The sequence below is a fragment of the Urocampus carinirostris genome, chromosome 3, assembly GCF_059441175.1.
Source record: "Urocampus carinirostris isolate Australia breed hairy pipefish chromosome 3, RoL_Ucar_1.0, whole genome shotgun sequence".
Taxonomy (NCBI): Eukaryota; Metazoa; Chordata; class Actinopteri; order Syngnathiformes; family Syngnathidae; genus Urocampus; species Urocampus carinirostris.
In genome coordinates, this window is record NC_142351.1 from 61,807,098 (window position 1) to 62,383,813 (window position 576,716).

The 576,716-nt window shown below is 39.3% G+C and overlaps 14 protein-coding genes, 3 long non-coding RNA genes and 2 pseudogenes across 36 annotated transcripts in view; 8 read left to right on the top strand and 11 right to left on the bottom strand.

The window, feature by feature from the left end:
* The window catches only part of LOC148370361 (uncharacterized), a 5,890-nt gene extending 1,174 nt beyond the window's left edge, over nt 1-4,716 (bottom strand). Inside the window, exons 1-3 of one of the 2 annotated variants that reach the window (XM_088332883.1) lie at nt 4,500-4,646; nt 4,337-4,406; nt 1-517 (exon numbers count right to left, since the gene is read on the bottom strand). The exon at nt 1-517 is cut by the window's left edge and continues 1,174 nt beyond it. In XM_088332883.1, coding sequence (XP_088189009.1) covers nt 1-517; nt 4,337-4,367 — 548 coding nt within the window. In that variant the 5' untranslated portion in view covers nt 4,368-4,406; nt 4,500-4,646. Of the gene's footprint in view, nt 518-4,336; nt 4,407-4,499 lie in introns of both variants that reach the window. The other variant, XM_088332882.1, reaches the window with a different exon arrangement.
* A 6,629-nt stretch (nt 4,717-11,345) lies between these two features.
* LOC148370362 (uncharacterized) lies at nt 11,346-17,290 on the bottom strand. The gene is made up of 2 exons (XM_088332881.1): nt 16,881-17,290; nt 11,346-13,648 (listed from the first exon to the last, which is right to left on the bottom strand). The coding sequence occupies exons 1-2, from the start codon at nt 16,969-16,971 to the stop codon at nt 12,222-12,224; spliced, it is 1,518 nt and encodes a 505-aa protein (XP_088189007.1). The 5' UTR covers nt 16,972-17,290; the 3' UTR covers nt 11,346-12,221.
* Nucleotides 17,291-22,792: 5,502 nt separating this feature from the next.
* LOC148370363 (uncharacterized) lies at nt 22,793-50,519 on the bottom strand. Of its 10 annotated transcripts, XM_088332873.1 has the most exons (4): nt 50,111-50,519; nt 47,057-47,158; nt 44,350-44,510; nt 41,460-43,569 (listed from the first exon to the last, which is right to left on the bottom strand). In XM_088332873.1, the coding sequence occupies exons 3-4, from the start codon at nt 44,363-44,365 to the stop codon at nt 42,056-42,058; spliced, it is 1,530 nt and encodes a 509-aa protein (XP_088188999.1). In that variant the 5' UTR covers nt 44,366-44,510; nt 47,057-47,158; nt 50,111-50,519; the 3' UTR covers nt 41,460-42,055. The 10 variants fall into 10 exon arrangements, 8 of the variants coding, with proteins under 8 accessions (XP_088189003.1, XP_088189002.1, XP_088188999.1 ...); XM_088332874.1 differs by lacking the exon at nt 47,057-47,158 and having other exon boundaries at nt 44,350-44,513; XM_088332872.1 differs by lacking the exon at nt 47,057-47,158 and having other exon boundaries at nt 44,350-44,517.
* Nucleotides 25,014-25,127, top strand: LOC148370364 (U2 spliceosomal RNA; annotated as a pseudogene).
* Nucleotides 33,833-36,402, bottom strand: LOC148370365 (uncharacterized). Its single transcript, XM_088329667.1, has 3 exons — nt 36,284-36,402; nt 35,915-36,036; nt 33,833-34,929 (listed from the first exon to the last, which is right to left on the bottom strand). The coding sequence occupies exons 2-3, from the start codon at nt 36,012-36,014 to the stop codon at nt 33,833-33,835; spliced, it is 1,197 nt and encodes a 398-aa protein (XP_088185793.1). The 5' UTR covers nt 36,015-36,036; nt 36,284-36,402.
* A 17,384-nt stretch (nt 50,520-67,903) lies between the features above and the next one.
* Nucleotides 67,904-143,389, bottom strand: LOC148370366 (cyclin-dependent kinase 17-like). 6 transcript variants are annotated; one of them, XM_088332858.1, is made up of 19 exons: nt 143,167-143,389; nt 139,912-140,251; nt 126,521-126,675; nt 118,475-118,639; nt 99,266-99,399; nt 91,211-91,336; nt 83,322-83,378; nt 83,127-83,241; nt 82,495-82,589; nt 82,364-82,426; nt 82,178-82,301; nt 81,121-81,241; nt 78,766-78,863; nt 78,019-78,124; nt 76,005-76,047; nt 75,822-75,912; nt 75,587-75,664; nt 72,340-72,443; nt 67,904-69,888 (listed from the first exon to the last, which is right to left on the bottom strand). In XM_088332858.1, the coding sequence occupies exons 1-18, from the start codon at nt 143,216-143,218 to the stop codon at nt 72,340-72,342; spliced, it is 2,067 nt and encodes a 688-aa protein (XP_088188984.1). In that variant the 5' UTR covers nt 143,219-143,389; the 3' UTR covers nt 67,904-69,888. The 6 variants fall into 6 exon arrangements, with proteins under 6 accessions (XP_088188984.1, XP_088188983.1, XP_088188986.1 ...); XM_088332857.1 differs by having other exon boundaries at nt 72,318-72,443; XM_088332860.1 differs by lacking the exon at nt 118,475-118,639 and having other exon boundaries at nt 72,318-72,443; nt 143,167-143,385.
* LOC148370367 (uncharacterized) lies at nt 127,243-129,343 on the bottom strand. Its single transcript, XR_015850113.1, has 2 exons — nt 128,462-129,343; nt 127,243-127,665 (listed from the first exon to the last, which is right to left on the bottom strand). It is a non-coding gene; the product is annotated as an uncharacterized LOC148370367 (long non-coding RNA).
* Nucleotides 139,475-172,953, top strand: LOC148370368 (transmembrane prolyl 4-hydroxylase-like). Its single transcript, XM_088332884.1, has 10 exons — nt 139,475-139,672; nt 139,847-140,064; nt 146,192-146,273; nt 150,698-150,894; nt 152,423-152,513; nt 160,958-161,120; nt 161,181-161,366; nt 161,444-161,534; nt 167,479-167,602; nt 167,672-172,953. The coding sequence occupies exons 3-10, from the start codon at nt 146,219-146,221 to the stop codon at nt 167,884-167,886; spliced, it is 1,122 nt and encodes a 373-aa protein (XP_088189010.1). The 5' UTR covers nt 139,475-139,672; nt 139,847-140,064; nt 146,192-146,218; the 3' UTR covers nt 167,887-172,953.
* A 5,990-nt stretch (nt 172,954-178,943) lies between these two features.
* On the top strand, nt 178,944-224,576 carry LOC148370369 (sodium- and chloride-dependent creatine transporter 1-like). Of its 2 annotated transcripts, XM_088332863.1 has the most exons (14): nt 178,944-179,445; nt 185,002-185,286; nt 193,275-193,406; nt 193,484-193,766; nt 196,222-196,354; nt 204,921-205,055; nt 205,232-205,335; nt 209,096-209,220; nt 209,316-209,428; nt 214,083-214,223; nt 215,671-215,773; nt 219,533-219,633; nt 219,704-219,874; nt 222,110-224,576. In XM_088332863.1, exons 1-14 carry the CDS (start codon nt 179,415-179,417, stop codon nt 222,236-222,238), a joined length of 1,986 nt encoding a protein of 661 aa, XP_088188989.1. In that variant the 5' UTR covers nt 178,944-179,414; the 3' UTR covers nt 222,239-224,576. The 2 variants fall into 2 exon arrangements, with proteins under 2 accessions (XP_088188989.1, XP_088188991.1); XM_088332865.1 differs by lacking the exon at nt 185,002-185,286 and having other exon boundaries at nt 178,945-179,445.
* LOC148370370 (uncharacterized) lies at nt 184,994-238,824 on the bottom strand. Its single transcript, XR_015850116.1, has 7 exons — nt 238,428-238,824; nt 238,282-238,316; nt 209,342-209,416; nt 209,069-209,229; nt 203,255-203,309; nt 202,080-202,927; nt 184,994-185,269 (listed from the first exon to the last, which is right to left on the bottom strand). It is a non-coding gene; the product is annotated as an uncharacterized LOC148370370 (long non-coding RNA).
* A 199-nt stretch (nt 238,825-239,023) lies between these two features.
* LOC148370371 (sodium- and chloride-dependent creatine transporter 1-like) lies at nt 239,024-263,854 on the top strand. Its single transcript, XM_088332895.1, has 15 exons — nt 239,024-239,336; nt 248,230-248,370; nt 248,442-248,567; nt 251,393-251,524; nt 251,596-251,893; nt 252,806-252,938; nt 254,123-254,257; nt 254,354-254,457; nt 254,536-254,660; nt 255,498-255,610; nt 255,695-255,832; nt 257,224-257,326; nt 261,300-261,400; nt 261,465-261,635; nt 263,460-263,854. The coding sequence occupies exons 2-15, from the start codon at nt 248,247-248,249 to the stop codon at nt 263,604-263,606; spliced, it is 1,950 nt and encodes a 649-aa protein (XP_088189021.1). The 5' UTR covers nt 239,024-239,336; nt 248,230-248,246; the 3' UTR covers nt 263,607-263,854.
* Nucleotides 263,855-266,771: 2,917 nt separating this feature from the next.
* Nucleotides 266,772-291,041, bottom strand: slc26a6l2 (solute carrier family 26 member 6, like 2). Of its 2 annotated transcripts, XM_088332887.1 has the most exons (19): nt 290,811-291,041; nt 288,188-288,327; nt 286,726-286,836; nt 286,490-286,662; nt 286,255-286,419; nt 283,654-283,806; nt 283,421-283,503; nt 280,217-280,364; nt 278,426-278,539; nt 278,281-278,358; nt 276,615-276,710; nt 276,433-276,539; nt 275,893-275,962; nt 275,460-275,552; nt 274,977-275,075; nt 274,231-274,503; nt 274,109-274,163; nt 271,565-271,695; nt 266,772-271,486 (listed from the first exon to the last, which is right to left on the bottom strand). In XM_088332887.1, the coding sequence occupies exons 1-19, from the start codon at nt 290,942-290,944 to the stop codon at nt 271,460-271,462; spliced, it is 2,250 nt and encodes a 749-aa protein (XP_088189013.1). In that variant the 5' UTR covers nt 290,945-291,041; the 3' UTR covers nt 266,772-271,459. The 2 variants fall into 2 exon arrangements, with proteins under 2 accessions (XP_088189013.1, XP_088189014.1); XM_088332888.1 differs by lacking the exon at nt 286,255-286,419.
* A 17,976-nt stretch (nt 291,042-309,017) lies between these two features.
* Nucleotides 309,018-345,694, top strand: LOC148370373 (NUAK family SNF1-like kinase 1). 2 transcript variants are annotated; one of them, XM_088332889.1, is made up of 8 exons: nt 309,018-309,239; nt 323,052-323,172; nt 323,412-323,563; nt 328,265-328,330; nt 335,136-335,255; nt 339,189-339,321; nt 342,123-342,709; nt 344,855-345,694. In XM_088332889.1, exons 1-8 carry the CDS (start codon nt 309,090-309,092, stop codon nt 345,173-345,175), a joined length of 1,650 nt encoding a protein of 549 aa, XP_088189015.1. In that variant the 5' UTR covers nt 309,018-309,089; the 3' UTR covers nt 345,176-345,694. The 2 variants fall into 2 exon arrangements, with proteins under 2 accessions (XP_088189015.1, XP_088189017.1); XM_088332891.1 differs by lacking the exon at nt 335,136-335,255.
* On the top strand, nt 337,567-337,718 carry LOC148370374 (U2 spliceosomal RNA; annotated as a pseudogene).
* On the bottom strand, nt 339,699-345,126 carry LOC148370375 (uncharacterized). The gene is made up of 3 exons (XR_015850118.1): nt 345,030-345,126; nt 344,834-344,956; nt 339,699-342,471 (listed from the first exon to the last, which is right to left on the bottom strand). It is a non-coding gene; the product is annotated as an uncharacterized LOC148370375 (long non-coding RNA).
* A 13,068-nt stretch (nt 345,695-358,762) lies between the features above and the next one.
* Nucleotides 358,763-364,609, bottom strand: LOC148370376 (parapinopsin-like). Its single transcript, XM_088329843.1, has 5 exons — nt 364,342-364,609; nt 361,307-361,397; nt 361,008-361,245; nt 359,478-359,720; nt 358,763-358,888 (listed from the first exon to the last, which is right to left on the bottom strand). Exons 1-5 carry the CDS (start codon nt 364,571-364,573, stop codon nt 358,763-358,765), a joined length of 930 nt encoding a protein of 309 aa, XP_088185969.1. The 5' UTR covers nt 364,574-364,609.
* A 2,299-nt stretch (nt 364,610-366,908) lies between these two features.
* On the top strand, nt 366,909-388,046 carry ddx20 (DEAD (Asp-Glu-Ala-Asp) box polypeptide 20). 2 transcript variants are annotated; one of them, XM_088332892.1, is made up of 12 exons: nt 366,909-367,133; nt 369,244-369,338; nt 369,972-370,140; nt 370,209-370,323; nt 370,396-370,538; nt 373,509-373,647; nt 375,001-375,059; nt 375,131-375,213; nt 375,283-375,388; nt 376,172-376,273; nt 378,635-379,532; nt 387,931-388,046. In XM_088332892.1, the coding sequence occupies exons 1-12, from the start codon at nt 366,938-366,940 to the stop codon at nt 387,965-387,967; spliced, it is 2,142 nt and encodes a 713-aa protein (XP_088189018.1). In that variant the 5' UTR covers nt 366,909-366,937; the 3' UTR covers nt 387,968-388,046. The 2 variants fall into 2 exon arrangements, with proteins under 2 accessions (XP_088189018.1, XP_088189019.1); XM_088332893.1 differs by lacking the exon at nt 387,931-388,046 and having other exon boundaries at nt 378,635-379,702.
* LOC148370378 (5-hydroxytryptamine receptor 1B-like) lies at nt 384,540-388,086 on the top strand. The gene is made up of 2 exons (XM_088332894.1): nt 384,540-385,557; nt 387,931-388,086. The coding sequence occupies exons 1-2, from the start codon at nt 384,571-384,573 to the stop codon at nt 388,084-388,086; spliced, it is 1,143 nt and encodes a 380-aa protein (XP_088189020.1). The 5' UTR covers nt 384,540-384,570.
* Nucleotides 388,087-396,063: 7,977 nt separating this feature from the next.
* Nucleotides 396,064-562,921, bottom strand: kcnd3 (potassium voltage-gated channel, Shal-related subfamily, member 3). Its single transcript, XM_088332896.1, has 8 exons — nt 562,559-562,921; nt 554,628-555,807; nt 409,151-409,319; nt 404,764-404,865; nt 400,374-400,406; nt 400,196-400,288; nt 397,194-397,435; nt 396,064-396,389 (listed from the first exon to the last, which is right to left on the bottom strand). Exons 2-8 carry the CDS (start codon nt 555,728-555,730, stop codon nt 396,200-396,202), a joined length of 1,932 nt encoding a protein of 643 aa, XP_088189022.1. The 5' UTR covers nt 555,731-555,807; nt 562,559-562,921; the 3' UTR covers nt 396,064-396,199.
* Nucleotides 562,922-576,716: the final 13,795 nt, after the last annotated feature.

Consider the following 576,716-nt stretch of genomic DNA (forward strand, 5'->3'; position numbering starts at 1 on the left):
CTTGTGTGACTTTTTAAGTTGTGCTTCAGGCTAAATTTTTGACCACAAACTGAGCAGGCAAAAGGTTTTTCACCAGTGTGGACCATGATATGGCGTATCAAATTACGTTTGTTTTGAAATGTTTTCCCACAAACTGTACATTTGTGATATGTGATGTCACTATCCGACTGTTTGTCACCATCATTGTGCACAGAGTCGGACGTGTCATCATCATCTGTTGTCACATGTTGACGGGAGCTTATGCTTGGAGACACCTTCTCCTTGTCCTCTTCATCTAGACTTTCTGAGGTAAAATGGACACCAGTCACTGGAAATTCTCTGAAATGTTCCTCCTTTTTGACGTGATCAGGCTCCAAATCGTCCTTGATCTCATCCTCCTCCTTTTTAATGTGAACGAGCTCCAATTCGTTTTCCTCAATTTTGATGTCGACGATCTCTAAAAACTCATGCTCCTCTTGTTTAAATCCAGGCAACTTTGTTTCTTGTAGCCTAGGAAGATGATTCTCTTCACTGACATCTGCAGGACACAGACACATTGTTTTGGAAAATTTCTGCACAAACACAATTTTTTTTTTTACAGCATATGAATTGCTAAAAAGGTCCTTTCAGGATATCTGCCAATAAAAAAACATTTAAGTTTTACAGGAATATAATTTTTTAATCTTATTTTTTATTTGTATTCTTTTGATTCCATGTTTATACTGGAGTGCCACACAGAATCGTGTTATGTACAGTATGTTGTCGTCAATGACAATATAGACAATTCAACTAAAACCCTCTCAATGTTTATATTTCCATAAAAAGCATTACCAAAATAAACCACAGCATAACTGCACAAAAAATAATAATAGATAGATAGATAGATAGATAGATAGATAGATAGATAGATAGATAGATAGATAGATAGATAGATAGATAGATAGATAGATAGATAGATAGATAGATAGATAGATACTTTATTCATCCCCTAAGGGAAATTCACATAGGTCGGCGGAAATGAGAAGGGTTTCTTTTGATGTTCCTATCTAGTGTCTATTTGATTTTGTTTTACGGTCACATTTCATTTGGAGAATTAAGAGCTAGATGTTGTTACACTTTTTAAAGACTAAAGATACCATGTTTGTGCACTGTAATGCTAAATGTAATTCACCCTGGTAATCCTGAAAGGGGGATACCAGTTCTGAGGTCCCTTCTCAAGGTTTCTCTTTTTCCTCACGCTGAGGTTTTGAGTTGTTCCTTGCCCGCATGTTGGTTTAAGATCAGATAATTGTGTCATTGTAATCCTGTGAAGTCCATTGAGACATTTTTGTGATTAAGGGCTATATAAATAAATTTGACTTGACTAGGTACAAAGGACTAAAAATAAAAAGTATTCGCAAGATTTAAAGGCTGCTTTGTAATTTTTATGCAAAAATACATATGTTTAAAAACCTCTTAATGATCACAATTACTTGCAATAGTTTACTTCAAATTCAAGTCACACGTTTTTGTACAGCCTTTAATCGCAAAATGTCTCAGAAGGATTGCACATTGCAGCTTTCTTGCACTCTTATTTTCAAACATCAATTCTCTTCATATAAATACTGTACATGGAACAATTGGGACGTATTATTTCAACATAAATCCCTTTTCATTTAACAATATCATAATAGGTTCTCTGTTTTTTTCTTAGGACTTGTTTTTTTACTCTCATAAAGAGTCAAGATTCTTCTAACTATTTTTGCAAGGAATATATGACTACAAACATAAAATAAAGCCAAAAGAAACCTTTATTGTTAATTCTGATTATAGCTCTGATCTACATTTACAAGTAGTAGAAAAATAACTTTTGTTGCTCTTCGGTGTGAAGTAAAACAATACTGTATAATTTATCCATAAACATTTTTTACAACCAGAAGGCCATTCAAAATATTTGTAAGCACTTTGCTATTTTTGTAATTTATTGGTTTCACCCCCTGGCATGGTTGTTTATTCAATATTTTCTTGTAAATTAGATTGTGAAAAAAATAAAAAATAAAGAAGAAATCTGGGAGTGTGCCATCTGGTGGATTCATGTGGTAATACACTTTCCCTAGTTGTTAGCTTAGCTGAGCCCAGTGGTTCTCAAACAGTGGGCTGTAAAAACAAAAACATTTTGATTTTTTTTTTTTTTTTTTTTTTTTTAAGAGCCACACCATAAATTCTAAGACAAAAATTCAACAAAACCACTAAACCCGCTTTCCAAACAAAAGCTTATTTATAGATCTGACGGCGCATGTTTTCAGCCAATGAGAAGGCGACGCAGATGACAGCTCGCCCCCTTTTGTATCACAGACAATGCATGGCACGCTAGCGCCTTTAACATCAACTTAACGTGCATAGGATCGATGGGAACCGAAACAAAGTTATTTGTTCTACGGTAAGTGTTTTATTTTGATTACGCTGCTGTTGGGTCTGTTAGTTGGCACTGAGAGAAGTTTGTAAGTTACTGCAGCCTCTTTATTTGCACTTTCTTTGAGTATATCACTGCGCCCTCGTTGGCATACTTCGTTAACATTTGACATAAACAAATACAAGCGAAGGTTGCATTTCGTGATCAAGTAAAATCTGTAATTTAAGGGATGAATTAGATATGCAATCCATGATCTAGTATATCAAATTTATGAAATGCGTGATGTCATCTCCATTTGTTCAGAGTCTCTGGCGGGGCACATATGGATGGATTTTATATCCTCTTTATACCATTATCTCTCACAAATCTCAATCTATTTCTATGTGTAGTTGGTACGGGGCTTCTGACTTCATAAATCGACAACACTTTGCATCCACACTTACAAGGTTATTAGCGACTTTGGACACCTTGATGCCATAAATATATCTCTCTAAATGATCATTTTTTATACGTCTTTTGAAATGAGTTTGCATAATAAGGAAGAATAAGCTATGCGCTATGCTGTCAGGAAGAGCAACAAAAGAGTCACTCGCTGCTGTTTTGACAGCCCGATTTGCTCCTCTTGTGATACACTGACTAACTATGGTGCACTTGCCTGGGCTCTCTGTCGGATGTATTATTTCTTCAACACATTTTATTTCATTTGATTAAATATATGAAATAATAATGCCAGAGTGTTTGTCCTATATGAATATTAATTTTCCACTTAGAATTTGCCTCCCTCCTACAGTTACTGAAAGATACATTGTGTAGTATTTGACCACTACATGGCACTGTAGTGCTAAATGAACACAGTGTAGTAGCAAGATTCCAGACGAACATGACAGCGACTACTAGGTAGGGATTACGCTATGTAAAAGTATAAATACAAATTTCTCGACCTGTGAATACTTGTAAAAGTTAACATTGGTATGAACGTTTATGTACTGTAGCCTATCATTCAAATCATTGTTGTTTTTTACTGAATAAGGATGTTTTTTATACCACTAGGAGGCACTAAATATTACAGTCTCTTGAAGAGCTTTGATGCTCATTTTGACTGTCCTTGTTGTCCAAAATAATGGTTTCAAAACAAGGTGCGAGCAAAGTTCTTTTGTAAAAATGTCACAAATACCGCAAACAATATATTTAGCTTTGGTGCAGACAGGGCTGGGCAAGGCGCGGTGTGTATAGCTCTGCCCATTCCTACATCATTTTTATTGGCCTTGTATTGTGCCTATACTGGCAAGTGACTATATTTGGTTATGTGTGCATATATATATATATATATATATATATATATATATATATAAAATTGATTTACCCTGATTTTCAAAATAAAAGTAAAATCCTGTTAAACAAAGGTTCCACGCGTTTTTAAAAAAAGTCTCACTGATTTTGAATTGTAAATAGTTGCTCATCACTCTCCTCAAAGCACCCAATTGTAATTTATAAAACTGTTTATAAATTGTTGTTTTGATAAATTGATCGTTTTTGATAACAAAAAGCCATTTTCCGTTTATATATTTGTAATTGGTTTTCCATAATTACAGCACGCTAACCAAAACCTCCATGAAAATCCGTTGTAAGATGAGCAAGTCATTTTTAGTTATTTGGGTTCATTCGTTCATTCATGTGTTTCAATTATCACCAGCATGAGTGCTAATTAAATTAGCACTAATTGGGGACTTTCCCGTGTCCGTCTTGAGCGGGGACAATTCAAATGTTTTAATCTGTTAAATATGACAATTCATGCCAGGAAGGGTTTTCGTACGGATAGAATACTCTTTATATTAATATTTGTTAAATCTGTCGTGTTTGCAGTAGCAGTTAAATGAACATAAATACATCACTCCATAATGTAAAACTCGTGACAATGTGAAGAAGGATCACAGTGTATTTTGATTGTCTTTCTCGCAGTTTTACCGGTTCTTAAAAAAAACACACTATGAAGCATCAGTTTGAAAGCGTGACCATCATCATTCAAGCAGGGACGCTACAAAGAGAAAACAAACAACATATTTTGTAAATGGACTCCAGGAGTGGAGAATAAGAAGCCAACGATGTTGTGAAAACTTAAGTGACTGACCTGCTCCGTTCAACACAACTTGTAGCTGCTTGCTAACACCGCCCGGCTCGGTCTCTTCTTGCGCACCCCAAAGCTCCTCCTTGACATTTCCTTTCGTTTCTGAGCACATTTTTAGTCGCGTTTCAAGCTCACGGTTGATCTTTAACGCGTTAACTGTAGCTTTTTCTTTTAACACGACTGGAGTTGAACGTTACCTAGCCAAATAACAAACTCAATGTGACCCGGAAGATAAAAGAAAGTAGGCGGGGCCTTACACAAACAACATCTAGTTTACAATACAAAAAGCTCACCGAAGCGGTTTCCTTTTTTTTGCAATAATGTTTCTTTATATATTCTGAAGCATTTTTTATGACAGCATGCTGATTTTTGCAACATTTCCATTTCTTTGCAACAGTTGACATGGAATTTTGAAAGGACTGCAAAAAAAGGAATGCCATCGCACCAAAACAACGTTTAGGGAGTCCGTCATCTTGGGGTGTCATTTCCACATTGACGGTTCGCATAGTTTAACTCAGGGGTGTCTACTCCAGACTTTTTAGAAAGCAGGCAAGATTTGGCAAATTGAAAATGTGTGAGGGTCGAATATTCTGCCTGACATTTGTGGTGTCATGTAATACACTCCCTTTCCTTGCGGTGGCGCTGTATAATAACGTGCAGCCTTGTACTTGTGCTTGAGAACTACCGAGGAAGAAGTTAAGTAAACACTATGAATGTACCGTCCGTACCTGTCTTTAATCCTACTACAACCCTACTACATACACAACAACATTCTTTGAACAGTCTTTAATAAAGCCACCCGCTGTGAAAGGTCAGCAGTGCTTGACGATCAGCGTCGTGACTTTGTAGCTCGCCTTTGTAGTAATTTCATTTGACTCGCATGGTCTCGAGAAGAAACGCTACTGTGCAGCTTCCATTTGCTTCACTTGTTCGCAGCGTTCGTTTCCAGTTCGCTTGTTGGAGTCCGCATGTTTCGTTTGGCAGTGCCTCTTGCTATTATACTCTTTGAAAACAGCCACAGTCTCTTGGCAAATTCACAAGACACAGAAAAATAAACGTGTGTCTCAGGCTTTACAACTAGTTCCATGGTCTCAGAAGATAATTGATCCTCTTTTTACTAATGAATGAATGAAAACATTTATTTCGAACATTAAAATAAAAACAGGACAAAAAGAATGAGTTAACAACGAAATAATGTCACATAACATGTTCAAAAAGGGGTAGTCAGAAACAGATGCTTATATTCCCTACCCCTTTATCTTCCCTATTAAACACATTTTACAAATCCTCCTTTCCTTTTGTGTGTAATATAACAAAATCCCATGGATGTACTTATTACATAGGTCGGATATCAGTAATTATAATAATTACATTAATCCCATATTTCATACTCTAATCTTCGTAATACCCTTCCCTCAACGGCATAATGCGCCTAGTTACCAAATGTCACTGCGGCAACAACAATAAAAATATACATAATATTTATAAGAACAGTTCTGATATAATAATAGCAACAATAACAACAAGTAAACCATAGTTTTAAACACAGTAGTTCCAATCTCCCTCATATTCCATTTTCTTCATCCCTGTATTTCACCAGTAATGCTTTTTTGTATTTAAATTTGAACAAATGGATGGTTGGACATTGTTTGATCTCATCCTGTAAACTATTCCAAAGTTTGACTCCACACACAGACACACACATACTTTTCCTGGTTGTTCTCACCTTTGGGATTTTGAATTTACTGCAGCCCCTCAAGTTATAATTTCTCTCTTCTACAAAGAAAATAAGTCATGTACTTTCGTAATGACTGGCAGTTGATGGTTGTCTTTTATTCAACAGAACATTACTTTATTTTTTGTTTCACTGAATTACTTTATTACAAAACCCAATTAACTCAAATCAGGTTCCCAACAAAAGATGACACAAAAGTCACTTGTATTTATTAATTGAATCTTGCATCATTCCAAACAAAATGGCATAAGACAGCCAAACAACAATGCAAATGAACAAGTTCAAAGGAACATTAAGAGCTGCAGAAATAGAGAGAAAAACTTGAAAAGTAAAAGGAAAAAATAATAATGATGAAGTGTTTGATTTAATACAAGAGGAAGCTCTTAAATATACAGTTTTACATGTCTTTTGGACATTGGGTGTGTTAATCAAACTTTAAGATCTTTTATTCCTTGATATTTCAGAATTTCAGCTGTTATAGAGACAAAATGCTTCTGAGTGGTATCACCAATTTGTTAAATTCACATTTGGATGGATCAAAGTCCCATTTGCTTCACTACATCAGTACAATAGCTTTTAGAATGTATCAAGTATAAATATGTGTTCAGTGTATATTTTAAAAGAATCAGCAAGAGAAAAAACCCAGGCCCCATCCAAACGAAAATAACATCGCACAGTGGACGCCAAAAGACAAATATTAGATTTCAAGGATGTTAAAAAAACTGCTTGAAAACAGCGCCGGACTGTCAATGTTCTCGTTTGGTCTCTTCTTGCGCTCCCCAAAGCTGCTCTTTAAAATTCCCTTTACCATTTGTGCACATTGTCTCCACGTTTATAGCTCACACTTGATTTTTACCAAGATAGAGAATCTCCATAATTTCCAAAATTTTTATACGACTGGAGAGGAACACGACGAGCTCAGACCGACTCAAGTGGGCTGTAAAAGTATAGGTCGTTAGTGAAAAGTGAGAAAAATTTAAAGTAAAGAAGTGGAATAAAGAAATATCCTCAAAGTTATCCGGTTGACAATGTTAAGTAGTTCCGGGTTGAATATAGGACATTTGGATTTAGTTTAGATTTTCTTATCCGGTTGTTAATGCAGTGGCCAAGTCAGTTTTCATTCTAAACAGCAATGTATTGTGGGATATTGAGTACAAACTTACTGTATTCTTCTTTGAAAACAACAGCGATTGACATCAATCACTTTGGTGCATTACCGCCCCATCCATACAGATATTTTTCTGTTCCAATTCTCAAATTATATGAAAAAGTTCCGTACTCCTTAAAAATGTTAAAAGTATCCGATGTTGAGGTGTGTTACTCGAGTCCAGCAATCTTTTCAGTGATTCTCTTTTAAGCACTTTTTTATTGAATTATTATTTTTTACTTTGTTTCACTCAAGGCTAACACATCGACCTTCCTTTTAGTCATCATGCTTCCAATCTTCTCTTTCTTCCATCAGTTGCTTTACTTCCACATCCTCTCACATTGGCGGCGCCCTCTGTTGGCTGCGGCTGCATCGGCTCGCTACAACGGGTCAGGTGTATCGACATTTCGTTCTGTGTACATTGTTACAAAGAATGACAATACAAAGGAAATTATTATTATTATTTAGTGACCCTATAACTAGGGTTTGCGAGACCTTTCGGTCTCCCGCCCCCTGTTCTTTGCTTTGCTGTCTCTTATGGAGTAGAGATAGAGAGGAGAGGATCCCCAGTCCCCTCGCTCCCTCCACTTTAATCGCCTCTTACGACACTCAGCGGACGGTGGGAGAATTCTCTTACCTCTCACGAGGAGAGGGCACCTCACCGCAGGGACCTCAGAACTTTTTTTCAGTGAATCAAGGAAGCAAGGTTTTGGGTGCTTTAAGGAGAGTGATGAGCAAGAAGAGTAAGAGTATGGATGTTAAGTGGGGACTGTATGAGAGTGTGATTGTGCCGACTGTGTTGTATGGTGCAGAGACTTGGAACCTGAATGGAGATTTGAGAAGGAAATTAAATGTTTTTGAGATGAAGTGTTAGCGGAGTATGTTAGGAGTGACAAGATTGGATAGATTGAGAAATTAAATTGTGAGAGAGAGAACTGAAGTAGTAGTGGAACTGAGCAAGCGTGTTGATAAGAGAGTACTCGGTTGCTTTGGACACATGGAGAGGATGGATGAGGAGCAAATGATGATCTACAGAGCAGAAGTCAACGGAAGGGGAGCAAGAGGAAGGCCGCGATTGACATGGATGGATGGTGTTACGAGTGCTCTGCAGGAAAGAGGTCTAAATCTAGTGAAAGCTAGAGCTCTTGGTGGTGATAGGAACGAGTGGAGAGGTGTTGTAAAAGGATAGTGGGATGTTTAGACGCATTCTTAGGGGTGGGCTGGGCACCTGTATGATGCAGCAGGGGTAAACCAGTGAAAGATGTCAGGCCCTGCTGTTGAACAAAAGAGTGTATTGTGTCACCCTAACCCGGGTGACATGGCCGCTTTCTTGTGTCCCGTTTCATCTGGAGGGATGAAAGCATGACCAACTTAGGTGCCGAGGTGCCTAACAAACACCCAAGTTTGGGCATTTGGGCTGGCCATGGTCCAAAAATGTTTCTGTGTGTTTATTTTTCCCTTTTTATTTTCTTTGTTATTGTATGTGTTTGTCTTATTGTCGGTCACCCCTCTTGAGGGATATGACAAAGGTAGATAGATAGATTTTAGAAGGATCACAGTGTATTTGATTTATATTTTTTCCCACTTTGAGGCACTAAATAATAAGCAATGTTATTTTGAAAAAGAAACGTTCCATTTTTGAAGCATTGTCGCACAAAAAGTTTGCTACGAGAATACAGGCAGACTCCTGTTCATTTCTGCTCGTAGTGGGGGGATGTTTTTCCCCCCACAAAACTTAATTCAAGGAGGATGTTTTATATCTCTTTTTTTGCACATGAATTAATCCATTTCACTAGATAATTTAGTTATATGTTCAAATATTTACTACATAATTCTATTTAAGTGTCAAATTATGTTTATTAATTTCTAACAGCGATTTAAATTGCTGTCGTTGACGCAGTCGCTCAGTCTCCTATTCCGCACCCCAAAGCTTGTTTTATCATTTATTTCTCTCTTGCATACGTTTATAGCGTGTACTTGACTTTCTTTTAAATCAAACGTCTGCGAGATTTTGCTACCTCAGTTCTTTTTTTAAATTTTTTTTTTTTACGATTTGGTTTTTCGGCATGGAATGGTTAAATAACATGGAATAGCCCTTATTGTCAATTACACATAGTGTAAATAAATTTCAAAGCTGGACCATACAATACACATATCATTTAAAGTAACATAGAATTTAAAAAATAGCATTGAATTTTAAAAGTAACTTTGAATTTTAAAAATGTCATATCATTTAAAATAGTTGCAATGATCAATAAGATCAAACATATATCTAAAATTACATAACATAGGACAAAAAAAACACTACAAAAACTGCAGTAAGCAGCAACTGGGATAGCAGTGATTAATGATAAATTTTTGTTATTTATAGATTATTGGTTATTTACAGTTCAAATATGGATTACCTGATAGGACAAAGAGGTGCCGTTCAGTTCAGTGCAGATTTTAATTAAGTACTGTATTGTGATAGCTTTAGGGAAGAAGCTGTCTCAGTGTCTGTTCATTATGGCTTGAATGGATCTGTATCACCTACCAGAGGGTAGCAGGTTGAACAGATAGAAGCCAAGGTGAGTAATGTTTTTTTAATGATGCCTTTTGCTATGTTCAGACATCTGGAATTGTAAATGTGATTCAAGAAATAATAATAATAATAATAATAATAATAATGCATTTTATTTAAAAGCGCCTTTCAGGTCACCCAAGGACACTGTACAAAAAATGAAAAAAAAAAATACAATTTAAAAAGTTGTAAACGAAATAATAAATAAAAACAAGACATAAAATCATAAAAACATAGGAAATGGAGAAGCTATGTGTTGTAGGCAGTCCTGAACAGGTGTGTTTTTAGACGGGACTTAAAAGTGGAGAGAGGTGTGCAGTTTTGGAGGTCCGGAGGTAGATTGTTCCAAAGCTTGGGAGCAGCGCGACTGAAGGCTCTGGCTCCCATGGTGCTCAGATGGGCAGGGGGCACTGACAGTCGGAGGGAGGACGAGGATCTGAGGGAGCGAGTGGGGACGTGCACCTGGAGAAGGTCGGACAGGTAAGGAGGAGCCAGGTTGTGAATGGCCATATATGTATATAGGATGAGTTTGTAGCTGATGTGATGCTGAACAGGAAGCCAGTGTAGCTGTTGGAGAACGGGGGTGATGTGCTGCTGGGAAGATGTTTTTGTGATGATGCGAGCAGAGGCATTTTGAACCAGCTGAATTTTATGGAGGGACTTTTGAGGAAGGCCGAAGAGGAGAGCATTGCAGTAGTCAAGGCGGGATGTGACAAGACTGTGGACGAGAATAGCAGTGGTGCGGGGGGTGAGGGAAGGGCGGAGTCTGGTAATATTGCGGAGGTGGAAATAAGCAGTGCGGGTGATGGTGTTGATATGTGAGTGGAAGGTAAGCATGCTATCCAGGATGACACCCAGACTCTTGACCTGGGGGGAGGGGGACACTAAGGAGCTGTCGATGTTGAGAGAGAAGTTGTTTACTTTGGATAAAGTGGATTTGGTGCCAAGAAGGAGGAATTCTGTTTTATTGGCATTTAATTTAAGAAAGTTTGTTGTGAACCATGTTTTGAGTTCGGAAAGGCAAGAGGTGAGGGAGGGAGGTGGGAGTATGGAGAAAGACAGTACATAAGGTCCCTGTTTTTAGGCACTATATTTGATATCTATGCTGTTTTGAAAAAGTTATTTTTTAGTACTTTTTTGTATATATGTGAAAGTATTTTTGTTGTAAGTATCACTAACACACAGAAATGTTGTATACATATTTAAAGATATATAGGTTAACCAGGGCGGCACGGCGGTTGAGTGGTTATAGAGTCCGCGGCACAGTTCTGAGGTCATAAGCTAAACTCCAGCTACCAGAGGATAAGCGGTGCAGATAATAGATGGATGGATGGGTAACATGCCATCAATGTAACAGTTGTAGAATAATTGGAAATAAAAGAACATTTTCTGGGTCATGAAAAAAAATTGTAAGAAATGTTTTATTTTTACTTTTCAGTATTTGTAGGGTAAACACACAAAATAACTGTTAGTTTTTTTAATATCACTTCAGAAAAATAAAAATGATGGATACGTTGTTTACGTTTTGTTTTTATATACATCCTATTAAAGGAAAAAACAGATAGTTCCCCATCTTCAGTTTTCTTATTATGAAGGAAAAATGAATGGCCAACACAAACTGCTTGAGCACACGTGAGATTTCTTAACATGATGTTGACAAATTATTTTTTTCTTCTTATATTTCAGGTACAAAGAAACAGTCAAACAAAGCAAGAACAAGGTGATAAAATCATTGAAATGAGAACATCATGAGTCCCTTTCACAATTAATATTTTTACGCAAATGATACACAAAATAATAAACAAAATTACTCGGATCAACAAATAAACTTATTGCATTTTTAAAGTCATGACTAAAATGCATGAAGTTATTTGAACACAGTTTGAAATAAATCTCAAGTGGAAATCATCACTTAATCGACAGGAATCAATATTCAAAAAAAAGTCCAGTCACAAAATAACAATACTAATGATACTGTTATACGCGATGCAAAATCATATATTCCACATAAATAGTCTTGATTATTTGATTCAGAAAAGAATAAATAGTGTACATAATGTATGTCCATTCAATCACAATTAAATATAAACTATATCTTGGGGAAAAAAAAATATCTTGTTTTGTCAACAAAAAATAAAGTCCATCACGTTAAGCGGAAAGATCAATGCTAGTTATACAAGCACACATGCTTTAGTCTAATTTGTGAATTTTCAACCGCAAACTGAACATGAAAAAGATCTTCACCTGTGTGGGTGCTTGTGTGTTTTTTTAACGTTAAAATTCTCAATCTGGGCAGACAAAAAGCTTTTTGCCAATGTGAGTTCTTGTGTGTACATTTAAGGCATTCTTCCTGCTGAAACTTTGACCGCAAACTGTGCAAGAAAAAGGCTTCTCACCAGTGTGAATTCTTCTGTGAATTTTTAAGTTCCCGCTCTCAGTATATCTTTTACCGCAAACTGAGCAGGCAAATGGCTTCTCACCAGTGTGGGTTAGAGTGTGTGATTTCAAGTTGCCATTCTGAATGAATTTTTTACCACAAACTAAGCAGGAAAAAGGTTTCTCGCCAGTGTGAGTTCTTGTGTGGCTTTTTAAGTTTTGCTTCAGGCTGAATTTTTTACCACAAACTGAACAACCAAAGTTTTTCTCACCAGTGTGGGTTGTTGTGTGTCTTTTCAAGCTCCCATTCTCAGTGAATCTTTTACCGCAAACTGAGCAGGCAAATGGCTTCTCCCCAGTATGGGTTCGTGTGTGTGATTTCAATTGTCCGATTTGGATGAAATTTTCGCCACAAACTGAACAGTTAAAAGGTTTCTCCCCTGTATGGGTTTGTGTGTGTGATTTTAAGTGTGCATCCTGGGTGAATTTTTTACCACAAACTGAACAAACAAAAGGTTTCTCACCAGTGTGGGTTCGTGTGTGTCTTTCTAAGCTCCTCCTTTCAGGGAAACTTCGACCACATACTAAGCAGGCAAACGGCTTGTCGTCAGTGTGGGTTAGTGTGTGTGATTTCCAGTTTCCTTTGTGGATGAAGTTTTTACCACAAACTAAACAGGTGAAAGGTTTTTCACCGGTGTGGATCCTCGTGTGTAATTTTAAGGCAGACTTCCAGCTAAATCTTTGACTGCAAAGTGAGCAGGAAAAAGGCTTCTCTCCAGTGTGGGTTCTAGTGTGCTTTATTAGGTATTGCTTACGACTAAACTTTTTACCACAAACTGAGCAGGCAAATGATTTATCCGCAGTGTGGGTTCTGGCATGTTCTTTTAAGCTCAAACTCAGAGCGAATGTTTTGCCACAATCTGCACATGCAAAAGGCTTCTCAGCAGCGTGAACTTTCATATGCAACTTCAAATAAGACTTGTATCGAAATGTTTTCCCACACTGAGAACATGTGTTATCACCTACTGACTGTTTGTTTCTTTCAGTGTTGGCAGGGTTGGACGTGTCATCATCTCTTTCTAAATGTTGACGGGAGGGAAAGCTTAGAGGCTCCTGCCAATTGTTCTCTTCATGTTGACCTTGATCTTCGATGGTTGAACGAAGCCCATCTACCTGCAACACTTTAAAACCTTTGTCCTTTTTGAAATAAATAGGCTCCACATCCTCGTTCTTCTGCCCAACGTAACAACGCTTAACACCCTCTTCCTCCTCAATTTTGATGCCAGGAAACTCTGGTTCTTGCCGTCCAGAAGGAAAATCGTTTTCATCGATGTCTGCAAGACACAAGGCCGGTCACATTCAATTGTATAGCCCCTAATCACAAAAAGTTTCAAAGGGGCACCAGGGGTCAGCAATAAATGATTAGTGAAAAATTAATGCCATTAATTGCGAACAATTAATGGAATGGTTGCTTAAACTCATAAATCCATTTATTGCAAAATTTAAATAATTATCAATTATTGCAACCCATTAATTGCGAAAATATTCGGGTTTTTTGTTAGTCGATTGCGTCAACAAACGTGCAAATTTTCACGCCGCGCGAGCATTTCGTATGCGGTCAAGGTCACATACACGCACAATCGGGACAGTGCATGCATACGCGTAAGCTACCGTGTTTTCGCGTCACAGCGGTCCATCTAGAGTCTAGATTCTAGACTCTGGATTCTAAAGATATGGCGAAATTGTTCTTCTTCAGTCGCGATACTTATCTCCTTATAAGGGATTGGAATGAATCAGTTTCACTTGTAGTCTTGAAGTTAAAAATGACCATTTTGTCCTTCTCAGTGTTGTCCAATGCCTCATTTAAGTGTTCTCGAAACGTATTTGGATTGCAATCTAGGTCCGCCACTTTCATTTGTATTTCGCTCCGTTGATTCTGAGGTTCTCAAGTACAGCTAACACATGAATAAAAACAAGCCCCAACATGACGGTAGCTGATGTGATCACCAATAACTCAGAAGATATTTTTTGTACTAAAAGTAAAGATTAGAGGGACCAGTTTGTTCGACCATATTGACACGGCTAGTATACCATTAAATTACAAATTAATGGCTAGAAATCCAATAAATACCCATTAATTGGCCTTGCCGCGAAAAAATTAACATTAATTTTTTCGCACTTAAATATTTATTTTTTTTCCAAAAATCAATTACTGATGACCCCTGAGGGGCACACAGACCACAATTACAACATCCTTTGATCTAAAACCTACAAGAGAGCAAGGAAAAAAAACTCAGCATGAGGAAAAATAAGAAACCTTGAGAACGGATTGTGCCTGTGATAACCCCTCCTTCAGGATGAAAAGGCTGCCATGGATGCTGCAAGGGCATCAATGGACAATACACACTTAACATCAAATTCAAATACAAGTAATAACAAAAATTATGCAAAAGGCTTTCTGTCTTAAAATCTTGTAGCAGTCAATGGCTGACAATGTAGGCATTACAGCAAAATAAAAAATATATATATTAGTAGTACTTTTTTAACATCCCTTGTTTTACCATTTACAGGTCCAGCTACCTGTCAGATAGTTAATAACACATGTACCTTCCAACATCCAGGCCCGTATTTCTACTTTAAAGCCCCAATATGTAATATTTGACCACTAGAGGGCACTGCGTTGTATGAACAAGGGCCAGTGATAACCGCAGTGTCGTGGCGGGTTGCCGAATAAACATGGCATCAACTGAGGTGGGGATTCCACCGTGTAAAAGAAATAAATACTTCTCGACATGTGTCTTATAATTGTTTTCAATAAAAATTAACATTCATATGATGGGTCTGTTTTTTTGTCTACTATTGAATTTCTTATTTTTTTCAATTGATTCAAGTCAAGTCATGTTTATTTGTATAGCCCTTAATCGCAAAGAGTCTCAAGGGGCTGCAAAGATCAAAGACTATTGCAAACTACAGACTATTATGACACCATCCCCTCATCTAAAACCTACATTAGGGCAAATAATACACATATTATCAACATAAAATATAGGTCATTCATATGCTATGGAATAGAAGTGTGTTTTAAGCTTAGATTTAAACATTTCCAGTAAGGTTGCAGATTGGTGGTTCGCGCCCCGGCCGAGTCATTCCTAAGACTTAAAAAGTGGTCGGCGGCGCCCTCTGTTGGCTGCGGCTGCATCGGCTCGCTACAACGGGTCAGGTGCAATCGACATTTCGTTCTGTGTACATTGTTACACAGAATGACAATACAAGGAAATTATTATTATTATTATTATTAGATTGAATCTCAGGGGGAAGAGCATTGCACAGCACCGGGGCCTGAATGCAGAACGCTCTCGAACCTGCGGATCTCTTCTTGGCTCTTCGGATCACTTGTAGGGGCAAATTTTAACAATATTGCGAAGAAAAAGCTGTTCTAGTAATATTTTTAACATGTGTTTGAAAGGACAGATTGGGGTCAAATATGACACCTAAATTTTGACTAAGTCACTCTGGGTGATATTACATTTGTCGATGATTATTTAATAATGTAGTTACAACACTATTTTAGTTGGTTTTTTGAAGGTAGCATTGTTTCAACTTATTAAATCATGTTTAGGGATATTGTGAGCTTGGGAATTATTAAAAACTCTCTTTATTACTTATATTGTGTGTTGCCTAGACATCCCTTTGAGACTTCTTGTGATTAAGGGTTATACAAATAAACATAGCTTGACTTTAACTTAACTTTTTTACTGAAATAAAGTTTTTTTGTACCACTAGGAGCTACTAAAGATGACACCATGTCCCTTTAAAAACAAGAAAAATACTACGAGGTCAACATTACTCATAAGATTAAGTAGAATATAAGTGTATCTTTAAGTCTATGCCCTTGCACAATAGTATTGCCTTTTACACGCTGGTTAACTACTGTTAAAAGAAAATAACTCTGAAATTGTTTAATTGATGTTGAAAATGTCAGGAAAAAATGTTAAAACGTCATATCGTCACGTCATATTGTCAAATATAAAAAAATTGTGAATATGCTTGATGGCTGTGTCTTGCTGCTGTTGGTGTCGGTGGATTTGTTCAGAACGAGGACAATCGACTTTGGCCTGGACGGATCTATTGACACTAACAAAGATGTTATATAATGAAATTGTGAATATGTTTGATTTTCGAGAAGGTTTGTTCAAACCTCACTTTGTGTTTGCTGTTAAAAACGTAATATTGGAATATAATATTGTGAATGTGCTTAATTGCTGTTGAGATTGTCATGATTGTTTTCTGTTTTTAGTGTCAATAAATTTGTTCAAACCAAAAAAATCTTTAAGTCTAAAATCAAACATTTTCACATGTTTGTGTAAAGTCTGCAAACGCATTATACAACACAAGCGTCACCAAAATAAATTAATGCAGTTGTCATGTATGAAAATGTGTTTATGTATCTTTTTATAGAATCAGAGAGAAGCCTGTGCCGAATCTGGGCGAAAATAATATCATCCGGTGGATGCCAAAAGACAAATATCAGATGACAAGGATGTTGCAAAAACTAAATTGACCAACCTTTCTTGTCCGTCTGTCGATGTTTTCGTTCGGTCTCCTCTTGCGCTCCCCGAACCTCCTCTTTGAAAATTCCTTCCCCACTTGAGCACATTTTACTCGCATCTGAAGCTCACACTTGATTTTTAACGAGATCAATTGAGATTATCCATATTTTCCAATTTTTTTCATACGGCTGGAGCAGAAACACCAGGTCAGACCGACTCGAGTGGGCAATGGAAGTGTCGGTCGGGAGTGAAAAGGCAGTAACTACGCAGGGTAGATAAATGACCTTAAGGTTACCCGGCTGTCAAGCTTAAGTAGTTGTAGGGTGAATCTAGAACGTTGGGTAGTTTTTAAAGAAAAAAAAGAATCTGTTTAGCGTTAGATGCAGCAGCCTACCGCAAAACACGACCGCAATGTATTGTGGGATACTGTGCATAAACCTACTGTACTCTTCTTCTTCAAGATCAACGGTTGCTGGCATACCCACTTTTGTGCATTACGGCTCCTCGTGTTACGGATAGCTGCCTCTGTTCCAAACCTCAAATTCTATTTAAAAGCTGCCTAGTCCTTACAAGTAGTCAAAAAATAAATAAATTGATGAGTCCCATTACGCAACAACCAGTCAACCTGTACGCTTAATTGCTGTTAAGATTGTCGAGAAAAATTGTTCAAACCTCACATTGTTTATTTGCTGTTAATGATGTCAATAAACTTGTTCAAACCAAAATTTGCCGTACTAAGTACATTTATTATGCATTTTAAGACGTGTGCGACGTACAAGAAAATCTGTACGGAAAAAACGTAAATTTGTCAATTATTGGTACCGTCCGGTATACACAGATTATCACGAAACGGCAAATCCATCAAGTCAAACGAGTTCGGCAAATCAATCAAGTCAAATATCGTTTTTTTCCGTTGCAAACGAAGCGAGCGGTTTGATGTAGTGAAAGGAAGTCCGTCTCTTTTTAGAGAACCAGCTTTTTCGGCTCAACTCATTAAAGAGAGCCGGCTCTCAAACGGCTCACTTGCTTTGATGCATTATATTACGAATTATTATGTTGTATAAAGAAGTTAAGAAAAAAAGGAAGTATAAAATGAGAAAATGAAAAATACAGGTTTGTGGTTATTCCTTTAATCAGTATATTACAAAAAATAATTTAATGCAGAAAATGAAATTATAATTTGAATAAGAAAATGTATTATTCTACTTAATTATATTTGCATGTAATCTTTCCTTCTACAGTGAACGTCCAAGCTACTTAATTTTTGAACTTTTTTTTTATTATAAACCTCATTCACAAAATCTTAATTAACAATATATATGATATAACAAAACACATGTACAATACAACATCTTAAACTACATAAATAAACACGTTTGAAAAAAAATAATAGTGTAAGATTATTTTGTATTTTGTAAAGGAAAATACGACAGTTTGTAGGGGCATGGAGCCGTGGAGGTGAACAGGTATGACTCAAGTACAGTAATCCTTTGAAATATATCTTCATTTTTTCACTTCATCATCTCCCTCACATTTCGTACAATTTTGATTCTGTTTTTACATGCTCCACCGATTCTACCTTTTGATAGTCTTCACACAATTCAGTGTTATGGTTCCTTATCAGTTTCAAAGGCACTGTGTCCAATCCTTTGTTTTGTCATCACAGTCTCCCCTCTTCTGTTTTTTCCATCGACCCTTGCTGCTCCAACATTTTTTCCTCCTTTATTATTTTTCAATCATGTTGCAAAAAACGTACAGAAAATGAACAAATCACCGACAAAACAAGGTCAACATAACTTTGGACGCCTCCTTTATCAACCATTTGCTGGTGGCATGAGTAGTTTTAGGTGTCCTTACAAAGTTTATAATTAAATATTTTCACTGTTGGGTATGTCCTAATAATACCGAACTGTGTCCAAAGAGCCTTTGTATATCTTATTGCCACCACACCTGTCTACTTTCGTCCTACTTTTACCCTTGAGCAGGGGTGGCCAACCCGCGGCTCTCGAGCCGCATGCGGCTCTTTGGCTGATTCCATGCGGCTCTTTAAGCGATATTCTGGCGTAATGCATAAGTGTAAACCATGGTCAAACACACCGTAACAACCCCACTCAAGACATTAATTTACCCGACCGCTAGATTCACGAGATCCACCAACTTCAGCAAATACCGCACTATCGCCACATACGGCGCTGTACGGAGCCACTGTCCGACCGCAAACGCCACTATTAGCCACAAATAATGCTCAGAACTGCACCAAACTTCATCAATAGTACACACAGGGTCCCAGAACGTAGTCCGAGCTGACAAACAGCTGCTAGTTTAGCCTGTTACCTGCATAGCAGCATAGTAAGAGAAAATGTCATTGAAAATTGTTATATTTTTGTTTGTGGACTTGCTTGAACTGAGAGTTTATGTGTGTGAGAGACAGTGCACACAATGTTAACTGTTACAAAAAATAACTGTCATTATCTTGCTGTGGGTCATTTTCAATAAATCTGGCTGAGCAGAGGCCTGTGTGTGTCTCTTTCTGTGTGTGCGCGCACATCCACATGATGCATGGAATGATGTTCATGTGTGCCCATGTATGATGTGGCTCTTTGCAGTAACACAGTAAAAAAGTGGCTCTTAGTCTCTGACTCGTTGGCCACCCCTGCTCTTGAGGTTCTGGCCATTGCACTTATTACGGTGGAGGAAAGAAGACAGGCGGATGTGAGTGCTTTCACGTGCATGCTCACGTTTTTCTTTTGTTCTAGGGTGAACATGGTGAAAGTAACAAAGGGACCGCTTCAAATACAGTCAAAATGCCGACCCAAAATCTCCCAAAAGATGAAAAAGCAAATTTATTCGAGCGGGTCTGAGGGTTTCACATACTTGCGCGTGCAACACAAGTGGCTTTAGAGGCTGCAATGATGATTTCATCCAGAAGATGGCATAAACAAGTTCAATGTTTTGACGTTACGGACAACACCTTTAAAAATGTATCATACATCACTGTAGTGTATTGTAAATGATTGCACACCTTCACGCTGTTAATCCAATTAATGAACACTTGTGATTTTGTCTTACAAGCCATCCGGACCACCTCTTAGGCATGCACAGTAACCGTACTACAGCAAGCCTCTAAACTCAATATACCACAGCACCTCCTCCTTTACTTTAAAGGTAATTTAGAGAAATGAACCTCCCAAATTATGAGCTCAATGTATCTTACCCCTTTATTTTTAATGTTAAATCAACACTCCAACCCATCAAATCTTCTCAACACAAAATATCATTACTGTGCGTTTAAACTATATTTATTATTACCTTTGGACATATTAAAGGTCAACTGAATGTTTAACTGAATAAACGTGCTTTAACTAAACATTAGTCCCAGTAACGTTGAGGGGGACAGAGTGCCGAGCAGACATGGGACCAAGTCACACATGTGCAAGTCTCAAGTAAGTCTCAAGTCTTCACCTTCAAGTCCCAAGTAAGTCCCAAGTATTTTTTTCTTGGGCAAGTCAAGTCACAAGTCAAGTCCCGAGTCTTAGATTGCCAAGTCCAAGTCAAGTCACAAGTCATAAAAACAGCGACTCGAGTCGACTCGAGTCCAAGTCACTAAGTCTCAAGTCCCCATGTCTGGTGCCGAGTGTGGTGATACACTCAGTCCTGGTAACGTTGAGGAACTTTTGGGGTACGGTTGGAGCTCCTTAGGGTCACAAGGCCAGGATCAAGTGGCTAAGCTGGTTCTGGCACTCCAGGTGCTGGGGATGCTCTCAAACTGCTCTCCATCGGCCCCGTCTCCTCAGTTGCTTCCTCAAGTTGCAGATTTGGAAGATCCACAGGATAAAGGGGTCTCAGCTGGTCTCCGTGACGCAGTTATTCTAGATCTGTCGTTTCTCCACGGACCCTGCCTGGAACAAACACTATGTCTATGTCATATTTCTGAAACCTCAATAGCATTCTTTGTAGCCTCTTAGGGGCACTAAGCAGAGGTTTTGAGTGGTTTATGGTCAGAGTGTACCACTACCTTTTTCCATATGTGTGGAGGGGAAATTTTTCCATTCCAAATAGAATGGCGAGACACTCCTTTTCTATTTGTGCGTATAATCTCTTTATAGAGGTGAGTGCCCTACTGGCGTATGCTATAGGTTGGCCTTCCTGCAAAAGTGCTGCTCCCAGCCCAGTTTCGAATTGATCACATTGGAGAGTGAGTTCCTCCGTAGATTGTAATACTTCAACACTGGTGCTGTGGCTATCATCTCTTTTATTGTCCGAAAGGCAGCTTCCTGTGTGTCAGTCCATTCCGAGATCACATCATTGTGTGTCAGTTGCCTCAGGACCTCACAGCTATCCGATAGGTGTGGGCAGAATTTTGCGAGATGGTTTACCATTCCGGGCAATCTCTGTAGACCATTGATGTCGGTGGGTCTAGGCATTTCCTGTACAGCGCGTAGCTTCTCCGGGTCAATTTTCAAGCCCTCAGATGTCAGCTTGTGACCTATTTTTGGCACCTCCTTCTGCCCCAGCTTCCGGTTGTCAAAATTCAGTTTGATGTCGCATGTTCTGCATCCCTCAAGGAGTCACATCACACACCGTGAATACACTGGCAATTGCCAGGTCTGGCAGGACATCTTCTATAGTTGGTAATGGAAAGTGCTGTCTTTTCAGTGCTCTGTTTAGAGGTTTGGGATCAATACAGACCCTCAGCTTTCCTGATGGTTTCCTAACCAGGACGATGTTACTGATCCAATCCGTGCTCTTTTCAACTGGTGGAAATATTTCTCTTGCCACCAGTGAGAGCCTGTACCCGGCCCTCCACTTTCATTACGTGCTTTTTAGCAGCTAAGCCAGCGATGACGTAATTTCTGTCGTTTTGATCTTAGTGTTACCGGAAGCAGCGGTTGTCAAAAATGTGTGGACCAACATTTGCCCCTATGGGACATCAGTCGTCACATGTTGGTAGAGGTAAGATCTCTGGCCCAGGCCCGAAATCCGAGTCAGGCCTTTAACTTCAATCATTACTTTGTGTTTGGACCGGGCTTCTTTCCTGTGTACTTCTTTTTAAATTATGTGCTCCACATTTGTTTTGTTTCCTTCTCTTTGGGGGAGATTAGGCAAAGGCATCATACACGCTCGTCCGCGCGTGCTTGCACGCACTTGCTGGCACTGTGGGACACAAAATCAGGAGACAGAGTCAAAATCACCCAAAGCAAGTTAATTTGTGGAGTCCAAGCTCTCCAAACGAGAGATCGTCTGCTGTCATGCAGACCCTGTACCGGTCACTCGTGGTGAAGAGGGAGCTGTGACGAAAGGCAAAGCACTTTATCTACGTTCCTACCCTTACCTAGGGTCATGAACTGTGGGTTATGACCGAAAGAACACGATCCCAGACACAAATGGCTGAAATCAGTTTCCCCCGCAGGCTGTCTAGGCTCTCCCTTAGAGATAAGGTGAGAAGCTCAGTCATCCGGGATGGACACTGTGTAGAGCCACTGCTCCTCCGCATTGAGAGGAGCCAGTTGAGGTGGCTCGGGCATCTGATAAGGATGCCTCCTTTTAGCCTTCCCTCGGGAGGCATTCCCCGCATGTCCCACCGACAGGAGGCCCTGGGGGCAACCCAGGACATGCTGGATGGGCTGTCTGTAGGCTGGCCTGGGAACGCCTTGGGATCCCGTCGGATGAGCTGGAGGAAGTGGCTGGGGATAGGGACGTCTGGGCTTCCCTGTTAAGGCTGCTGCCCCCGTGAGCCGACCCCGGATAAGCAGAAGACAATAAATGGATGGATGGATGTTGCAAATGTATTTTTCCTCCTTTCATTTCAGGGACAAGGTAATAGTCAATTCAAGAGACAAAGACGTTACGAGATCATTAAAATGAGAACCCATAAAAGCGTATTTTAGACATTTACACATGCGATACATTTCATAAAATAAGAAAATCACCCAGCTCAACACATGAATTTATGATATTTTTATGAATCCAGACCAAAAAGTGAAAAAAGTTGTTTGAACATATCTGTAAAAAATATATCTTGTATGGAAATCAACTTCATTCATTTGACAGACAATGTTACAAAAAGGTCCAGTCACAAACTTGATGCTTTGATAACAGGTAAAAAATTGATACAATGTAAGTTCATCCAATCACAATCAGATGTCAAATTAATCTTTGAAAATATCAACTTGATCTTGTCCACTCAACAAAAAATATAAATAATCAAAATTTCACCACATGAAGCAAAATGATCAGTGTTAAATATAGAAGCACATTGGGATCCTGAGCTTTAGCCTGACTTGAGAAGCTTTGATTGCAGATTGAACCCTAAAAAAAGGGTTTTCACCAGTGTGGGTTCTAGAGTGTTAAAAACTATTAGTGAACGTTTTACTGCGAACCTAGCAGGCGAAAGGTTTCTTGCCAATCAATGTGGGTTCTTTCTTGTGAGTAATTTTAAACCATTCTTCCAGCTGAACCTTTGAACCGAAAACTAAGAAGAGAAAAATTTCTGACCAGTGTGGGTTCTTGTGTGGCTGTTCAACTGCCGACCCTCTGTGAAACTTTTGCGACAAACGACAGCAAAAATTGCATCTCCCTAATGTGTGTTTGTGTGTGTTATTTTGATTGTGCCTGCTGAATGAGTTTTTGATCACTAACTAAACTGTTGAAAGGTTTCTCGCCAGTGTGGATTCTTGAGTGTAATTTTAAGGTAGACTTCCAGCTGAATCTTTGACCACAAACTGAGCAGGAAAAGGGCTTCTCGCCAGTGTGGGTTCTTGTGTGCGATTCCAAGTTTCCTTTATGAGCGAATTTTTTACCACAGACTAAACAGTTAAAAGGCTTCTCACCAGTGTGGGTCCTTGTGTGTAATTTCAATTGATTCTTCGACCTGAATCTTTGACAGCAAACTGAGCAGGAAATAGGTTTCTCGCCGGTGTGGGCTCTCATGTGTCTTTTTAAGCTCCCACTCACAGGGAATTTTTTGCCGCAAACTGAGCAGGCAAACGGCTTCTCACCAGTGTGGGTCCGTGTGTGTGATTTCAAGTGTGCTTTGTGAGTGAAATTTTTACCACAAACTAAACAGTTAAAAGGCTTCTCACCAGTGTGGGTTCTTGTGTGTCTTATTAAGCTTCCACTCACAGGGAATCTTTTGCCACAAATTGAGCAGACAAATGGCTTCTCGCCAGTGTGTGTAAGTGTGTGTGATTTCAAGTGTGCTTTAAGGGTAAATGTTTTACCACAAACTAAACAGTTAAAAGGTTTCTCACCAGTGTGGATTCTTGAGTGTAATTTTAAGTCATTGTTCCAGCTGAACCGTTGACCGCAAACTGAGCAGGAAAACGGTTTTTCCCCAGTGTGGGTTCTTGTGTGTCTTTTTAACCTTCCACTTACAGGGAATCTTTTGCCGCAAACTGAGCAGACAAATGGCTTCTCACCTGTGTGGGTTCGTGTGTGTGAATTCAATTCTCCTTTGTGGGTGCATTTCTTACCACAAACTAAACAGTTAAAAGGTTTCTCACCAGTGTGGATTCTCATGTGTGATTTTAACGCGTTTTTCCAGCTGAATTTTTGACCGCAAACTGAGCAGGCAAAAGGCTTTTCACCAGTGTGAACTATCATATGAGTCTTCAAATAAGACTTTTTCTGAAACGTTTTTCCACACTGAGAACATTTGTTATCACATCCCGACTGTTGGTCGCTTTCAGCGTTAGCAGAGTCGGACGTGTCGTCGTCATCTGTTTCCTCAAGTTGACGCGAGCTGAAGGTCAGAGGCTCCTGCCAATTGTTCTCATTATGTTGACCTTGATCTTCGGTAGTTGAACGAAATCCGTCCACTAGCAACACTTTAAAATCTTCCTCCTTTTTATAATGAACAGGCTCCAAAGCATCGTCCTCCTGCTTTATAACACCATAAGACTTAAAATCCTCCTCCTCAATTTTAATGCCTGGCAACTGTGGTTCTTGCCGCCAAGTAGGAAGATTTTTTTCACCGATGTCTGCAAGACACAAGTGAAGTTACATTAAGAACAAAAAGTATCCAAGGAACTGCACAGACCACCATTAAAACATCCTCTGAGCTAAAACCTACACAAGGACAAGTAAAAACTTCTTGACTCATGGGCCGCATTGGGTGTTAACATTTTGACTACATTTCAAAGGAAACTGTACTACTTGTGTCGTAATTATGATTTTTGCAATCCGGAGATGGAATAAGAGCTTGCTCTGTCCACTCCACGCATCGGTCCGGTATTGCAGTACCTCCGGGAACGGTGCATCCGCAATGATCGCAGCAAGGCTTTAGGGCCAATAGATGCCGCTGTACAGTGTAGTGCAGGGGTCGCCACCCACGTTCCTGCGAAACGCTGACCCCGACGCAACATTATCATGTACCTGCAGGCCTGTTCTAAAAATAGACCTGATCGCGAAATACGTCACTTTACACAGTAGCTTCTATTCTTATTACCCGCCTGGGAGCACATAGTGAACAGAACAGGCGATGGAGTAAAATGTTGAAAACACAATGAAAGAAGGCGGATTTGTTTGCCCCCGTAGAAGCAAGATGGCTTTTGAAAAGGGCTTTACAGCAAAAGGAAACAAAAAATTGGAATACTTTTTTTAAACATTCTATTCTTACAAGTCTAGGTGCCAGTGCGATGGCTAAGAACGGATTAACAGTGCAATATCCAAGCTTGTCCTTCTCACTTAAGGAAAAGAAAACAAACTATGAGGTGAATATCACTCATAATGTATTAATTTAAGTAAAGTCAAGTCATATGTATTTGTATAGAAATCCTTCACCCTTAATCACAAAAACTCTCGAAGGGCTGCACCATAAGTGTGTCTTAAAGTTCAGAATCTAACACTTCTACATGGTTGTGTAAAATGGTCACTACTATAATCTTTATGCATGTATCATGTATAAAATTATGTTTGTATATACACCACCATTCAAAATGGTGGGCTCCCATAGACCTTTCCATTTCTGAAAAAAGCAAAAGTAGAAGGATACAATTTTCATTTTTTATGTGTCCCTTGACTTTGTTTTGGCGATGCTTTTTATTTATTTTGCAATTTTTAAAAATAACAAGAAAGGATAAATTTACACTGGGGATAATGTAATGCGACCGTACGAGTGCGGTCCACTTTCTGATGTAATGACCGTCGAAAAAGACCCACCATACCTGACAAAAATGAGATGCCCGCGCCTTATCCAAACAAAAATATGTCGTACGTTGGAGGCCAAAAGACATATATTACATGTCAAGGATGTTGCAGAAACGAAGGCCAACCTTGCTTATAGACCGCGTCCGTCTGTCGATGTTCTCGCTCGGTCTCCTCTTGCGCTTCCCAAAGCTCCTCTTTGAGATGTCCTTTCCCAAATGAGCACATTTTCTTTACCCTTGATTTTTACCAAGTGAAATGGAGATTTTCCATTTGGATTGAGCAGAACGCCACGAAGTCAGACAGGCTCGAGTGGACGACCAAAGTGTCGTTCGTGAGTAAAAAGCCAATAACTTCGCAAAAGATTACCATGACGTGATCCTCTTTAAGTAGTTTTAGGTTGAATATAGGACATTTTGCAGTTTGGTTTATAGTATCTCATTCGGTTATTAGTGTGGCAGCCATGTCAATTCTAAATCAAAACATGACCGCAATGTATCATGGGATACTCAGCACAAATACGAGTACTCTTCTTCTTCCTCGAGTTTAATAGCGGTTGGCATCTGTCACTTTGGTGCATTATCGCTCCCCATATAACAGATATATGACTATGTACAGTTCTATTTCTCTAATGCTATTAAAAAGTCCCGTACACAAATATACTTAAGTACAAATATCGATTCGAGGACATCTCATTTACTCTTTCTTTTACAGGACCTTCTCCATGCCCTTCCTCTGCATCCTAGTAACACTACTGATTCTTCCTATTTACAGCTTTCAACACAAATGTAAGTCAGCATAATGTAGCAGAGCAAGTGTCTCGGCCTCTCGGCTTTGTAGTGTACTATGATTTGACCGATAATGGATACTTGATAAAGAATATATATATATATATATATATATATATATATATATATATATATATATATATATATGTAACGGGTGTAAAATTAACCTTTGATTTATTGAAATTCCTGCTGAAATATGTTGTATAGTTATTGTGTAAGTGTCCTGCAATGATGAGTCCAACAGTGCCACCTGCTGGTATGGGGTAGGGTCTGGTTTGGCTTTCGACATGTGACCGCAAGGCGGGGTTTTTGGCAGTCTACAACGAGCTGCCAACAGTAAGACAAGATCTTTTGGTGCTCCGAAAGAAAATTAATTTTAAACATTAAAACCACAGCTGACAAGTCTCTTAACATGAACAATAATCAAGTCAAGTCAAGTCAAATTTATTTATATAGCCCTTAATCACAAAAATGTCTCAAATTAAAAAGTCCCGTACACAAATATACTTAAGTACAAATATCGATTCGAGGACATCTCATTTACTCTTTCTTTTACAGGACCTTCTCCATGCCCTTCCTCTGCATCCTAGTAATGTAATGTGATTGATGTTGTCAAGCTGTTTGGATTTATTCTCGTTTTGTTTCTGTCACCTTTTGTTAGTTTTGCCGGATGTTACATGTTGTGCTAAAATGCTAATTCCCCTTGTAGATCAAAGATTTCAAAGCCAACAGAGAAGGCTAACCACGTGTTGTGACTCATTCATTTGCAGGTAAATTGTACCCGTTTTTATTCTCACTATTGTTATTAGTTCTATTTTCTCATATATATAAAAAGGATGATGTTGGTTGAATTTCAGACTAAAGTAAAATACGTTAAAAAACACTATACGATCTCTTGTTAAAAGAATCTTGTTAAAATGGATGTAGAAATGTATTGTGATGGTTGATATTCTAAAATGTATTTTATGCAAACTGAAAAGAAAGCTCTTTGATATTTTTTTGGCAGTCTATAACGAGCTGCCTACGATCAAAGAGATCAAAGCCAGCAGAGAAGGATAACCATGTGTTGTGACTCATTCATTTGCAGCAACTATAATAAAAACCTCATCATCCAGTCCGGCTTCAATGTGGATCTTTGGTGGGACAGGTACACCGCGGTTACATTGGTGCCGTGACCCGTGACTTCTATCAAGCTCTTCTATCAACCGAGCACTGTCCTACCTGCCATCAGTTCACAATATTTGAAATTTTAGTTACATGAACGTTATTGTTAAGCTCATTACTGTGCAGTGTCACAGTGATGCAGATAACTAAGTGTGCTATACAGTGACGTGTTACGCAGGCTGCTGATTTATTTCGTGATTTTGACTTATTTATATTTTCTTCTGTTGATGAGACATCTTTGAAACATGTTTGATCAGAGCAGGAGTGATATTTCTGAGGGTGTTGCTGATCAGATGATAAATATTATTCAGGAGATAGGACATAAATTGGCTGATAGCATTTTCTCACGTATACAGTCACAGAGTATAGTAGCCCCTAGCGCTGCTGCCACACAAGATGTAGCAAACATATTGAGTCAGCCTAGTCATGTGTCAGATGTATCACAGGTTCAGGTTGTTACACAGAGAAAGGTTAAGAAACCACCATCATTTATTGGGGATGGCTAAGACTCAATAAAAGTACATGAGTGGGAAGATCTAATGAGGACATTTATTAAAAAGAGTAATGTGAGGCTTGAAGAGCAGGCCGAGGAAATCATTATGCATTTGAGAAGAAAAGCTAAAGATGTAGTTAGGTTTGGCATTAGAAACAGTAATATAGACGTCTATACCCGCCGTGACATGATTTATAGTCTTCTCAGGAAAAGATTTAGCTGTACCAAGTACTCTGCTGTCCCTTTAGCTGACTTTTACTCAACCTTGCCCAAAGACCAGGAAGACCTCTATGACTACTGGCTGAGACTAAACAGAGCAGCTGACCTTGCCTCTGACTGCTTGAGAGAGCAAGGCAAAACATTGGACAACCCTGAAATTGAGGTAACTCGCATGTTTTTTAGGAACTGCTCCTGCAAAGAACTGGCACTCACTTTCCGATCCAAAACCATCGATAAGTGGTCAGCATGTGAAGTACTTGAGTTGCTGAATGAATACCACGCCGAGAAGAGCTACAAAGCAGCTTCCCCACAACAACCTGCGAATAGGGCGGAAATTGCCGTACACAAAGCTGAGGTGAGCCATAGTCCAACCCTCATGCACTAGCCACCTCAGACTTCGAGCCCACAGTATGCCCCTCTAACAGACGTTATTAGTATGTTGGAGAAAGTTTTGCTACATGGTGCCGCTAACCAGTTTCAAGAGAGAAGGCGAACTCCAACCAGGCGACCTGGAGACAGAATTAATGGTTTCACTGACAAGCCATGTATTATTTGCAAAGATGACAAACACAGTGCTCTCTCTCATTGCCAAGAAAAAAGCTTTGCTTTCACTGCCATGGCCCAGGGCATTCTCGACGTGACTGTCCAGTGAAGAAAGCTGTCCCACTGCCTCAGGGAAACTGACTGGTCTGTGAGTAGGAGAGAACAGTGCAGATCAACTGAGTATGCCTCCCACCACTAATGTGCCTGAAATGCAAGATAATCCATCCATCCATCCATCGAAGAAGCTGATCTTTCAGGGGTTTCAGAGAATAGCGGAGACTGACAAACTGTTTTACACACCTGTACTTGTGCAAGATGGCCCCACTTTCAGAGCAATGTTAGACAGCGGGTCGATGGCTTGTACAGTAAGTGAGGCAACTGCCAAGTCCCTGCTGCAGCAATTCCCTGACATGGTGAGTTACACGGCCGATAACTATGTCATTGTAGGCTGCTGTGGACACCAAGTTTGTCCCAGAGACATGTACGTCATTACGGTCACTGTTTACGGATGCAAAATTATAATGCCAGTAATGGTTGTGCCTGGCCAGACAGAACAGATGATGAGGCTTCTCCCCCTAACTTTGTGAGTGCGCACTTGGCACGACCATGCAAAAAAGGTGGAGGTGTTGCTCTTATATCGGAAAATAGGTTGAAATTTACTTCTAATACCCATACTAGTTTTAAAACGTTTGAAGCACTTGTTATGAGGTCCTTAATGTCAACACCAATTTATGTAGTTGTTGTGTATCGCCCACCTGGACCATACTCAAATTTTTTGGAAGAATTTTCTGATTTGTTAACAGACTTAGTTACGTATGCGGACAATGTTGTAATTATTGGTGATTTTAATGTTCACATAAACTCCCCATCAAATTACTTGCAATTGCATTTAAGTCACTGATGGATACATTTGGTTTCAATCAAATAGTTGATGTGCCAACTCATAAAGATGGGAACACTCTAGATCTTGTCCTGACCCGTGGCGTAGTAGCCTCAAATGTTACAGTGTTACCGTATCCTAATGCCATCTCTGATCACTATTTTGTTAAATGTGAGGTGTTGTTTAATGTTTACTGTGATAAGGAAAATATAGGCTTTAGCAGTCGCAATATCCGCCCTAAAACGGTGTTAGCCTTAAAAGAATTATTACCTACGGTAACTGCAGCCTTCCCTTCGTACACTGGGTCTGTTGACTCACTTACAAACAACTTCAATACTGCTTTGGTAAATGTTCTTGATTCTGTGGCGCCCCTAAAGTATAAATTCCGACCCAAGAAGAATACACCTTGGTTTACTGAAGAAACTAGGTTACTCAAACAAAGTTGCAGAAAAATTGAACGAAAATGGCGCACTACTAAGCTGGAGGTTTTTCGACTGGCCTGGTGTGACAGTTTGCTGAAATATAAAGTAGCTCTTGCCTCAGCTAAAGCTTCGTATTTCTCTAAGATTATTGTTGAACATAAGAATAATCCAAAATTTTTATTTGACACAGTGGCGAAACTTACCAGACAACAACTTAACCCAAATGGTTGCACTCATTCTGCTAATGACATTATGGAATTTTTTAATAAAAAGATTCAACTAATAAGGAATGAAATTTTAAAAGAACGCTCTGTTTCCTCCTCCTATATCAAAGATGTGGAGGTGCTAGGTATGGACTGTGTCAGCGGTTGTTTAGAAACATTCTCCAGTTTCAATGAATTGTCCCTTGATAATCTAACACAGATGGTCAGTAGGGCCAAACAAACTACGTGCCTGCTTGATCCGTTTCCAGCTTCACTGGTGAAGGATCTGTTTGAGATCTTAGGACCATCAGTTTTAAATATTATTAATATATCGCTATCCTCGGGTATTGTTCCTGTAGCCTTCAAGTCTGCCGTCATTAAACGCACGCTTAAGCGACCTAACCTTGACCCAGAAAGCCTAGGTAATTATAGGCCAGTGTCAAATCTGCCATTTCTTGCGAAATTACTTGAAAAGGTCGTTGCACAGCAGCTAAATGACTTCATGTCAGAAAATAACCTTTTTGAAACTGTCCAGTCAGCATTTAAAGCAAATCATTCTACTGAGACAGCCCTTGCAAAAGTAACCAATGATCTCCTTTTAACAATAGATTCTGGTGCCTCATCAATGTTACTGCTGCTGGATCTCAGCGCTGCTTTTGATACGGTCGACCACAACATATTATTGATTCGTCTAGAACGCATTGGTATCTCAGGAACTGTACTCTTGTGGTTTAGGTCCTACCTGTCAGACAGGATGCAATGTGTTAACTATGGCAATATGACCTCTAAACAATCTAATGTCCCTTGTGGTGTTCCTCAAGGCTCTGTACTTGGCCCCCTTCTTTTTAGTATTTATATGATCCCGCTTGGTGACATTATCCGCAAGTATAATATTAGTTTCCATTGCTATGCAGATGACACTCAACTGTTTGTGCCACTGGAAAAAAATGGACATTTAAGTTTTAGAAATCTGGAGGATTGCCTTACTGAGATTCAAAGATGGATGTCAAATAATTTTTTACGCCTTAACCCAGAAAAAACTGAAATGTTGATTATTGGTCCAGCTCACTGTCGTCATTTGTTTTCAAACATTACCCTGAACCTAGACAAATGTAATATCACCCATAGTGACTCGGTCAAAAATCTAGGTGTTATATTTGATCCTAATCTGTTGTTTCAGTTACATGTGAAAAATATTACTAAAATCTTTCTACCACCTCCGTAATATTGCGAAGATTCGTTCAATGCTGTCCCAATCAGATGCAGAGATTTTAATTCATGCGTTTATTACTTCTCTGCTTGATTACTCTAATGTATTGCTTTCTGGTCTCCCGATGTCTAGCATTAAAAGTTTGCAGCTGGTTCAGAATGCGGCAGCTAGACTTTTGACTAAGACTAAAAAGTTTGAGCATATTACACCTGTATTGGCCAACTTGCACTGGCTCCCAGTCCACTTAAGATGTGACTTTAAGGTTCTCTTATTAACATATAAATGTTTGCATGGGCTTGCACCCTCTTATCTCTCCGATTTGATTTCCCCCTATGTTCCTGCACGGAGTCTGCGCTCGGAAAATGCTGGTCTACTTGTGACTCCGAGAGCCAAGAAGTCTGCGGGCTCGAGAGCGTTCTCCATCCGGGCCCCGGTGTTGTGGAACGCCCTGCCTCTGGAGATAAGATCTGCAACCTCAACGGAAGTTTTTAAATTGAGGCTTAAGACACACTTCTATTCCAAAGCATATGATTGATGCCCACCTCGTATTCTGTTTTGTCCTGTCTTTTTCTGAGGCCTGCCTGGCTGATACGAAGGAGAAGGATGATTTGGGATGGGTCAGCGGACCGGGGTCTGACCTGCAGCATGTCAACCCCTGCATTTACCAGCTGGCGTCGTCGTTGATGTCATGCTCTTTCCGGACATTTTCAACATCTTACCTAGTGTTTACTATTCTATGTACAGTAATGCTAATTGTAATTCACCCTGTTCAATCCTGGGAGGGGGATTACCACATGTGAGGTCCCTCCTCAAGGTTTCTCTTTTCTCCTCACACTGAGGTTTTTGAGTTTTTCCTTGCCCGCATGCTGGTTTGCTAGTTTAAGATCAGGTAATTGTGTAATTTTGTAACTGTAATCCTGTGCAGTCCTTTGAGACATTTTTGTGATTAAGGGCTATATAAATAAATTTGACTTGACTTGACTTGACATGATCCTTGGCAGCAATGCCATCAAACATATTTTGACTCAATTGAAGAGCACTGATGGCTATAGGAGATTAGTTTCCACTCCCGACAATGGTCTGTCTGATGACCACAGTCAATTCCTATCAATGCTTTCTAACACAGAGAGATGGAGAGGTGATTGCATTCCAGATAGGGTAGGGACAGTAAAAATCAAGAGTTGCGTGACGCTGAATCCACGGACCGAGTACCTCTCAGAGAACAGACTCGCCATGCCAAAGGATCACCCCCTTGGTGTCATATTCCAATCCCACCAAGGCCAGGCGGTTTGATTCATTATAGGAAACAATAACAAAAAAGCTCCTACAAAATTGTCCTTAATTCTATTTACATTTAGTACATCAAAACAAAAATCAGACGATTCCTCATATTCAGCCTTCTTACACAGAAGATAAAACGATTGGCCAACACTTCAGCACGTAAGATGTTTCTTAACATGACGTTACAAATGTATTTATCCTCCTTTCATTTCAGCGACAAGGTAATAGTCATATCTAGAGACCAAAACGTTACGAGATCAATGAAATGAGAACCAATAAAAGGCTCATTGGGCACGTTTCTAATAGACATTTTATACATTTGATACATTTTATAAAAAAAGAAAATCACCCAGATAAACAAATGAACTTACTCGAATGGAAATCATTATCATCCAATCCAAAAATGTCCCGTCACATACTCACAAAGATGATTCACTTACTTGTATGTGATGCAAAATGATGAAATCCACATAAAATATCTTGATGCCTTGATAACAGGTAAAAAGGTGGATACAATGTAGGTTTATTCAATTACAATCAGATCTAAAAATAAATCTCGGAAAAGATCATCTTGGTCTTGTCAACCCAAGAAAAAATGTAAACTCACGAAATGTCATCACATCAAATTGAATGATCGACGTGAGTTTTACAAGCACACACGTGACCCTGAGCTGCAGCCTGTCTTGAGAATCTTTGACCGCAAACTGAACGAGAAAAAGGACTTTCACCAGTGTGGGTTCTTGTATGTCTTATTAAGTTACAACTGTTAATGAATGTTTTACCACAAACTGAGCAGGAAAAGGGCTTCTCTCCAGTGTGGGTTCTTTTGTGTTTTTTTAAGCTATAGCTCACAGGGAATCTTTTGCCGCAAACTGAGCAGGCAAACGGCTTCTCACCAGTGTGGGTTCTTGTGTGTCTTTTTAAGCTCCCACTTAGAGGGAATCTTTTGCCGCAAAGTGAGCAGGCAAACGGCTTTTCACCAGTGTGGGTTCGTGTATGTCTTTTTAAGTTCCGACTGTTAATGAAATTTCTACCACAAATTAAACAGTTAAAACGTCTCTCACCAGTGTGGGTTCTTGTGTGCCTTTTTAAGCCCCCGCTGACAGAGAATCTTTTGCCGCAAATTGAGCAGGCAAACGGCTTCTCGCCAGTGTGGGTTCGTGTGTGTGAATTCAATTCTCCTTTGTGGGTGCATTTTTTACCACAAACTAAACAGTTAAAAGGTTTCTCACCAGTGTGGATTCTCATGTGTGATTTTAAGGCATTCTTCCAGCTGAATCTTTGACTGCAAACTGAGCAGGCAAAAGGCTTCTCACCAGTGTGAACCATCATATGCATTTTCAAATAAGACTTGTATCGAAATGTTTTCCCACACTGAGAACATGTGTTTTCACCTTCTGACTGTCTTTGGCTTTCAGATTTTGCAGAGTCGGACATGTTGACGTCATCCGTTACCTCATGTTGACGGGAAAAAAAGCTTAAAGGCTCCTGCCAATTGTTCTCATGGTCTTGAGCTTGATCTTCAATCTTTGAATGAACCCCATCCACAAGCAACACATTTGAATTGTCCTCCTCCTTTTTAACATAAAAAGGCTCCATATTTTCCTCCTCCTCCTGCTTTATAACATGATACAGCTTAAAGTCTTCTTCCTCCTCAATTTTAATGCCAGGCAACTCTGGTTCTTGCCACGTGGTAGAAAGATAGTTTTCACCGATGTCTGTAAGACACAAGTCAAGTCACATTTATGTGTAAAGCCCTTAATCACAGGACCACAAAATACCCCGATCTGAAATCTACATGAGGACAAGGGAAAACTCAAAAAATGCACTATGCAACATCCAGGCACATACTTCTCCCTGATGGATAAGCATATAACAAAATTATGAAGCAAACATCACTAATGAGACTATATATTGTATCCTGCACATCAGTAAAAGTACGTGTATTTGTGTAGGCCTTAATCACAAAACGTCTCAAAGGGCTGCACCGTAAGTGTGACTTTGAGTCTAGAGTCTAGAATTTACACAAATTTGTGGAAAATCCGCACATAATAATACAGCAAAATCATCACTTTTCAGCATTTATCATAAATAGAATTATGTTTATCTACACACTACCATTCAAAATGGTGGGCTCCCTTGGACATGTCCATTTGTTGACAAAAGTAAAGTTTGAATGATAAATAATTTTTCTTTGAAGATAAACAACAAAATCATTATTTCGGTGTTCCTTGTCTATGTTTCGACAACACTTTCCATTTATTTTGCAACTCAGTTGATTTGCTCAGGGGGTAGAGCGCTCGTCTTGGGATTAAGAGATCGCAGGTTTGATTCCCGGCTACTCCGTGTTATATGTTGAAGTGTCCTTGGGCAAGACCCTGAATCCCTAAATGCCCCCAATAAGCAGGTTGGCGCCTTGCAAGTGAGTGTGTGTGAAAGGGTAAGTGTGAAGCACATTGTCAAGTGCTTTGGGAAGTCTTCATTGACTTGAAAAGCACTACGTAAATGCAGACCATTTACCATTAATAAGAAAGTGTGACTTTACACTGAGGATAATGGATTGCGACAACATGTCGCCAGTCGACTTTTTGGTAGAAAAAGACCTGAGATGCCTGTGCCTTATCCGAACGAATATATGGTACAAATGGACACCAAAAGACGATATTAGAAGTCAAAGATGTTGCAGAAACTAAAACGGGCAACCTTGCTTGTAGACAGCGTCCGGTGGTCGATTTTCTTGCTCGGTCTCATCTTGCGCTTCCCCAGGCTCAATTTTGAAGTTTCCGGTCCCGCGTGACCACATTTTCTCAGCGCTTAATTTTGATCTAGCGAAACAGATTTTTAGTTTGAATGGATCGGTAAGGCTGGTTTGAACACATTTATTGACACTAAAAACAGAAAACAATCATGACAATCTCAACAGCAATTAAGCACATTCACAATATTATATTCCAATATTACGTTTTTAACAGCAAAAATATGCTCGAGTGGACAATGCAGGTGACGGTCGTAAATAAATGCACTAACTTGCAAAGTACAGAACTGAAATAAATGAGCTTAAAGTGATCTTACTGTCAAGATTAAGTAGTTGTAGGTCGAATAGAGGATATTATCTTATTGTTATTATTATTATTGTTATTATTATCTGATTTGGCTGTTAAGTGCGATAGCAATGTCAATTCTATTTCAAAACACGACCGCAATGCATTTTGGGATAAGTAGTAAAAACTGTATTCTTCTTCTTTGAGTTAAATGTCGATTAGTATCCGTCACTTTGGCACATTACTGCTGTCTATTGTTACGGATATATCTGGTCGCGTTGCAATCCTCAAATTCTATCAAAAAAGTCCCGAAAGAAATTTCATTTGTTGAGTAAAACAGTCGTTTTAGTGATACTTATTTGACTCTTTCTCCTAACAGCCCCTTCTCCATCTTCTCCCTCAGCATTTCGTTAGTACATACTTTAAAGATTCATATTTTTGACAGTTTTCACACAATCCAGCGTTATGGATCCCTATCAATTGTGTTTACAGCCCAGTGTGAAATATTTGACCGAAAACCAGTGCCACAGAAAACAGTCAGACGGCAGGAAAACATGGCAATTTCTAAATTCCACGATGTAAAACAAATAAGAATAACATTGATATGATAGTTAATGGATAGTTAATGTGTTTTGCCTAGTATTCAAATCAATGTCGTGTTATTTTATCTGAATGAAAGTTTTTTTGTACCACTATTAAGGTTAGTTAGTGTATAAAAGGGAAAAGCGCTTATATAAATATGAAATGAAATGATCTGCATTTACATAGCGATTTTCAAGTCAATGAAGACTTCCCAAAGCGCTTTGCAATGTGCTTCACATTTACCTATTCACACACACTCACACACACACACCAATAGGGGGCCGTGCAGCCATAAGCCAACCTGTTTATTGGGGGCGTTAGGTGTTACCCAAGGACACTTCGACAAGTAACACCGAGGAGCCGGGATTCGAACCTGCGATCTCTTGATCCAAGACGAGCGCTCTACCTCCTGAGCTAATCATTTTTTTTTAAATCACTCGAAATGGTCGTTGCACAGCAGCTAAATGACTTGTCGGAAAGTAACCTCTTTGAAACTGTCCAGTCAGCAATCAGGGCCAATACCTCTACTGAGACAGCCCTGGCTAGAGTAACCAATGATCTCCTCTTAGCAATATATTCCGGTGCCTCGTCAATGTTACTGCTGCTGGATCTCAGTGCTGCTTTTGATACTGTCGACCACAACATAAAACTTGTTCGTCTGGAATGCATCGATATCTCAGAAACTGTACTTTCGTGGTTTAGGTCCTATCTGTCAGACAGGATGCAATGTGTTAATTACGACAATCTGACCTCTAAATACTCTGATGTGGCGTTCCACAGGGCTCTGTACTTGGCCCGCTTCTTTTTAGCGTTTATATGCTTCTACTTGGTGATATCATCCGCAAGTATAATATTAGTTTCCTTTGCTATGCAGATGACACTCAACTGTATCCACCACTGGAGACAACTGGACAGTTAAGTTGAAGAAATCTGGAGGCCTGCCTTACTGAGATTCAAAGATGGATGTCACTTAATTTTCTGTTGGTCCAGCTCATTGTCGTCAGTTGTCTTCAAACACTGCCCTGAAGCTAGACAAATGTCATATAGCCCATAGTGACTCGGTCAAACATCTAGGTGTTATATTTGATCCTAATCTGTCATTTCAGTTACATGTGAAAAATATTACTAGAATCGCCTTTTTCCACCTCAGTTATATTGCGATGATTCGTTCCATGCTGTCCCAATCAAATGCAGAGGTTCTAATTCATGCGTTTATAACTTCTCAACTTGATTACTGTAATGTATTGCTTTCTGGTCTCCCAAGGTCTAGCATCATAAGTTTGCAGTTGGTTCAGAATGCCGCAGCGAGACTCTTCACTAAGACAAAAAAGTTTGAGCATATTACTCCTCTAGTGGACAATTTGCACTGGCTCCCAGTCCACTTAAGATGTGACTTTAAGGTTCTCTTACTAACATACAAATGTTTGTATGGATTTACGCCCTCTTATCTCTCAGATTAAATTTCCCCCTATGTTCCTGCACAGAGCCTCTGCTCTAAAAAAGGCCGGTCTACCTGTGACTCCGAGAGCCAGGAAGAAGTCTGCAGGCTCGAGAGAGTCCTGATTGATGCCCACTTCATATTATGTATTGTCCTGTCTTTTTCAGACTGCCTGGCTGGTGGTGATATGAAGGAGGACGATTTGAGATGAGTCAGCAGTCCAGCGTCTGTCCTGAGGCATGTCAACGCCTGCATTGACCAGCTGGCAGAGATGGGAAGCTGCGTCGTTGCTGTTATGGATTTTCCGGACAAATTTCAACATGTTACTTAGTGTTCTCTTTTATTGATGTTTACGATGTTTGTGTTCTGTAACTCAATACTAAATCTATTCCACCCTGGTCATCCTGGAAGGGGGATTACCACTTGTGAGGCCCCTTCTCAAGGGTTCTTTTTTCCTCACACTGAGTTTTTTCTTGCCCGCATGTTGGTTTAAGATCAGGCGATGGTGTAATTGTAATCCTGTGCAGTCCTTTGAGACATTTTTGTGATTAAGGGCTATGCAAATAAATGGGACTTGACTTACCGAAGACCAATGTCCCACAGCTACGAGCTCCTTCGTCAGATACCGGAACAATTCCTTTAGACACTGGTTTACCCATCCACGCTTATACTTGGTAGCAATAGTTTAATAAATCCTGTCTTGTGATGTCCCGAGCGCCTAGCACATTTGTCTATGTCTTATACTTTTATTTTTTTCGTAGCCATCTGCTCCGGGCGACACTTCTTTCACAGCGGAGTGGAAAGCCAGACTTCTGCAAAACGTTACTGGGCCCTGGAGGGATAGGAGTGCCGGGCTGGGAAGTGCGTTTGTCTCGCGAGTTAGTTACGAGTTAGTAACGAAAGTAATCAATCAGAAATGAATATAATCTTAGAAATACAGGAGATATAAATGACCACATGTGGGGTGGGGTAACCCTTTATGTAAGAAACAAAAGGTCTAACTAGTAAAAAAAAAAAAAATGGTGCGCTACCAAGCTTGAGGTTTTCAATCAAATCTGGTGTGATAGTTTGTTGAAGTATAAAGCGGCCCTTGCCTCTGCAAAATCAGCCTACCTTTCAAAGGTGATTGCGTCACAAAAGAACAATCCCAAAGTCCTTTTCGACACTGTAGCATCGCTTACAAGGCAACAGACTATCCCAGATAGCTCCACGCATTCTGCCCACGACATAATGGTCTTCTTTACTGAGAAGATCCAAAGCATACAGGAAGAAGTCGCTAAAGACAGTATTAATTCAACACATACTAAAGCACTGACATCTATAGATGCACGACATGGTGGCCGTTCAGGGATTTTGTCCCGTTTTAGTTAACTGTCACTTGATAATCTTAAACAGATGGTTAATACGGCCAAACCGACGACTTGCCAGTTCGACCCGCTTCCAGGTTCACTTATTAAAGGTCTCTTTGGCGTTCTTGCACCTTCAGTTCTAAATATTTTAAACATATAACTCTCCTCAGGTGTAGTTCCAGCGGCTTTTAAGTCCGCCGTCATTAAACCCACACTGAAACGACCCAACCTTGATCCAAAAAACTTATGTAATTATAGACCTGTGTCAAACCTACCGTTTCTTTCTAAAATACTTGAAAAAGTAGTGGCACAGCAGCTAAATGATTTCATGTCCGAGAACAATCTCTTTGAATCAATGCAATCAGGATTCAGGGCTAACCACTCTACTGAGACAGCTCTGATTAAGGTAACCAATGATCTCCTACGGGTAATGGACTCTCGCGCATCATCGCTTTTGCTGCTGCTGGACCTTAGTGCTGCATATGACACAGTAGACCATAATATCTTGCTAGAACGGTGTGAAAAATGAATTGGTCTCTCAGGAAACGTCCTCTTATGGTTCAGATCCTACCTCTCAGATAGGACACACTGCGTTAAATATGGCGAATTGACATCTGAGCCATTTAGTGTTACCTGTGGTGTTCCGCAGGGTTCAGTGCTTGGCCCCCTTCTCTTCAGCATTTATATGCTTCCACTAGGTGATATTATTCGCAAGTATAATATCAGTTTCCATTGCTACGCAGATGACACTCAACTCTATCTCCCGATGGAGGAATCTGCCACACTAAACTGTGGAAATTTGGAGGCCTGCCTCACCGAGATAAAAGAGTGGATGTCACTCAATTTCCTGCGTCTTAACTCTGAAAAGACTGAAATGTTAGTTATTGGTCCATCTAAGTCCCATGACTTATTCTCTAAAACTGCTGTGAACATTGACAATTGCCACATCACACAGAGCGACTCACTTAAAAATTTAGGTGTCATATTTGACCCCGATCTGTCCTTTCAAACACATGTTAAGAAAATTACTAGAACCGCTTTCTTCCATCTTCGTAACATTGCTAAAATTTGTCCTATACTTTCTCAGTCGGATGCGGAAATCATAATTCACGCGTTTGTTACCTCCCGTCTCGATTACTGTAATGCACTACTTTCCGGTCTTCCGGTGACCAGACTCAAGAGTCTTCTGCTGGTACAAAATGCTGCAGCGAGGCTTTTAACTAGGACAAAAAAGTACGATCACATCACCCCAATTTTGGCTAACCTGCATTGGCTCCCTGTTAGCCTAAGATGCGATTTTAAGGTTCTCCTATTACTATACAAAATCATACATGGACTTTCCCCCTCATATCTTTCAGATCTGATTTCCCCCTATGTCCTGGCCCGAAGCCTTTGTTCTGAGAGGGCCGGTCTCCTGGTGATCCCAAGAGCCAAGAAGTGTTCCACTGGTTCGAGAGCGTTCTCCATCTGGGCACCGGTGTTGTGGAATCCTCTTCCCCCTGAGATCCGATCTGCTGCCTCAGTGGACATGTTTAAGTCTAAGCTTATAACTCACTTCTACTGTATAGCATATGAATAACCTAAACTTCTTATATGTAATAACTTGTGAAGCCCTTTGAGACTATTTGTGATTAAGGCTATACAAATAAAAATGACTTGACTTGACTTAAAGGAATAAACAAAAACAAAGTATCATGTGTTTGGATGTATTAAAGTAGAGACAATGATGGAAAAAAGAACAAATGTATCATGCATATATAAAAAACACCAGGAGTTGATATAAAAGTGTTTATTGATAATATTGAAATTATTTATTCAAAAAACGCAAATGAGGATATTTATGTATATGTAGGGATTTCAATGTTGATATTTTTAAAGGCAACGTGGTAAAAAATTGAACATTGAACCATAGAAAAATTATTGGGTACTTTGTGCGGTCTTTCAATTATAATCACAACACACTCAGCTTACCATATTGACACCATATTCACAAATATTAACACTCAAATCCAATGCGGAATACTAATTCGTGATAGTAGTGATCATTTACCAACCATGTATTAATTAAAAAAAAGAAGTGTACTGAAAAACAACAAAGCAAATTGAAAACGAAGTTGTCCTGGCATAGGTCAGAACACGCAATAAATATTTTTAACCATTAAATATTTTACAGTTCATGAATTTTGCCTTTTTTAACGTATTATACAGAGATTCGGGAATATAAGTATAAGAGCAATATAGAATAACCTATCCAATTACAAAAGAAAGCTGTTAAGATTTTGAATATTACCGTATATAAAAAACAAACTGTGATGCCGGAGGACCTTCGACCGCTAGACATCGGTGTCAACCCGTGTTGTTCCGAGAATTGGCAAAATAATGGAAACCACATTAAAGACAACAAAAAAATAAAAATGCAAGAAATTGCAACACATCAAGCGGAATGATGAATGCTAGTTTTACAAGTGCACCCAGGACCCTTAGCTTTAGCCTGACTTGATAATCTTTGACCACAAATTGAACAAAAAGGATTTTCATTAGTGTGGGTTCTTGTGTGTCTGTTTAAGTTACACTTCTTCGTGAATGTTTTACCACAAACTGAGCAGCCAAAAGGCTTCTCACCAGTGTGGGTTCTTGTGTGTCTTTTTAAGTATTCCTTCTGGCTGAATTTTTCACCACAAACTAAACAGTTAAAAGGTTTCTCACCAGTATGTATTCGTGTGTGTAGTTTTAAGCCCCAATTCTCTTTGAATCTTTTACCACAAACTGAGCAGGAAAACGGTTTCTCCCCGGTATGGGTGAGTGTGTGTAATTTCAAGCTTCTCTTCTGGAAGAATTTTTCACCACAAACTAAACAGTTAAAAGGTTTCTCACCCGTATGGGTTCTAGTGTGTCTTTTTAAGTTACAACTGTTAATGAATGTTTTACCACAAATGGAGCAGGCAAAAGGCTTCTCGCCAGTGTGGGTTCTTCTGTGATTTTTTAGGTAACAACTCTTAGTGAACGATTTACCACAAACTGAGCAGCCAAAAGGCTTCTCGCCAGTGTGAGTTCTTGTGTGTAATTTTAAGGAGGTCTTCCAGCTAAATCTTTGACTGCAAACTGAGCACGAAAAAGGCTTGTCCCCAGTGTGGGTTATTTTGTGTGATTTTAGACTCTCATTCTGAGTGAATCTCTTACTGCAAATTGAGCAGGAAAAAGGCTTCTCACCAGTATGGGTTCTAGCGTGCCTTTCTAAGTTGAGCTTATGGCTGAATTTCTTACCACAAACAGAGCATACAAAAGGTTTCTCACCAGTGTGGGTTCTTATGTGGCTTGTTAAGTTTTTCTTCCGGCTGAATTTTTCACCACAAACTGAGCAGACAAAAGGCTTTTCTCCAGTATGGGATAGTGTGTGTGATTTCAAATGTCCCATCTGGATGAAATTTTTACCACAAACTAAACAGTTAAAAAGTTTCTCACCGGTGTGGGTTCTCGTGTGTAATTTTAAGGCAGTCTTCCATTTGAATCTTTGCCCGCAAACTGAGCAGGCAAAGGGCTTCTCACCAGTGTGAACTCTCATATGCATTTTCAAGTATGTCTTGTGGTGAAACGTTTTCCCACACTGAGAACATGTGTTATCACTTCCCGACTGTTTATCGCTTTCAGTGTTGGCAGGGTTGGACGTGTAATCATCTGTTTCCTCATTTTGACGGGAAGAGAAGCTTAAAGGCTCCTGCCAATTGTTTTCTTCATGTTGAGCTTGATCTTCGATGGTTGAACGGACCCCGTCCACTGTTAAATCTTCTTCCTCTTTAACACGAACAGGCTCCACGTCCTCTAGCTTTATAGCATGATAAGGTTTAAAATCCTCCTGTTCCTGCTTTTTGAAGTGATAAAGATTAAATTCTTCTTCCTCCTCAATTTTAACGTCAGGCAACTCAGGGTCGTGATATTTTTCACTCACATCTGCAAGACACAAGCCAAGTCACATTTACTTGTATAGCCTTTAATTCCCCAAAAAGTCACAAATAACTGCACGGACCACAAATACAATATGCCTCTGATTTGAAACCTACATGAGGGCAAGCGAAAACTCAGCATACTACATGCAGCAGCAAGATGCCTGACAATGGGGTCATTGCAGCAAAAGGAAAAAATTGTAGTATTTTGGGATATTTAAGTCCAGTTGCCGGTCTGATAGCTTAGGCCAGGGGTGTCAAACTCATTACAACTCGGGGGCCACACGATAGAACAAACATTCTGTCGGGGGCCGGATTAGTAGATTAAAGAGAAAGAAATAAGAGAAAGAGGGAGGGAAAAGGAGAGAGGGTGGGACAAAGAAAGAAAAAGAGAGAGAGGGAGAGAGCGTGAGAAACAAAAGATAAAAAGTTGTGAGAGAGGGGGAAAAGAAAGGGAGAGGAAGAAAGAAATCCAAAGAGAAATAGAAGGACAGAAGGAGAGAAAAGAGAAAAGAAAGCGCGAAGGGTATGCAGAGAGAAAGAGGAAAGAGAGAAAAGGAAAAAAAGGAAGTTAGAACAAAAGAGGTTAAAAGACACAGAGCGAGAGAGAGACAAGGAGCAACAAAGGAAGAGAAAAAGAGAGACACAGAGAGTAAAAGAGACAGAGACAGAGTGGGAGAAAAGGGGTGGAAAAGAAAGAGAGAGGGGGAGAGAGAGAGAGAGAGAGAGAGAGAGAGAGAGAGAGAGAGAGAAATAAATACAAGTACAGTGTCTTTGTGAGAGGCACCTGGCTTTGGCAACATCAAGTTGACATATTTCAACCTGCAGCTTGTTTTTCGCTTGCACTTGTCTGAGTGTTGTCTCGCGGGCCGGATTCAATCCCTTAGCGGGCCGCCTGTTTGACACCTGTGGCTTAGGCGCATGCACTGTGCAACATACAGGCTTGTACTTCTCCCTCAAACACAGACAACAAAACTGAGGTCAACATCACTCAGAACAATAGAATTTAAGTGTGTCTTTAAGTTTAGAATCCACACACACAATAATACAGCAAATGGATCGCTACAACTACTTTCAGCATATATCATGTATGAAAATATGAACTAAGATGAAAGATAAAAGCAGATAGGCAAAACTTTAACGTCAAGCAACTCACAATCTCTGAAAAACACACAATTAATGTTAACTTTGTTTTTTAAAAAGCAGATTCATCGATTATTAAAATAATCATTAGTTGGAGCATACATAATGTCTTTATTGTCATTGATTTCAACATATGATTATTATTGTTCAGACAAAGAACAGACAACATGCTCTTCGTTAAAGCTGTATGTATGTGTGTTGGGTGAGCATGACTGTCTGTGTGCGTGACAGTAATAGGCTGCTGTATGCTGTCAAACAGCGAGCGTGCACAGGTCAATGTGTTCACACAGCTGCCAAACTGCAGAGCACAGCTAAACTAGTATTTAGTGGCTCATTAAATTGAAAAGAAAACCATCAATTAAATCGGACTCTGGGGAAAGTTAAAAACGCGCAATGAACTGGTGATCACCAGCAGGTGCTCTGTGGATTATTTTTGGGTTTGAGAAGCGACTGGGGTGGCATCCAGGAGAAGGCAAGAGCGGGGCTGCTTGTCCGGCCTACTACTAACGCCTAAGCCACCTCTGCGGACTTTGTATCTTGCCAACGCCAAGTCCAATAGCCATGAAACAAAAGACATGGAGCTACAACTCATGGGAAACCGCTACATTCGGGCCGGATTTATTTAATCATTGGAGGGATCTAGCCCACTTCGAGAACAACCTATACTAGCATGCAGCTAGCCAGCAGCTCTCCGAATTGCTTTTTTACACTGAGAGGAGGAGATCTCGAATTTCTTTTTACTTTTGTATATCGCCAATTGAACAACTCTTTCGACTACAATTATGTGTTGTGTGTTATTATTTGTAGATCTTTAATTGGTATTTTGTTAGAGTCATATACTCTTACTCGGTAATTATGTCATCTCGAGGTAAGTTTAACAAAAGTGAGACGCTTCTTTGCGGTTTGTGACTTTCCGCAGGTGGTTCTGGTCCCCAATATTTACGAAACCTGAGGTATCTCTCTCTTATATACATTGCATTGCAAATTAAAATTAGAGAGTATCTTGTTAAAAAAATTTTAAACTAATACCATCCTCACTGTTCCATAAATGATATTTATTGCGTCTTTATTATGGTACTCCAACACATTCTACCTATGTTTTTAATGATTTTATTACAACACTAATATGTTCAAAACTAAGAAATACATAGTGGCCAAGCTCTGGGATGTATACAATTATAATTACAGCTTGTTTTTTTAAAACAGTATCATTTACATGTGGACCAAAAATAGTTAAACTCATAAATGTTAATTGATAGTGACTTTTTAAAATAAAGAGTATGTCCCTTCAGCTATGACAATGTATTTTATTATTTTAACTGTAACGGATTACTTGGTTAAGAAAGGTATATGTCTGTATTTTAAAAAAAGATTTAGAAAAACAAATTAAAACCCCCAAAAAACAGAAAGCTATAAAAAATTGTCTTTTAGAAAAATAAACTCGCATGTATGTGTGCATTTAATGTTTCTCACTTCTCAGCATTGCACAAAAATATGTACAGTAATCAATGTTTTGTTAATTGATATTCTAAAAAAAATCCTACATGCCAGAGTGGAACATACAATAACATCTCTTTCTTTCCCTTCACTTTTTCCTCTGGGCACACTTTTCTTGGTCTGTAAGGTCTGCAATCCTTTCCGTCTTCCTGTCTGTCCGCCATTTCTCTAGCGAGTGACTGGTCTGCCTCTGTGTGCCCTGCGACTGGCTGGCAACCAGGTCAAGGTGTCCCCTGCCCACTGCCCGAAGATAGCTGGGATGGGCTCCAGCACCACCGCAATCCTACTGAGGATAAGCGGTGCAGATAATGGATGGATGGATATATTAGGATGAAGAAAATAAGTATTTGAACACCCTGCTATTTTTTCCACTTAGAAATGATGGAGTGGTCAGAAATTGTCACCGTAGGTCCACTGTGAGAGAGATAAACTAATAAGAAAAATCCAGAAATCACAATGCATGATTTTTCAACATGTTACTTGTGTGATACAGCTACAAATAAGTATTTGAACACCTGTTTATCATCTAGAACTCTGACCGTGAAAGACCTGTAAGTTCGCCCATTAGAAGTCCACCTGCACTCCATGTATCATCCTGAATCAGATGTACCTGTTTGAGGTCGTTACCTGCATTAAGACACCTATCCACCCCATACAATCAAAAAATCAATCAATAACTTGTAACACGGCGAAGACCAAAGAGCTGTTCGTAAGTAGGACAGCGTCTGTATGTTTTTCAAAACAATTTACTCACAAAACATTTACCATAATTTACCATAACATGGGAGAACACTAAGAGTGCCTCATACGAGTATAACACATTTAAAATAAAATAAAATGTAAAAATGCTTAACTCTTTCTCCCCGTGCTTGCGTGGGTTTCCTCCAGGCACTCCGGTTTCCTCTCACATTCCCAAAAACATGCATGTCAGGTTAATTGGCTGGTCCAAATTGTCCCTAGGTATGATTGAGCAAGTGAGTTGTCTGTCTCTGTGTGCCCTGCGACTGGCTGGCAACCATTTTATGGTGTCCCCTGCCCACTGCCCGGAGATAGCTGGGATGGGCTCCAGCACCCCCGCGACCCAACTGAGGATAAGGGGTGCAGATAATGGATGGACGGATTGCATTGCACTGTGGAAACAATAAATATATCTGACAGAGAGCACTAAGACATGCCCATCATAGTTACGGTATCAATTCATCACACGAGGAGCCAATAGGGCGGCCAAAACAACACCGAGTGACTCTTTAGTCACAATTCCTCCTTATTACGCTAACTTATCTCAGAAGTCAGTAGAAAAGGGTCTCCATTATTATTATATACGGAGTTATAATTCATGACATCACGGTGTCAGAAAGACCCTCAATAACATTGTAAGTGTTGGCGATCTATGTGAAAGTCAGAAGCCCCGTACCAACTACACATAAAAATGAAATTCAGATTTGTGAGAGATAATGGTATACAGAAGATATACAAAAGAGTGACCCAGCACATCAAATTCTCCCATATCCACCCATTTCGAGTCCCTGGCGAGGAACATATCTAAAGTACATCAAGCGCTTCACAAACCCGATACGCCAGTTTACGAACTGCACATGCCATCTATCCCATAATTTGCACGTTTTACTTTTATTACGAAACGCCACCTTTGCTTACATTTGTTTTGGTCGTATGGTAACAAGATATGCCAATGAGGGTCCAGTGATATACTCAGAGAAAGTGCAAGTAAAGCGGCCGGAGTAATTTGCAAACTACTCTCGCTGATAAGAGTGACCCAACAGCAGCATCATAAAAATAAAATAGTGTAGAACGAATAACTTTGTTTTGGTTCCCATCGATCCTATGCACGTTGAGTTGACGGTGAAGCCGCGACCGTGACATGTATCGTGTGTGAGACAAAACGGGCGGGCTGTTGTCAGCCTCGCATTCTGGTTGGCTTAAAACAAGCGCTTTCGGACTTTTCCAGTTTCGTTTAACTTGCCACCAACACATCTCTTTATTCGGGATTTTTTTAAGAAGTTTGATTTGGAAACACAAGAATGTCACACTTTACAAAACCACAGGGCCCTTATTGCTATTGTGCAAGAGCGAGCTACAGTAAGCCCTGTGCGGGGGCTTGCGTTTGGCGAATCCACAACGGTTTGGAGCAACGTGAATCATCATGCCCTCCCAAACAGACTACGAGACTTGTCATGGATGGTGGCTCATGAAGTTCTCCCAGTCAGAGCTGTAATGCACCACCGAGGAATGTCAGCGACTTCGACGTGCCCTCGACCTGGCTGTGGCGCCCAGGAGTCGGTGAGGCACCTTTTTTGTGAGTGCAGCGCTGCCCAGGTCTTGTGGACAATGGCCGAACAACTAGGAAAGTTCCCGGACTTGCCAGCAGGAGAGGTCCCTGATGCACAGTACGTGCTTTATGGGGTGAGTCGGTCGAGGAGGCCTCGGAACGACTTTGCCAGGGACTGGCTCACTCTCGCCGCCATCAAGGACGCCATCTGGACCTCCAGAAACCTGCTGGTATGGAGGTGCAGGCAGATCCCCCCCGTGGCTGTGCTCCAAATGGCTGCAGATACCATACAATCTGCGAGCGGCGGGCCTAGGACGCAGCCATAAAGAAGACTCGTCTGCACCCACCCGGAGGGGGGAGCCGGAGCTACACTGTGGGAGTCCCGGCAGCAACGGCCTGGGTTGTGGAACCCAGAAGGGAGAGGACCCACGCAGAAGGGAAAGGACCCACACAGAGGACTGGAAGAATGCTGCTTGGGAGGGTGGGATGGCAGAGCTATGCCCTTGCACAATAGTATTGCCTTTTACACGCTGGTTAACTACTGTTAAAAGAAAATAACTCTGAAATTGTTTAATTGATGTTGAAAATGTCAGGAAAAAATGTTAAAACGTCATATCGTCACGTCATATTGTCAAATATTAAAAAATTGTGAATATGCTTGATGGCTGTGTTTTGCTGCTGTTGGTGTCGGTGGATTTGTTCAGACCGAGGACAATCGACTTTGGCCTGGACGGATCTATTGACACTAACAAAGATGTTATATAATGAAATTGTGAATATGTTTGATTTTCGAGAAGGTTTGTTCAAACCTCACTTTGTGTTTGCTGTTAAAAACGTAATATTGGAATATAATATTGTGAATGTGCTTAATTGCTGTTGAGATTGTCATGTTTGTTTTCTGTTTTTAGTGTCAATAAATTTGTTCAAACCAAAAAAAAAAAATCGACTTTGGCCTGGACGGATCTATTGACACTAACAAAGATGTTATATAATGAAATTGTGAATATGCTTGATTGCTATTAAGATTTTCGAGAAGGGTTGTTCAAACCTCACATTGTGCTTGCCGTTAAAAAAGTCATATTGAAATATAATATTGTGAATGTGCTTAATTGCTGTTGAGATTTTCATGATTGTTTTTTCTGTTATTAGTGTCAATAAATTTGTTCAAACCAAACCAAAAAAGAATATGATATGGTGAAATTGTGAATGTGTTTAATTGCTGTTAAAAGTGTCGATAAAAATTGTTCAAACCTCATATTGTTAGAATATTAGATAATGAAATTGTGAATGTGATTAATTGCTGTTAAAAGTGTCAATAAAATTGTTCAAACCAAAACTAATACAAATGTGCATGTCACAAAAAGGTTATCTAAAATCCAAAATCATATTTGAAATGCATTTTATTTAGGGTTAGATGCTTGCAAACACTTGAAATGAAGAGATTATTACTATTATTACACTGAAATGTTGCTACAGGAAAATCACTCATTTGTGTGTTTGTTTGAAATTAATAAAAAGAGAGAAAGCCCGGGCCCCAATCAAAGGTCAATAGTATAGAACAGTTGACACCGAAAGACTAATAATAAGAATCAAGGATGTTGCAGAAACTAAAACGGCCAACCTTGCTTGTAGACAGCGTCTGGTAGTCGATGTTCTCGCTCGGTCTCCTCTTGCACTGCCCAAGGCTCCTTTTTAATATTTGCTTTGTCACTGGAGCACATTTTCTCCGTGTCTGAAACTACCACTTGTTTTTCACCAAGTTAAAATTGACCTTTTCCATAAGGATGGAGCGGAATGACACGATGTCAGACAGACTCTAGTGGACAATGAAAATGTCGGTCGGGGATTAAAAAGGGCAGTAACTACGCAAAGTACAGACCTGAGAAAAAGACTTCAAAGTGATCCAGCTGTCAAGCTTATTCAATTATGGATTGAATGTAGGACATTTGGCAGTTTTGTTTATATTATATTATTCGGTTGTAACTTGTTAGTGCGACAACCATGTCAAGTATTTTTCTTCTTGAGGTTTATCGGCGGCAGACATCCATCTCTTGGGTAAATTACCGCCCCCTATCAACACATCCTCGTCACTGCTCCATTCAAGTCTCAAATGAAACACGACCGCTCTGAGGGATACGGAACACAGTACAAATATACTGTACTCGTCATCGAGTTAAACAGTGGTTGCCATCTGTCACGCTGTCCCCAATCATTACAGATGTAGGTCCCTGTTCTAATCCTTAAATTCTATTATAAAGTCTTGTACAGAGATTCCGTTGTTGAGGCCTACTACCCAATACAACAATCAATTAGGAGATATTGCAATTCCCCTTTCTTATACCAGCCCTTTCTTCATTTCCCCCCTCTGCGTTCTATTATTTCATGCTCTACTTATTCTTCCTGTTGACACTTTTTATCACAGTCTCCTCTATTACAGTTTTGCCTCAACCATTGTTGTCCTAACGTTTTTCTCTTTCATCCCCCCCACCTCCCTTTCAATTATGTTGCAAAAAAATATCACATCATAAATCAAATCACTTGAAAAGAAAAAGGGACGACAGGTCTGAGCCAAACCTTTATAAGACTTCCAAAAAAACTTGAAATGCTTATTCTATCAATATATATATAACACAATAGTGAACCTGGAACCTGTACACTCAAATGAAAATGTCAGGTACGAAATAATTTATGAGTGTCGCCGAAGAGGGAAGAAAAGGAACATAATATGGAATACTCTTCTAATCTTTTTATGTAAAGTATATTTTAAAATGGAAAATTTTTGGGCTATTTCTCTAAGGCTTCCTCAATTGGCTGTGCGCGTGCGAGGGGAATTCCCTTCGGCAGCCGGCTGGTGAGCGTACACGATCAATATTTTGAGTCCTGCCATGGCCGGGCATTATGCCAGGCGGGCGGAGACATAACTGCGTACGATTCTTGTTCAAAGATGTAGGAATGTCAAGACTTGATTTTATGAACAAGTTTCTTGAAAAAATTCTGAAGTTTAAAATGGAGGACTTACATTGCGTCATAAACTTGCCTTCTGGCAATGGCTTTGATGTAAGTTTTGTAACGGCGGCTCTTTATCAAGAGTTTTGGAATTGTTTTGAGGGGGTGAGGCCCCAGTTTTCTGGATTTACAGTGGAGAAGCTGACTGATAATGCTAACAAGATAGTTATTGTCAGGATGTTTAATGAAGTGGTGAATGCTGATGACATCTGTTATTTGTTGAGTAGATATTGCTCGATAAAAGGCCAGGCTATGAAGGTGAGGGATGAGAAAAACGTTTGGACTTGTGCCTGGAGGATACCCATCCAGCAATGGCAAGATCCTCAGGGCTTTCAGGGACTGAAACAACTCCCGTCGACTATATTCCTGGGGGAAAACCGTGGCTTTATCCACTATCAAGGACAACCGAAACTCTGTCGCAAATGTGGTGAGCATGGGCATCTGGCTGAGGTATGTGATTGAATTTTTTGTGGAAAATGCAGGACAATTGGACATTCCTTTGAGGAATGTACCAATAGCAGAAAATGCAATCTCTGTGGAGAAATGAACCACCTCTATAGGAACTGCCCAAAATCGTTTGCTAACAAGTTGAAAGCTAGGAAGGCAGTTAACAAAGACAACAAAGACAATGAAATGATGTCAGACAACATAGATAATGAAATGAATACATGTAACAAAGACAATGAAATGAATAAAGACAACAAAAACAATGAAATGAATAAAGTTATGGAAATACCAAATGAAAATGAACAAGAAATGAATAAAGTTATGGAAATACCCAATGAAGATGAACAGGAAATAAATAAAGTTATGGAAATACCCAATGAAGATGAACAAGATGAACAAGAAATGCACAAAGAAAATGAACAAGACAAACACATTGAAAATACAGATGTCCCTCCCAAAACCTCTGGAGGAGAGACCAAAGAATCAAATTTGAGTCAGGAAGGAAGTGGAAATTCTAATTCGATTTTTCATAAAATACCTGAATTTGGACAAAACAAACAAACAGAAAAGGCAACTGTCACTCCAAAAACACATATTAATCAGGAAGGGCCTGGAAGAGAGTCCAAAATAACAAAATTGTTTGCTATGCCACTACCGGGATTTGAAAAAGACAAACAAATCGAAAAGGCGAACGACTCTCCAAAAACCCATACGGGCACTGGAAAGAGGGGTAAAAGTAAGACAAAATTTGGAGTGGTGAAAACATCGGAAACAAAGAGAAGAGATTTAGAAGAAAGCCGATTGCCGATGAAAAAGCCCACAAGGGAACTGTATGAAGTTGAGCCGGAGGAAGTCGGGGAGGGAGAAAATCTGACCCTTTGTGGGCAGGGAAGTAAGAGACCCCTCGATAGGTCCTCTGGCTCACCCCCTAACCCAGAAAAAAGGGGAAGATCTGGAACCACAGACAGAGAGTCAGAGGATTCCAGAATTTTCCCCGGTGAGTCTCCAAATGAGGTACTGCTCTTAAGTGATGTGTCTGACACAGGTGACACTCTCAATGATTACCAAAGAATGGACTCGGATCCCCCGGTTTTGTCTAAGTAGTTTAAATACAACAATTATGAACATTACATTCTCTACTATCAATGTGAGAAGTGTGAGATCAAAGGTTAAGGCTCACAGCGTTTTATCGTTCTTAAAAACTATCAAAACGGATGTGTTTTTACTACAAGAATGTTGCATCCCCTTTCTAAAAAATTATGAACAGTGGGAAGAGATTTGGCCATATCCGTCATTATGGAGTGGCTCGAATGAAAACCGTAACGATGGGGTAGCCATTTTTTATAAACAACCCTCAACTCATCATAAAGGGGAGTACTGTGATGAGCGACGGACGCGCAATCTTAGCAAGACTTTCTTATATAGGGAATGATTTTAACCTCATTAACAAATACGGCCATACCGACAGACAACTCAGGTACGAACTCTTAGAGGACATCCAGTCGCATATGCTAGGCCATCAACCACTAATCGTGGGAGGAGATTTTAATTGCATCATAATTAGGAAGGATAGAAAGAGGACCGATGAGGAGTTTATAGTAGATAAAACATCAACTTTATTACAAGACATGTGCCGGACATTTAAACTGGAGGACTGTTTCAAATCCATACATCCAGGAGAGGAGGGCTTCACCTGGTTCAGTAGTGACAATGCCAGAGCCTCTCGAATAGACTACATATTTACAAGGGGTTTAGCACTGAGTGATACAAGATTAATTCCTGTTTTTTTTCGGATCACTTGCTACTGTCCTGCTCTCTCTCATTTCCCTCAGGTATGACTATTGGGAAGGGTCTGTGGAAGTTAAACTGCTCCCTGCTGGAGGATGAGGCTCTAGCCGCACAATACAGGGAGCTGTACAAAGACTGGCAGACCCTTCAAGACTCGTATGATTCACGAGCACAATGGTGGGAAATGACAAAGAAACGAACACAGACCTTTTTTAAAAATGCAGGGAAAAACAAGAAACTTAAAGAGATGAAACGCATGTCGGGACTACAAAGAAGACTCCAACGCTATTTCATCCTAACAGAAAAGGGGATGGACTTTAATGATGAAATCAAAGAGACCAAACAAGAACTAAACGCTTTGGCGGAAATAAAGAGCAAAGGCATCATAATAAGAAGCAGAGAAAGAGAAATAGAAGAAGGGGAAAAATGTACATGCTACTTTAAAAAAAAAATTATGAGCAAAAGTGAGGGGCTTTTTAAACTTCAAAACGAAAACGGGCAAATAACAAAGGAAAGTAGTGAAATAACCAAATTAGTCGAAGACTACTACAAAAAATTATATGAAAAGAAAGAAACACATGAGAATGAAATGGGGCATGTATTAGATCATATTTCAAGATCAGTGCGTCAAGACCCCTTTTTAACATCGGACTTTACCCAAGACAAACTGAATGATTGCATAAAGACTATGAAAAAAGGCAAATCACCTGCGGAGGACGGGCTCAACCTCGAATTTTACCGGACTTTTTGGGATATTTTAGCACCAGATCTGATTACTGGTTTTAACGAATTTTCCAGTCGTGACAACATGCCAGATAGTTTCAGAATAGGGATAGTTACTCTATTGCACAAAAAAGGAGACAAAATTGACTTAAAATACTGGCGACCCATAACGCTTTTAAACCTGGACTATAAAATTTTCAGCAAGCTTCTAACAACACGAATGTCTGTAGTCTTGGGAGACTTGGTTGATCCGGACCAAACCTGTGCCATCGTGGGAAGGAAGATCAGCGACAGTCTCATGCTGATCCGTGACACCATTTGTTATGCGAGAGACAGAAACATGCGACTAGTGGTCCTAAACCTAGACTTTGAAAAAGCCTTTGATCGAGTCTCGCACCAATACCTCTTCAGGGTATTGCAAAAATGTGGTTTTCCCCAAAAATACATCAAGTGGGTGGGACTGCTATACCGAGACATCTACAGCAAATTCATGATTAACGGGAATTTATCTGAAGCAATCGAGATCAACTGTGGTGTGCGTCAAGGTTGCCCTATGTCTCCACTTCTCTATGTTCTTTGCATTGAACCTTTGGCACAAATGTTAAGAAAAGATAGATTTGTCGAAGAGATCATTATCCCAGGAAGTGGGGGACAAATTACCAAGTGTGTTTTGTACATGGATGATTTCAATATTTTATGTACTGACCGCGCATCTGTTGGAAGAGCCCTTGACTTGACTGACCTGTTTGGGAGGGCATCTGGGTCAAGGCTAAATAGAGAAAAATCACAAGTGAAGTTTTATGGAACGTGGAAAGAGACAGAAAATGCAGCACTCCCACTGACGGTGTTAAAGACAGACCAGAAAATCCTAGGGATAAAATTAAATGCGGATGGAGGAGGCGAGACGAACTGGGATGACGTGACAAGGAAAGTTAAGCAAAGACTTGTTTTTTGGTCACTAAGAAAACTGACAATAGAGGGGAAGGTCCTAATCATCAAAGTGATCATCCTCCCACTGCTTTTGTCAATCAGTTTAGTTTTTATGCTCAAAAGAAACGTGCTGTTACAACTGGACCGAGCCATCTTTCGCTTTGTCTGAGGCTCAAAGTGGCAAAGGATAAAAAGAGATACAATGAAAAAGAAAAAGGAAAAAGGGGGGAAAGGAGTGACTGACCTCCAGCTTTTCCTTGGAAGCAAATATGTCTCTCTCCACTTCCAAAACGCTGAATCATCCTGCCCTCCCAAACAGACTACGAGACTTGTCATGGATGGTGGCTCATGAGGTTCTCCCAGTCAGAGCCGTAATGCACCACCGAGGAATGTCAGCGACTTCGACATGCCCTCGACCTGGCTGTGGCGCCCAGGAATCGGTGAGGCACCTTTTTGGTGAGTGCAACGCTGCCGAGGACTTGTGGACAATGGCCGACCAACTAGGAAAATTCCCGGACTTGCCAGCGGGGGAGGTCCCTGATGCACAGTACGTGCTTTACGGGGTGAGTCGGTCGAGGAGGTCTCGGAATGACTTTGCCAGGGATTGGCTCACTCTCGCCGCCATCAAGGACGCCATCTGGACCTCCAGAAACCTGCTGGTATGGAGGTGCAGGCAGATCCCCCCAGTGGCTGATCTCCAAATGGCTGCAGATACCATACAATCTGCGAGCGGCGGGCCTAGGACGCAGCCATAAGGAAGAATCGTCTGCACCCACCCGGAGGGGGGAACCGGGGCTACACTGTGGGGGTCCCGGCAGGAACGGCCTGGGTTGTGGAAAGTAGAAGTAAGAAGGGAGAGGACCCACAAAGAGGACTGGAGGATGCTGCTTGGGAGGGTGGTATGGCAGAGCTATGCCCTTGCACAATAGTATTGCCCTTTACACGTTGGTTAACTACTGTTAAAAGATAATAACTCTGAAATTGTTTAATTGATGTTGAAAATGTCAGGAAAAAATGTTAAAACGTCATATTGTCACGTCATATTGTCAGATATAACAAAATTGTGAATATGCTTGATGGCTGTTGAGATTGTCGTGTTTGTTTTGCTGCTGTTGGTGTCCGTGGATTTGTTCAGACCAAAAACAATCGACTTTGGCCTGGACGGACACTAACAAAGATGTTATATAACGAAATTGTGAATATGCTTAATTGCTATTAAGATTTTCGAGAAGGGTTGTTCAAACCTCACATTGTGCTTGCTGTTAAACGTCATATTGAAATATAATATTGTGAATGTGCTTGATTGCTGTTGAGATTGTCAAGATTGTTTTCTGTTATTAGTGTCAATAAATTTGTTCAAACCCCCCCCAAAAAAAAAAAAAAATATATATATATATATGTAACTGCGGTGTACCCATCCCACCAAAGATCCACATTCACGCCGGACTGGTTGATGATGTCTTTATTACAGTTGCTGCAACGAATGAGTCATACACAACACGTGGTTAGCTCCTCTGCTGGCTTTCAACATGTTGGCAGCTCGCTGTAGACTGCCTAAACATATCAAATAGCTTTCTTTTCAGTTTACATAAAATACATTTTAGAATATTAACATCACAATACATTTTTACATCTATTTTAACAAGATACTTTTAACAAGATATCATATAGTGGTTTTTTTTACGTTTACAATGAATTCAACATATTTTTTTTAAACATCATCCTTTTTATATATATGAGAAAATAGAAATGATAACAATAACGAGTGTAAAAATGGGCACAGTTTACCTGCAAATGAATGAGTCACACACAACACGTGGTTAGCCCCTCTGCTGGCTTTCAACACTACAAGGGGAATTAGCATTTTAGCACAACATGCAACGTCCGGCAAAACTAACATAAATGGCGACAGAACAAAACGAAAATAAATCCAAACAGATTGACAACATGAATCACATTACCGTGCATGATGAGAGATAGATCAGGGTCAAATATGACACCTAAATTTTTAACTGAGTCACTCCGTGTGATGTGACATTTGTCAATGTTCACAGCAGTTTTTGAGAATAAGTCACGGCATTTAGATGGACCAATGACTAACATTTCGGTCTTTTCAGAGTTAAGACGCAAGAAATTGAGTGACATCCACTCTTTTATCTCAATGAGGAAGGCCTCCAAATTTCCAAAGTTTAGTGTGGGAGATTCCTCCAACGGAAGATATAGTTGAGTGTCGTCTGCGTCTGAGATCAAAGAGATCAAAGCCAGGAGAGAAAGCTTACCACGTGTTGTGAGTCATCATTTTATTCATATTTAATTTCTTTTGTCTTTTATTAGCATATTTGGTATTGGAGTAATCCAATAGTAATTGAAAGTAATCCAGTTAAAGTAACCCTACCCAACCCTGAAGAAGAGAGTGCATTAGCTAGTATGTTAGCTTCGGGAACTTATGTTCATGTTTTCTTTGTTTTCTACTGTCAAATATACTTTTTAAACAGCCCCATTTGAATATTTTGTAATTTAGCGTGTAAAAAAGATTTCATATGGGCTAATGTAAAGTGGTTTAGCTCCATCACTGCAACATCAGAGCCCTCTGTTGGTCAGTTCAGAAGTGCAGTTGAGTTTTATATTGGCGTGTTTAGGCCACCCGAGTTTGAAACCTATCTTAATTGTTAAAGATTAATGTGCATCTTCTTTCAAATGTAATTGTTAAATAAAAGTATATGTATAGTTTTCATAGGCTAATTTAAATGTATGTTTAAAGAACACAAACGTAAACAAACCCTGTTGCTTATTTTAGTAGTGCAGTTCAATTTTATACCGGTATAATTAGGCCACCCAATTTTGGAAGTCATGCTAATTGTTTAAGAAGTGCGAGCGTTAGCCAACACATTAGCGTCATGTATTTATGTGCTTCTTCGTGACTGGCAAATTTACCATTGAAACAAAACTATTTGTATAATTATTAAAACAGCTAATAAGCAAGCTTTTATATGCTAATTTAAAAGTCTGTTTAAAACAATGAAACAAAAAGACAGTGTTTTTCCTGCCTTTGCTACTCTAACTCCCTGTGTTGGTGATTTCTGTAGAGCAGAGGAATTTTGCACAGGGGTGTTTAGGCCTACGTTTAAAACCTGCCCACGTCATTAGATGTAGGGGAGCGAACGCAAGCTAACATGTTAGAATCAGAAAAATAAGGGATAGTATTTTGTCTCACATTTTCAAATGTTTGTCTGAATTCGAACAAAAATAAAAATTGATGTTTTTCATCTTTCACTCTGTTGGTTAGTTTGGTAGCACAGTTAAATTGTATAGAGGCTTTCTAAGCCTTATGAGACCACCCCAGTCTGAGACCTGCGATAATTGTTAAAAACAAAGGGCAATTCTTAGGTAGAGATTTTTTTTGCATGTTAGTTACAGTCAAATGTACTATTTAAACTAATCTTTATGTATAATTATTAAATCAGCTAATTGGCTCGCTTTATAGGACCAATTTAAAATGGTGTTCTTCCATTTTTGTGACTACAGCGCCCTCTATTGAGGCGTTCAGTAGTTTAGTTGAATTTATAACAGGCGTGTTTAGGCCTCCAGATGTTAAAACGTGCGCCAATCATGAAAGAAAAGTAAACTTTAGCGAACACGTTGCTCAGGAAATGTATGCTAATCTTCATCACTGTCAATTGTACTTTTTAAACTAAAATAAATGCTGAGAGGGCAACACGGCGGCGCAGTGGTTAGCACGTGTGCAACACAGTTCTGAGGTCATGAGATTGAATCTCCTGTGTGGAGTTTGCATGTTCTCCCCGTGCTTGTGTGGGTCTCCCCCGGGCACTCCGGTTTTCTCCCACATTCCAAAAATATGCATGTCAGGTTAATTGGCGGGTCTAAATTGTTCCTAGGTGTGAATGAGCGAGCGAATTAAGTTTTGGGGAATTTTGTATTTCTAGGAATACTTTTAAATTCCTATGCTTTTACTCGAGTAAATTTGTGAAGAAAAAAAACGGTACTTTTACTCCGCTACATTAGGCAACCGTGAAGTCGTGTTACTTAATAATTCCCCTTCAAGTAAGTACATGTCTGCCTGTCTCCGCTATTTTGAAGTAGAGCTCCGGCAACCTCTACCATGTTTAACCAATCAAATGTAGCAGCGTCGTCACGTGACCATATTCAACTTAAGCAGTGGAGCGCTTTTTTAAGGATGAATCGGAACAAAAATGTCGCTTAGCAATACTGACTAAGAAATCACAGAAGCGGAGGAGCACCCTTGGCCTCACAAGCATTTTCACGTCAAAAATAGTGCCAAACACCAGCTACAATATGCAATGTCTCCTTTGTTCGAATTCACGGCCTAGCTTATTGTTGTGCTTGCAGAGCCTGTCAAAACAAGTATTGGGGCTTTAAATGCGCAACATGTGCTTACTTATTGATACTATTTTTATTTTATTGTTTATTAAAGCACTTGAATTTTACAATGATTATTTTAATCTACTTTTAAATTAAATGGATTGTTTAGTTTATTGGATGGACTTTGATAATTTGATGATCTGATTAGTTGTTTAAAAGAATCAATTCATACGACGTTGCTACAGTTACTCAGTACGTAAATGTTTTTCACCAAGAAGATTTTTACTTTTACTCAAGTAAATATTTAGATGACTACTTCTATCTATCTATCTATCTATCTATCTATCTATCTACCCTGGTCATATCCTCAAGAGGGGTGACCGACAGCAAGACAAACACATACAAAAACAAAGGAAAGGAAAAAGGGAAAAAGTAGCCCAAAAAAAAAAAAAAACACCCATAAATTTTTGGGGACCATGACCAACCCAAATGCCCATTAAACTCAAACAAGTTAAGCACCTCGCCACCCAAGTTGGTCATGCTTTTGTCCCTTGAGATGAAACGAGACACAAGAAAGCGGCCGTGCCACTCAGGTCAGGGTGACACAACACACTCTTCTGTTCAACAGTAGGGCCCGACAGCTTTCACTGGTTTACTCCTGTCGCATCATACAGGTGCTTTGCCCATCCCTTAGAACACGTCCAAACATCCCACTATCCTTTTACAACACCTCTCCACTCATTCCTATTACCAACAAGAGCTCTAGCTTCCCCTACATTTCAACCTCTTTCGTCCAGTACACTCATAACACCATCCATCCACGTTAAACGCGGCCTTCCTCTTGGTCTCCTTCCATTTACTTCTGCTCTGTAGATCCTCTTCAACATTCGCTCCTTATCCATTCTTTCCATGTGTCCAAACCAACCAAGTACTCTCTTATCCACACGCTTGCTCAGTTCCACTACTACTCCAGTTCTGTCTCTCACAATTTCATTTCTCAATCCATCCAATCTTGTCACTCCTAACATACTCCTCAAACACATCTCAAAAACATTTAATTTCCTTCTCAAATCTGCGTTCAGGCACCAAGTCTCTGCACCATACAACACAGCCAGCACAATCACACTCTCAAATAGTCCCCTTTTAACATCCATACTCATACTCTTGTTGCTCATCACTCTCCTCAGAGCACCCGAAACTTTGCTTCCTTGATTCACTCCGTGCAATACCTCGCACTCCATTCCACCAACTGCAGCTGCATCACAACCCAAGTACCTAAAGCTTTCAACTTCTTCCAGCACCTGTCCATGCAACCTGATTTCTAACTGACTACTTCTACTTAAGTAATATTATTCTGAAGTAACAGTCCTTTCACTTCAGTATTTTTTTTGGCTATTCTACCCACCCCTGACTAAATGTAGGCTAACCATCCAGATTTCATAGGATTGTTTCAAATACTAAAAAACGAATAACAAACAAAAAAACCCCGTTTAACTTACATCTTGGCTATTTCAGCGCTCTCTGCTGGGGAATTCAGTAGTGCAGTTGAATATTGTGTTGAGGTCACCCATATTCAAAACATCACATTTTTTAAAGGGACACTATGTAATACTTAGCGCTTCCTAGTGGTATAACAATTATTTCATTCATTAATATAAGAAAATAATTGATTTGAATATCAAGCAAAAATACATAAACTATCATACCAATGTTAACTTTCATTAAAAATCATAGGTCAAGTCAAGTCACATTTATTTATACAGCCCTTAATCACAAAAATGTCTCAAAGGACTGCACAGGATTACAATTACACAATTACCTGATCTTAATTTGTATTCGTCTAGTTTATTGAATGCCGCCATGGTTGTCTCCGATCTTGCTGCCCCGTGTGCCCAACGCGACCAAAACTTGCTATATGTTTGGAAAAGCTCTTGATTCATCTGCAACATGGAGATTCAACCACAGAGAAATAGTTTGGGTCCTTGCTCAAAGCATTGAGTCGCCGAACTGGTAAGATTATTGTGTGTTTGTGTTTTGAAGAAAAAGATTAGATAGATAGATAGATAGATAGATACTTTATTCATCCCCTAAGGGAAATTCACATTTCCAGCAGCATCCCTGAGCTGAGAACAATACAATAATAAAGCCAAAAGAATACAATATACAAATACCCAGTGTGACGTGCAAATGCCCACTTTAGCATGTTATATAGAGTAACTAAATAGTGCTACACAGAATACATAATGCAGTAAGATTCGGTAATATCCAATGTAGGTGGTGTGGTTTAATGTGGGCCTTTACTCTGCCGGGTGGAGTTAAAGAGCCTCATGGCATGAGGAAGAAAAGATCTCTTCAGTCTGTCCGTAGTACAAGACAGTGACAGCAGTCTGTCACTGAAACTGCTCTTCTGTCCGGAGATAATGCTGTGAAGCGGATGCGATGGATTGTCCATGATTGACCTCAGCTTTTTCAGTGCCTGTCTCTCAGCTACTGTTGTTAGGCTGTCCAGCTCTTATGCCACCTTGTTCTTTAACTAATTTTTTTAGCATCATTTTCCGAATGCTACTGAAAACCATGTTATTAGTTTTGTGGTTTCCAATAAATGGGACCCACAACCATTCTTGACTTATTTATGCTCTGCTGGCAGAAATCGTTCATTTGTGGTTTGGAAGAAAATATTATACAATTTGATTGAGTCTATTTTTTTCTTTCTTGGTAGTAGTTCTTCGTGAAGATAAACTATTCAAGCTAATTGTTAGTTTACATTAAGCGTTTGATGTCGATATTGGTTTTGTGTTACATGAACACATAACCTTGGTTCTTTTTGTCAGACGCACAGCTTTTTGAGCTCATTTTTTGCTAAACAAAAAAAAAAGATGATTATTAAAGCAACTCCCTATGGGTCCTAAAAAGGAATGGACAACTGAGAAAGGTGATAGAATAAAAAAAGACGCTGAAATTATTAGTGGTGGAGACTCCGGACGTGAAACTGAAACAGAAAGCCATCATGTACTTGATGGAGGAGGTAAGCGCTCTGGCGATTCAATACGGCGACAAAGACCGGAGGTCTCCCGGGGGAGTAATTAAGTGGAGAACTGCCACTGATGATAATGATATTAAGCACACTAACTATAATAATTTAGTACTGAATGATCATTTAGACCCCGAAAACCAGTTACGATCATCTGTTCCAAATAATTGCAAGTGTTATCCTGAAAATGAATACAATAGTACTATTAAATCTGAAGGGAAAATCTCAATGATTCATGTATGAAAATGTTCGAACAATTACAGAATACTTTCAGCAGTTTGAGAATCCCTTTAGTGTTACTGCAGTTTAAGTGAGGAAAAGCGTAGATTTTGAATTATATAACTATAATTTAAACATTAAATAGATCAAACAAAATAGGTAGAGGAGTCGCTATATACAGTGAAGAAAATAAGTGTTTGAACACCCTGCTATTTTGCTATTTCTCCCACAAAGAAATCATGGAGGGGTCTGAAATTTTCATCATAGGTGCCTGTCCACTGTTAGAGAGATAAATTAAAAATAAAAATCCAGAAATCACAATGCATGATTTTTTTTAACAATTTATTTGTGCGATACAGCTGCAAATAAGTATTTAAACACCTGTGTATCATCTGGAATTCTGACCCTGAAAGACCTGTTAGTCCGCCCATTCGAAGTCCACCTGCACTCCATGATTCATCCTGTATCAGATTCACCTGTTTGAGGTCAATAGCTGCATAAAGACACCTGTCCAACCCATACAATCAGTAAGACTTTAACTTGTAACATGGAGAAGACTCAAGAGCTGTCCAAAGACACCAGAGACAAAATTGTACACTTCCACAAGGATGGAAAGGGCTGCGGAGCAATTGCCGAGCAGCCTGGTAAAAAAAGGTCCACTTTTGGAGAAATCATTAGAAAATGGAAGAAGCTAAACATGACCGGCAATCTCAATTGGAGTGTAGCCCCTTACAAGATATCACCTCTTGGGTTCTCAATGATTCCAAGAAAGGTGAGAATTCAGCCCGCAATTCGATGACAAGAGTTGGTCAATGACCTGAAAAGAGCTGGGACCACCGTCTCCAAGGTTACTGAAGGTAATACACTAAGACGTCATGGTTTGATTTCATGCATGGCACGAAAGGTTCCCCTAAATTAACCAGCACATTTCAAGGCCCGTCTTAAGTTTGCATATAACCATATAACCAAAGGAGTCATGGGAGAAAGTTTTGGTGTCATATGAGACAAAAAAATAGAACTTTTTGGTCATAATTCCACTAATCCTGTCAAGAGGAAGAAGAATGAAGAGTACAATCCAAAGAACACTATCCCTACTGTGAAGAATGGGGGTGGTAGCATCATTCTTTGAGGGAGTTTTTCTGCACATGGGACAGGACGAGTGCACTGCATTAAAGAGAGGATGACTGGGGCCGTGTGTTGTGAGACCTCGTTCCCTCAATCAGAGCATTGAAGATGGGTCGTGACTGGGTTTTCAACAACAACGACCCGAAACACACAGCCAGGAAAACCAAGGAGTGGCTCCGTAAGAAACATATCAAGGTTCTAACATGGCCCAGCCAGTCTCCAGACCTGAACCCAATCGAAAATCTTTGGAGGGAACTGAAACTCAGTGTTTCTCAGCGACAACTGATCTAGAGAAGATCTGTGTGGAGGAGTGGTCTAAACCTGCAGTGTGTGCTAACCTGGTGAAAGACGACAGGAAATGTTTGATCTCTGTAATAGCAATGAGCAACGCGGCACACACACACACACACACACACACACACACACACACACACACACACACACACACACACACCTCAGCTGGCTTTTAACATCTATAAGGGAAATTAGCATTTTAGTACACGGTACGGCAAAACTAACATAAATAACGACAGAAACGAACCGAAAATAAATAAAAACAGCTTGACAACTTCCATTACCTGACTGTGTATATTGCAAGATTTGTCAGTTTAGTTTTAATGTTGTCGACGTTTTGCGGAGCATCAAATGATAGTGACTCAGGTTGCAGCGCGCTGGATGGAGACTGCTATCAATATCCGGTCTGGTCCTCAAATCCGACATAACCTTACGCCATACCAACAGATGGCACTGTTGGACTTGTCATTGCAGGATACTTATACAAAGACAAGACAAACATATCATAGCAGGAATTTCAACAAAACAAAATGTATTATGACACCGTTATCATTCACTTTTTCTGGGGATAAATAAGTACTGAAGGAATTTGCAACGAATATGATAGACTTACTTCAATACTTTATAAGAATACTGGAAGTCTTTGTTGAATCAGCTAACTTTTATTGGAATACTCGAAATCATTAAAAAAAAAAGAATACTGCGTTAACTCTTGAAGAAAAGCTTGCGTTAGCGAACTTTGGAATGTTAACTTGGGGAATTTATGCGCTTCTTCCTTTCTGTCAAATTTACTAATTATACAAGTGTATAAATGTTCAAGTAGCAGTTAAATAGTTAAGGGGAGTCAAAATGTAATAACACATCTTTTATTTTGAATTGCGTGTACACATTTGTTTCTCTTGAAACCACACCTTCACTTTACAGCCGTGCCACTATTATGGCTCTATACCCCCCCCCCCAACCCCAAAATTAAAAATAATAATAATAATAAACCCGATCTAGGTTCACTTAGCGACTCTTTCAAAGTCCCCTTTTGCATCTTAAAGAGACAGTGTGTAAACATTCACTAATAGAGGTAGTTGTAGCTTATAATTAAGCTGAAATGTGTGTATTGGAAGATTTACTACGGAAGCCACTTGAAAAAAATTTAGATACGAAATGGATACGCCTGGAGGGGCTGAAAACATCATGTAGGTGGAGTTGGTCAGAGCTGGTGGAAGTGCCTAACTTTAGCTGATAGTAATACAAGCTTCTAAATAAAGGACAACCAAAGATTGAATTCTTCAAACATCACGGAACTCTGATTTATTGACATTGAGCCAATACAAATGGAAGCTAAGACGAGCCACGGCCCGCAGCTAGGTGGCTAACATGGTTGGCTGGAGTAGGAAACAGTGGAAATAAGCGCCAGATGCCTGAATCATGGAACTTAGCTTTGTTAACACTAATCAGCTAACAATGGCAGTAATAATAGTGGCTGACAGCGAGCCATACTATAAAGCCAGCTGGCGAACATGAGTGTCCAGAGAACGAAAGTGTGAAAAATAAATGCCAGATGCCTTAATCACAGAACACTGCTTGGATTAAATAGAGCCTCAATAAATAAAAATAATGGATAAATGGATAGTGCCGAGCTTTAGCCTGCAGTTGAGTGGCTAACACGAGTGACTAGAGAATGAAACAATGACAAAAATGCCAGATAAGTGAATCATGGAACTTAGCGTTGTTTACATAGAGCAACTAATGATAAAAAATAACAGTGGCAAGCTATGCTCTGTAGATAAATGGCTACATGATTAGCTAGAGAAGGAAACAGCTATGTTTACACAAAGTAGCCGACAATGAAAATATAGTTTCGCAGCGAGCCAGAGCATGCAGCCTTGTGGCTAAGACAACTGGCTAGAGAAGAAAACTGTGGAAAAAGTGTGAGATGTTTTTATAACGGGACCCGGCAACCATATCATGCTGGGCTAAGTGGAATGCTGAAAGAGGCCGCTAAGTGCTACAAGCTAAGCTGACAAATGTGTAAGCTTCAAGTTGTCTCATAGGTACAAATCTCTCAATTTCTGAGTTGTTTATGTGATGGCTCATATGTCATTATTGTTATGTTGAAACAAATGAATTTTCTTACACCACTAAGGGTCACTATATAATACACACTGTCTCTTTAGGCCACAAAAACATCTACTCCAAATTCCAGAAATATTGCTAAGATTGAAACACAAAATATATCAAAGCTAAACGTGTCTCTATATACACAAAGTCAGCCGTCGTACATGAACATGCTACATACTGCCACACGCGGCCATACCTGCTTAAAATACTCAAAGTTTACGATTAATCGAAGAATCGGCGACTTGCCGATACTAGAGTTTATAGTTTCAGAATCCATTCAGACTTCAGATACGTCAAAAATGCAAAGAGAAAGACTTTTGGCTTGGTAACAGAAAATATTCGCTGGGTAATATCTTTATTGTCCTTGAAAAAAACCCCACGATTATCGTAAATCAAAAAGCAGAAAAACTTAGATTAATCGGGTACAATCCCGCAATTTTTTTCAGAAATCTTTTTCATATCAGTCAGCCCACTCAATTGTTAATTTTGACATATTAAATATTTGCCAATTTTAAATCTTTCTTCAAATGAAAATCGATTACCGTAAATTTAAAGCAGAAAACCTAGCTTAATCGGTCATGATTTTTACAGATATTTATTCATTAAATATATAATTAAATTCTGCGTCGGGATTCATTGGTAAAGGGATGTGGACCACAAGGGACAAAGCATAAAAAATTACGTATCCACATTTATTGTCAAAAAAAATCATTAAAAGTAAAATTTGTTAATGTATAGGTTAATCAATCTTTTATAGATTATTCGATTGTTTTTAAACACAGCGCTAGAAATATTAGCTAATCTTCTGTTTAACAATACAGGATTTCAAATACCTTTTTTTGACCAATTCATCGACAAAATAATCCAAAATTGAAAGAATTGTTTAATATTGGATTATGTAAAGGTAATCCTGGGCAGTCCTTTGAGACATTTTTGTGATTAAGGGCTATATAAATAAATTTGACTTGACTCAAATGTACCGTAGTCTTTATTCTTTTTACAGTAATTTGAGCAAATGATCCGTTTCAGAATACATGGATCGAGACATATTTCTTCTGTCCAAGTAATCAACAAAATAACTGGAAAAATAAGTTTGTTTTAGGATACAGTGATTAAAAACAGTTGTTTTTTTGGTCCAATCAATAATCAATGAAATAATCCAAAATAAAAATGATTTATCCTTTATTATTTATTTTAACATTCAATCCCCTGGATTAATCTAACAAATAATCGATTAAATGATCAAAAACGAAAAGGGTCTATTCTTTATTAATTATTCAATTATTTCAAACATAACCCTGGTCATATTAGATCATGCTCCGTTTTGAAATACAGGGATTAAAACACAAGTTTGTCTCAATCGTCCAAATGATCGGTAAAATAATCAAAAACAAAAAGGATCTATCCTTTATTGATTATTCCATTATTTCTAAACACAACTTTAGTCATTTAAGATCATGTTTTGTTCTGGAATACAGGTATTGAAACAAAAATGGGTCAGATTAATCGACAAAATTATTGAAAAAGGTTGTTTGTTCCGGAAAAACACCGTCATGCTTGAATATGCTAGGTAGCCTCGATGACAGAGAACGCCGATCACGATGATTGAAACTTTACAATAAAGCTTTTTTTTAGAGGGGTGCGGGTGGGCGGTGGCTTTTAAATCGCCTGGCTAAAAAACAAAATATAAAAACCAAAAATCAAGTCCTGAGCCGTAAAATGTGCAAGACAGGAAAAAGCGCTAAATGAAAAGCTCTTATTTACAAGGAAAATTATGTGGAAAAAAAAGACACTGGTATCGGAGAAGTTTAACGATTCTAGGAGGTGTCATCAAGGCAACGGGCGTCTAAGGAGAAGCGGGTGAGGTCAAGCTGCTAGCCATTGGTAACAACTTTGACGTCTATAGCCGTCATTGGCCAAGAACAAGAGTTATTCAAGTTTTAAAAAAATATGATTATTTACGGTTTCCATTAGAGGTGTCCAAACTACATGTAATCTAAGATGGGCTGCCTGAAGATAACTGGGATGGGCTCCAGAACCCCCGCGACCCTAGTGGGGATAAGTGGCGAAGAAAATGAGTGGGATAGATTATATATATATATATATATATATATATATATATATATAGATATATTATATATATATTATTATTATTATAATCAATTTTATGAAGTTGTGGTATTGGTGGTTTTAAAAGGTTTTGTAGGTATCAGTACCAACACATGTGGTATTTTTATATAGTTAGGTATCAATGTCGATATTATATCGCCAGTGGTTGATACTTGTTTTGTTTTGCACTGAGAAAATCAAGTTCAGTTTTTATTAATAATTGTTTTTTATGTAGTTAGTTTTTTCAGGTATCGGTGCCAATGCTATATTGACTGTAGCCAATATTGTTAACGTTTTACAAATAATTTGTAAAACATATTTTTTTTCTATAAATAAGTAAATTTTAGTTGGTACTTTTTTGTAGTCCTGGTCATTTTGGGTTTCAAGTATCGGGAAAAATACTACATACATGATACTCTTGAAATTGTGTGAGTAATAATACAAAAATTATATTTTTATGTGTCGTTAAAAAAATAATAAATTATGTAGTCTTGTCGGCGCCAATACTACATATATTTGTTTTACCTTACTCATTTTCTGGGTAAAAAATAAAGAAATATCATGGTGGTATGGGTCTCTGTTAGCGAGATCAACAACTACTCACGAGTTGAGTATCGTTTAAAATTGGAATTCAGATCCCACATTTGATTTTTATAACAATCTTTTAGAATCTTTGAAATAGATTAATGAAAAAATCAATTTCAATTGTAATTTGTTGTTTGCATTTTCAGATAATAAAAAGTACGTAGAAAAATATTTCTTTTGGGGGCAAATTTCAGCCCTTGGTTCATAGTTTGGACACCCCTAGGATGACAGAGCACAAATGCTCACTATAAGGTGCTAAAGTTCATGCTAATTGTGCGGTCAAAGTTTTGATTTTGGAGGCAAAAAAAAGTGTTTATGTACAGGCAAACAGAAAACACCCAAGAAAAAACAAAACAAAACAGGAAGTTCATTTCCTTGAGAAAAGACAAAATAAAAGAAAGAGGAAGTTGATCTGTGCCGCCTCCTTCACAGTTAAATCCATCCTCCGCTTCCCCTTTGTGGAGGAAGCCGTAGTAGCAGCCTGGGAAAGGATCCGCCCTCCTTCCCTTTCGGAAAGTCTGAGTTTCCTTGGAAACAGGTAAGGTGGGCGTGTTCATCTTTACTGAATAATGGCGTGGGATAAAACAGCTCCGCCCCTCAGGGGACGTCCTCACGTGGGGGGCGTGGTCAGTGTATGGGGGGCGTGGTCTAGAACAACACGCTCTGCCGTCTTCCTTTCCCTTGAGCTAAGAAAAACACAGACATTTCGGCAATTAGATTACAGGATATGCATATTTTCTTTATGAAAACGTGATACAGCACATTTTTCTACGACTTCTAAAGCTTCTTAGGAAAGATCTTCAAAGTTAAACATTAAAGAAAGACCCGAAAGTTAATGGCGGCGCCCTCTGTTGGCTGCGGCTGCATCGGCTCGCTACAACGGGTCAGGTGTATCGACATTTCGTTCTGTGTACATTGTTACAAAAAATGACAATACAAAGGAAATTATTATTATTATTATTATTATTAAAGGTGAATCATCCTTGCTCTAGATTCGATTATCACCCTTTAATGACACCCACTCGGTTTATTGTGGCCCGCCAAAAATGAACTGCAGTTTTGGCCTTGGTTGTGAGCCATTAACCTTAATCGATTATTACTGAGAGCAGTGTCAGAGTAATTTTTTTCCAGATCAGGCTGGTTGGAGAGTGCAATTGTGGCCAACATTAAATAAACAGTACTGTTTTGGCCACAATCCATTATCCACAGTCGATTATTACAGAGAGCGGGGATGTATGGTTGTGGACGCTATCCATTATTCCTGGTTGACTATTGCTGAGAGCAGAGGCTGGCAGAGCGAATATTATTTTTCTTAGGTGGACCTCTGAAGTATATCATTGTGGCCTAAAATGGACTGTACTGATTTGGCCACGATCCTTTATCTCCAGTCGATTTGTTACTGAGACCACCCTTATTATTGCTGTGAGCGGGGGCCGAGAGAGCAGATTTGTGTCATACATAGCGCCTCCTTTTTTCCCCTTCTTTCTGCCTGAAATAATATGTATGGCTTTGGAAGCGATCCATTATTCTTGGTCGACTGTTGCTGCAAGTAGGGACTGGCAGGGTGCCTTAAAACCAACTTTACTGTTTGTGCAACGATCCATTATCCGCAGTCAACTATTATCGAGGACAGAGAGAATTTCGTTTTTTTAATTTTTTTTCAGCCAAAATGTAAAGTTGTGGACTCGATCCATTATCACCGGTAGATCATTGCTGTGATTAGGGGACCAGCATGGTGTTTTTTTTCCCCAAGGCACCAGCATGCCATTGTGGCCCAACTATAATTAACTGCATTGTTTTGGCCAAAATCTACTATCCTCAGTTGACTGTTTATTTTTACATTGTTTTTACAGTAGAATAGAATTTTCTAAAAATGTTATGACAAAACAAGTTAGAAACTTAGTAAATTAATAAAAGGAAAAAAAAAGCTTCTTTTCTAACTGTATTTTTTAGTTTTTGCTCTAGAAAGTATTCTTTTTTAAATATGAAAGCAAGGTAAAATATAGTAAAATAATAACATTTTTTCTGCTCTTGTTTTGCAAAATTAGGTAAAAATATGACTTAAAAAATTTTTGAAAAAATATTTTTACCTTATTCTAAAATAAGATAAAAATATGGTAAAATAACAACAGGGAAACGGCTTATTTTTTATTTTAATGTATTTTTATGTAGTAAAAAATGGCTAAAGTTAAATGAAAAAAAAAGTTTTCCATTGTTTTGGGCGTAAAATAAGAAAAAACATTATTTATTTTTAATGTAAAAACATGGTAAAATACAGTAAATAATGACAAGAAAGTAGTTTTTTTTTCTTGTTTTGATCCAGGAAGTAAAAATATGATACTTCAACAAAAGTTCTGAAAAACGTTGTTTTAACCTTGTTTTTTCGGCAATATACCATTATTTGCACCGCTTATCCTAAGTAGGGTCGCGTGGGTGCTGGAGCCCATCCCACATATCTTCGGGCAGTGGGCCTGGGACACCCTGAACTGGTTGCCAGCCAGTCGCAGGGCACACAGGGACAGACAACTCACTCGCTCATTCACACATAGGGACAATTATGAGCAGCCAGTTAACCTGACATGCATGTTTTTGGGAATGTGGGAGAAAACCGGAGTGCCCAGGAAAAAACCCACGCAGGCACAGGGAGACCATGCAAACTCCACACAAGAAGATTTGATCCCATAACCTCAGAACCGTGCCGCACACGCGCAAACCACCGCGCTACCGTGCTCCCCTCAGCACAATACGATTTTTGATAAAAAGAAAAGTAAAAATACGATAAAATAAAAACAAGAAAATATATATATATATTTTTTAAAGTTTTGCATAATGAAAAATAACACGTAAGTAAAAAGAATAAAAAAATGAAACACTGCAATCAAATGCACAATATGTACATGCTACTAAAAAAATAAAAGACACACCCTTACTTACAGGCTCAAGAAAAAGCCCCTCACGGAAGAAACCTAAAGAGGACTTGACATAAAAAAATATCAAATAACATTTTTGTTCCTACGAAGAAAGTGGAGAGGAAAAGAAAGCTGAGGAAAGGATGCCCCACCTAGGATGCAAAATGGCAAAAAAAAATAAAGAGACAGTGTGAAAAAAGATTTACCAGAATGTAAGTGGCCACTCACTCATCCAGTGGAAGTGGAGGAGAGATTTTGAGTCTGAGGCCTCTGATTGGCTGCTTCTCTCGGGAAGTACTGCGAGGGGGCGGAGCCTAGCTTATGGGCCAGGCCTTTTTGAGAAAGGGGGTGGGGAATAAACCAAGTGTGTGGAGCACAAGGGGGAGACAGAGAAAATTTAGGAAAAAGATGAACATTAAGAGAGAAAAGCCGATGGACACAAAAAGGGGACAAGATAAAAAGAGAAACTGGGATTTTTGGGGGGAATTTTCCTGGGACTGCTGCCTTCTACTACAGTACAATAAAAAAGTATTTGCCCAATTCGTAATTTCTGTGTAGTTTGCACATTTATCACTCACAAAGGTTTCAGATTATCAAACCAATTTTAATATCACTCAAAGGCAACCAAAGGAAGTACAAAATACAGTTTTGAAATGCTAATTCCATTTATTAAGGCAAAAAAATGTGAGAAATTTAATTTTCCCCTGACCTTAATAGGAAGTTTGGCCACCTTTGGCAGTGATAACATACGACCAAGGTTTACGATAATTGGTAATGAGTCTTTTACAACGCTGTGGAGGATTTTTGGCCCACTCTTCTTTGCAAAATTGTTTTGGTGTGTTTCGGATTATTGTCCTGCTGCACGGTCCAAGAGGGCTTCAGTTGGAGGCCATTACCTGACGGCAGGATTAACTCCTTCAGGTTCTTCTAGCAAACACCAGAATTCATTGTTCTGTCAACCACAGCAAGTTATCTTGGTCCTGAAGCAGCGCAGTTAAAGTTCATGACTCCATTACAAGAAAGACTCTGGCCAAAAATGGCATCCATGGGAGAGTTCCTCGGCAAAAACAAATGCTGTGACAAAAAACTCAGACTAGTTTTAAATTTGTTTTAAACATCTTGATTCTTCAAGACTTTTGGAGAAACATTCTGTGGACTAACGGGTCAAAAAGTAGACATTTTGAAGGTCAGCAACCTGTTACAAATGCTGTAAAAATGGCAAAGCATTTGACAAAAAGAACATGATGTAGACCGTAAAGCATGGTGGTGGCAGTGTTATTATTTGGGGCTGCTTTGCCATCTCAAGACCGGGAAAACTTGCTGTGGTTAGCGGGTTATTAAATTCTGGTGTTTACCATAAGACCCTAAAGGAGAACGTCCAGCCATCAGTTGCTGCCCTCAAACTCAAGCACTTTTGGATCATGCATGAAATGAAATATGAAGATAATGATCCAAAACCCAACAGCAAGTCCATCTCTGAAAGGCTAAAAAAACAAAACAAAACAAAGGTTCTGAAGTGGCCAAGTCAAAGTACAGATTTAAATCCAATTGAGATGCTGTGTTGTGATCCTAAACGGGTAGTTCATGCTTGAAAACCCTCCAATATGGCAGATTTCAAATCACTTTGCAAAGGAGAGTGGGCCAAAATCCCTCCATAGCGTTGTGAAAGACTCATACCATGTATGGTAAACATTTAATTGCTGCCAAAGGTGGACCAACTCGCTTTTAGATTCAGGGGTCAATAAAATTTTTACATTGGTTTTGATCTTTTTTGTGCTTTAATAAACGAAATCAAAATTTTAAAACCGCATTTTGTAGTTCCCTGGTTTGTCTCTGTGTGATATTAAAATTGGTTTGATAATCTGAAACCTTTGTGAGTGATAAATATGAAAAAAGAAAACCAGAGAAATCAGGAAGGGGCAAATACTTTTTCACAGGACTGTATATTTGATATTTATGATTTATATTCATTATCAATTTATGTTAGTTTTTTTGGAATATGCGGCACATAATTTTAATGAAAACTGCATATAAATATAGTTGCTCAAAAGTATTTTGGTTATTCCATGTATCAGTATTTTTTGAATAGAAAAATAGGGGAAAATACACCAAATATCATTTATTATATCAATGATATTAATACTATTTTTATAAAGTTATTTTATGCACCAGCGTTTGAGTTTATCTTGTAGAATAATAAATCCTTTTTTATCCATTAAAATTAAGATTGCTATTATTGTTTATTGTTATTTGACTATTTTATCTTGTCTTTTTATTAAAAATAAAAAGTCCCAATTTTTAAATCTTTAAGTACGATTTTTTTTTCTTATTTAGTAGAGTGTAACAAAAAAAAAAAAGAAAATATTTAATTCCTTTTATTATTTCACAGTAACGTTACCATGTTTTTTAGTATTTAAATAAAAATTATTTGCTTTATTTTACTAGTAACACAATCTATATATTTTTGCTTTTTTACTTGAGGAATACAAACAGAAAATGTTCCATCCATCCATCCATCGTCTTCCGCTTATCCGAGGTCGGGTCGCAGAGGCAGCAGCATTAAAAGGGAAGCCCAGACGTCCCTATCCCCAGCCACCTCCTCCAGCTCATCCGACGGGACCCCGAGGCGTTCCCAAGCTAGCCGAGAGACATAGTCTCTCCAACGTGTCCTGGGTCGCCCCCGGGGCCTCCTGCCGGAGGGACATGCCCGGAACACCTCCCGAGGGAGGCGTCCACGAGGCATCCTTATTAGATGCCCGAGCCACGTCATATGTTATTTTCCCATAATTATTTCACTTTATCTTTACCTTGTATTTTTAAATAAAAACATTTTTTTTTCTCATTTTATTGGAAACACAATTAAATATACATTTATGTTTAGTTTTTCTAACTTGAGGAAGGAATGAAGCTATTTTCATGTTATTACTTTATTTACCCCTTGTTTTAATTTTGAAACGAAAAGAAATGTATACATTTTCTTATTTTACCAGAAAAACTGAGTCAAAACAACGTTTATTTAAAATAATTTATTTTCTCTTTCATTTTTGCCTAAGTATTCTTTTTCTTGCATACTAAGACAAAAAACATTTTTTTGGGTCAATATACTTCAATTAAAATAAATACTTGAAATATACATTGATTTATTCTTTATAGAAAGTATTTTGTTTTCCTAGTAAAACAAAAATGCTCAATATTATTTTATTTAACCGTTTTGTGGATTCAAAATCCTTATTATTTACAATACTTCTTACCATTTGGTTGATCATTTATGTATGGATTTTCTTTTTAGTATTAGTCTGTATTTTTACCTTGCTTGTAAAAACAAACAAACCAATGAGAGACAAGGACACACAGCAGCATGAAAAGCAACATCACGCAAAAGAAGAAAAGAGAGAAAAAAGAGGCAGGAGGTCTCATCCTATCCTCATCCTCATCTCTTAAAGCGTCCCATCCAGTTTACCGTCTCGAGACTTACTTGACTCTGGGTAGACCGAAGATCTTTTGCCGGGGTCCTTCTGGAGCTGGATGCCTTTTATGGAGAAGATGGAGGCGGCTGAAAACGAGAAGAAAAAAAGGGGGAGTTGAGGTCGGAATTTGACAAGGTTTAAAAAACATTTTTAACTTGTTTTCCATCTTATTTTAGAATAAGGTAAAAACATAATTAAATAATAACAGGGAAATGGCTTATTTTTTATTAGAATTTAACTCACTGTCTGCCAAGGTTTGGACCTGCTCCCCCAGCGTTCGGAAATAGGCGTGGCGGAGGGCGTCCTCGGCCGAGACGCGTTTTTTTGCCTCAAACTACAAAGATTTCAAAGGAGATTAGTTTAATTGAGCTATTTTTCCCTACAACCTCTTATGTGCATTTGTTTTACATATCATATGCCAATTACCTGCAGAAGCACCGAGAGCAAGTCATGACCGTCATTGTCGATCCTGCACCACAATAAAAAACAGAAGGGAGAGGTCAGGGGAAAAAGCGGGTGTAGGAAAAGTGCGACTCATGGGCCATCTATGGTACGGAGGTTTTATAATTGGGCCCACTGAGACAAAAAGAAAATTACGACAAAGAATAAGAGGAAGAGTTGTTTTGGTCCCATTCTAGTTGTCCACAAAAACATATTTTTTCACCGTGATTGCTCGTCAAAGGTAGGAGAACTATGGTTGGGAAGTAAAAATATACGATATACTCAGTTGCATAGATTTGTGAAGATGAAACTGTACTCTGACGCCATTAAATTAGACTACATTAAACAGTTACTGAAATCCCCACCACGTAAGTACAGGTCTGTCCGTCTCTGGTAAGGCACATTTATTTCATCAGAGACCTTGTTTCTTTTATCTAGATTTGACCAGTGAACCAAACAACAGCTAGGTGGAACTTGTTAGCTAACATAGACTTACATGAGTCCCACAGAATGCAAAAGTCTTCCTCTTCAAGTGAAACTCTTATAAAAAATGCCAAAATCACAGCCTTTGCTGCCCCAGGGTGGGTAACACTAGCAACACAGGCTGGTGCTGAATTTTTTGTGTGAGGCCAGCCAACCATTTTCTGTGGTTTAGGCACCACTTCTCAAGGCTTCGATTGAAACCTTGCATCCTCATCCAGGAAGGGAAAAAGATTGTACAAATACAATACTATAATTTACTTTTTTTTTTCAAATCTATTTTTAAAATAAATGTAATTTATTCTTGATTGGATTGACTTTGATGATTTGATTAAATGTTTTTTTCAAAAACAAAATAAAAAAATAACTCGTCGCTGCAGTTACTCAGTACTTTAGTTTTCTCACCAAGAACTTTTTTACTTTTACTCAAGTAATTTTTAGAATGACAACTTTTTACTTCGACTTGAGTTATATTATTCTGAAGTAAAAGTACTTTTCCTTGAGTCAAATCATAGTGCTACTCTACCCACCCCTTCCCGTAGGCCAAAAAAGAGGCTTTAGAGCCAGGCCACTTGAACAAAACGTTTTTTAAAAAGTAAAAAAACAATAAAAAAAGTTGCCAATTATTGCCCCCCCTCCTCTATAAAAATATATTAATAATAATAATAATAATTTCCTTGTATTGTCATTCTGTGTAACAATGTACACAGAACGAAATGTCGATTGCACCTGACCCGTTGTAGCGAGCCGATGCAGCCGCAGCCAACAGAGGGCGCCGCCGACCACTTTTTAAGTCTTAGGAATGACTCGGCCGGGGCGCGAACCACCGACCTCCCAGTCTCAAAGCGGGCGCCTTACCATCTTACACCCAATAATTGCTTGAAAGTACAATAAAATAAATAAATTATTGTTGTTTTGGTGCCACTCTTGTCCTCTGTGTCACTTTATGGCCCCTCCTCATGAAAACCACGTCTTTTAGCAGTAATTCCTTGACAAGGGTGGGCAAATTACGAACTAGGGGCCACATATGGCCCGTTAGGAAGTTAATCCTACCCTCTGAATAAATAGGTAAAAACAAGCACAACAGATAAAATAAGGTTTTGGTGCCAATCTTGTTCCCAGGGGCATTTTAATTTGGCTCACCACAATAAGTTGCAGTATCGTGTAATGCAAATGAAAACGAGTGCAAAAAAAGTATAAAGACAAATACAAACTACAGAGAATCAAAGCATCCAAACCACAACATTTTCCAGGATTTTGGGGTACCCATTACAGCATGGGGGTCAAATATGTCAGCTCTCTAGGTGAACTTGTTATGTAAAATAAATGCAAATTTCTTAACCTAATGGTATTTTTTTCAAATGCACGATTATTTGATAGTTCATGTATGTTTTCTCAATATTTAAATCACTATTGTTTTTATAACAAAACTTTTCCCACTATCAGGCGCTAAAAAATACACAATGCCCCATTAAAAAGGGGACATAATATATTATTTGTTGAAAGTAGGCAGGCTTACCTAGGAGCATGGTTGACGAGTGGTTCTGCTTTGTATTTGGGAAAATTATATGTCTTAAACTCTTCACTGGTGCTGATGCTGGGCCAGGTCTCTTCTGTTGGAGTGCCTGGATACATTAAAGGGCCAGTTTATAAACAGTCAGCAGAATCATGAAATGCAGAAACAAATAGGGATGCACGATGATAATTAATTATTATTATTTCTGATCTTGATGGTTGTTCACACTTTTGCTTCCCCTTCTCTCTAGATTTCTTGGGACACATTATGATTGGCAATAGAACACAATACAAAATATATTTACAACATTTTGTGTAAAACAATCCAGAAAAATGGGTCAAATTCATCAAAGTATTAGTTTTGTCCGACTTTTGAGTTTTATTTGAGTTAGGTATGAGTAAAAGATTCACTTTAAAAACAGTTGGGTCAAGTTTGGATCAAAAATGGAACAATTCAATACTTGGGTTGATTTGACCCAACATTTTGTGTTTTTTTCCGAAACAATCCCAACAAAATAACTGATTTTTAAAATTTTTGGTACAGTGCTAGAAAAGTCTGGGAAAAAAAGAGCCTTGGCCATTTTGTCAAGAACAACCCCAAAATGGGGTCGTTCTGTGTAAAATAATCAAGAAAAATGGGTTAAATTGACCCAAGTATTGATTACTTTTTGACCCCGACTTGGCCTGTTTTAACCCAACTGTTTTAGAATGAGAGGAAGCTAAAACAAAAAAAGCCCTATAGTTGTCTCACCGAGTACACGGAAGATGAGGTGAAGTTGGTCCTCGACAGTGGATCCAGGGAAGAGAGGCCTTCCTGTGATCATCTCATAAAAGATGCAGCCCACGCCCCTGCATGCAGAAAAAAAATTGGGTTTTTAATATTGATATTTTAATGGACAGTATCTATCTATTGATTGGTCCCTAAAAGGCCACAAGAACTAGGACAAAGCCATTAGTGAGTTCCAGAGTACAAAAATGAGTTCAACTACTTTCAGATACTGGAAATAGACTTTAGTATTCAGAAAGAGTCGCATGGGAGTAACAGTCACATTCTGAAGAAGGTATTTGCCCAAAGAAGGAAATAAAACGGAAAGCCACTGCTGAAACTTAATATGTATTAGCTAAATTCCCTTGAATGTGAACACAATTTATTTGCAGTCTAAAGACAGCATATCAGCATATGTCTAATACAAGGTTCTCCAATCATTTTCAAGCCGAGAGCTACTTTTTGTTTCTAATTAGCAAAGGGCATCGTGTTTGGAATGCATTTCTAAAATAACATTATGTTATTATCATGTTGTTGCCATGTTATTAATGTGTAATTACCAAGTTAAGTATTGGAAGTTTGTTACTTCCCGTCTTGATTACTGTAATGCACTACTCTCCGGTCTCCCGAAGTCCAAAATCAAGAGCCTTCAGCTTTTACAAAATGATGCAGCGAAGCTTTTAACTAAGACAAGAAAGTTTGATCACATTACCCCGATTTTAGCTTACCTCCATTGGCTCCCTATTAGCTTAATATGTGATTTTAAGGTTCTATTGATATTATACAAAAACATGCATGGATTTGCTCCCTCATATCTTTCAGATTTAATTTACCCCTATTTTCCGGTCTGGAGCCTTTGCTCTGAATATGCTGGTCTACTCGTGAGCCCAAGAGCCAAGAAGACATTTGCAGGTTTGAGAGCGTTCTCCATTCGGGCCCCGGTGCTGTGGAATGCTCTTCCCCCTGAGATTCGTTCTGCAACCTCAGTGGAAATGTTTAAATCCAAGCTTAAAAGACACTTCTACTCTATAGTATATGAATAACCTATATTTTATGTTGATAATATGTGTATTATTTGCCCTCATGTAGGTTTTAGATCAGGGGATTGTGTCATTATAGTCTGTAGTTTGCAATAGTCTTTGATCTGTGTAGCCCTTTGAGACTCTGTGATTAAGGGGTATACAAATAAACATGACTTGAAGTATGGTTGAATAAACTCAGTAAACCATTGAGAATAATATTTTTACTGGAAAATCCCAAAGATCCAGCACTGGTGAGCAATTTTCAGAACAGGTTCGCGGGCACCTCAGCTGTCCTTAGAGGGCACCATATTTGAGGCCCCTCTAATATATGATGCCGCCTGTGGTTATTTTTGCAATTTACAAGTAAAAGCGGAAACCTATCCAGCGACCTTTTGTCTTCCAGTCAATGTCCTTACCACTCAGCCAAACTAGCACTTGTAAATCAGTAGATGTTGCTCAGTCATTTATGTTCAAAATTAATGGTAAGAACAAATTTAATTGAACTTTATTTTGCGGACTATAAGTTGCAGTTTTGCTTCATGATTTGGCCGAGGGTGTGACTTATCTGTGAAATTATTGACCAATTATTAACTGGGTATATCATTTCACATGTTCTTTTCACACCCCAAGAGGGCGCTTGAGGCCCGTGTTGATAATTTCAACTTTGCCTTGTTGTGCCAAAAAATGTTCGAAATTACATTCATTCATTTGATTTTTCTTGTGGCAGGAAGAAAAGGTCACAGTTGTATCCACCCATATATAGTGTAAGTCCAAGGTTCTGGCAAGCTTGTAAACAGACTGGATAAACCGATGGAGCTCACTTTTGTAACAAACAAGCATGGTACTTTATAATGTTGAGTGACATTAATAAAAGTGTAAAGGCGCTTGTAAAGTGTCACTGTAACACAGAGAAGTTTGTTTTTATCCACACGACTAATTCATAGAAAATAATTCAGATTAACCGAGGGTATAAAAGTCAAACTGTGAGATGGCCAGGGAACATTATTCCTCAAAAATCCATCGATTGGACAAAGAAGTAGAAGTAGGCAAAGCATGAGTTTTCCACTGCAAATTGGGATTTACTTTTTACAGCATCAACATTTGCAATAAACAGCCACCATTCTTGCTTTGGTCACAATGCATTGTTAGATTTGATTAAATCAAAGTTAGTTTAACTTTAAGTAGGAAGTATGAAACTGAACTTGAAATCTAAAAATAAGTAAGCCAAACATTAATCCTTTTCAGGTGTGATTTAGGTCCAATTTAAATTCCATAAGCAGTACATAAATATACAAACTTCGGCTTGTGTTAAGCTCACCACATGTCGATGGGCGTGGAGTACTCTGTGGAACCCAGAAGAACATCTGGAGGTCGGTACCATAAAGTCACAACTTCGTTGGAGTACGTCTTGGTGGGGACCGACTTGGCTCGGGCCAAACCTTCATCAAAAAGAATAGAAATGTTAACGTTGTTATTTTAGATTTCCTTCATATTCTAATATCTCAGCTCTGGAACTCATTGCCGCCTGACCTCCGAAATTTTGCGACCCTGTCCACCTTCAAAACTCACCTATTCAAACTTGCCTTTTCTTGACCATCTGCCTCACATACCGCCCCTTTTAGCTCTAATGTGTTTTATTTGCTATTTATTACTTGCTTGTTTTACCTTCTGCTTCCTTCATTTTTGTGTACTACAGTGGGACCACGGTTATCGCGGTTAATGGGGACCAAAACCACCCGCGATAAGTGAAAATCCGCGAAGTAACGGCCCACCTTTAATTTTTTTTTTTTAAATTATTTTATTCTATTATTATTATTTTTTAGACCTGCAAAGCTCTGAACCCGCGAACGTGGAACCACGAAGTAGCGATGCCCCTTCAAAAATGCTTAAAAAATAAAAATATATTTATTTATTTATTTTTCTAATTAATTTTTTCTATTATTATTATTTTTTAGACCTGCGAAGCTCTGAACCTGCGAACATGGAACCACGAAGTAGCGATGCCCCTTCAAAAACGCCTGGGGAAAAAAAAAAAAAAAAATTATTTTTAGGCCCGCGAAGCTCTGAACCCGCGAACGTTGAACCGCGAAGTAGCGAGGTCCCACTGTACCTGTATATGTACAGCAATCTTGGGTGTCCTGAAAGGCACTTCGAAATACTAATTATTATTATTATGATTATTATTATTTATATAAGATAAAGGGGTTCAGAACGCATTTACTAAATACTCTAGTTTTCTATAACCGCCTATACAATTATTTTGCCTTGCGATCCCCATCTCAGAACGGATTGATGCCATATCCTGGGGTCTACTTCATTCCAAACAAAAAGAGTAAAAGCTTTTCTCTCTCGAAAATTTCATTGCAAGAACGTACCAAAGTCAGCAAGTTTGAGCTCCCCTTTCTCATTGATGAGCAAGTTCTGAGGTTTCAGGTCCCTGTGGAGAACTTTCCTCCGGTGGCAGTAAGCCAGACCTCTCAACAGCTGAAACAGGAAGATCTGGAGGGGAGATAACAGAAATATAATCCTTTACGGTAGCAGAATCCTCCCTACTGACTCACCTTGACGTTATGTACACTCATGATGCTCCCGCAGTCGTCCATGTATTGCTTGAGATCTTTTTCCTGAAGAGATCAAACATTAAGGTTTTTTTTTTTATTGATACACAAGGTCAGAACAGTGCTTTACTCACCAAATACTCAAACACGAGCGTCAGGCACTTGTCCGTGTGGATGATGTCGTGGAGGGTGACAATATTGGCATGCTTCAAGTCTTTCAGTAGTGACACTGCAAAAAAGAGAAGGTCAAATAAAATAGGCTCAGAAGCCTAGTAAAAGAGGAGAAGATACAAAAAATAAGAGGCAAATAAAGTAAGGGAAAAAGCCCGCCCGACTCCCCACCCCCACAAAAAAAGAGTTAAATACACAAAGTGAAAGGCAAATTTAAGTAGAGTCCAAATAAAACAAGAAAAGAGGCCAAATAAAACAAGAGAACAGGGAAAAAAGAGCCCAAATAAAACAAAGAAAAAAGTGATGAGGCTAAACAAAGTAAAAGAAAAGAAAATGTTGAATAAAAAAAGTGTAAAAGCCATAAAAGAAGTGAATAGACCAAAAAAAAGTAGAGGGAATACAAAAAAGGAGAAAATAAAAGAAAATGCCAAAAGAGTAAAGAAAGGGAATATAAAAATAAAGAGAACAAAATGAGGGAAATAAAACAAACGCAGAGGAAATGATATGAAACAAGTGAAGAGGCCAAATAAATGAACAAAAAGGGCAAATAAAAGAAGGGAAGAGGCCAAATAAAAGGAGGGAACTGTTGTCAAACCTTCTCTGATGGCTGTGCATGGAGCGCCCTCTTCATGCTCCAGTCGGATCTCTTTAAGAGCAACTAAGTTGTCCGTCAACTTGCTCCGCCCCTTAAAAACAGTTGCGTATGTTCCCTAATAGAAAAATACCAAGTTTGAGAATAACCGAAAGGAACATTCAGAATGACATAGCTGTAGTTTTGTTCTCTTCTCACCTCCCCTAATTTGTCCAGTTTGATGTAAGTCTCCAATTTCCCAAAGCCAATTTCTGACTGAAAAACAAAGACATTTAAAGGAATAAATACAACCAAAGATGTAATATAACCAATAATACAACCCAGAAAATACAAGTGAGATGGCAAAATGATCTAACAATGTTTTTTTTTTTTTAATCTAAATATCCGCAATAGTCTAGTCCCCCTGGCCATTAGACTGTTAAATGGTCAATCTAACATATAGTTAACTTAAATCTAAACGGCTGCTAATCTGACTTTTTGCACTACTGGCAGTTTTTTATAGCTTGCCACTCATTGCACATTGCTCTCTGCACTATGGTAATTACAGCGTTATTGTTACAGTGTTAATGTTACTGTGTACCTGACTTGTTAACCTGACTGCCCATTTTGCACATCTGGTTAGCTACTCTTCTTGCACTATCGGCACTATGGTAAAATACTATACGTAGCCAATTACAATACAACTTTATTTATATCTGTACATTCAAGGAAACTGTGGGGGTCAGATGCATCGACATTTCGTTCTGTATACACGTGTACTAGAATGACAATAAAGTAGATCTGAATCTGAATCCAGAAATTTGATGAAGGTTAAATTAGACCATAAGAACCTTTAAGAAAATAGAACTACTATAAAACAATCCCCCAAACATGATACTTAAATACTCAAAAATTAATTGAATCCAAATAATAATAATACATTGTATTTCATTATCATTTAACCCTAAAACATATGGAAACATTGAAAAAGTATTTTCAAGATAGTAATTGATTCATTTTAATTGAAAAAATGCTTAAAATACCTAACACTTAAAGGGCTTAAAATTGAAAGGGAATGGAACATTTTTCTGTCTGTTGTCTAGTTGATAGAAAATATGTATGTTTTGGGCTTTAAAAGCCCCACAGGCTCCAGTCTTATCCTGGGGGTCTATTGTTTACATGGTTGGGAGGGTTACTTTAAAAATACAATCCATTTCAGTGACTAGTTAATTGTTCAAAAATGTAATCAGTAATGTAATCTGAATACCCTAATTTTGCATTAATGTACCGTATTTTCCGCACCGGGTTATGGGGCGCACCCAAAAAAATGGTTTTTGGTCCTATATTTGACATACATAAGGCGCACCGGATTATAAGGCGCTACAATGGGAAGGTCGACAAAACAGTCATATATATATATATATATATATATATATATATATAATCTCCATGTTTTTTTTTTTACATTTTGAGATGGATGGTTCTTAGATAAGAAAAATTCAGTGTGTATATGCTATATTGGTCCACATTTGCACCTGCGATGGAGGAGGGGAAGTCTGTGACCAAGATAGCCAATCAAGCGTGTGATCTCTCGGCTAAAAAGACCATTTCAAATGTGTGCACTCTGCATTATGAGGACAAGGGAAAAAGGCGAAAATTGAAGTGCATGAAAAAAATGTTGGTAAAAATAGATGTATTTCTTTTTCATTATTTTTACTGTGCATATACTTTTTTTGTCAAACTATACTTTTAATTCATTTCTTAATTCCTTCATTTGTAGCTCAGTAAATTTAGTCCTCTATAAAACCTTGGGACGTCTTTATTTCTGTCAGCTCCTCTAATTTGAGCGGTTCTTCGAAAGAAAAATATTTGGTGCGTCTCCATGACAGCATTGCTCATGTTTATAGAGACTGTGTTTAAAAATTCACCATGGAGGTCTTTGGAGCTTAGAATGGAGTTGAAAAGAAAACACCACCTGGTGTCAAGCCATAGCCTGCAGCCAAATAGCTCAAATGAGTGGCTAGAGAAGGAAAGTGTGGAAAAAGTGGAAGATCCCTTAATGATTGAACTAACCCTTGCAAGTAGGGTTCAGTTGTCGATTTCGAGTGACACTGAATGACAAAGCACGAGCAGCTAACAATCACAATAGCCGCAAGCAGTGACCTGCAGCAAAGTTGCTAACATGAGTGGCAAAATAAGGAAACAGTGGAAAAAGAGCAGCCGATACCTGATTCACAAAACTCTGACACTTTTAACTAAGACAAAAAAGTTTGATCAAATTACCCTGATTTCAGCTAACCTGCATTGGCTCCCTGATGTGATTTTAAGGTTCTGTGGGTAGTATACAAAATCATGCATGGACTTGCTCTCTCATAGCTTTCAGATTTAATTGCCACCTATGTTCCGGTCCGGAGCTTTTACTCTGAAAATGCTGGTCTACTAGCGATCCCAAGAGCCAAGAAGAGATCTGCAGGGTCAAGAGCGTTCTCCATTTGGGCCCTGGTGCTGTGGAATGCTCTTCTTCCTGAGATTCGATCTGCAACCTCAGTGGAAATGTTTAAATCTAAGCTTAAAACTCACTTCTATTCTATAGCTTTTGAATAACCTCATGTTGACAATATCTGTGTATTATTTGTTTTTGCAACATCCATTGCATCCTGGTCATCCCTTCTCAAGGTTTCTTCATTTTCCTCATGTTGAGGTTTTTAAGTTTTTCCTTGCCCTCATGTAGGTTTTATATCAGGGGATGGTGTAATAATAGTCTGTAGTTTGCAATAGTCTCTGGTCTGTGTAACCCTTTGAGACTCTTTGTGATTAAAGGCTATACAAATAAACATGACTTGACGTGATTTACTTTACTTAGGGTACGTCTTGGACTGGGATTTTAGGTGAAGTCTACACGATTGTTAATTGGCTTATATTTAAGTGGACAGCGCCCTTGTTGGGTGAGCTTTTTTAGGGTTGCCGTTTATAAATCATTGAAAAAAGCTCAATGTCTTGCGATTACACAATTGCAATACGTCACATCACAATATCAATTCGATTTTGGTTAATTGGACAGCCTTATATGCAATCACACACAAAAAAAAAAACATCAATTACCATTGAACGATATCGCCCAGGTTTTTTTCGGGACAACTATAAATAATTGATCATTTTGGAAGAAGATAACGAGCACCTTGGCTTGAATTACAGTGAAGAGAGATCGGATTACGGTTTGGAACTAGCGCACATGTTACGTGACATCCGATATTTGCTGCGGGTTTGGCTAACAAAAGGACAAGCGCATTTAAAAGTCCGCCGGCCGGTTCGGTTTGTGTGCTTGCCATTTCTAGACTTTTATTTACTGATCATGAATGAGGAGCTGTGTAAATACAGACACATTTGTAATGGAACTGAACCAAGAAAAGATAATGCTAACATGAAGACTACTTCTTTTTGGTCTCGTTTTTCTCTTTGTTTTAAGTATATAGTACTGCAATCGAGAAAACAACTTACTCCCAGTTTGCATCAATGCCACAGATGGGGAAAATAAGTTTGCACGTCATTTATTCTGGGTGCCATGGACGTAAAGAGACGTTTTGACAAAAAATAAACCAAGTTTTGTAGTATTACTGTAGTATTTCCATAGTAGTATTTCTGTAGAATTACTGTAGTTTTTTTTAGTTTTTCCGTAGTACTATACATATACACATACATACATATTTGTGTGTATGTATATTATATACACATACACACACGCACACTACTCATGCAAGTATAAATTCACAACAGAGGTAAGTTTTATTTGTTCCCCATGTATTTTAATCATACACACTTATATGATATGTACCATATTTATTCATGTATATATTTTACCTAAATAAATACTCAGTTATCTACGAGGTTTACTGTATAACTGTTCAACAGTGATGGGATCTTCAGTAGTGAGAGCAGCAAACTATAACCACTGGACAACCAGTGACATAGATGACGTATGAAAAGGCATTGCATTTTCTCATTATCTTTAGGAAAGGTACCAGAAGCAAATTTTAAATTTGTTGTGTATTTCTCATGTTACAATGAAAATAAATTTGACACGATGCTTAGAGCAGAATACAATAGAAGAATATAATTTATTGTCATGGCAACATGTAAAAGGCACAAAGATATTAACATTTGTCTATGGTACGGTAAATAAAAATAGTGTGAAAACGAAATAAAATCTATTGCCTTCTCGTATGTCATATACTGTATACTGCCAGTACCTACACCAGTCATTAAAATATGTTGCCCTCACTGCCATGATCCGGGTTCAATTCCAGTAGAATTCAACCGCAAAGTTTGAGCTGAGAAAATTATATACCTATTTAAAATAAAAGATTAGGGGTGCTGTTATACACAAAAAATATAGTATGCTAAACTTAGTACATGCAATTTTGTTATTCATCTTTTTAAGGTGTCCCGGTGTTTAAGCAAAGCCAGGTTGTCAAATCTGTGAAATTATTGATGTTTCTGTTACATCACTAACGGCAATCTGAAAAAAAAAAGTCAAAGTCCCTCAAGAACACGTCTTTGATGCCATTAAACTGCACGCCACCTTCTTCTCATCTGAGGTAAGCCTCGTAAATCTCTCTTCGAAGATCATTTCCTTTGATATCTGTCAGCCGCAAGCGAAAAAAATCTCAGAAAACATCCTAGAGCCAAACAAGGTCTTAATCATCGGCCTTGAAAGTCAAGAGAAATAACTTGATTGTAGACCCTCAACAAGTGTCATTTTGTAACTCTGAATGTAGCTAGCCCTCCTAATGCTATCCTCACTTTCTCGAAATACTCCTCTTTGTGTTTTTGACTAGGTGGCCCACCTCATCAGACAGCTGCATAATGTCCACGAGATAAGTCATTGCAAAAGGTGTTGAACAGTATAGCTATTGTTGTTGTTTTTGTGGGCAGAACAGCATTCAATCTACTTGTGAGTTGTCATTCTGCATGACTTTATGTTGTTATTTCCAGTTGTTTGATTTAATGTTTGCTAACCATATATCTTGCATGAGTCGCAGAGCGCACTTTGCTGTAACCTTGACTCCTTGAAAATTCAGTTACTTTGTCCGTCGTTTTCTACTTTGGTGGATGGATCCCTTAACCACTAGGGTCGTAGGGGCACTATTTCCTGTGGTGAGTCTTGGGCAAGTACAGCGTGGTGGCACCCATCCCTCTCCAGGCTCTCAAATGTTTCCACCTGGTCTCGAACCGGAGACCTTTCACGTGTAAGGCGAATGTACTACAGACACTCTTCTTCTACCTACTTCTCTGCAAATAAATCATTTTGTAAAACTTATTTTGTTTCTACTTTTATGAATTCCACTTCTCCGGTCACATCAGAACATAAAAGTGTTATTTTTAACTTTGAGGTTAGTTTCATATCAATTAATTAAAAGAAAAATAGCTTATATGTTTATTCTTAGCATTTGGATATAGCTAGAGCCCACCCAAAAAACATGGAGGTGCTGAATCACGCATTTATCTCCTCTTGTTAAGATCATAGTAATATCCTGCTCCCTGGACTGCACAAAATGAATGCCGGAAGCTTTAGTGTTCCATCAACTGAAAAATACACACAGAGTCTGATAAGTTCCCTTTCAGGCAAACATGGAGATGCTGATGCATGCTATTATTTCCTCTTGCTAAAATGCTTTTATTACCCTGCTCTATAGACTCACCAAAAATAAAGTCGTAAGCTACTGTGTCGTTTTTTTAAAATGATCATTGTTCATTTTTAGAATATGGTCTCCAATGTTTCAAGATTCCAAGAATGTTTGCCTAATAGTCTCTATTAGGCAAACATTGAGGTGCCGAGGTATGCTTGTATCTCTTCTCTTTTAAACGAAGATAATTCTCTGCTTGCCGGACTCCCCAAAAAGAATGTCACAAGCTATTTGTTTTTTATCATTTGAAGAACATGGCATGATTTTTATCTCCTCTATTTTAAATGCCTGCAATTTCCTGCCCTCAGGACTCTCGAAAACGACTGTAGCTAATCATTGTTTTTTCATCATTTGAAGAATATAACTAGAGTCTTACAATTTAACTTTCAGGCAAACAAAGAGGCATGCTTGTATCTCCTCTCGTTTCAATTATCATAATTCCCTACTCTCCAGTCTCCCCCCTATAAATCATGCAAAATTCAGCAGCACACAAACTAACAGGCGCAACAACCCTTTATACTTGATCAAAGCTTATCAAGGCTGTCGGTGTTGTATAAAATGCAAACGAGGACAATGAGCAGAAAGATTATTAGTTTTTCATACGAATGAGAAGAAGGGAGAATGCAGTATCCGGCGCCGACAATGAGTAGAATTAATTGGGTAGCGGCACAATAAAGCATAAAAGAATATTCTGCATATTCATGTGTGAGTCCAAATCAAACCAATCCTCTCACAACAACCAACAAACCACCCCCAACCGCCCCGCCCACCAGTCTTACCCACAATGCACCTTGCCTTGATACGTAATTCATTCATCCCCCTGCTAAGCCATTGTGAACTGTAAGCCGTAATACTTGCTGAGTATTTAAAATGACTCTATCTGAAGTGTGTTCATTGTTTCAGCTGTGCCAAATGAGAATAAACAGTTTCAAAAAATATTGAAAATTCAATTTTCGGTGTAATCAATAAGGGGGATTATTTGTTAAAACATGTTAAAGAATAATTATCGGGCTGATGTTTACCGAAGCGATGACAGCCAAATATGATGCAAGTTATCAGCCAGATTGTAAGAAATAATATGCTTAGTCACTTCATGCCACGCTATGATACTCAATCAGCAGATAATACTCGTTAGAATGATTAGAAGCATTTATGTTCCATGTTGTAATAAAGTTGATTTTCCTACGGAAGTAGTAACACAACTTGGCCGTATCGCCTCTCAACCTCTTATCAAGACCAAACAACTAGTACCTTTTAGCCACACTATAATATTTAATTAGCCGAAACTACTTGTTATAAAGGACAGATTTTGTATGTTGATTTTATTTCTACTATTTAAACATTTCCAGAATTTATGTTACTCATTAGAATATATTCTGATTTTCTACAGAAGTAGTGACACAACTTGGTTGTGTCTTCTTGCTACCTCTTCATATGAGAGAGCTTCACCATAATTGGTCTCACGGCTATGGAAAATTGTTGTAGGGGCTTCGAAAGTTTAGCCAGTACATTGATTCTTGTTTAGTTTATAGAATTTTGTTTGTTTGTAGGATTGTTTTTGGCATACTTCTGCGTTAGTTTGTGACCATTTAATAAAGATTGAAAGCTTGGCTCTTTGAGTAAGGTTGTTCGCATATTTTGTCCTTGCAACGTTAAACACCATACCAAAACTTTATCAGGGTTATTTCAACTTAAGGTAAGTTAAATTAGAGACTTAAGACTTGTTTAAAGCCTTTTTAAACCAAACAAAAAACGCCGCATGAATTAGGGGCTATTTTAAACACATTTTTTTTTATTTTATTTTTATTTTTTTTAAGATTTTTGTCCAGATGAAAACTATCAGAAAAACATGACACCTTCCAAAGTTTAAGACCTGGAAAAAAATGAATAAAAAGGCTGTTTACAGTACATCATAGATACTCAGTCAAAACTTGACTTCGAACTCAAAAGAACTCCTCTTCTACATTCTTGAAGCATTTTTATCTTGATCTATAAGTGTGTGAATGGATACAGTGTAAAGTGTATTGTAAAGTGCTTTGAAGGTCTTTAGTGACTGAATGAAAGCCCTATAAAAATGCAGTCCATTTACCACGATGCATGAAAAAATGATAAATATTATTAGTTTAAACAAATATTAATCTTATTAATGTGTTCATACTTTTAAGAATTTCGAAAATTTGATTGAAGACATTTTAATGCTAATTAGGGCCTTATTTGTTAGAATAATGAATACAATGCCTTTAAAGACTTCAAGGATCCACCGGAACCCTGTTCATTTTCTCACACACGACACTCATAAAACGAATTGCATGCAGTTAAAACGTTTTTTAATCGATCGTTCTTACAGTCTATTTCATTGAGAAATCCAGGCTGTGTTGGTGTAAATGGTTAGAATATAGGGTGAAGACAGATACGAATACTGACTAATGAAGCACGGCGTAGCCTCCGGCTCATGGGCTTGTCAAAGGGTGGACTGTTCATGGCAAACTTCTCCAAATAGCCCTCCGGTAGCCTGATGTCAGCTGGGAGAGACAGACGCTTGTTGATGTCCTGAAAGACAAAAAAATACAATTTGGTGAGTTAGAACGTGAGATAATTGTGAGACCGGCATTTTTTGCAAAAAGGTTAACTTTAAAGGCTAAATGTGAGGTGAACTTTTTAATAAAAGTACAAATGTAACCTATTTCAATATTATTGGCGTCATGGAACGTGTAACCGTTTCTTGAATAGTCGCTCTGTCATGTTTAGTTCCATTTTAACTTGTTTTAGCCACACATAAGCCCTGTGTCCTTTTCTTTTGTGTTTTTCTTTCAGTTGGAAATAAAGTAAATGGAAGGAGACCAAGAGGAAGACCGCAATTGACTTGGATGGATGGTGTTATGAGTCCACTGCAGAAAAGAGGTCTAAATATAGTGTAAGCTAGAGCTCTTGTTGGTGATAGGAATGAGTGGAGAGTTGTCGTGAAAGGATAGTGAGATGTTTGTACGTGTTCTAAGGGATGGGCGGAGCACCCGTATGATGCGGCAGGGGTAAACCAGTGAAAGCTGTCGGGCCCTGCTGTTGAAAAGAAGAGTGTGTTGTGTCACCCTGACCCAAGTGACATTGCCGCTTTCTTGTTTCCAGTTTCATCTGGAGGGACGAAAGCATGACCCACTTAGGTGCCGAGGTGCCTAACTTGTTTGGGTTTTTGGGCATTTGGGTTGGCCATGGTCTAAAAATGTTTGTGTGTGATTTTTGCTATTTTTTCCCTTTTTTATTGTCTTAGCGACAGAATTAGCACCCCCGCGACCCTACTGAGGATAAGCGGTGCAGGTAATGGATGGATGAAGTATTCCAACACATCCTGTATGGTTTTCCTTTCCTATTTTGGGCAATAACAGATACTTTGTGTTCTAAAATATCCTGCTTCTTTTTTCATTAAAGTTTTATACTGTTAGAGCAAGTCTGTGTTTGAATATTATGTAAGTTCTGTCCGTGAGTGGGAATGTTTCTTCTAACATTTTTTTCCATGTTTTATTCAGTTAGAGCAGGTGGGTGTTGAAATATTATGTAGTTCTCCTACCCATGTATTTTTCAATTAGAGCTAATTAGCATTGTGAAGTAATCTACGGTATCTTACTTTCATGTTTTGTTCAGTTAGAGCGGGAGGGTGTATTTTGTTGGTGTATGTAGTGCTGTATTTTGTAGTTCTTCTACCCATGTGTTCCCGACATTCTTTTGATTTTGCGATTTCTTCTTCAGTTAGAGCTAGTTAGCATTTTAATGTATCCTGCAGTGCCCTACTTTCATGTTTTGCTATGTCAGAGCTGGAGGGTGTAGTAGTTCTAACCATTTACAAAAAGAAAATTCCCTGCATCATCTTAATTTCATGATTTGTTCAGTTAAAACTCGTCAGTGTTCCAACATCATATGCATCTTTTCTTTTCATATTTTGTTCTGTTAGAGCTGGTTGGTATTGGAACATATCCTACAGTTTATTCCTTTTTTGTGCATGTGTTCTGCTTGGACTAGTTAGTGTTCTAACATAACCTTCATAATTTTATTCATATTTGGACCGGCCAGAGCTAGTTAGTGTTCTAACATATCCTCCTGCTTCTTCCTTTAATGTTTTATCCAGTTAGAGCTAGTTAGTGTTCAAACATTACGCAATTGTTCTGGATCAATTACCTTTCATGTTTTTTTCTGTTAGAGCTGGTTGGTATTGGAATATTCTGTTGTTGTTCTAGCCATCATTATGTTCCCCTTATCATATTGATTGTGTGTTTTGTTCAGTTCGAACTTCTGTATTTTCCGTAAGATTAGGCGCACCTAAGAGCCTTTAATTTTCTCTAAAGCTGAGCATGCGACTTATACTGTAACATGGTGAGCCTTATAACAAGGATCAATATTAAGTTGCTACAGGTCTCTCAACGACGGTAAGCAGCCGCCAACTCGATTTTCCCCGTAGAAGTAGTGCGCTGTGCATGCTGGGATATATACTGTATATAACGGCGTTTCATTTCCTAACCAATGTGTCAATCCTCATTTGAATCGATCATAATTGGCTAAAGTTTTTCGGAGGAAAAGGAGGAATTACTTTTTAGGTTGGTCTGCAGCCTAGAGATTTCTTTTATTCTATTATTTTATTTTCAACACAAAGATACTGCTGAAAGAGTGAAATTCCCTAAGGGGATGAATAAAGTATCTATCTATCTATCTAGAGAATGATTTTACTAGTCTGTGCATTTGTAAATGGGATTTATGGGGCTAAACATAAAGCTAGCAACAAGCAACATCCATCGATAAAGAGATTGGTTTGGTTTGAACAATTTTATTGACACTAGTAACAGCAAATAAACAATGTAAGGTTTGAACAATTTTTCTTGACAATCTTCACAGCAATTAAGCATGTTCACAATTTCGTTATTCACAATTTCGTTATGGTCTTCAGCTGATTGTTATTTTTATTTGTCGGCATTGTCGCGTGTTTTGGAGTACGTAAATATTTTACACGGTTGAATTAACTACACTCACGGATGTAAGGAGATCATGGTTGCGTATTATCATCGAATGTGATGGCTGCAAGACAACGTCTTTGGTGAGCTTTATAGTTTTCGGGTATTTCGTTTCAGACTGATTGTGATATTTCTGTAATGAGTATACAGAGGAGGTTAGCATATCTTGAATCCCAAGAGTTTAAGCAATGTTATGTGGCGTGACATATTTCAGTGACTGGTGACATGCTACGGACACCGTGATTGTCCGTGTCCGAGACATATATTTGCTTCTCAACAGTCCAACGTTAAGGGGTTAATAAAGTTTGAGTGACCTATCTTACTGTTTTGTTGACATTCCTACTGGAGCGCCTTATAGTCCAGTGCGCCTTACAGTATGTATGAAAAATATATGAGAAAATACTTTCTTTCAGGGTGCGCCTTATAATTCTGTTCGCCTTATAGTGCAGAAAATATGCTATTTAGTATTCCAACGTATAATTTGATGATATAACCGACTAAATAAGCCCCCAAAAATGTTATTATGCGACAAAATATATCAGGAAATAAAAAAAAACGGATATCTTGTGAAAGAATTGTAAGAACAAATGACGTTTGTAGGCCGTACAACCTTTGCAATAGTACATGAGCCAATTCATTCAAAAGAGAAAAATAATTTTGCATTGCCGGAAACTCAGCAAAATGTAACTTTGTCAAGTTTTGGACATGTTTGATAATGATTTAGTTGCCATACTTGGGATTATGGTTGCTCATTGTTGTTTCAAGCGTTGCTCACCGACTTTGTGTGAATGCTCAGACCCGTGGAAAATTAGAGGGAACATTGGTTTGGAACACGTCATGATCCCACTGAACCGAACCAAATCACTGTCGGTCGATTAATCGATTGGTTGTTGCACCTCTGCATCCTACCATCAAAAGCTGCTCCACCATAGTTTGAAACAAATCAGAACCCCGAAAACCGAATTAAACGCTTCCTCTTTCCAATTGAAACACTCTTGAATTGCTTCAAGCCTGAAAAAAACATCAAATCGGTGGAGAGATTGACACGGCCTGTTATATACACTCAGTATATATTTTCTTTGAATGTTCCACAGATTACCAATCGTATGGAGCCCACATGTAGGATGTGTGAACAGATTTGGTGGCGAATGCACATTGTTTCCATGGCAGCAGGCCTGGCACGGGACCAACACTCGCACGATGTGTACTTTGTGGTATTATACGCCGTGTGTATTTTGTGATATTATACAAGGTTTCAATTCAAACATGAGTGTGTGTACTGAAGATTAAAGGGACGGCTCGCCAGCTTTTGCTCACTGGCTAGCATAATTAAAAGAGCTCTAACCATCCTTGAGGCGACTATGTCATAAACGCATCATTTTCCACTCGAATGATTGGTACAAACACATAGTTTAGCATCATTAGCATCCCTGGAAAGTACCATTTATTTAAAAAAAAAAAAAAAAAAAAAAAAAGCAAGCATTAGTCAGAAAATGGCAAGAAATGGAGATGGGGGTGTGTGCATCTCGTACTCACGATGCAGAAGAGCTCCAGTATTTCCCTCATTGTCCTCCTTAAACGTGTTTAGCTAGCGTGCATTTACGCTCACCGCTGCCACATGACTGCACGCCACGGTGTAGCGCCTTTAACAATCGCCCGTGGAGAGAGAGAGGGAGGGGGAGGAACGAGCAATAGACGTATTCCCGAGAGGAGGGAGGCGAAAGGGGAGTCAGCTGAGAGCAAAAAATGTTTTTCTTGGTTGCCATCTTGTTCTCCATGCCTCCTTCATGCATAAGATCTGATTTTATAGTAATTGTTGCGATTTTCTAATTTTTTTTCTACTTGTCATGATGGTAGCTCGTGTTTATCAGACCAAGGATGCTCATAAGGTCGATCGCAATTAAGAGAAAAGTGTACTGTGTTTTGTTTTTGGGACACGCTGCCATCTAGTGATAATATGCAGTATGTCAGCAAGAACGTAGCTCACGCTGCACAGTAACAAATTGGAGACCTCCAAATGTTGTACATGAAATGAAAAAATCTAAAATACAGCAGACCCCAGAGTTAAAGCCTCCTTAGTTTACGATCTTTTCATGTAACGATGTGAAATAATACATTTTTGTTAAGACACGCTTAAATAAAAATAGCGATGTGAAAGTTCTGCTTGAAATGCATGCTTTCATAGAAATCAGTTTTTCTCAGAAATGTTCTTGGAAACGAGTATTTTCAAGAATCTTTGCAAGGTTCAACTGCTTTCTACTAAACAATGGCAAAGTCTAGAGACATCCTTTTTTTCTGATGAAAGATGAGGGTTAAATATTTCTTTTGATACGCCCTATACCTACAGAGCAACAGAACTAAACTATCTGTACCTTTAGAAATGAGTCAAAATGGCAAAATGTATCTGGCACCCTCAATTCCCAAATCAAACATTAGAAGTACCAAATAACAGAATCACAGGATTGTTAGGAGGCTAACATGAGTAGCTGGAGAAGGAAACAATGGGGGGAACCCGCAAAGTTTGCTTACAAAACCAGCTGTGGATAGACGAAGCAAGCTTTATTTACATGGAGCAGCTAACTATAACAATAGCAGCTAGCAGTGAGCCATAACCTTCAGCCAAGTGGCTGGAAAGAGTGACAAGAGAAGGAAACTGTAAAAATTGGAATATGCCTGAATGATGGGACTTGAGCTAAGCTGTCAACTGATAAAAACACAACAGAGATAAGCTAGCTTCACAAAATGGTCATTCATGGTAGTGGCATGTGGTTTCACTTTTCTATTTGTATTAACGTTTACAAATTAAAAAAAAAACCCTAAATGGAATATATAAATATTCATACATTTTGCGGTCTTTTGGGGCAGGATGGCAGATGGCGCTTATCTACTTTGTCGTTTCCACTTGGGGTTTGATGGCGACGTGGCTTTTGCTACAGATACTCATTAACTAGTCACTTTTATGTAGCCACACACTGTGTGTGTGTGTGTGTGGGGGGGCACATCTGCTTTAGGGGTCCATCCCACAACTGAGACGAAATCCAGACAGAAGCTGAGAGTGAGACACTGAAAATAAAATCCGGGGTGGAAATGTTTAGAGTCTTTCCATTTAAAAATCACATTTTAAGGTTTAAATAAGCATTGATTTGATATTACATATTGATGTATACAGTAAAACCTCATGTTACGGCAGTCGTTCTCAATTATTCTATGTCTAGGAAGAAGAAAACCTCCCGCGCCCTACCAAGTACTCAACGTGCCACCCCCCAACTATAAATAGTATAATTTGTCTATAAAATTGTCTTACGTAATACTCTGCATAATACTGTATCCTCATTAACATATAAGAGAATAACAAATGAATAAATATGGACCAACTAATTGTATATAAAAGAATAGCTCTTTTAACTAACATTTTATTTTCCTCCTCTTTATTCAAATATTGACGTTTTGGACCAATAGAAAAATAGTGCTCAAAGCAAAAGAATATTTTATAATATAAAAAAATAAAAATATCCAAGTGTTTGTCAATTAACATCACAATAAACAAATATATATACAAATATATACTATACACCTGCAATTATGTAAGATACTCATTTCCTACTACCTTATCCAAAGATTGTTATATTTGGACTTATCATAAAATATACAAAAACATTTCATTTTATGTGTAGGAAATGTTTTATCCACAAAAAATCTATCAAAAATGTAAACCCACCTTTCAAAATTGTGTCAACAAATTTGTTTTGAGGTAAAATCTATGAATATGATAAACAGTGTCAGTGGTTAGGATTCTGCGCTCACACCCCCACAACCCGGGTTCGATTTTCCGTTGCATCCAATGTTTTGCGATTATGGGCAGCGAGATTTTCTAAAGGGACATTGTGTATTATTAAGCACATACATTGAAAAAAAAATATTCATTGGAAAAAAACAAATGATTGGTTTGAACAAGCAAACATATACAAACTATATAAAGGACCCATTTTTAAAATACTGATAGATCTTTAAAATGTATATATGATAAAAAAAATAAAAATGTTTTTATCCCCTGCTATAGCGCAAAATTACTTAGCAATACCCAACTCAGGACAGATTCATGTCATATCCTGATGTCTACTAATTCTAAAATTATATCACAATCATCACTTTTATTTTTTTTTCCTCGTAATATAAAATAAATGGTAGTAATAGTTCCGAGGCTTTGAACACAACCATTTCCAGTTTTACGGCTGACATTTAATATGAGCGGCACTTCAAAGGCCTCGCAGGACTTCCTGTCTCTGGAATTTACAAGCGCTCACAAAACAAGGAATGTCCCTAAATCTCGTTAACCCTTTGCACGTTCTGTTATTGAAACGTGCCCGTACTCCCCTCGTTGAAAGTGAACAGCACTTATGTGGCGATGATCCATTATCCCCAATCCTATATAGCTACAAAGAGGGATTTTTCGAAGGCATTTTTGTCGAGCCTGGCGACTCTTTATTGTCGTTATTTTTGCCTAAGATGAACTGCACTCCTGGGCCACAATCCATTATTTGTGATCCCAGGAGGTTTTTCTTTAAAAATGAATTTGGCTGCAATCCACTATCCCTGGTTGACTATTGCTGAGTGTAGGGTACGGCAGAGTGTTTTATTGTTTTGGTTTGGGACACTAAAGTGTGACACTGTGGCCCTCTGAAAGCGAGCTGCGACCCATCATTTCCAGTCGACTATTCCTGAGAACAGGGGGCGATAATGCAAATTTGGGTCATGCGTGGCTGTCCCTTTCTTCTGTTTGCCACCTAAGATGTTCAATACCTGTGCAGCCACGATCCATTATCACTTGTCAACTATTGCTCACAGCAGGGGGCCAGCAGAGCACTTTTTCAATTCACGCCGCTTAAGCGAGTCACAGAACATATTTGTGTCATGCTCTTTTTTCCCGTTCTTCCTCCTACAGTGAACAGCGTATATATGGCCGCAATCCATTAACCCCAAAATAAATAAGAGGGGCCCGCAAAAGGCACTTTTGTCAGGAGGCGTGCTGTTGTGGCCAATCTAAAATAAAATGCACGGTTGTAGCCACAATCTATTACGCTGGTTAACTATTTTAATTAATACATTACACTGATTTGTGTCATGTGTGGCGTCTTTTTCTCGTCAGTTTATCCTAAAATGAACTGCACTGTTTTGGCCTTGATCCATTATCCCCAGTTGACTATTTCTTAAAGCGGATCTGAAAGATTTAATTTGTGTCATGTGTGACAGCGCTTTCTTTCGACCTAAAATGTACAGCACCCGTGTTGCAGCGATCCAATATCCCCAGTAGACTATTGCTGTATTTCAATATGAGGTACACTTTTTTTCCCCACTTCAAAGCTCTTGTAAGACTTTCCCTCTCCAGATTTGACATGCGCTCACAAAACAAAGAATGTCCTAAATCTCGTTAACCCTTCGCAAGAGTCTATGTTCCATTATCCCCACGCGGTCAGACTTCCTGTACCTCGTTGGAGATGCGTCTATGGTGGTTGTTCCTCATCCTGACCCGAACTGGACTTTGGACCTCGTCGGAAGACGTTCCGGAAGCTTGGTCGCTCTCGCCGTCTGAGCCCATCTTCACATTTTCGTGGACGATGCCTGGAACACACAAAAACAAATATACATTTATATATTGTATACTGTAATTCCTTGCTACAAAGGTTCTTAATTAATAGATCCAACAGCGCTGTTCCAAGCCAATCAGAATGCGAGACGGACGACAGACAGCCAGGCCTCTTTTTTATTACACAAAATGCATGGCATACTAACAGCTTCACCATCTCAACATGCATAGGCTCGATGGGAACCGAAACAAAGAAATTAGTTCTACAGTTGGTGTGTTATTTTTATGACGCTGCTGCTGGGTCGATTATTTGTCAGAGAAATTCGTAAGCGGCCGCTTTACTTGCACTTTCTTTGAGTGCATCACTTTGCCCTCGCTGGCATACCTCGTAAGCATATGACAAAAACAAATACAAGCGAAGGTGGTCGTTTGAAACTTGTAAATTATTATATCCTCTATATACCATTATTCCTCACAAATCTGGATCCATTTCTATGTGTAATTGGTGTGGGGCTTCTGACTTCCTCGTAGATTGCCAATATTTTGGATCCACCCTTAAAAGGTTATTTGTGTCTTTGGACACCTTGACGCCATGAATAAAACTTAAATTCCATCCATCCATTATCTGCACCACTTATCCTCAGTAGGGTCGCGGGAGCACTGGAGCCCATCCCAGCAATCTTCAGGCAGTGGGCAGGGAACACCCTGAAATTGTTGCCAGCCAGTCGTAGCACACAGGGACAGACATTTCGCTCACTCATTCACACCGAGGGACAATTTGGCCAATTAACCTGAAAAGTATGTTTTTGGAATGTGGGAGCAAACCGGAGTGCCCGGAGGAAACCCACGCAAGCACGGGGAGAACATGCAAACTTCCACACAAGAGGTTCGATCTCATGACCTCAGAACTGTGCCGCACACACGCTAACCACTGCGCCGCCGTGCTGCCCTAAAACTTATAGTATAATATAAATTATATATTATAATATGTGTACTCTTCAAAACCCTTCCAGGATCCATCGGATTAATGAATCACCCAAATGGAGAGTGTGAGGAAACGCCTCCACAGTACCCAGCATGCAGATTTAGAACATGCCAGCGGAATAATAAAATCCTGCTTGTGGAGACCCATTACTGTCTTTAAATGTAACTACAAGCTTTATTGTAACAACTCAACTAAAACGGCATGCAAACTACAATTATATTCATGCGTTTTGTTCTTTTGGTTTATAATAACAATGACATTGCACAGATTCGGCAGACAAAATGTAGTGTTGGAGAAAGTACAAATTATCATATCAATCGATGGATCAATGCTTGCTTTGTTTGTCAGTAATAACTATGAAGAAAATATACTGTCATGAGCACCATAACACTAAAAGATTATACAAGTACTCAAATACTATAAGTAACACATGCCTTGGCTAAACAAATTCATCACTCATTCCTATAAAGTGGCATTATCTTAGCTGTACACATCAGTAGCTATAGTACAGTGACTACCAAAGTGGGGTCCACATACCCCAAGGGGGTGAAAAATGTCTTTTCAGGGGGTCTGTGACACGATGTCTTGAGTGCTCAAAAAATTACAAAATTCAAACTTTGTGAAGTTCGTAGGTAAGACAAGTCGCTAAGATGCATGTCTGCTATTGATTGATGCGATATGAGATGTTGGTCTGCTATAGGTTTGAATCACAGCGTCATGAAAATGCCAAGATGCTATTAGCTAAACTAACAAAATTCCTTCCTCTTCATTTGATTAAGAATCTCATGCATTTGCAAATACTTTGCAACACAATATTGTATTTTTCCTATTGTATCCGATCGTGATCGGTCCCAAGGCTTGCAGTGATGGTAAAGGGAAAAGCAAAAACATGATAACTATGGAAAAGAAGCTCGCGTTTATCAAGAAATACAACAAATACGTTACCCTCACAACAAAACTATAACCAAACATCCAGTTTGTCAGTTATCAAGAAGTGGAAGGCAATTAAAGCAACAAAGTATTCTAAGAACATGACCATCCTCACAAGTGGAAGTTTAAAAATCCGTTTTCATTTCAATCTGCAATAACAGACACCCCCCCCCAACCACCTGCCTGCATCAACCTGAAACTCCACTGTGCCAGCTCAAGTCAGGTCGTACCAAAGGTAAATAAAATGTAATCTTCCTTTAAATATATATCTATATATATCTTATTTAATCATATACATGCTTATTGCATAAAAGTAGTACTTACTATAAACTACCGTATTTTCCGCACTATAAGGCGCACAGGGTTATAGGGCGCACCCCCAAAAAATAGTTTTTGGTCCTATATTTTCCATACATAAGGCGCACCGGATTATAAGGCGCTACAATGGGAACGTCGAAAAAACAGTCAGATAGTTCAATCAAACTTATTACACCCTCAACATTCCAAAAGCTTGCAAAGAAGCAAATACGTGTCTCAGACATGTACGGAAACAGTGTCCGTACGATGTCACCAATTACTTAAATGCATCGTTCCAAACATCATTCGGAAGGTTAAAGTCTTGGGATTCAAGAAATGCTAAGCATTTCTTAGTTTCCATTTTATTTTTTGCTGGCAACTGTGTGGACAGCAAAGTAAGAATTTTATTGTGCAGGGAAACGGGGTTCTTTACTGTGCATATGACAATAAACACTTTTAAAAATAGACTTATCACAGAAACATCAAGATCGTTCTAAAACAAGATACCGGGAAAATATAAAGCCGCATAGCTCACCTAAGGTCTCTTGCAGCCATCACGTTCAATAATGATACGTAACCATGGTCCTCTTACAACCATGAGTGTAGTAAATCCAGGAGAGTAAAATATTTACAAATACAGAATATTAAAAAATGTTTTCTCTATGCCGTAGTGCAACTCAACCGTGATTCACATTCATCTTTTTCGGCCAATTGCAGGCTTTGTTTCACCCCTTTAGCCTATGCGAGCTTGTAAATGATAAAAAAAGATCCGCCCCCTTTACCTACAAATAACTTTAGCCAATAGTGACGGATTCAAATGATGATTGACACATTGGTTAGGAAATGAAACGCCGGTATATAAAACCCAGCATACACCGCGGACTACTTCGCCTTCGGGGGAAAATTTAGTCGGCGGCTGCTTGCCTCAGTTGCAAGACTTTGCGACTGAATATTGATCCATATATAAGGCGCACTGTATTATAAGGCGCATGGTCAGCTTTTGAAAAAAATAAAGGCTTTTAGGTGCGCCTTATAGTGGGGAAAATACGGTACCTAGGTATTTTAGTACGAGAGTTTGGAACACACAGGCTAATTAGCATAGGTTTCTTTCCCCTGCTATAAGGCAATTTCTCCTCTCCACACCCACCTCAGAACGGATACATGTAGTCCACTAAACTAAAAGCATGAGTAAGGATACAGTTACAGAATCGAATTCCTTCAGAAAGCCAAGTCGACAGTATTTGTATCATGCATTAGCGCTCCCCACCTCCACCATGAAACTTTAAACTGACACCTGAGCGAGATATTCACCTTATGAGAGCAGACTGAGTAAACGGGTAAGCACGGAATCTTTATTACTCGTTTATAATTACTACGTGGTGGGCTTTTGTTGAAAAACCAGACATTTGTATTTGCGTAAATAGTTGGTCCATGTGGGTCACTAAACATGAGTTGTGCTAAGGGAAAATTTCACTATGTGTTGTCCCAAAACTTTCGTCAACATGTTGCTCCTGCAAACAAGCTCATTAAACACCAATTTCCAGAGCAGATGATAAATGTCAAGAAAACCTGCTGGCTCCTGGTATGGGGCTTGGATGGCTTGCTGGGGGCCAAAACATATGTGTAACAAGCTTCTAATGAACAGTTCTTCAGTTGTATTAGTCGTGGTTTTCCATATTCAATAAAAACGAGATGTTTTCTATGGTTTGAATTGGAATTTTGCATGAGTAATTATCTTGATCACTTGGGGATAGCTTGGCAAAAATTCAATATCTTGATCAAGTCCAGAAACATTACCAGAACTGCCTAATATTGAAAGTTTCAGAATGGATCGAGTTTTTTATAGTTGGCAAAAAATGTACAAGTAGCATTTAAGAGCGCTTTTTCTAGGCTGATGGTAGTTCTTAGATGATATCACTTAGAAAAATAGGGTGTAATAAGGAAAGGAAGAAAAACAGGAGAAAAAAAACAAGAGGGGGGAAAATAGGGGGAAAGCAAAAACAGGAAAAACAAATAAAAAACTAAGGCAAAAAAGGGGAAAGTAAAGGCAAAAAGGAAAATAGTGGGGACATTAGAAATAAATGAAATAATAGAGAAAAAAAATGCTAATTAAAAATAAATAAAAAAATAAAAGATCAAAGAGATTATATAAATGAGGAAAAAAGAAAATAAAGTGAAAAAAGATAAAAACGGAATAAAGCTAAAAAAATGTGGAAAAGAAAAAAGGAAAATGGAAAAAAAAATGAAGAACGACACATAAGAGAAAGAAACAATATATTCTCAGAATTATTACTGACACCCAAAGTAAGAATTGGTTGATTGTCCCCCCCCCCCCACTCGCCATCATATACAAGGTTACAATTAATTAAAAATCAACAGCTTTAATAAACAATTGACATAACAGAAGGAAAATATGGGCAGACAGGAAAAAGCTGGAATTTATCAATCTGATAAGGTGATCAATCGATGGCTGATGTAATTGTAACTGTAAACTAGAATAAAGACACGTATACAAATACACTTTGCATGTTTTATTGTTTCTGAACAAATCCTGCCAATATGATTATTATTTAAAAAAATCAGTTATTAAGTCAAGTCAAGTCTTTTTTATTCGTATAGCCCTAAATCACGAAGAGTCTCAAAGGGCTTCACAGATTATTACACTATATTACACAGACTATTTTTCAGCCGACGAGAAGAGTAGGTTATTCATATTAGCATTGATCCCAGAAGCAGAATGTTATCAGATATTGGTAGGAAAAAACAGTTACGGCTCGTTATTAGCTCTTTGGACTAAATCCTCCTGGCACTGAATGATAGATTCGCCTCTAAATTTAGAGGAACGGAGCTGCTGCAGCCATTTCGCTGGCACGGAAATGACTTATTGAAATATTCAAAAGAAGAACAACCTGCCCAGAAGCAGCACACTTTATCTGTAACGTACAAAAATATGTATTATTCAAAAACTCAAAGATGTTGTGGTTAGGTGAATGTTTTATTTACAATTTATCAGGAAAGTATTTTCAATGGCGATTTTAGATGTCAGGCTAATGCTATTTTTTGGGAAAATAAAAGTTTTGCCCATTTTATGACATGTTAAAAGGCACAAGTTTTCGCTAATGCAACTGCTAGCTTTATTAGAAAATAGCATTGCTTTTGTGGCTAACTCCGCCTTACTGTCAAAGAATCATTTTAAAATTCTAGTTAGTTTAGAAGATGAGGCTAGTGTCAAGAACGCTATATCCCATGCTGGCGTTGACGCAGCCGCATTCCGCTAACGCTAGTGTCTTTGCATTAATGTTTAATCTTGCAAAAGCATGAAGGACTTTATGAAGATGGCAATTAAAAAAAAATGTTAGATCCTCTCTGGGGTTTATCCTGTTCAGACATTCCCCGGCTTGGATTTATCGCATGCTCTCGCTAACTCAACTGCTAGCCGCATAAGCTACCTCCACCTCTGGTTCGCGCCTCGGCCGAGTCATACCTAAGACTTATAACATTGGTAAAAATGGCGGCGCCCTCTGTTGGCTGCGGCTGCATCGGCTCGCTACAACGGGTCAGGTGTATCGACATTTCGTTCTTACAAAGAATGACAATACAAAGGAAATTATTATTATTATTATTATTATCTGTATAATCGTTTTAGATGTTAATGCTAGTGTCACAAACGCTAACTACTTATGCTAGCATTGCAAACGCAGATCGATTCTGCTAATAATAGTGTCTGTATGTCATGCCAATTTTGAGAAAATTAAATCATGAATGACTTTACCAAGCTTCAAAAAATTGAAACATTGCTCAACCGTCTATTGTCAACCATTCTTGTCCCTGGCTTGGATTCAGGGCATGTATCTGCTAATGCAGCTGCTATATGCATTGGCAAATAGCTTTACTTTCGTGGCAACCTTTGCCTTAGCCTTTGGATGTTAATGTGAGTTAATTTAGGAGCAAATCCTAACGTCACAAACGCTAACTGTTTATGCTAAAATTGTGGACGCAGGTGCTGCCCACTAATGTTAGCATATATGCATTAATGTTTAATAGTGCAACATGGTGAAGGAATTTAACCAGTTCATGATTTCCAAAACACTGTTAGATTGTCTCTGGGGTTTATTCTGTTCCGGCAGTCCCTATCTTGAATGTAGCACATGTTTTTGCTAAAGTAATTGCTAACCACATCAGCAAATAGCATTGCTTTGTCGACAAATTTAATTTAGCAGCCAACGCTAGTCTCACCAATGCTAACATATTATCCGAACATTGTGGATGCAGGCGCTATCCCCTATTGCTAGCATCTTAGCATTTATTTTTAATATTTTTTGAGAACATTAAATAGTGAAGGACTTTGAAAAGATTGAGATTTTAAAATATTAGAAAATTGTTAGATTGCCTCTATGGTCTATTCTGACAGTACCCAGTTTTGGATTATTTTTCACCTGAACCAGTACGCCAGCAAGCCGCACGAGCAAATAGCATATATTTTGTCACCAACACTAACTAGTCATGCTAGCATTACATCACACAAACGGTAAAAAGAATGTCATTTTTGTTTGACTATTTTGTGCCAGGGGTGGTCGGAATGCATTAACTCAGGAGGTAGAGCGCTCGTATTCACACTGCGAGATTACAGGTTCAATTCCCGGCAACTCCAAAACACTAAACGGCTAATGCACTGGGATAAGCAGGTAAGTGTCTCAGTGTGTGAGAATGGGTTAATGTGAAGCACATAGTTATAATATAGTGCTCGACTTGAAAAGCGCTATATAAATGCATTCCATTTACCATCAGCCAATTAACACCTGTGATCTACTGGACATGGATCTAAATATTTTGTTATTTTAGATTAATCTTCCAATCAGATTTATCAGCTCTTTTTCTACTAAAATTTAGTAACTAAATGTTGCCTCCTACAAGGATATATTTATTGTACAACTTTTCAAAGGACTTCCGAGAAAGGGCCCAGTCAAAATTGCCCCTCCTAGCTGCATAACGACTCCCCCAAATTGACGAAAAGCCAATCAATAACAAAAACGATTCTGACTCACCGATTCGGCTTCCCAAAGGATGGCACGGATCGAGAACCCGCAACATCCGAAAAGGTGACATCCTCAACGGCGGTTCCCTCTCACCCATCCTCACTTCTACCATCCTGGGGTCCCCCACACGGGGCCCCGTTGGTGGCAGGCCCTTGGGGTCTCCAGACCCATTCATTACTCGTTTTAAATCCAAAAACAAACAGTCCAACGTCCAAAAACACTTCCTGGTGTGCAAATTAGAGCAATTTCCAGGTAAGGTTTTCCCTGGGTGGGGCAGGCAGGGGCTGGGCGGGGTAGAATCAAGTGTCCCGTCCCCTGGCGATGCAACAACTCGGCTTTACGAGTTGCACTTGTCGACACTCCCTTTTCTGCTCACCTCCTTTTTCCCCGCAGTCACTAGGCTTGCTGACTAAGGAAGGTCAAACGGTACGAGCAGACGGAATGCACAAGGGGGAGGCAGGGAGAGGTATGAATAAACATCCGGCAGAAGAACGTGAGGGGTGAGTCTCACTCTGAAGTGCAGCGTCATCTTCAAGACTTTCTCGTCTCGTGTGGCTTGATCGCTCTTACTGTGACGGGACCCTGATGTCTTTCCTTTCCCTGTTTTGTCCTTTGCTTGTTCCCCCCTCAGTATTGCCCTGGGGTCTTACCTCCCGTTTACTCCTCTTTTCCTTCCCTCCTTTCTTTTGTCTTGATCTCCGTCTTCCCTGTTTTGTCCTGTGCTCCTTCTCCTTTTCTCGTCCTTTACTCTTTTTTTCCCCGATTTTGTCCCTGTCCTCGTTCCTACACCTTTTACATACCTCGTCCTCTTCCCGTCATCTCAGCAGTGGATCCAGCCTTCCCCTCTCAGTTCGACGTCTTCCTCCAAGCCCCTGGCATGCCACCAGTGCTCTCAGTAATTGTTATTCGTACCGCTCCCTCCCTTCACCTTGCTGATACCCTCCTCTCTCTCCGGAGATACCGATCTGTCTTGTTTTTTCTCTCCACTCGCCCTCTATTCATCAGTCTGGGTGCGTTTTTTTATTGCAACGGGTTTGCATCATTGTTTTACATAACTTATCTACGGCTTGCGAGTCAGGTGACATTTTTCTCGTGAGACCTTGTCAAGTATGCCACAGAAAATTGCTCAATTTTATCAGTATTTTTTTTCTTCCAGTGATCAGCCAAGTATCAATTATTTTATTTCTGTACACAAAATATCACCACAGCAGGAAGATTGCACGGCAAAAAAATAACTTAAGTAATTATGTCAAATAACAAAAATTTACACGTGATTTTGCAGATTTTAATTATAATTTTCTAATTTTGATTTAAAAAAATACAGTACAATTTATAACATATTTTTTTGTTTATTGTAAGTATTATTTATAGAAAAAAAACACTATTAGAATAGTTAAACTTGAAAAACTGTTTAAAATATATTACAATTCCAGCAAAATTATTCTTAAAATGAAGAATTTGCATTAACTCCTAAGCGAGGGTGACGACAAATGGTAAGAAAAAATATATACTGTCAATTAAGGCAACAATAAAAAACAACAACATGAAACTGGAATTTTTTTTTTTTTTTTAACTTTTCAGTGTGCCTCAAGATTATTTCATTAAAAGTGTGTCTTGGCTCCAAAAAGATTGAAAAACACCTTCTTAGATGATAATGTCTAAATCGAACCAAAATAGAACAAAACATTTTCTATTAAAACCCGTTTATGATATCGAGCATCTATATTAAACTCATGGCTCAAGGGCCAAATATGGTCTGTTACCACATTTTATGTGGCCCGCGAGAGCTTATAATCTGTGAGTGTCCACATTACTGAGGTGTCAAACTCATTCAACTTGGGGGCCACATGGTAAAAAAATAAAACATTCTAACAGGGGCTGGACTAGTAAATTAATGGTATAAAGGTGTGCCTTAGCTGGAGGAGTGAAGGTCTTTTCAGAGGCTCACAATTAAATTATGATTCAGGGTTGTAAGATTTGATTGTAAAATGACTATTTTTATTCTTCATTAAGACCTACACTTTTGTAGTGTTTATCAACTTTGCATTTATTAACAAAAAGCAAAACAACAATTGAATTAATTTTGTCAACAGCTTATTCAAACGCACGCAGGCTGGAATGTGACAAAAATTGCATAAAAATACTAGTTTGAATGATTGATTGAATGATTTAAGTCTTTCTGCTTTTAATTTTTTTAAAGAAAATGTTCACCTGAATATGGAAACTACACTGTTAGATTTTGTATCTATTATTGAAATGAGCTAAATGTCCTTTAAAATTATCCAAAGACACCCAAGTGCTACTTTTTAAAATTTTGTATTTATGTTATAACTTTAAACAGCGCGCCCATTACTTTACTTTAATTAAAATAACATTGGTATGGGTTTCCTCAATGTTCTCAGGTCTATTAATGGTAGTCAGCAAATACAGCTACACTGAGTCCATTGCAAGTGGTGGCTGACTTTGGCGACAAGGAGTAGATATATTTAAAACTGCAAGTCATTGTTTGTAACAAGGCAGCTCATTTTTCTCTTGTGCCTCTATCAGCACCGTCTCACAGGCCACTTAAAATTATGTGCCGGGCCACGTTTGGCGTGTGGAGTTTGACACATGAAGTCTAAAAATGAATTGGTCAATAGTTCTTTGACCAAATATATTTGATACATTTAATATTTAGTAGACACTCCAAATAAAGAGAAGGCATCCATGGATTTTGAACTTACAGGGAGAACAGGACAGATCCCAAACCTCAAATAAAAAAACTACAACTTGTTACAAAAGCCTTCCCATGAATGCTTTACTTCTATTAAATCTCCTCAGTTACGAAATCATAAAGGGTATAAAAATCAAAGAATTGGAACATGATTGGCCGACAATGATCTACACAGTAAAATATTGTCAAAACAACAGTGAGGTACATCTAAATAACGAACTGGCCTTTTACTACATTTCCCACAATGCCTACTATGATGACCACAAAGTGACTACTCAGCGCCCCGGGATCAGTTTTAGGGTATTATATGTTATAGGAGTAACTAGTGGTGTAATTGCAGGTCTGAAATGACACCTTTTTGTTTTCTAATTTTCCTTTTTTAGGGTAAAGTTAGGTTTTTTCCGTTTTGATTTTGAATACGTCTTCCCTGCAAGGAAAAGATGGAATAAAAAGGTAGGCAGTTAAAAGCTTCAGTTTCAGCCTAATCACGCTGGGCACACTTTTCAGTTATATAGAATAGAATACAGAATAGAATATACCTTTATTGTCATTGTTACAACATGGGTTGAATATATTGTGACAACGAAATTGGACGTGGCACTCCAGGTCCACATTTTACAGTGAGGATAAAGAAAATAAAGAGATAAAGGAACAAAGATGTTTTTACTGTCCTTGATTGCATAGGATTTGTTTTCCTCCGAAGGGGGGTGTATGAGTGAGTGAGGGACAGACAGAGATGGCCGGATCCAACTAGATGTTTGATCTTACTGTACACACATATTGTATTGTACAGCTGTTTTTGTGCAAATATTTCGTGATTTATTTGTATTAATTAGTGGTTAATGTTTTTTTCGTGCTGTGCCTAGATAAAAAGTCAAAAGTAAATCAACTCTAAACTAGGTACAATACCACATTTTTACCACTACCAGGAGGGGTGCTGTTCCACTTTGCAAGCTTCAAGACTGGCGAGAAGAAATGGGATGCACGATAAGGTAAAATTCTATTTCTGGACAATCATGAGCTTTTATTTATTTTATAATGGCCGGCTTAACAAAAACAAGTGAAATAAGTCACTCAAACATTATGCAAGTGCTTAGATACTCACTGCATGGCTCACCTGCAAAGACTGAGAAAAACATCACTCAATCTTATCAAATGGCCTTATCTTAGCTATACACATTAGTACAGGGGTCACCAACCGTTTTCAAGCTTAGAGCTACTTCTTGTAACCAATTAGCAGGAAAGGCACCCAGTTTGATATGCATTTAGAAAATAACCACTTCTCATGTTATTACTATGTTGTTTCAAAGTTATTACCAGGTCAATATTTGGATGTAGGGTTAAATAACTCAGTTGATCACTAAAATGTCAATTTTACTAGTAAATCGCAATTACCCAGCACTTCCGAGCTATTGTCAGAACAGGTTTGCGGGCACCCCAACTGTCCTTATGGGGCATCACATTGGAGACCCCTACTAGAGAAGTTGTAAGAAATCTTAATAAACTGTACTACTAGTTTGCTTATAAATTATATGAATTCTTGAAAATTAGATGCGGTTTCTATCACCATTTTATAATAATAATCTGTTTTATTGCAAGAGGATTAAAATGACTATCTATTTTAATCTAGTAATTTTCAACAGGAAGCAATAGAAATAAATTTACAGTGCAGTGAGCGACTGATGCATCATTGTCTGTTCTCGAGACTGCGACTGTTTAAAGGTCAAGGCAATAAAATGGCCGCCTGAACATGCGACTTCACTTTATATTATATGGGATACACAATAGCTATTCTTTCTTACAGGTACAGATGACCGATAAAATACTGCTTCTAATAACCGATAACACATGTCTCACAGACGTGAGCTAGACCATAATATTGGAATATAGATATTGCAAAAATGGGCACATGATTTGGTTGTTTTCATAATGTGAAAAGAGGTCACTTCGAAACATTACACATTAGTAACTAGAATGAATAAAAATATATATTGTACTACTAATAAGGGTTTGCTGTTTTGATGCAAATAGTGCTGTCAGTGTCCCCCATGAAAAAATGTATTTTTCATTAAGCATTTTTCTGTGCCATTTTTTCATTCATGTATTTATATTATTTACAAAATATTGTTTGACCTCCAAGCTAGCCCCAATCAATTAAAGTTTTTCCCATTTTTCCTAGTCTGTCTGCCAAGCCAATCAATTCAGTTGTAATTTATTTTCTATTTAATTTACCTTATTTTTATACTAATTCCTTTGCCTTATGATCTTAACTGTAGTATATGGGTCGCTAAGGTAAAATGATAATAATATGATCAAATACAGTCAGGGGTTTATACACCCTCTTCATGGCAAAATTCAAGCACTTTTAAAGCACTTTCAAAGCCCATTTTCCAATGTCTCCAGTACCTGGCATCTTGGTCTCTTCACCTGGATTCTTGGGCACGATAATGCTCCTCATGACAAATACAAACTAATGTCAGCTGCCGTTAGTCACGGGGCAAGAGGAAATGCAATGGTGAAGCGAAGCCACTAGAGCAGGCACGTTTGGGGTACTCGAGCACCCCCAAATTCGACCCAAGTACCCCCAAAAACGACAGTATAGCATTTTTAAACTATTTTCCTTAATAAAGGACATTATATGCTTAAATAAAATGAAAAACAATAGCTAAAATATAAGAAAAGTAAAACAAAACATAAATGTGAACATTGCAGCATTGGAAATACTCCAGTGCCAAAAAGGTGGTTAATTTGATTCCTAAGACCGCTCTCGACCCCTTCCCTGCTCCCCCTTTCGCCCGTCTAGTGTCACTTGCAGCATTGCGGCAGAGTCTGTGGAGGCTTTGATGTACTACGGTGAGAGTATGTTATCATGGAAGCCCAACAGTGCCATAACTCAATTTAAAAAAAGAACATTCAATTAATAAAAATGGCCTTAAAACAAACATTCAATTGATAGAACTGTATTTTGAAATAAAAAGCCGCTAGCAAAATATTTTAATTAAAATGTTATCATAAATGAAATTATACATGTTGTATCACACTCTGGGTGCTCAGCACCCTCAAAACTCTGAACCTAAAATTGCCCAATATACACTAATGAGGAACATAAATGCTTTGAATCTTTATAGCAAGTAATGTCTCAATATAGGGTCTTTTTTTCTCTTTCGGGCTGATAAATGTGACTTTATATTTAGCAGTTATCGGTTGAATAACTAGCGTGCCTCCCTAGTAAAAACTGGTGTTTTTCTTTTTATTTTTGCCAGCAGTTCACAAATGGTAACGTCAGTCTATGGTAATCCCTCAGGCAGCAAAACTTGGTACAATGCAGCAGCCGGAACAAATTCAGCTCTATTATTGAAATAGTTGGAAGGTGTGTACGCTGTTTTGCGCTCGAGTGTCGTTCCTGCTGAGTCATTTAGCTATTTGACAGTCAGAGCACGTTGGAGCTTTTAGAGCCACGACATGATGTAATACCACTTTCTTGCTGCGAAGTGTGTCTTCTTCCATTGCACACAGCTTCATTCTAAGCTACAACGACCCCTAGTGGTAAATTATTACACACTGTCACTATTTGGACACCACACACAAACCCGTTGTGGGGGGTTTTGTCCTTCCGGGATGAAACGACCTTTGATTTATCCATTTTATTCATTCATTTTATTTATTTATTAATTCATTCTTTAAAGCATCTCTTGCCTGGAGGCAGGTTGTGGTATTTACTGCTATGGAGTGGTCAACGGTTTTTTTTTTAATAAATGATTTATTGATTAATTAATCCAAAGATATGTGTTAAATATCTAATAAATCCGTCCCGCCTTTCGGAACACACCAGATTTATTATCAAAAGGTCGCAGGTTCAATTCCCAGCTCCTCCGTGTTATATGTTATGGGCTAGACACTGAATGGGTAAGTGTGAAGCGCTTTGGGAGGTCTTCATTGACTTGAAAAGCGCTATATAAATGCAGACCATTTACCATTAGCGCAAAAGGCTACCAATTCGAAAATATCATGTTATTACCAGGTTGTAATTATAAATGGTTAAATAGGCTCTGTCAAACACTAAACACAGGGTTCGTACACCTTTTTCACGGCCAGATTTAATCACTTTTCAAGCACTTTCAAGGCCAATCTTTCAGTTTTTGCAGTACCTTCAATAGGCAAAAAATTCCAGCACTGATCAAAGGGATGTTTTTTTGTTGTTGACTTTGTTGATAATAATAAAGTACATGTCTTGCTGCCATCACATGCCTTGTGCTTTTTGAGCTGTTCTAATCTATGATCTACGATCTTTTTGTGTCATTGAGCTGCTATAAACTGACACGAATTCTGCCATTCTGTACGCGCAGCTTGGCTACATCACACTTGTCTACAAACACGAAAAGGGCTCTAAAGGTGTAGGGTAATAATTGAATTTAATAGAGAAGACAAAAGAAACGTACTGGATATATAAAAAGCAGGAATATTTGCTAAATTTAGACTCATTTTAACCATATAGATTGCTCTGAGGCAGAAGGCATTCAATATTTCAATCTTAGAGACAGTTGATCTTTTGCTGATCGTTTTACTTACCTTATTTTCCGCACTATAGGGCGCACGCCCAAAAAATAGTTTTTGGTCCTATATGTTCCATAGATAAGGTGCACCGGATTATAAGGCGCTACAATGGGAATGTCGACAAAACAGTCAGATAGTTCAGTCAAACTGATTACCCCCTTAACATTCCCAAAGCTTGCAAAGAAGCAAATACGTGTCGTAAACACGTGCGGATGCGGTGTCCGTACGATGTCACTCAAATGCATCGTTTCAAATATCATTCAGAAGGTTAAAGTCTTGGGATTCAAGAAATGCCAACCATTCCTTAGTTTGTATTTTCTTTTTCGCTCGCAACTTTACTGTGCATATGACAATAAACACTTGGAATTGAGTTTAATTCACTCAACTCATCACAGCAACATCAAGATCGTTCTAAAACAAGATACCGGGAAAATAGAAAGCCGCATAGCTCACCTAAGTTCTCACGTTCAATAATGATACACAATCATGGTCTTCTTACAACCGTGAGTGTAGTAAATCCTGGAGAGTAAAATGTTTACAAATACAGACTAATGAAACATGTTTATGGCGTCGTTTAGCAAGCTTGCTATTCAGTCATCTTTTTCGGCCAATTGCAGGGTTTGTTTCGGCCCTCTAGCCTATCCGAGGCTCCGAATAATTTTAGCCAAAAGCGATCGATTCAAATGATGATTGACACATTGGTTAGCCAATGAAACGCCGGTATATAAATCCCAGCATACACCGCGGACTACTCCACGTTCGGGGGAAAATCGAGTCGGCGGCTGTTGCGTAAGTTGCGAGACCTTGCGATTTAATATTGAGCCATATATAAGGCGCACTGTATTATAAGGCGCATGGTCAGCTTTTGAAAAAAATTAAGACTTTTAGGTGCGCCTTATAGTGCGGTAAATACGGTATTTTAATTGAGATATTTTGCGTGTTTTTAAGAGGATCTGTGTCTAGATTGGTTTAAATAGAATTGTAAATAGTTATATTTTTGCTTTTTGTCATTTATAATTGATTTTTTAATTTTCATTTTATTATTTTGCTTTTTCGGGAATTTTATGTTATTGTTCGACTTTATATGTTTTGTGTGTAAAAAGCTAAAATTGTTTTGTATTTTCCAATTTGTCGATCTGAAAGTTTTATTTTATATTTAATGTGTTTTTCAGGGATCCCCTGCAAAACATAAAAACTTACTAAATACTAAATAATATGGTGCACAATGTTTTATTATTATTGATAAGTTATCATTAAAAAAAACGAGGAGTCGTTTGGGTGCCGAGCCAAAAAAAGCCTGTTCACTAAATAGAGCTGCGACCAGCAGGGGGCAGAGACGCTTCACATGACAACGCCGTAATGACAAGGCATCATAGCAGATGTGTCGGTGTCATTTTTTTTCTCTTTTACATTTTTCTTTATTGCATGGTCTGTAGAGATGGGAAGCTGCGTCGATGGTGTTATGGACTTTTTTTGACTATTTTACAGGCTTGAGGCGTCGTTGCTGTCATAATAATAATAATAATTTCCTTTGTATTGTCATTCTTTGTAACAATGTACACAGAACGAAATGTCGATACACCTGACCCGTTGTAGCGAGTCATACTTTCTGGAGAAATTTCACCCAATCACCTCTTGTTTTCTTTTATTGATGTTCACTATATTTGCGTACTGTTACACAATGCTAAATCTATTCCACCCTGGTCATCCTGGAAGGGGATTAGCACTTGTGAGGCCCCTTTTCAAGGTTTCTTTTTTCCTCACGCTGAGGTTTTAAGTTTTTCCTTGCCCGCATGTTGGTTTAAGATCAGGTGATGGTGTAACTGTAATCCTGTGCAGACCTTTGAGACATTTTTGCGATGAAGGGCTATAAAAATTAATGTTACTTGACTTGACTCTATAGAGTCATATTTCCAAGAAACATGGCAATTATAACACTTTCTAGCAATTTGAAGCACCTCACCCAAAATATAAACATTTTCCTGACCTTGAAAACACAACGTCAGATTTAAGCATTTTTAAGGAGTTCAAGCACCTGTAGGAACCCCGTAAACATCATGCCAGTGAGAAATCAAATTTCTTAGGAATTCACAATGACCCATTCATTTTCTAAACCAGTGCGGTGGGCTTAGGGGGCTACCTGGTGCACCACAATCGAGACCAGTTTTTGATTATTACCAGAAAAAATAATTTTAAAGACATACATTTTAATGGACACGCACACACAAGTACTCAATGACGTTGAAACGTTTAATACAGGGCAAAGCCGACTTTACTTCCTCAGAAGGCTGGCCTCCTTCAACATCTGCAAAAAGCTCCTGAAAATATTCTATGAGACAGTAGTGGCAAGCGCCCTCTTCTATGCGGCAGCGTGTTGGGGAGGCAGCGTCAAGAAGGATGCCTCTCGTCTCAATAAACTGGCTAGGAAAGCGAGCTCTGTTGTGGGCAAAGAGCTGGACAGCCTAACAACAGTAGCTGAGAGACGAGCACTGAAAAAGCTGAGGTCAATCATGGACAATCCATCGCATCCACTACACAGCATTATCTCCAGACAGAAGAGCAGTTTCAGCGACAGACTGCTGTCACTGTCTTGTACTATGGACAGACTGAAGAGATCTTTTCTTCCTCATGCCATGAGGCTCATTAACTCCACCCGGCAGAGTAAAGGCCCACATTAAACCACACCACCTACATTGGATATTACCGAATCTTACTGCAATATGTATTCTGTGTAGCACTATTTAGTTACTCTATATAACACGCTACAGTGGGCGTTTGCACGTCACACTGGGTATTTGTATATTGCATTCTTTTGGCTTTATTATTGTACTGTTCTCAGCTCAGGGATGCTGCTGGAAATGTGAATTTCCCTTCGGGGATGAATTAAGTATCTATCTATCTACTGAAGGGATTTATTGAAAAAAGTGAGACTTAACGGAAAAGTGTGTATTATGTAGCATCTGTTTTGGCGCATACCTCAGCCCCTAACAATAGAATTAGGGATAAAAGTATCGCAGTTTACTTTTCAGGATTTTGCTACTTTGCAGATTTTCATTTTGCCTTGTGTATTGCTTCCTATAGGTTAAACGGTTGCCTGCCCTTTTTCTTCCTGTATCTGCTTATAAACCAATAAGGTTGTACACAAACAGCATTGACGAACCTACATTACGTATGCACAAATCTTTTCATTATTCAAGCTTCTCATAAAGCCATCATGCCAATAAAAAGCTCTGGACCCACAAAAGCAGCAAGAGGCAGAGGAAGATGCTTTCTATTGCCAACAAACTTGGCCTCTCCACATGCTAAAGGAAGTTAAAAGCATTTTTACGCCTCCATTTTGTTCTACCAATAACATCCACATGATAGCGACACAATATCATCTGAAGTAAAGTGAATGTTTTGAAACGGTCATAAATAATCGTTAATTTTTAATACAGCCTGCCGAGCACAAATGGCAAAATATATATTATACCATCACATTAATAACATAAGTCCATTATTCACCTTTTGGACCAAATTGAGGTTTTTATTCAAAAGGCGCAATTAATAGACTTCTAAGTTAAGACAATAAAACGTTGTTGTTTCAAGTTGATTCATGTTTATTTGTTTTGCCCTTAATCACAAGGAGTCTCAAAGGGCTGCACAGACCACAGATGATTGCAAACCAGACTATCATTACACCATCCCCTGATCTAAAACCTACATGAGGGCAAGTCTAAATTATCTACCTGCATCAAAAAAAAAAATATTTAAGAGCAGTCTTGCCTTAAAAAAAGGGTCCCAATTAGTGGAATTGAATTCTCACAACATTTTCTCAGTGCATACCTAAATACATCAAATATGTTTAATCTAAATAAAAATGTAATACAATAGTAGAATAGTAATAAGTATCAACCCATGACTTAATTTAAGTCAGTCTTTTTGTTTCGTTGCCGATGTTTGTGTCCAATGCTAGTCTTGCGAGAAATAAGTCACACTGTACTGGTGTAGTGCAGATTCATTAATTGTAAAAGATTGAACACCCTGTACTCAATCTAGGCAAATACTTGTCAAAATGCCAACATATACTTAAATAGTAAACTAATTTACATTATTTTTATTTTATTGATTCTTAATAAAACGATTAAACCCATAGCCATACATTTTACGACACATAAATGTAAATATTGAATTTAATCATTTCCTTTTTATTAAATCATAAATATAAAATCAATACCATTTTAACACATGTATATTTGTAATAAATTACATCTTTCATCGACCATATTTGGATTTATTCAATTTGTTACAGCAGCACTCGTAACGAGGACGAGCGTTCATGCTCACATGCTACATTTGACCAATAGACGGTAGCATATCCCAACAAATACAATGCAATGAACACACCCTGCTGTGACCTACCAGTACTAAGTCTGCAATCCACCAGTAATTCACAATCTACTTAATGAGCACCCTTGTTTTATCTGTTGCCTTTTTACTCAGCCAAATAAATGATGAATATGATTTTGGATCCATTCATTTGTAAATCTGACTGCCTTCACTAGACACCAATCTCACAATGTGAGCTACACAAAAGGGAAATTTATTATGCATACCGAGAGATCCAGTCCTGTGGAGGTTGAGATAGGCTCGGTCTCTTTCCAGCCCCCCTCCAAGCTCTCTACGAAGGGCAGTGCGGCCCAGATGACCAGCGTACTGCCGCAGGAAGGAGGGGGCGCTGTGGGAGGCCGGATGATGCACCACGCTCGACACCATCGGTTCTAGCGGAGGTCCAAGGGGGGGTGAAGCAAATTGAAAAGGAAGGAAAACAGAGAGCAAGAAAGGCTGTGAAAAAGAGGCCAGAAAAAGAAGACGAATACAAGCTAAGACGAAATATGCCAGCAAGAAATAACATAGGACTGTTAAAAAACAAAAGGGAAAAAGTTGGAAGATCAAATTAAAATTTTGGACAAATGATCGATGAAAATAAACATTAACGGACTGTTTTCGGCACTGAAAATGTTTCTGCAGCTTTGGTCATTTTTGGCCAAAAGAAAAACTCAAATCAAAATAAAGCTTCCGAAAGACTGATGTTGTCATTTTATGCTTAAGGATAGACAAGCCATATGAAGCGGTCATTCACTCAGGGCAGAGTTAGTCAATTACACAGCTGCTTATCTTTTATTTTTTAAAAGAAAAGGAAGGGGACAGAAAACTCTCCCAAAATAGAAGCTCTAACAAGGTTTAACCTAAAAATCCATTTTCTTCAAAGTTTGCTTTGATTCAAAGTTTTTGTTAGTCACTAGCCAGACTTTAGCTAGTTTTGGCATGCCAACACGAGGGAGATAACTTACTAAAGTTGAACCATTTTCATTCATAAACATGCACCTGACATGTGTGACATTCAATCAATTTGCCCTCAAAGTTTTTATTAATTGCAAGCCGGACTTTGGCTAATGTTGACATGCTAACATTACAGGGCTAACTTTCTATAGCTGAGAAGCTCCAATTCGTAAACATGTACTTTCTGTATGACATTCAATTCATTTGCATTTTGTGTGCATGTTAGCCACAAGCTGAACTTTTGCTTTTATTTTACTCCAGTTGAGCAGTTTTGATTTGTAAACATGAACATTATGAGTGAGATTCAGGCCAATTTGCCCACGGAATAATGTTTACATGCCAAACACTACAGCGGTAACTTATTAGAGTTGAGCTGTTTAGAATATGGTGCTAACTTCATATATATATATATATATATATATACACACACACATATACATATATACACACACACACACGTATTTGAACACTGCTATTTTATTTATTATTTTTCTCCCTCTTAGAAAACATGGAGGGGTCCGAAATCATCGTAGGTGCATGTCCACTGTGAGAGAGATAAGCAAAAAAAAAAAAAAAAAACACTCACAAAGCATGATGCTACTACCCCCACACTTTACAGCAGGGATGGTGCACTCGTCCTGTCCCATGTGCAGAAATACACCCCCAAAGCAAGATGCTACTACCCCCGTGCTTCAAAGTAGGGATGGTGTTTTTAAGATTGTACTCTTTATTGTTCTTCCTCCAAACACGCTTGTGGAATTATGACCCAAAAGTTCCATTTTTGTCTCATCTAACCAAAAAAACTTTCTCCCATGATTCCTCTGTATCATCCAAATGGTCATATGCAAATCTAAGACGAGCTTTGACATGTGCTGGTTTAAGCAGGGGAACATTTTGTGCCATGCATGATTTAAAACTATGACATCTTAGTGTATTACCTACAGTAACCTTGGAAACGGTAGTCCCAGCTCTTTTCAGGTCATTGACCAACTCCTGGCATGTAGTTCCAGGCCGATTCCTCACCATTCTTAGAATCATTGAGACCCCACAAGGTGATATCTTGCATGAGGCCCCACTCCGGTTAAGATTGACCGTCATGTTTAGCTTCTTCCATTTTCTAATGATTGTTTCAGCAGTGGACCTTTTTTTACCAAGCTGATAGGCAATTTCTCCATAGCCCTTTCCAGCCTCATGGAGGTGTACAATTTTGTCTCTGGACAGCTTTTTGGTCTTCGTCATGTTACAAGTTAAAGTATTACTGATTGTATGGGGTGGACAGGTGTCTTTGTGCAGCTAACGACCTCAAACCAATGCATCTCATTTAGGATGATACATGAAATGCAGGCGGACTTTTAATGGGCGGACTAACAAGTCTATCAGGGTCAGAATTCTAGATGATACCACAGGTGTTCAAATACTTATTTGCAGCTGTATCACAAAAATAAATTGTTTAAAAAATCATGCATTGTGATTTCTGGATTTTTCTTCTCAGTTTCTCTCACTGTGGACATGCACTTACATGATGAATATTTCAGAGCCCTTCATGATTTCTAAGTGGAAGAAATAACGGTGTTCAAATACTTATTTGCCTCACTGTGTGTATATATATATATATATATATATATATATATATATATATATATATATGGCGAGAGTTTTTTTTACCATAATTATTATTTGGCTATGGCAAATATGACAATGCAAGTCGTTTCTTGCATTAGACTGCACCTACTACGGCACCGCCATCTTCAGCAATTTCTTCTTACTCCCGTTTTTTTTAATCACTGTTCCCTTTCTTGACCATCAAAAGTTAAGGTTTTTGAATTTGGCCCCAAAATTTCATTTCAGTGCATTGCTAGTAAAAATACTGTGTAACGACAAATTGAGGGGGAAAAAAAGAGAATAAAACACATCAGAAAGTAGCAGCCCAAGAGGCATCTGAGCGGTAGGATTTAAACACTCAAAGATAGACCAGAAGAGCTGCTGAGATATACACTGGGATGCATGCTGGGAATAAATAGATTCTTTTAGACAGGGAGGGGATAACAGTCATGGCAACTAAATCTCCATCATAGTAATTAGAAATCGTAACTTTGTGCAAGAGGCCACATGACATCTCCTGCTTTTTAAAAAAACAAAACAAAATCCCAAATACCCCCCGCTTCAGTGTACAACCCCCCACCTTACAATGTTTTCACTTTACAGTGTAAAATGAGATGTATTCTCAGCTACTCATCCCGGCTCCTAGGCTTTGTAGCGTATTATGAACTGACCGATAACGGATAATGGATAATGAATAACGAAGATAGAACAATAACCCTTAAAAAAAACCCTTTGTGAGTCGGCGTCAAAATATTGTATTTTTGTACTGTATTTATTGGTTATGGGTCCAAGTTAAGTCAAGTCATTTTTATTTGTATAGCCCTAAATCACGAAGAGTCTCAAAGGTCCAAAGATTTGTAGTGATGCTATAACTAGAAGGTAGAGAATATGCCCAGAAACAGTTGACAATCAGGACAATTTAAAGTAAGCTACAGAGTTTTCTAAGGGCATGACAATTCTTGCAAATGGAAATTTTGAAATGAGTTTTAATCTGAATCCACAGAACTCGAGTCGCGCCAGAGGTAATTATTTAGAATAGTTTAGAATGTCAACAAAACTAACATGACTAATATTTCACTTAAACTAAAAACTAACAGTGCAGGAAATAAAATTTGTTTCAGCAGCAACTTTGATGCAGGTACATAAAATGTATTAAAACATATTTATAAATGTTTTTTTACAATTATTAAATAGAAAGGTTAGTACAACCCACATGACTTAATTTACCTTAAGACAAAATGTGCATCAAAATTTCAAAACAGTTGGCGAATTGAAAAATGTGGGCACTCCTGTTTTAGAGCCAGATTGACCAACTATTGTTATCGTAATAGCTATTCACTTCCACTTGAGCGTGCTTTTTGAGCTCTCTCATTCACAAACAAACACACTTGATTGATGAACTAATGTTATGATAAGAGCTAATATTTCAGTCTAGTCCAGAATGTGCCTCTCTAAAAAAAGTCAACTACTTTTTCAGCTATCTCTGAATCACAAACACACTTTTCTATCACAGACACAGGCATGTCAGGATGACTTGGCTAAGCTGCCGTTTTAATGTTATTGTTCCTGCTTCAGTGGCTCCGCCCCAGTCTTTATCCATTCAGAAGGTAAGGGGTGCATAGCAAGGAGATTGGAGGGCAGGGAAGGACTAGGAGCCACGGAGAGTCTCAGCTGCTTCTGAGACTTTATAAACTTCCAGACAAATAAATAAAAATGCCGGTACCGATATCTGTCAAATTCCCAAATATCAGTGCCGATAATTGGGAAACCTCTAATGTACATTTATTTGTCATTTCATTTGATAATATACACATATATTACACTTAGGGGCAGCACGGCGGCTGAGTGGTTAACGCCTCCACGGCACAGTTCTGAGATCATGGGATCAAATGCTGTGTGGAGTTTGCATGTTATTCCCGTGCCTGCGTGGGTTTCCATCGGGCACTCAGGTTTGATTCCTCATTCCGAAAACATGCATGTTAGGTCAATTTGCCGGTTCAAATTGTCCCTAGTTGTGAATGAGAAAGTGAATGGTTGTCCCTCTATATGTGCCCTACAACTGGCTGGCAAGCAGTTCAGGGTGTCCCCTGCCCACTGCCCGGCAATTGTTGGGATGGGCTCCAGCACCCCGGCGACCCTACTGAGTATAAGCGATGCACATAATGGATTGAAAAATGGATGGATATTACACATAAGTAGTAGTTGCTACACACTATTTTATAATTTTACCGTTTTTATCTAGGGTACAAAAGGTTCAGAAATTTTTAGCTAGTTACCATAGGTTTCTATCCCCTGCTATACAGAACCAATTCATGTCTACCGAACTTGTACCTGAGCATTTAACCATAAATACGCATATTTTCCCCCTCATTCAGCAAACTAAATCTCCTCCAGAAAAAAAGGGTCAGCAAAAGCTTTCTGATTGGCACTCTGTGAGGAATGTGTTGCCACGCTTTCACGTAATCGGATCAAGTAAGGAAAAAAATGCAATACTTTGCACAAAGATTGACCTCCTCCATCTACCACCTCAGTTCCTGCTGCTTATTGCATTTCTCTTCACTGTTTCTGTTTACGGAAAAAGCAAAAGGCTAGTGACACAAAATACATAAACTTTTAAAATTAAATACTGAGGATAAGCGGTGCAGCTGATGAGATGAGAGGTCAAATGAATGTAACTACATTATAATAACAAATCAATTGCACCTCACCTCCCAAAACATGGACTAGGGTTATTATTTGTATGGAATATACAGATAATAAAAATATTTTCTTTTGTTTTGTAATTTTCTTAGAGTCTAAGGGAAAATAAAGTGACATTCTTTTTTCTCGGATTTATGTTAAAGGTCGTTGACATTGAAGAGGCGCAGTTCTAGCAATTAGCCATCAGGTGGCGGCATAACGCAACAGAACAACATCTCACTAGGGAAGGCCTTAGTGGGTGATCATCACTTTTTGAACTTTTTTTAAAATTTAGTATTCAATTTATTTAGATTACTATTTATTTTGTTATTGTTATTTTATCCACCTATCGGATATATATTTGGAATACTTTTTCTTTGAACTAATTTGAGTCACCTCACTTTGTCTTTCAGCAAGCAGCTGAGCTTTTGTGCACCTATGCAACCTTTGCATCATGGGAAACGTGGTTTCCGATTAATCCGGCAATGTGGTTAAAGATAAAGAGTAATTCAACTATTAAAATTCTGACGATATATTCTTGTCATTTTTAAACAGCGATTACGTTTAGTGGTTGAAAAAGGAATTAAAATATAAGGTACAAGTGTTTATGGTAATACATTTTCTTTTTGGGGTACAGTACACAGTTTGTGATTATATTTGTGATGTTATCCAGACTTAATAGGATTTCAACGGCCAATTAATGATTATTTAAAAGAATGATTACCGTATTTTCCGCACTGTAAGGCGCACCCAAAAGTCTTAATTTTTTTCAAAAGCTGACTATGCGCCTTATAATACAGTGCGCCTTATATATGGCTCAATATTAAATCACAAGGTCTCGCAACTTACGCAACAGCCGCCGACTCGATTTTCCCCCCGAACGTGGAGTAGTCCGCGGTGTATGATGGGATTTATATACCGGCGTTTCATTGGCTAACCAATGTGTCAATCATCATTTGAATCGATCTTTATTGGCTTAATTTATTCGGAGCCTCGGATAGGCTAGAGAGCTAAAACAAACCCTGCGATTGGCCGAAAAAGATGTGTCAATCATCCGTTAAATCGATCGCTATTGGCTGAAGTTATCCGGAGCCTCGGATATGCTGGAGGGCAGAAACAAACCCTGCAATTGGCCGAAAAAGATGTGTCAATCATCAGTCAAATCGATCGCTATTGGCTGAAGTTATTCGGAGCCTCGGCTTGGCTAGAGGGCCAAAACAAACCCTGCAATTGGCCGAAAAAGATGACTGAATAGCAAGCTTGCTAAACTACGCCATAAAGAAACATGTTTCATTAGTCTGTATTTGTAAACATTTTACTCTCCTGGATTTACTACACTCACGGTTGTAAGAAGACCATGATTGCGTATCATTATTGAACGTGAGAACTTAGGTGAGCTATGCGGCTTTCTATTTTCCCGGTATCTTGTTTTAGAACGATCTTGATGTTGCTGTGATGAGTTGAGTGAATTAAACTCAATTCCAAGTGTTTATTGTCATATGCACAGTAAAGTTGCGAGCGAAAAAGAAAATACAAACTAAGGAATGGATGGCATTTCTTGAATCCCAAGACTTTAACCTTCCGAATGATATTTGAAACGATGCATTTGAGTGACATCGTACGGACACCGCATCCGCACGTGTCTACGACATGTATTTGCTTCTTTGCAAGCTTTGGGAATGTTAAGGGAGTAAACAGTTTGACTGAACTATCTGACTGTTTTGTCGACATTCCCATTGTAGCGCCTTATAATCCGGTGCGCCTTATCTAGGGAAGATATAGGACCAAAAACTATTTTTTGGGGGTGCGCCATATAGTGTGGAAAATACGGTACTTTGCCAATCACTATAATTAATCAAAATAAAGAAAAAAATTGTTTAATGTATATTGTTTGTATTGTTCTCTATCTTTCAGAAAGCATCAGAGTAGTTGTGCGAACGTGCACGCCAGACTATTGCAAAATGGGAAGTAGTTTTTGATCATACGCATTGTGATTTCAGTTAAACAGTAATTCAACAACAAAAATACATTAAGACAATTGGTAAGAATATAAATAGCAGTAATAATAATATTTATCTATCCATCTATCTACCCTGGTCATATCCCTGAAGAGGGGTGACCGACAGCAAGACAAATCATACAAAAATCAAGAAAATGAAAGAAATTAAAAAAATAAAACGGGAAAAAGTAGAAAAAAAACCACACAACAATTTTTGGAACATGGCCAACCCAAATGCCCAAACACCCAAACAAGTTAAGCATCTCCACATCCAAGTTGGTCATGCTTTCGTCCCTCCAGATGAAACAGGACACAAGAAAGCAGCCATGTCACTCGGGTCAGGGTGACACAGCACACTCTTCTGTTCAACAGCAGGGCCCGACAGCATTCACTGGTTTACCCCTGCCGCATCATACGGGTGCCCTGCCAATCCCTTAGAACGCGTCCAAACATCACACTAACCTTTCCACTCATTTTTATCACCAACAAAAATAATAATAATAATATTTTAAATAATTATAATAATAATATAAATATAAAAAATATAAAATAATAATGATATAAATATGAAAAATATAAAATAATAATATAAATGATAATATTCATCTAAATATTAATCTAAAGCACTAATTAAAGGCGGAGCGCATAGTTTGAGTTCTCCTTAAAAAGTTTACAAAATTTATTTTTTTCTCTATTAAGTATGGTTTAACAATGCCAAACTTATTTCAAAGAGCCTTTATATTTTATCCCCCACGCCTCTCTGCTCTTATCTCACTTTTACCCTCAATGTTACGACCGTGGAGCGCAATACACTGGAGGAAAGGAGGTGGGGGAATGTGGGCTGGAGAGTGATTTTTTTTTTTATTGCATTACAGAAAATACACCTTTATCACAATATTGTCGTTTTCTGAGACAATCCAGTAATAAAGAAAAGTAGACCCAGCTCACATAAATTAGAGTGGAAGGTTTACACAATCCTGACTTTGCCAGCTAAACTGAGCATGACTGGGCACAAAAAGGTGGATTTTTCACTTCTCACCATTATCCCTGGCAGTCGTCGGCTCGTCTAAAGCCATCTGCTCAGCCAATTCGGACAGAGATTCGTCAACGGGCCGAGCGCTTCGCAAAGTCATGGACAGCCTCCGTTTGATGATCTTCATCCGGTCCATCTTCTCAGATGTAATGCCAGGAGGCCTTAAGAGAAAAAAAATACAGTTGTCATGCCATAGTTGTGGCCAATGTAAACGTTGTCATTCCTCTTCATTGCAGAGTCACGATGCTGCAGTGCAGCCTCTGTGTATTTTTAACCGTCATTTTAATTGTGTTTGCTCGTTCAGTAAAATTTCTCATTGTGATGTGCGGCAGGCAGAATCATTGCAGGGGGAAAACATGTGCTGGCAAAGCCCAAAAACACATATAGTAAAACATAATGGTAAATATATTAGGGATGCATGATATTTATTGGGTCAGAACCTGTGATCAAGAGTCAGGCATGAAAATGGCTCAGTGGTAAACAAGTGGAAAGGCAGAGGAGGAATGTTTTTTTACTCTACACCAGGGGTGGGCAATTAATTTTTATCAGGGGCCGCATGAGAAACCTGAATTGTGTCAGAGGGCCACCAACTTTCTTTCATTGTAAAATGCTCAAATTAAATATTTTGAATAGCTGATGCTGATAATCAGAAGAATATAGCACTCTGTAAATATTTATATTAGGCTATGTGAAATTGTGGTGTATTGGTTAAATAAGAAAAACAATCATTGAACCAGTGCAATTTATTTTTAACTTGTTAATTTCCACAAACAATAACTTGTAACGTTCTCCACCTCATGTTACCTCTTCAGTGAGAATAATCCAGTCTGTTCTGGGCTTGAACAAGGGCATTGGAATCTGGCGGAATGTCTGAAGTGGCTATGCGAAGGACAGCTGAGAGGTGGTCAACAGTCATAGAGGATCTATGTTTGGATTTATTAAACTTCATAACTGAGAATGTCTGTTCACAATGATAGGTAGATCCAAAGAGGACTAGGATCCTCTGAGCATGCTTCCTCAGGTGTGGAAAGTTCTCCTCTTTGAGGGAGTAAAAATCCAGCAGTGAGACTGACTTGAAGTGATCTGCCAAAAGTGTGTCAGACTGCAGATCTATGAGTTCCATCTGAACTTCACTTGGGGCATCATCCACACTGCAGTTGAAGGGAGAAGAGACCATGTGCATTTCACTCTCAAGAGTTTTGAAATCGCCTTGAAAACTCTGCATGCAATGTTTCTAACATGGTTGAGTACTTTTGGAGGTGATCGCCTGATCTTTTGGCTTCCTTAAGTGTTGGCAAGTGGGTCAGAATGTTGTCCTTCACTTGGCTTGAGAGAAGCTACAGTTTTCTCATAAAAGCCTTCACTGCACTGTACATCTCATGCACAAAAAGGCCCTTGCTCTGCAGTTTGACATTAAGTTCGTTCATTAGTGCGGTCACATCCACAGTGAATCCGAGGCCTGCCAACCAGTCTTCATCTGAAAGTTCTGAGACGTCATGACCTTTCTGAACACAGAACTCCTGAATCTGGTTTCTCAGGTCCCAGACACTTTTCAGAATTTTGCCAAGGCTGAGCCACCTAACAGTGCAGTGATAGCTTATGTCACCATATTCAGCCTCATTTTCCTCCAACAAAGCAACAAACTGTCTGTGATTTAAAGCTCTCGCTCTGATGAAGTTAACTATTTTAGTGACAGAATCAACAACATGTTTCATTTTTAACACTGTCTTACACAACACTTCCTGATGTATGATACAATGCAAAAATGTCAATTTCTGATCAGGGTTCATTTCTGTCACTTTATCCTGCATTCTCTTTAAAAGTCCAACATTTTTCCCGGCCAGATTTGGACAACCATCTGTTGTCACACCTGCAAGCTTGTTCCATTTCAGTTCTAACATGTCCATACATCCATACATGCATTTACCTCTCTGAACAAGTCATTACCTGTGGTTGTCCCTTTTATTGACTGCAAGGATGCCAACTCCTCCGTGATTTGAAAGTCTGCGGTTATCCCACGTAAGAAGATGAGCAGCTGGGCGGTGTCACGTACATCGCAGCTCTCATTCAAAGCCAGAGAAAAAAAGTCAAAGTCCGCCGCTCTTTTCCTCAGCTGAAGCTCTAAATTTCCCGTGATTTCCTCAATCCGCCTCGTTACAGTGCGTCGGGAGAGTGAAACGTTCTCAAACGCGCCCTTTTTTTCTGGGCACATCAGCTCAGCAGAGTCCAATAAACACTCCTTAATAAACTCTTCGTCGGAAAATGCCCTACTTTTTCTGGCGATTTTATGAGAAATTACATAACTTGTCCTGACGGCTGCATCTCTGGAAGTGTGAAGTTTAGTGAAAAATCCTTGTTGGGTTTGTAGTTTTGCTAGCAATGCATCAGACTCCCTTGCACGCTCTTCACCAGACAGGTTTCTGTATTCATCTTCATGCTTGGTCGTGTAGTGGCGATTCAAATTATATTCTTTAAACACAGCAACCTGTGTACCACAGACTAAGCACACTGCTTTACCTTTAATTTCTGTAAAGAAATATTTGGCAGCCCATGTCTTGTTGAAAATACGGCATTCGTTATCAACTTTTCTTTTCTTGGGGTGTGCCGACATCTTGAGGGTACCCTGGCGAACAGTATCACCTTCACTCACTCAAGTGAATACGCGCGTGAAGGCGCTACGTCTATGACGTGTATATGTAGTCAAAATAAAATTTCAAAATAAAAGTTTAATTTTTTTTTTTTATTTATGGTGTTTATGATTGGTCTTACGCGGGCCGGACAGGGACGTACAAAGGGCCGGATGTGGCCCGCGGGCCGTAATTTGCCCAGGTCTGCTCTACACTATGCAACCCCACATCGTATTAAGATTTTTACGAAGGATGGACCGATATGGGTTTTTCAGGGCCAATACCGATACTGATTATTAATATTAAAAGGAGACCGATGACCAATATTTGGAGTAGAAAATCATTTGCTTTAAGAGCTTAGAATTGTCCATATAAATCTTTGATAACGCAAAAAGAAACAAAGAATATTTGTTTTAAATTCAAATAAAACGATAATAGCTCTCTGAAACCCTTACAGTAAATAAACTGGAACTTTAACACAACTAAGATGACTAATCTTTCACCCAAAACGAAAACTAACCGTGCAGAATATAAAATTAGGCTGAGCAGTAACTCATAAAAAGGGCACATAAAAACGTAAATAGGTCACTGATTTTTTACAATAAATTATTAAAAATATCAACACAACTATCCATCCATCCACCCATTTTCTGCATCGCTTATCCTCAGTAGGGTCGCGGGGGTGCTGGAGCCCATCCCAGCCATCCTCGGGCAGTGGGCAGGGGACACTTTCTCAGTCACACGTAGGGACAATTTAGGGGGAACCCACGCAAGCACGGGGGAAAACATGCAAACTCCACACAGGAAGTTTTGATCTCATGACCTTAGACCTGTGCCGCACACGGGCTAACCACTGCGCAGCAGTGCTGCCTCAATACAGCGAGCACTACTTAAACAAAACAACTTAAAACAAAAAGTGCATCAGAATTTCAACGGAGCTCGCAGATTGAAGTGTAGGAACTCCCGTTTCAGAACCAGATATAAAAATGTATGTTACGGTAACAGCTAATCACTCTGCCTTCCACTTCAGCGTGCTTTTTATGCTCTATCAATCACAATACACACGCTTGATTGACGAACTAATGTTATGATAAGAGCTAATATATCAGTCTCCACCTGAATGTGCCTCTCTAAAACAAGTTAACTACTTAGTTACGCTTTTCTACCACAGACTTTTCAAAATCAGCGCTCTTAAATCATTGACATGATGGGAATCAGGGGGCAGCAGTTTTTTGCAGTTTTCACCATCCGGAGAAGAAGGAATCAAACTTCAATTACAAGACCTTTGTGGCCCTTCTTTGGTAGTTTAGCTCTGTCAATGACACTTAGGTTACATTTGCCAGATGGAGTTACCTCTCTTTGCATTACCATTTAGAAAAATATGTATACAGTATATATATATATATATATATATATATATATGTATTAGGGCTGGGAAATATGTCACGATTACGATTTGCGTTATAATTTTAAATTTCACGTGTGAAAATATATTACTGTAACGATTAAATTTCGGCCCTAGGCACGCCCCTGGGTGTCAGACCGCACTGTTCCAACAAACGAAGAAGAGTCAATTTTGTTTCCTGTGGCTAACGTGGCGTAGCATGCTAGCGATGGGAAAGAAAAAGGCAACACGCTTAGGTGGACCGTTTCGCTTTAAAACATTGCCCGATGAGTATATTGACAGGGCGAAAGTCATATGTATGCTGTGCAAAGCTAAATTTAATTACTATCAGAGAACTTCTTCCCTGATATATTACTTGAAAGCCAAGCGCCCCAGTGCGGTGTTACAAACAACGAACCTCATCAAACAACTTTAAATCAGTTTGGTGCAAGAGACGGGTGTTCTACATAAGGAACTTAAATATTTTGTATATGGAAAATTTGTCTTTGACACCACAAGCTTTAAGCACATCTCCTTTACTTGGTGCGCATTTTTTGTTGAAATATTTACGAGAGCTTTACAGCACATTCACAGTTCAACAGTGTTGACATCAAGTACTTGAATATTTTTGTTATGAAAGCTATCTTTGGTATTACAGTATTTATGCCCGTTCACGCATGGGTATAGCGTTGGTATAGGCCTATACCATTTGGCATAATACATGTAATCTTTTTTTTCTATGCATATTTTTTCAGATTTACTGCCTTTTGTGAAATCTGGATTAAATTGCGATTCATTTATTTCAAAACGAAGATTAGTCAATTTATTTTAATCGATTCCCACCCCTATATTATATATATATATATATATATATATATATACAGTGAAGAGAATAAGTATTTAAACACCCTGCTATTTTGCTATTTCTCCCACTTAGAAATATTGGAGGGGTCTGAAATTTTCATTGTGGGTACATGTCCACTGTGAGAGAGATAAACTGAAAAGAAAAATCCATAAATCACAATGGCTCACTCCAAAGATTTTTGATTGGGTTCAGGTCTGGAGACTGGCTGTGTCATGCTAGAACCTTGGTATGCTTCTTACGGAGCCAATCCTTGATTTTCCTGGCTGTGTGCTTCGGGTCATTGTCGTGTTGGAAGACCCAGCCACAACCCATCTTCAATGCTCCTATTGAGGGAAGGAGGTTGATCCCCAAAACCTCACAATACACTGCCCCAGTCATCCTCTCTTTAATGCAGTGCACTTGTCCTGTCCCATGTGCAGAAATACAACCCCAAAGCAAGATGCTACCACCCCCGTGCTTTAGAGTAGGCATGGTGTTTTTCGGATTGTACTTTTCATTGTTCTTCCTTCAAACACGCTTAGTGGAATTATGACCAAAAAGTTCTATCTTGGTCGCATCTGACCACAAAACTTGCTCCCATGACTCCTCTGTATCATCCAAATGGTCATAGGCAAACTTAAGACGGGCCTTGACATGTGCTGGTTAAAGCAGGGGAAAATTTCTTACCATGTATGATTTCAAACCATGACTTAGTGTATTACCTTCAGTAACCTTGGAAACGGTCATTGACCAACTCCTGTCGTGGAGTTCCAGGCTGATTTCTCACCTTTCTTAGAACCATTGAGACTCCACAAGGTGATATCTTGCATGGGGCTCCACTCCGATTGAGATTGACAGTCATGTTTAGCTTCTTCCATTTTCTAATCATTGCTCCAACAGTGGACCTTTTTTCACCAAGCTGCTTAGCAATTGCTCCGTAGCCCTTTCCAGCCTTGTGGAGGTGTACAATTGTTTGTGTCCCTGGTGTCTTTGGACAGCTCTTTGCAATGTTAAAAGTTAAAGTCTTACTGATTGTTTGGTGTGGACAGGTGTCTTTGTGCAGCTAACGACCTCAAACAGGTGCATCTGATTCAGGATGATATATGGAGTGCAGATTGACTTCTAATGGGCGGACTAACATGTTTTTTTGGGTCAGAATTCTAGATGATACACAGGTGTTCAAATACTTATTTGCAGCTGTATCACAAAAATAAATTGGTAAAAAAATCATGCATTGTGATTTCTGGATTTTTTTTGTTTTTTAGTTAATCTAGCTCACAGTGGACATGGCACCTACAATGAAAATTTCAGATCCCCCACACCCCCAAGATTTCTAAGGGGGAAAAATAGCAATATAGCACTGTGTTCAAAATCGTATTTTCTTCACTGTATACAGTGGGACCTCGCTACTTCGTGCTTCGACATTCACGGCTTCAGAGCTTCGCGGGCCTAAAAAAATAATAATAATAAAATAAAATTAAAAATTAAAAAAAAAAAATTAGGCATTTTTGAAGGGGCTTCGCTACTTTGTGGTTCCATGTTCGCGGGTTCAGATCTTCGCAGGTCTAAAACCTAATAATAATAAAATAAAACAATAAAAAAAAAAAAAAATTAAGCATTTTTGAAGGGGCGTCGCTACTTTGGGTATAGCTAAAATAATGACACTAGATAAGAATTATTTATTTTTTTCTTAGCCAAGGTATGTACATTGTTCAGTATTGGAGCGGTTATACAATGTTTAAGTGACATAAAATCACTAAAATTTTATGCACTTTTTGCAATATCATGTCAGTGTTTCAATGCTCATAACAATATCTAGTCAATAGTCATCATAGTTATTACCAAAAACCAAAATAGATTGTGATTTGATGAAGTTAAGCTCTTTTTTTACTGGAGATGTATAACGTTATTAGGTTTTAAATCAGGGGATGGTGTCATAATAGTCTGGTTTTCAAGTATCTGTGGTCTGTGCAGCCCTTTGAGACTCTTTGTGTTTCAGGGCTATACAAACAAACATGACTTGACTATTATAATTGTACACGAGAATAAAGACACACATATAAATAATCGACTTTGTGTACGGGTTTATTTTAATGCTATATTTTTGGGGTTATTGGTAGGAAAAAAACAGTTATGGACTGTTAAGTGTCAGCAACTTTAATAATGAAGTCTCTTACCGTAAATCTTTGAATGATTGTATAGTTGAACCTAATCTCCTTGTCTAAATAATAGAGTCTGGGAAAACATGCAAATGATGGGGGGAGGGATCCCGATTAATCCTCGTCTGCTTTGAAATGATCCGATTTTATCGCCTTTGCTCTCGTCAGTGTGTTCTAGGTGTCACTTTGCATTACTGAGATTGTTAACTGAGAGCATCTTCTCGTGAAGAAAAAGCAGTTGTCACAATCACAATTCGCAGGATTTGAATTTTGTCTCAGCTGAGTGCCGCCTAATAGGCCTGGATGACAGAGCGCTCCAAAGAACGAATAGCTTTTGTTCCATATTGCAACGTTGGCTACAAAGACAAAAGAATGTGCGCTCGTATGTGCTCGTATGCTGTTGGGAGCGTTAGCCACAAGCACTTATGGATGAGATGTGAAGGAGCAGGAAGTGGACGGATACAAAAATACTCTGCTGCAGCCTCTAGCTGCAGGCCAGAGACGCTCTGTAGAGGGAAAAGGCTTGAAAAAAATGGAAGTCACGTACACGGCAGTTCATGCATTTATGAATTGTTTATTTCCCTCAGGACTTTCCTGCATAGCATCTACATCACAAGCTTTAAAAGTCTACCCCCCGTTCTTAAATAGCTTGACCCACATCTGTACAATTAATTTTTTAGTGTGGTTGAAGGCGGATTATAATTGACTGCTGCGATTAAACAAGTAACTTAAATAATTTAATTGCAAAGATTCTGTTCATGTAGTGACACTGTTACTGAATGTCACCCATGCCTTGGTTAAGAAAAATATCACTCAGTTTTATGTAAGTTTTACACATTAGTACCCATAATAAATGTAAATAAACATAAAAATGCTGATGCATAGAGGCAAAACTATATTGGGCTTTTGGATATGGATACATTTGTATATGTGTTAATTTTGTTTTGTTTGTATTTACAGTAAGACTATGCAGCTTTGGTTAAAATGTCTACAAAGAGTAGTGTTTGAGACTTGAGCTTGATTTCATCAATCATTTTATCAACACTGTCAGCAACAACTATAATGACAAAATATTGCTATGGGCAATGTAACACTGACATTTAAATATTGCAGAAAGTGTCAAGTATATGATTATGAGTGTGTTCATTATAAGTGAAAATATGCTACCTCTGGACACTCTACAAGTTATGGCTGAGCTTTCTAGTGACTTGCTCATATTAAAGAGCGCTAGAGAGGAGATACAACCAAGTATAGAATTGAAAATATATTCTAATAAGTAGCGTAAATGCAAATAATCTTCTTAACAAGTAGCCACAGGTGATTGAATATTACAGAGTGGCGTTAATGGCCAGGATGTCCAATGCTTCGCAGACGTTATGAAGAGGTAGAGAGGAGACATGACCAAGTTAAGCAACTACCTGCATTAAAAAGATGAATTGGGGTTCATGCCCAAACACAGGAATGCAATAAAAAAATAAAACAATAAAAAACATTCGAAAATCTAAATCCGGAGCCAGGCAACTGACTATAGCCGAGCTCTCCAGTGCCTTATGTACATTAGGTAGGTAGAAGAGACGACCAAGTAGTGCCACTACTTCTAGAGAAAATTAGATTATATTCCAATGAGGAACATAAATGCTTCAAATATTTTTTCATAAGTAAAGTCAACTGATTGAATATTAGAGCGTGGCATCAACTGACTAAGGATCAGGTCTTTTTTTCTTTTGAACTGATAACTGTGATTTGCAACATTAGCAGATACTGTAAATTGAGTTTATGACCACTGGCCTACAGCGTCTGGAAATGCTTGATGGCATGCTATAATGTATTTTTCATCCTTCACAGTCTGACTCGTCATCAGATACACAAAAAATGGTTTCCCTCTTCATGCTTTATTTTGCGTTTCTTTTTATCTTTTAGTATGACTTTCTGTTTACTCCATTCTCTAACATTCGTCTCTGGTACTGTGAGTAAACATGGGAAAATTAGATAAAATTTAATGCTTGTTCATATATAATTCACTGGTGGTCTAATGGTAAGGATTCGGCATGCTCACAGCCGCGACCCGGGTTTAATTCCTTTTGCATCCAATGTTTTCGGTTTGTGGAAGAGATACTTCTTAACTGATCTATCATTGCACCAAAACACTTTATACAACCATAAAACCTGGAGTATAACGCGCACCCAGACTTTGAGTTATTTTTCAGGTTAAAAAAAAAAAAAAGCAATATACACGAATAAAAACGGTATGTGAAGAACTGCTTCTAGGAGTCTGAATTTTTGCTGGTTCACTGAGAATATTTTAGCCCTACTTCTAATAATTACAACCTAGTAATAGCATAGTAACCATTACAATAGCATACGTTTTTTTTTAGAAAGGGCAGCTCTTTGCGCTAATCAGGAACAAAAAAGTAATTTTCAGCCTAAAAAAGGTTGGGAACTCCTGGACAGAAGGCCAACCCGGAAAGACACAATGTTGCAGAATAAATGAAGTAGATGTGTCACCCCATAGAACAATAAAACAACAGAACAAAGGTTTGTAGGTCAAATAACCAAACGTGAAAGCCAATTGCCACGAACCTTGCTATTCTTTGTTTAGCTGTCTTTGTTTATTGCTCCTAAGAAGTGAACGTGCGGATAATTGCTCGTGGGGTTACAGTAAGACAGGTGCAAAAGACACGGGACGAGTAAGAAATTTATTCAGGACGGAACATTTGGGTTGCTAGGTTACATGCCTGCACTAAAACCACAATTTCTTTCCCTCTCAAAAGTTAAAAACAGAAAGAAATAGACACATCACCAATCTCCCTTTTCACGGTGCACACTGAATAGATAAATGAAGTTGCTACATTATGCTTCGACAATCCGCATCCCCAGAGATGCCCATAAAACCTAGACAACATTTAAGAAAAATGAATTATTTCCAGAAAATGAATCAAATAGAAGAAAGAAACATACAGAAGAACCAAATTTACTGAGATTTTCAAAATCTAAGGCATAAAAGATGAACCAACACAAGCTCAACTTTGCTTAGCTTTACATCAAAACAAAAAAGGAAGAACAAACATTTGTTGTTGAAACACAAACCAACTTGCATTGAACACAACATTAAAGAAGCACAATGCAGGATATGTTGGAATATCAACTAGTTGTAAGTAAACAAAACATAATAGAAAGGAAGGAAAACACTCTCGCATTGAGAGAACAACTACATAATATTCCAACAGCAACCAGCTCTAACAGAATAAAATATGAAAGTGGGACAATGCAAGAAACATTTCCACATGTAGACAAACCCGAAACAAGAGTGCCACAATGACAAAACGCTGAAATAAAATGCAGCCACACTACCTAGATCCAATTGAACAAAAATAAAAAACAACTTGAAAGGAAGACAAGGCACTAAGGCAGGATATGTTGGAACACAAACAAGATCGCACTTGAAAAAAAACCACGACAATACGATTTTCAGGAATAATTGGAATGCCTATTAGTTCTAACAGAAAAAAACACAGAAGAAAGAGGACACAGACAATATACACAGGCCTATATAGAACAATGACATGATATTCTGATACCAAGCAGCAACCATTAAATTTAACAACACAATATCAGACTCCTTGTGATTAAGGGCTATACAAATAAACATGACTTGACAAGAACAATTTCACATTAAAACAGAACAACAAAGAGATTGTCATGATGACAAGATAATGCTACACCACTAACTAGCCCTAACTGCAAACAACAAGAGAGACACAAAGCAGGATACGTTACGACACTGTTAAAATCTAAATGAACAAAACATGAACACAAACGCAGGATATTGTGGAAAACAAACTTCCTCCTACTGAGCCAAAACATGAAATAGGACAACATGTTGGAACACAAACTAGCACTACTTGAACAACACATGAAAAGAGAACACACAGAATATGGTGGGATACCAATTAGTTCAATCAGAACAAAATAAAAAAGGAAGAGGACACAAGGCACATACTCACTTGTAGTTAGAAAGATTACCTAATGTTCCAACACTAACATATCTAACAGAACAAAACAAGAAAGAAAGATGGCGCATGAAAATAATTCTGACATGCAGGCATAATAATAACGAGACTATGAAATATAATGCAGGCACACTAACTAACTCTAAATGAACAAAACATGAAAGAGGCATAGGGTATGATGGAATAGGTCAATGCAGGATATGTTGGAACACAAAATAACTGGCACTGAACAAAACATATTTAGGATATGTTGGAATACCAATCAGGTTTAACTGAACAAAACATGAAATAAGAAGGATGAGGAAACTCACTCACACATGGATTAAAAAAAAAAAACTCCAACCCATACCAGCTTTAACAGAACAAAATGTCAAACAAAGACGACAAATGAAACATTCCGACACAAGGTCAGAAATCAACAAGAGTTCCATGGTACGGTTCCTTAGCTCTCGCCGCAGCTTGGGTTTGTTTCCTGATGCATACAGTCTTTTGCGATTTTCGTCAGCGATGTTTATCGCTGGAAAATTCATTGACCCAAATACAGCACCTTCATTATACAGGTATGGTTGCCATTGATTTTTGATGGAACTGCAGTTTCAAGAGCCTATTCCATTCTGGCCCTGGTGCTATGGAATGTTCGATCTGCAACCTCAGTGAAACGATTTAAATCTCGGCTTGAAAAAAATGTATATTCTATTGTTTATGAGTCACCTATATTTCATGTTGACGATGTCTGCGTACTGTTTGTTGCAACATCTATTGCAGCCTGGTCATCCTGGAATGGGGATTACCTCATGTGCGGTCCCTTCAATGTTTCTTCATTTTTTCTCATGTTGAGGTTTTTGAGTTTTTCCTTGCCCTTATGTAGGTTTTAGATCAGGAGACTGTGTAATAATAGTCTGTACAGCTCTTTGAGACTTTTTGTTATTAGGGGCTACACAAATAAACATGACATATTGACATTCTGCCTTTTATTTTTTGCCCGATTCAGTTAGTGTAACTTAGAGTAAGTTTGTGTTTCACATATCCTGCATCTCCTTCTTTCATGTTTTTTTTCTGTTACAGGTAATTACTGTTTGAATATTTCGGTATAATTGGATACGCGTGTGATTAGGCTTTCTGTGTCATCTTATTTCAGATTTTGTTTTGTTTAGTGTCCCAACATATTTCTGTACTGTCGTTCTTTTTTTTGTTGTGTTAGTGTCAGTTAGTATTCTACCATTTACTGTGTGTCCTTCCTTTCAAGTTTTCATCTGTTGGAATTTGTTGATGTTCAAACATTATTTGGTATTTATCTCCATGTTACTTACTTTTATGTTTTGAACAGTTACAGTTAGTTGGTGTTCAAACATATTGCAGTTGTTCTGCTCATGATTCGGATTGCTTTTTTGTGCGTTGTTCAATTAAGGCTGGTTGGTATTCCGACATATCCTTTATCTTATTTGTTTTAATATTTTGTTCTACTGGAGCTAGTTAGTGTTTCAACAATGTGTCGCAATTCTATCCATCGTTTCCTGTGGCCTCTTCTTTCATGTTCTGCTGTTAGATGTAGCTTGTGTTCAACGATATCCTTTGTTTTAACCCTTTTATGTCTTGTTCATTAATATCTAGTTAGTGTTACATCATTATGTAGCAGGGATCTGTAGTTGACCCTGTGTTGCCTTAGCTTTGAATTCTAAAGGTCCTAGTAAACTTTATTGTTCTGTTTTTGTATACTGCATGATACCATTTCTTTAACTATAAATAATTCATTTTCCTTAATCTGTTGTTGAGTTCACATTTGCGAGATCGACTTTAGGGGGTCCTAACCTGCCAATAAAACCTTCCGATTGTGCGCAGCACTACGCAAACAGTAAAAATATCGACTAAAGGACCGTCAAAATCTATCTGAATAATTCATCGCCTAACACGAAAACAAAAGTGCATTCACCTGCGCTCAATTCGTCGGCTTTTTCGGACCTCCCGGGGACGTCCTGTCACGACCCTTCCAAAGTCGGAAGCATTTCTGCATGCAAGCAATCGCCATTCATTTTTGTCCTGCGACCAGAAATTCCTCGTCCGCATTCCGGGCCTTGTGCTTCCAGCTGCTTCCGCGATCGCCCCGTGTTTTCCTGGCGCCCTCGTCCCGAAATAGGTAAACCCGTTTCGGCATGGTTGAAAAGTTTGAACCACAACTCACAACAGTCCCATTTTTTCAAGTTTTCGTGTGAGCAAACTCGTTATGACTATTTGCTCTGAAACGTTTGCTTACGTTTATTGTCACTTCAGTGCAGAGAGGCTTCGAACTCATCGTCTACCTGTACGACAGGTGATGCGTTCAGGTACTCGCTTTCAACTCAAAAAGCGAGAACAATAAAAGTGAGTGCAACTGACCTGCAGTGGTCGACTGGTGTCACCTCCCCCAGTGTGGAATCCACGCTGGGTTCCGATCCACTGCGACAAGTCCTGCAACTACTTTGCGGCAAAACGCAGCGCACCGTCCAGGAACCGGTACCGGTGATTCTCTTCGGGTGGGTGCATGGGAGGGTAAGTGACGCCAGAACCCCCTTCCGATTTAGATTTTGGTGTTTAAAAGCGTTGTAGTCCCGGTGAGTGATGCTTAGCCATATCGCTCCTGGTCTGGTGCTAGGGTTGCGTGCACGCGCCTGCGCGCGGTTGTCCCGAGTGGCGTCATCCCGGAAAACACCACAGGCGATGTATGGCACCCCCTTCCCTTAACAGAAGAAGGGAGTTCGAGTGTATTCATTCCAGAGGGGGCAGGGCCTATTTCATGGGGGAAATCAAACATAGTATATACCCAAGCGTATTTTATTATTTATCCATTCTTGCGTTTCAAACTATCACTTTTCATCAGTGGTGGGCCGTTGAAATTGATTTTTTTTAGAGAATGTACTAAAAAGTAGGAAAAAAACTGAAAGAAGTACTGAAAAGCATGGAAAAGGAACAAAAGCCAGTGAAAAGTGTGAGAAAGTACTAAAACAACTGAATCGCGTGAAAAAATACTGAAAAGCATAAAATGTGCTGAAAAGTATGTCACAGTACTAAAATGAGTAAAATAAGTACATATTACTCAAAAGTAAGGATAAGTGCAAAAAAATAATTATTGAAAAATGACCAAAAAATGAATAAAAACGACAAGAAAAACACCTAAAAATCTTCTGAAAAGCGACCAATAAAACGGCCAAAACCAGATTTAAATGAATAAATGAATGTTTATAGATGCCAGCCATAAACTAGCATCCAGTAGACAGCAGTTGGCCCGTGAGCCGCATCTTTCAGACCAATGCTTCAGACCGTTTGTTATATTTAGTGCATCCAAGTGGTACAAAAAACACCAGTAAAAAAACAATGATTTGAATAATAGGCAAATATTCATGAACTATCTTACCAATGTTATTTTTTATAAATATTTATATATAGGTCCCCGTGATCCTAATGAGGATAAGCGGTACAGCTAATGAGATGAGATGAGATATATAGGTCGATAAATATGTATTTCTTTTACATAGCAGAATCCATACCTAGTACTGTAGTCGCCGCCAGGTTTGTCTTGCATCTTGTTACACTGTGCTCATTTGGCACTGGTTTTGGTTCGCATTAGAAGACACAGTGCCATATAGTGGTCAAATATTACACATCCATCCATCCATCCATTATCTGCACCGCTTATCCTCAGTAGGGTCGCGGGGTGCTGGAGCCCATCCAAGCTATCTTCGGGCAGTGGGCAGGGGACACTCTGAACTGGTTGCAGGGCACTAAGGGACAAACAATTCACTCACTCATTTACACATAGGGACAATTTGGACCGGCCAATTAACCTAACATGCATGCCCGGAGGAAACCCACGCAAGCACAGGGAGAACATGCAAACTCCACACAGGAGCTTCGATCTCATGACCTCAGAACTGTGCCACACATGCGCTAACCACTGCACCGCCCTGCTGCCCCGAATATTACACAATGTACATTAAAAACAAATAAATTTTTCTTTGCTTTTTTTCTTCTTTTTCATGCTTTTCCCCTTCCTTTTTTTTACATTTTTCCTTTCCCTTTTCATTTTTCTTTCTATTATTTATTCTTGTTAACATTTTTAATTATTTTTTTCTCGTTTTATCTTCCCCCTTCTTTCTTTGCAAATGAATGCCCCCCCCACAAAATAAAAAAAGCTCCTTACTTCGAGTCTCCAGAATTTGTCATCGTTATACTTTTTTTTCTTGCACTACACAATACAATGACATCCAGTGGTCAAACATTGCACACAGTCCCTACAAGACAATACAATATTTAGATGCCGTATACCACATGTGACAAACAAATGGCCCGCTAGACAATGCTGAATAAAGCGTAAGGGAACATGAGCCACAATGATATGCAGTTTAAAATGTGTACACTGGATGTTGCCAAAACCAGGTATCATTTGCAAAGCACCCACTGTAGCCATATTTGCTGACTACCATTAATCATTTAGACAACATTAAGGAGACCCACCCCAATAATATTAAATTTCACTTCAAATAAAAGTTTCGGACGTGCTGTTTATACGAAAAAGAGAAAATGAAAAGAAAAAGCACCTGGGTGTCTTTTCACAAGTTTAAAGACGATTTATTTGCTTTCTACAGTGTAAATGAAATTTGACAGTGAAGTTCCGAGATTCAGGAAAACATTTTCAGAAAAAAAATCTGATCTCTTCTAAAGATTATTTTTAATGTTTTATATTGGTGTTGCCTTAGGGTGCAATATTTGACCACTAGAGGGCCCTGTTGTCTAACGCGAAGGAAAACCAGTGCCAAATGATCCCTGCGTAGCAGCTAGATGCCAGATAAACATGGCAGAAACTACTAGGTATGGATTCCACGATTAAAAAGAAATACAAACCTCTTGAGATTGGTGTGATAGTTCCTGTCCTGAAATCAATGTTGTTGTTTTTTTTTTACTGAATAACGATTTTTGATACCAATACAGGCACTAAATAGAACACACTGTCACAAATGCACAGTTGATAAACCCTACAATGGATTTAATCTTAGTGAAGGAGAAAAATATTAAATGGGGGAAAAAAACCTAACAATCGTTATTATAATGAAATTTTACATCCCTGAATAACAACGTAATAATGAGCCTCATAAAAGACCCCCAACCCAACAGTTAAGGCATACTTTTTATGCAATTATTTTCCAACACGGCCCCCTTGAGAGTGTTTGTTTCTACCGTGTGGCCCCAAGCTAAAATAAGTTTAACACCCGTGCCGTACTGAAAATGGCACAAATGAAGTCACAACCACACTAACATTGGCCAGTAGAGAGCGCACATTTATTTTCCATGTACCCGAAGTCGTCTATGTACATCCTGTTATTAGCAGGTTGTCAGGGGTAGCAAGCTAACACCGGTTATCACGTGCGCTATTTTCGGATTTCTTTAATGATGACACATCAATTCGAAAACACATTTCGATAGTTCTGTTTCGCACTTAACGTAGTTAAGTATTTTAGACAAGAAGAAATGGAAAGGGTGTCGTTAGCGATGAATCACTAGCTAGTTTTCGTCAAGACTTACATGAGCTACCCAGTCTTTTTACTTCACTGTATTTAATTGTATTTAAGTCACTAAATGGAAGAAGACATGGAAAACCTTCACGAAAATCTTCAACACGAAGATGACTCCCGGGTCCAAAGCATGGCATCTTCCTTACGCCCCACTCGCCTGCCGGTTCAGAAAAGCAGTATTTGCTCCCGGGCTTACTTCGTGGTTGTGATGGTCTTCTTCCACGTTTACATCTTGAATGTCATCGCGCTTTTACTCTTCGTGCACTACAACAATGGACCCGGGGAGATGCTCGTTGGGGAGCGGCCAACCTCGTCCCCTGTCGGCGGGGGAGACGCTCCTCTTTATCCGAGGGGGGAGGAGGATGATCCAGGTCAAGGTTTCAAACTTCCTCGGATTGAGGGGATCAGGGTATGTTAATGAGAACCCCGAAAGCAATTGACTAAAACATTGCAATCTTTGATCTCCATTTATTTTTGTTTTTAAACATAGACTAACACTTAACTTTTACAGAAGATCACAGGGATAACACTCAGTAGCCTAGATGGTAGTGTGCCCGCTTTGCAGACATGGGGACTTGAGACTTAGCGACTTGGACTCGAGTCGACTCGAGTCGCTGTTTTTATGACTTGTGACTTGACTTGGACTTGGCAATCTAAGACTCGGGACTTGACTTGTGACTTGACTTGCCCAAGAAAAAAATACTTGGGACTTACTTGGGACTTGAAGGTGAAGACTTGAGACTTACTTGAGACTTGCACATGTGTGACTTGGTCCCATGTCTGCCGCTTTGAGACTGGGAGGTCGCTGGTTCGCGCCTCGGCCGAGACATACCTAATTGGTGTAATGGCGGCGCCCTCTGTTGGCTGCGGCTGCATCGACTCGCTACAACGGGTCAGGTGTATCGACATATCGTTCTGTGTACATTGTTACAAAGAATGACAATACAAAGGAAATATCCTTTTTTTTTTTTTTTTACTGTCCTAGAATAAAATTCAATTGCACCTCCACTACATTAGGGAGCAGCAGCGCTCTCATTGATAGTGCGTGCTCAGTGGTAAAGCATCCCGCTTTGCACATGCGTTGCGAGAGAATGTGTATGAAGCGTAGGCACCAAGTGTGGCAAACACTCGAGTGATCCCATGAGAACATATTAAACGGGGATGACAAGACGGGTAAAGAGAGGCTGAGATAAAGGGGTAAATGGAGGTCTACCGAGAGCTAAGACGAGTAAGTTTATCGACGTGTATGTAGCAATCAGCTTCACTGTGACCATTGTGTTGGACATGAAAACACCGGTGTGCTTGCTATGTTTAAAAATGTTGCAGCGGACAATATGAAGCCAAATAAATCAGGCTATCGAATAATGACATTACACCAAAATCATACTGTTAAGACGCTTTTTGTTTGGGGGGGCTTAAGAAGTTTTCTTCTTTTTGTGGGGTGGGGGTGGAAGAAAATAATTGAGAGGCACTAGTCTATAGTAAGAACTACTCATACGAAATATACATCAGGGTTCCAGCAGATCCTTGAAAAGTCTTGAAGGCATTGAATTTATTATTCTAAAATTAAGGCATTAACATTTCTTAAATCCATTTTTCAAAAGTCTGCAAAATGTGAACACAGTAATAAGATTTAAATGTATTTGAACTAAAAAGATTTTGCAAGATTTAACAATTGTCTTTTTTAATAATTCACCGTTTTACTTTCTTGGCAACATCACGTGACCACAATGATGAAACTAAGGCGCCCGCTTTGAGACTGGGAGGTCGGTGGTTCGCGCCCCGGCCGAGTCATTCCTAAGACTTAAAAAGTGGTCGGCGGCGCCCTCTGTTGGCTGCGGCTGCATCGGCTCGCTACAACGGGTCAGGTGCAATCGACATTTCGTTCTGTGTACATTGTTACACAGAATGACAATACAAGGAAATTATTATTATTATTATGAAATGGGGCCTTTTGGAGTAGACTCATGTATTTGATTTACCCACATTACACACAGCAACTTCGGACAGCGGCATTTACTTTGGAAGTGGTTGTTTTTCGCCATGGCTCAAAGCTGTGGCATGCAGTGTGTACTGGGCACGATGTATTGTGTGTAAGAATTATTGTTTTGTTTTTGTTTCAATTGTGATTTTTTTTTGTCGACTTGGTCTTAAATTTGATTTCAGAAGCGATTAAAAAGTCTTAGAATGTCTTGAATTTAACTTTCCTTAAGCTGCAGGAACCCTGATACATGTATGTGATTAAATTGTAAGTAAATATGGATGTACAGGAGACACCCAGGATATGTCATGAAACCATTCTGAAGTGGAGATTGTAAGGTAAAATTGCCATATGGTGTCTATATAAACCTTTGATAATTAGTTCATGTGTTCCGAAGCCCAAGAACCCCATATAAAAAAATTAAAAGAACAAAATACTAATAGTAAGTACTACTCATGTAAAATATACATGCATATGAGTACATGACATAGATATACATGGAAAGTGAAAGAATACTTTGGTGTGACGTGATTTAAAGTAGGTACAGTGGAGTAGCAGGTGGATGCAGAGAGGGGAGGGGAGGAGACGCTGCCAGAGGATTAAAAAAATGCTTTTGAAACTTCTACTTGCGAGGCTTGTCATGCAATTAGAAGACTTTGTTGCTTTAATCTCCTCCTTATTCTTTCTGTTTCAAATGTTGAACTATGTTCGTTAGAGAGGGTAACAATGTGGGTCTCTTCTTTGTATCATTACCTCGGGTTTTATTCCACTGTTATATTTTTGCTTATTGGTTCTCCCTTTAGCATCACTGCAAATTTTTGGATCATAGCTAATGAATACAGTGCAAGCACACAAAGCTCACTAGATACTGAACTGAATGAAGAGAAAGTTATTATGAGAGGTCGTTCAGCTAAAACATTATCAACATCTTCATGAAGCCATGACTCAAACCAATAGCAGACCAGTATCTTGCATGTTGTCGATCAATAGCAAACAGGAATCTTTGATGTATTAGACATGCACAGTCATGCACACGAATGATGCAACTTATACATTTATATCTGCTTTGAGTGTCATTATAAAACCTTTTTATTGATTTAACAATTTTCATAATGTTTTCACATTTTAGGTTGGACACGTTCAGACCGTGTCACTCATGTCAGACAGAACACACAAGATGAAGACGCTCAGCCTGAAACCTCTTTTATTCGGTATGTCCAGGAATTGTTTGGTTTTAGCTGTCTATTTTTTTGCTAGATCCATGCAAACATTCACTATTACCAAATTCTCAAAGATTCAGCATTGCGCCTAGCTCTCTGAAAAAATGGATTTCTCTTTTCTTGTTACTTATTGGTGGTCTGTACAGCCTTTAGGAGGTTTTGTACTTTACACCTTTACATATAAATGTGACTTAACTTTTTCTGTTTTCGTGAAATATCCAAAACAACTAACCCACATACGACCCTTCAGGCATTTGAATGCTGCTTGCGAAGCAAAAATGGTAAAAATATAATGATGATGTATGTATAATGTAAAAAATACTACAAATACCCAGTGTACCTTCATACCCCCACTTCTCTCTCTTAAAAATATATTTTTCACAAAACATTATTGTGTGATGTTCTTAAAGCCAAGATTGCGGGCAACAGTTCGGTAGCCTAGATGCTAGGGCGCCCGCTCAGAGACTGTGAGGTCGCTGGTTCAAGCCTCGGCCGAGCCATACCTTACAACATTGATACTCATTGCCTCGGCATTAAGGGTTGGAATTGGGGGTTTGGTCACCTAATGACTCCCAACACAGCAGTTGGGTCTAAAATGGCGGCAGCCCTGTTTGGCTGCGGCTGCATCGGCTCGCTACAGTTTAACGGGTGTATCGACATTTTGTTCTGTGTGCATGGTTACAAAGAATGACAATAAAGGTAAATTCTATTCTATTCTTCTATTCTAACAGTTCACTGTAATTTTTTTTTTTTTTTTTTTTTTTTTTAATCATAATAATAACACTAAGGCGACATTCTTTTTCTTCGTGGCGGCAGTAGCTCAGGAGGTTGAGCGATCGTTTTAGGATTAAGGGATCCCAGTTCGAATCCTGGCTTGTCCGTGTTACATGCCGAAGTGTCCTTGGGTAAGACACTGAAACCCCAATACCCCCAATAAGCAGGTTAGCGCCTTACATGGCTGCACAGATCACAGCCGCTATTGGGAAATGTGAAGCACAATGTAAAGCGCTTTGGGAAGTCATTGACTTGAAAAGCGCTATATAAATGCAGATCATTTCAATTATAATAACTAGCACAATTTTCTGTAATTGTTGTTTTTCATCATATTAAAGATAATACATTAATTAATTAAGAATCAACAATTAGTTATTTTTTCGTGCATTGATTTTAAGATATTTATGAAGAAAAAATGGGTCCATTAGTCCTATTTTAAGTTTTTAAAAAATGCATATTATTTAATTTTCGGGCTAAAAAATGAACATAATATATTAATTTGCTTTAATTGAGATTTGATGAAATGTTCTATTTATAATGGATGTAAAATGATGTATAATTTGTACATGTAGATGTCTGCAGATAATTCTATACATAAATGCACATGAGAAAATTAAAAAGGCGACATTCTTTTTCTTCCTTGTGTAATTCTGAGATATCATGTTCTAAGCTGTGTTGGCAGACACCCCAAAAAACTCAAATCAAATTTATTTGTAAAGCACTTTTCAGGCAATAAATTGCCAATCAAATTACTGTATAAAACATTCAATGTACAAAAAGACAAATGAACAATAAAATCCCCTCCTCTATCCCCATCCAACAACTTGAAACATCAAATACACCAACGCAGAAAACAGTTAAATACAATAAAAGACAATATATAGTGATAGAAATGAAAAAAATATGATAGTAAGGCACAGACTAACCATGTGAGGAAAGGGACCTGAGTGAGGCTTATCCACACCGTTAGGAATGGAAGCAGATGGCCTCAGGAATTTCAGCCATTGAACCACACCCTACCAGTGAGGACGTTCACGTGAGAAAACACAAAAAAAAAACACTACCAACAACAACTGCAAAACCAAAAAAAGGGGAAATAGAGTAAAGTATGTTACAGTTAGGGCAGCAAGGCAGCGCATTGGTTAGCGCGTGTGTGGCACAGTTCTGAGGTCATGAGATCAAATCTTCCTGTGTGGAGTTTGCATGTTCTTCTCGTGCTTGCATGGGTTTTCCTCCGGGCAATTCGGTTTCCTCCCACCTTCCAAAAACTTGCCTTTCAGGTTAATTGCTCGGTCCAAATTGTCCCTAGGTGTGGATGAGCGAGTGAGTGTGTGCCCTGCGACTGACTGGCAACCGGTTCAGGGTGTCCCCTGCCCACTGCCCAAAGATAGCTGGGATGGGCTCCAGCAACCCCGCGACTCTATCGAGGATAAGCTGTGCAGATAATGAATTAATTTTACAGTTACCAGTTCAGGGAGTCCCCTACCCACTACCCAAAAATAGCTGGGATGGGCTCCAGCACTCCTGCGACTGTACTGAGGACAGGCGGTGCAGATATCAGCTGGATGGATGTTACAGTTTAAAAGTTAGAAGTTAATCAAATCAAACAAATTGAGAACCCTTTTTTCATCTGTCCCTATGCTAAATGTTTTACCCCAATGCAGCCTGCTACTCAAAAAGTTTGCCCACCTCCTGAATTAACCCATAATATTACCACACAGGGTTTGGGAGCTCATTAAACTTCATATGTTCACTGTTGAGATACTTAATGATAAATACCCACATTAACAAATTGTAAAGTGGCTAACCACTCTGCACACAGCGCAAGGCACTCCCTTTGCTCTCTTGCTCAGTGCAGACACATTTTAAGTGGTATAAGGGACACAGGCTGTGGCATTATTATTATTATTATTTTATAGATTTGATTAAATCAAATCACCTACAGAGAAATCAAATGTCCTGAAGAATTAGCTTTTGTTTTGAGAGTGTGTTTTGCCCGTTTTCTTCAATTTTATCTTTAAATATACTTTATGGTGTTGCTCTCTCCAAATTAAAGAAAACATTTTTTTTTAATATTTAAAAAAATCCCGACCCCTGCTCTATACCTCAAATCAGACAACTGAAACCTAATTTAGGACATCATGTCTTACAACGATTTTATCATTTGTTTACCAGTCAGACAATATCCATAGGAATAGCGGCCCATGGTTAGTGGAGGCAATACCTGATTTTGGCCAAGCTGCCATGCCAGGAGAAGAAAACAAAATATTGATCTATTTCATTTTTTTGTATTTGCGGATACAGGGTCTTGATCGAATTCTTTGGCAATGCATGAAGAAAAAAAAATCAAATTTTTCTAATCAGTATTTATAAATAAATATGAATGCATACATTTGCATGTACATGTTGTATTTCATTTAGTATTGGATTCATTGTAGACCATTTCATCAAACGCTTAGAATTAAAGCATATTCTTTTATTATTCTCCTTTTAAAAACATTGATTATTTTCCAATCAAGGCAGGTGTTTTTTTTACATTACTTTGGATAAATATCTTGATAAATAAAATAATGCAAGATAAAAAAAAGAGCAAATACAGAAAACGCACAATTAAACAAATTATATAAAAAATGACAACAACATAATTTGAATCTACACAATGCACTACATGATGTTGAATAAAAAATATTTCGTTGTGAAGGGGGACACAAATGCACAACATAGTTTTAATTTGTTTTTTTGGGGGGTGTCCGTAGGTTCAAAATATTGTACTTTCTGACGCCATCTTCTGGCTGAAATCATCATTGCAGCCTCTGTCAAGCTGCTTGTATGGCGCGTGGATGTACGTGTCTCTCTTAGACGCGCTTGAATAAATTATTCTTTTTTTTCATCTTTTTTGGGGGTTTGGGTTGGCATTTGGACTGTATTTGAAACGGTCCTTTTCTTACTTTCACCATTTTCATCCAAGAAAAAAAGGAATACTTTGAGCACGTTTGTGAAATCCCTCTCCAACATCCTCATCTTTGGCTTTTTTATTCTTCTACAGTAACTAAATAACAGCCTCTACCTCTAAAAATGTTGGTTTATAAAACAAATGGCTTTTGTTTGACTATCCTTGAGGATTTCTTATTATGCATACTGTCCAACACGAGTGCTTCACTCGTTGGACTTCCGCCTTTCGCCCCTTAAAAACGCCTACCACTTTTTAAATAAATAAAAAATGTTTTACCGCTTTTCAATTCAAACAACAACAGAAAAAACCAGACAGGAGACGAGTAATTCAGTCTACGGTGAGTTTAAGTATTTGTGCGTGAATAAACTGCTCTCATGAGCGCAATCGATTTCCTATTTGGTGAAAGTTTGCCACTTCCGGTTTTGAATAAGCACTTTGTGTGTTCGTTTTGATTATTCTGGAGACAGATTGTGTTTCACACATAAAAATAGCGTTCACGACTGCTTTTTAATGTCGAAAGGTTGGTATGCATGCGTTATGTGTATATTTTTTTAATATGTCGGGTAACATAAACAATGTTGGATATTTTAAATATCTTTTATTTAAGTATACGAGAACACTTTGAATCAATATTTCTTTTCTTATTAATTTAACGACATATTTTAAATGAAAACAATTTGTCGGTCAGAGGTCGCTGATTTCCTGTCGTCTGAGGAGTGCCGAGTGGTTGTGCAGCTTGCTCAGCTGAAAGGTCTGATGGGAAGCCAGACCACAGAAGCTGCCCGCGGGCAAGAAGAATCGAACCATCCGCTACTATCTCTAAGCACCGAGGAGATCTTTAGTCTGCTGGACCTCAACCAGGATGGCTTGCTGCAGAAGCAAGAGGTGATCATGAAATACCCTAAATTGTGTTCATTGTCATTGATAACAAAGTAGTGTACATTGTTTACAACCAGATTAGAACAGGTACTCCAGGATGAAAATAGAATAAAATACTTTAAAGCAGGGCTCTCTAACTCAATATATTTGAGGCCCACCAGAGCTAGGGTTTGGATGAGGTTGGGCCAAAGCACATAAAATAAAATCTAAAAAGAAAAATCATGAACAATATTTAAATAAATCAACCAGTAATAAATGTATCCATAACTTGCCTGGCCTGCACTTACATTAAATGGACAGTGTGTATTGATTGACCACTAGATGTTGCTGTATTGTGCAGTGCAACTGAAAAGGAGTGCTAAAAAGCCCAAGGAAGAATACAAACTATGGAGACTCAAAAGTGACCAAACTGCACCATTTTTCTTCTCTTTTTCTTAGGCCAGCCTCTCGTGAGGTTTTCTAAGGTACCCATCGCAGCAAGATGTCGGACGATTATGACAGCTTCCAGTAAATAAGGCTTATGTTGTGTAAACTGAATGCAAATTTCTTGACTTACGAGTGTTTTTTAAACATGCACCTTTATAGCGTAGTTCGTGTATTTCTGCTTAATATTAAATTTACATTGTGTTTTTATTGAATGATTCTTGAAGATGCTTTATAGCACAAACTTTCCTTTTAAACGTTCATAATGAGGCAGGAGCCTCAAATGATTGTCTTGCTGACCACAATTGGTCCTTGGGCCACAAGTTTAAAACCACTGCTTTAAAGAATATTAGGATTGATAGAGCATATTTATTACGTAGTAAGGATGCACCAAAATAAAATTTGGGGCAGAAACCGAAAATATAAAATGCTCGTCCATAATACTGAAGTAGCTACAAACAAATTAACCAAAATAAAAAACACTAATATTGCTAAACTCCTAAAAAAGCATTAATATTGCACTAACCTGCAAAAATAGCATACAAAATAATAAAGCGTTACATTTTACTAGATATAATTACTTGATTTTAAGTAATTGTATTACATTTTCACAGAACAAAACAAGGTGTTTAAAGTCCTTTGAACACACACGTATATATATATATATATATATATATATATATCCTATGGGTCAGCGATGTACTAAAAATGAAACCAAACAAATAAATATTAGCCAAGGCTAGCTTAACTTTTGAGATGTCTTGTTGGTAAAAGTTTGGCAGCGCTCTCAATTACATTACCTCTTATGTGCAAAATGAATAATAAGCAACATCGTGCCCAAACTCTGCCCCAAGTAAAAGCCAGATTCACAGGGCTCGCCTCACTTAAGTCGTGATATTTTCACAACATTGTTCTTTCGAAAGCCTTTTCGCGGTTTTATTGTTTACTTTGGCCAAAATCGTAAATACACTTATGGACATTTTCAGCAGAAATGTTTTGGAGCCCCGAAAATGTGTTGTATCCCTAAAGTAAATTGAATATGTTTATATCCTAATTTTATGAAAATTAATATTTGTGAACTTGAAGCAATCTAACCGAGTTTCCTGTTTAGATTGTCAGTCACTCACGCTCTAGAGATGGGACTTGGCTGAGTCCAGAAATCTTGCGCCAGATACTCAACGGTCTGAAAGACGACACAACAGGTTTGTGGTACTTATTATAATTGTGTTTTTTAAGGAGTTTCTTATTTTTGAATTAGTAAGAGCAGCGGTTTATTACATAATCTTGAAAACATAGGTCACAAACAAATGTTATTTTTCTAATTGTCACCTAAACGTAACGACGCACACTTGTGTATAGCCCTAATATTTGATTAAAAATCTGTATAAAATTTTGTTTCACTATTTCTCAGCTCAAACTAATGATTGTTAGTGACCAGCGTTGTTGAATACGTGGGGCCATGATTAAAATCATTTAATCATTTATTTATGTATCACTCTCTCTCTCTTTCTCTCTCTCTTTCTCTCTCTTTCTCTCTCTTTCTCTTTCTTTCTCTCTTTCTCTTTCTCTCTCTTTTTCTCTCTCTCTTTCTTTTTTTTTAATATATGGTGTCCCCTGCCCACTGCCCGATGATTGCTGGGATGGGCTCCAGCACCCCCGCGACCCTACTGAGGATAAGCGGTGTAGCTAATGAGATGAGATGAGATATATATAATTGTGTGTACTTTAAAAAAAGTAAACTATGAACACAATACCAACATTAATTTTACAATTTATTTATTATCCTTCAAAGTCCGACTCATCTTCCTGTTTGGTCCATTCTCTTGCATTCATCTCTGGTACCGTGAATACAAATAGTGCGATCATGAGATAACATAAGAAAAGGCATTACATTTGATCTAGATCACTGGTGGTCCAGTGCTTAGGATTCAGAGCTCTCACCGCCATGGCCCGGATTCGATTCTCATTGCCTTCAATGTTTTACGATTGTGGTCAGCGGTATTTTTCAACTGAGCAATCATTGCACAAATATGGTGATAAACTATCCTAAAACCTCATGAAAAGCACGCACCCTAACTTTAAGATATTTTAGGTTTAAAAAAAGGTGTTTTATACCCAAATTTGGTGATTAAACAATCCTGACCTTTTGTTCAGTTGAGCATGTAACGCACAACATAAAGCAGCCATCCGTGTCATTTGGGTTCCTAGCTTACAATTTTTCATCGTGCGGGCCTGGACGATATGATACAAATTGTTCTCACGATAAAACATTTCCTATCGTGCAATACTGATAATGATCACATCTTTATTTTCCTTTATTTTTTTTAAAGTTCTAATTTTTTCTGCTTTAACCAGTTATAATTTGCTCTGACGACCCAGGCGGTTAGGAGATCTGTGATTCGGCCAAGTAAAAAAAACGAGATGATTAGTCACTTGGAGCCATGCTATATTTAATAAATCAGGTGACACTTGTGATGGCAAAATGAAGCAATGATGCACTGCTGGGAAATGCTCTACACACACGTAAGGGCTTCAAGATGATGAATTTCCTCGACTACGCCATCATGCGGGCAGAAAAATGAAGAGCATGCTTTGTGCGCGCAATAAAATGATGGGGTGTAAAATACGCTCTGAATAGAAAAAAAAAATATTTGAAGAGTGTATTAATAGAGCACTTTGTGCTTATGCAACAAGTGAAAAAAAAACAGGTGAAATTAAGTGCTTATTTATTTTTATTCAATAACAATATTTTTTTTCCAGGCAGGATCTTTTTGGCAGAGAAATTCACCTGCTTATAAAAAAAAAAACTCACTTGGTACAGATGAAGCAGGGTCCCCATTCTCTCTGGTGGTTCGGGTGGTTATTAGAGTTTAAATTATCGACTTTTATCAAACATTTTAAAAAAAATTTTGTACGACGATAGTTATCGTTATCGTTTTATCGCTCAGGCGTATTTTCACATTAAAAGGTGCTCTACGATGTTTTTCAGCCACTCGTTTCAGAATTTCCCAAACTATATGACATCGACGACAAATCATTTCACATGGCCAAAAACCCATTATTGTTTAGCGCGAAAGGCTACCAGTTTGATATGCATTTTATAAATAGTAGATTATCGTGCTATTACTATGTTGTAACTATGTTATTATTATGTTCTAACCAGGCTGTGATTATTAGAATGGGCATAAAATGGGAAACAATTTAAACAGCTGCCTTGAATAATTTTACATTTAAAAATAATTTCTAAAATTGTTGAGATTGTAAAACTTGAGATTGTATTAGGGTGAAGAAAAGAACACACTCTGAGTTGCAGATTTAGGTTTTTGATAGCCCTTCCATCGGAGGCGCGTGCTTGCAGAATCGGATCAGGAAGAAAAACATGCTCTGCATAACGCCATAGGAAAGCACAGGCTAAGAAGAGCAGATCTGATTGGCTTAAACAAGGTCTTATGAATACAAGAAAATAATGTGATTGGTTTAGACAGAAAACACACATTTAAATTGAGTGAATAATGTGGTCACTAGATGGCGTGTGAGCATAATGAATGAGCAATAAAGATAGTGAAACTTTGTAACATAAAAGATACTATGCACCTCTGTAAGAAGTAATGTAGCTGGCTTCCCGGCAATAAAGTGAAGGCCATCTTGATTAATAGTTAGCGGACCCCAAAAGGTTACAATTGTAAGCTCTTCTCAGCACCAAAACAAAGGCCGTCCTGGTTAATCGTTAGCAGGCCCCAAGACGGCAACAATTGTTGCAAGAATACACCTGGATATACCGTAAATTCCGGACTATAAAGCGCACCTGATTATAAGCTGCACCCATCACATTTTGAGGGGAAAGCCGATTTTGTCCATACACAAGCCGCACCTGTATATAAGCCGCATTCACCCACATCAAATAAACATGAAATTAATCCAAGCCAAACTTCAAGTCCCGCGATTCAAACTAAATGTCCTTCATTGAAGCACACAGTCCATAAATCATAGCCGCCAAAATGAACGTAAAATGATATAGGTATTTAAAATTTGTTGCAGACCTGCAGATTCTGGGTGCTCGTTGATAGTAATCCAAGGAAAAAAAGTGTATATTTCCAAAGGTAAGGGTGGGGAAAATATACATCCATTATTGTCCGCTGTGTCCACAAAAACTCACCTTTACCGGTCCCCACTTTCCCATCAGCCCGCGCTGCTCCGCCCCTCTTTTTTTAAATTTGCTTGTGCAGAATAAGTGTCTCAAATAAATACAAATAAATACATTACAAAAATATACAGTTGCAAATACATATTACACATATTTACAAAGAAAGACGGTACATCGAGAGAGTTTTCAAAGCTTTAATAATAATAATATAACTTTCATCCTAAACCGTGCATTTGGGAGGTAGCCTCTCGCTACTAACAACACGCTCGCATAACTGCATATTAGTCTGTTAAAAAAATCAATGCCGCATACGTTGGAATCACGGCAGACCATCCGCTTCTTCCCCCTTAGTAAAGACATATAAGTTGTATTTCTCAATATCGGAAAGAAACTATATCATGATGACGCCGTCCCACGCTTCCTTACTTCAATACACCCCAGCAGTATGCCCGTTTGCATTTAACATGGAAGCTGCGTGATGAGCCTCATTTTGTGCAATTTGCACGATGAGGGTATATTTACGCTCATATGTTGTGATCTTCCTCAGCGCATATATTCCACCTGTCTAAATCTTACCTCTCATACTCAAGCGCCGGTGGTGGCCGTTGAAAAGATTACATAAACTGGCCGCATCTCTGAATAAGCCGCGGGGTTGAAAATTTGGGAAAAAAGTAGCGGCTTATAGTCCGGAATTTACGGTCATCTTTGGCTTCGTTCATTCAGATTCAGATTTACTTTATTGTCATTCGTGTACACGTGTATACAGAACGAAATGTCGATACATCTGACCCGCACAGGTTCTTTGAACGTCAGCCGGGATAGATAAGATTAACCATGTCTTCGTCAGAATTTTAGCGCAGCAGTTCGTCATCTCGCGGTTCGATGCCACTTCCAGTTGTTAAATGGTCCAGTTTATTGTCCAGAGAGCGAACGTTGGAGAGCAAAATGGATGTTAGAGGGGTTAGCCTTTAGCCTAGCTGTTAGCCCGGCCCGCTTCCTCGTCACGCCGCTGTCTTGCCACTCTGCTTCGCTGCTTTGTAGGCCGCTGGGTCTTGTTGACATAGCAGTCCGTGGCTAATAAACACTCCCGAGTGGTCGTAGCACCGAGCGCTTGATGTCGAGTGGTCGTAGCACCGAGCGCTTGATGTCCTCGTTCGGCGGTCACGCCGCTGTCTTGCCACTCTGCTTCGCTGCTTTGTAGGCCGCTGGGTCTTGTTGACATAGTAGTCCGTGGCTAATAAACACCGAGCGCTTGATGTCTGGATGATCGCATATCCAGCAAAAAAAATGCGATCGTATCTTAATCTGCAGTTCGAGCCGACTTTGTGCGCCATCAAAACTGAGTCGAAGACTGGATCTTATGGCCGACGTGTAAAAAAACCGTTGCAAGCCGATGCAGCCGCAGCCGAACAGGGCGCCGCCAGCCCCAACCTTGTCTTTTTAAAAATCCTCTTCCAGTGAGCTTGTTTTTGAGAAAGCCTATTGCGAGTACCGTTTGAACAGAGTTGAGAGTTCTCTGAAGACCATTGAAAGTGCTCCGGAGCAAACGGACAAGTTGAAAGAGCTCTACGGTCAAGTGTTGTATAGACTTGAGCGCTACAATGAGTGCAAGTCTGTCTACAAAGACTTGATCAGAAATTCCCAGGATGAGTACGAAGAAGAGCGCAAAACTAACCTCGCAGCTGTCGTGGCTGCCATGAGCCAGTGGGACAAGGCTCCATTGGAAGACTTGGGTCTTCCTGAGACAACGTATGAGTTGTGCTATAATGCCTCCTGCATGTTGATTGGCCTGGGTCAATTAACAGCAGCGTTTAATAAACTCCAACAAGGCTTTGCAATGGCGCATTGTGGGAATGTGTTCAGCCAAAACAATGTTGCACAAAGATTCACCATTCACATTGGCTTTTAATATAAACAACTAGACAACATAGTGAGTAAAATTACTGTGCGTTAAGATAAAATGTATTGCCTTTACATATGTCATCAATGGCCCTTTCACTGACGCAAGGGTTCAAGTCCCGATGTATTTAATGTTGAGCAAATTTGGTCGGCAGTATGAGTCGACTCGTGAACCATTGCTCAAATGCGATGAATTAGCACGGTAAAACCTCACAGAACTTTTGACTCATTTGTAGTAGGTTAAAAAAAAAGGGTGTATACACGAATTAATACAGTATAAGCATTTTTCTTTCTATGAGAGCCCAACTCCAAACGAACCCGCCACCTGATACCACACTGCGGCCGTGTGTTTGCCGACCACTGTTTTTCGTCAATTTTATTTAAAAAAAAGAAAGAAAAGAAAAAAACTTGCACAGACAGACGACGCTTTGTCACTATTTATATTCTCGGATCAATTTACCTTCGACTGCCCCTCAACCCGGCGGCGCAAAGGCCTCCATGTTGAAGGTACTTTTGAGGATAACATCACACAAAAGCACAACTATAATCAAACTATAATTTCCCTTACAATTCTAACAATTGATCACGTTTTTAAAGACACTGATCATGTCAATGGTTTTTTCATGCCAGGTGGAATTAAACAGTATTTCCTAGAAAATCACAACAAACCATGACGTCCACGGGCTACTCAGGTGTTCTTAAAAGGGCTACCTGGTGCCAACGTCAGAGAACACAGTTACAGACTAATCCAAAGTGGCGCAAAACATTAAGTCAAAATTACACTAAACAAATCTTAATTATTTTGTAATCATTTTAGAAAATATTTAACTTGTGTAATTTTTCAGTATTTTCTTATGAGATAGTAATTCAATATTTCATGTGTTATATGAGGACTGTTTTATGGTCATTCTTTTTTAAATGCCACAGCCGCTCGTGTTCCGTCATAGGTAAAATTACTTTTATTTTGTAAAGCTTTTTTTTCATGCAATAAAATGTAATCAAACACCCTTACGAACAAAATCCCTGGAAGTCATATACCAATGCATACAAAGATAATATATGAAAAAATTGATTTTTTAGGTTTTAGTTTTTTTATATATATCCATTAAAATGATCATGCAGGTGACATCCAACTTACAACCAGTAGTAAATTCTGCTGCTTGGACTGTATCTAGTTACTGAGTTAAGTAGAAGATTGCTGTATCTGGCTGGCTGCCAACAATGTTATATGTATTGCCGGGCTGCTGCGCTCTGTGTTTCCGAACATTGAATCGAATAACTAGGAAAGGACATTTTCTGAAAAAAATAGCATCTGCTAGAAAAAAAACTGCATTTACTGGCTGTGGTCATAAAGGCTGTACGTGAATTGAGCAGGCCGTAAATCGAATGTCAACTGTATTTTATCTATCTATCTCCCCTATAAGGTAAGTGAAACGGGACACAAGAAAGCAGCCATGTCACTCGGGTCAGGGTGACACAACACACTCTTCTGTTAAACAGCAGGGCCCGACAGCTTTCACTGGTTAACCCCTGCCGCATCATACGGGAGCCCTGCTCATCCCTTAGAACACGTCCAAACATCCCACTATCCTTTTACAACACCTCTCCACTCATTCCTATCGACAATAGGAGCTCTACCTTCCACTATATTTAGACCTCTTTGCGACAGTGCACTCATAACACTATCCATTCACGTCAATCGCGGCCTTCCTCTTGGTCAATGATTGTCATGCCCTTGGAAGACTAATTTGCCCTAATTATTTTCTTATTTTCATTAATTGTCCTAAATGTTGTTTGATTATGGCCATGTCCCTCAGTTTGAGTAACAATTTATGTGCCTTTTTCATTTTTTTATCATTTCCATAGTTTACTTGTTTTTGCTTCATGCTTTAGCATCAAGTCCTGGGAACCATAGCTAAAAAAAATAAATGTTATATAAGATTTGAAAACCCTATCCAAGAAAGAGCATTGTGGGAGTGAGTTCAGCCAAAACAGATCAGCACCTTATATGATGTTGACTAATTGTAGACACCTATTTTAGAGATGGTTAATGCACGTGACTTGTATTCTACACATATTTTGTATGGTTTTGACTATGCAAAAGAATTTGTTTTTGATTTAAAGTGGTGGGTAATCGCCTCTAACAAGGAGCTGAAAAAGCATAGTATTCCACATTTTAAAAATTTACATTTGAAAATTATATAAATGAATCAGCACATATTGCAATATAGAGCTTTTTAAAGTAGGACCAAGCAACTCTACTGCTGCACAAATAAATGATGCCAACAGCATTCGCTGGTTTGGTGACGTAGAATCACAAAGCAGAATGATTGTTGGTAGTATTCGGCACCAAGAACATTGGTTTGGTCTTGGCATTAGTGATAAATGATAAAACATGAGTTTCATGTCAAGTCAAGTCATTTTTATTTGTATAGCCCTTAATCACAAAGAATCTCAAAGGGCTTCACAGGTTATTACACAGACTATTTTTTCAGACTATTATTACACCATCCCCTGATCTGGAACCAACATGAGGGCAAGAAAAAACCTTAAAAACCTCAACATGAGGAAAATGAAGAAACCTTGAGAAGGGACCGCACATGTGAAATAGGGGAAAGGCGCCGCCAAAAACATTTGTCCTATGCGTCAGTGCTTCAGGAAAGAATGTGATATAACCCTTTCTGTGCTGCTCTAATTGATTTGATCTTTTAAAAAAGTGATCACATAACTTTGGTGGCAACAAAACAATGATTGCTAGCTGTTGGTGGTAACATGTCACCTTCGTTCATGGCAAATCTTTGCCCTTTTTCAGCAGGGTTCTGCTGGAATAAAAACTAGATTCTTGCGGATGTGAGAAGGGTCGAATGTCATTAAGTTACAGCTTAATTAATTTGGTTTCATGTTGTCCGCTGCCAACAGCTTTAACATAGCAAGCAATACGATCTTCCGTCTCCACCTCTGTGGATGCAATTAAGTGCTACGGTACGCTACATCAAACTTCCTCGTCTCAGTGTTTAAGAGAAGACGTTTTTTTTTTCTCTTACCCCTTTTTTGCCCGTCTCCTCATCAGTGTTAAATATTTATTTTATGGGGTCTTCTGAGGGTCTGTTACACTTAGCCTCCACTCTGCTGTACGCCTTGCGTGTGTGGGATAAATGTAAAAATAAATCCGTGCCAATGAAAGGACCACTTTCTCCCTAGTGTAGTTGAAGTGCAAATGCACTTGAAGGTAAAAAAAACCTTCCCTGAGGTCAACGCTCCCATTGACGAAGCCCCACAATTAGAGAACCACCATAATAGTGTAACATACTCAAATTAATAAAACTTCATGATTGTCTTGAACAATTACATATCACTATTGTTTATTGATATTGACAACATTTTGTGTATTGTTACCCAATGCAACATCTATTGCATCCTGGAAGTAGGATTACCTCTTCTCTCCCTTGCTGAAGTTTTTGGGGTTTTCCTTGCCCGCATGTCGGTTTCAGATCAGCGGATGTTGCAATTGTGGCCTGTGCAGTCCTTTTGATGCATTTTGTGATTAAGGGCTATACAAATAAATGTGACGTGACTTGATTGAGAGAGTCTTTGCTTTGATAGGGATGCTCACCCCAGGGGAGTTCAAGCGTGTTTACGACGTGACCCAAAGTCCAGTGCAAGATGAAAGTGGGAAACCTCAAAGTGGATTCAAGCAGAGAAACAAACACACGGTTCTGCATCAAGGCCCGGGATCTCACCACGTGCTGCAGACGCTGAAACGGAGGTCTGTCCACCTTCACATCTTCTCACGACTTGAAACGTTCAAGGTCGCCTTTTTTCTCAGAGTCATCAATTTGACACGAATGCCGACCGCGCTAGTGGAGATGAGCGAGCCGCTGCAAGTGTTCCGCTTTGAGGTCGGAGACTTCAGTGACGCTCATCACGACAGCAGCGCTCGTCACGCCGAGAACGCTTGCTTGCACACCAGACCGGCCGGAAATGCGTCTGCACTCTCGGAGGTTTCCTGCAGGTACCGTCCCGCCACCATTCGCACAATGCTTGAAATTGACGACCATATTTCATGATGTCGTCATCTCTCTGTGGCAGGTATCTCACTGTGATGATCTTCCTCAACTCTGTCGAAGAGGGCGGAGAGACCACCTTTCCTGTGGCTGACAACCGTACTTATGACGAGCAGGTGAGAATTTTTGGGATCATTTAACCACCTGGGTTGTCGGCGCACCACATCCCATGGTGTGTCTTGGGCAAGTACAGCCTGGTGGCGCCCATCCATCTCCGGGTTGTTTTTTTGGATAGGCGTTTTCTCTAGGGCTGCATGATTTTGGAAAAAATAATATTTGCGATTTTTCAGACGTGTATTGCGATTTCTATGTGATTTTTGACTTTAAAAGAGAAATATATTTTCGGTGTGAGTTTTGTTTTTTGGGAGAAATTAAACATAGTGACCCGCAAATTTACCAAGATATGATGTTATTACCAACTAAGATTGTATTACTGTAACAAAGTAACTATCTACAGATAAAAACAGAATTGCAGTTAAATAAATTGTCTTTATACAAAAATACAACTAAATTGGAGGGATTCTCCTTTCAGTGCAAGAAAGTGATTTAGAAAGCATCTGGTTCGCTGCACGCTAGCATCGGGTAACCGCGACTTCAGGACGGTCTCTGGCACTCTCTGCGATGATTCAAATACAAGAGTCACGTAGTCGTTTACTACAAACTGTAGCTCCATGTCATCCATTTTATGGGTAATGGATCTGGCGTTGATGACTAGTCACATTCTGCAGTGGTGGCTTAAGCTCTCCCTTCCGACGCCGTCTCAGTCAATTACCGGACGCGATAAAAACCCAGGGTGCACCAGCTGGTGAGCAGCTTTTCCTTGCGCTTTTCTGACTTTCCTCAAAGTCTGATTCAATTGATCAATTTCTTTGTAATGTAAAGAGCCGCTAAAGCTACGAGCTGTCGCGTTTGTTTATGACGAGTTTGTTTATTGATTTCTCCCCCCTTAACCCCTCTTTACCATCTTAATTGGCTAGCACCATTAAAACGTAACTCTAATTGACAAGCGCTGTTAAAACCTGAACGGTGACAATTCTTGTTGGCCAAACACTCCATCCCTTAAAGAACAAACTGAAACAATAAATCCTTGAAAAAACTGCAGTGACTTGCGATTACACAATTGCATTACGTCACATCGCGATATGGATTAGACTTAGGTTAATCGTGCAGCCATAGTTTGCTCCCTCGCCTGAAAAAGATGGTTACTCGGAGCAGGAGTCTTCTTATCTTACTCAAATACAGTACTTTCATCACCTGGTCGCTGCTGTTTTTCGGTTTGAAGCATCGCCTTGCTTTTCAGAGATAAGCCAGACCTTGGCAATGACGGGCAGAGGTGTTTGACAACACTGATACTTTATCCTAAATTATTGGGGCAAAAACTCTTTAGTTAAAAAATTGGTGTCAACGTCCGATGCATGGAGGACCACATTTTTTTAAAAAATGGCCACTATCCAAAGGCCAGACTGTTCCGAGGGTCAGGCTGGCAATTAAGGGATCCGTGAACTGTGAAAGTATAGTGAGCCTACGTTATTTATCCGTGTATAAGGCACACTCACGAATAACAAACAGGTTCTTCTAATGTATGATTGAAAATCAGTATAAAATATTGTTTCACTTTTTTCAGCTTAAGCAAAGCATTGTACGTGACAAACGTTATTTAATATGTGCAGCCATTAAAGATAATAATTTACTGACAATGTTAACTACAAATACAATACTAACATAAAATTTACTATCTATTTATTTAATGTCCATCAAAGTGTGATTTATCATCAAAGAGTATTTTTTCCTTGTTGTGCTTTTTTGTGTTTATATCTTTCAGCTTTGTTTTCTCAATTCCCTAACATTCTTCTCTGGTTCCATGAATAAAAATACTGTGATAATGAAATTATATCTAATGACTTTTTGTATATTATATAAGGGTAATTTCTTTAAGATGTGATTTATAGGGTTAAGAATCAAATTCGGTGGTTACTGATTTGATCAGCAAGTGGTGCTCAAGATTCCCCACCAGAATTGGTGCCCAAAATACAGTCTCCATTTGTTCTAATGGAAGCAATCTTCCAAACAAAATGTATTTTAGGGTTTAATCATCGATTATGCAGTTTATTGATATTGATAATGATTAATCAATCCAAAGTAAGAATAAAAATGCACAACTAATGCAACATAGTTTAATTCTACAAACTAAGATTTATTTACATTGCAAAGAAAATCAGATCAATAAAATAAAGGACATTGTTGACAAGAGAACTTAAGGTGGTAAAGAGGGGTTAAGGGGGGAGGGGAATTATGTGGTGATTGAAAGTACTGATCAATAAGCCTGATTTTAAGATAATTAACTCATTTCAATGATCAGAAATTACTTCATAGCGTGTCAGAATTGTAAAATTTTTGCCTAGCACAGAAACAGTTTGTTGCGTTATATTTTTCTTGTGTTACTTTGGTTCAGACAAAGCATCTTGTGGGGAGGGAATAAGTTCAAGATTTCTCTCCAATGTAGACTCCAAAGGCTGCTGCTTTCAGCCAATTGGGAGAGAGGGGAAGAACCACGGACCACTGTTTTGGTTTATGTAATCCAATACTCCCAGGAGAAACCAAATAAAGAAAAAGGTAAAGGAAAGAGGGCCTGTGTGACAGATTGGGAGTCTTTCATTGTGTTGGCAGAGTCGGTGGTTGATGAAAATTAGTGGAAATGGATTTGTGAGTGTCTCCTACAGTCATCTTCACCACTATTGGTCAAGTGGTTACCATATGTCACGCTCACCGCCACGCCTCGAGTTTGATTCTTATTAATTTTCAACTGATCAATCATTGCACAAATACTGTAAAATTCTAAGAAGAATTGCGTAGAATGCACACCCAAACAGAGTTATTTTTTTTAGCTAAAAAAAACCCTACACAAATACAGTTCATGGATCCCTTAACCACATAGGTCGTCGGGGCACCAATGAGGACGCAATCTGGACATCCTTCTCTACTGTTGACGGTCCCTGGTCGTGGCAAAGTTGGCACCAGTCCATTCCTTCAAGTTGTCAGCCCAGTTATTTTCTTGTCTTCCTCTCCTCCTGCCCCCTTAGACTGTGCCCTGGAGAATGATCTTGGTCAGTCCTGATGATCTTGTGATATGACCATACTGCGGAAGTTTCCGTCCGCGCACAGTTAACATTTCTTCGTAGGGTCCGATGTTGCCTCTGATGGTGTTGCGCACCGTTTTGTCACATGGGCTAAGTCGCTGATGCCTGAGAGTTCCCTGTAGCATCTCATCTCTAGGGCCTGGATTTTTTTTTTTTCAGTTGTGCTGCGAGAGTCCATGTCTTGCAAGCGTAGAGGAAGATGGAAGGAACTTGCGCTTGCATAAGCCTGATCTTTGATTTCATTTCTATGTTCTTGTCCATCCAGATGAGTTTGAGTCTGGCAAGCGTGGCTGTGGTTTGAGCTATTATGGCGATGATTTCTGGTTCTGGCCCCTCTTCTGATATGACGGCTCTAATATATTTAAATTTGGTGACAGGTTATAGTTCTCTGTGTTTAATGGTGATGTTTGTGGTCAAACTTAATAGATTCTTGGTTATTACTTTTGTTTTGTTTTCTGTGCTGATTTCCATCCCATACTGGCTTGATGCTTTTCCAGGCAATTGACCAGATTTTTATGTCCCTGTTCGTCTCATGCTAATCCGGCAATATCATCAGCAAAACGCAGGTTAGTGATTTTGTGTTCCCCAATACTGACTGCACCTTCATGTTTCTCCAGAGCTTTGGCCATGATCCTAACCAGGAATATGTTAGCTAAAGTTGGAGAACGCATTTTTGTCTCACACCGAGTGTGATTCAAAACCTCCTTCCAATTGTACCATTGATTAATTCAATGGTCTGAACTAGTCCCCGGCCCATGTTGTACTTCCGCATGGTGGCCCATAAAGCGGCTTGCCATACTCTGTCAAACTCCTTCTTGAAATCAACAAAAATGTAATGTAGGTTTTCTGGGATTGTTCAAACTTCTCACACAGAATGCGCTGATTAAAAATCTATTAAGTGGTGCTCCTTCCCTCCCTGAACCCTGCGTGTTCTTGGCTAGGATGTTTTCAGCCTGTGGTTTCAGTCTATTCAGTAGGACCTTTAGCATAACTTTGCTTATATGGCTGATTAGATCGATGATTCTGTAATTGGAGCATAGTTGAAGATTTACTCTCTTTGGTAGAACAATTACCGTAAATTCCGGACTATAAGCCGCTTTCCCCCAAACTTTCAACCCTGCGGCTTATTCAGTGATGCGGCCAATTCATGTAATTTTTCTAATGGCCGCCAGCGGCGCTTGAGTACAAAAGGTAAGATTTAGACCGGTAAAATATATGCGCCGAGGAAGACTGCAACTTCTTGGCTTGTGCATAAATTAAATTAGCGTAAATATACCCTCATCATGCAAAATGCAAAAAGAAAGGCACATCAAAAAAATCCGCCATCACCAACGGGTTTCGAAAAGCCGGTCTGCTGCGTGACGGAGAAGAGGGCACAGAATCCGGAATGGATGAGAGTTCCAGCGACAGTGACAGCGCGAGTGAGGCTGCGGGAGCGTGGGACGACGTCTATATGACAAAGTTTCTTTCCGACACTGAGGAAGACGACTTTGATGGCTTCAGTTCTAAGGAGGAAGATGAGGACGGTTTACCGTGATTTTTACAAGTACGGTATGTTTTTTTAACAGACCCGTTACCTGTGTTGCGAGCGTGTTGCTACCATTAACTGCCCTGTCATAGGCACCGTTTGCGATGAAAGTTATATTATCATTAAAGCTTTGAAAACTCTCTCGGTGTAACGTCTTTCTTTGTAAATATGTGTACCCATGTATAAAATGTATTTGCAACTGTATATTTTTGTAATGTATTTATTTGTATTTGTTTTAGACACTTATTCTGATATGTTTTGCACAGGCAAATGAAAAAGAAGGGGCGAAACAAATGCGGGGTGATGGGAAGTGGGGTAAAGGTGAGACCTGTTTGTGGACGCGGCGGACAATAGCGGATATATATTTTCCCACCCTTACCTTTGGAAATATACACTTTTTTTCCTTGGATTACTTTCAACGGGACCCGGACTCTGCAGGTCTGCATCAAACCTTAAGTACCGGTATCATTTTCCGTTCATTTTGCCGGCTGTGATTTTTGGACTGTGTACTGTAATGAAGCACATTCAGTTTCAATCGCGGGACTTGAAGTCGGGTTTGGGTTAATCTTGTGTTTGTGTTACATTTTTTTTAATGTGGGCGCATGCGGCTTATATACAGGTGCGGCTTGTGTAAGTACAAAATCGGTTTTCCTCTTAAAATGTGGTGGCTTGTAATCAGGTGCGCTCTATAGTCCGAAATTTACAGTACTAGCAATTCTGTCCATGAATATGGCCGCTGTCCTGTTGTCAGATCCTGCTGCAAAACTTTGTTAAGATGTCTGTAGTTTGCTCCCCACCATTTCATATGAATTATGATGGAATGTTGTCGATTCTTGGAGACATTCAGTTCTTTAGCGAGTTGATTACTGCCTCTAACTTCTTCTCTGAGGATAGGGACGTTGTCACTTTCCCCTGGGCTGGAATTTTTAAGGATCTCAGGTGCTCCCTGTGTTTGATAACTGAAGATAAAGATCATGAGTAGATGGACAGAATACAAATGCAGTACATTTTCTATATAGTATGTTAGAAACTTTTTTCTTTAAAATGGCATTTTCCTTGTCCTATTTTAATTCGTTTTTCCTGCATTCAAAATTACAAATTGGCCATCATTGGTTGATTTTGTGCCACCCTAGCAAGAGTCGTCAATGTGACAATCCTCTCCATTTTTCAGACAAAATGTTTATCTTAGAAGTAAACTATTTGTACTTTGCTGACAGTTTTATTTTACCCAATTCAGACTCAGACATCGTGTAATTAATGAATCAACAATTTAGCAAGAATTTGGGATTGAGATTACCAGCCACTGTATGTATTACGGATTCATTGTTTGCTTGGGTCAATATCAAGTTCAAGTTCTCTCTTCAAGCCGTTTTATTCACGCTGGGTGTGTTCCAGGCACTGGTCCAAGATGGAGTTGATTTAACAGACACCCGGGAGACATGCAGTCGAGGGAACCTGAGAATAAAATCCACTGCTGGAACGGCGCTGCTCTTCTACAATCATCTCTCTGACGGTCATGGTGAGAATTAAGAGGTGACATTTAAGTATGATTGGAAGAACTCCTCATCTTCTTTCTCACATTCCTTAGGTTGGATGGGGGACCTGGATGAGTATTCGCTGCACGGAGACTGCCCGGTAAAACGTGGCCGGAAGTGGGTCGCTAACATCTGGCTCAACGTGGACCCGGACCACCGGCAACAGGCCCGCTACCAGAGACTTGTTGCAGAACGGCATCGAGCAAAATCGGCAACGGAGGAACAGTCCCGACCATTTTCGCACTTTGAGCTCCACCAGGATCTTTAGTCCCTTCAGGTACACAGAAATGTGCTTACACTCAATCAAAAGTTTAACCAACTGTTTGAGTAGGTGAATGTCTTTATTGAATATACACATTTCAACTGTTATCATGCCTCAAATGTCAATATATATATGGTGGATGTAGTGGTTATTTCTGTCACTTTAACTGACATTTGTTGTTCAATACATTGTTACTCATTGTTTAAGATTTTGTGACCCCCTGGAATATGACATTATTTTGTTTGGATCGACAGGTGAAATTGTTATTTGGCGGGTGAGGGAAATCTATGGTAATTAGCTGATGCAGTGTTTCGCATATAATTTTGTGAGACCCCGGTAGGTGGACAGTCTGGGGGCGTGCACAGGGGTGTGCCCCACAAGCACCACCCCACACCCCTCCAAAGTGCACACAATTTGAAATGATCAAAACATGTACAAAGTATAGGGAAAACGTTTAAATTGGCAGGTTATTTGATTGTAACGTGATGGGAATTCCGGTACTTTTTAGAGAACCGGCTCTTACAGCACAGTTCCCAAATGGCTCTTCAGATTTTTTTTGCATAAACCAATATACGACCAATAACAATGTCACAATACGCACGGAATGAAAGATTAAAAAAATGTATTATATGAAATGAAATGAAATCATCTGCATTTATATAGCGCTTTTCAAGTCAAGACTTCCCAAAGCGCTTTACAGTGTGCTTCACATTTCCCAATAGCGGCCGTGCAGCCTTGTAAGGTGCTAACCTGCTTATTGGGAGCATTAGGGGTTCAGTGTCCTACCCAAGGACACTTCGACATGTAACACGGAGGAGCTGGGATTCGAACTGCGATCTCTTGATCCCAAGGCGAGCGCTCTACCAAGGTGCCGCCCCAAGGCCTAGTATAAATTATACTTATTTATACTAGGCCTTGTTTTTTTCACTCTACAGTGTACTTTAAACTTATTTAAACTTTTTTACACTAAGCAACTTAAAGTCAAGCAACACAGAATCCCTAAAAAACAAACTACACAAAAACATAACAAGTAAAATTATAAACTCTTGAGTGCCCAATTTTTATTTTTAAATACAAGTACTATTGGCTCTTTACAATTCAACTTCACAGAACCTCTAAAAAAACACGAAAAAATGAAACAAAAAATATCATTAGTCTCTACCGGAAGGGTTTCTATAACACTGCGTGTCCACGGACACCAAAAAGTTAGAAGTATGTATGTTTTTGGCCACACACATTTTTTTGTTTTTCCACATTGTGAGGTAAAAGCATCATCAACTAGGGATGCTGTAATCCAGGGGTCTACTGTATAATAAGCTGTAGAACATGTTTTCCTATGTGCTGTTTGTTGAGAGCTCATCCGTATTTTTTTTTTCAACAAAGATGAAAATCTGTATTTATAATCATTTTAATCAGTGATGTCAAAAGTTAGAGCTTTCCTTTGGAGTTAAAGCTTTAAAATATTAGCTCTGAGTTAAAAGTATTTAATTGAGCTGGTTTTCATTGGAGTTGTAACTTATTAACTTGTGTTATTTTATCAACTGTTGGGTTAAAGTATTAAAGCTTTAATTCTTTAACTCAAAGGTTTACAATTTTAACAGTGACTTCAAGTTATACATTTTTAAAATATCTCATCTCATCTCATTAGCCGTACCGCTTATCCTCAGTAGGGTCGCGGGGGGCTGGAGCTCATCCCAGCAATCATTGGGCAGTGGGCAGGGGACAATATGCTTGTCTATTTAAGGCTTATCTGTTCTGAAAATTAAAGATAAATGTGTATTTTGTAATACTTTTATTTAAATCTTTACCTTAGAGTTAAAGCTTTAACTTAAAGCTTGGAGTTAAATCTTTAAATTGTTAAACCTGAATCTGCTCTCACTCAATAGTCGAGTCAAGTCACATGTGTTTGTATAGCCCATAATAACAAAGAGTCTTAAATGGCTGCATAGAAAACGAGAGTATGAGCTCAACATCACTCATAAGCTATAAAATCTACCAGCTTTGTTTGTGTATAACGCACAATAGTTAAACTTAAAGCAGGTTATCGGCTTAAAGTTAGATCAACAATGAACAAATGAAAAAGTTTTTGCCAATACCCCATTGTTTGTTCATTTTCATAATATATACAGGGTTCGTACATGTGCTTGAAATCCTTGAAAAAGTTTGAATTTTAATGTTGTGATTCAAGGTCAGGGAAATGCTTGAATTCTGGGGGAAGTGCTTCTAAATGCTTAAAATTGTCACAATTGCCATGTTTCTTGGAAGAATGACTCAATAGACCACATAATAAATGAAGAAAAATGAAAGTGCATGACAATGACGCCAATATACCTGTCATGTGAAGCGTCACCGCCGCCTAGTGGTGCACCCACACACACACAGCTCTACTGTATTTGGAAAAACGACTTTTCTTGGCAATGCTCACTAATGAAAGCTCCCAAATGGCTCATCAGGTGTTTTAAATTATATATTATCAATGAAAAACATGCACCAAATTTTTTTGTAATTTGAAATTTTATATTTTTTGCCAGGGATCCCCCCAAAACACATTAAATACAATTAGAGAAAAATTCACAGATCTACAAAATAAGTGTAAAATTCAAAACAAGTTTCGCTTTTTACACACTGAAAATATTTCAAATCGAACACAATCTCTAAAAATGCTATACAATAAAAGAAAAAAATGAAAAATTACCTCGTCAATGCTATAAATAAATGATCAAATGCAAAAATATTAACTGATACAATTCTCTTTTTTGTAACCCATTTTGGACACAGATCCACTGAAAAAAAAACATAAATATAAATTAAAACAGAGCGGGCAGCACGGCGGAGCAGTGGTTAGCGCATGTGCGGCACAGTTCATGTCATGGGAACCTCCTGCGTGGGTTCAAATCCAGCTCCAGACTTCCTGTGTGGAGTTTGTATGTTCTCCCCGTGCTTGCGTGGGTTTCCTCTGGGCACTCCGGTTTCCTCCCACATTCCAAAAACATGCATTTCTGGTGAATTGGCCGGTCCAAATTGTCCCGAAGGTGTGAATGAGTGAGTTGTTGGCCCCCGTGTGCCCTGCGATGGTCTGGCAACCAGTTCAGGGTGTCCCCTGCCCACTGCCCGATGATTGCTGGGATTGGCTCCAGCACCCCCGCGACTCTACTGAGGATAAGCGGTGCAGCTAATGAGATGAGATGAAAACAAAGCAAAGATTGTATGCACTCTGCTTCGGCGCAATCAATATCATTAAAATGAGTCACAATTTGGCTCATTTATCTGCTTTTTATACGTACAGTCCTTTCTTTCTTTTTATGTCTTCCGTATTGAACTGAATTATTACCCAACAGCCTTAGACCCTTTTCCGTGTTAGTATACAAGTGGGACCATGTTGAAGCAGAATGGCAGAATCCATTTCAGTTTATACCTGCCCATTGACCCAAAAAGATTGTAGGTCATATGTAAGAACAGTTCCAAATAGCCAAAGTATGTGCTAGCAGCATAATACCCACTTATTTAAGTGATTGGTACAGGAATCCTTCCTTTGATAAATTTGCCTTGAAAGGGCTTGAATTTGGACATTAAAAAGGTGTACGAACCCTGTATATAAATTGGCTACCGTATGTTGACTTTGTGCTAACGACGTTAATTACTTTTAATGGCAGTAATGGATGCTTGGTGGTCAGCAGGATGCTGTTTCACTGCACGTTATTAAACTGAAAGTTAAGACACTGAATCAAGGCTGCCCTTCTTAGATTTATGCTAGTGTCAGGAATGAGGCCTGCTGATTGGCTGAAAGGAAACGTGGGAAACGTTTGCACCTAATGTGGCCTGGCGTGGCAACTGCCAGGTACTCTAAGTTGCATTTTTGAAACAAGAGAATATTTTAACACTCTAATACAAAATGCATGGTTTGCAAACTTTTGGACTAAAAGATTAATAATTGGATACAAGAAGTGAAATAAAGAACAATAACTAGTCTATAATCGAGGCTACTGTTGAGTACTCTTAAAATATTACTTTTCACAAATTTCAGGGATGCACAATAATTATCAGGTCATTCGTTGTCGAACTAGTAACGGACAAACATGGCATAAGAAATATTGGAACGATAGAAAAAGGCAGATAAAAGCTTTTTTAGCCAGGTTATAATATTGATTCAGCTTACCCTACTTGCCAGGTAAATTTGAAGCATTTATGTTCTCCATCCATCCGTTAACTGCTCCGCTTATCCTCAGTAGGGTCACGGGGTGCTGGAGCCCATCTCAGCCATCTTCGGGCAGTGGGCAGGGGACACCCTGAACTGGTTGCCAGCCAGACGCAGGGTACACAGGGACAGACAATTGGTTCGTTCATTCACACCTAGGGACAATTTGGACCTGCCAATGAACCTGACATGCATGTTTTTGGAATGTGGGAGGGAACCGGAGTGCCCGGAAACCCACGCAAGCACGGGGAGAAAGTGCAAACTCCACACAGGAAGGTTTGATCTCATGACCTCAGAACTGTGCCGCACACACGATAACCACTGCGCCGCCGTGCTGGCATTTATGTTCTTTAAAAGAATATTATTTATTTTTATTTTTTGATAAAAGTAGTCGCACACTCTGCCGTGTTCCTTCTCTACCTCTTCATGATGTAAACGAGGCACTGGAGAACTTGTTCAAAAGAGTTTGTGTTCCTGATTACAATATATATCTTCATTTTCTATATAGTAGTAGTCCTACAACTTCGTTTTGTCTCCTCTCTTCCTCTCCATAGTGTGTGTGTTAATATAACGGTTGTTGGTATTGGTCATCAGAAGCGGGATTTTATTGGTTTTGGAAAGTTAAAAAAACATTTTCGTGCATCTCTAATTATTTTCAAAGAAAAATTGACTTGAAACAGTCATTAGGTGAGGCACAAGTCAGGAAGATGAAAAGGAAAATTACAAACTGGTAATTATAAGACTACATTTGTGCATACTTTTATTATATTTATTTAAATTATTTATGACTTTTTAAGATTGTTGTCGGAATACAGATTTATTATTGTGCTGCTTGTCTCTTAATTGTATGTTCAATGTAATAAAACGTGTGAACATCATTTTTTTTAGTGAGCGTGTTTGCTTCCCAATGATCCAGCATTGTGCCAGAAGTTTTATTTTCTTAACCACACACTCTGCTTGCCAAGCCCCCTATTCAAGACTTTTCACTGCAGCAATTTTTGAGAGGAGCAAACCATTCAAGCAGGGAGAATTAAGATAACCTGGGAGAAACTCTCCAGACCCCCAAAAAATTACAAAACTCACACAAAAAGTAATAATGTTGTTTATCATGACCTTTTTACATAAAAAAATAGGTCTTAGTAGAAATGCTCCTGCCTTCTGATTTAGTTTGTGTGTGTGTTTGTGTGTGTGTTTGTGTGTGTGTTTTTTAAAGAAGACTAAACCAAGTAAGCAGAGGGAAAATTATTTTATCTATCTATCTACCCTGGTTGTATCCTTCAAGAGGGGTGACCAACAAACAGCATGACAAACACATAAAATAATTTAAATAAAGGGGAAAAGTAGCAAAAAGCAAGGTCTTAAGAATACAAGAAACTAATCTGATTAGACGAAAACACATGCTTAAATAGAGTAAATAATGCAGGTCGCTAGATGCCATGTGATCATAATAAATGAGCAGTAAGGATAGTAAAACTTAGTAACATAAAAGATACAATGCATCTCTGTAAGAAGTAATGTAGTGGGCTTCCCGGCACTAAAGTGAAGGCCATCTTGATTAATAGTTAGCGGGCTGCAAGAGGGCGACAATTGTTGCAAGAATACAAAAAGCACCTGTATATAATCTTTGGCTTCGTGAAGGTACTTTTGAGGATAACATCATACAAAGGCACATTCAAACTATAATCAAACTATAATTTCCCTTACAATTGTAACAAGTGATCATGTTTTTTAAAAACACTGATCATATCAATGGGGTCTCATGCCAGTTAGAATTAATAGAATAGAATAGAATAGGCCTTTATTGTCATTGTTACAACATGGGATATGCTGTGACAACGAAATTGGACGACTCGTTCTTAAAAGGGCGACCTGGTGCCAATAGGCACCATGTCAGAGAACACAGTTATAGACTAATCCAAAGTGGCGCAAAACAACAACATTAAGTCAAAATTACATTAAACAAATCTTAATGATTTTATAATCATTTTAGAAAACATTTAACTTGTGTAATTTTTCAGTATTTTCTTATGAGATAGTAATTCATTATTTCATGTGTTATATGAGGACTGTTTTATGGTCATTTTTTTTAAATGCCACAGCCGCTCGTGTTCCGTCATAGGTAAAATTACTTTTATTTTGTAAAGCTTTTTTCATGCAACAAAATTTAATCAAACACTCTTACAAACAAAATCCCTTGCTGTCATATACCACTGCATACAAAGATAATATATAAAAAAATAGCAAGATTTTTCCTTTAATTCAATAAGGTTGTGGCTCTGCAGGTTTTAGTTTGTTTTATATATCCATTAAAATGATCATACAGGTGACATCCAACTTACAACCAGTAGTAAATTCTGCTGCTAGGACTATAGCTAGTTACTGAGTTAAGTAGAAGATTGCTGTAGCTGGCTGGCTGCCAACAATGTCGTATGTATTGCCGCGCTGCTACGCTCTGTGTTGCCGAACATTGAATTGAATAACTAGGAAAGAACATTTTCTGAAAAAATAGCATCTGCTAGAAAAAAATGAGCATTTACTGGCTGTGGTCATAAAGGCTGTACGTGAATTGAGCAGGCCGTAAATCGAATGTGAACTGTATTTTATCTATCTCCCCTATAAGGTAAATGAAACGGGACACAAGAAAGCAGCCATGTCACTCGGGTCAGGGTGACACAACACACTCTTCTATTAAACAGCAGGGCCCGACAGCTTTCACTGGTTTACCCCTGTCGCATCACACAGGTGCCCTGCCCATCCCTTAGAACACGTCTAAACATCCCACTATCCTTTTAAAACACCTCTCCACTCATTCCTATCACCAACAGCTCTAGCTTCCACTACATTTAGACCTCTTTCCTGCAGAGCACTCATACCACCATCACCCACGTCAATCGCTGCCTTCCTCTTGGTCTCCTTCCATTTACTTCTGCTCTGTAGATCCTCTTCAACATTTGCTGCTCATCCATCCTCTCTATGTGTCCAAACCAACCGAGTACTCCCTTATCCACACGCTTACTCAGTTCCGCTACTACCCCAGTTCTGTCTCTCACAATTTCATTTTTCAATCTATCCAATCTTGTCACTCCTAACATACTCCTCAAACACTTCTTCTCAAAAACATATATTTGAAATTGCCGATTGTAGATGAGCCTAAGTCCTGGAAAAAATATGTGCAAAGTATCTGTGTAACAGTGGTTCTCAAATAGTGGGGCGGGTCTTGAGAATTTTTATTTAACTTTCTTGTAAGGCGCCCGCTTTGAGACTGGGAGGTCGGTGGTTCGCGCCCCGGCCGAGTCATTCCTAAGACTTAAAAAGTGGTCGGCGGCGCCCTCTGTTGGCTGCGGCTGCATCGGCTCGCTACAACGGGTCAGGTGCAATCGACATTTCGTTCTGTGTACATTGTTACACAGAATGACAATACAAGGAAATTATTATTATTATAAAGAATCAAGTGCATTTGCACCTCCACCACACTAGGGAGCAGTGCCACTTCTATTGGTAGTGTTTTGTTCACATTTAACCTCCACGTCGTTCATATAGCACAGAGTATTAGCATTGACTATGAAGTGTAGCTACAAAGTGGAGCAGACGCTCAAGTGACGCCATGAAAGAGGCCTTCCTCTATTTTTTTTGGGGGGGGGACATTAAATAATTGAGAAGCAGTCTAGATTAGAGAGATATGGTTTACAAGAAGCGTGAGCCCCCACACATGCCCATATTTTTGGACTGTAATCCCTCCTTTATTGCCATTAAATCATTACTCTGTACTCTATATCAACACATTACATTGGGTATTTATGTATTCTATTCCTTTCACGTTATTATTGTTTTATTTTCAACAAAAGGATTCTGCTGGAAGTGGGAATTTCCCTACGGAAATTAATAAAGTATCTATCTACCATCCATCCATTAATGGGTCCTGAACCCCCCTGCGATAGGCAAAAATCCGTAAAGTAGCCCACAAGGCAATATATGTGTGTGTATATAAATATATATTTGTGATTTGGCCGGTCCAAATTGTCCCTAGGTGTGAATGAGCGAATGAGTTGTCTGTCCCTGTGTGCCCTGCGACTGGCTGGCAAACAGTTCAGGGTGTCCCCTGCCCACTGCCCGGAGATGGCTGGGATGGGCTCCAGCCCCCCCGCGACCCTAATGAGGATAAGCGGTACGGCTGATGAGATGAGATGAATATATATATATATATATATATATATATATATTGCCTCAGACAGCCAGTCTTTGCTTGGACTAGGGATAATGCATCACAGATGCACAGGTGCTGTTCATTTTAGGCAAAAAGAAACGAAAAGAGGAATTGCTACACATGGCACAAATTCCGCTCTGCTGGTCCTTGCTTTTAGCGATAAGGTCGACTGGGGATAATGGATTGCAGCCAAAGGAGTGCTTTCTTATTTTAGGCAGGGCGCAATCTAGAGGCCTAATCCAATTTAAGAGAAAAAAAACGCTCTGCGGACTCCTGCTCTTAGAACTAGTGGACCGGTGATAATGGATCGCGGCCACAATCACGCAATCCATTTGAGGTGCGCCAAAACGGCAAAGTGCCTTCTGCAGGTCCTCGCTTGCAGCGATGTGGAATTGGGACAAATGAATAATGGCGGCACCAGTGCAGTTCACTTTATAGTTAACAGAATATCAGAAAAAGCCGCCAGGCCCGATGAAAATGTGATCTGCCAGCTCCACTCGCGGAAATATGCAACTGGGGGGAACAGATTGAAGAATAAATGGTTTCGACTTGGCGGAAATGTATTTAACATGGGTGGTTATGGAACAGATAAACCACAAAAATCATGGGAATACTGCATACTTGCCAACACTCCCGCTCTATGCCTCTTAAAGTACCACTTTTCTTAATTCAAAAAAGGGAAAAAAGTCTTTACTAGAAACTAGTATTGAACTCTACTGCTGCTTTTTTTAAGCGAGAATAAGTAATTAAACGGCTCCAAAGATTGCATTCGATTCCAGTTTAAGTCAAAGTTTTTCAATGTTCTGGAGACGGATTGTATTTCGTGTGTAAAAATAAAGTGCACAATAACATCTGCTGCTTTTTTGCTGCCTTAAAATTAATTGGATGTGGTCTTTAAATAGTCTTAAAAAGTCTTTAATTTTAATGGGAAAAACCCTGGAGGAACCCTGGCCTGCTTCTTTATCATCATCTTTCCTAAAATAAACATCACCAGTGTGGCTGCGTTCCATTTTCTGTGAGCAAATTTGTGTCCTGTGTGGCGAATTTTTGTTTTTTTTCTTTCATTTCATTTCATTTCAGTTCTGCCCAAAATGAATCACACCTGTGCGTCTGTTTTCTATTGTCCTTGGTTGACTATTGCTCCAAGCAAATTTGTGTCACGTTTGCTTGCTTTGCTTTTATTCCGTACTTTTTGCCTAAAAAGAACAGCACCCATGTGGCTGCGTTCTGTCATCTGTGGTTGACTGTTCCATCCATCCATTATCTGCACCGCTTATCCTCAGTGAGGCCGCGGGGTGCTGGAGCCCATCCCAGCTACACTAAACTGGTTGCCAGCCAGTTGCAGGGCACACAGGGACAGACAATTAGCTCGCTCATTCACACCAAGGGATAATTTGGATTGGCCAATTAACCTGACATGCATGTTTTTGGAATGTGGAAGGAAACCGGAGTGCCCGGAGGAAACCCACGCAAACACGGGGAGAACATGCAATCTCCACACAGGAGGTTCGATCTCATGACCTCAGAACTGTGCCGCACATGCGCTAACCACTGCCCCGCCGTGCTGCCCTGGTTGACTGTTAATGTGAGCAAATATGTATCATGTGTGTTGATTTTTTAAAAATTATTTTCTTAGTCTACTAGTGATCCCAAGAGCCAAGAAGAACTCGGCAGGTTCGAGAGTGTTCTCCATTTGGGCCCCATTCCTGTGGAATGCTCGGGTTGAGGCTTAAAACACATTTATATTCGATAGCTTTTGAATGATGTTGACCGGGCATTCTGTTATTACCTATATTTCATGTTGGTGATGTCTATACAGCACTTTGAGACCTCTTGTGATTAAAGGCTATACAAATAAACATGACTTCTGCCTAAAACGAACAGCACCCGTGCGACTGTTTTCCATTATCCTCGGTGGACAAATGCTGCAATCAAATTTGTGTTAAGTGGGATCTATTTTATCCGTTTGTTCTGCCTAAAATCAACAGCACATGTGCGGCTGTGTTCCATTCTCCATGGTCGACTATTGTTTTTTTCTTATTGCCCGCAGCAGTAAAGTCCATTCAAAAGAATATGAAAGTTTGGTACTTAATAAATGGTTGGTGCTTTGCATAAAAATCACTTAAAACGGGTGGTTGTGGAACGGATGTACTGCAAAAATTGACGAAATAAATCATGGCTCACGTTTTCAGTTCAACCCACGCGTGCTTTTTAGCACGACCACTGCAATACACTCTTTGTCCACCAGATAGCAGCGCCACCACGCGAGCCCCTTTTTGCTCTATCGCGCGTGTGAAAGGCAATTAAAAACCTTCTACCGCTGCAATAATTAATTCTTGCTGGTCAGCAGGACATCAGTACAGGTTATTCAACTCTCAGTTGTGATATTTAATCTTAGCTGTATCTTAAATTACGCGCGTCTCCTTTGGAATGTTCGTGCTGCTAAAAAGAGGAAGGGAGGGGGAGGTTGCACCTGCTGACCATGAAGGAGGGGGCATGAATCGCACCCCTTTCCTTTTTTTGCCCGTTTAAAATTCTGCAGTGACGTTTTTTGTGCAACCTAGGTTCTAATAACGATGATGATGATGGTGCGTACGTGCGCAACTGTCAGCCAATCAGGGCGCAGCATTTGGGGTGGGGAGGGGGGCTGCACATTTAACGGGTGACGACAACGTCTAGAACGTCACTTGTCCTTTCAGTCTGCATCACAACGGACTCTTGAATTTGATTTTAAATTCTTTTGAATTTATTTCTCCGCAGTAGCTCGTCGTATTTGATTAGTATATATTTGTGCAACCGTTTAGCTTGATTCGCTTTTCGGTTTAACGGTCCTCCATGAGATTCTTCAGGCTTACCTTCAAGTGCTTCGTCGACTGCTTCTGAGTCTACTTCGTCCTGCGGCGCCCGCTAACGTTTTTATTTGAGGAAAATCATCTCTTGGGGCGTTATGATCTGTGATTGAAAAAGACAAAGATTTTTGATATAACGCATAGAGGCGATATAAACTGAGAACATCAGAAAGGGGGGTGTTAATCCTCCCTCGAGTTAAAAGACACACGCACTTTTCTTCTTTTTTTTTTTAAAACCTTCAACCAATTTAAGGCTTTTTTTTTTACCTTGCGCGGATCAACCAAAATGCCAGCAGACTTGGGAGAAAGTAGTGGAGGTGAGTATGTTGCATGATTTCTTGGGGGTTTGTCACATGACATAGTATACAAAGTGAGCATTTTCAGGCTTCAACATTGGTCAAAAAATATCAAGGACTGGAAATGGGTTTGGTGATTTTGACACCTTGGATATTTTAATACGTAAAATATTTATAAACTTCCCTGTCACACCAACAAACAAGTTGCTTTAAAAAAAAATACCATATTTATTTGTGTATAACGCGCACCCCTAATTTATGAATTAGGGCTCTCGTGTCTTGCCCAATGACATTAAACTTGGAATTGAACTGTGAACTCTTTGGTGCCAAAACAACTTAGTTACTGCCGCCTCGAAAATAATTTATTGACAACTAAACCAAGGGCGTCGACATAGGAGGGCAGTTTTTACGCTCTGCCCACCCAGAGAAAAGTGGATGTCCTCCATGCATTTGATATGACCCCCCTGAGACTTATGTCCGGTGACCCCACTGACGTAAACTAATGAACATGATACAAAAATAAAATTTACAATGTATTTCATGTCCTTCAAAGTCTGATTCATCATCAGATACACCAAATAGGTATTTCCCTTGTCGTGCATTTTTGCATTTATTTATATCTTTGAGGACAACTTTCTGTTTTCTCTATTCCCCAACATGAGTCTCTGGTACAGTGAATAAAAAATAGTGTGACAATGCAATGAAATTGAATGTCTTTGAGTAAGTCATCTATGTCACTGGTGGTTTAGTGGTCAAGAATCATTGCTCTCGCCACACGACTCTGGTTGGATTCCCTTAGATATTGCACAGATATAGTGAAACCTTCTGTAAAATGTGCACCCAAACATTTGAGTTATTTTTAAGGTAAGAAACAAAAATAGGGTGACATACACAAATAAATACAGCAAATTTCATGATCCCATTAATAAAATGGAATATGAGATTTTAGTAATTGATTTAGTTAGAGAAAAGCGTAACAGATAGTGTACAGAAAAATTACAAGGAAGTTTAGAAAAGCCTTCTGGCATACGGCATCACTATGTGGTATCCTGGGAGCAGGAAAGGACAGGAAAACCATACAGAAAGTAATCAACACATCCCAAAAGATCACTGGCTGCTCCCTACCCAGTAAAGAATACATTGCTGGCTTGCAATACCATAGCAGAGCCATTAACATTATAAAGGACAATCTCCACCACCTTTTAGACTTGTTACCCTGTGGTAGGCACTACAGGTCATTAATGCTGGTCTACTAGAAGAGGTCTGCAGGTTCAAGAGCGTTCTCTATTTAGACCCACTATTGTGGTTCTGGATTTGCGTACCATCCCTCCCCACTGATCGCTGCTTGGCTCTTTGGCTAGGACCTTGACTCAGCTTCTTGGCTGAGAGCAAGTGTCTCGGCCCCTTGGCTTTGTAGCGTATTATGATTTGACCGATAACGGATAGTGGATAATTGATAAAGAATATAGAACAATAAACCTTACAAAATACCCAGTACTGTGGAATGATCTGCCCTCTGAGATTCGGTCTGCAACCTCAGTGGAACTGTTAAAATCTAGGTTTCCAACACACGTCTATTCTATAGCATATGAATAACCTATATTTTATGTTGACAGTGGTTGTGTATTGTTTATTGATGGAAAATAACTATTTGGTGTGTCCATTACAGCCGAGACATACTGGAAGGAATAACCTCATATGCTGTCCCTTTCTCAAAGTGTCTTGATTTCCTCTTGCTGAGGTTTTTAAGTTTTCCCTTGCCCTGATGTAGGTTTTACATTAGGAGATGGTGTAATAATAGTCTGTGGTCTGTGCAACCCTTTGAGACTTATTTTGATTAAGGGCTATACAAATAAACATGAATTGAGTTGAAAAACAGGCAGCTTCTTCCCTAGGGCCAACATCATCCTAAACAAAAGCACATAACTGTGAAAACATATGTAGATACACGTTTTCCTCTTTTTGTTGCTGCTGAATGAAACTGTTGCACTGTTCAATATCATTGCATTATTACAACTACATTGCAATTGTTTTGATGGTCATTATTCTTTTATCCTTTTTCTCTTCAAAGTCTTTATTACACGTTTTACCCTGGAGTATCATGTCTAATCTGGTTCCATGCAATGTTTCATAATGTTGATATCAATGGCAATAAAGACAATTCTATTACTAGGATCTTTAGAATTTAAAGACATCAAAACTACTCCAACAAAGGCTTGACATCAAATCCCTGATACATAAAGCTGAAACACTATAGAGATCTAAATGAACAGAACATGAATGACTCAGGATATGTTGGGACACGAGCTAGCTCTAACTGACCGACATATAAAATTAAGAAGACGCATGAAAAATACTGTTTGAATAACGACAATAACAATAACAACCAGCTCTAACAACACATAACTTGAAAAAAACAACAACACAAGAGTCACTCCAAAAGGTGGACCGCACAGCGTAATAATATTGGAAAACCTACTAGCAAACAATTCTCACACATGGAACTGCATAATATCCAAACCTACACAAAATCTAACTGAACTAAACATCAAAGGAAGATGACGCAGAAACCCTTATTCACAAATGGATAGAATCCAACATAATGTTTGAACACTAACGTGATCTAAATGATCAAATCCTGATATAAAAAAAAGACTTTTAGAACTAAGAACAAACTATTATTGGGCAAAATGGAAATATGTTGGAATACCAATTACTTCCAACGGAAGAAAAGGTTGTCATCCGATTGACGGATCAGAAAAAAGAAAAAAAAAAAGGCTTAGGCTTTCCACGTGACAAGGATAAGTGCTCATAAATCAAATGAATGAAACAGCAAGATTCCCCAAACAGAAGATCCATCTTTAATAATAGCACCGCTGTCGTCACATTGAGCTGAGCCGTCGCTCTACCTCTATCGCTCTTCCCATCACGCCACAAACTGCTCTCATCTGGATTCAGCTGCCTCTCACTTTGCGTCCGCCAGTGAGAAGCTAACGGCAGTACGTTCACAAATACGTTCACAAAGACATGTTTGAGCTACTGCGCTCGTATGCTGCAGAAATGGAGAGCGAGCTGCGGAAAAGCCCAATAGAGGTCAGGGGAGGGTTGGCTGAGCGATGACAGCGTATGAAAACAAAACGACTTGACAGGCCGGCACGATGAAAAGATTATTTCTGGAGACTCGAGCCACTTTTTACAACGTCGGGGAATCCGAGGCGGTGTCAATTTTTCAGGTTAAGAAAGAGTATCAGCCATCTGTTTTTGTGGCAATAATGTATATCTATATCCAATCCCACCATTGTGGGGAAAAACTTGAAAGTGACAGTGTGTATAATGTAGTGACTCTCAATGGTGGGAAAATACTTCATTCTTTTAAAGGTTTATTGTGCAATATTTGACCACTGGATGGCATTGTAGTGTCTAATGCAGAGGAAATCCAGTGCCAAATGAGCACAGCGCAGCAGCAAGATGCCAGACAAACATAGCAGCGAATAGTAGGGATGAATTGCCCTAAGGAAAAGAAGTACATATTTCTCTACCTATGACAATTAATACAAAAAACATTGGTATAGTTTGTTTAATGTATTTTTGCCAATTTTTCAAATATTTTTTTTTTACTGAATGAATGTTTTTGTACCAACAGGTGGCACTAAATTTGTTACATTCTCCCTTTAAATAAAACATTTTTGATGCAAATAATAAGCAAACATATATATACTAACCACAAACAGGATTAAAAATGTGAATTGATGTGACATCATTTGATAGAGCTTACATGATTGGCTGCCATCTTATGACTACAGAAGCCCCAATGAGAAATTTCCATCAGTAGCTTGTCCCAGTGGTGCTTTCAGTACTTTGCGGACATTTACCACCCTTACCCCCAAATGTGATGGTGGCCGAGTTCCATTTTCAGGCATCAGGCGCTTTTTTTCATTCTTTAGCCACTTGGCTGAAGGCTATGGCTCGTTGCTCAAGTCATGGTTAGCTTCTCCTGTTAGGTCCTTCTGTGTCACTCATCATCCAGCTGGTATTGCAAGTAAACGTAACTTAATTTTAAGATTCAGGCATCTTTCACATTTCTGCAGCGTTTCCTTATCTAGCCACTCATGTTAGCCATTTGGCTGCAGGTTATGGCTCACTGCTAGCTTCTGTAGTCACTGTTAGCTGCTCCTGCTTCATCTTTCAGTGTTACTCGCTATCCACAGCTGGTGGTCATTGAAGAAGAAGAATTTAATTTTATTGTCATTCTTTGTAACCATGCACACAGAACGAAATGTCGATATACAGTTAGACTGTAGCGAGTCGATGCAGCCGCAGCCTAACAGGTTGCCGCCATTTTAGACCCAACTGCTGTGTTGGGAGTCATTAGGTGACCAAACCCCCCAATTCCAACCCCTTAATGCAGAGCGACAAGCAGGGAGGCAATGAGTACCAATGTTGTAAGTCTTAGGTATGACTCGGCCGAGGCTTGAACCAGCGACCTCCCAGTCTTGGAACAGGCGCCCAACCATCTAGGCTACCGAGCTGGTAGTTGCTCAGACATCTGGTGTTTTTGTTTTTCTCTTTCCGTCTTTAGCCACTCATTCAGCTGCAGGCTATAGCTGGCCACTACTGTTATTCCTAGCTGCTCCTCCTTGGTCCATCGGTGTCGCTTTGCCTTCCACAGCTGATCATTCAAGCAATTGTCACTGAGTACTGTGAATAAGGCATTTTTTTTATTTTTCCCATTTTTTTCCTCTCTAACTATTCACGTTGCTCAGTTCCATTACTTCGGGTCCTGTCGCTTGACAAATTCTGCATTGCTCTTCCAATCTACTGGCCTTATTAGTAGTTTCCCATGCAGCCACTAAAATTCACCAGCTCCGAACAACTCCAGCTATTGGATCTTTTTAGCTGCTCTGTCATGTCCAGTATGGTCGCCGTGGCGACCGGCTGGCCCCGCCCCCTGGGCACCGGCTGTAGCAGATCGTCTAATTTGCGTGTGTGCTTCTTAAGGGCGGGTTGTGGGTATTGCCGGTTGCTGCTTCATTGCGTTTTCTGTTTTGCATTAATCTGTTCTGTTCGACTTGAGGAAACCTGTGTTTGCCCGTTCTGAGTAAAAGCCTGTATTGTGAGTATTCCTAGTCTGAGTTCCTGTTTGCCTGTAAGCCTGTTTTTGTTTTGTTTTCTCCCTGAGTGTTGGACAACTTTTATTTTGCTAAATAAAAGTAACTGGTCGTTACGCGATTGAGTTCATCCTTCCTGCCTCCTGCCTCCGATCTGGTCCGGTCTCGTGACATGCTCAGGTTGTATGTGGCTCACTTAGTCTTTTGATGTTGCTGGCGGGGATATATGAAGGCTTTCTCGATCTATCAGTTACTGAAATGTATTCTTGAAATTCTAAAAGTGGGCTTTAGAATTTGGCCAAGCAGTAGTATTTTCGCCTCCATACTCAGCTACAGCAACCTCTAGGAGTGAATCGGTACACACTGTCACTTTAAAGCCCTGTATTTGAAGCAAACCTTATATTCAGTTAAGTATTAAGCCAGAGTTAATGGAACTCATGAGAACTGTTATTTCTGTTTTCTTCCCCAGGTGAAATGGCCCTCCCCCAGTTGGAGGTTGGGGAAATATGGGAAAGCGATGGAGGGGGGTCGGCTCACCTGCTGGTGTCTGGGCCCATGGGGGGCCCGGATTGCGGCGAGGGGAGGGGGGCCGGCCCGCCGCCGATCCAAAACGGAAGTGTCGCAGATGTGGTCCAATTGGTGGAGAGACAAACGTGGACCAGACAGATGGACTTCATCATGTCCTGTGTGGGCTTCGCGGTGGGATTGGGAAACGTCTGGCGCTTTCCTTACCTTTGCTACAAGAATGGGGGAGGTAACATCATGAATTTCTCATTTTGCTCAATATTATTATCATAACATTTTGAATTTGTTTTTGTTTAAAAAAAAACTCATTAAAATAAACAAAATTAATCAGGTATGACAGATAATTGTTCCCATTTAAAAGAATAATTCAAATGAGAAAAATAGTATAAAACCCATCCATCCATCCATTTTCTGCACCGCTTATCCTCAGTAGGGTCGCGGGGGTGCTGGAGCCCATTCCAGCTATCTTTGGGCAGTGGGCAGGGCACACCCTGAACTGGTTGCCAGCCACTCGCAGGACACACAGAGACAGACAACTCACTCGGTCATTCACAACAATGGACAATTTGTATTGGCCAATTAGCCTGACATGCATTTCTTTGGAATGTGGCAGGAAACCAGCTTGTCCAGAGGAAACCCACGCAAGCATGGGGAGAACATGCAAACTCCACACAGGAGGTTCGATCTCATGACCTCAGAACTGCGCCTCACACGCGCTAACCACTGCCGCACCGTGCTGCCAGTATAAAACCAATATTTAAAAGTTTCTTATATTTAAAAAATATTACATATTATTTAATATTCGTAATAATGTTTTCAATTTTATCTACCGTATTTTCCGCACTATAAGGCGCACCTAAAAGCCTTTATTTTTTTCAAAAGCTGACCATGCGCCTTATAATACAGTGCGCCTTATTTATGGATCAACATTAAGTTGCAAAGTCTTGCAACTAAGGCAAGCAGCCGCCGACTAGATTTTCCCCCGAACGCCAAGTAGTCCGCGATGTATGCTGGGATTTATTTACCGGCGTTTCATTGGCTAACCAATGTGTCAATCATCATTTGAATCGATCACTATTGGCTAAAGTTATTCGGAGGGCAAGGGGCGGATCCTTTTTATCATTTACAGGCTGGCATAGGCTTGAATGGCAAAACAAAGCCTGCAATTGGCCAAAAAAGATGTGTCAATCATCAGTTGAATCGATAACTATTGGCTAAAGTTATTCGGAGGTCAAGAGACGGATCCTTTTTATCATTTACAGGCTGGCATAGGCTTAAACGGCAAAACAAAGCCTGCAATTGGCCGAAAAAGATGTGTCAATCATCAGTTGAATCGATCACTATTTGCTAAAGGTATTCGGAGGTCAAGGGGCGGATCCTTTTTATCATTTACAGGCTGGCATAGGCTTAAACGGCAAAACAAAGCCTGCAATTGGCTGAAAAAGATGAATGTGTATAGCACGTGGTTGACGGCATACAGAAAGAATTTTTTACTGTTCTGTATTTGTAAATATTTTATTCTCCTGGATTTACTACACTCACGGATATAAGAGGACCATGATTGCACATTATTATGAACACAACGACTTCGGTGAGCTACTCCGGCTATATATTATCCCTGTATCTTGTTTCAGACTGAACTCGATATTTCTGTGATAAGCTGTGCAGATAATGGATGGAATGGAGTGTCTATTTTTAAATTAAACTCAATTCCAAGTGTTTATTGTCATATGCACAATAAAGTTGCGAGCGAAAAAGAAAATAGAAACTAAGGAATGGTTGGCATTTCTTGAATCCCAAGACTTTAACCTTCCGAATGATCGAACGATGCATTTAAGTGACATCGTACGGACACCGCATCCGCACGTGTTCTCGACACGTATTTGCGTCTTTGCAAGCTTTCGGAATGTTAAGGGGGTAATAAATTTGACTGAACTATCTGACTGTTTTGTCGACGTTCCCATTGTAGCGCCTTATAATCCGGTGCGTCTTATGTATGTCAAAAATAGGACCAAAAACCATTTTTTCGGGGTGCGCCCTATAACCCGGTGCGCCTTATAGTGCGGAAAATACGGTAATTGCTTTTTCTTGAAACAATTCTTGGAATCAAGTAAAACTATGTTATATTTTTACTCTCACAACTTATTACTAGGTAAAATTCTCAAACTGATGTAAAATACAAAATAAAAATTATATCAATATGTTTAATATTTATAACTTTTCTCTTGTTACGAATTCTCGAAATTCTGAAAAATATGATATTATAACATTAAATACATATTTTAAATTCTCTTGTATTTTTACCTTCTTTAATTATTACTAACAAGAATTCTAAAAATTGGGTGAAATTCCCAAAAATAATGATAAAACAATATTTTACTTTTACTTTCTTTGCTTATAACAGAAAACAATTCCCAAAGTTAAGTATCATTTTTAAATGTAAATGGTGTGTATTTATATAGCGTGATTCAAGTCGCTGAAGACCTCCCAATGAGCTTTACAATGTGCTTCCCACTTACCCATTCAAACGCACACACTCACACCCCTATAGCTGCGTCAGCCAAAAATAATAATCACAATAATTACATCAGTCTTTTAAATACTCTTATATTTTTACCTCAATTGATTATTACTAAGATGTTTTTTTAATTCAGTAAAAATTAAAAAATAAATCAATATTTTTAACACACTTTTATAGTACTGTCATTGCAGTTAGTTACTAAAAATAGTCAAACACAATTTGAAAATAATATACATATTTTTTTTACTCTTTTGCTGGCTTATACTTATTACACTATTATTACATCTCAGGCCAGTCTCTAAGCACTACGTTGAAAATATATATTTTTCTGCACTTTATAAGTCTTTATCTTTTTTTTGCTTTGTAATCTTTATTACATGTTTACCCGAGTGCCATGTCCAGTCTCATTGCATACAAAGTTTTACAACGTCTGTATCAATGACAATTCAATTAATATATTTTTACCTTTGCTTATCATTGCAAATAATTCAGATGTGTAATTGAAAACAATTAAGGCCTCAGGGTGTCATATTTTAGCACTAGATGGCACTGTATTGTCTAATGCAATGCGAACGAAAACCAGTGCCACAGAGCGCAATTGGTGACCTTGTGTAGATTCCGCTATGTAAAAGAAATACACATTTCTCAACCTACGATTTTTTTAATACAAAAAGTAATATTGGTATGATAGTTCAGGTATTTTTATATTCAAATTAATGTTTTTTTTTTTGAATGAAAGTTTTTGGTATCACTTGAGGCACAAAATATTACACACTGTCCCTTTAATTAATTTTATTATGCTATATTATATTTGTTTTTAAAAAGTAATGAAATGATCACGACATAATATTTTTTACCACTATTATCCTGTTTTAAATGACAAAATTTGAACCCTTCCGGTGATCAATTGACAAAGTAACTGACAGACTAAATAAATATTACAACGATCATTTAAAATGTAGGTCAAACAACTATAATTGATTTTTAGAGCTCAAGGTCATTGTGATCTTTTGTTTGACACAGTCATATAACACAAGTATAACCCGGGGATTATTAATGATCCATTTTACGATCTGTCCAGATAAAAACAGCGTCCGTCACATAAGGTGACGCCAAAGTCATCTGACAAATGACGATCGCCTAAAACCAAAAACTCCGCCTCCGCCATCCTGAATTTTATTATAGCTTAACAGATGTACACGTTATCACCCTCACCGTGTCCTTTCCGTATTCGTGTCTAATAGTAACCCGCTCGGTTTATAACCATTTTTCTTATCGTTGCCCCGCCCAACTTTCCATCTTTTTACAATGCTGTTTGTTGCGTCTCGTGACCAACAGTTCCGATACCTGCCCCGTGTTATCGGATAACAATGGGCCCACTTTGCACAGTCTGCCCGCCCTTCTCCCTGTGTTTCCCCCGCAGATTTATAAAGGTACTCTCCTGATAAGGATTGCCAATAACAAATAACGTGTGCTCTGGTTCTCACTCTCGTCAACAATTTCGGTACGCGTCCTTGACTGGCCGGGAGTTTCCGATAGACTCCCACTCGACCACAAAACAGACATGGGGTACTCATGCTATTTTCATGTGTCATCCGTTCAAAGTGGAAGAGCCATCGAAACCTATGCTAATTTGCCAACCCCCAGTTCACCTGATAAAAACGATAAAATAACAAAATAGAATATAGTGGGTAGTGCTTATGTGTAATATACGTTCATGTGATGAAATAACATTCGAAATAATTTTACATGTAAATGAAAAATGAAATGTTATTTAGTTTAGGTGTGACGGTGGATGCAAAGGGAGGGTTGGGAAGCCCGCGGCTTATAACGAAAACGGATTTTTAAACATCTTGGAGGTACTTTCATGCTCTTAAAATACTTTATTGGTTTAATTACTTCCTTATGATTTCGTTTTTGGGACATCCTCACATGCAGTGCCCCTCTACATCAGGGGTCTTAAACTCAATTTACATGAGGGTCAGCCGGAGCTGGGTTTTCTGCCCCAAAAATCTGCTAAAAATACGTCACTGTTTTTGAATATCATTTCATAAAATTCCTTACATTAAATACAATCCGTAAAATTAAAAACATCAAAAATTTATATGAAAATAAATAAATCGGGAATACATTATTCCAACCATTCAATCAAATTATCAAATCATCAAAGTCCATCCAATTAACAATAAATTACAAGTCTGTGCAGTCAGAGTTTGCTTGGGTGAACGTATTCAAAAAATATATATTTGTGAAGCTGAAGTCATATACACGGCACATACTGTACAGTAAGAAAAAAAACCTTCCTAAGCCTTTCACGGGCGTATCGAGGCTGAATCATGGCCAGAAATTTCTGCCCGTGAAGCAGACGCTGTTGGACGCTTTGAGATCGCGATACAGACGAGATACAGCTGTGCTTTACACGCGGCAAGAAATTCACACGCGGTTGGCCGCGCGGAAAAATTTTGCGCTGCTCCAAACTTTAGACCACGTGTAACCGCGGGCGGCACACGCGGTACAGACGCGGAACGACGTGCTACAGCCGCGGCCAGGGCGTGGTTACACGCGGGTAGGACGCGAAATTTTAGCGGGTAATCGCGGGTGGAGCACGGTCATAGCACATTTGTTCTGCGCCTGTATCGCGGTGTTATCACGTGAATTAGCGTGTGTAATGCGTGTGACGGTCAAACGCCTTTCTCCGCGTGTATACAGCGCGATTTGCCGAGCACACGTAAGTTGTGCTCGAGACGTCAAGGGGTGAACATGGATTCCCGTCACCGTAGTGACCTCGTCTTAATCCATTTTTATTTCTTGACATTTTTTTAATAATAAAATAAAAATGAAAAACTATTACAATAATAACATATTGGCTTCTTCTTCGGTGCCATAGCTTGAAATCTTGATCTTCACGGGACTTCGTCTTGAGCGGTTATGATTTCTACAGCCCGGCTCGGCAGCTTCTATACCCGTGGTCGATACGCGGAAAGGAGGTGGAACTGACGCGATGAGGAAGCGGAACAGTCGCCGGCGTCTGTTTTGCGGGCATACCACGGATGAACAGCGGGTTGGCCAATTTTGCGCATTTTCTACCGCGGGCAAAAAAAAAATTGCAAGATTTTACCCGCGATACAGACGCAAAAGGCTGTCTGACCGGGCCCTAACCCTGAGGCGGTTGTTTGGGTCATTGGTCAAATCTATATAAAACAAACAAGGTCTGACAAAACAATTGGCTTAGCAGAGACAGACGCATACTTGCGTGGAGGGGATTTTATAATGTTTACAATGTAGCCTGGGCAGCACGGCGGAGCAGTGGTTAGCGCATGTGCGGCACAGTTCATGTCTTGGGAACCTCCTGCGTGGATTCAAATCCAGCTCCAGACTTCCTGTGCGGAGTTTGTATGTTCTCCCCGTGCTTGCGTGGGTTTCCTCCGGGCACTCCGGTTTCCTCCCACATTCCAAAAATAAAACAAAACATGCATTTCAGGTGAATTGGCTGGTCCCAATTTTCCCTAGTTGTGAATGAGCGAGTGAGTTGTCTGTCCCCGTGTGCTCTGCAGTTGGCTGGCAACCAGTTCAGGGTGTCCCCTGCCCACTGCCCGATGATTGCTGGGATGGGCTCCGGCACCCCCGCGACCCTACTGAGGATAAGCGGTGTAGCTAATGAGATGAGATGAGACAATGTAGCCTAATTTAGAGGGTAAGAGTAACGTTTCTTCTTCACAAAACTACTAAAGTAAAAGTAGAGTATCTTTATTTTAAATTATTCCTAAAAGTACAAAATGTCCCAAAACGAAAACCTCACTGCTCCTCCTGAATCCAAAATTTAACTTCCAGACGAACCCTCCTCTCCAATACCCCTGAATAGACCTTACCGGGGAGGCTGACAATTATAATTCCCAATTTCTAGACCTACGACGCACGTTTCTATATTAGTTCATGTATTTTTGCTTATTATTCAAATATATATATAGTTTTATGAATTACTTTTGTCACCACTAGGAGGCGCTAAATAACACACAATATCCCATTAATTAAACTAAAAAAAGAATCAATAATGCACTGAGAACGCGTTGGTCGAACCGCAAAATGGCGAGGGAGTATTGAATTTGATTTGTGACAGTCCGACTCTGATCCCATAATTGACTTAAGCCTATTAAGGAGACAGTTAGGTGATGTTGGCGCATCCCCGCCAAAATAAAACCTTTTTACTGAACTCACTCCATCTCATCCCGTGCTCTTGTCTTGTCTCTCGCTCTATCCGCCCCCCTCCCCTTCTCCTGTATTTGAGTCACGCTCGCCAAGGTTGCCTTATAAGGCAATAGCCCTCCGCCACTGCTGCAAAAAAACAAAAGCCAACAAAGTACCGATCGGCAATCGATAACCGGGCCGACATTCGGCCTTCTCACTTCTTTCTCTTGGTACTTTTAGTCAAACGGCCCCCCTCCCTCATTTTTCAGCCTTCCTCCTCTGCCATCCATCCATCTTTTCCTTCCTAGACTGTGAGCCGGGCTGGGGGATGCGTCACAGGCAGACGTCTCATGAAGTTGGATTTGAAATGCCTCTCGCTCCTCGTTTTTGTAAAGCTCCCACGTACTATATCTGATTTACTATCTTCCAAATTGTTGCAAGATTTTTACACTGGCATTATTTGTTTTATTCAATAATCTTACAGTTAAACTTACAATATTTCCTTTTTGTAATTATTGATTCAAACAATAAGCAAAACAATAGCACAATCTCATAAAAAGGAATTCAAGGTCTATTAATTTGGAAATATGACATGTCTGGCTGCCATCTTACTAATACAGAAGCCCAAATGAACATTCACCTGATGGTGCTTTTTGCACTTAACGGCCACTTAACGCACACAGATGAGCCTGAGCTTCGTCATTTAGGCATCTTCCACTATTTTCCCACTGTTTCCTTCTGTAGCCACTATTGTTAGCCCCTTGGATGCAGACTATAGCACACTGTTAGCCACTGTTGCTGTTGTTTAGCTGCTCCTGCTTTGTTCTTTAGTGTCACTTGTCTTTCACAGCTGCTCATTCAAGCGGCATCGCTGAGTCCCATTATACAGGCACTTTGCCGACTGTTTCCTTCTCTAGTACCTCGTGTAAACCACTTGGCTAAAGGCTAGGAATCGCTGCTAGCGGCTATGGTCATTGTTTGCTGCTCCTACTTCATCTGTCAATCGAGCTTCTCATGCAAACAAAATGTCACCGATTTCCATTATTCAGGCCTTTGGTACTTTCTTCCACTGTTTCCGTCTTTAGCCACTTGTGTTAGCTACTTGGCTACAGGCAATGGCTTGCCACTATTGTTGTTGTCAGCTGCTCCAGTTTCATCCTTCAGTGTAACTATCATTCCACAGCGGTTCATGCAAGCAAATTACCACAGTTCCGCCCGTTTTTTTCCTTCTCTAGCCACTTATGTACTGAAACTTGACAAATTTGGCTTTGCTCTTGCAATATTTTACTGTCTTTCTGCTGTCTGCTAAAGTTAGTCACTAACACCAACTCTGACAAACTCCAGATATTGGTTATTTTCAGCCGCTACATAGCCAGCTTGATGGATCTTCTGTTGTCACTGGCAGGGATCAACACCTGACCAGCGTCCATGTCCTTTTCTTCAGTTCGATAGGCCCTTTGTTTTGCAGGTCAAACCAAAGTTGTAACAAATTATTATCTTTCCTGTCGCAGGTGTGTTCCTCATTCCCTACTTGCTAATTGTGTTCATCGGGGGCATCCCCGTCTTCTTCCTGGAAATTGCCCTGGGGCAATTCATGAAGCAGGGAGGGGTCTCGGCCTGGAACATTGCCCCCCTTTTCAAAGGTCACTGCTCTACATCTGACAGGGAAAGGAACGTTCGCGTATTCATTTTTCATCCGATTTGTTTATTTTTTAATTAGGTTTGGGGTTGGCCTCCATGGTGATAGTGTTCTTCTGCAACACCTACTACATCATGATCCTAGTGTGGGGTCTCTATTTCCTCTTCCACTCCTTCACCGACCCACTTCCTTGGGCCACCTGCGGACACACTTGGAACACGGCCAACTGCACCGAGGACTTCCGCCGCAGCTGCCACAACCGCAGCGCCACCACCAGTTTGGAAGCATCAGCTGCGCTCCGGCTCCTTAACAACAACTGCACCGAGCCAGAAGGAATGCGGTCGCCGGTCATTGAGTTCTGGGAGTATGTAACTCTCCTTTTGAAATTCTATATTGGATATTTTGCACGATAACTGTTTTTCTCCTACTGATACCATTGTCCAAAAAAGTCCTGCTTCTCGAGACTGATAACAATTTACAATTACAGGGAAATTATGCAGCTTCGTTAGATATGTCTTCAAAAAGTCATGTCAGAGAGACAATAGCTTGAGTTTATCAATCAATCAATCAATACTTACTTTGTCAGTAATAACAATGATAAGATATTGTTATAAACACTAAATATTCCATATGATTATGGGTTTGTTTATGATGCCAAATTATGTCAGTCCTTAAGTGCTCTAATACTGAATGTCACACATGCCTTGGCTAAGAAAAAGGATCATTCATTCTTGTCGAATGACATTATTTTTGTAGTGGGGAGTGCAACAAAAAAAATAGAAAAAATAAAATTCCAAAAACAAAATGAAACTCAATATACTCTTAAGGTTCCGAATGTGTTAGATCACAACATCTTGAGCTATGTGACTGTTTATGGCCAAGCTCCCCGGTGCCTCAAGCACATTATGAACATTATGGAGAGGTAAGACAGAGTTGTGCTACTATTGAAGAAAGTCAAAATATATTCGAATGAGTCTTTGTAACAAGTGCTTTGCAGACATTATGGAGAGGAAGAGAGGACACACGACCAATTTGTGCTACCACTTTGATGGAAAATAGAACTATATTCTCATAAGGAACATAAAGGATTAGAACCTTTCTATCAAGTCAAGCTCTCCAGTGCCTCACACATATTACGAGGTAGAGAGGAAATACGACCGAGTTGTGATTCTATTGCATGTTAAATCATTTCATATAGAGATCCCTCAGTTTTGGCGGTTATGGGAACCAGAACCAACTACGCAAAGTAAAAATCTGCACAGTAGTGTCGTTTTTCTTATTTTATTTATTTTCTTCGGTGGCCTTCATTAGAGTGAACAAGCTGACTCACCAACTGAGAGAGAGCATATACAAAAAAAGTTTCATTCAAGAGTTTCCTGAGGAACGTAAATGATTAGAATCTTTCTAGGTATTGAGGGTTGACTAAATATTAAAGCATTGATGAATGTACCTCATTATCCTGTCTCACTGGTGCTTCAAAGAAAAAGAGAGGGGACACAACCAAGTTGTGTTTCTATTGATATCAAAAATCAAAATATATTCTAACGGAGAGCATAAATGCTTAGCTAGAGTTTCCTAACATGTAGTGTCAGCTGATTGAATTTATAGTGTGGGATCAAGTGACTCATAATGTCTCTCTGGTGCCTCATGCACATTATGAACAGATAGAGAGGAGACATGAGGCAACCAAGTCATGCAACTACTTCTTGTGCCAATGCTTGTATAGAAAATCAAACTATAAATTATAATGAGGAACATAATTCTTTGATTTTTGCAACAAGTAGTGTCAGCTAATTGAATATTATGGAGTATCTAAAAGTGACTACTGTAGAATTCATTCTTTTTCCCCCAGCTTTTAACCCTGCGGCTTATGCATTGATGGTGCTAATTTATGTATTTTTTCTAACGGCCGCCAGGGGCGCCCGAGCAGTACTGGTATGAGTGAGACACGAATATATGCGCAGTTTTAATGAAACTTAGCGCTTTCTGCATGAATAAAACTAGCATGAACATACCCTCATCATGCAAAAGGTGTCAATCAAAAGGGAAGGCCTAACTGCCATATTAGGAATAATTTTACGATTCTGTTCATTTGGAAATGGAAATAATGTGGCGAAACAAACAGATTACAAGAAGCAACGTCCAACGAAGTAGAAATATTTAAGGCGGATTCCTATGTATCTGTCCGCATTGTGTGTGTTTTAGAGTAAATATTTTACTCAATTAGATTCTATGGATTGTCCTTGATGGACCGAAGCCATTTTCGCAGACATTCAAAAGAAGTTAAAGACGGCCAGGGGACGTACTGATGAGTCACCTCAGCTTTATAGTTTTTGGTTATCTTGTTTCAGACTGATCGTGATGTTCCTTTGATAAGTATATTTTGAAATGATCAGCATATCTCGAATCCCCAGAGTTTAAGCTTTCCAACATTGTACACTTACTTTTTGATCAAATGTTTGGCGGCCCACCGACGGGCTGTCGGAAGGCTAAGGGGTTAAGGTACCGTATATAATTAAATCTCTTTCTGTGTACCGTCTTTCTTTGTACATTTCTCAAGTTTCAATGTGGGAACATGCGGCTTAAAGTGAGGTGCGGTTATGAAAGTACAAAATGTTTTTTCCTCTAAATATTTTCTGGGTGCGGCTTATAATCAGGTGCACTCTATAGTCCGAATGCTATGCCTTATACTGGTTCTTTTTTAGCATGTATCACAACTTTTTTCTTATGTTCGCCACGCCAGGTAATATTTTGTACAGGTGATTTTTTTTCCAACTTGGACTTCAAAACTGCATGACAAGCCTTTGTTGTCTTTCTAGACGCAAAGTTCTTCGCCTCTCCAGCGGCATCAATGATCCAGGCCACATCAGCTACGAAATGGTGCTGTGTCTCTTCGCCACCTGGGTCATAGTTTACTTCTGCATGTGGAAGGGGGTCAAATCTACCGGCAAGGTAGGTTGCATCTCGATTTGCGTTTCGTTCTTTGTCTGAAGCTGAATTTGTTGCGGTTACCTGAAAGTTATCGGAATAATCCTGGCATTTTGACCCCTTGATCCCACCCCCAATCAGCTTTGGCGTAGCGAGAGGATCAGCGTCTCGACTCAATCACATTCTTTTGCTTAGCTTCAGGTTGTTTAATCACAAAAAATGTGCAGTTTGCTGCTTCGGTCAGTTTATAAATATACGGTGACCCTCCCCCTCTTTGCAACGAGTGTTATGTTTTAACTATAGAGGACCAAAATTTCAAATTAATAAATAAGAAAGAGAGAAAAGAAAAATAGATGTTGAAATACATTGGATAATTAAACACAATGAATGGTAATTAAAAGAGCAACATGTAAAAAAAAAAGAATTCAATGGAAAATCAACAAGATTGAAACTATACAAAAACACTTAAAACTGCCCCTTTGTCTGAATAATATTTTCACACCCAGAAGATTTGCTGTGGAAAATACATGAATTAAAAAAAGGTAAAAAAAATAGGGGATTAAATGATGAAGGAAACAACAGAAAAGAAATACATAAAATCATTAAATAAACTAAATAAATAAATGAAATGAAAAAAAGAATAGTTCAAGTGACTGATTAATTTATGGATTTGATTCTATTGATTCAATTTTTTTCACTATTTTTTGTCATTGTTAATTTTATTTATGTGCACATCTATGCACATATTTTAGTGGTTTACCTATTATATTATTTTGTAGGTGTATATGTATCATTTTTTGCCAGAAAATTATTTTTCAATATGTTTAATTAATATGGTAATACACGGTTCTAAAAGACTGTATTTTGTTGTTTTTACTTTTATTAATGTGTATATAGACTGATGTTTCTATTAAATTTGATAATGCTTTGTATTCTTAGAATTATGTTTCTAAGTTAGTGAGTTATTTATAGGGATGCACGAAACCTTTCAAATTGTATTTATTGGATTGATAACAGCCAAATATGACGTCACGGTTATCAGGCCAATAAAAGAAATTTAAAAAATAAAGTCAATAACTACTCACTTGACACCATTTTATGATATTCAATCAGACAACACAACCTGTAGGAAAAATTCGGACTGGGGAGAGCTTGACTTGTAGTAGTAGCAGAATATGGTCCTTATCTACCTCTTTGCAATGTGTATGAGGTACAGTAGAGCTTGACCAAGATGAGAATAAAAACATTTCTCGCCCATATTAATATATTTTTACGTTTTCAAAACAAGTAGTCGCACAACTTGGTCGTGTCGCCTCTCTACCTCGTCATAATGTGCATGAGGCACCGGAGGGTTCAGCCATAATCAAACGCATGCTTCAGGCAAATTGTGATTCTATGGGCATCTGAACTTTAATAATTTTATCCGGGGTTTTTTCCCGTACCACTTCTGCGTGTGTTTTTGCAATAAGATTGACAGTTCTTTGACAAAAATGTAACAAACAAGTTTCTCAATGGCGGCCCAATATGTTACCTTTCCATACTAGACATAAGCAGAGTTTAGTGTACATATTTGAATGTTTCGTACTCATTAAGCACGTTTTTGCGGCCATAAATTTGCTTCTGGACCTCTATAGTTGTAATTGGCCAAATGTTACATTTTTTCAATGTAGCATTTAATAAGGATGAGTGATCTTTTTTTGTAGCCAAGGCATGTGTGACATTCAGTATTGTACCAGTGGTATAATGTTTATAAGTGACATATTTTCACATCACAAATACACCCATAATGTTTTTGACTTTCTGCATATATAGTGGGTTAAATAAGTATCTAGTCAACCACCAATTGTGCAGGCTATCCTAGTTGAACATATTACAGAGGCATGTAATTGTCAACATGGGTAAACCTCAACCATAAGAGACAGAATGTGGAGAAAAAAACAGAAAATAACGTCCTTTGATTTTTAAAGAATTCATTTCCAAATTAGAGTGGAAAATGAGTATCTGGTCACCTAAATACTGTGACAGCACCAAAATATCACTGCTTTAGAGATCTGCATAGAGGAACGGGCCAAAAACCAGCTCGGTAGCCTAGATGGTAGGGCGCCCGCTCAGACTGGGAGGTCGCTGGTTCAAGCCTCGGCCGAGTCATACCTAAGACTTACAACATTGGTACTCATTGCCTCCCTGCTTAGCGCTTGGCATTAAGGGTTGGAATTGGGTGGTTTGGTCACCTAATGACTCCCAACACAGCAGTTGGGCCTAAAATGGCGGCGCCCTGTTTGGCTCCGGCTGCATCGGCTCGCTACAGTCCAACTGTACGGCTCAGGTGTATCGACATTTCGTTCTGTGTGCATGGTTACAAAGAATGACAATAAAAGTAAATTCTATTCTATTCTATAACAAGCAAGATTTTGGGCTATCAAAGAGGTCTAACTTCTTCAACCGAAGCCTAACGAGACTCCACTTGGTACCTATATTGATAGCACCTGTTTTAACAAGGCGGGGAAGACAAATTCTGCAAAAGGTAAAAAAAATCAACTGTGAGAGCAATTATTAGAAAATGGAAAACATACAAGACCACTGATTATCTCCCTCGATCTGGGGCTTCATGCAAGATCTCACCCCGTGGTGTCAAAACGATAACAAGAACGGTGAGCAAGAATCCCAGAACCACACGAGGGACCTAGTGAATGACCTCCAGAGAGTTGAGAGCAGAGTTACAAAGGCTTTTTACTATAAGTAACACAATCCACTGCTAGGCACTCAAATCCTGCACTTTCAGATGTGTCCACCTGCTGAAGCCAGTAAGCATCTAGGCCTGTCTGCAGTTCGCTAGAGAACATTTGGATGATCCATAAGAGGACCCGGAGAAAGCGTTATTTATGGTCAAATGAAACCAAAATTGAACTTTTTGGTAGAAACACAGGTGTCTGGAAGAGAAAGAATACTGAATTGCATCCGAAGAACACAACAACCAGTGTAAAGTATGATGGTGAAAACATAATGCTTTGGGATTGTTTTTCTGCAAAGGGACTAGGACGACTGATATGTGTATAAGAAAAAATGAATGCGGCAATGTATCGAAAGATTTTGAGTGAAAATCTCCTTCCATCAGCAAGGGCATTATAATGATCCCAAAGCACACAGCCAGGGCAACAAGGAGTGGCTTTGTAAGAAGTATTTCAAGGTCCTGGAGTGGCCTGGCCAGTCTCCAAATCTCAACCCCATATAAAATCTGTCGATGGAGTTGAAAGTCTGTGACAGCACCAAAACATCACTGCTCTAGAGATCTGCATAGAGGAACGGGCCAAAATACTTGCAACACTTTGTGAAAAGCTTGTGAAGAGTTACAAAAAAAGAATCAGCCTCTGCTATTGCCAACAAAGGGTATTTTACGAAGCATGAAGATGAAGTTTGGGTATTGACCAAATACTTATTTTCCACCAGGATATCAAAAAAAAAACTCTTTAAAAATCTAACAATATGATTATCCGATTTTTTTTTCTTTACATTCTGTCTCATGGTTGAGGTTTACCCATGTTGCCAATTACAGGCTTCTCTAATGTTTTCAACTGGGAAAACTTTCACAATTAATGGTTGACTAAATACTCATTTGCCCCACTGGAAGTAAATGGAACAATATATTGTCATTTTAATTATTCATGACACACAAAAGTATTGAGTGATCGATTGATAAAGTCAAGCTCTAGTCTCTCCAAGACTACTTTTGGAGACATAAAGATGAATGTTATTGTAATTGTAAACAAAAACAAAAAAAAACACAAATAATTGCGGTGTAGTGGAAGGATTTTATCATCTGTATCGTTTGGGGAAAAAAACACAGCTATCGTGCATCCCTACTTAGTTGGTTAGTAGATGCATTTTTGGTCCCCCATACTAGACTAAACCCATCATAGATCAAATCCACAGCCTCATTTTAATATATCGACAAGGAGCAAAGGACAAGGATTTGTCTAGTTTTGGTCTCATGCATACAGATCCCAGATCTTAAAAGGCAAGGCAAAAAAAGAAATTGAACCAGCTAACCTGCTGTAAGCCGATTAGCAACGTTCCACCTCATAGATATTTTCAATTCGGATAGAGGTCTCACTCCCCACCCTCCCCCAAATATGTGCGTTTAGCGCTTGACTTTCTCTTGTCCCGATTTAGCTGAGACTTGTTACCGAGGTTTCCAGGTTTGAAAAGGTCTGCCAAAACCCCTGCTATTGCAGGAGGTTTACAAATTGTCTGGCTTTCCATTTTACAGGCTACCTTTTCTTCAAAGTAACTTGACAGGGCCCATTACACATCTACAGCGAGGAGACTTGAGTATTTACAAAGAAGGTAATTGCTTCATCAAAGTGATCTAAATATACTTTGGTGCAGTTTCTGACCATAACAGATAGAGCACACTGTTGAACGCTAGCCCAGGGGTGGGCAAACTACAGTTTGCAGGCCATATACGCCTATCAAGTACTACAAATGAAAAATTAGGTTTTGGTGCCAGTCTTGTCCCCAGTGTCAATTTATGGCCTCTTCTTACATAGAAATAAATGTTTCATGAAACAATGTGCAATGGTGTGTTCTTCAACCAGTATGCCATGAAACTTTGTCTCGTGTGCCCAAACTACTTATATTTGCAAAAATAAAAAATAATTAAAAAAAAACTACAATACATTTGCTTTCTTCTACTGTTCAGCCAAATAACTAACATTTATCCATATTAGGATGTGGCATCAGATGGCTATTTTTTTAAATTATATATAATACATATCTGCTCATGAGGTGGTACAGTATATTTGACTTGTATTGTTTGATGAAGCTACTTAAGATTGTACAGCTAAAAGAAAAAATAAATCACGTAAAGCAACATTTTGCACATAATTCTGATGATTTCAATCACTTTCCTACTTTACAAAAAAAAAATAGGACGCATTTTTGTAGATAAATACAAGATAAAATAAAAGTTGAAAGTATAGTCAAATTAAAAATGTATCGCAAAATTATTCACTAAAAATATATCAAACAAAAATAAATATTTAAAGACAAACAGTGACCAGAAAGATAAGACCTAATACTTATTTTATTTTAGGCATCACGGTAATTTAAACATTAAAAAAATAAAATTTGTGCTGGGAATTTATTTTTCATTTTTGTGTGCCTCAAGATTTTTTTAATCAAAAAAGTGTGCTTTGGTTCAAAAATGGTTGGGAAACACTGGTGTACTGCATTGTGTCATTTATTTAAACGTAGTAATTTTAAATCAGGTATTTTTCTGTAAAGTAAACCCCTTGGGACATGATATTAATCGGTTTATTGTATGATATTATACATATGTATATATATATATATATATATATATATACAGTATATACAGTGCCTTGCAAAAATATTGCCATACTTCAGGCTCAAAACATTTTATATTGTGATAACTAATAAAACATTAATTAAAAGGTAGTGCAAAAATATTGCCCTCCTTTGACTTAAACACATTTTAGAACTTCCTTTTGCTGCCATCACAGCCACATGTATGTCTAATACATGGGTATGTCTCATAGTTCTGCACATCTTTGCCCATTCTTCCTTACAAAAACAGATCAAGTTCTTTAAGGTTTTATGGCAATCGTTAGCACACAGTACTTTTCCGATCTTTCCACAAATGCTCCAAATGATTGAGGTCTAGACTTTGGATTGCTAATTCTAATACCTTGATATTATTATTTTTAAACCATTTCATTGTGAATTTTACCTCTTGTTTGGAGTTGTTGACCTGTTGTAAGGTGAATCTGCGCCCCATTCTCAGGTCTGACAGAATCACCCTGTATTTGGCTCCATCCATCTTCCCATCAACTCTAACAATCTTCCCAGTCCTTGTTGAAGAAGCAACTCCAGAGCAAGATGCTGCCACCACCATGTTTGACTGTGGAGATGATGTTTTCTGGGTGATGTGCAGTGATTCTCTTGTGCCAAATGTAACACTTTGCATTCAGTCCAAAAAGTTCAGTTTTGGTCTCATCTGACCAGAGAACCTTGTTCCACATATTATTTGTGTCTCCCATGCGGCTTCATCCAGACGGGACTTTTATGGTATTCTTTCAGAAAGGGATTTCTTCTTGTCACTCTTCCATAAAAGGCAGATTTTGCAGTTTAAGACGAATAGATTTTTCATGCATAAATTGTCCCGCCTCAGCTGTCTATGCCTGCAGGTCATCCAATGTAATAATCGGCCTCTTGGTTGCTTCCCTCATTAGTTTTCTCCTTGATTGGCCCGAAAGTTTAGAGGGACAGTCAGGTCTTGTTAGGTTTGCAGTGGTTTTATGCTCTCTTCATTTTGATATTGCTCGCACAGTACTCCGGAAGCTGTGTAAATGTTGGAAATCTTATTGTATCCCATTCCTGCTTTGAACTTTTCCTTACTTTATCCTGGTGTGTTCTTTGGTCTTCATATACTGTCTGTTCTGCTCTGAGCCCATCAAATAGCAGGTGCATTTAAACTTAAGGACATACAGGTCTACTCTGTTTGTCATTGTTAGTCATTTATGTAGACAATGGATTATTCAGAAGTCATCAGGGAACTTCTGCGGGTAGTTGGCTGAGCTGGGAGACAATGGGGCCAGTATTATTGCAACACATACTTTTAAGTTTTGTTGTTGTAAAAATAATATAAAATGTTACAATAATTTGTTTCAACTTCATGATTGGGTCTCACATGTGGTTGATTCTGAGAAAATATTTTCAGTTTTTTAGCTTTAAGATTGAAGCCTGAAATGTGGAAATATGACAAAACGTTCTTGTGGTGTCAATACCTTTGCTAGGCACTACAATTATAATTGCACAAATCTACATGTTATATCCTACTTATGACCAAAAAGTCGTAAATTCGTTACAATTGTGCCATCTCCTGCAAGACTGTATTTATAGTACCTGAATATAATGGTGACTTCTGGAATTGTTGTACTTGTGACCGGGCTCCGACAAGCTGCGGTGCCAGACATCAAATAAAAAAATGAACATCTGGTAGAAAACGCATTGGGTGAACAGAGTAATTGTAAGTTGATAAATTTGGATTGATTCTATACAACATGAGGCTCACTGAGAGGGAAATTACATAATTGTCCGCCATCTTGATGCTGGGCAAAAAAATGAGAAGTGGTTTAGTCACTAGACAATAGTACGACATTTAGTGGTCAAATAATACACACTGTTCTTTAAAAGGAGCATAATTGATTACTCTGCTTTAATTCTGATTGTTTCAAAAATGATTTGATGGAACAGTGTATTAATAAAACAATACACCGTAAAATTCTGACTACAAAGCGCACCTGATTATAAGCCCTAACCAGAACATTTTTCAAAGGAAAAAACAGTTTGCATCTACATAATCCACACCTGACTATAAGCCGCATGTGCCCACATTAAAACATGCGATACTCACAAAGAAAGACGGTACTATACACGGTACCTTAACCCCTTAACGTTCCGTCCAGTAGGTTTGCGGCTAGGATTCAGCACTGCCTTTTGGCATTCGCAATGATCGCAACAAGGCTTTAGGGCTAGGACCTTAGCTTGGCCTTTTGGCTGAGAGTAAGTGTCCCGGCTCCTAGGCTTTGTAGCGTATTATGAACTGACCGATAACGGATAATGAATAATGAATAACGAAGATAGATAAATAACCCTTAAACCCCCCCCCCCCGTGGGCCACCAGGCTTCGGATATACAAGATACCCAAAAAATATAAAGCCGCGGTGATTCATAAGTACATCCCCTGGCTGTCTTCAACTTCTTTGAATGTCGGTGAAAATTGCTTAGTAACTTTAAGGACAATCCATGGAATCCAACCGTGTTAAATATTTACTCAAACACACGATAATGCGGACAAATAAATAAGAATCCGCCTTAAACATTTTTGCTCCGTTGGACGTTGCTTCTTGTAATCCGTTCGATGACAAATAGAGACTCCTAAAATTATTCCCAATTTGGGAGTTCATCTTTTTGCATAATGAGGCTTTGTTCGTGATAGTTTTATCCATGCACAAAGCGCGAAGTTACATCCGTCTCGCGTCTTCCTCGACACATATATTCCACGTGTCGCTCTAACCTTCACTGCTCGAGCGCCCCTGCCGTTAGAAAAAATGCATAAATTACCCGCATCATTGCATTAGCCGCAGGGGTTGAAAGCTTAGGGGGAAAATTGCGGCTTGTAGTCAAATTTAACGGTTATAGAAACGTCTGCACATGTCCTTATGTGTATTCATATATAGATATGATTAGAAAAATAGGGTATCTTTTTTCCTCATGTTATCAGATTGGGACTCTATATAAAAATTAAATCGATCCATCCTTTTTTTTTCCCCGCCAATTTTTTTTCTTAATGTGGCTCGTAACTGAAGAAGTTGTCCCACCCCTGCACTAGCCTGTTTCTAGTCGCTACAAAATGTTTGATGCATTCCATTTCATGTGACAAAATCAAGTTAAGTTTTACCGTGTGAGTTCCGACACATAGTTCTCAAGTTCAACTTTAGCAACACACAAAGTGAGACGATGCTCCCGTATTTGCTACTCATATTGCTTATTCTCCTTCTTCGTCTAGATTGTCTACTTCACGGCTCTCTTCCCATATGCCGTTCTGGTTGTGCTTTTGGCCCATGGTGTCACCCTTCCTGGAGCCTTGGATGGGATTATATACTACCTGAAGCCTGATTGGTCTAAGCTAGGAGAAGCTCAGGTAAACATGGATCCTGAACTAATATTTTTCTTTAGCTTATTACACATTTATCCTGGACTGCCACATTTAATCTTATTGTAAACAATGTACACTGCGATGTTTAATCAATGACAATAAATACAATTGTATTTTACGGTTTAACTAACTTTTAAAACTTTGTTACGACTTTTCGGAAGGTTTGGATTGATGCCGGCACTCAAATTTTTTTCTCGTACGCCATCGGACTGGGTGCCCTGACAGCGCTGGGAAGCTACAATCGCTTCCACAATAACTGTTACCAGTAAGTAGACGTTGACGATTTCTACGGGAATACCTTCACTCTCATAAAATTATTCATTTGTTGAATTTAAGGTGTTATTTTCTTCTTCAATTTTTAACTGGGAGTTTTTGTATATATATATATATATATATATATATATATATATATATATATATATATTAATAAATATTATTATTGGTAATTTAACAACATATTATTCATCTGCCTGGAGAGGGTTATGTCCGGAGCTCTGGAGCAACACAAAGGTACAGTCAGTATTGAGACACAACATCACTTATTCGTTTTTTATTTGTTAAATTTTTTTTAAATATCCAATAAAGTGTGTTCCACTTCATGACTGTGTCCCACCTATTGTTGATGCTTCACAAGAAATTAGTTTTATATCTTGATGTTTGAAGTAACATGTTTGAATATAAAGTAATGTTATTTTTCACTTTTCAAAAAAATATCACTATATTGTGGAGAGTTTAATGTGATATATATTTAATTGTTTTGTTACCTATTTTGAGAAAATAATATTTAAATGATGATTATTTTATAATTAGTATTAGTAATTGGTAAAATGTGCAGGAAAAAAATGTCTTACTCAAATTAAGAAAGAAAAAAAAAACGTCGGCATAGGTCTTTTCCTTTAAGATGCTGCTCTGATTGTGAAACTAGCCTACCGAAAATGTATTTAACACTAAATGAGGGTAGAACAAACATTTAATTGGCGTTCTGTAGATATGCACTTGGTTGCTTTGTAAACCCTGACGCTTGTTTTGATTCCGCACACGCATTAGGATTCCCCCGAGTGCTCTTAGACCCAGACTTGACCGGACGTTCCGCTCCCTGTCAAATCAAGCTCATTTATTAATGAACCTCCTTAATTAATAGCGATCTCTGTTGGGGATCATGGGCAGGCAGTCTTTGCTAGCGTGGTGACGTTAGCTTTAAAACAGGAGGGGGAATCTGAGGATACGGCTTGAGTATTTATACGAGCATGTGAGTCGGGATATGTTTAGATCCAGCAAGTAGCCGTTGGGACTTTCACCCCATAACCTTTCAAACCTTGAGCTAAACTCGCCACTGTCATATTTCCCGTTCGGCGGCGCAAGGACAACAGTAGCTTGCAGGGTTATATTTATCCCCACATTATCCCCAATTCATCATCGCAGTCCAGGCTGATTTTCTCCTTGTCAATAGGACACAAAAGTGTCCTGCTTATTGTGTTACATCATCAAGGCTTCGTTTCACAAAGGAGGTTCTAACTCTGACTAGTTTAACTCTGACTTCTGAGTTGCTTAACACTAATATAAAAAAATCTGTTTCAGGAACGCAGATATGAGTGAGTTCAGCTATTAAGGAAGGAAAGAAGGACGGAAGGTAGGAAGGAGAGAGAGATGAGCAAAAGGTTAAGTGTGGATAAGAAGAGACAGAAAGAATAATATATTAAAAAGTAGAAAGAGCAAAAAGGATAACAAAAGGTTAAGTGAAGAGAAGAAGAGACAGAATGAAAGACAAAAAAAGAAGTAAATATAGGAAATGGAAATAAAGAGAAAAAGAGCAGGAAAGAAAAAGGGATACATAAAGAGATTAAGAGAGAATAATAATAATAATAATAATTTCCTTTGTATTGTCATTCTTTGTAACAATGTACACAGAACGAAATGTCGATACACCTGACCCGTTGTAGCGAGTCGATGCAGCCGCAGCTAACAGAGGGCGCCGCCATTATACCAATTAGGTATGACTCGGCCGAGGCGCGAACCAGCGACCTCCCAGTCTCAAAGCGGGCACACTACCATCTAGGCTACTGAGCTGGTAAAGGGAGACAGTGAGAAAATGAAAGGAAGAAAGAAACAAATGTGAAAGGAAATTGGAAAGACACAGTAGGCAGGGAGAAAGAGAACAAATAATGAAGCAATGGAAAAAAAATTGAAAGATGAAGTAAGAGAAAGAAAGAAAAAGTAAAATAAAGAGACAGAAGGTTAAAATGGAGAAACAAGAGCAAAAAAGACAGGAAAAGAAAATTGGAAAGAAAAAGCAAAATAATGAAAAGAAAACAGAGGAGGAGAGCAACAGCAAAAGGAATAAAGAAAGAAAGAGAAATTAAAAAAGAAAGAAAAAGAACTTACTGATTAAGGTGACTTGACTTCAACCTTGTTTGTGAAATAGACAATCCAAAGTTACCCTTCTTAGGGTTAACAAACTCAGCTTTCCCACTAAACCTATTTGTAAAACGAAAAAGTCGTGGTTTCCTTCTTTTTATAGTTAACACAATCTGTATTGTTGTTAAACCTGCTTTGTAAAATTCTGAGTTTCCCTTCATTTTGTGGTAAACAAACTCAGTCTTCACACTAAACCGCCTTTTCTGAAACAGACAACTTTGCTTAGGGGCCGGTCACACAGACATTTACGGCTGAATCGCGGCCAGAAATTTCTGCCTTTGAGGCGGACGCTATTGGACGCATTGAGTTCGCCATTCAGACGAGATTCAGCGGTGCTTAACACGAGGTCGGAAATTCACGCGCGGGTGGCAGCGCAAAAATGTTTTACGCTGCTCAATTCTTCAGAGCGCGGGTGCACAGCCTTTCACGAGCGTATTGAGGCTGAACCACGGCCTGAAATTTCTGGCCGCGAAGCAGGTGCTGTTGGGCACTGTTGAACGTTTAGAGACCGCCATATAGACGAGATAGAGCAGTGCTTTACTCGCGGTCGGAAATTTTCACGTGGTTGGCCGCGTTCAAAACTTTTGAGCTGCTCAAAAGTTTGAGCACGTGTTAAACCGCGTGCCGCACACGTGGTCAACACGAAGTAAAGACGTGGAAATGACGCGGAACGACGTGCTCTGGCCGCGGCCAGGGCATGGTTACACATGGGTAGGACGGGAAATTTCAGCGGGTGGAGCATGGTAATAGCATGTTCTGCGCCTGTATCGCGGTGTTATTACGTGAAATTAGCGTGTTACGCGTGTGACAGTCAAACGCCTTTCTCCGCGTATATACAGCGCGATTTGCCGATCACACGTCATTTGTGCTCGTGACGTCAAGGGGGTGAACATGGATCCCCGTCAGTTTCTCTTCATTTCGAATAAATCTTTCGGTGCATTCGCAGCAATGCTTTAATTCTGGGACCTTAGCTTCGCCTTTTGGTTGAGAGTAAGAGTCCCGGCTCATAAGCTCTGTAGCGTATTATAAACTGATCGATAATGGATAATGAATAAAGAAAATAGAACAATCACCCTTAACCCCCCCCACCCAAACGCTTATTAAAACTATAAAGTGAGCTAATTATAACAATTGGGAGATCCTAGTCTATATAACGCGTTCATTTAAACAATAAAGTGCGATCGTATTCTACAAATTGCGTTTGTTAACGTGGATGAAAAAGTCACGCGAGGGGACGGGGCGTTGTGGGTGTTGCGTAGGAGTCGGATTTGGGCACAACACCGGCTCGGGAGCTTTTATACGCGTGGTCCACACGAGAAAATGACGCAGAAATGGCGCGATGAGGAAGCGGAACAGTCGCCGGCGTCTGTTTTGCGGGCATACCACCGATGAACAGCGGGTTAGCCAATTTTGCGCATTTTCCACCCCGGGAAACCACGGGCAAAAAAAAAACGCAAAATTTTAGCCGTGATTCAGCCGCAAACGGCTGTGTGACCGGCCCCTTAGTTTCACTCAATTTAGGGGTCACAAACTCAGTATTCTGACTAAAAGCTGCTTTGACCGCAACAGCCGGCTTTTCTCACCCATTTCCCTTTTTTATCTGGCCTTAGGGACGCCTTTGTGTTGGCCCTCATCAACAGCGGCACCAGCTTCTTCGCAGGCTTCGTGGTCTTCTCCGTGTTGGGCTTTATGGCGGCAGAGCAAGGCGTGGACATCAGCAAGGTGGCGGAAAGTGGTGAGTATCCTAGAAGTAATATTACACAAATGTTTTTTTTGTTTGTTTTTGCTTTTTTATCTTGCAAAATGCTGAGGCGATGTTTGGTACCGTAGGACCAGGCCTGGCATTTATAGCTTACCCGAAGGCGGTGACTCTGATGCCGCTGGCACCACTTTGGGCAGCACTCTTCTTCTTCATGTTACTCGTGCTGGGCCTGGACAGTCAGGTAGGTTGATTAGAAATGAGATTTCTTTTGCAGACCGCCCCAGGATACGGCTCTCTGCCTTTTATCATTTTATGGTGTGGACTGAAATGATTTTCTAGACCTTTATGGCATTTTCCTCCCTATATAACATCACCCAAAAATTATTTTGCGTTTCCAAAACTTTGCAGTGTTTGTGCGTATGAAAACTTATGCCTCTTAAATTCCTGTCCGCTATTGGTCGATGTCTTGTAAGATGCTAGTCTGCTATTGGTTTGAGTCACTGCCGTGATGCTATTGGCTAAATTACCTTCCACAATGCCTTTCTTTTCCCTTCTTCAGTTGAGAATGTGTCTTTTGTAAAGATTTTTGGGGTCCGGAACAAAATACTGTATTTTTTTCCTGGGTCCCCAGACTGACAGTGATGCTAAAGCGAAAATTCTTAACAAAGCTGCCAACGATTGAAAATGTCATATCAGAAAGGATAAAAAAGGATTTTCAGATTTGGGCGTTATTTTCCTGAGTGGTTTTCTAGACTTTGTTAACATTTATAAAGAAACTGCAACGTCAAAGTAGTGATCATTAATAACTTAATTTTACAAATTCGGTATGAATAGAATTGTATCTGTATCAATCGAAGGATTTCTAACACAAAAATGATTTTTGTGATTTTCAATGAAAATGCATAATTAGTTTGCTATTAATTAGCTTAGTAAACTAATAATGATTGTTAGGATTAGGTTGCTTTTTGATAACCTTTGAAGCAAAGCTTGCAACTCATTAAGAAATACGAAGAGGGCACACAATTTCGATACCCTCGCTGCAAAAGGAGGTGCACATGGAAGTTTTAAAATCAGTTTTCATTTTAATCCACCCACTAACTTTTAAGCCACCTCGCACCAAAAATAGATAAAATGTCATTTTTCCTTTATATTTTTTTGTCATCATACACATTTATTACACTTAAGTCGTACTTACCGTATCTTAATGTTATTATCCATGGTCCTCAAGGTTTGTAACACATTAGCTAATTAGCATAGTTTTCTATCCACCGCTACACAGTAATTTCCCTTTAGGATCCAACCTCGAAACGGATCCATATTTTAACCTGAGGGTGTACTGTGTATTAATTGTGATTTGTCTGATGGGCACAGTTCTCCTTCTGTCCATTGACGCTAACTCATTGTTGGCCTTGTTTCTTGCCCGTGCAGCGAGGATCATGTGACGTTGCAGCTGTTATCCTTGCAGGATAATTTGGGAAAGTGACTCTCGTGATATGCACAAACGTTTCCAAATGAGACCTAGACAATCGTAATCGGTAATGCGATACGAGAATGACATGGGATGTCCTGTACAAATGAGTTTTGGAGGAATCAGATCCCCTAAAAGCAATCATCTAAAGGTTAAATTGTAGTTTATTTACTGCATTAGTGTTACGTTATTAAATTGAACTACAGTGCCAATGGAATAGGGAAAATCCATTTAATGTTTGACTGATTTTATTTTGGAATACAGTTTACTGAAGTGGCTAAACATGTATATTATTAGGCTAACATTTTTACATACCCATAAGCGTTAAACTCCAGCTTCTGGGAACTGATATGGATTACAGACAAAAAGATGACAGTGATGCTATATTGAGAAAAAAAAAAACGCACACAAATTAAATTGTTTACAATCACAGTAACAAACTACAGTAGTGTTGGACACTAGAGCTTGACTTATTCAATCGATCGGTACTTACTTTGTTTAAAGGATATAATTATAATGATAAGTTATTACTATGAATAGAGGTCGACCAATCATCTGGCGGGCCGATTTTGGGGACCGATATTTGAAAATTTGACGAATATCTGTATTGGCATTTTTATTTAATCGGCGGGCAGAAATAAATATATCTAAAACTGTATTATTTAAGCTCAGATGCAGCCTAGCTTCACTCTTCCTCTCTCCTGCTCCTCTTTCTCACCCTGGGCCTTCTGATTCCATAGGTAACTGGGAGCCACTTAAGCAGGAAGAATCACGTTAGAGCAGAGTATTCAGCGGCAGTTCTGCTAACCCCTGAGTCCCAATATGCCTGTGAATCAAGGCCACTCATAATATTGAGATTCTGTCGGTGGTAGAAAAGCGTGTGTGTGATTAAGAGATAGCGTAAACAGTGTAGTTAACTTGATTTACAGGGAGTGCAGAATTATTAGGCAAATGAGTATTTTGACCACATCATCCTCTTTATGCATGTTGTCTTACTCCAAGCTGTATAGGCTCGAAAGCCTACTACCAATTAAGCATATCAGGTGATGTGCATCTCTGTAATGAGAAGGGGTGTGGTCTAATGACATCAACACCCTATATCAGGTGTGCATAATTATTAGGCAACTTCCTTTCCTTTGGCAAAATGGGTCAGAAGAGGGACTTGACAGGCTCTGAAAAGTCAAAAATAGTGAGATATCTTGCAGAGGGATGCAGCACTCTTAAAATTGCCAAGCTTCTGAAGCGTGATCATCGAACAATCAAGCGTTACATTCAAAATAGTCAACAGGGTCCCAAGAAGCGTGTAGAAAAACCAAGGCGCAAAATAACTGCCCGTGAACTGAGAAAAGTCAAGCGTACAGCGGCCAAGATGCCACTTGCCACCAGTTTTGCCATATTTCAGAGCTGCAACATCACTGGAGTGCCCAAAAGCACAAGGTGTGCAATACTCAGAGACATGGCCAAGGTAAGAAAGGCTGAAAAACGATCACCACTGAACAAGACACACAAGCTGAAACGTCAAGACTGGGCCAAGAAAAATCTCAAGACGGATTTTTCTAAGGTTTTATGGACTGATGAAATGAGAGTGAGTCTTGATGGGCCAGATGGATGGGCCCGTGGCTGGATCGGTAAAGGGCAGAGAGCTCCAGTCCGCCTCAGACGCCAGCAAGGTGGAGGTGGGGTACTGGTATGGGCTGGTATCATCAAAGATGAGCTTGTGGGGCCTTTTCGGGTTGAGGATGGACTCAAGCTCAACTCCCAGTCCTACTGCCAGTTTCTGGAAGACACCTTCTTCAAGCAGTGGTACAGGAAGAAGTCCGCATCCTTCAAGAAAAACATGATTTTCATGCAGGACAACGCTCCATCACACGCATCCAAGTACTCCACAGCGTGGCTGGCAAGAAAGGGTCTAAAAGAAGAAAAACTAATGACATGGCCTCCTTGTTCACCTGATCTGAACCCCATAGAGAACCTGTGGTCCCTCATCAAATGTGAGATTTACAAGGAGGGAAAACAGTACACCTCTCTGAACAGTGTCTGAGAGGCTGTGGTTGCAGCTGCACGCAATGTTGATCGTGAACAGATCAAAGCACTGACAGAATCCATGGATGGCAGGCTTTTGAGTGTCCTTGCAAAGAAAGGTGGCTATATTGGTCACTGATTTGTTTTTGTTTTGTTTTTGAATGTCAGAAATGTATATTTGTGAATGTTGAGCTGTTATATTGGTTTCCCTGATGAAAATAAATAATTGAAATGGGTATACATTTGTTTTTTGTTAAGTTGCCTAATAATTATGCACAGTAATAGTCACCTGCACACACAGATATCCTCCTAAAAAAGCCCCACTCCAACTTCCAAAATATTCAGCTTTGATATTAATGAGACTTTTGGGTTCATTAAGAACATGGTTGTTGTTCAATAATAAAATTAATCCTCAAAAATACAACTTGCCTAATAATTCTGCACTCCCTGTAGAGATGCACAATCAAGTGGAGATTAATATATTAGCTCTTATTATAACATCCTTCATCAATTAAACGTGTGTGAGCATAAGAAGCACGCTACAATCAAAGTTATTAGCTGTTACAGTAACATTAGTTCGTCAATCTGTCTCTCAAACAGGGCCAACATGTTTCTACTGCCAGCTGTTTAAATTTCCGTGCACTTTTTGTTTTATGTTAATAAAAGTCATGTTGGTTGTATTGACAATTTTATTTATTTATTGTATACAAAAATGAGGGAGTTCCTGCTAAGCCTAGTTTTAATTCCTGCAATGTTATTTTTTTGTATATGTTAAAGTTTAGTCATGTGAGTTGTGTTGGAATTGAAATGTAATAACCGTAAAAGGTTCCAAGAGCTGTTTAAAGTTTTTAATGTACCTTTATACAAGTTGCTGCTGAACCTAATTTTATTCTCTGCACTGTTAAGTCTCCACCTGAATGTGCCTTCCTGAAACAAATTAACAACACTTTTTACGCTATCTCTTAATCACAAATTATTTATTTGCCATAGTATTTTTTTTATCTCGATATTATCAGCGGCCTTGATTCACAAGCATTTTAGGGGTTGACAGAGTTGCTGTTGTTTACTGCGCTGTAACGCTGGGTCTGTAACGTCAGAGACAGAAGGCTGAAGTGAGGAGGAGGCCCGGCTGCATTGCATCTGAGCCCTAATAACCCAGTTTTAAATATATTTGATCAGGCCGTCGAATAAATAAGTGCCGATACCAATATTTGTCAAATTCCCAAATATCAGTGCCGATAATCGGCCCGCCTAATAATCGGTCGACCTCTACTCTTGATTTATACCTGAGTTTTTGCACTACAAATGTGTTATATTCATGTATAAATGATTTGGAAATTGGGCCACAGAAAATTGTGTAAAACAAAAAAAAAACATGCCAGGAATGCGGATTTTTGTTTTCAAGTTTGTCGGAGTAGAAGGTCTGATCACCGGAGTGATGGACATGCTCCCCCCGAAATCCACCTTGGCCACCCTGCGGCGGGAAGTGGTGGCAGCCATTTGCTGCGTCATCTGCTTCCTCATTGACATGTCCATGGTAACGGAGGTAAATATTTGTATGTATGTATACCTTATATTTATGTTTCCGTGGTGCATTGCTTAGCACACTTACCTAATAAGCGAAAGGTCCGGTTCGAGACCGGGTGTAAACATGTTTTGGCCAGGAGAGGGTTGGGCTCCACCAGACTGTACTTGCCCAAGACACACAACAGGAAATGGTGCCCCTACAACACCAGCGGTTAAGGGACTCAACTAACCAACGGTAAATTTAATCTGCCGGTATATCATAATAAACTATTTAAAAATGACATAAAAGCCTTATCAGTATCAAAGTCCGTAATAGTTATTGGCAAGATTAATAATTTATACCTAACCAACCGACCTTTTGTGGCATGACTAAACAATTACAAGGCTCCGAAAAGGTCACTCATAAAATATTAAAGGGCCAGTGTGTATTGTATAGTGAACCCTAGTGGTGTAAAAATGATACATTTGTTTGAATAAAGCACTATTGATGGATATCATAAGCAAGATAAGATTTACTATCTTGAAAACATAATTTTAGGATTAGGAAACTGTAAACGTAGATTTTTGGCAGCCCAAATGAACATTTTGTCAGGCTAGCTTGTCCTTAAATGCTTTCAGCACTGACTGGCCACATACTGCTCATAGCTGAGCACTAATTGAGATGGTTGTTGAGTCCCATCATAAAGGCATCTTCAACATTTTTTATTTTTCCAGCCACTCGAAGTTAGCCACATAAATTGAGACTATGGCTAGCCGAAATATTAATTGTTAGCTGCTCCTGCTTCATCTTTCTGGCATCTGCCTTCCACAGCTAGTGGTAGAAGCTAATGTGCTGGGTTTTGTGATTCAAGCATCTTTCATTTTTTTTTCACCACCACAGTTTCCTACTTTAGCCACTTATGTCTGTCGGCTATGGCTCGCCAGTAGCTCTTAATGCTAGATGCTCCTGCTTTGTCCTTCAGTGTCACTTACCTTCCTAGCTGCTCATGCAAGGAAACGTCCTTTGATATAACCAAACTTAACTTGGCTGCAGGCTATGGCTTGCCGGTAGTCACTAAAGTTATTTTTTAGCTTGTCTTGCTTTTTCCACCATTGTGACAAATTAATCTTTTACAAGCTTTTTTTAGTAGCTTCTCCTACCAGCTGCTAAAGTTATCCACTCAGAAAAGCTCTGACTAACTCTAGCTATTCGCTCTTTTCAGAAGCTCCAAGTTTGAACCTCACTGAGTCTCGTTATTTAGCGTCTCAATGCTTGGCGAATTTAGAATTTTTTTTATTGGATTTTAATAGCTTCTCCGGCTAGCCAATTTAAGTTAGCCACTACCACTTCTGACCAACTCGAGCTATCCGGTCTTTTCAGCCACTTACCGGTCTGAACCTCGCTGAGTTTCTGAAAATGAATAAGAAACAATGGAATTCGGTTCTAGCCAGTTTATGTTAACGTTGGCATTCTTTGTCCTGGCCAGGGAGGGATGTACGTGTTCCAGTTGTTCGACTACTACTCGGCCAGCGGCATCACTCTACTGTGGCAAGCTTTCTGGGAGTGCGTGGTCATCGCCTGGGTCTATGGTAAGAAACTAGCTCAGCCTTCTCGGCGCGTCACCGTTAACTTATTCAGTGCCGCATTTTTTACCAATTTGACAGTTTTTACTGCCTAAAGAAAATTAGGTTTCATAACCATAAGAGCAAGGAACCCATCAAACATCTGTTAATTTTCTTTCACCAGAAGGCAAAAGTAAATTTTTACCTTTCACGACTCTCGTGTAAATTTTAAGTTTTGTGAAAATGCGTAACTGCAGAGGTTCAGGTAGCATCCTCCTCGACTTGAATTATAATGATGTAGCCATGACACTATCTTTATTTCAAGATTATCTGCTGCTACTTAGGCTACCTTTCTTCTACTCGGCACGTTAGCAAACCAAACTACCACATAAGGGGTTCCATAGAGAAAGAAAGGTTTTCTGGACCTAAGCCACTCCTGCCAACTATTGGTCATTTACCTTTAACTTAATTTAAACTAAAAGAGGAAAAGCTCCATTCTAGTTGTACCTCTGTATGACAATAAAGATCCTTCATTCATGCATTTATCAGACAAATGCCATTACTTGTAACATGAAACGGTAAAATGAGCTCGGCAAAGGATTTTTTTTTACTTCTTTTTGAAACAAAAAAATACCTTGTTTTTACTCCCATGGCATCAAGTGCAGATGGCCCATGACGCCTATTTACATCTGTGGCACGTAGTATGGGTGACATGCAGACAAGTGTGGTGCACAAAGTAATAATGACATGCAGATGTCGTTTAACGTCTGTAGCACTAAATATAAATGACATACAGAGTAAGGATTATGGACAGAGGTATTTTCAGGTGTGTGGCACCTAGTACGCATGGCGTGCAGATTATTTTTCACGTCCATGGCACCAAATATGGATGATGGCGGACGTCTTTCTATGTCTCTGGCACCTATTGGGGAAGTCCTGCAGATGTATTTTAATGTCTATGTCCCTTTGGACCAGTGTCTGAAATAACGCCTGCCGGACGCACGGGGCGTGAATCTTTTACGTCGAGTGTACAACTTACACGTCTCTGCCCGGGTGGCCAACAACTTTTTCAAGAAAAAAAAAATAGCTTTCGTTTTTAATTATTTTTAAAAAAAAAAATTTCAAATTAAACATTTGCTTTATTCCGATTTCGAAATCTTCGTTTGGTTTGGAAATTTCGGAATTTCGGTTCGTTTTGCAATTTGCATACTCTGCAGCCAATGAGATGCCTGCATCGAATAACTTCGTGCTTCCGGACTTTCCCGAGCCTTATAAGGTTGTGCATTTGCATATCATTTTCCAAAGTAGAATCACAAAGAACACAAGAAAAATGGATAAGTGGTTAGTAATCCAGCCAAAACCTCAGCCCCAGAAGAAAGATTTGAAAGAAGCTAACAAAATTGATGACGCTACAAAACATAAACGTACATTGAAGCATCGTGGAAAGAGGAGTTCATGTGGCTTGTAGCGGACGACGCAACACAAACATTGCATGAATGAAGATGAGTAAATACAGGTACATACAGGGAGTGCAGAATTATTAGGCAAGTTGTATTTTTGAGGATTAATTTTATTATTGAACAACAACCATGTTCTTAATGAACCCAAAAGTCTCATTAATATCAAAGCTGAATATTTTGGAAGTTGGAGTGGGGCTTTTTTAGTTTTAGCTATTTTAGGAGGATATCTGTGTGTACACGTGACTATTACTGTACATAATTATTAGGCAACTTAACAAAAAACAAATCTATACCCATTTCAATTATTTATTTTCATCAGGGAAACCAATATAACAGCTCAACATTCACAAATATACATTTCTGACATTCAAAAACAAAACAAAAACAAATCAGTGACCAATATAGCCACCTTTCTTTGCAAGGACACTCAAAAGCCTGCCATCCATGGATTCTGTCAGTGCTTTGATCTGTTCACGATCAACATTGCGTGCAGCAGCGACCACAGCCTCCCAGACACTGTTCAGAGAGGTGTACTGTTTTCCCTCCTTGTAAATCTCACATTTGATGAGGGACCACAGGTTCTCTATGGGGTTCAGATCAGGTGAACAAGGAGGCCATGTCATTAGTTTTTCTTCTTTTAGACCCTTTCTTGCCAGCCACGCTGTGGAGTACTTGGATGCGTGTGATGGAGCGTTGTCCTGCATGAAAATCATGTTTTTCTTGAAGGATGCGGACTTCTTCCTGTACCACTGCTTGAGGAAGGTGTCTTCCAGAAACTGGCAGTAGGACTGGGAGTTGAGCTTGAGTCCATCCTCAACCCGAAAAGGCCCCACAAGCTCATCTTTGATGATACCAGCCCATACCAGTACCCCACCTCCACCTTGCTGGCGTCTGAGGCGGACTGGAGCTCTCTGCCCTTTACCGATCCAGCCACGGGCCCATCCATCTGGCCCATCAAGACTCACTCTCATTTCATCAGTCCATAAAACCTTAGAAAAATCCGTCTTGAGATTTTTCTTGGCCCAGTCTTGACGTTTCAGCTTGTGTGTCTTGTTCAGTGGTGGTCGTTTTTCAGCCTTTCTTACCTTGGCCATGTCTCTGAGTATTGCACACCTTGTGCTTTTGGGCACTCCAGTGATATTGCAGCTCTGAAATATGGCAAAACTGGTGGCAAGTGGCATCTTGGCAGCTGTACGCTTGACTTTTCTCAGTTAACGGGCAGTTATTTTGCGCCTTGGTTTTTCTACACGCTTCTTGCGACCCTGTTGACTATTTTGAATGTAACGCTTGATTGTTCGATGATCACGCTTCAGAAGCTTGGCAATTTTAAGAGTGCTGCATCCCTCTGCAAGATATCTCACTATTTTTGACTTTTCAGAGCCTGTCAAGTCCCTCTTCTGACCCTTTTTGCCAAAGGAAAGGAAGTTGCCTAATAATTATGCACACCTGATATAGGGTGTTGATGTCATTAGACCACACCCCTTCTCATTACAGAGATGCACATCACCTGATATGCTTAATTGGTAGTAGGCTTTCGAGCCTATACAGCTTGGAGTAAGACAACATGCATAAAGAGGATGATTTGGTCAAAATACTCATTTGCCTAATAATTCTACACTCCCTGTACTGATGGCAGATGGAAAACAGCGATGTCATATACATGCAATAAATGTTATAAGTAGATTTATAATAAACTTAATTTTAAAGTGTTGTTCTGTGATATATTCTGATTATCAATCCTTAATACTTAAAACAAAAAACAATGGGTTTTTTTTTTTTCGATTAATCGTCGTATTGTGTTTCAAGTTGTGAAAAATGGGGCAGGCAACTTTATGGCTGGGCAGGCTACTTTTCAGAGTTGTCTGCCCTGGTGTCCGGTAACTTTTTGTTATGAGTTTCAGACACTGCTTTGGACTGATGACACGCTTTTTTTTTTTTTTTCACATCCATGGCACCAGGCATTGGCCGAAATGGCGGACAGTGCGGAGTAGAGGCTTCAGGGGCTACGCTCCTGGTCGCTCGTCCAATTAGAAGGCATGGGGTGGGTAGCGTCAGAGACAGCAGGCAGTAGAGGGAGCGAAAGGCTCGGCTGTTGCTCGATGTCATGCTTAATAATCGGCCCGTCGAATAATCGGTCAACCTCTACCGAGCCGGAATGACATGCAGATGTGTTTTCACATCTGTGGCACTTAGTACAGACAACATGCATATTTATATAGTCCATTGTACCAAGTACGCATGAATCACAGACGGCTTTTCAAGTCTGTGGCACTAAATGAGTTGACGATCAGCATACATCCGGATAAACTGCAAACTTTTTTGTCAGGCGCCGACCGTTTCATGGACGACGTGGCCCGCATGATCGGCTATCAGCCTCTTCCCTATATGAAGTGGTGCTGGTCCTACATCACGCCTATCGTCTGTGTGGTAAGCGCCAGTTTTGGGTTGGTACAAAGTGGAAATTGGCATTTATGTCAGCTTTTTCATTTTATTTTAGGGAGTGTTTCTGTTCCATGCTGTGAACTACAAGCCCCTAACCTACAACATGGTGTACACATACCCATGGTGGGGGGAAATGCTAGGCTGGGCTTTGGCCCTTTCCTCAATGCTCTGCATACCACTCACTGTCGTCTACAAGCTGCTGCGCTGCAAAGGATCACTGAGGGAGGTCTGTATAGCAGACAACAAGCTTGCTTGTATGGTTTTCGCCTCGTCATTGTTGGGGAAAAAAACAGAACTACTGTCTGATATCCATTGAACTATTTTATTTTATCAAGGATGCACCAAAATAAAATATTGGGGGCCAAAACTAAAAACCGATAATGTAAAAAAAAAAAAAAACAGCAAAAAAAATGCATAAAGTATATGAAATTCTTGCTAAAAATGGTACAATTTAAATAACTAACTGACGGACATTATTACAGTACACACTAACTTTAAAAGTTTCATTAATTAAATCATTGTCCTTCATTTAGGAAAATAAATAAAAACACATCTAAATCCAATTAGTTTTAGGTGTGTTATGTTTGTAAGATGATACAGCTTACGTAACTAACTTCTCCTTATTGAGCTTGACTTTATCAATCATTGGGTCAGTACTTACTTTTGTTTTTAATAGTAATAAAATATTGTTATGAGCACGATAACACTGTCCGAGATATTGCATGTGTGTTCATAATGTTAAAAAAGGGCCCCTTTGAAACATTATACTAGTGGTCCCATACCGAAGGTCACACATGCCTTGGCTAAAAAATGGGTCACTAATTGTTATCACGGGACATTATCTTAGAATCTTAGACTTGGATGTACTGTACTCCTTATAGCTATAACAAATTGCAATAAAATATACGAAAGGTACATGAGGCTTATGTTACGTTAACTCTATCATAGCGGCACAGGTGCAGCTAAGCGCCGATTTACTAAAGTACGAAACGAGAAAATATGCAAACTACACTTTTTGTGTGTCTTGTACAGAAAAAGTACATGTTGTGTCGCAATTAAGTCTCATTTGGAGTCTTGGCCTGGGATCTTTGTATCTTAAAACAAGCTGTCAATCTTCACGCAAACACATGCAAGAATACTACAAAAACACTTCAAAAACATTCTGTAGACAAAAACTTGATGTATTTGCTAGTTTATACAAGTACAATAGCCTGTACACATCCTGAGCCGCGCGACAAATCATAGCTCTCCAGCATCCCGCACACATTAAAGAGAGGTAGAGAGGAGAAACGACCAATGTGTGCTACTACTCTATACAAAACCTTAATTTATTTTAATTAGGAATACTTTGAGTCTTTTGAACAAGTAGTGTAGTGTTGGCTGATTGAATAATATGGCATGGCTCTAAGTGACTTTTGGACAAGTGAATTAAGTGACTTTTTTGGGGGTCTTTTTAAACATTACGAAGAGGAATCGAGGAGACACATCCAAGTTGTGCTACTACCGTACTCCTATAAAACATCTGTTCTAATGAGGAACGTAGATGCTGCTAATCTGTCCAAAAAAGCTCGTAAAGTATTGCATCCCGTGACTAATTATCAAATCATTTTTTATTGGTCCAATAACTGATGAATAATTTTGATAACTATTGGCCAAAAAATTACCATGCACCCCTATTTATTTTGATATAATAGTTTGTTTATATTTTTTCCTTGTTTTGTAAAATTTATTTTACTTTTATGAGCTAAACAATATGCCTAAAACATAAATGAATGCTTAAGCCCTTTCTCGTCTTTGTAAAACAAGCATGATGGCCAGTGCATTCTCCTTAAGCGAGGTTGTTGCGGTTGTTAGACGATTCGAGAGTTCCACTTCCTAAAAACGAACCGTAATTCCCATCACTAATCACTCGTCCTAAAAGGACCCGGCAAAACTAACTGGGGAGCCGAACATCCCCTACTGCCCAGCGCTCTCCGTGGCCCGGTAACAGCTTACAGAACTACGGCTTCCCTTAAGCGCCGCCAGATCGAAATAATACCGGAAAAAAGACGCTCCGCCTCACCAGCTCTCACCACCAATGAGCGACACGTATAAGCGTACCAGCTAGGTCCAATGGCCACTTGTAAGGCACACGTCTGAGCAAACCACGGCCCAGAAGTAAAATTCTTGGCAATGCTGCTTCACGTTTATTCTCCACGTTTATCAATTTAGTTGTTTTTTGTTGGGGGTGCCTTGACACAAAACCTTGGTAAAGACACTCCCAGGGGCCTAAAGCACAACAGTGTAAATTTTCACGAAGATCGGTTCAGCCATTTTGGAACCTATAAGTCACACACACACACACACACACACACACAAATCGGGATTTATAAATAAGATTAGATCGATCGATTGATACATGGATGTATACAATTAGATTTCAATACATATTTCAATTATATGTTTTTTTGTTTGGTTCCAGCGTTGGCAACACCTGACCACCCCCATCTGGGGCCGACATCACCTGGAGTACCTGGCCCCAGAGAGCGAAGCCAAATTGCTGCCCCCCGCCAATTCAAAAAACGACCATCACTTCGAAAGTGCCGTCTGATACAATAAGAAAAAACAAAACAAGTTTGCACTTTGTACACCAGCTTTGAATAAATCTCGCGTGAAAACGGTAACATTCCCCACACAAACGGACAACTATTTGCGTGGAGGAAAAATTTCAAGCATTTCTTCTACTCTACTTCACTGATCGGTCATTCTGCTTCTTGTGATGTGCTGTCTCTCACGCGATGTGTCTTTTGTGCTCGCACTTTCCGGCAAGGTGCAGCCGCTTCATCCACCGCCAAATGTGAATTTTTTGAAGAGATTTTATGTCTACTCATAAGATGCCACGATTGGAGGTGGGCGTCCTGTTTCTGCTTGGCAGCTTCACACCAACTCATGAACTGTATTAAGAAAAAAAATCACCATAAAATGTTTTTAAAAGGAGAAAGCCTGGTTTACATGGAGTAGACACCTGGGATCGACATTAATTCGTTCTTAGGTGGGTGTCACGAAGTAAAAGTGTTGTATAGCTGGGGATAGAAAGCTATTGTAATGAATAGCTAATGCCCTTCGGAACAAAACAGTAAATAGTAACAACTACTTATGTGTAATTCGAGTGCATTACATGAAAAATCAATATAAACAAATATACATGTAAAGGAAAAATTACCATTACTTAGGTGTGACGAGACTTGAATTGGTATAGTATCGTGGCATTTGGATGCAGAGGGGAGGGGAGACAGCAGATTGAAAATAAATATTATTATTATTATTTAAAAAACTAACTCACAAGGATTGGCATCCCTTTAGAAGACTTCTTCCTCGCGCCTTAATCACCTTCTCATTTTTAATAATACTTCCGACTGATTATGACCATGTTCCTTAGCGAGGGTAACAATTCATGTGCCTTCTCATATTTCTGACACCCGTAAGCTTTGTTTTCATGGTTATTGGGTTTTTGCTTCTACCTTTAGCATCACTGAAAGCCCTGGACTGCAAATATATTGTACAAAATAAAACGTATTATATCGCCGAAGTGCAGAGACTTCTGAATTTAATTGAAAGAGAGGCATAGTTGATGCCGTGATGTAAACTCAGAGCAGACCAGCACTTATCATGATAATGACCAATAGCAGACAGGCATCTTCAAGACCTAACTAGTCATATGCATCAACACCACAAAGTTTGAACTTAATAAGTTTTGGGCCATGCAAAATAATTTGTTTTATTATGTCTTATAAAATGGAAAATTCCATAAAACGGAGCTTATTCCACATGGTAAAATGAAAATGTCAAAAGGCAGGCATGCCGTCTCCTGGGGGTTCTACTATATTACAATTAACTTGTTTACTTAAAATTGTTTTTATCAAGTGTTTGCTTAAAAAAAATGTTAATACTATCATAACTACTGCACTAAATGACAAAAAAAGGTAACTAGAAAAATGTGATTGAGTGGGGATGTCATTATTTCCCGCTTGTTTAATTTGTTTCACTAATTGAAAGTGGTTGTCAATCAAGCATTTGTTTGAATAAACGTGGTATTACTATCATTACTGCTGTACGATAGGACGGAAAAGCTCTAGTTTGATAAAGCTAATGTAGTCATTGAGCGATAACATCTCTAATTGCCGCCCACCTAAATGGCGGCACCCTGTCAAGAGCATGTCTAGCTTGTTTTAAAGTAGCTAAAAGTTGATTTAAATCAAGATGTTTTTTAAATAAGTGTTTTACTATCATTACAGCTGTTTGATATGACAAAAAAAGCTTTTGAATGATAAATCAATTCTGCACAATGACATCATTATTTTCCGTCCACTAAAATAGCGTCTTGTCTAAATGTATTTAAAAAAAGATTATTTAAAACTTGTATCAACCATTTGCTCTAATAAGTGATATTATTATCATAACTTATATAAGAAGACTTAACTACATAAGTCTTTTGATGACGTGGTGATGTCATTATTCCCTGCAAACAATGCCGACGCCTCAAAGAGCTCTTTTAACATGTTTTAAAGAACTTAAAAGTTTTCTTTTCAAGCGTTTGCTCCATTAAAAATAATAAAATTGCCAAAATAACGTACTATGGGATAAATCACGAAATTGATTAAACAAGCAGTCTAATGTAAATGGTTATCAACATATCTTCAATATCGTAAAATAAAAAAACCCTCCATGTAAACCAGGCTAATAAATGAAGATAATCCATCTTCATATCCCAGTGTGCTTTGAACCTACTGTATGTGCCAGTGTTTGTGTAGGGCCTGTGATTCAGTGTTATCAATGTTTAGGACATTATCAGTATCCCCCCTCATCTCTAAGAAAGTTAGACTAAGAAAAGAAGAATTTGGAGAAATGTGACAGGCTACGAACGACTCATTAAAAGCAACGAACATGAATGCAGTTTTCTGTCTTTTATTCTGTCTTATGGTCGCCTCCTTAAACTATGATGCACCTTTGCACAAGTATTGACAGACATATTGAGCATATGCCATTAAGGTGTGGTTTGCTAGGTGCACAGTAGCAGACAGGGGAACTTTCCAAGGAGTCAAATCATGGGCTGCTCTTTACTTAGTTTGGAGGACCATGTTTAGAGTTTATTTTATTGTCTTTCTTAATTTATCTGTTGGATACATAACTGGCCAAAAATGCCTACAGTTGAAAGGAACTCATTAATGAACCCAGAGCTACGAAAATGTCAACAATGTTTACAACTACCATATCACAAAGGACATCTAGAGCGTTCCAGGATCTACGTCGATGACAGCAGCAGACAGACTAACCTTACAGTCATTAACACGACCCCCCCCCAAAAAAAAAAAAAAAAAAAACATGGACTAATCTCTGCCCAGTCTGGGGGACATTGCCAGCTGTTTGTTATTTTTACTTTGTTTGTTGGATATATGACGCCCACGAATGCTGATATTCACCTGGAGCCAAGACTAAATTTGATCCTTTTTCGACAACTTCAACAAAACACCCAAAATATCCCGAGGGAATTCAAAAAATGCTGTGATGACAGCAGCAGACAGGATGATCTTACAGAGAGTCATCAACACATCCCATAAAATCATGTGTGGTTCTTTACCTAGTTTGGAGAACAAACCCAAACTTTTCTTATACTGGAAAACACAACAGCATACCGCATCAAGGTGTGGTATTCTGTGAGCACGGCAACAGGCAGGAGAACCTTAGACTCATCAGCACAGCCCAGAAAATCACAAGCTGGTCCTTACCCAGTCTGAAGGACATTATTAAGGACTCTTTACACCAGTTGACCACAACCTCTTTTGGCACAATAGGTCTCTCAAAACAAAGTTTAACAGGCTTATAGTTTTTTCACCACTGTAAACAAACACACAAAACTAAAAAAATATGTTTTTATTAATTTATTATGTCAATGACAATATAGACTTTTCTAATTCTTAAAAAGTAACAGGCTCAGAGACAGTTTCTTTCCAGAGCCATCACCATCTTAAACAAGCAAACAATGTAGTGTAAACAATAAGTGCTTAGCTGACAGTGGAGAATGGAGAAGCTGTCAAATCAAATGCCAACAAGACATCTCTAAAATAGAAAGGAGGCAACAGAATCGCATGAATGGGAACTATAAATACACCCGTCTCTCTTTTGTATTTCAACGAGTCAGAAGTCACAACATTGCAGACCATGTAAATTTAAATTGGTGCCAAAAAGGTCTTTGTGTCATAGTTGCCCTATTTGGAACACCTGTGGCAGCTTGATTGGCGTCAACAGCCCGGACAAGCTGATTGGTGGCCACACACTTAAGCCCCGACTTCAGCTCAAACTTTGTCAGATCGTTGCGAGCTGTTGTGTTTCACTCAGTGAGCGTTCCCGGCCGACTTCGTCCCTGTTAAAGCCTGTTTCCTGCCTGATTCCTGTTTTTCGACCCGTTTCCGAACCCCGACTACGCCCGTTTTGCCTGCCTATGGCTACTATTACGAACTCAACATCGCCTCTGATCTCCAGCCCTGGTCAAACGACGTGCCATTCCCGCCTGCCTTCTTCCGACACGGAAGTGTCACCCCCGCCTTGCTCGATCCCGCTCTCCGACAGTCTTCGGATCAAGCAATCAAGCAAGCCTTACTCCCACTCTCTTTCAATAAAATCTGAGAAACGCATGCAATTGAGTCCCGTGTCCGTTCTGGTCTGTGACACTTTGAGGGGTCCGGTCTCACGTTGCTTTGGTATTAAGCTTCTAAATAGCTCAGGTTCAACCAACTGTGTTTTCCCTCTTTATATTATTGGCTAAGTTACACTTTCATCTAGCCTTATTTCTTTTACCTATTAACATGGTTCCGGGTTTAGTATTGCCATAACTCCCCTTTGTAAATTAGTCTTAAACCTACACATTAATCCAAACTCATTATCAATTAAAAAAACATAAAACTCAAGTTTTTCGGGCAAAACCATTAATGCAATAACAGCCTTTGCAGCCACTTCTTAATGCATCCACCTAATATTTTCATTGATAAGTAGTGTTTTCAAACCCTCTCCAACTGTGCTATAAACACATTCCTATTCCTTACCCTATTAACTACTCCTGTGTTACAATGTCCGACTTCCAAAGAAGTCACGATGTGTCTTAGTGACGTTCAGGTGAGGTTTCTCCTCAGGCAATATCATAAAAGCATGTTGTCATAGCAACAGCTCATTTCGTTTCCATGGAAACAATGCATGTGAAATGGGAGGGGGCGATGGAACGCAATGGGCTGACGTCTGGTGGTCACTAGTGGCACAATCCGGACTTAGACTAAAACTGTCAATGCTATTTCATTTTTTAAATTTTTTAGAATAAAGTTATAGTGTAGTCTTTATGTTAATTACAACGTGGTGCACATTTTTTAACAACAAGATTAGACGTTGCACTCGTTAAACATGTAGTAAAAGACTTAAAAGATTGAAAAATATTGATTAATAGATATTAGGATAGATAGGTCGTACATATTTACAAATAAACTAAATGAAAGGTTATTCACAATAACAAGCAACAATGTCAAGATACACACCACCCAACAGTGACACTGAAGGACGAAGCAAGAGCAGCAATAACAATAGCAGCTCGTGGCGAACCGTAGATGCTGTCGAGTGGCTAACTTAAGTGGCTAGAGATGGTAACAGTGGACAAAACAGGCACCAGATGCCAGACAGGACTCTGCCACCATCACTTTTGCGGCTCAGCTGTGAGCGATAAAAGGCTTTCATATGCTAAAAGCTGCACCGGGACAAGCTAACCTTGCAAAATGGCCATCCAGGCCTCCATAGTAGCAATATGGTACCCAGACATGTCAGCTTCTTCAAGTTGGGTCATATATTGACACATTTTATGTTTATGAGAGTGTATGTGTTTTGCTAGTTATTTGAATCAAAAGTGTATCATTGAAACGAGTGATGTGTTATTATCTTAGGGTTAGGATTGTTCTTGTGCATTTGCTCTATACTGTTGTCAATGTCTACACATGGAACAGTGTAAAACGCAATCTCAATTCCTTTGTATGTCAAGTACATCTAAAGAAATTGATAAATAAAATGGACTTTGACTATATTCACACCACAAGGGGTCGCTATGTAATACACACTGGAGCTTTAAATAATGTGTGCTTTATTAGGGGAGGTGTTTAGCAGAAAAAGTATTCCACAAAGGGTACATCACAAACTAAGCTACTGGAACCCCTGACAAAAAAAGTATGGAATCACCAGTCTTAAGCAAGCGCTCACTCAGCCATTTTATTGAGAAGAAAAAACTCAGATCAGAAACATGAAACAGTCGTAAGGTCATTCCGAAGTGCAACATATTGGCATTGAGAAACACTAAAATAAATTAAGAAAACATTGCAATGGTCAGTAAATGTTACTTTTATAAAGCACTCAGTGCATTTTGTGTAGAAAATTAGAACACACCCAGTCATTTTCCTTTCCTTAACTAGGCACCTGGCTTAGATTGTCTGCTCTTTAGTTAGCAGTAAAAATAGTGCAGTTGTCACACCTTGGAGGGAATCATGGCTCCAACAAGAGAAATGTCTCTTGAGACCAAAGACAGGATCGTTCTTCATAAACTCATTTTCCAAGATGGCAATGCATCATGCCACAGAGCAAAAACTGTGAAAGCATTCCTTGGAGAAAGACGCATTTAGTAAATGTCATGGCCTGCAAATAGCCCAGATCTCAATTGAACTGAAATCCCATGGTGGAAATTGAAAGAAATTGTCCACAGCAAGGCTCCTACCTGGAAAGATGATCTGGCAACAGCAATCAAAAAGAGTTGGCAACAGATTGATGAAAAATACTGTCTCTCACCCATCAAGTCCATGCTTCAGAGACTGCAAGCTGCCCATAAATCCTACTGTGGTGCAACTTAATATTAGCAAAATGTTTTGATTGTTATTTCTTTGTCCGATTTTCATGATTCCATATTTTTCTTTCCTCAAAATTGCGTGATTCCATATTTATTTTCCTTGCTCTGTAAGAGTACAATTTAATGACCATTGCAATGTTTTTTTCTCAATTTCTTTTAGTGTTTCTGAATGCCAATATGTTGCTTTTGGAATGACCTTATGATTGTTTCATGTTTGTTATAAGTCTTTTCCACAAAATGATATGTCTGACTAAGGGCTTGCCCAAGACTGGTGATTCCATACTTTTTGCAAGGGGTCGTATCTGGAATGGGTTGGAGTCAGTGTTAGCCACTGTTAAATTATAACTGCTTGCAAAGGAATTGTGTACAGAAAATTAAATGACAAATAGCAGATGCCTGAATCAGAGATTTATCCAGGACCCATCCTTGGAATGTCAGTGGCTATTAAACAGGTGCTAAAACCGAAGAAGCTAGTTTCGCGAAATGTTCATTCTGGCTTCCATAGATACAAGATGGCAGCCACACCTGGCAAATTCTCAAAACGGCCTCACAATTTTTTTTTTAGAGCGATGAGTATTTTTTTAAAGCAATTCAGGTTCAAGTGTTTGTGTTTTTCTTTTTGCTTTCTTTAGGAACCAATACACACCTTCCCAGCATACATTATCACTGGATTACCACAGTGTGCATTGTTTTGATAAAACGGACGAAGTAGGAATACGAATTTGAATAAAGTAAGGGAAGATTTATATGTTGAATTGCGTTCAGAATTCCAATGTACAAAAACAACATGTCCAACTGTTGTGTGTACAGGTGCACAAATTGCAATTTCAAGGAATGGTATTTTATCATGCAATTCCCAGAGAAAACAGGCCTTTTCAAAATTATCATAGGAGCCTGTGGCTGCAATCCATTAAAAGAACTGATTGGACTGGGGACGTCCTAAGGAAAGTCCATGTTTGCAGTGACCATTTTATATTTGGTAAGTTATTGTGGGGAACTGGTTTAGATTTCCCTGAATGCTGAATGCAATAGTACAGGGTTTCTCCAGTTTAAATTCAAGACTTTTTAATTCCTTTTAAAATCAAATTTAAGACCAAGTCAACAAAAAACCCCACAATTGAAACAAACAAAACCAAAAAAAAACTATGAATAAAAGGCAATTTTAAACCAAGGTTTTTTTGGTCAAGTTGAAAAACTTTCTATCTGAAAAACGGCGCTCTCCAAAGTTTTAGTCATAGAAAAAAATAAATAAAAATGATATATTATGGATCCTCAACAAAACAGATAACAGCACATAACTACTGTACTAATGCCTAAGAAGTCTTCTGCGATATTCATGAAGCATTTTTTATCATGATGCATGATAAAAAAAAATCTACTAAATCTTTTTAGTTCAAACAAATATAAATTTGATTATTAATGTGTTCACATTCTTAAGACTTTCAAAAATTGGACTTAAGGCATTTTAATGCCAACTAAGGCCTTATTTTTGGAATAATGAGTTCAATGTCTTTTAAGACTTTTCAAGGATCTGTGGAACCCCTCTAGTATGCAGTGGTGGTTCTAGTCAAGTCAAGTCAAGTCAAGTCATGTTTATTTGTATAGCCCTAAAGACAAAGGGACCCCCATTTGACAAGAGGCAAAATGATATGTTGTTAGATATAACAAAACAGCTTTGCGGCGCACATTCATTATTAGTATTATTTTTCTTTTTTGTTCTTGTGCCGCCCCCCATGTGCCATGGTAAATATATCGCTCTGGGCGGCTGCCCGCCTCGCCTGTGCTTAAAACCGTAAGTGTAAGTTGGATAAGTGATGGAACATATTTTCTCAATCAAGTACAAGTTAACAATGCCCAACAGAGTTCCAAGAGCCTTTATGCTTTATTTTACATTGCATCTTACTTTTATCTGACCTGTTTGGGGCGGAGCACATTAGGTTCGAGCAAAGAGGGCTGGGGGGAGTGCTAAAGAAAAGTAAATATACAGAAGCACACAAGTACATGCACACGCGCACACAAGTATTAATAAAAAAAGAAGAAAACAAAAGCAACAATGCTATGATGTAGTATCTCAGATCAGTTACAGTGAGTTACAGAAAAAAACTTGTTTAAACGAAAGCTATTGTAATTATGAACTAGACCAGTGATATGGCGAAATGGGGAAGAGTAGTATATGAAGCAAAAAAGTCACACACAACAGCTCCACAAAGTGGCTAGCACAATCTAAGTGTAGCACCGATCAAAAGTATTCCTGTTGTTGTTTTTTCATCACTAAAAGGCACTACCTTGCTGCTTGTATGTATATACTTTGAGCTTATTTGAGATGTTACTATCTACAATCTTTTTCTGTCAATTGACTGGTATAAACCAACAGACGTATTCAGCATTTCTGCCTCGACAATGCATGCGCAGTTTGGCAACGTCACACTTGTTAACAAGCACAGAAAGGGGTCTATTGCTATCATTGACTGATAAATAGTGGTTGAAAACACTCATAACAGTGTTGCGACTCATTCTTCATTCACATTTACTTATAAAAAAACTTTAAAAAACATTATTTGCTTTTATATATACTGAATGGTCCTGCGGTGAGGGCCCTCTCCCTGAGGTGTAATAATTCTCCCACCGTGGTCCGCTGCGTGTCGTAAGACGCGACTAAAATGGAGGGAGCGAGGGGAGCTGGTTATCCTCACCTCTCTATCTCTACCCCCTAAGAGACAGCAAGGCAAATAACGGGGGTGGGAGACCGAAAGGTTTTGCAAACCCTAGTTATAGGGTCACTAAATGTGAGAGGATGTGGAAGTAACGCGACTGAGTGGAAGAAAGAAGAGATCGAAAGGATGATGAAAAGGAAGGAGTATTATGTGATGTGTTATCAAGTGATGTGTCAAGTGATGTGTTAGCCTTGAGTGAAACAAAGATGAAAGGAAAGGGTGAATTACAGTCTGGAGGTATATATGGTATAAAGTCTGGAGTTACAGGTGGACATGCTAGAGAAGGAGCGGCTGTGCTTGTGAGTGAGAAAGCTAAGGAAAAACTGGTAAAGTGGAAAGATATCTTCGAGATTTATGTGGGTTAGGTTAAAGTTGGGTGTAGAATTATGGATGTTTATAAGTGCATGTGGACCTCGTGCTGAGGAGAAAGAGCAGTTCTGGAAGGATTTGTCCGAATGTGTGGCAAGTGCAAAAGAAGGGTGGAAAGTGGTAATACTAGGTGACCTAAAGGGTGATGGAACAGTTGTGATTGGTAGATATAGAGTGCCAGGAGGAAATGAGAGTGGGAAGAAATTTATTGAGTTGTGTGTGGAAAATGAGTTGATGAATGCAAATACATGTTTAAAAAGAGGTATTTGAATAAGTATACCTTCCTCAGAGTGGATGGTGGTGAGATAGTGGACAGAGCACTGATGGATTATGTAGTGGTTAGGAAAGGGATGTTAAGTAGATTGTTGGATGTGCATGTTTACAGAGGTTAAATGAGTGGTATGTCTGATCATTTTAATGTGGAATGAAAACTGAGAATAGATGGATCGTGGAGGGCTAGTTATAAGAAGAGTGTGAGGGAAGAGGTGAAAATGTCAGAGTTGAATAAGGCAGAAAAGGAAATAGAGTTTAAAGAGAGGATAAGGGAAGAGTATGAATGGATTAGTAGAAGAGAAGTGGAGAGTGTGGAAACGGAATGGAAGTGGTTTAAAGAGGCAGTGTTCAGGAGTGCGAAAGAAGTGTGTGGAATGAGGTAAGTCGGTGGAGGTATTAGGAAAGGAAGTGAATGGTGAAATGATGAGGTCTCAGAGGCTGTGACAGAGAAAAGACGTGCCTTTGAGGAGTGGCTGCAGGATAAGAATGGTTATGCGTATGAAAGGTATAAAGTGAAGAAAGGGTTGGTAAAAGCAGTAGTGGAAGCAGCAAAAAGGAAAGCAAATGATGAATGGTGTCAAAAAACAGGAGTGAACTTTGAGGAAAGGAGCAAAGAGTTCTGGAAGAAGTGAAAAGAGTAAGAAAGAGCAAGTCTGGAAAGGAAGAGAAAGTGAAAGATAAGGACGGTAGATTGCTGGTTAGCGGTAGTGCAGTCAGGACCAGATAAGCAGAGTATTTTGAGGAGTGTTGAATGTGGCGGATGGGAGAGAAGTGAGAGTCGAGGCGATCGGCGGTATGGGGAGAATGCCCGTGCTGGGTGATTTAAATGTAAAGCCTGTGGAAAAATGTGAGGTGCAAGAGGCACTGAAAGAAATGAAAGGGGGAAGGCGCCTTGGTTGGATGGTTGTACTGCTGAATGCTTAAAGAAAGGCGTCACAGCTATGATTGACTTGTTAGTACGCTTGTTGAATGTATGGTTTTTAAGTGGTGTGGTTCCTGTTAATTGGTGTAGTGCATGTGTGGTGCCCTTGTATAAGGGTAAAGGTGATAAGTATGAATGTAGCAATTTGAGAGGTATCAGTTTGTTGTCCGTGCCAGGTAAGATGTATAGAAGAGTCATGATTAAAAGAGTGAGAGGAAGAATGGATGAGGTGGTGATGGTGGAGCAGAGTGGTTTCAGGAAAGGAAGAGGATGTGTGGATCAGGAGTTTGCAGTATAGCAGGTGTGTGAGAAATACTTTGCAAACGGCAAGGATATTTGTGTGGCTTTCATGGATTTGGAAAAGGCGTATGACAGGGTTGATAGAGAGGCATTGTGGCAGGTGATGTAATGTAAGGAGTGGGTGAAAAATTGTTGGAAGCATTGAACAATTTTTATGTGAACAGCAGAGCATGTGTAAGGGTAGGGAGTGAGACAAGTGAGTGGTTCCCTGTGTTGACTGGTGTGTGACAGGGATTTGATGTCACTATGGCTGATTAATGTGTACATGAATGGTGTGGTGAGAGAAGTGAATGCAAGAGTATTTGGCAGAGGTGTAGAGACGATGTTGGCAGAGGTGTAGAGACGATGGATAACAGTGGAACTGTGTGGCAGTTAAGTCAGTTGTTTGCAGATGATACAGCGCTTGTGGCTGATTCTGAGGACACATTGAGAAGGTTGGTACCGGAGTTTGGAAGACTATGTGATAGGCGTAAGCTATGTGTTAATGTTGGGAAGAGAAAGGTGATGAAGTGTTCATGTGATGGAGTGGGCATGTCATTGGAAATAAGTTTGAATTGAATGGACATGTGTTGGAAGAAGTTGAAAGCTTTAGGTACTTGGGTTGTGATGTGGCTGCATTTGGTGGAATGGAGTGCAAAGTATAGCACAGAGTGAATCAAGGAAGCAAGATTTTGGGTGCTCTGAGGAGAGTGATGAGCAACAGGAGTATGAGTATGGATGTTAAGAGGGGACTGTATGAGAGTGTGATTGTGCCGACTGTTGTATGGTGCAGAAACTTGGAGCCTGAATGCAGATTTGAGAAGGAAATTAAATGTTTTTGAAATTAAATGTTTGAGGAGTCTGTTAGGAGGAGTAGTAGTAAAACTGAGCAAGTGTGTGGATAAGAGAGGACTCGGTTGGTTTGGACACATGGAGAGGATGGATGAGGAATGAATGTTGAAGAGGATCTATTGAGCAGAAGTAAATGGAAGGAGACCAAGAGGAAGGCCACGATTGACGTGGATGGATGGTGTTATGAGAGCACTGCAGGAAAGAGGTCTAAATATAGTGGAAGCTAGAGCTCAAGTTGGTGATAGGAATGAGTGGAAAGGTGTTGTGAGAGGATAGTGGGATGTTTGGACGCGTTCTAAGGGATGGGCAGGGCACCGGTATGATGCGGCATGGGTAAACCAGTGAAAGCTGTCGGGCCCCGCTGTTGAACAGAAGAGTGTGCTGTGTCACCCTGACCCGAGTGACATGGCTGCTTTCTTGTGTGCCGTTTCACTTGGAGGGACAAAATCAAGACCAACTTAGGTGCTGAGATGCTTAACTTGTTTGGGCATTTGGGTTGGCCATGGTCCCCCCAAAATTTGTGTGTGTTTTTGCTACTTTTTCCCCATTTTATTTTCTTTGTTTTTGCGTATGTGTCTTGCTGTCTGTCATGCCTCTCGAGGGATATGACCAGGGTAGATATATATATATATATATATATATATATATATATATATATATATATATATATATATACATGCTCTAAAAATAGACCTTATCACGAAATATCAATGTCTAAAATGTGATTAAATTGTGTTGCGATTTTTTAAATCGCATTTACAGTGATGTAAATTAAAAACAAAAAGGACAAAAATATATTAAAACCTCAAAAAAAAAAAAAAAATCATAGTAGTTCAATGATCTGAGAACTCTGACGTAAGGGCCCGGTCACACAGCCGTTTGCGTCTGTATCACGGGTAAAATTTTGCGTTTTTTTTTTTGCCCGTGGTTGCCCGCAATGGAAAATGCGCAAAATTGGCCAACCCGCTGTTCATCGGTGGTATGCCCGCAAAACAGACGCCGGCGACTGTTCCGCTTCCTCATCGCGTCATTTCCGCGTCATTTTCTCGTGTGGACTACGGGTATAAAAGCTGCCGAGCCGGCGTTATGCCGAGAAATGCATCCTTGTCGAGATTTGCATCCCCTCGCTACTACAACCACTTTTACCTCGTTTTATCTCACTTTTATATCACTTTTAGGGAATTTAATGGCCAACATATAACCAAAACCACTTCATCTTGCATTTGTTGGGAATGTAATACAACTTAAACCATTCCGTCTTTGTATTTGTTGTGAATGTAATCGAACGGTAATGCACGCCGTATACAAATCACTTTTGAGCAGGTAACATGTTTATTTTGCCTTTTTCTCGTATTGAAACTGTTATGCACTCTACCGTAAAGCTTATTTCTGCATAATAAGCTTTACGGTAGAGTGCATAACAGTTCTCAAAAGTGATTTATATACGGTGTGCATTACCGTTCGATTACGTTCACAACAAAAACAAAGACGGAATGGTTTAAGTTGTATTACATTCCCAACAAATGCAAGACGACGTGGATTTGGTTATATGTTAGCCATTACATTCCCTAAACGTGATATAAAAGTGAGATAAAATGAGGTAAAAGTGGTTGTAGTAGCGAGGGGATGCAAATCTCGGCAGGGATGCATTTCTCGGCATAACACCGGGCTGTAGAAATCATAAACGCTCAAGACACAGTCCCGTGAAGATCAAGATTTCAAGCTATGGCACAGAAGAAGCCAATATGTTATTATTGTAATAGTTTTTCATTTTTATTTTATTATCTTGTTATGAAATGAAAAGAAATGTCAAGAAATAAAAATGGATTAAGACGAGGTCACTACGGGGACGGGGATCCATGTCCACCCCTTGACGTCTCGAGCACAACTGACGTGTGCTCGGCAAATCGCGCTGTATATACGCGGAGAAAGGCGTTTGACCGTCACACGCGTAACACGCTAATTTCACGTAATAACACCGCGATACAGGCGCAGAACATGCTATGACCGTGTTCCACCCACGATTACCCGCTGAAATTTCGCGTCCTACCCATGTGTAACCACGCCCTGGCCGCGGCCAGAGCACGTCGTTCCGCGTCATTTCTGCGTCATTACCTCGTGTGCCGCCCGCGGTTAACACGTGGTCCAAAGTTTTGAGCAGCGCAAAACTTTTTCGCGCGGCCAACCGCGTGTGAATTTCCGACCGCGTGTAAAGCATTGCTGTATTTCGTCTATATGGCGATCTCAAAGCGTCCAACATCGTCTGCTTTGCGGGCTGAAATTTCTGGCCGTGATTCAGCCTCGATCCGCCCGTGAAATGCTTGGTGATCGAGCCCTAAAGTTTTGAGCAGCGCAAAACTTTTTCGCGCTGCCAACCGCATGTGAATTTCCGACCACGTGTAAAGCACTGCTGTATCTCGTCTGTATGGCGATCTTAAAGCGTCCAACACCGTCTGCTTCACAGGCAGAAATTTCTGGCCGTGATTCAGACGCAAACGGCTGTGTGACCGAGCCCTAACACAGGACCGAAGTGAAGGTGCATGACAATCGCAGCCTCGACCTTGCGCAAAGGAGTCAAAATTGATTACTAGATACATAAACATGGTGGAAAATGTTTTATACTTATCGTAGTGAATGGGAGGAACAATATGTTTTGTTAATGTGAAAGAAAACTCTGTGTGTCTCATTTGCTCGCAATTGTGGCTGCGGCAAATCGGCACAACATGGAGCGCAATCTGGTTTTTCAAGACCGGTAAAAAACTCTTAAAAAGCAACAGAAGCCTCTTTTAGAGCCACACAATTTTTGATAAAGAGGAAGAAGGCAGTTTCAGATGGGGAGGTTCTTAAAGAAGCAAACAAATTACAATGTCAATGGTGGCAAAAAATCAGTGCCATAGCAAAGATGGAGTTAAAACATTGAAAAAATATTTAAAATGTGTTACTAAGTTTAAAAGGGAAGTTTTAGTTAATTGTCTGCATATTTAGTAATTAGGAAAAATGTGCTATTTTATTTTTATTTGATTTTAAAAAAAGTTTATTTTTGTTCCTACATAATTTAGCAATAGGACAAAAATGTGCAGAGTTTATGAAATGGAAACTTGTGATAGACTCTTAAAAATGATATGTGATTTCCAGCAAAATGTTGTGAAAATGGTCTTTTTTTGTTTCCTTTTGAACATTTGTAATTAAAACAATTGGAAAGTTAAAGAAGAAATCAAATATTGCATTTTGAAGTTTATCTGTTTCCCACCATGTTGAATCATTCTGAATAATTATTCATCATTAAAAATCAGTTCTTACATAAAATATCAGTAAGATAGAAAATAATTAATGGATTAAATTAAAATTCTTGTTTTGGAAGAGTGTTATCAAGTTGCCTTTTGTGTTACTTCTTGCCGTTTAAGATGCTCTCTGCCTCAAAATGGTCTTATTATCAAACAGCAAACAATGACAATAAGATATCAGACAAGCCACACAGCAAGCAGCTGTCATCACAGAGAGCATCCTCAACATGATCCTCATTGACATGCTCACGTTTTTGCATTGCAACGCAAGTTCTTAAAGATGAAAGAGTGAGTGAGTTAGTGAGCAAAGAGGATGTATTATCAACATGATATCTACCGGGAATCATTTTATCACGCAAAGCTAACGACGTGACTCGTCGCCTTCGATCGGCGCCGTTTTTTTTTAGACCCAACTGCTGTGTTGGGAGTCATTAGGTGACCAAACCCCCCGATTCCAACCCTTAATGCCGAGCGCCAAGCAGGGAGGCAATGGGTACCAATTTTTTAAGTCTTGGGTATGATTCGGCCGAGGCTTGAACCAGCAACCTCCCAGTCTTTGAGCGGGCGCCCTACCATCTAGGCTACCGAGCTGGTCGTAGTTAATTTTTGCTTGTTAATATTGAAAATCATGTTACTGGGTTTCCATATTTGCATTAATTTCTTGCTCTAAAATCTCGTGTCCCATGGACAACAAAAAAAACATTTTTTTCCTGCGCTTTATAAAAAAAAGTATGTGCAGGTGTGTAGCATACTTTTGTTTGTATTTTATTTGTTATTTGTTTTATTTGTTGATTTTTTTGTATTGTTTAATATTTTAAAATATTCCGTTTTGTGCAAAATGTTCTTATTTGTCCACAACATTTCAATATTTGAATACAGAATTTTTGTATCCAATTCATCGATTAATCGAGAAATAATTGTCAGATTGATATATCATTAAAATAATCATTGGTTGCAGCCCAAGTACAATGTTTTTCCCCAGATTATTATCAAATCTGACCGGGCACCAGATAAGGCTTCAAGCGTTTGTTTTACCTGTTTTCCGGTTAAGATACCCAAGGCACACTCATCTGCAGGCAAAAAAAAAGTTCAGGCGAGAATAAAAACCTCCAATTTCTCCATAGTGGCAGCACTTCCAGTGATTATTGTGACAACACTTTGGGAAAAACGTATAGTCTTACCTTTTAAGAGACCAAAACGGCCCATATGGTTCAAGAACAGCATTCAATTTACTTTGGGTACGACTTGGATTGGGGAATTTAGGCATGAAATCGCCCTCCGACCCCCGTATCAAGATCGCAATAGACAACACAGTGTCATCTACATCTAGTCAAATACACACCAGAACTTTGAAACGGCTTAAATAAATGAGTGTTATTTGAAAACAAATCACGTTCGTGTGATAGTACATGCTAATTAGGTATTGTTACACCACTAATATCAGATTTCGTTCAATAGTGATTATGTGTTAGTATTTTTTTTTTTTTTTCACATTCACAATATTATATTTCAATATGACGTTTTTAACAGCAAACACAATGTGAGGTTAGTATGTGCATTTTTGCTAACAGTTTTTAAATAATAGTGTTTAATTCATACAAATTAGGAATAGTTAACATACCTAGAGTTCGCAATGTACCAAACATGACGTACATGGCTCGGCGTAGTCAAATTCAATTGGCCCCTGTGCTTCATTACAAGTTCTTTATCATAATGCGATGACTATGGCGACACAGGCGACGACATTTTGAGCGACGAACGAACGAGAATTCGTGTGAAGGAAGCCGAATTAATTGAATTGGAGTCCCCGCTAACACTTGTATTACAAAAACCCGAAGTTAACCCGTCCCCTCGTTGTGGAGCTACTGTAGTATCCAATGAGATTCTTTAGGCTGACATTCAAGTGCTTCGTCGACGGCTTCTGACTTCCCTCCTGGCCCACGAAGAAAGCCCACTTGCTTCGAAGCCCCCATCGTTTGGGTCACAGCATCATAAAAAAAGGGGGGGGGAAACAACAAGAAAAACTGTGACTTTTAACGACAAGTGTTCCAAAACAGTGCCAGCAACCCGGGAAGATTTTTTGAAAAAAGGTACTGTAATCTAAAACATTTCGCATTTGACAACGTTTATAAATGGCAAAATACACTCGCAAAAACCTAGTTTAGATTATCTTACATACCTGTCAACATCCACGGCTCCATGCCATTACAAACTGTCGTATTTTCCCTTACAAAACACAAAAATAATCTTACACCATATTTTTTTCCAAACGTGTTTATTTATGTAGTTCAACATGTTATGTTGTACATGTGTTTCGTTATATCATCTCATCTCATTAGCTGTACCGCTTATCCTCAGTAGGGTCGTGGGGGTGCTGGAGCCCATCCCAGCCATCTCCGGGCAGTGGGCAGGGGACACCCTGAACTGGTTGCCAGCCAATCGTTATATCATATATATTAATTAACATTTTGTTGTGAGCTCCTGAGTTGCTTGACATGAATGAGGTTTATTATTAAAAAAAGTTCAAAAATTATTTAGCTTGGATGTTCCCTGTAGAAGGAAAAAAATACATGCAAATATAAATAAGTAGAATAATAAATTTTCTTATTCATATTATGAATTCATTTTCTGCATTAAATTATTGTAGTTAATATACCGATTATAGGGATAACCATAAACCTGTCTTTTTCCATTTTCTCATTTTATACTTCCTTTTTTCTTAACTTATTCATACAACATAATAATTTGTAATATAAATGCATCAAAGCAAGTGAGCCGTTTGAGAGCCGGCTCTCTTTGATGAGTTGAGCTGAAAAAGACGGACCTCCTTTTACTAAATCAAACCGCTCGCTTCGTTTGCAACGAAAAAAACGATACAGCGATAGAGGCCTCCGCGGCGAACTCGTTTGACTTGATTGATTTGCCGTTTCGTGATAGTCGTTGTATACTGGATGGTACCCATCATTGACAAATTAGCGTTTTGACGTACAGATTTTCCCATACGTCGTACACGTCTTAAAATGCATAATCAACGTACTTTGTACGGCAAACCCTTACAGGTTGATAGGTATTTATTTACCAAAAACCAAAAATGTCTCACCCTAGGAATGTCATACCTGTCAAACTCACCCAAATGCTCCAATTATTAAAGGGACAGTGCGGAGAACTTTCATTCATTACAACAAAACTTTGTTTTGAATACGAAGCAAAAAATATATATAATTTCATACCAATGTTAGTTTCGATTCAAAAAAATCAAAGGCTGATACATTTGTATGTCTTTTACAGGCCTAATTAAGTCCCTGCCATATTTGTCTGCTGCTGTGGCACTGGTTTCGCATTAGACAGTAGTGCCATCTATAAGTCAAATATTACACACTAGGGCTTTAATGCTTACAATTCCTCTTACGAATCACAAAGTTTGTACGAGTGCTTGAAATAATTGAAAATGCTTGAATATGTAATGTGTTTACAAGGTTAGGAATTGCTTGAATATTGGGTTTAGTGGTTGAAAATGCTTAAAATTTCTGCCATTGCCATGCTTCTTGTAAGTCTGACTGTAGACCAGACAATAAATGTTGTTTTTTTTAAATGCGTGAAAATGACGCATCCTACTGGGCGCACCCATCAGGACAGCCCTTTCGAAATCCAGCTCTTGGCTCGGCTCACTGAGAAGAGTTGGCTCTTTCGGCTCCCGAACTGCTCCTCAGAATGTTTTGATTTTTTTTAAAGGATTTATTATCAATAATAATAAAACATCTACCGAATTATTTAGTAAATAGTCATTTTATGTTTTGCAGGAGATGATATATAATTTGAAATATTTACTGATCCAGAATTGTTTTTTAAATACAACACAATTTATGCTTTTTACACACTGAACAGATCCAAAGTGGATCTAATTTAGTGTTGGTTATTGTATGTAGCAGTATACCCCCCTGCACAATAAGATACATGAAATAAAAGAAAAACGTATAAGTTGACAGGTATACAATGCTTCCTGAAGTAATGCAAATAATAGAATAGAATAATATTGTTCTTGATTAAAACGTAGTGGACATTTTTTTACAAGATAGACGTGACACTTGAGAATTAACATGATAAAAGTAAGAAAAACAAATAGTTAGACGGATAGACAATACAGTATTTCCAATGTAGTGGTTAAGGATGGGCCTGAACTGTATGCACATCAGAAAATAGTGAGACGACATTAGCAGGAATGAATGAATGAAGGGACTTTTTTGTCATTCTACATGTTAAATAAAATTGGAGGATTCTCCTTTCAGTGCAAGTGAAACTAATTAAAAATGTAAAATGTGCAAAATGATTAATAATATAGTTAATGAATATAATATGTGCAAATTCACGGTGGCAATTGTACAGTACATTGTGTCAATGGACGCTGTAGATGGGAGTTCATGGTGCTAATACACTAGGCCTTTGAAAAAGCTGTTCCTCATTCTGCTTGTTTTTGCTTTGATGCATGTATGGGAAAGGAATATTATTTCCTAGTCCAAATGATGCAAACAGAAATGTTCTTAAATGTAATAAGATTTAAATAAGTCTTTATTGTCAAAGATTAAGATATGTGTACTGTACATTGTTTATAATTAGATAAAATATGGCACTGCAAGATAAACATGTAATAAAATACTGTAAAGACAAAATTTATATAAAGAATACTAGAATAGATATGCAATATTTAAAATGTAGTTCTTTCTGATAGACGAGTGAAATTCGGGCCTGAATCATGCTTAATATTGAAGTCTCTTCGTGGACGATCTGCACAGCATGCACTCACTTCTACTCAAGTTATTATCTGGATGACTCCTTTTTACATCTACTTGAGTAATAATTTTCTGAAATTACTGTACTTTTACTTGATTAACACACTTTAGCGCTGCAGTCCGGTCCGAAGTGCACAGTTCGGCACCTAACATATTATTCTGATAAATATCATAAAGATTATGCCTACCAAATCAATTCAACTCCAAATCACTAAAGCCAAAGAAATTTTCATCTTCGGTGTCACGGTAGAAAATTTGCAGCTCCTGTTGTAGAAAATAAACTTGTATTTGTAGAATAGATTTGAATACATTTAGAAAGAAATGTAGAAAGACTTGCTTGCAGTTGGGAGAAATGTTGCTTACATCTCGGGAAGGTCCCGGCGGACGAATTAGTATAAACAATCCTCCTTAAGGGAGGACAAGAGATAACGGCAAAGGGCAAGGTGACATAAACTGGCATAAACTTAAAAAACACTTCCAAATAAGGACGGAACCCTGGGCATGTAGCGTGAAAAGGGACGGGGCCAAACCGGGTACACGTGCTATAAAACTATAAAGACCCACGCATATCTGAGATTCGCTGAGTTTCTTGTTGAAATTGTGTATCAATAAAAGAGAGCTCCCTCTTACGTCATTTGATTCCTGCATCCTCTGTGAACGCGTATGAGACGATTTCTCAATTTATCTTCTTCAACTTCAACACTTCCTCTTTTACCTCTACGTCCCTTGCGTCAGACGTTATTTCCGCTTATCGCCAATAACTTACAAGCTTTAGACTCTATCTGCTTTTCGGCCAAATATTTCACAATTTGCATGTTGTAGTCTGCAGAAGTGTCTCAATTTGCCTAACATATGAAAGGTCCCTGGTTCAAAACCTGGTGGAAACATGTTGGCCTGGAGAGGGACGGGCGCCACCAGGCTGTGGTTGCCCAAGACAGGAAACGGTCCCCCTACAACCTTAGTGTTGAATGGATCAAAGCAACCAATTTGCAGAATAAGATTTTCTGTTCGGTTCCGTATCATTTCGCTGCTTTTTGCTGAAATGCGTACTTCAGCGCGGATGTGTTCATTTCGTCGCTGCACTTGATGTATGGAAGTAAACCCCAAGCTGCCAACTTCAGCTGAAACGCACACTTCGGCGCCGAAGTAAAGCTCCGGGTTTACTTCGGGCTCGGTCCCTCAAATCAAGTTAATTGGTCAGGTTCGTGCTTATATATGCGCTGGCGGGGCAGAGTCAGCCTGAATCTTATCTCTACCTCACGGTGAAAACGCCATAGTAAATAGTGGAAGTCACAGGTTTTGGCAAGCAACTTACAAGCACAACTTGTAAACAGACAGCACACAGCAATGGAGCTCACTTTTGAAGCGTGAAGGAAACAAGCTAAGTTCTTAGTTGTATTTGGTTATTGACGTATTTCAAATGAAAGTTAAATGCAGAAACACTTAGCGCCGTGACATCGTCGCTGCTCTTGAAATCAATATGGTTTTTTTTCTACGCATTTTTGTAATATTGCCTGCAATTGAACATAACATTCTGTCATGAGCTCTGTACTGGTAACCAGCACCAATGCACCCTGATCTGTTCCACCTGTCCTCGTTTACCACCAGCTGTTCTGAATTCCCTGCCAATCAAGCTCTGTATTTAAAGCCCTGCCTCACAGCCTACCTTGGTCAGATCGTCGGCAAAGCCTACACCCGGAACCTGTTTGTCTGCGCTCCTGACTCTAAACCTGGACCTGTTTGACCCGTCTGCCTTCTCTTCCGGCCCAGCCTTCCAGACTTGTGTTTTACCTACTCCAAGACCTGACACACCAACCTTGTTGCTCGGTTTTCTCTACGTTCTCTCAAGCCATCTCCCTTAAAGCTATCTTGCTTAAAGCCATCTTCCTTAAAGGTAGTCCCAAATCTCCACTTCAAGATTTCTCTTTAATCCAAGACCTGCCACACCAACCTTGTTGCTCGGTTTCCACCTAGTTCCATCTTTCAAGCCATCTTCCATAAAGGTCCTAAATCTCCACTTCAAGATTTCTCTTCACTTCAATACCCTCTCTCCCGTTTCTTCCATCCCTAAATAACCTTTCATAAGGTGACGCAATTGTGGTCAATTTACTAAGAACGGGCGGATCTGAGCGGGATCTCCCCCAAACTTCTCTGGAGCGCCCACTCGTGGCTCAGCGAATCCGGCGCCGAACAAACCGGAAGAGGGCGGGGCTTGATTCCGCCACCCAGACCCCGAAGGGGCGCTATCGGTATTGGGCACTGATGAAGCGGCTTGCTGGACCATTGTTTGCGAGAGGTTTGACCAATCTTGATGTAGCCGATCCAATTCAAGCCGTTGCTGGCTCACTTGTTGAGCCAGATTGGCCACATCGTAAGCGGCTTGCCGAACTGCACTTTCTGCAGAAGGAATGCGCTGCTGGTTCTGGCTTTCGTAGTCGTCGGGGGGCAGATGTACGAACGCGGGGTCCATTCTGGTCTGAGGATTCTGTCAGAAGGACCAGAACAGAACAGAACAGGAAACCCCAGAGCGTTCGTTACAGTTCTTTATTTAGGGAAGCGTACAGGGCTAGCAGGAGACGCGATGGAACACGCTTTGCAGTACCGCTTTGGAACACGTAGCCAATCGGAGTGCGGAAGTCTAGCAGGTCAAGCTTACAGGGGCTGGAGAAAAGATCGTAGCGTGGGACGGAAGCAGGTCGGATCGGAGGCAGTAAACAGATCAAGAGGGAACAGGTAATCAGGAGAGTCATACAGGGTACAAACGTAATCCTCAGACGAAGAGGTCTCGGCGTGCTTGAAAAGGGAACAAACCAATCAGAGGGCGTCGACGTGATTGCTCCAGGTGACTCTAGTTAGCAATCACGACACATGATCACTCTGGATGAACTGCTGAGGTCGGAGAATCTTTCCCTAGGACAACAATCAGTCGTATACTGCACAAATCTGGCTTTTATGGAATAGTGACAAGAAGGAAGCCATTTCTTAAAGATATCCATAAAAGGCGTTGTTTAAAGTTTGCCACAAGCCATCTGGGAGACACACCAAACATGTAGAGGAAGGTGCTCTGGTCAGATGAGACAAAAATTGAACTTTTTGGCAACGATGCAAGACGTTATGTTTGGCGTAAAAGCAGCACAGCTATCACCCACATCACACCATCCTCACAGTCAAACATGGTGGTGGCAGCATCATAGAGCACCATAGAGAGTATCCTGACCAGCTGTATCTCTGTGTGGTGTGGAGGCTGCAGCGCTACCGACTGGGGTAGTGTGAGGAGGGTAACGAGGACAGCAGAGAAAATAATCGGGACTACACTTCCCTCCATTCAGGACATTGGCCAGAAGCGCTGCCTATCCCATGCTAAGAACATTATCGGGGACCCCTCTCACCCCCATCATGGACTGTTCACTCTGCTAGCCTCTGGGAAGAGGTACTGCAGTGTGCGGTGCAGGACCACCAGGTTCCGCAGTAGTCTAGTCCCCCTGGCCATTAGACTGTTAAATGGTCAATCGAACATATAGTTAACCTAAATCTAAAAGGCTGCTAATCTGACTTTTTGCACTACTGGCAGTTCTTTATAGCTTGCCACTCCTTGCACATTTGCTCTCTGCACTATTGTACTTACAGCGTTATTGTTACAGTGTTAATGTTACTGTTTACCTGACTTGTTAACCTGACTGCCCATTTTGCACATCATGTTAGCTACTCCTCTTGCACTATCGGCACTATGGTAAAATACTATACGTAGCCATAATACAATACTTTTACTTATATCTGTACATTCAAGGAAACTGTGCGGGTCAGATGTATCGACATTTCGTTCTGTATACACGTGTACTAGAATGACAATAAAGTAGATCTGAATCTGAATCTGAATCATGGTTTGGGCCTGCTTTTCTTCGGCAGGGACAGGAAAGATGGTTAGAATTGATGGGAAGATGGATGGAGCCAAATACAGGACCATTCTGGAAGAAAACCTAATGGAGTCCGCAAAAGACCTGAAACTGGGACGGAGATTTGTCTTCCAACAAGACAATGATCCAAAACATAAAGCGCAAGCTACAATGGAATGGTTCACCAAAAAACAAGGTGTTGGTATGGCCAAGTCAAAGTCCAAACCTCAATCCAATTGAGAATCTGTGGAAAGAACTGAAAACTGCTGTTCACAAACGCTTTCCATCCAACTTCACTGAGCTCGAGCTGTTTTCAAGGAGGAATGGGCTAAAACAGGGGTCGGGAACCTATGGCTCGCGAGCCATATATGGCTCTTTCGATGAGTATCTGTGGCTCAGCGACAAATTCGCGTGCAAAAATTCTCCATCTTGTTCAAAACTTGAGAAGTCTATTCAACTCAGGTACACGCAAAGCCAAACCAATATTAAATGAAAGAGCATTACTTCACTGTATATATAGGGCACGTTTTTCACTACAATTTACAGTCAAGGTGTCACACAAAAAAAAGGGGGAAAAAAACTCGTTTTGGCTGTACAACGCTAAAGAATCCTTTCTATAAAAGTTCACTATATAATCTGTGTTCAGTGTTCAGATACCTTATGATGAATCCACAGAACTGTAAATACGCCAAAACACCGGAAGAGAACTTAGTCATTTGGGTGAGTGGGAGGTATGGGTGGAGCTATGCAAAAAGTGCAAGCACTCCCTCCCATCTCTCGCCCCACTCCGTATGCGCCAAAAGTAAGCACATCAGGCTCCCTGTTTGCAGAATGATGTCACGTTTTTACAAAACAACTGCTTGCATCTGGTTTTGAAACCAATATGTATGAAAAAAAAGGGTCAAAATGAGTTTAACCGATCTTGAGTAATTGCAAGAAAGAGACAAGTTTAAAGTGGTATGTTTGTTGATTTTGGGACAGGGGCTCTGGCATTATTCTCTTTTCATAATTTTTATCAAATCATCAAAAATAAATGTGCTGAAGACTAAGCTTTTGTCTGGGGCGCGGGTTTAGCAATTTAGTAAATTTGTCTCATAATATATGGTGTGGCTCTTTCCCAAAATAAAATTAAAATTTTTTGCTTTTATGGCTCTTTGAGTCCAAAAGGTTCCCGACCCCTGGGCTAAAATATTAGTTTCTCGATCTGCAAAACTGATGGAGACATACCCCAAGCGACTTGCAGCTGTAATCGCAGCAAAAGGTGGCGCCACACAGTATTAACTCAATGGGGCTGAATCATTTTGCACACCCACTTTTTCGTTTTTTATTTGTTAAAAAAGTTTAAAATATCAAATTAAGTGTATTCCACTTCATGATTGTGTCCCACTTATTTTTGACAAGAAATTACAGTTTTGTATCTTTGTTTGAAGTCCGAAATGTGGCAAAAGGTCACAAAGTTCAAGGAGGCCAAATAGTTTCGCAAGCCACTGTATACTGTACGGCACCTGCTGCGTTCCAGACGATGGGGTAGGGGGGCCTTTATCCCATCGACTGGGAGGGCTATGGACAAGAAGAGAAGGCCTGGGTTCCTCCCAGTGGGATTGTGGACCGGACCCTCAACTCTGACTTCCACCGACTACATCCAGACCAGCCCGCTATCCCTCCGGGTCCTCCTAGTGACCATCCTGCAGCTGCTGCTACCAAACCTGCAGCTGGTCCCCAGCCCGTCCCAGTACCAAGCCCCTGATGTCTGGCTGTGCTTCTGACTCTAAACCTGGACCTGTTTGAACCTTCTGCTTTCTCTTCTGCCCAGGTCTTCCAGACTCGTGTTTTACTCGTGTAGTCCCAAATCTCCACTGCAAGATTTATATTTACTCAAGACCTGCCTCGCCAACCTTGTTGTTCGGTGTCCTCTTTGTTCCATCTTTTAAGCTATCTTCCTTAAAGGTAGTCCCAAATCTCCACTTCAAGATTTCTCTTCACTCCAAGACCCTCTCTCACGTTCCCCCCATCCATAAATAAACTTTCTTAACAAGACACAATTGTGGTCCTCGTCTGTCTGATCCGTGACCTATTCATTTATTTTTGTCTTACTACTGCAGACATCTGTTTTGTTTGCTAAAAATTTCATTCAATTACAACTTACCATCTTTTGGGCTATGGATCCATGTTTCTCCTCAGATCTTAGGAAGGTGACCAGAAATGCCACAGAGTGGTTGCTTTCACCTGATGATTTTTTTTGTGTGTAAAACCTGCAGAAAGTTGAGAAAGTTTTCAATATTCTTTTTTTTTTTGCCGTTTAGGGGAACTTTGCTCGTAGATGGAATCAGGGGATCTTTCAGAAGAAGAAACTGGGGGTTCCACTCATTCCCTGGTGGCTGTGTCTGGAATGAGCACCGGGCAAAGCGAGGTTGGAAGTGCCGATACACCCCAGGAACAGAAAAGTACTTCTTTTTGACACTCTTTGTGATTAAGGGCTATACAAATAAACATGAATTGACTTCTTCCCTGCCAGAGGAGAGGTTTAGGGAGAGGGAGACATGGACCAGGCAGATGGACTTCATCATGTCCTGTGTGGGGTTTTCTGTAGGCTTAGGCAATGTTTGGCGTTTTCCTTACCTTTGCTACAAGAACGGAGGAGGTGAGTTTTCTACAAACTTGGAAATAGTCCTTCTATGATTGCCTTCAATTACCAGAAACTGACCTTTTATATTGATAATGCAATTGACCTACTTAACTCATGCATAAACCGAAAGATGGGCACGTTTCCTTTGTAATAATGAATGAGATAAGAAGATATTCCTTTAAGGCTGTTGTTGACCTTAAGGTAGAACAAAATAATCAAAAGTGAATTCAGAGAACAGAACAGGGATACAAGACTACCCCTGATATTGTCACGAAGCGGAGCGGGAAACAGGGAAAAAAGGACCCATTCGCGTAGACATACTCACAATTTATTAGGGGGAGGATGAGGGAGCGCACATTCGATCCGTGGATCGATGGACGCGGAAGTGGATAGAAGTCCAAACAATAGAAAAGATTGTCCAAACAAACGGATCAGACCAAAAACAAAACAGGATCAAACGCAGGCAAATTTACAGACTAAGCATTTCTCAGAGTTAAACAGAACCTGCAGGAATCTCACAGAAGGTTTCACCAAAGTTTAACAAGTATAACAAACGCTTCAGCAAAGCACAGTTAGAAGTAACGCGTTTAAGTACTCCAAAAAGCAATCAGTCAGTGCGCCTCAGCCGGTGTCCATGGACGGGGCCAATAGGGCGCCGCGGCAACCGCGCCAGAATCCAGCGCCACCCAGCTGGGACCGACTGCGCGCCATGGCAACCGCGCCCGACGTGACAGAGAAAATATGAAATAATCTCATCTCATCTCATCAGCCGTACCGCTTATCCTCATTAGGGTCGCGGGGGGGCTGGAGCCCATCCCAGCCATCTCCGGGCAGTGGGCAGGGGACACCCTGAACTGGTTGCCAGCCAATCGCAGGGCACACAGGGACAGACAATGCATTCGCTCATTCACACCTAGGGACAATTTGGACCGGCCAATTCACCTGAAATGCATATTTTTGGAACGTGGGAGGAAACCGGAGTGCCCGGAGGAAACCCACGCAAGCACGGGGAGAACATACAAACTCCGCACAGGAAGTCTGGAGCTGGATTTGAACCCACGACAGGTTCCCATGACATGAACTGTGCCGCACAAGCGCTAACCACTGCTCCGCCGTGCTGCCCTGAAATAATCACTAAGTATTATAAAAAATGGCTTTTGGTACTTAAAAAAAAAACTGTTGTATAATTTGTATTACAGCAGATGAGCGGTTAGCGCGTTGGTGGCACAGTCCTTAGTTCATGCATCCAATTCCAGCTACTTGCCTTCCTATGTGGAGTTTGCATGTTCTTTCCATGCTTGCATGAGTTTCCTCCGGTAGCTCCAGTTTCCTCCCACATTCCCCCAAAAACATGTCGATTAGCCGATCCAAAAGGTCCCTAGGTGTGAGCGAGTGAGTTGTATGTCTCTGTGTGCCATGTGACTGGGTGGCAACCAGTTCAGGGTGTCCCCTGCCCACTGCCTGAGGCAGGGATGGGCTCCAGGATAAGCGGTGCAGATTATCGATGGATGTTATATACCCTTATTTGTTTTTGATTATAAAATGATAAACAACAAAACAACGATGTAAGAGTACGTACTAACCATCCGCCACTACTCAGAGAGCCCAGACGTACATCATGTGATTGATATAGAAATGCTTTAATTTCAATGAACTCTTCGGCTTGCATCACAAGCACGTTTATTTTCATATTGGTTATTATTCTGGAGTTTTTTTTCGATAGATGATTAACAGGTAGGCTTCAAAAAACAAATCAAATTGTGTTTGTATAGCAGTTTTCAAAAATCAAAATATATCTCCGAGTGCTGCATTAAAAATTCAACGTACAATCAGAAAAATCACAACTGTATTCAAGATGAATAAATAAGTAAAATAATCAAAGTAAAGAGGATGATTAATTAAAAGCATACTAAAAAAAATCTAAGAAAGGTGTCATCTTATAAATATCAAAACTTCCTGCATACCTGGTGTCTTCCGGCAAACTTTTCAGTAGGCATGGACAAAAGTGGCTGATACAGCCTCACCATGTGTTTTTTTACCCTAGGAAGGGGGACAGCTAGAACAAAATATAAGGCGGCCCAAGACAATTAAATACACTTAAAAATTATCCCAAAAGGCAATGGGAGCCAATGCAGGGAATTCAAAACTGATTTAATGTGTTCCCACCACCCTAAATTCATCCCTGGGAGAATGGAGAGCAGGGAATCATAATTGTGACAGGAGGGTGCAATAAGTGAGAGGAGTTAAATGCATGCATTTGCACCTTAATGTTTTTCGAAAAGAGAAATGGGTGATCTCTGGCTGTATCTTTCAAATAATAAAAACAATTCTTCTTGGGAAGTCCATAGAACAAGGAATTAAAATTACCTAAATGAGCAGAGATGAAAGCATGAATCAGAACCTCTGTGTTTGCCCGAGAAAATTTGGCACACTTTGACTATATTTTTAAAGCCAATCTTAGTAGCCTATAGTTTCTATTTCAGCAAAAGTGGAAGAGAAATACAATAATCTATACTGAAATATTTTTTATATATATAATTGGATTGAGACACTATCAAATATTGTACAAAAACATTTTCTTGAAAAAGTAATGTTTGGTAACGGAAAATATGATTCATGGTAAATTATACAATAATAAATTTAGATCATATGTGCCTAAGAGAAACCACATAAGAATTAAAATGTAGTGGGCCTAAAATTTGATTGTCAGTGCTCACCCTTTAAGAGTCCGTACTTTCTGAGTACCAAAAGGTTCAAATAAAAGTTTGACATCCCAATCAGAATGAGAACTTTTCTATATAAAAACAGATATAACACATTGTATTGTTTTGTCGTTGCAGGTGTGTTCCTCATCCCTTACTTGCTCATGGTATTTGTCGGGGGCATCCCCGTCTTCTTCCTAGAAATCGCCCTGGGCCAGTTTATGAAGCAGGGAGGGGTCTCAGCCTGGAACATCGCACCAATTTTCAAAGGTCACCGCTCTACATTCGACATGGGAGGGAATGTTAGCTTATTTTTAATTATTTGTTTCGTCTCTGATTAGGTTTGGGCTTGGCCTCTATGGTGATCGTCTTCTTCTGCAATAGCTACTACATCATGGTTTTGGTGTGGGGTCTCTACTTTCTATTCCACTCCTTCTTTGAACCGCTACCATGGGCCACATGTGGACACAGTTGGAACACAGCCAACTGCACTGAAAACTTCACCAGCTCCTGCTTCAACAACAGCGTTGACCCTCCGTTATCCTTTAACATGAGTCCTGGCTTGTCCGTCGCATCCAACCTTAACAACAGCTGCATTTTAAGAGAAAGCATGCGCTCCCCAGTCATGGAGTTTTGGGAGTATGTGGATGTCTCTGAAATGTTTTCAAATGTTTTCGGTATGAACCCAAATAAAAATATTGGGCCCAACCTGAAAACAAATTGTAAAACGCTTGGCCAAAACATTGAAAATAACATCACTGAAAGTGAAAAAGCATTTCGATTTGAACATTTCAAACTGAAAAGATTAACCTTAAAAAAACAAATCATTTTTGTACGGATTTGCTATATTTAAAATGAAAACTGGTGACTAATTCCTGGTTTTAACTACAAATAAAACAAAAAAAATATGAGTGATTGTTTAGCCAATCAGAATGCAGGACCTTAAAAGGTGAATTCCGTCATAGCGATGGATTGCAGGACAGAATAATGACAAGAATATGGGAGTGAACAGATGACAATGATAATGGTGTAGTAGTTGGCGAAGTCTAATGCCACAACAAGTTACACTCACATATAGTAAATATTTTTTTCATTATAGTTTCCCCGCACATTGATTAGCATCAGCCGATTGACTTCTGGACCGGACACATTTAATGTCACAAACAACACTATTAAAAACGTCTCATCTGTAGTACATTAACTCTGTAGAGTTGACAGGTAGACATTAGCTAAAAGTTGAAGGAAGTATAGGGACACATGAACTTTTGAAAAAAATGTCATTTGAGATCTTTGGCTCCCCGTTTTACAGTGTCCTCTATTTTTGTGAAAAAAGGAAATTAGCCAGCCCAAAGTGAACAAACTCTTCACTCATCACAACGTCGTCCTATTGGAAGTTTTTTTTCTGTTTTATTTTTTTTCTGCCAAAACCTAAAACTTTTGGTCATTTTCGTCAGAAATATGTTCGTAAGACTTGTTGCATCCTTGTGAATAATAGTTTTTTCTTTAAATGATGTCTTTTACATTTATTAACTTTGCTGTCCTTGCGCCCAGATTCAAAGTTCTTCACATTTCGAGCGGGCTTCACGAGCTGGGCTCCATCAACTACGAGGTGGCTCTGTGCCTAATCGCCACTTGGGTCGTCGTTTATTTTTGCATATGGAAAGGTGTTAAAACTACGGGCAAGGTAAGATAATTGTGGCGGAGCAGTAATGTAACTGCGTTTGGTTTCTGAGAATATGAGAGTACGGACAGTGAGCCTTCAAGTGAAACTTGAATACCATAGGAAAAACATTCAGAGAGCAAACTCATAGGCAGTCCAGGAATGGGCAAAATTATGATATCAGATTCAGATTGTGAAAGACGTAAACATGATTGTGGTCTCAAAAACATGAAAGCTTGTCAGGTCTTTGACGAGAACAAATCCCGATCCTGCAGTTCCTGTTTAGAATTTAGGTATGTTCTTTGCTAACAGCAGCAGATAGCATTGCTTTGCGCTTTGCTGGTCATCTTAGCCGCTAGCATCATATTCCAGTTTCACAGACCTTAATTCCTAATGCTAAATCTAGCATTGTGAACATGCTTATGCTAATGTATTTGCATTAATGCCTACTGTTAAACGATGCAAATGTGAATAATAAAACATACACAGTTTATATTAAAACCTGTTCCAAAAATCACATTTTTTGTTATTCCTAATTAAGCATGATCTGAATATGATAAGATGAATTGCATTAAATATATTTTTGTTTTAAAACAAATAAATTGGTCGGATATGTGCTGATTTGTATCGATTTTCTTTGTAAGAAATCAAAGAAGAAAACAGGCAAAAAATGCTTATCCGTCACAAAATCTGTTTTCTTTTTGTAAATCAATGAGAACAGTCAGACATGTCCGAATTCATTGGATTTTTTATCCTTTTTGTAATTTGATGAGAAGAAAATGTTCACAAAATTATCACATTTTTTTTCTTTTAAAGAATTTTGATGAAATCATCTTCATAATTTAGATTTTTAAAATTGTGAAATTATTTTTAGTGAAGTCCTTTTGTACTTTTATTTTCACCAAATTTAGTCGTTATCATTGGAAAAGACAGGAAATAAAAGTAATATACTGGAGACATCAATGTATTAAACTTACTATTTTTCTGGTAATTAGTATTTCATTGCCCCATTCTCTGCCATTGACGTTCATAACTGTCAGAGGCATTCAATGTCTCAATGCTTTGGCTTCTATGGCCGTCAATGGCAATGACTGAGTTCAATAATACCTCAGCAAAAACCTCATCTACTTTTGTTGGTTATTCATAAATGTCTCTCAATTTTGCATGAAAATTTAAACTCGTATAGGGATCCTTTTTTTTTCTTTTAGGTAATATACTTCACAGCTCTGTTTCCATACGTTGTGCTGTTTATTCTCTTGGCGCATATGGCCACCCTACCCGGAGCCAAAGATGGGATTATATACTACCTGAAACCAGATTGGTCCAAACTAGCAGACGCACAGGTAGATCATTTCAATAATGTTTTTCCTTACTTGTGTTCTTATCGGATGCCCATTGATAGACTTGCGACTGACTTTGAATTTATTTTTCGGTGGTAGGTGTGGGTTGACGCTGGAACGCAGATTTTCTTTTCATATGCTATTGGGCTGAGCGCTCTGACTGCACTGGGCAGCTACAACCGCTTTTATTATAACAGTTACAGGTACGTTAAAACATTTTGTATTGGTATTGTCTATGTATTTGCGATCTTTCTGGCAATCCATCCTTTCTCTATTTCTAGAGATGCATTTGTGTTGGCTGTCATTAACAGCGGAACAAGCTTCTTTGCTGGCTTTGTGGTGTTTTCTGTGCTGGGTTTCATGGCAGCGCAGCAAGGCGTGCACATCAGTAAAGTAGCTGAGAGTGGTAAGTTGGCAGCATTTGCACTGTAGGGTAAACACCTGGGACATGACATGAATCCGTTCTGAGGTGGTGATCGTAAGATTACATTGTCGTATAGCCGAGAATACACTTATTGGCTGAAATTGTATCATAATATTCAGCGTTAATAATAAAATAGTATATATTAAGTACTACCCATGTAAACTCATCGATGAATAAATGTACTGTACTTTTAGTAAAATAAGTGAAGAATATTTACCTTTGGCGTAACCTGAATTTAGCTGGTACAGTAAAGTAACAGGTGGACGTAAAGGGGCAGGAGACAACTGATTAGAAATAAATGAGTTTGATAAAAGATTGACATGCTATTTATTTATAATAATTGTCCCAATCTTCGATTAGTTACAACCATATTCTTTAGCGAGGGTAACGATGCATGTGCTTTCTTCGTATTTATTGATCATCTTAGGCTTAGTTGTCATGGTTATCATCATCTTACGTCTTCCTTTAGCATCACTGCGAGGATGCATAACTAAACAAATTCAAGTTTGCAAAAATGAAAATGTTGATGTGGTAAAGTGGGGAAAAGTTCCCAACGAGGGGCATCTTAAAGAACATTGTAACCCGGGAGTCTAATTTATTGACACATTCCGACTTAAGTTTCATGGGTACATGAAAATGTTTGGTGTTTTTGTCATATAGCGGTGAAAATTGTGAAAAGAGGGGCCAAAAATACATTATATTCCACATCGTAACATTGAAATAATGTAAGCCAGAGATGCTGTACCCGGGGGTCTACCGTATAAGGTGTTGAGCGTTCTCTGAATGTTGTTTATGTAAAAGTTTTATGTTCATTTGTAGGGCCTGGCCTTGCGTTTATAGCCTACCCTAAGGCTGTTGCTCTGATGCCATTCGCACCTTTCTGGGCAGCACTTTTCTTCTTTATGTTACTTGTACTTGGTCTGGACAGTCAGGTGATTTTTTTTTTGCAAATTCGTCTATTTCGTGTTTACACATTTTGCTCTTGCCCACTTTGTCTAGTGTTTTTTTAAATTCAGTTTGTTGGCGTAGAAGGCTTCGTCACCGGCCTCATGGACATGCTTCCTCGCAAGTCTGGGCTCTGGTTGCGACGAGAGATGGTTGCGGCCATTTGTTGTGTCATCTGGCTCCTCATTGATTTGTCCATGATCACAGAGGTACGAGTTCTACTTTAAAAGGTCACTACAAAGTCAAAAGAATAGGGGTTGAAAAAGTTGACTGAGAAAAAATCAGGCATTAGTTATATTTTTAGTGGTTGTTTATTTATTTTAATTCTTCAGGCCCACCGAATGTTGATGTGTTAGGGCTGGGCTTTTGAAATGATAGTTCTAAGCAAATCCTCCTTAAGGGAACGATTGTTTTTAATGCAATTAACGGGCCTTTTTGCAGTGCTAACTGCATGACTTAAATTGTACTGCTGTGTCCCAGCCATTTTACCAATTAGACTTTTAAGGCCGAACACAAAATAAAGTTCTTCAGCTGTAAGAGCATGGAACCCACCAAATGAACAATCATACCCTTTTCTTACACCAGGAAATAAAAGCATATCTTAACCTTACAAAACTCTCGTAAATTGTAGTTAAATATTGGAGAGTTTTGTAAAAATGCGTATCTGCTGAGTTTCACAAAGTGTCCTCCTTAACCTGAATGACGTTGATATAGACATGACACTATTATATTTAGTTTTATTTTAATATATTTCTGCCAGTTTTCTAAAAAACAAACCTAAGATTAGATTTAAGGCATTCTGACAAATATTGGTGTTTTCTTATAAGAAAATCATGAGATGAGATGAGATGTGAGCCGGTTTTACAACTTTTTTCTGTAGCAATACACACAAAAGATCTAAAAAGTAGATTGCTTACCTATTACACCTCTTGAAGAAAATGCTCATTTTTAAGGAAGTAACAGAAAAAGTTGTGAAATGTTACATTTCAACCAGAATCTTTTCATCAATTAAGATATTTTTTGCTCCTAGGATTTGAATTATCCAAACAGTTCAATTTTTTCTATAACGCACCAAAATAACACCCAAGACATGTATAAGGGGATAAACTTTTGTATTAACATTTTGACTATTACATCCTAATTCCATTACCAGATATAATAAAATATACTGCTTATGTCTTGTCTGTTTTGCATGTTAGTAAGCCTACTTGCCTTGAAATGAGCACCATATAGACAGGAAAGCCAGTTCTCTTGACCTACCAAAGTAGATCTCCACTCCTGCCATCAAGTGACCATTTAACATACACAAATACACACAATACCCATGAGATACTGAGTCCGACTACATTTTTGGGGGGTTAAAAACAATGTCTTATCACGTCCATAGCACCAAGGGCGAATGATATGCAAACGTCTTTTCACGTGTGTGATACTGTGTGTGGTACTGAAATGTAAAATTTGGTGTGATCAATTTGAGAATAAGAAGAACCACTAGATCCAATAAACTATATTTGTGTAAAGAGACAACAGTTTAGTGGTGTTAAAAATTGTTGCGTTCAATAGGAATTTTCCATTTTGTCCAAACTATGTTTCTGGCTAGGGAGGGATGTACGTGTTCCAGTTGTTCGACTACTACTCGGCTAGTGGCATCACCCTGCTGTGGCAAGCTTTCTGGGAGTGTGTGGTTATTGCCTGGGTCTACGGTAAGAAACAAGCAGGATTGCATTCTCAGCCGTGTGCGCGACTGTGATAGGCTGGTGTATGCTGTCAGTCAAACAGCAGGCATGTGCTGCCTTCGTAAACAAACTGGTAAGATAGCGTCTGCTAGCGTTTAGCGTCCTGTTACATTGAAAATAAATTAATCAATTAAATCAGACTCTAAGGGAAGTCAGAAGAGCTCAATGAAATGGTGATCACTGATCTCCCAACCCAACACTGCAGATCTTGTATCTTGCGCACGTCAGGTCCATTAGCCATGAAGTGGATGACCTTGAGCTACTATTCATGGAAACAACTACATAAGGGATGGTTTTATTTTAATCATCGCAGAGATCTGGCTCTATTCCAGGACACTCGACGCTAATGCGCAGCTAGCCGGCCGCTCGCTAAATTACTTTGATACACCGAAAGGAGAATCCCTCCAATTCCGTTTTACTTTTGGATAAAGACAATAAAAACATGTATTCAACTGCAATTGTGTTTTATGTTATAATTTGAAGATCTATAATTGATATTTTGTCACAATTGTATACTCTTAGTCGTTAATGACTTCATCTCGAGGTAAGTTTAATCCTTTGGGGGTTCTTATGAAGGTGCGAAAACCGAGGGATCTCTGTAAAGGAAAGACACATGCAAAATCCAATAACTTTTAAGTGGATTTTATTTTACACAATCACAAGACTATCCAGCTCCAGTAAAAATGTATCCAAAAAGTATTTTATTGTATTGTATTGTATTGAGCAGCAGATATTGCAGAAGGTATGTATGATTTTGGTTGTGTACAAGAGCTCCAATATAAAAGTCAAACATACCTTAGCTAAGAAAAATGTATCACTCATTCTTAAGTGACATTATCTTAACTTTATACATTAGTAATTGTAATTAATTAGAATGAAAATAAAATGCTACATAGTGCAAATTTAAGTTTGTCCGATTACCGTTATAGAGGCGCATGTGAAGCTAATTTATTTTAGTGATGATTTGCTAAAGAAGTCCAAATATTTACATTACACTGTGACACATTTTATCACCATTAAGACACTTCTTTTATTAAATTGCCGTTCACATACAAGCCCACGCCAGACGGCGACAAAAAAAAAATCTAAAAATCCAAGCTCAATATACTCGCTAAAGTTCATGCGATTATGACCGAGCTTTCAGATGCCTTGTGTACATTGTTATATAGAAAGAATACACAACCAAGTTGAGACATGACTTATATAAAAAATGAATATATTGTAATGGGGGGAAAATAAAATATAGGAATACAATGTGTCACAAAGGTGAGTGCACCCCTAACATTTCTGCAGAGATTTTGTCTCTGCAGAAATGCCAGTCCACCCCTAACCCTTAACATCGCTTTGACGCAATGAAATGTAGTCTGTGTAAATCTTATAAAGAAGTGTTAAAAAATTCCCCTAAAAAAACACAAAATATAGCCATTAGTACCTAAACCCCTGGTAACAAAAGTAAGTACAAGTTCCTGAAGTTCCATATTTTGTGTGGCCACCATGATTTCACCAGAGCCTCACAAATTGCTACTGGAATGCTCCTTCATTCCTCCATGACAACATGACTAAGCTGGGGGTTATTCAAGATATTGTGCCGCTCCACCTTTTTAAGGATGCCCCAATGATGTTCTGTTGGGTTTAGATCTGGAGACATGCTTGGCCAGTCCACCCCTAACCATTATCCCCTTTAAAAAAGCCTTGCTTATCTGATAAATATATTTGGGGTCATTTGTCAGGCTGGAACATTGCCCTGTGACCCTCTTTCTGAAAGGAGGAGATCATTCTCTGCTCCAGTATTTCACATGTTTTCCTCACTTAAATGCATCTCCCCAACTCCAGTTGCACTCATGCAGCCCCAAACCATGACATTCGCAACACCATGCATGTCTTTAGGCACAACACAAACATGTTTGTACGCCTCACCTGGTTGCGGCCACACATGCCTCACACCATCTTAGCCAAATAAATTAATCTTTATCTTATTAGATGGGATGATATCTGTCCAGTAAGCCATGGCCTTTGTTGACAGACTTCTTTACAGTGTGTCAAAGCGATGTTTCTTCAGTGATGTTCTATGAAACATTATAATGCAATATCTGCAGTAATGTGAGGGGTGTAATCACTTATGTTACCTATTTCTAAGTAGTGTCACCTGATTTAAAATTACCGTATTTTCATGACCATAGGGCGCACCTCGTTTAAAGGCAATCTCCGTAGCTTGTTCTATTTCTGTATTTAACACTACAATCGGGCGCAGGTACGCTCTGCTGCTGCTGCTCTGCTGCTGCGTTACAACATCACAGGCAAGCATACAAGTGTGCATATTTTAAAATACAATCGTAGTAAAACTGAGTTGCATTGTGGTTTATCTAAGTATTGATTACGAAGTAAAACAGAAACAACATTTAGAAAAAGAGCTGTTGCGAAACCGAGTTTGGTGCTCACTTTTTACCGGTAATCCATATCAAACAAAACCGTCAAAATCGTTGTTCTGAAGAGAACAGCTTTGCTGAATCTCAAGGTTCAGTGTCACTCAACTAGTTCGAACAACAGTCCTGGCAGACACATTAGCCCAGGCGTCGACGTCCGTTCTTTACATTACAATCCGCTGGAAGTTTCTGCGCCACTCTAGTCCTGGTTCGGGGTGGAAAAATTACCCTGTATTATAAAACAAAATACCAAGACGATAACAATAACTTTTAAATTACTCAATACGCTACGGCGTTAGCACCTAACAGTACTTCCTAAAACAATGCATTGCATGTGACGTCACATGTCCTCTTCTTCGCAAGCTGGACATAGTGTCCAGAGACGCATAGAAGTCACAGGTGATCACAAATAAGTCATATTTTGTTGGAAATGTAAAGGATCATATCAAAACCTTGGATTTCATCCAAGAATGTGGATAACTCTTGACTTGGCCAAGTCTTGTGTCGGTGACCTCCCAGTCTCGGGGGCAGGTGCACAACTCTAAAGCCCCCGATATTTGTCTATGTCTGCTGCTTTGCATAACACACTGGGTTCACCGCACGATAGGGGGCGCCGCACATTTGAAGAAAATCGGATACTTTTATGTGTGCCTTATAATCGTAAAAAATACGGTACAGCGTGTCATGAAGTGACTAAATATCTGCTGTTTTTTTCTATCAGACCAATACTTGACGTCCTGTTTGGCTTTTATTCCTTTGACAACTATCGGGCCAGTAATTAGCGTGCATCCCTACTCTAAATCATTTCCCCTGACTATCTTTCACCAGCCATGTCCAAAATCTAGCCCTGGGGCTATTTACGGCCCGTGATCAAATTTGTACTGGCCCCCAGCCTCTGTCATAAAATTGATTACATGTAATACAATAAATTTGTACAAAAAACAAAAACCCTTGGCTTTCTGTGAGAATCTTAGCCCACCCCATTTCTGACATGGCCACTGCAAATGAAAAAAGGAAAGTTGACTTTGAGTGCACCGCTTTCAGGACTAGTGAAATTGGAGTATTATTTTACCTAAATACGAAGCAACTGCGTCTGCCTAATTTGACAAGAGACTGGCTGTTTTTAAAGAATATGACATCAAGAGGCACTGAAACATGCTGACTACAAAAACCTAACTATAAAAGAAAGCTGTGAAAAGTCGAAGCAACTGGAAGCTGTATTAACGGCAAAGCAGAGCTTTCTCACGAGACCCTGCGATTTAAATGAGGACGCTACAAATGCGAGCGACAAGGTCAGGATGCAGATCAGCAAGCACTGCAAACCTTACATGGAGGGTCAATCTATTAATTTTTAAAGAATGCCTGCCTGGATAGTCAGCCCTGGCGCATTTTCAGTTTACCAAATCTGGCCTGCTTTCTGAAAAGTGGACACCCGTGTCTTGTACGAAATAAAAATAAAACAAATGGTTTTGTCATCTATAACTTGGACTGCCATCATCTCACTCTATTGTTATCAGGCGCAGACCGCTTCATGAAGGACGTTGCTCGTATGATCGGCTATCAGCCCCTCCCCTACATGAAGTGGTGCTGGTCCTACATCACACCTCTTATCTGCATGGTAAGTGAGATTTTGTGTTTGCCAACATTTGGTAGGAAGCTTTTAAACTTAATTGATCTTCTAGGGAGTGTTGCTGTTCCACGTGGTCAACTACCGGCCCTTGACCTACAACAATACGTACATCTACCCTTGGTGGGGGGAACTTTGCGGATGGGCATTAGCTCTTTCCTCCATGCTGTGTATCCCACTCACTGCTATGTACAAGTTTCTTCGTGCTCCTGGATCATTTGAAGAGGTCAGTTTTTGGTGTGCTGTACACCCCCGGCATTAATCCGTTCTGAGGTGGGTATTGATTTTTGAAAATAGTGTATAGCTGGAGATAGAAAGCTATGCTAGTTAGCTATTGCATTACAAACCCATCAGATATAAAACACAAAAATAATAAAATAGTGTACACTGCAGTACCTCTTCCCAGAGGCTAGCAGAGTGAACAATTAAGTTTATAATAAATCTACTTATAACATTCCTTGCATGTATATGACGTTGCTGTTTTCCATCTGCCATCAGTATCTAACTGTATTTACTCATCCTCATTTATGCAATGTTTGTGTTGCGTCGTCCGCTACCAGCCACGTGAAGCCCTCTTTCCAAGATGCTTTTAATGGACGTTTGTTAGCTTCTTTTGAATATTTCTTCTGACGACGCGGGCTTCTGATCGGCTGCAGAGTATGCAAATTGCTAAACGAACCGAAATTCCGAAATTTCCAAACCGAATGAAGATTTCGAAATCGGAATAAAGCAAACGTTTGATTTGAAAAAAAAAAAAAAACGTAAACGTAACTTGTTATACGCACAAACACTGAACATTTTAAGGCAGTAAGCCATAACTCAGGGTATTGACCCTTCGCACACCCGTGACCAAACCACGTGACGACACCGTGACTGACAGCAGTAATCCGGAGTGAAACAGTACTTGTGGGTGGGGCCAAAAAACAGGAGACAATAATAACAACAAAGCTATTCTATTCAACAGCAATGTCAAATGAATATTGTGCAGCTGTCGAATGAGGTGGCTCACCTTGTCGATAAGCACAAAGCAGTATTTAGAGAAATTGGGGATAGGAGTGCTAGTTACAGACCCATACATTCTTCCCACTGACATATTCACAGATCGAACCAAATCGTCGAGTCTGCCTGATTTCAGTTCACACGATCTTTTCCACTATATCGTAAATGAAATATCCCCATTCCCCTGGTGCTGATCTAAAAGCTTATAAAAGTCTGGATGCTGACCAGTTCTTTGTAGCCGGCTGTGGAGGCACCACATTATTGCAAAGGTAAGACACTAACGTTAGCTGTCTACGATAATGTTTCATCCAGGGTGCCAGCAAATCTCAAACTGACTGTAACGAAAAGCTGCTATCCTTTTTATTTTAGCCACAGTAGCACTAGCTATTTTATTTGTAACTACATTGAATCCATTTGGCGTGACTCCTCGTTGCTAATTTCAACTCCCCTGCAGACTCTCACCCTTCTTCACACAAACTTGTTTTTTTTTGTTTTAATCAAACAAATTGATTTTCCTTGATAAAAACATCATACAGGCTACGATCGTGACACCCGTTCTGTCAGAAACACTGAGAAGCATTGGAAAAACCGAGTTTGTTCACTTTAGGGTTCACCTGAGAGTCTGCAGAGGAGTTGAAGTTAAGCACAACACTCGTACCTACGTAACATAAATTGATTGGAAATACATAAAACTTGTAAAAATGCTCGCTGCAAATGCTGGAGTACTATGAGGGCTTCCAGTGCCTACGTTTGATTGCAGATAAATATTGCCGTCTTCTGTCTTCATCAAAGAGATATGATAAAATACAGAAGACATCACCATCTTTAAAAGTCATGGTTATGTTCTTCCTTTGTGGTTATTGGTATTTGTTCCAACTCAACTGCCGTACGCTCAAGTGCTTCTGCTGTCTGTCATTGCTCTTATTCTGCTAGGTGACGTCACATACAAAGGGTCAATACTCCACTTGGATATTTTCCGTTTTTGCTAATGATGATAAAGCATCATTATTCATTATTTTTCATTGATTTACTTTAATTTGTCTGTTTTCAGCGGTGGGAGCGCCTCACTACCCCAAAATGGGGCCGCCATCACCTGGAGTATCTTATTGCTGACAACGAAGTTATATTTATGCAAGAGAAATCCAAGAATGATCAGCTTCCGGAATTGTCACGCGAAGTGCAAGTAACCATGGAGTAGCAAAGTGACGGGTGGCGGCCATCGTGGTGGGATTTTTCGGAGCACTTTGTAGAAACAAAAAGGTTTTAATGGATTTGTAAACAAAATGTAAATAGAAGAAATGTTTATTTGTGCTGTCTGGAATTTGAAAATTTGTTACTCCCTGCTGCCATTTCCTGGCTCAAAGTCATAATTGCAGCCTCAGTCAGATCTCATGAGCACTTGCATATCTTAGAACCGCTTCAATAAACTCTTCTTTTTTTAATTAATTTTTTTATCTGTTTTGGGGTTTTGGTTGGCATATGGACTGTATTCGAGCCACACCTTTTCTTACTTTAACCACATTCTTGCTACTAACAAAAAAACTACTGCAATGACAAGCATTAAGTCACTCTCTTACCTCCCCCTTGTCCCCCTTTCCTCTTACCTAAAGTGTTGCGAGCCCCGGAACAGTGTTAATCAACTTAAGAGAAGCAGATAGGGGCATCGAAAAAATTTTTTTGGGTCAAGTAAAGTCACATTTATTTTTATAGCCCTTAATCACAAAAATGTCTCAAAGGACTGCACAGGATTACAATTACCCCATCGCCTGGTCTTAAACCGATATGCGGGCAAGGAAAAACTCAAAATCTAATCGTGAGGAAAAAAGAAACCTTGAGAAGGGGCCTCACAAGTGGTAATCCAGGATGACCAGGGTGGAATAGATTTAGTATTGAGTTACGCTACACTAACATAGTAAACGTCAATAAAAGAGAACACTAGGTAACATGTGGAAGTTTGTCCGGAAATTGCATGACAGCAACGACGCCTCAATCCCATAAACTAGTCCAAAGAGTCCATAACAGCAACAACGCAGCTTCCCATCTCTGCCGGCTGGACTCTTTAAACTCAGTTGGGCATTGTTAACACATACTATCTATCTATATCTACATACCGAAGCCATAGCCCTCCAAGTGTGTTGCTAGAGTCAAAAACACTGACATTCACCAAACATTCATTCCACTCACTCTTCCCAACCTGACATCAGACAATAAGCCAACAGCACAACAACGGGTGAGTTGCTGTGCCTTGTATCAGCAGAGGTCAGGCAGCATACACTGGTTTACTCGCTCCGCATCATATGGTTCGATCCCACCTCGACCCCCTTGCTGGCCCAAGCAAGCCACCCGGGGTTAGCCAGTTCAAGCTGCGACAATATCGTTCATTCCTAACTATCCCTTGCCATTCACATCCATCCCCAGCACACACTTTTGCATCCATTAGATTTAACTGACCTCACACCAAGAGCACGTTTCTCCCCATCAATCCAACCACATTTAGGCTTTCCTCTCATTCTATTTCTCACCACTTCTGCACTAAGTCCTCTCCTAGGCAAACGGCATTTATCAATTGTTTACGTATGTCTTACCGTAAGAGAAAATAATCTACTTTCAACTTTTTAAGGACACCCTCACCTTAATATAAAAGTTTAAAGGAACAGTTGTATTATTTAGCGCCTCCTAGTTGTAGAGAAAAAAAAAAAAATATATATATACACACACATATATATATATATATATATATATATATATATATATATATATATATATATATATATATATATCATATATATACAAAATACACAAACTATGATATAAATAAACATTTAAAAAAATTTGCATTTATTTTACATTATATGAGCTAATTGACAGCCATATTGCTGCTACTGGTAACCGCAAGCCTCAAAAAGGCTGGGTGAGAAAATAGTTTGTATTCACAATATTGCACTGCACAAAACAAACAGGCAGCACGGCGGCGCAGAGGTTAGCGCGTGTGCGGCACAGTTCTGTGGTCATAAGATCGAACTTGTGTGGTGTTTGCATGTTCTCCCTGTGCTTGCGGGAGTTCCCTCAGGGCACTCCGGTTTCCTCCCACATTCCAAAAACATGCATGTCAGGTTAATTGCCCGGTCCAAATTGTCCTTAGGTGTGAATGAGCGGGTGAGTTGTCAGTCTCTGTGTGCCTGCCCCTGCCCACTGCCCGAGGATGGCTGGTATGGGCTCCAGCACCCACGCAACCCTACTGAGGATAAGCAGTGCAGATAATGGATGGATGCACAAGACACAAACATTTAGTGATCAAAATATGCACAAGTCCCTTTATTGTAAGTAAAGCCCGTGCAAATTACGGATTAATTTAAACTTTTTCATATTAATTCATTTATCGGCACATCAATGCTTAATGTTTTGTGTTTTTAGGTCTCATTTTCTGTATCAAATTAAAAACTATATTTGAGAACAGTGAAATGTTTTTATCTAAGATCATCTTGTGGAAAACCTTATTTGGCACAGTTTCACCTGGACCCTGGCTCCAGAGGCCCCCAAGTAAATTGAGTTGAAGAATTTTGGTATTGGGGAGTTTGGGGCAGGGTCAAAAATAAAGTACCGTAATCCCTCGCTTATCGCGGTTATTGAGGACCAAAACCACCCGCGAAAAGTTAAAATCTGCGAAGTAGCGAGGCCCCTTCAAAAATGCTTAATTTTTTTTTTTGTAATTATTTTATTTTAGCATTATTATATTTTAGACCTGCGAAGCTCTGAACCCGCGAACGTGTAACCACGAAGTAGCAACGCCCCTTCAAAAATGCTTAAAAAAAAGAAAACATTTTTTTATTTTTTTTTATTTTATTATTACCAGCTTATTACCAGCTCAGTAGCCTAGATGGTAAGGCGCCCGCTTTGAGACTGGGAGGTCGGTGGTTCGCGCCCCGGCCGAGTCATTCCTAAGACTTAAAAAGTGGTCGGCGGCGCCCTCAGTTGGCTGCGGCTGCATCGGCTCGCTACAACGGGTCAGGTGCAATCGACATTTCGTTCTGTGTACATTGTTATACCAGCTCAGTAGCCTAGATGGTAAGGCGCCCGCTTTGAGACTGGGAGGTCGGTGATTCGCGCCCCGGCCGAGTCATTCCTAAGACTTAAAAAGTGGTCGGCGGCGCCCTCTGTTTGCTGCGGCTGCATCGGCTCGCTACAACGGGTCAGGTGCAATCGACATTTCGTTCTGTGTACATTGTTACACAGAATGACAATACAAGGAAATTATTATTATTATTATTCTTAAGACCCACGAAGCTCTGAACCTGCGAACGTGGAACCGCGAAGTAGCGAGGTCCCACTGGACTGTACACAAACAAATGAGTCAACACAGGAGAAGGTTCCAAATTGGGAATTTTAATGATATTGTTTTCTCCATAGCAGAGTGCATTGTTTATAAGTTGCAGAAGAAGCCGAATCATTCACTTAAAGCTAAGGCTCTTTTCAAATGCCAAACTTCAGTAGACAATGCAGATATTTTATTTTTCGTTTTATACATTTAAATGTTTATACATATATTTTTTTTCAATAGTTTTCATAAATTATGTGTCTTAATTGGGTAAAATTGAATTGTAAATATCTTTTTTTGTATTTCATGTTTTATAGCACTGCAGTGGTAATATTTTGAATTTTTGTTTTGTTTTGCTTTTTTTTCAGGGATTCTGGTTTTGTTTTTTACTTAAAATGTATACAGCGTGTCAAAAGCTAAAATGGTTTTGTATTTTACAATTCATTTTTGTAGATCCACAATATTTGTATATATTTTTGTTTTTTCACTTTAAATTTGTTATGTGTAAAAAGGTAATAGTTTAATATTGTATTTTATCCTGCATTTGTTGTTGCACTGAAAAGTAAATAGTCATAATGACTGATTAATTTCACCTGTGCCCGCTCGTTTGGCGTCAGCCGCTGCTGGCTTCCTGATTGGTTCCCCGTCCTACTTAAGCTAAGTTCTTTCACTCGCCTGTTGTCAGTCCATCAGCGTACCTCTGTTTCTAAAAGGCAAGCATTTTGACTCTGACTCCCGTCGGTCCCGCTTTTTTTCATCCATTTTCCACCCATACGTCCCTGATTTCCCCGTTTGTCCGGATATGACCCGTTTTGACCCCGACCACGTTTTACTCTCCTGTTCCGGCTAGCAACCTTTTTTTCCGTCTTCGACACTACGATCTCCCACTCCGGAAGATCCACTCCCTTATTCGGAACACGTTCCAATTCTGTGAGCGGCTTGCTTCCCGCGTCCAGCAAGCACCGGATCGCGGGCGCTGCCCTTCCTCTTTATCTCAATAAACTTGTGGTTAACGTTACGCATCTGGGTTCTAATTCCGTTCTGGTCGTGACATAAATATTTTTACATTTTGTTGTGTTGTTTCCCTGGGATTTGAAAGTTTAGGTCAGGTAAAAGTTCACAGTAGATTAACAGATACAAAGCAGAAATACACGCCATGGTGATTGCAAGCATTCAAAGTATTTATATGGTATGGGAAACATTGGTTTAATGTTTTACTTCAATGTCTTGAAATCCACTCAAGGTAATAGAATAATTAGATGTTTAAATTATGACACAAATATCAGGAATGCACTCAATTTTCGCCTCCAAAAATTACTAAAAGGGCATTTTGTTTTGTTTGTTTTTTGTCCAAACATTGGCTAAAGTTTACATGTTAACAATACAGAGCTAACAGATTTAAGCATTTTTAATTTTTAAACATGTTTTCTGTGTGACATTGGAATCCGTTTGTCCCCTTAGCTAATTAGGTGGTGCTATGAGGGGCAAGAGATTAATTTACCAATATTTCATTTGGACAAATATGCCATTACTTATTGTATTAGACTGTGCTTACTGCACTTTAGTGGTCGTCATATACAAAAAAAAATGTCCCCAAAATATGTATAGTAAAGGGGTAAGGGGAGATTCTTTTCTCAAAGGTTTGTCTCTTTGCTTTTTTGTTTTTGTTAGCCACAAGTCTGACTTAGGCCAATGCTTACATGCTAACATCACAGAGCTAAACATTTGTTGCATTCGACTGCGCAAGCCCTTGCTCCATTATAATCAATTGCCTCCTTGTGTTTTCTGGTCACTATTCTAATTCCCTTTATAGACTTAAAGGACCCAAAACTAGGCACTTATAATGAAGGGAGACACAATTCTTCTTTAGAATTAACCAAAAAGTGTCTTTTTGCAGTTAATATGGCAGCAAAAATGTATTAAAAAACAAACAAACTTAAATGCCTTTTGTTTTATGAGAGTAAAGTACTGGATGTCCCAAAAATGTATACAAACCTTGAATTAAATAGCCAATAAACATGCTTTTCTATTTCAGTTGTGATAGTTGAGTTAGAATGGCGGACATTGGCCCTAAACAAAAAAGTTCACTTTGGAAAAGTGAAAATACAGCTGAAGTGCAAAGACGTGTTGGGGCATCTGTGTGTGTAGCTCTTTCCACAAGTCCGTTTTTTGCAGTCTCATTCCACACACATGCAGCCCCACTCAGCAATCCCCCCCACAACCCCAGCACCTATCTCCACCTGCTGCCCAAGGTGACTGACTACAAAACCTGACTCTACTGTATGACCAATAATATCGCAAAAATGTGCCATAAAGTGCAACTAACGATACAACATCAACAACCAAGTTTGAACAAATGAAATAACATGAAATTAAATGATGAATGCCATTTAATGCATGACAGCATGAGCTCTTTCCTCAGCCTACTTTCAATCATCCATTCATTCACTTCATGCGGTCATTCACACGTGTCTTGCATTTACATAAACACAATGCACTCATAGATTAATTGTGTCTTAATTTCGATTACTGACACTAGAGAGACATAGACAAATGACAAGAAGACCCAGAGTGTGTTGAAAATGTACTCGGTATGTTAAAAAAAATATTAGGTTCTTGATTTGCTCTTAATGTGAACTACAACAGTATATCGTATGCGCAATGAGAAGGATAAAGTATTTCTGCTCAAAACACAATTGTACGTGGTTGAAATGTGAGCACGTTTTTGTTTTACTAAAACTGATTTATCCATATCTGTCAACATTTACGTTTTTGCCGTACAAAGTACGTTTATTATGCATTTCAAGACCTGTACGACGTCCAAGAAAATCTGTACGGAAAAACGCAAATTTGTCAATTATGGGTACCATCCGGTAAACACCGACTATCACGAAACGGCATATCAATCAAGTCAAACGAATCTCGGTGTCGTTTTTTTTTCGTTGAAAACGAAGCGAGCGGTTTGATGCAACTGTGCGCATGCGTCTGCCGCCTGGGGATTTCCCATCATGCATTATTCCGAAAAAGATGGTGTGAGATTATTTTTTATTTTGTAAGGGAAAATACGACAGTTTGTACGGGCATGGAGCCGTGGAGGTTGACAGGTCTGTTTATCTCATCTCATCTCATTAGCTACACCGCTTATCCTCAGTAGGGTCGCGGGGGTGCTGGAGCCCATCCCAGCAATTATCGGGCAGTGGGCAGGGGACACCCCGAACTGGTTCCCAGCCAATAGCAGGGCACACAGGGACAGACAACTCACTCGCTCATTCACACCTAGGGACAATTTGGACCGGCCAATTCACCTGAAATGCATGTTTTTGGAATGTGGGAGGAAACCTTGAACAAAATTTTGTAATTGTATTTAAATTTCGGGTTTTTTATCTTGAATTAACATTCGGAATTGAAGTAATCCAAAAGTAACTGAAAGTAATCAAGTTACATTACTGCAATATCATACCTATCAACCTCCACGCCTCTATGCCCTTACAAACTGTCCTATTTTACCTTACAATATACAAAAAAAAATCTTACACCAAATACTTTTTTAAACGTGTTTATGTAGTTCAACATGTTATATTGTAAATGTTTTTTGTAATATTATGTATACCATTAATTCACATTTTGTTGTGAGACACTGAGTTGCTAGACATGAATTAGGTTTATTATAAAAAAAGTTCAAAAAATAAGTAGCTTGGACGTTCACTGTAGAAGGAAAAAATACATGCAAATATGAATAACCTACTCTTCTCATGGGCTCCAGAGCAAGGGAATGTATAATAATATTCTGAAAAATAGTCAGTGTAATATAGTGTAATAATCTGTGAAGCCCTTTGAGACTCTTCGTGATTTAGGGCTATTTAGATAAAAAATGACTTGACTTGAAATATAATTAAGTAGAATAATACATTTTCTTATTCAAATTATTAATTCATTTTCTGCATTAAATTATTATTGGTAATATACCGATTAAAGGGATAACCACAAACCTGTCTTTTTTCATTTTCTCCTTTTATACTTTTTTTCTTAACTTCTTTTTACAACATAATAATTCGTAATATAATGCATCAAAGCAATTGAGCCGTTTAATGAGTTGAGCCGAAAAAGACGGTACTCTAAAAAGAGACGGACTTCCTTGCACTACACAACTCGAACTTATTTGACTTGATTGATTTGCCGTTTCGTGATAGTCGGTCTATACCGGATGGTACCCATAATTGTCAAATTTGCGTTTTTCCGTACAGATTTTCTTGTACGTCGTACACGTCTTAAAATGCATAATAAACGTACTTTTGACAGGTATGCAATATTAAGGGATTCGGATTACGTTACTGATTACATTTTTCAACAGGCAATTAGTAACTATCAGATACATTTTTAAATTAACCCAACCCTCTCAATGACGAATACAAATATGTGCGCACGCTTTAGCCTCTCGCACAGGCTATAAAAACATAGCAGCGTTACTCCCGTGTGAAATTCTCCCACTCAACCCCCTTTCACAGTGTGACAGAAGCCGCCTCATCTCATTAGACAATCTTAACAAAAGCATGGTTGTCCCGGCAACGGCTCCCTGCATTTCCATGGCGATGGCGTGGCACGTTACTCATGTTAAAGTAATGGACTTTCTCCCTCTGCGGGGGAGGAGGCAATGCAGACCAATGGCCAGCAATGGTACGCCATCAATTCCGGAGCTAGATGTGTATCCTGAGCTTGAACAGAGTGCTCTCTGCTGGTCACATTTTGGTGTTGAAGGAAACGTCCTGGAAACGTGAAAGAATCCGTGGGAGCTTAGATTTAAAAGTTCATGTGGGAATGACGCAAATAGGCGGTAAACTTACAAGGATTAATTCAGATTGCCCGTGTTTGTTAAGGATGTGAACAACTGCGTCGTGGATGGTGACGAACAACTTGCTCTTTAGGATGCTCGCCGTGAAGAAGCCGGCTCCTTCAAGCTGATCTACCACGTAGGCTAGAAGCAGAAAGAACATTCTTATGACGCAGAATAGAATAGAATAGAATAAAATATACCTTTATTGTCATTGTTACAAAATGGGTTAAACATATTGTGACAACGAAATTGGACGTTGTACTCCAGGTTCACATTTAACAGTGAGGATAAAATAAAACAAGGTAAAGGAACAAAGAAGATAAGGTTATAATTTACACAATATTTACACAAGAAATGTGGGAATGTAGGATGTCACATACAGTTTTGGGATCGTATTAGTGCAATATGCAGTAGTGCAAAAATAGGCAGCATTGTGCAAAGTGAGCATAAGCATGAACCTGAGTAAAGCTTAGTAGCCCTTCCATTAGAATGTTCTAGGAAGTTTAATTTCCAACAGCCATTAGTAAAACATGATCAGTGTTTTAGCCCTCCTGTTGTCATTGGGTCAAAATGACCCAACATTGTGTTCAAAAAACAATAATGAAAATCCCCAAATGATTTTTTTTAAACTAAAGCTTTATGACGTCTTCTAGATTGTTCCCAAAAGCATAAAAAATTAAATGGTGTTTTAATTCACATTTTCATGTAAGCTGTAAAAAAAAAAAAAATTAGGCTCAGAGTTTTGTACACAACAATGAATGTTTCAATGTTTTAGTTGTGTCTTAGGTCATTAAGTAGCAGAATTGTTGTCTTTTATATTTTTGCATTGTACTTCACTTAAGGTTCGCCAAAATGCCACCTGCCCAATCATGCATCCATTATCTGCACCGCTTATCCTCAGTAGGGTTGCGGGGGTGCTGGAGCCCATCCCAGCTATCCGGACAATTTGGACCGGCCAATTAACCTGACATGCATGTTTTTGGAATTTGGGAGGAAACCGGAGTGCCCGGAGGAAACCCACGCAAGCACGGGGAGAACATGCAAACTCCACACAGGAGGTTCAATCTCATGAACTCAGAACTGTGCCGCACACATGCTAACCACTGTGCCGCCGTGCTTCCCCTCCCCCCATTCATGCAAAAAGTGACAAAAAATTTTTTTAAAAATAAAAATTTATTTTATTTATTATTTAGATAGAACATTTAACCAAATTAATTTTGAAACACTCAAGATTGCAGCAAACTAAAAAATTATGTCATTTGTTTATTGAGTTACAATAAAAATTTCCATACGAAAAGGTAATAAAATCCCACCCCAAACAAACTCAAAACTGACAGGAAAAAGAGTGATTCAACAATTTGCTGTTATTGCAGTAAATTACAAAAAAGCTATTACAAAAAACACACTTGATAAGTGCATCATCATGACGCCATGATTCCAACCAATAGCCGACAAGCATTTTTTATGACATTGACCAGTGGCAAACAGGAATCTTAGATGCTTATAACTGGCAGTCAAATGCATAAATGCAAGTTGAACTTTATGATTCCTTAGGCACCAGGAAGAATTTGTCGTTTATATTATGGTGGAAAATGGAAAATGTGTGATATTTCACATCGCAGTGAGAAAAGATCGTAAGATGGGGACGTTATATCCCTACCATAGGTAAGAGCACATCTAAAATATCCAGCCTGACCCAACCCTGGCCCGCAGTTATTAAGCCTGACTCAGCGCGAGCCTGACCAATTAATTTGATTTGTAGGACAGAAACTGAAGCAAACCAGAGATTTCATATTCAATTTGTGAGGACTCGGGAAGAGAAAAGGCGATCTTAGCTCACTTCTCTGGATCCGACGGTGTTGAACACTGTTGCGCCTGAGCAGTCTGCGCGGGCGGAGGGGTCGGAATCATTCGTGCGGATCTTACACCGCACTACACTTATAGCCTTCCTATCCCCAGCCACTTCATCCAGCTCATCATCTTCAGCTAGTCCTCAGTCATCCCCTGGGCCTCCTGCTGGTGGGGAATGCCTGTAACACCTCTAGAGGAAGGCGTCCAGGAGGCATCCTTATCAGATGCCCGAAACACCTCAACTGTCTCCTTTCAATACGGAGGGGCAGCGGCTCTACACCGAGTCCCTCCCGGATAATTTAGCTTCTCACCTCATCTCTAAGGCAGAGCCCAGCCACCCTACAGGGGAAACATATTTCATCCACTTCTATCCGGCAGCGTGTTGTCTCGCTCACGACCCACAGTTCATGACTATAGGTGAGGGTAGGAGCATGGATTGACTTGGAAAATCGAGAGCTTTACCTTTCGGCTCAGCTCCCTCTTCACCAAGGGTAAAGATCTTACCTCTAAACCCTACTACAGTACTATTGTACTTTTTTTTTTTTTAACCTTTTTATATATATTGTTACAATTTTACCATTTCCGTTCGGCAGGTTGTATTAAACACCTATCAGGCTGAATTTGGCCCGCAAACTGTAGTTTGGCCACCCCTAATACAGCGCCACACCGAATTGATTAAATTCATCTCTTGAATGCTACTGACCTGGGCAGCCAGCGAGATAGACTCCCACTCCCACGTCTTGGAGGTCTCTGAAGAGCTGAAGGCAATAGAGCCAATTAAAAAACAAAACAAATAAAATGTGCTCATAAGATGTATCAATTTACATTTTTCAAGGTTTTTACAGCGACCGTGTCCACAAAATTGGCAGTTGAGAGGTCCAAAATGATGCTGTGTGGAGCATCGGCTTGTTCTTTGTGGTCTTGGATGCCTTTTAAAGCCTCAATGCCGGAATTGGAGTCGGGATTCGTGTCGAATTCGTAGGCCCAGTTCACTTGTCCGTTACCAACTGATGTTTGGGTCAGATTTCGCCCTTCTACTTCTGCTGGGATGTTATTTTCTTCCATGGAGAATGTACTATTGTGGAGATTTCTGGCTCCCTGTTTAGGGAAAATACAATTATGAGAAAACTTCTCACATTTCTGCATAAAATCTCCATCAAATGTGATTGGATCTTTTTCAAAATCACAATGATTGAACAAAACAGTGCTTTAATTACACAACACCAAAACATCTAGAAATATGCATTTTCTGATTAGGATAGCACGTATGGGATGACAGGAGAGCGGGCAGGGTGGGGGAATAAGCTAATGAACCCTCTGACTAAAGAGATTCAAAGAGCAATATTTCTGCTTTTACTAAACCCACCCGAACATTTATAGGGTTTCTATATTTTAACAAGGATAGCATACAAATGTCCTAATAGGGAGTGATAAGTTTATTCTTTTTTTAGTAATGGACACCTGCAAATGAGATTTCATAGGATGCCAGTTTGTTATTTTGACTATTGTTCACTTTTTCATACCACTGTATTTTGCAATCATAGGTGAAATTTCAATTTCAAATTACATACGTGTTGCTTTTTGTTTTTTTTCTCAGCCTTCTGTTGCCTCTTCAGGTTTTCCTTTTGTTTCTTCTTTTCTGCCAGAAGCTTTCCGATTTGAATGCCACTCTGTCAAAAAGATGATAATTAGGGATGCGAAAATTAAAATGTTAAACCCTCGACCAAAAAAAAAGGAAAATTCAGCACAAAAAATAAAGAAAATCTTTGCATTGACTTGCTTGGACAGGTGCAAAATTAAATGGGTTATAACTGACAGGTATATTACTATATGCTCATGTTAAGTATGTGTTTTCTTAAATAATTTTAAATAACAAAAAAGGCGTGTAAGTGCTTAAAAAATCTAGTTTGACAACAAGGTGTTTCAGAAGCAAATACAACTTTTGCGAGCTCTTAAAATCACAAAACATCTGCAAGTTTATTGTGCTTTGAGTAGAGTGGCTGCTTAAAATGTAAAATAAAAATCCTAAAGTTGCTACACTGCGCAAGGCAAACCTTCTCTTGTAAGGCTTCCAAATACATTTCAGCATTGGTGTAGTAGATCGTTGCAGAAGAACAGAAAATTTTGATTCCAGGAATCTCTTTGGCCTGCAGGCACAGAACAAGAAAATGTTAATGAATAAATTATATTTTATTTATATTTCATTATATATATATATATATATATATATATATATATATATATATATATATATGTGTGTACGTATACTTATATATGTTCTAATTAAAACATGTATATTTCTCCTTAATTGACCATAAAACATGTAAACAAAATACAACATTTGATATTTTATAAGTAACGTTAAAAACATAGTCAAATAAGAACGATCATACTTAAATTGAGAGGGTAAAAATATATGCTTATATCTCGTATATTGATTAAAAGATGAAAAAAGGTTGAGAAGCACTGCTTTGTTGGTGATATTACCTCTTTATATGTGTCTACGTCCAGGTATAAGTCAGTGGCTGGCACTCGGCCCAAGATTGAATAACGAGGCCTGAATATGAGTGAAATAAATAAATCAATAAATAATAATATAACACATAAAAGTATATGTACAGTATTTTTCAGACTAAAAGGCGTGCCTAATTGGGCAGAAATTTGAAAGTGCGTCTTACAATCTGGTGCACTGTGTACGTGGATAGAATTGGAAATGCATATAGTATTTATTTGTCTGTGATATTACATGAGGTTTATACTTCCATATTTGTGCAGAGATTGATCAATCGAAAAATATCACGGACCAAACTCGCCAAACATTGTATGGGGAGAACATGAAAACTCCGCACAGAATTTGAACCCATGACCTCAGAACTGTGCCGCAGATACGCTAACTACTCAGCCGCCGTGCCGTCTCCATGCGCCTTTTATGTGTAAAATATATGACAAAAGACAATTTTTTTTCAGGGGTGCGCCTTAAAGTTCAGAAAGTACTGTATATATGAGAACAATATAATATGGACGTACAGCTGTGTTCGGAAGATGACCGTCAGCATAGAAAATCCGATGGAGACTGCCAAACCCAGATCCAAGTTTAATAGAATGGTGCATATGAATGTTACCAGCCACACCAGCTAGAGGGCAGTAAAAGCTAATCACTTGTTCTCTTCAACCATTAAAATTATTTTTTTTTGAAGATTAAATCATACTAAATCAGCCTTGCTTGACTTCCACAGTACCGGCACGTCCGTGAACTGCTTGAACATCCCTTTTAAGTTCACAAATACTATTGTAGATAAGACTGCCTGAAAAAAAAGCACAGATAAGCACAACCTCGTTAGGAGCGTAATTGGTTTGACATTCCAAAGCAGAGAGAAGAGGATGAGTCATCTACTACAGAATTCCGTCAATTTTTACAGGTTTAATCCGTTATCCGCATAACCACCCGTAGTAGTAATCAATCCCTCGCTACTTCAGGTATAGTATTTAACAGCGTCAGTACATAGTGGGTTAAAAAAAATCATTTTAAATTTGTAAAGTGTCAAACACATATTCAAGCCTTGCTATGTATTGGATGCACGATTGCACAGCTCATTTCTTTCGGTTTGGTTGGTGGAGGTGTGCCATTGTGGCTCCTGCTCACAGCAATTGTCGATCTGGGATAATGGATCGCGGATGCACAGCTACTGTTCATTTTAGGCAGAAAGACCTGGAAAGAAAGAGCTACCACGCATGATACAAATTTTCTCTTTTGTTCTCCACTCTCTGCATTAGGCGACTTAGGATAAAACAGTGCAGTTCATTTCAACTTGGCCACAATGGCACATTTCAGTAGTCCAAAACAAACAAAATGAAGTGCTCTGCTGTCCGCTGCTCTAAGAAATAGATAATGGGTCAAGGCCACAACTGAGCATTTCATTTTAAGCATGCCAGAATGGCACACCTCCCGGCAAAAGTTACTTCTAACAATCCCCGCTCGCAGCAATATGGGCATAAAGGATCGCCGCTGCACGAGTGGAGTTCATTTTTTGGTGGACAAAACGGCAAGAACCACCAGGTCCAACAAAAATGATTTCTGCCAGCCCAAGGTTTTGGCAATATGCACCCAAGGATAATATATTGCAGCCTTACGTGTACATTTCCCTTTTTCGGGACAGAACAGCAAAAAAGCCGCCAGGCCCCACAATAGTGTGCTCTGCTGACCTCCACTCACAGCAATTGTCGATTTAATGGATTTCGGAATATTCTTCAACCCGCAATGCACCGATCCCAAAAAGTACAAAGCTGAAAGTAGCGACGGATTACTATAGTCCTAAAAACAATTCATCCGGACCGCTTTAATCAGTGGTCAGGAAACAGAAGGCAGTTTTCTGATCGGTTTGAATTTACTGATGCTCTTAAAGTGACGCTGTAATTCCGCTAAGAACATATTAATCTGAAGAACCTAGAAAAATCTGCGATGCACCAAAATTGCAAAATGGTGAGGGAATACTGTATCAACAACAATGTGGCCTTTCTATCTATCTATTTGTATACCAAAGTCATATCCCCCTAGTGGGAGGTTGCTAAAGTCAAGAGCACATTCTCATTAACCAAACGTTCATTCCACTTCGCTCTTCCCAATCTGACACAGAACATTAAACCCACAGCACAACGAGGGGTAAGTTGCTGTGCCTTGCATCCCTTCATCAGCAGAGAACCCCAACAGCATACACTGGTTTACCCCCTTTGCATCATATTGTTTGAACCCACCTCAGCACCCCCGCTGGCTCAAGCAGGCCACCTTGAAGCCCAGGTTAGCCATTTCTAGCTATCAGCTATTCCTAACTTAATGTGGCTTTTGAAATGCCTTAAAAAATCCAATAAAGTCAATACCTTTGGGAGCGCTTCAAAAAGAGATCCAATTTTCAAGACGGTGATCAGAACGATGATGGAGGAAATCAATCCCGCCACCTGATAAAACCAAAATTGACTTAATATCACTTCATCTTAACCCAACCAAATTTTCTCAGCGGTTTACTTGAGTTTTTCCCCCAGTGCTCTCCTGAACAAGACTTCTTGACAGCGAACTCGTCACGGAATAACACTGAAAGCAACCTCCGATGGTGTTACTGAGGCCGAGGGCAACAAGTTCCTGGAGAAAATAAACAAGCAATGATTAACACTTAATTATGGTTCCTGTGGTCGTATTACCTCGTTTACCCTCTTGTCCGATAACATTAGTGTAGCGTGGTTAACTTTATAGCCAGGTTGACTCCTCGTTGCCACACTAAAGCATCGGCAAACATATTTAAGTGTGCGTAGAACTTGTTCCCCATAAATGATTCATTAGAGTGGCTCTTAAGAGTCAAGTGCTCATACTCTGTTGCTCAGCTTGGCATGCCTTCACGCATTACGTTCAAAGATAGTGTGAAAATTGTGAAACTTGAAGGGACAGTGTCATTTTTTTTTGTCGGATTCCTTTTTTACAGGATAAGTAAATACTATGTTTTCCGGACTATAAGGCGCACTGGGATATAGGGCGCACTTTCATATAAAGTATTTTGTTAAATATTTCTTACAAAAATTGGATTGGAATAAACAAATCGGTTAGTACACTTTTCAAAAAATGGGGAAAAGCAAAGGCAACTTGTCGTGATTGCCTAAGTGAAGTCACCTGGGGCAATCGTTTGGCGCGCCGGAGCGCACTTTCTGATTGGCTGACGTTCTCCACTTAAGCGGTCTGCGTCCAGAGATGGACGTCCGGGTATACTCTTTGTATCCCTGAGTGTTTCTCCAGACTACGAGGTACCCACGACTCTTCTTGGCTGATTCATGCCTGCCTTCCATTTTTGACCTGTTTTCCGTTCCACGTTTTGCGTCCTACTCTCCCGTCCCGGCCACCGACTTACCGCTCAGCTGTACTTTGTGTCCACCCGTCACGGAGCTGCCATTCCGCCCGAAGAGGCTGACGACCGAAAAGCGTTGACGTCCCAAGCCACCCCCAACAACTCTTTCAAATAAAAGCACTTTTGAAACTGACGCAATTGGATAAAAGAGTCCGTTCTGGTTCATGACACAACTCAGCCGGCTCCTCATTATAATAACATTTTGTTGTGACAAAACACAGGAAGGGATACACGACAAGATATATAATAGTATACGCAAAATCATTCAGTGGTCAAATATTACACACTAGGGCTTTAAACCCCAAAAGTTATTATATGATTAGTATATACAAATAAAAAGTGTATTGTTTTTTTTCAATTACTGATAAGGACGAAAGTTAAAGTTACTCGGGGCAGCACGGCAGCGCAGTGGTTAGCCCGTGTGCGGCACAGTTCTGAGGTCATGGGTTCAAATCCAGCTACCAACCTTCCTGTGCGGAATTTGTATGTTCTCCCCGTGCTTGCGTGGGTCTCCTCCGGGCACTCTGGTTTCCTCCCACATTCCAAAAACATGCATTTCAGGTGAATTGGCCGGTCGAAATTGTCCCTAGGTGTGAATGTCCCTATGAGCCCTGCGACTGGCTGGCAACCAGTTCAGGGTGTCCCCTACCCACTGCCTGGAGATGGCTGGGATGGGCTCCAGCACCCCCGCGACCCTACTGAGGATAAGCGGTGAAGATAATGAATGGATGGATAAAGTTACTTGGTTGATCGATGGTGAAAAACAATGGTATGTTTTTTGTTGGAAAAGATCAAATTGGGCAATTTCCTGCCACACACAGGACAAGTTCTCACGGTATACTAGTGTGGCACACTGGTTGAAAAACACTGTCATAACCTATGCGGAGCCTAGAAGTATCACACTTGCATTATTTTGCCCTCACCTGGTTACTATCCACCTTGTAGCCATGTTTGAGTGCAAATGTTTTGCCAAGAGAGATATTGATAGCATAGCCCACGATAGCCACGGCAAAAGCGTCCCCAACAACCGCAGAGAAAAGCGTCACGTCTGGAGCTTGAGGGGTTTTCAGTCTGCAGAGAGGAAAACACTCGAGATAAGAGAGGATTAGGTGCAAAACTAACATTTACTTTGACTAGGGATGCACCATGACTATCTGGCCGAAGCGATAACGGCTGAATATGACGCCACAGTAGAGAAAAAAGAAACGTTAATTAGTCACTTGACACCAGGCTATAATATTCAACCAACCAACACAACTTGTTGAAAAAATCTAAGTAATTATGTTTCTCCTAAAAATATATTTTTATTTTAAATAGAAGTGGCACCACTTGATTGTGTCTCCTATCCATAATGAGCTTGACAAACCGGAGAGCTTTGCTTATAAGAAAAAATGGAAGCATTTATAAGCCTTATTAAAGTACATTTGCATTTTCTATTCAAGTACTAGCACAACTTGGTTGTGTCTCCTCTCTTCCTCTCCACAATGTGGGTGAGGCACCAGAGAGTTTGTCTAAAAATAAAAATACAACCATTTATGTTCCTCATTATATTACATTTTGATTTTCTATGAATGCAGTAACCAAACTTGGTTCTATCTCCTCTCTGGAACTCTACATATTATGCATGAGGCACTGTACAGATTGCCCATAATCAGACTCAAGTTTCAGCTTGTTGTGATTGTTCGGGCTTCTGAAATGTAGTCAGTATCTTGAGTTGAGGTCTTGGAATTTTTCTTTCTGTAGCACCCTTGCCTATGCTCTGTTTTGGGAATTCTGCACAAATAAGTATCGCAATGGTGCTCCAATGTGTCATTTATCTGTACTATTCATTGTGTACGTATTTGAATGTGTTGTACTCTTTTCATATTATCGCTATCATTCATTTGCTTCGTGTTTGCAGCTATGAGACTCCTACAGCTGTAAATGGACAAATGTTACTTTGGCCTGATGTAGCGTTTGAATATGTATTTTGATAAATTGTAGCTACTATTGTGTAGAGCTAAGATAATGCCAATTGATAAAAAAATACATTATCTATTTTTCTTAGCCAAGGCATGTGTCCCATTCCGTATTATTGGAGTATAATGTTTTGAACTGACATATTTTCATAAAAATATCGGGTATTGGTCTCCAGAGCCAGGATCGTAAGGAATAAGATATTTTTTTAAAAGTAATCGGATGCCTCTCCAGGCATTTACAAGGGAAGTAAAATTTCTATTTTGGCCGATGACGCTTTTTTCAGTGGCGAAAAAGAAAGCCAGCTTCAGTCCTGTGAAGTAGTGACTTCCAGCCTGTCAGGGGATAAAGTTCGGTCTCCCTGAGTAATTACACCTGACCAAACAGGATTTATCAGAGGTAGGCATTCTTTTTTTTCAATTTACGGTGCTTATTCAATATCTTATAGGATGCTGACATCTCTGACAAACTGATTTTGCTGGATGCAGAGAAAGCGTTTGACTAGATTAGAGGAATAATCAGGTACAATTCAGAGCATAAAATATCATTTTATGGAAATGATTTGTTTTTATAAGTTGCAGACCTCCCCATATCCATCCCTGTCGTTTTATCCACACTGACAAAATTCTGCTCACTAACAGGCTACAAATTGAATCTTGATAAGAGTATGCTCATGCCAATTACTGCAAAATTAAATCCTTTTGGAAAACTATAAAAAAACAATTTACATATCTTGGTATAGATTTCACAGACAAATATGGACACCTCTTTCAGGAATTTTTTTTCCTGCTAATGAACCACACTAAAGACGACTTTGTGCACTGGGCTAAGCTAAAACTCTCACTGATTGCTAGAATCACCTCGATTAAGATGAATGCTCTCCCTAAATTTCTTTACCTCTTCCATTGCCTCCTAATTTTTGTAGCACACGCCTTTTTTTTTTAGAAAGTTGGATAGATTAATAACGGTTTTTACTTGGGACAAAAAGACACAGAAAATTTGAAAAGACTCTCTACAGAGACCTAAATCTGCAAGGGGTCTCGGGCTCCCAAATTTAAGTTTTTACTATTGGGCAACAAACCTAAACATGATTCAGTATTGGTTACAAAGTGTGCAAATGACTTCATCCAATGTGGTTGGGGATGGAGGCAACTTATAAAAAGCCAGCGTCACTTACTTCCCTACTACACTCCCCTATTTCAAACTCTCATGCAACCTTTATTGGTCCATCTAAATGCCGTGACTTGTTCTCAAAAACGGCTCTGAACATTGGCAAATGTAATTACACCCAGAGTGACTCAGTCAAAAATGTAGGTGTCATTTAACATTCCTAAAATTCGCCCTATCCTGTCTCAGTCAGATGCGGAGATTATAATTCATGCGTGTGTTACCTTCCGTCTCGATTACTGTTATGCACTACTTTCTGGTCTCCCAAAGTCCAAAAACAAGAGCCTTCAGCTGGTACAAAATGCTGCAGCGAGGCTTTTAACGAAGACAAGAAAGTTTGATCACATTACCCCGATTTTAGCAAACCTGAATTGGCTCCCTGTTAGCTTAAGATGTGATTTTAAGGTTCTGTTGGTAGTATACAAAATCATGCATGGCCTTGCTCCATCATATATTTCAGATCTAATTTCCCCCTATTCTTCGGTCCAGACCCTTTACTCTGAAAATGCTGGTCTATTAGTGATTCCACAGCCAAGAAGAGATCCGCAGGTTTGAGAGTGTTCTCCATTCGGGCCCCAATGCTGTGGAATGCTCTTCCCCCTGAGATCCGATCTGCAAACTCAGTGGAAATGCTTAAATCTAAGCCTAAAACACACTTCTATTCTATAGCATATGAATAACCTATATTTTATGTTGACAGTATCTGCGTATCTGTGTATTATTTGCCCTCATGTAGGTTTAAGATCAGGTGATGGTGTCAAAATAGTCTGTGGCTTGCAATTATATGTGATCTGTGCAGCCCTTTGAGACTCTTTGTGATTAAAGGCTATACAAATAAACATGACTTGACAAAAAAAACACTTGAGTTAAAACTACACCTAAAATTTGGAATGTTATATATTATGTTTAGTGTTTTTGTATGTGGCCCTCTAAGGAAAATATTTGGAGGGTTCAGGTTAGTTATCTCTTGTCAGCTTATTGCCGTCTTTATCCTAAAGACTTACCCGCTGGGGATTTCGCCCACAATGTCAATGGAGTATTTTTCTGAAAGGCCGCAAAAATGAGTGATGATCGTCGCCGCTATGATCTGCAAATACGAGTGCCGGGGTCAACTGTCGCCTCAGTTGTTTCTCGCAATAATATCCAATCAAAGTATATTCTTCCCAATGAAAAGATATTTGGATTTTCTGTAGTAGCACAACTTGGTCGTGTCTCCTCTCTTATTCCCAGGACTTACCACGATGAGTTCTATGGGAACAGGCATGGGTAGCCTCTGCTTGTAGCATTGATTAATTTCTTTGACCACGATGAGAACAGCAAGCGACACAAGGCTCACAACTAACTCCGGTACAAGCGTCTTAGGCAGCAAACGGCAAATTTCTATCAGAGTCTGGAAGGAAAAACATTGCAGTTGATTGTTTAGACCACAAATATGGGGGATTGATTAGATTAGAAGGATCAATATGGGTTAGATCAGAAAGATCGTTTCTATAAAATTATTTTATATTATTTTTAATAGATAGCAGTTCATTGGTTATTTTAGAAGGCTTGGGATTTGTTTTACCAGAAAAATTATCTTGATGCGTCATTAGGTGATAGCAGTTGGTTAGATAAGAATAATCAGCCCCGACAAACAATCTTCATGCGGTATTACTTGATTTGTGTTGATATGTCACATCACAAAGAAATAGCAGTTTGGAAAAACGATCAACATGCGGAGTTACATATTAACAGTGGATTGCTTGGATCAAAAGATAAACATTGGTTATATCAAACCGATCAAGAATGGTTAAATCAGAAAAATCCATCCTGAGAAACGATCTTCATGCTGCGTTACACGGCAACTTCATTGTTTGTATCAGAAGGATCGGGATTGGTTACATCATAATGGCTAGTCCTGATAAAAGATTTTGATGTGGATTGGTTGGATCAGAAAGATTAACATTGGTTATATCAAAAAGATCAGGAATAGTTAGATCAGAAGAATCCATCCTCACAAACAATTTTTATCTCGCATTAAGTGATAGCAGTTGATTGGTTAGATCAGAAGAATCCATCCTCACAAACAATTTTTATGTCGCATTAAGTGATAGCAGTTGATTCGTTGGATCAGAAAGATCGGGATTAGTTAGATCAAATGGGTCAGTCCCCACAAACATTTTTGTGCAACATTAAATGATAGCAGTTGATGGTTGGTTAGTCCCGATAAATAATTTTGATACAGCATTATGTGATGGCAGTGTATTGGTTTTATCAGAAATATCACCATTGATTAGATCAGAAAAATCAGTCCTGACAAACAATATTCATTCAACGTTATGTGAAAGGACTTGATTGGTTAGATTAAAAAATTGGGGATTGTTTAGATCAGAAGGACAGGGAAACTTCAAAAAGAGTCCTGACAAACGATAACAATGAGGCATTATGCGATAGCAGTTGGTTAGTTAGATCTGAAATATCTGCCCTGACAAATGATATTCATCTCGCTTTTCTTCATAGCAGTTGATTGGTTGGATCAGAAAAATGAGCTTTAAAAACGATCTTCATGCGGCATTACGTGATATGAGTTTACAGGTCGGATCGGAAAGATCAGTATTATTTAGATCAGAAAAAATTAGTGCAGAAAAAGGATCACCATGCAGAGTTATGTTGATTGAAGAATTGATTGGTTGGTTTGGATTGATCAATTTTGATTCAATCAGAAAGATCAGGAGTAGTTAGAAAAGAAAAATCATTCTGACAAACGATTTTCATGCCGCATTACGTGATAGCAGTTGTTTAGTTAGTTCAGAAAGATTAGGATTAGTTAGATCAAATGGGTCAATCCCCACAAACATATTCATGCAGCATTACATAGTAGTAGTTGATTGGTTAGAACAGAAAAATCAGGATTGGTTATATCAGAAAGATTGGTATTGGTTACATAAAAAACACAGTCCTGATAAGTGTGATAGCAGTGTATTGGTTATATCAAAAAGATCACGATCAATTTGATTAAAAAAAAAAAAAAAATCAGTCCTGGAAAACAACCTTCTTACAAAGTTATGTGATAACAGTAAATTGGTTAGTTCAGAAAGTTGGCTATTGTTTAGATTAGAAGAGCCGGTTAGACCAGAAATATCTTGACAAAAAATCTTCATGCTGGCTTATCTGAGAGCAGTTTATTGGTTATATCAGCACGATCTGGATTGGTTGGATCAGAAAGATCAGGATTGGCTATATCAGAAAGATCAGGATTGTCAAGATCTAAAAGATCAGTCCTGACAACCGATCTTTATGCGTTGGTACGATGACACTAGTTAATTCATCAGAACAGAAAGATCGGTCCAGACAAACAGTTTGGGTGCAGCGTCACGTGATAGCAGTTAATTGGTTAGATTTGAAAGATTGGGATTGGTCATGTTTAAAAGGTCAGGCTTAGTTAGACTAAAAAGTTCGGTCCTGACAATCGATCTTCACGCGTGCTATGTTGACACCAGTTGATTTGTTGGATCAGGAGGATCGGTCCAGACACACAGCCTTTATGAGGTGTTACGTGGTAGCAGTTTAAATCAGAATGATCGCCTCTGACAAACGATTTTGGTCCGGTCTTACGTGATGGTAGTTGATTGTTAGATTGAAAAGATTGGGATTGTTTAGATCAGAAAGATCAATAACGACAAACTGTATTCATCCTTATTTTCATGATAACAGTTGATTGGTTTGATCGAAAGATCAGTCCTGAAAAACGATCGTCATCAGGTGTTAAATGATAAGTTATTTGGTCAGATCAGAGAGATCGTGCTCAGTTAGCTCAAAATACCGGTCCTGACAAAGGATCTTCAAGCAACATACTCACGTAAATGAGCGAAAGCGGGCCAGAGAAGCGAGCCGGCGACACCCCGAACAAATATTTGAGCTGGGACCCCAAGACGTGGCACGCAGATCCGGTGGTATAACCTCGCACCAGCGGCTCGGACAAGTACGTGACCACAAAACCAAACCTCACAACGCCCAACAGGATCTTCCGTGAAATAAAACCAGTCAAAAACATCACCACGGTTAAAAAAGCTTGTGAAAAGGTGGCAGCGCACCTGAAACAACCCTGTCAAGACTGTGAGTGAAACGGCGATTTGGACTCTGTAAGCATCCCTGGCGTTGAGATCGATACTTTCCGTTCTGTTGGTTCCGTTCACCACAAAGTTAGCGTCCGGTGCTAGCCGCTCGGTTACACTGCCGATCATTATGCTGATCACCGCAAAAGTACCTGTAAAGATAAACAATAGCGTATTGAAACAGACTCATCCGTGACTTTAGTCTTTCGACTTACCAATCGAGATGTGTCTTGAAGTGCCGAAGATAAAGTAGACCAGTACTGGGTAGAGTGAAGTGTACAGACCAATCACAGGGCGCAGGGAGGCCAAAAGAGCATATGCCATACCTGGTACAAAAATATTTTATAGTATTCACGAACTATAAGTCCCACCAGGCATAGATTGCATGACAAAAAAGGAAAAAACAAACAGTAGACCTCTCAGATATATCATGAATCCATTCTGAGGTGGGGATTGCTAGACTAAATTGTCGTATAGTGGGGGATAGAAACCTTGGTGTCATGATTACTGATTCAGGGCACCTGCGGCTGCCCCGGTGGCGCCAACAGCCCTGGTCGCTGATTGGCTCCCTGCCACTTTTTAAACCCCCCGACTCCCTGTTATCGGCGAACCTTCAGCTCCCGCTAAAGCAAGCCTTCCGAACCTGACTCCCTGTTTTTTGACTACTGTACGTTTCCCGGCTTCGACCTGTTTCCGTTTGATCACGTCTCTGCTCCTGCGCCCCGAGAACCCGACCTGCTTTTCCATCTTCGACACCGCTATTGCTCGCCAGAGAAGTGCCACTTCCGCGTCCCGAGCGACCTGCTCCCCACAATCAACTATCACTGGATCGTGGGTGCCAGCTTACGTCTCCTTTCTCAATAAAACTAAGAAACTAACGCAATTGGGTTCCCGTCTCCGTTCCTGGTGTTTGACACTTGGCTAATTAGCTAATGCATCCCCAACACTTGGTACCACAGGTAAAAATAGAAAAAAGTGTTTAAAAATATTGTATACACGTAACCAAATGGTATACAGCAAGAACTACTTATTTGTAATACATATGCATATGATTTAATAAGATTTTGAATAAATGTGAAGAAAAAAAATGACACTTTATTCACCTTTGGTTTGACTTGAGCTGTAAAGTGGAGGTAGTGGGTGGATGTTTAAGAGGGGTGGGGGGATACTGGATTAAAATTATAACTCACTTTAAGATTGATTGTTCTAACCTCAGAAGTTTCATGAAGCCATGGCGCAAACTAATAGCAGTATAACATCTTTTTTTATGTCGACCAATAGCAGACAGGCAACTTAGTTTTGTAACTTGACATATGTATGAGCGCCACGAAGAATTTATCTACGGAGACTCAAATTAACCAATGCGTGGCAATTTTTGTCTCATTTTATCGTTCAGCTTTTTGTGAAGTTTTTGGTTTTTCTTGTACCCGTAGCAGCAAGATGTCGGACAATCACATCAGCTCCCTCTAGGTGAGCCTTGTGTTATGTAACATAAATTTCTTGACAAATGAGTACTTAAAATAGCCATGTTTAAATGATATTTTTCAAATCTATAACTTTTTTTAATTGAGTTTGATTTTACCACTTAGAGGTGCTTGATAATGTCCTTTAAATTTGACTATCACTTGCGTTTACCCACTTTAGTATTTCCTTTGAAGAAGTCTTATTATGAGTTACCCTGTGGTAAGTGCATGATCCCCACACTGCAGCCGGATATCAGGTCCCCAATGGCGTTCTCTCTGATGGAGTATTTTGGCAGCCAGGCCAGAACCGGAACCCAGCTGAACAGGATTTCTTTGGCACGGGGAACCGAACACCTGACAAACACATTCATTGTCTTACAGGATCAATGTATGTACAGAGCACAACATACTATCATTCATTTCCTAAGATGATTTATTAAAAAAACAACAGCAATGAATGGTCATTGGTTGTGGACTTTGGTCTATACAGTAAATACCACAAAAACTGAGCCTTGATGAACCAAAAATAGATACTGAGAGTTTCAACATGTGCGACAATGTTGGCCTTGAAAAAGTAGCCAGCTGGCTGAGAAAACAAACCGGGTGTTTTTTCAACAATGATAAAATGTAGAAAGTGATAAAGACTACTGAATTGCCTCAGAAAGGGAGTCGCGATAATTGTTATTTCATTATGAAAAGCATCAATGTATAATTATCATAGGAACTGCACCCTGCTGTAAATTCTGCGAAAAAAATATCATAATCCGTTGGAAGACTGTATTGGTTTTTCTAATTATTAGTCCATTAGTTTTTGGATAGTAGAATGTATTCAAATAATTAAAACAATAATTAATTGTTAAATAAATACTGGTTGGTTTGCCCGTTCACAGCACAGTTCTGAGATCTTTCAGGGCGAGTTTGCATGTTCTGCCCGTGCTTCCGCGGGTTTCCTGTGGGCACTCCAGTTTCCTCCCACATACCAAAAAACATGCATGCCAGGTTATTAGGCTGGTCCAAATTGCCCCTCGGTTTGAATGAGCATGTAACATTTTGTTAAGAATTTTTGTAGGAACATTTTTTTCCAAGAGAGTAACTATTCAAAATGTAACAATTATTTTTCTCATCCTTCAAAACTAGAAAAATTAGAAAGAATATGTTGGAAAATTCTGATACTTTACCTCAATATCGATTACAGTATTTTTGTCATTTCTCTAGTATTGGGTTGAATTGTATTTTCTTTGCATCCCAACAAAAAGTAAAACACAAATAATAATTCTTATTAGTTCATTTTTACATTGTATATTTACCAAATACATTCATTATCATAACGTTTGTTTTTTATTTTACATTGGACAGCTCTGATAAACACATCTTTGAAAAGTAGCGTTGGCTCTGAAAACTGTGGTTGCATGTCAGACAAATCCCCAATAATTGTAAAGCACTTCTCGGCCAATAAATTGCCACTTAAACTAAAAAACAACAACTGCAGAACAGAAACATGAAAACGTTTCCAATTGTATTTTATTTATTTATTTTATTCTATCCAACTGAAAACTATGATGTCTATATACAAGAACAGCTTGTTCACTTGAAAGTAAAAAAACTTTTAATGTGAAATTTTGTGAAGTTTGTGTCGGACTAAGCTACTTAGTTACTCACCTTTTATCATTAGCTCGCTTATAATCATTAAGTGCCTGCAATTTTTCAGACAGTATATTTATGACCTGCGATTGGCTGGCAACCAGTTCAGGGTGTCCCCTGCCCACTGCCCGATGATTGCTGGGATGGGCTCCAGCCCCCCCACGACCCTACTGAGGATAAGCGGTACGGCTAATGAGATGAGATGAGATATTTATGACCACATATCATTACATCATAATGGACCTCAAATTAAATGGGGAAAATCAGCAGAACTACTTCTAGACCTGGTTCTTTGATTATCATTGGTTTGGTTATTATCATTGGTTCACTCATTATTATCAAATACCTTCATCATTAACCTCAGACTTTTCAGACAGTATATTTATATTCGTTTCAGTACATCGTTTGGCCTTCAAATGATAAACAAAGCAAAACACAAGAACAACTTGAACACTTGTTTCGCTTATTATCATTGGTTCTCTTATCATTGGCTTGCTCATTTTTATTGGTTCACTCATTATAATCAAATGCCTTTATCAACGAAATCCAATTTTTCAAACAGCACGTATATCACCACATTTCAATGTCGTATGGCCCTCTAACAGCGAATAGTTAATTAAGCAAGTGGGCGCCTTGCATGGATGACTCTGCTATCGGTGTGTGAGTGAGTGTGTGAATGGATAAAGTGTGAAGGGCATTGTATAGTTAAAGAGCTATATAAGTGCAGCCCATTCACCGTTTTTAACCTTCAATTTTTCAAGGAAGTTATATTTGTAACCACTTTTGATTACGCCAATTGGCCCACTAATGGCGATTTGTGGCCCAATCATTAGCATTGTTTCACACATTATCATTAAACACCTTCAGAAATGAGCTCCAATTTTTCAGATGGCATATAGATAACCACATTTCGATACGTTGATCGACACTATGATGGCATCTAGTTACTCTACAAGTGACAATACAAGAACACTTATACACTTGTTTCACTTATAATTATTGGTTTGCTTACTATCATGAAAAGCCTTTTTCAATCAGTTCAAATTTTTCATATTTACAACCACGTTTTATCATCATTTGGCCCTCCAATGGCGATTAGTTACTTAGTAAAACACAAAACAGATTTGTACAGGCTAAGAGATTATCATTCGTTCGATTATTATTATGAATTGCCTTCACCAAGAACCTCTGATTACCTTATAGAGCCTTTGAGACGTTCCCTGATGGTGGTTTTGGAGGACCAGGTCCCTTTTTGTGCCACCTGGTCCAATTGCGCCTCATCCAGAACCTGCCGTTGTATGCAGTACTCCCCAAAAGAACCATCCTCCATGTTTTTTTTATGTTTATAGAACCTGTTCCTGCGTAGTTCTATAGACCTGCTCTGCAATGAAACTGCCACTCGATTGCAGAGGAGTGAGCAAGCGAAGGCGGCCCTTGTGTGCTCTACTGATTAAAGCGGCCTTCCTTAAAAGGTGGGAGTGACGTTCAGTTCCCTGCCCTTATTTGATAGCTCCTAACGTCAGTTTCCCCCCCCCCCCCTGTATGTATAAATATAAACGTCTGAGGTTGTTTGAATATTTGTGTTCACTCGTATTTCTTGAGACTGCTTTCAAGATTTTTATTCACTATGGAGTATGTCAAGTTTTTGTTTGGTTTTAATTGAATGTAACTTGGGTTACGATTAAATATTCAGTGTCTTTTTTAAAGAACAAAAAAAAAAAAAAAAAAAAAAAAAAAACTTTAGGGCTAGGACCTTAGCTTGGCCTTTTGGCTGAGAGTAAGTGTCCCGGCTCCTAGGCTTTGTAGCGTATTATGAACTGACCGATAACGGATAATGGATAATGAATAACGAAGATAGAACAATAACCCTTAAAAACCCCTTTTAGCATTACTTTAGGGACAAATTATTGTTTAAGGACATTATGGTGGTCCAAATGTGTCCAGACCAGAAGTGGGCAAACTTTTTGAGTTACTATTTTGGAGAGCAATAATCTTTATAATACATTTGGGAGGTCCCATTGTGGCTAGAGTTAAGGTTTGCGAGCTTGTTCTTGAATAAGACCTTGGTTGGGATTAAGTTAAGCCAGTGTAATGGTTAAGTTAAGCTTTTCTGGTCCCCAAAATAAATGCAAAGACTAAAGAATAATACTAACCCTAACCCTAAAGACTTGATATAATTGGAAATTATTTAAATGCAACACAAACTTTTTCTTCTTTTTCCCTGTTTTTTCCTACTTTTTAAAAATTCCTTTGAAAAAAAAATCTTTTTGTGTTTGTTTTTTCCCAGCTGTTACTTTTTTTTGTTCTCTATTTCCTATTTCCTTTTATTTGTTTCTTTTTCTTTTGTTCTGGCTTTTTTCTATTTTTTTCCTGCTCTTTTTTTCTCTTTTTCTCTCCTTTTGTTTCTTTTTTTTCCAGCTCTTCACTACTTTTTCATTTTGGTATTTTTTTATTTTTTATTATATTGCCCCCCCTTCCTTCAAGTCATTTTGTGCATAATTTTTGATAATATTTAGTCGTGTAGGGATTAAAGAAGCAAAAACAACCCGAGGAGCCGTTTGGGACCAGAAAGAGACGGTTCTTTTTAGTGAGGCGAGCTAAAGAAGCCGGTTCTTGAAAAACTCTACTGACTACTCAACTTCGTTCTACTTCCATCTTGACTTCCAAATACCGCATTTAGAACACAACGTCAGGGAAACACTTGTATTTTTACCTTCATGCACTGTAACTTTGACTTAATTCGCTTCTTAATTAGCAATTTCGAGCCCTCATTTTTGTGAGCTGACTAGACTTTCTTGTGCGCGTGAAAGCTCTGGGAAGTGCGCAATTGCGCACACACGCAGCTTAGAGGGAACATTGGTCCTATGTGAGAGAGTTTATCCACCAGGATCTCCGGGATAATGGTATTGAAGGCTGAGCTGAAGTCAGAAAGAGCATTCTGACGACATAGCTCCCCTGGTGGTCCAGGTGGCTCAGCGCGGTGTGAAGTGCGGTGTTTATGGCGTCGTCAGTGGAGCGGTTTGCCCTGTAGGCAATATGTTGAAGTGTCCTTGGGCAAGACACTGAATCCCTTATGCCCCTGATAGCAGGTAGTTGCCTTGCATGGCTGACGCTACTGTCTGTTAGTTAGCTTGTAAAAAGGGAAAAGTGTGAAGCACACTGTAAAGAGCTTTGGGAGGTCTTCATTGACTTGAAAAGGGCTATATAAATGTAGACCATATATATTTACATTGCTGTTCTTTTTTTCTTACCTTTAGACTCAATTATTTCAAGTAAGAGCATGTTTTATTGACCATGTAAGTGAATGGTGCATTATCTAAAAAACAATTTGGCCACAGCAAGTTACCCCAAGATGACATCCATGTAGGCAAACATCCTCCAATTAGTTGTCACTGATTAAACAATAATGCAGTTTGTTTTGTTTCGCTGTGTGCTCCGCTGTGCATCAAAAGTGTCACAGCAGTTATTCCGAGATAGTTGTTTCATAACGGCCCAATTACGGCAACATTCAGATGCATGTTTTGCCGTCAAATTTTCAAGTAATAATTGATTCTTGTAGACCCCCGGGATACAGTCTCCCCGCCTTATGATATTTTCACTATACAGTGTGGAAAAAGATTTTTTTTTTGCCCTAATATTGTATTTTAGTACCATATGATTAACCATGGGTTTCAACGCTTGCAGTGATGCTTAAGGAAGAGGCAGAAACCTTATAACCATAGAAAACAAAGCTTGCAATCAAGAAATACGTCGAACGCTTTTCTCATATGTCGTTTATTTTTTTGTTTTGAAATATCTTTCTCCTTTTCATCAAAGGATATTTTGCAGTTTTTTTATGGGACGACTTGAGGGAAGAAATCGACAAGAAAGAAAAATAACAAAAGAAAAACAAAACAAAAAAATATTTTCCTGAAGAATAAATATTTATTTGTTGATTTCCTTACAAGAATAAGAATAAGAATAAGAATAAGAATAAGAATAAGAATAAGAATAAGAATAAGAATAATTACCATCATCCTCACCGTAATAATAATCATTATTATTATGATATCATCATCTCTTTGTTTTTTTTTTGTAAAAAAGCAGTTCCGGGAACCTGTTTATTTTTTTTATTACGTCACATTTTTTTTGTTATTTGACTATAATTCTTCCTTTTCTTTTCTTTTTATTAACAGATATTTTGCAGTTTTTTTATGGTTAATTTTCCTTCATATTTTTCCCAAAAATTATTTTAGTAGAAAACAAACTTCTGCTAAAATACTTCATTTATTTTTCTTATTTTATAATATGTTTTCTCATGCGACAGTTTTTATCTTCCTATTTCTCCTACCCCATCTCCCTTTTTAAGTGTTGAATTTTGTTTTTCTCACCCCCTTTAAAAAATATGTTTTAGATATTCTTTTTAGTGGTTTTACAAAAATATGTTATTTTGCCTGTTATAAAATATGTTTTTTGTAGTACAGTACATATTTGTATTTATTTTACTCGAAACTATTATTTTATTTATCTTATTTATTATAAAATATACTTCTTCGTAATTTTATTATATCAATTATAAATTTCATTTTTTTCTACTTGTTTTACTTAAAAAAATGTATATTTTATTTATTTATTTACTTATTTATTTAGATAGACATTTATTAGATTTTGTTTTTATTTTAATAAGAAAAACATTATTTTGCACATTTCAGTTTTTTAAATATATATTTTGTTTAGTTTTTTTCCTGAAAAAAATACTGTTTTATGACTTTTATTTCTTAACTTACTAAAATAAAGTTGCAGGAGAGCATATGTTATCCCGAGATTGAAATAACACATTTAGAATGTCTTGACCACGTTCGCTAAAAGTGAATGAGTAAATGTCCTTTCCAACAATAGTTATTTATTATGGACCCTGAAAACCCCCTCCCCACCCTCCCTCAAAGTTTTTCCTATTCGTTTTGTAAGGGACTTTGGCACAAGCATGATTTTTTTTTAGTTATTTAGTCATTGTTTTATTTTGACAACCAAAAATGTTTTTTACATGTGCTCGACAACAGTCAGAGTTAATAAGTGCAGGAGCGCTTTCCTTTTTTGTTCACTTTTTCTGAGTCAAATGCTTAAACTCCCCCAACACAGACATTCTTTATTGAGTCGGGGGGAAAAAACACATTGCGCAAGGTCACCAAAACAATGCGTCATGCGACAAAGACATCGTTTGAATACGATACATTTTGTTTTATTCGAAAGTTCATAAAAATTGAAGATAATGCAGTGAAATCCTTAAAGTGACGGTATGTAACTATTCCCCACTAGAGGCCGCAGTAGCTTAGAATGGAATTCAACCATGTTTATTGGTAGGACACACACTACGAAAGCCCAAAGTATACACAATTCGGAAGGGTTCTTTCTTATATTCTTGTGTGAGCAAGGACGAATTACAGTATACACAACTACAGCAGCTGAAGTGAGACAATAGCTGGAGTTGGTCAGAGCTGGTGGAAGTGCCTAACTTTAGCATTTAACTACTAAAAAAGTAAAGTAAAAGATTTAATTTGTCAAGCATCTGGACCCTGTTGCGACAAGCGACACTACAGTAAAGGATCCAAGTAGCTAACATGAGTGCATAGAGAAGGAAATGGGGGAAAAAAAGTCTGAGACACCTTAATCACTAAACTCAGTGATGTTGATGACCCTTACATACAAACAATTCTTAAATTACATGACAATGATGATTAAATGATAGTGATAGCTATAAGTCAAAGCCTGTAGCCAAATGTATAACATGAATGGCCAGCGAAGGAACTTGTGGGATATAAACTCAAAGATGTCTGGATAACGGAACTTGGTAACGTTTTCTTGCAATAGAAGCATACAGTGCTCAGCGAAAGTATTTTCCCCCCAAAAATCTTTTCGACATGCTTCAAACTTTCGGTATATACTTATATCCAAATAATCAAAAACATTTCTAAGAATCAACAAAATGTGAGACATGATCGTGAAAAGAACACAAATTTAATCAACATTTTAAACTGTGCTGATAAATGGAAAATTTCAAAAAGTTTATTGGCCCACTTTGACTTAATAATTTGCAGAATCACTTTTTGCTACAGTTTGATCGTTTGTGCAAAGCATTTTTCAGATTTTACTACAAATGCTCTTTAGGATTGAGGTCTGGACTTTGGCATGGTCATTCTAACATCTTTATATTGTTAGTTTTAAACCATTACATTGTAGATTTTACTTTATATTAAGGGTTGTTGTCCTGTTGCAGGGTGAACCTGCGCCCCGTTCTCAGGTCTTTTGCAAACTCCAACAGATTTTTTTCCAGAATCGCCCTGTATTTTACTGCATCCATCTTCCCATCAACTGTCAGGCTCATCCCAGTCTCTGCTGAAGAAAAGATACATACGAGCATGATGCTACCACCACCATGTTTGACACTGGGGCTGGTGTTTACAGGGTTATGTGCAGTGTTACTCTTACGCCAGACGTAAAGGTTTGCATTCATCCCAAAAAGTTTCATGTTGGTCTCTTCTGACGTAACGTGAGCAAGAATGGATGAACTAACACTCCTATGCATATATTCTTTATCTTCTATGCAGACAAACGGTTATACAATAATCCCTGTTTCTTTTGCAGTTAATGGAGACAAGAACCCCCCCGTAAAAATTCAAAATGTAGTCCCCACCCCATTTTTAACATGCGCCCTGCCAACTCCTGCTCACTGCATTTGACGACTAATGGATCACAGCTGCACAGGTGCTCGTCATTTTAGGCTAAAAGAACGGTAATAAAGAGCCGCCGTGCATGACATAAATTTGCTCTCACAGCCAATGCTGTCACCAATGGTCAACCGGGTATAATGGATCACGACCATGACAAGTGCCATTCCCCACTTGCAAAAACAGTTGACCGGGGATAATGGATCGTGTACGTACGAGTGCTTTTCATTCAAGTGAAAAGGATGGAAAAAAGCCGCCACGCAAAACATGAATTTGCTCTTTCGACCCCCGCTCATAGCAATATTAACTGGGGATAACGGATCACGGCCAAATAATTGCAATTTATTTTAGGCAAGCCACAATCTCATGCTTCAGTGGCCCAAATTGGGAAAAAAATAGCCTATCAGCAATATTCGACCAAGGAAAGCAGGTCACGGCCTGAACAGTGTATTTTATTTTCCTGACAAAAGTGCCTACTGCTGGTCCCCATTTGCAACAATGTGATCGGGGATAATGGATCGGAGCCACAGGAGTGTAAGTAATTTTAGGTGGAAATCCATCGATCCATTATCTGTACAGCTTATCCTCAATTGGGTCACAGGCTGCTGGAACCCATCCCAGCTGTCCATGGCCAGTGGACACCCCCAACTGGTTATCGGCCAGACAACCACTCGCTCAGTCACACCCAGAGACAATTTGGACATGCATGTTTTTAAAATGTGGGAAGAAACCGGAGCGCCCGGAGGAAATCCACACAAGCACAGGGAGAACATTCAAACTTATCACAGGTAGTCTGGTAGCTGGATTTGAAACAATGACCTTAGAACTGTGCCACGGACGCGCTAACCACTCAGCTGCCGTGCTGCCCATAAGTGAAAACAACCGCCACAACACAGCTGCCAGGCCTGACAAAAACGGTGCTGAGCCAGTCCTATGCAATCGGGAATAATGGATTGCAGAATATTATTTTTACCCGCGATGCACTGAAGCCGCGTAGAAAGAAACGTGAAGTAGCGGGGGATTACAGTACTTCTGTATAATAATAATAATTAATAATTTCCTTTGTACTGTCATTCTTTTTGTACGACGAAATGTCGATACACCTGACCCGTTGTAGCGAGCCGAAGAAGCCGCAGCCAACAGAGGGCGCCGCCATTTTACCAATGTTATAAGTCTTAGGTATGACTCGGCCGAGGCGCTAACCAGCGACCTCCCAGTCTCAAAGCGGGCGCCCTACCATCTAGGCTACTGAGCTGGTAGACCGGTAGCAAGAGAAGCTGACTCTCCTGGTGGCTTACCGACCGCATGAATAATACAATATTTGATTAAGATGTACTGTAGTTATTACATAAAATATTACAAAGTGCTGCTATGCAAAACGTCATTTTAAAACACAAAGTAAAACAAGTAAAATAACCATTACCGACAATGTTTCATATTATGTTCTTCTCTTTACGATTAATAGTAAAATAAAGGAAAATATTCATCCACGTCAACTACAGGAGACATTTTTTCTCTTTTTTTTATTTTTTATTCTTTCTTTCATGAAAAAATATTTGAAAAGTAGTCAAGTAAGATATTTAATACCTAAAATGCGAAAAACGTGATGCAAGTGTAACAACAATTTATTTCTTAAAATATATTGAATGAATGAATGAATGAATAAAACTTTTATTTCGAACATAACATAACAAAAGCAAAAACAAAACAACAAATTGAAAAAACTGTCACGGTTGCCATTTATAAATATAGGTCCAGATTGTGATAGATTTGCATAATATGATGGTGACAGTTATATGATAATGTTTTACAATAGCAACTAGAATAGACATATACTTGATAATGATAATGATAACAACAACGATAGTCATGATAGTCGTTGCAAACATAAAAAGCGTAAATATTATCCAAATAATGTAAGTGAGCAGAAGCCGTATCAATAGATGGGTCAAGCTAATAATTAACGTATTAGTTTTTATAGTCACAAAAGTATATGATATTATTTGGAAATATGGGATTTTTATTTGATTTTTTTAAGTCTCTGTAAAAATAATTTAATAACGACATTGCTATAGAAACATGACGACGACATGTATGTAGGGTATAGCATTGTCCACTAGATAGCGCCACACAGTTTAGCTTGACTATCTCAGAGTCAGAGAACAGCTTAAATTTTTATTTTATTTCATTTTTATTTGATATTTAAACTGTTTTGTTGTGCAAGAATTGACAAAAGATATAATAGACATATTGAAATTCAAATAAGTGAACACGTGTGTTAACTTTTTAATTGAATGTTGCATCATTTCAAACGAAATCGGCACGATACCGCCAAACAATAATACAAAGCCATCAATTTCAAGAGAGAAGACAGTGCTTTAGAAAGACAGAGAAAAAGAAAGTAGACACATACTTTAAATAAGTAAAAATAAATTGAATAATATGAATACGTTTTATTCAATTCAAGGGAGATTTTCTTGAATATATTATATAGTTTTGGGACATTAGGAGTATTTATCAAACTTCAAGATTCAGTTAAAGAAAAAAAACACTGACAAAAGTCTGAAAAATGGGTTTAAATTTTGATTTATGTATTTTTTGGGGATAAAAACCTTTTCTGTAAAAAGAATAACATTTGTTGGATTTTGGCCGTCCATGTTCTGTATAATAAGTCAAAAGGGTATATGATCTCTAAATCAGTGTTTCTCAACCATTTTTGAGCCAAGGGACAATTTCTTAAGCAAAACAATCTTGGGGCACACCATCATCATGTTTTATATTAATGTATTAAAATTTTGCTATCACCTTGGCTAAAGAGTTAACACCGGTTATTGATTTTGGGTAGTAATTATGCTGTAATTTGGGATTGTGTTACACTTTTTACCTGTTTTTCAAATATTACTATACTTCTACAAAAACCCCAAGAATAATCTTTAAATTCAGACTTGGATGGATTGAAGTTCCATTTGATTATAAAATTTTAACTTATTATTCCACCATTATTGTCCATCAGATTTTATAATGACCATATGTTTTTCTAAAAACAATCCTCAAAAAGAACGACTTGTTCTTGTTGTCAGGACCAGAACAGAGAAAGGACCCACTTGTGTTACGTTTCTTTCAGTTTAATTGGAAAAAAGGAAAGGGTTGCACCCACGATACGGTAATCGCTGGGCGCGGGAAACAGGTTGCTCTGAACGCGGAAGTGGGACTTCCGTGGCGAGCGATGGCGGTGTCGGGAACGGAAAAACGGGTCAGTAGCCGGGACGGGAGAGCAAAAACCTGGATGGGGTCGTAAACGAGTCGTAAGCCAGGAGAGGAGAGTAGACGTGGTCAGGATCAAAAACGGGTCGAAGCCCGGGAACAGACGGGAGCAAAAAACGGGTGGGAGTCAGGGTGGAAAAAGTTTTGCCTAGTGTAAACTGAGGTTCGCAGACGGACTGACAACAGGTGACAGAAAGGAGTGGGTTTAAATAGGGACAGGGAGCTAATCAGAGTCCGAGGCAGTTAGCGCCGAAGGAGCGGGCACAGGTGCAATCACATTGGTAATCATGACTTGTATAATACATAGCTGTCATTCCAGATCACTATCGAGTGTGCTGAATAGTTGTGCTCTTAAAGTCATTTCCAGTAGAGCAGAATTTATTTGTGAAATTCAGACAATTGATATGGTAATTTTCCAGTATTGAAATCACGGATAAGCAGAAACTCAATTCATCCAAGACTTTTAAATATATAGTTGGGGATACCAGACCATGTAGAGTACTCAACAGAATTCCGTTTTGCAGTGTCAGAAAATGATCAAACAATGTCATAAAATGTGAATTAGATACCTCTACTGTGTTTTAAGTCAGTCACATAGATATGTTATCCGCCCGATACTGCTGGAATTTGAGGTTGGAAGGGTGGGCTATGGCTTCATTCACGCATCAAAGGTTGCCGTCACAACTCCAACACAGGGGGTCCGCCCCTCCCGGGACACTGCAAACCAGAGCTGGTCCATGTCTCACCTTGCAATGGCAGTCTGAATTTGGCCAGCAACAAGGCAACAGGGCCAAAATCCTAGCCGGTCCTGACCAATTCTCAGCTCAACAAGCAGCCAGAGAACATTGTCAGGTCAGCATCCAAGCTTGATAAAGCTAGCGGCCAAACTGGTGGGATGAAGCCAGCAACCTTAGAAAAGCCACAAACCACCAGCAGTCAACCCCTGCCTCAACACCCTGCTTCTTCCTGTCGTCCTCGTACCAGGCCTACCAGGATTCCTCATCGCTCTGGAGGCCATAAAGACTTGGCCATTATCTTCATCAGAGCAGAACTTCTCAGAACATCTCGTGGTTGCTAGGTATTGGTGTGACGTTAAAGGGGGAACTCTATCAAAATACAATCACGTAATAATCAAGCCAATGTTGTTGTCTATCCAAATAGTGCCAGTTTACGTTCTCAACTTCTAGTTCAGTTTAATTTTATTTTCTTATTATTGTTTTGTGTTCTATTCTAGCGTCTTCAGTGGATGATTAGTAAATGAAAAGGCCATAAATCCAAAAGTGTGTGTTTCTGGTATATTGAACTATCAAAATCGGTAAAAATAATTTACCTAAAATGCGTGTAGCCACCCTTCAGAATAACTTAATAAGGTTTTTCAACTGTTTTCATGACATATTGGGAGGGAAACCGGAGTGCCCGGAGGAAACCCATGCAAGCACGGGGAGAACATACAAACTGGATTTAGTTATTTAGTTAATACTAAGTTCTCTATATAAAATCTATATTTTCATATAATCTTAGTGAATGGTTTGCCTGAACCTCAGACCGCCAATTCCTAATGGTTCGTGTCATTTATGATGGGTGCTAGATTTGAACCCACACAGGAGGTTCCCAAGACCTTAGAACTGTGCCGCGCCGCCGTGCTGCGCCGCCGTGCTGCCTTGTAATTACCATTTAAAAGAAAATATTTCACTGTACGTCAAAATATATGAACAAAGATTTCTTAGTTTTTAAGAACATTTTCTTTTATATTAATATTTTGGTGGTTTTGTTTTATGTGTATTTAAAGTATGTATATATTTCCAGAGTTGGGTAGGGTTACTTTAACTGGATTACTTTCAATTACTTTTGGATCACTCCAATACCAAATATGCTAATAAAAGACAAAATAAACTTAATATGAATAAAATTATGACTCACAACAGGTGGTAAGCTTTCTCTCCTGGCTCTGATCTCTTTGATCTCCGGCAAAACTAACATAAAATGCGACAGAAACAAAATGAAAATAAATCCAAACAGCTTGCCAACATCATTTTTGCCGTTCCATGTATTCCGTTACTCCCCAAGCCTGCACAAAATTTAGTAATTTTATTCATATTTAGTTTCTTTTGTCTTTTATTAGCATATTTGGTATTGGAGAAATCCAAAGGTAATTGAAAGTAATCCAGTTAAAGTAACCCTACCCAACCCTGAACATGATACATATTTAAGCAGCGGATTGATTCAGTGGTCATTTTATTTTTTTTCATGTTTCATTCAGTTAGAACTAGTTCCCGTCCCTATGTTGCCTGCCTTATTTCTTTTTTTTTTTTTTCAGTTTGACCTAGTTAGAGTGCCTACATTATATTCCATTGTCTTGTTGTCATGGAACTCTTATTGTTGTTCTAATCTAGCCAAATGTGGATTTTTTTCTTACTTCATCTGACTTTAATGTTTTGTTCTGTTAGAGATGGTTGGTGTTAGAACATTATGCGGTTTTGTTTTGTCTACACATGAGTATAATTCTTGTGTTCTCTTCTTTTTGTGTTTTCCAGTGTTGCCTTACTTTAATATTATGTTCAGTAATATTTAGGTAGTGTTCTGATATATCCTTTGTTATCTTTTTTTCATGTTTTATTCAGTTACAGTTAGTGTGCCTGCACTATATTTTTGGTCTTGTCATCGTGGCACTCTCATTGGTGTTCTGTCCACGTATTTCTTGAGTCATGTCTACCTTCATGTTTAGTTCTGTTAGAGCTGGTTCTTGTTGAAACATTATGTAGTTGTTTTATCCACAGGCAAGCATGTTCCCTTCATCCTCTTATTTTTTTGTTTTGTTCAGTTAGAACTAGTAGCTATTTTTGTCAACCTCTTTTTTCTTTTGTTCATTTCGATTGAGTTGGGGTTTCAAAATTGTGCAATTGGGATGTACAGTCGAGCCTGTATTGTCGTAGCTTTGATGTCTTTGAATTCGTAAAGTTTGTTGTTCTGTTTCTGCACTCTATCCTCCTATACTGATTCATTTTTTTGTAATTTAATCATTTTCCAAAATCTTATTTGCGCAGTGGTTAGCGCGTGTGCGGCACAGTTCTGAGGTCATGGGTTCAAATCCAGCCACCAACCTTCCTGTTTGGAGTTTGCATGTTCATCCCGTGCTTGCGTGGGTTTCCTCCGGGCACTCTGGTTTCCTCCCACATTCCAAAGACATGCATGTCAGGTTAATTGGCCAGTCCAAACTGTCCCTGGGTGTGAATGAGCGATCGAATTGTCTGTCCCTGTGAGCCCTGCGACTGGCCGGCAATCAGTTCAGGGTGTCCCCTGCCCACTGCCCGGAGATGGCTGGGATGGGCTCCAGAACTCCCCGCGACCCTACTGAGGATAAGCGGTACAGATAATGGATGGATGGATGGATTTATGGGATTGGATTCTATAGCCATGCTAAAACCTGATATAACTATTTTTCTGGAACTTCACCCTGGAAAGAATGTTTGGTCAGAGCTGGAAAGACGTGCAGCAATGCACAGAGGCTCAGATTTGTGTGTGGTGGCTAACTCAAATCCTGGACACCTCCTCACAATGAGAAATCCCTTTATGGCTTGGAGCAAAAACGCTGTTTGAACTGAGGAGTCGAAGCAGATGAACTCTCGACCCTGCAAGCAAATTTATGGCCTCATTCGCCTCCAAAGGGAGTCCCAAAATGACCAAGGATGTGAGAAATCGCCACAGTCCTGCTTAGGAAATAAACTGAGGTTATTTTTTTAGGTCTTTGAATTGTAACGAGGATATGGATAGTAGTTATTTAATGAAACAGTTGCATATTACAAAATGGTTTGACATTTCACCGATGATTTCATTTTTATTTGTAAATACTGCTTTATATTAAACTATGCTTAATTTATGTTAGTATATCACTTTATTATTTACTGCAAAGAACAAATGTAACAATAGAAGTATAGATTGTCACAAGCCAAGAACGGAGACAGGACCCAATAGCGTTCGTTTTACTCAGTTTTTATTGAGAAAGAGAGCAGTGCTTGCTTCCACGATCCGATGATCGTCGTACACGGGTAGCTGATGGCAGGAACGCGGAAGTGGCACTTCCGTGTTGAGCGAGGGTAGTCGTAGACAGTGAGAAAACAAGTCGATGGCCGGGACAGAGGAGCAAAGGCAGTAACGAGGTCGGCAAAAGGTAACAGGCAACAGGTATCGGGCAGGAAACAGGGCAAAGCAAGTTTATGGCTGGGACGGAGGGGCAAAAGCAGAAACGTTTCCAGAAACAGGTCGGCAACAGGTATCAGGCAGGAAAAAACAGGGCAGGATAATGTCGGATAGTACAAAGCTTGGCTAGCTGAGAGCATAGGTTCGCAGACGGTCTGATGGCTCCCTTTTGGAAGACGGGGGTTTGAAAAGAGTTCAACAGTCAATCAGATCCCGTGGCTGTTGGCGCGTGCATTAACGTTTACAGAAAAGGTTAGCCCCATGAAAATCGGTTGTAAAATGGGCAAGTTATGATTTATTTTCAATCCATATAGATCGCCTCAACGGTGATGTTGACCTGACCAATTTGGCCGCCACAAACTAGTTAGCGGGCTGTTACAGCGCGCCAACGTATCTAGCCTTTTATATATATACCGTAAATTCCGGACAATAGAGCGCACCTGATTATAAGCCGCACCCGCCACATTTTAAGAGGAAAACCGATTTTAGATAGATAGATAGATAGATAGATAGATAGATAGATACTTTATTCATCCCCTAAGGGAAATTCACATTTCCAGCAGCATCCCTGAGCTGAGAACAGTACAATAATAAAGCCAAAAGAATACAATATACAAATACCCAGTGTGACGTGCAAATGCCCACTGTAGCGTGTTATATAGAGTAACTAAATAGTGCTACACAGAATACATATTGCAGTAAGATTCGGTAATATCCAATGTAGGTGGTGTGGTTTAATGTGGGCCTTTACTCTGCCGGGTGGAGTTAAAGAGCCTCATGGCATGAGGAAGAAAAGATCTCTTCAGTCTGTCCGTAGTACAAGACAGTGACAGCAGTCTGTCGCTGAAACGGATGTGATGGATTGTCCATGATTGACCTCAGCTTTTTCAGTGCTCGTCTCTCAGCTACTGTTGTTAGGCTGTCCAGCTCTTTGCCCACAACAGAGCTCGCTTTCCTAGCCAGTTTATTGAGACGAGAGGCATCCTTCTTCTTGACGCTGCCTCCCCAACACGCTGCCGCATAGAAGAGGGCGCTTGCCACTACTGTCTCATAGAATATTTTCAGGAGCTTTTTGCAGATGTTGAAGGAGGCCAGCCTTCTGAGGAAGTAAAGTCGGCTTTGCCCTTTCCTACATAGAGCTTCTGTGTTGGCAGTCCAGTCCAGTTTGTTGTCCAGCTGCACACCCAGGTATTTGTAGGTCTGGACAAATTCTACACATTCTCCCTTGATGGTTACAGGAACCGGGTGAGTTCTGGTTCTCCTGAAGTCCACCACCATCTCTCTGGTCTTGGTGGTGTTTAGGTGCAGGTGGTTTGCGTCGCTCCATCGGACAAAGTCCTGAATCAATTTCCTGTACTCCTCCTCCTGCCCGTTTCTGATACATCCCACGATCGCAGTGTCGTCGGCAAACTTTTGCACATGGCAGGACTCAGAGTTGTACTTAAAGTCCGATGTATATAGAGTGAATAGGAACGGAGAGAGAACGGTCCCCTGCGGAGATCCTGTGCTGCTAACCACAGTGTCCGATGTACAGCCCCCCTGTTTCACATACTGGGGTCTGCCTGTCAGGTAGTCAGTAATCCATTCTACAAGGTGTGAGCTAACTCCCATCTCTGTCAGTTTCCTACTCAGTAGCAGAGGCTGTATGGTATTGAAGGCACTGGAGAAGTCCAAAAATGTAATCCTCACAGCCCCCTTCGCCCTATCCAGGTGAGAGAGGGATCGGTGTAACATATAACGTTGTTCTATAGCATCCTCCACTCCCACCTTCTCCTGGTAAGCAAATTGCAGTGGGTCGATGGCGTGACGGACCTGTAGCCTCAGGTGGTGCAGCAGCAGCCGTTCCATGGTCTTCATCACATGTGATGTCAGGGCGACCGGCCTGAAGTCGTTGAGTTCCTCAGGTCTTGATTTCTTTGGGACTGGGATGATGCAGGATGTTTTCCACAGCTGAGGGACCCTCCCCTGTTCAAGGCTCAGGTTGAAGATGCGCTGTAGAGGGTCTCCCAGCTCAGACGCACAGGCTTTCAGCAGTCGGGGGGATACTCCATCCGGACCAGCTGCCTTGCTGGTTCGTAGCCTTCTCAGCTCTCCACACACCTGGGCTGAAGTTATTTTTAGTGGGGGGATGTCTTCCATGCTAGTGTCCAGAGGGGGAGGGGGAAGGACAGCTGCATTACTCAGGGGTGAGGATGAGGCGGAGTGGTCAAACCTGTTGAAAAAGTTGTTCAACTGGTTGACTCGCCCCACATCTATATCCACATCCACACCCTGCTTGGTGCTGCAGCCAGTAATTGTTTTCATCCCTTCCCACACCTCCTTCATGTTGTTGTTCTGCAGCTTTTTCTCCAACTTCCTCCTGTACTGCTCTTTTCCTTTCCGGAGCTGGACTTTGAGCTCCTTCTGTACTCGTTTTAGCTCCTGATGATCACCATTTTTAAAGGCCCTCTTCTTTTAGTTCAGAAGGCACTTGATGTCGCTCGTGATCCAGGGCTTGTTGTTGGCATAGCAGCGTACAGTCTTTATAGGAACAACATTGTCCATGCAGAACTTAATGTAGTACTTACACAAGCCGCACCTGTATATAAGCCGCATGCGCCCACATTGAAAGATGTAACACAAACACAAAATTAACCCAAACCCGACATTAAGTCCCGCAATTGAAACTGAATGTACTTCATTACAGTACACAGTCCAAAAATCACAGCCGGCAAAATGAACGGAAAATGATACCGGTACTTAAAGCTTGATGCAGACCTGCAGAGTCCGGGTGCCGTTGAAAGTAATCCAAGGAAAAAAGTGTATATTTCCAAAGGTAAGGGTGGGAAATATATATATTCGCTATTGTCCGCCGTGTCCACAAACACTCACCTTTACCGGTCCCCACTTCCCGTCACCCTGCGTTTGTTACGCCACTTCTTTTTAATTCGCCCGTGCAAAACATATCAGAATAAGTGTCCAAAATTAATACAAATAAATACATTACAAAAATATACAGTTGCAAATACATATAATACATGGTTACACATATTTACAAAGAAAGACGGTACACCGAGAGAGTTTTCAAAGCTTTAATAATAACAATATAACTTTCATACCAAAATGGTGCCTGTGACAGGGCAGTTAATGGTAGCAACACGCTAGCAACACGCTCGCAACACAGTAAACGGGTCTGTTAAGAAAACATACTTGTAAAAATCACGGTAAACCGTCCTCATCTTCCTCCTTAGAACTGAAGCCATCAAAGTCGTCTCTTCAGTGTCGAAAAGAAACTTTGTCATATAGACGTCGTCCCAAGCCCCCGCAGCCTCACTCGCGCTGTCATTGTTGCTTGAACTCTAATCCACTCCAGATTCAGAGCCCTCCTCTCTGTCACGCAGCAGACCGGCTTTTCGAAACCCGTTGGTGATGGTGGATTTTTTGATGTTCCTTTCTTTTTGCATTTTGCATGATGAGGGTATGTTTACGCTAATTTAATTAATGCACAAGCCAAGAAGTTGCAGTCTTCCTCTGCGCATATTTTGGTTTTTTTTTGGGGGGTTTGAACAATTTTATTGACACTATTAACAGCAAATAAACAATGTGAGGTTTGAACAATTTTTCTCGACAATTTTAACAGCAATTAAGCACATTCACCATTTCGTTATATCTGACAATATGATGTTTTAACAAAGTTTTCCGACATCTTTAATAGCAATTAAACACACAATTTCATTATATCATATCCCAACAATATGAGTTTTTATTGACACTTTTAACAGCAGTTAACCAATGTGTAAAGGGCAATACTATTGTGCAAGGGCATAGCTCTGTCTTCTCAAGTGGGATTCCATCCCACCCTCCCAAGCAGCATCCTCCAGTCCTCTGGCCGGGATGCTTAGATGAGTTCTCACCCTTCTTACTTCTACCTTCCACAACCACCCGAATAACCAGGCCGTTGCTGCCGGGACCCCCGGTTCCCTCCTCCGGGTGGGTGCAGACGATTCTTCTTTATGGCTGCGTCCTATGCTTACCGCTCGCAGATTGTATGGTATCAGCAGCCATTCGGAGCACAGCCACGGGGGGATCTGCCTGCACCTCCTTACCAGCAGGTTTCTGGAGGTCCAGATGGCGTCTTTGATGGCGGCGAGAGTGAGCCAGTCCTTGACAAAGTTGGTCTAAATCTTACCTTTTGTACTCAAGCGCCACTGGTGGCCGTTAGAAAAATTACATAAATTGGCCGCATCACTGAATAAGCCGCAGGGTTGAAAGTTTGAGAAAAAAGTAGCGGCTTATAGTCAGGAATTTACAGTACATGTGAGTGAGAGTGAGAATTAATCAGAGAACTGACAGAGCAAATTGAGACAACATAGAATTCAATTGACCGGAATCACGTTATCCTGCTTATTGTTTTTGACGTTTAACACAAAGTCAAATGAAAAAAAAGTATTAAAATGTAAAAAGATATGTTTCACTTAAAAAGTGTTTCATCCAAATGCTCCCACTTTATGTAATAAAAAGGCACCCACTATAGAATTGCATTGACCGGAAGCACGGGGAGCTGTCACAAGCGCAGACTCTGCCCATAGGTATGGAGGTTTGATGTTGAAAACGATTCTTAAAATTGACAAAATTATTTCTATTTTTAAAAAGGGGTTCTTCCAGTTTTTCCAGTTAATTTATTGAAAAAAAAGACACGAATACACACACGCACGCACGCACACGCGCACGCACACACGCACACACGCATACACGCATACACGCAAACACACGCACGCACGCACGCACGCGCGCACACGTACACGCAAGCACACGCACATGCGCACACACCATAGAATCGAATCGACCGGAAGCATGACAGGCCGTAGAAATAACAGCCTCTGCTCATCACCACCTACTTTTAAAGTATCGTAAAATGAGTAAAATTGTCCTTAAAATTGAATTTTTTTTTATTTATTTTCAAAAAATGTTAATTCCAGTTCGTCCAGTTCATGTATTCAAAGAAAAAAAAGACAACATAGAATCGAATTGACCGGAAGAACAGGCTCTGTCCATTTCTATTCATGTTTAAAATTTAATTAAAGGAGTAACAATAAATTTAAAATAGACCAAATTATTCACTCATTTTGGAAAAAAAAGGTTTATTTCAGTTCTTTCAGTAAGTGTATTACCCCCCTAAAAAAAAAAAAAAAAAAAAAATCAAATTGAAATGACCGGAAGCACAGCAGAACAAGTTCCGCCCATTGCTCACCACATAGCTCCTCCCACCCGTTGCCTGTCATCCCGACCTCGGTTCGACTTGGTTCTGTCATTGTGTCCGAACTTGTTGCCATGGACGCAGAGGTTCGGCCGGCCTGGATGGAAGTGAGAAAACATCAACACAAACACAACTTGAAGCATCGCTACGAGCTGATGGAGACACTTGGAAAGGGAGCGTACGGGAAAGTCAAGAAGGCCGTGGATAAAACAAGTCTCCAAACTGTAAGTTCGTTTTAGAATCTCCCCAAAATATTCAAGTATGAGAATAATTTTAAAAACACTCTCGTTGTTAGTATCATTTAGCTTTAGCACACGAAATAAATAGAAAATAATTATACAGAGAACATTATTATAATCAAAACGTCTTTGGATAAAATCAATCATGGAATTCAGACGTCTAATGGGTTGTACTTCACCAAAAAACTACGAAATATCAATGAAAAAAATAATACTGAAATACGAAACATTAATATGGTTTAGCAATACACAAACAACCTCAAATAATTCAGGGAAAATTATTCTACTGTAATTGAAACATCGTTGGATTAAGTCAATTATCTAACTCGATAAATAACGTCTGGACACATAAACAATAGAAAATCTGACGTCTAATAGTTTATACTTAACCACAAGCTACAAAATCTCATTCAAAAAATAATTTAAAGTAAATAGTCATTGTTAGTATAATTTAAATACTATTACACTAAAAAGAAACACCCTTATGGGAAAAATATGCTGTTTGAAACATTTTTGGATCAAACCAATCACTTAACTTGATATATATAATGTCTGGACGCATAAACAATCAAAAATCTGAAGTCTAATAGTTTATCTTCCACCACAAACTACACAATCTCAATCCCAAACCTGCGTTAAATAAATAGGCCTTGTTAGTACAGTGTAATTACTATTACACCCCCCAAAAAAGCACCTTTATGGGGGAAAAATACTTTTTGAAACATATTTGGATTAAACAATGATGCAATCGACTTATAATGTCTGGAAGCATAAACGATAGATACTTGGATGTAAAATAGGTTATACATCACCGAAAACTACAAAATATACATATAAAAGAACGTTAGATAAGCAGTTGTCCTTAATAATACTAGTAAAAGGACTACAAAAAAATAAACATAATTTGGGGAAAAATATTTGAATCAAAACATTTATGGTTAAAGCCCATCGTGTTAACCAATGTATATGTCTGGAAGCATATACAATGAAATATCATACAGTAGTTTCCACGCCACCAAAACAACAGGCATTTTAATATAAAATAATGTTAATTAAAGGTGGTGTCCACAACTTGAATTCTTGTTAATCTCTGCCGCCGTCTCCTGGTTTAAAGCCATAATTGCAGCCTCAGTCATTTTATTCCTCAAATACTAATAAACTCTTATTCTTTCATCTTTTTTGTGGTTCTGGTTGGCGTTTGGACTGTATATGAAACAGGCCTTTTATTACGTTTCAGTTTCAGTTGGTACCACATTCTTAGAATGAGATTCTCATGGGTCCATTTGAACCCAACTGATGTGTTGGGAGTCATTAGGTGACCAAACTCCCCAATTCCAACCCCTAATGCTGAGCGTCAAGCAGGGAAGCAATGGGTATCAATGTTGTAAGTCTAGGGTATGACCCGGTTGGGGGTTGAACCAGCAACCTCCCAGTCTCGGGGCGGGCGCCCTACCCGCAACGCCACCAAGCTGGTTTACTATTTTCAGGCTACACTAACAAAAAGACAGGGAATGAGCAAGAAATCTGTCAAAAGCTGCTTCTGTGGCACATACATGTATGCGTCTCTCTGTTTTTCATGCGTAAATAAGAACCCTTTGACCCTTGGACCCTCGCCTCACCGTCATGGACGTTGAAGCCCCTCCGCAAGTGTGGGTACGGCAAAGATTGCTGGCTAGTTGCGCACTAGCATCGGTTGTCCTCAAATTGAGCCAAGTCTCAGCAATGATTAAAATGTAAGAGTCCCGAATGTAGCGATTTTCCACGAGTTGTAGGTTTAGGTATTCCGTTTCATGGATAATGGATCTGGTGTCGCTGACTCTGCAATGGTGGTTTGCGAATGTTGCTATGTAGCATAGCCGTAGAAGGAATGTCTTTTCCCCGATGCCGCCTTAGTCGTCTCTCCAACCTGAAAAAAATTCACGGACCACCCGCTGATAATCACCATTTCTTCTCGCTCTTCCGATTTTTTTCCGAGTTCTATTTAATTTATGAATTTATTCATAATGTAATGAGCTGCTAAAAGCTATCGGTTGCTATGCTTCCCTATTTGTTTTGGAAGGCAGCGCCCGCCGGCTGTTTGACTGACAGCATACACCGCCTTATCACAGTATCACCCACCCATCACAGAGCACCCTCCACTTTCAGGCCAGGCTGTCTGCAGTTTTTTTTAGAAACACAATGCATGATACATTGATATCAATGACAACAAAGACAATTCAATTCAAATCAAAATCCACCAAGGAGTGAACGAGCGATAACTGAAGCGGAAAGTAGCGAAGGGTCTCTGTATTGTTGATATTTGTCAACAACGTCGACTGGTCGTTGCAGCACTACTTCTAACGTGACAGTTGCACCGCTCCACAGGCAATTGCGCCCGCCTGTGTAAACCACACTGATTTAATTCAAACACACCACCTTAAACCCCTGGTTCATGTTTAGGGTGACTGTTGTAGTGTCAGTAAAACAATAATTAGCGAGAAATAAAGGAACTTATTTTTCTATCCATGCGGTCGGTACTGGTCCACGGCTAAATACCTGGGTTTCACTTCTCTACAACGTAGTTCTACTGCATTCAATTCTTTACTGTGTTTTTAACATTACAATGGATGTGTGGCATTTTCGGCTCATGTTTAGAATGCTGTCCTCGCTTCCTGCACTACCAGGCTGAGATGCCTTTAGCCTGACTCACTCTGCACTTGAACAAAAGTATAAACGTTTCCTACTTGCTCACAAAGGACCCCCCCCCACGTAAACACAATGATATATTACCCTTCAAATGATACATTAAAATATCAACTTTAGCACAGAGCTGATTGATTTAGCCTACGTAGTAAACAAACACAATGTGATCGGGATTATCTTTGTGAGGTTAAAGTGAGAACGGAAAGAGTGAGAAGGATTTGGTGGAAAGCAAGGCGGCTAACGAACGCGTGAGCACGAGCGGATTGTTATTACGAGGGTGAGGGGCAAATGACGGATTCCTTGTGGCACTAGGCCACACATACCGAGGATTCCTCTCAACAAAACGGTCATTATTTTTGGAAACCGGATTGAGAGGGGGCTGTTGTTTGATAATGACCATGGAGAAGCAATGCTGTTGTTTGGAATGAAAATGTTAGCGTCATGATTTAAAATGAAACAGAACAATGGCGGCTCTTGTGAACACTTGCTGTTGGAGGGATGTGTAAGAACAATAGCCAAAGTGGGACATTTGTGACCTCTTCTGTATTTTAAAAATTCCGCAGTGAACAACATTTCTTTAACTATAAATGTAGCAATGGTAACAACGTCTGTAGGATGAATAACCGATGGATAGATAGACAGATAGATGAAGAAGCGATGGATGGAGAACCGATGGAAGGATAGATAGATAGATAGATAGATAGATAGATAGATAGATAGATAGATAGATAGATAGATAGATAGATAGATAGATAGATAGATAGATAGATAGATAGATAGATAGATAGATAGATAGATAGATAGATAGATAGATAGATAGATAGATAGATAGATAGATAGATAGATAGACACTAATATCAAAGACTCACAACAAGAGTTTAAAGGAACATGCTGTATTTTCAATAGAAACTACAAAAAAATAAATTAAATCAAGCACTGTTCGTCTTTGTATTGAAAATGTTGAGTGTTACAAATATTAAACAGCTGTATTCATGCCATTTTCCACTATCAAGATTAAAGATTGTACTTTGATGTTTCAGTGATAACATTGTTTAAAAAGCGCTTTCATCCGATAAATGTCACTCTCAAATTCTCTTTTTCCATCCTAAAATATGATTTTCAATAATTGGCAGCTAAGCTATATCACAAAAATTCATCCCACAAGAGGGATTCTCATCTGAAAGAAATGGAGATATAGAAGCCACGGCAAGAACAGAATCACATGCTCCGTCACCCTGTGTCCATTGCATAACTGAGCCGACACACACCAGGGACTGATGTTAGCTTCTCAAAACAGGAGCTGTTTTCTTATTCCACTGCGGAAGTTCTCGTGTCCTCAAATGCACCGGACTTGATGATGCATCGGTTAGTTGTGTGGAATTTCCATGATGGCCACGGACAAATTTTCGCATTGTTTTTTTTCTTCAATTACGGTTAGCAGAGTCACGCATGCCAGTACACGTATTGGCATACTCATGTGGTTTTTAATTAGGAAAAAGAAATTAGAATATTTGGCGGGGAAGAAAATTGCAATGAACTTTAAGCAATGTTAAAGGTAATATGTTTGGCTTGAAGGACCATTTGATAAGTTTGTCATCAATCTATCCATCACTACTCATGCATCCAGCCATTGGTTTCTTCAACTAACCCTCCATCCATCTGTACTTCCATCCATTTATAAGTTATTCATCTTTCTATCCATCGGTTATTAATCTACCTATCGATGCATCCAGCCATCGGTTCTCCACCCATCCGTAGTCATTCATCAATCCAGCCATCAGTTCTATATTCATCAATCTATTTATCTATTCATCCATCCATCCATTCATCAGTTCTCCATACAACTATCCATCTACTTTTGTATTGTAGTGGAATCCCTTGCTCCAAACATACCACTTCCTTCAGCCATAGACTGTCAAAAAGAGGGGACCTCGAAAAACTCGCTATTTGTTCCACAAGACCTTTTCTCTTCCCTTTTCTTATTTTTGTTCCCTATTAGATTATTGGATTACCTAAACCGACCGCTAAACTGTCTGCATGCCTGTCTCCCGATGCCAGTGTCACCACGCCCGTGATGGACAGCTTCAAATGAAAAGTGGACACCAGTGCACATAAGTGCATATTGGTGCAGGTTACAAATGTGCTCATGGACAAACAATGTTATTTCCTTTCCAGGAAAGGACTAGACTCTACAAACGTATAATAAAATTCAAATCACCAAAGTGTTGACTTGCAATCCACAGATTATGGATTTTGTCTTTAAGTGCTGTCTCATGATTTCAGTCTAGTGATTCGTGATTTTGTGTGTGGATTAAAATCAATCAATTTGACATCTAGAGGACTTTATTTTGTTAAATCTTCAGTACCCATTACGCCCGCTCACTCACCTTTTTTCATTCAGGGTATCCAAGCAGGCGAGCTGAGCTGGATCGCCCATGGCTCGCTCTTTTCCCTGAACAAGGAGGCCTGCTCAAAGCCGTGTTTCCTTAGTGTTGTTCTATTAAACATAATAAGGGGTATACTCACTTTTGTGACGTACTCTGTCAGTCTGTCTGTCTGTCTGTCTGTCTGTTTAGCGATGTATTCATCTATACACCTATCTATTAGCTATCAGTTATTCATCTATCCATACATACAGCCATCTGTTCTCCACCCATCCATATCTATCCATATACTTTATCCATACTTCTATCTATCCATAATTTTTTCATCTATCTATCTATCTATCTATCTATCTATCTATCTATCTATCTATCTATCTATCTATCTATCTATCTATCTATCTATCTATCTATCTATCTATCTATCTATCTATCTATCTATCTATCTATCTATCTATCTATCTATCTATCTATCTATCTATCTATCTATCTATCTATCTATCTATCTATCTATCTATCTGGAAAAAAGAGAATTTGAGAGTGACATTTATCGGATGAAAGCGCTTTTTAAACAATGTTATCACTGAAACATCAAAGTACAATCTTTAATCTTGATAGTTGAAAATGGCATGAATACAGCTGTTTAATATTTGTAACACTCAACATTTTCAATACAAAGACGAACAGTGCTTGATTTAATTTCTTTTTTTGTAGTTTCTATTGAAAATACAGCATGTTCCTTTAAACTCTTGTTGTGAGTCTTTGATATTAGTGTCTATCTATCCATCTATCTATCTATCTATCATACCAGCTCAGTAGCCTAGATGGTAGGGCGCCCGCTTTGAGACTGGGAGGTCGCTGGTTCGCGCCTCGGCCGAGTCATACCTAAGACTTATCACATTGGTAAAATGGCGGCGCCCTCTGTTGGCTGCGGCTGCATCGGCTCGCTACAATGGGTCAGGTGTATCGACATTTCGTTCTTACAAAGAATGACAATACAAAGGAAATTATTATTGATTATCTATCTATCTATCTATCTATCTAGACATCTATCTATCTATCTATCTATCTATCTATCTATCTTGCCGTAATCATGTCTATTGTCGTATTTATCTGTTTATTGGTCTCTTTTTATTTATTTATATATCTGTTCTCCAGTGTGCAGCTGGCAAGCTTTGTAGGACGTAATCGACTCTTATACTCGCTGGAGATTCCCTTTGTGTCCTTGGAAGCGGTGTCATAATCTCATGAATGGATTTGTGTCTTTGTGTTGAGCTCATGAGAAAGCTGCTTTTTTGAGGGTGATTACTTTTAGAAATCGCCTGAAGTTTTCAAACAAAATATGTGTTTTACGTGACTACTTTTACATGTCAAGTCAAGTCAAGTCATTTTTATTTGTATAGCCCTAAATCACGAAGAGTCTCAAAGGGCTTCACAGATTATTACACTATATTACACAGACTATTTTTCAGCCGACGAGAAGAGTAGGTTATTCATATGCTATGGAGTAGAAGTGAGTTTTAAGCTTAGATTTAAACATTTCCACTGAGGTTGCAGATCGGATCTCAGGGGGAAGAGCATTCCACAGCACCGGTGCCCGGATGGAGAACGCTCTCGGACCAGCAGAACACTTCTTTGCTCTTGGGATCACCAGAAGACCAGCACTCTCAGATCGTAGGCTTCGGACCAGGACATAGGGGCAAATCAGATCTGAAAGATAAGAGGGAGCATGTCCATGTATGATTTTGTATAATACTAAGAGAACCTTGAAATCCCATCTAAGGCTAACTGGGAGCCAATGCAGGTTAGCCAAAATCGGTGTTATGTGATCGTACTTTTTTGTCCTAGTTAAAAGCCTTGCTGCGGCATTTTGTACCAGCTGAAGAGACTTGATTCTAGACTTCGGGAGACCAAAGAGTAGTGCATTACAGTAATCGAGACGGGAGGTAACAAACGCATGAATTATAATTTCCGCATCCGACTGAGACAGTATTGAACGGATTTTAGCAATGTTACGAAGATGGAAGAAAGCGGTTCTAGTAATTTTCTTTACATGCATTTCAAAGGATAGACCAAGGTCAAATATGACACCTAAATTTTTAACTGAGTCACTCTGTGTGATGTGACATTTGTCAATGTTCACAGCAGTTTTTGAGAATAAGTCACGGCATTTAGATGGACCAATGACTAACATTTCGGTCTTTTCAGAGTTAAGACGCAAGAAATTGAGTGACATCCACTCTTTTATCTCAATGAGGCAGGCCTCCAAATTTCCAAAGTTTAGTGTGGAAGACTCCTCCAACGGAAGATATAGCTGAGTGTCGTCTGCGTAGCAGTGGAAGCTGATATTGTACTTGCGAATAATATCACCTAATGGAAGCATGTAAATGCTGAAAAGAAAGGGGGCCAAGCATTGAACCCTGCGGAACACCATAGGTAACATTAAAGGGCTCAGATGTAATTTCACCATATTTAACACAGTGCGTCCTATCTGAGAGGTAGGATCTGAACCACGAGAGGACGGTTCCTGAGAGACCAATCCATTTTTCCAACCGTTTTAGTAGGAAATTGAGGTGCACTGTGTCAAAAGCAGCACTAAAATCCAGCAGCAGCAAAAGTGATGAAGCGCCAGAATCCATTGCCAGTAGGAGATCATTTGTTACCTTGATCAGAGCTGTCTCAGTAGAGTGGTTAGCCCTGAATCCTGATTGCCTGGATTCAAAAAGGTTATTCTCGGATATGAAATCATTCAGCTGCTGTGCCACTACTTTTTCAAGTATTTTAGAAAGGAAAGGTAGGTTTGACACATGTCTATAATTACTTAAGATTTCTGGATCAAGGTTGGGTCGTTTCAGTGTGGGTTTAATAACGGCGGACTTAAAAGCTGCTGGAACTACACCTGAGGAGAGTGATATGTTTATAATATTTAGAACTGAAGGTCCATGTCACGTGGCGTGGTGGAGTGGAAGGGGTGACCGGACCAGAACGGAGGCAGGAGGCAGGAAGGGAGAACTCATATGCGTTGACGATCATAAGTTTTATTTAACAAAATAAAAGTCGCCCAATACTCCGGGACCAAAACAGAACAATACAGAGTTCCTCCGGCACAAACTCAACAGGACAAGGCATAACAGACGGAAAATGTTTAAACCTAAAACAGGACAAGGCATAACAGACCTGGGATTGTGTAATGAGCCAGCGCCCGCCAAACCCAAAATGCAGCCTTGAATAGCAGACCAGCAATCAGCTGATCTGCTGCAGCTGAGTTCGGGGGCGCGGCAGACTGGTAGCCATGGCGACCGTGACAGAGCCCCCCCTTTAAGGGACAGCTCCTGAGGTCCCCAAAAAAGGAAAAAAAAAAAATACTACCTCACGCCCCGGAATGGTTCGACGCTCGGCAGGGTTGGGGGGGGGGCGGCAGGCAAACTGGACCGGCAAACACGAGGACAGACAGGGAATCAGAACCGGCGAACACGAGGACAGACAGGGAATCAGAACCGGCAAACACGAGGACAGACAGGGAATCAGAACCGGCAAACACAGAGGACAGACAGGGAATCAGAACCGGCAAACACAGAGGACAGACAGAGATTCAGAACCGGCAAACACAGAGGACAGACAGAGATTCAGAACCGGCAAACACAGAGGACAGTCAAAATTGGCAAAAACAGGCGAGAGTCAAAATCAGGACCGGCAAAACAGGAGAGAGTCAAAATCAGAACCGGCAAAACAGGAGAGAGTCAAAATCAGAACTGGCAAAACAGGCGAGTCAGAATCGGAACCGGCAAAACAGGCGAGTCAGAATCGGAACCGGCAAAACAGGCGAGTCAGAATCGGAACCGGCAAAACAGGAGCAGCAGAGTCGGACTGGTAGGCAGCAGAGTCGGACTGGCAGGCAGCGGAGTCGGACTGGCAGGCAGCGGAGTCGGACTGGCAGGCAGCGGAGTCGGACCGGCAGGCAGCGGAGTCGGACTGGCAGGCAGCGGAGTCGGACTGGCAGGCAGCGAAGTCGGACTGGCAGGCAGCGGAGTCGGACTGGCAGGCAGCGGAGTCGGACTGGCAGGCAGCGGAGTCGGACTGGCAGGCAGCGGAGTCGGACTAGCAGGCAGCGGAGTCGGACTGGCAGGCAGCGGAGTCGGAGTCGGAGTCGGCCCGACGGGCAGCGGAGTCGGAGTCGGCCCGGCGGGCAGCGGAGTCGGAGTCGGACTGGCACGCAGAGGAGACGGAATAGCAGGCAATCGGCACGGGAGTCGGGCAGGCAGGCATGAGAGTCGAACAGGCAGGCGTCAATTCTTCCCGGGACCCCATTCGAGGCACAGCAATGGCCACGACGGGCGGGGCCTTGGTTCGAACGGGCAGGGAAGGTTACCTCTGCTTGCCAAACGGCGTCCTCCAGCTCTCCCCAAATCGCGCAGGGATCGTTCGCTGAGTTCAAATGTTGGCTGGCTCATTCTGTCACGTGGCGTGGTGGAACTGGAAGGAGTGACCGGACCAGAACGGAGGCAGGAGGCAGGAAGGGAGAACTCATATGCGTTGACGATCATAAGTTTTATTTAACAAAATAAAAGTCGCCCAATACTCCGGGACCAAAACAGAACAATACAGAGTTCCTCCGGCACGAACTCAACAGGACAAGGCATAACAGATGGAAATTGTTTAAACCTAAAACAGGACAAGGCATAACAGACCTGGGATTGTGTAATGAGCCAGCGCCCGCCAAACCCAAAATCCAGCCTTAAATAGCAGACCAGCAATCAGCTGATCTGCTGCAGCTGAGTTCGGGGGTGCGGCAGATTGGTAGCCATGGCGACCGTGACAGTCCAAGGACGCCAAAAAAACTTTTAATAAGTGAACCTGAGAGCGGGTCGAACTGGCAAGTTGTCGGTTTGGCCGCATTCACCACCTGTTTGAGATCATCAAGTGACAGTTCACTAAAACTGGACAATATCCCTGGACAGCCACCCTGCCGTGTATCTGTAGATTTCAGCCCTTTAATATGTGTGGTATTAATAATGTCTTTAGCAATTTCTTCCTGTATGCATTGAATCTTCTTAGTAAAGATGACCATTAAGTCATGAGCAGAGTGCGTCGAACTATCTACGATAGTCTGTTGCCTTGTAAGCGATGCTACAGTGTCAAAAAGGGCTTTGGGATTGTTCTTTTGAGACGCGATCAGCTTCAAAAGGTAGGCCGATTTTGCAGAGGCAAGGGCCGCTTTATACTTTAACAAGCGGTCACACCAGGTTTGATGGAAAACCTCAAGCTTGGTAGCGCGCCATTTTCTTTCCAATTTCCTGCATTCTTGTTTAAGGGTTCTAGTTTCATCAGTAAACCAAGGCGTGCGTCTTTTAGGACGTGTTTTTAGCTTTATGGGCACAATTGAATCCAGGACACTAGTCAGGGTGGTATTGAACTCATTCATGAGTGAGTCAATCGAGCCATTGTATGAGGGAAAGGGCGCAACTGCTCCAGGAAGGAGTTCAAAGAGCTCAGAAACTGTGCCAGTGCTTATATTGCGTCCGCTAAATCCTTCAGCTTTTTTAACACTACATTTAGCTAGCACCTCAAATGTAACTAAATAATGATCCGAGATAACGGTAGTACACGGTAACACCATAATTTTTTAGGTTAAAACTCCTCGAGTCAGAATCAAGTCTAGCGTGTTTCCATCTTTATGGGTTGGCAAATCAACCAGTTGATTAAAACCAAATGCATCAATTAGAGACCTAAACGCAATAGTAAGTGAACTGAGTGGGGAGTTCATATGAATGTTAAAGTCCCCCATAATTATAATTTTGTCTGCATAGGTTACTAGTTCAGACAAAAGTTCAGCAAATTCGTCTAAGAAAGTTGTGTATGGTGTATTACATGCGGGTGATTGTCACACTCTCAAACAAAATGAATTGTTGACATGCAACGAGACAAACGAATAGGGTTTACGAAGACTCCCGTCATAATGGCGAAGTAAGATTGATGTAATTACTCAAATACATGCCTTTTCTGCCTTTAACTTTTGACATTAAACAAGTTGTGCTCGTACGTGGCTTACCAAAGACTTACACTATATACGGACCGATAAAATTGTGGTGTATTCGTAATGAGGGCGGAAAATAAAATGGAAACGTCCTGGAGAAGTCAACCAGTACACATTAGGCTTTTTTAGCGAGTATACCAGAGTTTGCATGATCATTTGTCCCTGTACTACAAGTCCCTCTGTGTTTTAGGGCATACAAATATCCCAAATGAGGAAAACTGCACGTACGCACTAGCAATTGGATTACTCAAACGCGTATACATGCACAAGTAATTAGAAAAAGAAAGAACTAACCCAAACATTGCAATTGGAATACACACAGTTGGACTAACAACCTATATATCTGTCTACCTTGGTCATATCCCTCAAGAGGGGTGACCGACAGCAAGACACACACATACAATAACAAAGAAAATAAAAGGGCAATAAATAGCATAAAAAACACACAAAAAGTTTTGGACCATGGCCAACCCAATTGCCCAAACACCTCGGCACCCAAGTTGGTCATGCTTTCGTCCCTCCAGATGAAATGGGACACCAGAAAGCGGCCATGTCACTCGGGTCAGGGTGACACAACACACTCTTTTGTTCAACAGCAGGGCCCAACAGCTTTCACTGGTTTACCCCTGCCGCATCATACGGGTGCCCAGCCCATCCTTAAGAACGCGTCCATAATCCCACTATCCTTTTACAACACCTCTCCACTACTTTCTATCACCGACAAGAGCTCTAGCTTCCAATATATTTAGACCTCTTTTCTGCAGTGCACTCATAACACCATCCATCCACGTCAATCGCGGCTTTCCTTTTGGTCTCCTTCCATTGACTTCTGCTCTGTAGATCCTCTTCAACATTCGCTCCTCATTCATCCTCTCCATGTGTCCAAACCAACCGAGTACTCTCTTATCAACACGCTTGCTCAGTTTCACGACTACTCCAGTTCTGTCTCTCACAATTTCATTTCTCAGTCTATCCAATCTTGTCACTCCTAACATAGCCCTCAAACACTTCATCTAAAAAACATTCAACTTCCTTCTTAAATCTGCATTCAGGCTCCAAGTCTCTGCACCATACAACACAGTCGGCACAATCACACTCTCATGCAGTCCCCTCTTAACATCCATACTCATACTCTTGTTGTTCATCACTCTCCTCAGAGCACCCAAAACCTTGCTTCCTTGATTCACTCTGTGCAATACCTCACACTCTATTCCACCAACTGCAGCCACATCACAACCCAAGTACCTAAAGCTTTCAACTTCTTCCAGCACCTGTCCATGCTACCTGATTTCTAACGTCATGCCCACTCCACCTTGGAACACTTCATCAACTTACTCTTCCCAACTTTGACACATTACTTACGCCTATCACATACTCTTCCAAACTCCGTTACCAACCTTCTCAATGTTTCCTCAGAATCAGCCACAAGCGCTGTGTCCTCTGCAAACAACAACTGACTTACCTGCCACACTGTTCCACTGTTGTCCATCATGTCTACACCTCTGCCAAATACTCTTGCATTCACCTCTCTCACCACACCATCCATGTACACATTAAACAGCCATGGTGACATCACACACCCCTGTCTCACACCAGTCAACACAGGGAACCACTCACTTGTCTCACTCCCTACTCTTACACATGCTCTGCTGTTCATATAAAAACTCTTCACTGCTTCCAACAACTTTCCACCCACTCCATACATCACCATTACTTGCCACAACGCCTCTCTATCAACTCTGTCATGCGCCTTTTCCAAGTCCATGAAAGCCAAATAAACATCTTTACCTTTTGCAAAATATTTCTCACACACTTGTCGTACTGCAAACACCTGATCCACACATCCTCTTCCTTTCCTGAAACCACTCTGCTCCTCCATCACCACCTCACTCGTTTTCTCTCACTCTCTTAATCAAGACTCTTCCATACAGTTTACCCGGCACAGACAACAAACTGATACCTCTTGAATTGCTACATTCATACTTATCACCTTTACCCTTATACAATGGCACCACACATGCACTACACCAATCAACAGGAACCACACCACTTAAAAAGCATACATTCAACAAGCGTACTAACCAGTCAATCATAGCTGTGCCACCTTTTTTCAGGCATTCAGCAGTACAACCATCCAACCCAGGTGCCTCCCCCCCCTTTCATTCCTTTCACTGCCTCTTGCACCTCCCATGTTTCCACAGGCTTCACATTTAAATCACCCAACACGGGCATTCTCTCCATACCATCGATCGCCTCACTTCTCTCCCATCCTCCACATTTAGCAACTCCTCAAAATACTCTGCCCATCTCGTCCTGACTTCACTACCGCTAACCAGCAATCTACCACCCTTATCTTTCACTTTCTCTTCCTTTCCAGACTCACTGTTTCTTACTCTTTTCACTTATTTCCAGAACACTTTTCTCCTTTCCTCAAAGTTCACTCCTATCTTTTGACACCACTCATCATTTGCTTTGCTTTTTGCTGCTTCCACTTCCGCTTTTACCAACCTTTTCTTCACTTTATATCTTTCATACTCATCGCCACTTTTATCTTGCAGCCTAATCAGATTATTTTGCTTACATGGTTGTACATCATCGGAATAATGTCAATAGTCCCTTTCCAATCAGATTATTACCTGCATGTCAACGTGACCAATGTTGCTTGAAAGCAGATGAAATCTGATTCTTTTCTATTTTCAGGTGGCCATCAAGACCATTCGAAAAGAGCGCATCACAGACCACCTTGATAAAATCCACATCCAGCGGGAGATTGAAATTACCTCCTCCCTCCGGCACCCGCACATCATTTGCTTCCTTGAGGGTAATGATGACTTTATCTCTATATCTTAATAGTCTCCCTTTAATGTGAGCAGTTATAAATTACTTTTGGCCAGTAATGGTCTATAAATAAGTTGGTCCTCAAATAACATCAGTGATCAGTTTTTTTGGATAAGTCTTTCAATTGATCTGCTCAACTTCAGCTTGCAGCCTTTTAATATTTAATGTCCCCTTCACTCCTAAATGGAATCGATCCCAAATGTCTCCCTTGTGTTCATGCAGTTTTTGAGAGCCGCGATAAGATTGTGATCGTGATGGAGTATGCCAGCAGCGGAGAGCTGTATGATTACATTCTAGACAAAGGAAAATTGTCCGAAACGGAAGCCAGGAGCATCTTCAGGCAAATTGTGTCGGCCGTCCACTACTGCCACAAGGTTTGTATGTTTGATATTATTGATATCAACGATACTAATCAAGTATTTGGATCGGATCAGTACTATTGTCATGGCGTCAATACTTTTCTCCTCCACAAATTTTCTTTAAGGCGCCACTTCTTTATGTAGATAGCGAAGCCCTTCTCTCTCAACCAGCCAGTGCCCACTCTCTAATTTATGCCTTTATGGTGACCGACAGACACACTTTTAGCACCTCTCCCAAGTGATGGCAAAATGAAGCCCCATAAAGCAGTGAAGGCCTGCAGGGAAATGCTTTACTCACACGAAGGGGCTTCAAGAATAACCATTTCCTTGATTATGCATTATTTGGGCAGAATAATGTATAACATGCTTGGTGCATGCAAAAAAATAATAGGTTGTAAATCAATATCTGAATACAAATATAGCTGTTTATATTTGAGGGATGATTTAACATGAACTATTCTGTGTTCTTTTACCTATGTTTGTGCTTATGCAACAAGTGAAAATGTGAAATAAAGAGGCAAAGTAAAGTGCTTATTCAATTTTATTTATAATTTATTGATTCAATGTCAAGTTCTTGGCGACATCAAGGGGATCCATAGCGTTACTTTGCAGCATTTATTTTGAACTACTCTCAAATCTAACGAATGGTTTTCTGAATCAGTCATGTGGTACCCCGTTTTGCTGGGCTTCATACGTCACAGCTTACGTGTCCGGGTCATGAACCACTCACCTAAAATACTCGGCACACGCTCCGGGGATTCGACCCGAAAGGCACGTCACTCTTTTCCTAACTGGCCTGCAGCTGCACCCTGCCTGCCAGGCATAAGAGAGGGTCAAATCTATGCGACTCCACCTACCAGAAGCTAAATTTATAGAAGCAGAGAGGAAGTGCAGCAGGCTGGGGACTTCTTTTAACTACAAAAAATAATCAAACAAAGAATAATGTGTGTGGTAATGTGGCCTACTACTATGGCAACATCACATTTACATACAATGTGAAAAAGTCTCTTCTTGTTGAGAGCAACAAGCTGCAAAAAAATGGAAACATGTTGCTGTTCCTGAACAAAACCTATCAATCTCCTGTCTCCATGGCAGTGGTTGGCAACCCAAATCGTTGAGTCGTACCAAACCAAAGAAAAAAACAATAATTGTTTTTAGCTGCAAAAAATTAAAAACATTATATAAGCCTTATAAGGAAGGCAACACAAACTTCATTTATATACTGTTTGTATCTAGATGGACAAAATATCTATGTACTTGGAAATGTTTTACTGAAAACATATTGTTTTCCATTATCATACATTTTTGAGACAGCGCCAGGGTGCCGCTAGGGAGCGCTAAACAGCCGCATGTGGTTCCAGAAGCGCCTGTTGTGGACCCCTGATGCACGGCAATTTGCTGCTTTTTTTGTTTTGACTTTTGGCTTTTGTTCTGTTTCTATTTCTTCTCTATATACTGTTGAAGATAGTGTAGTGTAGTTTTAAAAAAAAAATGCAACATTTATAGTGCCTAAATTATTTGTGCCGTGTTTATCGTAGTTATAAACCAACTCAAGGGGGAAATGTATAAATTATTCAATGATAGTGAAATTTAAAAGCAAAAAGTATCTGTATTGGATCAGTATCGTGTCGGTATTGATAGATCAGGGATGTCAAACTCAATTATACAGAGGGCCAGAAGTCAAACCACACCTTTGGTCGCAGGCCGAACAGGATAAATATTTATTGAATACACTTTCCTTTTTAAAAATGAATAAATAAATAAATATGAATTTAAAACAGTCAGGAATATTATTCCAGAACAAACTTAAACATTAAATTAATTAAAAATTGTTGCTCTCCATACAAATATCTCCTGTCAAAACTATAAAAATGAAAATATGAAAAAACTGAAAATATAAATAAAATTTGTGCTTTTCTCTTTGGGATTTTGCTTTAGTGAACTTGTTTAATGTTCATATTCTTCTTTAACTCTTTAACTTTCTGTATCTTTTCTCTGGATTCAAGGTTTTTCAGCTTACTCTGAAGTTTTGTCTTGTAGTGCCGTTACCGTTTTACATTAAATTCCTTAATTACGGCCACAAAATCTCCACAAATAAGACACACAGGTTTACCGGCAATGTCAGTTAACATAATTTTCTCTGCCATTTTGGTTTTTAGTATCCGGGTATAATTTGAAAGTTATCAGGGTTTCATAGACCCGGGCCGTTATAGTAGATGTATATAAAAATATTTCACGGGCCGAATATGATTGTACGCCGGGCCGGATGTGGCCCGCGGTCCGTGAGTTTGACACTGGTGCGATAGATACTACCAGGTATTTTCTTGGATTGGATCTATATCAAAATTTAAACTACAGTATCGCCCACTCCTAGTTTGCACCCACCGAATGACAGCACCAGATGAAGATCTGTTAGCAAATCCAGGCCCGCTTAATCAGCCAAATCCGGGAGGGGAATTCTTTTTTACTTCAGTTCTCTTTGGGTTAAGAGCGCATTAGTTGTAGATTGTGTGTGTTCCCTCACACGCTGACACATTTAACAGGCACGTTTTGTTTAATCGGCTTAATTCCGATTTTTGTGTTCGTATGCACTGCAAAAATCCAAGTTGGAAATTGAAAAAAAAGATTGTAGTGAAATAACAGCAACAATACTATATGTTATTATGAGTAATCTTTGTAGTTATAGTAGTTCAATAAATTCAATTGTTTTTATTTTGTGATATAAGATCTATTTTTGTGAAATGATCAAAATATGACTTAAAATTAGCTAAAATGTAGAAAAATGCTGCTCATCTTTAATTCCTTATATAACTCAAAATCATTCTTAAAATAATCTGTGAAATTAGAAAAATAATATACATTATAAGGAATGGTTTCCTATGTAGTTTTAATCATGATTTAGTGTAAAATAAGAAAAAAAAATGACTGAGAAAAATTTGACGCTGACAAAACCACCCAAAAGTTCCTAGCTTTATTCTAGTCCTAAGATTCAACACCGGCGGCATGGCGGCTGGGTGGTTAGCATGCAACCCCACAATGCAGAGGTCTCGCTTTCAAGTCCAGCTACCCCTGCCTCCCCGTGTGGGGTTTGCATGCTCTCCCCATGCCTGCATAGGTTTCCTCTGGGTGCTCCGGTTTCCTTTCACATTGTAAGCAGGTTAATTGGCTGGTTCAAATTTTCTTTAGGTGTGAATGAGCGAGTGAGTTGTCTGTGTGCCCTGTGACTGGCTGGTAACCAGTTCAAAGAATCCCATGCCCACTCCCCGAAGATAGCTGGAATGGGCTTAAGCGCCCCTGTGACCCTACTGAGGATAGATGGAAGATTCAACACCCTCTAGTGGTATGATTTTTTTTTGAACACTAAAATTTTAAAGCAGTGGTTCTCAAATAGTGGGGCTCTGTCAAGGGGTGGGCATTTTTAATAGTTTTTTTACTGTCCTGGAATAAACCAACACTACTTTAGAGGGCAGCGGCACTCTTATTGGCAGAGTGTGCTCACCGTGGTAAAGCTTCCGCGCTTTGCACATGCGTAGCCGAGAAAATGAGTATGAAGTGTAGACACAAGGAGTTACAAACCAGCCAGTGACCCCATGAAAGAATATTTTACGAAATGAAAAGACAGTCAGAGAGCGACGGGTATAAAGAGGAAGATGAAAGTCTCCAAAAAGCTAAGACAAGGATGTTTAACGAAGCGTATGTAGCAATCAGACTTACTGTGACCTCTGTGTTGGGTGAGGAAATACCGGTGTGCTTGCTATGATTAAATAAGTTGGCAGCGGACAGCATGAAGCCAGATAAATTAAGCTGTCAGTTAATGACATTACACCAAAATCACGCTGATAAGATACTTTTGGGGGGGAATGGGGGTTCAAGAGGTTTTTTTCTTCTGATGGGTGCCGTGACAGAAAATTATTTAGAAGCACTGCTTTGAAGGGACAATGTGTCTAATCTAGTGTCTCATAGTTGTGAAAAAACTCATCTCATCTCATTAGCTGCACTGCTTATCCTCAGTAGAGTCACGGGGGTGCTGGAGCCCATTCCAGCAATCATCGGGCAGTGGGCAGGGGACACCCTGAACTGGTTGCCAGCCAATCGCAGGGCACACAGGGACAGACAACTCGCCCGCTCATTCACACCTAGGGACAATTTGAACCGGCCAATCCACCTGAAATGCATGTCTTTGGAATGTGGGAGCAAACCGGAGTGCCCGGAGGAAACCCACGCAAGCACGGGGAGAACATGCAAACTCCGCACAGTAAGTCCGGTAGCTGGATTTGAACCCACAGATTAGGTTCCCAAGACCTTAGAACTGTGCCGCACACGCGCTAACCATTGCCCCTCCGTGCTGCCCGTGAAAAAACTTAATTCATTAAAAAACAAAAACAATATTGATTGAGATACTATGCTCAAATACAAAAAGTGCCATATAAAGGTGCACTTTTTAAAAGTATTCGTAAGTTTAGAAATGTTACTTTGCATGCTCACCTAGAAGGAGCTGACTTAAATGGCCCTCTGGCTGCTTTGGGTACCCCCAAAAACCAAAACCTTGCAAAAGAAAAATGCCGTGGTTTGGTCACTTTGGGTCTCTGTAGTTTGTATTCCTCCTTGTGTTTTTGAGGACTTGTTTTCGGTTGCACGACACAATACAGAGATATGGTAACGGTTAAATCATACACGCAGTCCCTTAAAATTCACCTCTTTTAAAATCCCTGACAGAACGGCGTCGTGCATCGAGACCTCAAACTGGAGAACATTCTTTTGGATCAGGATCTCAACGTGAAGGTCAGCAAACAATGACAATTCATACAATAAATATCTGAAGGTGGTATGACAGTCATCCTTTTATGTTGTGCCTTTCTTTTGTTCATGTCGGTGCATCCCTACTGATTATATATTGCCTTCATTTGTATTATTCTTATTTTTTTGAAGTATTCCATAGAAGCAGCACATCTGTGCTTTGTTTCCTTCCTGTTGGTACAAATGGCGGATGTTATCATTCCATCACAAAAGTTTCAGTCGCCAAGCTTCAAATTGTCTTCCGTGGAAAAGTATTTTTACCCGCTGACACGCGTGTTGGTACTTACGTGGTAATAATCTCTTCAGATACGGAGAAGCTTACGTGTTGGCGTGCATGATCTGTCACAACGATGTTGATGCTAAGCAGACTCAAAACATTTAACTTTTCCCTTCCACACATAAAAATATTTGTTTTTGGAATGTACGCTAGAAAATAAGCCAAAATGGATCATCTCACCGCTTACATACATTTTATGTTATGTGGCAAACAAAAGAATGATTGCAAAAGGGGTCAATCTATCGCTTGTATATACTTTATGTTATGTAGCAAAAAATTACCCCAAAATCAATGGCGCCACTGCCTGGATGTATTTCATATTATACTTACCGTATTTTCCGCACTATAAGGCGCACCTAAAAGTCTTAATTTTTTTCAAAAACTGACCATGCGCGTTATAATACAGTGCGCCTTATTTATGGCTCAATATTAAATCGCAAGGTCTCGCAACTTACTCAACGGCCGCCGACTCGATTTTCCCCCGAACGCCAAGTAGTACGCGGTGTATGCTGGGATTTATTTACCGGCGTTTCATTGGCTAACCAATGTGTCAATCATCGTTTGAATCAATCACTATTGGCTAAAGTTATTCGGAGGTCAAGGGGCGGATCCTTTTCATCATTTACAGGCTGGCATTGGCTTAAACGGCAAAACAAAGCCTGCAATTGGCCGAAAAAGATGTGTCAATCATCAGTTGAATCGATCACTATTGGCTAAAGTTTTTCGGAGGTCAAGGGGCGGATCCTTTTTATCATTTACAGGCATTTATTGGCTTAAACGGCAAAACAAAGCTTGCAATTGGCCTAAAAAGATGAATGTGAATAGCATGTTAGGTCGAACTACGGCGGGGGAGGAAACAGTATTTTACTATTCTGTACTGTATTTGTAAATATTTTACTCTCCTGGATTTACTACACTCACGGATATAAGAGGACATTGGCTGCACATTATTATGAACACAACGACTTGAGCTACTTTACTTTACTTTGTATTATCCCTGTATCTTGTTTCAGACTGAACTCGATGTTTCTGTGATAAGCGGTGCAGATAATGGATGGAATGGAGTGTCTATTTTTAAATTAAACTCAATTCCAAGTGTTTATTGTCATATGCACAGTAAAGTTGCGAGCGAAAAAGAAAATAGAAACTAAGGAATGGTTGGCATTTCTTGAATCCCAAGACTTTAACCTTCCGAATGATATTTGAAATGATGCATTTGAGTGACATCGTACGGACACCGCATCCGCATGTGTTCTCGACACGTATTTGCGTCTTTGCAAGCTTTCGGAAAGTTAAGTGAGTAATAAGTTTGACTGAACTATCTGACTGTTTTGTCCACGTTCCCATTGTACCGCCTTATAATCCGGTGCGTCTTATGTATGCCAAAAATAGGACCAAAAACTATTTTTTCGGGATGCGCCCTATAACCCGGTGCGCCTTATAGTGCGGAAAATACGGTACTTGAGAGAAAGAGTTTAGTGCATATTTTTTGTTATATTTTTTTAACCTTTATGTCTGTCAACTTATTTTGTATGGCTATTTTGTTTAATTTCCCGCGCCGTGAAAAAGTATTTGGCCCCTTCCTGATTTCGGTGGTTTTTGCATTAAAAGGTTTTGTATTACCAAACAAATTTAAATATCACACAGACACAAACCAAGGAAATACAAAATGCAGTTTTGGAATTTTGATCCCATTTATTAAGGCACAAAAAAACTCTAAACCGATCTGGGCCTATTTGAAAAAGTATCTGCCCTCGGAATCTACTAGCTAGTTGGGCCACCTCTGGCAGCAATCAAACATTTATCATAATTGGTAATGAGTCTTCCACAACACTGTGGAGGAATTTTGGCCCACTTTTCTCTGCATAATTGTTTCAAATCTGCAATATTGGAGGGTTTTCTAGCATGAACTGCCCGTTTAAGGGGACACCACAGCATCTCAATTGGATTTAAATCCGCCAGTCCAGAATTTTCATTGTTTGTTTATTGAGCCATTCAGAAGTGGACTTTCTGTTGTGTTTGGATCATTGTCTTAATGCATGATCCATAAGCGCTTGAGGGCACGAACTGATGGCTTACATTCTCCTTTAGGATCTCCTGGTACACACCAGAATTCATTATTCCGTCAACCACAACAAGTTGTCCTTTTCCTGAGGCATCAAAGTAGCCCCAGACCATTTACCGTTCATGACTCCACCATAAGAAAGACAATGGCATTCATAAGAGAGTTCCCAGGCGAAACCCCCTGCCGTCACAAAATAACTCAAATAGTCGTCTCACATTTGTTAAAATGCATCTTAATTATCCTCTAGACTTTTGGAGAAACATTCTGTGGAATTATGAGTCAAAAATAAAACTTTTTGGAATTTGTGCAGCTTGTTCCATCTCCTGTAAAATTGACACATCATTTGCACAAAATAATATGATGCCAAAACAAAGCATAGTCATGGCAGTGTGATGTACAGGTGTGACCTTAAAGGATTTTAAACAATTTTGCATAGAATAGTGGGCTAAAATTCCCCTACAGTGTTGTGAAGGCAATTATCGTAAATGTTTGATTTCTGTTATCAGTGCCAAACGTGGCCTATTCCACTATTATGTCCAATTACTTTTTCATATAGGGTCAGATCGGTTTTGATTTCTTTTGTGCCTTTTTAAATGGATTCAACATTTCAAAGTTGCATTCTGTATTTTCTTGGGATCTAAATATGTTGTGAGTCACGGTTCATGGATATCTTAACCGCTAGGCTCGTAGGGGCACCACTTCCTCTGGTGTGTCTTGGACAAGTACAGCCTGGCGGCGCCAATCCCTCTCCAGGCCGTATTTTTGGGTATGGGTTTTCTTCCCCAAATGAAACAGTACTGGTTGTCATGGTTACCAGTACAAGGAAAAACCTTTTGATCTGCCAAAGATACAGCACCTTCATCATCTGGTCGCTTTTGTTTTTCGTTGTAAAGTGTCATCCCACTCTTAAGAGATGAGCCGGACCTCGGCATATTATGCAAAAAATACAGAAATTAGGAAGGAGGAGAACACTTTTTCACGCCACTGCAATTCATGATAACACAAATACCCCAAAATGGTTCAATCCGATGTTTGGTTACATTTCAAGTGACATAGGAAAGAAAAAAACCCATAAAGGATCAAGCCATTGCTTGAAAAAAGCTTCCTGTCACGTAGAAAAAAAACTAACCACAAAATGCATGAATTTTATGTTATGTAGAAATACTGTGACCCCCAAAAGGGATTTATACACCACTTGCATACATTTTATGATATATATGAAAAAATGTCCTCAAACTGGTTCAATCCGCTGCCTGGATACAAGTTATGCTAAGTTATGTAGCAAGAAAAAGGTGACCCCAAAATGGATCAATCCACCCTTTGCATATGACAGCTACATGGCAACTATTTAACAAAAATGACCCCAAAATGGATTGTCAGGGGGGACCAGAAAAGAGCAGGAGACCCCAGAGCGTTCGTTACAAGTCTTTTATTTGGGGAAGCGTACAGGGTTAGCGGGAGACGCGATGACCGTCGAACGTCAGCAGCAACGCCGTGAAGACAACTTCGGAACATGTAGCCAATCGTAGCGTGGGACGGAAGCAGGTCGAGTTTACCGGGACTGGAGAGAAGATCGTAGCGTGGGACGGAAGCAGGTCGAGTTTACCAGGACTGGAGAGAAGATCGTAGCGTGGGACGGAAGCAGGCAGGCAGAATCAGGTAAACAAGAAGGCACAGGTTATCGGGAGAGTCATACGGGGTACAGAAGTATCCTCAGACGAAGAGGTCTCCGCGTAGCGTGCTTAAAAAGGGAACATAAACCAATCAGGGAGCGCATTCCAGCGCGTCAGATGATTACCCCAGGTGGCTCCATTTAGGTAATCATGACAGAACCCCCCCCTCAAGGGACGGCTCCAGAAGTCCCCCAGGAAAAAAAAAAATTAAATCCAAGACACGTCACAGGGAAACACGGGTAATCGAGGAACTATGTAACAGCACAGTACCTCTCCCTGGGCCAAATGGAGGGAAGCCCCCTCATCAGCATCCGAAGGGGCGGCAGAGGGTGGGTCCGGAGGGCAAACAGGAAGAATCAGGACCGGCGATTCAGACAGGACAGGCAGAATCAGGACCGGAGATACAGACAGAACAGGCAGAATCAGGACCGGCAAAAACTGGAGAGTCGACTCAGAACAGGCAAACAGGAGAGTCGACTCAGAACCGGCAGAATCAGAACAGGCAGAATCAGAACCGGCAAACAGAACAGGCAAAATCGGAACCGGCAAACAGAACAGGCAAACAGGACAGAATCAGAACAGGCAGAATCAGGGCCGAATCAGCGGAGTCGGACTGGCAGGCAGCGGAGCCGGACAGGCAGGCCGGAGAGTCGAAGTCGGACTGGCAGGCAGGAGAGTCGGACTGGCAGGCAGGGGAGTCGGACAGGCAGGCATGGGAGTCGAACAGGCAGGCATGGGAGTCATTGCGCAGTCATAAGGCCGATGGTGCCCGGTCAGTGTTGGGCACCGATGAAGTGGCTTGATGGGTCATTACTTTGGAGAGATAGGACCAGTCCCGACCCAACAGATCCCACTCGAACCGTAACTGACTCGCTTGCTTAGCCAATTTCGCCACGTCTGAAATGACTTGCCGAACTGCACATTCTAAAGGGGGATTGGGCTGCTGGTTCTGGCTTTCATAGTCGTCAGGGGGCAGATGTACGAACGCGGGGTCCATTCTGGTCTGAGGATTCTGTCAGGGGGACCAGAACAGAGCAGGAGACCCCAGAGCGTTCGTTACAAGTCTTTTATTTGGGGAAGCGTACAGGGTTAGCGGGAGACGCGATGACGTAGAACGTCAGCAGCAACGCCGTGAAGACAACTTCGGAACACGTAGCCAATCGTAGCGTGGGACGGAAGCAGGTCGAGTTTACCGGGACTGGAGAGAAGATCGTAGCGTGGGACGGAAGCAGGTCGAGTTTACCGGGACTGGAGAGAAGATCGTAGCGTGGGACGGAAGCAGGTCGGATCGGAGGCAGGCAGGCAGAATCAGGTAAACAAGAAGGCACAGGTAATCGGGAGAGTCATACGGGGTACAGAAGTATCCTCAGACGAAGAGGTATCCGCGTAGCGTGCTTAAAAAGGGAACATAAACCAATCAGCGAGCGCATTCCAGCGCGTCAGATGATTACCCCAGGTGGCTCCATTTAGGTAATCATGACATAGATACATTGCAGATTTTGTAGCAAAAACAAAAAAAACTACCCCGAAATTGATTGTGTATAATTCATGTTATGCAGCAAAAAAATGACCACTGAATCAATCTGCTGCTTAAATATATATCATGTTCAGGGTTGGGTAGGGTTACTTTAACTGGATTACTTTCAATTACTTTTGGATTACTCCAATACCAAATATGCTAATAAAAGACAAAAGAAACTAAATATGAATAAAATTACTAAATTTTGTGCTGGCTTGGGGAGTAACGGAATACATGGAACGGCAAAAATGATGTTGGCAAGCTGTTTGGATTTATTTTCATTTTGTTTCTGTCGCATTCTATGTTAGTTTTGCCTGAGATCAAAGAGATCAAAGCCACGAGAGAAATTTTACCACGTGTTGTGAGTCATAATTTTATTATATTTAGTTTGTTTTGTCTTTTATTAGCATATTTGGTATTGGAGTAATCCAAAAGTAATTGAAGTAATCCAGTTAAAGTAACCCTACCCAACCCTGAATGTTATGTAGCAAAAAAAAAAGACCCTAACATTGATCAGTCCACTACTTGGGTAAGTTTAGTGTTATGTTGCAAAAAATGACCACAAAAGGATCAATCCATCATTTGGATACATTTCTGTCACAGACCAGAACGGACACAATGGATGACAATTTCATGATATGTGCGCAGAAAATGATCCCAATATGGATTAATCCACTGCTTGCATATATTTTATGTTATGTACCAAAAATAACGCCAAAATGTATCAATCTTCTGCATGGATATATTTCCTGTAATGGAACCCCAAAAATGACCAATTTTTGGTGTTTTTTTTTATTTCACTTTTTATCAAATACAATACAATTTGGGGGGTTGTTTCACTTTTTATTTATTATTATGAATGGTGGGTGTACCATTAAATTAATTTTCCTGAGTTGTTTTACACAAAATGTAAACGTCTTAATGTTATGATATCACCCATTTTTAAAAAAGTTACTTTTTATTTGTTTTAATCTTTATTAAAGGGAAAGGCAGGGTATTTGTTTAACAATCCAACCAAATCCTGTTATAAATAAACTTTTTTTAACGTCATGGTTACTGTTACTAATACCTATAAATCTTTAAATGAAATGGATGTCATTTTAAAAGTGACATTTTAAAGTTGATTTTCTTAGTTTTTATAATAAACACCTCAAAAAACGGCTCAAATGACATCAATCCGTAGTTCAGTCCCTCTGGACCCAAATTGGATCATTTTCAACCCAAAATGTAAATTGTATGCATTTATTCATTTGCAGCTCGCCGACTTTGGCCTCTCCAATCAGTACCAAAGAGGATCTTTGCTGCAAACTTTCTGTGGAAGTCCACTCTATGCCGCCCCAGAAATAGTGTCGGGAACGCCCTACCAGGGCCCCGAGGTACGTCCCGATAATGCAGAATATCTATGCTTGGGGAGGGTTTTTGCTGTATTTTAAAAACAATGTTCAATCAACACTACCAACCAGGATGTAACACGTCAATCTAGAAAAAAAACATTTTATCAGTAAAAACACTTATTTTCTATCACGTTATCGATATAAATTGTTGGACCTTTTTCCTTTTCTTTTTAACCCTCTTATTCCCATGGAAGCCAGCGCCCTTATCTTAAAAGTGCAGTTAAAGAAAAAATGCAAACCATTTCTCATACCGGTCAACCTCCACGGCTCCAGGCCCTTACAAAATGTTATCTTTTCACTTACCAAAAACAAAATAATCTTACACTATATTTTTTTCAAACGTGTTTATTTATGTAGTTTAACATGTTATATTGTACATGTGTTTCGTTATATCATATATATTATTAATTAACATTTTGTTGTGAGATCCTGAGTTGCTCGACATGAATGAGGTTTATTATTAAAAAGGTTCAAAAATTAAGTAGCTTGGATGTTCAACGAAGAAGGAAAAAACACATGCAAATATAATTGAGTAAAATAATACATTTTCTTATTCAAATTATTAATTCATTTTCTGCATTAAATTATTGTTGGTAATATACTGATTAAAGGGATAACCACAAACCAGTTTTTTTTTCATTTTCTCCTTTTATACATCCTTTTTTTCTTAACTTCTTTATACAACATAATAATTCGTAATACAGTGAAACCTCGGTTTTCGAACGCCTCTCAGTTCGAACAAATCGGTGTTCGACCAAAAATTTCGAGAAATTCTTGCTTCGCTTTTTGGTCAAAAATTCTGAGTTCGAACGCCGGTACGCTAGGGTGCAATGCTGAGCGGCGTACGGGTGTTTTAGCCCCTAATTATGCCTCCGAAAAAGGTCAGTGCAAGCAGGACAGGTGAAAAAAGACAAGTTGTTAGTACAACTATTGCCTTTAAGAAAGACATAATAGCTAAATATGAAGGAGGTGGGCGAGCGTCTGATTTTGCTAGTAAATACAGCATGGCTAAATCTACGATCAGTACGATACTAAAGAATAAGGAGGCTGTGAAATCGAGTGATGCGGCTAAGGAAGTTAGCGCTATAAGCAAGCAACTACTGCAAGTTTTGGAAGAGGTTGAAAAACTTTTGATGATTTTTCTCTCCCCACCGTCCACCACAAAGGTAACAAATCCTATTCATAATTATTTTCTTTATCCTTTTTTTATTTTTACACGTTCATGTTAGCGTAATCTTTCGTGCAGAAGATTACGCTTACGCGAACGTACGATTAGCCTGGATTATCTTCATGTTTACGTTCATGGTAAACATTCAGGGTGTTGGAACGGATTAAAACGATTTTACATTACTTTTAATGGGAAAAACGATTTCGGTGATTGAACAAATCGGTCTTGACTTGACTTTTCTGACAGGGTTCTGGAACGGATTATGGTCGAGAATTGAGGTTCCACTGTATAATGCATCAAAGCAAGTGAGCCGTTTGAGAGCCGTCTCTCTTTAATGAGTTGACCCGAAAAAAAAAAACGGTTCTCTAAAAAGAGACGAACTTCCTTTCACTACACAACTACCACATGAAATCCGAGGTGGCAGACGCATGCGCACAGTAGCATCAAACGCTCGCTTCGTTCTCAACGAAAAAAAAAACTACACCGAGATAGCGGCAAACTCGTTTGACTTGATTGATTTGCCGTTTCGTGATAGTCGGTCTATACTGGATGGTACCCATAATTGACCACTTTGCGTTTTTTTCATACAGATTTTCTTGTACGTCGTACACGTCTTAAAATTCTTAATAAACGTACTTTGTATGGCAAAAACGTGCAGGTTGACAGGTATGGTTTCTGGAAGAAAAGAAGACGAGTGTTGATGTAATACAAGGGGATCGCCCTTATATTCAAATTAAATCACAGAAGTTCTCCAAAACACCCAACAGGTGGTAGCAACTTCACACATTGGTATCTCGTAGGCATCCACTTGAGGCGATGGCAAGAAATGACACAGATCAAGCATAAAAAGCAGAACTGGCTCGTAACGGGGTGCATTTACTCGGCTACATTTACTTGAGAAAGTTTTGGGACATTTTTTAATTTTAAAAGTATTTTAAAACCCCTGTACTTTTACTTTACTAAATTTGTGAAGGAAAAAACGGTACGTTTACTCCGCTACATGAGACAACATTGAAGTCGTTCCTTCGTTACCTAATAAATCCCCTCCACGTAAGCACGCGTCTGCCTTTATTATAACGGAGACCTTCAGCAGGCGCTACCATGTTTAACCAATCAAACGTAGCTGCATCGTCACGGTAGCAAGGCTTTGATGCTAAGTCCTTAGCTTGGCCTTTTGAGCTTTGATTTTTGCATTTCGGAGATGGAATATGAGCTTGCTCTGTCCACTCCACGCATCGGCCCGGTATTGCAGTACCTCCGGGAACGGTGCATTCGCAATGATCGCAGCAAGGCTTTAGGGCTAGGACCTTTTGGCTGAGAGTAAGTGTCCCGGCTCCTAGGCTTTGTAGCGTATTATGAACTGACAGATAACGGATAATGGATAATGAATAACGAAGATAGATCAATAACCCTTAAAAACCCCAAAACCCCCCGACCATATTCTGCCAGTGTTATTTTAGCTGCACATATGTGCAGCTATAATTATTTAGATTAAATCTACAACTACATCCAGCTAATGTAACGTTTGAATATGCTTGATTGCTATTAAGATTTTCGAGAAGGGTTGTTCAAACCTCACATTGTGCTTGCTGTTAAAAAAGTCATATTGAAATATAATATTGTGAATGTGCTTAATTGCTGTTGAGATTGTCATGATTGTTTTTCTGTTATTAGTGTCAATAAATTTGTTCAAACCAAAAAATGTAACGTTTGACCAATTATGGCTATACCAGTCTTTTGTAGTGAAACATGAGAATTAAATTTATTGATTTGATAAAGAAGTCCAAAACGTAAGTACACTAGACTTTGTGTGTGTCTAGTAAATAAATGTAACACACAGCTTTGCCATTAAAACACTCATTTGTGGATTTGGTTGGGCAGCTGTCAATCTTATTTCAAGAGTGCAAAAAAAAGAGAAAAAAAATGTATAGAACAAAACAAAACTCAATGTACAAAAGTTCAGAAACCCATATAATAAAAAAAGCCTGAGCCATATATATATATATATATATATATATATATATATATATATATATATTTGCCATGGACCCATTAAGAAGATGTAGAGAGGAGATATGATCAAGGAGTGCTACTACTTCTTTAGAAAACAAAAATATTTTAACGAGAAACATTAGTGCTTGAAATCTTTTAACTACTCATCCTGACCCATGCTACGGATTATACCGAATCCCTCCAGTGCCTCATGCACATTATCAAGAAGTAAAATGGCAACACAACCAAGTTGTGCTACAACTTCTGTAAATATTTTTAAATATTATAATGAGGAACATTAGTTTTTGAAATATTTCAACTACACATCCTGACCCATGCGACCGATTCTAGCCTAGCTCTCCATTGCCTCGCACACAAGAAGAAGATGTAGAGAGGAAACATGACAAGTAGTGCTACTACTTCTATAGAAAACAAAAATAGTTTAACGAGGAACATTAGTGCTTGAAATATTTTAACTACACATCCTGACCCATGCTACTGATTATACCCAATCTCTCCAGTGCCTCATGCACATTATCAAGAGGTAAAAAGAAGACACAACCAAATTGTGCTGCTGCTTCTAAAAAAAATCTGAATAATATAACGAGGAACATTAGTGCTTGAAATCTTTCAACTACACATCCTGACCCATGCTACTGATTATAGCCAATCTCTCCAGTACCTCATGCACATTACCAAGAGGTAAAGAAGAGACACAGCCAAATAAGTCAATTTTCAATGTTTTCATGTAACAGGTGGACTGCTGGGCGCTTGGCGTGCTGCTCTACACACTGGTTTACAGCAGTATGCCCTTTGACGCGGCCAATCACACCGTCCTCAAAGAGCAGATATGCCAAGGTCGCTATCGGAGACCTAACCCCCCTTCAGGTGCACAAATTTACTTCATGGATGACTTTGCTGCTTACTTTTAAATTCTAACAGAAGAGAAACTATTAGGGAGTAGCTAGTATCACCTCCCTTCCTCCTACCGAGTCCTCACAAATAAAATATGAAATTTCGGGTTAACTCCAGGGTTGGTCCTTCAAATCAAGTCCATTGGTTGGGCTCGGGCTGGTTCCGGCTGGATTTTTTTTAGGCCTGATTTCACTTATACTGGTGATTACCTTTAATTGCTTGACACATGTTTGGACCTCTTAACCAGCAGGTTAGAGCCAAAAAACAACGGTTTTGTGCAGACGTGAATGAATTGTTATTTTTGTTAAATGATTTATTATATATTATTTATTTACAAATTTGTTCTTAGCACAAGGGCATTTAAAAGATAATTTATGGACAGGTCTGATGCCACTGAAGATTTGAAGTGGTTCCATGTCAGACCATAGGTACATCCGATCTATGTGCAGTATTACATTTCAAATGCAAAACACATTTTGGGCTTGAATACCACCAGGCTCATTAAAATACGCAAAGTGAGCATACTGTGTCATTTTTTTGGTGTATTGCCTTTTAAATTCAAACAGGGTATTATGCCACTGAAGATTTAGTATAGGGGACCCTTTCCCTTTCTTTTTTATTAAACTCTCCCAGGTTACAAAAACCAGATCAACCCTAAAAGGGGTGGAAATGAAAGAACTGCAACATGATTGGAAGACCGTGACAGTAATGCAAACAGTGCACAAGTACTCAATAATAGTCGATATAACCCAACCGTGGCATAATAAGAAATTTTCTTTGCAAGTGTTCAATGGTCAAAAAGGAGAACAATAAGTCCAAATACCCAACCCTGACATTATCAGTAATCTACTTTGCAAGTGGAAAATGGTCATTATTGAACCACCCTGGCATTTTTCATTGCAAGCAAGCAGAATAACAAATATAACACTAATTATGAATAAAAAAAACATTGAGTGATTTTCTTAACAAATGAAACCTTTTTTTGGGCTGAATACTACCAGGCTTATGAAAAAAGGGAGTAAAAGTCTCCTTTAGTGCATTGTCTTTCAAAAATGCTTCTTTCTTTTTTCTGATCAAGTTTGGAGTATTTCTGTGTAAAAATATATTCACACTTGACTTATGTATTACACTTTAAATACAAAACGCATTTAACACTTGAAGACCATCAGGCACATGGAAATAAATGAGGAAAAGGTGTCTGTATTTGGTCCATTCGCTTTAAAAGAACTCTCAACATTTGCTGATGGCAGTGAAGCTGTGGAGTGGTTCAATATCAAAATATTTTACACTTGTTCTTCACATTGTTCCTCTTTGCCTCTTTCTTTCTTGAAATATTGGAACACCACATCATGACCCGTGCAATTGATTAGAGCTATGTTCTCCAGTGCCTCACACACATTTTAAAGAGGTAGAAAGAAGACACAACCAAATTGTGCTGCTACTTCTTTAGAAAATCAAAATATTATAACGGAACATTAGTGCTTGAAATCTTTCAACTACATATACTGACCCATGTGACTGATTTTAGCCGAGCTCTCTAGTGTCTCACGCACATTATGAAGAGGTAGAGAGTGGATTGTACAGAGTTAATCAAGGAAGCAAGCTTTTGGGTGCTCTGAGAAGAGTGATGAGTAACAAGAATATGAGTATGGATGTTAAGAGAGGACTGTATGAGAGTGTGATTGTGACGACTGTGTTGTAAGGTGCAGAGACTTGGAGCCTGAACGCCGATTTGAAAAGGAAATTAAATACTTTAGAAAAGATTGAGAAATTGTGAGAGACAGAACTGGAGTAGTTGTGGAACTGAGCAACCGTGTGGATAAGAGAGGACTTGGTTGATTTGGTCTCACAGAGGGGATGGATGAGGAGCGAATGTTGAAGAGGATCTACAGAGCAGAAGTAAATGGAAGGAGATGAAGAGGAAGGCCACGATTGACGTGGATGGATGGTGTTATGAGTGCACTGCGGGAAAGAGGTCTCAATGTAGTGGAAGCTAGATCTCTTGTTTGTGATAGGAATGAGTGGAGAGGTGTTGTGAAAGGATAGAGGGATGCTTGGACGTGTTCTAAGGGATGAGCAGGGCACCTGTATGTTGCAGCAGGGGTAAACCAGTGAAAGCTGTCGGGCCCTGCTGTTGAACAGAAGAGTGTGTTGTGTCGCCCTTACCCTAGCCACATAGCCGCTCTGCCCGTTTCATCTGGAGGGACGAAAGCATGACTATCTTGCGTGCCGAGGTGCTTAACCTGTTTGGGTGTTTGGGCATTTGGGTTGGCCATGGTCAAATTTTTTGTGTTTGTTTGCTACTTTTTTTTAATTTTCTTTGTTTTTGTGTGTGTTTGTCTTGCTGACGGTCACCCCTCTCAAGGGATATGACCAGGGTAGATAGAGAGAAAGAGAGGAAACACAACAAGTTATTCTGCTACTTCTGTAGAAAATCAAGATATTTTAATGAACATTAGTTCTACACATCCTGACTCAAGAATGATTATAGCTGAGCTCTCTAGTTTCTGACGCACATTATGAATAAGTTGAGGGGACACAAGTATTTTGAAAATCAAAATATTATAACTGAGGCATTTCGAGGCTGTTGCAAAGAAAAATTCATTGGCATTTTATGTTAACAACAATGAAGACCATCTTGAATTTTGGATCTTATTCATTGCACTTCAAATGTAAAACCCAATGTTGGCTTGAATACTAATATGAGATAATTAAAAAGTATTTTTTATCGGCACATTGTTTTAAAATCATTCTCACCCATTTCTACCTGCTAGATGCCTGTGCCCTCATTGATTGGCTTCTGACGCAACGTGTGGACGAGAGAGCCACAATTGAGGATGTGGCAAACCACTGGTGGGTGAACTGGGGCTACGAGGATGCTGTGTGTGACTGCGCTCCATCCCCGAATCCGGACTGCCCCTCACCCTTGCTGGCTCGTTACATCGACTGGCAGAACCGGGCCGCCGTGGGTTCGGCCACAGAGTCGATACTTCCAGGCCTGGACCGCCGTTACTTCAGCTTGCCTCGATGCGGACGGGGAGCTTCCAGCGTCAGGAAGTCGCGCAAGGAGAATGCCATCCTGCAGATGAACCAGGGTGTATACGCCGGTGCGGCAGCCTCTGCCTGCGGGGAACGGAAGAAACCCAAAAGTATTCTGAAACACCAGAGGAGTTTCGACTCTGTTTTGCACAGCCCGCCAAAAGAAAATCCAGTTGTTGACATTCTGTCCTCCAGTCAATCATTGCCTTGCACTTTCCGACAGCAGTCCTCTAAAATGCCCAAAAAGGGAATACTCAAGAACATGTATGAAGGCGAGACCGGGAATATCTCCACGTTACGACCAAATGAGTCCAAATCAGAGGTAAGATACTAAGCACAATCCTTAGCCCACTGACATTTTAGCATGTACCCGGGCTGAAATTTGGGTCTGGTCAGGCCCAAAATGTGGCCAGGCTTCTCTCTTGCTGACTTTTTTTGGTGTGGGCCATGATGTGCAAGAAAAAAGAGTGATTAAATGAGTATCTTGTCACAACTCACTGAGACGTTTCAAGGTCGCGAGTAGTTTTGGCCATGTGAGACTGTGCACCGCCAAAAAAATAAAAGTTGCCTCATCACAACACGTACTGTAATGGTTTAAGAGTGATGTCATGCTAGTCATCGCAGATTATTGTATTCTTTATATTTGTCAGTGCAACAGGAAAATGGTGAAAGTAAGAAAAAGCCTTCTTCTAGTACAGGGGTGGTGAACACGTGGCTCTAGAGCGGCATGCGGCTCTTGGCCAATAAGAATGCGGCTCTTTGCCTCATCATAATTTCTATATACTGTGGCTCTTTACCTTGTTTCATGTTTAGTTTTTTTTGTGTGTATTGAGGGTGGACACTTTCATTGAAATCAACATAAGAACAATACTGTATTGTAAGGAGAGGAGTGTGTTATGGGAAATAATATATTTTTAATTGTGTGTGTTTGTGTGTGTGTGTCTGTCTGTCATGGCAGGTCAGTGCGTGGTGTGGCTCTCTGACTCTCTCAGTTAAAAATTTCGGATCTTTGTGTCAAACTTGTTCGCCACCCCTGTTCTAGTAGAATCTAAACGCCAATTCAAACCCCCCAAAATATGAAAAAAAAAGGTAATTCGAGGGAATCTAAGAAATTCAAATACTTGCATGCGCAACATCAATAAGCTGACATAGGCTGCGATCATGACTGTAAGCCAGGAGATGGCGGCAGAAAGTGACAAAGTTCCAAATTCCATACAGCTTTTTTAAGGATGTACTGCTGCCTTGGTTTATGGCCCAATATTCTAACTGTCAAAATGACGGACGGCCACAAAATTTGCCTGCCAATTCTTAAAAAATCTATCGCTGATAGAAAATTGTCGGTTAAGTCAAGTCATGTTTATTTATATAGCCCTGAATCACAAGGTGTCTCAAAGGGCTGCACAGACCACAGATTATTGTAAACCACAGACAATTTTTACACCATCCCCTGATCTAAAACCTACACCAGGGCAAGGAAAAACTCAAAAACCTCAACATGAGGAAAATGAAGAAACCTTGAAAAGGGACCGCACATGAGGTAATGACCACGCTGCAATGGCTATTGCAATAACAAACAATTAAACAGACAATGACAACATTAAATATAGGTTATCCATATGCTATAGAATAGAAGTGTTTTATAAGCTTAGATTTAAAAATTTCCACTGAGGTTGCAGATCGAATCTCAGGGGGAAGAGCATTCCACAGCACCGAAACCCGAATGGAGAACGCTCTTGAACCTGCGGTTTTCTTCTTGGCTCTTTGGATCACTAGTAGACCAGCATTTTCAGAGCGAAGGGTCCGGACCGGAACATAGGGGGAAATCAAATCTGAAATATATGAGGGAGCAATTCCATGCATGATTTTGTATAATACCAACAGAACCTTAAAATCACATCTTAAGCTAACAGGGAGCCAAAAAAAGGTTAGCTAAAATCGGGGTACTGTGATCAAACTTTCTTGTCTTAGTTAAAAGCCTCGCTGCAGCATTTTGTACCAGTTGAAGGCTTATGATATTGGTCTTCGGGAGACCGGAGAGTAGTGCGTTATGGTAATTGAGACAGGAGGTAACAAAAACATGAATTATAATCTCCGCATCTGACTGAGACAGCATAGGGCGATTTTAGCAATGTTGCGAAGATGGAAAAAAGCTGTCTAGTAATATTCTTAACGTGTTAATATAACATCTGCAGGCACAAAAATATAAGAGGTGTAAATGTTTATACACTTTTGATGAACTGCTTTTGTTTACAAAAGACAAACTTTAATTTGTTATCTTAAATCAACTCTTCTCTTCCCAAATCCTAACAAATGAAATATGAAATTTCGGGTTTGCTTCGGGCTCGGATCTGTAAATCAAGTATATTGGTCAGGCCAGTGTTGGTTCTGGCTTTAATACCAGTGGGCATGGGTCAAGTTGGGCTGAATGCTTTAGGCAGAATCTTACCTCTTGTCCATATGTGTCCAGGAGAGTGTTCCCGAAAACCCCCGTTCCAGAAACCAGCACACTTTGGTCCTAGAAGACAGTCCAACCTTACGCACGGAGGCGGCAAGAAGACGAAAGGGGATTCTGAAACGCAACGGCAAGTTCTCACGCAGCCTGGAACTTCCCGACCAACGTTCATACGAAACCATCGCCTTACCGGACAATTTGCAGCAATTCCTCAGGTCTAAGATTGCCGCCGAGGGCCGCGGCAGTCGGCCCTCGAGTGTGGTGAGCGAGGACAGTTTTGTTTCCAGCGATTCTTTCGATTTGTTAGACCTAGCCGCACAATCGGGGGAATTGTAGGAGAGTGATAACCATCGGTGACAGCCGGGGACAGAGAACTGGCTTGTCTTTGTTTATACCCCCAGGATACGGCGACTCCGCCTCAAGACATTTTATCTTCATGGTGTGGAATAAGATGTACTTTGGACCCCTGATCATGTCAATTTATATTTGTCAGGGTAGTTACAGTACCAACCTCCAAAATGTTGTGCCTCACTGACAGATCATTTTGTTTATTTTAGATACAATTTTTCATTTTTTTACTATACTTTTGAACCGTTATAATAGTATCATTGTTTTAATTTTTTTCAATATCAATTTTTAATTTGTTTTTTTATTTGTATTTATTTAATAATTGCACCATTTCCTTGTGATTATTTAAAAAAATCAATATTTAAATAGTTATTATTACTCACTCATGGGCCATGAGGGCCTGAAAGGCCTTCTCTGCTAGCCTAAAAGATATCTGAATTATGTTAATTATGTTTTGTCCATTAATACTTTTTAATTAATGACAGATGCTGTTTTTTTGTGCGTTGCCTAAATAAAGTCTCACAATAGTAAACTTAGACAATAATTCCAAATTGTCAGCTTCTTTTTATTGCCTCTTCCCTGCTGCTTCCAGACTAGCGCTTTTATATGAAAGCATTTAACCACTCACATTTTAGGATTACTTGTTAGGCTCAGGAAACTGCCTATAGGACTTTTATATTTTTTGAGAAGGCGTTGCCGCACCACATCGCTGTAATATCACTAAAGGTTTAGCCAATCAAAATTTGAATTGGTTCTTTGGAACCGCCTGAAGACGTAGAAAAATATTACCCCTTTTACAAACATTGGTGGCGGTAAATCACTAAAGCAATCGCGCCAACAGCTCGCTGTTAATATTAATGCTTGTTTTATGTGTTGCAGGTGTAGCTGCAAGACAAGTTTTATAGCCATAAAAGAGTTATTGAGGGTTGGATTGATTCAGACTAGAATTGAATTGAAAAGGGGGGAATAAAGTGAATATAAACAAAAGAAGAAAAGTATAAAAAGAAAAAAAAGAAGGAAAAAATGGAGGAAAAAAAAGAGAAAACGAAAGGTTTTGAGGGGCCCCTTTGATCAGCGTATTATCAATAATAATGTAACATTAGCACCACGGCGGTGGAGTGGTTATTGCATCTGCGGCACAGTTCTGAGGTCATGGGATCAAATCCGGCTACCAGCCTTCCTGTGAGGAGTTTGCATGTTCTCTCCATGCCTGTATGTGTTTTCTCTGGGCACTACGTTTTCCTCCCACTTTCCAGGTTAATTGGCTAGTCCGAATTGTGGTGTTAATAAGCGAGTGAGCCGTCTGTCTCTGTGTGGCCTGCGACCGGCTGGCAACCAATTCAGAGTGTCCCTTGCCCACTGCCTGAAGACAGCTGTGATGGGCTCAAGCACCCCCACGACCCTACTGAGGATAAGCGGTTCAAAAAATGGATGGATGGAAGTTTAACACACTCTTGTAGTGACCAATTAGATCCTGGGGGCCAACCAGTGCAGATAATGGAATGGATGTAACATTATGCACAAAATGGGTGAGGTTGTTCGGGTACAGGTTTGTTAAAAAAGTGCCAGGACCCACCAGGAAGCATAATATATAAATATATATATATATATATATATATATATATATATATATATATATATATATATATATATATATATATATATATATATATATATATCAACCTTCTTTATACTCAACAAATTTAGAGTCAACAACACAGAATCCCTCGAAAAATGCGTCGTTCGTGTGTGTCGTAAAAAAAAAACCTGTCATATATGGAATCACTAATTTTGGAAACTATTGTGGAATCACTAATTTAGACTTAAGTGGAGGCATGGGTGTAAACTGCACGGTCGACCACTATTATTACGGTAATAAATATGTATACATTGTCAATAGATAAAAAAATAAAAAATGTAAATAAATTTAGGGCAGATGACAGATAATTTAATTCATTGAGAATTACTTGCTACCAACATCAGAAAATTATAGACAATTCTAAAATGTACGTAATTGAAAAAAAATACACAATGGCCAACGATTTTTAATTGCATAAGCAGCTTTGGAAGACGAGTGACTAGCATTAGCTAGCTGTAGGCTGCAGCCAAGTTGCTAACTTAAGTGGCTAGCGAAAGAAACAGAGAAAAAAATGTAACCTGCCCGAATGACGAGACTCTTCAAGCATAACATTTTGGGCTCAGCCGTTTGGGGTAAGAAGCCATTGCATGCTAAAAGCACTGCCGGGAAAATAAGCTTAGCTAAATGGTCATTCGGGCTTCTGTAGTTGTAAGTTAGGGGGAAATAATGTAATCTTCAAGTTGTGTCAAATAAATAGACATTTATAAACCTTGTTTATGAGGGAGTACAAGTGTTTGTTTGTTTTTCTTGTTCTTTCTCATTTAAATTAATCAAGTATTTTACACTGTTAGGGTCACTATAATGCACACTGCTGCTTTAAACTGTGTCAGCTAATTTCTTAGATACCTTACATATGTAAAATATTATCTGCACTAAGGATCAGTATAATCTGGGTAAGTAGTAAATGGCTTAAACTTTAAGCTAAGAGGCATTTTTTTATTTGTCTGAGGGATCAAAAAGTAGTTTTTTTCTTTCACACTGTCCACTAAAAGCGCAATTTTGCCAGTCAAACTAAAAATAATAAATACATGAAAAAACACCATGGCAGCCCAAGGGATACCACATGGTTGATTTCCGAAAGCCGACTTCCAGATTTGCTGAATTTCAGACAGCAACAGAATATGACACCAGCTTTTAATCCCCATCAGTGACAACGAAAGTCCAAGCAGGCTGGATACACTCGGAGCGGCTGAAAATAGCCAATAGCTGTAGTTGGTCAGAGCTGGTGGAACTGGCTACATTTACTATACTGCACTGGTTTTCAAATATTGGAGCGATCCACCCTGGGGGGGAGCGCGAGGCCTCCTCAAGGGCACAGTCGCGTTTGACCCGCCAACTTCATCTCCTGTGTGAGAGCCACAACTGGTCTGCGTGCGCAGGACCATTGTCACACGCAATGAATTCATGTTTGCGGAAGTACTCATTGATTATAGCGTGGGAGCGTTGTCCCCTAAAATATTTATCCTCCATTCAGTACTCGTCGTGTGGTGTGATTTTAATGTAAATATTATTAACTACCACTTGAGGACACTATCGGTTTATCAGTGAGCGCCATTGTTGTTAGCAGCAGTGACGTCGGGTAAAATGTTATGAAACCATTTGCATGCGATGCAATTGTAACGGGACCCAGGTGGATGGGCTAGCTCCAGCTGGTGTTAAACATTTGTTTCATATATTTTTGTTTTTGTTTTACCTCTTCTTCAAAATAAATGATAAATGTCAGTCTCACAGTTTAATTGTTGGCATTAAAGTTCATTTATTGAGCAAGTCCCACTAAATCACGTGAGGTCCCGTTAACATCTAAATATAAAATAACATTGCCATCAATTTGTACTTTTCAAGAATCAATGAACAAATCACCATAACTGTACATTCCAACAAAACTCACCTCAAGTTATTTGGTATCAAAATATACAAATTAACATCACAGTACACTCTTAAGCCAGTCCAGCATAACATAATATACCTCACCCAAGGCCCTATTTGTTGCTTATGCTGACTATTTCACTTTTTGTAAAGTTTACAGACATCAAAACCAACTTTTACACACATATTTTCACATATCACTATCCCCACAGTAAGTGTGTTCCCATTATATACATCTCACCTGCAAGATAGATGATAAATGTCAGTCTCACAAGACACAATTTAATTATTGGCATTGTTAGGAATTAAATATATTAAAATGTACCGTTTACCAAATTGTCCAAATTAGTTATCTGACTCCATTAACCAAACGCAACATAAATTCTGCCCTAACAACGTTTCTTTTTGGGAAAATATGGACAAGAGACCGGCATTTCCACACGAGGACAGATTTAATTTCTTATAGTATTTAACTAAGTGAACTCCATCGAATTAGCCAAATTAGTGTCGCTCGAGTCTCTGTCAAGCCTTCTCTCTCGATCTTCTCTCTTCTTCCTCTGCCCACGCCTTTCTCCCAAGCTGGCGTGTCGGCTCCTCCCATGGGCCGGCCAGAGCAAAGCCTCCACGTGACCCCACCATCTCGTAGAAGAGCGTTGTGATGTCTGTCCTTGTGCGTCTGGCCTTCAACAGAACTAAACAAAACATTCGCATTCGAAACGGCGTGACCTGAAGCTCACTCAGTGAAAATCTTCATTGCACTCAATAAATGTAACTTGCATTTAATAAAATCCTTGATAGTAAAATGTATAAAATCCTTCAGCATTAAGGTTCATTTATTGAGCAAGTCTCACTAAATCACGCAAGGTCCCGTGAGACTTGGCCCAAGCACCCTTCTCTGACCAGTGAGACTTTGCCATCTAACAGTGATATACTGGTACTTCTCTTACCCTTTCTGCTATAAAAAACTCAATACTCTGAAAAATAATAATAACTTTCCCCAAACAGTCAAATACGGATTACACAACATGAATCCCAAAATACAACGTTTTAACTAGTCAGCAACCCATGTTGCACCACTCAATGTTTGGCTATACTTGAAGTCGGACATCCGGGCACTTGGTCACGTGCAATCCACCGGCGCCGCCTTCAATGTTTGGGGGAAAAACATTGTTATCGAGTCTGACTAGAATAATGGTGAAAAGTTGCTCTGTAAAAGGGTGTACGTCTAATAAGAGGAAGAGTCCTGACCTGAAATATTTCATATTACCTTCTGACAAGGAAAGGAGGGAAAAATGGAAGTCTGTGGTGAATCAAGGCGTGCAAAAATTGGATGGATCGATAGTCCCTTACAAACTGGTCCCCTCGCAGCACTCACACCTACGTTTGTGAATCACACTGGTTAGTCATTATTGTACATGTTGATTGCATATCATTTAGAATAATATGTACCCCCTCAAAAAATATGTGGACATGATGTTTTTTTTTATATGAATGGTGATTCTGCAACAGTAAGTCCGAAAATAAAGTTTATGAATCAATAAAAGTCTCGTCAAATCATCCAGACTTTTATTTGCAGTTGTGATTATTAAATAAAGTCAAGATTGTATTGAGATCGGTTCAACCTTATTTATCCATATTTTACCCATTTATTCACGAAATTTTAATTAAAGTCACATAAATAATCTGATTCTTGGTAATCTCTCAAACACTCAATATTCCGAGGCATCATACACCCATTTGAGTCCATGAAAATAAAGTTTTCAGACAATAAACGTTGTTTATACAGTGTTTACATACACACATGACAGATATGTCCAAAGGTCCATTTTCATGTGACAGTGGACATTTCTTAAAGAGAAGAAGAGTCCATTATGGTTGAATGGGTTTTAAATGTATACAGTTAGATTGCAGGCTTTGTTGTGGGTCGGCTGCATCCTACCATTGTTTAAATTTTTGTTTTACAGGACAAAAGTGCAATGATAGGAGCCATCCAGACTTTGTACCATCCATTTTCCCGCAGTCGAGCACCAAAGCCAAACCAAGCTCCATGAAGTTTACTATGAAAGTAGACAGGAACGAGAGAGCAGCGAAACAAGCCTGTTTACCACCAGGTAATTAATTCTTTAAGTCTATAAGGTGTTTCACCTATTTTTGCCCGAATTTTGAATTGACATTATACAAAATGAACATCGGGTTTGTCCACTTTTGCTGCATTAGGGGCGATTTAACCATCTTTTAAAATTTGGATTTTTATTTTATTTTCATTTTTGTCATGAGCATCAAAGAAGAACTGTATCAAAGCCCTCCAAGCAGCCATTCTAATACGGTTCTACTCTGTCTGCCTGTGTCCTTTTAACATCCAAAATAAAATGTTTCTTTTTTTCTCAGCTTTTCACTACTATTTCATTTTGGTATTTCTTTCTTTTTTGTTCTATTCCCCCTTCCTTTAAGTCACTTTGTGCATAATTCTACATAATATTTGGCAATATAGGGATGAAAGAAGCAAAAACAACCTGAAGAGCCGATTAGGACCCGAAAGAGACGGTTCCTTTTAGTGATCTGAGCTGAAGAAGCCGATTCTCGAAAAACTACTGACTCTACTCAACTTCGTTCAACTTCGACCTTGACTTCAAAATACCGCATTTAGAACACAACGTCAGGGGAACCCTTGTATTTTTACCTTCATGCACTGTAACTTTGACTTAATACGCTTCTTAATTAGCAATTTCGAGCCCTCATTTTTGTGAGCTGGCCAGATTTTCTTGTGCACGGAAAAGCTCTGGGTAGTGCGCAATTGTGCACACACGCATCTTAGAGGGAACATTGGTGGTAGCTCAGATTTTCATGAGAGGAATTCTTTGGACCAATTGGCCGAGTAAGATAAAAATGAGATGACAAGTTAGAAATGTACTACTTATTTTTGAATCCAATCCATTTGCATGATAGTTATATTGGAACATTAGAAGACAAAAAGGCAAACTATTGAGGGGTGAGAGCAAAATCTTGTATCCGCATATGCAATACATATGTAGTAACAAGCTTTTTGCTCTAACCTCTTGATATCGATCAGCAACATCTTGAGGAAAATACGGGTCAGCAATACTTTTCAGTTTATTTTTGTTTCTTTCAGTGACGAGACCAACCAAAGTGCACAAGAGGCTGGTCCTTCTCGAGCCAAAGGGGTCAGAGATTAGCATCAGGTCGAGATCAGAGACACCATCTAGACTCCAGGATGAAGTTGAGATGCAACTGGACAATCACTCGATCACATCAAGTGATGATTCAGAGGACACTGCTGAAGAATTGAGAGCAAGTCAAACATCTGAACCACAGAATCCAATGAAGCAACCCATGTGTTGGTCAGAAAGAGAAATATTACATGAGGAAATAGAAAACTTTCGAAGAGAGAAAAATGAGGCACTTAGCGCAGGTAGCATCTCTGCAAGAAACACTCCGTTCTGGATCACTATGTGCCGAGTCTGTGGCAAATGACAACAGCAGTTGTCAAATGCTAACTGGAATTACTTGGGATGTGTTTGAGACACTATATACTATCCTAGAGAAATTTGCAGAGTGCCTAACGAACAAACACAGTACGGCATTGAAAGACCAAATATTTCTAACTCTCGTCAAGCTTCGGCACAACATGTCATTTGAATTCTTGGCAAAAGTTAAAGGCATTCCTAAGTCTGCTGTCATTGATTACTTTTGGAAGTGGTTTGATATTATGCATGCCAAAGTAGGTTTCATGGTACACTGGCCAGACCGGTAATGTATTTTTAACACCATTCCAGCAGTCTTCAAGACCACATTCCCAAGACTTACAACAATCATTGACTGCTTTGAGATATTTATTGAAGCTCCAAAGAACCTCAAGGCTTATGCCCATTGTTACAGCTCTTATAAGAAAGATTGTACAATCAAGTTTCTTATTGCTTGCACACCACTGGGCTCCATCAGTTTTCTATCACCTGCGTGGGGAGGCACAGCATCAGACATCAAGATACTGCGGGATTTTGGGTTCATTGACCCGAACCTCCACAGCCCAGGGGATCAGGTGTTGGCAGACAGGGGCTTCCCCCTTAAGGATGACTTTGCATCAATGTGTAGTACAGAACTCCTGAATACATGTGGTGAGAGTGATTGGACTGATCAAGAACCATTTAAACATTTTGAAGGGACCACTGCCAGTAAGATGTGTGCAAAGTTTAGAAGACAAGTCTCCAGTCTACTCTGTCTAGTTGTGACAAAATCGTGACTGTTTGTGCTGCACTGACAAATATAGGACCTGGGATTGTGTACTAAGACTGAAGGGAATCTGTTAGCCCTTTCCCTCATAATCACGCCTTTTAATGCCTTTACAAACAGAGTAGACCCCGATCAGGGAGCTCCTGTGGGATCTATCCAATCAGCTTCTACTCTATTTGCTTGATACATTTTTTTCAGTCAAAAATTTCCCCCACGTGATACTCCAATTTTAATTTCTGTTCTTGTGACTCAGAACATGCAAACTCTTAATTGTATATGAGTAGGACTTTCCAATTAATATTTACAGGGAATATTCATGTGAAACTCTGCCTACTATGCATATATTATTAGTTTTTTTTATGTATTTGGTCACAAGAACACAGGTTTATATTGAAGTTACATGTAGTGAAAAGTTTGGACTACGGTATTCAAACTACTCTGTTTGCAGGGGCGTGAAAAGGCATGATTAGGGATGTTTTGCCAATAAATAAAAATAAAGACAAGCTTTAAGTTTTATTTTATTGCCACAAACCTGTCGGAATGTTGAAAAAGTTGAATAAAGGATAATTTTGTACAGTTTTACTGTTTCTGCTATTCAGTCACATTTAAAAACAATATTGTTCAGTTGCCTTTTCTGGATCTGTGCTTATAAAACTTTTTGAGTCTGAGATTGATTTTGAACTCAGCCACTGATTAGTCAGATTTCTAATTTCAAGCATGGGAATTTTTCGGATTTGAAATAAAATTAAATTTCATATCAAATCTGACCAATCATATGCTTGAAAATTCAAACTTTACCAACAAGAGGCTGAGTTTAAAACCAATCTCCTAATCAAAAAGTTATATGACAGCACAAACCATCGTCTTTTCTGGTAGTCCCGTTCCAAAAATGTTAAAATTGAAGAATTGCTAACAGCAAAGAACCTGATCAAAGGGCTCCTAGAGAAGCCCTCTGATCTTGGTTTACATTGCTTGCAAATATAACATATGCACGACGAGGTCTGAAGTGTCGAAAGTGTTAAAATAAGATGCAAGTTATTTTTTCAGTTTTGCTACTTTAACCCTTTCCCTCATTATCACACATTTTCTCGCCTTTGCAAAACATAGTAGACCCAAAACAAGCAGCTCCTACAGGGTCTAATCTGTTTACTTGATAGAATTTTGTAGTCCACACTTTTCACTACATGATACTTTGATATGAATCTCTGTTCTCGTAACCAAGTCATTAAAAATCTAACTTTCTTCTCTAATCTTCTTACTCATACGGCATTTCACTTGATAAACTTGATAAACGATTTATTGCTTTAAACCCTAAAAACTTGTGGTTAGTTTTTACAGTTCGATTGCTTTTCCCTCCTAAACAAAGATGGCGGACGTCACGTTGACTTCGAGACGCAGAACCTATTTACTCACCGCAAGACGGACTGTATAAAAACACAGATAATCAGCGTAAAACAAGTTTATTTTATTCATCAAATGAAGCACACAAAGAATTGTTCAGCATATTTCTTCGTTCTCTCCCTACTTGCTGTAAAATTTGTGTTGCCTATTATACGTCGCAGTATCTTTAAAAAAAAAATTCCGTAAAAACATTGTTATATGGCGTACACAATTAAAATGCGGAAACGTACAAATTGACAGGGTTGTTGTCTATATGCTAAAACCTTTAATGGATTAAAATGCACACATTAAAAAAAAATCAATTAAAGTAAATTTTAGGAAAAAATATCTTTACATATACATCTATTTTTAACAACGCTTGGCAATCATTTTACGTGACTCAAATATGTCTTTAGAAAAATATATTGAGTATTATTGCGAGTAAATAATTAGTAGTAGTATTGAGCAACATTTTCAGACGTCTTTGCTTGGTCTAATTATCCAAACCTTGTTAAATTATATAAATTGGCATCAAACTACAATTTAAACAATACATTTTGCTTTCATTCTCTATTTTATTCAATTATTTCAGTGATTTTCGTAAAGTTTTTTGAGACCCTGGTGGATGGACAGTCTAGGGCAGTCCGGCGCATGAGGAATATGTTCAATTCTAATCCAAACATGTCGATCTGGTGCATTTTTGTAGCAAAGTCAAGAAGTTCGACCTATGATGAATGCGTTCCTTATTTAGGATAGAAACTATTATTTAGAGTGATCTGTTAATAAATTTACCCCTAGATGTCACTAGCGCTTCACCATAAAGTTTAGTTTTGAAATTTATTTATTTTGTCTGAAGGAGCTCCCTATTATCCATAAATGTATCCATCCATTATCTGCACCGCTTATCCTCAGTAGGGTCGTGGGGGTGCTGGAGCCCATCCCAGTTATCTTTGGGCAGTAGGCAGAGGACAACCTAAACTGGTTGCCAGCTAGTTACAGGGCACCCAGAGACATACAACCATCCATAATCCATACGCTCATTCAAACCTAAGGGCAATTTGGACATGCATGTGTTTTGGAATGTGGTAGGAAACCGGAGTGCTCGGAGGAAACCCACACAAGCACGGGGAGAACTTGCCAACTCCAGACAGGAAGGCTTTTAGATGGATTTGAACCCATGACTTCAGAACTGTTCTGTGGAAGATATAACCGCTCAACTAATGTGCCACGCTGCTACAAATTTCATTTTGAATTAAGTTATTACTTTGAGTTCTCGCAAATGTGATATAAATTACTCTTCCAGAAAGCGATGGAACTAAGAGACCAGGCAGAGTAACATAAAAAGACGCGATTTTTTTAATACATGTAATAAACAAGAAAGAAGAGAAAGAAAAGGCAAGGAAAACGGGGAAATCAACCGGTGAAAAGGTTAAGTTACTAGCAAAACAAAACCCAAAAGGTTCCCGCTATGATGCCAATCTATTCGGGGAGATTTCTTTGATACAGAAAATTCTGCAAATAATTTCTTCAAGAACCAAACGCATGAAGTTTAGTTTAAACCCTCACTGAGGAAGTCGCCCCTGGAGTTGAGTTGCCTTTGTGCTCCGAGGTTGTTCCGCCTAGGGCTCGTGTGCTGATATGAGGCCCCAATACAGGCTTGTGCAGTCTACATTGAGGGGCTGATGTGTGAGTGAGTCGAGGAAGAAAAGTAAATTATGATAGCTGATGGTAGACATCTAATCATAAAGGGGCAGTGATGCTGTGGGTAGGGTGTCATCATTCTCAAGAAGTCCTCCCTCATTAAGATTTTTGAAGCCAATAGATGGCAGGAATGTCCCCCAAACGACATATACACCATGGGAAACTTATTTCGTCACTAAATAGCCTTGAACATTTAATTTAAATCAAAAATGTAATATTATCAAATTTTATTGTAGTACACTGCAGATTTGTGGTCATTGTGGTAATGGAAGAAAAGGAGAAAAGGCGGTCTTGACGTGACAAAGGTGTATGTAATCCGATAGTCCTGTGGAAATGGATGGAAGGAGAATCTTTGAAAAGAAAAAAAGGGAAGGTCTTTTGTGTTTGCGGCCGACATGTACAGGAGAATAATAAGAATGGGGTAGTCATTATTGATCTATGCTTTTTTTGCCCTATAAATCTTTTGAGTCATAAATACACTAGTTATTAAAGGGCAACAAGGCAGCAAACAAGTCACACCCACAAAACATGGAAATTGTCAGGACCAGAACAGGAAACAAAACCCACTCGCATAACGTTACTCACAGTTTTATTGGGGGAGAAGCGAAAGGAGCCCACACTCGATCCGGAGATTGTTGGTCGCAGGGAGTAGGTTGCTCAGCTGCGGAAGTGGGACTTCCGTGGCGAGCGATGGCGGTGTCGGGAACGGAAAAAAGCCAAAAACCAGGAGAGGAGAGTAGCCGTGGAGAGATCAAACAGATCGTAGTGGGAGAAAGACAAGAGTAAAAAAACAGGACAGGCGAAAAAGGGCTTGCCGTGTAAAAAGGGAGATTCTCAGACGGACCGACAAAAGGGGGCTGACTGGATAGAGTTTAGATACCGACAGGGAGCCAATCCGTCAACAAGCTCCAGGTGGCGCCCACAGGCGGGGGCCAATCGGACGCCATGGCAACCGTGACAGAAATTCTCTACTAATTACATATATAGGCATTTATGAACAACAAGGGACTGATTTAGGTTCTTCTTTATGTGGTAGACAATATATTCTGCTGGAACTTAACGTACTAAAATGAGTCCAATTTGGCATCATATTTCTGCTTTGTCTCATTTTTTAAATGTTTTTTCATTTTGTCCTGCGTTCACTTGTGCTGTGCCACTTCCCCTCCACCCTCAGCTAACAAATTAACAGAGGGGACAGAGACAAAACATATTTATGAACCCATTAACCAAAAGTGAGTGAGAGGACAAAACAAAGGGGGCAGGCGAGCACACCATGGCGTTTGAGATCTTTTTAAAATTTGATTTATTTTGATTAACTTCACATGAATATGATTAGAAAAAAATATTTCTTTTTTTATAAAACAAGTTTAACACAAGCGCAGTGGTTGGCGCCTGTGCGGCACAGTTCTGAGATCATGAGATCATACCTCCTGTGTGGAGTTTGCATGTTCTCCCCGTGCTTGCGTGGGTTTCCGCCAGTCACTCCGGTTTCCTCCCACATTCCAAAAACATGCATGTCAGGTTAATAGGTCGGTCCAAATTGTCCCTAGGTGTGAATGAGCGAGTGAGTTGTCTGTCTCTGTGTGCCCTGTGACTAGCTGGCAACCAGTTCAGGGTGTCCCCTGCCCACTGCCTGAAGATAGCTGGGATGGGCTCCAGCACCCCCGCGACCCTACTGAGGATAAGCGGTTCAAAAAATGGATGGATGGAAGTTTAACACACTCTTGTAGTGACCAATTAGATCCTGGGGGCCAACCAGACTTTCACTGGTATGGGAAACACTTGTAAATTTGACAGTATCGAAGATGTACATAAATCTTCTAACATTTTAGCTAACACATTTCTGTAACGATTAGTGTGGGGTTTCATTTAAAAAAAAAAACTGAATAGATTATTCAATGATTATACATAACTAGTGAACTTGACACTAATGAAGAGGCAAAAAATACCCTAAGCTAACGTGTTCCTCTTTAACAATTAGTGTGTTTAAAAAAAAAAAAAAACATTTCAGGCTAGCCTATAAAATCTGTATGATATGGTAATTTAATAAACATACTCATAGTTTTGTTTAACCAGCATGAACATAAATACCCTAAGTTAACATGATACCCAACACCTGCTCTGCCATGGTTGCCATGGCACCCAATTGGTCCCCGCTGTATGGCGCCAGGTTCTGTCACGGTTGCCACAGCGCCCAATTGTCCCCGCCCACTGACACCAGCTAAACGCGTTGACAGATTGCTGCCGAACTACTTGAACGCGGTCTTGAAAGTTGCCTGGTGTCAGAGATACTGCGAAACTTCTGCTAGACTCAGTATGATATGCCAAGTCCTGTTAATCTCCGTTTTTGCCTGTGTTTTGATCCTGTTTTATTTTGGGCCCGATCTGTTTGATTTCAATCTACTACCGTGACCATCGATCCCCGGATCGAGTGTGCGCGCATTCCTCTTCTCCCCAATAATTGTGAGTAATGTTGCGATTGGGTTCTCATTCCGTTTCCTGTCCTGGTTCGTGACATGCTCTAATTTAAAATTTGCGCAAATTTCCAACTCGGGTGACTTAATATGCCTGTGTAAAATGTATAACTAACATTCAGAGCAGACAAACATTCAAAGTTTTCAAGCAGTTGCTATACTTAAAAAAACAGTTTAGAAAATAAAGAGATACAAAATAAATCAGACTTAAGACCAGAATCGAGGCACTGCTATTATATCATGAAACCAATTTTGCTGGGGTCCTTCCTAATGTTCAGTCAGCTGAGGACAGGATTCAGTTTTTTGAGCTGTCGTTTTCACCTGGGAAGTTTGCGCCTCAGAGTTGCTCGGTTTCCACCCGCACAGGATCATCGGCAGGGCATAAGTCCTGAACTGAATAAAAAATATAACACACGTAAAAACGATATATTAGATTGTTAGGTTCGACCAGAACCTCAGTCATTTCATCTTAAATGCTGGCTGTACTAGTAATAAGAACAAAATGACAGAATTTTCTCTTTTAACTATTTACTGGATGCCAGAAAGATAGAAACCATGGAGCCTTTTTCAGCATGACGTGAAAAAAAGACAGTCCTATTAAAAATAGTCCCTAGTCTTTGACTGTTTTAGCCGCTCAACCTTAACGATGTTACAATGTGAGACTCGATGGTCTTAACTGATTTAAACTGGATAATGTTTGCAAGAGTGCTTTTAGATAGGAATACAGATGCTACCCTACTTACGAACGAGATACGTTCTGGACGATCGTTTGTAATTTGAATTTGTTTATAAGTCAAGTCAAGTCACATTTATTTGTATAGCGCTTAATCACAAAATGTCTCAAAGGACTGCATAGGATTACAATTACCCCACTGCCTGATGTTAATCCAACAAGTAAGTTGCTTCAGCTCAATCTTCTTATATCCGAGAACCCTAATTTAACACAATATTCTGCAGAACATGGCCGCTGCCGCCGCTTTACCTGTCTGTTCATGAGGACGTAAATGACGGGGTTGTAGACGGTGCTGCTTTTGGCGAGGAAGACGGGAACAGTGGCCACTAGAGGATGTATTCGGACGGAGGGGTCTATGATGACGGCTAATGCCATGCCGGCGTAGGGAAACCACGTCAACAAGAAGGCTAACACCATCACAACAACCATTCGTGCCACTTGCACTTCCACACGATGGTTGCTGCCCAACTCCGACAACTGACGCTTGCTCACCTGTCGCACCCAAAGCACAACAGCGCATACGGTTAGGGTTAAGGGTTTGGTTTAGTGGTTAAGGGTTGGATTTAAACTTAAGGGATAGCCTTATGGGTTAAGCTTAAGCGTTAGACAAAAGGTCTAACATCAAGGGTTGGGTTTAAGAGTTATGGTTAAGGGTTAGGGTTAAGGGTTAGCCTCAATGGTCAGCCTTAAGGCTTGGTTTTAAGAGGTGGTTTCAAGGGTTGGTGTTTAGGATTCGATTTAAGGGTTACACATAACGGTTAGATATAAATGTTAGTCCTAACGGTTAGGTTTAAGGGTTGGTTTTAAGAGTTGCTTTTAGGTTTGAGGATTGGCCTTGAGGGTTGGTTATTACAGTTGGTTTTAAGGGTTAGGATTAAGGATTAGCCTAAAGGGTTGGTTTTAAGTGTTGAATTAAGAAGTTAGGTTTAGGGATTAGCCTTATGGCTTGGTTTTAAGGGGTGGTTCTAAGGGTTTTAATTTAAGGATTTGGTTCAATGGTTAGAATTAAGAATTGCTTTTACGGAATAGGTTTACGTGTTAGAACGAGGTGTTAAGATTAAGGGCGAGCAGTTAACGAGTTAATGTTAGTGTCAAGTGTTAGGATTAAGTGTTAGTGTTAGGTTTAAATGTGATTTTACAGGTTTTAGGGTTAGGTTTAATAATTAGGATTAATAGCTTGGATTGGGGGTTAAAAGAAAGGCCTGATGGTTACGTTTAAATGTTAGGATTAAAGTTAGGGTTGAAGTTGGGGTTAAGCAGTAGATTTAGAGTTTAGATATACGGATTGGTATTAATAGTTAACGTTAGGCTCTAGGGTTAGTGTTTGGTATAAGTGTCAGAGTTAAAGGTTAGGGTTAATCTTAAGGTAAAAGGTAGACTTAAGAGTTGACTTCAAGCGTTAGGTTCAAGGGTTAGGGTTTTAATTAAGGGCTAGTTTAAAGAGTTTGGATTAACGCTTAAGAGTTATGGTTTTGTGTTAGAATTAAAGGTAATGATTATGGGTTATGGCCCTGCGACTGGCTGGCAACAAGTTCAGGGAGTCCCCTGCCTACTGCCCGGGGATAGCTGAGATGGGCTACAGCACCTCCGCGACCCTACAGAGGATAAGCGGTGCAGTTAATGGATGGGTGGATGGATGGATTATGGGTTATGGTTTAGGGTTTGTTCAAAGGGTTAGGTTTAAGAATTAGTTAGAGGTTAGGATTTGGCTTAAGAGTAAGGGGTTAGGGTTACCCTTGCGCAGGTGGTGTGAATCACAGGGAACTAACATTTTCTCACCTGCCGCAAAGTCCACAGCAATCTGAGGTATGACACCAAAATAACGGAGAATGGAAAAGTAAAGCAGAGCGAAAAATAGATGAGCATATAGGACATGTTTCCTATGTCTCGAGCCGACCAATCAGGAGCGCAGGATGTCCTGATGCCTTCCAATTGGTAACTCCCCCAACCGAATAAGGGAGGCGTGTTCCACACGAAGGACCACACCCAAGACAGAACCACGCCTGCAACTGCATGCCTATAGGGAGCGGCACTCATTACTTACCAATGCTCTTATATTTTGAAATGATGATGCTCACCTTGTCTGGAAAAGGGCGGCGCCCATCGGATAACAGATCACTATGTAGCGCTCCACTGAAATTACGCCTATTGTGCACAAACTTGCTATACCTGGCAGCAAAATAAAACAAAACACACACACACACAAAAGTTAATAAAAATATGATGAATAAAAACTACTATTAAATAATAATAATATACAATAATGTAATATAATATAATATATGACAGATATTCTGACCAAGATCATTTTATTTATTTAGAATTTTTGAACTTTATTTTCCACTTCATTTATCTTATTAAAAAAAGATACCCATTCTACTGAAGAAAGGGTAAAATACAATATTTAAATAGATTGTATATGCATTAACCTTTCATTATTTGATTTTTATTTCATATTTATTCTTACCCTGCAAATGCAATTAAAGTCATTTAAATAAAGCCAAACGAAAGTAATCACTGGACCAAAATTGTTTTAATAATGTCGGATTTTTCTTGCCACACTTTTTATTTATTTACTTTTAGACAAAATTAATATACTTTATTCTCCTGAAAAATTGGAAAAAATATCTTCACATAAAAGATATCTGCTAATTTTTTTCAAGTATTTAGATTTTTACCTTTTTTCTATGTTTTTAATTCATTTATCTAAGACGATAACAAAAATAATATATTTTGACCCTTTTGGACAGTGAAATGGGAAAAAATAATATGAATGAAATTTATCTGTCATTATTTTTTATTATTTTTACACAGGAAAAGCAATCTGAATTACATCGCTAAATTGATAGAAACAAAATTAAAATAATTTTATCATGATCTTTGTGACAATTCCAAGTTGCAGTTGTCTATTTTTAATTTTTAATTGGAAGAGTAACTAAAATAATATTGATATCGTCACACTTTTCTTACTATCTTTTTTTAACTTTATTTTACTTTATTTATTTAAAAATGTAGATATTTACCTTTACCTTTTTTATAATAAAAATCGAATAGACCATCATCTTGACCAAAATATTTTATACAATGAATTGAATGATGTCTCTTTTTTCCTTACTATATTTTATGTATTATTAATTTATTTTTAATCCAGAATGATTCAAAATATATATTTTTGACACTTTTCTCCAGTAGAATGAGAAAAACTATCTTTAAAGAAAAGTTATATGCCACTTTTTTCATCATTTATATTTTGATATAAAAAAGTAAGGATACGTCTTATAAATATAATAAAATTAGTATCTTCAAAATAATATTGATAATGTCACATTTTTCTTACTATGATAAAATCTTATTTATCTAAAATGATAAAAAGAGATTACTATAAATTATGTTTTTTTAACTACCAACAATAATTTAATGTATATGGTCCCCTCAGGGATATTAATTTTCTGACTGTACCCCACCGTACAGTCCGTGCTGTTGCAGCAGAGCGTGGCAAATGACCTACTTAGAGCACCTGGTGTTCTCAGGCAATCTTCCATCATAGTACTAACCAAACTTAACCCTGCATAACTTTCCGAGTTCCGGCGTTCTCAGGGCAGTATGCCCGTAAACAGGTAAACTAGGAGTTGCTAAATAAGATACACAAGTTTTAGATTTTGATTCAGCCTCTGGGCCACCTTTTTAATATCAGATCGATGTGAAGCCATCTTGCCAGCGCATTTGTGAACTTCTACAGCCATTGTCCGTCATTTATAACCAAAATATTCAGTAAATGAAACCTTTGAAGTATCGGCTCATCTATCCAGCCTTTATTAGAAAAACTTACCTCCTGGCTAAAAGGATTCATGCAAAGAAGAAAAAGATCTTTTATAACAATCATTAATTGGTATACAAGGAATATTGGTGGTATGCTAGTTAAGTGTTTTTTTAACCTTTTTTGAGCAAAGGCAGACTTTTATTCATTAAAAAAAAAAATCAAGGCATACGGTTCGTCTAAAATGCTTGAAAATGAATTCTCAGTTCCATGTTTGGTTTCATTTTGTAAAGTTTAAATTATCATGTTACTTAAATTGAGTTTTTCTGAACGTTTATGGTCCTGTGCCTCAGGTGGTAATACATTTGTTTTTACTATATTTTTCAACCTGTTTTACCGTCGTTTTATCTTGTTTTTCTTGAGAAATAGAAAAAATAACACTTAATTTTTGCAAAGATGATCTGTAGGGGAAACATAATAATTTTATTTGACTACATACTAACTTTCTTTGTTTTGTGGATGGGGAAACTACAATTTTTTTTCATCAAAATTGTGTGCGGGATTTTTACTTTATTTTATTGTAATTTTCTCTGTGCAATCTTAAACAGCTTTATCAAACAAAGTAAGTTATGTCAAATACTTCACTGTACTACTTCTTTATTCGATTTATCTTTTTATTCTAAGAGTGCAATCTTTAACAGTTTTGTAAACATGGAGTTAATAAATATACTGTGCTTACTCACAAGCAGAATATTAGTATATAAAAAAAGAAATTACTTAAAATAAGAAAACCTGTGCTTCACTCTGGTTTTTGTTTCTTACAGTGATAGTTTAACTGCTTTGTTAAACAAAATAAATTAATTTATAGCCGATAATTAATGTATAAGAAGGAAATACTTAATAATAAATATTTGATTGCTTTTTACCCCATTTTTTACAGCGCAATCTTAAACAGTTTTGTAAACAAAACGTTTTAAATATACTGATCGAACTCAAAAGCAGACTGTTAGTATACAAAAAGAAGAAAATACTTAAAAATATGCTTTACTCTATTTTATTGGTGTTTTTATTTTTACAGGGCTATCTTACACAGCTTTGTTAAACAAAATAAGTAATTAAATATACTGTTCTAACTCACGAGCAGATAATTAGTATACATATAAGAAAAAAGTGGAATCCGCTGCCACCCACCATTACAGTTATTTGTCCGATCAAAAAGAGAACAAAGATGCTGAATAATGAGATATTTTCTTGCAAAAGTAAAATCGGGCAATTTCCTGCAGCACACTAGACAAGGTTTCACAGCACACTGATTGAAAAACAGCAAGCGAGCTCATAAAAGGTGCAAAAACTGACCAAAAAAGGCCACAGCAAATCCTTCAAAAATGCAGGCGGTTCTTCCGAAAGTGAATTCTCCTAAAGCGGTGGTCACCGTTGTGGGCAATCCCCCGAAGACGGCGCATCCCAGATCACAAACGGCTAAGCTGACCAGAGCGTAGCTTAGCGGCTGGCGCAATTGTTTGTGTTTTATAGTCACGGCGATCACCAAAACATTGAGGAGTGTCCCCAAAACCGAGAAAACTCCCATTAGCGTCGCCAGCAAAGTGTAACCATAACGGGACAAAATCGGCTCAGGGAAAGTTGAATTTTCCACGGGTTCCATTTTGGAATTGAGCTTAAATCGTTGAAAAAATTAACCTACTTTTGTTGTAGGTGTTGATCATTGTCTTTTAATGAATAAGGGTAAAAATTAAAAAACGTACTCCACCGCAACAAATTTCTCCTGAGCTGCAGCGCGAAATGGACATGATATCTAATTCTCCCAAAGAAGCCAGGAAAGCAGCAACAACCATATTAGGACAAAATCCACAAATCCGGATCAAGGAAGCACTCTGCTAATTGGGCTTACATAGTATCGTCTTTGCGGTGGTCACAAAAGCAACGTGGCTCAAATCAAGAGAAAACAAATCTGATTTTATGACAATAAAATGAATATAGAATATTATACCTTTCATACTCTGTACTTTGTGTTTTTGTGTTCTGTGTTTTGGTGCTTACCAGGGGATGTTGTTCTTTTGATGTCTTTTGATGTGGTGTAAGAAAAAAAACAGTTCTTGGTAGTCTTTCATGTCCTGTATTGTCTTTTTCTGAGCTGTTTAGTGTTCCAACATATTCTGTATTGTCTTACTTTAGCCTAGATTTAAACAGTTCCACTGAGGTTGCAGATCGAATCTCAGGGGAAAGAGCTTTCCACAGAACCGGGGCCCAAATGGAGAACGCTTTTGAACCTGCGGTTCTCTTCTTGGCTCCTGGGATCACTAGTAGACCAGTATTTTCCGGGCCAAGGCTCAAAGTGAGAACATAGGGGGGAAATTCAATCTGAAAGATGTGAGGGGGCTCACTACTTGGTCCTCTTCTTTTCAGCATTTAAATGCTTCCGTTACGTGATATTTTTCACAAGTATAATATCAGTTTCCATTGCTATGCAGAAAACACTCAGCTGTATCTTCCAATGGAGGAATCTGCCCCACTAAATAGAGGAAAATTGGAGACCTGCCTCACTGAGATAAAAAGTTGGATGTCACTTAAGTTCTTGCGCCTCAACCCTTAAAAGACTAAAAAGATAATTATCTGTTCTCAAACACTGCCCTGTGGTTAGCGCGTGTGTGGCACAGTTCTGAGGTCATGAGGTCAAACTTCGTGTGCGGAGTTTGCATGTTTTCCGGAATGATGCATAGTGGGAAATCCCCAGGCGGCAGACACATGCGATTGACAAATTTGCGTTTTTCCGTACAGATTTCCTTGTATGTCGTACTTGTCTTAAAATGCATAAAAAATGTACTTTGTACGGCAAAACCGTACAGGTTGACAGGTATGATATAATTTCATTTGTCATTGTTAAAAACTAGTTTTATTTAAATATAATATCAATATAGCGGGCGGCGTGGTGGATGGGAGGTTAGCACGCAGCCTCACGATGCAGTGGTCCAGGGATGGGTTCCAGCTACCGCGGCCTCCCCCTGCTAAGTTTGCATGTTCTCCCAAATAAGTCCTGGCCAGATATGGTCGTGAGGATCTGCTTTCCGGGCTTTTTTGAGGGAATTATTTCTCTTGTCGTAGGCTGCATGGATTTACTTCAGGCACTACGGTTTCCTCCCACATTCCAAAAACATGCATGTCAGATTGATTGGCTGCCGTGCGACTGTCGGGCAACCAACTCAGGGTGTGCCCAACTCGGGCGGCAGTAGCTCAGGAGGTAGAACGCTCGTCTTGGGATCAAGGGATCACAGTTCGAATCCCGGCTCGTCCGTGTTACATGTCGAAGTGTCCTTGGGTAAGACACTGAACCCCTAATACTCCCAGTAAGCAGGTTAGCGTCTTACATGGCTGCAATACAAGGCTGCTATTGGGAAATGTGGAGCACATTGTAAAGCGCTTTGGGAAGTCATTGACCTGAAAAGCGCCATATAAATGCAGATCATTTCATTTCATTGCCCTGACTACTGCTTGAATATAGCGGCGCAGAAAATAGATGGGACCTCGCTACTTTGCGGTTCAACGTTCGCGGGTTCAGAGCTTCGCGGGTCTAAAAAATAATAATAATTAATTTGAAAAAAAAATATATATATATATATATATATATTATTATTATTATATTATTTTTTTTTAAGCATTTTGAAAGGGGCGTTGCTACTTCGTGGTTCCACGTTCACGGGTTCAAAGCTTTGCAGGTCCCAAAAATAATAATAATAAAATAAATAAATTCAAGCATTTTTGAAGGGGTGCCGCTACTTCAGGGATTTTCACCTTTCGCAGGTGGTTTCTGGTTCCCATTAACCGCGATAACCGAGGGATTACTGTAGTGTAGAGTACGTGAGCTACATCGTTTTGGCCACAAGAGGCCAGCGTGGTCTTTTCCCCCCCGACTTCCAGTTGCCTGTCAACAACAAACATGGCCGCCTCCTTGACGAAAGCTGCCCACGATGTGGAAAAGAGAACCAGAACCGACGATGTTCTTTTAACGGAAGGAATCGATTTCAAATCACTTTTACTATCTGATGGGGTTCTGGACGGACTTTCTGCGGCGGGTTTTCAGAGACCTTCCCCGATCCAGTTGAAGGCGATCCCGCTCGGCCGATGCGGACTTGGTACCTCTCATTTCATTCATTTTCCTTTCCGAAAAATAGTCCAAAAAGTCAAATTAAATAAAAACAATACTACAACAAACGATGTGAAGTATAATGTTAAGTATTAGGAAGAGGAACATTTTCATTTGGTTCCACAGTGCTAAATTAATGGAACACGTACATTAAAGACATTAAAGTTGTTAATTTCTTTTTTAGTTTTTATACCTAGCACCCGAACAAAAACTGAGCTGCAACATCATTATAACAAGTACCAAATAGGACATATTTCCGAAATGCATCGTATTAAACTTAAACGGCTGGATACGTTTACACGAAGACAATATTACCATTGGAAACGTACTATTGTAATCTTCGCAAATTTTCACATATCATGGGGGTTCTGGTCCCTATTATGCAATAACCGGAGGATTGTAGATTTTCAACTATGTAAAGTTATGTAAACGCACACAATTATCCAATGGTCCAAGTCTGTCTGCAAGTATTACCATTGCAATAGTTAGGTTAGTCCTTTTAATTACTCCTCTCTGTATACATATTAAAGCAATCCAATTGTTTGTGTGCATGTGCAGTTTCCCTCTCCTGGGATATTTTGATGCTGCAAAAGACTGTGGCTCTTGTACTTCAGAGACAAATGATACACTCGAACTCTGGCCTACTCACCACAAATCAAGTCACGTTTATTTGTATAGCCGTTTATCACAAGAAGTCTGAAAGGGCTGCACAGACCACAGATTATTGCAAACTTCAGACTATTATTACACTATCCCCTGATCTAAAACCTTCATTAGGGCAAGGAAAAACTCAAAACCTCAACATCATGTAAATGAAGAAACCTTGAGAAGGGACTGCACATGAGGTAATCCCCTTTCCAGGATGAACAGGCTGCAAAGGATGTTGCAATAACAAATAATACACAGATATTGTCATAGTGAAATATAGGTCATTCATAAGCTATAGAATAGAAGTGTGTTTTAAGCATAGATTTAAACAGTTCCACTGAGGTTGCAGATTGAATCTCCAAATTCTTATGTGTATCTGTTGATTTGTCTGGGACTTCTTCCGTTGATCTTTGCAAAATTGCCACAGTTGTATCCAACCATATAACGCTGTAATTCATGGTGTTGACTTGCCTCGCAGAAACTCAAGTTGTAAGCAGAGGCCTAACATCCTACCCTCGCTGCAAGCTGTCACCTAAATCAAGAAAAAAAAATACTTCTGAAATGTATTTAGTGCCTTCTAGTGGCACAAAACACTTTCATTCAGTAAAAAAACACAAAAAAAACTTTAAATAGCAAAATACATGAACTAGCTTACAAATGTTAATTTTGATGAAAACTCACCAGCGAAAAATGTGTATTTCTTTTACATAGCGGAATCTCTACCTAGAAGTCGCCCCCATGTTTGTCTGGCATCTCGCTGCTACGCTGTGCACTGTGGCACTGGTTTTCGTTCTCATTAGAAATACAGTGCCATCTAGTGGTCAAATATTACACATCCATCTATTAATTTTCTGCACCACTCTTCCTTACTAGGGTCACGGGGGCATTTGAGCTCATCCCAGCTGATATTGGGCAGTTGGCAGGGGAGACCCTGAAATGGTTGCCAGCCAGTCACAGGGCATATATTCATATGCTCACTCTTACTTAGGGACAATTTGGAGTCACCGATTAACCTGCCATGCCAATTTGGGAGTAAAACCGGAGTTCCCAGAGGAAACCTACACACAGGGAAACCATGCAAACTCTGCACGGGGAGGCCAGGAACCACTCATTCCCTGTGCCACCCATAATACTCACTGGAGCTTTAATGAAAGGATTGTGCAAGTTAAACCAGAGATAGTCGAAATGGCAGATGTCAACTTGCTTTTGCAAGGCTTGATCACTATCTACTGTTATGAGTGTAAGTGACCCAAATTTGGGTCGCAACACAACTGTTGAGAAACACTGATGTAAAAGAATAAATCTTGCACAACAGAATCTAGGTAGAGTTCCAGCCTCTGTTCAAATTGCACAAGGAGAAATTTGAAGCACATATGACTCATTTTTAATATCTGCAATCAAATCAACAGTGATCCTTTCTAATGGCTATGTCTCTGATTGTCTTGTTGCAGATTTGATTGTACAAGCCAAGTCAGGAACGGGGAAAACGTGCGTCTTCTGCACCATCGCTTTAGATTCACTCATTCTAGACACTTGTGTCACTCAGGTGATTATACCAGTGGGAGGATTTCTGCATAGTGAGTCCGACGTGAACAAATCTGACCTGACTCATAAACGTCATTATTTTGACCTTATATAGAAGTCAAAGAATATAATAACAGTTATAAGGTAGAACTCGGGGGTCCACTGAACTTTTTGAGATTGTAGTTTGTATAACTGTATTGGAAATAAATTAAATTCTTGTTTTTGATTTTTCGATTTGACTCCACACATTGGCTGTTTCGAAAGCCTTATTTTAGTTTTATTCTCTATTTTGCCCAAAACCAAAAACGTCCTTTTTCAGAATTTTTTTTTTTTAGTGAGGAAATTCTGTGCGTGTCTATTCAAAAATCGTTTATTAATAAAATAGTGAGGTACCCAAAGATTTCCACCCCTAGAGGGAGTTTCTTTTTGTCTTTGTCTCAAAACATGTTGCCTTCTCCTAATCATTTTGGTTATGGTTTTCATTATCTGATGAGGTAAAGCTGCTTAACTGAAATGAAAAGGGGCAAGGATTAAAAATAAAGTAGTGATACAAACAGACTTTGTGCTATGTAGTCCACCCTGATTTGATCCGCTTCAAGCTCTTCCCGATTACAACGAGCCCTAATTAAGAATCAGCATTTATCGCCACACCCAGGTTCTGGTTCTTGCCCCGACCCGAGAGATAGCGGTCCAGATCCACTCGGTTGTCATGGCGATAGGTTGCGCCATGGAGGGCCTTCAGTGCCATGTTTTCATCGGGGGAAGACCCGTCAGTCAGGACAAAGCCCACCTCAAGAAATGCCACATTGCCGTCGGATCACCTGGTAAACATTTTCAACCCAAAAATGGTCGTCATCCCTCTTACATGAGTTATAAATATAATTTCTAACAGGTCGCATCAAGCAGCTGATCGAGTTGGGCTTTTTGTCTACAGCCAGCATTCGTCTTTTCGTCCTGGATGAGGCCGACAAGCTCCTGGAGGAAGGAAGCTTTCAGGAACAGATCAAGTAGGTGGACTTGAACGCAACATGACCAAAATGGTCCAAAATGCACCCAAGCTCATGAGATTCCATGCGCAGTTGGATCTTCTCCTCGTTGCCGATGAATAAACAGATGTTGGCGCTGTCGGCCACTTACCCGGAATCTCTTGCTCGCCATCTCACACGCTACATGAGAGAGCCCACCTTCGTGAGACTCAACCCGAAGGACATGGGACTCAAAGGTGAGACCAAAAAGTGTCCCGTCTCGTCCCTGCATATTGGTGAATGTTTTATTCTGGAATAATTTTATCTTTCCTAGGTGACAATTTTGCGATTTTGCTCATTTAAATACTATTGCTCATATTTATATATAAATATAATATAATATATATAATGTACAGTGGCTTGCGAAACTATTTGGCCCCCTTGAACTTTGTGACCTTTTGCAACATTTCAGACTTCAAACATAAATATATAAAACTGTAATTTCTTGTGAAGCATCAACAATAAGTGGGACACAATCATGAAGTGGAACACACTTTACTGGATATTTTAAACTTTTTAAACAAATAAAAAACGAAAAAGTGGGAGTGCAAAATTATTCAGCCCCTTTACTTTGAGTGCAGCAAACTTCATCCAGAAGTTCAATAAGGATCTCTGAATGATTCAATGTTGATCTAAATAACTAACGATGATAAACGGAATTCACCTGTGTGTAATCAAGTCTCTGTATAAATGCACTTGCACTGTGATAGGCTCAGAGGTCTGTTTAAAGGGCAGAGAGCATCATGAAGAACAAGGAACACACCAGGCAGGTCCGAGATACTGTTGTGGAGGAGTTTAAAGCTGGATTTGGATACAAAAAGATTTCCAAAGCTTTAAACATCCCAAGGAGCACTGTGCATGCAATAATATTGAAATGGTAGGAGTATCAGACCTTCAAATCTACCGAGATCGGGCCGTCCCCCTAAAACTTTCAGCTTATACAAGGAGAATACTGATCAGAGATGCAGCCAAGAGGCCCACGATCACCCTGGATGAATCACAGAGGTCTACAGCTAAGGTGGGGGAATCTGCAGCTAAGGTGGGAGAATCTGTCCATAGGACAACAATCAGTCGTATACTGCACAAATCTTGCCTTTATGGAAGAGTGGCAAGAAGGAAGCCATTTCTTTAAGATATCTAGAAAAGGTGTTGTTAAAAGTTTGCCACAAGCCACCTGGGAAACACACTAAAGATGTGGAAGAAGGTGCTCTGGTCAGATAAGACCAAAATCGAACTTTTTAGGTGTTTGGCTTAAAAGCAGCACAGCTCATCACCCTCAACACACCATCCCCACAGTCAAACATGGTGGTGGCAGCATCATGGCTTGGGCCTGCTTTTCTTCAGCAGGGACAAGGAAGATGGTTAAAATTGATGGGAAGATGGATAGAGTCAAATACAGGACCATTCTGGAAGAAAACCTGATGGGGTCCGTAAAAGAGAGAGAGATTTGTCTTCCAACAAGACAATGATCCAAAACATAAAGCAAGCGCTACAATGGAATGGTTCACCAAAAAAACATATCAAGGTGCTAGAATGGCCAAGTCAAAGTCCAGACCCCAATCCAATTGAGAATCGGTGGAAAGAACTGAAAACTGCTGTTCACAAACGCTTTCCATCCAACCTCACTGAGCTCGAGCTATTTTGCAAGGAGGAATGGGCAAAAATATCAGTTTCTCGATGTGCAAAACTGATAGAGACATACCCCAAGCGACTTGCAGCTGTAATCGCAGCAAAAGGTGGCGCTACAAAATATGAACTCAACGGGATTGAATAATTTTGCACACCCACTTTTTCGTTTATTTGTTAAAAAAGTTTCAAATATCCAATAAAGTCTGTTCCACTTCATGATTGTGTCCCACTTATCGTTGATTCTTCACAAGAAATAAAAGTTTTATATCTTGATGTTTTAAGTCTGAAATGTGGCGAAAGGTCACAAAGTTTAAGGAGGCAGAATAATTTTGCAAGCCACTTTATATATAATGTGTGTGTGTATTTATAGATAAAAAAATCATGAAATATGAAAAGTACATTTTCTAATTCTCTGATGACCAAAAAATAAATTGTGTTTTTTTTCTTACTATTCAATTCAAAGTTGTTTTTTTTACTAAATGAGAAGCATGTATTACACACTCTCCTTTTAAACCCTAACCTTGCCTTAAACCCTTGCCTTGCTATAAAACCCTAAACTTAGAAACAAGAGGCATGGCTTAAAACACTAAGTTTGTTGGGAACTCTTACTTTAAAACCCCATTCCTCACTTTAATACCCAAATTAAAAAACCCAGCCTTGCCATTAACACCTACTTTGAAACCATAAACTTGCATTGAAGCCTTACTTTAAACCCCAAGCCTTGATTTGAGACCCCTAGCCTTGCTTTAAAAAAGTTTTTTGAAACCTTACTTTGAAACACCACTTGAAATATACAGATTGTTTTATCTTCTCAAACCACTCTTTTTTCTTGAACAAAATAATCCTAAAAAATACTTTGAAATAAATTAGTAGGAACAAATATTAATATTAAATGTACAAATTATTATATTTTTGTAATTATTACATTTTTCTTAAAACTAATTTTTATATCTATATATTCATATTTTTTTCATCATGGCAAAAAAAATACAACAATTTTTGAATGACAAAAAAGACTTAATTTTAGTGAATAAACATGATTTTCTTGGCAAAAATTATTTCCAATTCTTCAAAACGTTTTTTAAAAATGTATTTTTTTTGTAAAATAAAAAGGCCGCTCGGCTTCAGACAGAACACGAAATATTTATTAATTTTTATTTGTAATTTACTAATGTTGTAATATATTTTAAGAACATTTTCTTTTTTACCTCACTTGGTGCCCATTTAAAGCTTTCATTTTTGCATTTTGGGCGGCAGTAGCTCAGGAGGTAGAGCGCTCGTCTTGGGATCAAGGGATCCCAGTTCGAATCTCGGCTCATCCGTGTTACATGTCGAAGTGTCCTTGGGTAAGACACTGAACCCCTGATACCCCCAATAAGCAGGTTAGCGCCTTACATGGCTGCAAGGCCGCTATTGGGAAATGTGGAGCACATTGTAAAGCGCTTTGGAAAGTCATTGACTTGAAAAGCGCTATATAAATGCAGATCATTTCATTTTCATTTAATTTTGATTTGAATGCTCATTGTTTCCTCCTGTAGGCCTAAGGCAGTACTACAAGCTGGTGCCATCTCACTCGTTGCCTCACAAGGTCTTCGAGGAAAAAGTGAAGCTCCTGCTCGACTTGTTCAGCAAACTTCCTTTCAACCAAGCTCTCGTCTTCTCAAACTTGCACACTAGGTGACCCCAACTGCTAAATTTGATGAATTTTGAAATGCAGTAGTACTTTTTGTATGAGAACCTCTGACGCGAGAATTTTGACTTTGGAGTTTCATTCGGAACAAAAATGTTACTTTACGTACAAGGGTAAATCTAAGTTGCGAGTGGTCCCACAGGCTTCCACTAAAGGTCGATCGAGACCACTCACCGCTCGAGACTGCTTACAGCCAGCATCAGCTTGTCCAGTTTGCGCGTGCAAACTACCACCAGGGAAAAAGATGCTCTAAAAGGTTTTTGTGTGTATGTTTATTTAAAGTTACAGTAACTTTATTTTCAATTCTTACATATCATCAACAGTCCTTCGATCTCATCCCTGTCAACCTCAGCCATTTGCTCCCTATATCAATGGTTGCAATTCCCCTTATTAAGCAATAATATACTTTACAAACACAACATGGCATTAAAGACAATCTTAAATCTTAAATGGAATTACTCACAGCAAGACAGCCTACGTAAATTATTGCGACAATCCCTCGGTTATCGCGGTTAATGGGGACCAAAACCACCCGCGAAAAGTAAAAATCCGCAAAGTAGCGACGCCCCTTCAAAAATGCTTAAAAAATATATATTTTTTGTAGTTATTTTATTATTATTTTTTTTTAGACCCGCAAAGCGCTGAACGTGGAACCGCGAAGTAGCGAGGTCCCACTGTATTGGCTATCTACGAAGACGTTGTTTGCTATCAGTGACTGAGACAATCCGAATTTGAGCCAATGTGGGCAAGAATAGATCGGTTTAACAAAACAAAGCATTTAACCTGGGTAAAACATATAAATTGATAATTCTCTGTCACTCCTGGAAGCGGGATTACCACTTGTGAGGCCCCTTCTCAATATTTCTAATTTTCCTCTTGGTGAGGTTTTGAGTTTTTCTTGCCCGCATGTTGGTTTAAGATCAGGGAAGATGGTGTAATTGTAAACTTTGCAGTCGTTTGAGGCATCTTGTGATTAGGGGCTATACAAATGTGATTCGACTTGACTCCTCCTTGCAAACAGATTCATTACGGCATCCATTGTGAATGCTCATAATGAACTCTCATTTTATTTAGTTAATGTCATCTTATTTATCTTTTTACTGTATTTTATATGTTTAATTAATATTTGATTGTGTTTTAATTGATTAGCAATATGTATTTTTTATCTATTTAGGGTTCCGATAGAATGGACTAATTCGTTTTTCATTATTTTAGATCGGGGAAATTCACTCGTTACATAGGCAATTCAAGCTACAAACACAATCCCGGACGTAGCTTGTATGTAGAGGGACCACATTAAACGAAATGGAAGATGTTTTATACACATTTTGTGTCTTAAGGGCTCAGCATCTGGCAGACATCTTGTCCTCCAAAGGCCTTCCTGCTGTTTGTATCTCAGGTGAGACACAAAAGGGGGTGGCGCTTCGATGACATAGGTCCATTCAAATTCAGTCTTTTTTGATTCTGCAGGTAGTCTGAGTCAGGAGCAGAGACTAGAAGCCATGTCCAAATTAAAGCAGTACCAATGCCGAGTCCTCATCTCCACTGACTTGGTGCGTTTTGGAAGAAAAACTAAACAAAAGTGTTGCCATGACAATTCTGAATGTAATTTTTTTTATCAGACCTCACGAGGCATCGACGCAGAGAAAGTAAACCTTGTGATCAATCTGGACATGCCACAGGATTGGGAAACGTACCTGCATCGGATTGGACGGGCAGGGCGCTTCGGTCGGTGTCCGTTTGGCTTTAGATTCATTACTGAATGGATGATGTTGGAAGATGTTCTCATTTAAAGTATCTATCTATCTATCTATCTATCTATCTATCTATCTATCTATCTATCTATCTATCTATCTATCTATCTATCTATCTATCTATCTATCATTTATTGTATCTTTTTAGGATCTTTGCTTGTATTGCTTTCAGCTTGTAGTGCATTCACTTTGCAACTCTTGTTTAAACACTAAACCTGATTCAAATACAAAGCTTTGCTTTTAAACCTTAATTTTAAACCCCACATTTGGAATTTGAAACTGTCATTGTTTTAGAACCCTAACCTTGCCTTAAAATCCTAACCCTGCTTTAAACCTTAACTATGCTTTGAAACCCTAGCCTTCCTTTAAACACTTACCTTGATTTCAAACCCCAACCTTCCTTAAAACTGTAGCCTTGACTTAAAACCCTTTTTAAATGCTAGCCTTGCTTTTAAACCTTTCTTTGAAGCCCTAGCTTTGCTGCCCGAACCCTACTTTTGAGTCGTAATCCTGCTTTAATTGCTTTGCAACCCTACTTTGAAACACTAGCCTTGATCTACAACTTCAACCTTGCTTAGAAACCTTACTAAACTAACCCTAGCCTTGTTTTGAAAGCGTACTTTGAAACCCCAGCCTTGATTTGCTACCATGCCCTAATTTATCTTAAACCCTGCTGTTGAAACCATTGCCCTGTTTATTTCTTTACCTTTGTTTTTTTTACCCTAAGTGGTTGATCTAAATCAAATATTTTCCGCAGGCACTCAGGGGCTGGCCGTGACTTACTGTTGCCATGGTGATGAGGAAAACAAGATGATGGCTATTGCACATAAGTGTGCCCTGACTTTGTTGGCGCTGCCAGGTAAAAAAACTGTAAAATAAGAATATGCAATAAATAAATAAAATACATACATACACTACAAAGAGTCCAGCAAAATAAATACATAAAATCATAAATATATATATATATATATATATATATATAAACACATACATAGCGTATTTTCTGCCCGTATAAGGCGCACCGGGTTATAAGGCGCACCCCCCCAAAGGTAGTTTATGTCATATATTTTCCATACAAAAGGCGCATCGGACTATAAGGTGGGAACGTCAACATCTCCTTAACATTTCAACGGCTTGCAAAGAAGAAAATACGTGTCTCAAACACGTGCGGACACAGTGCCTGTACGATGTCACCAATCTCTCAAATGTCATTCCACAAATCATTTGGAAGGTTAAACTCTTCAAGAAATGCCAACCATTTCTATTTTCTTTTTCGCTGGCAACTGCACAATAAAATTCGTACTTTGCTGTCCAAAGTACGAATTTTATTGTGCAGGGAAATGTGGTTCTTTACCGTGCATATGACAATAAACACTTTGAATTGAATTTAATTGAATTTAAAAATAGACTCATAACAGAAACATCAAGATCAGTCTTAAACAAGATACTGGAAAAATATAAAGCCGGGGTAGCTCACCAAAGTCGTCTTACAGCCATCACATTCAATAATAATCCGCAACCATGGTCCTCTTACATCCTTGGGTGTAGTAAATCCAACCGTGAAAAATATTTACATAATCCAAAACACGCAATAATGCCGACAAAAGAAGAAAAAAACGCCGAGAAGCATCTGCATCGATGGACGTTGCTTGTTGCTAGCTGTCTGTTTAGCCCCATGATTCCTGTTTACAAATTTAGACTAGTAAAAAATGTTTTCTCCAGGCCGTAGCGCAACCCTACTTGTGATTCACATACTTTGCGACCAATTGCGGGCTTTGTTTTTGCACGAGCCTGTAAATGCTAAAAATTGACCCGACTCCTTTCCCTTGGAATAATAGTGACCGATTCATATGATGATTGACACATTGGTTAGGAATGAAACGCGGGTATATATAGATAGATACTTTATTCATCCCCGTAGGGAAATTCACACTTCCAGCAGTCTCCTTTGTTGTTTTCTTAACAGATTAACAGGATCCCCTCAGGGTGCTTTGTTGTAGTTTAGCCACAGCGGAGTGGATGACGTCACACGCTAGTCCAAAGGTTTGACGTCCCTGCAGCAGATGAAATCTTTGTACCTGGGGATACACCACCTTGTGTTAGCGAATCCACCTCCTCTCCGCTTCCCGCAGGCTTCGTGTCTCTGTCTAACAGCGCTGAAGCTGGGTAGCTCCAGCTAGCTGCACGTTAGCGTCCGGGATGCTAGACGTGAGCCACGTTTCCGTAAAACACAGCAAACTGCACTCCCTGTGCGCTTTGATTTTTTTTCCCCAGCACAGCCAGTTTGTCGGTCTTATTTGGTAGAGAGTTCACATTTACCATGATTACGGACGGTACCGAAGACTTATAACGCCGCTAACCGCTTAGCTAGCTCTGTATCCACGATAGGGCCCCTTCATCACGCCGGCACGAGAATTCTTCAGGGCAAGGAGTTGATTCCTCGAATAAACACATTTTTGTGCGTTAAAACCCATAACAATAGGATAGAAAGTAATCCAAAGTGTAGTTGTCAAACGGGACGAAGAACACCGAAGATAGAAGCATACACTTAAAACAATAAATCACAAAAAGTGCGAAGTAACACGAAGCTTCTGGAAAGGCAGCCGCTCGAGGTGGTGCCGCTTTGATCGCAATCAATATATTATTATATCCCAGCATACACTGCGGACTACTTCTCCTGAAGATCTAGTCGGCAGCTGCTTGCCAGTTGCGAGACCTTACGACTCAATATCGATCCATATAGAAGGCACACTGTATAATAAGGCGCATGGTCAGCTTTTGAAAAAAATAAAGGCTTTTAGGTGCGCCTAATAGTGTGGAAAATACGGTATACAAAATAAGCAGAAAGTATGCCAACATAAAAAAAGTTTCCAAGTGAGGCTACAATACATAAGGCATATGAAGAGGAGTGGCTTTTTTCTTCCGACTGTTTGTTTACATTTGGGTTGCGAGACTGGTAAAATATGTGTTTTTATTACAGAATGTTCTGGCCACAATGAGCGACAGAACAATGGCTGTAAAATCTCAAGTGCAAAGCCCAAAATTCCTGACAATCGCTTTTATACTCCAAGGGCGAGCCATAATAAACACAAAACCTAAAGTAGAGAGGCAACAGAACACCTCAACAGTCCTTTGTCTGAACTGATTCTGGCAAGCACCAATAACCCTTCAGTCTTGTAAAAAAGAAAAATTCACAACAATCTGCCATCTTTCCTTCCAGCCACCATCGACGCCAGACTAATGACTGAAAAATGTGACTGGGATGTCTGCGCTGAGGCTTCGTCTCCGAACCACTTTGAGGACAAAAAAAAGACTAAGGAGCCACGCCCCAAAACGTGTCAGCCCCTGACCACTCCCGTCAACATCACAAACGAAACCAGGAAGTCCACTCACAGTGAAGAACGCCCCTTTAAGGCCCCGCCCACTCGCCAAGAACTGCAAGACTCTCTGCCCAAGATCCCACCCCTGTCTTCGTTCAAGACCCGCTCTCCTCCTTTCGTCACTTTTGAAGAAGCCCAACGTGATTTCCGAGACTTCATCATGACCGGACCGGGAAGGTCCGTAGAGGTCGTTAGAGAATTTGGTAACCAGGGAGATGACCTTGACCGTTGCCGGGAGACTATCACCCTCGATGACCATGACGGGGGAGGCGGGATTTGTCCAGGATGGACCTCGGAGGTTAACCAATCAAAATCCATCCCTGCTTCTTCAAACCATGAAGAAGACTCGGCTAGTGAGCCCAAATTGTGTCGAGAGACAACAAAAAGTGAAGAAATGAAGTCATTTCCAGAAGAAGTTTCCAAAACATTTCAGGCAAAAAACAATACCCAAACAACACCTTTGCCTGTCAACCAAAAATCAGGGAACAATTCTTTAACTGCGCGAAAAGAGCCGCAAAATCGCAACGACAGGAAGCCAGTGACAATGAAAAAAGACCAAAAATGGAAACAAGATGAAGAGAAGTCAGAGGTGGAAGACGAATCAGATTACTGGAGGGAGTACTACAGAGCCTGGAACAATTATTACTCATTTTCAGAGCAAAGTTACTACGCCGCTGCCAACAATTGGATGGCGGCTTATCGCATGAATGCTGTTTACATGCAGGAACTGCTGAGAAGGTGAACACACTGTTGAATAATGTCATCATGATGGGACCTTGAAATAGTATCAATATTTTTCTGTACTTTTGTGTCTTTTTTGGTGGAAAATATCTTATTTTGGCAAAGCACTTTTAAAATTTCATTGTCTACCACAAGTTGTCAAATTAAACTTCAGAGCTTTGTGTCAATACTCGTTTTATACTATAATGCTATGCAAGGCCGTGGTGGCCCTACCTTGCGGACACATCAATTGTTGAAACATTGGCTTTTGCTGTTGAAGCCAACTTTGAAATTCAATATTTCTTTTAAAACACAATTTGAAACTGTATTGTCCGTATAACACTGTAGGATGAAAAACTAATTGTACGACCCTGTGTCCCAAAGCCTGGGACTTAACCAGCTAAACCACTGACGATGAATAATTTTAAACGTAAGTTCAGGTTTTCAAAGTCGGTTTTGCATCATTAAAACTAAGGAAAATCTGTTCTCGTTATCAATTAAACTTTGACCCAATGCTAAATCTATTCCACCCTGGTCATCCTGGAAGGGGGATTACCACTTCTGAGGCCCCTTCTCAAGCTTTCTTTTTTCCTCACGCTAAAGTTTTGAGTTTTTCCTTGCCCGCAGTTGGTTTAAGATCAGGCGATGGTGTCATTGTAATCCTGTGCAGTCCTTTGAGACATTTTTGTGATTAAGGGATATACAAATAAATGTGACTTGACTAACTTGAACTTGGAAGTCTAAAAAACACAGACTTAACCAGCTGAGTCACTGACAAGACAGAGTTGTAAAAGTAGGTTTTGCATCATTAAAGTTAAATACCAACATCAGATTTCAGCATCTCAGCATGGACTTGAGTTACAACCCTGGGTCTATGAGACTTTACCAGCTGTGCTACTTATGATAAATATACTTAAAAGTAGATTGAGGTTTTCAGAGGTTTCACATAATTTGAATTAAAGAATTATCAATAGTTGTTGAGGGATTAACTTGGACTTAAATCCATATTCCTGTTCACAAGTCAGAAATTTAACCAGCTGAGCAACTAACAGTGTATACCTTTAAAAGTGGATTCAGGTTTTCATAGTGGGTTTTGAATCATTACAAAAAGAAGGCACTCTGATTATCAGTTTGCAGCAGTTCAGATAGGAATTGAACCCATAACCTAATTTCTCAGAGACAGGAACTCAACCAACTGGGCTACAGGCGACATGTTCTACTTTAACCTCATTACCACTTTTCAGTGGATCAACTTAGACTCGAATGCATGACTTTGTAGGGACTTAACCAGTTGAGCTACTAATGATGAGATTCGGGTTACAAAAGTAGGTTTCACAAAAATCAAGACCTGAGGAACTCAATGATTTCAGGCCGGTCGCCCTGACATCACATGTGATGAAAACCATGGAGCGGTTGCTGCTGTTGTTGTTGTTAGATCGCTTCAAGTCGTCTAAAGATGATCTTTAGGAACGACATGGAACGCTTCGGTTGTGTTACGAGTTCCGCGAATTGGCCGCTCCGAAAGCGGATGAGGTCAGCTTTGGGTAACTTGTACCGAAGCGTTCGTGTAGCGGGTGGGAGACGCATTCGTCGGCCATGTGGCCGTCCACAGGACACCACGTGGAGGTTGCGTTCCTTGTCCTGCAGCGGTTGCTGCTGCACCACCTGAGGCTACAGGTCCGTCACGCCATCGACCCTCTGCAATTTGCTTACCAGGAGAAGGTGGGAGTGGAGGATGCTATAGTCTACATGCTACACCGATCCCTCTCTCACCTGGATAGGGATAAGGGGGCTGTGAGGATTACATTTTTGGACTTCTCCAGTGCCTTCAATACCATACAGCCTCTGCTACTTAGTAGGAAACTGACAGAGATGGGAGTTAACTCACACCTTGTAGAATGGATTACGGACTACCTGACAGGCAGACCCCAGTATGTGAAACAGGGGGGCTGTACATCGGACACTGAGGTTAGCAGCACAGGATCTCCGCAGGGTACCGCGCTCTCTCCGTTCCTATTCACTCTGTATACATCGGACTTTCAGTACAACTCTGAGTCTTGCCACGTGCAAAAGTTTGCTGATGACACTGCGATCGTGGGATGTATCAGAAGTGGGCAGGAGGAGGAGTACAGGAAACTGATTCAGGACTTTGTCCAATGGAGCGGTGCAAACCACCTGCACCTGAACACCACCAAGACCAGGGAGATGGTGGTGGACTTCCGGAGAACTAAAACTCACCCGGTTCCTGTAACCATCAAAGGAGAAGGTGTAGAATTTGTCCAGACCTACAAATACCTGGGTGTGCAGCTGGACAACAAACTGGACTGGACTGCCAACACAGAAGCTCTATGTAGGAAAGGTCAAAGCAGACTTTACTTCCTCAGAAGGCTGGCGTCCTTCAACATCTGCAAAAAGCTCCTGGAAATATTCTATGAGACAATTGTGGCAAAAGCCCTCTTTTATGCGGCAGCGTGTTGGGGAGGCAGCGTCAAGAAGAAGGATGCCTCTCGTCTCAATAAACTGGCGAGGAAAGCGAGCTCTGTTGTGGGCACAGAGCTGGACAGCCTGACAGCAGTAGCTGAGAGACGGGCACTGGAAAAGCTGCGGTCAATCATGGACAATTCATCACATCCACTACGCAGCATTATATCCAGACAGAAGAGCAGCTTCAGCGACAGACTGCTGTCACTGTCTTGTACCACGGACAGACTGAAGAGCTCTTTTCTTCCTCATGCCATGAGGCTCTTTAACTCCACCCGGCGGAGTAAAGGCCCACATTAAACCCCACCCGCTACACTACCGTACTTTTATTGCAGTGTGTATTTTATGTAGCACTATTTAAATACTCTATACAACACGCTACAGTGGGTATTAGCATGTCACATTGGGTATTTGTATATTGTATTCCTTTTGCTTTACTATTGTATTGTTCTCAGCGAAGGGATGCTGCTGGAAATGTGAATTTCCCTGCGGGGATGAATAAAGTATCTATCTATCTATCTAAGGAAAGTCATAGTTAGCAGTTTTCAGGGGCTTAACATAAACTTGAAACTTTAACTCTTTGTTATAAAGTGAGGAATCAAAAAGGCTGAGCAACTGACAATGTGGACTCTGAAGAATCTACAGTTAAACTTGATCAAAAGTAGATTAAAACAAGAGCAATAGACCATTATCAGCTCCAATGTGGTTGAACTTGGATTTGAATTAAATACTCAAGTTTAATGTCTCTGTTAAAAGTATACAAAAGATAGATTTTGACTTTCGTGTGCAGTTCAGATTTGTAACTATAACCTAGTGTGTTGGAGACCAAACAAGGGGAGCCACTGACAATTAGAGTTTATAATATCTATGGTCATCTATGGTTTAGGACAGGGGTGGCGAACAAGTTTGACACAAAAAGCAGAAATGATTAACTGTGAGAGTCAAAGAGCCACACCACGCACTGACCTTCCATGACAGACAGACACACACAATTAAAAACATATTATTTCCCATAAGGAAAATGTCCATCCTCAATACACAAAAAAAAACTAAACATGAAACAAGGCAAAGAGACACAGTATGTAGAAAGTATGATGAGGCAAAGAACCACATTCTTATTGGCCAAGAGCCCCATGCGGCTCTAGAGCCAAGTGTTCGCCACCCCTGGTTTAGGATTTAGAGTTTCAGGGCTCTCATTTTAAGTAAATTATTTTTACTGCTTCTTGAGAATCTGAATAATGCTTTTCTTGTGTCATCTCCTTTCATGTTTAGAGCTGGTTGGTGTTGGAACATAATGCAGTTGATCTGTCGAGCCGTTATTTCCCTGCATCCTCCTTGTGTTTTGTTCAGTTAGAGCCAGCGGATATCCTACTAGATCCTGAATGTCCTTCTTTCATGTTGTGTTCATTTAGAACTAGATAGTGTTCAACATTGTACAACAGAACCAGTGGGTATTTCTTTCATGTTTTCTTCACCTGTAGCTAGATAGTGTACCGGCATTACAATTTATGGTCTCATCGTCATGGCACTCTTGTTGTTCCGTCCATGTGGGAATGTTTCTTGAATTGTCTTCCTTTCTTATTTTGTTCTGTTAGATCTGGTTGGTGTTGTTACATGATATAGTTCTAGCCTTGGGTTCCCTGCTTCCACCTCTATCGCATGTTTTGTTCGTTTAGAACGAGTTTGTGTTCCAACATATCCTGGGTCTTCTTACTTTTGTGTTTTGTCTATTTAGAGCTAGTTAGTTTTTTAACATGATGTAGCAGGGATGTGTTGGCATCAATTTTGATCTGTTCTGTTTCTGTACACAAGCTGATACTTTGATCTAATTTAATCTACTTTATGAACCCCGATGTGATGTATAGGCTCTCAAACGTCTGAAAAGCTACACTGTACTTTAGGGCTTTGCATGTGTCTTTTGCCAGGATTTGTGTCAAGGCACTTCCATCAAAATTGACAAACATCTACTTTAGAGTGGTCTGCTTTCATGGGTCTCTAATTTCCTCTTGCGACCAAATTGGGTACTGCAGCCTCTGATAACCGACCACTCCAAGCAGTCCACCCCAATCTTCTATCGGCCAATGCCAAGCCAATTTTGATTATTGTAAACAAGCCCTTTTCTAAATCTTGTTTTGTTTGTACATATATGTAATCCGCTTCTCTGGCCACTGCATCCTGGCTGTCTGAACTTGTCTTGTAAATCCGGAGATCCTAGCAAACCTTGTTCTGTTTCTGTACACCACTTTGTTGTTCTGTTTTTGTAAATGATCCAATCTTTTTTAAAGTCCTATTTTTTGTGGGATCCACATCTCCGGAACCTGACCTGTGTGTTATTGAGAAGCAAAATCAGTACTCCCCCAAGTGTTTGGATCCCTTTTCTTAAACGTAATTATTTTTGTTGGGAACATCTTCACGTGATTGCAGCTAATCGTTGCTAACAATCCTTGATTGGGGGTGGGCGGAGGTTCTCTAGAGCCTCCCCTTCAATCTCATGATTTTCTTCCATTTACTGTACTCAAAATAAAACATCTAAAACACGTCCGTGTAAAGAGCGCAGAAGGAAACACGCCCAACGATGGATGCATGGAACAACACAGTCTCGGACTCGGACCAGAAACCCGACATACTTTTCCTCACACTCAAATGCTTCATCTTGATCCTGACTCTGCTGGTTGGTTTGCCGGGCAATGCGTGGGTGTGCTGGGTGGTCTTCCGCACCAAAAACCTCAGAACGAGCCACAACGCGCTGCTGGTAAGCTTGGCGGCCGGCGACCTCCTCAAATGCTGCGTGGACGCACCGCTTTTGCTTGCCTCTTTGGCACGCTCGAACCGCTGTCGGCCGCCGGTTCCGATGCCCGCTTGCACCCTGCAACAATTTGCTTGGCAACTCTGCAGCTGCGTGCAAATCCTCACCTTGGCTAGCATTAGCGTGGAGCGCCACCACGCCATCTCCTTTCCGTTCCAGACCGAGCGCAGGAGAGCCCGAGTCCGGATTTGGATTCTCTTCGTTTGGGTTTGTGGGTTGGTTCTGGCCGGACTCGCTCTCGGACTCTCGCAGGAATCTCTCTTTTACGCGCATTGCAGGGTGACGCAGTCCCATGGAGACTCAAACACGGATCCGTTCGGATTATATGTCTTGGTTCCTCTTTGGGGCGTGTCGTTGATCGTGATTGTGGTCCACTACGGGCGGATCATCAAAGTGGTTCGAAGGCACCGGAAGAAGATGTTCAGCCGGGGGGTTCGGGTGGTGCCCACCGTCTCCGGGCGCGCTTGGAGCTGTTTGGGCGATTCGGAGGCGACCGCTCCCGCTGTGGCCGGACGCCGTGTGGCGAGGTCCGTTTCAGGCGAGCCCGTTTTAGGTCACGGGGCCCTCCGGTTTCCCGAAATCGTGGGGGCGGTGTGCCTGCGGACCCCCGCTGCCAGAGAGCGAGGGAAGAAGCAAGTGGAGGGCAAACTTGCCAAGCGCTTCGGGTACATCATCGTGGGTTTCACGCTTTTTTGGTTGCCCATTGTGGTAATCTTGCTGGCCAATCATCTCGTCACGCGGCCCCATGCCAGAATAGTGAGTTGGACCGGAACTGAACTCTGAAAATCAGAAGTCAGCTACTATTTTAAAGCTGAGAGCTATTTATTATTTGTAAGCGAGACATGCAAGAAAAGCTGTTAGTTTGACATGCATCTCTAAATTAACCAGTTCTCATGTTGTTACTATGTTATTACTGTTATTACCCTGCTGTAATTAAGTAGTAGTGGAAGTGTCAATCACTTCCAGTTCAAAAATCCAATTTCCTAGAAAATGACAATGCTTCCTTTTGAAGCTGATTAGGCTTCCAGCTTTGATATACATCTCTAAAACAACTCATTTTAGTTCTGTCTTTTTATTAGGTTATTATCAGGTTATCCAACCATTTTGAAGTTGAAAGCCTCCTTCAGAAGTATAGTAATAGTAGTGAAAATGTCAATGATTTATGAGGCCAAGTTAGAAATCCAATTTCCCAGAAAATATCAATGACCCATTACTGGTTAGCAACGTTTTTGAAGCTGAGCAGTTTGCTATGCATCTCTGAAATAACCAGTTATCATGTTATTAGCAGGTTGTTATTATTACAAGTAGCAGTGTCAGTGATTTCACATGCCAGTTAGGAATTTAGTTTCCTAGAAAATTACAATGACCCATCACTGGTGAATAACCTTTTGGAAGATGAGAGCTACATTTTTTTTTCTGATTAGCGCAAAAGGCTCCCAGTTTGATATGCATCTCAAAAATAACTATGTTATTATGTTATTACCAGATTGCTATTCAAAGATTAGCGAGAAGAGCTACCAGATTTTATACGCATCTCTAATATTACAACTTATGTTATTACGATGCTGTAATAATTAGTAACAAAATCGTCAATGACTTATCATGCCAGTGAAAAATCCAATTTCCTAGAAAATGTCAATGACCCATAACTGGTGAGCAACCTTTCTGAAGCTGGGAGCTACTTTCTAAAAATACTGATTAGTGAGAAGTTTGAGATGCAGTTCTGCAAGATCTTATCATGTTATTAATGTGTTGTAAACGGGTTCTTATCCAATTGTCTTGAAGCTTAGAGCTATATTTACTAATTAGAAATAACAGCTGCTAGTTTGATATGCATCGCAAAAAGGACTTATAATCTTATTAATAAGTCATTACTATTTTATTAACAGGTTGGGCACTTGGGCACCATGTTGCCGAACCCTGCACAAACTATTCCATTCATATGATATATACTGTAAATATAAAAATAACAATATTATTAAAACGCCATAATAATGTATGACCCCCCCACCATCACTGTAAACAAAAATGGAATGGGACAAAAAAAACTATGAAAAAAGCAAATTGTCAATTTCTTAATCGGCAGCGTTTACGAATAAATCAGCATGCTGTAATGTATTGATTAAAGTCAAATTTGATATATTTCAGTACAATGAATCTTAATAACTACAGTAATGTTCAACTTAGAGAAACCGTGCTGAGTTTAAACACAGAAATAATCAAATTTAGGCTTTTTTTTTCCAATTTTTTTTTAATTCATATCAAATATTCAATTCAGGGAAAAAAAGTGTGTTAAGTTTAAGGATGCACCAAGCCACTAAATAATTTTCCTCTCAAAAATTGATTTTAGATTTCATTTAATTTTTGGGGCATTTAATTTCTTATTATATTAGGCAATTCTGTAATTCTTTTTGAATAATTAATTAATATTTATTTCAAGAAAATAATTTTGATAAATATGAAGACTGAGAAATTTAAAGTATTCTTCTTATAGTTGTTCTATTTGTATTAAAACAAATTGGATATTAATGTGTAACTTATATTAGATTCAAGAAAAACATGAAAAGTTTAGAAACATACCGAAAAGTATTTTCTTTCAATAGTTTATTTTTAGATTTGATTTATTTTCAATATATCTATTTCTTTATTTGATTAAACAACCAATCCATTGAGAAAAAATAACATGATACATTTTAGGACTGAACAAGATATCATAATTTTCTCTCAATAATTGATTTCATTTTGTTGAAATTAATTGTATTTTACTTAAAAAATCATACCCAATTCAGGAACAATACAATTCAAAGTTTTTTTTCAACCGTTGACTTAATTTGATGTTATTAAAATGTCAATGAATTAATATTAAATCCAGGGAAAAAGGTATAAGAATATATCAAGAAATCAAAATGATGTTTTTCTCAATAGTTATGATAAAACACAAAATAAAAACAACTATAGGAAACTTAGTTTGATTTATTACTCTATTTTTTTGCCTTTTTGTTTCATCTTTTGTTTAAGGGCTGAAAACGGGTGCAATGCCATTCCTGACCACTTGGAACTCACAAAGCAGATGTGCTACCTATATCTTTCATTTCCAAGTATTTGATGTGAATTTTTGTGTTTTTCCAGCTTCTTTCGGAGTTGGAAACGTTGGCTATGGTGCTGACCTGCGTTCAAGCTGCCGTGGATCCTCTCATCTACACTTTGGTCACCAAACAGTTTCGCTATGAACTCGGAAAGATTTTCTTCTTGTTCCGAACTTGTCGCTTGAAATCCGTCCTTTGAAATGTCAGCGCAATTGTAAATACAGTATTCCCCCGGTTTTCACGGTTAATATGTTCCGTTACCATTTACAAATGAATGTTCACAATGTGAGAACCATACAACACAATTAATCATTAGCTTCCCTCAATGAGGATATTTGATGTTAAGCACAGTGGGACAGAGACGAATGATCCATGCAAACATCTGCTAACTCACTAGGACATTTTTTTGCTACCCACACAGCAAAAAAACACAGTTGTAAACCATATTTTTCAGATTATAGATCTTTCCAGATTATAAATCACACGAGCCAAAAACGCATATTAAGAATATTATTAAGTTTCACTGGGGTCGCATTTTGGGGTGAAATTTAACACACTACTATCCTATAGCATATGAAGAACCTATATTTTATGTTGACAATATCTGTGTATTATTTGCCCTCATGTAGGTTTTAGATGAGGGAAGTGTCCTAATAGTCTGTGGTTTTTAATAATCTGTGGTCTGTGCAGCCTTTTGAGACTCTTTGTGATTAAGGGCTATACCAATAAACATGACTTAACTTGATTGAAAACGACTCTTTAATGGTGTAATATAGTAGAACAGTGAACACAGAGCATTTGTACCTCGTATAGAAATCCCTTTTAAGCAAGAGGAAAATATTTGCTTTGTCAACCCCAATTCTCCCCAACCCCCCCCCCCCCCCCCCCAATAGATTTATTCAACTTGCCCCAAACAGAAAGGACTAATTATCCCAAGAGCCAAGAAGAGATCTGAAGGTTCGAGAGCGTTCTCCATTCGTGCCCCAGTGCTGTGGATTGCTCTTGCCCCTGAGATTCGATCTGCAACCTCAGTGGAAACGTTTAAATCTAAGCTTAAAACACACTCCTATTCTATACCTATAACCTCTATTATATGTTGACAATATCTGTGTATTATTTGTTATTTCAGCATTCATTGCAGCCTGGTCATCCTGGAATGGGGTACCTCATGTGCGGTCCCTTCCCAAAGTTTCTTCATTTTCCTCATGTTGAGGTTTTTAGAGTTTTTCCTTGCCCTCATGTCGGTTTTAGAACAGCGGATGGTGTCATAGTAGTCTGTGATTTGCAATAATCTGTTGTCTGTAAGCCCTTTGAGACTCGTTGTGATAAAGGGCTATACAAATAAACATTACTTGACTTAATTGGTTGCACCGTGCTACTGCAATGATGAAGTAATCTATTCTATGAACAGTCAAAATATCAGCGATGCACTAAGGGAATGAAACGAGAAATGGCGAGGGAATACTGTATGCCCCTTAAAAAGTCAACAAACTACGTACGTGGCAGAGATACATTTTTTTTATCAGGCGTTTTACAGTCAGGACATAAGACAAGATCATAAATAATATCAAACACGACAATATACACACAGCAGTAGTTTTAGAGGAGGGAAAACATTTCCAAGAAAAAAACAAAACAATTGTCTTCAAGAACAGTGGGTCGGTCCCCAACCTTTTCAAATATTTTTGTAGTTTTTCTAAAATATTAGAACCATTATGGCCTTGTGCATCGTCCAAATTGCACAAGATGGGTAACTCGCTGCAACACACTCCTGTTAACGCAAAATGTCTTGTTGAGCTGAGCGCCAAACCATCAAAAATTCAAACTAAAAATAAATGAATAAAAAACACACTAACAAAATGTGTGTTGGTGTTGTTTGGTCTTAGTGGACTCTGTCAGATTCTCAACGTCAGGATCCTCACACCTCAATAATCAATCTTTGATCCATTGCCACTCCTTTAGACCACAGAAAGTTGGTTTGATTTATCCCTCATTGTATCTTCTGCTGGTGGGAAAAAATTAAAATGCACTGTCTGGTTTATGTTCGGCATTACTGTAGTCTAACCGATAAAACGGAAATAAGAAAAAAAAATAATAACGCAAGTTATTTTCCTTTTTTTTTTGACCCAGTCCATGGCCCAATAGTTGGGGCTAAAATGAAACGATTAGCAATAGCTAATGCACATAGATTAAGTTTGATTCATCCCTCAATGTATCGTCCATGGGCAGGGACAGGACAGTTGCACGGCCTGACGGCCAAACGCACCGTAGGATCCAAACTGACATAATTTCAAACGCACCACCTAAACATGTTTGGTGTGAGCGCAGGGGTGTCAAAAAAGCAATAAGAAAAATAAAGTAGCGTTACGGCTGCGCAGTGGTTAATGCATGTGCAGCACAGTTATGAGGTCATGAGATCGAACCTTCCAGTGTGGAGTTTGCATGTTCTCCCCGTGCTTGTGTGGGTTTCCTCCGGTCACCTCCCACATTCTCAATAACATGCATGTCAGGTTAATTGGCCGGTCCAAATTGTCCCTAGGTGTGAATGAGCGAGTGAGTTGTCTGTCTCTGTGTGCCCTGCGACTGGCTGGCAACTGGTTAGGGTGTCCCCTGCCCACTGCCCGAGGACAGCTGGGATGGGCTCCAGCACCCTCACGACCCTACTGTGGATAAGTGGTGCTGATAATGGATGGATGAAGAATAAAGTAGTGCATCTTATCTCTCTTTCTCTATGATTCAGGTGCCAAATTACCCACCTGGATTTTTATATTTTATTTGTGAAGAAGAGGGTTTCTCTCTCATTGACTTTTTTAAAATTGGCTATCTTTCATTGTTTTTAGTTTATTTTTCTTTGTAGAAGATCCTCACGTAAGATGGATTTCGTCCCCCTTACCCACTCGGGAGAAAAATAATCATAGAACAATGACGGGTCCGTGCCAAGTGTACGGACGGGTTTGCGTTGCGCGAAAGGGGGACGGAATCCATCGCAATGACAGGTGGATAGTTTAAAAAAAAGTCAGCGAGAGAGAAGCCCAGCTTAAATTCATGATAGAAATTTAATGCTGCATTCCAGAAAATGGAGAAGTTGGATTTATTCCAATCGGCTGGTACCAGATATGACCTCAAAGAGTCCGAAGCGAATGTAAACTGCAAAGGTGGCTGATCGCGAAAAGCAATTTTTTTATTTTGCGCATTAAAAGACATTTGTACCTCCAGCAAACCTGCTTTCTCGCAACTCGTGTTAAATACCTACATTAATAATGAAAATTTGCAGATAGAAATATTTTTAGGATTGTCTAAATTATGTTTTACTATTTAGCGTCTTTGTTTCCGTGGGCATCAGCATTGAGTGACGTCTGATTGAAGCAACTCTCATGATTAGTTATTATTTTTATGAATTTGCGACCAGAACCTCTTATTTCAAATGTCATTCCAATATTTCCCGGGTCGAAGTTGGAAAACTCCAAATTTCTTCTTTTCTGGTATGCATCATTTGGCCCGACCCAAGCCGAATTTCGTTTCGGTCTCGGGCTTAGAAGCCTACCTTACACATGCAGGGATTCTCGCTTCCAACTGTGCCCACCCGTGCAAAACACACTTGATTTTATTTTAAATGTACTGCCTCATAACGCCTGATTCATGCTTGATATAAGTGTGGCATTGTCAACAAAATAATAAGCAAAATACATAATAGAGTTTGAGTTTTTCTATGTGCATGCCGATACCAAATGACCTATCGGTTGAAGATATAGCTATATGAGTGACTATCGCAAATTCACAAAGCGTATAAAGTTGGTTTAGGGGTATTGACATCGCAGAAAGTCTGGCTGTAATTTTTTTTTTTCCATTTCCCTTTAAGTGATATAAAATACTCTTGCCATAATACACCGGAGCCTCTAAAGACTCCGCCGCTATGCCACTAGCCAAACGAAAGTGGTGGGGGGTATGGGGTGAGAGCGGTGCTGGGAATCAAATGGGCCGAACCATTTCAAAGCAGTGGAGTACTTCCAACGCTGCGATGTTCCCCTTTTTTGTTTTGTTATATTTTTCTATTTTCTATCGAGCGTCTTTCATCATATTTCAGCCTATCCTGTTCTTAATTAAGGAATAGAGAGTTTTGAAAATGCTATAACTGTTGGGGGTGCTTGGGTTTAATCAGGTCTTGAGCACCCTTAAAAATGGGGCGGGGATGCTTGCTTTGGACTGTGCCTGCCCTCACAAACCACCGAAACGTTTTTATTTCAATAAACCAATAAAAAGCAGTGTCAATAAAACAATAATAAGCAAAAAGATGATTTTGGACCACTGATCAAGAAGACAAATGAAAGGTGACAGAAAAAGAGACACTCAAAACAAGAGTTTGTTTTCGTTTTCAATCAAAAATGTCAAAAGATTTTGTGCAAATTTAAAAGTTTTGCTGCTATGGAGAAGAGTTAAAAAATTCCATTCAAGTTTTAGCAATAATCATTAAAACAATAATAACAATAGACTTTGAAATCATCCAAAGGCAGCTTTAGGATGCTGAGGCCTGACTCTCTTTTTGGGAAATTAGTAAGTGGATTTTAACTTTCGAACTGTCGTCTTTTTTTAATTGGAAATTGACATGTGCAAATTGTTTGATTGATGATGATTCGATTCCGTGCAGCTTCGAAGAAGTCATTCCTCAAATCACCAAAAGAGATCTCTGCCCATTCCCAAAAATTGAGTCCAGTGATGCCGCCTTTAACTTAATAGGTCGGAAAAAAAGTTTGCCTGTGCTTGGCTGTTTGTTTTAACGCCTACGTGGTAATTTTACGCACTAGCTGCTGTCACGACACCAAAAATAGTACGAGCACGCCGACTAGACCTATGACACTTTCCTCGTTTCCACCCTGTTGAACATTTTTTGGCTCTCTGTGAATAAGCACTACCCGGGGGAAGGATCCAAGTCGCAATGCGGCAATACGCGGCAGCATCCCTGCTAGTGATAAGTATCTTTTCTTCTTCAAGTACAAATGCACATGTAAAACTACCATTCTGAAATTCATGTTTTACTCTGATTTAACATATCTTTGTAAAATGAAATTTGGGCTGTGGTAACTTATGACAGGTAATCCTCAAACTTACAAGATTTAGCAAGTATATATGTTTCAATTTTGAATGTCTGCTATTTCCAAATTATTTCATAATAATAAAACAAAAAAAACCCGACCATCACCACACCATTTTGGTTTAGTATATATATTTATATATATATATATATATCCATATATATCCATATATATACATCCATACATCCATTATCTGTACTGCTTATCCTCAGTAGAGTCGCGGGGGGTGCTGGAGCCCATCCCAGCTATCTTCGGGCAGTGGATACCCTCAACTGGTTGCCAGCCAGTCGCAGGGCACACAGGGACAGACAATTCGCACGCTCAGTCACACTTAGGGACAATTCGGTCCGACCAATTAACCTGACATGCATGTTTTTGGAATGTGGGAGGAAACCGGAATGCCCGGAGGAAACCCACGCAAGCACGGGGAAAACATGCAAACTACACACAGTAGGTTTGATCTCACGACCTCAGAACTGTGCCGCACACGCGCTAGCCGCTGCGTCGCTGTGCTGCCATATATATATATATATATATATATATATATATATATATATATATATATATATATATATATATATATCTCATCTCATTAGCCGTACCGCTTATCCTCATTAGGGTCGCGGGGGGGCTGGAGCCCATCCCAGCCATCTCCGGGCAGTGGGCAGGGGACACCCTGAACTGGTTGCCAGCCAATCGCAGGGCACACAGGGACAGACAACACATTCGCTCATTCACACCTATGGACAATTTGGACCGGCCAATTCACCTGAAATGCATGTTTTTGGAACGTGGGAGGAAACCGGAGTGCCCGGAGGAAACCCACGCAAGCACGGGGAGAACATACAAACTCCGCACAGGAAGTCTGGCGCTGGATTTGAACCCACGACAGGTTCCCATGACATGAACTGTGCCGCACAAGCGCTAACCACTGCGCCGCCGTGCTGCCCTATATATATATATATATATATATATATATATATATATATATATATATATATATATATATGTATATATATATATATATATACATACATATATACATATATATATATATATATATATATATATATAATATATATATATATATATATATATATATATATATATATAAAATATATATATAAAATATATATATATATATATATATATATATATATAACATTGAATTGCGCGATTAAAATTAAATGCAATTTATGAATGAATAAGATTGTCAAACACAATTTTATAACGATAGTTTATGTTAAAAATAAAATGAGTTTTCATTATTTTCTGATGTTTTTTGATGCAACCTTAGCAATCAAAGCAACTTTTATTTCATGCGTCGTTTAGTCCGGTGTACCTTATATGAAAACATAATTGTCAGAAGATTTGTTTTTGAGGGTGCGCTTGAAGTCTAGAAAATACGGTCATCAATTTCATGTGATTGGAACAAATTCAAGTTACTGTAGAAACAGGGTCTTAAACATAAAAAGTTGAGGATTACCTTATAAGCAAATTAAGTCCCGCCCCTACGCACAAGCAAGCCAGCTATACGACTCGCTTGTGCACATCTCGGCGTATTCCAACATTTTTATCATGATAAAGAGCGAGATCGGTAATTGAATCTCCCAACATTGAGTGCCATTAGGGTTGCCGTGGCAACCACTATATCACGCCCCGCCGCCTGCTTGGAGTTTCCCTGAAAACAAATGGAAAACGTAACATCGAGGAGGACAAAGTACAAACGTCATCGCACGGAGAACAAGACGACTTTGGAAATGAAACGTAGAAAGAACGCTGCTAAACCGCTATAAAGACAACCATAAGCGAGGTTGAGGAGGGGGAATACAAGCGGACGACGACGGCTGAAAGAGAAATACGAAAGAGAAAAAGAGAGAGCACAGCTTCACTGGTTCTGCCAAACGATGGTCAAATATTACAAAATATTCCATTAACAATATTCACAAAAGAGCCTGCCACCGATCGGGCTTGTGTCCGAAATTCTCAGCGAATGCCTTGTGCTTTTGATTATGGAACACTGAAAAAAAATAAAAAATAACAAGACACTTGGAAAACCTTTTGAGATCTTTTTCATTTTCGGGATACCTTTTCAGATACTACGCCTTAAATTTTACAAAGACATTGAAACAAAATCCTTGAGATGATTATATCACATCTCATCTCATCTCATTAGCTGCACCACTTATCCTCAGTAGGGTCGCGGGGGTGCTGGAGCCCATCCCAGCAATCATCGGGCAGTGAGCAGGGGACACCCTGAACTGGTTGCCAGCCAATCGCAGGGCAGATGACTACATATTAAATTTTAAAAAAATGTCTCCCCGAGATGATAGAAAATAAACAGAAAAACTAAATAAATAAAACAAAATTAAACAAAAATTGAAAAAGTAATCACTCTGATATTGATTTCAAGAATTATTGACCTATTTTACTACTGTTATTGTACTAGGAAAACTAATAATCCTTGATATGTATGTAATGAAATAAGAAAGAATACTTGAACAAAGATCGTATTGACGTTTCCCCCTTATTTAAGATTCTTCTTTACAACTCTGCTTTAACCCCACCTGTAAACAATTTGAAAATTAAATAAAACTAGTTTAAAATATTTTTATGGTATAACAGAAGAATTACTCATAGTGGTATTAATTTTAAGAATTATTTTCTTATTTAAAATCTTCATTTATTTTACTGGGGAGAATAAAGCAATTATCAATTAAAATATTTATGTAGTAAAAATAAGAATAAGATTTAAAGGGAGAGAGTGTATTATTGAGTGCGTTCTTGTGGAACAAAAAAACTATATATATATATATATATATATATATATATATATATATATATATATATATATATATATATATATACATACATATATATACATATAAAACATATACATATATATATACTTTTTTCTTACTATACTTACAATTTTAAAACAAAGTACATTTTTTAAATATATTATCTGATAAAACAGAATAAAATAATCTTAATACATTTCTAAAAATAGATTTTATGTACTAGGAATATATAATTGAAATATTAACGTGTTAAAAACAAAAAAAAAAAAGCCTAAAAAGGTGCTTTGTGCTCAGTCACGGGTGCACTTGCACTGTCGTCCCTCTATACAAGAGTCAATGTAGTTACAGCACATGACCAGCAGAGGGAAGGCTCTACTAGGCTTGAACAGGGTCTCTCTTAGTGAGTTTGTGATGACTTGGTTCACAGCGCCGACACTTTGACAATGTTCTGGTGGGGGCGGGAGGCCAAAAGAGCAGCGTCCCCCTCAGGGGTGGTGACGGGGGGCGTGGGGATGCTGATGATGGCGGTGGTGATCTGGCCAGCCTGGCAGTTGAGAGGCGCCGCCGCCGCCACCGTCGGGTCGTCCAGGCGCATGTTCAAGCTGGAGCGGCTGCGTGGAGATAATGACATATTAAAGCAGTAGTCAAAAACCTATACTTCGCGGGAAAATTTTCCCTATTTTACCAGGAAAATACATATTCCATTATTGATTTATTAGATTAAAACATCTCTTCTAATGAGAAACGTATCCAATCTGTAAAACGACATAACATTTTCCCTTATTTCAAAGGGACAGTGTGTAATAAATCATCATTGGAGGTCAGTGTAATTTAGAACCGAGCTGTGCGTGTGGATTAGAAGAAAACCCGCAATGGAAATCCCTAACACCTCGCTTCACAAAACTGGAAAATTGACTCTTAAAGTTTTTGGGTTAATATGAGTGGCTAGAGAAGCAAACAGTGGGTAAAAATCTCAAAGATGAATCATGGGACTCTGCGACGTTCACTTGTTTGACCAGCTGTGAAAGGCGAGTGACACCGTAGAACAAAGCAGGAGCAGCGACAAGAACAACAATAGCTAGCAGCAAGCCATTGCCTGCAGACGAATGGCTAACATGAGTGACTAAAGAAAACAGTTGAAAAAATAGAAGTTGCCTGAATGATGGAACTGGCCATTGGCCATCATATTTGGGGCTCAGCTTTTTGCAGATGGCGGCCGTTAAGTGCTAAAAGCACCAGCCGGGCCAGCTAGCTCCCCAAAATGGTCTTTCAGGCTTCCGTAATAGTAAGATGGCGCCCAAATATTCAGGCTTCTTCAAGTATTGTCATTTAATCACACATTTCCTCACCTATAATCATGTTTATGAGGTGCGCATTATTGTGCAGACAAAACAGTAAATGAAAACAGCATCTACCTGGTGGTGAGGGGCTGGATGTGTATGGCGCTGAGCTCCTGCAGGGTTTGGGGGTGCGTTAGGTGTGGGTTCTGGCTGGAATTGGGTAAGGGGCTGTGGTGATGCTTGCTGGTCCTGCGGGTGCAGCAAGTGCCAGTGACGCCCTCCTGGCTGGAGAGGGAGGGGCTTTTCGACGGGTAGTTGTGAAGCCCTGCCTCCAGGTAACTTTGTTGGTAATATTGCTCGTCCACAAACTCGTGGTTCTACAGAAACATCCCCAAAAAAGTTGAGATTGGGTTCACCAAACGTGAGACAATGCTGAGAGATGCACAAGAGAAAATTGAGCCACAATGACCTGCAGTATTGAATGTGTCCACTAGATGTCGCAAAAGCCAAGCACCCCTCGAAAATCACCCACTGCAGCTGTATTTGCTGACTAACAATAATTAACCAGAGGACATCGAGAAAATCTATCCGATTAAACTTTGCTGGGTTCGTCTGTATAACGTACTATATACTGTACTGTATACCGTATTTTTTTGTGCGTAACCCGCATTTCTTTCCCTAATATACCAGGGGTCAGGAACCTTTTGACCCAAAGAGCCATAAAAGCAAAAATGTTTTAAAAGGAAATCGAGAGAGCCACATCATATATTTTCAGACAAAATTGAAAAACTGCCAAACACGCTCTCTAGACAAAAGCTAATTCTCAGCACATTTTATTTCACTGTGTGTCATTTGATTATTTAAACCAATGTATGAAATGATAATAATGCCAAGTCCTGTGTCCCAAATCAATGTAAATATGCCATTTACAATTTGTCTTCCACCTTTAGTTAAGAGTGTTGAGGCAATTTAGGCAATTTTCCTTAATAACGGTTTCAAAACAATATGCATGCAAAGTTCTTTTGTAAAAATGTCACAAATTACTGCAAACGATAAGCATATCGTCATATTTACTTTCGGTGTAGACTGCACTGAGCGAGAGAGAGAGAAGGAAGTGCCTTGCGCTGTGTGCAGGGTTCCGCCCACCTGTACTGCTTACCCAATCAAAGTTGTCTGCCAGCGTTTTTATTTATCAAACTAAACAGTTTCTTATCGAAGCATTAAGTTGCTTTGGCTTTATATGGACCAAAATCAGGATGAAATCACTTGACTGTGGAACGCTACAGAGAGATGTGCAATACTTACATTTCATTTCAGAGCCATATGTACTCATGAAAAGAGCCACATATGGCTCCCGAGCCATAGGTTCCCTACCACTGCTATATACAAACTCAAGGTTTGGATGTGAGTTATATTTAGGTCTATTTCTGTGTTTTTGCAATGATTGTTTTGTCAAAAATATCGATGACCCAAATCGCAAAACATTGGAAGCAACTTTAATTAAACCCAGGTTTATCAGTGAGAGCGCTAATTCTGAACAACTAATCCACCGGTGATATAGATACCATATGAAAAAGCATTAATCATATCTCATTATCAAACTATTTTTATTCACGGTACAAGAAACAAATGTTGGACAATGGAGAAAACAGACAGCAGTGTAAATTTTTCCTCTGAAAAGTGATGGGTCCCGGGGACTCGCATGCTAAAAAATCTATGGGTCCCACCAGAGATCTATTGGTCCCCAAAATTTAGTGTTATCGAGGTTGAAATTGTAAATCGGCTACAAATATATAAATAAATATATAATTCTATATATTCATTCAGTTTTAATCATCACACTTAATTGGTAATATAAATCAGTTATCACTTCAGATTTTTCAGTTCACAAAAATATTGTACATTATACAAAATAATATTTCTGAAATATTAGTCTATATATTCATGCAGTTTCACTTCAGATTTTTCAGGTCATATATTCTTCGTGGTTTGCTGTCCCGCCACAGTTGTAATGCCTTCTCAATGTCCAATTGCAGCAATGGAATTTCCATAGCTAATTTGTGGTTTTCATGTCGTGCCGATCCAATGTGCTTTTCTGAAAGTTCGTAATGCGAAATGATTTATGCAATCCAGTTTTCTTTGTCACGCTGGGTGCACGCATCACAGAACATGTAGCCTCCATTATCATCCTCCTCATAGCGTAACCAGGAATATAATAGAGTCCATTTTGGCAGAAAAGTCATTTTCTTGTTAGGAGTATTCTTTTGTTTATTATCTTTCGTCGAATCGTTCGTTTCAAAACAAGTGTTCCTTGCCTTTGCGCTCTTCTGAAGAATTTCTCAGCATTTTTTTTGTGCGGAATTATTGCCGTTTTACCACTTTCTGTATTATGTTTCGACTTATTATCGACACTGAAGAAATTACCAATTTTTTGTTGATTTGCACCTAATACCAACTGTTTTTTCGGAGGCACACTTCTCTTTCACTCGACAACCACCAAAACAATGACGTCATCTCGAAGCAACGAGATCTCGTTTGCCGAGATCGGCGCGAGACCAAAACGACAATGGCGGATCTGCCTGACGAAAAGTTTGGAGTGCGGTAAATCTTTGTTGAAAAAAAAAAAAGTAATCGGGTAATAATGACAATTTGGTGTCAAAAAAGTTGCATCCAGGGGACATACGTTGATTTGACACAATGCGTCCCCAGCAAAAATGATGCGTCTAGGACGCAGGGACTTGGGCAAACGAGAACACTGCAAACAGTACACCTGAAAGTGATACATTAAAGCAAAAAAGCATGACGACTCTTTGTTGTATCTGATGATGAATCAGATATTAAAGAACATTAAATAAATACATAGTAGATTTTATGGTGGTTTTGTGTTCATAGGTTATTTTGTCAAGAAACTTTTTTAATTATGGCCGCACAACGTTTGTCACTTACTATACTTATCTTGAGCCGAGAAAAAGTGAAAGAAAATTCTATATCGATTTTTAATCCAATATTTGGGGTGCGTGTAATACACGAGTGCATGTAATAAACATGGTATATATTTGGTAAAAAAACACACAACAAAAACACTTGAAATAAGCAAAACTAATTGTTCTCAAAGATAAATCAATTCTTTAACTCACGGTGGTTTTCTCCAAGCAGGTCAGCAGGTGATGGTGCTGGCTCTCCAGCATGGAGTTGGTCTTACTTAACCGAGTTTCCTCCTCAGTAGAACCCTGCCATGACAGACATCACAGCCAAAATCAGCAAAACAAGCTGTCTTGTCTCAAAGAACAGGACTAAACAATGACATAAAAGTACCTTATCAGAGAGGTTCATCTTGTACGGAAATTGCTTTGGTGGGAGATTAGGGCAAGAAAAAAAAAAGACAATCAGAGTTAATTAAAAAAAAATAAATTTAAAATGATTTGTATAGCATATTTCAGAAATGAAATGCAACTCAAAATGCTACAAAAAATGTTAAATGCAAAATAAGAACAAATCCAACAACCCAACCTTCAAATCCAGAGACAAACACACAAAATGGGAAACAAATAAGGTAATACAATTAAAACAATGATAAAAAAATTGATAAAAAGACTATGTCCAGGCACAGACTAACCATGTAAGGAAATTGACCTGCTCCAATCAGCTAACTAACCACACCCTACAAGTGTGGAGGCCCTCCAAAAAGAGACACTGTAATTTCAAAAAAATTCAGGCTTGTGATATTATTTGGAGGCAATCTGGAGAGCAGAGAATTCCAATAGATCTGAAGTCCTCAGAACGGTTAAAAAAAACGCTGCCAGAGGACAGCCAAAGACCGTTAAGACATTTGGAAACTGGTAAAGGTACCTTAAATAACCTTAAAACTGGTGTTATGTGCAACAGCTGCAGGCTTGTGATAATTCTTTCGGGGAATCAAGAGAGCAGGGAATTAAAATCATATATACGAGAGGAGATAAAAGCATCATTCAGCACCTCCAAGTTTCTTCAAATGATTAAAAACAATCGGCTGCAAAATTATTTTTGAGGAATTAGGGGAGCAAGGAATTTAAATTATCCAGAATCAGAGTCGATAAATGCATGAAACAGCACCTCTGAGATATAAATGGGTGGACTTAGAACATTTTCTTTGAAATTATATGAACCAATCTGTGCAAGATTCTTTTCAGGGTATCCGGCGAGCAAGGAATTACAATAATGTAAACGAAAGAAAATAAAAGAATACATCGGCCCCTCTTTCGGGGGTCTCTAGCTATACTCGCACATGACAAAAAAATAATTCAGAGAGCAAGGAATTACAATAATCTAAATGAGAAAAGACAAAAGCATGCATCTGCACCTTTGTGTTTGCCTGAAAGAGGCATGGGTGGGCTCTGGCTTTATTAAACAAACAATAAAAATAACCTTTCATGGAACGGTCTCTCAGGAACCGTCCTCTCTTGGTTCAGACCTTACCTGTCAGATAGGACGCACTGTGTTAAATATGGTGAAATGACATCTGAGCCCTTTAGTGTTACCTTTGGTGTTCCGCAGGGTTCAGTACCAAGTACCCCCTTCTCTTTAGCACTTACATGCTTCCATTAAGTGATATTATTCGTAAGTATAATATCAGTTTTCATTGCTACGCAGATGACACTCAAATGTATCTTCCGATGGAGGAATCTGCCACACTAAACTGTGGAAATTTGGAGGCCTGCCTCACTGAGATAAAAGAATGGATGTCACTCAACTTCTTGTGCCTTAACTCTGAAAAGACCGAAATGTTAGTTTTTGGTCCATCTAAATACCGTGGCTTGTTCTCAAAAGCTGCTCTGAACATTGATAAATGTAATACCACCCAGTGACGCCCTCCTGGCTGGAGAGGGAGGGGCTTTTCGACAGGAAGTTGTGAAGCCCTGCCTCCAGGTAACTTTGTTGGTAATATTAGTATTACAATTTAGGTGTCATATTTGACCCCGATCTGTCCTTTCAAACACATATGAAGAATATTACTAGAACAGCTTTTTTCCATCTTCGCAACATTGCTAAAATTCGCCCTATGCTGTCTCAGTCGGATGCGGGGATTATAATTCATGCAATTGTTACCTCCCGTCTCGATTACTGTTATGCACTACTTTCTGGTCTCCCTAAGTCCAAAAACAAGAGCCTTCAGCTGGTACAAAATGCTGCAGCGAGGCTTTTAACTAAGACAAGAAAGTTTGATTACATTACCCCGATTTTAGCTAACCTGCATTGGCTCCCTGTTAGCTTATGATGTGATTTTAAGGTTCTGTTGGTATTATACAAAATCATGCATGGACTTGCTATCTTTCAGATTTAATTTCACCCTTTGTTCCTGCCTTTGCTCTGAAAATGCTGGTCTACTAGTGATCCCAAGAGCCAAGAAGAGATCTGCAGGTTCGAGAGCGTTCTCCATTCGGGCTCCGGGGCTGTGGAATGCTCTTCCCCCTGAGATTTGATCTGCAACCTCAGTGGATATGTTTAAATCTGAGCTTAAAACACACTACTATTCTATAGCATATGAATAAACTATAATTTATGGTGACAATATCTTTGTATTATTTGCCCTCATGTAGGTTTTATATAAGGGGAAGGTGTCATAATAATCTGTGGTTTGCAATAATCTGTGGTCTGTGTAGCCCTTTGAGACTCTTTGTGATTAAAGGCTATACAAATAAACATGACTTGAATTGACATCCTTTTTGGAGAATGCAGAGAGCAGGGAATTACAAAATCGAAAGCTGTCATTCATGGCCTTGAACGTGCCAGGCACCAGAAATAGTGTTCCATTATTATTATTATCGATATCAATGTAGGGAAAAAGATTGATTTGTGCCCCTAATGGATGTAGAGTGCATTACGTTGCATACATAATGTTTTGCCTTCGGGTGTTTACGCGACATTGCTGCCTTCGGAGACTCAATAATGACTTGTTTTTTCCAAAATCGTTTATTTTTCAGGCATGTCTATGAACATCGGGGAAAATGTTTCTGCTTCTGTGTCGAATGAATGCTTTCGAAATGGGACTGGAATAAATAACACAAATGTAGTGTAGGTATACTAATGAGTTGACGTGGCGAAGAATACACATCTTTTAGAGGACAAGAAGGTTTTAAATTAGGGCTTTATAGAACAAGGATGAGGTTACACACTAGGGTTTGAAAGTAGATACGTTCTCAGAATAGCATAAACTAGCTTTTGGGTTTGTAACTAAAGTTTGAAACGAAGCCTAAGGTAAAAATTAGGGGTTTTAAGTAGGGTTGAACTTTCAAACAAATTTTTTAAACTGAAGCTAGGATTTCAAACTAGGATTCTAGGGTACAGTGTTTTAAAGTAGGCTTTAAACCTGCAGTAAGAGTTTCAAAGTGGCATTAAACACCAGCTTTGGGGTGTTAAAGCAAACTTAGTGTTTGAATTAGGGTTTTAAAGATGGGTTTAAATATCAAAGTAGGTTTGTAAACTAAAGCTATCGATTCAAACACAGGTTTTCTAGTACAGATACAATTTCAAACTAGGGTTTTAAAGTAAAGACAGTGTTATAAACTTCAGGTCGGATTTCAAACATGCGTTATAAACTAACGTGGATATTTAAAACTAGGGTTTAAAATTGGGACTTTAAAGAGGGTTTAACCTACAAACTAAGGTTTTAAACTGAAATTAGGGTTTCAAACAGGGTTTTTATAGTGTAGGTAAGATTTCAAACTCAGATTTAAAAGTATAAATAGCGCTTTAAACTAGCGTTATAAACCAGCTTTTGGGTTTCAAACTAGAGTTTTTAACTAAACTTTGGGTACAATTTAGGGTTTCAGGTAGGGTTTCACTTTAGAACTACTGTTTGAAACTGGAGCTAGGGTTTCAAACTAAGGTTTAAAAGTACAGATCAGGTTTGAACTAATGTCACAAACTAGCATTTGGGTTTCCAATTATAGTTTTTAACTAGACCCTGGTTCAAATTAGGGGCTCAATATAGCGTTTAACCTTCAAACTACGTGTTTTAAAGTTGAAATGTACAAATAGTAATGAAAACGGGGTTTGTTGTACAGAAAGGGTTTCAAACTAGGGTTTAAAAGTACAGATCGGGTTTTGAGCTAGCATTATTGTTAGGGTCTAGCATACGTCCCACCAACAGAACGCCCCAACTGGCGTTTTTAACTGAGCACAGGTGTGTCCAATTATCACACACCAATCATCCTGAACCCTTTAAAAGGACATTTTTATACAGCAAACTCTGTTCGGTTCATATTAAGTTTTACTGTCACCCTCCTTGTGTCAGTTTCACCACCACCACCACCACCACCACCACGTCAATTTTGTTTATTTCTGATTTCTTTGTTAATTGCTACCTACATTTTCCGGTATCCGGTTTTTGTGTTTGTTTCTGTTTTTTTGTTTGGGCATTTTAGTAGTTTTGTGCCCACTTGTTTGTTTGGTACTTTGGTCCTGATTGTGTTGAAAAATGCCGTCCCTTGTTTTTAATACCCCTGTACCCAGTTCCTGCCTTCCTAACATGGGTTCATCTACCATCAAACCACAACTGTTCTAACAGCTTTTTTAAATATCATGCATTCCTAAAAAAAGGATGATGCAATCACGAAAATCAGATGCAAAAGGGCCTACTTTGATGATCAACAGATCAACTGGTTGGACAAATATACAAACCCGGAAAATGTAAGAATCAAGAATTAGTCAACGCCAATTCTCTTACCGTGAGCTCCAAGGCTTCGTTGAAGAGTCCGTTGCGTTTGCTGTGGAGGAAGGCGCTAGAACTTCCTGTCTTGGATATTCGGATCCTGGCCAGACGGGCTTTCTGCAGGAGAAAGTAACTTCATACATCGTGGGAATTGTCTTTCTCATGCTTCATATATCGGTTGTGATCTCCGGGATCAAATCAAACATATGACACTAGATCATTCCCTCTGATCTGCCCTGATAACTCACTCTGATCTTCCCACTATGCTTATGAATGATTTATGGCCACGCATGTCTATTGCGGTCCCTGGTTAGAAAAATGAAGCAGCTTGGATTAGTACAGATAAGGTTTTGAACAAGTGTTATAAATCAGCTTTTGGGTTTCAGACTAGGGTTTTAGACTTAATCTAGTGTTCACGTTTGGGTTTTAACATGCAGTTTCACTTTCAACTAGGGTTTTAAAAAAGTTAGGGTTTAAACCATGGTTTTAATGTAGACTTAGGATTAAAATTTGGCCTTTTAACTCAACTTTGGGTTCTTAGGTTTTAAAGTTAGCTGTAATATTCCATCTAACGTTGAAAATTGAAGCTGGTGATTCAAACACGGGCCTTATAAATAGGGCTTTGGACTAGAATTACAAACTAGCCGATGAGTTTCAAACTAGGGCCCTAAACTAAACCTAGGGTTCAAGGTAAGGTTTAAAAGTAGGATATAACTTTTAAGCTAGGATTTTAAACCAAAGCTACGGTTTCAAACTTTGGTTTAACCCTTATGTTGTGTTAGGGTCTGCAGTGAGCTGTTTCAAGGATTTAAAATATAAAAATTTATGTTTCTCAGTACCATAAAACCAAATTGGAATATACAGTATGTCACAAAAGTGATTAAACACCTCACATTTCTGCATACATTTAATTATAATGTTTAATAGAAGAACACTAAAGAAACATCACAATGACACAATGAGAATAAATCTGTGTAAAGATTTTAAAGCAGTCTATATGTAGTTTAACACTTTAAAAAACTTAAAATATAATCATCAATAACTAAACCCCTTGACAACAAAAGGGAGTACACTCAAAAATGAAAGTTCCTGAAGTGACATACTGGATAAATATGTTGGTTAGGACGTTATATAAACTATATTGAGCAAGAATCCTTTCTTTTCAGGACTGAGTGAGACCATGGGTCAAAAGTGACCTGCTACCAACAGTTAGTGGTGCCAATTCCTAACAACACCTGAGGGTTAAAAGTATAGATAGTATTTCAAACCATCGTTATAAACCATCATCTGGAATGTAGTAATTTGTATACTATGACACAGGTTTTGGAAATTGAAATTACCAAAAAGGATAATAAGTACTTATATAAATTCCAAATAAATGATAAATCACAAGCTTTCCCACATTAATCGAAACATCATTTTTAAATCCCTTACACAATCATGCAGAAAAATGTAGGAAAAAATACCTTGCCTGTTTCAGTGAGTCAGTAATGCAACTATTTAAAATTAATCCTTAATCCTTTTGTTGAACTGTCCAATTCTCTCGACACACACTTATTAGAGTGCAAGCTAGCTTACTATCTAGCATCTCCCTTAATAACAATTTTGTTGTGCTAGGATTTTTCACTGTCCCTGCTGTGAACGTGACATGAACAACACACCGAAGGACAATTTTTATTTCTTTCAACTGCTGCCTAGCTTGATTTTCGGCCTTTGAGGCGTGATCGCGGTTCCAGGCTGTAGCATTACTGGAGCGTGAGAAAGTGCCGCCAGATGGCTTTCATTAACCCGTGTGAATGGACTGTAGACACAACACTAGTAAAAAAAAAAATCACTGTGATGGGTTTAAATTGAGAATAGAGGGATTAAAAATGCTAATACCATAAATGCTAACGGCCTTATGAACACTTTGCATACACATTCTAAAAAAAAAAATGGGTGATAGTCGGCTCTGTATTGCTGCAAGAGTGTACTTTTGTTTGGCCTTTTTGGCCGTTCTGTCCACCGAAAAGTCAATTGCAATTGTGCCTGATCACACATTACTGTGAGCTGGGGCACAGTATATTTTTGTCAGCTGTTTTTACCCTTTAGTTCACAAAAAAGTGAACTGCACTTGTGTGGCTGCAACCCACTATTACCTATTGCATATTGTTGAAAGCAGGGCCCAGCAGAAGGGTTTTTCTTCAGGCCTGGTAGCTCTTTTTTGCCATTTTCTTCACCAAAAAGTGAACTACACTTATATGGCCGAAATATATTATCCCCAATTGCATATTGCTGTAAGCAGGGTTGGCAAAGTGCACTTTTTTTGGCCTGGTGGCTCTATTTTTGCCATTACTGTTTTTCGAACTAAAATGAACTGCACCCCAATCCCATATTTCTGAGAGCGATAGGTGTGCTGTTCTGACTTGCCCTAAATGAAATGCACAATGGTGGCAATGATCCGTTATCCGACTATTGCCCAGAGCAAGGGCCGGCGGAGCGCATTTTTTCTTCAGTTAGGGCCACTGAAGCGTGTCTGTGTTGAAATGCACTGTTTTGGCCGCAATCCATCATCCCCTTTAAACCATTGCTGAGAGCAGGGGCCAAGAGACGAAATTTGTGTCATGAGTGGCAGCTCATGACACAAGTTTCGTGTCATGAGTTTGAGTTCTTTTTGCCTTAAATGAGCAGCACCTCTGCGGCTGCGATCCCTTATCCCCGGACGACTATTGCTGCGATTTGGGGCCAGCAGAGCGCAAGTTAATTTGAGGGTTGTTGCATCCGTGAGGGGTTCTGGTCCCCGGTAACCGTAATAAACATTGGATATCAGTATTCGGATTCAGTGAATGGTTCGACATTGTTGTATTTTTTAAATATATTATCACAAAATTCAGTTGTATTGTGACATAATACACAAAACAATTGGACTCAACCTGCCGTGTGATTTACTTAAATTTTATTCAACTTAATTATGCATTCCTGGCCTGCTAGTGCAATTTATACTCAAAGGGCCTTTTGGCCCATAGGTGAGATTGTTTTGTGCCCGGAACCATTTCAGGGTGCATCTAGTTAGTACTCAAAGACATCTAAGATGGGCTCCAATTGCAACTCTCCAAAGGTTAAGCCTGGTAAACGGAAGGAGGGAATTCAGATTTTTCCAATGCATTTCAATGAGCCTCTATTTTACTCAAATATTGATGCGTCTCAGCCTGGCATATATTTTGTGTGAACGCCTTATGACTTTTTTTCTACTGATAATCCATAAAATCCTGCTTTAGACACTGATATGAATACCAATAACCAATAACTAAAGACACACGCAAAATCCGTCCATCCATTTTCTGGTGCCCATCCCAGCTATCTTCAGTGGGCAGGGGAAAATCGGAACTGAAATCTAATTAGCTTTATTTTTGTCTTTATTTTCAACAACATACTCTACAAATTAGGGGGGGGGCTGGCGTACCTGTGCACACCTGCCTCCAGTTTCACTACACATAGACAATCAGGCCAAAGATATGGTCGCAAGTTTGTTATTGTTTTTTTATTTATTGTTGGGACATTTTGTTGGTTTATTACTTTATATCTTTTTGAGCATGTGAACCGCATTTCCATTTTCCTTGCAAATGGACCAGGTGGTGCTACTACTTCTAAAGAAAATCAAAATCTATTCTAATGAGGAACATATATACTAGAATCTTTTTAACAAATTAAAGTCTCCTGTGATTCGCATACAATCACATACGTAAGACAGAGGTGGTGAGGAGACACAACAAAGTCGCAAAGTTGTGCTACTACTTCAAAAGAAAAACAAATGTACTCCAGAGAAGAACACCAATTCTTAGAATCTTTCTAAGAGATCAAGCTCTCCGGTGCCTAACATACAGTATATTACAAAGAGGTAAGGAGGAGACACGACCAAGTATTAATTCTATAGAAAATCGAAGTCTATTCTAATGTGAAACAAATGTTTAGAATGAATTAACAAGTAATGTTGGCTAAATAAATATTATATTGAGTCACAAGTGAGTAATTACCGGTTATCTTTTTATCGATGATTGTGACATCATATTTGGCCGTTACCAGTTTGATAACTATTGTGAATCCCTAATATTTGTTTTTAAAATTTTATTTTTTGTCCTATGAATTGAGTTAATGTCAGTATTGACTCCCTCTAACACTTAAAATCAGTCCAGGGTCAAGCCTAACTATGTTCCAAAGTAAGCTAGGCTAAGCTAGAGGACATTAGCAGTTTGCAAAATGAATAGCAAGCTTGATTTATGACTTTGTCACTGTGGAAACAACTGCAGACAATAAACGATGAGACACCATTGCATCGTACAAACAAACAAAACCCCAAACCTTTCGGGGTCTTCCTGTCTGGATCACCTCAGAACAAGTCCAAGTCTAAAAAAGCGGTATTCACCTGTACCTTCTGCGCCCGCCGTTTGTCGGCTCTTTGGTTCTGGTGGTAGATGCGGCTGAAGTTGGATACGATGACGGGAACCGGTAGGGCTATTACCAGAACACCGCTCAAAGAGCAAATAGAACCGAAGATCTTCCCTGCGATGGTTTTAGGGACCATGTCTCCATACCTACAAGAGAGCGATACAGAAGACGACAAAAGTTTGAGACGGATTTTGAAATTACAAGCAGAATTTGTTGGTTCTCGTACTTGGTCCATAACTGACTTGCAACCTTGAAGTTGGTTATATTTGAATAATAACTTTAACAGCGAGGAGTCTTAAGAGTCTCAGGTGATGCATATGCAATTTTTTTTAAAGGCTATTCAACAGTTGTAAAGTGACAATGTGTAGTAATTCACCAATAAAGGTTGTTGTAGCTTAGATTGTGCATTGGAAGAATACAAACTACAGAAGCCTGAAGGACACATTTGGCAAAATTGTGACGCCTTCTTCCATATTTTCTGTATCAGTCAGCAGCAGGACATGAAAAATGTTTAAAATCTCTGCAACACAGAAAGCTGGATACACCCAGAGCAGTTGAAAGGAAAGTTGGTCAAAGCTAACTTTAGCTCAGGGGTCGGAAAATTTTGGCCTGCAGGCCACATGTGGCCCGTCAGGCTTTTTGATTGGGCCAAACAAACAAAAATGTTAAACAGTTCATGATAATATGTGCAAACCAGTAAAAAAGTACTACTAATGAAAATGTTTTGATTTTATGCCACTCTTGTCCCCAGTGTCCCTAACATTAAAATGGCCAGCAACATTTTTCTTTACTTCAAATTTTCATCATGTGAGTATTGTATCCTTAAGATTCTCATTCAATTTGATGGAAAAAACCCTTCTGTGCTAGCAAAGTAGCATTTTATCAAATGTGCTTTAAAACGAGATGTATTTGGCGAACCTCTTGTCCGCTGAATCCCCAACATTCAAATGGCCAGCAACATTTTTCCCTACTATTTTTACCATGTATTTATTTTATTCCAGGATATTTTTATTAATTTTAATGGGAAAAAACAAACCCTTCTGAGTAAGCAATATATGATTTTGAGTTTTTAAATGCATATGATCAAATTTAGTGCTTTAAAAATGTACATAATTGATTGCTTAACGATGAGTGTTTCAAAACCAGTTTGAATAAATGTTTTTTTCAATAGACGAGAAGTAAATAAATAAAACATGTACTTCTAAAGGTATGTATGTTTGTTAATTCATAAATTTATATTATAGCTGCTATTCTAAAAATACCTCTTTCCATTTTTTTCTCATTTTTTATTTTTTTTGTCTGAATGGAATGTGCATTAAATGCAAAAACGTATATTTCTAAATGCCCCAAAATACAGATATGCCCACATTATTTTTCCCCTTATATCCCCTAATATTGCCGAATTACAGACTGTATCAGTTGATACAAAAAATGTTTTTTTTTGCTTTTCTTGTTTTACTCCATTTTATCGATCGAAAGTTAGAAAACATAAAACAGTCATTAATCATTGTGATTTGCACACAATAAATTTAGACTGTTGTAATTAATATTAGCAAACTAAAAGTGTATCTTTTATTTAAATTGAGGAGCAATATGAGCAGTTGAAGACTGATCATACTGCATACTGTAAAAGCTCCACCAGACTATAAATATTCCTTAACTCATTCAAAGCCATAAAGTATAAATGCATAAAAGTATTGTCCCTGAGTACCAACACGTAAAAATATGTTTTGCTTATTTTATTAAAAAAATATATATTATAAAGGGCCCTGCGATTGGCTGGCAACAAGTTCAGGGTGTCCCCTGCCCACTGCCCGGAGATGGCTGGGATGGGCTCCAGCCCCCCCGCGACCCTAATGAGGATAAGCGGTACGGCTAATGAGATGAGATGAGATGAGATATTATAAAGGGTTTGCCGCTGCTCATCCGTAAGTACAGTAACAAGCCTCTGGACATTATTTCAGTATGATAAATCACCATTAGGTGGCATGAGTGGCTTTGATCAGAGCTTTGTCCACACATTGAGGGAGCTCCATCTTCCTTGTGTTGCTTCTTGTATCCGGTGAACGAGTGTAAGTGACCCCTTACGGCGAGTAGACGCAGTGTAATGAGAGTTGCGAGATATGGACAAATAGTAACAGTAACAGAACTTATTCCTTTCAAAAAATACGAGAAGTACCATTGTCATTGTCTGGTCGGGGACAGATGACATTTTGTGCACCTCCCCAGGAAAGCAGTAGCCTGAGGGAACGCGATCGTCATGGTGACCGAAATCGCGTAATCATTTCATGCATTGTTCATGAAGGTTATTTTGCAAGAAATGTGCCCATGTTTTTATGGAAAGCATCGTATAAATCAGACCTGGGCATTCCAGTTGTCAAGGGCCGCATGTCCTACCTGATTTTTGAGGTTCCTATGCTCCAACACAAGTGATTCCAAGCACCTGCCAGCTAGAAGAAGATAAACCTCCAAAATCATACAGGACTTGCGGCCCTCAGAGACCGGAATGCCTAGGTCTGGTTTAGATATTGAATGTGCCAAACATGGAAAAAAAAGCACCAAAGAGAAAGTGTCGGTTGAAATGCATCCTCACAAATAGCCGTGTTTCTCTGAAGTTTTCTTGGAAATGAGTATTTTTATACACATACAACATACTTATTTTTCCGAATGAATGATGAGGGTTGAAGCTTCATTTTGATATGTCCTATGGCTATATAGCTACTAAAGTCAATTTTCTAATTTTTCCAGTACCATTCGAAGAAGAACTCAATGACTATTATATCGTTAACAATAACAATTATTCATTTTTTTTTGTTATTATTCTTATTATTCATATTATTATCAATACCACCAACACTAACGATGTATTTAATGATGGTGAAAGGCAAGGAAACTTTTTTCATCCATTTAACTGGCATAAAAAGTTTTTTTGTTTTTTTTTAGTTACTTACGCGATATAGACCGGTGTTGTATATAAGGCGAAAGGTCACACACAAAAGCTCCAAAAAGTTGCTTGCACAATCTATGTTTAGCTTTTTTTGTTGACTTTGGACACTAAAGTAAAGTCTAATAAATCTTGCTGCTTGCACATACTTTGTGCTTATTTAAGATGTTACTGTCTACGATCTTTTTCTGTCAACAATGCGCGCGCAGCTTAGCGACGTGACATTTGTTTATAAAGACAGAAAGGGGTCTATAGCCGCGATTTACATACGAGATTTTCAATGAGACGTAGCCTCCTGGCATCTTGGTCTGATGCAACACTCCTTATGCACCAATCGGAGGCGATGATGCTTCCCACTACAACACCATACAAATATAATGCCATCTGCTATTAATCACAAGGCAAGAAGAAATGCAATGGCAAAGAGAAGCCACTAGACAGCGGTGTCAGCGTCATTTTTAAGCAGACTTGTTTTATTTTTTCTTAATTTAATGCGTGGTCTATCTAATCAGACTGCTGAGAAACATGGCAACAACTTCAAGCATTTACAAGCACTTGTCAAACCTTGAAAACCCAACATTGAAAAACAAGCATTTTGTAAGGATTTCAAGCAACCTTACAAACCCTGGAATTTTGGCTGGCTCTTCCCATTTAAGAGAAACGCCTGGCATTGAATGAGTTAAGGAATGACGTATCTTTGCAGAAACAATTTTATTCCAATGACAAAAACAATATTGTGTGACAGTCCTCGCCACGGAGAGGATAACGGCGAGCTACGCGACAGAAAGACTTTGATAGAGCCAAATTAGGCAATAACAAGCTTGCGACATCGCATTGAATCTCCTCCCTTCGTCGCCAGATCTTCCTATTACGAGGAAAGAAAAGCTAATCATATTCATCTGCCAGCCGTCTATAATAGGATGCTGTCCGATTGCTTTATAGAAGCTCTTCTCTCCTAACGCTACACTCAATTTGCCGGCCTCATTTAGACAAGCTGGCCTGTCGCCATTGATAACGTCTACGAGCCGTTCTATGAGATAAAGATTTGCGTACGTTTAAAAAGGGAGGCGGTGGCATGAAGCAAATGCTGAGATTGTGCCATTCGTTTTGGGATAATTGTTTCTTCCTAGCGCAACCGCTGAAATCATTCTTCTGGTGACAGAAACCAATACACGCATGATATATTAAAAAAAAAAAGAATGCATGATTTGAAAGTGTTAATGATGTTAAACAATCTGTAAAATAAAATTATAAACAATGGTGACAGTTTAAAAACAATCATTAGGGATAATAACATTATAAAGCTTACATATATGACACCCCCCCCCCGGAGGAAAATAAAGTCAGTTAGTTATTTGTTCCTTTGTGTCTTTGTATCCTTATCCTCACTGTAAATGTGGACTGGAGTCGTCCAATTTCATTGTCACAGCATATCCCATGTTGTAACAATGACAAGAAAGGCATATTCTATTTTATTCTATTCTATATTTCCAAAAAGTAGTGTTAAAGAGACTAAAGCTTTCTCTTAGCAATCAATGACCAATACTTACTTTGTTCGTCAGTAATAACTATAATGACAAGATATTGTTACAAGCACCATAACACTGACATATTAATATTGCAGAAAGTAGTTATGATTATAGTTATGAAAATACTTCACTTCTAAATATACAATGTCTCCAATTTTGATGGTACACATGCCTTAGCCAGTAGCAAATAATTTTAAAAAAGGTAACATATGGTCGATTACGGCCATGGATGTCTCTCATTGCGTCACACTTGACGCAAACTAATGGCAGCCATGATTTGCTGCTGAAGTATAAAACATTAATATATGAACACTACATTAGTGTATGTTTGTGTATGTCTTGTACAGAAAAAGCAACAAATTGTGTGGTGATTAGGAAACTCGTTTAGGGATTTTATTGGGTAGCTTAATCAACGAGCTGTATATCTTATTTAAATGGGCTTAACACACAATCATATACAGTGCGACCAAAAGAAGATGAAAAAGTCAGAAAAAGAAAATAAAGAAAAAAGACAGTTACTACAGCAACTGACTATGGCTAAGATGTTCCTCGAGCACATGACCAAGCATTGCTACTATAAATACAGTATACAAAATTAAAATATAATTAAAAGTAGGAGCAAACATTCTTAAAATATTTCTCTTGACTGTTTGAGTATTATAGCTTAGCGTACAATAAGGAATTATCAAATATTTTATTTTAGAGGTAGAGAAGAGACATAACCGAATTGAGCAACAACTTCTATAAACGGGGTCTCCAACGAGGTGCTCAAAGGCACCCTGGTACTAAGTGGACTTGTTCTAAAAATAGCTCACCAGTGCTGGATCTTTTTAATTTTCTATTAAGGATTGTATTCAGTGGTTAACCCTTCTTCCAATAATTAACCTGGTAATAACATAGTAACAATATATTAATGATATAATTTGTTATTTTAGAAATGCATATCAAACTGGGTGCCCTCTACACTAATTCATAACATAAAGCGGTGGCTCTCAGCTTGAAAAAGGTTGGTAACCCCTCTTCTTTAGAAAATCAAAAAATATTAAATGCTAAGAATCTTTCTAACAAGTAGGATCAACTGAATTAATATTACAGCAAGTGAATAATTACTGGGTCTTTTTTATACAGACGCTCCCCTACTTACGGACATTCGAGTTACGAAAAACGGTGGATACAAACATTTTTTTTTCGGGATTTTGAAAAATACTTGGACATTTCTGTAAGTTAAATTTTGTATTGTGCACCTTTTTCCGAGTACAGGGCAGTACCGTGGTGCTTCTTTCCGCAGCTACTGGCATGTGGCGCTGTGAGTGCTCATCCAGCATCCGCCCCGAAGAAGAAATACGGCTTCCTTTTCCTAGTTTGTGTGTAAACATACTATACTGTATTTTCAGCGCGCAAAGAAACTTCACATTTTTATTGTTTAATCTCTCATGCATCCATTTAATATGGTTGGTGTAAAGTGGAAAGAAGAGGCCAGCCGTTTCTTTTGAAATTAAAGTGGAACAAGAAAGCTTGATGCAGTTGAGGAAATGGTTAGATTGCTTTTTTTTTGGGCACTTTTTACCACGGAGGTGAAAGTCGCCTAACTCTTGAAACTCATTTTCCAAAAAGTAAGTTAAACTTACCTATTTATCTTCATAGAGCATATTTTATTAAATGTTATCTTTTAGTAAAAAACAATACAGGTTACTTATACAAGGCTTAAACATACAGGACTGTCTCAGAAAATTAGAATATTGTGATAAAGTTCTTTATTTTCTGTAATGCAATTAAAAAAACAAAAATGTCATACATTCTGGATTCATTACACATCAACTGAACTATTTCAATCCTTTTATTATTTGAATATTGCTGATTTTGGCTTACAGCTGAAAAAAACTCAAAAATCCTATCTCAAAATATTAGAATACTTCCTCAGACCAAGTAAAAAAAATAATTTTATAACAGCAAAACTAAATCAAACATTTGAAAATGTCCATTGATGCACTCAGTACTTGGTTGGGAATCCTTTTGCACGGATTACTGCATCAATCCGACGTGGCATGGAGGCAATCAGCCTGTGGCATTGCTGAGGTGTTATTGATGCCCAGGATGCTTCGATAGCGGCCTTCAGCTCATTTGCATTTGTAGGTCTGGTGTCTTTCATCTTCTTCTTAACTATACCCCACAAATTCTCGATGGGGTTCAGGTCAGGGGAATTAGCAGGCCAATCAAGGACAGTGATGCCATGGTCAGTGCACCAGTTACTGGTGGTTTTGGCACTGTGGGCAGGTGCCAGATCATGCTGGAAAATGAAATACTCATCTCCATAGAGCTTTTCAGCAGATGGAAGCATGTAGTGCTCTAAAATCTCTTGGTACACAGTTGCATTTACTCTGGACTTGATGAAACACAGTGGACCAACACCAGCAGCTGACATGGCTCCCCAAACCATTGCTGACTGTGGGAACTTCACACTGGATTTCAAGCAACTTGGATTTTGCTCTTCTCCAGCCTTTCTCCAGACTCTGGCGCCTTGACTTCCAAATGAATTGCAAAACTTGCTTTCGTCTGAAAAGAGGACTTTGGACCACTCTGCAACTGTCCAGTGCTTCTTTTCCAAAGCCCAAGTCAGACGCTTCTTCCGTTGTCTTGAGTTCAGAAGTGGCTTGACCATGGGAATACGGCTATTGTAGCCCATTTCCCGGACACGTCTGTGAACTGTGGCTTTTGATACCTGGACTCCAGCTTCAGCCCACTGTCTTTGAAGCTCCCCCAAATTCTGGAAGCAGCTCTTCTTCACAATTTTGTTAAGGCTGCGGTCATCTCTCTTGGTTGTGCAGCGTTTCCGGCCACATTTTTCCCTTCCAACAGACTTTTTGTGGATATGCTTTGAAACTGCACTCTGTGAACAGCCTGCTCTTTGAGAAATTTCTTTTTGTGTCTTACCCTCCTGATGGAGGGTATCAATGATGGTCCTCTGGACAGCAGTCAGATCAGCAGTCTTCCCCATACTTGTGATTTAGTTTACTGAACCAAGCTGAGTGTTTTTAAGGCTCAGGAAACCCTCGCAAGGTGTTTCGAGTTAATTAGATGATTCAGGTGATTAGTTGAATAGCCTAATTGTATACTTTTTCATGATATTCTAATATTTTGAGATAGGATTTTTGAGTTTTCTTAAGCTGTAAGCCAAATTCAGCAATATTAAAATAATAAAAGGCTTGAAATAGTTCAATTGATGTGTAATGAATCCAGAATGTATGACATTTTTGTTTTTTGAATTGCATTACAGAAAATAAAGAACTTTATCACAATATTCCAATTTTCTGAGACAGTCCTGTACTTATATAAACCTTATACACGCGAGGATGTAACTAATTCCACCATTCATTCCTCGCCGGACAACCGACGCTTTAAACTCAGCGCTCACGAGCGGCCACAACGCCGGGAGCTTTTGAAGATCTCGACAAAGACTACAAAGAGTTCAGCTAAGTCAAATGATTCAGCAAAGCTGAAATTTGGTCTGTTAAATATTAGATCGCTTGCTCCAAAAGCTTTACTTGTTGATAACATTATTCGTGATTATAAACTTAACTGTATGGGTCTTTGTGAAACGTGGTTACGCCCGGATGAGCACTTAGCGCTAAATTATGCCTCTCCCCCAGACTACGAGAGTAGTCATATAGCACGCACGCTGAAAAGAGGTGGTGGTGTTGCGCTAATCTCTGAAAAATCGCTCAAATTTAATACACGTACCTCTAATAATTACAAAACGTTTGAGGCTCTTGTGATGCGGTCCCCTCAATTGTCAATTGATGTAATAACTATCTATCGTGCACCTGGGCCATACACAACTTTCTTAGACGAATTTGCTGAACTTTTGTCTGAACTAGTAACCTATGCAGACAAAATTATAATTATGGGAGACTTTAACATTCATATGAACTCCCCACACAGTTCACTTACTATTGCGTTTAGTTCTCTAATTGATGCATTTGGTTCTACTCAACTGGTTGACTTGCCAACCCATAAAAATGGGAACACGCTAGACTTGATTCTGACTCGAGGAGTTTTAACCTCAAACATTATGGTTCTACCGTGTACTACTGTTATCTCTGATCATTATTTAGTGACATTTGAGGTGCTAACTAAATGTAGACTTAATAAAGCTGAGGGATTTAGCGGACGCAATATAAGCACTGGCACAGTTTCTGAGCTCTTTGAACTCCTTCCTGGAGCAGTTGCGTCCTTTCCTAAATACAATGGCTCGATTGACTCACTCATGAATGAGTTTAATACCACCCTGACTAGTGTGCTGGATTCAATAGCGCCCATAAAACTAAAATCACGTCCTAAAAGACGCACACCTTGGTTTACTGATGATACTAGAGCCCTTAAAAAAGAATGCAGGAAATGGGAGAGAAAATGGCGCGCTACCAAGCTTGAGGTTTTCCATCAAACCTGGTGTGACAGCTTGTTAAAGTATAAAGCGGCCCTTGCCTCTGCAAAATCGGCCTACCTTTCGAAGGTGATTGCGTCTCAAAAGAACAACCCCAAAGCCCTTTTTGACACTGTAGCATCGCTTACAAGGCAACAGGCTATCGCAGACAGTTCGACACACTCTGCTCAGGACTTAATGGTCTTCTTCACTAAGAAGATTCAATGCATACAGGAAGAAATTGCAAAAGATATTGTTAGTACCACACGTATTAAAGGACTGAAATTTACAGATGCACGACAGGGTGGCTGCCCTGGGAAAATGGCCGGTTTTAGTGAACTGTCACTTGATGATCTCAAACAAGTGGTGAATGCGGCCAAACCGACAACTTGCCAGTTCGACCCTCTCCCAGGTTCACTTATTAAAAGTCTTTTTAGCGTCCTTGGGCCTTCAGTTCTAAATATTATAAATACATCACTCTCCTCAGGTGTAGTTCCAGCAGCTTTTAAGTCCGCCGTTATTAAACCCACACTGAAACGACCCAACCTTGATCCAGAAATATTAAGTAATTACAGACCTGTGTCAAACCTACCTTTCCTCTCTAAAGTACTCGAAAGAGTAGTGGCACAGCAGCTGAATGCTTTCATATCGGAGAATAACCTTTTTGAATCCATGCAATCAGGATTCAGGGCTAACCACTCTACTGAGACAGCTCTGATCAAGGTAACAAATGATCTCCTAATGTCAATGGATTCTGGCGCTTCATCACTTTTGCTGCTGCTGGATCTTAGTGCTGCTTTTGACACAGTGCGCCACAATATCCTACTAGAACGGTTGGAAAAATGGATTGGTCTCTCAGGAGCCGTCCTCTCGTGGTTCAAATCTTACCTCTCAGATAGGACGCACTGTGTTAAATATGGTGAAACGACATCTGAGCCCTTTAATGTTACCTGCGGTGTTCCGCAGGGTTCAGTGCTCGGCCCCCTACTTTTCAACATTTACATGCTTCCATTAGGTGATATTATTCGCAAGTACAATATCAGCTTCCACTGCTACGCAGACGACACTCAACTATATCTTCCGTTGGAGGAATCTTCCACACTAAACTGTGGAAATTTGGAGGCCTGTCTCACTGAGATAAAAGAGTGGATGTCACTCAATTTCTTGCGTCTTAACTCTGAAAAGACCGAAATGTTAGTCATTGGTCCTTCTAAATGCCGGGACTTATTCGCAAAAACTGCTGTGAACATTGACAAATGTCACATCACACAGAGTGACTCAGTTAAAAATTTAGGTGTCATATTTGACCCTGATCTATCCTTTGAGATGCATGTAAAGCAAATTACTAGAACTGCCTTCTTCCATCTTCGCAACATTGCTAAAATCCGTTCAATACTGTCTCAGTCTGATGCGGAAACAATAATTCATGCATTTGTTACCTCCCGTCTCGATTACTGCAATGCACTACTCTCCGGTCTCCCGAAGTCCAGAATCAAGTCTCTTCAGCTAGTACAAAATGCCGCAGCGAGGCTTTTAACTAGGACAAAAAAGTACGATCACATAACACCGATTATGGCTAACCTGCATTGGCTCCCAGTTAGCCAAAGATGTGACTTCAAAGTTCTCTTAGTATTGTACAAAATCATACATGGACTTGCTCCCTCTTATCTTTCAGATCTGATCTGCCACTATGTCCCGGTCCGAAGCCTACGATCTGAGAGTGCTGGTCTTCTGATGATCCCGAGAGCAAAGAAGTCTTCTGCTGGTTCGAGAGCGTTCTCCATCCGGGCACCGGTGCTGTGGAATGCTCTTCCCCCTGAGATTCGATCTGCAACCTCAGTGGAAATGTTTAAATCTAAACTTAAAACTCACTTCTACTCCATTGCATACGAATAACCTACTCCTCTTGTCGGTTGAAAATAGTTTGTGTAATATAGTGTAACAATCTGTGAAGCCCTTTGAGACTCTTCGTGATTTAGGGCTATACAAATAAAAATGACTTGACTTGACTTGACTTATACATACAAAATAGAGCACTGAAGCAACTCACGAACAAATTCATCTTAGGAACGATCGTCCGGAACGTATCTCGTTCATAAGTAGGGCAGCGTCTGTAGTATGAAGAGGTAGAGCCGAGACACAGCCAAGTTGTGCAACTATTTCCATAGAAAAATCAAAAAAGTGCTTAGAACCTTTTAACAAGTGGTGTCAGCTGATTGACTATTAAAGCCTGGCATCAAGTGACTATCGGGTATTTTTTTCCTATCTAGTTTGACATCATATTTAGCCGTTTTTGCTTCAATAACCTTTAGCCCAATACTCATCGTAAAATTCTAGAAAATTACCTCCAAATTCATCTCATAAGTTGAAGTAAGTAAGTGAACTTTAGTTCAGGGTTCGAATTGCACATCCTGGCTTCGACAATGGCATCGTTAAAGCTGTTACTGCAATTTGAATCATCATTTAATTTTAATCAGAGGAAACGTTATATAGCGCAGGGCGGAAAATATGCAAGCGCTTAATGATTTTCTCAACGGATAATCGAACTCTGGAGTCCGATCAATGGGAAAAGATCAGAAAGGTTGGTTAATCTTTCCATGCGTGCACACCGATAAAATCGATACACATTGCCTGATGTGATGCATCACCTCAAAATATATTTGGAAATAATTCCCAAGCTGACATTGTAAATCCAAATCGAATAAAAAAGAAAATCGAAAACTTTATTATAGGTTCGCAAAAGATTTCTAGGTTTAAGAGCATTTTTTTTTTGCAAAAGCTCATCTCGGCTGCAATGTTTAGTAGCAGGAGCATTTTGGTTTTACAGCCTCAAGGCCTCATTCTTTTGCTTCTATTGACAGAAAAATTGATTCTCCAACTTTTGATTCCGTTTGAAGACTTTTCAACGTTTATGTGATAAAGAAAAACTCAACAACCCTAAAGAATGGAAATGAATCAACACTGAATGGCCTCAAATATTTCAACTTTTTGAAAAGACGTATCACGAAAATAAGCATGTCAATTATACAAGTATCTAAAAAATGGTCCGGTTTGGACCTGGTTTTAGGTCTCTGATGATATACAACAAACAAAAAGGAATTAAAAAAACACACAGCTTGTTCTAACGGATGGCACTCCTGGTATTGTTCTATCAACATTTGATTATCTTCCTTTCAGAATCTGTTCAGTTAGTGGTAGTAAGTGTCCCTAAATATCCTACATTGTCCTCTTTGATGTTTTGTTCAGTTAGAGCTGGCTAGTGTGTCTGTATTATATTTCATAGGCTTTTCTTCATGTTATTCTAGTTATTGATCTATGTTTAGGACAACTCCCTTGTGATGTCCTCCTTTCATGTTTTGTTCTGTATGTGTTGTTGGTGTCGGGACATTATGTAGTTATTCTGTCCATGCATGAGTATGTGTCCTACATCATCTTCCTTTCATGTTTTGTTCAGTGTGGGACAGTTTAAGTTAAAATATAGTCAAACCTACCCGACCATGCCATTTTAAGCAATATTATTTGCAAGTAGGTCTGCAACTCATGATTATTTTAATAATTGATTAATCTGACAGTTATATTTTCGATTAATCAATGAACCAGATTAAAAAAAACACATTTTTTATTCAAATAATGAAATTTTGTGGAAACATAAGAAAATAATGCACAAAACCGAATATTCTCCAATATTAAACAAAACACATACAAATCTATGCTATACATCTGCAAAGATCTCATCTCATCTAATATCTCATTAGCCGTACCGCTTATCCTCATTTATCCTTAATAATATTTTTTATTAAGTGCAAAAAAATGCTTCTTTGTTGTTTAAGGGATGAGCTTTTGGAACAAATAATTCTTGCAAATCTGAAAACCCATGTATCAACATTAACATTTCAAGTATTTGTCAAATAACAATAAACAAATGGAATACACCTGCAAATGTATGAGATATTCTTTTAAAATGAGCAAAAACTTTTGGGATTTTTGTTGTTTAAAAAGACATGAGCTTTTGGAACAAGAAATAAATGGGAATGTGGAAACCTAGTAACATGATTTTTAACATTACCAAGAAAAAAGTAACCACTATCACCCTTGCTCACTAACTCACTTACTCACTCTTCCTTCTTTGAGAAGTTTGCTTTGCAATGCGATCATGCGAGCATGTCATTGAGGATCTCAGTGATGACAGCTGCTTGCTGTGGCATGCATGATGTCTCTTTCTCATCATCAAGCCTGTCATTGTTTGCTGTTTTCTATAAGAACGTATAGTAATAGTATTGCCCTTTACACGTTGGTTAACTACTGTTAAAAGATAATAACTCTGAAATTGTTTAATTGATGTTGAAAATGTCAGGAAAAAATGTTAAAACGTCATATTGTCACGTCATATTGTCAAATATAACAAAATTGTGAATATGCTTGTTTGATGTTGAGATTGTCGTGTTTGTTTGCTGCTGTTGGTGTCTGTGGATTTGTTCAGACCCAAAAAACAATAGATTTTGGACTGGACGGATGTTATATAACGAAATTGTGAATATGCTTGATTGCTGTTAAGATTGTCGAGAGGGGTTGTTAAAACCTCACATTGTTTGTTTGCTGTTATTAGTGTCAATAAATTTGTTCAAACCAAAAAATGTAAAAAAAAGGACGATGAAAAAATATTTAAAAAAAAATGTGTTTAATTGCTGTTAAAAATGTCGACAAAAATTGTTCAAACGTCATATTGTTATGTTTATTGGCTGTTAAGTGTCAATAAAATCGTTCAAACCAAAGTATGAGTATTATTGCGGCACAATTTACAAGGACACAATAATCACTCAAACTTTGCCAAAAAAATGAAACCTGATGCTTAATCTTTAACTTATTAACACAATTATGTGCAAGTTGAGCTTTTATTATAAAGTGCAATTAAACATGTCAGCCTACTCACTTTGGGCACATGTTTATGATAATATCGTATTGTTCAGCTGATTTTTTTCCTGCGTGTTTGGTGCAAATAATTTGCTGCTCTCTTTTGTTGATTAATGGTTGATACAGTTTTTTGCTGTTCCCTAAAAAATGTAATTCTTTCATTTAACTGAAATAAAAAGTATCTCGCTCACACACACGCACACGCTAACAAGAAAATTCTAGCACATTAGGCGAACGACCATCGACTAACGTCATGTTTCCTCACTTATCCACACGGACTTTGCCAGAAATAAAAACTTTCTGTTTAATCTGACCAACATCGTGTGGAAGGGGAGGTTTTTTCATGAAGCACAAGTTAACCACTGCTTAAGATGATTTAATTGAAATAAAAAGTATCTAAATACACAAACATGCAGTTATTAATCAGCTAAAAAGCAAACGCGAACATGTGCTATCTACCAGAGAAAAGGGTTACGTTTCCACTCTTAAAAAACACAAATAGGAATAAAGACAAATAATGTAGTGACTTACACTTCTACTGAGCTCCCTTTATACTCATCAGTGACTCCATGTTTTTGTTTTGATTGCTGCCTCACCATTGTGGTTCTCCCGCGCCATATCACTTTTGCAAAGCTTGCAAGTGACGCACCTATTTGTTTTGTCAAGTTTGATGTGCTCCCACACTTCAGTCAAACTGTTTTCTCAGGGTCCTTCATGTTTCATAAAACGAATTGACCGTAGCCTTTAAAAATAGAGCCTTTGTTCGCACTCAGTCTCGCTTTGTTGTGCTCGCCAACTCGCGCTGCGTGTAACGTCATTGGCTCCGTGATGTGCTAGGCGAGGCATAAATCGTGCGAGATAACGAATCGCTGAACAAATTTGTTGCCAACGCTTTTGATCATTATTTTTGATGATTTTGTTCAATTTTATCGATTCATTGTTGCAGCTGTATTTGCAAGTGTACGGTAACCAAAATAAAACAACAGTAACCCAACCATGGCATTATCCGCAATCTGCTTAGCAATTCTTCAATAGTCCAAAAAGAAAAACAGTGCACAATCGCTCAATATCGTCAAAATACCCAACACTGGCACTATACCTCTTTCTTTGCAAGTGTTCAAAATAATAGTCAAAATAGAGAACAGTGAACCCCCATGATGGTAAAAAAACACACACCTGGCATTGTAAGCAATCTTCTTTGCAAGTCTTTAATAGTGAAAATAGAACCACACTGGTATTAAAGCATTTTTCTTTGCAATTAAACAGAAAAAAAAGAAATGTGACCCTTATTAGGAATACATATTAAATTATTCTTTATCATCCTTCTCTACAAAACACATGTAACTAGATGTGCAAATTCCCGTGCAATCTTGAGGACCCTGCCAAGGGTCTAGAACTGGTCAACTCTCCCCCGGTCAAGACAGAATGATAAGCAGAAGCATAAGCAACAGTAAAGCCACAAGTCAGGTCTGATTTTTTTTTTTTTATGTTCGCGGCAGCTTGGGGGGAAATCCAATTCGTCGGCTTTACAGGCTGATCCTCGGCCACACTTCTAGCTTATCCCCCATTTGCATTTGTCAAGTGACGAGTAGACAATTAAAGAAAGAAACACAAAGATAAGTTGATAGAGCCAAGGGAATTAGTCTTTCAATTCAATGCACGGTGCGAAAAAGGTCATTATCATCACTCACTTGGCGCACAATCTCTGACCTGATCACAATGAGGGACTAGCATCATTTCTCTGCAATGTTTTTCGACATTTTTTTCCCGATTTTTCTTCCTGGGGTCTTTGTAATCGAAAGAGAAGCAGAGAGGACATTTTTCTTAACAAGTCAATACACAACCTCTAACCTACATACCGTTCCTTATCGTTTCGTTAAGGTTGTCCATTTTGTCTGATAGCGACAATCCATCTTTATTGTGAGTCCAATTCACGGGGCTATATAGCCCAATCCGTGATCTAGACTGCTTGCTGCAGCAGGTGAATACATTGACTCGGGGTGTGGTTGGGCACTGGCTTCAAGTCTTCTTTGACGTTTCCTGGTCAGTTGGTATCCTTGGTCTTTCTCTTTGTTAGAGGAGCTGCTGCCAAAGGGAGTATCGTCAGAGCTGGTGTAAACGGCTAACTTCAGCATCTAGCAGGAGAACAAGGCGGGTAAAATATAGAAGTAATTGAGCGGAGCGACCCTGAATCTCATAACTTAGCAGAGTTTGCCTGCATAAGCAACTGTGAAAGGTGAGCGAAACAGAAGGCTGGAGTAGCTAACAATGACCACCAGTAAAAAAGCATTAGCTTGCAGCCAATTAGCCAACATGAGTGGCTAGAAAATAAAACGGTGGAAACAGTTGCCTTAATGACGGGACTCGGTGACCATCACATGTAGTGGCCTGGATTCAGGTCGCTAAGATGAGCTAAAAGAAACATTGCAAAAAATATGCCTGAATGACAAGACCCGGGGACCATTGCATGCCATCCCATGCAAAAAAGTGGCTAACGTGAGTGAGTGGCTGGAGAAGGAAACAGAGGTAAAAAGATGCTGTAGCCCGCAGCAAAGTGGCTTGCATGATTGGCTAGAGAAAGAAACAGTAGAAAAAGATGTCTGAATGACGGCAAGTAGGCTGAGCTGTGTGCAAAAAGTGTCTGTTAAATGCTAAGAGCGCAAGTGGGACAAGCTAGTTTGGCAAACTTGAATATCCCAGGGGGGTTCTGGTCCCTATTAACTGGGGTAAACGAAGGATTACAATTTCCCCCTGGAATATAAATTAAAAAAATATATATTTTGCAGTTAATTTGCTCCAGTACTTGTAGGGAAAAAAATAAAACTATAATTGAACAAAGGGTAGCTCATTCGCATATGTATCCTTTCTCGAGCTAGCTAGCAATAGGTAAGCCACACGTGATTGCACTTGAAAGTTGTTAGAAATAAAGCAGCGAGAGTACGATGACTCTCCTGGATTTCGATAAAGCTCCGTTCCATTACGCGGTGGCCGGCATGCTAGTTCCTTTGCTTTTGTAATTAGCAGAGCGGACATCAACACGCTTGGGTGAAGACGCTTCCCCCAAAACCAGGAAGCGCAATTATAACACACAATTCCATCTCGAATCCTCAGGCGGCAACTAAAAGGACCCACAAGACATACTTTTGTGAACCACCTCACAAGGCGAAGAGCTTCTGTATTGCCTTTCCATTACATGGTTCCATTTTTGCATTTACTATTAAATAGTTGTACGGATAAATAGGAACTTTCCGGAGTTAAGACTTCACTTTAAAAGCGACTTAAAATGCAAACAATTCACAGACCACTTTCTGTTTTTGGGCAATCCGAAGGAATCGTTTTAGTGAAAAAAGCGTTTCCCCAGGATTTTTTCCATTCACATTTGAAACTGTTTATGACCTTTTTAAGACCACATCCAATTAAATTAAGGACTAATCCCTCAGCTATTCTGGCATGCAGACGTAGGGGGCTGACGGAGTCGTGACTGACCCCACTGGCAGCGACGGTGGTTACTTTTTTTACTATACAGTGGAACCTCGGTTCTCAACCATAATCCGCTCCAGAACCCTGTTCGAAAACCGATTTGGTCGATCACGAAAAATCGTTTTTCCTGTTAAAAGTAATGTAAAATAATTTTAATCCGTTCCAACACCCGGAATATTTAGCCTGAACGTAAACATGAAGCTAACCCAGGCTAATCTATGTTCGCATTAGCGTAATCTTTCGTACGGAAGATCACGCTAACATGAACGTGTAAAAGTAAAAAAAAAAAGGATTATGAATAGGATTTCTTACCTTTGTGGTGGACGGTTGAAAGAGAAAAATCATCAAAAGTTTTTTAACCTCTTCCAAAACTTGCGGCAGTTGCTTGCTTATAGCGCTAACTTCCTTAGCCGCATCACTCTATTTCACAGCCTCCTTATTCTTTACTGATAGTAGATTTAGCCATGCTGTATTCACTAACAAGATTGGAAATTCGTAAACCTCTTTCATATTTAGCTATTATGTCTTAAAGGCAATAGTTGGACGAACAACTTGTTTTTCTTTTCACCTGTCCTGCGTGCACCGACCTTCTGCGGAGGCATAATTAGGGGCTAAAACACCCGTACGCCGCTCAGCATCGCACCCTAGCGTACCGGGGTTCGAACTCCGATTTTTTGACCGAACAGCGAAGCAAGAATTTCTTGAAATTTTTGGTCGAACACCGATTTGTCCGAACTGAGAGGCGTTCGAAAACTGAGGTTCCACTGTACTTATAATTGAAAAAAAAGTAAAATTCTGAATACATTATTCGATAAAACAGATAAAAAAAAATAATAATAAATATAATAATATATTTGAAAAAAATAAAATAAAGATATACATATAATATATATATATATATATATATATATATATATATATATATATATATATATATATATATATATATATATATATATATATATATATATATATATATATACAGGACTGTCTCAGAAAATTAGAATATTGTGATAAGGTTCTTTATTTTCTGTAATGCAATTAAAAAAACAAAAATGTCATACATTCTGGATTCATTACACATCAACTGAACTATTTCAAGCCTTTTACTATATGAATATTGCTGATTTTGGCTTACAGCTGAAAAAAACTCAAAAATCCTATCTCAAAATATTAGAATACTTCCTCAGACCAAGTAAAAAAAATAATTTTATAACAGCAAAACTAAATCAAACATTTGAAAATGTCCATTGATGCACTCAGTACTTGGTTGGGAATCCTTTTGCACGGATTACTGCATCAATCCGGCGTGGCATGGAGGCAATCAGCCTGTGGCATTGCTGAGGTGTGCCCAGGATGCTTCGATAGCGGCCTTCAGCTCATTTGCATTTGTAGGTCTGGTGTCTTTCATCTTCTTCTTAACTATACCCCACAAATTCTCGATGGGGTTCAGGTCAGGGGAATTAGCAGGCCAATCAAGGACAGTGATGCCATGGTCAGTGCACCAGTTACTGGTTACTTTTTGTGGATATGCTTTGAAACTGCACTCTGTGAACAGCCTGCTCTTTGAGAAATTTCTTTTTGTGTCTTACCCTCCTGATGGAGGGTATCAATGATGGTCCTCTGGACAGCAGTCAGATCAGCAGTCTTTCCCATACTTGTGATTTAGTTTACTGAACCAAGCTGAGTGTTTTTAAGGCTCAGGAAACCCTCGCAAGGTGTTTCGAGTTAATTAGATGATTCAGGTGATTAGTTGAATAGCCTACTTGTATACTTTTTCATGATATTCTAATATTTTGAGATAGGATTATGGAGTTTTCTTAAGCTGTAAGCCAAATTCAGCAATATTAAAATAATAAAAGGCTTGAAATAGTTCAGTTGATGTGTAATGAATCCAGAATGTATGACATTTTTGTTTTTTTAATTGCATTACAGAAAATAAAGAACTTTATCACAATATTCTAATTTTCTGAGACAGTCCTGTATATAGGCAGCACGGCAACACAGTGGTTAGCGCATGTGCGGCACAGTTCTGAGGTCATGGGATCAAGCCTTCCTGTGTGGAGTTTGCATGTTCTCCCCATGCTTGCGTGGGTTTTCTCCGGGCACTCCGGTTTCCTCCCACATTCCAAAAACATGCATGTCAGTTTAATTGGCCGGTCCAAATTGTCCCTAAGTGTGAATGAGGGAGTGAGTCGTCTGTCTCTGTGTGCCCTGCGACTGGCTGGCAACCAGTTCAGGGTGTCCCCTGCCCACTGCCCGAAGATATCTGGGATGGGCTCCAGCAGCCCCGCGACCCTACTGAGGATAAGCGGTGCAGATAATGGATGTATGTATGTATATGTATATATATATATATATATATATATATATATATATATATATATATATATATATATATATATATATATATATATATATATATATATATATATATATAAATAAAACTGTATCTCAAACGTATTAACTGCGAACATTGAGGAAACACGTCAGCTTGAACCCTCTCATATCGGGCTATCTAGAAGTGTTCCTGAGCTTCCGAGCCTATTTGCAACACGCAGATCTCAATGGCGCTGGCTGCCGGTAATTAAAAGCAGCAAAGTGATCTATCTCCGCGAGTTTGAGTCACGTCGGCATAGATGCGAGAGGCCGGGACACAATTACGCTGATGTGTGCTTCAATTAGGCCGCCGACAAGAGGAAACGGAGCTCGGGCGGAAAATGGATATCTGGAGAAAGGCAAGATTAATTAGAAAACGGGTAATTAAAATCAAACGAAAGACTGGGAATTTGAAACGGTAGTCACGTGACTTGGATTTACGCTACATATGGATAGATACAACCTGTGGCATTTGAAATGGAAATCCTCCAAATTTCAATACTTGCGAATCAAAATTTGTACTAAGCGGTTCAAATTTTCCTATTGCAAATGTTTACACACTGGAAAGTAATTCATACCCTATTGTCAGACAATATTGCTCATTGTATTATGTATGGTTTTTAGTCTTTTTTTTAAATATACCTAAAATAAGCAAAATCTTATAATCTAGCAAATGGTTCATCATTTTGATTCGTCTTAATATTTTCATCTTATCGATACAGAAACATTTTTTTTTAAATGAGCAAAATAGAGTGCTAGATAAGATACTTTTGCGTATTTTAAGGATGTTATTGCTTAATTTATTCAGGAACATAAGATAAAATAATAACAAGAAAATAATATACTGTGGCACCTCTACTCAAAAATATCTCTCCATACGAAAGTTTCAGGTTACGAAGTACTTGAACGGGAAAATATTGCCTCTGGCTACAAAGATTGCCTCTATTTAAATGCAAAATACAACAAAGAATGCGCTGCTATTCACCGCTTACATACATAGGGACTTCAAATCTGCCTGGCAACCGAGTGCGTATGCGTGCTCCCAGCATGCTCTTTCTGTCACCATCACACTTCAGTGTTCATAGACGAGGAGAAGGAGGGGTTCCAGCAAGATAATGAGGAGGAGGACATAGCCATTATTCCATCAGCCCAAATTAAATAAATTTTAGCAAAATTCTACAAAGTCTCAGAATTTATGGAAAGGAATCACACGCAGAAAGTGTTGAGAAATCGGGCTATCGCATCTGCCTCGCGCATTTCTGACGAATTGTCAAAAGCCAGCAAAAGTCGACATCATTGAATTAGTTTTTCTTTAAACGCAAGGCAAAAAGGTAAATGAATATTTTTGTCATTTCCTTTATTCTTTACATTATATGATTCTTGTTTGGTTTATTGTGAGGTAATCTAATTATAACATGTATTTATTTGATGTTCTGATGCTCTTTTATGATTTATTAAAACAATATTATACTGTACTTTTGCGGGGTTTGGAACTGATTAGCGCATTTGCACACAAAATGCATCTCAAGTTTTCAGGTTACGAGGCTACTCCCAGAACCAATTAAGTGTGTGTGTCTTTTTTGTTCTGAATTAAAAAAGGCCCAAGGAAAAGGGCTCATCTGCCCGTCGTACTATTCATTGCTCTATTTTTCGAACCCCGAGTGCGTCAATTCCCTGACAACATCTCAGCAACACGTCTTCCCGGTTTGCTCCAACGCTTCAATCTCCTCCCCATTGCTCGGCCTCCGCTGGGAACAAACCGGAGAGATGAAACGAAAGGAGTGAGGCTGTGTAGAAGAGATAAATAACGAGACAGTGGAGCAAGTTTAAAGGTCATCTACAGGGAGCTCAAGGTCAAAGCCACAAGTTCGCTCTTTGGTGCGCATCCACGCGGGGATCAAAGGGGGGAAAAAAAGTTAGAGAGTTGGGGAAAACATGAAAAAGGAACACCTGATGTGAGGAGGACAGCTGGGTCTTTGGAAATAATGTGATAAGACGAAACGGTGACCAAATACCTCACGGCTATTTTCCCATTATTCTATACATGATCTCGACTGCAGTTTTCAGGTGAATCCACCGGATACAACGTCGCCACCTTATGACCTTTTCCCTTTATAATGTGAAAAAAGATTTTATTGGGCCCTCCTTACGCCATTTCCAGTTTTGCATGTCGGATAACTTTGCCTCTTTGCTATTGGTTGGACGTCAAATGCGTTACGGCATCATAAACATACCTATAGGCTATTGTCTGAACTCCCTCGCACTGTTGGAATCCAGCATGCAACCGGAGGGGCTAACAGGGAGATGAATGGAGGACCTCAAACCTGATCATTACCCGCACTGACTCTGATCAGCAAAGGGTGTCTTTAAGGACTGTGCCGACAGCAGAAGCCGTTGAATTGTTGCTTGCTGGTGTATGCTTCTTAAGCTCTTGAAACCTGTCTTTGATCAATCTTTCTGAATTTTGGGATCTTATTACGTTTTTTTTTTGTGTTTATCGTTTTCTCCTTCTCTCAAATTGGTAGAGCCCTTTTTGTTTAATATTTTTGTCACTCAGATTGCGTGTCTGGGTAGAGGGGTATTTAAGGACTCGGCCAACAGCAAAGCCGTTATAATAATTGCTTGCCTTTTTTACGTTCCTGCGTGTATGTTTCTTAACGCCCTAATACCAGTCTTTAATCGATCCCGGACTTACAGAACTTTGCCAGCTGTCTTTTCCTGGACTTCGTTTTATGTTTAGCGTTTAATCCCTTCCTCCCATGTGTGGATCGCTTTTGTTGATTGACTTTGCCCTTTTGTCACTCAGTTCGTGCGTCTGCGCTTGGGTCCACCTTCCCAAAACTTAACACCCACAATCCTTTGTCTCTATTATTTTAGAATTTCATGTGCCTTGTAAAGACTTTGCGAGCCTAGGGATTTATATTGAAGCTAAGGGATCAATTTAGAGTTTTAAAGTAGGGTTTTGGGCTAAAACAAGGGTTTGAAACTGCAATTATAGTTTCTAACTATGGGTTTTAAAACCAATCCTTGAGTTCAAATTACGGTTTTAAGTTTTGGGCTAAAACTATGGTTTTAAACAGAAATTATGGTTTTGAAAAAAAAGGTTTTAAATTGCAATATGGTTTCTAATAACGGTTTTAGAAGCAAATCTGTGATACGAATAAAGGGTTTGGGCTAAAACTCGGCAAAACACATCTAAAGCAAAGCACTAGATAAGTATTTCAAAAGGAACATATTCAGAAATTCATAAGATTTCATTTAACATACACTTTTAATGTATATGCTCCCAATTTTTGCAAATATTCCAATAACCAATAAACGATCAAGACTATTATAGAAAATAAGGCATCAATTACAGATAAAAACTGTTTTGGGAGTATGATAACCCCTGTGAGGGAAAGTTTTCAAGTTGGTTTTAATTTGAATTCGTCCTCTTCCCCCTTTTGCATCCACCCGCTACTTCACTGTACCAACTCAAGTCACGTCACACCATAGGTAAATAAAATGTGATTTTATTTTTTATGTACATCAGTTTCTTTAATCATATAAACATATATTACACATAACTAGTACTTACTATATACTATTAAGTTATTTTGATGATTTTAACTAGCATTCCGAGGGTTTATAACTAATTTGAAAGATTTCTATCCGAGGCAGTTTAAATTAGTGCTCCCCACCTCAGAACAGATGAATTCCATATCCCGCGACACTGGAACAAAATAACCCAAACTTGATGGAGTTATACTATTGCTCTCCACCAATAAGTTGCGTACTGTGCACACAAATTGACTGAAGGAACTCCTACGAGGCTCACAAAGCGTAGCGCCTCTCTGATGATTGACGCGAAAATAAATATGTAAGAGATATAAATTCAATTCAGTTCTGCTCTTTTCTTATCCTAGCTTGGCCATGACATCCTCACAGAGACCGGGATATGTGTGCGCTCTATTGACTCTAGTAAAACATATTTAAGTTGCATAAATAAAAAAGAAGTTAGGAAGTCAGGGACAAGTACAAATTATCTCGATATAGGAACTAGAAAAAATGAAAAACGGATTTTGGCGTATTGTATACATTTATTGCCAAATAATTTCAGTATGAACTTATTCAGAAACAAATACAGTTTAACTTAACACACAATTTTGTTTTTATATCTTATGTGACAATGTTTGAAGTTTCATGTGAAAATAAGCCGCGATATCTCTCTTCTTCATGGCAGTGTGATTGTTACAGTATTGTATGATCTTTAATTTTTCTTCTCATGTCCAGTTCTCTCAGCTTCTCTTTTTCACTGACGCCATGATGTGACACTCAGCGTAGTCGCCTTCAGTGTCGTTTTGCACGAATGATTAGGATACGCAAAGATTTTTCGTAAGAAATACATTAGAAATCATTCGGACAAAACTTTTTACCCGGATTTCGCGAAGATAAACCAAATCCGGATTAATCGAGTATTACTGTATATACGGTTCATACAACGCGTATATTCACTTAATACGGTGCTTATGGAACGAAATAACCATGAAAATCGAAAGAATCCTGTATATAGATATCACATCACATGGTGTTTTTGTGCTTCCTGATTTATCCAGCGTGAGTGTGGACAACATTAAATCTCATCAACGTCAACCAAATCGGTGGCATCGACGTAACTGATCTATGACCATTGACTCAACTGATCCATGACCGAGCGTGATGGAGAGGCGATCAATGCACCCATGTTTGGTCAACGGACAAATACACTTCTCCTTGGTCAATGTGTCATCTAAAAGTTTAACCAGGAGAAAGAAACAGTGTAACTTCGCAGATTATTTTTTTTCTTTCATTCAAGTACAGTAGACCCCAGAATACGGCGTCCTTACCATACAATAGTTTTATTTTACGGTGTGCAGGGTTCGCACACCTTTTTCATGGCCAAATTCAAGCGCTTTAAAGGCCATTTTTTTCTGTTCAGTGGGTAAAAAAAACAAAATTGTTTTGTATTGTTTTGTGAAAATGTGTTTTGCAGGGAGCCCCTGCAGAGCGCTAAAACCTTGCTGCAGTTGTGGTTACCCGAAGCTAGCAAGCAGCTAGCCATCCGTGCTCTAAATCGCTTTTTTGCACTGAAAGGAGAATCCCTTTCATTTTTTTTGAACTTTTGTATAATAAAAATAAAGACAGTTTATTCTACTGAATTATTATAATTATTGTTATTATTGTAGATTTATTGTTGTTATTTTGCTGCAGCCGCGTAATAACGCCATTCCGAAGAAAGTTTGCATGTCACTATGTTTAAGTTGTCCCAAAAAACAAAACTAGCACAGAAATGCACTTTTCTCTTTAAATCAAATATTGCTTTGGAATTGCAATGCAGGTCTAAAAAAAAAATCACAATTCAGTATTTCTTCCAAAATCTCGAAGCCCAAGTGCATTTTCCCATGTGTGTTTGTTATTCAAAATTCTTTCTGTGTACCGTCTTTCTTTGTAAATATGTCATGTTTTAACGTGGGCACATGCAGCAAATGTACTGGGTGTGGCTTATAGTCTGAAAACTTAAAGTTTGTGTTTTCAGCCCCTTTTAGAGCATTTTCCCTACCACATCAACAACAAAGTATTATGCATGCCCAAAACATGGAAATTTCAAATGTTCTTGTGTATGTCGAGTTACATCCCTAAGACGCCTGTTTGCTGCTGGTCATATAACATGCTGGTCTTCTATTGGTTTGTGTCATGGTGTCCTGAAAATGCCGATATGCTATTGGATGAACCCCCTCTCACAATGCTCCCAAAATCATAACCTTGAATATGAAGCTTGTGATTGTTAGGAGATACAAATACCAACGCGAAGTTGCATAGAAACAACCAATCCACCAACCGGACTATTCAAGTCAAGTCACATTTATTTGTTTAGCCCATAATCACAAAACGCCTCAAAGAACTGCACAGCCCACAACTACAACATCCTCTGATCTGCAAAAGCTTATCCTCAGTAGAGTCGCAGAGGTGCTGGGCAGTGGGCAGGGGACACCCTGGACCGGTTGCCAGCCAGTCGCAGGTGCAAAAGCACCTATTAGTGTGTTGAGTCAAGTCAAGTCATTTGTATTTGTATAGCCCTTAATCACAAGAAGTCTCAAAGGGCTGTACAGTCTACGGACTATTATTGTGCAGGGACACACAAACTGAATGACAAGAGTTTCTCATCTCATCTCATTAGCCGTACCGCTTATCCTCATTAGGGTCGCGGGGGGGCTGGAGCCCATCCCAGCCATCTCCGGGCAGTGGGCAGGGGACACCCTGAACTGGTTGCCAGCCAATCGCAGGGCACACAGGGACAGACAACTCATTCGCTCATTCACACCTAGGGACAATTTTGGACCGGCCAATTCACCTGAAATGCATGTTTTTGGAACGTGGGAGGAAACCGGAGTGCCCGGAGGAAACCCACGCAAGCACGGGGAGAACATACAAACTCCGCACAGGAAGTCTGGAGCTGGATTTGAACCCACGACAGGTTCCCATGACATGAACTGTGCCGCACAAGCGCTAACCACTGCGCCGCCGTGCTGCCCATGACAAGAGTTTATTTGGGGAAAACAGGAGCTCTGCATATGGGAAGGGGTTTATCGAGGAACAAAAAACACAGTCTGGAAAACTCTCGTGGCTGGCAAAATTCAGGAAGTGTACGATACATCAACAAAAGGTATACTCATTAGATCAAGAACATCTAAAGCAAACAATGATCCGGCAGCTGTTGCTGTTGGCACAGTCCAGTTCATCTGTCTATTGATGCCCTCTGGAGGACACTGTTGTTTTGGATCTGAAACATTGGACGTTTTTAAATCAGTTTTATTTTTAATCTGTAACCCCTTCAATGCATCCACCTGCTACACCACTGCACCAAAAGACACAGCATGTTTAAAAACAGATAAAGGATGTTAAAGGCAATACTTTACTTTACTTGACAGCGTTAGCAACAGCTGCTCAATATGAGCTAACAACAATTTGGCGCCTATGCATCCCCTCACCCGTGACATTTCCATAATCCCTCTTGCTTGTTTTAAAGCCTCTCTTCATCCTCCGTCGCCATGGTAACTAATTGCCCCCATAGTAAGTTTGCGAGCTGTCCGCTGATTTAATTTTCCGTGGAGTGGGTCAGCCAATTCGCGGGGGAGAGTCTCTCTAGTTTTCAGTGGAGTGCCGAGCTTCCCTTTGAAGGTTATTTTTCAGTTTGACCTTGAGGGAAGAAGCGACCTTTGCGGAATTAAAATTTAATAGCGTCTTCCTTTCAGCGTGCCCTCGACGCTGAACCGTTGCCCACCCGCCGCGCTCGCACATCAGTCCACATGCAATCAAGCAGAATCAATACACGAAATAAGAGAGAGGGCCACCTTGGACTCGTTTCTGCTACCTGTGGAACATCAGAAGAGTTTCTGAAACTAAAAAAAGATAAGATATGCAATCTTCTCTGTTGCCTCGGTTTGATAGAATAAAGTCACGTTCAAAAGGCGAGTCTATCTGAAACAGATTTTCCATTCTTGCTATCTGATCATTTGAAAAACAGTTATTTCATTTTCATTATATATGTCAGGATCTGGCACACTATATCTCCCTAGACAGCAACAAAATGGGGAGAGTGGCTGGAGAGCGCCTACCTGTGCATAATAAGTTATGATTCCAGCCTTTTTTATTGACTAGCTTGGGTAATTTTCACGGTTATGTCCGGTTTATTTCCTGGTTTTGACATCTATTTATGTACCTTCAACGTCACCTAAATAGCTAGGTTGTAAAACCTTAAGTTTAATTATACAGTAGACGCCCAGGATATGACAGTCTGTTCTAAATTACGGATTAAAAAATGAAACTGCTGTATAGCAAGAGTAAGAAGCGTATGGCCTAAGCCTAAACCTAAGCCCCAGTAACCAAGATAAAAAGATTAAAATAACAAATACAGATACAAAGGTACTACTTATGTGTAACATATGTCCATTTTATTAAATAACAATATAAAACTATTATACATGTAAAGGAAAAATGTCTATTTCATTGATCTTTTGTATGAAGTGACTTGAGCTTGTACAGTGGAGTAATGGATTAATGCGGGCGTTGGGAGGGGGGTTCTTTGGGGCGGAATACAGCATACTGTCCTCCAGAGGGTGCTAACTTTCAAACAAACTAGATGGAGCGCTCGTCTTGGGATCAAGAGGTTGCAGGTTAGATTACCGGCTCCTCCGTGTTATATGTCTAAGTGTCCTTGGGCAAGACACCGAATCCCTAATGCCCCCAATAAGCAGGTAGGCGCCTTGCATGGCTTCATTGACTTAAAAAGCGCTATATAAATGCAGACCATTTACCATTTAGGTTCCCACACCTGTTCCCCATCACCTACACCTGACTCTAAACAGCACCCTGTATTTGAGGACTATGCCAACAGAAAAAGCTGCTGGGTTGGTGTTTGCTTTTGATGTTCCTGGTCTCCTTAGGGTGGACCAATGCTCTTAGACTACTTTGCTGCCTTAATTGTCTCCGTATTGTCAATTTTAATCCTGATTGTTGATTGTTTAAGGCCTTATTTCTTAGTGAGGGTAGCGATGCGTGTGCCTTTTTCAAATTTCTCGATAACTGCAAGCTTCGTTTCCGTGGTTATCATGTTTTGCCATCCACAGTCTTTGATGATTGGAACACTTTGACTATCTCTGTTGTGACCCAAGCCACTGGTTGGAAGAAATGCCCTTTTCTCTGAGAAAATCACCCTGAGTTGTTGCGTGTGCCTTCGTATTATTGATAATCAAAGCTTTCTACGGTTATCGTGTTTTTGCTTCTCCTAAGCCTTGGGACCCACAGCAAATAAATACAAAACAAAAAAAGATATCAACTCTCAAGGTCTTTTTGAAGCATATGAGATCCTGAGCTGAATAAAGAGAAAGGCACTATGGAAGGGAGTTCAGTCAATAGCATGTCTGTATTTTTGTGATGCTGTGACAGAAACCAATAGCAGAGCAGCATTTTATATGACGTCGACCAAAGGCATTCAGGTATTTTAGAGGTGTAACTCGTCATACGAATGAACACTGGAAAGTTTGAATTTTGTACTTGTACTTGTAATTTTGTTAATGTAGTGAAGGGGGTTGAATTCCATAGAGATGGGCTGGAAAACTATTACATTATTCCACATGGTAAAGTAAAAAGTAAAAACGCAAGGACGCTGTATCCAGGGGTCCAACTGTATATATTAGAATGAGGCACAGCAGTGGGAGTGGGCAACCTGTCGAGAGGCGAGCGCAAGAAGAGAGTTGCTAGCTTGATTATAGGAAAGTAGGCTCCCTGAAAAACCAGGGCAACACTCAGACCCTAGAGAGATGTCTCAGGCCTAACCTCCTGTCCTAGTTTTCGACCGGAGTCCCATCATGCATTTGGACTGACGGAGGGAACCATGGGCAGTCGAGAGAAAAGCGGTAGAAAGGTGGCAAATGGAAGATGGGCTCCAGGGTGGATTCCTGTCGGAGAGACTGACCTTTATTGGTGCGGAAAATACGGCCCATGGTCCCTGGGGGAGAACGGCCAAGAAATCTGTGCAGAACGGAATGGGTTCCTTGTGCATTTTCCCACACGTGGGCAAATGAGTCACAACAGGGCCAGAGATTGAAAGGAGGCATGTAGGTAGGTGTAAGTGTTTGGATGAGTGGGCGAAAGGAAAAAGGAGAGGAGCGTCACAGAAAATATTCACCGTTATATCCCAACTTTAGTCGGGTTTTTAAATTAAATTAGAGTCCGGATTAGGGTTTTGGGATATAACCAGGGTTTTAAACTTAAATTGATTTCAAACGAGGGTTTGAAACGGCAAATGTGGTTTCAAAATAGTTTCAAACTTAGCTGAAGGTAAGGTTCAAATTAGGCTTTCAAAGTAAGGATTTGCGCTAAAATTATGGTTCCAAACTGCAATTTAAACTAAACCTAGGGCTCAAATTAGAGGGAAATAAATTAAAGTTTTGGGGAAAAACTAGGGTTTTGTACTGCAGTTACAGTTTCAAACTCAGGTTTTAAAACTAAACCTAGGGTTCAATTTAGGTTTATAAATTGGGAATTTAGGCTAAAATTATGGTTGTGAACTGACATAAGGGTTTCAAACTAGGGGTTTAAACTGTTGCTAGGGTTCAATTTAGGGTTATAAGGTAAGGTTCTGGGCTAAAACTAAGGGTTGAAACTGCGGTTTTCAAAACATAATTTTAAACTGGAGCTTTGGTTTATATTAATGTGGGGTTTTGGGCTAAATCTATGGTTTGAAACTGCGGCTAGGTTTTCAAACTAGGGTTTTAATGTACAGCAAGGGTTTCAAATTAGGATCTTAGTAGGGTTATTGTTTTAAAGCTTGGGTTTGAAATTGCAGCTATGATTTCAAACTAGGGTTTAAAACTGCAGCTAGGGGTTTAAACTCGGGTTTTAAAACAAAACCCAGGGTTCAAGGTAGGGTTGTAAAGTAAAGGTTTGCGCTAAAACTAGAGTTTTACACTGCCGCTTAGATTTTAAACAAGGGTTGCAAACTAGAGCTAGGGTTACAATTAGGCTTTTAAGGTAGGGTTCAGAACTAAAACAAGGGTTTGAAACTGCAGATAGGGTTTCAAACTATGGTTTTTAACTGCAGTTATGGTTTCATACAAGGGTTTTAAATTGAGCCTAGGGTTTAAATGAAATTTTTAAAGTAGGTTTTCAAACTAGGGCTGTAAACTGCGATAAAGTTTCCAGACTAGGTTTTTCAAAAAAAGTAAACCTAATGTTCAAATTAGGGGGTTAATAGTAGAATTTTGGGCTAAAACTAAGCAAAAGCATAAACTAAATAACCCTAGAGAGGAAGCTTGCATTTATCAAGTAATAAAAGTGCCAAATATTCCTGTGCAGAGTTTGCATGTTCTCCCCGTGCTTGGTGGGTTTCCTCAGGGCACTTCGGTTTCCTCCCACATTCCAAAAAGATGCATGTCAGGTAAATTGGCCGGTCCAAATCATCCCTAGATGTGAATGAACGACTGAGTTGTCTGTCTCTTTGTGCCCTGCGACTGGCTGGCAACAAATTCAGGGTGTCCCCTGTCCACTACCCGAAGACAGCGGGGATGGGCTCCAGCGCTCCCGTGACCCTAATGAGGAGAAGCGGTGCAAATAATGGATGGACAAAGAAGTTGTCCTTGTACGTTGCTTCCCAGAACATAGACTTACACTGCATACGGATGGTTACAACTGTTGCATCCGCTAAATATAGACTATGGCATTTTTACCGTGGGGGCAGTACATAAAAATGAAAATGTCCCGGAAAAATCAACCGATGCACATGAGGCTTTTCTTGGCGAGTATGCCGCAGTTTGCGTGGATTATTTGTCTCTGTACTACAAGTCCCGCAGTTATTCGATGCATCAAAATATTGTCGTCGGTAGAAATATTCCAAAACACCTGGACGAGCCACTCTCAGTGTTTGGAGAAGCGTGACGGAGATTATTCATCCAGCGGTCCCATTGCTGCTCTCCTCAGGAGCTTTCCAGCAACACATCACAAATTCATCTTTGGCATTTCCCGCAACTCGGTCGGGGTCGCCTTTGAACATACAAGCCGGCCCTTTAAGGCCGTGCAAAGTTACACCTCCACTCCCGCTGTAAACGAATATGGCATTAGTCGCAACCCGAACCCAACAAGAGAAGCTCTCACGTTTACAATGGCCACCCGGATGTAGGTCACCGTGCTAAATGCAACTCGGATATTTGATCGTGGAGGAGGAGCTGGTGGTTACAAATTGGTTGGAGTGTCAGTTTTCTAGAGTTGAAGTTCTAATTGGCGACACAAACTAGCTAGCACTAAAAAAAAAAAAGATGTGAAAAAAAGTATAGGATATTATGTAATACTAACTAGTTCTAACTGAACAAAAAGTTAAGGGGACACAGTGACTAGATCAACACACAATGTTCCAACACCAACCAGCTGTGACAGAACAAAACATGAAGGGAAAACGACACAAGGGGGCCAGAACAAGAGTGATGAGATGAATAAATATAATACGAGAAAAGAAAACTAGATCTAAATCATCATAACATGATATGTTGGAATACCAAGTGATTTTAACAAAACAAAACACAAAAAGGGGAACGTACTCATGCGTTGGTAGAACAAATACATAGTAATGGTCTAATACCAACCAGCTCTGGTTCGAACAAAACATAAAAGGAAGACGACACCAGAAACATTCCCAGACGTGGACGGAACAATAAGCGTGCCTGGACAACAAGACCAATGAATATAATGAAAAAACACTAAAATGCTCTGGCAGAACAAAACAAGAACGTAAGACAATGCAATCTATGTTTAAATGGAAACTAGTTCTAACTGAAACAAAAAATAATTTAAAAGGGTAAAGGAAACATAATCACGCTTGAATAGAACAACCAGATAATTTTTGTATACTCAGCAGTTTTCACTGAACAAAACATGAAAAGAGGACAACATTAATTATCGCACATGGACAGAACAACAACATGAGTGCTAAGATGACAAGACCAAGAAATATAATTCATGGGCACTAACTAACTCTAACTGAACAAAAAAAAATAAGAGCGCACGGAAAATGTTGTAATACAAATTGGTTCTAACTGAACTAAACACTCAATCAAAATGATGCAGAGAACACAGGTGGGTAGAACAGAAACATAGCATTCTAACACCAACTGCTCTAAAAGAACAAAACAATTAAGTAAGACGACCAGGAAACATTCCAACACATGGACAGAAAAAAGGAGTGCCATAACAACAACACCATGACACATCAACAGACTGAACAACACATTATTTCTACATAATGTTAACAAAATCTAAATGAACAAAACATGAAAAGGATGGCGCAACATATGTTGGAACTCAAAATGGCTCACTCGGCAAAAAGATGAAAGGACAGCGCAGGATATGGGATGACACTAACTAGCTCTCCCTACAAAAAACACAAGAGCAAGAAGATACAAGGTATGTTGGAACGCAAAATCATTCACACTGAAATAAATATAAAAAGAAGACAGAAGGGAAGGTGATGGATGTAAAATACCAACTAGTTCTAACTGAACAGAAAACAAAGAAAAGGTCACAGAGAACATTTGTGTCACAGAAACACACGTGGATAGAACAACTGCATAATATTCCACCACAAAACAGCTCTAACAGAACAAAACATGAGATAAATACAACACAAGAAACATTTTCTCACATGGACAGAACAAGAGTGACGTGACAACAAGTTTATAAAATATAATGCAGGTACATCAAACGTAAAAGCAAAACAACGTAGGATATGTTGGGACAATATCTATAACTGAACAAAACATGATAGGGAGAAGACTCAAGAAACATTCCCACAAGTAGTTAGAACAACAAAATTGCAATGGCTATTAAAACATGAACTACATTTCAGACACACTAACTGAAGCTGAACAAAACATGAAATACAGATAACGCAGGCTGTGTTGAAACACTGACTATGTCTAACTGAACAAATAATGTAAGTGTGACAAAATAGGAAACATTTCCACATGCGTAGAGAACACCAACTAGAGAACCATGACAACAAGACCATGAAATATAATTCAGGAACATTAACTAGCTGTAACAGAATATAACATGAAATATGCGACTGCAAAGGATATGTCGGAGCACTAACTCTAAATGCACACAACATGAGAGGAAGACAATGCAGGATATGTTGAAACACTAAGTACCATAGCTCTAACTGAACGAAACATGAAGCAAGGCGACACAAGATTGATTTCCACATATTTACAAGGCAAAATGAGATTGCTGTATTCCTGGACAATGAAATATATGGCACAGGGGCTAGCTGGAAATGAACAAATCCGAAAAGTAAAGCAACACTGGATATGTTCCTGATGTTGGCAATTTTGGTTCTTTTTTTTTAAATCAAGAATATTTTCTATGTGATTAACAGAAGGTTTTATTTTTAAATGATTTGCGCAGTTAGCGTCAGCCTGACAAAAAATTCACAGGTTACATAAATGACTAAACATTAAGATTGACAAGCACGGATATAAAAGTCAAACCAAAGAATAACATTTCCATGTTACGTCCATCAAGAAAGTCTTACGAGAAAAATAAAGACGCCTGATTACCCATCATGCTTTTTTTCGTTGCCTCATTGAGTCTCCTGCACTTGAAATTGCCTTTTTACGGGCTCAATGTCCACTTAAAGGGATTGAGCTAACCTCTGTCACTCTCTGTAGGAGGATCAAGAAAACGCCCCTCTCCCCTCGAAGACGTACGTCTCGTGTATTTAACTCCTTCTTTGGCTGTGATCCATCTTTGGCTTATGGCCAAAAATCGCCTTCCTCAGCATACGAGATTTCAAAGATGTATGCAAACAAAGATAATTTTATAGGGATGCACGATTTTTTTCCCCATACCTATAAAATTCTGCCTCGAGAGACCGATACAAACAATGGCATGCTATACTAAACACACAGACAATCCAATTATTTTTATGCGTGTCTTTATTTTTGTTTACAATTGCAATAACATTATCCTGGTTTGGTTAACTTGTCTCAAAAATAGTGTTGGAAAGATTAGAATTTGACTTTATGAATCAATAATTAAGAACTACTTTTTTCTCCACTAATAACTATGTTCCCATAAGTGCATATGAAATTAAATGAAATGATCTGCATTTATATAGTGCTTTTCAAGTCAATGACTTCCCAAAGAGCTTTACAATGTGCTCCACATTTCCCAATAGCGGCCTTGTATTGCAGCCATGTAAGACGCTAACCTGCTTATTGGGGGTATTAGTGGTTCAGTGTCACTTCGACATGTAACACGGACGGGCCGGGATTCGAACTGGGATCCCTTGATCCCAAGACGAGCGCTCTACCTCCTGAGCTACTGCGGCCCCAATGATATGATTATAGGTGTGTTCAAGATGTAAAAATATATCACTTCTAAACATTATACAAGTATTCCCATATTGAATAGCACACAAGCCGTGGCCAAGAAAAATAGAATGGCTTGGGGGTCAGCAACCCTTGGCTCAGGGGCTGCATATGGCTCTTTATCGCTGCAGCCAAAGCTCCGCCCCTTTGAAATAGCCACAACACAAGCTGGGCAGGTGGCTGTTTTCAACAAATCGGCCATGGACACCAAGGATAAAAAGAGAAAAATAACTGAGGAGAACAGAGGATTCGATGTTTCTTGGACATACTGTAATCATTTGCCAATGCGGAAGGATTGCCTGAATGTTTGCTCCGAAAAGAGAAGTTATCAAATAACAAAAAAATAATCTCATCTCATCAGCTACACCGCTTATCCTCAGTAGGGTCGCGGGGGTGCTGGAGGCCATCCCAGCAATCATCGGGCAGTGGGCAGGGGACACCCTGAACTGGTTGCCAGCCAATCGCAGGGCACACGGGGACAGACAACTCACTCGCTCATTCACACCTAAGGACAATTTGGATCCACCTGAAATGCATGTTTTTAGAATGTGGGAGGAAACCGGAGTGCCCGGAGGAAACCCACGCAAGCACGGGGAGAATATACAAACTCCGCACAGGAAATCTGGAGCTGGATTTGAACCCACGCAGGAGGTTCCCAAGACATGAACTGTGCTGCACATGCGCTAACCACCGCGCTGCCGTGCTGCCCCCCAAAAATAATGTGGAAAGATATTTCCAGGGAAGGCATGCTACATTTGCAGCCAGGTAAGTAAGAAAAAGTAAGATTGTAACAACTCTGAAAAAAATTACAGGAGCGCAAAATAGATTTGAAATGTAATATACCTCTTCACACTTCACTGCCACTGGAAATTATTGTTATGAAAATAATAAAGCGTGGAAAAAGCTTCATAAATGGTGACAACACAAAGGAGTAATTCATCAACATATTGGAACACTTATTTGCCGAGTACAATAACAAAATTGAAATGAGACAGAAAATCAGATACATTTATTTTTAAGACGGTAAATGTGGAAATGTGAATTTCCCTGTGGGGATGAATAAAGTATCTATCTATCTATCCATCTATCTAAAGGAAAAGGGCCAAAATGGCTGATCAGCAATACTAGGACATTTAGCTCCAGCAGGGGATGCTACTGTGCTTTACCCAAGAACTTACTTGTTTGGCATTTGCTCATAAATCGAGGTCGAACTGTATTGATTTTTTTTAATATACTTTATCTTTTCAAAATGTTGCTATTTTTTTGTAAAAATGCATCCTGCGTTTTAATGCACCCTGTTTTCTATCTATCTATCTATCTATCTATCTATCTATCTATCTATCTATCTATCTATCTATCTATCTATCTATCTATCTATCTATCTATCTATCTATCTATCTATCTATCTATCTATCTATCTATCTATCTATCTATCGATCTATCTATCTATCTATCTATCTATCTATCTATCTATCTATCTATCTATCTATCTATCTATCTATCTATCTATTTATCTACCCTGATCACATCCCTTGAGAGGGGTGACCGACAACAAGACAAACACATACACAAAAACAAAGATAATAAAAAAGAAAAAGGAAAAAATTAGCAAAAACACAAAAACATTTGATCATGGCCAACCCAAATGGCCAAACACCCAAACAAGCTGAGCACCTCAGTCCCAAGTTGGTCATGCTTTCGTCACTCCAGCTGAAACGGGACACAAGAAAGCGGCCATGTCACTTAAGTCAGGGTGACACAACACACTCTTCTGATCAACAGCATGGCCGACAGCTTTCACTGGTTTACCCCTGCCACATCATACAAGTGCCCTGCCCATCCCTTAGAATGCGTCCAAACATCCCAATATCCTTTCACAACATATCTCCACTCATTCCTATCACCAACAACACTACATTTAGACCTCCTGCAGTGCACTCATAATACCATCCAGCCACGTCAATCACGGCCTCCCTCTTGGTCTCCTTCTATTTACTGCAAACACCTGATTTACACATCCTCTTCCTTTCCTGAAACCACTCTGCTCCTCCATCAGCACCTCATTCGTTTTTCCTCTCACTCAATCAAGACTCTTCCATACAGCTTACCCGGAACAGACAACAAACTGATAGCTCTCGAATTGCTACATTCATACTTATCACCATTACCCTTATACAATGGCCCCACACATGCACTACACCAATCAACAGGAACCAAACCACTTAAAAAGCATACATTCAACAAGCGTACTAACCAGTCAATCATAGCCGTGCCACCTTTCTTCAAGCATTATGCAGTACAAACATCCAACCCAGGCGCCTTACCCCCTTTCATTTCTTTCACTGCCTCTTGGACCTCTCATGTTTCTACTGGCTTCACATTTAAATCACCCAACACAGGTATTCTCCCCATACCACCGATCTCCTCGACTCTCAATTCTCTCCCATCCTCCACATTCAACAACTCTTCAAAATACTCTATACGTCTATCTCGTCCTGACTGCACTACCACTAACCAGCAATCTACCGTCCCTATATTTCACTTTCTCTTCCTTTCCAGACTCGCTCTTTCTTAGTCTTTTCACTTCTTTCCAGAACACTTTTCTCCTTTCCTCAAAGTTCATTCCTATCTTTCGACACCATTCATCATTTGCTTTCCTTTTCGCTGCTTCCACTACCGCTTTTAGCAACCTTTTCTTTCACTACCTTTCACTCTTATCTTGCAGCCACTCCTCAAAGGCACGTCACTTCTCTGTCACAGCCTCTGAGACCTCATCATTTCACCATTCACTTCCTTTCCTAATACCTCGACCAACATTCCTCATTACACACACTTTTTTCACACTCCTCAACATTGCCTCTTTAAACCACTTCCATTCCATTTCCACACTCTCCACTTCTCTTCCACTGATGGTCTAATATTCTGCATTTATATAGCGCTTTTCGAGTCAATGAAGACCTCCCAGAGCGCTTTACAATGTGCTTCACACTTTCCCTTTTACATATACTAATTAACCGATAGCAGTGTCAGCCATACAAGGCAACTACCTGCTTATTGGGGGCATTAGGGATTCGGTGACTTGCCCAAGGACTTGTTCATACTCTTCCTCTATCCTCTCTTTATACTCCCTTCCTGCCTTATTCAACTCTTCCCCTCACATCTTTCCTCTAACTAGCCGTCCACGCTCCACCTATTCTCAGTTTTCCTTGCACATAAAAATGATCAGACATACCACTCATCTCACCTCTGTAAACATGCACATCCAATAATCTACTTAACATCCCTTTCCTAAACGCTACATAATCCATCGGTGCTCTCTCCACCATCTCACCACCATCCACTCTGACAAAAGTATACTTATTGATAATATATAATTAAAAAAACAAAATAATCTGAGGAGCCATTTGGGAGCAGAAAGGGGCAGTTTTATAAATAGAGCTGTCCTATTGGATGCGATCAATAGGGGGCATTGATGCTTCACATGACAGCGCCATTATGACAGATCACCAGAGCAGGCGTGTTGGCGTCATTTTCACACATTTTAAGAAAAATGTTTCTTCATTCTATAGAGTCAGGCTGCTGAGAAACAGCAAAGGCGACACTTTCAAATATTTTAAGCACTTCACCCAAAATTCAAACAGTTTCCTGACCTTGAAAACAATTTAAAACATTTAAATTCAAGCACTTTCAATTATTTCAAGCACCTGTACGAAACATGCATAATTGACTGCCTTCGGTTCAATAACTATTGGCCCGGAAATTATCCCTTAAGTTTTACTGTTTCTTTACAGTGAGCTAATGGACATGGACAGGATGATGTTTCCTGTGGGAAGAAATATGTTGGACTAACAGCTTTGGTTTAATGACCATGAATTTGCAATCATTTTTGCAAGCGTGAAAGACGCCACAAGAGACTTGTGTGACTGAGACAACCACACACACACACAAACACACACACACACACACACACACACACACACACACACACACACACACACACACACACACACACACACACACACAAGCAAGCACATGTAGGCTTTTTTGAGAACACCCCCCGTCCCCCAATCCACATTTTGAATATCTACAGGAGTCGTGCCACCAGAGTTAACAAGCCGTATCGGAACCATGTTTGAGAAGTTCGCAGATTGGCCGACAGCCGGTGTGCAGGAGCACGTCGACTGGTCAGCCGGATGTTCGGTCTGTACTCGTTTCCTTCAAATGAGCTTTCATATGTCATTTTGTGAAGCCAGATTATGGGTGTCAAACCTGCGTCCTGCAGGCTTGATCAGGGCCGCCAAGGTTTTTAATCTAGCTCGCGAAACGTCACCAGGAGAAAGACGAGAAAAAAAAATGAGCTGCGTTTTTTAGTACGTCCACTTGATGTTGACAGACGTCATGAGCTATTTTACTTTCTCCTTTTTGCTTTCTGACTCTCTCTCTCTCTCTCTCTCTCTCTTTAGGCAAAAATCAAATAAAGACACACATTGATAAAATTGAGTGATATATTTTTCTAAGACAAGGAATGTGTGACATTTCATTTTGGAGTAGGGCTGCGACTAACAATTATTTTCATACGCTAGTTTTCTTTTGTTTGACTGATGAATTGGATTTCTTTTAGTAATCAAACATTAAGGTTTTAGGGGCCGGTCACACAGCCGTTTGCGGCTGAATCACGGCTAAAATTTTGCGTTTTTTTTTTGCCCGTGGTTGCCCGGGATGGAAAATGCGCAAAATTGGCCAACACGCTGTTCATCGGTGGTTTGCCCGCAAAACAGACGCCGGCGACTGTTTCGCTTCCTCATCGCGTCATTTTCTCGTGTGGACCACAGGTATAAAAGCTCCCGAGCCGGTGTTGTGCCCAAATCCGACTCCTACGCAACACCCACACCGCCCCACCCCCTCGCGTGACTTTTTCATCCACGTTAACAAACGCATTTTGTAGAATACGATCGCACTTTGTTTAAATAAACGCGTTATATAGACTAGGATCTCCCAATTGTTGTAATTAGCTCGCTTTATAGTTTGAATAAGCGTTTTATATAGAATACGATCGCTTTCGTTGGAAGCGCAGCAGAATGCGCGTTCACGCGAGGGGGGGAGGATTTACCGTTCGATTACGTTCACAACAAAAACAAAGACGGAATGGTTTAAGTTGTATTACATTTCCAACAAATGCAAGACGAAGTGGTTTTGGTTATATGATCGCCAGTACATTCCCTAAAGGTGAGATAAAACGAGGTAAAAGTGATTGAAGTAGCGAGGGGATGCAAATCTCGGCACCCGGCTTTAGACATCATAACCGCACAAGACACAATCCCGTGAAGATCAAGATTTCAAGCTGTGGCATCATTTTTATTTTATTATCTTGAAAAGAAATGTCAAGAAATAAAAATGGATTAAGACGAGGTCACTACGCAGACGGGGGGGGGGGTTAAAGGGTTATTGGTCTATCTTCTTTAGTCATTATCCATTATCGATCAGTTCATAATACGCTACAAAGCTTAGGAGCCGGGACTCTTACTCTCAGCCAAAAGGCCAAGCTAAGGTTCTAGCATTAAAGCCTTGCTGCGACCATTGCGAATGCACCAAAAGATTTATTCGAAATGAAGAGAAACTACGCTGACGGGGATCCATGTTCACCCCCTTGACGTCACGTGCACAACTGACGTGTGTTCGGCATTCGCGCTGTTTATACGCGGAGAAAGGCGTTTGACTGTCACACGCGTAACACGCTAATTTCACGTAATAACACCGCAATACAGGCGCAGAACATGCTATTACCATGCTCCACCCACGATTACCCGCTGAAATTTCCCGTCCTACCCATGTGTAAGCACGCCCTGGCCGCGGCCAGAGCACGTCGTTCCGCGTCATTTCCGCGTCATTTCCTCGTGTTGACCACGTGTGCGGCACGCGGTTTAACACGTGCTCAAACTTTTGAGCAGCTCAAAAGTTTTGAGCGCGGCCAACCACGTGAAAATTTCCGACCGCGAGTAAAGCATTGCTCTATCTTGTCTATATGGCGGTCTCAAAACGTCCAAAAGCGCCTAATTTCTGGCCGTGGTTCAGCCTCAATAAGCTCGTGAAAGGCTGTGTACCCGCGCTCTGAAGAATTGAGCAGCGCCAAACAGTTTCGCGCTGCCACCCGCGCGCGAATTTCCGACCTCGTGTTTAGCACCGCTGTATCTCGTCTGAATGGCGATCTCAATGCGTCCAATAGCGTCCGCCTCAAAGGCAGAAATTTCTGGCCGTGATTCAGCCGCAAATGTCCGTGTGACCGGCCCCTTAGAAAGATAGAAAAACAGTGCACGAAAAAACAGAATATTCTATGATACAAAACAATAAAACAGTGTTTGTCAAGTAACTTACAAAACAAAAAGAAAGAGAAATACTGTACATCTCATCTTATGTGTAGCATTTTTCCCACAAACAATATATATAAAATATATTTTTCAACTTTTTTCCTCCGTATTTCTGTAGCACTTTTTGTTCCTTTGAAAATTGTTAACTTTGCTTCATGATGAAACAGTATAACACTATTAAGTTTAAACGTTTATTGAAATTTTGTTTGTAACAATTCAATGTTCAAGAATGAGATTTTACAATGGAATATTGTGCATTCTTATTTTCATTGATGTAACGTACTTAGCGGCCTTGTAAATCAGTGATACAACAAATCGATGCTCTAATTAGTTGGCAACGGTTTTAATAATCGATTTTAATTGATTTTATCCGTTTGTTGTTGCAGCCCTATATTGGAATTACTTGTATAATGTGTTTTTTCGCATCATGAAAACAAAAATAATCATATGCCATTTCCGGAAGGAGTATTTTTAGTCAGTTATAGTGCACCTCTCGCTATAAGGTTGTTTATATTTGACATTCTTTCCACTGATGTGTATATGTTACTTCTAATATCTCTGTCAAAACAATTCTACACGGTGGACAGAAGAATATGAAACAACAAGTTTGCATTCAAAAAGTGAAAACCATTCAAGATAACCTTCTTGTGTCAAAAAATAAAGGACAGAGATTTATCAATCAGTGTGTCCCAAGACAAAATATAAGCGTATCATATTTTATCATCTAATTTGGTTGACACAGGCAGCAGCAGTGGCCGTAATGAATGTGCTCAGCGGCTCCAAAGGCAAAATGACCAAACAGGGTTATGGAAACACAACAGATGGTCACTGTCTTCTCTTTGGTAAACATTGGGAGTGGATTTCAAAGTATTTCCAGTGAGAAGACGGCTGCTGTGCCTGTGCTCGTCATTCCATGTTTTATATATTGCAAAAATAAAAATCCAATTTTTTTTAAAGAGAAAAAAAAACACTTAGGAATTTCTATCCATCCATTTTCTGTACCGCTTATCCTCACCAGGGCCACTGGGAATCAGGATATTATCCCGATTATTTTTTAGGATTAGAATTTTCTTTATTGTCATTGATAACAACTTAGTAAACATTGTTTACAAAAAGATTAGATGTTCCATTCCGGGAAAGACATAAACACTAAAAGGAAACAAAATAATGGACGTTACGAAAGAAATAGCCAAGATACAAACGAATAACCTCGTATACATGGCGTTTGCAAGTATCGATTACAAAGGTGAATCGAGAGCTATGTCATCACACAAATAGATGATGATTTGGAATTTATATTTTGAATTTTAAGGGACAGTGTGTACTATCTGACCATTAGATGTCACTGTCTTGTGTATGCAACAAAAAAACAAGCGCTAAAAAGCACAACGAAGTATCCAATCAACGGATTTTTAAAGTGACAAAAAAAGCACAATTATTCTCCTTTTTTTAAAATAATAGACACTATCCCTTCAATTAAAAGATTGTTTCATTCATGTCACCCATCGAAATCACCAGACTACCGTGCTTGTTTGGTCCTCTCTCAAATGTTGAGCTCCATTGCTCCGTTCCATCAGTTTACAACTTTGCGCTCTTACATGGCTTGCCAGAAGCATACTTACACTATATATTGATGGATGCAACTGGGATCCACTATATATTGACAGTAGCATTTTCACCATGGGATACATATACTGGTGTTTCATTTACGAAACAATGTGTCAATAATCATTTGATTCCGTCACTATTGGCTAAAGTTGGTCGGAGTTTACTAGTTTATTTGTAAACCAGAATATTGGGATACACAGACAGCCACGTATTTCAGTGACTGGTGACATTGTACAGACAACGTGTCTGTTCGAGTCTGAGACATACATGTATTTGCCCCTCAACAGTCCAACGGCCTGGCAGTGTGCCGTCGCAATGTTAAGGGGTTAATAAAGTTTGACTGAACTATCTGACTGTTTTGTTGACGTCCCTACTGTAGCTCCTTATAGTCCGGTGCGCCTTACGTATGGAAATTACATGACAAAAGACTGTTTTGGGGGGTGCGCCTTGTAATGCAGTGCACTTTATAGTGTAGAAAATACAGTACCTTAAATCGCCACTTCCCTGCATAGAATTGTTTTATTTTATTTTATAAATATTATGCTACGGAAAGCCTAGTAGTCATGTCGACATTGTTATAGTTGTTTTTTTCGTTGACTTTGGTTCTGAAACCATTGTAATCCATTATCTGCACCACTTATCCTCAGTAGGGTCGCGAAGGCCCGAGCCCATCCCAGCTAGTGGGCAGTGGGCAGGGGACACTCTGAACTGGTTGCCAGCCAGTCGCAGGGCACACAGGGACAGACAACTCACTCGCTCATTCACCCCTAGGGACAATTTGGAACGGCCAATTAACTTGACTTGCATGTCTTTGGAAAGTGGGAGGAAACCGCAGTGCCCGGAGGAAACCCAGGCAAGCACGGGGAGAACATGCAAACTCCACACAGGAGGTTCGATCTCATGACCTCAGAACTGTGACGCACACGCGCTAACCACTGCCCCGCCGTGCTGCCCTGTTGCAATACATTTTTTTTTTACTGCAATAGTTTGCACGTAGTTTTTTAACGAAAAAATATAAAAAAAATGTTTAGTGCCTTAAGTATTTTTTGTAATTGTGTTTATCTTAATTGCAATTACTGTACAATTAATCAGAAAATTAATCAGAAAATAAAATAGGTCCAACCGAATGTAATACTCATGCTTGAACTGAGACCATTATAGAAATATTTTTCTAGTTATTATGACTTGGAAAATCTGAACATGATAAGATTAGTCAGTTTCCAATCGTATTATTGCCTGCAAGTAAACATACTCATGGACCGTTTCTTCAGAAGACTTGCCAATTGCTAGTTCCAAGCCGTTAGCGTCACATAAGTCCCTCTGGGGCAAAGTTGTCCTTACATTTAGCAACGTTGAGGCTGCCTGGTCCAGAACTCCAATAATTGCAAGTCTTTAATTGAATCCGTTTAGTGAGGCCATTAGAGTTTGTTTGAAATTAAGCACTAAATAAGCCGTTGGTGCAAAGTTGAGCAAGTGTAAAATGAGAGGCCCTTGAAGAATGCAAATAGCATTAGCCCGAGGCGAGCAACTGAGACGATAGCCCAGATGCGGACGTGCTAGCGGACCTTACTGTCTTGTCCCCTTCCAATGAAAAGACCTTGGACTTTCACGCTCTGACAGACTCGATTAATTGAGGCAAATTGCGCTGCCCTTGGGGCTCCACTGACTTTTGGATCCTTTAATTGGTTCTGTCCTGCACCTGAAAAGCCCTCTAGTGTGCTTTGGGGCTAGGGCTGACTTTGGGCAGTAAAGGTGTTCACTTTGGGGTTTTTTGCAAGACAAATTAGCAGGAGGATTAGGTGTGAAAGAGAAGGCCAGGGGTTCTCATACCTCTTTGGCATTGGAGCTACTTAGAAATAGACCAAGTCAAAATTTTCCAACCACCACAAAAAAAAAAAAAGAAAACATCAATTATTTCTAGATATAATGCAAAATCTTTACACATTTTTAATATAGGGGTGTTCACACAAAAGGATGCGAGCTATTACAAAATGACCGGGTCAAAATAATCAAAACACCACAAACAAATGCAAACCATCATTTTTTTATGTATTTCATATCCATTGCACATTCTTTACACCAAAAAACAAACTAAAAATGTATAAAGATTCAGAACTACAGAATAAGTAAAAGAAATAATTGTCATCAATTTTGGAACGTTTGTGTTCATGCTGACATGCTGCATTTGACTGCTAGTAAATACAAAGCACTCATTACACTGTGATGAACAATAAACTATGATAGACGTAACAAGAACTCCTGGAGTAGGCCAACAAATAATAACAGAGCCACAAATCAGAATAAAGCAGACAAAAACATTGACATATTTTCATGTCAAAGATTTTATATAATTATCATGTATTTATTCATATAATACTTATTACCGTAAAATTCAGCCGCAACTTTTTTCCCAATCTTTCAACCCTGCGGCTTATGTCAAGATGCAGCTAATTCATGCATTCTTTCTAACAGCTAAATCTTTGAATATGATAATCATTCCCAAGATGAAAACAATGTATAAGGTGCTTAAAAATCTGCATGTTGTGTTAAACGTGTCATTATTATTAGTTTTCCTTTCACTTTATTTATTTTATTTTATTAATTTTTTTCTCTCTACTTGTGCAGCACTCACTGTTCACTTAAAGTGTTGATTCTGTTTCCTTATGGATCAGTTTAACACTACAAAGTTGAAACTTTTATGTACATTTTGTATGTAATGGTGCAATGTTCAATAAAATCTTAGAAAAAAAGGTCTTAGCGTCCTCTGTCAGACCAAAGTTGTACAACTTTCAGCGTCACAATGGAGTTATGTGCACTCTTATTTGCAGGTTTTTTGTTTACAATGAATACATGATGTATGTAGTTGCCAAACCTTTTACCAATCGATTTTAATCAATTTTAATGACTAGTAGTTGCAGCCGTAAACAAATCCCCAAAACAACAAGGTTACAAAGTAAGATTCATACAACATAGCAAAAATGAATCTTGCAGCAGGGAAGGCAGTAAAATTCACGCAGTTAAATTCAGCATCAGTGTGAAGCTCAGTCCAGCCAAATAGAGAGAGCCTTGAAACAAGCGGCACCCACACGGCCCACGCCGCATATTGAACGGCTTTGGTGTAGCGCGAAACCGGTCTAACGGGTCATCGACAGGCAGCTGAGAATAGCCTTGGAAGGGCCACAAAACAGAAAGAAGTGGCCAGCTAAGCTGCTGTTTCACGTGATGCTCGGGAGGTGCGTGAAGGCACATTAAAAGCTCTCAAGACTAACAAAAACAGCCAAAAATCGACATCAGAAAGTTTGCTTTATGAATGAAATGATCAGTATGAATTGTGGGAGAGTTCAAGTCCTCGAAAACGGGAATACTTGAGACCTTTTCTCTTATAATCAAAAATTGAAGTATTGGACGTATAGAAAAATAGAGCAGAAAAATTTGAGTATTCAATAATATAAAACTATTTGAACAAATCCAAGTGTTTGTCATTCAACATAACAACAAAAAAAATACTTTATGGGTAAAAAATTATATTTTACGTGTGGCAAAACTTTATTTTACCAAAAATTGAAAATATATTAACCCACTTCATTTTTGGCTAGATATTTGAATATGCTAAACATTTTCAATGTGGAAGTGATATATTATATGCTTAAGAATCTACCCCTTGTGTTGAACATAAACATGTCATCATTATTGTTTTTATTTTTACTTCATATATTCTATTAATATATTTTCATATGTTTTTACTCAGTATTTCTACAGCTCTTTATGTTCACTTGAAAACTGTTAACTTTGTAATGTTTGACTGTTTGATACCAATTTTGTTTATAATCAACAAAAAATTATTTAAAAAATGTAAAATACTTTTTGATTACACATGCTTATTGGGGTCATTCATTAAGCAACACAAATAAACGACAGAATTGTCTGTCCCTGTGTGCCCTGCGATTAGCTGGCAACCAGTTCAGGGTGTCCCCTGCCCACTGCCCGATGATTGCTGGGATGGGCTCCAGCACCCCCGCGACCATACTGAGGATAAGCGGTGCAGCTAATGAGATGAGATGAGAGATGTTTCATTGATTTGATAACATTAAAGAAACTGAATAAACAAATAAATTTTTTTTCTTCCATTTTTATTTTGAGGTTTTTAAAAACAATCATTTGGAACATGCATAATGTGCTGCTTATCTTGGCGACAAAATACTGCCATAAAACGCAGCATGCATTCGTAAAAAAAATAAAGCAGCCTTTTGAAAGGCTAAATAAGATCTTATTAATACAGTTTAAGTTTAATTTCTGTGCAAATGTTTCAAATCCGCGGTACGACAATGGTTAGCACATTTGCGGCACAATTCTGAGGTCATGGATTCAAATCGAGCTATCAGCCCTCCAGTGAGTTTACATATTCTCAATGTGCCGGACAAAATTGTCCCTAGAAGTAAATGAGCAAGTGAGTTCTCTGTCTCTGTGTGCCCTGCAACTGGCTGGCAACCAGTTCAGCTAGAACCTCCAACACAGAAAAAAAAAGCAGCGGAGAAATGCGGCAAAGCATGTAATATTTTGTTTTTGTGTCTTCTTTATCCTTCAACAGAAACCATATTAAAAGAAAAATATATTTCCTCCCCAATCATTTGCAATTTGAGAACATTTTAGAAAAGTAATCGACAAAAAGGAACACCATGACCCCAAGGCATCCAAGGCTAAGTTCACACTGCAGGAAAATATGATTTTTTTTTTGCACAAGTGCAACCTGTATCCAATCTGTTAAAGTCCGCCCGTTCCTGCGACGTGCACCTCATCGATAGGTGGCAGGCGCCACTATTCTGCCCTGAACCAGGCTGGAAAAAGCGGAGAATTCAACAACCACGGCGGACGAAAACACGCAGTGTCATGATTTTACACATTCATGAAAAATGAACACTTGTTAGTTTTGTAACTCTGGGAACAATCAATATCCCATCGCATACCATTGCATTCCTAACATGTTTTTCGATGCCACTGCTATAAAGAACAGTGGTGCTCATTGATAAAGCGATAGTATCCTACAGTGGTAGTTAACAATATTTACATTTTAATCAACAACACCGACAGCATTAAATGGGGAGAAAGCGAGGTGAAGATTTAATTAATATTTAGGGGACAACGCTCTGCTGTTAACATCCATGAGTACTTCCGCAAACCTGAGCGCATTGCATGTGACTTCACATGACCTCTTCTGCGCAAGCGCGCAAAAATTAAGCATTAAGGTCTACAGTCTATACCTAGCCTAAGAGCACATAATAGATAATTCCCCCCAAATTCTGAATAAATAAAACACTTAACCGCTATTTTTGTATTGTTGATAGTACAATTCAAGATCGAATCCAACTCAAACTTATGGCAAAGTCTGGCTTTCATTATCTTGATGATTTTTGGAAAAGCTTCGTCATGTCACCTACAAGTGGATGCATAACAGGCCAACTGCTCTTCCGTCGCTTTCTACAGTGCGAAGAGACATCACTAAAAAGAAATACACACAGCGTCACTCTGACAATTCCCTGAGTTGACAAGGAACAATCGAGTTACAGTAAGTGCTGCTGTAGTCAAGTCATAATCTAAAATATCCCCCCCGCACTTGAATAATGTAGCGTTTAGCATCAGATTTGACCAACATAACTGCTTCCTCTATTCAGTTTCAAAGACTTGCGATCTCACAACATTTATGCCGCTTCTTCATAAATTGCACCTCCTGTTCTTCATCGTAGAATAATAAATAAGTTTGTTAGTTATTCCAGTAAAAAGAGTGTGCAGTTGACCACCATTATAGAAAAGTATTTTGTTGTGAGGTATGGCGAGTAATAGAGACCTATGCTACCTAGCTAGCTAGCTAGATAGATACTTTATTCATCCCCGCAGGGAAATTCACACTTCCAGCAGCATCCCTGCGCTGGAGAACAAAACAATTGATTGATTGATTATTGCTCCAGCGAAGGTTGGGGGGTCCCGTCCCTGTGCGTTGAGCCGACCAGATGAACCAGGTTTTTCCAATGCTGGCGGTCTTGTGCCAGCTGTTCTGCATCCTCTACAGCAACTCCGTGTTGTTGGAGGTCACCCGCAACGACGTCGAGCCATCGAGTGCGGGGTTTCCCTCTTGGTCGTCTCCAGCCTGCTGCCTTTGGGTCAAACTGGAGAATGGCTCGTGTCGGATGGTCTGGTGGTAGACGAAGGACATGGCCAAACCAGCGGGTGCGGCGTTGTGCGACCAAGGAAGATGCTCGGGGCTGGCACGTGCGGGCTCTGAGCTCTTTATTGGAGACTCGCTGGGGCCACCTGATGTTCTCGATGGTTCTGAGAGCCCTGCTATCAAAACAGTCGATTCTTGTGGCCAGGGTGTCGTTCAGGGGCCATGTTTCTGAGCCATAAAGCAGGATAGAGAGTACGGCGAGGTTGTAAATGCGGAGCTTCGTCTTGCGTGCGATGGTCTGGTGCCGCCAGAGTGGTTTCCAGAGAGACTGCAGAGCAGATGCTGCCAGGGCTCTTCTGCGGAGAATCTCTGGTTTTAGGTCCCCATTGTGTGTCACCATGGACCCCAGATACACAAAGCTCTTGACAGGCTCTACGATGTTGCTACCAATTTGGATGGGAGGTGGATCTGGTCCATCACCGACATACATGAACTTGGTTTTCGTCCAACTCACTTGGAGGCCAAGCCGCGCTGCCTCTTCGCTGTAAATGCCCAGAGCGTCTCTCAGCTGGCTGTAGGAAGTGCTGAGCATGATGGTGTCGTCAGCATACTCCAGGTCAGTCAGGTGGTAGTTGCCGAAAGACACTCCGGGGATGCGCTCACTAACCCTGAACATCAGATGGTCGATAATGCAATTAAAAAGGTTGGGAGCAGCCACGCAGCCTTGACGAACGCCGCTGGAGATAGTAAACCAGTCGGAGTCAATGCCGTTGATACGGACACAGCTCTCTGCGTTGCTGTAGAGCAGCTTGAACAGGGCTATGATCTTGGGTGGTGCTCCGAGAGCTTGGAGGATGTTCCACAGTGAAGAGTGGCAGACGGTGTCAAAGGCGGCCTTCAGATCAATGAATCCGATTTATAGATGGCGATCTTTACGGAATTCACGGGTCTTCTCTATCAGCAAACGGACGGCAGAGATGTGGTCCGTTGTGGAGCGGTTGGGCATAAAGCCAGCCTGCTGGGGACGGCGGCAGCTTCTGATTGCTGGAAGGGCACGGCTGAGCAAGATCCTGGTAAAGACCTTGCCCGGGATGGAGAGTAAGGTTATACCTCTGTGATTTCCACAGACAAGCCTGTCACCCTTGCATTTCCAGAAGGGCATGATGACTCTTCTGGTCCAGTCGGTGGGCAGCTGCTCCGATTCCCACACCTGGTTGAATAGGCAGGTTAGCCACCATGCCATCACAGCCGGCCTTGAGCATCTCGCCGGTAATGGCACAGATGCCGGGGGCTTTCTTGGTGTTCAGCTTCTTCAGAGCAGCTCTCACTTCCTCGGGTGTTACAGGATCTGTGCAGCAGGCGTCGCTAGGAGGTGCTGTGTTTGCAGCCACTAGGAGGGTGGGATCAGCCGGGATGGTGCTGTGCTGCAAGAGGAGGCTAAAGTGCTCCTTCCAGCGCGCGAGACAGTTGGCTTCTGTCATGATGAGGTTGCCGTCTGAGTCTTTTACCAGGGCTGTCTTTATGTGTGGGCCGCTACGGGCTTGGCGTAGTAGACTGAATACGCGGCTCATGTTGTTGTTGTTGGCCGCGGACTCAAGCTGTTGGGCTTCTGCCTGCCAAAACCTCTCCCTATCTTCAGCAATGGCCACATTGCGCAGGCGGTTCAGTCTCCGATACTCCGTGAGGTCGCCTCACACTGCTGGTCTATGATGTTTAGTGTCCTCTCTGATATCCAGGGCTTTCTCGGGGAGGATCGCGGGCGTCCGAGGACATTGTGAGCAGACTGGAGGACACTTTCCTTGAAGGCCGCCCAGTCTGTCAGCTTGTCAGGAGCCAGGGCATCGAGAGTGCGGCGGATGGAGCAACTGAAGTCTCTGGCGATGTTGGGGTCGCTGAGTCGGGAGGAGTCGGGGCAAGGCAGAGTCTTGTGCTGGTTGGCTCGGAGCTTTAGCTTGATCTGGGCCACCGGCAGACGATGGTCTGTGTTGCCAAGCTGTGCTCCTCTGAACACCCGGCAGTTGGTTACAAACGACTTCCAGCGTCGTGATATCAGGATGTGGTCCAATGCCTTCCTGGTTCTGCCATCTGGGCTGTACCACGTCCAGTGATGGATGCATTTCCGGGGAAACCAGGTGTCAGCAACAAAAAGGTTGTTTTGGTGGCAGAGGAGGAGGAGGCGGTTGCCATTGTCGTTTGTTGTGCTGTCAACGAAGGTGGTGCCGACGGGTGAGCCGGGGGACCGATCATTGCTGGATAGAGTGGCGTTGGCATCAGTGAGGATGATGGTGACGTCGTGTGGTGGGGCTTGGTCGACAGCCTGGTGGAGTTGGTCAAAGAACGCGTCCTTCGCATCCTCATCAGCGACATCGGAGGGGGCGTAGGCGACGATCACTGTCATCTTGCCGTGATGGTGGAGGAAGCAAGCAGACAGTAGTCTGTTGCTTATTGGTGTCCAGCTGAAGAAGGACCTCCGGAGGGCTTTTGGAATGGCGAGAGCCACACCGTAAAGACCGGTCCGACTCTCGGGGCCACTCCAGATGTAGCAATGGTTGCCAGCTGTTGTTTCACCATTGCCTTGCCATCGTACTTCACAGAGCCCTGCCAGGGTGATGTTATAGCGACAGAGCTCTCGGGACAGCAGGGTGGCAGCTCCGGGGCGAAGGAGTGTCTGGACATTCCAGGTGGCGACACGGGTCTTACGACGAAGGTCGATCCGTACTCGTTGGTCGGGGGCAGGCTGGGGTCCGTTACCGTGTTGGTCAGTCCGGCTTCTTTCTCTGGTCAGTTTCATAACAAAGGGGGTTTCTCCTGGGTGAGTTGTTAGCCCTCCGCAGGATAGTCGGTTGGTGGGGCTGCCACCTCACAGCGTACCGACACGCTGGGGTTTTTGTTTGTCTGGAACCTACCCCGGAGACCGGCCCGCCATGGGTGACCCGACCAGGAGCAAGCTCCCGACGGTATCGCTCTCCAGGGTCACTGGAACACGCAAGCCCCCTCGCCGCATCAAGGCCAGACCCATCCGAGGGGGGAACAAAACAATAATAAAGCAAAAATAATACAATACACAAAAAGCCAATGTGACTTGTTGATACCCAAACTGTGACAGCAGTCTGTCGCTGAAGCTGCTCTTCTGTCTGTCTAGAGATAATGCTGTGTAGTGGATGTGATGAATTGTCCATGATAATGTGGTATAGCATATAGCAAGTCCTACTTATGTGCAATATATGTGCAGATGATTGATATATATATATATATATATATATATATATAGATATATATATATATATATATATATACAGTGCATCCGGAAAGTATTCACAGCGCTTCACTTTTTCCACATCTTGTTATGTTACAGCCTCATCCCAAATTGTACTAATTTAATCTCTTATCTCAAAATTCTACACACAATACTCCATTATGACAATGTGAAAACGTTTTTTTTTTAATTCATTAAAAATAGAAAACTAAGAAATCACATTTACATAAGTATTCACAGTATTCACAGCCTTTGCCATGAAGCTCAAAATTGAGCTCAGGTGCATCTTTTTTCCACTGATCATCCTTGAGATCTTTCTACAGCTTAATTGGAGTCCACCTGCAGTAAATCCAGTTGATTGGACATGATTTGGAAAGGCACACACCTGTCTATATAAGGTCCCACAGTTGAGTGTGCATGTCAGAGCACAAACACCAAGCATGAAGTCAAAAGAACTGTCTGTAGACCTGCGAGACAAGATTATCTTGAGGCACAAATCTGGGGAAGGATACAGAAAAAAATCTGCTGCTTTAAAGGTCCTAATGAGCACAGTGGCCTCCATTACTCGTAAATGGAAGACATTTGGAACCACCAGGACTCTTCCTAGAGCTGGCCGGCCTTCTAAACTGAGCGATCGGGGTAGAAGGGCCTTAGTCAGGGAAGTGACCAAGAACCCGATGGTCACTCTGTCAGAGCTCGAGCGTTCCTCTGTGGAGAGAGGAGAGCCTTCCAGAAGGACAACCATCTCTGCAGCAATCCACCAATCAGGCCTGTATGGTAGAGTGGCCAGACGAAAGCCACTCCTTAGTAAAAGGAACATGGAAGCCCGTCTGGAATTTGCCAAAAAGCACCTGAATGACTCTCAGACCATGAGAAACATAATTCTCTGGTCTGATGAGACAAAGATTGAACTCTTTGGTGTGAATGCCAGGCGCCATGTTTGGAGGAAACCAGGCACCGCTCATCACCAGGCCAATACCATCCCTACAGTGAAGCATGGTGGTGGCAGCATCATGCTGTGGGGATGTTTTTCAGCAGCAGGAACTGGCAGACTAGTCAGGATAGAAGGAAAAATGAATGCAGCAATATATAGAGATATCCTGGATGAAAACCTGCTCCAGAGCGCTCTTGACCTCAGGCTGGGGCAAAGGTTAATTTTTCAGCAGGACAACGACCCAAAGCACACAGCCAAGATCTCAAAAGATTGGTTTCAGAACCACTCCGTGAATGTCCTGGAGTGGCCCAGCCAGAGTCCAGACTTGAATCCGATCGAACATCTCTGGAGAGATCTGAAAATGGCTGTGCACAAACGTCTCCCATCCAACCTGATTGAGCTTGAGACTTGCAAAGAAGAATGGGCAAAACTGCCTAAAGATAGGTGTGCTAAACTTGTGGGATCATATTCAAAAAGACTTGAGGCTGTATTTGCTGCCAACAAAGTATTAAGCAAAGGCTTTGAATACTTATGTAAATGTGATTTCTTAGTTTTCTATTTTTAATAAATTCCACAAAAGTAAAAAAAAAACAAACTTTTTCACATTGTCATAATGGAGTATTTTGTGTAGAATTTTGAGATAAGAGATTAAATTAATACAATTTGGAATGAGGCTGTAACATAACAAAATGTGGAAAAAGTGAAGCGCTGTGAATACTTTCCGGATGCACTGTATATATATATATATATATATATATATATATATATATATATATATATATATATATATATATATATATATATATATATATATATATATATATATATATATATATATATATATATATATATATATATATATATATATATATATATATATATATATATATATATATATATATATATATATATATATATATATATATATATATATATATATATATATATATATATATATATATATATATACGGAACTAAGAGATTTCGCGCTGCTTTTGCTATTTCATTCTCGTTATCCTTCTCCTTCGCCTTCTTTCTTACGCCAACACACATACACATATTTCTTTTCTTACTCACCTTTGCTCTTTTAGAGTGATTCATCATGTTTTTATACAAAAGGTTTCTTTTGAACTCTAATTAAAAAGGTTGAGGAAAGAGCAGTCATGAAGAACGGGACAGGGAGGAATATGTGGATTAGGGATCGACTGATATTGGCGTACGACATTTTTAATAATGCAAAAAAAAAAAAAAGTTTGTTATTAATTCAAATAAAACATTAATAGCTCTTAAAAACCTTGGACAGTAAATGAATTAGAAATTCTCCGCAACTCACATGACTAAGCTTTCACTTTAACCAAAAAGTAACAGTGCAGGAAATACAATTAGGCTTAGCAGCAACTTGTATAAAGGTACATTAAAACTCAGATAACTCTGATTCTTTTTTTCTACAATCAATAAATTAAAATGTCAACGCAACCAACATGACTTAAATGAACACCAAACAGGAAGTGCATCAACATTTCAATGGAGCTGGCAAATTGAAAAGTTGGGGCACCCCTGTTTTAAAGCCAGATTGACAAACTAATGTTATGGTAACAGCTAATCACTCAGCCTTCCACTTAAGTTATGATAAGAGCTACTATATCACTCTCCAACTAAACCTGTTTCTCTAAAACAATTAACTACACTTTTTACGCTATCTCTTAATCACAAACACACTTTTCTATCACGGACAAAGGCATGTGTTCGCTACAGCTTAGCTTCTACCATTATTGTTTCTGCTAAATTGGCTCTGCCCCCCCAGTCGGTTATCCAATCACTAGGCAAGGAGTAGGAGCACGGGAGACTTATTAATCGGCCCGTTGCAGATTTCGATATCCGTCAAATTCCCAAAACTCAGGCCAGATAATCGTCCCACTTGACAATAATTGGTCGACCTCTGATGTGAATATGGCAATTCCACCTTTTGACATCTTTTCAGTGTGGATAAAGATGTTTTGCCCCCTTCACGGCATCTTCCCTACTATATAACATCCACAACAAATTATTTTGCATGCCCAAAAATTAACAAAATTAAAACACTTTCCTTTTTTGTTCCTGTATTCATATTATTTGCATGTATACTACATGTTAGTAGTACTTACTATGTACAATTGTAATGTATTTTTAACTGCGGTAGCGGGATTCAAAAGTAATTAGCTAATTTAAATAGGTTTCTATCACCTGCTATAAGGCAAATTCACTTTGCAATCTTCACGTCAGTACAGATTACCTTTGTATACAGGGGCTTTACTGTATTTTGAAGACAAAATCCCATTGCTTCAACAAATATTCTAATATTGTAAAACGACATGGAAATCTGTTATGAACAGGTTCATGGATGTCTCAGAGGCAGAGCATCAGACAGGAACACACTGTGATCTTTATTCAAGCTAGACCTGCTAGCGCACCTTAACGCTGCGAGCTATTTTTAGATTTTGTTTCTTGAGACAGTAAAGCCGCAACATCTGCACATCTCGTTGCTCTTTGTTCAGAAACAATGGCTGGGATTGTCATATGTCTACGTATATCTGAGAGGGCTTTTGGTCCACTTGTTTCTAGTCATCCCTCAACTGTAAAGTGGTCATTGTGTGACCACTAAGCTAACCTTTACGGAACAAGTTTTCAGTATGGAGCAATACTCTGCAGAAAAAAAGAGTAAAATACATCGAAAACGAGACAGTACATTATACGAGGTAGGAATTTGAACAACAACAACAAAATATAAATAAAAATAAAACAAGGCAAAAAAAATCCATATAGTTATCGTATATTTACTCATTTACTAGTATTACTATGGGCTCCAATCTTTTTGACCTCTTCCTGGTGTCACATGAACTCTATGCCACAAGACACGCACGGTGCGTGGTGCATGTAGTTATCATGTTTTTACCTTTGTATTAGTATTACTATGGGCTTCATGCTATTTGGCCTCTCCCTGATGTTAAAAGACCTTAATGCCACAAGATATGTGCATGCAGTATTTGACCTATATGTTTGTCATATTGTTCCTCTTTTACTGGTATTGCAATCATACTTTCTGTCTTCTCCTGTGGTTCTGAATTTGTATACTCTGTGTCGGCCCGGTATTGCAGTACCTCCGGGAATGGTGGATTCGCACTGATCGCTACTTGGCTTTGACCTTGACTCAGCCTCTTGGCTGAGAGCAAGTGTCTCGGCCCCTTGGGTTTGTAGCATATTATGATTTGACTGATAACGGATAATGGATAATTGATAAAGAATATAGAACAATAAACCTTACAAAATCCTTCCCCCCCTCCCTGATGTCACAAGACCTTGATGTCAAAAGACATGTGTGTTGTGTGACACATATAGTAAATCCATCTTGAGTGTGATATTTTGTTCTGGATTAAATAAGGCCCATGGAAAAGAGCCTTCCTTTTTCTGATTGTTCTGTTAAGACCCATGTTTGTGCGTCAGTTCTAGCCTTTAACTAAAACAAAGAGGTTTTCAAGTTATAACAAACCAACTGGGTAAAATCACCAGGAAAGACAATTAAAACGCTATTCCAAAAATATAAAAAGGTAGGAAGTAAAAAAACTAAATAAAGACTAAAGAGATGATTAGGGCTGATCCTCAGAGAAACATTTAAAAAAATGAACAAAATGTGTAAAAAAGTGCCTTAAACTAAAAAAAATGTCGCTCGCAATACCTGAAGTCAGAAAACTACGGAACACAAATCATTTGAATTGACATTTGGCATTCATCAATTGCTTTAAGTAAGATGATTGCATTCCTGTGAAGATTGATTTCACGACTCTTCCCTGTGCGGCATTTCATACTTTGAGAAATGTCGCAATACCCAGTAGAACATCGCAGATTTACAACTTTGCAGTTCTTTAGAAAGCAGCAAAAGGGCAAACTTGAACACTCAGTAGAGCAGTAACTCCCGACAATGCTGCACTTTTAGGTGGTTAAATGTTTTATGGTGCATAAAGATGGCACCCCTAACACTCTAACCCTCACCATCACCACTTAATGCTAGGGTCAGCATCTAGCGGCTCCCAGGCACGTTCCCAAAGCCTTTTACAAATTAAAAAAGGAATTACATTTTTCTGTTAATATGGTTGCTTTAGGAGGACAAACATGACACTTTTAACATTTTCCAATGCTGTAATATGTAGAATAAATGTTACATTCCCACTCGGGGTGTAACTATGAGCTCGTACCAGCACATTTCATCTATGCTTGTTTTTTTCTCTCCTATGCCCTCTGTCAGGTAGCAAACCAGCGCGTGTGTGTGATCCACCAGGGAACCCAACGGTAAAAAGAGAAAAATAACTGCACAAAATCAAACCTCAACTATATTAATGTGATTTTGTTAACTTTACCTTTTCAAAAAGTTTATATTTTATTTTTTTTAATTTTCAATCAAAAATGAATGCTTAAAAGCACAAGGAAGACTACAAACTACAAGTACTTAAAGTGACCAGGACATTATTTTCTGCCACTTTTTTTCTTAGCTTTTTCCAAAGAAAAAAAAAAGAAAAAGAAGAGGAAAAAGGGAAAAAGGAAAAACTTGGTGGAAAACAATTAAAAAAAAAGAAAAAAAAACGAAACAAGGATAATGCAAAACAAAAGAGAAACTAAAATACCCCCAAAACCCAAACAACCTAACCCTAGCTTTAACCCCCTAACCATTTAACCCTAACCCCACCTTCTATTTCTAACGCTACACATAAACTCTACTCCATAACCCAATAATTCTAACCCAAAAGTCTCAACAGTCTTAACCCTAATGTACAGCCAAGGTACGATGGTCCAAAACACCAAGTCAGAGATTCTAACTCAAACTCTAAACTCATTTAATAATTCATTATTCTCTGGGGAGGCTTGCGCAACCTTGCTTTTATAGTAGACTCGGTACGGATTGTGGCTAGTATCCTGCAAGAGCCTAAAGCCAGATTTTTCTTTCTCCCTGTTGCCCGACTCGCTTTGTGGTCTTCAGCTAGAGGGTTGAAAGTCATCTTTTTATCCCTCATACTTTCTATAATCACGTTTGCAAGATGCACTAACAAGCTGACCTTGGTTTGAGTGACAACTGAGTGAGTGTTTGTGTTTATGCTTCATACGCTAAATTATCAGCGCAGTGCGACAAAATCCAAACGGAGATCACTCGACTCATGACAAACTCAACGTTTTGACTTTATATTCGACATAAGAATAAGTAACAATATTTTGCTTTTGCAGGTGTCCTGCATTGTTGCATTTCCACCAGGCCGAAAATTTGCCTAATTTCTTTCACACTAAAATTAAGCCTCATCTTCTTGTGAAAAAAATATTTTGAATTATTATTAAATATTTTAGCAGCATCGTGACATAAGCTTCCCAGAGGTGTAACTCACGGTCAACACAAAAAAAAAAGACGGTACATTTTTATGTATAGGAAAGAATTTGTTGTTCATGTCGTCTAGTGGGGAAAATGCAGTAATGAGGGACTGAGGAAACATTGCGTTCCACATCATAATCTGAAAACGCTCAAGAAGTCAAAGAACCATTCTAGCTCGGTTCGTATTGATGGCTACAGATGCATGCGAAAGATCAATTCTAGCTTGGCAGCTGTTGACGGCTATTGACATCGAAGAACAATTCTAACTAGGCTGTCTCGTTTGCTTTAGATGTGAAATATCTATTTCTAGCTAGGCGGCTGTTGAAATCTACAGACATCAAAGATCCATTTTAGTTACTGTAGTGTACCATGGACAGCCATAGACATCAAGGATTACTTTTACATATTTGCCAATGATGGTTATGATGTAAAAGATCCATTTTAGCTATGGTGCCATGGACAGTGTTGACGGTGAAGATCTATTTTAGCTAGACTGCCATTCACAGCTATGCAGTATATGTAAAAGATCCATTGTTCCTAGGCCTCCATGTAAAAGAACAATTTTATTTAGGATGGACCGTATTGTGTACTTTTTTCAATGTTTAAATGGTAAATTGGTAAATGTTTATCCGTACCTATATGTTTAAAAACTCTATCAGTCAGGTTTATGGCAAAAAAGCTTATTGGGACAGCCCTGATTTTTGCAGTTGATAGTGTAAAACAGGCAATTTATTTCCATATCTCAAGTGGAGAAAAAAAAAACCCTCGATTTTATTCTGTCTCTCTTCCCTCCTCAGCTGGCAAAGACATCGGCAAATAGCAATAAAGTCTCTGTCCTGCTCAGTGTTCCGCTCACGAGTAACCGCTAATGGGCGTGAAATACAAGCGGACCTTTAGATGGCAACTCACTTTGAATACCAAACGCTGACTATTAGCTCTCGCCCAGGTCTGGATGGTCACGGTGACGTCTGTGACGGCTGCGCTTTGACGGAGTGTCGCCGCCACCTACGCTAACAACCTCGCTAATGAATGCTACCTCGCTAACTCGACTTTATACGAGTTGTAGAAATGTTAATCAACTGCTTTATATTTGACATACCGTATCAATAGAGTTTGACAGGGCTGCACGATTAATCGAAATCTATTTGATATCGCGATGTGATGTAGCCCTACAGTGTTATCGCAAGACATTGCGTTTTTTTCAAAGATTCTGTTCAAGTTTGTTATTTGTGTGACCGAGTGTTTGGCCAACAAGAAATGTCACAGTTCGGTTTTAATGGCTCTAGAATAAAGGCAAGGCAAAGTTTGCATGCACTGTGTGGGTGACTGGGATAGGCTGGTGTAAGCTGTCAGTCAAACAGCCCTCCCACAACTGGACACCAAAACAAACTTGACAGCTCATAGCTTTAGCTGCTTGTTACATTGAAAAGAAGTTCATCAATTGAATGAGACTCTGAGGAAATAAGAAGAGCGCAAAGAAATGCTGATCATCAGCGGGTGCTCCGTGGATTGTTATCGCGTCCGGGAATCGACTAAGGCGGCATCTGAAGGGAATGCTAACAACTAGGCTAATAACTCATAAGCCACCAATGCCGTCGGTAGGTAGTCACCAACGCCAGATCCACTACCCATTAAATGGATCACCTGGAGCTAAAATATGTAGGAAATAGCTACATTTGTGACTCTCTTGTATTCAATGCATCGTGTAGAGCATCGGAGACCTTGCCGAAGTTCTATTTACCCGATGCTAGGGTGCAGCTAGCTAGTCTCTCTCTAACTCGCTTTCTTGCACTGAAAGGAAAAGCCCTCCAATTTCATCGTACTTTTGTATAATGACGATGAAGACCATTTATTCAACTGCAAGTCAGTTTTAAGTTGTAGATCTATAGTTGTTATTTTGTTGCAGTCGTATGCTCTCATTCGGTAATGAGATCATTTCGGGGTAAGTCTGCTTGTCACTATGTTTAAGTTCTCCCCCCCAAAAACACTAAAACATAAAACACACTTTTCTTTTAAAATCGAAAATCAAATAGAAATTTTAATACAGGTCTGAAAAATTGCAAAACGTTTTTTTTTTCCCCATACCGTGCAGCCCTAACGTATAACACGCCAAAAGAACTGGAAAGTTTGGGTGCACATTATACACAAGGTTTTACAGCAGTATAGTATTGTATTTGCACAATGTTTGATCTGCTACAACATGATTGGTCAAAAAATTATCAGTGACCCCAATCACAAGGTCCTAAGTAGTACAGCAATTGACGTCTGTTGCGCTTATTTGGAATGTCGTCATCATTAATGAACGCCATGTCACTAGCTTGACTATAAACAAATTGAAAATTGTTGGCAAACATACAGTGGGGGTGGCAGAAGCTCAGGAGGCGCTCGTTCTTGGTACCGAGAAGTCACAGGTCCGATTACACGTCGAAGTGTCCTGGGGCAAGACACTGAACCCCTAGTGCCTAATGCCCTAACGCATTCTAAATCATCACACTATTTTTTTCTTGACAGTACCAGAGACAAATGTTAGAAAATTGAAAAAAGTCTTCCTGAAAGATACAAGTAAGCACAAAAAATGGGACAAGGGAAACAACTTAAAACATAAAAATATAATTTATTGTCATTGTAACATGTGAAATGCACAACGGAATCAACATCGAATACCATGAATAATAATAGTGTGATGATGAGATAAGGTTCAAAAGCCTTATTATTTGTCATCTATACCACTGGTGGTCCAGTGGTTTGGATTCTGTGCTCTTCTCGATTCCTGTTGCGTCCAACAGCAAATGTTAGGCTGAGGAAAAATGAAACAAAATTGTTTACCAGGGCGGCATTAGCTCAGGAGGTAGAGTGCTCGTCTTGTGATCAAGAGGTCACAGGTCCGATTCCCGGCTCCTCGGGCAAGACACTAAATCCCTAATGCCCCCAATAAGCAGGTAGGCACCTTGCATGGCTGACTCCCTCCCTATTGGTGTGTGTGTGTGTGTGTGTGTGTGTGTGTGTGTGTGTGTGTGTGTGTGTGTGTGTGTGTGTGTGTGTGTGTGAATGAGTAAGTGTGAAGCACATTGTAAAGTGCTTTGGGAGGTCTTCATTGACTTGAAAGCACTATATAAATGCAGACCATTCACCATTTACCAATTTTTTATCAAAATCAGAAGTGCGCGTTATACACGAGTGCGTATTATATATGATTGTGCGTTATGCAAGAATGAATACGGTAACTGCTTTATATTTCACATAGTTCTGATGCAAAGAGCGCCATTAGAGTAGGCTACGTGCTTTACTTTTAGGGATTCCATTTGAGGTACTTCCATTTCCTTCCGAATAATTACATGCTAGGATGCGGGAAAAGGCCATTTAGCAGACTTCGGGGTAAACAATGCATTTGGAAGCAGAAACATTAGCGCTTGGTGCACAATTGTGTAAGTCACACTGCAAATGGTTTCATTGGTCAGAGGCGGCCGAGATATTATGGCTCCTGACGATAGCTTAAAGTGACAGTGTGTAATAATTCACCCGTAGTGGTCGTTTTAGCTTAGAATGGAGCCGAAGCGTGCACATTCCAAGAAAACACACTATGGAAGCCCGAAGAAAAACACTTGAAATAAATAATTGGCGTAAATAATCCAATTTAAGTGTTATCATTAGCGACACTAGCAGCACACGTCCTGGTCAGATTGCCTGCGAGCTAAACTTTAAATTGATCAGTGTGGTAATTCATCACTAGAGTTCATTGTAATGTTGTTAAGAATGGAGCTGAGGCATTGGATAAAGACACAATGCTGAAGCCCAATGTCACAAGCGAGGAACGGAGACAGGACCCAATAGCGTTCGTTTTTACTCAGTTTTATTGAAAAAGAGAGCAGTGCTTGCTTCCACGATCCGATGATCGTTGGACACGGGTAGGTGATGGCAGGAACGCGGAAGTGGCACTTCCGTGTCGAGTGAGGATAGTCATGGGCGGCAGGAAAGCTGGTCGATAGCCGGGACAGGGGAGCAAGAGCGGTAACAAGTGCAGAAAAAAGGTCGACAGCAAGTATCAGGAAGGAAACAGGGCAAAACAGGTCGATGGCCGGGACGGAAGAGCATAGCAGAAACGGGTCCAGAAACAGGTCGGCAACAGGTAACAGGCAGGAGAAAACAGCGCAGGAGATTTTCGTAGGGTACGGAGCTTGCCTAGCAAAAGCGTAGGTTCGCAGGACAGTCTGACAGCTTCCTCTTGGAAGCCGGGGGTTTAAAAGGGGTCAAGGAACCAATCAGCGACCAGAGCTGTTGGCGCCAACGGGGCATTCGCAGGTGCCCCGAATCAGCAATCATGACACTCAAAGGATACAACTTTGCAAAATTCTGAAGCCTACTTCCATATTTTTTGAAGTGAGCAAGGATGGCATTTTTTATCGATCTAAAAAAATAACCCAAACCCGATCGGACATAAAAGCTACTATAAATAAAAATTACTGAGCTGAAAAAAATAAAATAAAAATAATAATAATAATAGTAACCTGGCGAGGCTGAAAAAAGTGAAAACCAAGAGTTGGTCAGAGCTGGCGTAAGTGGCTTGAGCAAAGAGTGGATAAATCTACTAAATGGGCCAGTAATGGATTGCAGTATCACATAGCCTACAGTTAACAAGAGGCTTGGCTGAAAAAGGATATAATGAAGATGGTTAGATGTGCCTTAATCACAAAAGTCATCAACATTCGCTTACATGAGAAGTTGAAGGCGAGTGAAGTTAAAAGACAAAGCAGGAGCAGCTAATAACAATAGGAATAGCAGCTTGCGTCGAACCCTAGCCTTCAGCCAACTGTTTAACCTGACTGGCTAGAGAAGAAAATAGAGGAAAATGGTAAAAAAAAAAAAACGGCATCCATCAAACAGGGTTTCAGTTTTGTGAGGGGTAATTGATGGTTAAGTGCTAAAAGCACCCTCAGGTCAAGCTATCTTTGCAAAATGGTCATTCAGGCTTTCGTAGTACTAAGACGGCTGCGAAACATTCTAACAATAAAATAAACATGTGTTTTAAAAGACTACAGGGATTAAAGTTGTCTTATTTTCCTTATGTTTTTCATTATTTAAAAGGTTTTTGCATTTCGTGTAGAAAAAAACAATATACAGGAAAATAATAATAAAATATACAATATGCCACAAAAGGTAGTACAGCCCTCACATTTCTTTACAGATTTCATCATAATGTTTAATTGAACAACACTAAAGAAACATAACTGTGACCCAATGGATGGTAGTTTGTGTATGGCGTGTATCGCAGTGTAAATCTACTTTTCCTCTCAAAAAACTCATATTATAGCCATCAGTAGTTTAAAAAAAAATAGATTCAATGCATTTTCGCATCATATTTAATAATTTCATTTCCTGGGATGAACTATTTTGGATTTCTGCAAAATATGTCTATACAGTTTTATCCTTCACATAAAAAATATGTACGTATTTTTAAAAAGTGCCCGAAAGATATGTGTATCGTATGCTTTCATTTATTCTACCATCCTAATATAATGCCGTTTATCAAAAATGATATTTTCTCAGCCAAGGCATGTGCACCATTCTGTATTATAGCACTTGTATTATGTTAAGAAGTGAATATATTTTCTTGTTTATATTCCTGCAGATCAATACAAAGTGAAGTCAACAAACCCATTTCGTAAAGTCCTTCTGTCTTTTCAATTGACCTCATTTTTCTTTTTCTATTCTCCAAAATGGAATGGCAAAACACGACAAATTGCGACGGGACGTCCTTAAGGGAAGGATGACAAAAAAAAGACAAAAGTAGTCTTGCGATGCAGGATGTAATAGAGCTGTCGTCAGGTCAGATGCTAGATTTGTTTTTCATTTCAAAAGAAATTGAAAGGTTTGTGTTTCAATCGGAACCGAGATGACACATGGAACTATTAGCGGATATTGACATCGTACTGCAGGGAGTCATTCTTCTTCTTGGCAGCTCATTATAAAGTACACCCCCGGGATACAGCGTCCCCACCTTATGATCTTTTCATGAGGAATAAGATGTTTTTTTCTGCCCCTTTTTAAGCCATTTTCCACACTACAGTATAAGACCCAAACAAGAAACCAGTTGGCACTATCATGCTGTAATCGACCGATATGGGTTTTTCAGGCCCGATAACTATTATTATTAAGAGGTGGACATAACTGATATTTTGAGCCGATATTCATTTGTTGTAAAAGCTTGAAATTTGTGAGTAATATCTAATAATGACAAAAGAAATAAAACTTAACAGCTCTCCGAAACAGTAAAAAAAATAGAACTTCAACACAACTAACGACTAATCTTTCACTCAAACAAAAAACTAACAGTGCGGGAAATAAAATTAGGCGTAGCAGTAAATCGTATAAAGGTACATAAAAACTTAAATAGCTCCCTAATATTTTTTGCAAAAAAAGTGCATTGAAATTCAACGAAGCTTGCGAATTTAAAAGTGTTCACACTCAATCACAAACGCACGCTTGATTGACGGACTAATGTGATAAGAGCTGAATATCAGTCTCCACATGAACGGGTCTATAAAATAAGTTATCTACACTTTTATTTCAAGTCAAGTAATGTTTATTTGTATAGTTTTGATCACAAGGGGTCTCAAAGGGCTGCACAGACCACAGATTATTGCAAATTACAGACTATTATTACACCATCCTCTGATCCAAAACCTACATGAGGGCAAGGAAAAACTCAAAACCATCTCTTAGTCGGACACACGCTTTTCTACCATAGACTTTTAAAAATCTCGATATTATCCGCGGTCTTGATTCAAAAACATGTCGGGCACAGACTATTACTATTACTATCAAAGGCATTCGAAGAACTGCCGCTCTAATGTTATTGTTCCACGTCCATTGGCGCTGCCCCCGGTCGCTTATCCAATCAGAAGGTGCAGGGTGGTTAGAGTCCGAGACAAAGGGAGAATCTGTGAGAAGGAGAGAGGCTTTGCTGCATTTGAGCCTAAATAAACCAATTTTAAATATATTTAATTGGCCACTTGAATAAATAAAAATGCAGATACTGATATCTGTCAAATTCCCAAATATCAGTGCCAATTATCAGCCCACACAGAATTCGGTTGACCTCTGTTATGCAGTGTTTGTGCGCATGACGAGTTACTTCTCTAAGATGCCTGTCTGCTATTGGTTGACGTTGTACAATAAACCGGCATCATTAAAATGCCTATATGCTACGAGCTGAACTACCTTCCACAATGCCTTTTTCTTCATTCGGTTCAAAATCTCGTGTGCTTCATCATGTTTTGCTTATTCCTTTATCAGTAATGCTTAAGGGAGGAGCAAAAAAAGGGAGGAACAACCATGGAAAGAATAATTGCCATTACCAAGAAGCAAATGGCTACCCTCGCTAAATTGCCGTAACCAATCGACAATCAGGACTACTCTAAAAAATGCTGAAGCTATGAGAATCCTTGAAAGTGGAACTTTATCATCACTTCCTACGATGCCTTTCTCTCTCATGTGTTTTGTAAGACTTTGAAATTCAACAATACAATACTGTATTCTTTGCTTTGTGTTTATTCGTCATTATTCCCAAGGTTTGCAGTGATGCTAAACTGCAGACCTGGGCACTCCGGTCCTGGAGGGCCATACAACCTGCCAGATTTTGAAGTTTGCTCTTCTTTAACTCAGGTGATACAAATTATAACCTCGTTAGCAAGCTAGCAAGTGCTCGTTAACGATACTGGTGATTGGAATCACCTGTATTGGATCAGAGAAACCTCAAAAATTATGCAGAACATACGGCCCTCCAGGACCGGAGTGCCCAGGTCTGTGCTAAAGGGAGAAGAGAAAACACAATAACAATAGCAAACAAAAAACGAATGGCTACTTTCTGGCTACAACCTGCAAGAGGTATGGTCTTTATAACAATCGTGTTCAAGCCGTATCTCTCTTTCTCTCTGAGGTCAGTAATTATGGTAGACACAATTTTATATTGGGGCATTATGTATATTTTAATATAGTTTTAAAATAAATTTTAATACTGCAATGTAATCCTTAATTTAACTAAACATACCTTTAATTTGATTACGTCTTTTTTCTGTAACTGTAATGGAATACAGTTGCATTTTTCTGTATCTTATTGACATGTATTCTGTAACTCCCCATGTCTGCACAGAGAATTCACACCTTGTAAAGAAATCAGCTTTGAGCAAACTGACAACAGTTACTTTAGCGAAATGACATCACCTTTTCTTACCAATCGATTGAGATGTAAACGGATAGCTTTCATTGCGAATAACCAACGATTCAAAACAGCCATCTTCCGAATATCACATGCATTTAAAACCATTATGTGCTCTACCATAAAGCTTGTTACGCTGAAATGAACTGACGTATTATTGTAACCTGCGGTTTTGGGGATGTTTTGTGTCACACACTTTCGTGACTATAGATATGAATGGCCAATTTCAAGCACTTTCAAAGCCAATATTTCAATTCTTTCAATACCTTTAAAGGTTTGTTGACTTTGAAGTCTAAAATATAGTGGCTATTTTTGTGCTCGCAAATGCTTAGGCACGCGCAGCCTATGTAGGACAAGGGTAATAATTCAGTTCAATACGGGAGATAAAAAAAGAAAAAGAAAAATTAACCAATTTTTGGACTAATTTTAATGATATTTATTGCTCCCAAGCAGAGGAAATTCAATCTTTGAGGATTTGTGTCTAAATGGATGAAATAGAATTCCATTTTTTTAATCATTTTAGAACTGAAGAGTTAATAATTTTTGAAATTTTAATTTTATTGTTTTTCAATTTCAGCTATTTTGTGTTGTCGTTTGACTTTATATCTGTCCAGTGTGTAAAAAGCTAAAAAGAGTTTTGTATTTTGCAAAAAAAAAATGAACAAATATAGATTTGTGAATATTTTAAGGGGTTGATTTCAGGCTTTGAACATCTTTTTCTTGGCCAAATTTAAGTACTTTTTAGGACTTTCAAAGCTATTTTTCATTATTATCTACAGAAGATAATCAAAATGATAGGAGATTAACCTTGGTTGCAAACCCCAACATTATTTCGGAACCCTAAAATTGGTTTAAAACCTAAACATGCCACAAACCCAAACCCCCCACCCTAGCCCTACACCTAACCCTGGCTGTAACACTAGCCCTAAACCTGTTTCAAACTGTAACCCTAGCTATGAATATATTTTGGAACTCAACATTCAGTTTAGAACACTAATATGAAGTTTTAAGCCTAGATCCCGAACCTTAAGCCGACGCCTAACTATAGCTGTAGTCCTAGCCCCAACTCTTTTTCATAACCATAAATTCAGTTTAAAACCCTAATAAGGAGCCTAAACCTTTGTTTCCAACCATAGCCACAATGCTATTTTCAACCATAAAATAAGTTTTAAGCCCTCATTTGAAGGCCTAACGCAGGGGTGTCAGTCAAACTCATTCGAACTCGGGGACGACATGATAGAACAAACATTCTGTCGGGGGCCGGACTAGTAGATTAAAGAGAAAGAAAAAGAGAGATAAAGAAATAAGAGAAAGGGGGAGGGAAAAGGAGAGAGGGCGGGACAAAGAAAAAAAGAGAGAGAGAAAGAGCGTGAGAAACAAAAAAAAAGTTGTGAGAGAGGGGGAAAAGAAAGGGAGAGGAAGAAAGAAATCCAAAGAGAAATAGAAAAATAGAAAATAAAGCGCAAAGGGTATGAAGAGAGAAAAGTAAAAAAGGAATTTTGAGCAAAAGAGGTCAAGACACAGGGAGAGAAAGAGACAAAGAGCAACAAAGGGAGAGAAAAAAAGAGAACCAGAGTTAAAGAGACAGAGTGGGAGAAAAGGGGTGGAAACTAAAGAGAGATAGAGAGAAATAAATACAAGTACAGTGTCTTTGTGAGAGGCACCTGGCTTTGGCAACATCAAGTTGACATATTTCAACCTGCAGCTTGTTTTTCTCTTGCGCTTCTCTGAGTGTTGTCTCGCGGGCCAGATTCAATCCCTTAGCGGGCCTGATCTGGCCAGCAGGCCGCCTGTTTGACACTTATGACCTAACGTAAGAAAAATGGCAAGGATTTCAAGAATTTACGAGCACCCTCACCTAAAACTCAAGCACTTTTCAAACCTTGAAAACACAACATTAATATTCAAGCTTTTTCAAGGATTTCAAGCATCTGTACGAACCCTGGGTACTCTCTATAGCACTGTTCCTACGTGTAAAAGTAATGAGAAAGAGTGACGAAAGAAGCAAAAATGACCAAAAGAAAAAGAAGAGGAGGAACAAGGAGAAAGAGAGGAGAAGGACCTAGCTAGAACATCAAATTTTAGCATGTGTTTCTAAACTGGTGAGACATTCAACAGTTATTGAAATGTCAAGAGCCGTCCTGGTTATTTATAGCCCGTCTAATTAAAGGCAGAACCTGTCCAAAACTTCCCTTTTCCCCTTTGCTTCCATTCAGCGCTAATTCCGACTCCGTTCTCATTCTTGACCTCTGCTGACTGCCAATTAGCCCGGAAAAAATACAAAATCTGAGTTGAATGTGAAAGTCTTTTGATAAGCGGCGACACGTTCCGTCTGCCGAGATTAGAATCCGTCTCGAGCCGTCGAGCGAGTGACGGACGTAAACGCCTTTTTGTTTCTGCACAAACGTCATTTAAACAGGTTTTGATTGGCACATGGGGCCTCCTGAGGAGGGGCTGGTTACCATAGCAACTCCAGATGAGGCATTTGTGATTTTCTCAAAGGGGATACCCAAATTTTGAATTTCTAACTAAATCACTGATTTTTCACAGGGTTGTCATTCATTTTGTCTGTCAAGGTAGCTGTTTTAAGATTTCAGATAAAAACAAACTGTGATTTTTCAGACTGGTACCGCGATTTCGATGTGATTTTTCATTTTAAAAGAAAAGTGCATTTTCTGTGCTATTTTTGATTGAGCAGTGTTTACCATAGAATTTTGTGAGACCCCTGTGGGTACACAGTCTAGTGCAGGGGTTCCTAACATGCGGCCCAGAGGCCAATCGCAGCCCACAGGGGGATTGTTTTAAGCCACCACCGTAATATGAAAGTTTAAAGGGAAGGAAAACTGTATTATTTAGCGCCTTCGGGTTAAAAACAACAATATGGATCTAAAAAGTAACCCAAAATACTCGCACTATGGTATAAACATGCATTTTTAAAAAATACTCCTTGCGTGAGAAACTTGCATTTTTTTGTTCATAACATGAAGTAATTGTCAGCCATCTTGCTGCTAAGGGTAATTAAAAACCTCAAAAAAGGGTGGGCAAAAAAATAGGAGGCAAAATTGTGGATTTTCGTCACTTTGAGTTTACATAGTTTTGTCCTTCAGTGCACTAGTTTTGGTTGCACTATACAATACAGCAAAATCTAGTGGTCAAATAATACACAAGTCCATGCAAATTGCGGAGTTATTTATACTTTTCACATTAATTTCTTTTATTTTTAAAGTTTTATTTTAGATCTTATCTTGTGTAGCAAGTTATAAACTGTATTTGAGAATAGTAGAATGTTTTTAATCAGTTTCTTGTAGAAAACCTGATTTTGTGCGCTTTTAAAAGTTCACTGAAGATCTATAACGCCACGGTGATTGCATCATTCAACTACTCCCCCCTCGGGGAATATAGAAGCACAGCACCGAGACAAAATCTTGTTTTTTGTCCAATCAACTAACCATTAACCATTAATTAACTAATAAACCAATTAAACCAAATATGAGAGGATGAAAAAGGCCAAGATGCGAAATTATTATATAGCAGCATTCTAGTTGGCCAAACACTCCATCAATCAAAAAACGAACTAAAAAACCTTGAAAAAAGCGCTGTGTCTTACTATTACACAATCGCAATATGTCACATCGCGATTTCAATTAGAATTCGGTTAATAGTGCAGCCCTAGTGTGTGTACATGTTTGGTCGCCATTTCACAGCGATGGAAGCCTGATTATGTCATGGTTCAGTGCCCTCTACAAGAGATGGCAGCATTACCCCATTTTCTAGGCCCCCTCACAATTCCTCAGCCTTGGTGCTCCTAATCAGACTATTGGCCAACCTCTATCATAAAAACTCCGGGCTCCCACGTTACATTGCTGGTACATTTTTTATTCCCTTGCCAAGACAACAAGCTACTCCTCTCAAGACTTTTTTCCTTAAGTCTCTCCTCGTCCCAATACCATCCACTCCAATATCTACTTTTCAAGATTCTCACCACTCCAAGACCCCCACTCAAGTTACCTTCTCAAGTCTCCCTATCAAGTTTTACCTCCTCGTCTCAAGATTTTTCATGTCAACCATCTTCTTAAAGGTATTCCCATGTCCTTTTTAAATATCTTTGAAACCCAAAGACTCTCAGTCTCCATCTCAAGTTTTCCCTCCTCAACTGTCCCGGTTTTACTTGCCCCTATTATTAGTCAGGTCCTTTTTGTTTATTGAATAAACACCCATTATTGGGGTTTGATGACGACCCCATTTTACGTCTGTTATGTCCTGCATTTGGGTCTGTCCGACATCCGGTGACAAATTATGCTAAACTAGTTCGTACCGGTGCGTTTTTAACAGTTAACAGACTTTTACCACACACAGCTGAGCTCTACATATAGTGGTCGCCATGTCCAGTCTTTCAGGCATCTTCCAATTTTCTCCCAGCTCAAAAAAAGCTTATATTCATTCCACAGCTTATACGTGACCTATGTTTTATATTAACGATGTATGTGTTTGTTAATACCCTTGCAACGTCCATTGCAGCCTGGTCATGTGTGGTCACTTTCAAGGTTTCTGCATTTTCCTCATGCTGAGGTTTTGAGTTTTTCCTTGCCTTCATGTTGGTTTAAGATCAGGGGATGGTGTAATAATAGTCCTTAGTCTGTGCAGCTGTTTGAGACTTCTCGTGATTTAGGGTTATACAAAGAAATATGACTTAACTTGTAGCAGCTCCTGCTTTGTCCTTCTTTGGCACTTTCGCAGGCAGGGTAGATAATCGTGTCCCAACATTCCAGACAATATATTTTTTTCAGTTGTTCCTTTTACTAGCCCATCATGTTAACTACATGCCTGCAGGCTATGGCTATGGCTAGCTGCCATTTGATGCTCTTACTTTTTCATTCACTGTCACTCACCTTCCAACGCTGCTGATGAGAGCAAATGTCACCTACACTATTTCTGGGATTTAGACAAACGGCATTTGTCATCTTTCACTTTTTTTTTTCACTGTTTCATTTTCAAGACTCTCATGTTAGCTAGTTTGCTGCATTTTTACTGGACTTTGTAGTGGCTTATTTTACTTGTTGCTTAAGTTAACCAGACTTCTGTGATTCAGACATCTGGTGTTTGTCATCTTCCAACTTTTGCTTCTCTAGCCAATCATGTAAGCCATTTGGCTGCAGGCAGGTTTTTGCATATTGCAGGGCATTCAGGTCCCTATTAACGACAATAAACGAGGTATTACAGCGTTTTAACATAATGAACACACCCCTTTCCATATGAACTTTTTGCAATATCTGGTGCTCATAAAATAAAATTATAATCATTACTGTCAAAGTAAGTATTGATGTTTAATTGACAAAGTCAAGCTCTATTCTCTCCAACACTCCCTTTTTTACTGAAGCCGTATAAAAGTATTGTTATGGTATAGAAAAATAAAGACACACATAAAAATAATTGGATTTTGTGTGCGTTTTTATTGTTTTTCTAAATATAGCATGCAGTAAAACGAAATGAAGCTATCGGTATAGGTCTCTCGAAGTAGGAATTTATTAGTTACAATTACACGGCACAACAAGGCCTCCCAAGAGAGCTCCGATGTGGCATATTGTGTGTTTTTCCACAAAAAGAAAACACAGGCATATTACGTAAGCTTTTCAAGCTCTGTAATAGATTTCCAAACTACATCTTAAAGGTCAAACACAAGCGGAAAAGCTTCTATACTGGAAATTAAAATGGCACAAGCTATTTTAAGGGGTTCAAGTATTTGGAGGGGAAAAAGTAAACCCTGATCAGATTTAGACTGCATGACTCTTTGCCCCGAGCTTTTTGTGAGGATTTCTTTTAAAAGAGGATTTGAGGATTTAACACGGATAAATGTCTTTACAGTAAGTTTTGAGGAGGACTGTTTTATCATGTTATTAACATTCACTTCACTAAGTTCTGCATATTTGTTATGTATTATAAGCATGCAGAATTACAAAAAATATTATACTTTTACTGGTGATTTTACTATTCTTAAGTTATATTTTCTTATAAAAAGATTACACCAATCAGGGGTTGCGATATAATACACACTGGGCTTTAAGACAGATTGTCATGTTAATTCAGGTTAAACCAGGGCTCGGGAATTGTTTTGACCATTAGAGCCATAAAAGCAAAATATCTTAACAATCAATCGGAAATGCGTAAGGCAGATGTCATCATAATGAGCGATAGCCAGACCTGTCAACACTTTTTCTGGGTGATTCCTTTCCACTTCATGGAATTTTGCTAAAATGTGTTTAATTTGGGCTGATTGAATGATGGCTGTGCCCTCCTCCTTGTCGTCTCTAAACTCACTCCTACTGCATAGCGGTGTGTGTTTTCATACCTAATATCTCTTGCTTTGTTTCAATGGTCAGAAAAAGTATCTTCCTCGTCTTTTCTCCTTGTCCACTTTTCTGCATTTCTTGTGGGGTTCATTGTGAGTGATAGCTATTTGTAGCAGTACCATACAGTAGACTGTTAACAGAATGGGAAAGGGGGCACAAAAAGCATGCCGGGATTCACGCATACGCACTGGTTTTCCAGGTAGCTTGTACTGTACTGTATTTTTTTACTTTGTATCCTGAAACGCCTTCATAATTAGAGGCAGTCTTTGTAACTAGAGGTAATACCTTTGAATTCAAGTACTTTGTAACCTGAAACTTTTGCATGTAGATACATTTCTAAGTAGAGGTACCATCGTAGAGCAAAAACGTGGTCTGTTGGTGTGACACAGTAATTGTAAACTGTAGTTGAGACAGTGCACTATATATATCAAACGAACCCTTGGCGTAATAGGTGTTGCTTTGGCTTCGCATTATTTACATTGATCAGTTCACATTTGGAATGACTCAGGAAAATAGCAAGGGTCCCATTTTATTTCGGAGTCATATGTACTCATGAAAAGAGCCATATCTGGCTCGCGAGACATATGTTCTCGACCCGGGGGTTAAATGATCAACATGACTTTGCAAATCAGCCAGTGAGAGCGATTCAAAAAGAAAGGTTCAAGGAGCATCTTCTTTGCTGCTTTGTTTACTCGCCAACAAACATTTTTTCCAATTTTAAAAGCAAGTTGCGTAAAATTCGTCGATGCTGCAAAATTCTCTGCGGACTCGTATTTCATAGCTGACCACGAAAGGAAGAGTGATTCACTCTTATGCAAATTAATTGCTTGCTCTGTTAAGTATCTCACACCGGGGACGTCTCATAAACAACGCCCATTTGCTCAAACCCAACACGAGGCAAGTCCAAGAAATTTAATGAGATGGGATCTAAGAGCTGGATGTGAAATTCTCCTGCTATGAAGAATATAACGACAACGTCTTTGATCAATACTATCAAAGAGTTGATGTTTTACAAGATCCTTATAATTACACTGCAGTTGTGCAATACTTTATGAAGTGCTAATTCAAGTATTTGAATTGGTGGTGCATTGAAATCCGTGTAGTTTATTCTGAGACTGCAATGCTGATGAACTAAAATTAAATGTGCTCCCTACAAAAGACGTGTTTTATCCCCGGTACAGCTTTTCAAAACAAATATTCAAAGATACAAAGGGACTATAAAATATTTGAAAAATTTATTTCTCAGTATTTCTAAATTGTATTTTATGTTTACAAGCAAAAAAACATTTAGTAAAAATAACAATAACACGTAAAATTACAGTAAAAAAAATCTCAAAGTTTTAAAAACCTCCCAATTTTTGCATTTTAAATCATTTTAAAAGTTTTTTTTCTCTACGTCATTTTTATTCATGCAGATAAGCTAATAATAAAAATAGCGGCTAAAAGCAAACATAGAGTCAAGTGGCTTACATGAGTGGCTAGAGAAGAAAAGAGTGAAACAACAGTGTCTCATGCGAAAATCTCGGGACTCGTCGACCATTAAAAACAGGGTTCAGCTATGGAGGGAAAGTAATAACTGTGGTTGGGGAAGGAAACAGTGGAAAAAAGTGAAGGAAGCCTGAATCACGGGACTTGGTGATGTTCCCTTACACGAGCAGTTGTATAAGACAAGTGACATTAAAGGACGAAGCAGTTGCAGCAAACAATAACAAAAGTGGCTAGTGGAGAACCACAGCCTACAGCCAAGTGGCTAACATGAGTGGCTAGAGAGGAAACCAGTGGGAAAAACCAAGGATGCCTTTATCACAGGAATCCGAGACATTCACCTGTATAACTGGCTATGGAAGGCAAGCTTCGGTAGCAATAAGCGCTAAAAATAATCATGCAAGCTAGTGGCAAGCCGTAACATGCAGCGAAGTTGCCAAAATGAGTGGCTAGAGAAAGAAAAAGTAGGAAAAAAAGTCAGACATGCTTGCATCACGCGACTCAGCGACATCCACTCGCAAGATCAGTTGTGGAAGGCAAGTGACACTAAAAGACAAGGCATACTTTATTTCCAACAATAGCGAGCAGGATACACTTGGAGCGACTGAAAAGTGACAATAGCTAAAGTTGGTCAGCGCTTGTGTAAGTGGCCAACTGATCTACTAGAAACCCAATAAAATATTTAATTTGTTAAGGGCCAGGACCCTGAATTACGGAAACAAAATAGCAACTAGCAGCGAGCCATAGGTTGCAGACATTGGCTAACATAGGTGGCTAGAAAGGGAAACAGTGGAAAAAACACACCATAATCTGACAGGGTCCATAGAGAGGCGTTGTGATGGGAGATGTTAATGTATGGAGTGGGAAAAAAGTTGTTGGAAGCATTGAAGATTTTTAATGTGAACAGCAGGGCATGTGTAAGAGTAGGGAGTGAGACAAGTGAGTGGTTACCTGTGTTGACTGCTGTGAGACAGGGGTGTGAGATATCACCATGGCTGTTTAATGTGTACATGGATGGCGTGGTGAGAGAGGTGAATGCAAGAGTATTTGGCAGAGGTGTATAGATGATGGATAACAGTGGAACTGTGTGGCAGGTAAGTCAGTTGTTGTTTGCAGATGATACAGCGCTTGTGGCTGATTCTGAGGAAAGATTGAGAAGGTTGGTAACGGAGTTTGGAAGAGTTTGTGATAGGCGTAAGTTATGTGTGAATGTTGGGAAGAGTAAGGTGATGAAGTGTTCACGGGATGGAATGGGCATGGAGTTGGAAATAAGGTTGCATGGACAGGTGCTGGAAGAAGTTGAAAGCTTTAGATACTTGGCTTGTGATGTGGCTGCAGTTGGTGGAATAAAGTGCTAAGTATTGCACAGAATGAATCAAGGAAGCCAGGTTTGGGGTGCTCTGAGGAGAGTGATGAGCAACAAGAGTATGAGAATGTATGTTAAGAGGGGACTGTATGAGAGTGTGATTGTGCCGACTGTGTTGTATGGTGCAGAGACTTAAAGCCTGAACGCAGATTAGAAAAGGAAATTAAATGTTTTTGAGATGAAGTGTTTGAGGAGTAACAAGATTGGATAGATTGAGAAATACAATTGAGAGAGAGAGAGAGAGAGAGAGAGAGAGAGAGAGAGAGAGAGAGAGAGAGAGAGAGAGAGAGAGAGAGAGAGAGAGAGAGAGAGAGAGAGAGAGAGAGAACTGGAGTACCAGTGGAACTGAGCAAGTGTGTGGATGAGAGAGTACTCGGGTGGTTTGGACACATGGAGAGGATGGATGAGGAGAAAATGTTGAAGAGGATCTACAGAGCAGATGTAAATGGAAGGAGACCAAGAGGAAAGCCGCGATTGACGTGGATGGGTGGTGTTATGAGTGCACTGCAGGAAAGAGCTCTAAATATAGTGAAAGCTAGAGCTCTTGTTGGGGATAGGAATAAGTGGAGAGGTGTTGTAAAAAGAATAGTGGGATATTTAGACGTCTTCTAAGGGATGGGCAGGGCACTTGTATGAAACCAGTGAAAGCCGTCGGGCCCTGCTGTTGAACAGAAGAGTGTGTTGTGTCACCCTAACCCAAGTGACATGGCCGCTTTCTTGTGTCCTGTTTCATCTGAAGGGACAAAAGCATGACCAACTCGGGTGCCGAGGTGCTTAACTTGTTTGGGTGTTTGTGCATTTGGGTCGTCCATGGTCACCCCAAAAAATGTGTGTCTTTTTTCCTACTTTTTCCTTTTTTTAAATTTTCTTTGTTTTTATGTTAGTCTTGGTGTCGGTCAGCCCACTTGAGGGATATGTCCAGGTTAGATAGACAACATAATATTGTTGTTCTTTCTTGCACAGATATTAGGTTACGCTCGTAATTGAAATTCCCTCCCAGTCGCATCGTAAAACGTTTAAAAACGTCATGGCTCCCTTCCTGACCTCAGCCATTCTATAAGTAAAAGGAAGTCCGCTTGGAATGATAATATCTGCGCATACACAAAGAAGAGCCGCGGGAATGTCGTAAAGTTCTGAGTCTCATGCTAATGAATCCCATTGAAACCCCAACCCTTGTAGTTAAGCCTCATTGCTTGACGAGCTCCCTCGTGTTTCCCCGTCCTTATCCATTCTCACATTTTGTCTTCGTCCTTATCCCTTCTCATATCTCATCGTCCATCAACAGCTTTGTGTGTTTTGCACCAGCAGACAGCGAAGGCCGACATGTCGTTAACCCTCTCTCGTCACATCCGCAAATGCTTACTTTTTATTTGTCGTGCTCGCTCACGGTCGCTTTAATTTTCTATTAATGGAGGCAACACTGCCTCATAGCTCATTAAAAATGAATGCCGACAAGCTCTCGGCACTGATAATTACACGGACACGCGAACATAACGTAGCCTGAGTAATGGTGTGTGGTTCTTACTAGGATACACCGAATTTTTGGGAATGAAATGTTTTGGGTGGAAAAACAACAAATTTGAAAAAAAGAGCAAGAAGAGGCCAAAGAAGAACAGAATAAAACCTAGATGAATGAGAAGGTATAAGAGAAGGAATATACCGTGAGTGAGCAAAGACAAGGAAGAGTCAAATCATGATTAAGAGGCAGAAAAACAGGAACATGGAAATGAGGAAGAAGAAAGTGTTGTGAAGGGAGACTTTTCATCTTTAAAGGAAAGTGATAACAACGGTGAAGAAGAAGACGAGGAAAAAAAGAGGGGAGGAGTTGAATGAAGAGGAAGAGACGGGGGGAGTAAGGAAGATAACAAAGAAGACAACAAAAACGGGGGAAGTAGTGATAAAAAGGAAGACTATAAGATGAGCAAGATGAGAAAGAAGGTCTATAAGAAAGAAAGTGAAGAAAGTGAAAAAGAAGAGGGGGAAAGTAGTAACAAGGAAGAAGGCGAGGACAAGGAAAAAAATGACTTGACTTGACTTGATGGAGGTGATGAGTAGAGTGAAAGGAAGAAAGCGGGGAATAGGCTGATGATGAGGAAGACAAGAGCAAAAAGGTGTAAAAGATTAAAGAGGAAAAGCAAGAATGTGAAGAATAGGGAGATAATAATTAAAAAGATGACGAAGATGAGGGAGTAAATAAGGAAGAAGTATTAGGACACAAATAAGAAGACAAGAACAAAGAAGATTAATAAGAAGAGAAGGAAAGTTTTGAGAAGGGAAAATGAAACAGAAGAAGCCAATGAGGAGGAAGAGAAGGGGGAAACAATGAAAAAGAAGAGTGAAGAGGAAAAAAGTGAGGAAGAGGAGGATGAAGATAAGACAAAAAAAGAGACCGATGAAAAGGTAAAAAACAGTAGAGGAGAAAGAGAGTTAATCGGAAAAGAAAGGATTAAGACGATGATGATGATGGAGAAGATGCAGAATAGGAAAGAAGATGACAAAAAAATTAAACAAGGAAAAAGAAAAGGAAGAAGACGAGGAAACAAGATAATAAAATCATACCCAAAATTAAGATGACATAGGAAAAGAATGGAAAGAAGAGGAAGAGGAGGAAGATGAGGAATATTCAATTTAAATTTACAGAAAACAGTATGGATCTAGATTCTTTGTGCTGGCACATACTTGAAAGAAGGGAAGAAGAAAGGGATGAAGGAGGATGACAATTTTGAAGAGAAAGGCAAGGAAAAGGAGGACAGTGAAGAGGAAGTGGATGATGACGGGGAGAATGAAGAGGAAACAAAAGACGATAGAGTCTCATGGCTAAAGTCATGAATATTTGGCCGCAATCCATTATCCCCAGACATCTGGTGCTAAGAGCGGTGTTTGAGGGAGCAAATTTGTGCGCCTCTTTTTCTGTTTTTTCCACCTAAAATAACCAACACCCGTGCGGACGTGATGCATTATTCCCAGTCAACTATTTCTGTGAGCAGGAAACAACAGAGAACACTTTTGTCTGGCCTGGTGGCAGAAAAGTGTGGGTTTTATAAGCAGCTAATGGCTATTAGCTGCTGGTAGCTTTACAATTTGCAGTCGAATCATTTATTTCTAGCCTTGCTATGTTGCATCTATCTGTACACTAGAATTGGAAACATATGGAATGCTGTAACTCGTTGATGTATATTGAACAATTCAACAATAAATGTTTCCATCATTGCCCATCTCAACAAAAAACTACTACAGGGAAGCGAGTTGCAAAAGTGTGCCATTAGAAAATATCTAGGGAGACGTTGCCCTTCCACGGAAAATACAGAAAATAAAAATTAAATATTCATAAAAACTAAAACAGAAAAGCCGATAAGAGAATTCCCGGCACCGCAGTAGCATCATGACGACCGGGTGAGTCGCAGATCGGAAAATATAACTAGACTGGAGGTTAATAAAATGACTTCTTGTTGTTCTAGCGCTTAATTGGATAAGTAATAAAAGATTCATTTGAAGCGACTGGTGATTCCCGAATGGCGAGAATGGAGTCTGAGAACGAGCGATCCAGATTCAGGACAGCACTCGGTGTGTTAAGTTATGGTATACAGTAGATGCCCGGGTTTAGGCATACCTAGGTTAAGATGTTGACTTGACTTGACATTAGCATATGGGATACAATCTTTTTTCAGTCCCATGTTATGGCATTTTCACCATATGACAACAAATTATTTTGCAGGCCCACAAAACTTTGAAAATTTGCTGTGTTCATACATATGTGGAGTTACAATTTTAATATACCAGTCCGCTATTGTTAAGTCAAGTCAAGTCAAATTTATTTATATAGCCCTTAATCACAAAAATGTCTCAAAGGACTGCACAGAATTACAGTTACAAAATTACACAATTACCTGATCTTAAACCAGCTTGTTCAACATCCTACTAAGATGTTGGTTTGCTACTGGATGGCATCGCATATTAGTGCCGGTCTTCTGGTGATCCCAAGAGCAAAGAAGTGTTCTGCTGGTTCGAGAGCGTTCTCCATCCGGGCACCGGTGCTGTGGAATGCTTTTCCCCCTGAGATCCGATCTGCAACCTCAGTGGAAATGTTTAAATCTAAGCTTATAACTCACTTCTACTCTATAGCATATGAATAACCTACTCTTCTCGTCGGCTCCAGAGCAGGGGAATGTATAATAATATTCTGAAAAATAGTCTGTGTAATATAGTGTAATAATCTGTGAAGCCCTTTGAGACTCTTCGTGATTTAGGGCTATACAAATAAAAATGACTTGACTTGACTCCCAGTTTCTTTTTCTCTTAATTCAGTTTAGAGATAAACTTCAATGAGCTTTTAAGGGCCGATACCAATAATAGTGTTGAAGATAAGACCAATTTGTTGAATCGTCTCATACGTGTTCAAAGAAATGCAGGAATCAAAATGACGTAAGAGGGAGTTCTTTTTATTGATACACAATTTCAACAAGAGACTCAGCAAATCAAAGATATGCGTGTGTCTTTATAGTTTTCAACATAGCACGTGTACCCGGTTTGGCCGCGACCCTTTTTTTTTGCCTGAAGGTGTACATGCCCAGGGTTCCGTCCTTATTTGGAAGTGTTTTTAAGTTTATGCCAGTTTATGTCACCTTGCCCTTTGCTGTTATCTCTTGTCCTCCCTTGAGGAGGATTGTTTATACTAATTCGTCCGCAGAGACCTTCGCGAGATGTAAACAACATTTCTCCCACCTGTAAGCAAGTCTTTCTACATTTCTTTCCAAATGTATGCAAATCTATTCTACAAATGCAAGTTTATTTTCTACAACAATAGCATTAAGGTTGGGCTGATAGCTGATATTTAGAGCCGATATTCATTTGCTGTAAAAGTTTAAAAATTGATGTAAAAAATGTTTGATAATATAAAAAGAAAGAAAGAATATTTGTTATAGATTCTTCAAGGGGATAAAAACTTTAATAGCGCTCTAAAACATTTTACAGTAAAATAAAATGTAGAATTTTAACACAAGAAACAAAGCCAATCTTTCACTTAAACCAAAAACTAACAGTACATGGGATACGATTAAGCTTAGCAGTATCTCGTATAAAGGTACATACAATGAAAAAATAAAAAGGTCAATACAACCAACATGACTTAAATTAACTTAAAACAATAAGTACATCGAAATTTCAATGGAGCTCCTGAATTGAAAAGTGTGGGCACTCCTTTTTTTGGAGCCAGATTGACTAACTGATGTTATGGTAAAAGCTAATCACTCAGCCTTCTGCTTAAGCATGTTTGTTATGCTCTCTCTCAATCACGCTTGATTGACCAACTAATGTTACGTATTACAAGAGCTAATATATCAGTCACCACCTGGACGTGCTTCTATGAAACAAGTTAACTACACTTTTTATGTATCTCTTCATCACACATACACTTTTTTATGACAGACTTTTAAAAATATCATTATTATTAGTAGTCTTGATTCACAGGCATATCGGGACTCAGGATGTAGTTGTTTACATGGTTTACTCTGCTCTAACATTATTCATCCAGCTTCAGTGGCTCCGCCCCCAGTTGCTTATCCAAACATAAGGCGTGGGGTGGGTAGTGTCCGAGACGGAGGGAGAGGCTGTGAGAAGAAGAGAGAGGCTTGGATGCACCCGAGCCCTAAATAACCCACTTTTAAAATAATTTAATCGGCCCGTAGAAAATGCTGATACGGATATCTGTCAAATTCCCTAATATTTGTGCAGATAATCCACCCTCCCAGTTCAAAAGTATTTGTCAACATTTTGGAATGTGCACTTATGCATTTGCAGCCATGATTGGTCTGCTCTACTTGTTGTCTTTGTGGAAGGATAACTCTTCTTAGAATATAGTGCTGAGTCAAGATAATTTATGTAGCTCATTTGTGCCTGGATTAGTCTGTAATAAAAACTTTACAGGAATTTCTCATCTCTCAGCTCTTGTTTTGACCGACCTCTTGTCTCATAAGCCGGAAAAAAACAAACACGGGGAGAAAGAAAAGTCGTTCCTTTATCAGTTTCCAACCCGCTCAATTTGGCAATTCAACCTATGATCCCCGCCTCGGAACGGATTCATGTCATACCATATTTACTTTGGCTCGTGACACCAGGAGCAGGCCAGAGAGAATGAATCCCATAGCAATACTAGTAAATGAACCAAACAGGAGCAATCAACCTTAAATCTCTATGGCACTGTTGTCTAATGCAAATGAAAAGCAGTGCCACAGCATGCAACAACACTGAAAACAAACATGGCGCCGCCAATGTAAGTATTCCAATTGTGTACAAGAAATGCAAATTTCACGACATATGTGTTTGTTTAATTAAAAAAAGAATTGGTATGATAGTTCATGTACTTTTGCCTAGCATTCAAATCAATGTTTTTTTTTTTACTGAATGAAAGTCATTTGCACCACCTGGAGGCTTTAAATATTACACACTGTCCCTTTAGGGACTGAGGAAGTTAAGCAAAGCACCCTTTTTTATTGATCGAGTGTAATATGAATGCAGCCACCAGCAAGAGCAGCTCCTTATCAGGGCTCCTATTAGAAGACGTGACACAGGCATAAATTGGCGGCGGATGACAGAAGATGGGACGGACCCTTCCTAATTCGCAGAACCATTTCCTCGGTTGACACACTTCCACACTCCGGTAGAGATGCCCTGTTGCTAAAAAGTGCCGAGTGGACACTTTTCTGCTAAATTGCAATTAAACAGCTGCTCGGTGCAAAGCTTTGAAGGAAAAAAAATCTAAGTGCGTATCGATCAACAGAAATTAATGTACTTTCCGGACTATAAGGCACACCCAGTGCTCAGTGCTCAGTGATTTTTTATGTATATATATATATATATATATATATATATATATATATATATATATATATATATATATATATATATATATATATAAACCACTATCACTTAAAGAGATATTATTCATATGTATTTGATCAAAAATACAATTTAAATAAATTCAAATTATTGGATGAAAAGCGCTCAAATTGTTGACAGAGCCCTGGAAAAAAAAAAGAAACAATACCATTGTTGAATTTTGGTTATCTCTCAAGCATGTTTGTACAGTTAGCATGTTAACCACAAGAAGGCACTCGAAGACCACTATATGTTTCTCAACGGCAGAACAGTTACCAGGAGAGTAATCAGAACATTCTACATAATAATAATAATAATAATGTGTTATTTATAATTTCTTAATGGACAACTTGATAATGTGTGTTTTGTTGTGGTCTCATTTTACTATGTTGCATGTTCAAAAAGGGGATAATTGCCAGAGAATATAGCTAATATTAACTTCTTTTTTAAAATCATAACTTAAAATTAGCAATTGTTAATTTTCATTATTATTATTGTATTTTACTACTATTGCTAGTATTTGAACCCATTTTTTATATATATGAGCAGAACATAAAATGTAAAATTGAATACATTTGAATGACTTATTGTAAATGAAAAACTGGTAGGAAAGCAATTTAACGTTTTATTTTTACCAAAAACAATAAAATCCGGCTTCTGGAGAATGATGACCGATACTTTAAAAAATATTTATATTTTTTTAATGCATGCTAAATTGAGAAAAATAAGAACACGGGCAAATACGATTTTTTTTATTTGCGTATGTTTTTGTGTTGGAGAGACAAGAGCTTTACTTAATCAATCGATTGATAGTTACTTTGTTTGTCAATGATACGTATAATGACACGATATTGCTGTGAACCCTATAACACTGACATATAGATAAAGTTCCTTTTTGTTGATTATTATTTTTTCTATCAAGCTGTATCATTGTATTTGGCCGTTTTTAGTCTAATAAATATTGGCCAGATAATTCTTGTGCATCCCTAACTATTACATATTTAAGAAATAAGAGGAGGCACTTCAATTTTATATAAATAAAATGGGCTGGGTTCTGTTCTAGACATATGAATACATTTGATTTTCTCTGCAGCAAAACTTAAAGAGCACAATATAGGTGTCAACTTCTATAAACGTTGACTTCCATGATAACACCAAAAAACAATTCCTTCCCAAATGGTTGAAAATGCCTCTCCAATTTTCAATTCTAGCCCGAAGAAGGGTTTGTTTATGGAAAATGTGTGAGAGGAAGCGAGTGGCCCCGTCCTCCTCACAGATAGCAGAGACCCACAGCCACAAGCAACAGATTCGGAATAATTTGTGTTATTTATTATTCCAAATGCCGAGAGGAAACAAAACAGAGCGAGATACTGCAAAGCCAACCAAGACAGCGAGCTAACTGACTTTTCTCCAGACAATCCAACAAGTTTCCATTAGTCGGCAATCCTCAAAACATTTGAAAATAATTAGATGTTTTGCATTTTTCTGGGGGTTGGTAGATCGTTTTGACTTGGTCATTGTGTAAGTAGCTCGCACGCTGGAGCGTAAGCACCTCGAATTAAATAATGTACAGAGAAACCTTAATACATTTGAAAATTATTCCATGTTTTGTATTTTTTGGGGGTAGCTAGATCTTTTTGACTTTTATAGGTAGCTCACATGCTTAAGTCTGAGCATTTGTGAATTGAAGAATGTACGAAGAATCTTTAATACATTTGAAAATAATTAAATAATTTGCATCTTTTGTGGTGGGTGTATCATTTTGATTCTGTCATTTTTCATATAGCTCCACAATGAAGCGTGAGCAGCCTTGAATTAAAGAATGAACAAAGTATCTTCAATACATTTGAACAATTCAATATTCTGGTATTTCCTGAGGCAGCTGAAAGTACCTTGCATGCTGAAGCGTAAGAATCCCTGAATTACAGAATGTGCAAAAAATATGTGATACATTTAGAAATAATGATATGTTTTGATTTATTTTGTGGTGAGTAGACAATTTCAACATAGTTATATTGTTAGTAGCTCACATGCTGATAAAAAGCTAAACAGAATGTACAAAAAATGCTCACTCTATTAGATGTTATATATTTTCAACCAGTTCATATTGTAAGTGGCTTGCAATAGTTAAAGTTTCAGATTGTTCTGAGTGAAATAAAAAATGTACAAAAAAAGGTTCTCAATTTAGTTGAAAGTAATTGGATGTTTTGAAAATGTGATGAGTAGATTATTTTGACTTGGACATATTGTAGTAGCTCGCATAGACAAATGTGAGCAACCATGAAATCATGTTTCAAATAATCCTCAATATATTTAATAATATTTTATGTTCTGCTTTATTATAAGGTGGGTAGATATTTTCATCTCGTCCATTTTTTAAGTAGCTTGAATGCTAAACCAAAAAATATTCAATACAATTAAAAAAAATGTTTCACATTTTTGGTGAGGTGTAGACATTTTGACTTGGTCATATTGTGAGTAGCTCGCAAGCTGAAAAAGTCTGAGCACTGAATTATAAAATGTTCAAAGAATCTGTGATATATTTCTCATGAAGTTTGGTCATTTTGTAAGTTGTAAGTAGCTCGCATACTGAAAACACTGCTTTAAATGCTCGGTTTGGGAGATACATTAAGAGAGAATATTCCGGCAAATAGGTTAAACACAATAACTCAAATAACATTATATCTTAAGCGGTGTATCAGATTTTATATGATGCCCAAAAAATGAGGCAAGAAAAAATAAATCCTATTTCTAGGAAGGATAAGCACAGATAAAAAGATTAGAGCCGACTTGTGATGTGCACAAGAAATGACGCAAGCTCACATGGTGGCATCTCCAGTCCGCAATGATGTCATCGTCATGTAACTATTTTTCCCCTCCTCGATTACAGCTCCTCGAAACCTTTCTTTTGCAACCTGCCACCTCCTCGCACACCCCTGCACCTTCTAACCCTCGGAACAAGCGTTTCCACCTGCTCAGCCGTGCGTCTCAGCACGAGGTTTGCTTGCACTCTTTTGCTTCAACTGCCACCTGCGGGGATCCAATAGCTGCCCCTCCTTATGCCCGCTGTGAAAAGTCAGCCGCTCGGGTCTTTCAGGACAATATCAAAGCACTCTCCGTCTGTCAGATAGAAAGTATGCCAGGACTGCTCTTCATCACCGCCCTTTTGAAAACTGTTGATGAGTCTATATAAAGCCCTGGTGTGTATTATATAGTGACCTTTAGTATTGTAATACTTATATTTTTTTTCAATAAAACAGATTTGTTTCTGCATTTGAGTTTCAACAATAAAGGATGTTATTATTCAGGACACTCAACAAAATCGGGCATGAACGAACACTATATATGGAAGGACACCACTTTGGCATCCACTATATATGTACAGGAGCATTTTTGTTGTGGGGTTTAGAAAATAAAACGTAAACGTCCCGGAGAAATCTACTGATACGTTTTTTTTCCTGAATTCTCACTAGACCTTCTTAAAAAAAGACTTAGTAGATTCCCTTGTTTTGGGGTTAACGAAAACAGAGCTCTCACCAAAGTACCTTTGCGAACCTGACAACTTTCCTTCAGAAATGTCCCAGAGAAATTGACCACCACCAGACTTTTTTTGGGGAGTGAGAATAAGTTACGCCTCTTTCTCAGTTTTAAGTTACTCTGCTTTGTGAAACAGACAACTTGGAGTTTCTTTTGTTTTTGAGGTTAAGAAGCTCAGGGTTCTAACTATACCTCCAAACTACTTTGAGTTTTTATCAGTTTAACAAACTTAGGGTTCTCATTAAAGCCCCTTTGAGAAACAGACAATGTTTAGGTTCCCTCATTTTAGGGTTAACAAACTTATGGCTTTTACCAAAGCTCCTTTGTGAAATTGACAGCTCAGAATTTCCCCAAGTTTAACAAAGTCAGAGTTCTCACTTGCAACTTAGGGCAGTCACCAAACACTTCTTAGTAATAATTTTTGCCTATTTCTCCTGACATTTGTTATTTCTTAAGCCTCTTTAAACGGACAACTTGTAGTTTCCATGAGTTTAGGGTTAAAAAAATCAGGGTTCTCAACAAAAACATCCATTTTAAAACTGACAACTCGGAGTTTCCCTGAGAAATGTCTCTGAAAAATTAAAGGCTTTTTTAGCACCTGATCTGTTGTTTGCGTGGATCGTTCATCTCTGTACTATAAACCCCACAGTGCTTTGGAAAATGTACAGTTTCTATTTTGTTGAAATGGACTTTAAGCCTAGTGTATAATATTTGATCACTAGATGGCACGGTGTTGACTGGTACAAGCGAGATGCCAGTGCTACATGGCACAGTGTGGCGACGATCCAAGCGGGGATTCAACAATGTAAAAGGAATGCGAATTTATTGACCTATACTTTTTTATTTTTTTTTATAAAAAAATAACATTGGTATGATAGTTTGTGTATTTTTGCCTGGAATTCAAACCAATGTTTTTTTTTAACTGGATGAATGTTTTTTTTGTACCACTAGGAGACATTTAATAGTACACACTGTCCAAGGATTACCTGGAAAATCGGAGAAATGCCATACGAAGGAAATAGAACATTCTTTCCTCCATCAACAATGAATACGCATCTGATCTGAGTTATAACTACCCCAAAAAAAGCAGAATACGCTTTAAAATCACCCAAAAACAGTAGCAGTAAAAAAAAAAAAAAAAAGCTGATGAGCCTTGATTAATCATAACACGAATATTGACCGGTAACAGAGTGTGAATCAAGTTTGTCTCCGAGGAACCGTGCAATGTACAAATGAGGAGCGTTAAAGGTTTGACGACGCGATGAAAGATGGATGATTTCCCGCAGGGGACAACTAAAAAAGACATGGAAAATACAAAAGGCTGAAAAAGAAAATGAAGACTTCATTAAAAAAATTTGGAGTGAGAGATGGATAGCGGCTCGCCTGGGGCATCCTCTGTATGTTTGGCATCTGGCATCCATGAGCAAGGCAGAACAGTCAATCATATATGTACACATCTGTTGATCTATTACTGTACATACTAATTTTATACACTGTATTTAGTCAAGTACAACTCGTATTTTTTTTTAATACCTTTAAAAGAACTTAGTTTGGGTGTGTGATATACACACGGTTCTTCTGTAGTATGTTAGAGAATTTGTGCAATGATTGATCAGTCAAAAAAATATCACTGACCAAAATCGCAAAACATTGGACGCAACGGGAATCACACGTGGGCAGCGGCAGTGGGAGTGCTGAATCTCAAGTGTTACAGATGACATATAAAAAGGCATTCTATCTTATATAATTATCGGAATAATTCTATTCACGGTACTGGAGACGAATCTAAATAAACTCATAATAAGCTTAATAAAGCAAAATGGCTGGAAAAGTAAACAGAAAAAAAGCGCCAGATGCCTGAATGATAGGACAAGCATCACAAGCAAGGCTCAGCAGTGTTTGGTAAGCTGCTGCTAAGTACTAAAAGACCAACGGGACAAGCTAACTTACCATAATAGTCATTTGGGCTTCTGTAGTAACAAGATGGCCCCCAAATATGTTAGCCTCTCCAAGTTGTGTCACATAATTACGCATTTCAAAACTTAAAAATTAATGTCTATGTTGCTTCTCTTTTGAATCAACAATGTTTTATGTACTGTATTATGTCTAAACCACTAGGGGCCACTAAAAAAAACACACTGTCACTTTAAAAAAAAATTGCATTTATTTTTCATGTTCTTTTTGTAATTATTCAGTTTCTCAATGATCCCAAACCTTGTTTTATGTTCTTGCAGAACATGGGTCTCGTCATATCAGTTCTTGGAATTTTCTACTTTAGCTTGCTTCCTTAGTTTCGTTTTTCTCAGGTTCCGGTCTTGACGGACGTCCCTCCCAGTATTAAATAAATTGTCTGCCCCTTTAAAAGTGCACTTCATACAGCCTTGATCATTTCATTTCATTTCTTTGTTTTTTTGCCTCTCTTGTGTCTGTAATAAAATCTCATTAGATCTGCTCAGCTCCACAACCATCTAACAACCCAGATGTTATATAAACATATACTTTTAAATTACACATATGTATTCCTTACTTTGCTGTAAACTTTATAGTTAATTTAATATTTGTATTTGTTGGGTCGGAGCTAATGACCTTTAGCTTTCTACACCTCGCTTTCACTTTGCGATCCCTACTTTGAAACAAACCACGTATTCCGTAGTTTTACTGTTTATGTGTTGCCTATTCATCCCAATCTCAAGAGAATTATTAGGAAAAGTTTAATTTTTGTTTTTTCATTTTATAATGAGGTTACAGAAGAAGCTTCTGCTATTAAGGCCCCATAGTTCATTTTACAAAAAAAATACAAGTGCTCAGGACAATATTGTGCTTACTTGTTGCCTGAAAAAGCGGATAAAGTAAATCAATACTCAGATTTCTCTTTTAAAGCCTTGCAGTACATAAATACAGTGTATATAAATAATATTTCTGAAGGTGGACTTTTGTATGACGACAATACACGGCTGGCAACCTTGCAGGATTGTCGTCTGTGTTTATTTACCTTGGCACAGACAACAATAAATCTATTTAGTAAGTAAACGTTTGCATCTTAAATAATTATAAAATTCAGAGATGCACAGTTATACATAATAATTGGTGTTCTTTTGTTCAAAAACACACCCCTTAAATATTTGAGTAGAACCCCTGATGTGGGCATCGCAAGGTGAAATTGTATTGTATTTGTAAAATACATGCATATGATAAATACCATTACGAATAAGGAAATATGAAATATAAATTAACTTTTGGTTTAACGTGATTTGAGCTGGTACGCTGTGGTCAGTGAGTGGATGCAGAGGACGGAAGACAGTGTATTTAAATTAAAACTGTAAAATTTGAACTTGGGAGGAGCGTTATACCCTTAATCGCTGCCTTATTTTTTGATGACTCCTTTTCCATGTTTAGGTTTTTGCTTCTCCCTACAGCACCACTGCAGGCCTTGGGACCCATATTTAATAAATCAAGTACAAAAATGACAGTATTGTAAAATTTAACAAAACCTCTAAACCCGCTCTCCAGACAGAAGGTAAATTTTCTACGCATTTTTTTACCTGTCTGACGTTAGATGTTTTGATAAAATTGATGAAATTATAATACAGCTAGACCCTGAGTCTCAACAGATATACCACTTTAAACTTGTCTCCATCCCGCAGTTACATAAGATCGTTGAGGTTATTTTTTACCTTTATTTTCTTCGTAAATAATGGTTTTAGAACAAGGTGCTAGCAGTTGTTTTGGAAAAATGTCACAAATTAATGCAAACAAAAGGTTTGCAGCTGTACAGTTTTTTTTCCTCAAGCTCAGTGGGTGCAAGCAAAGATCAGCCCACCCCTGCTGCTCACCCAATCATATTTGTCCAGTACCACCACTCACCCAATCAAATTGCTCAGCTTACTTGGCTGGCGTTTTTGTCAGTTAACAGTTTGTTCTGTGGGGTTTCATAAATAAATAAATAAATTGTCTCAACAGTGAACATGAGTTTTAATGAGTTTCCATATAAAGGATTACTTAGAGACGTACAGCCAAAATGAGGTCTGTGGGTGTGACCTTGACTGTAAACTGGAGTGGGAAGTACGCTCTTTATATACTGGACTGAACTTATTTTTCTCCTAGTGTTTGGCTATGCAAGTGCCTAACCCTAAAAGGCAATTCAAGTTTGGGACAAGCAAGATGATGTTTACCGAAGCAAACTTTTAGCTCCGAGCCGTAAAAACTCATGAAAAGAGCCATACATGGCCCGCAAGCCATAAGTTCCCCGACCCCTGTTCGAGACTATAAAGTAACAACGTTTTTAAGGTGGGGTCGCCGTAGTTCATGAATCCACTGTCAGATAGACAATCCAACAATCTTATAGCCTTTAAAAAAAAATCACAATCCATCTGTAACGCATCGGTGCAAACAAAAGATCTGATTTTGGTAGAGAAAGAAGAAGCAAAAGACTGATAGTGCATCTGAATTTCTCATCTATAAAACATATTGTGAGTCTTCAGAAGGATGAATAGCAAGCCTTAGGTCAAGACAAGTAACGGGGGGATAAAAATCGTTGCCCTTTGTGACGGACAGTAGCTTCATTTGTCAGCTAGCAACCTCCAGCTAATACAAAAACGCTGTGAATCATTAATGGTGGCTCATGTGATTGGTAGGCTAGCAACCAGATAGGGAACATGTTATAAATGTGCTTGTAAGTACCACTAGGCGTCTTAATAGAATAGCAAAGGCGCGCACTTCGGAGTGGAATTACCATAATAGCAGGCAACAGAGTAATCGCTTCAATACGATGACATTACGAAACGCGATTTTCTGAGCTTGAAGGCTTATTGCTTTGATACATGCACTGATTAAAAGAAACAACAACTGCAGTACAGCTTAGTGAAAAAATGATGACATGTTATAAACATGTACAAATATACTGCATAGATATTTGCGTTCAGATGAGATGTAATAGTTACAAAATTCCCTTGAATTCATGGTTATTATGTTCCATAACTACTGTCATTACTGATTTTTTGTAAAGGAGGAACAGTATGTTTATATAATAGTGCAGGGATCTGGAACTCAATTTACTTGGGGGCTGCTGGTGCTAGGGTGAGGTTGGACGAAATCGGGTGACATTGAGGCTAAAAGGAAAAGTAAAAGCATGGTAACCCTAAAAACGCCCTTCTCAAACATATTTAAAAAATTCTCAACACAAAAAAAGAAATAATAATTAAAAAACATAGAATTATCAATTCATGAAAATCCATCAATCAACTAATAATCTTTGATTCATATGGGCTTCACTTTACATTCAAATTTCATATTAAGGAGGGGGCCTCAAACTATCATCACGCAGTCCACAATTAGCCGACAGGCCTCAGGTTTGCGGCAACTGCTAAAGCGTATACATCTTAACAATACAATGGCGAAAATGCCAGTTTTATTTATCCATTTATAGTGCATTTGCGATCCTTTATCCTTGTTCGCGTAGTGTAGCGACTCTTTTTTGCCGTTACTGATCACCAAAAATGTGGCAGCATTCCATTATTCCTGATTGCATAATGTTGTGAGCGGGGACCAGCAGAGCACATTCTTCTGGGGCCTTGCAACTCTTTTTCGCCATTGTTTCCATCTTAAATGAACCTCACTCATGCAGCAATGATCCACTATCCTCAATAGTGTATTGCGACGAACGGGAACAAGTAGAAGGCACAATTGTTGGGTGGCGTCCCTTTTCAGACACTTAAAATGAAATGCGTGGTTATGGCCAGGTTCCATTATCCATGATCCACTATTGCTTACAGCAAGGGAAGCAGAGTGAATTTTCTTTTTCAGTTTGGGCTCCTTAAGCATGCCTTGTGTGGCATGCCCAGAAGCAACTGCACTGTTTTGGCTTTAAATATGTTAAAAGTATTGGTTTCTTTACAACAAATGCTAAAGACAGTTTGAGGCTATGTCGACTTAATTCCGGTGGGAAACCGTGAGCAGTACATGCTGGCCAAATCAGTAACCACCAAATTAAATTCTGAACTAAATAAATATAATTTAAGGTAATTTACTCTTTTTACTGCGATCCATTACCTCCGATTGACTATCGCTTATAGCGAGGACCAGCAGGGTGCGTGTTTGATATTGCAGGAGGTTCTAGTCTGAATTATCATCTAGAAAAGAGGGATTACAGCATAAATGATTAATTCATTTGCAAAAAAACAGAACAGATGCCAGAAATTCCTAGAGGACGGACGGATAAAGAAAAATAAAACCTGCGAGCATATGTAATCTTGGAAGAAAAATGAGAAGACAGAGTGATAGGAAATTTTTAAATGAATAAAGAGGAATGATACTTATGGTAAAACCTCAGGGGTACTGGCATTCAGATTAAATCAAAGCGAAAAGTGAATACAAAGGACACGCTTCACTTACTCAATCAGCATGTTTGAAGTATGCCTCTTTCTGTGATTTTCCTGTAATCTAATTTCTGCTAAAATGTGTTAGCAACTCCCGGAATATTTTTACATAATCGCGGCTACTTGACCTATCATACCATTCATCGCCTCTTCACTTATACAACTCTCCCACCTACGGCACTCTGCATTTTTCATGTCCTGGAATCGTACTTTCCGGACAGGAAGAGCTCAACGCATATAATATGAATGTGTTGTGGAATTTTCATATTTTTACACATTATATATATATATATATATATATATATATATATATATATATATATATATATATATGTGTGTGTGTGTGTGTGTGTGTGTGTGTGTGTGTATTTTAGATGCTATTTATCATCCAGAATGTGCTGCATTGGCTAATATAAAAAAAACAGACAGTATTATCACTCAGTGTTTTTTTCTTACCCAATTGTATATATAATAAAAAAAAAACATTGAAGTAAACGTTTTTTTCTTTTTTTCTGGATTAAAATACATTAGTTTATTCCATATACAGTAGACCCCTGGGTTACAGTGTCCTTAATGATGTTTGCACACTACGATGTAGAATATGGGGATTTTTGGGCCTTTCGTACTTCACAACAACAGATAATTTCGCCTGCCAAAAAACTGAGGTGTTTGTGCATGACGTGCAAGTCTCTAAGATGTGTGTCTGCTATTGGTCGACGTCATATAAAATGCGTTTCTGCTATTGGTTTCCGACAAGCTATAGGGTGAAGTACCTATTACAATGTCTTTCTCTGTCTTTGTTGAGTTCACAATCTTGTGTAACCATCTTCATTTCGTCAAGCTATGGGGTCCCAAGTCTTACAGTGATGCTAAAGGGAGATGTAAAAACATGACCATAGCAATGGAGATTGCGATTATCAAGAGATACAAAGGAAGCGATGCATCATTGATGTTGTTTAGCTGTAAACAGGGGCTGAATAATATGTCTTATTCCTCATGGTAAAGTGAAAATATCGTAAGGTGGGAACAGCATCCTGGGGGTCTACTGTATCAGACGTTACAAAAAGAAACTCTCGTTTATCATGTATCTTAAAAAATGTCATTAAAAAACACCTTTATGACCATATTCCTTACATTTTTCACGGAAATAAAAAACAATTCCTTTAAAAAAAACAACAACAAAAACATGTAAAATAACATGAATTAACATAACAATTAATTGAAATGAATAAATGAATCAACATATGTCATTCATTACATTACCAAAAGCAGCTAGTGGCCGTACCTACAATGCTTGTATTAGTATTTATTCTTTGTGAGACTAGTGTCAACTGTGTGATGTTAGCTGCTAAAGCAAAGCTAGCCACCAAAGTGATGCTGCTTCTCAATGCTTCATATGAACAAACACCGCAAATTATGAATTTTGTACGTTTTTGGGCACTTTAAATATGTTTATGTCCAATTGGGGAAAATGATATAACGACAGATTCCACATTGAAACGTGAAAAGATTGCCAGCTAGGTTCGCTGTAACCCGGGGTCTAATGTATATGAATGTCATCGTTTGAATTTTTGAAATGAAGACAGAAAAAATGTATATACTTTTTGAACATATGTTGGAAAAAAATCCCGCCATATAGAATTAAGTGAGGAAATAAAACCCAACTGTGCTACCTGCATAAGAAATTTTCAAAACCATTTTGTTGTGCATTCTATCCCAATGTCATCAGTCTTTCTCTTCATCCCTCCCTGTCGCGTCTTTTCAACACCCAAGATGACCCCAATTCCAAAAATAGATCTATTCTCCCTCCCGGCCATTTGGCTGGGACAGGAACTGGTGGAGAGGGGTCAGGGGTTTAAAAATCGCCCCCCGTCAATTTTCAACACGCTGTCAGGCTTTCCTTTTCCACCAATCAGGGCCTGTAAAAGGGCGTGAGGCGCAAAAGGAGGGGAACCAATCAAAAGCCAGACGCTGACCCCGAAAGTGTGATGGTCATTCAGAAAAGGTGAAAACAAGACACACTTATTGTGCAGCGAGCCTGCGGGTCATTACCCTCTCTTTTTCTTTTCCTTCTGGCTTCTTCTAAAAATCTTCAACATAAAGCAAAATCCCCGACATCTAATAGAAAACCTGTGGAGCTATGTAGCTAATGGCTTCGGAATCCCCATACTGCAGATAAAAAGATAAGGTAACATATATTATAAGTACTATTTTTGTGTAATACAGAGACCCCTCACTACTTAGCGTTTTCAATATCGCTGGTTCACTGCTTCGCACATTTTGAATTGAATCATCTTTAGTGTCATTGATAATACTGTGTTGTGCATTGTGTCCAGCAGACAGCCGACAGCAGATGCGATCACGGTGGCAGGTTAGAGAGGGCTTTGGGTCTTGGTTGGGAGTGACTGTTTGCACGACTGTGATTGTCGATGCTGTCAGTCAAAAACCACAAGTTTATTTGTAGATCTATAGTTGTAATTTTGTTACAGTTGAATACTTCCAGTCGGTTAGGATGTCATCTTGAGTGTGACCCTTGGGGGCTCTTACGAAAGAGCAATGTTACTTCGTGGATTTTCACTTTTCACGAGGGGTTATGTAAGCATTAACCGCCATAAACAAGGGACTACTATATAATTTTGATGTAGCGGGACTTAAACTTATTGAGTGGGGTAGCAGGTGGATGCAGAGGGCGCCAGACACTGTATCAAATATAAAATGTAACACTTGCACTTGCAAAGATTGTCATGGGTCTTTATTATTCAATTAAAAAAAAGGTTTAAATCAAAAGTAATATTTTCCAACAAAAAACCTTCACTTCATTTAAAAAAACAGTATTAATAAAAGTAAAGTGTTAAAATGCAGTTTTTTGAGTGTCATCTATATATTTGCTTTCAAACCCTTTTTTTCTTTGATTGAAACTGTTTTTTGTTGAAGGGAATGAAGGTTTTTTTGTTGAAAAATATTTTTGGGGGATTGAATAATAAAGACACAAATGTACCTCTATAGTCATGCCCGTAGAACATGAATATCAAACTTGATTTTTGGGGGGAATCCTGAAGTTTGTGAGATCGGGTCACACCAGGTTTTTCATTAGAAAAGCCCTGATAAAAAATACCACTACTCTCAAATATTTTTAAAAAAGGTGTTTTTTTAATGTACAAAATAAGTTCTCAAAAAACATTGAAAACAGTTTATTTTTTTAAAACAATCAAAGAAATTATATGTAAAACGAAAAATGTATGACTTTAGCCTTTAATTTTCTGTACATAAATTGTTTTGAACATGGCTCCTTGCAAAATAATTTATCATAACATTTACCTTTTGATACATGTGACAAAGCAAATACAGCCAAATTGTGTTTAATAACCATGGTCAAGCAAATAAAACACACAAAAGGTTATTTGCGAGGTGCATCTACTCCCTTTTAAGCTTCATTTCAAAAGCAATGGTGATGTCCTCTCTGGAAAAAGCTTCCACATCAAACTCTTACAAATTAAGGTGGGAGACTCACAATATCGTTTCAAGGGCCGCAACTGGCCCTCAGGCCGCGTGTTTGAAACCACTGCCTAAAAAGGAATTACTTTCTCTAATTACCTCCATATTTTTAATAATAGAACCGTACGTTGATTGGTTCCAGCCCTGTTCCTTAGCATGGTTAACTATTTGAGTGCCTTTTTTCGTATTTATTGATAATTGCAAGCTCTCTTTCCATGTTATCATGTTTTTGCTCCATCAATGCAAGTCTTGGAACCCAGAGTAGATAGATACAGTAGAAACAATATGGTATTGTATTCTGAATTAAGAAGAAAGAAGGGCATTATGGAAGGGTTCAACCAGTAATGTATCTGCAACTTTATGACACTGTGATTCAAACCAATATCAGACCAGCATTTCATATGTCATCGAACAATAGCAGAAAGGCATAATGACTTAAAGAGGGAATAAATTCATGTCTTTTTCCACTCACAAGGCGGTGTCGCCATATTCCGGGGTCTACTTTATTCAGTTTGGAAACTATATGTATGTTAAAAAATTGATGCTGGAAAAATATGTATGAAAATTGTTTTTTTTTTTAAATTGTATGAATATATTTACCGTACTTCCTCATTTTTTCTTTCAAGTATTTCAACGTTTCGTTAAAAAAATATTTGTTCATACATATGGATGCACCAAAATGAGAATTCTGAGCCTGGAGTGTAACCCCAAAAACATGACTTGCTAAAAAAAGCCCCAGACATAGACAAAACTTAAATGACTTTTGAACAGTTTTTCTGAAACGCAATCATGTGCCCACTATCGCATCATTTTGACGATAAATCAAATCTTCTTCCAACCATACCCACTTACTTATCGGAGTCAACAAAACCTTCTTTCATCTTCAACTAGCTTGTACAATTTCCTCCCGGAAGTCATCTTACCGATGTTTTCACTGCATCACAATACACTAGAACCGTTTCTTGTCTTCTGAAAATGAAAATGGTATTTTTCAGCCGGAATATTTTTAAATTGAAAAATCAGAGAATCCTTAGTATTTAGCTAAGAAAATGGCATTCACTTTGGGAGACTATGATTGAAAAAGTGTCATTTATGTGAGTAATTCAATATGAAAGCACGCTGGAAATCAAATAGTGTAAAACGACGCTGAGCTCATGCAAGATGCACAAGGCATTGACGGAGTGTGATTGTTGCCAGAAGAGGCAGACAGGCATGGAGATAGAACCGGCATTCATATAAACAATGAATGGAAGCATGAAACATTCATCTATCACAGCTCTATCTCATTTGTACTGTACTGCCGACATGTATTATTCAAAATGTGATGAGTGTACTGCCAGCAAGAGAGAAGAAGCAGTAGAACGACCACTTAAGAAAGTCACACGGAATTTAGCTTGGATACAAAACGAAGTGCAAATTCCACATCTGTAGTACAAGCCTGTTCTTGGTTTCCTGTGGAATAAAGAAGGAATTTTCGGCACCGCAAAAAAATATAAAGCTCTTCTCTCAAAAGTACAACGCCATGATGGCATTGTGTCTAAAGTGAGGCGATCCCTGTGAAGCTGGGTTTTATTATCAGGGCGGGGGGTTTATGCATGACGCGGCTGCTTTCTTTTGTTTGGCAGATCTGAAGGAAGGAAATGCAGAACACTCTCAAAACAGAAGCTCTAAGTATTTGCCATTAAGGTAATTTTCTTAAAAGCATCCCTTCATTTTCACATTTTTGTTAGCTGCTGCGTAGACTTTGGCTAATGATTATATGCCATGGTCTACTTGACTTCTGTCTCCAATTTAATCCATGCATACCCGGCACATCTTGTGACACCAAGACTTGGCCAAAATGATTTAAGTCCAGGGCAGCACGGCGGCGCAGTGGTTAGCGCTTGCGCGGCACAGTTCATGTCTCGGGAACCTGTCGTGGGTTCAAATCCAGCTCCAGACTTCCTGTGCAGAGTTTGTATGTTCGTGCTTGCGTGGGTTTCCTCCGGGCACTCCGGTTTCCTCCCACGTTCCAAAAACATGCATTTCAGGTGAATTGGCCGGTCTAAATTGTCCCTAGGTGTGAATGAGCGAATGAGCTGTCTGTCCCTGTGTGCCTTGCAACTGGCTGGCAACCTGTTCAGGGTGTCCCCTGCCCACTGCCCGGAGATGGCTGGGATGGGCTCCAGCCCCCCCGCGACCCTAATGAGGATAAGCGGTACGGCTAATGAGATGAGATGAGATTTAAGTCCATAGCAATATTCTTAAACGAGTTAACATAAGAGAGTTATGCGAGTCATGCATCCTGCATGTCTTGTGACACCGGGAGCAGAAAAAACAAAACAATACATTTCCTAATAAGACTAGTATATTGAAAAAATATGATTACTATACAGATCATGTACTCCGTGTGTCTTGTGACACCAGGAAGGGGCCAACAAGAATAAAGGAATACTAGTAAATGAGTAAATGCATGACTACTATATGCATCACACACCCTGTATGTAACTGGAGCAGGCCTAAAAATGTAAATCCCATAGTAATACTAGGAAATGAGTAAATATATGATAACTAGAAGCATCACACACCCTGCGTGTCTTGTTACAAAACAATATGGCCAAAAAGAATACGGCCTTTGTCAAACAATAAATGATGTCATGAAGTACTCGATATTTAGAGTTAGGAGTCACCAGATCCTGACATGCAGGTCTATTATACTATGCTGTTAGGTGGGAGCGTTCCAAAATAGTGGAGCAAGGGTACCCAGTGAGAATAGAATTTACAGTCACATCCTCTGCGATGAAATTAGAATTTTTTTGTAATTTAAGCAAAAATAGTCTATCGTGTAGCCATGTTTTAACAGAAGGTGGTTCTGAGGACTTCCTCCGACAGGCTATTAAAGAAGCGAATGCTAAAACGTTATTCTGAATAACAGTTGTCGGGAGGTTGTCAGGGGCCCTGCCAAAGATGGCTATGAGCGGAGATGCATTGATATGTTTTCCTAAAATATCAGAAATGCACCCAAAATAGAATCAGATTATCAAAGAAATCAAGTAGTGACTTTTATTGTTAGCCGATTCAGACGTGTATAAATTAATATAAAATGACCTGAATGTTTTGTTTATCTCTCCTGGATCAGAAGTTAGGGTACCTGTCACATCGCTAACTTGGAGGATTCGTTTGGAGGCCGATCTGGCTTTTAGTTGGTGTGCCAGGAGACGACCAGCTTTATCATCATTTTCATATAATACCCAACGAGAACATAGTAAAAGGCGTTCTGCCTCTGTAGTCAGTAGGAGATCATGTTCTGTCTTGAGTTTCAGCCTATCTTTATATAAAGCAGATGAATTAGTGGTAGACAGTACACTATCCAGTTTACCTCTAGCTTCCTCCAGTTCCTTCTGACGGGTTCTACGCTTCTTGATTAGATGTGATCAATATGAAATAATTCTTCCTCTAGCACAGGGGTGGCTAACTCGGTCCTGGAGAGCCATACGTCCTGTGATTCAAATCACCTGGATCGTTGTCAAACTCTCACAAAGCCTGCTAACAAGCTGAAAATTGGCGTCATTTTAATAATCAATAAAGCCAAATTCCTTTTAGACTACAATGGATTGTATTTATTATATTGTTCTCTAGAAGTCTGGGGCAATAATTACAAAAGTTCACTACAGCACCTTTTTATCCTCCAAAGACATGCAATTAGAACCATACACAGATATCGTGATCATACTAATATTTTATAGCTGCTGTCCAAATTATTAAAATTGGATGATTTAGTACAATTTTTCACTTCACAAATGCTATTTAAGCTCAACAAAACCATAGTGCCAAGAAACATCCAAGAATGATTCACTCGGAAAGAGGGAAGTTATAACTTAAGGGGCTGTAGTAGATTCAAAATCCCACTGGTGAGAACTACCAGGAAAAGTATGTGTTTGTCTGTGTGTGGAGTCAAACTTTGGAACAATTTAATAGATGAGATCAAACGATGTCCAAATATTCACGTGTTCAAATTCAAATTTAAATACGACAAAAAAAACATTACTGGCAGAATACAGAGATGAAGAAAATGGGGTATGAGTGATACTAAATATTGGAAATATTGCTTAGCAAATGGATGGTTTACAATTATAGTTAACTGTTACTATTTTTATATCATAACTGTTATTATTGCTATTGTTGTTATTATCATTCCTGTCTCAATGATATTTATTATAACGTTACTAGATCGGTACCACGATGATTAGTATATAACATACGCGACTATTGTTATGATTATAATTATTGATAATCTTACTACCCCTTTTCGAACGTGTTATGTTAACATTATTTTTGTTGTTGAGTCATTGTTTTGGTCCTGTTTTCATTTTCTAATGTTCGAAATCAAGTTTTTATTCATTCATTCATCTTAGTTTCTATTTTTTTTCTATGCTGGCAACTGTGTGGACAGCAAAGTAAGAATTTCATTGTGCAGGAAAACATGGTCCCTTAATGTGCATATGACAATATACACTTTGAATTTGAATTTAAAAGATCTTTCCCTTGCGTTGAGTTAAGCATGTCCGAATTATATTCATCCATCTGTGTTGTATTCATTGTATTTTTTTTTTATGTACCTCAGCAGCATTTATTGTCCTGCGCAAAATGTTTATATGTTATTTTTAATATTGACTGTTTTATGCCAAATTAATTTGTAAAAAAAAAAAAAACTTCTACGGTCACTTCCATTTTGTCTTCCATTTAGGTGTCAGGTTTAATATTTTTCAAAAAAAAATTATGATTTTAATACCATATTTTTGTGAGCTCCCCAACCTAGTTTCTGCTTCCCTGCCTTTGGGTAAAAATCGTAACATTCTCAGCAAATTGTTTCAGGTTTTCAAATTGTATTTTAAGCCCAGAATTTTCATTAAAGGATCCGTGTGTAAAATTTAGTGCCTCCGAGTGGGACAACAAAAACGTAATTCAGTCAAAAAAAGCATTGATTTTCACACTAGGCAAAAATACATAAACCAACATACCCATTGTTATTTTTAGAAATATTAATAGGTCGAGAAATTAGTATTTCTTTTACAGTGGAGACCATACCTAGTATTTGCCGTCATGTTAGTGTGGCATCTTGCTGCTGCGCTGTACTCATTTTGCACTGTTTTTTCTTCGCATTAGAAAATACACTGCCATCTAGAGGTCAAATATTACACAATGTAACTTTGAAGGCCCAGTGTGCATTATTTAACCACTTAACATCAGGAAGAATAATAAAAAGTGACCAAACCACACACATTTTCTTCTCATTTGGTTGCCTAGCCTTTCGTGAGGTTTGGGTTTTTTGGAGTACCCGCGTAGCAGCAAGATGGCGGACAATTATGTCAGCTCCCTCTAAATGAGGCTCATGATAAGCTAAATCAGTTTTCTAAACCTATTGTTTAAAAAATGCACATTTATATCGTTACTTATGTATTTCTAATTATTATTAAAATCGTTTTTTTTAAACAACGAATGTTATTTTTTCACCACTAAGAGGCACTGAAAAATACACATTGTCCTATTAGGTATGTGCTGACAGCCTTGGCTGTCGGGTCATTGTCTTTTCCTTCCATTGTCCCTTCCATTTTGTCTTCAATTTCGATATCAGGTTTGTTTTTTGCTTTCTGGTTTAGACTATTTATTGCCGATTCACGCCTTGTCAGATTTTTAATTGAATTGAATGGTCTTTATTCTCCTTGATATCAATGTATCGTGCAATGTATTCTAATAGACAGAAGACAGCGGGGACAGATTAAGGGAGGCACTTTATTTTCTTTCTAGTTTATAGTCTAATTTCTTCATAAAATATGACGATAAAGAGGCAAGGGGATGCAGATAATGCTTTACATATCGAATGCTAACTGAACCAAACGCTGACCAAAAAAAAAAACGAGAAAAAAGCCGAGAGCTATTTTGGGTGGCGGCTCGGCCCAGACGACGGGCTCCACAAAGGCGCCATCATTTGGAGCACCCGTGACATCCCCCCCGTGACAATGTAAGCGTGATTAACTGTCACGTTGTTCAATTCCAGTCTCAACAGGTGCAATGGAGACGGGGAACCATATGAATATGTGTGTTTTCATTCTGTTATAAAACGTCAATTGTAAACATTATACTAGCGCTCCAGTCGTTATCTTGAAGCAGGGATGGGCAAGCGTTTTGAGTGGTGGACCCAATTGGGTTAAAACATTTGGCCGAGGGGTCTGTCATGGACAGCCATCCAATTGTTCTCATTTATGAATGAGCTAAAATGCAGACATCTACATATAATATTTGTTTTTACTTTTGTTTTTAATCAGATAAGTCATAACCAACATGACTTTGAAACACTCAAAATTAAAGGAAATTTGATATTTAGTTTTGCAGTAGTAACATAATTATTTAGTGGTTTTTAATATTTCGGGAGTTTTTGAAGCATTTTCTCTGTAGTACTTTTGAAGTACTTCTGTAATATGTTTCCTGTACTACAGTAGATTAGAGGTAAAATGGAGCCTGAAAAGTCCAACCTGACCCGAACCCGGCCGCGAGTATATAAGGCCGAAACCACCAGATTAGCTTCATTTGAGGGACTGAGCCCAAGGTAAATCCAAGGTAAACTTCATGATTACTTTGGGGCGCTTTGGCTGAAATACTTCGGGCTCGGTCCCTCAATTAAAGTGTGTGTGTGTGTATATATATATATATATATATATATATATATATATATATATATATATATATATATATATATATATATATATATATATATATATATATATATAGTATTGCTTTAGATGTATTTTTTTTGTATTTCTGTAGTAGTATTTCTTTAGTATTATTTCTTTATTATAGTATTGCTGTATATGTATTTTTGTAGGACTGTATTCCTTTAGCAGTATTTTTGTAGTATTTCTGTAATATTTTTTCTTTTCATAAATCAATTTACATAATATATATGACCCCTCTTTGAATTACTTAATCACTAAATTTGATTTAATTTACAACTTCATTTATTTAGTCATAACTATGTGTATTTAGTTGTATTGATTTTGTAACTAGGTATATCCCTTACTTTGTTGGATAGAATACACAATTAGAGAGACGAATCATTAAATTCAGCCATTGTCTGTAGCTCATTTACGCCCAGAATATTCAGGAATATAACGTACAAAGGGACTAGCCAGAACCTGACGAACACGCAAACGAAGAAAAAGACGTTTTACAGCAGTATGTAAGGCCAAACATAATATTGAGCGTCATTTAGAGCTTGGGGTTACCACAGAAACACGATGAACTGAGAAGCAGATGATATGTCTAAAAATATAACACGGACAGAAAAAAAACATTAAAAAAAACGTTTTTTGGCTAGCATGTGTGCGGTAAAATATCCTCAGTGTGAGGAATGTGCTGCAAAGCAGGTGATAATGGGATGTTGTATCAAAGAAGGAGCTGATCCTGGGAGTGCGCCGGAGGATTTCTATTTTTACCTCGTATGTGTATCGTGTGCCAAGACTTGTTTTCGGATCAGAAAAAATTGACAGGTTATGTCCAGGCTCTGTTTTTTACATTTCAAAGCAAAAATTAACTGAAAAAATAAACATCCTGTGCAATAAACTTTTTAAAGTGTCTATGCGTATTTTGTGGCGAAACGCAGTGATCTAAAGTAGCTATATTGTTAACTGCTCACCTTCTGTTTTTATGTATCACTTGAGTTCTATGATTTAGGCACATTAAACTTGTTTCCACTTTTTTCCTTCCCTAGCCACTCATGCAAGCAAAGGTCGCCAAATCCCGTGATTCAGGCACGTTTGACATGTTTCCACTGTTTCCTTCTATAGCTACCCAAGCACGTGAAATAAAATGCTGAAAATTTAGCTTTGTGTGTAGAGCAGTTTAGGCGGTTTTGCAGAATTTTGTTTTAAAATTTATGGTGTGGCCCTATTAAAAAAAAAACAATCCAAAAATGTTTTTTTCTTTTATAGATTTTCAGGGTCAAAAAGGTTCCCGACCCCTGCGCTAATGTTAGCCCCTTACACTAGCTTTGACTAATTCTAACTAACTGTTTTTTTTAGCCGCTCAGGGGATATCCGACTCGCTTGGTCGTTTGTTGTCACTGGCAATAAATGACAAAAGCTTTCGTGTCCTGTCTTTTAAAGTAATTTATATTTGTTTATGCGATAACATTTTGAAATCAGGCAACAAAATCCTGCTACATGTTATTCTTTGGACTTTCTTCGAATGCACACAACTCCATTGTAAGCTATAAGGACCTGTTGTGGTAAATTCTTACACACTGCTACTTTACGTCTCTTCAAATGATATGTTAAACACAAAATTATTGCAGCATATGATACTTTTCGAAAATGTGAGCAAAAATCATATAAATTAAAAGGCTTTTTCAACATTAAAATGACGTGTAAAGGTACATTGTTGCAGACAGTGAGATGTACATTGACGTCCTTTCTCTTTTGAGTCATGAACTTGGCCACGGTCCATCTCCAACTGTGAGTTCATCGATGTGTGCTAGTAAACAGGAGCAGATTGTGGAGCAGCAGATTGATGGCGAGAAGCAAGCCAAATGTTTCCGAAAGTCACAGATGCTTGAATATTGTGGACTTGACCATTTCTAATGAGCCAAAATCAAAATTACCAGACATCATCATCCGGAGAAAATTATTAAAAGTGGACACATTTGTCATCGAGATTTCTAAAAAACTCATTTTGTTTCATTTAATACTCGAAGGAATATTCTGACTTTATAAGAATTGTCCATGCTTTTTGAAAGGGAATTAAATAAACAGTGTGGTCACAATGTTAACATGAGTAGTTAGTGTTTGTGGCACTAGCATTAGCAGCTGAATTAACTTCTAAAGGTATGCCAGAGACTAAAGCAAAACTAATTGCTTTTGTAGCTAGCTGTTGCGTGAGCAAAAACATGCGCTAAATCCAACCTTAGAATTAACAGAAAGTCTTTTGGCAGTGGGGCGGCAGTAGCTCAGGAGGTAGAGCGATCGTTTTAGGATTAAGGGATCCCAGATCGAATCCCGGCTTGTCCGTGTTACATGCCGAAGTGTCTTTGGGTAAGACACTGAACCCCCAATACCCCCAATAAGCAGGTTAGCGCCTTACATGGCTGCACAGATCACGGCCGCTATTGGGAAATGTGAAGCACAATGTAAAGCGCTTTGGGAAGTCATTGACTTGAAAAGCGCTATATCATTTCCCAATTTAATAACATTTTATCTTATAAAGTGATGCCAGTGGCTATGCAAATCTAGCTGCAAAAACTGATGTTATTTGGTAATGGGACTAGTGGTTGCGTGAGCAAAAACATGCCACGGACTGCCAGAGCAGGATAGATTCTAAATACGAAAGAACAACGTTTTAATTTCTTTGAAATCTCGATCTCGCTTAAGTCATTAAATAGCATTTGCAAGATTAAACGTTTACACTTAGTACACTATGATTAGCGGCCAGCAGCCACTATGCTAGAATGAGTAGTTAGTAGTTAGTGTCATATCTCATAAAATGATGCCAGCGGCTAGACCGAACCTTTTCACATAACTGATACTATTTGCTAATACAGCTAGCAATTGCATTAGCAAAAATATGGGGTAAGCCCAAACCAGGGAGTGCCAGAAGAGAATAGACCTTGATATTGTAAAGTCCTTTTACAATTTGATTTAATTTGCATGATTAAATAGAAACGAGCATTAGTGGCCTGCGTCGACAATGTTAATATGAGTAGTAAGCGGTTGTGACACTAGCATTAGCTACTAAGTTAAACAGCATTTACTTCCAAAGTGATGCTGGTAGCTAAAGTGACGGTAGCCACAAAAGTGATGCTATTTGCTAACTAAATCCAAGCATAGCAGCAGTGATCTTATTAAAACTATTCACGATTTAATTTGACTTGATTGATCAGACACTCGCATTAGTGGCCTGCGTCTACAATGCTAGCATGAGTATTTGGTGTTTGCGACACTAGCATTAGCCGCTAAATTAACTAACATTAACTACTAAAATGATGCCAACGACTAAAGGGAAACTAATTGCTAATGCGGCTAGCAATTGTGTTAGCAAAACACACACTAAATTCCAGCCAGGGACTGCCGAAACAGAAAACACCCTAAAAGTGATCTAACATTTACATTTTTTGAAATCACGATCTTGCAAAAGTTCTTCACGGTTTAATTTTAACATTTGCAGGATTAAACATTAAAGCAAATAAACCAACTTTAGCGGCCGGAGTAGTTAACGTTTATGACACAAACATTAGCTGCTGAACAAAATAGTTTTACATTTAAAGTGATGCCAGCGGCTAGAGCGAAGCTAGCAACAAAAACAATGCATTTTGCTAAAGCGGCTAAGGGTCGCATTTGCGAAACATACACCAAAAACCAAGGTACGGACTGCTAGAACAGAATAGATGCCAAATATGATCTAACGATGTTTCCGTTTTTTGAAATCCCCATCTTGTTACCCTAAAGGAGCATACAAGACTGTGAAAATATAGCTTGCGACTTATTTGGGTTTTTTTGTTCTTTGTTGCTGCTAAATTAAACTGTAAAAATACATACCTTCTGACTTGTTTTGTTGTTTTTAAGACCTTCACGATTTAACATCTTCATATTGTCATTCCTTATAAAGTGATGCTAGCATTTAAAAAAAAAAAACAGTCAAAAAAGCAATGCTATTTACTGATGGGTTAAATCCCAGAAACACTCGTGGAACAGAAGATGACCATAGAGACAATCTAAAAATGTTTCAATGTTTTGAAATTATAATATTGTTAAATCCCTTCATGATTTAATATCCTTATATGGTCCTTTTTTATTAATGCATGCTTCATGCTAATCCTCAGCTGTTACCTGTATGCATGAATATATGTTTATTTCGACTGTATCGTAATCCCCCAGTTTGCTAATCCAGTTAAATTAGACTTGATCCGTCAAATTAGAAGCCATTTGTGCAAATCACTCATCACTTTAGCCTCATAAAAACGATTAAATGATATCATTTTGACAATCCTTTCAAATACTCATCCCGACTGTAGCTAGTTTAATTATTTGGCTCTCTGAGGCTGATTTAGAGAAAACAAGATAGATATGACCAAGTTAGCCTCCGTTGGGGAAAAATAATCACAATTAATCATAAAATTCTAAAATTTATCAGGCTTTTTAAGACTTTAAGATGCAGTATACAGCCAGGATAAGAGAAACTAGTTCCTCGCACCTTACACTAATTTAGGAGTGGGGTTTTAAAGACTGTGCTGACAGCAGAAGCTGTTGGAATGTTGCTTGCCGTTTCAATGTTCCTGCCTGTAAAATTCTTGACCCCTTGATACCTTTAATTGATCAACCCTTGAGTTCCTGAACCTTGGCAGCATGAAGTCTTTTTTCAGTTTTGTGTTTAGCATTTTTTTTCCCTTCCTCCCATGTGCAGTGGACTTTTTGTTAATTAACTTTATCCCCGATAAACTTTTGTCACCCTGTCTTGTGTGTCTGCACTTGGTTCCGTAACAAAATATTAAATAGTAAATACTACTTATATGTAATACATGTTTAAGTGATTAAATAACATTATTAATAAAGGGAAAAACAAATTGTATTTGCCTTTGATATGATGTGACTTGAGCTGGTAGAGTTAGTGGTTGGATGCAGAAGAGGGAGGTCCCAGGAGATTAAAAATAAAACTGTGCAAAGATTTTAACAGCCTTTATGCTCTACTTGCCTCATATTTAAAAAATAGTTCTGATCGACCGTAACAATTAAAAAAAGTGCCTTCTTTGTATTTTCATGGTCATCATCTTTTTGCTTTTCCTTTAAGAATCCCTGCATGTCTTGGGACCCACAGCCATATCCATTAGCAAGGGTCGCAATTTGCTCGATAATTGCAAACTTTATTTCCATCATGTGTTTGCTTCTCCCTTTACCATTTCAACAAGTCTTGGGACCCAGGGCAACTCTTTACAGTGGGAAAAGTCTCAGTTTGTTTGAAGCCCACAAGAATTTGAACTGAATTAAGAAAAGGGCATTGTGAAAGGGATTTCAGCCAATAACATAATTGCATTTTCATGAAGCCCTGACACAAACCAACAGCAGACCAAAATATGATATGTCAACCAATAGGATATACGCATCGTAAAGATATAACTCAAATGTCAGAAAATGTGAAAATTTTGGGCACACAAAATAATGAATTGTTGATGTCATAGAGTGGGAAAAATACCAAAGAGAGGCAAAAAAAACATAATCAACACCAGGCTTAGGTGATAAAACAGTAACAATAATTATCGTCATTAAATTATTTTTAAAACTAATAATAAGTCAATAAATTAAACTGGAATTACACCACCCAAACACCGGAGAAAATAGGGGCGCTAATGCAATGAAAATGCAAGTTCTAGACCAAGATTCAGGAGAAGAATAAGGTGACGAGGACCAGCCAATGATTTTGCAGGAACAATGGCTCTCACACAGTGAAAGTCAAAAGACTACATCACCGTCAAAATGAGTAATAAAGAGACGAAGGACTCACAGCACACCCACTCAAAGCATGCTGAATGTCATAGACAGGAAAGGCGGGGGTATTCTTCTTTTTTTTTTTTTTTTCATTTTAAGAGTCTGATTATAAGAAAACGTGCGGTGACGTGCAAGACAAACTATGCCGACAACATGTGCCAACCAAGATTGGCAACATGACAAACCTATTCCACAATTTAAAACAGTATAGTCCGCTAAAATACCCTGAAGAAAAAATAACTCTAGCGGACGTTCAACAAGCACTGGGCCAGTGAGCAACAAATGGCTGGCTAGCAAGGCGCTATGTGCGTATACATGTACGCACAGGTGGGAACAACATGACCTATCACAGAACAGCATTAAAGTCTAATACTGTGGAAATAATGATTTTTTTGCACTGTGACCTTTAACGCAACGGCTGATTTGTTTGTTTATTTGTTACATTTCTTAAACTCAACAGATTCTTAAAAAAATAATGGTATTATTCTTTTTTTAATAATACCAGATCAATTTAGTTTACCCATCTATTAACTCTATAATGCTAGTAATAACTAAATATCATTCAGATATGCTAATGATAAATACTAACAATAACAATGTTGATTTGCTTACATCTACCATTTTGCTATATCATTCAGACGCCATTTTCTTCCTCTCTGTACCTTGTCGATATTGTTTTTTGTATCCTGTAATTTGTAAGTTTTACAGACACAAAAATATGTTTCCTGGTGTCTGATGTGTGTTTTCCAATTTAATTTACTGTCTTTTGTAATTCCTAAAAAAAAAAATTTCTAATGCACTATCCATTTTCACCGCTGGGTCTAGATTTGCCTTATGATTACGGAGAAATAACATCTTAGTTTTATTTAAATATAAAGCTAATTTGTTTAAATCGAACCATGTTTTTAGGTTAATTAATTTACGATTAATATTTGTTACTAGATAAATATAAGTATCGTTGGAAGAGAGAATGTTAGTGTCTACACATATGACTAATTTTAATAGTTTGCAAACATTAATTATATCCTTAATATGTAAAATGAAAAGCTTTGGACCCAGGACGGAACCCTGTGGTACTTCAAACCAGATGTCCAAGTATCCAGATGTCAACTCTCCCATTTTCACATATTGTTGCCTCCCAATCAAATAGCTTTAAATCCATCCCAAGGTACGGACTGCTAAAACAGAAAAGATCCCAAATATGACTAATCGATGTTTCCGGTTTTTGTCAGACACCTAGATTTACAAAAGGCTTTAACATAATGGTGAGAGTAAATCAAAATAAATTTGTTGTCATGATTACTGATGTGACTCATTTGGCGCCAACTGCTGCGGGTTCTGAATGGCTCCCTGTCACTATTTGAACTCAGTCCTGTCAGTCCCCTGTTGTCAGTCCGTCTGCGAACCTCAAGTCACAAGTCAAGTCACATTCATTTTATAGCCCTTAATCACAAAAATGTCTCAAAGGACTGCACAGGATTACAATTACACCATTACCTGATGTTAAACCAACATGCGGGCAAGGAAAAACCCAAAACCTCAGCGTGAGGAAAAAATAAACCTTGAGAAGGGGCCTCACAAGTGGCAATCCCCCTTCCAGGATGACCAAGGTAGACCAGTGTACAATAGGCAGGCCTTTTCAACCCTGACTCCCACCTTTCCCGTTTTTTGCTCCCGTCTGTCTCTGGTGACGACCCGCTTTTGATTTCGACCACGTCTGCTCTCCCGTCCCGGCTTACGACCCATTTCTGACCCCGACCACGTTTTTGCTCTTCTGTCCCGGCTATCGACCTATTTTTCCGTCCTTGACACCGCCATCGCTCGCTACGGAAGACCTACTTCCGTGTTCGGATCACAATCCGAGTACGAGAGCGACTTGCTTCCCGCACCTAGCGAACGTCGGATCGTGGGCGCAGCCCTTCCTCTTTCCTTTAAAAAAACGTGTGGGAAACAACGCAATTGGGTCCTGTTTCCGCTCTGGTGCTGACATTTGTGTATTTTTTCTTATTGATTTTTGGGGATTGCAGGATTACCTCAGTTTACATGCAATGTTCTGCGTTTTGATTACCTCACATTGTTAACTTTTGATTTTTTTTAATAGTCCTCATATTTGTGAAATGCTGTGTAGTAGTTTGTCATCGTGTGTCTATTCTGTCATTAAAGATTGGTGAAAGCAGCATCTGGTTTAGTAAACTTTCACTTAAAATGTGAAAGAAAAAGGAAAATTATTATTATAGTTACTGATATCTACTAATACGAAATGTATTATGGTTATAATTTTTGACATATCACCCAGGCCTAATCTACACATTAAAGTGAAAACGTCATAGGGCCTGGTCTCTGTGTACAGAGGGTCTACTTTCAATGGTTTGGTAAAAGGAACTCAAGCGCAGTGTAGAGTGATTGATTTGTTTGCCTTGTAATCCAATAAGGGATTGCGGTTTCTGCAGTTCAGATGCATGTTGGAGTTTTGTAACCACATAGGAAATCGCAAGCTAATGGGGCCACGGCCCGCCAAATGCGCATTTCCTAATTGCGTTTTGCGAGCTGTTAGGGAAATTGTCCCAATCCGACAGGGTGTTTTCAAAGTGACTTTATTGATGGATGTTACTTAAGCCATGCCTGATCCCAAACCACAATCATTTGGGGATTAGCAAGTGATGGAAAGGTTTTATGGCCATAATCCAGATTTGATTTCATCAAAAGTACGTTTTTTTTTTCAGAGTACATTCAATTTTATTTCAGGACCTGCATTATATGTAGTAGTAGTTTTTGATTCATTACTCTTTGTTAAGTGAAATTTTGTAATAAAATTAAGTCATATTTTTGAAGCGCAGAAGATGTCAGTTTTCATCTTAAAAAAGGTTGTCAACAAAAATCAATACCTGTTACATACAATTGAACTTTTAAATTATATGTGAAATTATGGGATACAAAAAATTATGCAAATGAACATTTTTGGCATAGTTTCTTTTTCTTGGATTTATATCTAATGGACCCTCTGGGTCAGGAACCAGCTCGGTGACCTTAGGGTTGGGCCCTGATCCTGAGAATGGGAAGTCAAAGGTTAAAGCCTTGGCCGGTTCAAGCCTTACAACTTTTTGGGGTGAAATCCGATGTTTTTGTAAGAATGGTTCACAATTCCCCCCAAAAGGACTTCTATGGATCTCCTGTGACTTTAAAGCGTCACCCCTCCCTGCGTGAAATTGTCCGCCCTTGCGGTGCAAACGTTACTAAAACTTTGGGGGAAATTTAATAGAACAATATGCGTGAGTGGAAACAATTCATGCAAGCCAAGACCACCCGGGCTTTATCGGGTGGGTGCACCTCAAGTTGTGTTAAATTCTGAAAAAGAACCAACTACGGAGACTGCGCCCTTTCACATGGTGCACCTTATGGGCGTGAAAATACGGTAGTTTTGTTATTCTATTGCTTTTATCCGGGGTTTTGGGGTTCTAAGAGGCGTTAGCTAATTACTGTAGGTTTCTATCTCCCGCCATATGGCAATTTCATTTTCAACCCCCTCCTAAGTAAGCATTCATGTTGTATGCTGGGGGTCTACTGTATAATAAATAGGTCTGACTTATAATGGAAGCCTCATTTGTTTGTTAAATTTTAGTTCAAGTTTGGCTAAAATCAAGCAAAACAAAACGCAAATTTAACGCAGCAACATGCAATGATTTTTTTCTCAAAGGGAACATGTATTATTTGACCACTAGATGTCACTCTATTGTGTCGTGCAACTTAAAACAAGTACGTTTCATTTATTTCTGATTGTTAAAAAAAAATGTTTTTTTACCGCTAGGCGTCGCTACATAATACAAACTGTCCCTTTAATTTTTGCATTTTAGCATAGAATCCGTCACTAAGAAGCTGCTGCATCCCCTCATGCCGCCAGACGTGTCCACCTGGCCCAGGAACGTTTATTTCCCTTCAAATCACTCGACAAGAGCATCCATCACAGCAACCTGATCTATATTCAGTCATTAGATGGCCGCTATCATCACGCTGATTAGCCAAAGCTCTAATTCAAGAGGATAGAAAGCTGGACGCGGGTTTTACCTACTGGGACCACTCACTTTAAAATGTCAAATTCTGCTTAGATAATCGGGCAAGTCAATTCAACTACGTTTGCAAGTCTATTTCCATTTTGTTCTTTTTTTAATCAAAGGTAAATAAATGTGTATTATTGCAATAGAGAACACATATGTATTTCTTTTATTCAAGTACACTTAACCAGTGGAATAATTTTGGGGTTGCGTATAGTTTATATTTTTGTCAACTGGAGTCTTAAAATGTATATCTAGGTGTTTTGGTTTTTATTGAAAAAAAAAGGGTTTAAAAAAACAAACTAATAGCTACTGTAAATGTAATAAAATTGGAAAAAAATTTAAGATCTCTCAAACATAATTTTGATCTTTAGACATTAAAGTAACAGTGTACAATAATTCACCTCTAGAGGTTGTTGTAGCTTGAAAGGAAGCTAAAGCGTTTGCATTGGAAGAAGACATTATGATACCTTTTCCCGGGTGAATTGATTTCAGCTAGCGATAGAAAATGAAAACTTGTGTGTGAGAGGCTAGAAAAGGAAACAGTTAAAAATGTCAAAAATGCCTCAATCACAGATCTAAGCAATGTAGAAAGCAAATGACACTGGAAGACAAAAGCCATAGCCTGCAGCCAAGTGGCTCAAATAAATCTTTGGAGAAGGAAACAATGGGGAAAGAAAATCAAGGAAGCCCAAATCACGGATCTCAGTGAAGTTTGCTTGCATGCCCAGCTGCAACAGGTGAGTGATACTGAAGGATGAAAAAGAAGCAGCTAACAATAACTATAGTGGCTAGTGATCGATAGTTTTGTGGCTAAAATAAGATTCTAGAAAAAGGTAACAGTTGGAAAATAGTCAAAGATGCCAAAATCACCGAACTCAGTATCATTCTCTAGCCTGACTAGCTGTGTAAGGCGAGTGACACTGAAGAACGAAGCAGCTAATGGCGGCTAGCGAAAAGCCACAGCCTGCAGCCAAGTGGCTTATATTAGTAGCTTCAGAAGGAAATAGTGTAAAACTGGTCAAAAATGCCCAAATCACAGGGTGAGTTAGTAACAACGCTTAGGTGCTAGAAGCACCACTGGGACAAGATAGCCCTGCAAAATGGTCTCTTGAGCTTCTATAGTAATAAGATGGCCGATTGATGAGTTGTTATTGAATACACACTGGGAGGTTCTCATTACACAGCAAAATAACACGATGAATATCAACATTGTTTTGGTCTAAATAAACCTCTATGATTGTTAAACGACTAATTGCTTTGTAATTTTGTGACACAAATGATTCGTTACCAGCTGGCAAAAAACAAACAAACAAATGTAAGAAGAGTACAAATACTACTCTACCATTTGGATTTCATATTTTATGAAGCAGCCACTCACTGGTGACATTGTACTGCATATAAAAGATTAATTACTGGTGAGTTGTTACACTTAATATATATAATTGATCATACCGTTTAACTAAATGAATGTATGTATGTTTTATTTATACTTGGAAAGTGGACCACAGTTCAATCAGTTATGTAAAACCTCTCTTATGTACAATAGGCTACAAATGAAAACAGTGGAAACTGGCTAACTGGGTTTATATTTTTTTTCAACAGTTTGTACTGTCGTACTTGTGTTTCTGCAATAGGGTCCATCTCAACAGATGGGATGAGACTTGCACTGGTACAGTGGAGTAGCGGGTAGATGTAGAGGAGGGTGGAGCCCGAGGATTCTAATTAAAACTGATTTCAGAATTATCGCCTGAGAGGAAGAAGAATTTGTTGCTTTATCAGCCTTTTCATTTTAACAATGATTCTAATTGTTTATTGGAAAATAAGTATTTGAACACATTGCTATTTTTCTATTCCTCCCACTTAATAATCATGGAGGGGTCTGAAATTTTCATCGAAAGGTGCATGTGCACTGTAAGAGAGATTATTTTCTACACTGTAAATACATAAGCTAAACAAATTCAAGTTTGGTAAACAATGCATTTTGGCATTTTCATGATGCCGTGACGCAAACCAATAGGAGGACAAAAAGATATAAGGCAAGTTATAATGATGCGTACCTTGTTGGTATTTTGTTATTATTTTGAGCTTCCTTTTCATGGGTGTCATGATTTTGCTTCTACTTTAGCATCACTGAAAGTTTTGGGATCCAGAGGGAATACATACAGTACAAAAAAACAATACAGTATTGTAGCACTGTCTAACAAAGTCTTTAGTATTTCTAAACTAAATGAAGAGGAATGCATTGTGGGAGGTAGTTCAGCCAATGGCAAATCAGGATTTCCATGACACTGCGACAAAACATAATGGAGGATCAGCATTTGATATGATAGATAGATAGATAGATAGATAGATAGATAGATAGATAGATAGATAGATAGATAGATAGATAGATAGATAGATAGATAGATAGATAGATAGATAGATAGATAGATAGATACTTTATTCATCCCCGCAGGGAAATTCACATTTCCAGCAGCATCCCTGAGCTGAGAACAATACAATAATAAAGCAAAAAGAATACAATATACAAATACCCAATGTGACATGCAAATGCCCACTGTAGCGTGTTATATAGAATATCTAAATAGTGCTACACAGAATACATATTGCAATAAAATTCGGTAATATGCAATATACCAGCTCAGTAGCCTAGATGGTAGTGTGCCCGCTTTGAGACTGGGAGGTCGCTGGTTCGCGCCTCGGCCGAGTCATACCTAATTGGTAAAATGGCGGCGCCCTCTGTTGGCTGTGGCTGCATCGGCTCGCTACAACGGGTCAGGTGTATCGACATTTCGTTCTGTGTACATTGTTACAAAGAATGACAATACAAAGGAAATTATTATTATTATTATTATTATGTAGGGCTGTGTGATGTCGAACAATAGCATACAGGCATCTAACAGACCTCTACATATGCACGAACACCATAAAATGATGTACAGTACGTTTTTAGACGTGCAAAGTAATTAGATGGATAGATAGATAGATACTTTGTTCATCCCCGAAGGGAAATTCACATTTCCAGCAGCATCCCTGAGCTGAGAACAATCGAGAACAATCGAAAATAACACGGGAGCTGCTGGAGTGGCTGCCATTCGTGACGGCGCCGGAAGAAAAGATTGGTTGTTAATGTCTTATAGTGGGGAAAATGCCCAAATAGGGGCAGAAAAAGTACAGAAAAAATGTCATGTCAAGGCAAGGTCACTGTATCCTTGGGTTGTACTATACATTATTAGCATCTTGGAAAACATAACTTTTTGATTTTTCTATTCTATCTCATCCATAATTACATGTTTCAACTTTAAAAGTAGCACAGTAAATAATAACATGTAAATCCGTATTTATTGTGGTTGATTTTTTTTTTTAAATGTCATGCCTGACCGGATTAAACTATTGACATCAAGGAGAGAAAATGCTTGTATTCACCGGCATGCATTAACAACCTTCGACCTTGCAGTGATTTCTATGAAATGCTAACCTCCATGTGAACCTGATACGAAAAAACATGTAGATCACACATACTACCACAAAGCCAACGTCTCCCATCCCTGACTGCTTTGGCCATAGTTCTTTAATCTTTTCTTGTAGAACCACAATGTTCTTTTTCAGTAAAGAAAGAGGTTGATAGTTATTTTGACAGGAAAAGTAATGCATTATGTTACTGCAAAGAAACACCGTTATTAGGAATAAATTCACTGTACTTTCAGGACTATAAAGCACACCTCAGAACCAAATATTTGACTAAAATTTGAGAGTGTGATTTATAATGCGCTTTATAGGCCAGAAATAAGTGAATAAAATTGGATATGCATACTTACAATGAAATACAACTGCAAACGCCCCAAAATGGCAGTGATGTTAAAGGGAGAAGCAAAAACATGATAACCATGGAAACTAAATGTGAGAAGCACACGCATCAATATGCTTGCTAAGGGGTAAGAACCTTGATCGCAACATCATGCCGTGATGCAAAAAGGAGAAGCAAAACTATGACAACCATGGTAGCCTGCAGTGATCAAGAAATATGAAAAAGGGACATGCATTGGTACACTCGCAAAGGGATATGACACTGGGTCGGAAAATCTTGCTATGATGCTAAAGGGAGTAGCAAAATTATGATAACCATGCAACCTAAGCTTAAAGTGATCAAGACATATAAAAAAGGCATCAATACACTCGCTAAGGGATATGATCGTCACAAGACTTGCTGTTATGCCAAAGGGGAAGGGAAAATAACCCTAAAAACGAAGCTCTCCATCATTCAGAAATACGAAAAAGGCATCGTTACCCTCGCTAAGTAATACGACGTAACAATCAACCATCGGGTATTGCTACAGCATTCGGATTATACTGATGGGATGACAACAATTAGCAGGAAAATGAATATTTGCATCAGCACGATGATAAATGGTGAATTACAATGACAATGACAGTCAAATGAATTTGTTTCTTAACTATATTTTTGAAATGAGCAAATTACAGCTGTCTTGATTACTTTATATCAGCCCGATAAGCCGTCTTTGTTTCTGTACCAAGTTCTGTCGTGTTCTGCTCAGCATTGCGGTCAATATGATATTGCTTGAAAAAATATATTTAATTTGTATCATCAAAAAAGAGGGAGTGGAGAAGAGTGGGCAGACATGATGGCTAATGTGACTGTGAAGGGTAATTGACATGGAGAGGTTGTCAAGCATGTCTTTTATCTTCCATCCTGCCTTTTTTAATAAGGGTTCTGCAGTGCATGCAAATCAGGGATGCACCAAGTCTGGTTTGTCCTACCGATACCAATAACCGGGAAAAATATAACCTACCATGGACTCACGGATTCAGGGCAGGGTGTTTTGGGGTCCATGTTCGGATTTTTGTTTTTTGTTTGTTTTCTTTCTCCTTGTGTAAATAACACGTTGTAACATATCTTGTTTATAAACCAATAGAAATATTTGAAACCGATACCGGTTACCCATAAAATCCTGCTTTAGGGGAACAATACTGATAACTATTCATTATTTTAAACTGCATGCTATATTTTGAAAAAAATAAGGCAAAGTTGCAATAACTTTAAGAAAAGTAGTGTTGGAATAACAAGAGCTTGACAATATCAATCAATCCTTTGAGACTTTGGTGAGGAATAACTGTAATGACAAGATATTATTAAGATGGACATAAGACGGATGAATAGCAAAAAGTGCATCTGATTGTTGGTGAGTTCATCCATCCATCCATGTATTTTCTGCATCGCTTATCCTCACTGGTGTTGCAGGGGTGAGGGAGCCCATCCCAGCCGTCTTCGGGCAGTGGGCAGGGGTCATTCCCAACATCATGCAAGTACTTTAAAACTGAATGGCACATACCTCAGCCAAGAAAATTATATCACTCATTCTCATGCTCTACACATTAGAAGCTATAATATATCAGAATAAATATACAAATGCTACATCAGCTAATGTAACACAGGGCCAATTATGGCTGTAGAGGTCTCATAGTGGCGCAAATACAACTAATTTATGGTAGTAATAATTTGCAAAAGAAGTAAAAAACATTGTGTCCCCTTTAAGAGACTCGTTTATAGATTTTGTCAGGCATCTGTCAATTTTAATCAATGAGAGGCCAATCTTAGTCAAATTAACGTCCGCACACCACGTTAACATGCAAAAAAGCCATTTTAAAAACAACACTAAATGTACTCATACAATCCAGAAGGTTATACAACATTTACACTACTGGCTGTACACATCCTGAGCCATGCAACTGATTATGGCCGAGCTGTCCAGTGCCTCACGCACATTATTAGAAGGTACAGAGGAGACGCGACAAAGTAATGTTAATACTTCTATAGAATTTAAAAAAATATTCCAAGAAGTAACATTCATTGTTAGAATCCTTCGTACAAGCCAAGCTCTCTGGTGGCTCACACTCATTACGGAGAGGAGAAATGACCAAGTTGTGCTACTCTCTTCAATAGAAAATCAATATCTTAATCAGGAATATATATGCTTGGAATATTGTCTTGGCCAAGCTCTTCAGGGTTTTGCGCACATTATGGAGAAGTAGGGAGGATTAACGATCAAATTGTGCCATTACTTCTAAAGAAAATTAAAACCATATTCTTGTGCAGAACAGAAATGCTCGGAATCCTATCTTTGCCATGTTCTCCAGTGCCTTGCGCACATTATGAAATGGTGGAGGGGCAACACGACCTTGCTACTACTTCTCTTGAAAATAATACCATATTCTAATAAGGAATAGAAATGCTTACAACTTTATTTTGGCCAAACTCTTCAGTACTTCACGCACATTATGAAGTGGTCGAGAGGATACATGACCAAGTTGTGCAACTACTCCTATAAAAAAATCAGAATATATTTAAATAGGGAACAAAATGCTGAGAATCTTACAACAAATAATGCCAGTTAATTGAATAGTACAGTGTGGCATTTATTGACTAAACATTGGCTTTTTTTCTACCTGACTGAAAACTGACGTTTTTTTTTTTGGTGCTAACTATTATGTATCCCTAATGCAAATGCTTACCTGCCATCAGTTACCTGGACAAACGCCACCTCGACTATCTTGTCCAAGCAAAGTGATGCTGAAGTTGCTCAAAATAAACCCTAAACCTTGTATTTTGTGAAATTTCATTACAGAAACAATTTACCTTCATCCTGAACGCTCGTTCTCGCTTTCTCATAGCGCTCGTCACGCTCGACTGCTTAAAGGCACAAGCGCTTCCAAAAGCACTTTAAAATATGTACACCCCATCAATTCAATTACTGTACCGGCACTCCTTTACCGAGTGGGCTCATTACCAGTCAGGTTGTAAACATCTTAAACAATCCTGTGTCAAAATATCCGCAAGTACTAGGACATTTTTTATCAAAATCCTATTGGCTAGAAAAGATGGAAGCTAACTATGCTTACACCAACAACAGTGCAAACACGCCTTTATTGAGACGCATGTTTAAAAAGGTGGAAAATAGAATGGAAACGCGTTCCGTTATTTATTTGTGTATAACGCGCAACATAAATCTTTGAATAAAAATTGGTCTAAAGTTTTCTTTCACTTTTTCTCGACTCAAACTAAGCAATATAAGTAACAAAAGTTAAATATGTACGGACATGATCAAAATCATTTATTTACGTGAACAATGAACACAATGCCAACGTAAAATTAACAATGTGTTCATTTAATGTCTGATTCATCATCAGATACGCTAAAGAGTTTCCCTCGTTGTTCTTTTTTGCATTTATTTATATCTTTTAGGATGGTTTACTGTTTTCTCAATACTCTAACATTCGTCTCTGGTACCATCAGTACAAATAGTACGATAATGAGATCAAATCAAATAGCTTTTTGAATGTCATCTATATTACCTGTGGTCTGGTGGTTAGTAGTCCGTGATCTCACCCCTGCGACCTGGGTTCAAATGCGGTTGCATCTAATGTTTTACGATTTTTTTAAAATGATCAATCAACGCAAAAAAAAAACATTGTTGGTGATGATTTGGATAAACAATTCAAAAGTAAAAGGTTTCATTCAAATCATCACCTAAATCGACTCCAGGAAAAAACGATTCTCTCTCCGCACGGCGTTGGCGGCAGAACATTTCACAGCAGACAATTTTAGTCACAATCACCCTTTTGGTGCTAATGTGAGAAGTAGATCACACTTTGGGAATCAAAGCACAGCAAAAAAAAGGTGTGATGAATTGTCGGTGTTTAAAAATAGTGTGGAGAATGTGGGAAGGCATAAAAAAAACTTTATTTACTTTACTAAAGGATACGGATCGCCGCAAGCTGTTATTGTTAGTGTAAGATGCTCTGTGTTTCTCCTTCAGTGTTTCTCCTTCCATAGCTCGTTACTCCAGTGAACAATGCAGTTTTGTGATTCGGGCATCTGGTGCTTTTTTTCACCAGTTTTCCTAGTCTAACCACTCGACTGTGGTTCGTCACCGTTGTCATATTAGATGCTTCGTGTTCTACCTATGTGTCACTCGCCTTCCACGGCTCATTATGCAAGCAAACGTAGCAGTCTTGCGACTAAGGTATCTGGTGCTTCTTTTTTCCCCGCTGTTTTCCTCTCTTGCCACTCATGTTAGCCACATGAAAGTTACGACTGGCCAACAGTAACTACTTTTATTGTTAGCTGCACCAGCTTCGACCTTCAGTGTCACTTTCACAGAGACCATCACTGAATTCAATGATTCATGATTAATGCCTTTTAAGTAGCTTCTCCACCTAACCGCTAAAGATAGCCACTTACACCGGCTCTGATCTACACCAGATATTAGCTCTTTCCTGGTTTTTACAGCTTGCTATTGCTACTTTAAATGAAGCTTACTCTTACCTTCAGTGTCACTCGCCTATCACATTACAGTCCTGCATTTGGTCTCAGAGTCTTCTGATTCAGATATCTTCAAACTTTTCCCCCACTGTTTCCTTCTTTAGCCACCAAAGTTAGCTACCTGGCTGCAGGTTAAGGCTTGCTAAAGCTAGTCACATTCACCAGCTCTGACCAACTCCAGTTATTCGCCATTTTCAGTTGCTTGGCTTTGCTATTGCAATATATTAGCAGCCTTTTTAGTTTCCTGGAAGTATAGCCACGAATGTTGTATCCTTCCGTAATGTGTCTCCTTCAAAATACACACGATTGATCTCCATTCTAAGCAACAACAACCAAACAACCTCAAGTGGCGAATTATCATACACTGTCACTCTAATGTAATATGAAACATAAAAGTTGCACCAATCATTCGAATTTCATCTATCTGCCATCGGTTCAGTAAACCCAAACTCATCTTTTGAGTATTTTTGCCCGATCTATAATAAACTGCAAATGATTTTCCACGTGGCCTAACAAATATGCTGCAGATATTAGGTCTTTCTTTTTGCTGCGTGTGTCGACAAACGCTCGAGGCTATTACCTAGCGAGCACAATATCGCACAAGTGAATTGAAATGTAGCCTAGTAGAGCGTCTTTGGTCTGAAAATAGATTCATATACGAATGCTTTTCTGTGCATGCTCGTCAGATCGAGAACAAATGTGCATTTACTGCCTACAGTTTTTCAAGGCGTACTGGTGACACTGGGAAATCACAGATTGTTTGATTTTGAATTTTCAAACGGATGTCCAGTTTTAAAGATCAATCAGTTACCTTTTGAAAAATGCCAACTTTCCTTTTCTAATATATATATATATATATATATATATATATATATATATATATATCAAAAGGCACAGTCTTTAAATATCAGTTATCAAAATCGCAATATATATAAAACACTTTATATATATTATATTGTTTCCTCTTAAACAGTAGAAACCCAAAAACAATTTAAAAATGCAAGAACAACAAATTAATCAGGAAAAACATGGGAAAAATATTATAAGGAAAAGAAAAAAAGAAAATACTGTAGAATAGAATACAATATTCAGATAAGAAATAGACAAAAAAAATCCTTAGAATTTACCAAAAAAAAAACCCTGAGAAAATAGAAAGAAATATGACAGAAAAAAATAGTTCGGGGGGAGAAAAACCCTTCCGTGTTAATATGTGTTAACCATTTATTGTTTGCTCAGAAACTTAAAATATAAAATAAAATAGAAAAAAATGGGAAAAAACAAACTTGGGAAAAAAAGAAAAAATATTCCAGAAGAAAGGGGAAAAAATGAAAACAGGATAAATAAATAAATAAATTAATGAGTAATAATGATCGGAGAGAACTACAGCTGAGTGGTTAGCGTGTCCACAGCACAGTTCTGAGGTCATGGGTTTAAATCCAGCTACCAGCCTTCCTGTGCAGAGTTTCCATGTTCTCCGTGTGCTTGCGTGGGTTTCCGCCGACGTTCCAAAAACATACATTTCAGGTTACTTGGCTGATCCAAATTGGCCCTAGGTGTGAATGAGCAAACGTGTTGTCTGTCTCTGCTCTGTGTGCCCTGCAACTGGCTGGCAACCAGTTTGGGGTGTCTCCTGCCCACTACACAAGCATAGCTGGGATGGGCTCCAGCACCCCCACAAACCCTACTGAGAATAAACGGTGCAGATAATGGATGCATGGATATCCACATATTGTAGTCTGTCATTATTAATGTAGTGAAATGTGCAAAATAATCTGGTAGAAAACAAAATATACTTGAAAAATGTTTTTAAAGTATTTTTAAAAAATGTTTGAAAATTTTTCCCCAGAAAAATGACTCAGAGTGGTATTTTTTCTGCAAGAAAAACTGATTTTTCCTTTTCTCAGGGTGCCAGACGCTCCTTGACATGACTTAATTTGGTTTCCACAATCGACTTAACGCCAGCATGTTGAGGCCATATGCACATCAATAAAAAGTCAAAAATACTCCTTTCTTTTCACGCCCCCCCCTCAGGTGTGCTGTTGGTGATGTGCTTTCACCGCAGTATGCAATATCACTTTGTATGATTCCTTTTTTTTTCCCACAGCAGATTTTCATCAAATTTTGAGAAGGCTGTAATTTATTTTGTGTTAGTCCTAATTGTGGTGTGAAACTATTTGGATTAAAATATGAGCTACCATTTCTGATTAAAACACAAAAAGGATTTTTGGCGTTTTTTTTGCGTGAAATTAATTAAGCAAAATCCTTTGACAAAGTGACACTGAAATATACTCTGTCAGAAGAGATATGCTTATAATAGTTGATCAAGGAAAATGAAAATAGTAGAGGAGCAGGCGCATTATGATCCGCGGATAACATTAATCTATCCATCCATTAGCAGCATCGCTTGTCCTTAGTAGGGTGCTGCAACCCATCCCAGCTATTTTTGGGCAGTGGACAAGGGACACCCTGAACTGGTCGCTAGGCAGTCACGGGGCACACAGAGACATACAACTAACCGGTCATTCACACCTAGGGACAATTTGGATCGGTCAATTAACCTGAAATGCATATTTTTGGAATGTGTAAAGAAATCGGAGAGCCTGGAGGAAACCCTTGCAAGCATAGGGAGAACATGCAAACTCCGCACAGGAAGGCTGGTAGCTGGATTTGAACCCATGACCTCAAAACTGTGGCGTGGACACGCTAATCACTCAGCTGCTGTGCTGCCCCCTCACGGGCCACAATAGGCCCATGATCAGGGCCGCTGGGTAAAAAATTAAACAAACAAAAAAAAAAGGACATATACTTTTTCCTTGTTGGTTTTGGTGCAACTCTTGTCCCAAAAACTTAATTGCGATTTTCAGACCTAAATTGCAATTTCGATGCGATTTTCGATTTCAAAAGAAAAGAGCATTTTTTTGTACTGTTTTTTTTTTCTCGGGGAGAACATAAACATAGTGACATGAAAACATAACTTGAGATAACGTGCTTAGAGACAAAGAGCATAAGACTGTAACAAAATATCCATTAGATATAGAAATAAAAACAGAATTGCAGTTGAAGAAGTGGTCTTTTTTGTTATACAAAAGGACAAGAAAATTGGAGGGCTATTCTTTTCAGTGTAAAAAAAACAATTAAAAGGTTGGTAAGCTACACACTAGTGCATACCTGTCAACCTGTACGTTTTTGCCATACAAAGTACCTTTTTTATGCATTTTAAGATGAGTACGACGTACAAGGAAATCTGTACGGAAAAACGCAAATTTGTCAATGATGGGTACCCTCCGGTATACACCGACTATCACGAAACGGCAAATCAATCAAGTCAAAGGAGTTCGCCGCGGAAGCCTTTATCTCGGTATCTTTTTTTTCGTTGCAAACGAAGCGAGCGGTTTGATGCTACTGTGCGCATTCGTCTGCCGCCTGGGGATTTCCCATCATGCATCATTCCGGAAAAAAATAAATAAATAAATAAATAAAATAAATATATATATATATATATATATATATATATATAATCGTACACCATATATATATATATATATGGTGTACGATTATTTTGTATTTTGTACGGGAAAATAAGACGTACGGGCATGGAGCAGTGGAGGTTGACAGGTATGCTAGTGTCTGGTCACTGTGACTTCTGCAATGTCTTTGTGATGATTAAAATACAAAAGTCACAAATGTATCGGTTTTCCACGAGTGGTATCTCCAAGTCATCTGTTTCATGGGCAATGGATCTGGCGTTGGTATCTAGCCACGTTGTTAGCCTAGCAGTTAGCTCTACCTTCCGACGTCGCCTCAGACAATTCCCGGACGCAATAAAAATCCAGGGAGCACCTGTTGGTGATTAACTTTTCCTTGCTCTTTTCTGACTTAACTCAAAGTCCGATTTAACTAATTAATTTTCAATATAACGAGCCACTAAAGCTACAAGTTGTGGCGTTTGTTTAGGTGGCCATTTGTGCACACGCTGCATGACTGGCACCTTACTCCAGCCAATCAAAGTCATGCACACATGTCTTGCAAACTTTGCCTCACCTTCATTGGTTGAAGCCATTAAAAACCTGCTCCTCATTGGCCGGCGCTGAAAAGGTGGCGATTCTTGTTGGCCAAACACTCATTCAATCAAATAAAAGCTGGAACTATGAAACCTTAAAAAAAAAACGCAATTATGTGCTGTAACACTATGGCACCACGTCACATCGCGATATCGATTCGATTTCAGTAATCGTGCAGCCCTAGTGTCCAGTGGCCCTTCATGCCCCCTTGCTTCATAAAAATCTATTTTTCCCTGTCGCTGATTGACAAGGGTTAGCAAATCATGGCACACGGGTCACATAAGGCCCGCTGAACAGACATTAAAAAGAACTTTAATAAATTTCTCCAGTGTGGCTTAGTGGCCCTGACCCCATAAAAATATATTTTTCCCCTTTAAGTGATTTACAAAGGCTGGCAAATTATAACCCGGGGCCCACATAGGGCCTGTCAGGTTTTTAATTTTTAAAAGTACAAATTAAAAAAAAAAAAATTTGTATTTGTGCCACCCGAGTGTCCCTTGTCCCCCTTCCTCCCAAAAATGTTTCCCAGTGACAGATTGACAAGGGTAGGCAAATTACAGCCACGAGTCACATAAGACCCACTGAACATAAAGTTATAGTAAAAATAACTATAAATAAAAGAAACGTTGTTTTGGTGCCACTCTTTTCCCCAGTGTCCCTTAGTGGTGCTTTACTCCATCAAAATACATTTTCCCCAGTAATTCTTTGACAACGGTTGTCATACTATGGGCCTGGGGCTACATAGGACCCGTCAGCATTTTTAGTCTTGCCTTCTAAAGTTAATATAATAATAATAATAATTTGTTATTGTTTTGGTGTCACTCTTGTCTCCAGTGTCACTTTGTGGACCCCTTTTCCATAAAAACTATATTTTTCCCAGTTGTTGCTTGCCAAAAGTGGGCAAACTACAGCTGCAAGCCAAATTTGGCCAATCAGGTTTAAAAGATAGTTAAACAAGTTAGGAAAAAAATTAAATGGTTGTTTTGTTGACCCTCTTGTCAGGCCTGCTGCGCTGTACAAAAAGTCAAGCTTTATAATCAGGTCCTCTAAACAAAAATTTCAAGAACAAATACAAATAGAAAGTTGTTGTCGTTTTGGTGCCACTCTTGTCCCCTGTGTCTGTCCATAAAAAATATATTTTCTAGTAATTATGAGAACTGAAATTGAAGATGCCACCAGTCAACCTTTAAAAAAAAAGAGCTTAGTAAAATCTATTAGTGGTGTTGGTCCACGACCAGACTCTTCTTAGCGTTTGTTGCCGTCGGATGAAGTCGAACGAATGCTAAATCGCTCACAAATTCGTTAATCTTCTGCAGCCATTTGGATTAACACTATTTTGTCTTAAAGGCTGTGATTGGTGTACTACATTCCACACGCCTTTTATCCATATGCTTATGGGTGTCTTCAGGTGGGCATTAGGGGGTTCGGTCACCTAATGACTCCCAACACATCAGTTGGGTTCAAATTGACCCATGAGAATCTCATTGTAAGAATGTGGTACCATTAAAACCGAAACTGAAACTGACATACGTCATATATAAAGATACACGTTTTCAATACTGGATGTGCACATGCCTTGCCTAAGAAATTGATCAAAAAGCCGTCAATCTTTATTAGTAATTGAATACAAACAAATGGGGAGTGTGACAAAAAAAATAAAACTCAGCCAAGGCTTTCCATAACCTAATGCACATTACGAAGAAGTAGAGAGGACCCAACTAAGTTCTACTGGTACTTTAATAGAAAATCAAGATATATTTTAAGAAACATATATTCCTTACAAGTAGTGTTGGCTGATTAAATATTATAGATTAGAGTGGCATCAAGTGACTAATTATGACATTTTTTATATTACGAAGAAGGAGAGGAAACACAACAACAAAATAAAATAAAATAAACTCAAAATATTTGTTAAACTTTAAGACCAATAAAATCACAACATCCTGAGGGATGCAAACGGTCAAAGCCCCACACTGCAGTCTTTTGCGCACCTTATGAAGAGGTATAGAGGAAACACGACTAAACTGTAATGCTACTCCCATAAAAAAGTCAAAAGATATTCTCATGAGAAAAACTCCTAACTAAGCACAGACTCAAAGATGCCTGTTACATCTCTGAAATATCAAACATTGTTCCTGTAGTTTCAAGTACTCACATAGGCACAATTCTTGTTTCTTGGTCAAGCTTTGTTACTCAAACTGAAAGTGCTAAAGAACTTAAACAAGGAACTAGCAGATATTGCGGACACAGAATTGTCACCTACAAACTGGTCATTCATCTGACAAATAAGACGACTGGGAGGCCTGATGGACTGGCGGACCCTAAGATCATAACGGCTAGGTTGAGTACAAATAACCTGAGCTTGAGGGTCTGGGACAGTCAAGTCTAAACAGTCAGTATTAGGGGAGACAGTGTCCGGATGGTCAGTGTTCAATGCAGGGATCAGAATGGAGATTTTCATTTTCAGCTGAAATAGCCAGGGTCCAGGGGCCGTAGGCCCCGGTCAGGTCCAGGGCGGAGCCCGGTGGGGGGTTCAGGCGGGCACAGCCCCCCTGAAGTCAACAGCATTTATCTTATTTGCTATGTGAAAATTGCACTAGAATGAATTAAATCCAACAAAACAGAAACCATGTATTATATATATATATATATATATATATATATATATATATATATATGTATATAAATGTAAAAAATAATAATATATTGACATTAAAAGCATTTGTAATATTGAACATGATCATGATGATACAAAATAATTTATCTTAATCATGTTTATAACAAATTTTAAATTTTGTTTATCCTGTTCTAAATATTGTATAAACACAAAAGATAAAATCATTTCATAAATAAATAGATTTATAAATACCTCAGATTGGGATTTTCTGTCACACAGGGGAACCAGTGGTTGACTTCTGCTAGTATTTGAAGTGGAAGGATTTGAAACGGCCAATAATGTTGAACCGGTGGTGTTACTGTTAGCAGGGATCAGAATGGAGATTTTGATTTTCAGCTGAAATAGCCAGCGTCCAGGAATAAACCAGGGCGGAGCCCCCCCCCCACTGCCCCCCCCCCAAACCTGGGTTTTAGGCAATTTACTTGTCCAAAACCATGCTTATATTTATCATTTAAGTAACATTTTTAGAAGATTAAAATAATTTGCCCACATAACTGATTTTTTTGTAAATACTGCAAGATAAGTTCAAATGCAGTTCAGTCCCTGTGCGACAATGCGGCCAATTTCTCTAACGGCCGCCAGGGTGCGCCAGAGCAATAAAGGAAAGAGTGAGACAGTCGGATTTTGAATGTTTGCTACGCAAGAGAAAAAGTGAAAACGTCGGAATGCCTTTGGGGTTCAAAAACAGCGGAAAATTCTGATCCCTGTGTTAGTTTTACTGCCGATTTTAAATGCGGATCCGAGTGCATAATTTGATCGCCGGCAAGCTATTTTTGCTTTGTGCATGTTCATTTTAGCATGATCGATCAGTGCCACACAACCTCGCGTACCATAATTGATCAGATCGACACAGTATAGACACTTTGCTTTCCCTGGAACATCACACTTTGCGATGAACTGGCTCAAAGTTTCTGTAACTTCCTCGATCTTTGCGCCGATTTTAACGTCTACTGTGACAGTCTTCTCCAGCCATGACCACTTAAATTTATTCTTGATTCCTTTATCAATCTCGGAGACAAAAGCCTCGTCTTCTTTTCTTAGTATTTTCATATTTACTTTTTCAAACACTCATTTCACCGTTTGAAAAGACCAGAAGGAGCGCCATGTTTGAGAAAGCCAATGCTCTGAACAAAAGCTCCGCTGATTGGTTATCAGCGAACCTATCGACCAATGGTCTAAATGCTAACTTGGGGTGATGAAACAGTCACGTATCATACCTCACGCCCCCAAAATATTTTCTCATCGAATTTAGACGATTTACGGGAATGACCTTTGGGGTTCAAAAACAGCGGAAATTCGCGGATCCGCGGACAATTCTGATCCCTGTCAATGGGGTCTCGTCTGGGAGGACAGTGTCTGGTGGGCCCATACCCAAAGGGATCATGTTTTCAGAGCACCGTGGTGGGCTTTCCGTGTTGTCACTTGCAGCATGATCAACATCTAGTTCGGGGATGTGCTGACTTCCTTGACTGGATGTATCGACTGTGAGAGAGTCAGACTGGACATCAGATCTGCTGTCTTGTGAGTTATCCTCCACCTCTGAATGAACTTGCTCTTCACCTGACTGTATCACCCAGTTTACTGTACGGACATCACTGCCTTCAACTGCGTCAGGTAAATCAGGACATACATAACTTCCGTGCATAGCAGTATCACACCCCGAGTGTTCAGATTCGCTGGCCAGATCTCCCTCACAGGGCAAGAAGCTAACAGAGCAGCAAATTCCTGTGAACTACCTTCTCTTTGCCCGTCAGGCAATCCTTGACTCTATAGACATTGAGATCAGGCTTGACTAACTAGTAGTGTTGGCTGATTGAATATTATAGATTATTGCGTGGCTCAATACTGTATTGGCTGTTTTTCACATTATGAAAAGGTAGTGAGGAGACACGACCCCAAAAAACTCTCTCAGATACAAAACAAAAACAACTTAATATACTTGTTAAAGTTCAGGGCCTGTACAATCACAACATACTGAGGCATGTAACCGATTATAGCCTAGCTCTTCAATGTTTTGCACATATTATGCAGAGGTAGAGAGGAAACAAGAATGTGTTGTGCTACTACTGCAGAAATTTTAAATATATTCTAATGAGGAACATAAATGCTTAGAATAATTCTAGGAAGTTAACCTCTCTGGTGACTCGCACATATTACAAAAAAGTAGGGAGGAGACACGATCAAAGTTGTGCTCCCACTTGTATAGGCAAATTAAGATCTTATTAGGGGACATGAATGCCTTAATTCTTCCTAACAAGTAGTGTTGGCTGAATGAATATTATAGCATGTCTTCAAGTGACTAATTGTTTTTCCTTTTTTTTCTATCGGGCCAATAACTGTGACGTCCTAATTGATCAATATCAGTCTTCTAATCATCATCCATCCATTCATTTTCTGCGCCGCTTACCCTCACTAAGGTCTTGGCGGTGCGAGAGCCCATCCCAGCTATCTTTGGGCAGTGGACACCCTGAACTTTTTGCCAGCCAGTCGCAGTGGAGAGAGACAACTCACTAGTACATTCACAAGTAGGGATAATTCAAATTGGCCAATTCACCTGCCATGCATGTGTTTTGGAATGTGTGAGGAAACCGGAGTGCCCGGAGGGATCCAACGCAGGCACGGGAAAAACATGCAAACTCCGCACCAGAAGGCTGTGGTAGCTATTATTTAACCTTGGACCTGCGCGCCAACCACCCAGCCGGCGCGCCGCCCTATAATTATCATGATTCCCTAAAATGCATTTAAAAAGACCATACACACTCTGTGACTATGTGTAGGAAACCAAATGACTAAATGGATGTCGCACACAAAAATAAAGAAAAAAGTATAAGTCTACCTGCACAAATTCACAAGATGAATCAAATTTATTCAGTGAGCGTTTATCGCAATACCTACAGGGAAACTGACAATTTATTTCTATAACCTGGCCCAGATTTTACGGAGTATTACGGCCGCCATTCACCTCTCTCACCATTATCTCCTTTGTAATGAGTGTTGGCCCGGCGGACACAATAGTGTCTTATCCGTAATTGCTTACAGTTTGCCGATTGCTCCGAGTGAGCCAAATCATTGGCGACCCCGAGATGACTGCAACAACGCTTCGTTAAATCCCACTTTAATCTGCTTGTCTTCATGCGTCAATCGGATTAAAATAAAGATTCAAATGTATGCATGAAAAGGATGGCGAGTTTGAAATAAAAAATCTAATAAGTAAAACAGTCACGCCCCAAAAACGATCAAATGTTTTAAAGTCACAAATAGATATGATGACATGAATAGATTTTTATTCGTACTACATGTTGCCAATTTACTAGTTTGCTCGTAAATTGGCAACAAGAAGGTTGTGAGTCCGTAGCAACACTGATATCGATACAGTAGACCCCCGGGATACAACATAATCAGTTCACAGGTGGGGATTGCAAAGTGAAATTGACAGAAAGCAGGGCATAACATAAATATAGTATAAAATAAGTACTACCAATGTGTGATAAATGTGCATATGATTAAATAACATTATAAATACATATGAATGTAAAGGCAAAATGAAATTGTATTTATGTTTGGTTTAACATAACTTAAACTGGTACAATATAGTACCAGGTGGATGCAAAGGGAGGGAGATCGCAGTGGATTAAAATGAAAACTGATTTGAAACTTACACTTGCTAATATTGTTATGCCCTTTAAACATGTCCTTGCTTTAATCTCCTCCTTATTTTTACCTATAGTCACGATTGTCGATTAGTTACGGCCAAGGATCTTAGCGAGGTAATGATGTGTTTGCCTTCTTCCTTTTTTTAGTATCTTAAGATTTGTTTCCATGGTTAAATAATGTTTGTGCTTCTCTCTTTGGCATCACTGCAAGTCTTGGGACCCATGGACAATAAACACAGTCCATAGAATGTTTTAGTCTTTAAAAGTCAAATTGGGCATTTTTATGCTGCCATACTAAGTTGTTGAAGGAATAGCAGACCAGCATCTTAGACAGGTATAAGGCATTTAACTCGCAGTCATATTTTTATTTTTGGGCATGCAAAATAATTTGTTGTTCATGGGTTATAGAGGCCAAAAATCCATAAAGGGGGGCTGAAAAAGCATCTTGCTTCACATCATAAAGTAAAAACGTCTTCAGGCAGAGACGCTGTATCCCGGGGGTTTACTGAACCTGGGAGTGATACTCACTTAGTTTGAAACGGTCCCACCTTTGTTTCAATTTGAGGCAGGAAAAGAAACCGGTATAGTGGTGTAGTATTCATGCTTATTAATACGATAGTGCTAATGATATGTGTTCAAAAAGAAAAACAAAGCGCTTGCCAGAGAGCGACTTGGCCACCGGTATTAAAACAGAAGACAAAGAGACAAACAAAACGGGGTTAATGGGAGCTCTCTTTCATTGTCCTTCCAAGAGATCAAACCAAAGTTCCATCGCTTGTTTTTTCTCTTAAAATAAAACATATGACAATAAAATTCTAGGGCATTATACATATAAAATTAGGGTCATAATTTCCATCATTCACATCTCTCATGTTTTACTGTTCGATAATATTCACTGAATGTGAACATTTACATTTACCATGTTGAGAACAGTTTTTTCAACACCTCAGTATAGCATTTTCCCACTATATGACAGCAACAGTTTAACAGTACAAAATACAATTCAAACTTTGCAGTGTTAATAATCATGACTCCAAGTTACGTCCATGATACATCCCCAAGATGCATATATCTGCTATTGGTCAACATAATTCAAAATGCTGGTTTGCTATTGGTTTGTGTCACGGCGTCATAAAGATACTGATATGCTATTGGCAGAGCTTCCTCCCACAGTGCCTTTTTTTTTGTTTAATTCAGTCGGACTCTAGTAACAAAATGTAATTTGTTTAGCTAAGGGTCCTCAGACTTACAGTGATGCTAAATTTGGAAAAAAAATAATACAAGTTGAGATGAAACTTGTGATGTTTATTAAATATGATATAAGTACACACATTTTACACTCAATAAGGAAAAAGGCCTATCAGGACATTTTTTAAGAATGAGGACAATATCAAATCCACAAAATTTTCTATTGGATTAGCAAACCTCAGAAATGGAAGTTTAGTCAAGTCAAGTCACATTTATTTATAGAGCCCTTAATTATAAAAATGTCTCAAAGGACTGCACAGGATTACAATTACACAATTACCTGATCTTAAACCAACATGCGGGCAAGGAACAACTCAAAACCTCAGCGTGAGGAAAAAGAGAAACCTTGAGAAAGGACCTCACAAGTGGTAATCCCCCTTCTAGGATGACCAGGGTGAATCACTATTAGCATTACTATACAGATGCAGAGTAAACACTGGGTAACATGTTGAAAATTTGTCCGGAAAGTGCATGGCAGCAGCGACGCCCCCAGCCTGCGAACTGGTCCAGAAAGTCTATGACGGCCACGACTCAGTTTCCCATCTCTGCCAGCTGGTCCATGCAGGCGTTCACATGCTTCAGGTCAAACGCTGGTCCGCTGACTCATCTCCAAATTGTCCTTCTCCTTCGTATCACCACCAAGCAGGCAGTCGGAAAAAGACAGGACAAACATGTATATGTTAATAAGAGGACCTTAAAGTCACATCTTATGGGGACTGGGAGCCAGTGCAAGTTGGCCAATACAGGAGTAATATGCTCAAACTTTTTGGTCTTAGTCAAAAGCTGCCGCATTCTGAACCAGCTGCAAATGTTTAATGCTAGACATCGGGAGACCAGAAAGCAATACATTACAGTAATCTAGCCGAGAAGTAATGAACGCATGAATTAAAACCTCTGCATCTGATTGGGACAGCATCGAACAATCTTCGCAATATTACGGAGGTGGTAGAAAAGCTATTCTAGTAATATTTTTCACGTGTGACTGAAAAAACAGATTAGGATCAAATATAACACCTATATTTTTGACCGAGTCACTATAGGTGACATTAAATTTGTCTAGGTTCAGGGTAGTGTTTGAAAACGACTCACGAAAGTGAGCTAGACCAATAATCAACATTTCAGTTTTTCTGGGATAAGCCGTAAAAAATTACCATAAATTCCGGACTATAAGCCGCTACTTTTTCCCCAAACTTTCAACCCTGCGGCTCATTCAGTGATGCGGCCAATTTATGTAATTTTTCTAACGGCCGGCAGCGGCACTCGAGTACAAAAGGTAAGATTTAAACTGCAACTTCTTAGCTTGTGCACAAATTAAATTAGTGAAGACATATCCACGTCATGCAAATTGCAAAAAGAAACGCACATACGCTAAACGCAGTCGAGCAGTCCGATAGAGGACTTACTTTGCGAGCGTGATGCTAGCGTGTTTTTACATAAGGGAGCGTGGGACCAAGTGTATATGACAAAGTCTCTTTCCCACATCGAAGGAGGACGCCTCTGATGACGTCAGTTATAAGGAGGAAGATAAGGACAGTTTACCGTGCTTACTACAAGTACGGTATGTTTTTTTTTTATCAGAGCTGATTACTGTGTTGCGAGCGTGTTTCTAGTAGCGTTTTGCTACACTTCACAGGCACGGTTTGGGATGAAAGTTATATAACTATTATTAAAGCTTTGAAAACCCTCTCGGTGTACCGTGTTTCTTTGTGAATATGTATATATGTATATTTGTATGTTTTTGTAATGTACTTATTTTAGAAACTTATTCTGATATGTTCTGTACGAGCAAATGAGAAAGAAGGGGCGGGGCAAACGCGGGCTGACGGGAAGTGGAGTAAAGGTGAGACGTGTTTGTGGACGCGGCAGACAATAGTGGATAAATATTTTTCCCACCATTACCTTTGGAAATATACAGATTCAGATTTACTTTATTGTCATTCGTGTACACGTGTATACAGAACGAAATGTTGATACATCTGACCCGCACAGGTTCTTTGAACGTCCTTGGATTACTTTTAACGGGCACCTGGACTCTGCAGGTCTGCATTAAATCTTAAGTACCGGTATCATTTTCGGTTCATTGGGCCGGCTGTGTTTTTTTTAGACTGTATCAGGTAAGGGTTTATTTCGTGATTGTATTGCGTCTTTTCAATCTGGGCGCATGCGGCTAATATACAGGTGCGGCTTGTGTATGTACTAAATCGGTTTTCCTCCGGAAATGTAGTGGGAGCATCTTATAATCCGGTGCGCTCTATAGTCCGGAATTTACGGTAAGTGACATCCATCTTTGAATCTCAGTAAGGCAAGCTTCCAGATTTCTACAACTTAAATGTCCAGTTGTCTCCAGTGGCACATACAGTTGAGTGTCATCTGCATCGCAATGGAAACTAATATTATACTTGCGGATAATGTCGCCAAGTGGGATCATATAAATACTAAAAAGAAGGGGGCCAAGTACAGAGCCTTGTGGAACACCACAGGGGACATTAGATTGTTTAGAGGTCAGATGTCCATAGTTAACACATTGCATCCTGTCTGACAGGTAGGACCTAAACCACGAGAGTACAGTTCCTGAGATACCAATGCATTCCAGACGAACCAGTAATATGTTGTGGTCGACAGTATCAAAAGCAGCACTGAGATCCAGCAGCAGTAACATTGATGAGGCACCGGAATCTATTGCTAAAAGGAGATCATTGGTTACTTTAGCCAGGGCTGTCCCAGCAGAGTGAATTGCCCTAAATGCTGACTGGACCGTTTCAAAGAGGTTATTTTCTGACATGAAGTCATTTAGCTGCTGTGCAATGACCTTTTCAAGTAATTTTGCAAAAAATGGCAGATTTGACACTGGCCTATAATTACCTAGGCTTTCTGGGTCAAGGTTAGGTCGCTTAAGCGTGGGTTTAATGACGGCAGACTTGAAGGCTACAGGAACAATACCCAAGGATAGCGAAATATTAATAATATTTAAAACTGATGGTCCTATGATCCCAAACAGAACCTTCACTAGTGAAGCTGGAAACGGATCAAGCAGGCAAGTAGTTTGTTTGGCCCTACTGATCATCTGTGTTAGACTATCAAGGGACAAATCATTGAAACTGGAGAATGTTTCTGAACAACCGCCGACACAGCCCTTACCTAACACCTCCACATCTTTGAGATAGGAGGTTACAGAGCGTTCTTTTAAAATTTCATTCCTGATTAGTTGAATCTTTTTATTTAAAAAATCCATAATGTCGTTAGCAGAATAATCACAACTATTTGGGTTAAGTTGTTGTCTGGTAAGTTTCGCCACTGTGTCAAACAAAAATTTCGGATTATTCTTATGTTTAACAATAATCTTAGAGAAAAACGATGCTTTTCGAGGCAAGAGCTACTTTATATTCCAGCAAGCTGTCACACCAGGCCAGTCGGAAGACCTCCAGCTTAGTAGTGCGCCATTTTTGTTCCAAGTTTTCTGTAACCTTGTTTGCGTGACCTGGTTTCTTCAGTAAACCAAGGTGTATGCTTTTTAGGTCGAAATGTATGCGTTAGGGGCGCCACAGAATCAAGAACATTAACCAAAGCAGTATTGAAGTTGTTTGTAAGTGAGTCAACAGACCCAGTGTACAAAGGGAAGGCCGCAGTTACCGTAGGTAATAGTTCTTTTAAGGCTAATACCGTTGTAGGGCGGATATTGCGACTGCTAAAGCCTAAATTTTCCTTACCACAGTAAACATTAAACAGCACCTCACACTTAACAAGATAGTGATCAGAGATGGCATTAGGATACGGTAACACTGTAACATTTGAGGCTACTACGCCACGGGTCAAAACGAGATCTAGAGTGTTCCCATCTTTATGAGTGGGCACATCAACTATTTGATTGAAACCAAATGTATCAATCAGTGACTTAAAAGCAATTGCAAGTGAATTTGATGGGGAGTTTATGTGATCATTAAAATCACCAATAATTACAACATTGTCCGCATAAGTTACTAAGTCTGTTAACAGTTCCGAAAATTCATCCCAAAAATTTGAGTATGGTCCAGGTGGGCGATACACAACAACTACATAAATTGGTGTTGACATTAAGGACCTCATAACAAGTACTTCAAACGTTTTAAAAACAGTAGGGGCACCAGGAGTAAATATCAACTTACCTTCCGATATAAGAGCAACGCCTGCACCTTTTTTGCATGGTCGTGCCAAGTGCGAACTCACAAAGTTATGGGGAGAAGCCTCATTTAACACTACAAACTCAATTGGTTTTAACCAGGTCTCACAAAGGCCAATAGGGTTAAGATTGTGTTCATTAATAAGGTCATTGACGAGTAAAGCTTTGGAGGCCAGTGATCTAATATTCAGAAGGCCAAGCTTCAGCACTGTGGACTGAGCTGAAACCTCTCCAGAGTTTTGAACCTTAATGGCAACCTTAGAGGTAACCTCAACAGGATTATACTGCCGGTCTTGTGCCTTGCATGACGGCAGATGCGGCCTCAATTCCATACGGCAGGAATATTGTTGACAGGTGGAGTAGCAGGATGACTATTGGTAGAAAATAATGTTATTTCTTCTCCCTCCTCACCTAACAAGGGAGAAACAGAGGTAAGAAGCACAGAAGAAGATGCTATAGAAGAGTACAGATCAGGGTGTGTGGTGCAGTCAATGGAACGCTCTAAACTACAAAAACTATGTGAATTGCATGAATCTAGCATAGCGCTAGTTAGCTCTAGTGTTACAGACTCCACACCCATGGTTACAGGTTCACTAATCACCTGTGACCTGGCCTGCATTAGTGTACCCTGTCATGGAAGGCTTAAACAGTAATCTATATTTTTAGAAAGAGTGAGAGCACCTTCCCAGTTAGGATGAAGGCCGTCTCTCCTCAGCAGGTCAGGTCAGCCCCAGAAAGCAGGCCAGTTATCTTATCCACAAACCTAAATCCCTGCTGACTACAAAAACTTGCCAGCCACCGGTTTAGTGAGACTAAACCTCTCATCATTGCCTTTCGCAGGCAAGGGCCAGAGACAATAACTCAATGCCGACACATCTTGCTGGCGAGATTACAGGTCCTAGCAATATTTTTCTTTGTAATCTCAGATTGCCTCATTTTAGTATCATTAAAGCCGACGTGAATGACTATATCGGTGTAGCTAGCCCTGTCCTGGTGTCTAGATTTGCATGTCTGCTCCCTCAAATAAGCCTCAATGTCGGGTGCTCTGGCCCCAGAAATACACATAACCGTGGCTGGGGTGCTAAGCTTTATGTTACGGGTGATGGAGTCACCTATAACTAGAGTGCGGGAGCCAGTAGACCGGGGTGGAGTGGGACTAGCTAGGGGGCTGTGGTGTCCGAGGCACCTAACATTTTCCTTTTAAACTGCTATAGCTCACGGACACGTCCCTCTAGAAGGGCTACTTGCCTACGGAAGCGGGAGCAACCTGTACAACAACTCATACTCACTTGTGAGCAGTTTGATGCCGAAACAGCGTCGTAGCAGGGGTTGCCCTTCACCAGCAATCGGCAGCAGCGCAACTGTAAAACAATTGTGCGCGGCACTGACCTTGCGCCAATCGTCCAAGATACTTACCTGAAACTTTTCAACTGAAAAACGAGTTCATAAAAGCATCATCAGAGACGTGTTACCTGTTTGGCATTTTTCTTATTTGAATCTTTTGTCTTCTTCCCCCTCTGCATCCCCCTGCTTTCTCCACTGTACCAGCTTAAGTCAGTTTCATTTTTCTGTTACATATATATTTATATATATTGTAAATGTATATGATTAAATTGAGTGTTACTTACTATTCTATTTATGATGTTTATTTTACATATACACCTTTTATTTTACTTAGGGTTCCAAGTGTTTGGTGCGAATTAGCAAATCACCATAGTTTTCCATTCTCTGTTATGCGACAATTTCACTTTCCCATCCCCTTCTTCAGAAAACAAATGTTATATCCCAGGATCTACTAAAAAGGAACCGAATTGTAAACTTGAAAATCAATTATCGTGCACAATTCTTATTAATTATATACAATACTTTAGAATTTCTTAGCATCAGAATTTTAGGATCAACCCTAACTCAAGTCTAACACTGTACATGTGAATCAGTACTACGAAAACATGTTCTGTTTTGTGTATATTGTCGATATTATTTGCCAGTGTTTTGTCAACCTTAAAACTAAGCCATTGAACTAAGCCATTAAAACTAAAGCCATTGGTTGGCGTCAAACTACTTTACTGCAATTGAGCTAGCTGTGAATGAGTTGGGAAACGTCTAAGACCCTCGCAACTAACTAAGAAGTCATATGGTTACTGAAATTAAAACAAGCTTGTTTTGACATGATCAAAATTAACTAAAATCACCTGAAAGATTGCATGTTCTCGGGAAAACTTAGCAACAGGAATGAAAAGTATGAATGTTGATAAAATCCTTGAAGAAATTTGCTTTTTAATGTCTGTTATTTAAAAGGTAAATAATACTCAATGTCCATTTAAAGGACATTCAACTCCCGTTTTTTTGGCAGACAGAAGAACACAAATACACCGGCAAATCATAAATCATACTTTTCAGAGAAGTGACTCGAAATTGTGTAACGATCTCTCACTGTGCACTAGATAGCTGTCATTTGTGTTGCTTTTCCATGATCAGTCTCTGCAACAAGCCTGCTAGGGAAATAACGACTACATTGAGAGCCATATTTGTCTTTATGATCAAAAGCTAATACACACAATAACAGACAATGTGTTGGCTTTGGGTGAACATCTGTGTTTGTTTGTGGTGTAAACCGAGAGCTTAGACCAAAGCAGGTTTTGTATTTGGCAGTAGATGTCATAGGCTGCATCGGCCCGATCTATGACACCCATTTCTTCAATCCCATAATACTCAACCTTGCCTCCTTCTGAAATTCCAATAAAAAAATCTTTTAAAAGTGTCGAGTATTGGTAGGAATCTTTGGGTTCTTCATGATTGGATTACGATTCAGGGGGTACAATTATTACTAGAAAATGATTGTTTTTTGGGGGGGGAATCACATTCCACACACTAAAATTTTAACACTTGTAACTTTTAATAACTGCATTTCTAACTACAGTTTATGCAAACTGCAATGACAGTAGATCCCTGGGATACTTCATGGATTCGATGATTGGTTATGGCCATATTACTTAGCGAGGGTAACGATGCATGTGCCTTCTTCAGAATTCTTGAGAGTCACAAGCTATGTGTCCATGGTTGTCACTTTCTTGCTTCTCCCTTTAGCATTACTGCAAATCTTAGCGACTGAATACAATACAAAAAAATGCAGTATCGTATCGTTGACTTTAACAGGAGATTTGAACTGAATGAAGAGAAAGGGATTGCGGGATGGAGTTCAGCCAATAGTAAATTAACATCCTAAAGACGGTGTGAAAACCAATTGCAGACTTATTTTGATCATTTATTTTTGGGCATACATGAATGGATTAAGATTTGGTCACATCACAGTGGCGATGCATCCTCAAATCGTGAATCTCCTCCACCCTATTGTAATTTTGAAATGTATCACTGCATATACTGTAGTCATGATTATTTGATTTATTTAAATATAATATTTTATTAATTTCAGTCATTTATAACTTCTTTATTTATCATTCATGTAGTCATAATGTATTGACTTTGGATTTTATTCATTTTCCAGTCATTGTTATTCAGCTTCTCCATTGTTTCAGTTGTGTTTTATTTTATCGCCAGAACGTGGCCTTGAACTACATCAGTACTTATTAGAACCCGTTTGGAAAAGGTTGGTTGTTTGTTTGGATTTCCTAACCACTAGGGTCGTAGAGGTATCATTTCCTGTGGTGTGTCTGGGTCAAGTACAGCCTGGCGGCGCCCATCCCTCTCCAGGCAAACATATGTTTCCACCCGGTCTCAAACCGGGGACCTTTCGCGTGATAGGCAAATGGACTCCTGTTTGTTTTCCACTTCAGCTTTTAGGTTTCATTTTAACTCTAGTATTGTCTTTCCAGTATGAAAGGAACGGTCAACCATTTAAGTGGAGGCATTTGTCAATTTACAGCCATTGTTTAATAGCACATTTGCACCCACAATATTCTGTAATAAAAACCACAACAGGACTGCTCATCTTCAGCTCTTATTTTGACAGACACCTCGGCTCTTGACACTTATAGTTTGAAAAAAGCCTCAAGACTCGCCGTTTTGTGTTAAGTCTCACTCGTCTGTATTCCATGAACACGAGTTGGAAAAACATCTCAGCCGAGTGATCAAATTCATTTTCTACCGAGTCCGGTTTCTGGTTTTCCTCAAACTGGCAGGATGACAAGGAAATGAGTGTGACTATTGCAACCGAGTCCATGACGTTTTTTTTAAGGCCTCCGCATCTGTGACATTTTAAAGCAGGCTACGTTTTTCAGCCTCACTTTCTGAATCATGTTTTTAAATGACCTATTCTCAGAATCCCGGCTTTTGAATGGTACGCAGCTTTTATGTGTTTTCGACAATGCAAGTATGTATAACTTAATAAATGTCAAACCATTTGTGATAGTTCCAACCTTGGATTAATTTGCACACCTCGAGAGGATCCAATGTATGAGATTAACCTTTCAACAGCTAGTCTATTGATGCATTTCAAATTAAAATTCAATTTTCAAACAGACTGTGTTTAATAATTTACCACTAGAGGTCGTTGTAGCCTGAAATGAATCTGAAGCATGTGTATCCGGAAATGACACTAAGAAAGAAACTGCAAAATTCAGAGGCCAATTCCATATTTTTTTGCGTAAGCAAGGATGAATTACAGTCGGCGAAAGGACTAAAAAAAAAGTCCCAGCGACAACAAAAGACTGAGCGTACTGGATCCACGCGGAGCAACTGAAGAGAGCGAGTACCCTGAGTTGGTCAGAGCTGGCTAACTTTGACTGATTGACATTTTATTTTTCCTTCGTTGATCCAAAACAGAAAGAAAATAAGGGCTGAAAGGAAAAGGTAAGTGCTTATCTTGGTCTGTCCATTCAAACTTTAGAAACTAGCGCGGGGAAAAAAAACAAAAAGGCCAGAAAAATTAATAAATTAAATTCTCAAAAATGTTGTTATGCGAACATCCTTGTCCTCTGTCTCACAATAAGAGCATTGTGGACACAGATGCTCCTTGCTAATGCTAGTGTACTTGCATAAATGGCTAATGTTAGAGAATGTTGAGAAAAAAAAAAAAAAAAAAAAACCCTATCCAGAAAGGATCCTGGGAATTCGACGGTGATCATCTGAAGAAGGCAAGTGACGAAGAAAGAGGGAGCAAATTTGATTCATGCAGAATAACCAAAAATGACAGTAACTTCTAGTGGTGAGCAACAGCCAGCGGCCAAAAGGCTAACATGAGTGGCTAGAGAAGGAAACAATAGGGAAAAAAGTCAATGACACACTCGAGATGCCTGAATTGCTGAAATCTGAGACAAGCGTGGCGGCTAGCTGCAAGCCATTGCTTGTAGTCAAGAGGGTACCATGAGTGGTTAGACAAGGAAACACTGCAAAGAAAAATGGAAGATGCCTAAAGAACAGGACTTTGCAATATTTGCTTTCATGAGCAACTGTGGAAGGCGAATGACACTAATAAATGAAGCAGGAGCAGCTAACAATAATGAAGCGGCTTATGGCGAACCACAGTATGCAGTCAAGTGGCTAACATGATTGAATAGAAAAGGAAAAAGTTGAAAGAAAGTAGAAGTTGACTAAATCACCGGGCTTTGCAAAATTCACTTGCATGACTAGCTAAGGAAAGCAAGTCACAATAAAGGACCATGCATGAGCAGCTAACAATTACAATAGCAGCGAGGCGTGAATCATAGCCGGCAGTCAAGTGGCTAGATATTGAAACAGTAGACAAAAAAGTGAGAACTCCCTGAATGACAGGACTCTGTGACCATCGCATGCAGGCCATCATGTCCTAAATCTACATTCTCAAAATGATTATTCGGATTTCTGAAGTAGCAAGCTGATGGCCAACCATGTCAGTGGCTTCAATATACTGGACTGTCTCAGAAAATTAGAATATTGTGATAAAGTTCTTTATTTTCTGTAATGCAATTAAAAAAACAAAAATGTCATACAATTTGGATTCATTACACATCAACTGAACTATTTCAAGCCTTTTATTATTTTAATATTGCTGAATTTGGCTTACAGCTTAAGAAAACTCAAAAATCCTATCTCAAAATATTAGAATACTTCCTCAGACCAAGTAAAAAAATAATTTTATAACAGCAAAACTAAATCAAACATTTGAAAATGTCCATTGATGCACTCAGTACTTGGTTGGGAATCCTTTTGCACGAATTACTGCATCAATCCGGCGTGGCATGGAGGCAATCAGCCTGTGGCATTGCTGAGGTGTTATTGATGCCCAGGATGCTTCGATAGCGGCCTTCAGCTCATTTGCATTTGTAGGTCTGGTGTCTTTCATCTTCTTCTTAACTATACCCCACAAATTCTCGATGGGGTTCAGGTCAGGGGAATTAGCAGGCCAATCAAGGACAGTGATGCCATGGTCAGTGCACCAGTTACTGGTGGTTTTGGCACTGTGGGCAGGTGCCAGATCATGCTGGAAAATGAAATCCTCATCTCCATAGAGCTTTTCAGCAGATGGAAGCATGTAGTGCTCTAAAATCTCTTGGTACACAGTTGCATTTACTCTGGACTTGATGAAACACAGTGGACCAACACCAGCAGCTGACATGGCTCCCCAAACCATTGCTGACTGTGGGAACTTCACACTGGATTTCAAGCAACTTGGATTTTGCTCCTCTCCAGCCTTTCTCCAGACTCTGGCGCCTTGACTCCCAAATGAAATTCAAAACTTGCTTTCGTCTGAAAAGAGGACTTTGGACCACTCTGCAACAGTCCAGTGCTTCTTCTCCATAGCCCAAGTCAGACGCTTCTTCCGTTGTCTTGAGTTCAGAAGTGGCTTGACCATGGGAATACGGCTATTGTAGCCCATTTCCCGGACACGTCTGTGAACTGTGGCTTTTGATACCTGGACTCCAGCTTCAGCCCACTGTCTTTGAAGCTCCCCCAAATTCTGGAAGCGGCTCTTCTTCACAATTTTGTTAAGGCTGCGGTCATCTCTCTTGGTTGTGCAGCGTTTCCGGCCACATTTTTCCCTTCCAACAGACTTTTTGTGGATATGCTTTGAAACTGCACTCTGTTAACAGCCTGCTCTTTGAGAATTTTCCTTTTGTGTCTTACCCTCCTGATGGAGGGTATCAATGATGGTCCTCTGGACAGCAGTCAGATCAGCAGTCTTCCCCATACTTGTGATTTAGTTTACTGAACCAAGCTGAGTGTTTTTAAGGCTCAGGAAACCCTCGCAAGGTGTTTCGAGTTAATTAGATGATTCAGGTGATTAGTTGAATAGCCTACTTGTATACTTTTTCATGATATTCTAATATTTTGAGATACGATTTTTGAGTTTTCTTAAGCTGTAAGCCAAATTCAGCAATATTAAAATAATAAAAGGCTTGAAATAGTTCAGTTGATGTGTAATGAATCCAGAATGTATGACATTTTTGTTTTTTTAATTGCATTACAGAAAATAAAGAACTTTATCACAATATTTTAATTTTCTGAGACAGTCCAGTAATTGCAAGTTTGTATGCCCGAAATTATGTTCGTCAGATAGTACTATCGTTTTTCCTTAGTATTTGAATCCATAGCGTTTTTTATAAAATGAATGAATACCGATAAGGGTCGTTATAGAACACACACCAGGGCTTCGAGTAAAAATATAATTATAGTTGATTCGGGACAGTTAGCATAAGAGTACACTATAAATTTGCCAAAAGTATGAACAGTACTCATAGTGCCAAAGTTGAATATCTTGCTCACATATTTGTAAATAGCTGCTGCATAACATTTTAATAAACAACAAAATACTAAATAGGATTGTTGCCAGCTGTCCAAAATCTCAAGGCCTAAGAAGCACTTGACGCAACTAGTGTGATATAAAAATCCAGCGTGAGAGCCTTGAAAGCACAAAGTCTGTGCTCTCGTTCACTCTAAAAATGCATTTCAGTAACCGGGGGGGAAGTCCGAAACTGGAAACAATGGTGTCATCTTTGCTTCCGAACTCATTTTTTGTCTCATTGCCTCGCTTTTCAACTCGGCCTTTTCTGTCCGACAGCCATCTCCCAAGTCTCTTATCGGTCGCGGATAAAAGAAACGCTACGACCATTAGTAAGAGAGAAGACAGGATCTTGATGGCTGCTCTGCCCCGACAGAGCATCATCGGTTCGAAAAACAGCTGTAAACTGAAGGCTGTTTACTCTGTCTTGACACAACCCGATCGTAAAAACAAAGTACAGTAGACCCATGGGATATGGCAATCCCCCTTACCGCTTTTTCACTTTACGATTTTATATATTTTAACGCACGATCGTCTCTGGGAAAAACTGCCCATGCCTAGTCAAGAGATTATCACGGGTTATACAGTACACTCGACCTGACATTTGAACTTTTTGATTTTGAATATGTTTTTCCAGGCCCTCTTTAACGCTTTTTCGCTACTACACAACATTAACAATTGTGTGTGCCCAAAAACGTATAAAATTCAAACTTCGTAGTGTTCGAGCATACTTTATGTAAAAATTTGTGTCTGCTATTGGTTGATGTCTTATTAAGATTCTAGTCTGCTATTTATCCGCGTCACGGAATTCAATGTTTTCCTTTCCAAGGTTTTATTTATAATTATCTAAAATCTTAGTAATTTATATCCACATGTATTACACATCAAAACAGATTAATGTCGTATTCCGGAGGTTGACTGTACATCTCAGAATCAGTTCTTGTGGTTTTCGGGGTCACGGGGGCAACAACACACAAACCCGCGCACAGCTGCGTGCTCGTAACCGGATAAAAAGGTGTCTGGTTGTCTCTTACCCAAGAGTCGTCATGGTAACGATGGTGTACCAGAAGGAAGCAGGGATGCTGGTGAATTTACTGGAGCTCGAACCTTTCTCAGCATAGAACATGACGGTAGCGAATATAATAATGGCCATGGTGAGCGAGAAGAGCAAGAATCCCAGCTCTGAGGCACAACTCTTGAGCGTGTAGCCCAGAATTCGAAGGCCCTGTGAGTGGCGCGAGAACTTAAAGATCCGGAAGACTCGGAAAACTCGTAGCGTCACAAAAGCGCCGCTCACGTCCTCGTTGTCCGTCATCACCAGGCCGATGTAGTAGGGCAAGATGGCCACCACGTCAATGATGCTCATTACCGATCTCATGAAGCGATAACGACTTGGGGCGGCAAATAAACGCATCAGGTACTCCACGGTGAAGATCATCACGCACGCTGTGTCCATGCAGAAGAAAGCTACAGTGTAGCGTTCGCCGCAAGGCACTTCTTTTTTGTTTAGCACTGAACCGCACGGGACTGTTTCCACCACGTTGGTGATAACTGATACGGCGATAAAGAACCCGGTGACGTAGTAGAAGACCAAGGCCATGGTGGAAGTGTGAGGGTTCTCAAAAGCCCGCCACATGGTTTCTCTGAAGGTCATATTCGGTAGCTTAGCATCCTTGTTGTCCTCCTGATCGTCCATCAATCGCTCAGCATTTTCCCGCTTTCGGTCCTTGTACTCTTCATAACAACAGTCACCGATAATCTCCGGGACGATACCGAAAAACGCCAGTTCTTCTTCGTAAGAGGAGATGCACTCATAGCGAGGATAATGGAGCTTGCCAGTGCGGTAGAAGTTGAGAACGCTACGGAATACATCGGGATCCCGGTCGAAGAAATACTCTTTTGTTTCTTCGTTGTAGAAGAACTCTTTTTCAGAGCTTCCGAGAAGAGTGTCCGGATAGCGGTCCAAAGTGTTCCTCCAGGTTTGGAAGCGACGTCCGCTCACATTTAGGATGATTAACTCGTCTTGGCGCTTGTTCTTTTCGGTTGGCGCCACGGGCATGGGCAAGTTGGCCACAGGCATCCAGCCGATGGCGGCCGCCCGGGCGAAAGGAAGCCAAGCCGCCACTCCGGCTGCCATACTGTCGCCGAGCTGGGGTGAAAGGGGGGACAGATCCTGCGCCTTCACGACCAGCTTGACTCCGGCTTGTGCGCAAACTGAAGGAAAATAAATAGCAAGGGAAGAAGAGGGGGAGATATGCGAGTTAAAATTAGTGGTGTTGATTAGACGTGGTATTGACAGCAGGAAATCAACTCCCTATGAGTGTTTCTAATGCTAAAGTTGTTAACGCCACAGCAATGCAAACATTAGCGATGACTAGGGCTGCAACTCACGACTATTTTAATGGTCAACTAATCTGCGACGATTGAAACTATAGTTGAATAACATTTTTCTTTGTTGAATTTACCATAAACTTGATTTGCTTTATTTATTTGTGTCTTTTTTTCACTTACTGCAGCTCTTTGAGACACTTTGTGATTAAGGGCTATACAAATAAAAATGACTTGACTTAAAAGAGCTCTTCTGTGCCTGTTATACACAAGGTTAGGTGGTTGTAGCATAATACCGTTTTTGTCCAATGTTTGATCAGTCGAAAAATATCACTCACCACAATCTCAAAACATTGGCTGCAATAGGAGTCAAACTTGGGTAACGAAGGTGAGAGTGCTGAATCCTAACCACTAGACCCTTAATGATATAGATGCGAAAGGTATTACATTTTATCTTATCATCGCACTTCTTTTATTCACGGTACCAAGACAAATGTTAGAAAATGGAGAAAACATAAAGTGATACTGAAATATAAATAAACACAAAAAATCTCGACATGGGAAAATACTCTTTAGTGAACAGTAATCCCTTACGATATTGCGGTTTACTTATTGTGGCTTTTCTATTCCGCAGATTTTCATTGTGCATTCTCGTTGGCTAAACAGAGTAAAATGCTTTTTATTGCGAAAAGGTTGGACCTCTCCACCCGCTAAACTTGCTCTGAAACCAGATGCAGGTCTTTGGCGTTCCCTAGCGGCTCCCTTGTGCTTTTTCAAAACGATAAAAGAAAAATACATGGTTTCTGTAGGACAGAACCAGAACGTAAATGCGGTTTTCCATAACAACTGCATGCTGGGGGCAAAGTAACATGTAAAGTAAAGTGGACTGGGTCATTAATCCATACAGTTGTGTAATAAAACAGCAAGATTATTTTTTAAATTATAATTTTAAAGAAAATAAATTATTTGTTAAAAAAAAATGTTTTAAACAAAATATAGTACTTTTGTATTTTATAAACAAATACTTGGTCCTGTAAATTGGGTTTGCTCTTAAGTATTAAATAAATGATAAAATTAATAACTAAAGGTTTCTAATCGTGGTGATTGACCATACACAGAATGTTTTTGGACCGCAACCCTCGCGAGAAACGAGGGATTACTGCATCTAAGGATGAAGCAAACTTTAAAAGACATTAAATTAAAAAAAATGTATGTGTATTGTGTTGTGTTCACAGATTATATTGTCAATACATAAGTTTAATCATGGCTGCTGTCATAATTGCCCTATTTGGAACACCCGAGGCAGCTTGATTGGCGCCAACAGCCCAGACAAGCTGATTGGTGGCCACACCCTTCTTCAGATTCAGATTCAGATTCAGATCTACTTTATTGTCATTCTAGTACACGTGTATACAGAACGAAATGTCGATACATCTGACCCGCACATTTCCTTGAATGTACAGATATAAGTAAAAGTTGTATTGTATTATGGCTACGTATAGTATTTTACCATAGTGCCGATAGTGCAAGAGGAGTAGCTAACCAGATGTGCAAAATGGGCAGTCAGGTTAACAAGTCAGGTAAACAGTAACATTAACACTGTAACAATAACGCTGTAAGTACAATAGTGCAGAGAGCAAATGTGCAAGGAGTGGCAAGCTATAAAGAACTGCCAGTAGTGCAAAAAGTCAGATTAGCAGCCGTTTAGATTTAGGTTAACTATATGTTAGATTGACCATTTAACAGTCTAATGGCCAGGGGGACTAGACTACTGCGGAACCTGGTGGTCCTGCACCGCACACTGCAGTACCTCTTCCCAGAGGCTAGCAGAGTGAACAGTCCATGATGGGGGTGAGAGAACCCCGATAATGTTCTTAGCATGGGATAGGCAGCGCTTCTGGCCAATGTCCTGAATGGAGGGAAGTGTAGTCCCGATTATTTTCTCTGCTGTCCTCGTTACCCTCCTCACACTACCCCAGTCGGTAGCGCTGCAGCCTCCACACCACACAGAGATACAGCTGGTCAGGATACTCTATATGCTGCCCCTTAAGCCCCCGACTTCAGTCAAACTTTGTCAGATTGTTGCGAGCTGTTGTGTTTCACTCAGTGAGCGTTCCCGTCCGACTTTGTCCCTGTTAAAACCTTTTTCCTGCCTGATTCCCGTTTTTCGATCCGTTTCCGAACCTGACTACGCCTGTTTTGCCTGCCGCCTGCCTACGACCACTATTACGAACTCGACATCGCCTCTGATTTTCAGCCCTGGTCAAACGACGTGCCATTCCCGCCTGCCTTCTTCCGACACGGAAGTGTCCCCCCCGCCTAGCTCGAACCCGCTCTCCGCCAGTCCTCGGATCAAGCAATCAAGCAAGCCTTACTCTCACTCTCTTTCAATAAAATCTGAGAAACGCATGCAATTGAGTCCTGTGTCCTGTGTTGTGACAGGCTGCATGTATTTAACGTCCGTCACTTACAAAATGTTATACTGATTTTTACACAAAAATATTAAGGGTGTGTGTAGCACACTAGTGCGTGTTACACATGAATAAATACGTTAGTTATGGAAAAAGAATGGGTTAAAATTTGAGTTGTTGATTAAACATTCTATTAACAGCGTAAAGTAATGTAAATTTCGGACTACAAGGTGGACCTGATTAGAAGCCTTCTGCGCAAATTTATGGGGAAAAAAGGTAACAGATTTTAGGCAGCAGGACTAGAAAGCTGTAAAAATTAACCAATTTACATGTATTTTTTACATTTACGGAAAATAAGCAGGGAAATGTCTGGAATAGGAAAAGTAAAACATTGTGCTGTGTTTAAGACACTTATTTGCAGTCTGTGAATCTTAATTACCTTGCACAGCAGTCAATATCAATTCAATTTTCATTACCATATCAATCCTCAAAGAAAGTGCAAGCGGCTGCAGTACCTTACAAACTTCTCTTACTGACAAATAACCGACCCAACAGCAGAATAATGAAAATGAAACATTTACTATACAACTAATAACTTTCTTTCGGTTCCCATCGATCATATGCACAATGAGTTGATTGTGAAGGCCCTAGCATGCAATGCTTGTCTGTGATATAAAAGGGTCCGGGCTGTCGTCTGCCCTGTGTTCTGATTGGCTGAAAACATCTATTAAAGTAAAGGCTGGGTATAATTGGATTGGGCTCAAGTATGGTACTATCCCAACAGCCTGTACACGGAATACACAGATTTTGACTGTTTCAGGTCCTTTTTGGAACACATCACCTGCAAAAAATGAGGGACTGCTAAACATTTGCAGTGGGTGGTTTGCTTGGGAGTGGTGCCTGGCTTTTGGTTACATCTAGTGGTCATATTTGCTGCAGGTCATCATTTGACGATGTGATGCTAATTTTCTCAGATGGTTCCCCTTAGCATACTCTCGCGGGACAGATTAAATCTGTTGGGGGGCCTGGTCTGGTCTGCAGGCAATGTTTGACACCACTAGTTTGTGACACTCAATACATTTCTATTCTAATCTATATTACGTAGTCGCAACACCGAAACAGACAATGTGTTTTCAGTGAAGCTCAAATTCAAGAAATAAATTGGTGTGGTGCGGGCTCTGCGGGCCTGTTGCACACCACTTCATCACTTAGCTGTTGCTGTTTTCAGAATGAGGCAGTTTCACATTTCGGTTTCTGAAATGGAAGACTGCAATCAGCAAACGTGTCTTTATTCAAAGCGCCTTTAATCCCCCAAATACTTCAAACCTTCCAAAAAGGCTTTTCCCCGACAGTTTTTATCTGCAAAAGCATCAGTCTGCAGAGATCTTCAGAGGATCTCATCGTTCCAAAGTTAAGAAGAGCCCCAAAAGAATTTCTAATCTCACGAGAGGCAGTGAAGTAAGACAGTCATCAGTAAGCGGAAATAATATGGGACAACAGTTGCATTCCCAGGAACACAATGTTCCTGAAAAATTAATAAATAAAAACCAGACAATAGGAGGCTGCCAAGAGGGCGACGGACGGCAATGTTGAAGGAAATGAAGGCAGAGATTTCTGGCAGGTATCGGCTGTTATATGCGACACCAATGTCAGCAAATCTAAGCTATCAGGTTGGGTGATGTTAAGAGTAAATTTCCCAAATGCATCTGGAATTAAATTGTATGGCCCAAGTCAACTGGACACTCAGCTTTTTGGCACAGCATTATTCTATAAAAAGAAGACTTTTAACCTGAATAAATTATTTTATAAGATTTGGAAAGTTTGCGCGTGAACGCCGATTGAATTAAGGGTAATAAGCGAGTTGATTAAGATTGTCATATTCCCGACCAAGTCAGAGTGTTTTAATCACAATACAATGTGTTACTTTACTGTACTAGACATATGCAAAGTTTACTGTAAATATTTGAACGTGTTTACTCCTTTAAAAAAAAACTTTGTTGCCATAAATTTGCTTCAGAATGAGAGAACTCTGTAGCCATTAGCAGCCAATTGTTACATGTAGCCGATGTAGCATGTGTATATGTATTTGTATTGATTATTGTGACTAATATGTAGAGTTGAGATAAACTACTTCAGATGAATTAGTGATATATTTTTCTCAGCCAAGGCATGTGTGACCTTCAGTATTGGAGCACTTGTAAATGTTTCAAAGTGATGTATTGTGCAAATGTTTAAATCTAAGCTTAAAACACACTTCTATTCTATAGCATATGAATAACATATTTTATGTTGACAATATCTGTGTATTATTTGTTATTGCAAGATACTGGTCATCCTGAAAGGGGGATTACCTCATGTGCTCTCCCTTCTCAAGGTTTCTTCATTTTCCTCATGTTGAGGTTTTTGAGTTTTTCCTCTCCCTCATGTAGTTTTTAGATCAGGGGATGGTGTAATAATAGTCTGTGGTTTGCAATAATCTGTGGTCTGTGCAGCCCTTTGGGACTCTTTGTGATTAAGAGCTATACAAATAAACATGACATGACTTGACTATTTTCCGCATTTTTCACTTTTTCTAAATATAGCATACAGTTAAAATAGATACATTATTGGTATTATTCCCCAGAATGATTTTATCGGTTATCAGCAAAAGTAGGAAAAAACAGCAGTCGTGCATCCCTAAAAGATTAATTCAATTGAGTAAAGAAAAAAATGTCCCCCTTCTCATCAATATTGACCTGTTTTGTTACTTTTTACATTGTATTCCAATTTTTTTGAAAAGGAAAGTAGTATACAAGTAAGTATTGATTGATTTATCAAATGATTGATAAAATCAAGCTCTTTTTAGCCAACTATTTTTTAGAGACACGTCAACAAGGGTTGTATAATGTTATTGTAATTGTAAATAGACACAGATAAATAGGATTGCATTATTCTTGAGTTCTTGTTTATTTTTTGTCTAAATACAGCATGCCGTTTTAGAAATAAAGTGAAAAGTTATCGGTCTAAAGGCGCAGGTTTGTATCCGTTATCGGCATACCTGTCAACATGTACGTTTTTGACATACAAGGTACGTTTATTATGCATTTTAATACGTGTACGACGTACAAGAAAATCTGTACGGGAAAACAAAAATTTGTAAATTATGGGTACCATCCGGTATACACCGACTATCACAAAACGGCATATCAATCAAGTCAAACGAGTTCGCTGCGGTAGACTTTATCTCTGTATCGTTTTTTTTCGTTACAAACGAAGCGAGCGGTTCGATGCTACTGTGCGCATGCGTCTGCCGCCTGGGGATTTCATGTCGTAGTTGTCTAGTGAACCAGATTTTTCGGCTCAACTCATTAGACGGTTCACTTGCTTTGATGCATCATATTACGAATTATTAAGTTGTAAAAAGAAGTTAAGAAAAAAAAGAAGTATAAAAGAAGAAAATGAAAAAAGACAGGTTTGTGTTTATCCCTTTAATCAGTATATTACCAACAATAATTTAATGCAGAAAATGAATTAATAATTTGAGTAAGAAAATGTATTATTCTACTTAATTATATTACTATGTATTTTTTCCCTCTACAGTGAACGTCCAAGGTACTTCATTTTTTTACTTTTTTTATAATAAACCTCATTCATGTCGAGCAGCTCAGTATCTCACAACAAAATCTATCATTTATATAGAACTTAGCATGCATGGTTCAAAGGTTATTGTCATCATTGTCAAATATATATATATATACATATATACATATATATACATATATATTATGTATATGTTACAATATATATGTTAAAACGAAACACATGTAAAATATAACATGTTAAACTACATAAATAAACACGTTTGAAAAAAAATACGGTGTAAGATTTTTTTGTATTTTGTAAGGGAAAATACGACAGTTTGTAAGGGTATGCAGCCGTGGAGGTTGACAGGTATGGTTATCGGTCAAAAAAAACAAGTTACCTCCCAGTTAATTTCCTCCTTGTACTTAACAAAAAGGCATTTGAACAGCGTGGACACCCTTTTTAGTGTATAAAATATAAAGCTGTCATATTTTCTGATTTCTTTGAAGCAAGGTGCAAGAGAATGGCCCAAACCTGTTGAATTTCACACAGAAATGGAGCCTGCTTTAAAAAAAAAAAAACTGATAAACACGGATAGCGAACAGAGCTACCGCTGTCAATTTCGATTACTTCACAAAACCAATTTTAACCCAATTTCAACTCACCGTCCGGATATCCTCCATCCAAAAAAGGTGACCTTCTCCCACGGCAGTTTAGTTACTTTCAAGTTGTGTTCCTTTATGTCTCCTTATAAGGCGCGTCTGTCAAATGGAGCGGGGAGTTAGCTTTAGTTGAAAGCGGTGAAAAAACGAAGACGAGCGGCGTAGTGTAGTGTCGACGAGGAGGGCGCAGAGCAGGTCGACCACCAGCTCACTTTCCATCCCGCTCGGCGGGGGAGGGAAGGAGGGAAGTAAGGGAGGGGGAGTAACTAAGAGAAAGCGCGCCGTCGGCCGGGGACGAACGCTCAATCCACGGCTTGGCGACTTCAGCACAGTCGTTGGAACAGAGCGAGAGGAGGAGGCGGCAAAAGGGAGGGGTAGTCCGCGCACGCGCAGACATGCACACCTTACTTTACTCACTCCGACTCCCTTTTATTATCAAGTAACTCATTTTGATTTGTAAATTCAAGAAGAACAAAAAACAAAAAGATTTTTGTTTCCTTTACTGCAGTGGTCACTGGGTCGGTACTGGGTCGAGAGTCGTTTGATACTGGCCGCACAGAAAGAAAAAAACAGTTGCCTTATTTTTTTGTTTACACCAATAGTGTATTACCCTATCTGATCTATGATCGAAATATACAGAATTGTTGACCACATTTGCACAACACTTGATGCAACAGGAATCAAACCCAGATCACAGCAGTGAGAACTCCTAACCACTGAACCAATTACGAAGAAGATGTTACAGGAAAAGGCTTTAGACGTTATCTCATCATCACACAATTTAACTCATTACCAAGTTGTTGAATATAAGGGTCATGATTAAAATATTTCATTGACAACGTAAACTATGAACACAATACCAAAATGAAGGACAGATTAATGCCCTTCTAATTCCCAGTTGTCACCAGATACACCAAATAGTCATTTCCCTCACCATGCTTTTTTGCGTTTATTTATCTCTTTTAGGATGATATTCAGTTTTTCCATTCTCTAACATTCATCTCTGGTACCATGATTAAAAGTAGTGCCTTAATGAGATAAAAATGGAATGTTTTTTCCAATGGCATCTATATCCCTAGGTGTCTAGGGATTAAACAGTGAATTTAGGGATATGATTATTGTTATTATAACTAAAGTTATCATTTGGACTGACATTAACCCGGTTTGTGGTACAGAAAAGGTTGTGGACCACTGCTCTACTATATTTATATTTCTGAAACGAGGTCGGCAAAGGAGACAGGCAGGTAACGGGGCAAAACAGATCGCTTAACAGGCAGGCGAAACGGGGCTGAGTCAGGTACGGAAACAGGTTGGCAACAAGGATCAGGCAGAGAAAAGCTGGGCTGGAACAGAGTCTGACATAAGAGATTACTGAGCTGGGGGCAACAGTTCGCATAATGATCTGATGGCTTCCTCTTGGAAGCCGGGGGTTTAAAAAGAGTGCACACGCCAATCAGCTGTCCGGGCTGTTGGCGCCAATTAAGCAGTCGCAGGTGCTCTGAATCGGCAATCATGACAACCTAGCATTGTGGACTAATTATTCACTAGAGGTTGCAGTATAGGCCACATGCGATGAGGTTGGTGTCTGGTGTGGCAGTCAGATTTCCCAATAAATTAACCTACGTCTTATTCATCATTTGATTGCCAGGGGTAAAACAAAATATATGAACTTCCTCACAGGATAAACATGTTTTTGTTTGTCTTCTGATAAATTTGGGGTACGTCATATGAGGTCCTTAAAAAAGTTGAACGTTAAATATTTTCCTAATAAGTATGTATTAACAATGCCTAACTGAGCTCAAAGAGTCCTTGTGCTTCAATTTACACTGCACCTATCTGCCTAAATTACATATTTAGCAACACATTAGGTTGGAGGAATGGTGGTGAAAGGAGTGATAGAAAGTGATGTCCTGCTTGTCTCTGCATGTTTGTTATCTTGTTTCTATTTGTTAGTGAAGCATAAAAATTTTGAAAGTAAGAAAATGTCAGTTTCAAGTACAGTGCAAACGCCCAACCTTAACCCCAAGATGAAAAAAATCAGCGCTTATTTGAGTGCATCTAAGAAATGCAGATCTTTGCAAGAACATCATAAATGAGCTAACTGAGGCTGCAAATATGACACAAGCCAGGATATGGTGGCAGAGAGTACAAAAATTCCACATTCTGTACAGCTCCTTTGACATGTAACTATCTGAATAGAAGCATAATTAAATGGTTTTCCCCCATTATGAAAAAAACATGCAACACAAAAAAAAATTGACTGCTTGGCTTGACTTGCTGATAGCTTGCTAATACCATAACTAATTTGATTTTTTGGGGCTGAGGTGTCACTGTTGCCCTCTGCCATGAGGCAAAAAATTGCAGGCCTAACTCCGCATCTGCAGATGCGCAATACAGTAATACGATACATACTAATTGTATTGATAATATTGATGAAATTATAAGAAAATCCAACAATTTTATAAAAAGAGAATCCATAAATTGAGTTAAATAAGAATGCCCTTTAACACCGAATAAAGGTAACCGTTTAAGTAATTTTTAATTTCCAGCATAGCCTCACCTGTCTCCCCTGACTGCACATCACTGCATAGTATCACAGATTGAAATATTGCTTATACTAAAATTTTTTGTACTCAACCTGTCATGATTACCGATGTGAATCACCTGTGCCCGCTCATTTGGCGCCAACCGCTGCGGGCTCTGATTGGTTCCCTGCCCCTATTTAAACCCAGTCCTGTCAATCCCCTGTTGTCAGTCCGTCTGCCAACCTCTGTTGATACAAGGCAAGCCTTTTTTGACCCTGACTCTCGCCTGTCCTGTTTTTACTCCTGTTTGTCTCCGGCTACGACCCGTTTGGACCCCGACCACATCTGCTCTCCCGTCCCGACTTACGACCCGTTTTTGATTCCGACCATGTCTGCCCTTCCGTTCCGGCTTACGACCCGTTTCAACCCCGACCACGTTTTTGACCTCCTGTCCCGGCTTTCGACCTCTTGTTCCATCCCTGACACCGCCATTGCCCGCCACGAAAGATCCACTCCTGTATTCGGATCACAATCCAGTTGCAAAAGCGACTTGCTTCCCGCGTCCAGCGAGCACCGAATGGCGCTGCTCTTCCTCTTTCTTTCAAAAAAACTGTGAGAAAACGTTACGCGATTGGGTCTACCCTGTGTGCTGGTCGTGACACAAGCATAACCTGTTCAGGAATTGGTGTTCGACCATTGAATTGTTAGAGTACTGAAACATGTATAGGTTTATATACATTATATGCACCACCTATCCTCAGCAGGGTCGCGGGGTGCTGGAGGCCATCCCAGCTGTCTTCGGGCAGTGGGCAGAGGATACCCTGAACTGGTTGCCAGCCAGTCGCAGGGCACACAGAAACAGACAACTCACTTGCTCATTCACACCTAGGGACAATTTAGATCGGCCAAATCACCTGACATGCATGTTTTTGGAATGTGGGAGGAAAACCGGAGTGCCCGGAGGAAACCCACGTAAGCGCGGGAGAACATGCAAACCCCGCTCAGTAAGACTGGTAGCTAGATTTCCGTCCAGAGAGGCGGTGACATCATTCCGTGTAAAATGTTGACAAACATGGTGACCGATAAGGAAAGGTGTTACTGTCTTCATGATTAGACTTTTTTTTTAATCTGAGTCAATTAAAAAAAAACCACAATGCCCCACGGAAGCCCAAGAGGATTCCAGTTTGCAAAGTTTGCAAGCCCACTTTCATTTTTTTTTTTTGAGGGGACAGAAGGAATTTGGCTAGCAATAGGCTTTGTAAACTGATAAAATCCCTTTAAGTGACAAGTTTACCCAGTGTTTTTTAAATACAGCCGCCAGGTAATGTGAGGAACTAGCAAAGGAAATTAAGGAGTTATTAATTCGTCTCTATGCATGTAAACGACTCATTTGGACTGCTCCAATATTCTGATTCCAATCGGAGCATTAATAGCATGTAAACATAGTCATTTATTACAGTCCAAAGAAGCATCATTTATTAAATCTCTAAAACAGCAAGACTGCATTATTTTTTTCAGTTCAGATCTGTTACGTTTTACCACCTGGTGAAGTAAGTCACTCCTTTTTTTCACTTATTGACAGATCATGGCACTTTGAAATGATCAGACATGGCACTAATCACTTATTATCATCATCAGTTGTCAATCGTGTTTATCAACAAATGGTTGAGGACTGACCTTCGTTTTCTCCTTCACGTCAAAGATAAACTATAGCTAAATTGGGCATGTCATCGGGAAATTGTTTTTAATTTTGAGCTAAACTTACAATTAGCTTTGTAAGACCACTTAGATTTACTTATCGTACAATGCGGCGCTCGTTATTAGTAATTTGATATGCCAGAATAGCACAATGACTCAAAAATGTACGTGCTACAATAAAAATAGACATTGGCATAATATGTGCCTCTTCTCCTCAACAGTTCTCTCCTTCTGTTCATCATCTCCAAACATTTAACGATGAGTCATAAAAGAAAAACACACAAGTGAAAAAATATCAGCGTCAATGAAACCAAACTCGTAACTTAAATCGGTACGGTCATAAGATTTTTTTCATTAAAGAGCAGTGGATTTTGAGCTGACCAATGTTGGGAATTTTTACATGTCCAGTGGACCCAGGTTACAGCGTCTACGCCTTGCCATATTTCCAGTTTGTAGTGTGGAATAAGATGTTTTTCGGAACCTCTTTAAGGGAAATTCAATTTCATTTTTACTTTCCATGTACTGTATATTTTGTCACAATGTAATTTAATCATATGCATGTATATTACAAATAAATAGTACTTAGTATATACTTTTTGTTGTTTTAGAATTTTTACCTGAGGTACGCATTAGCTAATTAGCGTGGATTCCTGTCCCCCGCTATATAGCAATTTCCCTTTGCGATCCCCACCTCAGACTGATGTTGTATCCAAGTGGTCCTACTAAAAAATATGGGACAAGAAATTTGACTAACTTGTGAATTTTTTCCCACATTTTATGAAAGCGTGATCAGATGTATGCATTGCATGTCCTGAACTTGTGTTCGTTCTTTGCACGCCAAGGTCATGGATGCCAAAGCTCATGAGAATAATAATTGAAATTCTTGTGTAAGATTGTGGTGATTTGTATTCATACTTCGTCACTTTCTTTACACATTATTCACTGCTTCGCATGACAAAATGCAGACCTAATTGAGTCACCTGGGACATTCTCACTCTTCGGTCTAGTCCATAATCAGTAAGGTCGATGTCCCCCTACGTTACATGTAGACTGACTATACGCAGTTCGCTAGTCCATGGTCAAGGGTGGTGTACTTTTCACACAGTTTTACTTAGTAGTTCTCTAAAATAATACTGAATATTTGCTTAAAACAATGCACAGTCTACAGTTAAGTGGCTAACGTGAATTCTAGGAGAAGGAAACAGAGGGGGAAAAGTCATGATGACAAGCAACAATTGCCTTTTCCATTAAAGTGTAAAATTAAGTCTTGTAATAAGGATGCAATTAACAATTACTATAGTGGCTAGTGGCAAATCATCGTCTTCTTCCAAGTGGCAAGCCATAGACTGCAATCAAGTGGTTACTATGAGTGGCTAGAGATGCAAACTGTGGGAAAAAGGCAACAAACACAAGCGATAATTGTCCTTTCCATTATAATGCCAAATAGCAGTGAGCCATAGCCTGCAGCCAAGTGGCTAACATGATTGGCTAGAAAATGAAACTGAGGAAAAAATAAAATGTATTTTCCATTAAAATGTCAAATTAAGTATTGTAATAAGTAAACAGCTAACAATAACAATAGCGGCTAGCGGCGAACCATAGCCTGCTGCCAATTGGCAAGTCATAGCCTGCAGCCAAGTGGTTAACATGAATGACTAGAGAATGAAATTGTGGTAAAAAGCACAAGCGACCAATGTCCCTACCATTTTAGTGTCAAATCAAGTATTGTAATAAGGAAGCAACTAACAATAACAATAGCTAACATGAGCTAGAGAAGAAAATTGTGGGAAAAAGTAAAAAATGACAGGCAACAATTGTCCCATTTAAGTGTTAAAGTCTTGTAATAAGAAAGTGGCTAAAAATAACGGCCTATGGCGCCTGAGAACAATGGCGACCAACAAGGCCGAAAGCCACCGCCTTGTCCCCACATCGAGGAAACATTGCAAAACCAAGCCATGGTTCTCATTTTCCCCATCCCTCAGCTGAAGGATGCGACAAAACCGGATAGAGATTTTTCTGAGATTTTTTTTTCCCTTTCCAGAATGCGGCCATCCACTCCCCACCTCCTACACCCGCGTTCTGCTTTGACTGACCCAAAGGTAGGCAGGAAAGGACTTCACAACAAACTTTTTGGTGCAAAGAGGCGAATAGTATTTTCTTTCTGACACGCTATGAAAGAATTCCTCGTCCTCTAAAAAATTTTATTGTTTTAACACTGTTTATGCATCAGTAATTTTAGTTGCTTCCGAATTTCTTCCCCCGTTCCCACTTTCTAAGACTGTGAGGGCTTGTGTTTGTGATTTAATATTTATTGTAATGTAAATAAACGTAGTTGGTTAGTATCCAACACGTGGATTATTTATTTGTGTGTCTCTAATTTTCGTTCTGGACTGATTAATCATTATCCATATCAATGAACTGAAAAATTGAAAGCTAAAATTCAAATATATATAGAATATTGCTTTCTTCATGATATATGCTAGAGACAATATGAGGCTATGTCGAATTAATTCGGATGGGAAACCGTTAGCACTGCTGGGCAAATCGGTAACCACCGAATTAGATTCTGAATTAGAGGTAACATCTTGTGCCCGGGCCCGAACCCGGCCCGTTTTTCGGGCCTAAAATGTCAATCATTTTGTCAAGCTGGTAGGGCTTCTCTCGTGCTAGGTTCGTTTATTTATTTATTTATTTATTTATTTATTTATCTATTTATTTATTTATTTATTTATTTATTTATTTATTTATTTATTTATTTATTTATTTATTTATTTATTCATTTATCTTCGTAGATAATCTGCACAGCATAGATTTTAGTTTACTCAAGTAATTATTTAGACAATGAAAAGGCTTATCAGTTTAACTCAAAATCACTAAATCCAAAGAAATGTTCCTCCTCGGTGTTGGGGTAAAAGACGCGGGGCTTCCTCCTTCCCCCTCCCTCACGTCAGACGTCGTTCCTGTTTCTTGCCAATAGCCTACGAGCTTTATAAACTTTCTTTCTGCTATTTGGCAGCTTGTAATCTGCAGAATTTGATTTTCTTTTTGGTGCCATTTTGTTCAGTTTCACTATCATTTGCAGTGCGTCACCAAAAAAGCACTTCAGCTTCACTTTGATTTAATGCACGCCACACTATTAGAAGCTACAGTGACTTCACATCTTTGAGAGGAGGCACAAAAAAGAGAGGGGACGCACACATTTGACTGATAAATTTTGACTTTGAGATCATCCTGTACGTTATAATGTCATATTAAGCCTTATAATCAGGAAGAGGGAAATTATATTATTGCACAGGCAATGTATTAGTGGGTGTAAAATGCTCTGCTATGCGAGTTATCTCCAGACAATAAAGTATGACTAATTTGGTCGGATGCGGTACAGTAGGCACGAAGATACATCCGTTCTAATGTGGGGATTGTAAAGTCAAATTATTGTGTAACTAGCTAATAGGCCAGATAAAAACATTCAATTAATTAATCTTATAAGTCTGTTGAATATACAATTATTTGATTAAATAACAAATGAATATGTTAAGGAAGCATTATTTCTTTTACATTTCCATAATTTTCCTCATGTTGACTTTTTGAGTTTTTCCTTGCCCTCGTGTAGGTTTTAGGATGGTGTAATAACAGTCTACAATAGTCTGTAGTCTGTACAGCCCTTTTAGACTTCTTGAGATCAAGGACTATATAAATAAACATGACTTGCCTCGAAGTGACTTGAGCTGGTGCAGAAGAGTAGCGAGTGGATGCAGAGAGGGAAGGAGGGGAAACAGAGCATCAAAGTTAAAACATACACTTTTTAGGACTGTCATCCTCTCAGAGGACTTTTTTGCTTTAATGACTTCATAGTTTTTTAAATAATCCAGAACATTGATTGGTTATGACCATATTCCTTAGTGAAGGTAACAAAGTTTGTGCCTTCCTCATACTTCTTGATGATTGCAAGTTTTGTTTCCACAGTTGTCATGTTTTTAGTTATTCCTTTAGCATCACTGCAATTATTGGGACCCATAGCAAATAAAATACACTAAAAATCATATAGAATTGTATCACAATCTTTGAAAGCAAATGAGATCCTGAACTGATGCCCCCTGGGCATCCTGGAAGGGAGATTTCCACTTGTGAGACCCCTTGTCAAGGTTTCTTTTTTCCTCATGCTGAGTTTTTCCTTGCCCGCATTTTGGTTTGAGATCAGGCGATTGTGTCATTGTAATCCTGTGCAGTCCATTGCGACATCTTGTGATCAAGGGCTATACAAATAAATGTGACTTGACTAGAAAGATAAAAAGGCATTGTGGGGAAGGAGTTCAGCCAATGGCATATGAGTATTTTCGTCATGCTGTGATGCAAACCATTAGCAGAAGAACATCTTATATGATGCTGATCGAATGCAGACGGGCAAAATAACTTGTAGATATTATATAGTGGGGAAACTGCTGTAACTTGAGGCCTCAAAAACATTTTATTCCACACTGTAATTTGAAAATGCTAAAACAGACTATCCGTTTGCTAGTGTCTACTGTATTGTAAAGTAGGCATTGAGGCTAGGACCTTAGCTCGGCCTTTTGGCTGAGAGTAAGTGTCCCGCCTCCTTGGCTTTGCAGCGTATTATGGAATGACCGATAACGGATAATGGATAATCAATAAAGAAAATAGTAATACTCTGATGCATTGGTTGAAGTTATCTACGTATACATCAGTGTTCTAAATTAAATGCTGCCTTTGTTAAGAGAAGCCAGTGCTGCCAGCAGGATTGGATGGGTTACTTTAAAAATGTAATCCGATACAGTTAATAATTCCCTGCTGAAAAATATAATCAGTAACGTAATCTGAATACTATAATATTAATTTAACTGGTAATTTAACTGGATTACTTTGGATAACTGTTGGAATACTCCAATATCAAATATCCTAATACAAGACGAAAATATATACAAACAAAACTACTAAATTTACTATACTAAATTTGTAACCCTGCAAAGTAATCCCATTTTTTTAACTAAACGCACCTGTAATTTTATAACGTCTTTTTTTCTGTAGTTGTAACATAATACAATTAATAATTATTTTTTTTGTATCCTAATAATGTAACGTCGTTAAATGTATTCGTTACTCCCCAAACCTGGTCACCAGACTGATGTCTCTGTCTGTACGGAGAAAAGCATTCAAAACATGTCCACCTCCTTTCTAAAAGGTGTCATGTCAGACTGGGTATATTTATGCTGTTTTCCAATAGTCTTGTAATAACAGTAATACTGTAATAATACTATACAAAACCACTTGTAGTTGAATTTTGCAACACATAGCCTTCAACCACCACAGTAAATTCTATTGTCTTGCTGTCAAGGTACTCCCATTGTTGTTCAATCAATGTGTTTGTACATGTCCTCTGTTCTCTTACTTCCATGATTTGTTCAGTAATAGCTAGTTAGTCTCACAATATATTCTATTGTCTTCTATCTGCTTTTGTTCATTTAGGGCTAATTAGTGTCCAAGTATATCCCGTGTTGTCTGTGTTTCTTTTTTGCAGTTTGAGTTACTCATATTTAAGCGCATATTTTGTTGTATTCTTCATGTATTTCTTCAATTATTGCTTGTTTGCCTGTTTTTGTCCCAGTTTGGGAATGTTTCCTGTGTCGTCTTCCTTTTCTGTTTTGTTCGGTTAGAGCTGGTTGGAGTTGGAATATTATGTAGTTGTTCTATCTTCCCCGTGTACAGTTTGTACAGTTATAAGCAGTCAGTGTCCCAACATATCCTGTGTTGTCTTTATTTCATGTTTTTTAACTACAGCTAGTTACTGTGCCTGTATTATATTTTATGGCCTTGTTGTCATGTGACGCTCGTTTTGTCCAAGTGTGGGAATGTTTCTTGTATCATCTTACATTCCTGTTTTGTTCCGTCAGAGTTGGTTGGTGTTGGAACATTATGTAGTTGTTCTATCCACTCATCTGTAGGTTCCATAACTCTCCCTACTTTATTGTTTTGTTCAGTTGAAGCAGTTGGTTTTCCACCATATCCTATTATCATAAGTGGTGTTCCATCTCAATGTTGTGGCACTCTCGTACTGCCCACGTGTGGAAATGTTACTCTTACTGTTTACTGTTCCGCCTTCCTTACCTGTATTGTTTTGTAACAGATGGGTGGTGTTGGAACATTATGTAGTTGTTCTTTTAGCACTTTTTTGTTTTGTCCACCCGTCGAAATGTATCTTGTGTTGTCTCATTTTTATGTTTTGTTCTGTTAGAAACGGTTTGTGTTGAACCATCATGTATTTCCATTCACATGTGATTTTGTTCTCTGTGTCCTCTTTCTTTTTGTTCAGTTAAAACCAGATGGTATTCCAAACTATTGTATGGTATATTTGTTTCATGCTTTTGCTCAATCCCAGCTTGTTAGTGTACTTGCATTATATTTCATGGTTTCATTCAAATTACATTCTAATTGTCCTGTCCATGTGTTGATATGTTTGTGTCTTGTTGTCCTCCTTTCATGATTTGATCTGTTAGAGTCGTTTGATTTTGGAACAATATCCAATTCTACTTACGCTTGAGTATGTTCCCTACATCCTGTTCCTTTCGTCTTTTGTTCAGTTAACACTAGTTGGTATTCCAACTCATGTTTGTTTCATTTAGATCTAGTTAGTGTTTTGATATGATGGAGCAATTGTGTGTCATCAAGCCTGTGTTTGAGGAGATTTTATGTCTTTGATTTTTGAATGGTAATTTTTTTTATAAATGTTTTCTAAATTATAGATATTATATAGCTCTTTTCAAGTAACTGAAAATCTCACTAAGCGCTTTACAATGTGCTTCACACTTAGCCATTCAAAGACACACACACACTTACACTCAGTTAACTCAGATAATAGTTAACTTTGTTGTTCTCTCGCAGTACGTTATCTGATACTGATTCAATTTTCTGTAAAATGAATCCTAATCTAGAATCTTTTTTTGTGTCTTCATTTATAGCATTTGTTTCTCCAATCATGCCTAACAAAGGAAGCCTGTAAACGAAATGTAAACTCTGCTTTTATTATGAAGAACTTAGACAATGCAATTGATCATTTTTCAGTCCAATCACGCTGGCGTGTTTCGATGAATCGGCGTGGCCTCGTTAGCCTTCTTTTATTAGATCTCAAACGTCATTTGGATGAAGTTCAGGTGCTTAAGAATCATTCCGACAATTCGCTTTCTCCAATTAAGCACAATGAGAAAGACGAGCTTTGGAAATAAATTGGCTTAGCGTAAATCAGTCAATTGCTGCTTTGTAAGGCCCATCAATGTAATGAGCTATTTGGATGAGGCAACATTGTCAAAGACGAATGGAGAGTAGGGGTTGCCTCACTTTTCTTCATCATAAATTCCCTCGGCTAAAGATCTGCACATTTGTTTTGTCTGATGGTGGATATTTACTGCTTGATAGCATTTTTCCTGTCGTTGGATACAGAGGAGCCCCGGAATGGAAACCAAATGCTTTATTAATTTTAGTTAAGCATCTGTGAAGTCAGACTTTGAGAAAAGCTTTGAGAGATGCTTTTATTCTCTTTACCGATCAAAAGGTTTTGCTTCCCAGAAGAGAAACCACCTACATTGGATATTACCGAATCTTACTGCAATATGTATTCTGCGTAGCACTATTTAGTTACTCTATATAACACGCTACAGTGGGCATTTGCACGTCACACTGGGTATTTGTATATTGTATTCTTTTGGCTTTATTATTGTACTGTTCTCAGCTCAGGGATGCTGCTGGAAATGTGAATTTCCCTTAGGGGATGAATAAAGTATCTATCTATCTATCTATCTAAACAAAGTCTTTTTTGTGGTACTTAATATTTATCAAATATATGTAGTTATGATCTAAGATAACATTTTGTGAATCCCGAAACACATCTTGTGCATTAAGCATACTTCTTGTTGCCAAACAAATAATGCTTGCGATACAAGACCAAATTTTTCATTGTGGCAACCCTGCAAGAGTTCAGTAGAAGAACCAATTCTGATCGGCTGTTATTAATCTTATCATCCGAGAAGCAAAAGGTCCGATGAAAGTCCAGGAATCCATGTGGTTTTAAATGAGACTATTGTATTCTTAGTAGTATTTGTCCGTAGTATCGTGACGTTGAAATAACTAAAAATATATTTCTTTAAAGTTTCATTACCTCCCCTTCAAATGCTTCTTTCCTAACAGCAAACTGAAAAGCTGGTTAATCACAATAAGGATAAACTCCACTACAAGTATTAATAAATACTTTCTCCTAAAGTGACAGTGTGTAATACACCACTGGAGGATGTTGCACCTTAGACGCAAATCAGAATTTGTCAAGTGTCAGGACCCTGAATCACGGAACTCAGCTGTGGATGCATGTCATGATTACCCAAGTGGAGCCACCTGGGGTAATCATCTGACGCGCGGGAATGCGCTCCCTGATTGGTTTATGTTCCCTTTTTAAGCTCGCTACGCCGAGACCTGTTTGTCTGAGGATTACTTCTGTACCCCGTAAGACTCTCCCGATTACATGTGCCTTCTTGTTTACCTGATTCTGCCTGCCTGCCTCCGATCCGACCTGCCTCCGATCCGACCTGCTTCCGTCCCACGCTACGATCTTCTCTTCAGTCCCGGTAAACTCGACCTGCTTCCGTCCCACGCTACGATCTTCTCTCCAGTCCTGGTAAACTCGACCTGCCTCCGTCCCACGCTACGATTGGTTACGTCTTCCGAAGTTGTCTTCACGTCGTTGCTGCTGCTGACGTTCGACGGTCATCACGTCTCCCGCTAACCCTTACGCTTCCCCAAATAAGGAATTGTACGAACGCTCTGGGGTCTCCTGCTCTGTTCTGGTCTTCCCTGACAGAATCCTCATACCAGAATGGACCCCGCGTTCGTACATGTGCCCCCTGACGACTATGAAAGCCAGAACCAGCAGCCCAATCCCCCTTTAGAAGGTGCAGTTCGGCAAGTCATTTCCGACGTGGCGGAATTGGCTAAGCAAGTGAGTCAGTTACGGCTCGAGTGGGATCTGTTAGGTCGGGACTGGTCCTATCTCTCCAAAGTAATGACCCATCAAGCCACTTCATCGGCGCCCAACACTGACCGGCCACCTTCGGCCTTTCCCAGTTCATTCAGCGCAGGATTCGCTTAGCCGCGAGTGGGCTCGCCAGAAAAGTTTGGGGGAGATCCCGCTCAGATCCGCCCATTCATAGTAAATTGTAGATTAATATTTGATCTCCAGCCCCGCAATTTTGCTACGGAAGCAGCTAAGGTAGCGTTTGCCATTAATCACCTCACGGGAAGAGCGCGTCTTTGGGGAACGGCCGCCTACGAGAGAGGTGCTACGGCGTGCAAATCATTCAACCTCTTGGCTCAAGAGCTGATTAAGGTCTTTGACTCTGGTTCCTCATCGGTCGACGCGGCCCGCTCGATCATGAACATCCGCCAGGGGAGACTTTCCATTGCCGACTATGCTGTCGACTTTCGTACGCTAGCAGCACAAAGTGATTGGAATGAAGAGGCGCTGGTCGACGCCTACCTCCACAGTTTGTCCGGTTATCTCAAGGATGAATTAGTCTCCCACGCTCCTCCGGCAACACTTGACGAAGCTATTGACTTGACCGCCCGGATCGACCGTAGGGTTCAGGCGAGACGCCGAGAGAGGGAGGGTCCTAGCCAATCCGTCACCAGGCAAGTTCAAGAAGCTAATAATGTACCAAACCCCCGGGTTCCGTTCAGCCCCATAGTAGAAAGGATGGAGGTGGACCAGGTCCCGGTCATCCCCATCGAAGAAAGGATGGAGGTGGACCGGGTCTCTCTTTCCCCCGAGGAACGCTGGCGAAGATTTGTCAATCAATTATGTTTATACTGCGGTGGTAAGGGACATCGCATGGCCACCTGTCCGGTAAAAGGCCAACGCTCGTCGGACGTAAGGGGCGTCCGAT

Coding starts and splice junctions, on each gene's coding strand:
- LOC148370369 (XM_088332863.1), top strand. CDS start 179,415: ATGCCAGCAGACTTGGGAGAAAGTAGTGGAG. Junction 219,634..219,703: donor TCACGCCTATCGTCTGTGTG/GTAAGCGCCAGT, acceptor ATTTTATTTTAG/GGAGTGTTTCTGTTCCATGC. Junction 219,875..222,109: donor GCAAAGGATCACTGAGGGAG/GTCTGTATAGCA, acceptor GTTTGGTTCCAG/CGTTGGCAACACCTGACCAC.
- LOC148370362 (XM_088332881.1), bottom strand. CDS start 16,971: ATGTGCTCAAGTGGGGAAGGAATTTTCAAAGAGGAGGTTCGGGGAGCG. Junction 13,649..16,880: donor TCGACAGACGGACAAGAAAG/GTTGGTCAATTT, acceptor TGTGTCTTGCAG/ACATCGATGAAAACGATTTT.
- LOC148370366 (XM_088332858.1), bottom strand. CDS start 143,218: ATGCCATGCTTTGGACCCGGGAGTCATCTTCGTGTTGAAGATTTTCGT. Junction 126,676..139,911: donor ACACCAGTCGACCACTGCAG/GTCAGTTGCACT, acceptor TTTTCTCTTAAG/GCCTCCTGGCATTACATCTG. Junction 82,302..82,363: donor TGAGTGTACATAACGTCAAG/GTGAGTCAGTAG, acceptor TCTCCCCTCCAG/ATCTTCCTGTTTCAGCTGTT.
- LOC148370373 (XM_088332889.1), top strand. CDS start 309,090: ATGGACGCAGAGGTTCGGCCGGCCTGGATGGAAGTGAGAAAACATCAA. Junction 335,256..339,188: donor CGCCCTACCAGGGCCCCGAG/GTACGTCCCGAT, acceptor TTCATGTAACAG/GTGGACTGCTGGGCGCTTGG. Junction 342,710..344,854: donor CAAATGAGTCCAAATCAGAG/GTAAGATACTAA, acceptor ATATGTGTCCAG/GAGAGTGTTCCCGAAAACCC.
- ddx20 (XM_088332892.1), top strand. CDS start 366,938: ATGGCCGCCTCCTTGACGAAAGCTGCCCACGATGTGGAAAAGAGAACC. Junction 373,648..375,000: donor TTCTCAAACTTGCACACTAG/GTGACCCCAACT, acceptor TTGTGTCTTAAG/GGCTCAGCATCTGGCAGACA. Junction 379,533..387,930: donor ATGCAGGAACTGCTGAGAAG/GTGAACACACTG, acceptor GTGTTTTTCCAG/CTTCTTTCGGAGTTGGAAAC.
- LOC148370368 (XM_088332884.1), top strand. CDS start 146,219: ATGTCAGACAGAACACACAAGATGAAGACGCTCAGCCTGAAACCTCTT. Junction 150,895..152,422: donor GCTTGCTGCAGAAGCAAGAG/GTGATCATGAAA, acceptor TTTCCTGTTTAG/ATTGTCAGTCACTCACGCTC. Junction 167,603..167,671: donor TCATCTCTCTGACGGTCATG/GTGAGAATTAAG, acceptor CACATTCCTTAG/GTTGGATGGGGGACCTGGAT.
- kcnd3 (XM_088332896.1), bottom strand. CDS start 555,730: ATGGCAGCCGGAGTGGCGGCTTGGCTTCCTTTCGCCCGGGCGGCCGCC. Junction 400,289..400,373: donor AGATGAACCTCTCTGATAAG/GTACTTTTATGT, acceptor CTGTCATGGCAG/GGTTCTACTGAGGAGGAAAC. Junction 396,390..397,193: donor ATCCAGCCCCTCACCACCAG/GTAGATGCTGTT, acceptor ATCTCCACGCAG/CCGCTCCAGCTTGAACATGC.
- LOC148370371 (XM_088332895.1), top strand. CDS start 248,247: ATGGAATCAGGGGATCTTTCAGAAGAAGAAACTGGGGGTTCCACTCAT. Junction 248,568..251,392: donor TTGCTACAAGAACGGAGGAG/GTGAGTTTTCTA, acceptor TTGTCGTTGCAG/GTGTGTTCCTCATCCCTTAC. Junction 252,939..254,122: donor GTGTTAAAACTACGGGCAAG/GTAAGATAATTG, acceptor TTTTTCTTTTAG/GTAATATACTTCACAGCTCT.
- LOC148370376 (XM_088329843.1), bottom strand. CDS start 364,573: ATGGGAGTTTTCTCGGTTTTGGGGACACTCCTCAATGTTTTGGTGATC. Junction 361,398..364,341: donor ATTTGCTGTGGCCTTTTTTG/GTCAGTTTTTGC, acceptor TTTTGCTGCCAG/GTATAGCAAGTTTGTGCACA. Junction 361,246..361,306: donor GCCGCCCTTTTCCAGACAAG/GTGAGCATCATC, acceptor CGCTCCCTATAG/GCATGCAGTTGCAGGCGTGG.
- LOC148370365 (XM_088329667.1), bottom strand. CDS start 36,014: ATGTGGTCACGCGGGACCGGAAACTTCAAAATTGAGCCTGGGGAAGCG. Junction 34,930..35,914: donor GGACGCTGTCTACAAGCAAG/GTTGCCCGTTTT, acceptor TGTGTCTTACAG/ACATCGGTGAAAACTATCTT.
- slc26a6l2 (XM_088332887.1), bottom strand. CDS start 290,944: ATGGAGGATGGTTCTTTTGGGGAGTACTGCATACAACGGCAGGTTCTG. Junction 286,837..288,187: donor GATCATGCACTTACCACAGG/GTAACTCATAAT, acceptor TTTTTGTACCAG/GTATGGCATATGCTCTTTTG. Junction 276,540..276,614: donor AGTCAAGCAAGGCTGATTTA/GTATGATTTAAT, acceptor ACTGCCCTCTAG/CTGGTGTGGCTGGTAACATT.
- LOC148370363 (XM_088332870.1), bottom strand. CDS start 50,210: ATGTGCTCCAGTGACAAAGCAAATATTAAAAAGGAGCCTTGGGCAGTG. Junction 43,570..50,110: donor AGACGCTGTCTACAAGCAAG/GTTGGCCGTTTT, acceptor TGTGTCTTGCAG/ATGTGAGTGAAAAATATCAC.
- LOC148370378 (XM_088332894.1), top strand. CDS start 384,571: ATGGATGCATGGAACAACACAGTCTCGGACTCGGACCAGAAACCCGAC. Junction 385,558..387,930: donor CGCGGCCCCATGCCAGAATA/GTGAGTTGGACC, acceptor GTGTTTTTCCAG/CTTCTTTCGGAGTTGGAAAC.